The sequence below is a fragment of the Gopherus flavomarginatus genome, chromosome 2 (assembly GCF_025201925.1).
Source record: "Gopherus flavomarginatus isolate rGopFla2 chromosome 2, rGopFla2.mat.asm, whole genome shotgun sequence".
Classification (NCBI taxonomy): domain Eukaryota; kingdom Metazoa; phylum Chordata; order Testudines; family Testudinidae; genus Gopherus; species Gopherus flavomarginatus.
The window spans coordinates 286,813,651-287,390,366 of record NC_066618.1 but is presented as its reverse complement, the minus strand read 5'-3'; the positions used below and the strand labels follow the sequence as shown (position 1 = coordinate 287,390,366).

At 42.9% G+C, this 576,716-nt stretch overlaps 1 protein-coding gene and 1 long non-coding RNA gene across 5 annotated transcripts; one reads left to right on the top strand and one right to left on the bottom strand.

The window, feature by feature from the left end:
* The first annotated feature begins 172,381 nt into the window (after positions 1 to 172,381).
* On the top strand, positions 172,382 to 436,698 carry ZFAT (zinc finger and AT-hook domain containing). 4 transcript variants are annotated; one of them, XM_050940606.1, is made up of 17 exons: positions 172,382 to 172,562; positions 191,088 to 191,272; positions 283,843 to 284,013; positions 299,505 to 299,768; positions 320,569 to 320,742; positions 349,157 to 349,310; positions 350,126 to 351,591; positions 352,887 to 353,119; positions 368,738 to 368,825; positions 372,206 to 372,355; positions 374,246 to 374,419; positions 387,827 to 387,915; positions 400,688 to 400,826; positions 405,479 to 405,597; positions 412,683 to 412,806; positions 415,503 to 415,633; positions 434,432 to 436,698. In XM_050940606.1, exons 3-17 carry the CDS (start codon positions 283,860 to 283,862, stop codon positions 434,669 to 434,671), a joined length of 3,699 nt encoding a protein of 1,232 aa, XP_050796563.1. In that variant the 5' UTR covers positions 172,382 to 172,562; positions 191,088 to 191,272; positions 283,843 to 283,859; the 3' UTR covers positions 434,672 to 436,698. The 4 variants fall into 4 exon arrangements, with proteins under 4 accessions (XP_050796563.1, XP_050796562.1, XP_050796561.1 ...); XM_050940605.1 differs by lacking the exons at positions 172,382 to 172,562; positions 191,088 to 191,272 and adding an exon at positions 261,238 to 261,472; XM_050940604.1 differs by lacking the exons at positions 172,382 to 172,562; positions 191,088 to 191,272 and adding an exon at positions 272,048 to 272,293.
* Positions 255,688 to 261,055, bottom strand: LOC127045421 (uncharacterized). Its single transcript, XR_007772686.1, has 2 exons — positions 260,752 to 261,055; positions 255,688 to 255,819 (listed from the first exon to the last, which is right to left on the bottom strand). It is a non-coding gene; the product is annotated as an uncharacterized LOC127045421 (long non-coding RNA).
* Positions 436,699 to 576,716: the final 140,018 nt, after the last annotated feature.

Sequence of the window (576,716 nt, the reverse complement as noted above, 5' to 3'; positions counted from 1 at the left end):
GTCGTGCCTGTGGAGGGTCCGCTGGTCCGCGGCTCCAGTGGAGCTGCCGCAGTCGTGCCTGCGGACAGTCGGCTGCTCCCGTGGCTCCGGTGGACCTCCCGCAGGCACCACTGTGGCAGCTCCACCAGAGCCGCGGGACCAGGGCTCAGGGTGGCAAAATTGCCCTGTGCCTAGGGCGCTAAAACCCCTAGCGCCGGTCCTGGCCCTGGGGCAGAAAAATTGCTGGGTAGATGTTCGTGCTTGGCCTGGAGCCTGAGCTGTGGGACCCTGTGAGGGAGAGGGTCCAAGACCTCAGGCTCCAGCTTGAGCCCAAATGTTTACACAGCGTTTTTAGCACCTTAGCCAGCCGACTCAGGCCAGCTGTGGCCATGAAGCAAGGCTTTTATCTTTGAGTAGATAGATGTCCTCTCAGATAGTCAATGCTGTGGGTGTTTTACTATTGTGTAGACACACCCATAGCCTCCTCCATCATTGTGTCAATGGCACCATACGTAGACTGAGAAGCAGTAGTCATTAGACTACTCAGAATCTGATTTAATTCTTTTCTACACTCAGACTCTGTGCTTGCGAGTGGGGAAATATTGCCTCTCAGAGGTGCCCAGGGGTGGTGTGTAATTGTCCCAGGTTACTGGATGGGAGCTCAAACTGGTTCTGTGTTGTATTGTTGAAAAGGAACTCCTAGATATTGAAACTGGCCCTTACTGCTGCCGAATCCAACTGGTAGAAGGCTTACAGGGGCATCCATTAGCACACAGAAAGCAAGTGGCCTCTTGGATTCTCCACTTCTGCCAACCTCTCCAGTTCATGTGAGGGCACTGTCTTTCTCCTCTGACATGGGACTGAAAGGGAGAAAACTCTTCCACCAATGCTCTAACCCCATCTCTGACAGCAGGACCAGCTGGGGACAGCATCTTCCCTCTTAAATCCGTAGTAGCTTAAGAACCAGCCTTGTTCTCTTACATAGCATCATCTGTCTCAGGACTCTAATTGCTTCTCAAATATTCATTAAGACTCACAGCACCTTGCACTCTGGAGATGTTTTATTATCTGTATTTTACAGATGGGAAGATTGAGGTATGGAGAGGTTAAATGACTTTCCAAGTTCAGATGGAACAGCTGGTACACCCTAGTTTCTGGCTTCAGTGCCCTGCTCTAACCACTAGGTGACATTTGTTTCTTTGTCCATTGAGCCCTAACTTGTGCAGTGTAAACAGCTGGTATCCACACCCTACACATAACAGAATATGCATGTGCAGTACTGGGCCCAAATTTACTTCCTTATTCCCCTGTTCACTTAAATAATTAACCTCCCACCTCTCTGTCCCTGCCCCTAGTTGCCTGTTCCTCAAAGATCTGCTTCAAGATATCCTGGGCTGGAGCTAATAGGACCCACCTGGAATAGCTGCCATGCCAAGTCAGCAGAATAGCCCTGCATGTTTATGCAGTGTCCTAGAATCTGGCACTCTGTTACATGTAGTCATAAAGGGTACTAGCACAACTGGAACATTTGTCTATTAGTCATAGTCCTTCATTCATAATGTCCATTTTATAAATAACTAGAGTATATGGTCTACAGTTTTATGGAAGGCAGAAGTTCTGTTACAGGAAGGATTTTGAGATTTAAAAATTTGTTTTCATTCCAAATCAGAACAAAAACTGAAAAATTCAAAATTCTCTATGAAGGAAAACTCAAGAAAAGTGAAATTCCAGCAAATTGATCAGATTTCAAGAAGTATTGCAATTTCAATGGAACCACATGTTGTTCTGTCAAAATTCCCCCAGCCAGCTCTAGTCAATTATAAAAGTTTGCACTGTAGCCTGTTTTAAAAAGAAACTCTATGGGGTTTTGTTATAACATCTTCGTGGATTATTTATTTAATGTCAGAACTGGACAAGTACGATCGTCCATTCGTAACACCCTAGCTCCTGTATTGTACTTTTGAATAGTACAAGTGTACAGGGGTTACTTTAGCTGCCCACTCAGAAACACTGTAAAATCAAACTTCGCCTGAAGGAAAAACTCTTTATTCATGTGAAAGGTTAGAACCTTAATATCGCATACAGAGCTCTGGCCACATAACTATCACTGACTCTAAAAGGTGCTTTTGTGAATCACCAAAGCCCCATACAGTGAACTGAGATCATAGTCTCCAAGCTGCATCTTTGAAGTATTGCTTGAGTACAGCAGTCACAGGCCATGAGTGAGTTGACATTTTGTGCAACGTCTGTTTTGCGTATGTGCTCAAAATAACAGCAAAGAAAGACATTTGGCCCTGAGTGATGTTGGATGTAAATAGATATTTTCTAAAACTACAGAGATTTTACTTGCAGACTTTGGCAGTAGGAAAGGAAAGCCAGAAACATTTAATTAAGAAAAGCATAACTGAGTGTATTTGGTTAGCATACTGTTTGCCATCTGAAACATATTATGAGACATCAGTGTCTAGTGGGTTGAGAGTTCTATTCCTGGCTCTACCTATTATGATAATTACTTGCAGTATGTTGTTTAGTCCCTAGATGTCTTTGTGTGCCATACAGAGTTCCAGACAGGATATGGTCCCTGGTAAACATAAAAGACAAAGCTAGAATTCAAGTTGTGTGAAAACCTGTTTGTATGTCTGCAGTAGTTAGCTGTTTTCAATAAGTGCCTCCTATTTAAGAGGGCCTGGGATTCCATATATAATGACACTGCAACTGGTTTGCTGTGTGGTCTTGGCTAAGTTGCTCAGGCTACATTTTTCACAACTGGGTGCCTAAAATAAAGCACCTGAATGAAGTGGCCTGCAGATGCTCAACAACTGTGAAAATCTGATCATTTATTTAGGTACTCATCTTTAGGCACCTGAGTTTGAAAATTTTGACCATAGTAACTTTTGTGTAGGATGATGCAAATAAGATGGTCATACATCACAGGGCTCTGAGAATTAATTAGTTAGTTTTTATAAGTTGATTTGAAATTATAAAGGCTGATGTAAGTGCTAAGCATTATTACACTTGAGAATCCTAAAAAGGTACGTAGCACCAGTTAGAGTTACTCTACTAAACTTTTCACTTAGGTCATAGCTTTTCACAGTGGGGAAGAGGGGATGTCAATCTTGCTTTGCAATGCTTGAATGGATACATCCGTCTATAGGCTAACTTCACTCCCACGTCGGTTTGACATGTCCTTGAACTCAGCCTACATATAGCTCTGTTGACAGATGCAGCATTTGTATGGACACAGTACTTTTTACATATACATTCTGTGAGGAAGGAGTGGGGAAACGTATGTAACCAGCCTATAGCAGATAAGACTAATGAACTGAACCCTTTGTGATCAACTGCTACTTGCCATTAGGCCTGGAGCTGTATGAAATGAGTCTCATCAAAGCTCTCAACTTTGTTTTGAAGTCTTGGAGGAAGTGCTAGGCCTGGTCTACACTATAAATTTATGTTGGTATAACCACGTCACTCAGTGGTTTGAAAAATCCACAACCCTGAGCGCTGCAACTATGCCAACCTAACCCCGGTGTAGACAGTGCTATGTTGACAGAAGGGTTTCTCCTGTCAACATTGCTATCACCTCTGGCAGAGATGGATTAACTATGCCAACTGGAGAAGCTGCCCCGCTGGTGTAGCAGAGTCTTCACTAAAGTGCTAGAGCGGTGCAACTGCAGCTTTTAAGTGTAGACCTGCTCAAATCCTTATGGCACATTTGGGCACCACTGCAGTTTAAATAAGGGATTAAACTGCTAATGTTTCATAGGATTATTCATAGGATTTGTCCATATGGTGGCAGAGAGGGACGAGTGAAACCTCAAAAGGTTCAGGGAACCTATTAGGCTTATCCAAGCTGAACCTCTTCAGGGTTGCCCATAATTGTTATCCCCAATGTCAAGCAATGGTATTAGTAGCTCACAGACTGGCATGTCATAAGCAATCCATTGGCTTTTGTCTCTGGCACTATATTTCCCCAGGTGCCTGATAGCAGGCTCAGTCTATTCCACAGAGGATGTATTCACAGCCTACCCTGCTACATTTAGTATAAACAAAAGCCAAAGAATATTAAACTTTCTAACAGAATGTTACTCTAGCTATTCAGATTAAATGGAGTTGAGTTTTTTTAGACACAGAGCTGCTTTTGTGCAGGAAATCTCATGTATTAAGGAAAGATCAATACCACAGCTAATGGCCTAAGGTATCAAAAAAACCTCACTGGAGGAAATGAGAATGTTGTCTGGAAACCAGATGATGATAATCCTCAGGATAAATGGATTTAGAGATTTCCAAAGCCGTTTTAGTAAACAGAGGGCAGACGTAGGCAGTTATTTCAACAAGTTCCTTTACAAAAGGGAAAGAGATTGCCATTTTCCTGTTTGGTTTTAGTCCTGACATTGATGGCTCTTGGTAAATATTTATTAACTGTTTAGAGGTAGACTGACAGCAGCCACTCAGGCTGTCTCTTCTCCAGAAGAGAGCTGTCATAGGGCTGCCCACTTTGAAGAATTAAAGGAGGATAGTTTAATTAATGCCGATCAACATGGGTTTATGGAAAATAGATTGGGTCAGACTAACTTGATATGTTTTTTTTAAATGAGATTACAAGCTTGGTTGACAAAGGTAACAGTGTTGATGTAATATACTTAGAATTGACTTAGTACTGCACAACATTTTGATTAAAAATCTAGAATGATATAAAATTAACATGGCACACATTAAATGGATTAAAAGCTGGCTAACTAATAGATCTCCAAATGTAATTGTAAATGGGGAAACATCATCAAATGGGTCTGGATCATCAAGTGCAGACCGTAGGGATTGGTTCTCAGCCCTTTGTTATTTAACATTTTTATCAATGACCTTCAAGAAAACATAAAAACATCACTGATATAGTTTGCAGATGACACAAAAATTGAGAGAGTGGCAAATAATGAAGAGGACAGATCACTTATACAGAGCGATCTGGATCGCTTGGTAAGCAGGGCACAAGCATGCAATTGTATACATCTAGGAACAAAGAATGCAGGCCATACTTACATGGTGGGGTCTCTGTCCTGGGAAGCAGTGACTCTGAAAAAAATTTGGAGGTTGTGATGGATAAACAGCTGAATATGACCTCCTATTATGACACTGCGGCCAAAAGAGCTAATCCAGTCCTTGGATGCATAAACAGAGGAAACTCGAGTAGGAGTAGAGAGGTTATTTTACCTCTGTATTTGGCTTTGGTGCAACTGCTGCTGGAATCCTGTGTCCAGTTCTAGTGTCAACGATGCAGGAGGGGTGTTGATAGAAGAAAGAGAAGGTTCAGAGAGGAGCCACAAGAATGATTAAAGGATTAGAAAACTTGCCTTATAGTGACTCAAGGAGCTCAACCTGTTAAGCTTAGCAGAGAGAAGGTTAAGGGGTGACTTGATTACAGTCTATACCTACCTATATAGGGAACAAGTATTTGATAATGGGCTCTCCAAGCTAGCAGAGAAAGGTAGAACACAATGGCTGGAAGTTAAAGCTAAAGAAATTCAGGTTGGAAATAAGGTGGGAATTTTTAACAGGGAGGGTAATTAACCACTGGAACAGTTTATCAAGGATCATGATAGATTCTCCATGACTGGCAATTTTTAAATTGCGATTGGATGTTTTTCTGAAAGACCTGCTTGAGGAATTTTTTCAGGGAAGTTCTATGGGCTGTGTTATATTGAAGGTCAGACTAGATTATTACAATGGTCCCTTCTGGCCCCTCAGAATCTATGAATCTGAGTGTCCTCTTGTGGTAGGCCGTGGCATGACAGGTGTGTTTGCCTCAGTTTCCCTTTTCAGATAAACCAATAATTTCAGTTCAGGCTCTCCTGACACAATAAAACCCTTCTTCAGGCTTGTTTATTACAAAAACCCCATGCAAAATAGTCCTGTCATAACTTAGTCCCAGATTTGGACCTTAGCGTCCAAAATATGGGGGTTAGCATGAAAACCTCCAAGCTTAGTTACCAGCTTGGACGTGGTAATGCTGCCACCACCCAAAAAATTAGAGTGTTTTGGGGCACTCTGGTCCCCCTGAAAAACCTTCCCTGGGGACCCCAAGACCCAAATCCCTTGAGTCTCACAACAAAGGGAAATAAACCTTTTCCCTTCTCCCCCCTCCAGGTGCTCCTGGAGAGATACACAGACACAAGCTCTGTGAATCTAAACAGAGGGAGTCCACCTTCTGTAATTCCAGTCCTGGAAACAAAAGCACTTTCCTCTTCACCCAGAGGGAATGCAAAATCAGGCTAGCAAATCCAACAAACACAGATCTCCCTCTGATTTCTTCCTCCCACCAATTACCTGGTGAGCTGCAGACCCAATTCCCTGGAGTTTCCCCACTAAAGAAAACTCCAACAGGTCTTAAAAAGAAAGCTTTATATAAAAAGAAAGAAAAACACACAAAAATGGTCTCTCTGTATTAAGGTGACAAATACAGGGTCAATTGCTTAAAAGAATATTGAATAAACAGCCTTATTCAAAAAGAATACAAATCAAAGCACTCCAGCCACTATAGACATGTAAATACAAAAACAACAAAACCATGTTTGGTATTCACACTTGGAAACAGAAGATTAGAAAACAGAAATCACTTCTCAAAGCTGAGAGAAAAGCAGGCAGACAGACAGACAAAGACTCAGACACAAACTTCCCTCCACCCAGAGTTGAAAAAATCCGGTTTCCTGATTGGTCCTCTGGTCAGGTGCTTCAGGTTACTTTTTTTTCAGGTGAAAGAGACATTAACCCTTAGTTATCTGTTTATGACATGCCCCCCAAATTGCAGACAGTGGGGAAGCTCATTGGCGGCGATTTCCTTCTAGAACTTTAAAATAAACAGATTTATACAACACATGCACCTTTACATATACCACTAAGTATATAACTAACAGACTTCAACATTTTAAGAACACTTTTTAACTACTGGATTCTGGGAAACTCTCACGGGAGAGTGCATCCGCTACTTTGTTAGAAGCTCCTGTGATGTGCTGAATTTCAAAATCAAAATCTTGGAGTGCTAAACTCCAACGAAGAAGTTTCTTGTTGTTCCCCTTGGCAGTATGGAGCCACTTTAGTGCAGCATGGTCAGTTTGTAGTTGGAACCGCCGTCTCTAAACATATGGGCGTAGCTTTTCCAGGGCGTACACAATGGCATAGCATTCCTTTTCACTGACTGACCAGTGACTTTCCCTCTCAGACAGTTTTTTGCTGAGAAAAACGACAGGATGGAAGTTGTGATCTGTTGCTTCCTGCATGAGCACTGCTCCTATACCACGCTCAGATGCATCCGTGGTTACCAGGAATGGCTTGTCAAAATCCGGGGCCCTGAGCACAGGGTCAGACATGAGCATCGCCTTAAGCTGGGTAAAGGCCTTTTGACACTCATCAGTCCACTTAACTGCATTTGGCTGGGTCTTTTTGGTCAGGTCGGTCAGTGGGGCAGCGATTTGGCTGTAGTGTGGTACAAATCGCCTGTAGTATCCGGCCAAGCCTAAGAAGGATTGGACCTGCTTTTTGGACCGTGGGACAGGCCACTTTTGGATAGCATCCACCTTGGCCTGTAGGGGGTTTATGGTTCCTCGACCCACCTGGTGCCCCAGGTAAGTCACTCTGTTTTGGCCTATTTGACACTTTTTGGCCTTAACAGTTAGTCCGGCCTGCCTGATGCGGTCAAAGACCTTTTCCAGGTGTAGTAGGTGTTCGGGCCAGGAGTCTGAAAAAATGGCCACATCATCGAGGTAGGCAACTGCAAATTCTCCCAGTCCTGCTAGTAGACCATCTACCAGCCTCTGGAAGGTGGCAGGTGCATTTCGAAGGCCGAAAGGAAGGACATTGAATTCATACACCCCCGCATGGCTGACGAATGCTGACCTCTCCTTGGCAGGTTCATCTAGTGGTACTTGCCAGTACCCCTTGGTTAAGTCTATTGTAGAGATGAACTGGGCCCGTCCCAACTTTTCCAATAGCTCATCGGTGCATGGCACTGGATAGTTGTCTGGATGAGTTACCGCATTTAGCTTACGATAGTCCACGCAAAAGCGTATTTCCCCATCTGGTTTGGGTACTAGAACCACTGGAGATGCCCATGCACTGGTAGATGAGCGGATTATACCCATCTGTAGCATGTTCTGGATCTCCTGTTCTATAGCAGCTTGGGCATGAGGAGACACCCGGTAGGGTGGGGTTCTGATTGGGTGAGCATTACCTGTGTCAATGGAGTGGTATGCCCGTTCAGTCCGTCCTGGGGTGGCTGAGAACAATGGGGCGAAGCTAGTGCACAGCTCCTTGATTTGTCGCCGCTGCAGACGTTCCAGGGTGGTTGAGAGGTTCACCTCTTCCACGCCACCGTCTTTTTTCCCATCGTAGTAGACACCGTCAGGCCACTCAGCATCATCTCCCTGGACTGTAAACTGACAAACCTGTAAGTCTCTGGAATAGAAAGGCTTGAGAGAATTAACATTGTAAACTCTAGGTTTTAGTGAGGAATTGGGAAATGCTATGAGGTAGTTCACAGTTCCCAGGCGCTCTTGGATCGTGAATGGCCCTTCCCATGATGCTTCCATCTTATGGGCCTGTTGCGCCTTTAAGACCATAACCTGGTCTCCTACCTTGAAGGAACATTCTCTGGTATGTTTGTCATACCAGGCCTTTTGCTCTTCCTGAGCATCCTTTAGGTTCTCTCTAGCAAGGGCTAAAGAGTGTCGGAGGGTGCTTTGTAGGTTGCTTACAAAGTCCAGAATGTTAGTTCCTGGAGAAGGCATAAACCCCTCCCATTGCTGCTTCACCAACTGTAATGGCCCCTTAACCTCGTGACCATACACAAGTTCAAACGGTGAAAACCCTAAACTGGGATGTGGTACAGCCCTGTAGGCAAACAGCAACTGCTGCAACACTAGGTCCCAATTATTGGAGTATTCGTTGATGAATTTTCGTATCATGGCCCCCAAAGTTCCATTAAACCTTTCCACCAGGCCATTGGTTTGATGGTGGTACGGGGTGGCAACCAAGTGGTTCACCCCATGAGTTTTCCACAGTTCCTTCATGGTCCCTGCCAGGAAATTAGATCCTGAATCAGTAAGGATGTTGGAGGGCCAACCTACCCTGGCAAAGATGTCTGTTAGGGCCAGGCACACAGTGTTAGCCCTGGTGTTGCCTAGAGCTACTGCTTCCGGCCATCGGGTAGCAAAGTCCACGAAAGTCAGTACGTACTGCTTTCCTCTGGGTGTCTTTTTTGGGAAAGGACCCAGAATATCCACAGCTAGTTGCTGAAATGGGACCTCAATTATGAGGAGTGGCTGGAGAGGGGCCTTGACCTGGTCTTGAGGCTTACCCACTCTTTGGCACACCTCACAAGACCGAACATACTTGGCAACGTCCTTGCCCATCCCCTCCCAGTGGAAGGACTTCCCCAAGCGGTCCTTGGTTCTGTTCACCCCAGCATGGCCACTGGGATGATCATGGGCTAAGCTTAAGAGCTTCCCCCGGTACTTAGTTGGAACCACCAACTGTTTTTGCGGCTGCCATTCCTCCCGGTGTCCACCAGAAAGAATTTCCTTGTATAAAAGTCCTTGGTCTATAACAAACCAGGATCGATTAGAAGAGCTGAGAGGCGGTGGGGTGCTCCGTGCCGCCGCCCAAGCTTTTTGAAGGCTGTCATCCGCTTCCTGCTCAGTCTGGAACTGTTCCCTTGAGGCTGGGGTCACCAGTTCTTGCTCAGACTGTGGACTTGAGCTTGGTCCCTCTGGAAGCAATGTAGGTGATGAGGTTGGTTTCGTTGCTGGTGAACCGGTCTCCGCTGTTGCACCTGAGGGTATTTCAGGCTCTGGCTGAGCCTTTTGGGTATGGCTATCTGTTGCTTCTGCCAGTTTTGGCTCGCTGGCGCCCTCTGGCGTTGAGTTTGAAGATGTGGTTGCACTTGCTGGTGCTGGTTGCTGTTCCAGTTCCAGGCCTGGGACTGGAGGTGCTGTGGCGGTTTCAGTGGTTAGCATGGTATCCGGGTCCACTACCTCTGTCTGGGTCTCTGGTAACACAGACGGGGCCCCTGTGGACGGCTCAGGAACAGGAATGGGTCTGGAAGCTTGCCTGGTTTGGCTATGTGTAACCATTCCCACTCTCTTGGCCCGCTTCACTTGGTTGGCCAAGTCTTCCCCCAGTAGCATGGGGATAGGATAATTGTCATAGACTGCAAAAGTCCACATTCCTGACCAGCCTTTGTACTGGACAGGCAGTTGAGCTGTAGGCAAGTCTACAGCTTGTGACATGAAGGGGTAAATTGTAACTTTGGCCTTTGGGTTGATGAATTTGGGGTCAACGAAGGATTGGTGGATAGCTGACACTTGTGCCCCCGTGTCTCTCCAAGCAGTAACCTTCTTTCTGCCCACTCTCAAATTTTCCCTTCGCTCCAAGGGTATTTGAGAGGCATCCGGGCCTGGGGATCTTTGGTGTGATGGTGGTGTAATGAATTGCACTCGCATGGTGTTCTTTGGACAGTTGGCCTTGATATGTCCCAGTTCATTACACTTAAAGCATCTTCCATCTGATGGGTCACTGGGCCGAGGTGAGTTACTGGAGACTGGTGAGGTGGAAGAATAGGGCATCTGTGGCTTTACTTGGGTGGTAGGTGGGGTCTTTGGCTGTCCTCGGTTGTAGGGTTTATGGTCGGTGTGCCCCCTGGGGTATTCGTTCCCCTTGACAGTAGCTTTCTTGCTTTCTGCCACTTCCATCCATCTGGCTCCAATCTCCCCCGCCTCAGCAAGATTTTTGGGTTTTCCCTCTTGTATGTACCGTGTGATGTCTTCAGGAACACCATCCAAGAACTGCTCCATTTGTATGAGGAGGTGCAGTTCTTCCAAGGTTTTAACATTGTGTCCTGATATCCAGGCCTCATAATTTTTCCCAATGTAGTAGGCGTGTTTGGGAAATGACACATCTGGTTTCCACTTTTGGGTTCTGAAACGCCGACGGGCATGATCTGGGGTTATCCCCATTCTGTATCTGGCCTTGGTTTGAAAAAGTTTATAGTCATTCATTTGCTGCTTAGGCATTTCAGCTGCCACCTCTGCTAAAGGTCCACTAAGCTGTGGCCTCAATTCTACCATGTACTGGTCTTCAGGGAAGTTGTACCCAAGACAGGCTCTTTCAAAATTTTCCAAGAAGGCCTCGGTGTCATCACCTGCCTTGTAGGTGGGAAATTTTCTGTGCTGCGGAACAATCATTGGCGCAGGGTTGCTAGGGTTGGCTGTGTTTTACTTAGCCTTTTCTAATTCCATGGCCTGTCGGTGGGTTTCTCTCAGGAGTTCCAACTCTCTCCTGTGGGTAGCCTCTTTTTCTCTTTCCCTCAGCTCCATGTCTTGTAGTCTTTTTTCCTGTTCTCGCCTGTGTTCAGCTTCTTTGATTTGTTCTTCGGCCTCCATTTTTGTCATGGTAGGCATGGTTCCTGTTTTTTTGTGTTGGGGTGCCCTCCGGTGTTTATCTTCTGAACTGCAGGCTCTGTTGCCTCCTGAGGTCTGCCTAGCAACAGTGCCTTTTCCCTTTTTTTCCTTTAGCTAATCTTTTCAATGTTAAGTAAACCAGAAAAACCACTTTATTTGCATGTATATAGTGCTGGTACTTGCCTCCTAATGGGAGGGCTATTGTCTGACAAAAGACCCGAAATAGTCTCTTTAATGGCTGCTTGCTTAATATGCAAGCCACAACTGCCAGAGAGAGCAGAAAAAAAAATTCTCTCTGGTTCCCTTTTAAAACCAAACTGTTTCTCTCTGCTAAAAAGCCCCTAGCAGAGAAAAGAAAAATATAATATTCCTACTGGCTTCTGGATTCTATCTCACCACTGCACACCATGTCATAACTTAGTCCCAGATTTGGACCTTAGCGTCCAAAATATGGGAGTTAGCATGAAAACCTCCAAGCTTAGTTACCAGCTTGGACGTGGTAATGCTGCCACCACCCAAAAAATTAGAGTGTTTTGGGGCACTCTGGTCCCCCTGAAAAACCTTCCCTGGGGACCCCAAGACCCAAATCCCTTGAGTCTCACAACAAAGGGAAATAAACCTTTTCCCTTCTCCCCCCTCCAGGTGCTCCTGGAGAGATACACAGACATAAGCTCTGTGAATCTAAACAGAGGGAGTCCACCTTCTGTAATTCCAGTCCTGGAAACAAAAGCACTTTCCTCTTCACCCAGAGGGAATGCAAAATCAGGCTAGCAAATCCAACACACACAGATCTCCCTCTGATTTCTTCCTCCCACCAATTCCCTGGTGAGCTGCAGACCCAATTCCCTGGAGTTTCCCCACTAAAGAAAACTCCAACAGGTCTTAAAAAGAAAGCTTTATATAAAAAGAAAGAAAAATACACAAAAATGGTCTCTCTGTATTAAGGTGACAAATACAGGGTCAATTGCTTAAAAGAATATTGAATAAACAGCCTTATTCAAAAAGAATACAAATCAAAGCACTCCAGCCACTATAGACATGTAAATACAAAAACAACAAAACCATGTTTGGTACTCACACTTGGAAACAGAAGATTAGAAAACAGAAATCACTTCTCAAAGCTGAGAGAAAAGCAGGCAGACAGACAGACAAAGACTCAGACACAAACTTCCCTCCACCCAGAGTTGAAAAAATCCAGTTTCCTGATTGGTCCTCTGGTCAGGTGCTTCAGGTTACTTTTTTTTCAGGTGAAAGAGACATTAACCCTTAGCTATCTGTTTATGACAAGTCCATAACAGAAGTCCCAAACATATAGTTCATGTCTCACCTCAGTACATAAAAACTCAAGACAACTTGTGCCTCATTGCCCCACATACCACACCCCAGCACCTTTGACCATGCCTGGGCTCCATCAGTCCCCTTCTGTCCTTCTGCCATGACAGCCACACCAGCCCTTCCAACACAAAGTGCAACCCTGATCTTTAGAGTGAGAATCCGTAGAGCCTTTCTCCAGGGAGCATCCCTCATTACCCCTCATAGTTCCTCTGGGTCCAGCTCTCTGGCCCTGGAGATGCCAGTGAGTAAGCTCCTCTGCTGCTCTGGAGATGCCAGTGGGTAAGCCCCTCTGCTGCTCCTCCTACCTTCAGCCTCGGCTTTCTGGCTTGGGGATGCCAGCCAGCTAATATCTCTTGCTGCTCTCCTGCCTTCAGCCTTCTCCCAGGTCCCAAACAAACAATCTAAGGCAGCTCTTATCTTCTGCTGCCTCTGGCTCACTGGGTCTCCTCCTCACTGCTCTGTTTCACAGGGTGTCTCTCAGCAGCTTCCCACAGCCTCCCCTCCAAACTTCCTGCTTCTGGCCTGTCTCCCTATTCCCAGGGAATCAGCAGGGGGACCCTCCCATGTCTGTTCTTTTTTGCTCCCTTCCTGCCTGGCTCTTGGGCCTGATTCACCTGAGCTTCCCCTCATCAGATCACTCCCTGATCTTGTATAGCCCCATGTGCTATCCACTCTCTTAATTAGAGTGAACTGATGAGGCACAGCTGCACTGGCTCTGCTCACTCCTAAAGGGCCAGTGTCACCGTTTGCGGAGAAACCTTCCTCTCCATGCTCTGTATTGCAAATATTTCTCTTTGCATTTGCTGTGGATGACAGTTGGCAGGAAGCCATGGGTTTCTCCACAGGTTGGACATAGAGGCAGGTAGACTTCAAACGATTTCAAGGTACAGTTCAGATAAGTGCTCTCAAGGTGAGGGCACTTGATTCTGCTATAAATCAGATGCAGCCGTGGAGTGTGGAGATGCTTCCATTACTCCAGATGGTCAGTCTGGCACCAGCATTACATGCACTGGAATTTCCTTTCTCAAGGTTTAAAGGGTTGAGGGTTTGTGAAGGGTGGAGGTTGGCTTTTGTCAGGGTTCCCTCCCCATTCTGAACTCTAGGGTACAGATGTGGGGACCTGCATGAAAGACCCCCTAAACTTATCTCTACGAGCTTAGGTTAAAAACTCCCTCAGGGCAGAAATTCTTCCTTGTCCTTGGAATGGTATTGCTGCCACCACCAAGTGAGTTAAACAAAGATTCAAGGAGAACCACTTGGATTTCCGGTTCCCCCAAAATCCCCCAAAGTCCCTTAACCCCCTTTCCTGGAGAGGCTTAAGAATAATATACCAATCAAATAGGTTAACAAAGTGGGCATAGACCAGCCCTTGAGTTTTTAGGACACTAAAAACTAATCAGGTTCTTAAAGGCAGAACTTTATTATAAAGAAAAAGTAAAAGAAGCACCTCTGTAAAATCAGGATTGAAGGTAATTTTACAGGGTAATCAGATTCAAAACAGAGGATTCCCCTCTTGGCAAAAATAAAGTGACAAAAAAAACCCCCAGGAATACCTCCCTCTTAACCTAGGGAAAATTCACAAGATAAAACTAAAGATAATCTAATGCATTTCCTTCCTTTTACTTACAATTAGTAATCTTAGATGCTTAGTTCAAATATGGCTTTAGGAGATGTATTTTCCCTGCCCTAGTTCCTCGCTGATCCGGAGAGAACACAAAGGAACACAAAAACAAAAACCTTCCCCCACAGATTTGAAAGTACCTTCTCCCCTTATTGGTCCTTTTCGTCAGGTGCCAACCATGTTATTTGAGCTTCTTAACCCTTTACAGATAAAGGAGGGATTTTATCCTACCCTTAGCTATACATTTATGATAGCTTTATTATTATTTTATTTGTCTTACTATAGCACCTAGGAGACTCAGTCATGGTCCAGGACCCCATTGTGCTAGGCCCTGTACAAACACAGAACAAAGGCAACCAGAAACAGCTCACAGTGAGTTTAACCCCATATGGCCAGATTCTGACTCACTCTACTCATCTCAGTGAGCACGTACACAAGTAATTCCATTGACGTCGCAATCTCTCTTAGTGTTTACAGAAAACCCCTAACTTTAATTTTGGCACACTTCTTAAGCCAGTAAATACCAAATTGAAAATCATGTGTGACCATCAATGGCCCACATCTGTCACCTGTGGTGTGGTATCTTACCTTGCAAGTTGTCCCACTGAAAGAAATGGGACTATTTGTGGAGTAAGGCACTATTCCATGAGAATCAGCATTGCATAATTGGTTCCTCTAACACCAATCCTGCGGAGACTTCATAAATGTTAAGGCCAGAAGAGTTCACTGTGATTAGAGCTGGGAGGGAGACAGGTTTCTGATCCCACCACAATTTTCAAGATTTTGAAAATTGCTCCCATTCTTCATCGGAACAAAAGTGGGATCTTTCAAAGCTTTTTGCAAAAAGAGAAAGAAACTCCATCCCAAAGTAGCCAACAGCTCAGATGTTAGGGCACTCACTCACCTAGGATGTAGACAACCCAGATTCAAGTCTCTGCTCTGAATGAAGCAGACAGGGGATTCAAACCAGCTCTAACTATGAGCATCTAGTCTGACCTTCTATATAGCACAGACTTTGGAATTGCACCCCATGAATCCTGCATCAAGCCCAGTAACTTGTGGTTGAGCTAGGGTATCTCCCATAGAAAGACACCCAGTCTTGATTTAATGACTCCAAGTGGTCAAGAATCTACCATTTCATAGAAGTCAGTGTGACTGCTCACACTGTACAAAGTTCAGCATGTAGTTCTTTTTAGGATTAAGTCTTAAAATTTCATCAGTCTTTTTACTAATAAAGTTGGGGGGTGGGGAGGAATGTCTATATTTACAAGTAAATAGAGGCATAAGGACAACTTTCTACTTCCCATATCTCTAAGAAATCTCCCATATATATATGTTGAGTATGGTGTTAATAAGGTTGGTTTCCTGAAATATTCTAAAATTCCACTAGGAATTTGTCATCATAGCCAGATGCCTTTCCATTTTATTAAATCTTTCATAGCTCTTGCCACCTTTTCCCAATGAAATTTGCTTTTCTAGCATAACAGAATCCTAATACAAAATTTCCTGGAGCTTTGTATCCCCTTCTAAATATTTATTGCTCAAAACATATGTAATTTTTAAAGGAATGTTCACCAATATTTATTAAATGGCAACTTTAAGGGTGTATATTCTTGAAATTCCCTTCCCTAGTTTATCCTAACAGGTGTTACCCAGGGTTTTCAGAACTCAAAGCAGTGGTAACTTAATTGTTTCACTCCAAACAGTGTCAGGAATAAATCAATGCAGGCACAGCTCCTCCATCTGATAAATTATTGGTACAAACAAGAGTGCTTTTACCTAACGCTACTCATTGATTAGGTCTCAAGCACACACACACACACACACATATATATACTGTTGCAGTAGGTTCAGAGCATCCCAAATATTTATATTCACCCAAAGTCTGAGATGATTACAAGGAATCAGCAACCAGCCTTCCGGTGGCCCTTCTTCTGTCCGGCTACTGGGAATTTAGGTGCCACCTCCTTTCCCAAAGAAAAGAGTCCTCAGACTGCTCCAAAATGTATCCTTTTGTCAGGGGCGAAAGTAACTTAAAGGACTTACCAGTACACCGAAGTCCAGCACTGGGGGCGGAGCCTCAATCGGAAGGGGTATGGCCTCAACCAGAAGAGGCCGGGCTTTAAATCCCCAAGCCCTTTAAATCAAGATTTAAAGGGCTGGGGCTCGAGCTGCAGTAGTGGTGTCTGGGAGCCCCGGGCCCTTTAAATCAGTGCCAGAGCTACCAGCAGCAAAGGCAGCTGGGAGCCCCAGGGCTCAGAGGTGATTTAAAGGGCCACAGGCTCCAGTCGCCACTACCGCAGAAGAGCCCCGGGCCCTTTAAATTGCCACCCATTCCCTGGGGCTCCCAGCCACCTTTGCTCCCCAGGGGCTCTGGCAGCAGTGCTCTGGCGGTAATTTAAAAGGGCACCAGATGCTGCCGGGACCCCCGGCCCTTTAAATCACCAGCCTGGGGAAGCTGGTCCGATACGGCGCGCCGGCTCTGCCAGTGCGCCATACCGAATCGGACCGGCTTACTTTCACCTCTGCCTTTTGCCTAATCTTCTATAGCTAACTTAAACAAAGTACATAACTCATAGTGATGCCTAATGGGTCACCATAGTAACCCCAGTGAGTCATCAATTCTCCTAATTTCAGCAAACTGCTGATTATCTCTTATCATCAAAACATTTCTAGTACTTCTAGTCATAACAACAACAAACTTATATGTCAGGGGCACTAAGCCAAGGTTGACTGTCCAGACATTCCTTCCATTCTCATGGTACATTAACTCTCTGTCCCATCGTCCCATTCTGCTGAGCAGATTTGCAAACAAGAAGCTGTTCGGCCTTGCCTCTCAGAGCATAAGATTATTTCTAGCTATGTGGGATTTGGTTTTCAGCTAGCAGTAGCTAAAAACACAAAATGGCTGACTGCAGTAATATCAAATTCTAGGGTTACACAGTCTGCTTTTTTCCTTATTGGAGTCAGTCACAGTTTTCATGACAGCTAGCTACCAAGTGTCCTAGGGAGTATTCAAATATCTCAAACACTACAAGGGAATAATTATTTGATTGCACCCATACACACACTACATATATCCCTACCCCCATCCAGAAGTCTCATCAGATTTTACAGCCTAAGCAGAGTTAGCACTGGCTGATAGCCTCAAAGGAAAATCTGAGTTACTGAATAAAGTGATGTTGGTGACTCAGTATGCATCACTCCTGAACCACCTTAGTGTCATATTGAAGTGACACCGTGCTAGTGCAGTTGCTAGTTTTTGGATGAGCTGTAAAATTGGGGTCCTGACTACATGTGGTCATTAAAAATCCTTTGATGTGTCTTGTAAGATTATGAATGTTAGCCCCTGTGATGTCCTATCCCTCTAAATGTTTTAACTCCCCAATAGGATTGCCAGCATTGTATTTCAAAAATATGAGATTGTTTTCTTAACACCCTTAGGGAGGAGTACCCTGTACCCACATGGACTGGGGTGTCCAATATCCCAAAGGGTGGGGCGTACTAACCATGTGACAATTGAGGAAACCTCCTCCTTGCAACTGTCAGGCACTCTTGGCTGCTGGGACCCAGCTCCGGAAGTGAACAAGGCAGCACTGAAGGGATAGGGTTGGGAGGGGAGTGGAAAGATGCACCCATGATTACTGGCCTGCTGATGGACTGGGACCCCTGCTGACTCCAGCCCATGTGCTTTCCCTGCACAGGCTCTGTCTGGCAAGGCAAGTGGATGGGACTGTGTGCCCTGAAGGGCCAGGGTCAGGAAGGAGATCTGTCTGGCAAGGGGTCAGTACTCCCAGAATGTTGCCTTCTGTTCCCCACTTGCAGAGTCTCTGCCAATGTCCCCAGCAGAGGGGCATAACTGCTGGTCGGTGGCTGCTGCAGCTTCAGCAGTGGGGGAGTGAGGCAGGCAAGGATCCTGGTCCTGGCACCTGAGACCATCTACACAGAGCCCTATCTGCTTCCCCTGCTGGATAAATCCCACTCCAGCCTGTCAGCATGGCTTTATCAGGTCTTCATGATGATAACCTTATCGTGCTCCCCCAGGAGGCTGCACCCCATACTTTGGGAACCGCTGTGCGAGACATATGTTGGTTCAGTAAATCCTGGGATCAATTCTGCATTACTACATTGTCAAATTTTACAAATTTTATCTCATTGGAAGGTAAGGTAGTAACAAAACTGGCTTTGCATAATGATAATATTTTAATGTTAAAATATAGGATAAAAGGCATCCCACACTGATTTAGTAGGGGACAGGCAATTTTCTATTTAAATAACGGACGTCCCTTGTGATACAGGACTGCTGGTAACCGTACGCTCCAGTGCAAAGCCTCACTTTCCTGTTTGTTTTTTTTTCATTTTGCTGCCTGAACAATAAAGCAAGCGCAGCACACAGCTGCGTTTCTATCAGCTCCCTCTGTGCCTGAGTCTATCTCCTTCTATGCTGTGTCCATATATAACAGCCCCCATTTCCTGGGCTAATTCTTACTTACATAATTCTGCCTACTGTTTCCATTGAATACAATATTTTTCTTTTTTCCTGTTTTAAACTTGTCACTGTGTGCTAGTAAACAGCACCAGAGGTGGCTGCAAATCAGTAGTGGATGTGATGCAAGGTGTGGCACACACAGGTGTGCTGGTGAAACGTTGAAATTTATTTGCAGGCAACAGCCTCTGAAATGAGTCAGAATTACACAGGATAAAGTCCTACTGACCCGTATCTACTGAGTCTGGTGGCTGCTAGTATAGCAGGCAAACTGATTCCAGTATATTTATTGTTATGAAGGTACTTTAGACCTGTTGGCTTCTGATAAAATATCATCAGACTTGTTGGATTAAATGTCATCAAAACATCAGCATTGTACAAAGAAATTTTAATGTGTTCATCTTTTATCTATGTGTCTTCAGTACAGGTTTGCATCAGATGTGTGTGTGCATAGAGTACATACTCCACACAGAGCGAGTGCATGTATAAACTTTCTGCATAATGAATATGACTATATTAGACTAGCAGAAAATGTTGTGCTGGGGAAGGTGATGAGTAATCCCTGAACTAGAGCCTGATTAAGCTGCATGAGGGATTGAGTCGTTCCTGTGTTAGCCTGGTCTGGTGACTCTCAAAGCAGGTATGAGGCTTTGTCTACACTACCAAGTTTTGTCAACAAAAGTCAGGTTTTGTCAACAACATAGTGGAGGTGCACACACAACAATGCTCCTCCTGCTGATTTAACTCCTTTGCTACATTGACATAATAAAATCACCTTGACGGGCAGCATAAAGCTTTTTGTGAAAAAGTTAGAGCGATGCAGCTGTCCGTGCTGGCTTTCTACAGCAAGCGTACTCCTACCTGAAGTGGAAAGGGGTCCAGAAGGGCTGGCTGTATTTTAAAGAAGCCTGTTGAGGGAGCAGGAACAAACCATCCCAATGTGCGGAAAGAATAGCAAACATGGCAGGCGACCAGCTTGACTTAACAGTGAAATCTTTGGTGAGTTTAAACACTAAAAGGAAGCTTACAAGAAGTGGAAACTGGGACAGATGACTAGGGAGGAGTATAAAAATATTGCTCAAGCATGCAGGGGTGTAATGAGGAAGGCCAAAGCACAATTGGACTTGCAACTAGCAAGGGATGTAAAGATGGGGAGGGATAGCTTGGTGGTTTGAGCATTATCCTGCTAAAGCCAGTGTTGTGAGTTCAATCCTTAAGGGGGCCACTTAAGGGTCTGGGGCAAAATCAGTACTGGGTCCTACTAGTGAAGGCAGGGGGCTGGATTCAATGAACTTTCAGGGTCCTTTCCAGTTCTATAAGATAAATATGTCTCTGTATATTTTATTTTAACAAGAAGGGTTTCTATAGGTATGTTAGCAACAAGGTGGTCAGGGAAAGTGTGGGACCCTTACTGAATGGGGGGGGCAACCTAGTGACAGATGATGTGGAAAAAGCAGAAGTACTCAATGCTTTTTTTGGCTCAGTCTTCACAAACAAGGTCAGCTCCCAGATTGCTGCACTGGGCAGCACAGTATGAGGAGGAGGTGAGAAGCCCTCAGTAGTGAAAGAACAGGTTAAGGACTATTTAGAAAAGCTGGCCATGCACAAGTCCAGGGGCCAGATCTAATCCATCCAAGGGTGCTGAGAGAGTTGGCTGATGTGATTGCAGAGCCATTGGCCATTATCTTTGAAAACTTGTGGCTATCAGGGGAGATCCTGGACAATTGGAAAAAGGTAAATATAGTGCCCATCTTTTTAAAAGGGAAGAAGAAGAATCCAGGGAACTACAGACCTGTCAGCCTCACCACACTTTCCAGAAAAATCATGGAGCAGGTCCTCAAAGAATCCATTTTGAAGCACTTGGAGGAGAGGAAGGTGATCAGGAACAGTCAACATGGATTTACCCAGGGCAAGTCATGCCTGATAAACTTGGCTGCCTTCTATGATGAGATGACTGGCTCTGTGGATATGGGCAAAGCGATGGACATGATATACCTTGACTTTAGCAAAGCTTTTGACAGGGTCTCCCACAGTATTCTTGCCAGCAAGTTAAAGTTGTAAGGGTTGGATGAATGGACTATATGGTCGAAAAAAACCTGGTTAGATCGCCAGGCTAAGTGGCTAGTGATCAACGGCTCAATGTCTAGTTAGCAACTGGTATCAAGCAGAGTGACCAAGGGGTCGGTCCTGGGGATGTTTTTCTTCAAAATCATCTTTAATGATCTGGATAATGGGCTGGATTGCACCCTCAGCAAGTTTGCAGATGACACTAAGCAGGGGCGGGGGAGAGGTAGATATGCTGGAGGGTAGGGATAAGGTCCAGAGTGACCTAGACAAGTTGGAGGATTGGGCCAAAAGAAATCTGATGAGGTTCAGTAAGGACAAGTGCAAAGTCCTGCACTTAGGAAGAAAGAATCCCTTGCATTGCTACAGACTGGGGCCCGACTGGCTAAGCAGCAGTTCTGCAGAAAAGTACCAGGGGATTACAGTGTACAAGAAGCTGAATATGAGTCAATAGTGTGCCCTTGTTGCCAAAAAGACTAACAGCATATCGGGCTGCATTAGTAGGAGAATTGCCAGCAGATCGAGGGAAGTGATTATTCCCCTCTATTTGGCACTGGTGAGGCCACATCTGGAGTATTACATCCAGTTTTGGGTCCCCCAATACATAAAAGATGTGGAAAAATTGGAAAGAGTCCAGTGGAGGGCAACACAAATGATTAAGGGGGTGGGGCACATGACTTACGAGGAGAGGCTGAGAGAACTGGGCTTATTTAGTCTGCAGAAGAGAAGAATGAGGGGGGATTTGATAGCTGCTTTCAACTACCTGAAAGGGGGTTCCAAAGAGGATGGATCTAGACTGTTCTCAGTGGTGGCAGATGACAGAACAAGAAGCAATGGTCTCAAGTTGCAGTGTGGGAGGTTTAGGTTGGATATTAGGAAAAACTATTTCACTAGGAAGATGGTGAAGCACTGGAATGGGTTACCTAGGGAGGTGGTGGAATGGCCATCCTTAGAGTTTTTAAGGCCCGGCTAGACAAAGCCCTGGCTGGGATGATTTAGGTGGGGATGTTCCTGCTTTGAGCAGGGGGTTGAACTGGAACTGCCTGAGGTCTCATCTAACCCTAATCTTCTGTGAGTACACTGGAGTTGCTGGATCCATTTGGATCTGTGGAGATAGGAGGCTGTGCAGTCGTAGCTCTGATCCAACCGTAGGAACTTTGACATCCATTGCTCATAGCATGAATGAGAAGGTGCATGAAAGGGACATGCAGCAGTGCTATGCTAAGATCAAGTGGCAGGTGTACCAGAAGGCAAGGGAGGCCAACCATTGCTCTGGTGAGGTGTCAAAAACATACCACTTCTACAAGGAGCTACACATCATCCTCGGCAGTAACTCAACCTCCACCATGAAAAGCCCCATGGATACTTTGAAGGGCCAGGGGGGACTGGAAGTAGCGGCCAGCGGAGTCAACCCTGAAGAAAAAGTAGTGAACAAGGAAGTCAAGTTGGAAGAGGATGTAGGACAGGTAACAGGCTCATCCAGTGGCATGGCTAGCCAGGACTTCTTTTTAACTCCAGAGGGTTCTAGCCAGTCCCAGCAGTCCAGCTCTGGTGCACCTAAAGCAGGAGAGGGGAGCTCCAGAAAGTTTTCATTTTGCTTTGATACTGCATGGTTACATGAGGTAGGGGTGTCCTTTAATTTGTTACACAGTGTATGTGGGAGAAGGGATAGAAACTAACAACACTGTTTGCATGTGTTTTTCATTCCCCTGTGCAGCTATGCAGTGGGGGCCCCGAGGAAAGGTTTTTTAATGCACACTGAGATCTCCTGAGAATCCTCCATAGTGATCGCTAAGAAACTTTCCTGAAGGTACTCAGGGCCGCGGGGGGGTTGGGGGGGGGAGTGTTTCCGTGGGGCCGAGGGATTTTGGCCCTCAGCTGTTTTCTTTGGAGTAATGTGGTCCTCGCCGCTTTACGAGTTGTGCAGGCCTGAGGTAGGGGGCGGCAGGGCCTCGGGGGAGGGTGCAGAATGGAGTGAAAAGAGGCAGCACGAGGGTGGAGCCTCAAGGAAGGGGGCAGAGTGGGCCCCGAATGAGGTGGGGAGGCAGGGCCTTGGGGGATGGAGCAGAGTGGACACAGGGCCTCGGAGAAGAAGAGGGGTGGAGCGCCCCCAAGGAAAACTAAAAGAGTCAGTGCCTATGTCTGCAACCACTGCTCATCATCCTATATTGCTTCACAATGTGATCCCACGGCTCAATGCTTGTTTCCTGAACCCAATAGCGATGGCTCACCATGTGCAGCTGCTACATGAATGCCAAAATCAATCTTAACTTGTTTCTTTCTATGACACACAGCAGGGCAGGCACCACAGATTCCTGGTCAGATTCGCGGCTCATGAAATACTGCAGCGTCAGCCGAATTGTCTTTATAATGCTAATCACAAGACTGGAGAGCAGTGCAGGATCCATGCTTTCAGGCAGAGATGGCAGGCACAAAGTTTACAGGTGCAGTTGAAAAATGGTGCAAAACATAGTTGGAGGCCTTGGAATTATGGGATAGAGAAAACTGCATCTTGGGGCAGTGAGCCTGCCCCCATGACGCGCTGCAATCCTTTCCCAGAACTCCTAGAGGCAGAAAGTGGTGATTTGCACAGTGGGACAGCTCCCCATGGTGCACTGCTCTCCCTGGATGTGCTCCTTTGACACATTGTGTGAACATGCACAAGTGATGTAATTACAGCGGTTTGTGAACATCAATGTAACTTAACTCTGTAGTGTAGACATGGCCCTAGTCTCACAGGTAAACTAGTAGCTCAGTCTGCTGGGTGTTGTTTCATGGCTTGGAATTCTTCTCTTCCTGAAAGTTATGACAGCCTCCACAGGCATCAGCCTGCTCCAGCCCTGCTTTTGTCCCTAGTCCTACTTAGGGTGATCAGATAGCAAGTGTGAAAAATTGGGACACTTTTTTGGGGGGGAGAAAGGGTATAGTTGCCTATATGAGACAAAGATATCAGGACCTCACCCTAATCCTACTCCAGCCCTGCTCTGACTCCAGCCTAGTTCTCAGCCTTACTCTTCCTTGATTCAGCACTACCCCGACTTCTGATTCTGGTGCTGATGCCTGGCTCCAACCACTAGGCCTGACTTCCACTGTCCCACTAGATCTGATTATCTTTGTCTCAGTTTCTGACAAACTGGAGGAAAGTGCAGTGAGTCTGTCCTTGTCCTTACAGCATTACACTTAAGAGTAGACGCCTCCAAAAGAAGAAAAAGGAGGCAGACAGTTAGGACTGGAATTTGGACTTCTTCCAGAAGGCTCGATTGACTTTGTCAGTCATGTCCTATTTTGACCTTTTTATTTTTCGATGATAATTAAACACACTGATGTCTGCTTGGATCTTCATATGACTAGCTATCCACCTTTATTAACAAGTTAAAATCTGTGCTGAAGAGATCCAAACTGGTTGTCCATGTTGACATTATTTTATGAGAACTTCATGACACCAAGCAATTAGCAATAAAAATACCATGTGAGAACAGTGTATGACATTAGGGTTGGAGTAATTTGGTTTCTAACTGAATGATCTGACAGCTACTGCAAGATTCATTAAGTGAATGAAATCTGAATAGATTGTTATAATTATTTTATATAGCACATTTTTGCCCAAATTACTTTCTTTGACATTCTCTTTTTGGAGTTATTGACAAGGAACTGCATGACTTGGGGAATTGGTAACAGGATGTGGAATCTGACGTTGCCCCTTCAGATCAAGCCCCAGTCAATAATGACAGAGTGTTTCCAACTGCTGCTTGCTGAATGACAATTGCGAGATGAATTGGTGATCTCAGTCCAATGTCCAATAGGCAATTACCCGCATCATAAAAAAAATGCACTTATACTATGTTTACTTTCTTGTTGGTAGTTTCAGCGCTGAGGCCAAAGGATAAATGTTGCATCCTTCCACCTCCAGTAGTTGTCTCTTCAGATCAGGATTGAGGCACATTTCTGAGAAAGTTTACACCAGTATTGCCCTGGCTGCATCCAGCCTCTGACTGCCAAATGCTGGGACTGGAGGACAGGAGATGGATCACTTGATGATTGCTCTGTTCTGTTCATTCCAGTTGAAACATCTGACCTTGGTCACTGTTGGAAGGCAGGATGCTGAACTAGATGGACCATTGATCTGAACCAGTAGGGCCATTCTTATGTTCTTAGTATAAACAGAAGGCTTGATTTCTAGGACTAACAATCTGGCATTTTTCATAATTACTGATATTCACACCTTCATATTTACTGGTAAGTCACTGCTATATAAGGTGAGCAAAGACATAGAATTGATATTTGCTGTACTTCTTCATCCCACTCCATTCTAGATTGTTCTTGCTCATGCAAGTACCCTTCATCTCTCAAAGCCAGCTCCTTGCCCATTCTTACGCAGCAGTGAGTGACAGGATATGAGGGAAAACTTTCTAATTAGACAGTAAATCATAGTCTGCCAGGGAAAATGTTGGAAGATCCATCAAATGAAACTTAAAATTAGGGGGGATAAAGCACCGGGGCATGGGGAGAATATATTGTTCAAGACAATCCTGCAGTGACAGAGGAATAGAGTGGTTAACTTAAAATATATTTTCCATCTCTAATTTATAAGGTTCTGTGACAGCTCGTAAATGTGATTGTGTGTCCCCACTACCCATAGCTCTCTCACCTTTTTGTCATACTCACTGACCTAGCTAAATAAGGGTTTTGTGCGTTACTGTATCAAGTGCTTTCCTAAAAACAAGGTAAACACATCGATATCTTTATCTTTTGAGAAAAATAATAAACACCACTTCTCTGTTGGCTCAGTTGATATCAAAATCTTCAAGTCCTAATTCTTATTTCTTGCAACTCTGTCCTAGTCAAACCCTAACTTGCCACACGTTCTCCTATTGTGTCCTTCAACTCTATTATCCACCACATGCCTGGATTACCATTTGCTCCGAAAAATTCATTCCAACGTGACAAGTTAAGCCTGATCAGTCAGCGTTTGTTCTCTCAGAGACCTCCGGCTGTTTTTAAGTAACATCCCTTGTCCTATTCTAGAAAGTCCAACAGACTGAATGAAACAAAACTAACTTTTATCACTACAAAGCCAAATAAAACCTGGTCTAATGCTACTCTAATTGACTTCTGAAACTAAACACAAAACTTGGACTGACCTCTTGTTGAGCAAATACAACAACCGTGACTATTAGGCTACTTGGCTGGGACCCTTAAATCCACCCTGCTTTCCAGCTGCAGATTAAATAACCCTGAGCCTTTTTAAATTCTGGGAGTTAGAACTTTCAATCACTCGCTGCCTCCCCTCATTTTACTGCACCGGAGATTGTCAGGATTGGGCTCTCTGTCGTCCTGCCGATAAACTTGGACAGGTGGAAGGCATGTCCTTTTCTATCCAGGTCCTGTGCCTTTGGAATGCTCTCTCCCTGGATTACTTGCATTAGTGCTGCGCAGCTCTGGCATCATTGGTTGGTGCCTACAGTCTTTTATTTAGATCCCACATTATTTTTTCTCAGTAGCTTTGTTTGCCATTTTAACATTTTCACTCAGGATTTCTTGGTTAGGTATTTGGGAACACAGCAAGCTGTTGATTTTGTGGTTTACATTATTAAAATGGCTACAAGTTGCTGGGCAGTTTGGGGCCCCAGGAAATGTAAAATTAATATTTCAGTGAAGACAGAATTGATGATAGCGGACTCATGCTGCAGTAATAGGTACAACAAGGTATTAATCCTCATGCACACCTTTAGAGAAGATTTGGGAAATAGAAGGGAGTCAAATACTGTAACAATGGGCTCATCTAGCTATTAAACACCATTTGGTATCATTTGAGAATCAAATGTGTTGTTAGCTAACCCCTTACAGGTCCTAGAGAACAACAAATCTGGGGGGACTTGTAGGGCAGAGCTATATGTATGCAACAGGTTCTACTATGTATAATATAGCTGTTTGCTTTTATTGCAGCATAGGAAGAGGCTTCTGAGCTCTCAACACTGTGTTGTGTTCTGTATCTGAGCCCTCCAAATCAGTTTGCTCTAGTATGAAAAATCCTCTTAACAGAAGGTTTATTAGTGGAATGGATTCTCTGGTCTGCTAAGGCCACTTCGCAATTATCCTGCAATGCAGTGTGGCTTTAAACCAGATGTAGATTCCCAGGTGAGAATTACTTCTCTAGGGGGGAAGTGTCTGCTGCTGTACCTTGCCAGCAGCAACTCCCACAGCTGTCATAAAGGGAGAGGGGGTACACCTTGGGGAGCGAGGAAGGAGGCAAGTTGGAGCTGAACTTTGCTTTGTACAATGCTCTGCTGGTGCAAGGGACCCAGTGCCAGCAGCAATTGAGGTCCTTCTCTAGCATGCACTAGGGCTGATTAGGGAGCTGCAATCGGCTCCCTCTGGCCACGGCCCAGCACGGACTAGATGTAGCAAAGAACTGGGGCCAGTAAATTCTCTGTTGCAGAGAATCTACTGCTACTTTATAAAATAAAAATATATTTTATAAATTCCTTTCTTGCTGAAGCAGAAAATTCCCTTGAATTGTCTCTCAGATGCAACGGTGAAGCATAGCTTGGAGTGTGAATAAAGAGGAAATGCATAATAAGGAGGATATACAGCAAGCATGATAAACAAAACCTATCCTATCCTGCCTAACCAGCTCATTCCTCTTTGTGTAATATACTCCTTCTCTGCGTCTGAAGCCAGACCTTGCTGAATGTCCCTTTCTCTCCTGTTTGTAATGCATCCTATTTATGTTGCATCCTTTTGAATTCTTGGGAAAAACTGAGTGAGCAAGTCACCCAGATGCTAAAGAGTTGGAGTAGGGCAGTAGGCAGACGTCCATTGACTTCAGTGAGCTTTGGATTGGCCCAGATCCGGGAGTGGATCTAAGCACTGCACATGCCCAGACTCTTTGGGAACATTCTAATAAGGACTTTGTCTCTATTGACCTCTTGCCAACAGCCTTTTGGTGAACTGCAGAGAAAAGGTCCCCTCAGAAAAAGAGTCCCTTGGGAAGGCCACATTTTAGCGAGCCTTTAGTGACATCTTGCCTTCACGCAGGAACCCACAGGGTTTGGGTTGAACGGCCAGCCTGTGTGAGCCAAGGCACAACGACAACCTTGATTTCGCGAGTTTAATATTCCATTAATTCCTGCAATAAAAAAAGCAAACTTGGCAACACCAGTTTCACTCAAATGCCTCCTCACAAAATAAAGGGTGTGTCAGTTCCACCTACGGTATTACCAAGAGACTATTACTATCATCGTTACAATGTCTCTTATACAGGCACCTCCCACATTGCCATCCATCTAAACAGAGCTAGAGTCTCAAAGAAGAAATGTTCTTGAATCAGGTCTTTAAACGGAAACATTAGCTACAAGCCCCAGAAGACACTGTTGGATTGCTTTGGGCTGCAAGTTAACCTCCTTCTGTTTGGGAAAGCATAAAAATTAAGTATCACAGATAAGCATTTAATTTAGGTGTAATGGAGGCAGGCATCACAGGCTGATGCATTTGCCTATTAAAGAGAAACTTATTGAGATTTGAAATGGGATCACTTCTGCTGTCATATAGTTAATAAAAGTGAATAATTAGACATTTATAAATTAAACATGTAAGACACGGGTAGGCATTTTTGAACTGGCACTTAACAAGCAAACCTGAGGAAAAGTGAGTAGATATTTATTGTTTCAAAGATTTATTGGCCCATGACATTAATAAATATTCTAACTGATATTTACCTGATTTGCTGTGGCTATCTAGTTATATGGAAATGCAAAGCCTTGCTCATTTTATGTAGGTAATGAAAATGAAAATGTAAGAGTAAATTCTGAACTCAGCATCCCAAGTGCTTATTGTGCCATTCCCATTGCCAGCAATGCAAAAACCACAATTTTTTGCAAAAAGCACCTCCATTGACTTGGCAGTAGACAGCATTCAGTGTCTCTTAGGGTGAACCTATTTGCTTAGCTTTACACAGTGATGGCTGTTAGAAATATTTCTTCCATTTTTGAAAGATTCTTCTGGTTTGAGAAAGATTTCCTATATTTCAGTGGGTTATGCCAGCAAAGCTGACATTCTCTCTCCATCCAGTAGAAACTTCAAATGCACCCACTGCATTAAGAAAATAATTCCCGTAACTAGTCATGCTTATCAAATCTAATCATGGCACAACATGAGTAATATCTTGCACAGGGCTCCTCTAATGCTCCTTTAACAATCAAATGGTGTTTGCTTTATTTTAATATTAAATAAGTGAGATTGCTTCCATCTGCTCTTTCGTGACACAAATGAGAGATTTATTTGAGGCATGAATAGCTAGGGTTTGTTTGTGTCACTTACCAGTGGAGACTGTTCAGTAAGTCTGTGCAATCAAGCTGACCATCTTTCAGTCCACAGTTTGTTTTATTGTGTGTTTTGCTTTTGCAAAAGTTTTGCTCAGAGTTTGAATCAGAGATAAAAATGGCGTCCTCTTAAACACTTTGGCCATATTTTAAGAACTGTTCCCAAAGTTTGGGTGTGTTAAGTTGTGGGTGCCCCCCAATATTAGAGGTGTAGGGTCTGATTCCTACAGGGGTCTTTCTGCAATTAGTCCTTATTTTCCTTGCCTCCTGTTACCATAAGGTGGAATTCACCTACTCTGCCCACGGTTGTGCATTCTCAAACAATTGGCAGCTCCATCACACATATTCCCATTTCAAGTCAAATGTCAGAATGATAAAAAGACCAAAACCTTCCCCAACAACCTTTGGGGCTTAGAGTCAGAAGACCTTAGATTCTGGTCTCCTATGGACTGCTGTTACTATTGCTGTGCATCTGTGATCCTTCCTTGGGGTACTTAAGGTTATGAGACACTTGCCGTTAGAATGAGGAAGCCTTGTCTGTGCCTGCCAGGGGTCAGCTCCCCAACTCTACTGGCCACAGGGAACACAAGCTCTCTGCTTTCAGACTATGCAGGCTCTGCTGCCCCTTTGCTGCTCTTGAAGGAACGGTACATACTGGCTTACCAATTACACCTCAGATCACTGCTCCCCTTACCACACAGCACTTAGATATGTTTATAGTGAAAACAAGTAAAAGTTTATTTAGCAAAGTATAGAGATTCTAGAAGTAGCAAATTAAAGTATTGGAAACACATGGCTACAGGTAAAATAAAATCATAACATGCCTTCTAAAGTCTAGACTTAATTAACAAGTTACTGTATAGTCTAATAAAGTTTAGCTCACCCAAAGTCTTTGCAGCATTGTCCAGCCACGTAGGGCTGTGACCCTCCTTTCATAAAACAGGACATGCTGATGATTTGTCTCCTTTGTGAAGGATCCCGGCTGTACTTCAGAACAACTTTCTCTTTATTTATAAACAGGATGCTCCCCCTGCTGGTTTTGTTTTTTTCCCTACAGATCTTTTCTTATGTGAATTCACAATCTCTTAATTAGCATCAGGCTCAGTAATGCAAATAGACATGCATTGCAAGTCACACAATGACCAGCCAGAGAGGTAAGTGTCTACTGCCCCCTGCCTGAACAGAACATATTTATCACCTCCTGGTGACTTGCCTTAACTCATATACTTTAAGCACATATGTATCTATACCGAAAACCATCTCCTTAAATATCCTCTGCACATATATCTTGCAATGATTAGGATGACCAGTGCATTACTGGCTATTGATAAAGACCTCATATGCCACCCTTTTGTGCACTAGTATGTAGACATCAGACCCAAGGGATCCCTGTAAACCCCTATGCAGCCTTTTCCAATTGACACCATGGGATCCCTGGTCATAACATCCCTTATTTTCAACTAAGGCCTCACACTACCAGGCTACAATTATCATTCTCCCATTTTACAAATAAGGTAAAAGATTGCACAAAATCATTCTAGCAGAGCAGAGGAAAAAAATTAGGTCTCTGTTATGACCACCTACATCTGCCTTTCAGAATAATTGTGCTAAATCTGTGGGATTGGCGCTGCTGTCTGTAACTACTGTTCTGATCACTTAATCATATTCTGCTCCCAGCACCAGGAGCAGAATGTGGGATACCCAGAATTCAACAGGTCTCTCACAAACAACTGTGCAAGCCACTGGCAAAATCTTTCACGTCATCATCCTCTAGGTGCTGGACCTCATAGAGAGAATAACTACTTCTACCAGTGACTACATTACTTCAGGTCTGTACTGTGCTCAAGGCCTAAGATCAAGCCATGCTGAGGTCTTGCGTATGTGAGTATGTACAGGATGTGATCATGTAACTAAAGAGTATGTATCATAATGCATAGACACATCAGGTCCAAATTAAAGTCACCCAGATACCTTAATTCTGACATTTCCTAACTTTTAAGTACTTGATTGTATACTGTTAATTTTCTTTAATGCAGTGTTTCTGTGTTTCAGATATTAGTATGCCTCTTACATTAGCTCTTATTGTGGGGCTGTTCAAGGCACTGTTAATAGGAAAAGGCTCTGATGCACCATAGGTCACTGGTTTGAATCCAACCCAACTCAGGAGAAATTAAACGTTGTTCCCCTCTAATGAATGTCTAGTGGTCCCTAGATGAGAAATTAAGAGGGTCTTCCCTTCCAGCTCCCACATTGCAAATTAAGCAGCAAAATCAGGAGGAAGACCAAAAACTGCATGTACCACAGAGAACAAACTTCTCCTATCACTCCTAGAGAAAATCCACTCCATGTTCTCCAAATCAGGGGCAAGGTATTGGGAAAGCAGTGGATGTATTGAAGCTTACTGTGCTGCTGCCCTGACGCTCAACAGAGGATTTTGTTCACCAGGGCTGTCATGCGGAGGCCTTTCACCAGCTCTAAATTGCACCAGTTTTATAAAATTATAGGCAAATATGCAAATTAGGTAATTTTACATACATGTCATGCATAGAACTGTTCAAAACCTGGCAGCTACGAGTCAGCGGGTGCAGAAGGGTATATGTGACTTTATAAGCCTTGTCTTGATCCTCCCCACAGGGTGCTACTCAATGTGAGTAAGGGTGGCAGAGTCCAGCCCTAAGTGTTGAATGGCTTTGCTGACTCTGCCCATAAAAATGAGATGCTATTACGGCCTTAGCAGGCTCACTTTGTGATAGTATAGAAGAGGCTGTCCAAAGCATTGTGCAGTTTAAAGAAATGTTTTCTGTGGGTCATAGTTTCACATACCTTTTATAGCACTTTGTCGAAGAGGAGAAAAGGATGCTGCCATCTGCTGTGGAGAAATATAGCACGAGGGTCTCCTGTTTTTGGCTTATTATTTATTTTCTTTTAGCAACTAGGAACAGCAGCCTGTGCTCAGTTAATCTACTCTTTTGCACTCTACACTTCGATGTAGATAACTGGCAAAAGCCATTTCTAATCCAATGTGTTTCGCCTCCTTACGGAGCTGAGCTTTAAAATGCAGATCAATGAGATTAGAAATACTTGCTCTAATTAGCCCAACTTCTGCAAAGTTGCCGCACTTTCTCCTTTACAGAAATAATGGGGATCAAAAGGAAAGAGACCCATCGTTAAAAGAAGAATGTCTTAGGCCAGCGAAATTTAAAAGCCAGCTGGTCTTCCTCAGAGCTGGAGAGATCCCTCCTGAGTGATGGGTGCCTCATGCTGGCAAATGTTGAAATTCACCCCGTGCAACGAAAGAGTCCTATGAGTCATTTAAGTGATGCCTAGGCCTTGTGCTGTGTCCCAGTGGATGTGTGTGTGTCCAGGTGTGTGCAAGAGAGAAAGAGAATTTAACATTATAAGAAGTGGAATAGATGTCATTAACAACTACGCAGTAAATTTGGAAATAACCACCCTTGGTGTTTTATTAATGACTGCAGGCAGCTTTCCACCACTCAGCGAGGAAAGCCTAGGAAATATGGCAAGCGCAGGTAGCACTATATTAATAATGAAAATTTCTATAGCCTTCCATGCTGAATCATCCGTATGCACTTTACAGGTCTGATTTTGTTCAGGCATGCTATAGGAGAGGCAATGTGGTCTAATGGGTAGGGCACTGAGGTCTGTACCTGGCTCTGTACTGATCGACTGTGTAACCTTGGACACATCACTCAAGCTCTCTGTGCCTGTGTTTCCCCTCCCACATTTTACCTGTCTTCTCTATTTAGAGTAGAAGCTTTTTAGAACAGGGCATGTCTCTTGCTACACAGCGTATGTTCGCTGCTTAGCACAATGGTGGCCTGATCTTGGTTAAAAGTGTTAGGTGCTACTGTGATTTAAATAATACTAAGGGGTGACTCCCTCGCATGTCCTATGCCTGTTTTAAAAGGGGCATTCAAATTTAAAGCTGGCCCTAGCAGTGGAATTTGGACCAGGATATGAACCAAATGTTTAGGGGTGTTCCTGGTCAGAGTCCTGGTTTGACTCATTCTAGAGAGAATCCCAGGCAGGCAGTTTGCACAAGTTCATGTCCAGCTGCAAATTTAAGTCTAAAGTTCATAGATGTCCGGAACTGAAGTTCCAGTTCAGGTCCATCTTTCATTTCAAACTGATCCAGTCCCAGCAAAACGAAGGAACACGTGTCCTCTGTGCAGCCACAGCAGTTGCCCGTGTTCCATTCAGGTAGTTTGTCACATTTATATTTGGCAGTCCTCATTACCCAGTGCTTATGAGCTACTCACTTATCATTCAGGGAACAAACATGGATTTGGATCATCCTCAGGCCACTCCTCCTTTGGATCTGAACACCAGAGGCAGAGCAATTAACTAGCCAGAGTAAACTTATTATAACTACTCTAATCTTAGTTGCATCCCACTCTTCCACATGCAGCGAACAATGACAATGGACAGCAAGGGATACATCTTGGTGAGAGACACTAGCCCCACCTAAAGACAGAACCTGCTAAGATGAGCTAAACTTGTGGGATAGTTCTGATACCCCATTCTGGCCCCTATATGTCACTCTAGTAGACTATAAGGGGCCTAAATGCACCATAACGGGCCCCAGTGCAGGAATAGCATAGTGGTCCCATATACATCCTTATGCTGCCCCTCTTGCAGGCCCCAATGTAGGGGATGTGCAGAAGATAACAGAGAGCAGCCCCATAGTACGTGGTGTTAGGGGTTTCTGGGCTGCAGAGGAACACATTATCAGCCTGGATTGGGCTCAGCTCTGTCTAAATTTAGAAGCTGTTTAAGCTCATGGAGTAGCCCAGAATCCAGGGAGCATGCAAAAGTAGCTTAAAGCCATCTTTGTTCCCCTAATTCATCCCTGCGTTGCACCTTCTATGTTATGTCTCCTGCATCAGAGCCCCTGTGTGGACTGAACTGGCCTGTTCACATTGGCTCAAGACTCGTTCTTTGAGTCATTCTCAGTGGGCTAATCAAAACAATCGTATTGCATTTCCCCTCTTTCATAGTGAATTACATGCCTTTCATTCCACTGTGGTTCTTCACTGTATTTGTTTCTCCAGGTAGCTGGATTTAATATCAGATCTAAGATTCATAATAACAACTACTGTGCTGGATAAGCAGGGAAAAAACAGATTGGTTTCTTCTTTAAAACTGAGATGTATACTTCCCCATCAAAGACTCCTCAGTAGTATCTACACATCTGTAGGTGTTAGCATCTAAAATTTGTTAGCATCTAAAATTTGCATGTCCCTCCATTTAGAGGGTACACAATCCTTCTGTTAATTAGAGCCTGAGCTTAATACAAGTTGTCAAAGTTCACTTAACTTCAATTAATTGTTTCTCGTGAGATTAATCTCTTTAGTTAAGTATTGATTAATCATAGCTTAATTATTCTGTAGTCTCACTGGGTGATATTTCAGTTGCATATTTCAGCAATGCATATCTTTCTAAAAATAATTTTGGAATCATCAGAATCATTATGTATTGCTATTATTAGGTCAACTTTTAATATTTATCACTTAATCTCTTCTGTTCCAAACTGTAGCTTCAAAATGTTTCTGCTGTGTGCAGGTTGCAGTGTTTTACAACCTAATTTTCCATATTAGAGTTGCTTTTCAATCACAGAATTTTGCATTTTGTACTGTTGAGAGAGAACATTTAGAATTTGGCTTCCCATATCGTGGAGGGGAGGGGAAGTGCGGGGTGGGGTGGGGCTATAAAACAACCAGATTAATGATTTTTTACGTTGATGGAATTTTAAAATGTTTCTTTGGTTTACAAGGGAAGAATTAAATCAAAATACTGATGTGGGGGGTTTTTTCATTGTATTTCTGTATAGCATGGAACATCATTAAGAGTGACTATTGTATACACCTCCTGTAAGCTGCATGGCCATCCCTCCCTGTCACTCTCCGAGGGAGGCCAAAAGTGGGGAATTAGCTGCACCTAGTGCTGTTGCTCTCTGGCCGGGTAGAACAGTACAGCAGTCTCTGAGCCCCTGGCTCTTGGTCCGGGTGGGGCAGCAAACAGTTAGTAGGCTCTGACCTGCAATCAAGGCAGAGCAGTTAAGTAGTCTATGAACCTCAAATAAGGCTGAGCACCAGCACAGTATAGAGCAGAGGTGGGCAAACTACGGCCCGCGGGACACATCCAGCCCACAGGACCGTCCTGCCTGGCCCTTGAGCTAGGGGAGGCTAGCCCCCAGCCCCTCCCCTGCTGTTCCCCCCTCCCCCGCAGCCTTAGCTCGCTGTGCCGCGTTCTGGGCGGCAGGGTTGCGAGCTTCTGCTGGGCAGCACAGCGGCATGGCTGGCTCCGTCTGGGCAGCATGACTGCCAGACATGCTGCTCTGAGTGGCATGGTAAGGGGGTGGGGAGCAGGGGGGCTGGATAAGGGGCAGGGAGTCCTGGCAGTCAGGGGACAGGGAGCAGGGGGCAGTTGGATGGGGTGGAAGTTCTGGGGGCTGCGGTAAGGTGATGGGGAACAGATGGGGTTAGATAGGCGTGGGAGTCTGGGGGCGCCTATCAGTGGGCAGGGGTGTGAATAGGGATCGAGGCAGTCAGGGGACAGGAAGAAGAGGGGGATGGATGAGTGGGGAGTTCTGAGGGAGGCAGTCAGGGGGCAGGAAGTGAGAGGGGGCGGATAGGGGACACGGGCCAGGCTTTTTGAGGAGGCACAGCCTTCCATACTCAGCCCTCCCTCAGGCCAAAAGGTTTGCCCACCGCTGGTCTAGAGGTTCAACCAGAGGTGAGCACTCCACAGTCAATAGACTCAGGCAAGGGTGAGCAGGAGGGTACCACAGGCCTCCTGGCCAAAGATGGAGGTGCTGCCTCCCCAAGGGTGGGGTGGCAGGGAGTAGGGGGACACAGGCCCGGCCAACTTCACGTGTCCCATCCCAGAGCTCTGACAGTGGTGGAATGGTCTGCCACTGGGCCAACAGGGATCCGCCTGCAACACACTGACCTAGTGTCAGGCCAACACTCAGCCAGACTGCCATCTAGTTTCCCGGGCTACTTCCTACATCTGCTCACCAGGGAGCTTGTTGTGGTCCTTCCCTGTCACTCTCTGGGGGAGGCAACACCTCCTCACTACACCCCTAAAACATTACCAGACAACATATTGAGCTTCAGACGCAATGGAGGACACCTTTGAGACTGTCACCGGGAGGAAGTAAGACTGACGTTTTGCTCATCCACCATACACCTTGTCACTATTATAAAACGAGGCCAGACTGCAAACCTTTTACATCGGCAAGCAGTTACGTACTGGTTTCAATGAGACTACTCATGTGAGTAAATGGTTACAAATGTAAGGGGTTTACAATTAGCCCATAGTGAGAAAGTAAAGAACAACTGTTAAAAAAAATACTTTTACTGAACTCCATCTGCAATAGATTTTCTTTCAGCTTCATCCATCTTACTATCACAGTTCTGAAAAGCATCTTTACTTAGTCTTCTGTTACCACACATTCCATATGAAGGATCTAGAGGAAGGAATATTGAGGGAGACCTGATAACAGTCGTCATATATGTAAAGGGTTGTTACAAAGAGGATGGTGATCCACTCTTCTCCATTTCCACTGAGGGGAGGACAAGAAGTAATCAGTTTAGTTTGCAGCAGGGGAGATTCAGGTTAGATATTAGGAAAAGCTTTATACCTGTGAAAGCTAGTTAAGTATTGGAACAGTTTACCTAAGGAGTTGTGGAATCTCCACCATTCCAGGTTTTTAAAGAACTGGCTAGACAACCACCTGTCAGGGATGATCTAGATATTCCTAATTCTGCCTCAGCTTGGGGGTAGAGGGAGGGGACATGGATGTGGACTAGACAACCTGTTGGGGGCCCTTCCAGACCTTCATTTTTGTGAGTCTAAGGGCTTGTCTACATAGCAAGTTAGTGCATGGTAATGCAGGATGTGAATCTATAATGTGCCAGCTTGCTGTGTGGACACCGCTATGTTGCAGTTACACTTGGACCAATCAGCAATACACTAAACCAGTGGTTCTCAACCAGGGTACACATACCCCTGGGAATATGCAGAGGTCTTCAAGGGAGGTACATCAATTCTTCTAGATATTTGCCTAGTTTTACAACAGGCTACATAAAACACTAGCAAAATCAGTCCAACCACCACTCTCAGGATGGTTGTGAGACCACGGGGTTCTGTTAGTTTCACCATACAGTCCAAGGAAATGGCCTCCCAGGGCCAAGATGGGGTGTCCAGAGGTTGGAAAAGACCATAGGGATTCTGGTGTGGGATTTTCTTGTGGGCACACACCTGGCCGGAAGCAACAAAAGTCTACTGTGGGACACATATGGGGCAATCAGAAGTACCAGGATTTCAATTGTTGGGTTTTATATTGCCCCAAGTGCCCTGCCAGGGTGCAGTCATGGCATAGTTGAAGAACTGCCATTCTTATAGGTCTGGAGGGAACATAGATGATATCCCTTATGAACATGATCCCTTTCCAAGTGTGATGTGGTTCTTGGTCAGTAATGGCCATTTCATTGAGTGGAATTCCAGAAACAGAGGCAGAAGGGATGAGGACCTAGCAGTGGGTGAGTTTGAGAACATTATGGGACTTGAGAATGTGGGCTGGTTCCGGACTGGGACATTGTGGGTCACAGCCATACCTTGAGGATAAGTTCCACAGGGTAGGTCAAGATAAAGTTGAACCAGGAGATGAATAGAGCCACTGGAGCTGTTGGTGGTTTAGAGGCTTGCCCCAATGCAGGTACACCAAGTTCTTATGATCAGTAAATACTTGGACTGGATGATGGGCCCTGTCCAAGTAGTGTCACCACTGTTCAAAGGAAGTTTTAATTGTCAAGTGGTCTTTGTCCAAGATCTCATAGTTTTGCTCAGCAGGGGTAAGATTCCTTGAGTAGCAGGCAATGGGGTATGGTATTTGCTTGCGTGTGTGCCTCTGGAAAAGAAGTGCCCTGATCACTGTGCTAGAGCTGTTAAATTCCACAATGAAAACTTGTGTCATGTCTGGGTGGGCCAGTACTGGAACAGTGGTGAAGGCAAGCTTTAGCTGTTTGAATGCATGCTGGGCCCCAGTGGACCAGTGACCAGTGGAACTTGGAATTCTTCTGGAGTAGGGCAATGAGGGGCTCGGCTTGTTTTGAAAAATTTGAGATGAACCTCCAGTAAAAGTTTGCGAAGTTTAGAAAACGTTGTAGGTCATGCACATTGCAGGTGACTGTCCAGTTGCAGACATCCTGGACCTTCCAGGGACAGGATGATATCCAGGAACTCGGTTGAGCTCTGATCAATTGCACAGTTTTCAAGTTTAGCATAGAGACTGTGTTGTCTCTCTAGGACTATGAAGACATGAATGGTTTGTTAGTCCAGATTGTCTGAGAAGATCAATGTGTCATCTAAGTATATAACTACAAACTGGTCCGGCAAGTCTCATAGCACATTGTTAATGAAGTGCTGGAATATTTCTGGAGCATTACTCAATCCAATTGGCATGACTACATTTTCAAAATGGCCATACCAGGTCTGAGAGGCAGTCTTCCATTCATCCCCTTCTTGGATACAGACAAAATTTTAGGATCCCTGGAGATCCAGTTTAGTGAATATGCAGGCAGCCCTGTAGACAGTCCAACGAGTCAGGGATTAGGAATAGTGGGTGGGTAATGGTTCCAGAGTATTACCTGATTTAGGGCTCAGTAATCGACACAGAGGCAGAAGCTGCCATCCTTCTTTTTTACAAAAAGGACTGGGACACCTGCTGGTGAGGTTGACCTACAGATGAACCCCCAGGCCAAGTTCTCTTGGATGTATTCTCACGGGGACACCAGTTCAGGCTCTGACATTACATATATCAGTCCAAACGGTATTGTCACTTGTGGGTGGAGTTCTATGGGGCAATCATGCTTCTAATGTGGGGGGACGCTTTCTGCATTCTTCTTTTCAAAGATATCAGCATAGCTGAGGTAATTGGTGGGGGATGGGGGGAGTTCCATACTTCCCTCAGTAGTTGTTTCAATTCAGGTGGCTAAACCAACTTGAACCTCCTTGGGCCTGAGTGCAATACTTACTGGTCTTTGGCCATGCCAGCAGCAGAATTCTGAGGGAAAAGTGACCTTCTGTTTTCACCAGTGAATGAGGGGGATCATGGATGGTTAGCCAGGAGACGCCAAGGATCATGGGAAAATGTAGGGAATGGGTCACACCAAATTGAATTATTTCTTTGGTCCCTGAATAATGGCCTCCAGGGAAACAGTCTCCTCCACAGCTGGACCCAAAGACAGAGGAAAGTCATCAATCGTGTCTGGCATGGCCTTGTGTCACAGAGGAATCTGCAAGACTTGAGCTGTAGCTGCATCCATACAATTATCTGTTGCTCTTGAATCAATGAGGGCCTGTTGGAGGGGGATCTGCTGGGGCTTCCCCGGGATGTGCACTTGGATAGACACCTGTAAATGGGAAGACCCTAGATGGGGCTTGGAGTGTGTCTCAGTGAGGACTTGGATACTTGGAAATTCTCTTATCTCAAGGACCAGACCAGTTCCCCCCACTGTGTCTGAACCAGCTCATTTCCCAGTCTCCTTGGCATACGTAATAGTCAGGCTGAGATAATGTGACCAGGTTCGCCACAGTAGAAGCACAGGTGGCGTTGATGGCACTGTTCTTTTTTCTTCAAGAGTGAACCACTGATAAGACAAATTGACTTGCATGCGTTTGGTGGGCAATACAGAAAGTGAGGTCACTGTATGTTGTAGAGGAACGGCAGGGAATCTCTTCTCTCATCTCTTTGTTCTCACAGTCAGTCAACTATGTGTATGACAAGGTCCACAAGAGTATCTAGGCCCGTAGGCATCTCTCTGCAGGCCAATTAGTCTTTGATTTCTTTCTGCAAGCACCACCAGAACCGGTACCGCTGTGCTGCTTCATTCCACACTGTGAGACAGCAGAACTGTGCAGCATAGGAAGTCACTGTGCCTTGCCTCTGCCGGAGTCTCCTCAGGGCCACCTCGGCTATTCAAACTCAGTGCAGGTAATTGAAAATAGTTGATATTGACTGGAGAAAGGCATCCCAGTTTGACAGAGCCAGGCTATGGCCTTCCAGCAGTGGGGAGGTCCAGTCCAACATGTCTCCCATCAGCAGGCTAATTACCATGGTCACCTTGAACTGATAAGAGGCATAGATTCTGGGCAACAGGAGGAGCAGGCAGCATTGGTTTATGAAGCCCCAGAACCACCAGCGTTTCCCATCGAGCTATTCAGGCATGGATATCACAGGCTCCAGTTTGGGGCAAGGCACTGCAGCTGATGTACACAGTACAGCATTCTCAGTGCTAAGCTGCCTCACTTGCTCCTGCAGTCACTGGTTTTTCCCCATCAGTTGCTCAACTTCGGCCTGCAGTGCTTGGTTATCCGCCTCAAGGCGGAGGGCCCATTTATGTGATTCTGATGCTTCTGGTGGCTATGACAATGGGGCTGGGTCCATCCTTCTTGCACCAGGTCTGGTCCCGTAGGGTTATTGTGGTCCCAACAAGCTGTCATGGCCAGGTCGTGGGCAGTGAGACCTAGTGGTCAGAGACAGCGTCCACAGTCATGAGACACAAGTGTTTGAGATCAGAACCACAAGTTGGTAACTAGAGTCAGGCTCGGTCAGGATACCAGGAGGTCCAAGAGAGGAGACAAACTGGAGATCAGAACCATAAGCCAGATGCTAAGAGTCAAGCTGTGTTGGGATGCCAAGAAGTCAAGCCAGAAGAGCAGGAGCAGGGACAGGGTGGATCCCAGTTCAGACAGCTTCCTGTTCCTGCTGCTGGTTTAAGCAGCAGGCCAAACAGCTACTCTAGGACTGCGCCAATAAGACCTCAAGGGCAGAACCTCAGACTGGGGCTGGGCTTCATGGGTCCTGGACAAGCAGTTGATAGCACGCTGCCAAGTGAAGGGTTGGAGCATGGCTCCTCCTGCGGATCTTGGTTCAAGGCCCATGGGTCATGACACTATTGAGCTGGAGAAGGCGATCCTGGATCAGGTATCAAGAGCTGCCACCTGGTCTCTGACATACCCAAGTGCTGATCAATGTGCGGGCAGAGTACACTGTTCTCCACAACTTTGTCTGGAGTGGCAGGAACATACACCTGTACTGGGAGATTTCACGGAGGCTGGTGGAGGAGGTGACATTCACTGGACTCTGATCCAGTGCCAGGAGCACATGAAGCACCTGAGGCTCCACTACTGGAGGGTGAGGGACCCAAACAAACACTCGTGGCAGGAATCTCTTATATGTCCCGCTGCAATGAACTGGGCAAGGTGCTGTCCAGACCTGCGAGTATGACGCCTGAAGTGACTCATGGTCCCTGCCTCAACCCCACCAGCCTCATCACATCATGGGATGCTGATGTGAGATAGGACAAGAAGCCAGTGTGGACTGGTGAGGAAGACCCAGAGGAAGAGGAGCATGCGCTTCTTCTGCACCTGAACCAGGAAGACCCAGAGTGGCAACCAGAACCTGAGGCTGGCAAGTATTGCAATTCACCCACACGCACACTTCCTGGAAATATCCCCTCTTATTCCAGGGAAGCCAGCCCCCACCCTCACCCCGACATGGTCCCTGAGCAATACCCAGCTGTAAATCAACGATTTCCTTGAAATCCCATGTAAGACTGTAATTCATGCAGCAGAAGCTATAAGAAAGATTATGGAATGGTGTCCCTAGCCTCTGTTTGTCAGAGGGTGGAGATGGATGGCAGGAGAGAGATCACTTGATCATTGCCTGTTAGGTTCACTCCCTCTGGGGCACCTGGCATTGGTCACCGTCGGTAGACAGGATACTGGACTGGATGGACCTTTGGTCTGACCCAGTACGGCTGTTTTTATGTTATGTTATGTACTAACAAGCCATCACTGTGCCTCTGTGTCTGTGCATTTCTCAGCCAGCACTTTGGCAGCAATAGTCCCTGGGGCATGAGGAAAGGTGAGAAATCGGGAGGGGGGGAAGGTTTGGAAAAAGCCCAGGTGGGGAAAGAACGGTTGTATGATATTTAAGGTTGTTCAAAGACCCGAAATCATCCCTCACCCCCCATCCCACCATGCCTCCCAACTTTATTTCCCCTTAGGAACATTAGCTGTTCAGAAGGACTGGGGGTGGTTGCTGGCTTGGGTGCAGGACTGCCTAGATCCAATGAAGGAAAAGGGAACAGTTTGGTTATCCAAGGAATGTCAGAGCCATCCATTCTCCCCATGACCATTTCAGGTGTTTATTACCTTTCCTAGTCCCTGGTGTCTGATCTCTCCATGCATGGATGCAATCAGCAGAAGCAGGAAGAAGCAGGGGAGGGTGAAACACTCACTCGATTGGCTGCACAAACACAGTGTCACGTCCCTTATCAGTGGAGAGGTGACAGGCTTGTAGTGTCAATACAAAAATTCAGGGAAGAAAATACACTTGCTGTCTGTTTCCCTGTCCCTTTCAGTTCTATTCACTGAACACAGAGGCCAGACTTTCTGGTGATGTAGTGATGGTGGATGGACATTCTTTGTGGTTCTCTGTTCTTTTTCTATAGAAACTCCATCTGTTAGCTTAGAATACTTAGTTAGAATACAGACCAACTGAAGTTGATCCAATAAAAAGTATTACCTCACCCACCTGGTCTCTCTAATATCCTGGGACCAACACAGCTACAACACTGCAAACAGCTTAGAACATAGCCCATTTCCTTTCTTATTGCCTCCCAGCCCTGTCAGCATAATTCAACAAAATTTTGGTGTATTGAAGCTGGTTCTTCAGATTTAACGGCCGGGCAAATGTGCTCAGTCCACCTTCATAGCTCACCAAACCCCTCTCACTCAACAATGTGTAGAGGGGTCACCATTAGCAGAAACATGTCTCTGACATAGGTGGCTGGATCTCCTCACAGGACTGGAAAGATACCTCTCTTTTCCATTCCGGTACCTTCAGAACTGTAATGTTCTCCAAACAATGGCCAGCCTTTAAAGAACAAATAAGTAACTGGCAACGCTGCCCCTGAAAGGAAATTGAACTCCATCCTACCCAGCTCCTATATGCAATGTAAATATTACGACATTTTAATAAAGTACTGTAAGTCTCTTACCGCTATTAAACTCAGCTCCTTCCTCGTGGGCTGCAAAAGCTTTCTGAGAAGGACTGGGACTGTAACGGTTGCATTCCTGAGATGCTGAAAAATATCAATATTATGGCCTTCAGCAGTAGAGTTATGTTATGTGACGGGATTTCTTAGGTTCCTTCAAAGGAGAAATGAAATATAATGGTACTCTTGTCTTTGACTTGGCTGGGCATACCAAGGCTGATAGAATCATAGGGTTAGAAGGGATCACAAGGATTACCTAGTTAAGCCGCTGCCAAGATGCAGAATTTGTTGTGCCTAAACTATCCAAAACAGATGGCTATCCAGCCTCCTTTTGAAAACCTCCAGTGAAGGAGGTATCCCTAGGCAGCCTGTTCCATTGTCCAACTTCCAGTTGGGAAGTTTTTCCTGAGATTTAATCTAAATCTACTATGCTGTAGTTTGAACCCAATTGCCTCTTGCAAGAGAAAGAGGGAACTCCTTCAACCAGGAAGACAGGAGCAGCAAAGCAGAGACAAAGGGAGAAGGACTCTGGAGGACCTGCTCTTTGGCACTGATAAAAGGAATTTGTGCATTTCTCAGAGAATTTGACTCTTTCTTTGTTTCCAGTCCCTGTTAAACCATTTTAGTTCTGGGTTCCTCAGTTCTCTTTAAATAAAAATTACTGTTCACTTAAATTGTGTGTGTATCTTGCTTTTTGAGTATGATCAATGGGCTATTGCCCACACAATGGGAATGGGTTGGCAGGATTTACAGCACATGACTGTGATTTCTTTAACTGTTTGTTGCGATAGAAATGCAAAGAATTCTCTGCCCCTCCCACACTCCCATTCCTCCCCTTTCCAGCCATAAATTTTCTAATCTTAAGAAACAAGCCCATAGGGTTCATGATACTGAACTAAGCCATGATATAACTGTTGCTGTCCACAGCACCGGAATGCGGAACAGAAGAGATGTATACATAAACATAGTTATGCCTTCATAAATAATACAAGTGGCAATACAGAGAAAGGAAACCACACTCAAAAATGAACAGTATTATATCTGCCACAGGACTATGTTTTAACGACCCTTCATCCTCCACCCACAACAAGCATCACCACTTGCAACCTGAGTGCACTCATGCAGAGCAGCTGATAAGTGCTGTGCCCACCAGCGGCAGAACAGTTCATGAAGAAAGAATTTGTGAAGCCCCTTATTGAACTGTTTTTTAAGTACTTTAGCAATGATTATGTGCTCCCCATAAAGCACCTTTAAACTGCTGTTAACATAATAAAAACATTGTTCAATGCTGGCATTAAATTGCGTTTACAACTCCACAGCACACAACCACCGTTAAAGGTGTTAGCCTTGTGAAGGGGTCTTCAAACAACTGTTTGCTTTCTGTTGGTACATTAACACTGGCTGCTGGGGATTGAAACCTGCCAAGGTATGTTGCAACACAACTGTGTCACAATGGTTTATTGAGCTTTTCCAGCAGCACCGTAGCATCACATAAATTCCCCTGCCCCTTTTGGATCCCCACTGTTTCTTAATGTCTGAGCAAAGAGTATCACAATATTTCCCTTGTCCACCAGGAACCAAGAGCAGTGTGCACGTGGGTGGGATCCAGCTGCTAGGTTTGCAAATAAAATTTGTCCTATGTCCACTCAAATATTCTCCTTTAGCCTCACATGGGTGGTGCAAGGCACAGCATTACACAATTACGAGAACCACATTGGCCAGATTGGCATCCAGACTGGCCCACGGGCATCTCCAATGAGCTTTCAGCTGCCCAAAGGTGCACTACACCATCATTCTGAAACTGCTCAGTCTGTAGTTGAATTCCTTTTTTCTTGGGTCAGTGATGTCAGGATATGACTTTATGAGCCATGTTAGAAGCAGGTATCCAGGATCCCGCAAAATAACCGTTGGCACAGAAACACTGTACAAAGCCATGTCATTTCTGGGGAATAAAGTCCTTCCTTCCCCCCAAACACAATCCTGATCTCCTGAACATGCTGGTGTGTCTAATGTTGATGTTCACAAACTGACCTCTCTGATCCACTAAGAGTTGGAAAATGAGAGAATTGTAACCTTTTCAGTTCACGTATTCACCAGTACCTTTTGATGCCAAAAGTACTGGGATGTGTGTATTCTGTTGATGGCCCCTGCAGATTTCAGAAACCCCATCCTCTGATATCCAGCTATAATTTCAGGGACTTGCATTATATAGTTTACAGTATTGATAGTATGGCAAACCTGTACAACCACCAGCCCGACAGTTGACTTCCCAGCCCTGATGTGGTTGGCAATTGACCATTAGTTGTCAGGTGTTGCCAACTTCCTAAAGGCAATTGCCACCTGCTTCTGTACTGGTATGCATTTCCTAAAATGAGTCATCTAGGTCTGGTGCTGGAGAGTTGATTCATGTTCCTGACATAATTCATGAAGGTCTGACTCCTCATTTGGAAGTTATGCAGCCACTGGTCATCACCCCAGGTTTCCAGGACACAGTGGTCCCAACACACCATGCCAGTTCTCTGGGACCTGAAGCAGTGAGCCCCTCATAGGTATACCATTGCAATCTTGGCATTCAACATCTATTCCATGAGACCCCAGTGGATTTTCATTCATCCTCTTGGTCAGCTGTTGTCAGTGACTCAGATATTTCTGGACCCAGTGAACAAAGACAAAGTAGCAGTTTCTCAGCATATGTGTGTATATATAATATTTATTTTAAGGTGCATTTCCCTCTAGTAGAAACTCTAATAAAACCTGAATGTCCCCATAGCTCAAAGACTCTTTTGTCCTCTTCCCCCTTATGTTATGAATGGCAGCTAGGAAGTTACTGTAAAAGAATGTTGTGTTGGGGCAGTATCCTCACACTGACCCTGAGAGGGTTGAATTAGACCAGGCAGGCCCAATCAACCATTAGGTGGCAAACAGGGGAGAGATTTAGTCTGGGAGGAGGCCACTAATTGGAAGCAAGATCACCTGTAAGGGAACAGGTGGCACTTACATAAAGCCAAGAGACTGACAACAGAGGGGGGCTGCAGGGTGAAAAGTGGCAGTCACTCTCCCTGAGAGAAGAGAGAGAGAAGGATGGCTAGGAACCCCTGGGACCTAGTAGACCCTATGAGAGAGGGGTCTGACTAGAATGAGTAGAAGCAAGTTAGGAAGTAATCCAAAGGCGAGAGCAATAAGGTTAGAGAAGCTGCAGACCTTGAGTCCTTGGTTAAGGCCCTGGACCGGAACCCAAATTAGAGGGTAAGCCAGGGTTCCCAATGACCACTGCCAAGTGGTCATTTGGGGCAGTGAATTAGAAGACTGCCTAGGTCACTGAAAGAGTGACAGAGTCATGGCAGTGGGTGGGAGCACTACCTGATGTCGCTTGAGCACAAGGACACCCCCTGGGAAGGGGAAACCACTTAGTGACTGGCCAGAGGACCCAGTCACAGAGGAAGCTGCAGCTCCTGGAGTGAGAGAGGGGCTGTAGAGCGAGTAACAGAGAGTGATGGAGAGCAACCAGTGGAAAGGAGTGTTGGTTGGGCAGAGCTAATTCCCAGAACAGCCAGGAGGAGGTGCCATCAAGCAGTCAGAACAGCACCCGTCACGAAAGTTTTTTCTAGCTTTTCAACAAAATAATTGCTTAATGGGAATTTTGGAGATTGTTGATACTCAAATTAGTGATTCTGTCTTAATTTTTTCCCCATTCTGATTCTTTTGCTTTTTCTTTTCCATGGTTTACATTTTATTTTATTTTACTGGAAAAACATTTTCTTGGCAACAGCAGCATCTGTCTGTGGGCAGAAGGGGAGCAATACTTTATGGGCACTTTTGCTCTTAAAACTTTGCTGAGCAGATTAAAACGATGATACATGCAAATATTTTAGAGCCAGATTCTGCCTCCCTTGCTCCCTTGAGTAGCACTTTATTCCTTGAGTAGTCTCGTTGATTTCAATGGGATTGCTTGTGGAAGAAGTAATGATGAAACGTGAGTAAGCATATTGGAATCTGGCTGTAAGTGTTTTTCTTGTCAGAGAAAGAAATACTGCAATAGATAACAAACAGTGCTGAAATGGGAAGCAGAATGTGAAATTTACAGCTGTGAAATAGAGGTGAGCGGCCATTTTCTTTGTTGTGATGGTGCCTTCAGAGTGAACGCACTTAATGAACAATACAAGCTGTGCCTAAATTAACTGAAAAGACCACATTATATGAACTGAGAGCCTTTTAATCCTTGCAGCAGTGCATGTAATTCAAAGAAGAGTCTTGAAGAGCCATGATACATGGCGCAAGAAGATGGATATCTAGATCTTATATTATTTGTGTGCCTCAAAGGATGAACAGCAGGAGGAAAAATGTGGACTATAAAAATAAATTACTTTTCTCAAAGAAGCAGACAATAAAGAAAATTAGTCAGAGCTTGAGGAAAATATGATTTAAAAATTATTTTGCATTATGTTTTTCTTTTAAAGTCTACATTGTCCTAAAGATAATTTTATGGTAGATATTGTGGGCTCCGGATTAACATAAGCGACTGACTGAAAATCTTTGTTAGTTTAAGGACACAGTTCTGAAGTTCAGAAAATGCAAAAATAGCTTCAAAGAAATGGTGTGATGAGAATGGGTGACAAAGAAACAAAAGGATTTTCATCTCAACCTTTTTTTTTTTCTCTAACAGCCAAGAGAGAGGCAAAGGGATGAGGAGGTTTGATCCTGTCATCTGGTTTTAAAAGGATGTAAAACTTTTTGGTTTGGGTTTTTAAAAGATTTGGGGAAAAAATGATAAAAGGATAAAAGGAGTCGTCTGAAAGTAGAGCCAGCGTCCAAATTTATTGCTGGTGTAACTTCATTGACTTACGTGGAGCTACACCAGGGATGATGTTGGTTCCATGGATTTTATAATGCATTTTGGATCCATATCAACGATAGAAAGGGAAAGATCTGAACTAGTGGCTAGAGAGCCTGGTATCATGCAGTCAAGATACCAGAAAAGTTATGAGGAGATGGCTAGGTTTGAAGATAAAGCTACTGTATAGAAAACTGAGCCACAGTAACAGGAAAGGGCCAAACTTGGGGACACTCAAAGCCAGTGACAATACAAGAAATTGGGATGGAAGAACTACATCCCAAACTCTCTCACCTCTAGTCCTGTATGAGCTACTTTAACATAACTTGCCTCCTTTCCTTGGAGTCAAAACTCACAGGCCACAAGCATGTTATGAGGAATCCTCTCCATTATCATTAGTGTGTGTTGCGTGCTGCGTTGGGGCTGGAGGCAATAGAGATATAATCCCTCCAAGAAGGCCAGTAAATGTACGCGGGTGACATTTGTTGAGGTATAGACCACAAACACACACACGTACATGCTGGCGCATAGAACCTGAGCTACAATATACCATGCACTTTAATCCAAATGAAGAGAAATGTAACTCGAACATCCACTCAGCTGCAGCAGTACCTGTAAATCAAGGATACCAACCATCAGGGCTCACTGAGGTGAAAAGTAATCAGATAGTAAAGCCTTGTAGAAGCAGAAGACAAGATGAAAGGACAAACTGAGTTGATTCACAGCTATGTAATAAAATAACTCCAAATATTACTTGAGATGATTCATAGCTACATAACAAAAAATTCCAAAAGTTACTGTTTGTTATATGTTAAGTTTATGGCCATCTTGAAGAGAAAAATGGCAAATGGACAAATGAACACTTTCATTCTGATGAGTTTGCTAAAAAACACATACTAATGCTCCCTTTAGCCCATTGGTAATTTATTTTGAAATGACATGGCTATTGTTTTAGACAGGTTAAGGCATAGGCATTATAGGACTGTGTTAAAGCCCCCACTCCTGGAGTCATGTGATTACATCAGAATCTCTTTTCTTTTAAAGAAAAAGTATTTCTAGTCCTCATGGTTGGTTGAGAAGAAAAGTTTGAAAATGTGATCCAAGTACAGCTGATGCAAGGGTGACTGCCTGAGTCTGCAGCCAACCTGAAACAATAGCTCTGTCACATTCTTCTCAATGGCACGTTAACTCCAAATCCAACTACCCTGAAGTTCACTGCCAATACCACCCTAATAAAGAACTGCGTGTGTAGTAAAATAAGAGTGCACCAACCAACTCAGACACACACATTCTGAGTGCTGGGCTAATACTATGAGGCCCTCTCCTGCTACTCCTGCCTCCCCAAGAGTGAAAGGGCCCTCTACTGCTATTCCTGATGCTCCTGGAAGTAGAAAGGTATCTATGTTGCTGCCTCTACTGCTGGGTAGGCTGCCATCACCTCTCTAATTGGGGAATAGGTCTTTGACTCAGGGAAGAGTGCAGGGTCACAGCCTAAGGTTGGGGCAGAGTCACAGAGGGCTCCATGTTATGATGTTCCCCAGTCCTCTTTCTCCCGCCTTGCTCCCACAGCAAGAAACCCTTTCTGTGCTTGGCTTCTAGGCACCAACTCTGCAAACACTACAGCATGTCCATGACTTTACTCATGAGAATAAAGATACACACATGCTGGAGTATTTTGAGGATTAAGGCCATAGATGTAAATTCCTTCAGGAATGTCCAATCTCCATGTTGTGTTTTATACCAGGCCATTTATTTATGACAGTGAATCACCCCATCAGCCAGGAGACTGATCTAACTTCCCAAGAAATCAGTAGGAATGCTTCGACTGTCTTCACTGGAGCAAGATAAGACCCTGGAAGCAGAATTATTGAAATTCTATTACAAGAGCTGGCCTGGTATTTCTAGTCCAGGGCTAGGCAACCTATGGCACGTGTGCCAAAGGCAGCATGCGATCTGATTTCCAGTGGCACTCACAATGCCTGGGTCCTGGCCACTGGTCCGGGGAGCTCTGCATTTTAATTTAGTTTTAAATGAAGCTTCTTAAACATTTTTAAAACCTTATTTACCTTACATACAACAATAGTTTAGTTATATATTATAGACTTATAGAAAGAGACCTTCCAAAAACATTTAAATGTATTACGGGCACACGAAACTTTAAATTAGAGTGAATAAATGAAGACTCTGCACATCACTTCTGAAAGGTTGCCAACCCCTGTTCAAGTCTATCTAGAAGCAGGAAAGACCAAAACACTTTGGGAGAGAACCTATTCCCATGCCATTTCCAGCCCAGTTTTGTAGACTCAGGAGGATCAGATGGTCCAGATAAGCATCCTGACTTTTGGATATCTGTACCAAGCCAGAACTCTTTGGACCTTTTGGGGGGTTGACTATTCTGTCCTATACAAGTTATAACAACACTTTTAATGATTAATGTTAAAAATCAATCAGATTCCAAGGCCAGAAGGGACCACTGTGATCATCTAATCTGACCTCCTGATTAGACCTCTAATCTAACACAGGCCATAGAACTTCCCCATAATAATCTCTAGAGCAGATCTTTTAAAAAAACATCCCCTCTTGATTTTAAAATGACTGGTGATGGAGAATCTACCATAACTCTTGATAAGTTGTTCCAAAAGTCAGTTACCCTCACTGTTAAAAATATGTGTCTTGTTTCCCATCTGAATTTTTCAAGCTTTCAACTTCCAGCCACTGGATTGCATTATGTTTTTGCTAGATTGAAGAGCCCATTATCAAATATTTGTTCCCCATGTAGATACTTATAAACCATAATCAAGTCATCCCTTAGCCTTCTCTTTGTTAAGCTGCACAAATTGAGCTCCTTAAATCTATCACTATAAGACATAAGGGGATGGTTATTGGTTCCAGGTGGCTATTGGGTTCTGGCAAATAAGACCCAGTTAGTGAGGGCTCTTAATAATCTCTGCATGTGTATCAGAGAGAACCTTTCACACGTTGTATTAAATAATTCAAAACACTGCATACTTTGTATTAAATAATTCAGATACAGGACAGGCTCTGTGATTAATGATCCATATCTGATATTTTTGCAAATACAGCAAGGAGTCAAAGGATGCTCCAGATGCAAGTATAAATAGGCCCTGGGGCACATACTGTTAGCCAAAGGAATAGTGTACCAGAAAATTGGAAAAGCACCTCCCAATCAATGGAAAACTGACTTAGGTTAATGTTAATGTGGCAGCTCTCGTAAGAACTAGTTCTGTACACTGGCCAATACTAATTTAGCTGAGTGCCTGTATTATCTTATGACTCCCACACTTAACCTCTGTGAATAACCCTCTTGCTTGTATAGTGCCTGGTGTGAGAATTAAATAGAGGGCTGAGGATTCGTCCTGGTATTCTACCAGCATTGGAACCAGTGAGCGGAAATGAGCTTCTCTATAGAAAAGTGAGTGAATGAGTTTTGCACGTTAACTTAACCCTAAAGATTTTCTGAGTTTTCTTGACTCATTGCTGTGTCAGAAAACCCAGTCAATGTGTCTTAAAGTCTATTGCTCAAACACTGCCTGTCTAAGGAGTGTGGTAGACTTTTACATCTCCTGGGGTCTCTTCCCTTATCTGCCATTGACACTAAGTGCCTTAGTCTCCTTTTTGGTAAAATAGGGTTAATACCCACATTATGTGGGGGAGGCGAGCCCTATTTAGTGTCTAAAAAACAATCTGAGATTCTCTGATGAATGGCACTTTATAAGCCCAAAATATGTTTTAGTTTTCACAACGGCTGCCTTGAAGTTGGAATAAAATAGGCAAAAAGTGTTAAAAACCAAGTTCTGAAATAAAAGGCACTGGGAAAAGGCTAATGTAGTGCACATCTTTAAAAAAGGGAAGAAGGAGGATCTGGGGAACTACAGAACAGTCAGCATCACCTCAGTCCCTGGAAAAATCATGGAGCAGGTCCTCAATTCTGAAGCATTTGGAAGAGAGGAAAGTGATCAGGAACAGTAAGCATGGATTCACCAAGGGCAAGTCATGCCTGACCAATCTAATTGCCTTCTATGACAAGATAATTGGGTCTGTGTATGAGGGGAAAGTAGTGGATGTGTTATTCCTTGACTTTAGCAAAGCTTTTGACATGGTCTCCTGCAGTATTCTTGCCGGCAAGTTAAAGATGCACGGGCTGGATGAATGGACTATACGGTGGATAGAAAGCTGGCTAGATTGTCAGCCTCAATGGGTAGTGATCAGTGGCTCCATGTCTAGCTGGCAGCCAATTTCAAGCAGAGTGCCCCAAGGGTTGGTCCTGGGGCTGGTTTTGTTTAATATCTTCATTAATGATCTGGAGGATGGCGTAGACTGCCTGATTGGCCAAGGAAGTCAGCAAGCCTGCTCTTAAACCTCACAGCAACAACTAATCTCTGACTGCTCAATGCATGTGCCTGCAGCTGTGATCTCTCCTATGCCTGCCCTGCTCCTGTCTTGTTCCCAGCCTTGCTTCAGTCCGCTCCAGCCCTGCTCTCCTGTTTGGTTCCTGACTTTGGCTCTAACCACTGACACTGTTCCTGGCCGCTGACTCCAGCTCCAACCAGTAGGCCTGACTGTCCATGTCCCAGCTCAAGACAATATCGAGCAGGAAGATTAGTAGTATCACTGCTGATGGAAATGGTCCCTGGTTGCCTTTATATGAGTCTGATATGGTGTTACCACATCTGCAGCCTTGCTGCGCAACCTCTTTGGGTATGTCTTTACTGCAATTAAAAACCCATCGCTGGCCCATGCCAGCTGACTCTGGCTCGCAGGGCTCAGGCTAAGGGGCTGTTTGCAGGGTAGATGTTTGGGCTCTGGCTGGAGCCTGTGTCCTAGGACTCTGCGAGGTGGGAGGGTCCCAAAGCTCAGGCTGCAGCCCAAGTCCGCATGTTTACACCACCGTTAAGCAGCCCCTTAGCATGAGCCCAAGTCAGCTGGCATTGGCCAGCCAGGGGTGTCTAATTGCAGTGTAGGCACACCCTTTGTCAACATCAAAGGGGTCAAGTAACTTGAGTGGGTCCTGGATATTTTCAATGGAAAGACTGTATGGAGAACGTATTCATATATGTCCAGGTGTAATATTTAAACAAATGTATAAGTTCCTAGAGGCAAAAAGGATGCTGGAGAGGCAAATGCATTTAATAATCCCAGACTCATATACAAATGCTATGTATAGCACGGTGCTCCATTTGCAACCTGTGATTCATAGATTCATAGACTCTAGGACAGGAAGGGACCTCGAGAGGTCATCGAGTCCAGTCCCCTGCCCTCATGGCAGCATCAAATACTGTCTAGACCAACTCTGATAGACATTTATCTAACCTACTCTTAAATATCTCCATAGATGGAGATTCCACAACCTCCCTAGGCAATTTATTCCAGTGTTTAACGACCTTGACAGTAAGGAACTTTTTCCTAATGTCCAACCTAAATCTCCCTGTCATAAACAGATAGCTAAGGGTTAATGTCTCTTTCACCTGAAGCACCTGACCAGAGGACCAATCAGGAAACTGGATTTTTTCAACTTTGGGTGGAGGGAATTGAGTGTCTGAGTCTTTTGTCTGCCTGCCTGCTTTCTCTGAGCTTTGGAGAAGCGGTTTCTACTTTCTAGTCTTCTGTTTCTAAGTGTAAGGACAAAGAGATCAGATAGTAAGTTATATGGTTTCTTTTCTTTGGTATTTGCATGAATATAAGTGCTGGAGTGCTTTGATTTGTATTCTTTTTGAATAAGGCTGTTTATTCAATATTCTTTTAAGCAATCGACCCTGTATTATATCATCTTAGTACAGAGAGAACATTTGTATGTATTTTTCTTTCTTTTTATATAAAGCTTTCTTTTAAGACCTGTTGGAGTTTTTCTTTACTTCAGGGAAATTGAGTCTGTACTCACCAGGGAATTGGTGGGAGGAAGAAATTAAGGGGAGATCTGTGTGTTGGATTGCTAGCCTGATTTTGCATTCCCTCTGGGGGAATAGGAAAGTACTTTTTGTTTCCAGGATTGGGAACAGAGAGGGGGAGTCTCTCTGTGTAGTTTCACAGAGCTTGTGTCTGTGTATCTCTCCAGGAGCACCTGGAGGGGGGAAGGGAAAAAGGATTATTTCCCTTTGTTGTGAGACTCAAGGGATTTGGGTCTTGGGGTCCCCAGGGAAGGTTTTTCAGAGGGACCAGAGTGCCCCAAAACACTCTAATTTTTTGGGTGGTGGCAGCAGGTACCAGATCCAAGCTGGTAACTAAGCTTGGAGGTTTTCATGCTAACCCCCATATTTTGGACGCTAAGGTCCAAATCTGGGACTAAGGTTATGATATGGTGTAGCAGCGGGTGGGATATAGACAGAATCCAGAAGCCAGTAGGAATATTATATTTTTCTTTTCTCTGCTAAGGGCTTTTTAGCAGAGAGAAACAGTTTGGTTTTAAAAGGGAACCAAAGAGAATTTTTTTTTTTCTGCTCTCTCTGGCAGTTTGTGGCTTGCATGTTAAGCGAGAAGCCATTACCAGACTGTTAAGGGTCTTTTGTCACACAATAGCACTCCCATTGAGAGTCATTACCAGCACTATATGAATGCAAATAAAGTGGTTTTTCAGGTTTACTTAACATTGAAAATTAGCTAAAGGCACTGTTGCTAGGCAGACTTCAGGAGGCAACAGAGAACCTGCAGTTCAGAAGATAAACACCGGAGGGCACCCCAACCCAAGAAAACAGGAACCATGACTTCTAAGGCAAAAATTGAGGCCGAAGAACAAATCAAAGAAGCTGAACACAGGCGAGAGATGGAGATGAAAGAAAAGGAAGAAAGCATGAAACTGGCAGCCTTCCAAAGAGAACAGGCAGCCCAAGAGGCAGCACACAAAAGAAAACTAGAAGAAGAAGAGGTAGCCTACCGAAGGAAACAAGCAGAAGAAGAGTTGGCCCACAGAAGGAAGCAAGAAGAAGAGCAGGCGGCCCACCACCGAGAAATGGAAAAAACACCAAAAAGAAATGGAAAAAACAACAAAAAGAGAATGAAGAGAAGGAAAAACAGAGAAAACATGAACTGGAGTTGGCAAAAGCTGGGCTGCATGTGCCAGCCAACCCTAACAACCCGGCGCCCATTATTGCTCCACAGCACAGGAAATTTCCCACCTACAAGGCAGGTGATGACACCGAGGCCTTCTTGGAAAATTTTGAAAGAGCCTGTCTTGGGTACAGCATTCCCGAAGACCAGTACATGGTAGAATTGAGGTCACAGCTCAGTGGACCTTTAGCAGAGGTGGCAGCTGAAATGCCTAAGCAGCAAATGAATGACTATAAACTTTTTCAAACCAAGGCCAGATACAGAATGGGGATAACCCCAGATCATGCCCGTCGGCGTTTCAGAACCCAAAAGTGGAAACCAGAGGTGTCATTTCCCAAACACGCCCACTACATTGCAAAAAACTATGAGGCCTGGATAACAGGAAACAACATTCAAACCTTGGAAGAACTGCACCTCCTCATACAAATGGAGCAGTTCTTGGATGGTGTTCCTGAAGACATCACACAGTACATACAAGATGGAAATCCCAAAGATATCGCTGAGGCGGGGGAGATTGGAGCCAAATGGATGGAACTGGCAGAAAGCAAGAAAGCTACTGTCAAGGGGAACGATTACCCCAGGGGGCACACAGACCATAAACCCTACAACCGAGGACAGCCAAAGACCCCACATACCACCCAAGTAAAGCCACAGATACCCTACCCTTCAACCTCACCAGTCTCCAGTAACTCACCTCGGCCCAGTGACCCATCAGATGGAAGATGCTTTAAGTGTAATGAACTGGGACATATCAAGGCCAACTGTCCAAAGAACACCATGCGAGTGCAATTCATTACACCACCATCACACCAAAGATCCCCAGGCCCGGATGCCTCTCAAATACCCTTGGAGCGAAGGGAAAATTTGAGAGTGGGCGGAAAGAAGGTTACTGCGTGGAGAGACACGGGGGCACAAGTATCAGCTATCCACCAATCCTTCGTCGACCCCAAATTCATCAACCCAAAGGCCAAAGTTACAATTTACCCCTTCATGTCACAAGCTGTAGACTTGCCTACAGCTCAACTGCCTGTCCAGTACAAAGGCTGGTCAGGAATGTGGACTTTTGCAGTCTATGACAATTATCCTATCCCCATGCTACTGGGGGAAGACTTGGCCAACCAGGTGAGGCGGGCCAAGAGAGTGGGAATGGTTACACGTAGCCAAACGAGGCAAGCTTCCAGACCCATTCCTGTTCCTGAGCCGTCCACAGAGGCCCCGTCTGTGTTACCAGAGACCCAGACAGAGGTAGTGGACCCGGATTCCATGCCTACCACTGAAACAGCCACAGCATCTCCAGTCCCAGGCCCGGAACTGGAACAGCAACCAGCACCAGCGATTGCAACCCCATCTTCAAACTCACCGCCAGTGGGCGCCAGCGAGCCAGAACTGGCAGAAGCAAAAGACAGCCATACCCAAAAGGCTCAGCCAGAGCCTGAAATACCCTCAAGTGCACCAGCGGAGAGCGGTTCACCAGCAACGGAAACAACCCCCTCACCTACATCGCTTCCAGAGGGACCAAGCCCAAGTCCACAGTCTGAGGAAGAACTGGTGACCCCAGCCTCAAGGGAACAGTTCCAGACTGAGCAGGAAGCGGATGACAGCCTTCAGAAAGCTTGGGCGGCGGCACGGAGCACCCCACCGCCTCTCAGCTCTTCTAATCGATCCCGGTTTGTTATAAACCAAGGACTTTTATACAAGGAAATTCTTTCTGGTGGACACCGGGAAGAATAGCAGCCGCAAAAACAGTTGGTGGTTCCAACTAAGTACCGGGGGAAGCTCTTAAGCTTAGCCCATGATCATCCCAGTGGCCATGCTGGGGTGAACAGAACCAAGGACCGGTTGGGGAAGTCCTTCCACTGGGAGGGGATGGGCAAGGACGTTGCCAAGTATGTCCGGTCTTGTGAGGTATGCCAAAGAGTGGGAAAGCCTCAAGACCAGGTCAAGGCCCCTCTCCAGACACTCCCCATAATTGAGGTCCCATTTCAGCGAGCAGCTGTGGATATTCTGGGCCCTTTCCCAAAAAAGACGCCCAGAGGAAAGCAGTACGTACTGACTTTAGTGGACTTTGCTACCCGATGGCCAGAAGCAGTCGCTCTAGGCAACACCAGGGCTAACACTGTGTGCCTGGCCTTAACAGACATCTTTGCCAGGGTAGGTTGGCCCTGCGACATCCTTACAGATTCAGGGTCTAATTTCCTGGCAGGGACCATGGAAAAACTGTGGGAAACTCATGGGGTGAATCACTTGGTTGCCACCCCGTACCACCATCAAACCAATGGCCTGGTGGAAAGGTTCAATGGAACTTTGGGGGCCATGATACGTAAATTCATCAACGAATTCTCCAATAATTGGGACCTAGTGTTGCAGCAGTTGCTGTTTGCCTACAGGGCTGTACCACATCCCAGTTTAGGGTTTTCACCATTTGAACTTGTGTATGGTCACGAGGTTAAGGGGCCATTACAGTTGGTGAAGCAGCAATGGGAGGGGTTTACGCCTTCTCCAGGAACTAACATTCTGGACTTTGTAAGCAACCTACAAAGCACCCTCCGACACTCTTTAGCCCTTGCTAGAGAGAACCGAAAGGATGCTCAAGAAGAGCAAAAGGCCTGGTATGACAGACATGCCAGAGAACGTTCCTTCAAGGTAGGAGACCAGGTTATGGTCTTGAAGGCGCAACAGGCCCATAAGATGGAGGCATCATGGGAAGGGCCATTCACGGTCCAAGAGCGCCTGGGAGCTGTAAACTACCTCATAGCATTTCCCAATTCCTCACTAAAGCCTAAAGTGTACCATGTTAATTCTCTCAAGCCTTTCTATTCCAGAGACTTACAGGTTTGTCAGTTTACAGTCCAGGGAGATGATGCTGAGTGGCCTGACGGTGTCTACTACGACGGGAAAAAAGACGGTGGCATGGAAGAGGTGAACCTCTCAACCACCCTGGAACGTCTGCAGCGGCAACAAATCAAGGAGCTGTGCACTAGCTTCGCCCCATTGTTCTCAGCCACCCCAGGACTGACTGAACGGGCATACCACTCCATTGATACAGGTATTGCTCACCCAATCAGAACCCCACCCTACCGAGTGTCTCCTCATGCCCAAGCTGCTATAGAACGGGAGATCCAGAACATGCCACAGATGGGTATAATCCGCCCATCTACCAGTGCATGGGCATCTCCAGTGGTTCTGGTACCCAAACCAGATGGGGAAATACGCTTTTGCATGGACTACCGTAAGCTAAATGCTGTAACTCGTCCGGACAACTATCCAATGCCACGCACCGATGAGCTATTGGAGAAGTTGGGACGTGCCCAGTTCATCTCTACAATAGACTTAACCAAGGGGTACTGGCAAGTACCGCTAGATGAACCTGCCAAGGAGAGGTCAGCATTCGTCACCCATGCGGGGGTGTATGAATTCAATGTCCTTCCTTTCGGCCTTCGAAATGCACCCGCCACCTTCCAGAGGCTGGTAGATGGTCTACTAGCTGGACTGGGAGAATTTGCAGTTGCCTACCTCGATGATGTGGCCATTTTTTCAGACTCCTGGCCCGAACACCTACTACACCTGGTAAAGGTCTTTGAGCGCATCAGGCAGGCCGGACTAACTGTTAAGGCCAAAAAGTGTCAAATAGGCCAAAACAGAGTGACTTACCTGGGGCACCAGGTGGGTCGAGGAACCATAAACCCCCTACAGGCCAAGGTAGATGCTATCCAAAAGTGGCCTGTCCCACGGTCCAAGAAGCAGGTCCAATCCTTCTTAGGCTTGGCCGGATACTACAGGCGATTTGTACCACACTACAGCCAAATCGCTGCCCCACTGACCGACCTGACCAAAAAGACCCAGCCAAATGCAGTTAAGTGGACTGATGAGTGTCAAAAGGCCTTTACCCAACTTAAGGCAACGCTCATGTCTGACCCTGTGCTCAGGGCCCCGGATTTTGACAAGCCATTCCTAGTAACCACAGATGCATCTGAGCGTGGTATAGGAGCGGTGCTCATGCAGGAAGCAACAGATCACAACTTCCATCCTGTCGTGTTTCTCAGCAAGAAACTGTCTGAGAGGGAAAGTCACTGGTCAGTCAGTGAAAAGGAATGCTATGCCATTGTGTACGCCCTGGAAAAGCTACGCCCATATGTTTGGGGACGGCGGTTCCAACTACAAACTGACCATGCTGCACTAAAGTGGCTTCATACTGCCAAGGGGAACAACAAGAAACTTCTTCATTGGAGTTTAGCTCTCCAAGATTTTGATTTTGAAATTCAACACATCACAGGAGCTTCTAACAAAGTAGCTGATGCACTCTCCCGTGAGAGTTTCCCAGAATTCAGTAGTTAAAAAGTGTTCTTAAAATGTAGAAGTCTGTTAGTTATATACTTAGGAGTATATGTAAAGGTGTATGTGTTGTATTAATCTGTTTATTTTCAAGTTCTAGAAGGAAATCGCCGCCAGTGAGCTTTCCCACTGTCTGCAATTTGGGGGGCGTGTCATAAACAGATAGCTAAGGGTTAATGTCTCTTTCACCTGAAGCACCTGACCAGAGGACCAATCAGGAAACCGGATTTTTTCAACTTTGGGTGGAGGGAATTGAGTGTCTGAGTCTTTTGTCTGCCTGCCTGCTTTCTCTGAGCTTTGGAGAAGCGGTTTCTACTTTCTAGTCTTCTGTTTCTAAGTGTAAGGACAAAGAGATCAGATAGTAAGTTATATGGTTTCTTTTCTTTGGTATTTGCATGAATATAAGTGCTGGAGTGCTTTGATTTGTATTCTTTTTGAATAAGGCTGTTTATTCAATATTCTTTTAAGCAATCGACCCTGTATTATATCATCTTAATACAGAGAGAACATTTGTATGTATTTTTCTTTCTTTTTATATAAAGCTTTCTTTTAAGACCTGTTGGAGTTTTTCTTTACTTCAGGGAAATTGAGTCTGTACTCACCAGGGAATTGGTGGGAGGAAGAAATCAAGGGGAGATCTGTGTGTTGGATTGCTAGCCTGATTTTGCATTCCCTCTGGGGGAATAGGAAAGTACTTTTTGTTTCCAGGATTGGGAACAGAGAGGGGGAGTCTCTCTGTGTAGTTTCACAGAGCTTGTGTCTGTGTATCTCTCCAGGAGCACCTGGAGGGGGGAAGGGAAAAAGGATTATTTCCCTTTGTTGTGAGACTCAAGGGATTTGGGTCTTGGGGTCCCCAGAGAAGGTTTTTCAGAGGGACCAGAGTGCCCCAAAACACTCTAATTTTTTGGGTGGTGGCAGCAGGTACCAGGTCCAAGCTGGTAACTAAGCTTGGAGGTTTTCATGCTAACCCCCATATTTTGGACGCTAAGGTCCAAATCTGGGACTAAGGTTATGATACTCCCTTGCTGCAGTTTAAGCCCATTGCTTCTTGTTCTATCATTAGAGGCTAAGATGAACAAGTTTTCTCCCTCCTCCTCATGACACCTTTTTAGATACCTGAAAACTGCTATCGTGTCCCCTCTCAGTCTCCTCTTTTCTAAACTAAATAAACCCAATTCTTTCAGCCTTCCTTCACAGGTCATGTTCTCAAGACCTTTAATCATTCTTGTTGCTCTTCTCTGGACCCTCTCCAATTTCTCCACATCTTTCTTGAAATGCAGTGCCCAGAACTGGACACAATACTCCAGCTGAGGCCTAACCAGCGCAGAGTAAAGCGGAAGAATGACTTCTCGTGTCTTGTTTACAACACACCTGTTAATGCATCCCAGAATCACTTTTGCTTTTTTTGCAACAGTATCACACTGTTGACTCATATTTAGCTTGTGGTCCACTATGACTCCTAGATCTCTTTCTGCCATACTCCTTCCTAGACAGTATCTTCCCATTTTGTATGTGTGAAACTGATTGTTCCTTCCTAAGTGGAGCACTTTGCATTTGTCTTTATTGAACTTCATCTGGTTTACCTCAGACCATTTCTCCAATTTGTCCAGATCATTTTGAATTTTGACCCTGTCCTCCAAAGCAGTTGCAATCCCTTCCAGTTTGGTATCGTCTGCAGACTTAATAAGCATACTTTCTATGCCAACATCTAAGTCTTTGATGAAGATATTGAACAGAGCTGGTCCCAAAACAGACCTCTGCGGAACCCCACTTATTATACCTTTCCAGCAGGATTGGGAGCCATTAATAACTACTCTCTGAGTACAGTTATCCAGCCAGTTATGCACCCACCTTATAGTAGCCCCATCTAAATTGTATTTGCCTAGTTTATCGATAAGGATATCATGCGAGACCATATCAAATGCCTTACTAAAGTCTAGGTATACCACATCCACCGCTTCTCCCTTATCCACAAGACTCGTTATCCTATCAAAGAAAGCTATCAGATTGGTTTGACACAATTTGTTCTTTACAAATCCATGTTGGCTATTCCCTATCACCTTACCACCTTCCAAGTGTTTGCAGATGATTTCTTTAATTACTTGCTCCATTATCTTCCCTGGCACAGAAGTTAAACTAACTGGCCTGTAGTTTCCTGGGTTGTTTTTATTTCCCTTTTTATAGATTGGCACTATATTTGCCCTTTCCAGTCTTCTGGAATCTCTCCCGTCTCCCATGACTTTCCAAAGATAATAGCTAGAGGCTCAGATACGTCCTCTATTAACTCCTTGAGTATTCTAGGATGCATTTCATCAGGCCCTGGTGATTTGCAGGCATCTAAGTTTTGTAGAAGTATGAGGCCAGCCTGAAGGAAATACATTTGCGGAGCCATTTTGCTGAATTGGAAATGCTGCTTTGAGCGGCTCAAACATTATATTTTTTAAAAAGGCATGAAGCTCCCGAAAGAGAAATAAGGTATTTAAAGGTAGAGATAAAAGTCCTGGCAGTTCAAATGACTGGTAGCTAGAACAGAGGGCGCTAAATACATTTGCATTTAAATAGTTGCAGCCAGTGCAAATATGTTGCTACAGATCTCATTTTAAAGATGTTTAATGGCTGGCTGCAATAAAACTGTGACTTTTGTTTAGTGTTAGCTGCAAAAATAGCTTACTGGTAGAAAAGCATGGCCCCAAATGTTAACTGGTAGAGAGACATTGGGGATATCCCAGGGAGTGAAGATTCTCCCTGGATTGTAAAAGGGAGATAAGCAGACAGTATTCTGGTAAGCATAGCAACTAAGGAGCAATAATGTTGCTTTCTCTGTCCCACACCCACCTAAGAGCAGTATACCAGTGAGGTGGGAAGGCAACAGAGAGGGGAGGTTGCAAAATTCTACCCTGAACTCCCCATTGCAGTGCAAAGGGGCTTAAAAGGAGCATATAGTAAGCACCCTCTCCACTACCAGTGTTGTGTAAGGGGCCTTAGTATAAGTGAGATTCAGGCCTTCTATCACTACCAGGGACATATTTTCTTGCACCAAATCCTGAATTCCTTGTTCGTTTCCCTAGGCTAGCATGTGAGCAGCCCTGAGGAGAATAGCTGTCCTATAAGGACTCAGCAAACAACGCTGAGTTGTTGTATTTTTAGTTCATATAATACTGACAATATTTCATTGGCTTGATTTACCACTCACTTACACAGATTTAACACCATTGACTTGAATGGAGCTACTCCTGATTTATACTCTGTTATAGAAATAGTAGGCCAGCTGATGTAAATTTGCTAAGTTAGACAAGACAAGCCCTTTAGTCTCCTCTAGCATGGTAGGCTCTCCATGCCACTGATCATCCTAGTAGCCCACCTCTGCATCTGGTCCAGCATGAATTCATCTTTCATAAACACGGGTGACCAGAATTGTGCAGTCAATCAGACACATCATGGTAGAGTAAATACCAGTAGAGGTCCTCTTCCACAGGACTTCAGGACTCCTAAATAACACTTGGTAAAGATATTAACCTCAGACTTACAAAAGCTATTAATTAAAGAAAGTGTGTTGTGTTTGTAACCCAAAGGCTTTGTCAAGGGTACTCAGTGTGTATAAGAAGTAGCATTGTCCAAAAGATGAAGTGGGGGACTTGGACTCGAGAGACATAAGAGTGTTCCCTGGTCTGTCATTAATGTACTCTGCAAATGTTAGCAGGTCATTTCTGTGCCTCTGCCTTCCCATCTGTAAAATCAGGACAATAATACCCACCTTTTGCTAAGCATTTTGACAGTGTTAGATAAAGGGCATTATGTAAAGGCAAAGAACTATCACTAGCACTACTCAGTGAGCCTAGTCCTGTAGCTGTTGCACAGGCAGACCTCTCGCTGAAATTAACTGAGGTTTTGCCCACAGAAGAATCAGAGGGCCAGAGGGAACTGTGTAAAGGTTGAAGGCCATTGATTCTCCAGAATGTCTCTTCTGCTTTCTAAGTGAGGTCTCTTTCACTTTTGCTATTCTACATTCATATTCCCTAACAATATGAAAACTGTTAGAGGTGTCCATGCGTTATATGGGCTCAAACATATATTCTCTCCAATCTCTCTTTTTTATTGTGCAGTTGTTCAAAGTAAAACCATTAAATGGGAAAATCAGAAACAGTAGTTTCAGATTTCAGAGTAGCAGCCATGTTAGTCTGTATCCGCAAAAAGAACAGGAGTACTTGTGGCACCTTAGAGACTAACAAATTTATTTCAGCATAAGCTTTTGTGGGCTACAGCTCACTTCTTCGGATGCATAGAATGGAACACACAGACAGGAGATATTTATACATATAGAGAACATGAAAAGGTGGAAGTAAGCATACCAACTGGAAGAGTCCAATCAACTGAGATGAGCTATAGTAGTTTCAGATTTGCTCATGTGCCTTTTCCAATCAATAAATGCCCAAGGAACTCAGTCATCCAGAACATAAGAACATCCATCCAGACCAATGACCCATCTACCCAGTAGCCTGTCTTCCAACAGTGGTCAATGCCAGATGCTTCAGAGGGAATTAACAGAACAGAACAATTATTGAATGATCCATTGCCTGTCATCCATTCCCAGCTTCTGTTAATCATAGGCATAGGGACACCCAGAGCATGGTGTTGCATCCCTGACTATCTTTCATGAAGGACAGGTTCATCAATGCCTATTAGCCAGGATGGGCAGGGATGCAACCCTTCTTTTTTCCAGAAGCTGGGAATGGGTGACAGAGGATGGACCACTTGATGATTTCCTGTTCTGTTCATTCCCTCTGGGCACCTGGCATTGGCCACTGTTGGAAGACAGAATACTGGCTAGATGGACCTTTGGACTGACCCAGTATGGCTGTTTTATATTTTCTGTCTTATCTATCTCTTTTCCAATGGTTCCAAACATTCTGTTAGATTTTTGACTGTATTACACAATGAGCAGATGTTTTCAGAGAACTGTTAATGGTCATTCCAAGATTGCTTTCTTGAGTAGTAACAGCTAATTTAGACCTCATTGTTTTGTGTGTTTAGTTGGGATTATGTTGTCCAATGTGCAGTCAGTTTTGGATTTGACTATCTTGAGTAATTTTGTATTGTGTCAAAGTTTGAAAACTTGACTGCTTACCCCTCTTTCCAGATTATTTATGAATATGTTGAACAGCATAGGTCCCAGTACAGATCTTTGGGGGAGCCACACTATTTACCACTCTTCACTGTGAAAACTGACCATTTATTCCTACCAATTGTTTCCCTATCTTTTATCTAGTTACTGATCCATGAGAGGATCTTCCCTCTTGCCCCATGACTGCTCATTTTGCTTAAGAGCCTTTGGTGTGGGAACTTGTCCAAGGCTTTCTCAAAATCCTAGTACATAATATCCACTGGATCACTCTTGTCCACATGCCTCAAAGAATTCTAATAGATTGATGAAGCATGATTTTCCTTTACAAAAGCCATGTTGGCTCTTCCCTTTATCTATGGGTCTGACAATTCTGTTCTTTACTATAGTTTCAACCAATTTGCCTGGTAATGAATTTAGGTTTACCAATCTAAAATTACCGGGATCTCCTCTAGAACCTATTTTTAACAACTAACACCCAATCATCTAGTACAGAGGCTGATTTAAGCAATAGGTTATATACCACAGTTAGTAGATCTGCAATGTCATATTTGAGTTCCTTCAGAACCCTTGAGTGAATACCATCTGGTCTGGTGACCTATTATTGCTCAATTTAACCCCAAACCTCCTCAACTGATACCTCAATCTGTGGCAGTTCCTCAGATTTGTCATTTAAAAAGAATGACAAGATGGGTTAGGTAATATTTTTCCTTAGACTAACTTCATGTGGTGAAAGAAACTATCTTTTGAGCTACACAGAGCTCTTCTTCAGGTCTGGGAAAGGTGCCATAGCTAAATACAAGATTGATTAGCATAAGTAGTTAACATATATTTTAAGAGACCATTCAAGATGAATTGGACCATTAACAGCTCTGCAGTCTTAGGACAGAAAAAGGGGGATGGTAGGTTACAGATTGTTGAAATAAACCATAAATCCAGTGTCTTTATTAAGACCATGATTTTAAAGTTATGACATGCAGTTCCCAGGCTCATCTTTTGAAGGTGTTGTGCAGGTTTCCTTTGAGGATGAGGATTGAGAGGACAGAGATGGAGTGAATGTTCTGTGAATAGTGTCCACCCATGGGTGATATGGAGTTTTTGTGTTTTACCACTGGATTTATGGCTTATTACAACAATCTGTAACCTACTAATCCCTTTCCTTTTTGACCTATGGCTGCACACGTGTTATTGGGCCATTTCACCTTGAATGGTCTCAGAATGTGTTAACTACTTATTCAAAACAATCTGTTCCACCTTGTATCTAGTTGCAACACTGAGTAACTTTCCCAGACCAAAGAAGAGCTCTGTGTAGTTTGCATATTTATCTCTTTCATCAACAGAAGTTGGTTCAATAAAAGATATTGCCTCACCCACCTTGTCTCTCTGAGGGCATGTCTACAGATAGATACACTGCAGCATATCTGGTGAAGCCACTCTATACCAACAGGAGAGAGCTCTCCCATCGACATAATAAAACAGCTTCTGCCCTTTGCAGAAGTGATGTCAGTGGTAGAAGCTCTTCCGCTAACACACACTGTGCACATAACACACGCTGTGCACATATAGAACATAAGAATGGCCCTACTGGGTCAGACCAAGGGTCCATCTAGCCCAGTATCCTGTCTTCCGACAGTGCCCCAGAAGGAATTAACAGAGCAAGTAATCAGCAAGTGATCTCCATCTGCTGTGGAGAAATGAAGAAGAGTGTGTGGAATCTGATTTGCAGGTTTACACATAACAGATGTTAGTCATGTCACTTGATGCATGACTGGAAGGTGCTGAGATGCTGTGCTGATGAGGGCACTATACGAACCTACCTATATAGAACACAACCAAAAGGAAAAAGTCCTAATTAGCTGAGATGGAGAATACTTCCCATCCCAGTTAGTATCTGGATAGACCAGTCTGCCTAATCTATTTTGGTGCACCAGTTATCACTGTATCTTGGTGCCAGGTCCCAAGGCTAAGCTCTGCTCGACTTGTCAGCAGTGTGTCATATAGACTGTGGGCCAGCTCCTGATCTGCTGTAAATTGGCTTTGTTCCTTTGACTCCAGTAGAGCTGCACCAATTTATAGTTGAGAAATAGGTCATTAGTATGAAAATCTGGTTGTTTTAAAGCAAAATAATACCACTCGCAAGGATACAGATCATGGACCAGCTCCTCAGATGGGCTGGAGCTCTGCTTAGCCCATCTGATGGGGAAGGGGCATACATGGCCTTCTGGAGACTCTCTGGGGTTGGTTCATTCCCAAGGGCAAGTTAGAACAGGAGCCTCAAGGGCTGTTCTGCCAGCCTAGGATTGTTCCAGCTCAGTGTGCTGAAGTGCCCCCTATGCTGGGATGGCTAGATGTGGGTAGCAAAGAGTTTATTATGCCAGGGATGGAGATGGGGCCAGAATCTACTCCCTTAGATTTATATTGTTTCTATATATTAATCTTTATGATTTTTTTATGTTAAACTCTCATCACTTCTTGGCCAAATATCCCAGAAACTTTTCTGTGTTTGCCAAAATTGCTGGCTAAACTCTAAAGTTAAAGACTGTTTTCTTTTGGACTAATGAATGTCTGTAATCACAGTAAGCCTGTACTATATTATCCATTCTAGTTTTACTGTGAATGTTAGCTGACCCTAGTGTGTTATTTATAAGCTTAATTTTAGCAGGACCATAGTCTGTTATTAAAAAATGGATTGTGTCCTTTTACCCTAACCCCTGATTCTTAGGGAAATGTATCCAAGTAGCCAGAAAGGGACCACATGTAACTGATATGCAGCTTGTGTTTTTTTTCTGAGGTTAATAAAATAATAATCTGTTGAGAGATGCTTTTAGTTTTACCAGAAATTACTCTAACAGATCTCTGTCACCATTACTTGGTTACAGATAACTTGTGTAATTGATAAAATAATGGATGGCTGAACAGGTGTGTCATAATCTAGTCCCAGATTTGGACCTTAGCATCCAAAATATGGAGGTTAGCATGAAAACCTCCAAGCTTAGTTACCAGCTTGGACCTGGTAAAGCTGCCACCACCCAAAAAATTAGAGTGTTTTGGGCACTCTGGTCCCCCCAAAAACCTTCCCTGGGGACCCCAAGACCCAAATCCCTTGAGTCTCACAACAAAGGGAAATAAACCATTTCCCTTCCCCCCTCCAGGTGTTCCTGGACAGATGCACAGAAGCAAGCTCCGTGAATCTAAACAGAGGGATTCCACCCTCTCTATTTCCAGTCCTGGAAACAGAAGTACTTCCCTCTTCACCCAGAGGGTATGCAAAGTCAGGCTGTAAATCTAACACACACAGATTTCCCCCTGACTTCTTCCTCCCATCAATTCCCTGGTGAGCACAGACTCAATTCCCTGGAGTCCCCCACTAAAGAAAAACTCCAACAGGTCTTAAAGAGAAAGCTTTATGTAAAAAGAAAAAAAAACATAAAAATGGTCTCTCTGTATTAAGGTGACAAATACAGGGTCAATTGCTTAAAAGAAATATGAATAAACAGCCTTATTCAAAAAGAATACAATTCAAAGCACTCCAGCAACTACACACATGTAACTACAAAAAAACAAACCTATCTTTTTGTACTTACAACTGGGAAACAGAAGATTAGAAAGCAGGAAATAGAAAAATCCTTCCCATAGCCGAGAGGGACAGATACAAGACAAAGGACTCAGACACAAACTTCCCTCCACCCAGATTTGAAAAAGTCTTGTTTCCTGATTGGTCCTCTGGTCAGGTGTTTCAGGTTACTTCTTTCCAGGTGAAAGAGACATTAACCCTTAGCTATCTGTTTATGACACGCCCCCCAAATTGCAGACAGTGGGGAAGCTCACTGGCGGCGATTTCCTCCTAGAACTTTAAAATAAACAGATTAATACAACACATGCACCTTTACATATACCACTAAGTATATAACTAACAGACTTCTACATTTTAAGAACACTTTTTAACTACTGGATTCTGGGAAACTCTCACGGGAGAGTGCATCAGCTACTTTCTTAGAAGCTCCTGAGATGTGCTGAATTTCAAAATCAAAATCTTGGAGAGCTAAACTCCAACGAAGAAGTTTCTTGTTGTTCCCCTTGGCAGTATGAAGCCACTTTAGTGCAGCATGGTCAGTTTGTAGCTGGAACCGCCGTCCCTAAACATATGGGCGTAGCTTTTCCAGGGCGTACACAATGGCATAGCATTCTTTTTCGCTGACTGACAAGTGACTTTCCCTCTCAGACAGTTTCTTGCTGAGAAACACGACAGGATGGAAGTTGTGATCCGTTCCTTCCTGCATGAGAACTGCTCCTATACCACGCTCAGGTGCATCCGTGGTTACTAGGAATGGCTTGTCAAAGTCCAGGGCATTGAGCACAGGGTCAGACATGAGCGTTGCCTTAAGTTGGGTAAAGGCCTTTTGACACTTATTAGTCCACTTAACTGCATTTGGCTGAGTTTTTTTGGTCAGGTCGGTCAGTGGGGCAGCGATTTGGCTGTAGTGTGGTACAAATCGCCTGTAGTACCCAGCCAAGCCTAAGAACGATTGGACCTGTTTCTTTGACCTTGGGACAGGCCACTTTTGGATAGCATCCACCTTGGCCTGTAGGGGGTTTATGGTTCCTTGACCCACCTGGTGCCCCAGGTAAGTCACTCTGTTTTGGCCTATTTGACACTTTTTGGCCTTAACAGTTAGTCCGGCCTGCCTGATGCGCTTAAAGACCTTTACCAGGTGTAGTAGGTGTTCGGGCCAGGAGTCTGAAAAAATGGCCACATCATCGAGGTAGGCAACTGCATATTCTCCCAGTCCTGCTAGTAGACCATCTACCAGCCTCTGGAAGGTGGCGGGTGCATTTCGAAGCCCGAAAGGAAGGACATTGAATTCATACACCCCCGCATGGGTGACGAATGCTGACCTTTCCTTGGCAGGTTCATCTAGCAGTACTTGCCAGTACCGCTTGGTTAAGTCTATTGTAGAGATGAACTGGGCACGTCCCAACTTCTCCAATATCTCATCGGTGCGTGGCGTTGGATAGTTGTCCGGACCAGTTACAGCATTTAGCTTACGGTAGTCCACACAAAAGCGTATTTCCCCATCTGGTTTGGGTACCAGAACCACTGGAGATGCCCATGCACTGGTAGATGAGCAGATTATACCCATCTGTAGCATGTTCTGGATCTCCCGTTCTATAGCGGCTTGGGCATGAGGAGACACCTGGTAGGGTGGGGTTCTAATGGGGTGAGCATTACCTGTGTCAATGGAGTGGTATGCCCGTTCAGTCTGTCCTGGGGTGGCTGAGAACAATGGGGCAAAGCTAGTGCACAGCTCCTTGATTTGTCGCCGCTGCAGACGTTCCAGGGTGGTTGAGAGGTTCACCTCTTCCACGCCACCATCTTTTTTCCCTTCGTAGTAGACACCGTCAGGCCACTCAGCATCATCTCCCTGGACTGTAAACTGACAAACCTGTAAGTCTCTGGAATAGAAAGGCTTGAGAGAATTAACATGGTACACTCTGGGCTTTAGTGAGGAATTGGGAAATGCTATGAGGTAGTTCACAGTTCCCAGGCGCTCTTGGACCGTGAATGGCTCTTCCCATGATGCTTCCATCTTATGGGCCTGTTGCACCTTCAAGACCATAACCTGGTCTCCTACCTTGAAGGAACGTTCTCTGGCATGTCTGTCATACAAGGCCTTTTGCTCTTTCTGAGCATCCTTTAGGTTCTCTTTAGCAAGGGCTAAGGAGTGTTAGAGGGTGCTTTGTAGGTTGCTTACAAAGTCCAGAATGTTAGTTCCTGGAGAAGGCGTAAACCCCTCCCATTGCTGCTTCACCAACTGTAATGGCCCCTTAACCTCGTGACCATACACAAGTTCAAACGGTGAAAACCCTAAACTGGGATGTGGTACAGCCCTGTAGGCAAACAGCAACTGCTGCAACACTAGGTCCCAATTATTGGAGTGTTTGTTGACAAATTTACGTATCATGTCCCCCAAAGTTCCATTAAACCTTTCCACCAGGCCATTGGTTTGATGGTGGTACGGGGTGGCAACCAAGTGGTTTACCCCATGAGTTTCCCACAGTTTTTGCATGGTCCCTGCCAGGAAATTAGATCCTGAATCTGTAAGGATGTCGGAGGGCCAACCTACCCTGGCAAAAATGTCTGTTAGGGCCAGGCACACAGTGTTAGCCCTGGTGTTGCCTAGAGCTACTGCTTCCGGCCATCGGGTAGCAAAGTCCACGAAAGTTAGTACGTACTGCTTTCCTCTGGGTGTCTTTTTTGGGAAAGGACCCAGAATATCCACAGCTACTCGCTGAAATGAGACCTCAATTATGGGGAGTGGCTGGAGAGGGGCCTTGACCTGGTCTTGGAGCTTTCCCACTCTTTGGCATACCTCACAAGACCGGACATACTTGGCAATGTCCTTGCCCATCCCCTCCCAGTGGAAGGACTTCCCCAACCGGTCCTTGGTTCTGTTCACCCCAGCATGGCCACTGGGATGATCATGGGCTAAGCTTAAGAGCTTCCCTCGGTACTTAGTTGGAATCACCAACTGTTTTTGCGGCTGCCATTCTTCCCGGTGTCCACCAGAAAGAATCTCCTTGTATAAAAGTCCTTGGTCTATAACAAACCGGGATCCATTAGAAGAGCTGAGAGGTGGTGGGGTGCTCCGTGCCGCCGCCCAAGCTTTCTGAAGGCTGTCATCTACTTCCTGTTCAGTCTGGAACTGTTCCCTTGAGACGGGGGTCACCAGTTCTTCCTCAGACTGGGGACTTGGACTTGGTCCCTCTGGAAGCGATGTAGGTGATGGGGTTGTTTCCGTTGCTGGTGAACCGCTCTCCGCTGGTGCACTTGAGGGTATTTCAGGCTCTGGCTGAGCCTTTTGGGTATGGCTGTCTGTTGCTTCTGTCAGTTCTGGCTCACTGGTGCCCTCTGGCATTGAGTTTGAAGATGTGGTTGCAATTGCTGGTGCTGGTTGTTGTTCCAGTTCCGGGCCTGGGACTGGAGGTGCTGTGGCGGTTTCAGTATTGGCATGGTATCCGGGTCCACTACCTCTGTCTGGGTCTCTGGTAACACAGACGGGGCGTCTGTGGACGGCTCAGGAACAGGAATGGGTCTGGAAGCTTGCCTGGTTTGGCTACGTGTAACCATTCCCACTCGCTTGGCCTGCTTCACCTGGTTGGCCAAGACTTCCCCCAGTAGCATGGGGATAGGATAATTGTCATAGACTGCAAAAGTCCACATTCCTGACCAGCCTTTATACTGGACAGGCAGTTCAGCTGTAGGCAAGTCTACAGCTTGTGACATGAAGGGGTAAATTGTCACGTGGGCCTTTGGGTTGATGAATTTGGGGTCTACGAAGGATTGGTGGATAGCTGACACTTGTGCCCCCGTGTCTCTCCACGCAGTAACCTTCTTTCCGCCCACTCTCAAAGTTTCCCTTTGCTTCAAGGGTATTTGAGAGGCATCTGGGCCTGGGGATCTTTGGTGTGATGGTGGTGTAATGAACTGCACTCAGATGGCGTTCTTTGGACAGTTGGCCTTGATATGTCCCAGTTCATTACACTTAAAGCATCTTCCATCTGATGGCTCACTGGGTCGAGGTGAGTTACTGGAGACTGGAGGTGGAAAAATAGTGTGTCTGTGGCTTTACTTGGGTTGTAGATTGGGTTTTTGGCTGCCCTCGGTTGTACAGTTTATGGTCGGTGTGCCCTCTGGGGTATTCGTTCCCCTTGACAGTAGCTTTCTTGCTTTCTGCCACTTCCATCCATCTGGCTCCAATCTCACCCGCCTCGGTGAGATTTTTGGGTTTTCCATCTTGTATGTACCATGTTATGTCCTCAGGAACACCATCCAAGAACTGCTCCATTTGTATGAGGAGGTGCAGTTCTTCCAAGGATTTAACATTGTGTCCTGATATTCAGGCCTCATAATTTTTCCCAACGTAGTAGGCGTGTTTGGGAAATGACACATCTGGTTTCCACTTTTGGGTTCTGAAACGCCGACGGGCATGATTCGGGGTTATCCCCATTCTGTATCTGGCCTGTTTTCTTGTGTTGGGGTGCCCGCCGGTGTTTACTGTCTGAACTGCAGGCTCTGTTGCCTCCTGGGGTCTGCCTAGCAACAGTGCCTTTTTCCCTTTCTTCCTCTAGCTAATCTTTTCAATGTAAAGTAAACCAGAAAAACCACTTTATTTGCTTGTGTATAATGCTGGTATTTGACTCCTAATGGGAGTGCTATTGTGTCACAAAAGACTCTTTTGTCACAGCTTAATGGTTCCTTGCTTAATATGCAAGCCAAAAACTGCCAGAGAGAGCAGAAAAAAAAATTCTCTCTGGTTCCTTTTAAAACCAAACTGTTCCTCTCTGCTTAAAAGCCCCTAGCAGAGAAAAGAAAAATATAATATTCCTACTGGCTTCTGGATTCTATCTTTCCCACAAACACTGCCACCATGTCATAACCTAGTCCCAGATTTGGACCTTAGCGTCCAAAATATGGGGGTTAGCATGAAAACCTCCAAGCTTAGTTACCAGCTTGGACCTGGTAAAGCTGCCACCACCCAAAAAATTAGAGTGCTTTGGGGCACTCTGGTCCCCACAAAAACCTTCCCTGGGGACCCCAAGACCCAAATCCCTTGAGTCTCACAACAAAGGGAAATAAACCATTTCCCTTCCCCTCTCCAGGTGTTCCTGGACAGATACACAGAAGCAAGCTCCGTGAATCTAAACAGAGGGATTCCACCCTCTCTATTTCCAGTCCTGGAAACAGAAGTACTTCCCTCTTCACCCAGAGGGTATGCAAAGTCAGGCTGTAAATCTAACACACACAGATTTCCCCCTGACTTCTTCCTCCCATCAATTCCCTGGTGAGCACAGACTCAATTCCCTGGAGTCCCCCACTAAAGAAAAACTCCAACAGGTCTTAAAGAGAAAGCTTTATGTAAAAAGAAAAAAAAACATAAAAATGGTCTCTCTGTATTAAGGTGACAAATACAGGCTCAATTTCTTAAAAGAAATATGAATAAACAGCCTTATTCAAAAAGAATACAATTCAAAGCACTCCAGCAACTACACACATGTAACTACAAAAAAACAAACCTATCTTTTTGTACTTACAACTGGGAAACAGAAGATTAGAAAGCAGGAAATAGAAAAATCCTTCCCATAGCCGAGAGGGACAGATATAAGACAAAGGACTCAGACACAAACTTCCCTCCACCCAGATTTGAAAAAGTCTTGTTTCCTGATTGGTCCTCTGGTCAGGTGTTTCAGGTTACTTCTTTCCAGGTGAAAGAGACATTAACCCTTAGCTATCTGTTTATGACAAAGTGTCATTAGCTCATCAATTATGTAAATCAGATATGATGAAAATAGGTTCATGGACAATAGGTAATGTTCTTTCTCTCTTTTTGTAAACATGCAAAATAAATAAAGTGATGCTTGTTGTGATGCTACACCCCAAATTCTTCATAGAAAAATTATGTTATAAATATGGCATAACTAAGATAAGTTTTATGTAGGATGGTTCATGTAAGTCGGTGATTTTCAAAATTTGGGTCGCGACCCAACACTGGGTCGTGAAATGCAAGGCACTGGGTCGCCTTGCTCGGCACCCAGGGACCCTGGAGGCCAGCCAGTAAAAACTAGTTGTCCCTATCTGTTCTGACACCGCACTGCATCCCAGAAGCGGCCAGCAGCAGGTCTTGCTAGTAGGCAGGGGGGCCACAGGGCTCTGCACGCTGCCCCTGCCCCGAGCAGCAGCCAATGGTTCCCGACCAATGGTAGCGGGGGAGAGGGGTGTGGTGCCTGCAGGTGAGAGCCACACAGAGCCGCTTGCACGCCTCTGCCTAGGAGCCGGACCAGCTGCTGGTCGCTTCCAGGGTGCAGCACGGTCTGCAGTGCCAGGACAGGCGGGAAGCCTGCCTCTGCACCCTGACTGCACTGCTGACTGAGAGCAGCTGGAGGTAAGCCCGTGCCCCAATCCTTTGCCCTAGACCTGAGCCCTCTCCAAACCTGGACTCCCCTCCTGCACCCCTACCCCCTCATCCCCGGCCCCACCCCACCCCACCAGAGCCTGCACCCCCAACCTCTGCACAAAGGACTAACACATTTTGTTCTAAATGTACACTAAGAATTTACATTAAGTCCATGCACTGATCTCCTCACCCTCACTCCCCCCACTCCCTCCAAGACTCCAGAAGATAATTTCAGCAATGTTCAGTATTAGAGAGAGTTGTTAGGGAAACCATCCCTCTGTATTGTGTATATTGAGCATTCAGGTGTGGCACCTGTGAGGCAATGCAATATACAGACAATAAGCCGATTTCTTGACACTTGAAAATCATTAGTCTAGAAAGTTACTCCATCAGTCTACAAACACAGACCCTGCTGCTATAGAAGGTCAAACAGGCCTTTATTTTCCCACTAGCAATGCAAATTCTGATCATTGTGTAGTATACAAGATAATTCATGTCAAAGGTGAAAAAAGCAGCTTCATTTATTGATCTGTTATTGTTTCGAAGTTCAGACTTTCTGTTCGTTGTCTATTCATGTAGGTAATAGCAAATGATGCCAGCGTCTTGCATACAGTTGCTCATCAGGGAGCTTGTACCCCCTAACTCACAATGGTACAAGTTTGCCATATGGCCAAAAAAGTGTTTCTGTTTTCCCATCAGTAAATTGCAACATTTTATTTAACTGTTTAGTGTATGCAGGGCTTATGAAAGATACCAGGATGGCAGCTGATGGGAGAGAAATATTTTACTTGTCCATACAACAGGTCAGTAGCAATATAAGCTTCCAGCACACACTCAAACCTTTCCCACCTTCTGAGACGGCTATTGTAACAAAGGTGCCAGTGCTTTTCTGATGAGGACCCTATTGTCATAATAATATCTGGCAATGGCCTACACCTAATGCTTCAGAAGAATTCTAATGAAGGTCCTTGATCAATGTTAAGGTGGGGAAAGACCGTTTCTGTGATTCTTTACCCTTGTTGTATGACAGTTTCAAGAAGTGCTGTGCTCAGAAGTGATCAGAATCTCCATTTTACATCTCATCCAAAAGCCAGCATTCTTAACAGCCTGTTGCTACTTAACCCCATGCTAGGGTAGTAGTTCAGCACTGACGAGGAGAAGATGGGTGAGCAGGGGCGGCTCTAGACATTTCGCCTCCCCAAGCACAGCGACATGCCACAGGGGGCGCTCTGCTGCTCGCCGGTCCCGCGGCTCCGATGGACCTCCCGCAGGCGTGTCACCGAAGGCACCCTGCCTGCCGCCCTCTCGGCAACCAGCAGAGCGCCCCCCGTGGCATGCCGCCCCAAGCACGCGCTTGGAGTGCTGGGGCCTGGAGCCGCCACTGCGGGTAAGTGCTACCTCCTGAATCAACAATTACACCTAATGTTCCTCAGCATCCCAGCCCAGGACTGACTCGGCCCAGCACTGTTTAGCTTGTGAAAACTGAGCGGCTCCCAGCATAGGATGATATTAGAACCTGAATCAAATCTCCCATCTTGTCTCAGGGTAAGATGGTCACGGTAATTAAAGGTTGTTTCTGCATTTGACTCGTGTTCTTAACTCTGAGATAAATGCAGAAGGCAAAAGGATTTCTTAGCAGATATCCAGTAAGGTTTCAGTTGCTTACATGCTTGTCCTTACCCTGTCTCTTCCCCCTAGAACAACCTATACCTAGATTCTGAGGATGTTGTACTGTCCTAACATCCGAGGTATCATAGCTCGCTACCCTCACATTTTAGGCTTCAGTAGGCAACAAAGAGATTCTAACTGTACTAACACTAATGCTCAGTGAGCTGTGGGGCAGCTTTAGATGGAATAGGTACCTGCTGTATTTCAGGGGACTGGCAATTTGCTGTTTGCTGTCACCACTGCTTTGTCAGGAACATCAATTTCAGCTCAAAGTGCTCCTGCAAATGAGAGCACTTTTCACCTGCTCTGCCTGTGGAGGTGAAGGGAATCACCTCGGCCAATATTGCTTCACATTTCAAAAAAGAAAATGCCCCAAATGAAAATGTACAGTTGACCAACTCTACTCACAGTCACTCGCAGGCCAGCCCTGGAGTTTACAGTGGGATGGAGTGGTAATATCTCTTGATTATTGCTATCACAATCACAGGCCTCATGCAAAGGTGGAATAGACCTTAAATGGGGAATTGCCAACATGCTTAGATCTTACTCCTTAAAAGCGGAAATGAGCCTGCAGCAAGCTCCCCAGATCTGACCATACCCGAGTTTGCCAGAGTGCCGAGGAAGAGGGGAGGATGAAAATCCAGAGCTAGACTTCTATTCTGCAGCTGATGCCTGTTTATATCATGGGCCAGTCCAAAGCCTCAAGTCAGAACAACCCTGAACTCTGGAGTGTGGGGAATCAGAATCCAAATTTCACAGCTGGTTCTCTCTATTATGGACCAAAGACTCAGATCTGAATCCCCAACCATTGGTGTGTTGGACCTCTGAATCTGAACTTTGTAGCTGGCACCTGTGTAGACTGTTATGGGATGAACCAAATCCTGCATAGGACTTTCCTGAATCTCTGGGATGCTCAAGATCTGGATACATCTCTACTTAAAAGTATGGCCTAGTGGATAGAGCACTGCACAGGGTCTCAGGAAACCTGAGTACTCTTCCCAGCTCAGCTACTGGCTTATTGGGTGACCTTGGGCAGGTCACTTCCCTCTCAGTTCTCAGTTTCCTCATCTGTAAAATAGGGATAACAATGCTGATCTCCCTTATAAAGTGCTTTGATATCTGCTTATGCAAAGTGCTATATGAGAGTAAGGTACAGTAAATAAATCCTCATATAATGTGAATTTATACAGCACATTTTTGACATAATGCGGTTTTCCTTCAGTGACCCATTTTTATATAGCATGCTCCTGGGAGGTAGTTTGGGTGTGGGGGTGGCTCAGGGTAGAGGGTTGGGGGAGGGGGCTCAGAGTGCCAGATCCAGGGGAGGAACTCACCTCAGGCGGCTCCCCGCAAGCGGCAACCCAGGCTGCTGTTCCTGAAGGAGGTGGAGGTGTGGCTAGGCAGCTCTGTATGCTGCCTCTGCCTGCAGGTGCCACTCCTGCAAGTCAACGCTCAGGCAGTGCCTCTGCCAGCAACAGCAAGCACAGGCAGCCACTTTGTGGGAAGCCGCCTGAGGTGAGCAACCACCAGATCTGGCACCCCAAGCCCCCTCCCATGCCCCAGCCCCCTGTCCTGAGCACCCTCCCACACCCAAACTCCTCCCAGAGCTCACATCCTGCACCCCCCCCCATGCCCCCAACATGTCAAACTTTGTCATGTCTGGGAATGCAACCCTATTTTTCCCATTTATTCTTCAGTTTATATAACACATTTTTATATGACATGGTTTTCTAGCAACGTAACTACCAGGTTATATAAGGGTTTACTCTATTATTATTACAGTGATGAGGGCAGTATGGGACCTTATATAAAATAGAATAAAAAGATGCTAAAACTAATATAGTATCCATGGGATATATAAGTGATTTCCCAAAGATGATGCACTCAGGATTTACCTTCAGCTTTAAGAAGAGAATTGTCAGGCCTCAAATAGGCTGTCATTCCCCCTTTATATGAAACATTGTTTCTCTATACATCTATTCTCAGTCTGACACCGGTGAGGTGAGTATGAGAATGCAATATATTAACCTTCTAAATTTTTCAGATAAACAATTCACAAGTCTGTGTGTGCAGCACAGTAAGAACCAATAGTCCGGGGCCAACCATCTCAAATTTTATATTTAGTCTGTCCAGCTCTGCCAACAAGACCCTTCTGAAGAGTGTCCCATCCTGTGCTGCTGTACCCATTTAAAGACTGAAAGTCCTGGAGTGCCACCAGGAGGCACTGCTGTGCTCTTTAAACCCAGATCACGCTGTTCTCATAATTCATATAAAACATTTGATAGTGAAGAAGTTGTATCTAAGGTGCCATGCTGGCAGCCCTCCAGATTGAAGTCCTCACTCCTCCCAATAGGCATGACATATCAGTATAACCTTCCCCCATTGTCCAACCAGTGTGACCTTGAGGGACCATCTTTAGGGCTCTGTCTACACTACTACAGTAAGTCGACCTACACTATGCAACTCCAGTTATGTGAATAATGTAGCTGGAGTTGACGTACCTTAGATTGAGTTACTGGATGGTCTACACCACGGGGGATCGACGGGAGAGTTTCTCCTGTCGACTTACCTTACTCTTCTCGTTGGGGTAGAGTACAGGGGTTGATTGAAGAGCGATCTGCTGTCGCTTTGGCAGGTCTTCAGTAGACATGCTAAATCGACTGCCAGTGGATCAATCTCAGAACGTTGATCCCAGCTGTAGTGTAGACATAGCCTAGGAGTGAGAAGGTAGTTGTTTCCAGGACTATTTTTTAACCCTTGGCCTCTCTCCTGAGATGAGCAAAAGGGGAGTTATGAGCATGGCTTTTTCACATGGACAACCGTTCACTGGAAACAGACCATCAATTTATTTCACATGGTACATTGAGCAGATATTAACAATTCTTAGTTTCTATTATTCTAGGATGGATTTGAACAAGCAACACAGAGATGAAACCTTCAATGCCGCTTAGCCAGTCTCCTGCTACATCCTACCCATCCCATTTGTGTTCCTGTCTGTCTATGCTGCAGACATTGAAGTCATTTTAGTTCTATACTGCGTATAATGGGAAAAGAAAGAAGGGATGTAGTGACTCTTCTTACAGGTACAAATAGTGTAAAGTGGTTATTATACCTAACAAAGACTATTGCTGTTTGTGTAAGGGCATGGAACTGCCGCCCATCCCTTGCCTTCAATAGGAGATCCCCCTGAGGAAGGGCTGCAGGATGTAGCTTGTAGGTTTGGGAATCTGGAGGAATCTCTCACTTTTGCTAAGTAACACATTTAACAGGGTCTCATCTACTGCATGTGCCAGTTATGCAACTGACAAGCCTGCTGGAAGCAGCTTTTATTTGTTGCCACTACACTAACTCTTTCTCAATTTTCCTAGGTTTGTGTAGCTTAAAGTGGAAGGGATGTTTATTGCCACTTTTATGTGTAAGCTGCCCACAGCTCCAAGTTATTCAGGGTTTAAGGCAAGCCAGAAAATGGGCCTTTAAACTAATGGTGTTGCATCCCTGATCATGAATGATGTTGACACCAATTAGCAGAAAGGGAATCTATCAGATAAAGGGAAAGAAAGTTTATCAAGCCCTAAATGCCAGGAGTCAGAATTCAGTGCAAAATTCATTAGTGCTTATGGCAGGAGCTGCTACCAACTATTGCCAAGGGGCTAAAGGAAAATAAAAATTACATAAATAAAGTTTTCAGGCCTCTTAAATTTTGGCTTGCACAAAACCAGAGTTTCAGTAATTGTAATATTCTGTTGTATGTCCTTACACAGAGATTCTGCTGTGTGACACCAATATTAATCAGGAACAACTCAAGTGAAGTCAATGGAGTTTCCCTGGAAGAACTGGGAGTAGAATCCAGCACAAATTTGCTACATGGCATTCCTAGACCACCTGTACTAAATCTAGCACTTACCAGGTAGTTACAGAGTATGAATTGGTGTACCTGTCAGCTTAAGCAAGCTGAAGACTTGGTCAAAAATCTGTAGAAAGAAAGAACCACAATCTCTTGGCTCTAAACAACAGTTCAGAAAAATAAGGGAGCACTGAAAACTGCTTTATGGTGCATTACAGATAAGCTCCAGTTTAACAAAACTCTAGCAGAACATCTGACATCTTTGTATAATTGCAACTTTGTAAAACCAAATGTTGGCTGAATTATGAACTTTGGATACTGGACCAGATACGAGATTTGGATATTGGAGGTTCCAAAAACTGAGACTGACTTTTGTGCAAAAGATATGGCACAGACACCTGTTGATTCTCATTTTACAAACTAAAGAAGACGACAACTCTTGCTGAAGCTTAAGGCCTATGTTGCTTTTAGGAGCTGACATTACTGTATGTTTTTCTACACTTAAGCACAACATTAAAACCTGTATTGCTCTTTAGCTAACATCAGAGAATTAGACTGAATTCACCTGTCCTCTCCAGTGAAGTCTGCTGGTCACCTAATGTTTAGCTTACACTGAAGTATCATCCTTTTTTTCTCTCACATTTGAACTAACCCGCCCAAATACAGCATTCTTAGTAGTTACATTTTGGATCCCTGCTATTCCCTTTCTGATCAGTCAAATAAGATCAAACATACACAAACTATGGGCAACACATCAGGAATCCTGTTTGCGGCTTGTCATTTGCTAGTATCGTATAGATGATTTACTTACCTATTCAAGATATTAGCGCCATGATTCCCATTTTCTTATGTGACGCTCTTTGGCTTTCTAAGGAAATGCAAAGGTCACAAATCCCAACAGTTCCCAAAACCAAACACTTGTCAACTCTGACACACGAAAAAGAGCGATTCTCATTCCTCTCACCGTAGCTGGCGTCTGTTCTGTCAGTTCAAAGAGCAGTATGCTAATTTCTTACAACTCTGTTTATCCAATGATCATTTGAACTCAGCATGTCTTAAAACATGTCCTTCCCTCGACATAGAATTTTGATGGCCATCACTTTCCATCTAGTTGTCAGGAACCCTGACGCAAGTGACTCTGAGCTTACCTTCCAGTCTCATGTACGGCATATAATGTCAGAGTTTCTGACAGTATCACGCTGGGATTACAGCCAAGAATTATTGCCATTTCCTATTTGCTGTGAATGTTAGGTGCTTGTTCTATTATTTTGCTCTCTCTCCTCTTTTAGAACTAAATGCTGCAATTCCTGTTTTACAGATCTGGCTCAGCTATTGCAAATAAAGTTCAGCTCTATGGAAATTTGCCCCAGACTTACTAAAAAAAGAAAAAAAAAATCAAACCAGTATGTCAATTGCAGGGTTGTAGCCTTGTTGGTCCCAGGACATTAGAGAAAGACAAGGTGGGTGAGGTAGTATCTTTTATTGGACAATGTAGAGGGGCTTAGCTGGGCTCGTCCCTCTCTGGGGTGGCAGGGGACCGCACCACCTTGTTATGTCCTCACCGTTGCTGGCGTGGAATCGGTCCGGTCATGGGAGTCTCTCATTGGGGTGACCAGGGAAGTACCACAAAATAGTCATGCCCCATCATGGGCGTTGAGTGCCAATGGGGTGGTGGCTCAGGCCCGCAGGCAGGTCTGAGCAACAATTCTACAATTACCAAGCCCAGGCCCTAGCTCAGGGCGGGCAACAGTGAGGCAAAGGCTCAGGTCCTTAGGCAGGGGCGGAGCAGCAGTTTATACAATTGACAGGCCCGGACCCTGAGTCAGGGCGGGGCGGCAAGGAGTCAGCGGCTCAAGTTTAAATCTTGCTTTCACGGAGGAAGGAATGAGTGATGACATTTACCCAGAATCACCCGCGACATTTTTTTTGCACCTTCATGCACTGGGATCTCAACCCAGAATTCCAATGGGCGGGGGATACTGCGGGAACTATGGGATAGCTACCCACAGTGCAACGCTCCAGAAATCAAAGCTAGCCTCGGTACATGGACGCACACTGCCGAATTATTGTGCTTGGTGTGGCCACGTGCACCCAACTTTATACAATCTGTTTTACAAAACCGGTTTATGTAAAATCGGAATAATCCTGTAGTGTAGACATACCCTTAGGCATAGATTGTGCTAGGCCTTACACATGTACACAGTGGCAGAGAGGGTGCAAACAGTGTCTCCACACTTGCAAAGCCCCCATAAGGGCCAGACACAGTTTCAGCTCCTGCACTCAGGGAAGTTCTAATGATTGCTTCTTGTGGACATGCATCACTACCCCCAAAGGAGGTGGGAGTGGGAAGAATGGGGAAGACAGAGTCCTGGCTTTTTATTTCCCTGTAAAGCAGGTCCCATGAACGAATGGCATTTATGTCCTTTTTTGCTTCTTGATAAGGAAAAGCTTGAAAAAAAGATTATGGGAGGCTTGTTCTGTTATTTTGTCTTCTGGGGGGTTGCTGGAGAACTCCTTCTGGGGCTAGAGTGTGAGATGTTTCTGAGTTGAAAAGGTAAGGCACTGACTCTTTCACACACGAGATTAATTTTTCCCCAAGGTGTTAGCAAAACAAGACAAAGGGTTTAAAGAGTTTGACTAAAAATCCCTTCCCACTTGCTCAGATTTCAGATCTTTGATGTTCTGTGATGTCACTAGTCTCCACTAGTTCTTCTGTCATCCAAAGAGTCCTGAAGCCAAAATAGGGACGCCAAGACCGGACATTTTACATGTAAATGATCTGGACAAAGGGGTAAACAGTGAAGTGGTAAAATTTGCAGACGATACAAAATTAAGGATAGTTAAGTCCAAAGCAAACTGCCAGGAGTTACAAAGGGATCTCACAAACCTGAGTGATAAGGCAACAAAATGGCAGATGAAATTGAATGTTGATAAATGCAAAGTAGTTTATATTAGAAAACAATCTCAACTATACAAATAAAATGATGGGGTCTAAATTAGTTCATTCAATCTCTTCAAGGTTTTCTCTGTCCTTTAAAAAATGTGTTATTTTTATTTATTTTTCAATTTCCCAATCATAAGACTAACATAATTCATTTCAATGCAGCTTCAGTTGGCTGGATAATACAGCAGATATATTTCATATGATGTAGTCATGCTGGATATATTTCAATACTGGAGAGGTACTGCCCAGTATTGTGTATGGTCCATAAACCAGCAGTGGTCCATGAAAACTTTCTGGGTCTCAGCAAGACCATGCAGAGAAAGCCATGGGAAATGTAAGGGAGCTGAGAAAGGCCTGGTCCAGGAAATTAATTCTCTGTTACAAAGTGGGCTGTGGAAAGGCAGTGTGTAAAACACAGATATAATGGCCAGAACACAGCATTGGGAGCCAGGATCTCTTGAATTCCAATCTTCTTTCTGAATTCTCAGTCTTAGGCCCTGAGTACATCACTTCACATCGCTATGCCTTGCTTCTCCTACTTGCAAAATGAAGATAAATTACATTGTATGAGTTGTTGGTGTGAGCATTCATTATTTAATGCCTGAGAAATGCTTTGAAAATTATGAAATTTTAGGGTTCATTGCAGACTAGAAACAAGATTCTTGACCTGTTTGTTTTGATGGGCATGAAAGTTGGGGTTCCTGCATCATGATACTGACAAGGTTAATTGTTTCAAGAAAAAAAAATCTGTGTGTAAAATGAACAGATGAATTCAGTTATTTTTGCACAATGAATTGAAAGGGTGCAAAGTATCTTGTTTAAGTGTAAATTTAATCTGAAAGAAGAAAAATTGACATAAAATGCATCACTTACCATCTGCACAGAGGCTGTTGTATCACATTGCTTTCTAGTGAGATGTAATGCAATATTTTTGTAGACAAACTAGCTGACAATCAGTAACTACCAAGTCTGATTTTTTTGACCACAAGATGTCTGTAGTTTTATCAGGTTTGACAGAAACCAAGTTCCCATAGGAATGAAAATGGGCTAAGATACATTAAAAAGTGTCAGAGAAAAACTTAGTTTTAACTTTTTGGTTGGGTGCAGCAAAGCTAGATGCTGGCACTTCGAGTGCAGAAGGTGGGGGCCCGCAAGGCTAATTAAACAACATGTGCACAAACCTCTTAGGACACAAAATCCAATCCTTTTCTTAAAAAAGGTAAATGTTACTAAATTCTTGAGGTCCAGCTTAAAGGTTACAAACAAAACAAAATCATTTGGTGTTAGCACTGAAGAGCCCACAAGCCATAAAGAAATAAAAAGAGATCAACCTAATCGCGTCTTCTAAGACATTTCCTGACCTACTTACATAGCTAGGATTTTAAATAAGTAGTTTCTAAGTATGATACCAATGACTTTTCATACCTGGCCCCAGGCTTCTTACAGCATAGTTGCTCCCGGTCTGCCTCTCCCTGAGAACAACCAGACAGACAAAGGGGAAGGGTTTTTTCAATTTTAAGAAGTTCTACCCTTCTCATTGGCTCTTTTGGTCAGGTGCCCACTCCCTTCCTTTCACCTATGCAGGAAGACTTTTTAACCCTTTATAGGTAAAGCAAGTAGAGAACAGCTACTAAGAGAGATTTTATAGCAAACTGGCTGACTGGGTGTCCATAAAAGGGAGCTCCCCCCACCCCTTTCATTTATCAAACTCTTAATATAGATTTCATATATACATTACATTAGAATATTGATGATAAGTGTGTTTTTAGTTTTTAAATGATACCTCACAATGCATATTTTGCACAAAAATTACTACAATAGTGTGTAGAGTGTGAATACAAACGTGCTTTTGGTCACAGAGGCTAATACTAGAATATCCAAGATCTTCCTTTTTATGCATGGACAAAAATCAACATTTTTCACTCCAAATTAGATAATTATTAAAGAGACCATATGTCATAAACAGATAGCTAAGGGTTAATGTCTCTTTCACCTGAAAAAAAAAAGTAACCTGAAGCACCTGAGCAGAGGACCAATCAGGAAACAGGATTTTTTCAACTCTGGGTGGAGGGAAGTTTGTGTCTGAGTTCTTTGTCTTCTGTCTGCCTGTATGCTCTCTCAGCTATGAGGGGATTTCTATTTCCTGCTTTCTAATCTTCTGTTTCCCAGTTGTAAGTACCAAAGATCAGATAGGGATTTATATGTTCTTTTGTATTTACATGTCTATAGTTGCTGGAGTGCTTTAAATTGTATTCTTTTTGAATAAGGCTGTTTATTCATATTTCTTTTAAGCAATTGACCCTGTATTTGTCACCTTAATACAGAGAGACCATTTGTATGTATTTTTCTTTCTTTTTTATATAAAGCTTTCTTTTAAGACCTGTTGGAGTTTTTCTTTAGTGAGGAACTCCAGGGAATTGAGTCTGCAGCTCACCAGGGAACTGGTGGGAGGAAGAAGTCAGAGGGAGATCTGTGTGTGTTAGATTTACTAGCCTGACTTTGCATTCCCTCTGGGTGAAGAGGGAAGTGCTTTTGTTTCCAGGACTGGAATTAGAGAGGGTGGACTCCCTCTGCTTAGATTCACGGAGGTTGCTTCTGTGTATCTCTCCAGGAGCACCTGGAGGGGGGAAGGGAAAGGTTTATTTCCCTTTGTTGTGAGACTCAAGGGATTTGGGTCTTGGGGTCCCCAGGGAAGGTTTTTGTGGGGACCAGAGTGCCCCAAAACACTCTAATTTTTTGGGTGGTGGCAGCAGTACCAGGTCCAAGCTGGTAACTAAGCTTGGAGGTTTTCATGCTAACCCCCATATTTTGGACGCTAAGGTCCAAATCTGGGACTAGGTTATTGACACCATATGTCCTAGTTATATCAGGAAAGTTGAAGCGTTTCATATTATGATCTAATGTACTTGGAAATTCTTTCAGAGCACCTGAAATGTCCCATTATTTTTTTCATTTCATCACTCAAAACATTTTTGTCTTCCTATAATACAAAATGTTTGTTCAGGTCATACTGCTGTGCTACACAGAATTTGCTCTGCGTTTACCAAGGATAGGCCAAGAGAAAGAGCCTTCAGTAGGATAAGCTGTGTTTGGAGGTAAGAGAAAAAACAAATGAGTTAGGCGCTAACTAAGCTGTTCCTCCGCTCCTAATGAACGTTAATGCCAATTGTTAACTGTTTTTGATTAACTCAGTCTGAACACTAAGTTACTGGGGGGAAGAAAATCCTCCAGCTCAAAATATGCACATCACTGAGTCAGAAGCTGGTAGCAATGCCACTAGCCCACACTGATAAAAGAAAATGTATTTCAATTTGTGACTCTAAATGTAGAGGAGCGGACTCACCCCTGCAGCGCCTCCTGCTGGTCTGTTCGGGGAATTAACTTATTCCAGCTCTGGAGCGCCCTCTGCAGGCCAGTGATCCACCTGTCCTCTGGCCCCCATGTTCCTCCCAGGACCCAGTGCCCCTTTATCTGGGGTGCTACCCCCCTTGGTATCTCAGGGTCTCCCCTCTCAGGGAACCTCCCATCCACTATCCTCACCTCACCTCAGTATAAGGCTACCACCAGTCATCATCTAGCCCCCACACCCTGGGGCAGACTGCAGTATCAGCCACTCATCACTGGCAAGGTTGGGTTTGGATCTGCTGCCTTTGCATACCCCTGGGCTGGCCTCTGCAACCCCCAGTACCTCTTGGCCTTACGCTAGGCCGCAGGCTGGGGCTTTCCAGGCTGGATCTCCCCAGCCTGTCCCCAGCCCTGCTCTACTCAGGTACCCTGTCTCTAGTTCCCTGAAGCCCTGCCTTCTCCCTCGACAGGCAGAGGAAAACTGTTTGCTCCTGGCTTCCCTGGCCTTCTTATAAGGCCTTGTTGCTCAGTTTGGGGTATGGCCCCAGCTGCAGTCACTTCCCCCAATCAGTCCAGCCTAAAAGCTGCTTTCTCCAGCCACAGCGCACTCCCAGGGCTGTTTTTAACCCTTCAGGGCAGGAGCAGGGGTTCACCCCGCTACACTAAAATATATAATTATAAACTGTCTCAATTTCTAATGTGAAAATGTGGTCACCTAAGTACTCATGTATACAACAACCTGAGTACAGTCTAGTAGTTGCACACCTAACTAACTGGTTACTGTAGAGAAATAAAGATTTTGCACAAGCAAATAAGTAAATATGGAAATTTTGTGCGCACACAAAGACGAGGCTCCTCTAAAACTATGACCTTCATTAGGATTTACGGCAGGGAAACAAACAGAGACTCAGGCTCTGACGCCACCCAACATAGGACTGGTAAATTCAATGGGTCACATCATCAACTAGTGTAATTTGCCGCAGCTCCAATTGATTTGAATGGACCTAAGTCAGTTTACACCAGCTAAGGATCTTGCCCACCGTGTGTGTGAATGTAATGGCATATTCCACATTATGACAGCAAAATGGGTAGGTAGCTCACTATATTATATATATATATATACACACACACACACACACACACAGGCCACAGCTCTTCTGTTAAGGAAAATGTCAAACTAGGCAGTAGACAAGAGGTTTCTAAATATCAAAATATATATACATTTTTATAGCTCTGGGAAAGCTGGATCACCTAAAAAAATTATATCTGTAGAATTTAAGGTCCCACAGTAGGTCAATGGCAAAGTTGGGCACAGAGTCCAGGTCTCTCGACTCCCAGCCTTGTGCTGCCTCAGTTATTCTAATTTATTAAAATGAATCATCATAATATTTAGTCTGCATCATATTATTTTGCACGTCTCTATTCAAAGCTCTTTCCAAAGATCAATTAATGAAGCTTCACAACAACTGTCTGAGGTAAGTAAGGGAGTATTAGCATCTCCATTTCAGAGTGTGGTCAGTCTCACCCCACTGATAACAAGCAAGCAGCAAATTGCCTAGAGTGGCCGTGAATAATTCGTGAAGAGCCTATGTGTTCACATAAAGTGTTAGCTGACCAATTTCAACCAACAACCATCCTTATAAATATCTAAGTCTCTTTATGAATAAGTTGCAAGCAGAAGAAAAGGGAAAACATCAATTGAATAGAGGATGTGCTAGGAATAATTTGCCAGGCAATAGTCTCTTGTAAGAGAAGATTACTATTGAAACAACCAAAGGGTTAGCCTGTTGAGACTGAGGTGCACTGTCAAAGCTGTATGGGAGTGTAGCTCTTGTAGCTGCCTGCCCTCTGCCTCCATCTAGTATAGTTACTATCAAGAGCACTAAAATTCATGCACAAATTTGAGTTAGCAGAAAAGAGAGATTGGATGTAATAGGGGACATCTGATTTACATCTGCAAGTCTTTGAGTAATTTAGTTTTGAAATTTAAGATTTAAACTAATGTATTCCTTGGCTAAAAGTTATTCTAGCTTCTCCAGGCAGTGTAATAGAAAGAAATGTGATCTTTTTGATTAAGCCGGAACATTTACTGCCTCTGAGAAGTACTCACGTATTATGCCATGGGGATATGGTACTTTGTGCAACTTCTGCTACATCGGCAATATTCTAGGGTAAATCTTCAAAAATATAGCACATGGGAAACTGCAAATCATCCTCATTAATTACACTGATACAGCGCAGTGCCTATCTACCAGAGTATCTGAGATGCTTCCAATAAAACAAATTCAGATTAAGGTCAGTTTCTGCTCTCATTTACACCAAGTATTAATGCAAAGGAGTGCCTTGTACATCAGCAGTGTTATTTCAGATTTAGGACCAGTTCAGCAAGTACTTAAATGTGTGTATAATTTAAGTACATGAGTATTTCCATTGATGTGAATGGGACTGCCTTCATATGCTTTCAGTTTCACACGTTCTTAAGTACCTTAAGACAAAATGAAGGACATAATTATGTGCCTGAGATCAAAGTCTGGTCCTGAATGGCTAAAGACATACAAAGTTAGCACAACAATGAAAAATCAGTATAAAACCATGTATGATATGAATGGACTAAAGTGCTCCTGGATAAAAAGGATTTAAAAAATGTTTACAAAATGGCTAAATCCCTAGCTATTCTCTAGGTCAAAAAGCAGAGATGAACTCCTGCTGCAAAACTTGGATCTAGATTTCAAACACCCCCACTGTTTGCTGTGGTACGTTTCAGAGTCCATTATAATAATAATAATAAATGATGCATATATGATTTGTATTGTGATAGTGTTTAGCAGACCCATTCATGGACCAGAACTCCATTATGCTAGGTGCTGTACAAGAACAGAGCACAAAGATTGGAAGCTCTTTATGGCAGAAGCAATCACATGCTACGTCTACACATATGGCATTGGGTAGAGTACAGACACTACACAGGTAGCTACACACAGCACTGAAAGGCCTCAGCAATGGGGAGGTAAAGGGACATTACTCTGCTAAAGATAGCTGCACAGCCATGGGAGGCACTGTTTGTGTGTGTCATAAACAGATAGCTAAGGGTTAATGTCTCTTTCACCTGAAAAAAAAAGTATCCTGAAACACCTGACCAGAGGACCAATCAGGAAACCAGACTTTTTTCAACTCTGGGTGGAGGGAAGTTTGTGTCTGAGTTCTTTGTCTTCTGCCTGAATCTCTCTCAGCTAGAGAAGGATTTTTCTATTTCCTGCTTTCTAATCTTCTGTTTCCAAGTTGTGAGTACAAAGTGGGTTTTTTCTTTTGTATTTACATGTCTATAGTTGCTGGAGTGCTTTGAATTGTATTCTTTTTGAATAAGGCTGTTTATTCATATTTCTTTTAAGCAATTGACCCTGTATTTGTCACCTTAATACAGAGAGACCATTTGTATGTATTTTTCTTTCTTTTTTATATAAAGCTTTCTTTTAAGACCTGTTGAAGTTTTTCTTTAGTGAGGAACTCCAGGGAATTGGGTCTGCAGCTCACCAGGGAATTGGTGGGAGGAAGAAGTCAGGGGAAAACCTGTGTGTGTTAGATGCACTAGCCTGACTTTGCATTCACTCTGGGTGAGGGGGGAAGAGAGATTGACTCTCGGTAATTCTGTTCTCCAGGCTGGGAACGGGGAGGGTGGAATCCCTCTGTTTAGATTCACAGAGGTTGCTTCTGTGTATCTCTCCAGGAACACCTGGAGGGAGGGGAAGGGAAAAGGTTTATTTCCCTTTGTTGTGAGACTCAAGGGATTTGGGTCTTGGGGTCCCCAGGGAAGGTTTTTGGGGGGACCAGAGTGCCCCAAAACACTCTAATTTTTTGGGTGGTGGCAGCAATACCAGGTCCAAGCTGGTAACTAAGCTTGGAGGTTTTCATGCTAACACCCATATTTTGGACGCTAAAGTCCAAATCTGGGACTAAGTTATGACAGTGTGTAGAGAGCTGTATAGGGTATATAGCCTGGGGCAGTGGTCCCCAACCTTTTTCGTCTGGTAGGCGCCAGACGATGAGCCACGGAGGACCGGGGCAGCAGACGAGCTTTTGCCGAAATTCCACAGACAAGCGGCAATCTCAACAGGTGTTGCCGCTGAAATGCAGCCAACAAGTAGCATCATCCAGAGGCATCGCCGCCAAAATACCACCAAAAATTGGCTGCATTTTGGCAGACGCCGCTGAATGACGCAGCTTGTCGGCAGCATTTGGAGGATGCTTGTCTGTTGGCAAGTACGTGGGAGCACTTAGACACTCTGGCAGACGCCATGACGCCCACAGGCACCACATTGGGGACATCTGGCTGGGGGCTCAGGAGTGTAGGACACTATTCAATTGTATAAGCCATGTCTCACTGTCGACACTGCTATTTGGCCCCATGTTTGCTGGGTGTACTGTGTCTATATTCTACTCACCGCCATAAGAGTGAACCTCACCTAAGTAATACTTGGCTCGTATACAGCACTGTTCAGCTGTAGATCTCCAAGCATTCTACAACAGACACGACCATTAGCCACATTTTACAGATTGGGAAATGGAGGCACAGAGTTTTGAAGTGATTTATCAAAGTTCACGTAATGAGTTAACGGCGAAGTCAGGAATAGACCCAGATCTCCTACCTCCAATTTTAATACTCTATCCACTGCACCACATGACTATTAAAACAAAACCATAGAGATAGTTGCAAAATCTGGACAGGAGCTTGTAAATGTAGGGGGGGTTGGAGCCAGGATTTTGGTGTACATTTAAGGCTGAAACGTACAGACATTATGCTTCCTGCACCTGTCAATCTCAAGCTGAAGTCAGATCTTCAGAGCTAGATAAATTAGGGATATTGAAGCTCAGAAAGCTATTGAGGTCCCATTCTGTTAGAGGACTTAAAAGTTAAATCCCAGTCTAATCTTGCCAGCATTCCTGGGCAGGGACCGTACAGTGGTTTTGTGTTTGTTCAGCAACTAGCAAAATGGGGCTGTCATCCATGTCTGGGACTCTTAAGTGTTAGAGTCATATAAATAAAGATCTGTGCCCTCACAAGCAGCTAGTGAGGTGAACATGGCAGCCGGGCTGTAGAATTCCCCACCACATACACACCCCCTCATCCATCCGTGATGGAAGCTGGGTTGCACAAGAACACTAACGCACTCTGGACTAGCGGCTGGCATTGGATCAGCCTTTTCAGCAGCATTGGCATCTGCACTCGGCTTGTTACTGTGAACGGGCTGGCTGTGTACGTTCCCCACACAACACTTTGAAAAATGTACTCTCTCTCCTACTGAATAATTGTTCCACTAATTAAGCTGAAGGCTTAATTCAATCAGCCTGTAAAGGTTGCATTCATTATTCAAATATCTGCTGGTCTGAGAGAACCTAAGTGAAGCTAAAGCAGAGCTCCTGCTAGTACTTAACACCCACACTGCTGGTCTGCATGGAGTGAACTTTAGAGGCAGAGCTGCTGTCCAGTGGGTGATATTTATGTAGAGTGACCAGACAGCAAGTTTGAAAAATCAGGACGGAGGTGGGGGGTAATAGGAGCCTATATAAGGAAAAGACCCAAAAATTGAGACTGTCCCTATAAAATCGGGACATTTGGTCACCCTATATTTATCCCGACATTAACACAGAGGTGGATGAGAAGACATGGCAACAACTTATCTACCCAGTATATGTGAGGCTTTCTTGTAGCTCTGCCAGCCAGAGCCAGCTGGTAGAAGAGCATGAGGAAAAGCCAGGGGTAACGCCGGAGGCAGAGGCAGGCACAGTACTTCCCCGTGCTTAGAACTGACACCCCTTTTCAGAAGTGCAGCCATATGCTGGCCACAGTACCAGCCACCAGCTGTTGTGCAGCCATGTGCCTGTAGCTCTCATGTTTTGTAGTGCAAGCAAAGCATTCTGGCTCCCCCAGCATGTCTGCTCACCTTCTCCCTGCCTTCCTGGGCTGAAAAAACCAAATCCAGGCCTATTTTTTATTTGCAATTGCCCTCAAGACAGGAAAGTTTGAGACTTATAAATCCAGGACACATGATTCAGTGAAACCACCAGTTCCTTTGCTGGGTGACTCAAACACTGAGCTCTGGTTTGGCTGACGTCCGGGATGGGTTTCTGCAGATGGCACCACCTTACACTGTCTGTCACTCCCTCTGCCTACATCAGTTTTGTGAGTAGGCAGGGTGTTGAAACACCAAAATGTCAGTACTCTTCCTGCTCGTGGAAATGGAGCAGAGGAGCAGCATGACACGAGCATACAGTAGACGGAGCCAGAATGATTAGAGATGGAACAGATCTATTAGGTCATCTATGCATATCTTTGCAAGATAGTTCCCTCCAGTATGCTCTCCAATGCTGTGCACAGTTTACAGCAGTTTCAGATGACCCAAACAATGAGGTTTCCATCACTCCCTGCAAAAAATCCATGTACTCTATTCACACTGCAAGAAACCAAGCTTTAATAAACTTATTAAAGTTTATTTTTTCTGTTCAGATTGTTCAAGAATCAACCTCCATTTTCTTTTAGCACCATGAGAACGTGTTGGGGAGCTTTAGACAAATGCTTCTCAGACTTTGGGCTATTTGCAAACTATTCCCATTGGCAATTCCTATAGTGTGGTCACATGGGGTTGTTTCCACTCCGATTGGATGGCTGGAACTTTTTTAAACAGGGGAATAATGACTAGAAAATAACAAAGTCCTGCTACCAATATTCAGACAAGCACATGTGTGCTAAGACCAGTGGAAATGTCAGGATTTGTGAATATTTTCATGAATATCCAGCAACTGTTTGAATATTTGCAAATAATATATTAAGAATCCACTAAGAATAGTGAATAAAACTCAGGTTTCAGATTTTTAAATTCACCAGTTAGGTGAACTACTATGTAACCAGCTGTAATCATCACTCTGGGTTTGCTGCTGACTAGTAGCCCAGCTGAGGAAATGGTGATATTAATAATATGGTCAGACTTACTTGCAGATACATTATTTCTGGTGTCTGCCCATGCAGTATAATCTACACTGGTTTATTTGGTGCCTGTCAGACTTGACATTATCGCTTTAAAGAGTTGGTTTTTTAAACAAAAGTTTGCAATTTAGGGCTTCTTAAGAAAGAATACAAATCTATCAGAAACCCAAGATTCCAAAAGGCCAAGCAATACATCTAGTTTGATACTGCACAATATTATTCTGCAAGCACGTGAGCCAAACAGAAGAACAACATAAATAATGGGAAGATCAGACTATATCAGTGTAAATTTATGTGGAGAGAAATAAAATGACACAAAAGAGGGAACACTGCTCACAGAGTAAAGCAGGGCAATGTACGAGAGAAATATCGGAACTAAGCAATGCATAGCAATGAAAGGAAGATCAGCACGTAATGGAAGGAATCAAAGCTGAACAGAATAGAGGCTGGACTATGAAAAAGGAAATGGGTTAAAGTTTCAAAAGCACCAAACTTCCATTTTCAAAAGTGATTTAGGGCAGGATTTTTAAAGGTATTTAAGTGCCTAAAGATGAAGAGACATGCACTGGGATTTTTAAATGCACCTGAATACATAACTCCCATTGGACTCAGGCACCTGGGCACTTGAGAAAAATCCCATTAAAGGTGCCTAAATATCTTTAAAAATCTGGCTGTTAGGAGTCTATGTCTCACTGAAAGTCACTGGGACTTAAGTGCTTTCGAAAATGTTACCCAGTGTATCAGATTCTGCTACTCATAACGAGTGGTATTTACTCCTGGAAGTAAATCTCATTGAACTCCATGTGCACTACTTGCCTGAGCAGCTACTTCTCAAGGTGAGTGAGGATTGCAGGATCAGGCCAACAATAAGGGCCATATCATGTACTGACTTTACTGGCCATGGTGGGGAGGAGAGGCACAAGAAATATACACACACACACTCACACACACCCCTAGTGCAGCTGCTCGAGAGCAACACACAATAGCTCACTTTTGGTCCCCCTTTCTCACCTTCTCGCTGGGGACTAAGGTAGCCAAGAGGGGATGGGGAATAGCAGAGAGAAGGTAGGTCGATGGCCTTACTCCTCTGCATTGGCTCACAGAGTAGGGTTGACACTTTGGGAGAAGGTATTCTGCTCCTCCTGGGGGGTGGGGTGGCTCCATGCTGCTCCCTTCTTGGGGCTGGATATCATGATCTAGCCCTCTATGTTCATGTCAGATATCTACCTAATGCCATCTCATACAACTCTCAGCTGCGGTCAGCTGTGGTTGGCAAACATGGATCTGTGATGCTATATAGCTACGCTTTATAGTTATGTTCTAATGCGTTTGTTGCTAACATGGGTAATGCAAACTTTCCCTGTCTATCCTGGGAAGACATGCTGAGAATGTGTATGGTAAACAACAGGACTGCTTCTCAATCAAATGTTTCAGAGCTTGCCCTGAGGTACCTACTAATCATTAATAGTGTTCACCCACAACTGGCATTTGGTACCAGTTGGTTTATCCCATGTTTGTAGGTCTTGAAAGTTGTCAGTGAGGTGTAAGCCTTGGCTTGTAAGATTAATAAGTAATTCCTCCTGGTCCTCAAACATTAGAAAAGCTATGCATTTTTGTTTAGCCCAAAATCTGATCCACCTAGGAAATAAAGACAATAAGAAAATAGTTCATGTCATGTGAGACACTTTGTCTAAGGACCCACACATCAGCCAAGGTCTACTCCCTAAGAATAGAAACAAAAAATGAGATAGTTAATTGCCTAGGCAAGAATCTCTCATAATCTGGATATGGATAAAGCCTCTTCCTGCCTTCTAACCAAGCTCAAAAGAACTCCAAACTATTACCACGCAGAGAAAGCAGCGAAGAGTCCTGTGGCACCTTATAGACTAACAGACGTATTGGAGCATGAGCTTTCATGGGTGAATAACCACTTCGTCGGATGCGTCCGACGAAGTGGGTTTTCACCCACGAAAGCTCAGGCTCCAATACATCTGTTGGTCTAAAGGTCTATAAGGTGCCACAGGACTCTTTGCTGCTTTTACAGATCCAGACTAACACAGCTACCCCTCTGATACAAGCAGAGAAACACGTTGCTCTCAGTGGACAAAGTGACCCATTGCACACTGAGTGGATCAAGAGATGGGTGGGGAAACTGTGACTTAAGCAAACTAGAAGTAACTTGCTGTGAGATTGAAGGTCAGATAGGATACACTGCCTGTTACCCCCAAGAAATCCAAACCATATATTTTCACCCCAAAATTATAAACTATACATTTGTTTGCCTTCTAAATCAAATATTCCATGGATAATCTGTTTTGCTCCATCAGTATGTCTTTCACCCCAAATTGGAACTACACATTTGCTTGCCTTGTGTATCAGATCTGTTTCTCCCTTTCTGTAGATAGTGTCTCTTGTTCTGTTGCTGTCTGGAAACAGATCCTACAGCAGAGCCGTCTCCAGGTAACCTAATGAGCACAGCTGGAATGTAGTAAGCTACCTGATTGGCTACACCATCTGATTGATTGGATGTGTCAGCAGACAGGTTCTTAAGCCAAGCAGCAGCACCAGTTTGGTTTGGGATGGAGGATTTTCTGACCTCAAATGAAGTCACTCTGGAAACCCAAAAAGAGTGTATAAGAAAAGGAGAAAGGTTACCAAGGCGAGGAGGCGGGACAAAAATGTAGAAGCGGACTCAGATGAGGATAATATCAGCAAACAAGCAAAGCTGAGGAAGGAAACAAACCAAAGTGTTAAAATTGCAAGATCATTAGCCAAAAAAATAAGATTAGGTGATACTAACTGTGTGAAAGTGGCTGCCTGGCTAAAAAAGGTATAGGCAATATGGTAAAATATAGGAGACTGCTAGATGGTGATCTTTTAGTTGAATGTAAAATTAAGAGCACACCAATAAACTGCCTAAAGTAACAACCCTCCCCCCACCCAACACTCACCATGCTTTGGATGTTCATTGAGATGTGTGCTTGGCAAGGGTCAGTGAGAAAGTGATTGTTATGTTACCAGAGGTGTGTTTCACTGAAATCTTTCAATACTGTGCATGAACTTAACAATCATGCTTCTGTGCATCATTCCTTGTGCTTTGACAGATGTGGCCTTGAGGAACACCCACACACACCGGCCGAGCATCTCCACCAGATAAGAAAGCACCCAAGACAAAGCAAAGAAGCCATGTTCCGGAAGGCACTGCTCTTCTCCAGTGCAGAGAAAAGGGAACACAAGAAGTGCAGGGAAGCCAAAAGGCAGGACAGAAAAGAAAATCAGGAGTTTGTTAAGGACGCTACGGAGTGGAAAATTAAAGTCATAGAGGACCAACGCAGATGTTGAAGTCCTTAATAATGCTGCAGACTGAGCAGATGCATGCCCACCCTCCCCTGCAGCACATTAAGAACTCCTTTCCATGCCCTCCTCCCAGCAAATTCTGCGTGCCCACAGGACTTCTTGGTTTCTCCTTCACTCCACCCCCTCAAACAATTTTAGAATAATAGCTGGACCTACACACAGCTCTAAAAGTCTGCCCTTCCCTAGTACCTCCTATCCCACCAAGCATCTTTGTGTGTGTGTGTGTGTGTGTGTGTGTGTGTGTTGTTTCTTAGAATCATGGAAGATTAGTGTTGCAAGAGACCTCAAGATGTCATCTAGTCCAACCCCCTGCTCAAAACAGGACCAACATCAACCAAATCATCCCAGCCAGGGCTTTGTCAAGCCAGGCCTTAAAAACCTCTAAGGATGTAGATTCCACCACCTAAGTAAACAATTCCAGTGCTTCATCACCCTCCTAGTGAAATAGTTTTTCCTAATATCCAACCTAGACCTCCCCCACTGCAACTTGAGACCATTGCTTCTTGTTCTGTCATCTGCCAGCACTGAGAACAGCCGAGCTCCATCCGCTTTGGAACCCCCCTTCAGGTAGTTGAAGGCTACTATCAAATCCTCCCTCACTCTTCTCTTCTGCTGACTAAATAACCCCAGTTCCCTCAGCCTCTCCTCATAAGTCATGTGCTCAAGCCCTCTAATCATTTTCGTTGCCCTCCATTGGACTCTTTCCAATTTGTCCACATCCATTCTGTAGGGGACGTGGGACCAAAATTGGACACAATACTCCAGGTGTGGCCTCACCAGGGTCGAATAGAGGGGAATAATCACTTCCCTCAATCTGCTGGCAATGCTCCTACTAATACAGCCCAATATGCCGTTGGTCTTCTTGGCAAGAAGGGCACACTGCTGACTCATATCCAGCTTCTCGTCCACTGTAATCCCCAGGTCCTTTTCTGCAGAACTTCCGCTTAGCCAGTCGGTCCCCAGCCTGTAGCAGTGCATGGGATTCTTCCTTCTGAAGTGCAGGACTCTGCACTTGTCCTAGTTGAACCTTACCAGATTTCTTTTGGCCCAATCCTCCAATTTGTTTAGATTACTCTGGACCCTATCCCTACCCTCTAGTAAAAGCAAAGTTTTTGAACAGTAACTCATCTTTATTTGTTTCCTACAAATTGAGATAGCAGGCACTACCAATACATACACAGTCAATGTAATCATTTGCGTACTGGAATGTAAGGACTCAAATTTCACCATTGCATCCTAGGAAAACTACATATAATGTAATATTGTAGCACCAATCACAGAAGTATACGTGACTGGTTCTCATTTTTAAAGTGTTGTCTCAAAGCCTCCCTGATTCGAATTGCCCCCTACCTTAACCCTTTGATAGCCCTGGTATCTGGCTGCTCAAAATCAGCAGTCAAGCGGTCTGCCTCAATACTCCACTGCGAGCAAATCTTTCACCTTTAGCATTACAAGGATTATGCAGCGTACAACATGCAGCTATGACCATGGGATTATTATCCTCATTGAGGTCTAACCTGTCATAAAGGCATCACCAGTGAACCTTTAATCTGCCAAAGGTACATTCTACAGTCATCTGGCACCTACTCAGCCTGTGGTTGAACTGCTCCTCACAACTGTCCAGGTTTCCTGTGTAAGGTTTCATGAGCCAAGGCTGTAAAGGGTATGCTGCAATGGAGATGCATGTATCATGCACCTTCCCAGACCACCCTGCATTGATGTCAGTGAAATGCCCACAGTGATCCACAAACACCTGCAACACATGGAGAAGTACCCCTTCCTATTTATGTACTCTGTCATAAGGTGGTCTGGTGCCAAAATTGGAATATGTGTGCCATCTATCGCCCCTCCATAGTTAGGCAAACCCATTTCTGCAAAGCTGTCCACTTCTTCCCGCATATTTCCCAGAGTCACAGTCCTTCGTAGCAGGATGCAATTAATTGCCCTGCATACTTGCACTAACTCAGCCCCAACAGTCGACTTCCCAACTCCAAATTGATTTATGACTGACTGGTAGCATTCTGTAGTCACCAGCTTCCACGCAGCGATTGCCACATGCTTCTCTACTGATACGGCAGCTCTCATTCTGGTGTCCTTGCACTGTAGTGCTAGGGAGAGCACCACACACAGTTCCAGGAAGGTGGCTTTCCACATGCTAAAGTTTTGTGGCCACTGCTTGTCATCCCAGAACTGCATGACGATATGATCCCACCATTCAGTGCTTGTTTCCCAACCTCAAAAGCAACGGTCCACTGTCTGAGGCTGTTCTGTGAATGCCAAAAGCAATCTAAAGTTGATCCTATCTATATCACACGGCATGTCAGGCAACTGGGAGTCTTCTTCAGTTAGGAACTTCGTGATTAACTGCACTGCCATCCATGATGTCTTCATTACAGTCATCAGAGCATAGGAGAGCAGAGCGTGATCCATCCTTTCTCATAGAGATGCCGTGGTGAAAAGCAAAAACGTTATTCAAAAATGCTGTCATAAACAGATAGCTAAGGGTTAATGTCTTTTTCACCTATAAAGGGTTAACAAACAGTGACCTGCAAACATCTGACCAAAGGACCAATCAGATGACAAGATACTTTGAAATCTCGTGGAGGGAAGCCTTTGTTTGTGGGTTTGGGGTTTGGCTTTGTTCTCTCTGGGTCCTGGACGGGACTAGAGGTGCAACCAGGTTTCTGCCAATCTCCCTGCTACAGTCTCTTATCTATTCAGAATTGTAAGTAAGAAAAGGCGGTCATAGTCTTTTAAGTTGTTTTTTTTTATTTACATATGTGTATTTGCTGAAAGTAACTTAAATTGTGTTTCTGCTGAAGAAAGTTTCTTTCTATTGTTTAATAGTTGAAAGACTCTGTAACTGTTTACCATCTAAAGTGCAGAGATAAACCCTTTACTTTTCCTTTTTTTTTTATTAAAAGCTTTGCTTTAAAACCTGTTTAATTTTCTTTTCCCCTTGTTAAGGCTCAAGGGGATTAAGTCTGTACTTAACAGGGAAGAAAAAAGGGGGAGAAGGGTAAAATCACTTTGTTTAGATTCACGAAGCTTAAATCGCCTCTGGGTGAGGGGGAAGGTAACACTCCTCTCGGTGTGGTGATTCAAAAAGTTGAATCAGGCGATCTCCTAGTGTTCCCAGGGCGAAAAGGAGCTGGGAGGAAAAAGGGAGGGGGAAGGGAATGGTTTATTTCCCTTTGTTGTGAGACTCAAAAAATCTGGGTCTTGGGGTCCCCTGAAAAGGTTTTGGGGGGACCAAAGGATATCAGGCCCTAAAAAAATTCCTGATTGGTGGCAGCGCTACAAAATCTAAGATGGTAATTAAGCTTAGGGAAATTCATACTAGTACCCATATTTTGGACGCTAAGGTCCAAATTTGGGAATTATACTTGACAAATGCCAACAAAGAAAGCCGGAACTTCATGGAATACTGAGACAGAAAACAATGCATCATGGGACATTGATCCTGGTCCCAGGATGCACCGCGATCCGCTCCGCCTTTTCACAAGATCTAGCGACAGAAGGAGTCAAGCTGGACTGTGGGATAGGTACCCATAGTGCATTGCTCACACTGTCAATGATAGTGCCCCCACTATGGACACGTTCTGCCTGCAGAGGGAGCAAGTGTGAACATGCAATACTGATTTTTATTATAGAGCTTTTTGAGTGTCGACATAACTTTTGTTGGCAAAACTCTGTAGTGTAGATAAGGCCTAAAATTCTCCCACACTTTTCCACAGGCTGGGGTCATTGTAGTAGATATCTCACTGTTGAGGATAAGCAAGGAAGTGAGGGTACATCTACTACATGCTTGTGGCTTCTGCCCTGGCCCCTATTCTGTGTGCCACTTTGGTTCCTGCACAAGTGATTGCCGAATGGCATGGGAATGTTTCCTACAATAGGGGAAGAAATAAAGCTGCTCTGCCAAGGAACCTTTGGCAGAGGATTGCTGAGTATCTCCAGAAAACTTTCCTAGAGATCTCTCTGGAGAATTCCCGTGAGATCTTGGCATGCGTCAACACCCTGCTTTGCTGTACTGATTAGCTACACAGGGAAATGTACAAGGCTGGCTGTGTTTCTGTGTGCTGGACATTTCTGTACCCTACATCCACTGCTGAACTACACAATGTACTTACCAGGCATCTCCTCTCTTGCTTTTTGCTCACTGGAGAGCAACTGCTGAGACCGGCTAGACACCTCTGGAGTGGTGAACAGTTCCTGGCTTCCTGCCCTACTGGGTGACCCTGCCAGAGCTCCACACCATTGTCTAACTCCAGCTCTTCACCAATGACTCTGTCCTCCGAATTAGGTCCTCTTTCTGCCGCCTCCAGGCTCACCAAAGTATCCACGGGGCTCTTGGCAGTGGAAGTGGGGTAGCCACTGAGAATAACGTCCAGCTCCCTATAGAAATGGCAGGAGTTAGGTGCAGCACCAGAGTGACACTTTGCCTCCCCCTCCTTATGGTACGCCTGCCTCAGATCCTTTATCTTCATTCTGCACTGCAGCGTGTCCCGATCATAGCCCTGTTCACACAAGCCTCGATAAATCTGCCCGTAGGTATCAAAATTCCTATGGCTCGAGTACAGCTGGGACAGCACAGCCTCCTCTCCCCATATACTGAGCATATCCAGTAACTCCACAGTGGTCCAAGCGGGAGAGCATTTGCTGGGATAAGACATCATGGTCACCTGGGAAGATGCAATGAGACCTCTACACGTCAAGCCAACAGGAAATGGAATTCCAAAAATTCCTGGGGCTTCTGGGGGGAGGGACAGATGGTTGTTTACCTGGATGCAGGGCAGTGAAGTTCAAACTTCTGACCAGAGCGGTCAGGATGGGCATTGTGGGACAGCTTCTGGAGGCCAATTAAAGCAATAAAATCAAGCACAATGTCTACACTGGCACTTTGTCAACAAAAATTTTGTGCAAAAATTATGTCTCTCATTGGGGTGGTTTTATTTTGTCGCCAAAACAGGGCATTTTTGCTGGCAAAAGTCACATTGCAGTGTGTACACATTCACTGTTTTGAAGAGAAAAGCTGCCGTTTGTCGACTAAACTTTGTAATGTAGACAGGGCGTAAGTAAGTGACTCATTAGTCAACAAAGAGGAGAAAGCCACCATCCTGTCAGGCTCCTCTGGCCAGAGCACAACACCTTTCTTCACCGTACTGATCCCAGCCAGGAACTGACCTGCTTGGGCCCTGCAGCTCCTTTTAATTGAGCCTGCTAGGCTCTGATTAGCTGTTTCCATGAGGCACCACTAAGCAGGCCTGGAGGGCCCATTTTTGCTGCTCTTTTCCTGGGGTGAGATGTGGTAGGACAGTAGGGCCTCCATCAGGGGGCCTCAAGGGGCCAGGTACACCCGATCACAAGTAGTAATTCTAGGGTTGCCACTTTTCTAATTGCTGGTAATCAGACCCATAAAGCCCCACCCTTGCTCTGCCTCTTCCCCCTAAGGCCCAACCCCTGGCATTCCCTCCTCTCCCTCTCTCCCCCATTGCTCGCTGGATCATCTCAAGGAGCCTGCCTGCAGGTAGGAGGCACTCCAGCTGAACAGGGGCTGGTGCAGGTTAATGACGCAGCACCTCTCCCTGCCCTGCAGTAACCAAACTTCTGGTTCGGGTACCTGAAAACCGGGCACCTAGCAACCCTGAATGGCACCTGGACACACAAGCCAAAAACTGGACTGTCTGGGTAAAAATCAGACGGGTGGCAACCATAAGTAACTCCAATATGAAAACCAGGCAAACTATCCACAAAAAGTCGATGCCTAGACACCAATTGCCATTATGTCCTGTCTGGGTAACATTATGGAGAGATGGGTGTATGAAAGATTGGTTGCCTATTCGGAAAACAATGGCATTATAGCTAAAGAACAGAGTGGTTTTAGGAGAGAAAGATGCACCACTGATCACACTGTTAAATTAGAAATTGAAATACAAAAACGTAAGGCACAAGGGTTTCACAATAGCTGTCTTTCTAAACACTGAAAAGGCATATGATCCAGTATGGAGGGAAGATTTGTGGAACAAAATAGGTGCACTAGGGATAAAGGGAAGAATGCATGTGTGAATCAGGGAATTTTTGAGTAAAAGGGCCATGCAGGTCAGAGTTGGGAAAGTTATGTCATATAAATATAAAATTCCAAATGGTATACCACAGAGAAGTGTTATCAGCTCAAACTTATTTAATATTATGATAAATTATTTCCCAAAACTAAAAACAAGAGCTGGCGTAGGTGTCACTCTATTCTCAGATGATTGTGCTCTGTGCGCTGGGAGCAGGAATATTGAGGTGGCAGAAAAAAGAATGAACGAAGCGTTAGGAGAGGCCTGACTGGGGATATGCATCGGATTTCAAGTTTTCCATTTCTAAAATGAAAAGATTGATCTTTACACAAAGGAAAGTTACAAAGGAATGTAAACTGTGTCTGTGTGGAGAACAAATAGATATAGTTAAAAGGTTCAAATTCTTAGGAGTAATATTTGATACTAAATTACTTTGGAAAGATCATATGAACTGTGTTTAAAGATAAACATACAGGAAGAATTAACCTGCTTAAAACTCTTGCTGGGACCAGTTGGGGGGCAAATAAAAAAACACTGCTGGTCGTATACATAGCCTTAATTAGACTATTGACTATGGCTGCCAGACTTTTGGGTCAGCATCAAAATCAGAACTTAAAAAATTAGATTTAATACAAGCACAGGCACTATGAATTGTGTGCAGTGCATTTATTACAACATCTATAGGCACACTACCGATACACTACAAATGAAACTATTGGATCTAACTTTCTGGGCCAAAGTTAATGGGAACTGCAATGTTGAAAGTACCAAATAAATATGCCGATTGTTGGTAATTCAATAGGCAAACTATAGCACACTACGTTAGAACTCCACACGTTCAAACTGAAGTGTGGACACAAGAGTTGAAAGATAAGGAAAAGCTAAATGAAGTCAAAACTTTTAGTCATGGGAAAATGAGTTATGGATGGAAAGTTATATGTCCAAACATGGATTTAGATTTATTTTATAAACTGAATGGTAAAAAAGAAAGAGCAGGTGTTAAAAAGGAAGTGTACCAGCGGATAGGTTAAAAGTGGAGTTGGTTTTGTCAAATCTATACAGATGGGTCCACGAAAATAACAGGAAGAGTAGAGATGGCATGTTGTATACCAAAACTGGAGACTAATGCATCTAAAAGACTATCATCTGAATATGTAGCTGCCATAACAGCTGAACTAGTGGGAAGAATGCTAGCATTGAATTGGATTTGGGATGTATGCCCGGCAGCAGCCATCATTTTTTCAGATTCAGTGTCAGGTCTTATGACAATAAAAAGGGTATCTTGGTATGCAAAAGTGATTTAATCAATGAAATTATATTTCTTATAACAGAGTTAGTACAGATGGGGATACATGTAGCATTAGCTTGGATCCCAACACATATAGGGATAACAGGGACTGAAATGGCAGACAAAGCAGCTAAAAATGCTGTAAAACATGGAAGGATTGATATAGAAATATCCTAGGGTAAACCAGAATTCAGAATAGTAACATTTAAGAGGGATGATAAATATTTGGATTTATGAAAAAAGAGGAAGAAGATTTTTGAATTGTGCCCTAGGGCTGAGGATAACATACTTCAGGGCTTGGAGAGGACTAATGAAGTATTTTTGTTTAAAGTGCTACTGACCATTTTGGTTTAAACAAAAATCTTTTTTGAATAGAGAGACACAGAAATGGACTATGTACATTCTATAAGTTCCTATTGGGAACAAGGAAGATTGCTAAAGGACTCTCCCCCCACCCTAAGGGGAGGATCCACAGGGCCTGAAAACCAAATAATTCCGGGGGACAGCTAATGTAAGTTGGAAGAAACAATTGATCACCTTTTATGGGTATGTAAGAGCTCCAATAAAGGGGAAACTTTCTGAGGAATTTGAATGTCTTAAGATAATAAATTACATGGTTATTTAGTAAATCTTTGGGGAAATGGAGAATTATTTTAAAAGGTGCTGTTACATTACCTGAAAGACACAGGGCAAAGTGAGAGGACATAAATCGCTAAATATTGAGGAATTATAGTTGGTGGCATTTACAGATGATTCAGTCGAGTCAGCTTCACAAGAAAAAAGAAAGTTTGATTTGATGGCTGTTCAAAGCAATTGCTCGTGGCTGTGATAGCTCCTGTGCCTCTTTGTTCTCAGCCTTGGCCCAGCCCTGCTTCTGCCTTGATTCACTCCAGGCACAACCCAGTTCTGAACCTTGGCTCCAATTCCTGACTTCAGTTCTGACTTTTGGCTCTCGCACCTGACTCCAGCTTTGATCCTAGGCTCCAATTCCTGACTAAGGACTCCTGCTCTGTTAGGCATGACCACCCACATCCTGGTCACTGACAGTTGCAAACCCTAAATAACATATGGTGCATATGTAGGTCAAAGAATGTATGTGTAAGCAGAGTCAGGATGAGCTCTACCCTGACATCAGGTGGTGAATTATGGCAAGTGTAGAAAAGAATATCAGGGGCTGATCGTGTTTGCATAGGCACACCCACCCCGCCTAGCATAGCCCACGGCAGCCTAAAATGGTTACTTTGACAGCTGTGGGATCCCCAATTTCTTTGTTATTGGGGCAGGAGGAATAAAGTGTTACTCTGATTATGTGAATGAGGAACTATGAAACTGCTTTATGACAGAGAGTCTCACCATCCATTAAGTAGCACTCACTAGACAAGGGACATGGGTGCCAAAACCCAGTGAATTGAGAGAGGTTAGGGACAGGTGTCTGTATCTGGTGGTGTGGGTGCCTTGTGTGAGCCAGAAGCATCAACTGCACCACCACCACCACTGTTGAATATCAGAGCTGATTTTTGATTCCCTTAAGGCTGTAAGTTGCGGGCTGCTGAGCTGAACTCACTTTGGGCTAATGGTGCACCAGCACTGGGGCTCCCCTACTATGAGCTGAAATCACTAAAGAGCTAAAATTACTGAGCTGAGATCACTGAGTGCTGTGCTAACTAGTGGGGGAGCCTGAAGCTATATTGCAGAGCAGTTTGTGGGCCAGTTGGCGTGCCCATGGAGCGAGCCGAGCAGTTTGCGGGGATGGCTGGAGCGGATCACAGGTTGGCTGCAGAGCAGCTGGCAGAGCGGAGCAGTTTGTGGGATGATTGGAGCAGCCCACTGAGCAAGCGGAGCCGAGCAGTTTACGGGGACGGCTGGAGTGGATCATGGGACGGCTGGTGGAGCAGAGCAGCTGGCAGAGTGGAGCTGAGCAGTTCGTGGGAAAGGTGGAAGCAGAATCCCACGGAGAGGCAGGGCAGTCGTTCCTGGACCACGTAAGGTGCTCCTACCCAGGCTGGTGGGGGGGGAACCCCTGCAGATAGACTCTTGAACTCTGGGGCTGCACTGATCCAGGACAGAGCCTTTTGGGTTGCTGGACTCTTGGGACATTTGAGATATTGGACTTTGGAGTCTTGGGATGATTTTGGGGTTGCTGGACTCAAGAGCCCAGAGAAAAGGACATGGCCTAGTTGAGGTGTTTTCCCAATTTAATGCTTGTTGTTTATCTCATGTTATTAAACATTTTCTGCTACACCAAGACTCTGTGCTTGCAAGAGGGGAAATATTGCCTCTTCAAGGTGCCCAGGGATGTGTGCGTAAGATTTTCCCAGGTCACTAGATGGGGGCTCGAGCCGGTTTGCATTACGTTGTAGGGAAGGGACCTCTATGTATTGAACCCGGCCCTTACTGCGATCAATTCGGCCTGGCAGAAGGGTTACATATGAAATATGTCCACCAAATTTGGAAGATTACAAGGAATTTTGTTGGCTCTCTTTGTAAATGTTTGTGGCACTCTTGAAATAATAGGAATTGTATGGCACAGGGAAGAAGGAATATTGGAAGGTATAAACCAGGCTATAACTTTGTATCATTAAAAGAAATTGCTTTAAGAGGGGGAAATTCTAATGAATAATGTGAGCTAGTGTTGAACTAGAATCTTGAAATGAATCAAACATAAAAAGAAAAGGATTGAAGAAGTTTGTTCTGCACCAGCACCACATACTGGATATTGATGGAAGCAGCAGGGAAACAGAGCTGAAACTTGAGCACTCAGTTGGCACGTGTCCAGAAATCAGAAGGTGGCTACCTCCAGTGAGCCAGGAGAGCAGGACATGTATAGCAGTGAGATCACCGTGTGGGGCCCTAGAGTGGACTGAACACAACTACAAGCTGCAGAATCCTAAGTGCAACCCATGCGCAGATCAGCCATGTTGAATGGACTCTTCCCACTCTCCAGGGTTAAGAGAATAAGTAATGGTGAGATTTCATTTCAAAGACTGTATTTCCCTTTCTATTCCTTAACCTAAGTAACTGCAGTCTCTAAGTCTACACTCTCCAGCGAAACTCAAATAACCATATTTTAGATTTTAACTCCTTTATAAGTCCAAGCAAATTGGCCTGAGATTTGAATTGCCAGCAATCACTTTTGATGTTCTAAACTTGTCCCTTTTGATCCAATCCATTCAAATACCAGGGACCGCACTCTCGAAAGTGCCATTAAAAACTGTGGGAGAGAGAGAGAGTGAGCCTGAGACACTAGGCCTGGTATAAAAGGCCTAGTGTAAGGTCTAAGGCCTAAGCAGAGTCAAGACCTGCCAATATAAAGTAGAATTAGCAAGAGTCAGACACTGCTCTGTTACAAAACATGCCTACTTGCAAGTTCACACAACCTGGCAAGAACAGGGCTGGCATTGCAAAAATGCAAATATTCCTAAGAAGTGTTAGACATGGGACACTTGTGTGAACACTTTCCAGAAAGGTGGTACCAAAACACCTCAATACCAAGTATGGTATAAACACACTCCGAGAAGATAACAGGGACACACTGACCCCTCCTAAAGATAAGGTCAGGATGACAGCTTGATGGATAGAGATGTTTTGAGCAAACCAACATGTACAAGGTAAATGGTGGTTACTAAGGAAATGGTGGTTACTAAGCACATGGGAGGGGAAATATGTAACTTGTTTGTATCAGTGTATAAAATAGGGTTCTCGGGAGGGGTATCTTTGCCCAGACGAGAGTTGAACAGAAAGTCCTGCCATTCACTGAGCTGAGTCTGTTGTAATAGACATGCACGTGTTAGTATCCCTGTACAGTCTGCCGGATGCTATTAACGTGCTCCATTGACAATAAACCTGGTCGAGTGCCTTTGCTACTGAATGGAGACTGAGATCTTTGGGCAGTTTGACTGGAGCCTGCTGTACAGGCTATCTGGCCAGTACAGCACACAGAGAGAACACACATACAGCTAACAACTAACAACAAAGACAAGTGCATCCTTCCTCCTTGGATAAATACTGGAAGGGTGCTAAATGTGGTAGGTACTAAAGAACTGATCATTATAAGTAAACATAACAAGAAATCTCAGTGATTTGCATTGTTCCTTGGTATAACTGCTGTTTCTCAACCATAGTAATTGGCAATAGCTTGTAAGACTACATTGGTTTGTTCAGTAAATATCTAGGATATTCGTTGTGTCTACACTTGAGTGGTGTGAGCTGCTGATAATATACTAATTTGGTTCTGAGTGAATAAATACATTGTTTATTCATTAAGAAAAATCAAGTGAATTGATTTGAGAAATACTGTTCAAGTTAATAGTTGACCAGAAAGGAACCCAGTGTTAAAATTAGTAAGCTAACACTTGGTGGACTCAATAATTAGGGGTTATCCTTGTAGTGGGGTGGTTACCCCGCTCCGGTCCTGAAGGGGTTAAAACCAGCCCTGGGAAAGGGCTATTCCGGGGACCCAATACAGTAGGCTGATTGGGGAAGCAGCCACAGCTGGGGCCACGCCCCAATCAGGCCACAGCTGGCCCTATAAAAGGGCTGTGAGGCAGGTGCTGAGGGGGTCTCTTTGTTGCTGGAGAGAGAAGGACTAGGTTGCCTGGGAGCTGAGCAGGGTACCTGGGGCTGAGCAGGGCTGGGGAAGGGCAAAGGAGCTGGGGAGCTCCAGCCTGGCAACTCCCCAGGCTGAAGGCCTTGGTGAAGGCCCAAAGCAGGTACCGGGGTTGCAGAGGTGCAGTCTGGGGTTAGGCAAAGGCAGCAGGCCCAACTCACCCCTTCCCAGTGATAAGTGGTCATGACAGACTGCAGTCTGCCCCAGTGAGTGGAAGGCTAGATGATGACTGGCAGTAGCCACTGAGGCAAGGTGGGGATAGAGGATTGGGGGTTTCCTTGGGAGGGGAGACCCAGAGACTTTGGGGGTAATGCAGAGGGCAGAACCCCAAGGGAAGGGGCACTGGGGTCCAGGAGAGACACGGGGGTCTGAGGCAAGTGGGACATCAGCCAACAGAGGGTGCTCCAGAGCTGAAGAGCTAGTTCCCAGGTCGACCAGCAGGAGGTGCCATGCCAGTGAGTCCTTGCATCGTTACAATCCTATTAGAGTCTGTGCTAATATTGGCTATTACACTGATCCTTTTGACAAATATACCTCAGCAAATTCATAAAAATTGACACCTCATGCTTACAGCAGGAAGAAAACTGAAACCCTTTACTGCTGCAAGTCACTGACTGATGTTGCTTTACAGTAGAGACCAGAATGGCCGAGTGTAGCTTTACCAGGAGCTCAGACCCAACCAGAGTAGTCATGACTTACCCTATTTTACAGATGGAGAAATTGAGGCAGAAAGGTTATAAGTGGCTTGAGCCAAGCTGTCGAGGAAGATGGTTTTATAGCCAGAAATCCACGACTTACCTCTAATAGCTGTTCAGTGTCCTGTGGGAATTGAGTTCGGTGGTTTCCATCATGTTCCCTTAAGGCAGAGGTTTCCAACACACATACCGCCACCACCATTGGCATCATGGTTGGCTGAAGACTGGTGAGATAGTCACAATAAAAAGTTAAATTTGAACATTTTGGTTTCATTATCAATGCAAAAAAGTCCATTTCACTGAAATATTTTATTCAAAAATGGCCCCTTTTCCTGTGAAAGTGAGCCCATTTGCAGGCAAAGATAGTCCCATTCCAAGCAAAAGGAGTCTTGAGAATTCACCTCAAATCTGGCATATTGGATGTTTCCATGTTGCCAGAGGGAAAGCAGGAATTTCATCATATTCTCCAGGAATGAAGGTCAGAAGTGCAAAAAATGCTGTTGAAATTTCAACATACATTTCTTCCCACTGGTTCACACAACTCAGCTTTTGTCAATCACAGCAAGTGAAGTTGAATGGACATGAAGATTAAACTATCCTTTCCCCCCTCACGATGGTCTGCAGGTCCAGGTAAGGAATCTGGCACTACCACTCCTTGTGCTGTCTCTGTAGTGTGGGTAAATGGAGGACTCCTAAGGCTGACAGTCTAGCTCCTTTTGTCAGCAGTATGTTCACTGAACAGTAGGATGGTTGGTCCAGTGGTTAGGATGCTAACCTGGAAGACCCAGCTTCAAATTCTTTGCTCCAGCACGGATGTCTTGTGTGAGCTTAGGCAAGACCTACCACCAATGTGAGCAGAGAAAATTTATGATATATTCTTGGCGTTTAAGGCTATGAGAGACTATTAGATCATCTAGGCTTACCAACTATGTATCGCAGGCCCTTAGATTTCACACAGTTACCCCTGTATTGAGCTCAGTAATAGCCACTGCTACATAATTTAGTGACACACAAATGTTACTCATTTGGCTGACAAAACAAGTTGCCAGGCAATGGAGAATTGGACCAAGATTTCAGTCTGGCAAACTGGTGAACTGTCTGAAAAAGCCAGGCATCACTTGCTGAGTGTGTGCCCTTTACTATTTGTTCCCATGCAGGAAGGAAGGGGAGATTGTTCCTAGGGAGTACAGCATGAACACACATACTCCACAGAACTTTTAAATTAACTGAAAAGATTAAACAGGCTAATTCAGACTCATTCGTGTTGCCCTGACAACATTTTTTAAGCTACGGAGGAAACTGATACAGGCAAACAGCCTGAGAAGATTAAAGGGACACAGTTTAAAATCAGAACATCTAAGAGGAATATGGGTAAAACCAATTCAAACAAGAAGGCAATAGTCATTCGAAAACAATCGACACTGAATCAAATTCAGGTCTGGGTTACAGCCTGTGCAACCCAACTCATGTCAATGTAGTTGTACAGTGAATGTAGAAATCAGTCTTAATCTGACCTATTAAGCAGAATATTCTTCTCTTGCACTTGCATAGAGGATTTGGACCCCAAAATTCAGGTTTTTCTACCTACAAAGCATTTAACTCGTTCATGGAGGGAGAGCAGAGAAAACAATCGTTAACTTCAGAGCTGGCCACTTTGGAGTATAAGCTCTTAAGGGACGGGGACTGGGGGGGGGGGGGGGATTCTCTCCCTAGGTGTTTGTACATTACCTAGCATGAGGCCCTGATCTTGGTTGAGATCCTCTGGTATTACTAAAATACAAATAAATAAATAATAATAAAGGGTGAGTAAGGCTCAGTCTGGCAGTGCTGAACACAAGACTGCAGGATAGGAACTCCTGAGACTTATTACTACTGATAATACTTAGAATAAATGTAGTGGAAAACCCTGAAAAACCTTTAACAAGGTTAATGGCCCTGATGCTGACTCCACTTATTTGCCCCCCTCCCCCATCACCCTAGTATTTGCACCCCACACCATCTTTAGTATATACATCCTCACAATAACCCTGTGACAGAGAGCCGTGCTATTCTCCCCAACTGACAGATGGGGAATGGAGAGACTGTGACCTGCCCAAGGTCACAGAAAAAGGCTGTGGCGGGGCAGAGAACTGAACAGGGTTCTTGTGAGTTCTAGGTTACCTTTCTAACCACTGGACCTTCCATTCTCTGACTCCCTCTGCGTCCAAGGGAATTTGAAGGGTCCAAAGTGCAAAACATGTTGTTGAAATTTCAGTGTACGTTTCTTCCCACTGGTTCACACAGTTCAGTTCTTGTCAATCAAAGCACATGAAGTTGAATGGACATGGAGATTAAACTATCCTCTCACCCCTCAAAATGGTCTGCAGGTCGAGGTGAGGATTAATCCTCTGTATTAATCCTTCTGCCTCAGTTTCCTTATTTCTAAATTGTTTTTAGCAATAGTCCCTGTAAGCACCTACCTCCAAGAAGGTCTTGTTTAGGCTGATTAACACTCTGCAGAGATCTGGGGAAGAGCCACACACTCTGCTGGTGTAATTAATTCCACCTAAATCAGTGGAGTGAAACCAAAGGAGAATTTGGCCCAGAAAGTAGTAGGTATTATTTTCCTAGTAAAAAGAGAATGTATTTTAGTGTAAATGAGTGTTGCTTTCTGAGTAAAACAAGGCAGCATTCAGCCTACTGTGAGCAGCCAGCACAGGAGCCCCTGCACTACTTACCCCCAGCATAGGAAAAAGACAAGCACCCTTTTCCCCGGGCACTAGAAGAGGGCATTGTTGCTAGCCATGCATCGGGCAACATAGAGTGAGGAGCAGGGGTGAGCTGGAGCCTGTTCGCATGAACCAGTTGTTAAATTTAGAAGCGGTTTTAGAAGCGCTTGTTAACTGGCTTCCCAGCAAAAGGGAAGCTTTGATGGGCTCCAGCTGGGAAGCATGTAATTCCTCCTCCCAGCCGCTGGGGGCGCTGCACTGCGGGAGCCATGTGGGCTGCCTCCTGGCCCTGTTGCTGCTGCTGCTCCTGGGACCTCTGGCCCTGGGGCTCCTGCTGCTGTCTGGTGGGTTCCCGGGTGCTCTGCTGTGCTGGGGCTGCGTCCTGCTGCTCGGGCTGCTCCCAGCGGCTCTTCCCAGCCCGTCTGCAGCCAGCCCCTGCCTGCACCCCCTGCCCGCAGCCAGCCCCTGTCTGCAGCCAGCCCGTGTCACACTCCCTGCCTCCATCTAGCCCTGCCCCACACCCCTGTCTGCAGCCAGTCCCATGTCCAATGGTGCCCTGCAGTTCTCAGGGCAGTAACCCTGCACACCTGCTTCAATGAGGGGGGCAGGGAGCAGCTGGCACCCAACACGTGCACACCCTAGGTTGACCAGACAGCAAGTGTGAAAAATCGGGACAGGGGGTGGGGGGTAATAGGAGCCTATATAAGAAAAAGACCCAAAAATCTAGACTGTCCCTATAAAATTGGGACATCTGGTCACCCTATCACACCCCAAGGGAGTGGTGGGGACCCACACCTGTGAAACAGATCTCATTTCTAGTTCAGGCCCATCTTTTTAAAAAAGAACTTTAGGTAGAGTTAACATACATCCGTATTTTCCCAGAGATGTCAGGCTTTTTGGTTCTTAAATCGCTGTCCGGGCAGAATTTTTTAAAATTTAAAAATTCCTCCTGGGAGAATACGGACGTATTGTAACTATTGGTACAAAAAATACATACTGTGGCACATCCCTTAAACCAGAACTTTTTATAGGGAACCGGTTGTTAAGATTTTAGCAGCTCATCACTGGTGAGGAGTGGCCATGAAACCTGTGTTTACACATATCCGATGGCCCTACCACACTGTACAAGCAGTGCCATGAGGTCCCCAGTCTGCAAGCTGGAGAAATGGATTCTGGCAGAGCTGTAGTTCAGCCCCCCTGCCGGCTTTCTTTTGGAAATGGTTCACTTGCCCAAAGCTGGATTGCTTTGATGGGGGGGGGAGTGAATTGCAGCCATAGTGATTTAGGGAAGAATATAAAACCTTGCCTACCCCAGGGCTTTGTCCAGTTACTACTATTGGTGACCAGCCATCATTGTCACCGGACCAGCGCAAACCCTAGTGTAGGCAAAGCCACTATAAACCCTGATTTGCACCAGTTAATTTTAATCCTGTTTCAAGCAGAGGAAACCTGCACCGATGTAAATTGCAGTTATGGCAGCCTGTCCTGTATACGCTAAGGGTTTTTCACTGGTGCAGTAATGCCTATGGCTGAAATCCCCAGGGTAGAAAATGCCTAGGCTAATCAGAGAAAGAAATGGTATCACATACTACCATTCTCTTTAATAACAATTGCATTATTTCATTCCCTTGGTCAAATAGTATTTCCTGTCCACTTTTTGAAAGCATATTTAGTACAAGCCTTAAGTATTACTAAGGACTGCTCTACATTAGAAAAGGTGCACCGGAGTAACTCCATTGATCTATTGACAACAATGCAAAAACAAGCCAAGTTTTTGTTGGTATTATCATGGCTGTCACTGAAGGGCTTTGGGTGACACATTGGTTGAAAGAGGAAACTGAAAGCAATCCATTTCTGGCAATCCAACCTCGACACCAAGCTGCAGCCTTTAACCTGAGAGAAACATGGCCATGACCGTGGTGTTCTCATTCCGTCCTGTCCCAGTGTGTTAGGGCCGCTCACTAACAGCATATTCTCCTCTCTCATTCACATCTCGCACTGCCTGAAGAATGTGGCCAGAGCAGATAACAAGATGATGATTGGAAGAGAGCTTCCATGTCTGGGCCACTCCTCTGATCCCCATAGGGCCCCTTGGTTGGGCCTGGTCTTGTGCTCCAGGCAGAACAGGTAGCTCTGATGAGAACAGAGGTGCATTGATGGCAGAAGGTGGATTTCACAGGCAGTGTTCAGCATTCCCAAATGGCTTGGGAAAGGGGGCATCCAAGGAATGAGAGGTAGGGGACTCTTGTCCACAGGGGTGAGCATGTAGACTGCTGGGTTGGGTGGTGCCCAGAGGTTTCTGCAGGCTCTTTACACTATGGTGAATTTCACCCCTAAATATGCAAAGTACTATTATTTATTATTTTATTTAAGGTGAGGTTTGGGAAAGCACCTAAACTCTATTTTATTATCTTTTAAAATCCATCAATTGACCTTATGTAAAAGTGCTGCAAATTGAAAATGTTATGATGAGAGGTGATGCTAGGAGCTGTTTACTCTCTGGAGCGGATGAATGACTGTGCCTGTACATAGATTAGAGGAAGGAGCTGCTGCGTTAAATAAAAGGGACTGAGGGCTTGGCTACATTCGAAACTCCAAAGCACTGCCACGAGAGCGCTCCCGCGGCATTGCTTTGACGTGTGAGTGTGGTCGCGGCGCCAGCGCTGGGAGAGAGCTCTCCCAGCGCTGCCAGTACTCCACCTCCCCGTGGGGATTAGCTTGCAGCACTGGGGCACTGTTTACACTGGCGCTTTACAGCGCTGTAACTTGCTGTGCTCAGGGGGGTGTTTTTTCACACCCCTGAGCGAGAAAGTTGCAGCGCTGCAAAGCGCCAGTGTTGCCAAGGCCTAAGAGATGTTTCCTGTTCTGCTAACACTCATTTTAGTATTGAATCATACCTCCAATGGGAGTATAAGTGAGAGCATAACTGGTAATTAGCAGAAATGTGTATATTTGGAGGTGATTCTATGCATGGCTGAGTATGAATGGGCTGATTATGAGTGGGTGTAACTCCATGTAAAGGGACTGAATGAGTAAAGCAAAGGCAACAATGATTAGCTGTCACAGAAGAGAAGTTGTCTCCTACTCTGCTAAAGATATACTGTACTTAATAGTTCATTGGCTGAATGCATTCAAAGAGTTGATATTGCAGCTGCCAAAAATATTCATTCACATAATTAGTTTACCTTAGAAGTTCATATAAAATGGAAAAGTTTCCTGTTGGAGTTCTCAGATCTGTTGCTCAACTGGTGTAGATCAGCACAGTGCCTTTAACTTTGCTGAAGCGTCTCTGATTTACATCAGCTGATGATTTGGCCCCTCATTTCCCTGCCACTGGAAGGAGGCTCCAGAATTCTTCCTTCTCCACCAGATAAATTGAATTGGGATCTGTAACAGCAGTCACTGGGGATCAGTGGAGACTGAGCTTTGTCATGTGACAGGGTTATTAACCTTTTATGATCCAGACTCATATCATGCAGCTGGAATCAGGAAATAAAAATCCATCTCTTGCCAAAACTCCTTAATTACAGGGCCGTTTTCAAGAGATCCTTCAGTCACTGGTGTATTATAAATGAGTAGCCACATGTGGCCCTCAGATGCAGGCCTACAGCTTCAGTAGGAGTTGTGCACAAGTGTACCTAGCAAAGTAATCCTCACAGTCTCCATATGAGATAGATAGCTTGTATCACCTCCCCTTTACAGATGGGGTAACTGAGGCAGAGAGGACAAAGCCATCAAGGAAACTTTCTAATTATCAAATCACTAGGCAATCGGTCAGATCTTCAACTTAAATGAAGCAATATTGACTTAAATCAGCTCCAGCTCTGGTTCATGTCTCTCTGTCACTGGTCTTATCTGGCAGGCAATAGCACACATGGTAACCAAATCTGGGTCTAAACTCAGTGTGAAACCATGTGGCTAAGCAGTATGTCTTACTGCACGTTCCTCCTGGGACTCTGGCATGTGAAGGCAGGAAAGGAGACTAGTCCTCCTTTAATTTTATGAAACAAAACAAAGCATTAAACTGAACACATATTATGAAAATTACCAAAATAACACCTACAAAGAGTGAATAGACCAGTGGTTCTCAAACTTTTATGCTGATGACCCCTTTCATGCAGCAAGCCTCTGATTGTGACCCCCCCCCATAAATTAAAAACACTTTTTTATATTTCACACAATTATAAATGATGGCGGTGAAGTGGAGTTTGGGGTGGAGGCTGACAGCTCATGACCCCCCTACGTAATAACCTCACAATCCCCTGTTTGAGAACCCCTGGGAGAGACACTTAACAGAAGCAATACTCTGCTAGTCCCTGATACCACAAGGGTGGCTAGTGAGGTACGAAGCTAGCGAGGCATGAAGTCACTGTGATACCACTGCTTGTACTAGACTCATGACCATGATAACATGCAGGTGGCTGTAGGGGGAGGAGACTCTGATATGAGCGTCTGGCACTAGTCTCATGACTCATGGCCTGCATGTACATGGCAGTGCAGTGACAGTCCATCAGGACTGGCATTGTGGTTCTGCCATGAACATAGACACTTCCATATACTTGTTTCCATCTTATGGTCAGTATATGTATCTGTACTGCTAAGACTGAGTCAGCGATAAAGGGCTGGGCCCTTTAAAGGGCAGTATGGGACCCTATAAAGCACAGCACCCCATTTGTGTGCCCATAAGCCACAAAGATGGGCACTCTAAAAATAGACAGCAGTTGGTAACAGTTAGTTGCTTTTTCCATTAGCACATGAGTCATTCAGGGAAAGGAAGATCAGTTTCCCACCTGTGGATTTAAAAGTCCAAACATGGATTAATTCATTGAGTGACAGGAGCAGCAGCAGCAACATAAGCAGCTACGCAAGTGAAGTGACTTTGAATGGCAATGGCAGCAGCTGCCTGTTTCTGAGGTGATGCCACTTTTCCAGTGCAATGGGGAAACATATTTGTAGAAGATTGTTCTGTACCAAATCCATACAAGGACATGGCCCATGTGTCAATGAAGGAGAAGGGCACCGTCCTGCTGCCCTCAGAATTGTCTATCTACCGCCACTTGGGTTCTGTGATCCAGAAATCAGGTCATTCAGGCATAATGCAGATTTTTCAATTTCCTTTTCACCCCTTTTTTTTCTCATTATAAACTAGATGCTAAATTATTTTATTCAGAAATTTCATTAAGCAAACATGGCCCAAATTCAGCACTCAACTAGAAAGATTTCACTCCCCTGAACTCAAGGGAGCTGTGAGATTAATGCCAGTAATAAATTTGACCAGGGAGGGTTACACACTCTAGTGCTATTTTGTAGTTTTCCTCTGCACTCCATTGCTGGGTAAAAGAGCCAGCCTATTTGACCTTGCGCCTCAGGTGGGGAAAACTGATGGGGCCCCTTACAGAGGCTTTGCCAGGAGACAGCAAAGGTCACCCCTCAAGTCAGAGAAGAGGGACCCAAAAAGGCAATTGGAGTCAAGTGAGGCCAAAAAGATGGGGTCATAATAAGAGTCAAAGGTGCAAAAGGAGAGGGCCAGTGGGGGACACCAAATGAAGAACCCCAGATATAAAGAAGCCAGCCACATATCCCAGAGAGCAACTGCATACAGAGGACAAACAATGAACAAACAGGAATTGGGGGGCAGGTCATAGGGTCAAAATGAGAGAACCAGAAGCGGCTGCTGAGCAGAAAATCTCAGATGGAAAAGAGCCCAAATGACTGTCCTGCAGACTGAAATCCTTATTTTATACCCAGAACATATACAACATGGAAAGCAGCACTGCAAACTTCCTCCCTACTGTCCCACCAAAAAGCCTTGACCTAGATGGGAAAGGGCCACTTCTCTGGGGCAGAGGTTTGTTCTCTAACTTATTAATTATAATTTTGCAGCATTCTAGGCAGCTCACAATACAGATGATTAGCACATGATCCGGTGCCCTGAAGAGCTCACATTCTAGTTTCACGCATGTAACAAAGGAGCAACAATGCAGTGGGTAGGGGTGGAGGAGGAAAGAGTAGTCATGGTAACAAGATTACGTGGTTATTCAGTAGGGCCTGATTCACACTCCCTTGAAGTCATGTGCACAGCAGGGTTGAATCTTTCTTTTTATTATTCCGAATATAGAAGATAGATGTCGAATAAACTTAGATTGTAGTGGCTGACTCACTTCTTGTGGGTGTCATAGTAGATGCTGGCCTTTAGGAGGGAAAAATACTAACTATCTCTCTCATCTTAATTTGATTTTACCTGTTTCCTGAAGATAATTTACAACTGTAGCCACAGGTGCCTGACCAAGACCAACAGCCAGGAGAAATGGACCAGCAGTAGCATAGAAGAACCAGTTTGATAATAAAAAGGGAGCTGACAGAGAGAAATGAGTAGAGATGACTAAACCCTTGACACTTTCCTAATTACTCCGCAGTATCTAATCTAATACAGTCGCTTGTAACCAGAGGTGAAAGTAAGCCGGTCCGGTACAGTGTACCGGCAAGAGCCAGTATGCCGTTCCGGACTAGACCGGCTTCTGCGGCAGTGAGTTAAAGGGCCCATGCCTCCAGTTACTGCGGGGAGCCCCGGGCCCTTTAAAGCTCCGCCAGAGCTCTGGCAGCCAGGCTTGGGCAGGGATTTAAACGGCCTGGTGCTTCTGCCACTGTGGGGAGCCCTGGGCCCTTTAAATCCCTGCCAGAGCTCCAGCAGCTGGGCTTGGGCAGAGATTTAAAGGGCCCGGAGCGCCAGCTGCTGCGGGGAGCCCTGGGCCCTTTAAATCCCCACCAGAGCTCAGGCAGCTGGGCTCCTGTGGTGATTTAAAGGGCCTGGAGCACCGCAGCAGCCAGAGCCCCAGGCCCTCTAATTTGCCCCTGAGCCCAGGGGCTCCCAGCCACCTCTGCAGGTGGTAGCTCCAGGGGTGATTTAAAGGCGCTGGGTCCCCCAGCCACAGCCGGAGCCCCAGGGCCTTTAAATCTTGAAAGGCCCCATGTCTTCCGGTTGAAGCTACACCCCCGCTCAGGACTCCGGCGTACCAGTAAGTCCTTTAAGTTACTTTCACCCCTGCTTGTAAAAGGCGAGGGACTGACACAATTAACTTCCATGTTTCCACAGGACTAGAATCTTGACATCTGGGACACTCATTCATGACAGGGTGCTGAGCACAGGGAGGGGCAGAACTGTCCAGATATGAACTCTGACCCTTTCAACAGTGGTCAACAACATGTCAATGGTCCAAACAATTTACAAATATTGAATTGATTTCTTCCGTGAGGCGGTTATAGGAGCTATGCAGCCTTCAATTTTGAAAAATGAAGATAATCTGAGGTCGCTACTTTTTATTATTTTTCGTAAAGCCAAGAGACATTTTGAAAACATCTCAGGTGCTGACGGTGATTGCCACATTGACCCTTAGGGTAGGCTGCTGTCAGCTAGACATTTACAGAGCTGCCTCTGATCAGAACCAAAAGGTGATGGAATAAAGTGAGAGATTCTGAACTCACACAGCAGATTCTCTACCACTTTTCACCTTGCAAGTCATTTATTGGGCAAAGTGGGTGGAAAATGCTACCACCTGATTTCATAGCATTTTGGTAGGTGTTCAGTGACTATGCAAGATATAAGACCGAAGAATCAGGCCCTCTAGCTGGAGCTAGAAGGCAGGAGACAGAGAGATTGTTCCCATGTGATATCCTGCCCACATTTTCAGATTAAAGATGTTCAGGTAGTTTGAATACACACGTGAATTTCTGGATGCTTATCTGAATCCAACACAAATTCTGAACTTTTTGGATGTTTGATCTCACCCATCACTACTTAACAATTATTCTTTTCACCCATGGATCTGCTTATCTCGCTGTAAAGCTGACATTTAAACATCCTCCACAAACAAAGAAATAGGAGACAAATAAGCACATCTTAGGTTAAGTTAGGCTAATTAGAATGGCAGAAAGTGTTGCAGTTTAAGAAGGAAAAAAGTGAGCAAATAGTAAATAAACCCTTATTGGTGTTTCTTCACTTGATTCCCTTGTAAAAAGTCCCTTGGAAATCTGTTGTCAAAGGGATCTGAATTTTTGGACCCTCATTTAGATCCTTTACTTTGAAATGTGGTTGTCAGAAAGCTGAATTAAAATGGCACCTAGGTGCTGTAAATACCCACTCTCACTGTGCTTCCTGACTCCTATGTGCTGAGTTTAATGACAATTTTTTTTCTCTTTCCTGTAGATGTGCCAGCTGTGTCATACGCTGCTTCATGCATCTTCCACAGTATTGCCAGTTAACTTCTCATTTCACAAGCTTTCCAGTTGGTGATGTTTTAATAAGCAGAAAGAACATAGCTTGATTTTCAAGTAACAAGTTGAGCTTACAGTGCTGGCAGCTAGTAAAAAAAAAAAAAAAAAAACACCCCTGTATTGACTTGAAGATTGAGTGAATTTGGAAGAAAAATTGTGGAGGAGGAATAAATGAGGCCTACCAGGATGTCAGTTTTACACTTTCCTGATAACCGCACTTTAAAATGGAAAATCTCTGATAGCAAAATCCTTGCTTAGCCATCCAGCCTCTACACCCTTTCTCTGTCCTCCCTCAATCACTTGCTGGTGCAGCTCCTTTGACTCCAATGCACTGATACATCTGCCCTTATGGGATTTATTCTGGTTTGTTTTCGTCTTAAAATGATAATTTTATAACTAGGTGCTGAGGTGAAGAGATGAAAAGTTAAGGAGGTTTGTAGTTGATGGACAAAGATGCTGGAGAGAGATTACCAGGACTCAAAGTTGTAAGTTCAGGGGCACATATCTGACTATGCTGTATGATAAAACACTCAGAGACAGTTTTCTTTTCTTTCTCTTCCCTGTAACATCTCCAAGGATACCAGTAAAACACCAGCATCAAAGATGGAGAAATGCTTCACCACCCTCTACTACATTGTTGCCCGGGAATGCTTAATCTTACAAATTTAACATGCCACCTGGAGACTGGCTGTTTGCCTACCTATTAGGGAGGTTGCTGAGAGGCTCCCTACCAGGGTGAACAGGAGGGTTCTGGCTTTGAGAGGCAAGGCCCTATTTGGATTCTAGAATGGCATTTTGCCCAGAATGGCTCGATGCAGTGACAAAGAGAGAGTGGCTGACAGGATGTGAGCAACACCTAATATCATCCTTCAGGAGAGCAGTCATCACATGCAGGGAAGCCAGATGGGTTAAAATCATCTTATTTTGTTCAGGAAAGGGTGAAGAGGAAAAGGCAAGTCTACGTGATTGGAGACTCTCTACTGAGAAGAGTAGACAGGCCTGTAACTAGACCTGATCGGGAGAACAGAAGAGTGTGCTGTCTGCCAGGGGCTAAGATACAGGATGTGGACTTGAGCCTGAATACGATCTTAGAGGGAGCGGGAAAAAATCCATTGATTATCCTTCATGTGGGAACAAACGACACGGCTAGTTACTCACTGGACTGTATCAAGGAGGACTATGTCAGACTGGGGAAGAGGCTTAAAGACATCGAGGCTCAGGTGATCTTCAGTGGGATTCTGCTGGTTCCTAGAGCGGGGCAACGAAGGAGTGACAAGATTATGGCGATCAACAGATGGCTCAGGGAGTGGTGTTATAAGGAGGGCTTTGGGATGTACGGTCACTGGGACGCATTTACGGATAGACGACTGTTTGCTCACGATGGACTTCATCTCAGCAAGGAGGGAAATAGAATTCTAGGATGGAGGCTCGCCGACCTCATCAAGAGGGCTTTAAACTAGAAAGTTGGGGGAGATGGTTGGGAAATGTTCGGGAGATCTCCACGCCAGAACATAACCTGGAGAGGGAAGTAAACAAAGTGAGCGGGGATACCCTTGCGGCCCCAAGATTTGATCCAAGGAGGAATAGTGGAGTAGAAACCAGAGTAACGGGTGATGCTGGTGGTAGAAAGTTTGTGCACGACGGGGGAAAGAATGTCACTGACGCCAAACGCCGAAAATTAAAAGGTTTGTACACTAATGCGAGGAGCCTAGGTAACAAGATGGAGGAACTGGAGTTACTCGTGCAGGAAGTGAAGCCGGATATTATAGGGATTACCGAAACCTGGTGGAATAGTACTCATGACTGGAGCACGGGTATTGAAGGCTATGTGCTGTTCAGAAAAGACAGGAAGAAAGGCAAAGGTGGGGGAGTAGCCTTGTACATCAATGACGAAATTAAATGTAGCGAAATAAGATGCGATGGAATGGATAAGACAGAGTCCGTCTGGGCAAAAATCACGCTGGGTAAAAAAGCAACTAGAGCTTCCCCTGAGATAGTGCTTGGGGTGTGCTACAGACCGCCGGGATCGGATTGGGATATGGATAGAGACCTCTTTAATGTCTTTAATGAAGTAAACACAAAGGGGAAATGTGTGATTATGGGGGACTTCAACTTCCCGGATATAGACTGGAGGACGAGTACTTGCACGAATAATAGGGGTCAGATTTTTCTGGATGTGATAGCGGATGGATTTCTTCATCAAGTAGTTGAAGCACCTACAAGAGGGGATGCCATTTTAGACTTGGTGTTGGTGAGCAGTGAGGACCTCGTAGAAGAAATGGTGGTAGGGGACAACCTTGGTTCGAGTGATCATGAGCTGATTCAGTTCAAACTAGATGGAAGGATAAACAAATGTAGATCTGCGATTAGGGTTTTTGACTTCTCCAGGGCTAATTTTAAGGAAATTAGTTAGGGAAGTGGACTGGATGGAGGAATTAGTGGATTTAAATGTGGAGGAGGCCTGGAACTTCTTTAAGTCACAGCTGTGGAGACTGTCGGAAGCCTGCATCCCGAGAAAGGGGAAAAGAACCATGGGCAGGAGTTGTAGGCCAAACTGGATGAGCAAGCAACTCAGAGAGGGGATTAGACAAAAGCAGAAAGCTTACAGGGAGTGGAAGGAAGGCAGGATCAGTAAAGAAAGCTACCTTGCTGAGGTCAGAACATGTAGGGATAAAGTGAGGAAGGCTAAAAGCCGCATTGAACTGGAACTTGCAAAGGGAATCAAAACCAATAGTAAAAGGTTCTACAGCCACATAAATAAGAAGAAAACAAAGAAAGAAGAAGTGGGGCCGCTATACACTGAGGATGGAATGGAGGTTAAGGATAACCTAGGCATGGCCCAACATCTAAACAAGTACTTTGCCTCGGTTTTTAATAAGACTAGTGAGGAACCTTGCGATGATGGAGGGATGATAAACGGGAATGTGGATATGGAAGTGGATATTACTGCAACTGAGGTAGAGGCCGTACTTGAACAGCTCAATGGGACGAAGTCGGAGGGCCCGGACAATCTCCACCCGAGGATATTAAAGGAACTGGCGTGTGAAATTGCGAGCCCGTTAGCGAGAATTTTTAAGCAATCGATAAACTCGGGGGTTGTGCCGTATGACTGGAGGATTGCTAATGTAGTTCCTATTTTTAAGAAAGGGAATAAGAGTGATCCGGGTAATTATAGGCCTGTTAGCTTGACGTCTGTAGTATGTAAGGTCTTGGAAAAAATTTTAAGGGAGAAAGTAGTTAAGGACATAGAGGTCAATGGGAATTGTGACGAATTGCAACACGGATTTACTAAAGGTAGATCGTGCCAAACCAATCTGATCTCCTTCTTTGAGAAGGTGACGGATTACTTAGATAAAGGAAATGCGGTAGATATAATTTACCTAGATTTCAGTAAGGCGTTCGACACGGTTCCGCACACGGAGCTGTTAGTTAAATTGGAAAAGCTGGGAGTGAATATGAAAGTTGTAAGGTGGATAAGGAACTGGTTAAAGGGGAGACTCCAGAGGGTCGTATTGAAAGGTGAACTGTCGGACTGGAAGGAGGTCACCAGTGGAGTCCCTCAAGGATCGGTTTTGGGACCGATCTTATTTAACCTTTTTATTACTGACCTTGGCACAAAGAGCGGGAATGTGCTAATAAAGTTTGCGGATGACACGAAGCTGGGGGGTATTGCTAACACGGAGAAGGACAGGGATACTATTCAGGAAGATCTGAACCACCTTGTAAACTGGAGTAATAGAAATGGGATGAAATACAATAGTGAAAAGTGCAAGGTCATGCATTTAGGAATTAATAATAAGAATTTTGGATATACGTTGGGGGTGCATCAGTTGGAAGCGACGGAGGAAGAGAAGGACCTTGGGGTACTGGTTGATAGCAGGATGACTATGAGTCGCCAATGTGATACGGCTGTTAAAAAAGCAAATGCGATTTTGGGATGCATCAGGCGGGGTATTTCCTGCAAGGATAAGGATGTGTTAGTACCGTTGTATACGGCGTTGGTGAGACCCCATCTGGAATACTGTGTGCAGTTCTGGTGTCCCATGTTCAAGAAGGATGAATTCAAACTGGAACAGGTTCAGAGATGGGCTACGAGAATGATCCGAGGAATGGAAAAACTGCCTTATGAAAGGAGACTCAAAGAGCTTGGCTTGTTTAGCCTGGCCAAAAGAAGGCTGAGGGGGGATATGCTCGCCCTATATAAATATATCAAGGGGGTTAACGTTAGGGAGGGAGAGGAATTATTTAAGTTTAGTACTAATGTAGCCACGAGGACGAATGGGTATAAACTGGATATTAGGAAGTTTAGACTTGAAATTAGACGAAGGTTTCTGACCATTAGGGGAGTGAAGTTCTGGAATAGCCTTCCGAGGGAAGTAGTAGGGGCAAAAGACTTTCCTGGCTTTAAGACAAAGCTTGATAAGTATATGGAGGGGATGTTATGATAGGATCGTTAATTTGGGCAATTGATCTTGAATTACCACCAGACAGGTCTGCTCAATGGTCTGCGGGGAGATGTTGCATGCGATGGGTACTGAGTTGCTGCGGAGAATTCCTTCTTGGGTGCTAGCTGGTGACTCTTGCCCACATGCTCAGGGTTTAGCTGATCGCCATATTTGGGGTCGGGAAGGAATTTTCCTCCAGGGCGGATTGGCAGGTGCCCTGGAGGTTTTTCGCCTTCCCCTGCAGCGTGGGGCACGGGTCGCTTGCTGGTGGTGTCTCTGCAGCTTGAGGTCTTCAAACCATTTTTGAGGATTTCAATAACTCGGTCCTGGGATAGGGGTTGTTATAAAATTGGATGGGTGGGGTTCTGTGTCCTGCCTTGTGCAGGAGGTCAGACTAGATGATCAGATTGGTCCCTTCTGACCTATGAGTCTATGAGTCTATGAGTCTATGAGTAAGAGGGGACCAGAAGCCAAGAAGGTGACTCCTCTTGCTAGAGGTAAAGTAGAGGGGCTGAGGATCCAAAAACAAGTTGATTTACTACAAGTACCTCCATGCAGAAGTCATCCTCAGTGTTTTAAGACGGTGACCATTTGGAAATCAATATTCTTTGTCAATGCTACAGTCCCTCACCTCTGAATGTCTTGTTATGGATGCTGACTTTGCCAAAGTCCAATACTATTTAACAAAGGACACTAAAGCCTTTTCCAAAGAAAGTTTGAGGGTACCTTACAGCTGGATAGGTCTCCAACTTGAGCTGAACTAGAATCTCCTCTAATCCTACCGAGAACTACAACTTGTATCCTTTACTAGGTCTTCATCCACCTAAAAAGCACAACATGACTGTCAAGGGTCTGCCCCATCAGAGCACCCCCTTTGGCTGTTACTTGGAAAGTGCACTCGCACAAGTCCAGTCCTAGCAGGAGTATTCAATGCCAATCTAGCAGGGGCAGGCTCACAGTCCCTCCTTCCTCCCTCCCATCCAGTCTAGGCCTTCTGGTTATTTCTCCCTTTTTGGAGATTCGGGTGAAACAAACCAACAATCCAAAGTCAGAAAAAAGAAGTTAAACAAAAGGTTAAACAAATACTATAGCCTTGTCCTGGGGTATAAGAGCCAGAAAGTGAAACTAACGATAAATAAAACTCTGGCTAGCGTCTTCATTTTCCAAGTTCAGTGAAAAGCAACAGTGAACAAATATCCTTAATGGCAAAAAGTAAATTAGATTTTTAAGATTGTGTTAATTATCTATGGTGGTGTTATTAATAACACAGTTAGGAAATCTGATTTCTATCTTCACGGTGTCCCTTGAAAAAGGGAAATAATTCCATGTCCCAAGAGAGGAGTAAAAAGCTGAGAACATATATGTATCTCAGCGACCAAATCTAAAAATATCCTACTAAAAACTAATAATCTTTGATATAACAAGCACTGGAAAGTCTCATTGGCTAATTATAGCTCAAGCCGTACATTAAAATTAATGCAATTCAGAAGATTTTAAAGTGGATGTAGTGCTCCTGAAAGGTGACAGATTGATGTTCCTGGAGCCTACAGTAGCTGCATAACCAGTTCAGTGCAGGCAGTGGAAGAACAGTCTTCCTCCATACCGTCTCTTTAATGTTCTCCAATTCTGACCGGGTAGGACCACCTCTAGGGTAATTTATTTTCCATGGGCATGTAATCTTTGACCTCTGCAGAGACTGCCAAACAGTGCCAGTTGCGATGTGAACCTGTCTACGAGGAGCCAAACTGTGACCATCGGCACATTTCATGCAGACCTCCAAAGAGTGTTCAGATGAGGACAGTTTTTGATCACTATTATTCTGAGCCAGAATCTCACTGGTTCCCAATTTAGGAAAGCACTTAAGCATATACTTAAACCTATCTCTATTCTAGACAGCACTCAAGCACCTGTTTAACATGGAACTTTCTGAATTGGGGCCTAGTGGCTGGCATCCTATCACACTGCTAATTACCTAAGTACATTTCTTCAGTTGTAAGCTAGTTGGGGCAAGGACCATCTTTATGTTTTGTGTTTGTATAGCACCTAGTATAGTTTGGTCCTGGTCCATGATTAGGCCTTAGAAGTTCTACCACAATACAAATAATAGCAATAATACCTGAGCCATCATGTCCCTCTAAGTTATATTTTAATCAAATGAGGTCTACTTTCTGCTTTAGTGTAGCCATACAGTGGGCCAGATTCAACAGAGTTACAGCAGTGTCACTGAAAGCAAACTGAGCCAAGATCTCTAAAGGGTGTGTGCTTTATTAGCAAATACATACACCCTTATTGATGCACATCAGTTACCATATTTTCTACTGGAACAAAATGTGTCACATCTAGTGGCTAAAAAGGTCAAAACCCACAGAGCATAGATATGGAATTTTTATAATCTTCTTATATCGCAGTTGGATCCCAAAGAGAAAAAAAATGGCAATATGGAGTGAAACTTTGATCCTCAAAAACCACTAAGCAAGCTGTCTCAAGGGAGTGGGTTAACTCCACGTGCTTGATTTTCTGTATCAAGTATTATTGCTAGTGGAGTACACTGCGCATGCCGCACACTTGTTTGGCATGACACCTTTTAAAAAAACCAAGCCCATGCACTAAAAGGCTAATCACAGATAGTCCTTGATAGTTTTTGATTACAAGGAACAATGCTGTGCAAAAAGTGAACCAAATTGTACTCAGGTTATACAATGCTACAGGATTTATTTTTGTTTAGAAAGTCAGCTTGATTATTATATTTACCTGTACAGACATGAGCATCTGTTTTCAGACAAGCTGGTAGCTGGGCCACAGCAATCATTATAAGTAATCTGAATTAGTGAATGCTGGTGATGAGTCTGTGAATAATTTTGATACAGCAGTAAGTGGTTTACAGTATGCTTCTTTAGGTACATAATAAGAGGGGGAAAGTATCAGAGGGTAGCCGTGTTAGTCTGGATCTGTAAAAGCAGCAAAGAGTCCTGTGGCACCTTATAGACTAACAGACGTTTTGGAGCATGAGCTTTCGTGGGTGAATACCCACTTCCTCAGATGCATGTAATGGAAATATCCAGGGGCAGTTGTATATATGTGTGCTAGCAAGCAAGCTAGAGATAACGAGGTCAGTTCAATCAGGGAGGATGAGGCCCTGTTCTAGCAGTTGAGGTGTGAAAACCAAGAGAGGAGAAACTGGTTCTGTAATTGGCAAGCCATTCACAGTCTTTGTTCAATCCTGAGCTGATGGTGTCAAATTTGCAGATGAACTGAAGCTCAGCAGTTTCTCTTTGAAGTCTGGTCCTGAAGTTTTTTTGCTGCAGGATGGCCACCTTAAGGTCTGCTATAGTGTGGCCAGGGAGGTTGAAGTGCTCTCCTACAGGTTTTTGTATATTGCCATTCCTAATGTCTGATTTGTGTCCATTTATCCTTTTCCGTAGAGACTGTCCAGTTTGGCCGATGTACATAGCAGAGGGGCATTGTTGGCATATGATGGCGTATATTATATTGGTGGATGTGCAGGTGAATGAACCAGTGATGGTGTGGCTGATCTGGTTAGGTCCTGTGATGGTGTCGCTGGTGTAGATATGTGGGCAGAGTTGGCATCGAGGTTTGTTGCATGGATTGGTTCCTGAGCTAGAGTTATTATGGTGTGGTGTGCAGTTACCGGTGAGGGGGAAAGTTGCTGTTGTGACATTAATTATTGACCATATTCTTTTGACATGCTACAATTTAAGTTTGCCACTAGCAACATTCATTCAGCTGAATAATGTATTGGAAGTTGGTATATGAGAAATGAGTGCTCAGAATATAGAGTAACAGCACAGCCCAGTGGCTAATCAAAGAATAAGCTACAGTACCTGCAAAATGTATCACATCTCAGTTCACAGTGGAGACAGTGCTGTATTTTGTTGAAAAGGCTAGAAATAGGAGTGGGGAACTTACTAACGGGTTGGAGAGGATTAAGCAATCAGTAGTCAAATCCTCTCCTTCTCTTCTTCCAAAAACCCTCTGAAAACCTGTTTCCTCAAGTTATTCTAGCTATAAAGACCACATACCACTGCGTGCTGTATTGTATCAGACCTGATTATGCCATTACAGGCTTGAGCCTGCTATTGTTACTCACCTGTGTAATCTGTACTCACATGATTCAAATGAAATCTATGTTTTTACTAAACTGGCAGACACCATGATATCCGACTGCAAAAGGCCCCGGGGATACCCTTTACTCACGGGAATAAAAGTTGCAAGAGAGGGCACGTGAGTGCAGCAGTTCACCTGTGAGTTTAAGATTGCACGTTCTGTGGGAAAGGGATTCTGTCATTTGTTTAGTACAGTTTATCTGTTCTGCAGTGCTTGTACTCTTATAGCACTGCATAGAAAGAGAAGCAAGGTTTGGGTATTACTGCACTGGAATCACAATATAGGATTCATGTCCCACATCTGTCAGGGACTTTGTGTATGCTGTTGAACAAGTCACTTTGCTTTTCAACACCTCACTTCCCTGTAAAATGAGCATAAGAATACTACAGATCTGCCTCACAGAAGGCGGGGTGGTGAGACTAAATTCATTAATGTTTGGTTTAAAAGAAAAATAGTTTTGTGATCCTCGCGTGGAAGGTTCTATAGACGTGCAGTGTACTATTTTCAATAGCAGCAAGAAGAAGAGACTTGAATTCATTGTGTGAGCAGCAAGTATTCACAAATAGGAATGAGAAATATGGAAAACAGAAAACTGGCCTTAGAATAATGTATTTCCATTAGGCCAAATTGTGAGGCCCTTATTCATTTCTGTCTTGAGCCTTATTCAGGCAAAACACCCACAGTGACTTCAATTAGTATATCAAGAGGTAAAAACTAAGGACCTGCTCCTGCCACTCTTATGCTGAGTAGGATCTTACTGTGCAATTGGTCCCACTGTCTTCATTGGGCTTGCCTAGTAAGGTCCCACTCCATGTGAATAGGGGTTGCAGATTCCATCCCTGAGCAAGGTCCTCAGGATCTGACCCAATGGGGACTTGGCCAGCATAAATTATTCCAGGCCTGTATGCAGGTACAGAGGGTCGAGAGGGCACACAAGGAGTCTTCCCTCCCCCACCCCACCTGAATGCCCCATGTAAGTAAGGGCCAGCTAAACTTGCAGTCCCTGAACTAGAGGAGCACAGGGACCTCTCCCTCTCTACTCCCCTGAGGGTGCAAGTGCCCCAGAGGGGATGGGGAAAAGGCAAGCCTGTTTCCACTCCTTCAGGCAGCACAAAGGGGAGAAAGTTGAGCCCTAGGAAGGGGTATAGCAGTGCACTGCTCCATGCACTAGGGTAGTGGTTCACAAACTTTAACAACTCGTGAACCCCTTTCATTAAAATGTCAAGTCTCACGAACCCCTTCCTAGAAATGAATATTTCCAGGGATTTTCTCCTTTACCTGAGTGTAAATTATAAAAGCAGTGATCTTGGAAATATAAAATTTGTTTTTATGACATGCTTGTTACACTCTATTTATTATTAATTATTTATCATTACAGTATTTTTATTACATTATGAAAACAGCAACACTCTTCCAAGATCTCACTTTTGTAGCTTCTATCACTTTGAAAAAGCCTGTTTTAAGACAAGGCTCCTATGTTTCATCAAAGAGTATCAGATGTGAAACAGCATGAAGGTATTTAAGAAGCCAACTCACCGAGTTCCTCCTACATAAGCATTCAGCTCTTGAGCAATCCAGGCAAATAACACACATTACAACAAAGCTTAAACTTGTTCTTCATCATAATTTTAAAAACAATACTAGCTGCCTATTTAATTTTAAAAAGAGCATAAAATATCCAACTCTCTTTCCATTTCTTATAAGGAGTATTGAACTTTAAATCTCCTCAGTGTGATAGATATGCTTGCTTTGATCTGCTTAGCTCATGGAAGTCCAGGGGCCCTGTGCCAGGGTTCCTAGGGACAGCTCTGTCCACCATTAGGGAATTTTTTCCCAAGAACCCCCTGTAACATTTCACAAACCCCTAGGGGTTCAAGAACCCCAGTTTGGGAACCACTGCACTAGGGAGATCCAGGAAATATTCAGCCTTCTAGTGCTACTGCTGGAGTGTTACAGCTCCACCCACCCTGTAGGCTGTGCCTTAAAAGCATCGGCTCAGGGTACAGCTACACTTCTGGTAGCAAGGGTATAAATAGCAGTGTAGATGGAGAAGTATGGCTTAGGCAGGTAGAGCAGAGTGTCCTACACTCCTGAACCCCTTGGGTATTAACCTTACACCAACTACCTGCATCCCCAAGCAGTGCCTCCCATGTCTGCACTGCTGTTTTCACCAGCTTAGTGTTCCACTGCTTGAGCTTTTCCTGCCACAGAGAAAGGCTTTGGTAGGCAGGAGAGGTGCTGGATCTCCTATGGGCCAAGCTTCCTGGCCATACTATGTCTGCCATGAATAGGGACAGTGCGGATGTGCAGGTTCTGAGTAACAAAATAGGGACAGGCAAATGACAGTGCACAGTATTTGTCACCTCTTCTCTTTTACTTCTGCCAGGACAGGCTGCCTATACGTTCTTTATGTAGTGTGTCCAACTCTGACAATTCTATCACGATATTTGATGCTTTCTTAAACACTCATCTGGTAGAATGAACCGTTCACATGGTGTCAAGTATCAGAGGGGTAGCCTTGTTAGTCTGGATCTGTAAAAGCAGCAAAGAGTCCCGTGGCACCTTATAGACTAACATTCACCCACGAAAGCTCATGCTCCAATACGTTTGTTAGTCTATAAGGTGCCACAGGACTCTTTGCGGCATTTGCATGGGAATCTCAGCTTTCCTTGAAAAAGAAATTAAGTTCCTCGTCCTCATGATTGTGGAAAAAAGATTGAAAACACGAACTGGGAACACCCTAAAGACTTAGGAAACCAGAAGGCAAATACCCTAATTTATTTTATTTTTTTAAAAAACTCTGGATTTTTTGGGGCTTAACTCATGATTTTTGAATGCTTGGAGTTGCAATACTGTTTACATTACAAAGAACCTGGCAGCCACTTGACCAAAATCTATTGTTTGTGTCAATCCTCGCTGATCCCTGTCATTCACAATCCAGTATCTTCCATGTGCCTGTCCTGAATCTTTGATTTTTCACTTGCTCTTCAGACTTTAACAATCCACAGGAACTTAAAAGCACATGACAAAGGCCTGAAGGCGTCTGGGTAGACAGCTGTACATTTCCCATTTCACCCTGTTGCTATTTATTCCATTTCAGTGGCAACTGTGCTCATTTTCTATTGCACTGTTACTGTAAAAGTGACCTGGCCCTCTCGGTCCCCAAATACTAGCACATGGGAACAATAGATAAAAGAACATAGTATCAATAAAAAATACACCTTTTTGTGTAGTGAACCTGCTGATTGCCATATTTACTGCTAGAAGAAGACAATAATACATATTGTGTCTAGATTTTAAAAGGGCTGGGTAAATGAATTACTCACTAACATATGTAGGTAAACAAGCTACCGGTCAGCTTTTGGCACCCTTACATTGATTTGAGTGGGTTTACTCATAGAATAATGCACCATTTCATGTGAGCAGGAGTGCCAGAATCTTCGCCTATGGAATTAGGCTTTAGACTGTAAATTGTCCATCTGCAGGGATACTGAAGATGTTTTTCCTCCCGGTGCCTTAGTAAAGCAGAATTGACAAACTCTATCAGACTTTTCACCACACCCTCTGAAACATCAAGTAATAACCACTGCTAAAAGCAGAATATTAGACTAGTTTTCCCAATGTTCTGATCTGGAATGCCATGCCTGGTGTGCTACGGAATTTAGAAATAGGAGTTTTCAACCATTCATGAAACATTTACCCTCAGACATCTACATGCTGTAGAATCCCTCCATGAAACATTAATGGATATATTATATTTTTAAGCAAATTGCTCAAGTTTCTGAATGATATAAGATTTGTCATTTCTTAGCAGGAGGAATAGAAAGATAAAAATAAATACATTTGCTTTCCATTATTTATGTTTTCCGAACACCTTTCACTCAGCATCATCCCATTCAACAACAGCAGACAAAAGCACTTTATGAGAGCAATAATGTATATCAAGGTGAGCTGCCACTACTACTGTGACAGATTTCTAAGCAAACCTGTTAGTATCAGTCAAATGAACCCTTGGTTATACGTGTACTATCGGGCCCTACAGCAAGCAATCCTGCATGCCACAGACCTTTTACAAGACAGATTGAAATAAAGGCTCTTCCATAAACAACAAGCACTAAAACACCCTCCCAACACTGAAAGCATTTTTATGAAAAGAACTGGAATCAGCAAGTTTTACTGTGGCTAATAAAAAAGCAAACAATTTGCTCATGACCATTTGTCAAATGGAGAATAATAGCAAGCCACCCCAGGATAGTTTATCAATTGATAGAACTGTGTCTGTGTGGGACAGAGCCTATAGGCAGCCAGGCAACTGCTCCTGGGCCAGTTATGGGCCATGTAACACAGGTACATCAGGCCCAGAAGCAGTAGAAATGATGCATTGCCACCATGACACTGGCAGGCCAAATGCCAGCTCTTGCCCAGGCTGCAGGAATTAGATAAGAACTGACAACTGGAGACCAGACCAGGTAACCTGCTGGTTTTCTCAAAATAGGTATTAGCCTTATAAGAATGTATTTAGTGTTTAGACTTTATGAAATGCTTGTATGCTGCAGCATGTATTAATCTCACTTATAATCGCTATATCCCATGTTATAAGGTAATATTTGAGTGCTTGCCTGTAACTGTAAACACTCACAGTAAGGAAAGAAACATTACGAAGTGTGAAATACTAAGGATATTTCTAGTCCACTTTATGTATTTAGGTTCTTATACTATGCGCATCATTGGTCTCTCTCATTGCCTGAGCATGCCCACTAGGTCTGTGCACAGCACAAATCCATATGGCCTTTTTCCAGTCTATCAGCTGAACTGCAGGCATTATCTGCTACTTCTGCTGTCTTCCCTGAGTAGTCTCATTGCAGAAATCAACATGTGAAAAGTGTCTTTACACACAGTTCTTCCCATTCATTGGTCTTTATTCTGGCCATTTTCAGTCTTTCTTATTTGCAATATGCCAGCCCAGCATTGCTACTTCACTATCATCACAAGATTCTCTGCATCTTGGTATGATCTATTATTTGTACTTCTTATCGTTTCAGGTGATACTAAGTCTGTGTCTCTGGGTGCTCTCTGTCCACCTTTTAGCTTCTTCCAGGGCCAGTCAGAGGAGGAGGACAGGAGGGCCATTTGGGCTGGGCCTCAAGCTTAAAGGGGGTCTCAAAATTAGACACTTGTTAATTTTTTGGCATTTGATAAGTTTCATAACTTGTTTTTATGTGCATCCCTATTGGACCAAAACGTGACACACTCTCTCAGCTTAGAGCTGCAAATTTAAGCAGATAAGAGATGTGATTTGGTAAAAGACATCATTTTTTTGTTAACTAATATAGATTTTGTCGTATTAAATTGTTTAAAACGTTCATAAATATTAATAAAATATATCGGTTCTGACAGCACAAGATTAGACCGTGAAGAACATGTCCTCTCAGATCAGCTAATTCTATAAACAAACCACTATTAGTGGCTGGTGCTGGATCAAGTGTGTGCTGAAAGTTAGAGAATTGTTACATTTTAGTGTCTTTATAGTTTTACGGCTAGTTGACTAAGGAATTATTTATGTGTGAAAATTCCTCATTATTATCTTCATATGGTAGCTAAAAGAGGTGACTGGGTGGTTAGTTGAGCCCTAGCTTGGTAGCTTGGCCATCATCAAAGGCTTTTGTAGTCTATAGGCCTAGATTCAAGGTGAAAATTTGTGAGGACAATCTTGTACAGGGAGTTTTGTTAGGACACACATTTGAAATTTTTGGACATTATCCCTCTGTCTGTAGTCATGTCTGTGTTTACTATATATATATGTCATCCCTTAGTTTTCAGCTCAGCCTGTTATAGTATACCTTGTGTGCTTGAGTTTTGATTCAGTGATAAGGATAATAACCTGTCTAACTGTTTCATTTTGTGTTCTCAATTAATATTCCTTTGCTTTAAGTCTTTTCAGCATTTGTGTACCATTCAGCATTTGTGTACATGTTTACAGCAGAAGATTTCAAGTGTAGATAAGCTACTTATTTACAGCAGAAGATTTCAAGTGTGGATATGCCACATATTGACCAGAAAGATCACTCTGACGAGGAGATTTGGAAGTGGTGCAAGCAAGAGATGGCAAAAACAACTGAGTGAAGCAGCAGCTAAGAGCTCAAGGCCAATAACTTAATTTCTCAAACTACTGGAAAACACACCCTACCCAACAAACAATGCTACAGATAATGAAAACTCTGCAACTGCAATAGGTGATATTTCAATGCCAATACCTGAACATGAAGGACAGTAGTCAAGAAGGAGATGTGCCAACAGCAGCAGGAAGATATAGATCTTATGCAGCAAGAGCAATTCATGAGTACTATAGGTTTGACTGTGACTGACATTGGAATTATTGACAAGAGCAATGCTGCCCAAATGCAATCTTTTCTTCCAATTAGTTGTTTTGAAATTCCAAGTAACATTCCACGAGATGCTAAAAATCATGCCTTCCCTACTTGTCTGCTGACAAAAACTCTTCCAAATGGTGAGACCTGCACAAGAGACTAGTTATGCTGGAGTATGGAAAAACAGTCTTTGTACTGTGCACCCTGCTTCATTTTGAACAAAAGTGCTGCAAATGCATCAGTTCTCTCTGATCAATCAGGATGGAGCATCAACAGAGGTTGGAGGAAGTTGAAACACCGAATACCATCACATAAGACTTCAACGTTGCACAAAGAAAAAATACGTTGTATAGAAATCAGCCAGTAAGGCAGCATCAGCTGAAAGTTCGGTTGAGAATTTACTCTTGACTGAACTCTCTACAGAAACTAATAACTGGAAAAAACTTCCTGAGCACATCCCGAATGTCATCCTTTTTCTTTCTGAGCAGGGATTGGCTCTCTTTGGTTCCAATCAACGTATCAGTGATTATGCAAATGGAAACTTTCTAGGCATAGTTGAGATCCTCAGCAAATATGACCCATTTTTATCAGAGCATGTTAAACGTGTTCGAGAATTGCAAGAGAGTCAAAAGCACATGCAAGTCCATTATGTCTCCACACGCATACAAAATGAGTTTATTGAGCTATGTGGGTCATTTGTGCAAACAACCATTATTAATGAGATTCAAAACGCCAAGTATTTTTCAATCATTGTTGATGCCTCTCCAGACTGTTCTCACATGGAACAGACTACTATGATTATTCAATATGTTAAGATTGTAGACATCTCAAATTTTTCAATTGAAGAAAGGCTTATTTTGTTTGATAATTTCACAAGAAAAACTGAAAAAGAAATTGCTGCTTGAGTACTAGCAATTCTAGAAGGTTTTAAGTTACATTTTCAAGTCTGCATTGGTCAAGTCAAGTCAATGGATCTAACATGGCTGGAAAGTACAAAGATGTACAAGCAGTTCTGCTTGAGCGTAATTCAAACTGTATTTTCTTCGGCTGTGGAAACCACACACTAAACCTTGTAGGTGTTGACTGTGCTGAATCATGCAAGGAGGCAATTAACTTACTCTGGAACTGTTCAATAAACGTACAATCTCTTCAGTAGCAGTCCACAAAGGTGGGAAATTCTGAAGTAATATCTTCCTGCTTCACTGCATGGGATGTCCAAAACTAGATGGTCTACATGGATTGATGGTGTTCAACCAGTTGTGCAGCATTTGAATTCAGTGAGAAAGGCTTTAAAAGACCTTGAATCTCTCAATCTCACTTCACAGGCTTGAACTGAACTTCAGTCTATTCAGAAGCACATGTGCAAATCTGAATGCATTCTGATGTTATCTTTGTGGATGAAGCTACTTATAATGATCCACCAAACTAATCTGGTATTTGAAGCACGCAATGCTACATTTGATGTTGAGAGGGATTGTCATAAACAGATAGCTAAGGGTTAATGTCTCTTTCACCATAAAAGGGTTAACAAACAGTGACCTGAAACACCTGACCAGAGGACCAATCAGGAGACAAAATACTTTCAAAACTGGGTGGAGGGAAGTTTGGGTGGGTGTTCTTTGTCTTGGTTCGGTGGCCCTCTCGGCTCTGAGAGTGCTCTCTCTATCTCCAGGCTTTCTAATCTTCTGTTTCCAAGTTGTAAGTACAAGGATAGTAAGACAATAGGTTTATATTGTTTTGTTGTATTTACATGTGTGTAGTTGCTGGAATGTTTTAAATTGTATTCTTTTTGGATAAGGCTGTTTATTCATTTTTTTCTTTTAAGCAATTGACCCTGTATATTGTCACCTTGATACAGAGACCATTTTTATGTCTTTTTCTTTCTTTTTATATAAAGCTTTCTTTTTAAGACCTGTTTGAGTTTTTTCACTGGTTAATGCTAAGAAACGAAGGGAGGGGGAAAATCTCTTTATGTTGGATTTACTAAGCCTGACTTTGCATACTCTCTGGGTGAGAGGAGAGAGAGATTTGATCTCTCGGTACTTGTGTTTCAAGGACTTGAAGCAGGGAATATTCTAGAGTACCCAAGGCGGGGAAATCTGGGAGGAGGTAAAGAGGGGGAAGGGAAGTGGGTTACTTCCTTTTGTGGTGAGACTCAGGGCATCTGAGTCTTGGAGTCCCCCAGGGAAGGTTTTGGGGACACCAGAGTGAGCCAGACACTGGAATTTTCTGGCTGGTGGCAGTGATATCAGATCCAAGCTGGTAATTAAGTTTTGCGGTTTCATGCTAGCTTCTCATGTTCTGAACTCTAAGGTTCAGATCTGAGTAGGAAAGTTATGACATGAGTGGCAGCAGTGTGGAAAGATAAGAATCCAGAAGCCAGTAGGAATATTATTTTCTTTTTCTCTGCTAGGGCTTTTAAGCAGAGAGAAAGAGTTTGGGTTTAAAAGGAGCCAGAGAGAATTTTTTTTTCTGTTCTCTCATTGTAGTTTGGCTTGCATATTAAGCAAGGAACTATTAAGGTTGACAAAGGGTCTTTTGTTAAACTATAGCACTCCGATTGAGAGTCAAGTACCCAGCACAACACACATGCAAATAAAGTGGTTTTTCTGGTTTACTTTACATTTAAAAGATTAGCTAGAGGAAGAAAAAAAAGGCACTGTTGCTAGGCAAACCCCAGGAGACAACAGAGAACCAGCAGTTCAAACAATAAACACCAGAGGGCACCCCAACACAAGAAAACAGGAACCAAGCATTCGATGACATTCAACAGATTTGTGAACAATGGGATGCAATCCTTTGTCAAAATTAGTAGCACAGAACATTGGCATTTCATCTGAGTTCTCCACCAATCGCAACTTACCTACTGAATCTGATGCCGAGCAGCATTATAGGGTCGATGTCTTCTTTGTCATCTTTGACGCTATTCAATCAGGTCTTACATGTCGCTTTGAGTCACTGTGACCAATTTGTACCTTTTTGGGGTTTCTTTGGCAGTTCAACAGACTGAGTAACAAAGATCTACTTTCTGCAGCTGACAGCAACAGTACAACAAAGAAATCTCAAAAGATCTCAGTGACGAGGTCATCTTCCTCCAATGAATATATTCCACAAACTTTAAATCGGATTGCAAGCCAAAGGAATTGCTTCGAGAAATACTCAAACTTGGACTCTCTGGGGTATTTCCTAATATCACAATTGCATTGCGTATTTTTGTCAGTTTGCCTGCATCAGTGGCTGCAGGTGAACGTACCTTCAATGTGTTGAAGCAGGTTGTCATAAACAGATGGTTAAGGGTTAATGTCTCTTTTACCTGTAAAGAGTTAAGAAGCTCAGTGAACCTGGCTGACACCTGACCAGAGGACCAATGGGGGGACACGATACTTTCAAATCTTGGTGGAGGGAAGTCTTTGTTTGTGCTGTTTGTTTTGTTCGTTGTTCGCTCTTGGGGCTAAGAGGGACCAGACGTGCAACCCAGGTTTCTCCAATCTTTCTGAAACAGTATCTCACGTTCAAAATAGTAAGTACTAGCTAGAAAATGCGGATTAGTCTCATGTTTGTTTTCTTAACTTGCAAATGTGTATTTTGCTGGAAGGAGTTTTACCTCTGTTTGCTGTAACTTGGAATATCAGGCTATGGGGGAGGAAGTCCCTCTAGGCTATATAAATCTGACTACCCTGTAACATTTTCCATCCTAATTTTACAGAGATAATTTTTACTTTTTTCTTTCTTTAATTAAAAGCTTTCTTTTTTAAGAACCTGACTGATTTTTTTCCCCTTGTTTAAGACCCAAGGGGATTGGGTCTGAACTCACCAGGGATTGGTGGGGAGAAAGAAAGAGGGAGAAGGTTGATTCCTCTCTGTTTTAAGATCCAAGAAGTTTGGATCAGTGGAGCCTCTCAGGGTATCCAGGGAGGGGAAAGTCTGGGAGGGGGAAAGGAAGAGGGATGGTTTATTTCTCCTGGTTTTAAGACCCAAGAGGTTTGGGTCTTGGGTTCCCCAGGGAAGGTTTTGGGGGAACAGAAATTGTGCCAAACACTATATTTTGGCTGGTGGTGGCGCTATCAGATCTAAGCTGGAATTAAGCTTAGAAGTGTCCATGCAGGTCCCCAGTTTTGGACACTAAAGTTCAAACTGGGGGAGAAATACCTTGATACAGGTAAAGAACTATCACTGTTTAACTATGGGACAAGAGCGTTTGAATGGGGTCGCCATTCATAATATCAACTGTGACATTGGACAAAAGCTAGATTTTTCCTCAATAATTAGTGCATTTGCACCGAAAAAGGCTAAAAAAGTATTTGTGAAATAAAAAAATATTCAAATTATGTCTCACTCTTTTTTGGTGTCTTATTTTGTTTTCATGTGTTGCCATTTATTATTTTTATTATGGCTAGGGGGCTCAAACACTGGAATTGGCCTAGGCCTCTCTGGACCTCTTTGCTAAATCCTCTTGAGGTGTGCTATGATATCCTGGCCATCAGCTGTTTCAGAACCTTTCATGTTTTAGGTAGAGAAGGCGCTTACTCCTCACAATGCCATTCAGCCTTTCAGAAATCATCCATCCAACCTTGATTCTTAGCTTCTATCTACATTCCTTGTGCCAAACAGTGGGCATCAGTTAGCACAGGAAGAAACAGTGCTTAATTCCATTTCTCCCCCATCTAATATGAACTTTTCTTTTCCCACAAATACATTAAGTTCAATGTGTGTCTTTTGCATATAGTTCCTGAGTGGATGTACTTCAGAGCTTTTAATGGCTTCAGCAGGGATAAAATATGTCATCAGCAAATAACTTGGACTGGTCTTGATGACCTTTCCTTCCTCACGGAGAAGGTCAAGAATTCCAATAAAATGACATCCTTTTTGTTGAATTTCTTGCTTTAACTTGATCTTTTCACTCTCCTTGAAAGCAAAGTGAGTAAGTACTTGGGAACTATGTAATTCATTTTATAATTGAGACAATAGACCATAAAAGCTCCTGGAGAGCAATTAAATCTATTGAGTCAATGAGGCAGTTGTGCATTTCCACTAAGTCCAAGTAGTAAAATATATTTATGAATTTTTTTTTAATAAAAGTTACTGCGCACGCAGTCTTTAGTGGCAGCAAAATGCATCACCGTAGAGGAGATTTAAGTCTGGATGTATAATTCACTTCCCAGGCAGTGTGCATAGTCCCATATGGAAGAGAGAGTACATCACATTACTCTTTGGGTTCTGGAGGGAGCTGTGTCCTGTCATAGGGTGGGGAAGGCAATGTTAAAAATAAATAGCAAAAGAAAAAACTGCAGGGGAATACAAGAAATCCACCCATCCCAACCAAAGATTCACTACCACTGCAATGGGGAATATCTGCCTTCCCTTCTTTCAAGCTTAGCAGAGGGACCAAGAAATGATTAGGCCTGGAGCCAGATCTACCTTCTCTATCCTAAAGGCAGATCCTTCCAGGTCATGCTGAGAACCATAGGTGCAGTGTCAGGAAAGCTTGGACTGACGATAACTTATCTATACCACTGAGGCTGGTTAAATAAATTTTTCTACCACCGTGTTCATGACAGAGCTGCTGCACTAAGATAGATGTCACGGCCATTTCCCATGATTATTGCAGTGAAATAACTCATAAGCAGACTTACTGGTACCTGTTCAGTGGTTAAATAAAAAGATACATTTTTTGTTGTTTTGTTTTGTGGTTCTGTCATAGTATAATTCCCAAATCTGGACCTTAGCGTCCAGGATATGGGTACTAGCATAAAGTCCTCTAAGCTTAATTACCAGCTTACATTCTGTAGTGCTGTCACCAATCAGGAATTTTTAGGGCCTGATACTCTCTTGTCCACCCAAAACCTTCCCAGGTGACCCAAGACCCAGATTCCTTGAGTCTCACAACAAAGGGAAATAAACCATTCCCTCCCACCTCTTTACCTCCTCCCAGATCTTTCCTGCCTGGGTACACTAGGAGATACCGTGAATCAATTCCTTGAAACATAACACAGAGAGATCAAGTTTCTCTCTCCCCCTCACCCAGAGGCAATACAGATTCAAGCTGCCTGAATCTAACATAAAGAGGAAATTTACCTTTCCCTCCTTGCTTCCCATCAATTCCCTGGTATATACAGACTCAATTTATTTGAGCCTTAATTAGGAGAGAAAATCAACAGGTCTTACAAGCAAAACTTTTAATAAAAAAGAAAGAAAAAAAGTAAAAGGTTTATTTCTGCACTTTAGATGGTAAACAGTTACAGGGTTTTTCAACTTATAAACAATAGAAAGAAACTTTCTCCAGCAGAAACACAATTTAAGCTACTTCCAGCAAGTACACATATGCAAATGGAAAAAAACAAATTAAAAGACTATGACTGCCTTTTCTTACTTACAATTCTGAATAGATAAGAGACTGTAGCAGGGAGATTGGCAGAAACCTGCTTGCACCTCTAGCCCCATCCAGGATCCAGAGAGAACAAAGTCAAACCCAAAACCCACAAACAAAGGCTTCCCTCCACGAGATTTGAAAGTATCTTGTCTCCTGATTGGTGCTCTGGTCAGGTGTTTGCAGGTCACTGTTTGTTAACCCTTTACAGGTGAAAGAGACATTAACCCTTAGCTATCTGTTTATGACACGCCCCCCAAATCGCAGACAGTGGGGAACGTCACTGGCGGTGATTTCTTCCTATAACTTTAGAATAAACAGATTAATACAACACATGTACCTTTACATATACTACTAAGTATGTAAACTACAAGACTTTTTACATTTTAAGGACAAATTTTAACCAGTGGATTCTGGGAAACTTTTATGAGAGAGTGCATCAGCTACTTTGTTAGAAGCTCCTGAAATGTGTTGAATTTCAAAATTAAAATCTTGGAGAGCTAAACTCCATCGAAGCAGTTTTTTGTTGTTTCCCTTGGCAGTATGAAGCCACTTTAGCGCAGCATGGTCAGTTTGTAGCTGGAACCGCCGTCCCCGAACGTATGGGAGCAGCTTTTCCAGGGCGTACACAATGGCGTAGCATTCCTTTTCACTGACTGACCACTGACTTTTCCTCTTAGACAGTTTCTTGCTGAGAAACACGACAGGATGGAAGTTGTGATCCATCCTTCCTGCATGAGAACCGCTCCTATACTACGCTCAGATGCATCTGTGGTAACTAGGAATGGCTTGTCAAAGTCCGGGGCCCTGAGCACAGGGTCAGACATGAGTGTCGCCTTAAGCTGGGTAAAAGCCTTCTGACATTCATTAGTCCACTTGACTGCATTCTGCTGGGTCCTTTTGGTTAGGTCGGTGAGTGGGGCAGCGATTTGGCTGTAGTGTGGTACAAATGGCCTGTAATACCCGGCCAAGCCTAAGAAGGATTGGACCTGTTTCTTGGACTTTGGGACAGGCCACTTTTGGATAGCATCTTCCTTGGCCTGTAGGGGGTTTATGGTTCCTCGACCCACCTGGTGTTCCAGGTAAGTCACTTTGTTTTGGCCTATTTGACACTTTTTGGCCTTAACAGTTAGTCTGGCCTGCCTGATTCGCTCAAAGACCTTTTCCGGTGTTCTAGGTGTTCGGGCCAGGAGTCCGAAAAAATGGCCACATCATTGAGGTAGGCAACTGCATATTCACCCAGTCCTGCTAGTAGACCATCTACCAGCCTCTGGAAGGTGGTGGGTGCAATTCGCAGCCCAAAAGGAAGCACATTAAATTCATACACCCCTGCATGAGTGATGAATGCTGACCTCTCTTTGGCAGGTTCATCTAGCGGTACTTGCCAGTACCCCTTGGTTAAGTCTATTGTAGAGGTGAACTGGGCATGTCTCAACTTTTCCAATAGTTCATCGGTGCGTGGCATTGGATAGTTGTCTGGACGAGTTACCGCATTTAGCTTATGGTAGTCCACGCAAAAGCGTATTTCCCAATCTGGTTTGGGTACCAGAACCACTGGAGATGCCCATGCACTGGTAGATGAGTGGATTATACCCATCTGTAGCATGTTCTGGATCTCCCGTTCTATAGCAGCTTGGGCATGAGGAGACACTCAGTAGGGTGGGGTTCTAATTGGGTGAGCATTACCTGTGTCAATGGAGTGGTATGTCCATTCAGTCCGTCCTGGGGTGGCTGAGAACAATGGTGCGAAGCTAGTGCACAGCTCCTTGATTTGTTGCCGCTGCAGACGTTCCAGGGTGGTTGAGAGTTTCACCTCTTCCACGCCACCGTCTTTTTTCCCTTCGTAGTAGACACCGTCAGGCCACTCAGCGTCATCTCCTCCCTGGACTGTAAACTGACAAACCTATAAGTGTCTGGAATAAAAGGGCTTGAGAGAATTAACATGGTACACTTTGGGCTTTAGGGAGGAATTGGGAAAGGCTATGAGGTAGTTAACAGCTCCCAGGCGCTCTTGGACCGTGAATGGCCCTTCCCACGATGCTTCCATCTTATGGGCCTGTTGCGCCTTTAAGACCATAACCTGGTCTCCTACCTTGAAGGAACGCTCTCTGGTATGTCTGTTATATCAAGCCTTTTGCTCTTCCTGAGCAATCTTTAGGTTTTCTTTAGCAAGGGCTAAAGAATGTCGGAGGGTGTTTTGTAGGTTGCTTACAAAGTCCAGAATGTTAGTCCCTGGAGAAGGCGTAAACCCCTCCCATTGCTGCTTTACCCTCCCATTGCTGCTTTACCTCGTGACCATACACAAGTTCAAACGGTAAAAACCCTAAACTGGGATGTGGTACAGCCCTGTAGGCAAAAAGTAACTGCTGCAACACTAGGTCCCAGTCATTGGAGTGTTCACTGATGAATTTACGTATCATGGCCCCCAAAGTTCCATTAAACCTTTCCACCAGGCCATTGGTTTGATGGTGGTACGGGGTGGCAACGAAGTGGTTCACCCCATGAGTTTTCCACAGTTCCTTCATGGTCCCTGACAGGAAATTAGATCCTGAATCTGTAAGGATGTCGGAGGGCCAACCTACCCTGGCAAAAATGTCTGTTAGGGCCAGGCACACAACTTTAGCTCTGGTGTTGCCTAGAGCTACTGCTTCCGGCCATCGGGTAGCAAAGCCCACGAAAGTCAATACGTACTGCTTTCCTCTGGGTGTTTTTTTTGGGAAAGGACCCAGAATATCCACAGCTACTCGCTGAAATGGGACCTCAATTATGGGGAGTGGCTGGAGAGGAGCCTTGACCTGGTCTTGGAGTTTTCCCACTCTTTGGCACACCTCACAAGACTGAACATACTTGGCAACGTCCTTGCCCATCCCCTCCCAGTGGAAGGACTTCCCCAACCGGTCCTTGGTTCTGTTCACCCCAGCATGGCCACTGGGATGATCATGGGCTAAGCTTAAGAACTTTTCCCTGTACTTAGTTGGAACCACCAACTGTTTTTGCGGATGCGTCTTCCTGGTGTCCACCAGAAAGAGTTTCCTTGTATAAAAGTCTTTGTTCTACAACAAACCGGGATCGATTAGAAGAGCTGAGAGGCGGTGGGGTGCTCCGTGCCGCCGCCCAAGCTTTCTGAAGGCTGTCATCTGCTTCCTGCTCAGTCTGGAACTGTTTCCTTGAAGCTGGAGACACCAGTTCTCCCTTAGACTGTGGACTTGGGCTTGGTCCCTCTGGAAGCAATGTAGGTGATGGGGTTGTTTCCGTTGGTGGTGAACCGCTCTTTGCTGGTGCACGAGGGGGTATTTCAGGCTCTGGCTGAGCCTCTTGGGTGTGGTGGTCCGCTGCTTTTGCTGGTTTAGGCTCGCTGGCGCCCTCTGGTGTTGGGGTTGAAGATGGATTTGCAAGCACTGTCATCAGTGCTGGCACCGGTTCTGGTGCTGGTTGCTTTTCCAGTTCCTGGTCTGGGACTGGAAGCACTGTGGCTGTTTCCATTGTTGGCATGGGATCTGGGTCCACTACCTCTGTCTGGGTCTCTTGTAACACAGACGAGGCCTCTGTGGACGGCTCAGGAACAAGAATGGGTCTGGAAGCTTGCCTGGTTTGGCTACGTGTAACCATTCTCACTCTCTTGGCCCGCTTCACCTGGTTGGCCAAATCTTCCCCCAGTAGCATGGGGATGGAATAATTGTCATAGACTGCAAAAGTCCACATTCCTGACCAGCCTTTGTACTGGACAGGCAGTTCAGCTGTAGGCAAGTCTACAGCTTGTGACATGAAGGGGTAAATTGTCACTTGGGCCTTTGGGTTGATGAATTTGGGGTCGACGAAGGATTGGTGGATAGCTGACACTTGTGCCTCCATGTCTGTCCACGCAGTAACCTTCTTTCTGCCCACTCTCAAAGTTTCCCTTTGCTCCAAGGGTATTTGAGAGGCATCTGGGCCTGGGGATCTTTGGTGTGAGGATGGTGTAATGAACTGCACTCGGTTGGGGTTCTTTGGGCAGTTGGCCTTTATATGTCCCGGTTCATTACATTTAAAGCATCTTCCAGCTGACTGGTCACTGGGTTGAGGTGGGTTACTGGAGACTGGTGAGGTGGAAGAATAGGGCATCTGTGGCTTTTCTTGTGTTGTCAGTGGGGTCTTGTGCTGCCCTCGGTTATAGGATTTATTGTCGGTGTGCCCCCTGGGGTATTCGTTCCCCTTGACAATAGCTTTTTTCTTTTCTGCCACTTCCATCCATTTGGCTCCAATCTCCCCCGCCTCGATTACCGTTTTGGGTTTTCCATCTAGGATGTACCTTTCTATTTCCTCAGGAACACCATCTAAGAACTGCTCCATTTGTATCAGGAGGTGCAGCTCGTCCAGATTGTTAACCTTTGTTCCTGATACCCAGGCTTCATAATTCTTTGCAATGTGGTAGGCGTGTTGGGGGAATGAAACATCTGGTTTCCATTTTAGGGCTCTGAACCGCAGACGGGCATGTTCAGGTGTTATCCCCATTCGGTATCTGACCTTGGTTTGAAAAAGTTTATAATCGTTCATTTTCTCCTTAGGCATTTCAGCCGCCACCTCTGCTAAGGGTCCACTGAGCAGTGGCCTCAATTCTACCATGTACTGGTCTTCAGAGATGCTGTACCCAAGGCAGGCTCTTTCAAAATTTTCTAAGAAGGCCTCAGTGTCATCACCTGCCTTGTAGGTGGGAAATTTCTTGTGCTGCGGAACAATTATTGGTGAAGGGTTGTTAGGATTGGCTGGGTTCTGTTGTTTAGCCTTTTCTAATTCCAGGGCCTGCTGGTAGGTCTCCCTCTGGAGTTCCAGCTGTCTTTGGTGGTCTGCATCTTTGGCTGCTTGCTCTCTTTTGTAGGCTGCCTCTCTGTCTTCCTGTTCTCTTTTGTGGGCCGCCTCTCTTTCTCTTAGCTCCATCTCTTTTTGTTTTATTTCTAGTTCTTGTATTTTTTTTCCATATCTCGCTTGTGCTCTGCACCTTTGATTTGTGCCTCTGCCTCCAGTCTCGCTCGCTCCTGTTTCAGGGCATCCTTGGTAGTCATGGTTCCTGCTTTCTTGGGTTGGGGTGCCCTCTGCTGGTTTACTGTCTGAATTACTGTTCCTAAGCAACAGAGTGTTTCTAACAAGCCTTCCCGAATAAAACTAGAACAAAAGGAAAACCTTCATTTGCATGTGTGTTCTGCTGGTGTAGTTGACTCACAGCTGGAGTTCTATTGTCTAACAAAAGACCCCTGTTAAACTTCATGGCCCTTGCCTGAGGCCATATCTATGCACAGCCAGACCGAAGCAAGGAAAAAAAAATTCTCTGGTTGCAGTTTAAAAAAATAACCCCCTTCCCTCTGCTTATAACCAGCTAGCAGAGAAGCAAATTAATAATCTTACTGGCTTTTGGATTCTTATCTTTCCCACACGCTGCCAGAATGTCATAGTATAATTCCCAAATCTAGACCTTAGCATCCAGGATATGGGTACTAGCATAAAGTCCTCTAAGCTTAATTACCAGCTTACATTCTGTAGCGCTGCCACCAATCAGGAATTTTTTGGGCCTGATACCCTCTTGTCCACCCAAAACCTTCCCAGGGGACCCCAAGACCCAGATTCCTTGAGTTTCACAACAAAGGGAAATAAACCATTCCCTCCCACCTCTTTACCTCCTCCCAGATCTTTCCTGCCTGGGTACACTAGGAGATACCGTGAATCAATTCCTTGAAACATAACACAGAGAGATCAAGTTTCTCTCTCCCTCTCACCCAGAGGCAATACAGATTCAAGCTGCCTGAATCTAACATAAAGAGGAAATTTACCTTTCCCTCCTTGCATCCCACCAATTCCCTGGTATATACAGACTCAATTTATTTGAGCCTTAATTAGGAGAGAAAAATCAACGGGTCTTACAAGCAAAACTTTTAATTAAAAATAAAGAAAAAAGTAAAAGGTTTATTTCTGCACTTTAGATGGTAAACAGTTACAGAGTTTTTCAACTTATAAACCATAGAAAGAAACTTTCTCCAGCAGAAACACAATTTAAGCTACTTCCAGCAAGTACACATATGCAAATGGAAAAAAACAAATTAAAAGACTATGACCGCCTTTTCTTACTTACAATTCTGAATAGATAAGAGACTGCAACAGGGAGACTGGCAGAAACCTGGTTGCACCTCTAGCCCCATCCAGGACCCAGAGAGAACAAAGTCAAACCCAAAACCCACAAACAAAGGGTTCCCTCCATGAGATTTGAAAGTATCTTGTCTCCTGATTGGTCCTCTGGTCAGGTGTTTGCAGGTCACTGTTTGTTAACCCTTTATAGGTGAAAGAGACATTAACCCTTAGCTATCTGTTTATGACAGGTTCAGTCACTGGACTAGGACTCAGGATATTTGGATTCAGTTTCTGGCTTTGTCACAGGCTTCTTGTGGGACCTTGAGCAAGTCATTGAATCTCTCCGTGCATCAGTTCCCCATCTGTAAAACAGAGATAATAATGCTTCTTTTCTCCCTATTTTGTATGTCTTGTTTATTCAGGCTTTAGGGCAGGGACTGTCTCTTACAGGCCCCAATTCAGGAAAGCATCCCTATTCAGGATAGGTACTTACACACGTGCTTTAAGTTAAGCACATGCTTAAGTGCTTTTCTTGAATTATAATTATGTATATGTACAAAATTTAGCACACTAGGGCCCTGTAACAGGGCATCGCTGGGCCCCCCTTGCTTCTGCCCTTGCTGCACCCACAAACCAGCCAGACACCTCTGCATTGTGTAATCATCCATGCTCGCTCGCTCACTCACTCACTCACTCTTTCTTTCTTTCTTTCTTTCTTTCTTCTCTCTCTCTCCCTTCCTGGCTGCCTTCCTGACAGCCTTTATGTAGGCCCTGGCTAACGAGGCTGGCAGCTGTTCCCCATTTGCCACTCAGGCCTGGGCTTACTTAGCCAGCTCCAATTCCCCTTTCTTGATTGGAGGGGGCATGACAGATACCTGGCTCAAAGGTTCTGAGCCAGCACCCTGTCACAGGCCCAAATCCTGAGTGGGCCCAAATGCATATCAAAATACAAGTAAATAATAATCAATTGAATTGCATTTTCCAGAACTCTCAATTTAACATCTTTCACCAGCAATAAATTCAATAAAACAAATTTAAGTACTCCAAACCCCACTTAATGGACCAATAACCTACAAGAAGTTAAGGAAACAAAGATATTTGTTATTTTAACACACATAAAATAATCTATACTTATAATTACATACCTTATAAATACCACCTTTAGATTGTAAGTTTTTTGGTGTAGGGACTATCTTTTTGTTCTTTTTTTGTACAGTGCTTAGCTCAATTAGTGTCCTGGACCATGACTAGAGCTTTTAGGCACTATGGTAATACAAACGATCGTAATGATGACACTGTTAGCTGCTTCTTTCAGTGGTCGTTTAGTCTTTTTAAATTCTTCTAATTGAATAATTGTCAGTCCATTAAAATATCATAGTGGGTTATATCTTCTTGTAACAAGTTTCAAATGGCAGCGAATGTGTACACTCAAGTTATATAAATGGGGTTTATAATAGCAATGTTGATAGACTGTTACCTCTAACAGCACCAGCAGGGCCCCACTGTAACGTAGTGCCCCACAAAAATGACATAGAGAGGGGCACCAAAGATAACATGAAATCTCTCAGCACTTATAATGGTGGTGGTATTTTTTTTTTTTTTTTAGTGCTATCTCAATGACTCAAAAGAGTCCGGTTTTTCTTAGGATTTTTTTTTTTGACCTGAAGTTGTTGGAGTTTTTATCTAACAGATTTTAATTTTTATATTTTCCCATAACTGTCAGAGGGAAACTGCAATTTAAATTCCAGTTTTACAACACCTGTAGCAAAATGAAGAGAGACGATAACTTCCTTTCATGAGGTCAAACTTTCTTTTTTTTAAATAAAATAGAATGTGAGCATTTTACAGCCTTTACAATGTGTTTCTGTCTTTTCATGATATAGGAGCAAATCCTGGAAAGTGCAGAGCACCTGCAACTCCAATTGAAATTAAGAAACAATAGAGGTGCTTAGCATTTTGAAGGATTTTGCCAATATTCAGCAAGTCCTACTAAAGCCTACTTAAGACTGACTAGTAGGATGGGGCTAAACTAATGGATACTCATGAACAAGGTCACCTGTCATCAAGCTTCACAGCTCATCCTAGTTCAGTGGAACATGTGCCAAACAATCAATCTCATCAAGAAATCAGCAAGCCATTACTCATATGAGCAGCCCTTGTGTGCATAATTCTACTAACTTCAGTAGGGTTACTTGTACTGCCTATTCATGTGCGTAAGGACTTGTGGGATCCGGCTCTTAAATGTTGTGCTCTTTTGGATAAGATATAAGGCTACTGCAAGTAAAAAAATAAAATAAAAAATCCCTGGAACTCAAAATGTCCTAGTTCTAGAGAATGCATAATGTTTCCTTATCGATTTCTGAATTATGCAAAGCTGAAGATCTCTCAAGTAGTCTCCGATAAATGAATTAAAGGCATGCAAATAGAACTTCTGCTTCTAAAAAGTGCTTTACATTCATTAATAATAAAATAAACAACCATGTGAAATTGATGAGTAAAACAATTTGCTGCACATATGAGTACAATACAATATCAACATTCTACATCCAAGGTGTTAGTAGGAAAAGAACATGGATGCTCATTCTTATCACAACCTAGTCTAACAAAGAATACATAAAGTCAAAGTATCTTAACTCTCCACAGAACATGTCAATGTTTGTCGTGTAGCCACGACAACTCCTGACTGATGCAACATGACACCCGATTTCAATAGCATCATTACACATAGAGTTACCATAACTCTGTGTGCTGACATAGCAAAGAGGGAAGCATTAAGGTTGGGAGGGGTGATGTGTATGATGTTCAGTGATCACTCATTCTTTAACAAGCTTGCAAGAGTTCTGATTTATCCTGTGTCCTCTTCCAACTGGCTGTGCATAAAAGGAGCTTCATACTGCTCTGCCCAGACTCTCTCTCTCTGTTTAAAGTCTTAAAGACAGTTCCCAATACCACAAAGTGCGCAGGAAGCATTGTTTTCATTGTGCATCTCTAGATCGTCTTAAATTAGTGCTTGGTTTGAACTAATGCTAACATATATGGGGTACTTGTGGATACTTAAATGAGCATTTCCTGTTTTTCCAATGTTTGAGTGTAGGGTTCTGAAATCTCATGATTTGGGGAGTGGTGGATGTGTTAGGGCAGAGACATTGTGCAAGTGTTGGGTGCATCAAGACACAGGTGTTGGTGGAGTTATGAGTGCATCGAGGCAGAGGCATGGGGAATGTGGGTTAATTGGGACAGAGGTACTCTGGAGTGCAGAGTGCATCAGGGAGCAGAGGTGTTATTACTAAACAGTAATAAGTCACCAAGACCAGATGGTATTCACGCAAGAGTTCTGAAAGAACTTGAATGTGAAATTGCAGAACTACTACCTGGTTCGTAACCTATCATTTAGGAGGACAGCTAATGTGATGCCAATTTTTAAAGAAGGCTCCTGGCAACTATAGGCCAGTAAGCCTATAGGCCAGTAAGCCTAACTTCACTACTGGGCAAATTGGTTGAAACTATAGTAAAGAACAGAATTATCAGATACATAGATTAACATGATTGTTGGGGAAGAGTCAACATGTTTTTTGTAAAAGGAATCATGCCCCATCAATCTACTAGAATTCTTTGAGGGGGTCAACAAGCATGTGGACAAGGGATATAGTGTACTTAGACTTTGGAAAGCCTTTGACAAGGTCCCTCATCAAAGGCTCTTAAGCAAAATATGTTGTCATGGAATCTGAGGGAAGGTCCTCCCATGGATCAGTAACTGGTTAAAAGATAGGAAACAAAGGGTAGGAATAAATGGTCAGTTTTCAGAATGGAGAGAGATAAATACTGGTGTCCCCCAAGGGTCTGTTCTGGGACCAATGCCGTTCAACATATTCATAAATTATCTGGAAAGAGGGGTAAACAATGAGGTGGCAAAAATGATGATGATACAAAACTACTCAAGATAGTTAAGTCCCAGGCAGACTGTGAAGAGCTACAAAAGGATCTCTCAAAACTGGGTGACTGGCAATAAAATGGCAGATGAAATTCAGAGGTGATGAATGCAAAGTAGCGCACACTGTTGTATATTCCTCTCCACATTGAGGGAAGGGGCAAATTTCATGAGCTTACTCTATGCGGCGCAAGACGGTATAGATTTGGGTTTACATGCAGATGGGGTGCGTGCCTGAATAGCTGGGAAGTTCCCTAGCTGATCACAGCATCTGCATGCAACTGCAGCTGGGTGTGCCCCTACTTGTATGTGTGCTGGTGAAAGTGCATGCTGGTCACAGCAGTACAATATAAAGGGAGCTCAGGCTGGTGGATCAAGGGGGGCTCAGTGGTACCCCAGTTCCAGGTGGCACCCCCAGGGGAACCTGTCACACAAATATCATTATTGTAATAAGCAAGGACATGCAAAGGAATTGTGACAAAAAAAATTACAGAACTGAAACAAAAAGTAACATTTTGTAAACTCTATAGCAGTGGTCCCCAACCTTTTTGTGGCCAGTAGCACATTCATGTTTTCAGAAGAGTGTGGCAGGTGCCAACAATTTTTCAAGGCTTATTTTGTATTTGTACATTAAATAATAAGAAAAACATCATATTTAATATTACATAATATATGAATCCAGAGAGAAGCCGGAGAGAAGCCGCAAGGACAGAGAACACCGGCGCCCACAGCCCTGGAGTTCTCTGTCCCCAGCAAGCGAGGGGCCCTGGCTTCTCATCCCTGTTGGGCACTAGGTGGGCCCCACGTGTGCCTGGGACCGAGAACCCCGGCGCCCGCAGCCTGCAGCCCCGGAGTTCTCTGTCCCCAGCAGGCGCAGGGCCACGGCTTCTCTACCCTGCTGGGCACTAGGCAGGCTCCCCCGCCTGCTGGGAAGAGAGAACATCACGCCAGCAGCCTGAGTTCTCTGTCCTCGTCAGGCGTGGGGTCATGGCTTCTCTCCCCTGTTGGGCACTAGGTGGGCACACATAAATTCCCCAGCGGGAGCCATGGCACCTGCGGGCACTGCGTTGGGGATCACTGCTGTATAGTGTCTGTCTGTCCCTCTCCCCAGCCTGTCTCTCTGGAAGTCATGTGACTAACTTGGAATATATGGTTCTATTAAACTCACTTGGTTAGCCTGCTAATGTGCTCGATTACTCGGGTTTGGTCTGATTCATTGCTCCTTCCATTAATTGCTATCTCCTAACCATGCTTCTGCTTCACACTCAATGCTGCTCCCCGCTGCATTGTCTCTGTTCCTCCTCCTGTCCTCCTCATCTTCTTTACCTTTTCCTGTGTCCTCCCTTTCAATCCTCCTGCCCACCCAAATCCATATCCCAGCTCCCCTTTCTCCTCTGCCTATTTGCTGAGTTTCCACTTTTACCCAACCCTGCATTTAAGCACACTGGCTGCTACTCTCAGCATTTGGCACCTGATCTGTTGCTTTCACTATTTCTTGACCTGTGTAGCTGATTCTGTATATCAGTCCGTCACATCTGGAAAACTATTGGGATCCTGGTAGATGAAAGACAGTGTGAATGAATTAAATCATCATCACATGGTGGTGTTACTTGTATAAGTGGATGGAGACAGTAGGGAGAGAGAGTGGAAAGATAAATGCCAAAGGAAGATTGTAAGTAAAGGAAGATTGCTTTAAATGAGCTAATGTCTCTGCCTCTGCCCCAATTTCCTTTGTTTCTCTTGCCCTTCTGAGATTCACTGCCTGTCCCTTGAGCATGTTATACCAATTATATTAGACCAGTAAAAACCAGCAGGATCTTATTAAAGGGGACAAGACAAAGATGCTACATTTATTATGATAATTTGATTTATGCTTAATTCTTATACACACACACATTATACCTAATACCTATACACACACACACACACACACACATTCACATTATACCTAATACCTGCACACACACACACACATTCACACACACACATCCACATTCATCAGGTGTTCTGCAGCTGCTGCATAGTTACCAGTCCTGAAGATAGCTTAAGTTCATGGCTTGATTTTGCAGCTTGGGTTCGTAACTTGTGGCAGCTAACTGGGCAGGAAAGCTGGGCACAAGGCTGAGCTGGATCTTTGTTGGGCAGGCACCGATGTTCTTCCATGTTGGCAGCAGAATGTTACCCAGAGTCTCTCATCTCACCCTTCTTTTTTTATAGGCTTTTAGTTTGGATTCAAAGTCTATAGGTCTTGCTGTGTCACGCTGCCTCTGGGTTTAGATTGATCACCCATCAATTGCAGGCGTGACTTTCAGCCTTGGACCTGGCTTTGATCTTCCTTTGGTTGTTCTGTTGTCCTTTTCTTTTTAGGGTGGATGCTTCTTACTTTGTTTAGGGCTGTTGTCTAGGTCTTCAGCCGTTGGTATTTGAACTTTATCTCATCAGGACAGGCTGGGGCTAGAGGTTGATTCCGTCATCCACACATACCTCATTCACACATCTAAACTAAACTAATACGATTACAGCAGGGTTTGCAAAAATGAAGGTTGGAGGAAGCTTTTACAAAACGGAGTGAGTGTTTTAAAATGGGGTTTGAATTACAATATGGAACAGAAGTTACAGTGCAGGCAAGTGTAGTGAATGGTGAACAGAAGTTACATTAATAAAGTGAACAATTAAAAACAATTTCATTTATCAGTTCTACAAGCATCCCTTTCTTCAACTGCAGTGGCTGCTACTGTCAACCAGACTCTATGCCTGGCATAGGATCCCTTTTCCCCCTTTGAGAATTTTACAGGCTGCACTGGCTTGTCTGACATGTCTTCCCAGCACCAAGACAGGTTTCCTCGGGTAGGGTTGAATTTGATGAGGGGTTTAACTTCAGATTTCGTTAGAGAAAAGAGCGATTTTTAAAAAGAAAAGTCAAATTGTGTTTAGTTCCTCTTTTTCCAAACTCTAGTGGAGGAAGGAGTAGGTTTGTGGAATTTAAGGATGGGCAACATGGCCCAAAAATATTGCCTCTATCTCCCCGGACTCCCCCGCCTTGCCCTTCAGCCTGGGACAGCAAGTTTGTATAATTTTTTGTGGTGCCCAGAACAGATCCCAGTCCAGCCCCCGCCCCCACACCTGCCTAAGGCTCTGGGAGGAGGTTGGGGTGCAGGTTGTGGGAGGGAGTTTGGGTGCAGGAGGGGTGAGGGGTTGGATGCAGAGTGCAGTCTCTGGGGTGGGGCAGGGGGTTGGCATGCAGGGGTGTGGTCAGGCACTGGGAGGGAGTTTGGGTGTGAGGTGTAGGCTCTAGGCTGTGGCAGGGCTTTGGGGTGCAGGAGGGGGTGAGGCACTTACCTTGGGTGGCTCCCGAAAGTGACCCGCACACCCCTCTGTCAGCGGTGCCTAGGCAGGGGGGCCAGGGGTCTCTGTGCGCCACTGCCCACAGGAACCGCCCCCGCAGTTCCCATTGGTCACAGTTCCAATGGCAGAGTTGGCGCTGGGGCGGGGGCAGCGTGTGGAGAAAACTCATCCCCTAAGGGGACACAGGGACATGCTGGCCACTTCCAGGAGTGACATGTCATGCAGAGCGAGGGAGGGCAGGAAGACATTTTAGCTGTACTTTGCTGCCGGTGGTGGTAGTGGGGGTCTTCAGGCCCTTTTAAATCACCTGGGGGTGGCAGGCGGGCCTGGGAGATGCTCCAGGGAAGGCACATGGGGGCGGCAAGCAGGGCTGGGAGAGAGACCTGGTCCCAAACATTGGTGGAGCGGGGGCCCTGTTCTCTGAATATTCCTGGAGCATGGACACCACGGGCCCATACAACTTGCCGCCCCTGCCTTCAGCCACCCCAGAATTAAATTCAGACCACATTTCTGTGTGATCCCTTCTGCCCACATGTGCCATACTTTCTTCTATCATCTCCTATACACCACCACTTCTTATTGGTGGGAACTCTTCATCACAATGCTGACTAAGCTTCCTAGTAGCCCTTAGGTGTGATGTTCTGCAACAACTTGATGCCAAACTCTGCCATTCTGGAGCAGTGGGACCCTGTTGTATTAATTTTGATGAAATAAATGGGTCCAAAGAGTCAAAGGATTGAATATGACCCTGTTACTGTACAACATCAACAGTTTTAAACAAGGTTCTGGGTGTACAACATCAACAGTTTTAAACAAGGTTCTGGGTTTTGAGAACAGAGACCATGGCCTGCTTCGACCATGGAAAACATACCATCAACTTTTCATTAAAAATATAGAAAAAGGAAAAACAGTTACAGTATTTGAAGGAAGGAAGGCTTTTATTTTAACAATATTCCTTGGAGAAGGGGGGTTAGCAGTAGAGAGAGATTCAAAGGAACACTCCTATCCCCACTCCCATTTAACAGGTTTTTTAGATTGCAAAGAAGATTGTATTAACTGTTGTTAATGGGAAATGAGTAAAGTTAGTCGAGATGGGCTGGAGCTGTTGTTAAAATCCAATTCCCATTTCCTAAAAGACAAACAAGATAAATGCATTCGAAAGGAGAGAGAGAAAAGAACAGCAGCTTCTGTCTCTGATGTTGACTTTCACTTGCAACCTCACTGCTGGAGAAGCACAGGCATAGCACACAGTCTAACTCAGTGGTGGGCAACCTGCGGCCCATGAGGATAAGCTGCTGGCGGGCCGCCAGTTTGTTTATATTTGCATGGCCACACGCAGCTCCCAGTGGCCACGGTTCACCATTTCCAGCCAATGGAGCTGCGGGAAGCAGGATGGGCTGCAAGGACATGCTGGCCGCCACTTCCCGCAGCTCTCATTGGCCAGGAACGGAGAACCATGGCCACTGGGAAATGCGGGCGGCCGTGCAAATGTAAACAAACTGGTGGCCCACCAGCAGATTACCCTCATAGGCTGCGTGTGGCCCGCGGGCTGCAGGTTGCCCACCACTGCTCTACAATATTTGACATTCAGTCGCACAGACAGTTATTTCTAGTTTGGTTAACTTGCAGCCTCCCCACCCATCTTTTGATCCACTCAGTGTGCAGTGGGCCACTCTGCATAGGAAAGCAAGGTGGGACCCTGCTTGGTAACTTTTTGGAGTTCTTTTTAACTAGGCTGGGAGAGAAAAAGAGGTTTTATCCATATGCAAATTCTGAGAAATTCTTGCCCAGGTGATTAACAATAATTTCATTTAATTTAGCCATTTTTGTTTCTATTCTTGCCAAGTGGAACTTCCAACCTTGGCTGTGGATCCTTAGACAAAGTATCTTTCATGATATGAACCATTTTCTTATTGCCTTTACTTCCTAGGTGGATCCTTTTGGGGGACGAATAGAGGTGAATAGCTTTTCTAATCTATGAGGATCATAAGGAATTATACTTACAATAATTCTCTATGTCCCTTAGAGGGATGATAGAAGGAACCAAAGTCTCACATCCCAGGAGGTGTTTGGGATTTAGCCAAAGCCACTGGAGGTGACAATATCATCTGGGTCTCTCTCTGGGGCCTGGCCTGATCACAATTTATTTTAGAAGGCCCAATGGTGTCACAGTAGATTCCGGGGTCCCAGATAACTGTCTCAGATGAGTGGTGGCCATGATGGTGAAGCTCACTCTTTCTGGACCACCCATCTCCCAGTCAGCAATGGTTGTTTGCTTGCACACAGTTCCCCCCCTCCCCCAGGGTGATGGGCAGGATATCCCAGCCCCTTACTATTCTGTTCATCAGTAAAACCTATTTTCTGACACATCTAATTTCTGTCCTTAGATTTCAAGTTCCACACTTCTTTTGTTTACCATGATTAGGCATGATTTTAACACACTCCTTGAGTTATGTTAGTAGGCTTTTTTGTTTGAATTCCTTTATCTCCCTTTTGCACCATTACCCATTAACATTTATTGTTATTGGTTACTGTGACATTTTATAAACTTTTGCTTACTTTCCACAGTTGAGCTTACAATTAGGGTAAATTTGTAGCCCCAATTAATTCAGCAGCCCACCGCAGCTCTTCCTGGGTTCCTGTGGAAGGCCAGAGGACTCAGGAACAATCCCTTTCAATGATGCAGCAGCGATGCAAAGCAAAGCCAATTAAAAAAAATTAATTATGCTCAAGTGGAAGTGAGCATGGCTATAAACCCGGCCACTCAGGCAAAGGCTGATGCTTTCAAAGCCAAAAAAAAAAAAGTGCCAGCTCAGCAGAACAGGAGTTAGGAAATGCTCAATCAAGGCCCTTCTTGACCTGGCTGAGATACTAACCACCCAAGCAACTGAAACCCTCCTGCTTACCTGGGGCCCAGATGGCTACTGCCTGGAACACTGTGGACTGGGATTCAGCTGCTACCCAGGCTACTGGGCAACTACCACTGTGACTGAGGAGGAAACTTACCACCCAGGACATAAGGGGCAAGAACTCCACTGCCAGCTTGCATATTGTTGGTGAGGATTTATCTGTTGCCAACCAGGTAGGCCCAGAATCCAACACAAATTCCAAATGAGATCCTCCAGGGTGCCACCAGAACTGGATGCATTGACTCCTGAGTTACTAGTGCTGCTGACTCCCCTGTGCTTCAGGTATCTCATTACCAACCAGCAGAGACCTGCCACAGAAGCCTTCCTTTGTCATCTGTTAACTAAAACCATGGCCTACCACTGCCAGCCTCCCTCCCTCTTCCAGTCTGTGCAAAACAATACCTAGATGGCCATGCCCCTACATGATGGCCCCTCCCCTCCAAACACCCCCATCATGCTCAGTCCCACTTTTGCCCCAGAGCTCCCATATACTCACTACACCTAACCAGGTTGCCCTGCCCCTCCACAGTGGCATCACCTCCCAATGCCCCCAGCCTAACAATTCCCGCCATCTCTCCAATACCCACATGCTCCCATATACCCTCCTACCACCCAGCTACCCCAAACCTAACCATGCAGCTACTAAATTTTGGGTACTTAATTTAGTTCTAATTTTGTTTGTATAAAAGAGTTTTTAAAAAATAGATTTGTAAAAATAGCTATGCTCCTTGGTATATTAGTTTGTCTCTCATTGTATTTGTGTATCTTCCTGCAGTGTGGGGAAAATATACTTCTGACATCAGAACCCAGGTATTCGTAAGAGAGTACATGACAAAAAGAAAAATTATTTAAGATGGTGCAATGGAAATAAAGAGTTTGGGGGATATTTAGGTGTGATGCTTTGGGAGTTCAACCAGACCACTAAGGGGTTCTGTCACCACCCTGTAACCCTGGATGCTTCAGTCCTGTGCAGCTCTGGCTTATTGCCCTGAGCAGCAGCTTGTTTACAGCACACAAGTGTGGTTACTCCTTCCAGAGTGACACCAACAACCCTACCAGTTCCAAGTCTTGCCAAAACCATCTCCTCTGCAGTGTCCAGTCCCTCTCACTGTAGCATTCATATTGTCAAGTGTGTTGCTCATGGGTGGCAGGTGAAGCTTCCCTTGGAGAGGCTGTCCTCCTGCCCCATCTCTTCCAGGCAAGACCCTGCCTCTTCCAGCCATGGTGGGAAGGGCTCGCTGCACTCAGCCCGCTTGCTGCTCTCAACACCCCTCTCCCCCCGATGGCACCAGTTAAGCGGGGGCTGAGAGCTCGGTTGGGGCCATTGGGGGTTGGGGGAGGGCTCTCAGCCCTGACCAGAACTCCGAGCCCAGAGTCCCTCCTCCCCACAGCCGAGGGCTGCAGCGGCGGAGCTTCAAGCCTATCTCCCTGTTCCGCCCTCACTCCGCCTAATTCCCCCAAAGCTCCGCCCTTCACTTGCTCCTTTCAGTCCTCCCCCCCTCTCCGTTGTGGCCCTAAGACCAGAGAAGCTCTGTGCCCCTGCTGTAGAATGAGAACTCCCCCAGCCCCAGGGGAAGATTTTTCCAGGGGCCCCAAATTGGCTGGAGCCCATGCAGTAATCTGCCACTGCCTCCCCAGGTGGTGCGAGGTTTGGGGAGGCTTGGCCTCCCCCAGCCTCCATTATGTGCCACTCATATTGCTGCTCCTTTAAAGAGACAGTACACAGCACCAGTCTGTTAGTTTAGCTGAGAATTTTACTCTTCAATTTGAAACATGGCACTGAGATAGTTGTACAAGAAAACAAGATTAAGTTTACTTACAAAGAACAGATATTTAAATGATATCGAGTAGAAGGAATTGAGATAGAAATGGTTACAAACAAACAAAAGTAAAAGTAAAAATACTAAGATTAAAATTCTAAGGTTAAAACCTAACGACAATATCCCCAAAGTTTTATCTTTGTTTTCAAAGTCAGGAAGCCATCCTGGGGACTCAGCTTGCTGTGTCTGTGAGGGAGCTGATGCCATGTTAATTTTTGCAGTCTCCTCTCCGCTGTTGAGACACTTAAGTGGCTATCTCCCCCACTTGCTAGTTTGACAGCTTTGTTTATCTTTTATGTAAATGTACTCTCATTGTGTCTCTTTGCTCAAGTTACATTGGTGACACATCCAAGCTGGCGGGACCACATTCCTCATTCTAGGGTGGAGTGACTTAAGCCCTATCTGGTAAACAAAGTTTAAGAACATATTTCCAGCACATATATCACTCATATATACACCACACAAAATATTAACGTCCAGTGTGTTACTGGTTCACATATGATACCTTACATGATACCTTTTAGATACAGGTTTCAGAATAGCAGCTGTGTTAGTCTGTATCAGCAAAAAGAACAGGAGAAGCAAATACTCACCAGCAAGCACACACCATACAACAAAAACACTAACCCAGGAACCTATCCTTGCAACAAACCCCACTGCCAACTCTGTCCACATATCTATTCAAGTGACACCATCATAGGACCTAATCACATCAGCTATGTCATCAGGGGCTCGTTCACCTGCACATCTACCAATGTGATATATGCCATCATGTGCCAGCAATGTCCCTCTGCAATGTACATTGGCCAATCTGGACAGTATCTACACAAAAGAATAAACGGACACAAACCTGACATCTGGAATCATACATTCAAAAACCAGTAGGAGAACACTTTAACTTCTCTAATTTCTCAGTTACAGATGTTAAGGTGGCAATTTTGCAACAGAAAAGCTTCAAAAACAGACTCCAACAAGGAGCTGCTGAACTTGAATTAATATGCAAACTAGATACCATTAACTTAGGGTTGAACAGAGACTGGGAATGGTTCGGTCATTACAATAATTGAATCTATTTCCCCATGTTAAAGCATCCTCACACCTTCGTGTCAACTGTCCGAAATGGGCCATCTTGATTATCACTTCTAAAGTTTTTCTCCCCTGCTGATAATAGCTTCTCTTAATTAATTAACCTCTTACAGTTGCTATGGGTACTTCCACCTTTTCATATTCTCTGTATTTATAAAGATCTTCTTACTGTATGTTCCATTCTATGGATCCGATGAAGTGGGCTGTAGCCCACGAAAGCTTATGCTCAAATAAATTTGTTAGTCTCTAAGATGCCACTAGTACTCCTGTTCTTTTAGATACAATTTATGACAATGAGCTGGGGTACACAGAATTGGCCAGATCAGCTGTGGCTCACTGTTAGATAATAGGGAGCCCCTGGCTTTCTGGCACCGGGGTGCTCTTAGGGTTGCAATAAGACATACTTCTTCCAGATTTGGGGCCTGTGTAGACTGTTTCCCATCAAATGTGGAGGTGCAATAAGGAAGGAAGGTGGAACAATGCTTTAAACTAAGTCCATAAAAACTCAGACTGCAGCTTTGTCAGTTACACCTACATTATTAATAATTCCAATGATTGCTAACCTAATGCAGAAGGACGTTAAGGGTTGTGAGTGCAGAGAACCTCTCAGAATCAAAAGGGACAATGCCATTTCCTATTGGCCAGGGACCTGAATCTTTACTTTTGCAAGAAAAGCCAGATACTCAGCTAGTGTAGATCAGCATAGGTCTATTGACTTAAACGGTTCTATACACTATTTACACCAGCTGAAGACCTGGCCTTCTCTATGAAATAAAAAGTTTGCATGACTTTTGCATATTAAAATGCAGGAAACTAAGGTACCTCGTTGCAGTAAGTCCTGGAGAATTTTCAAGCAATAAGTATAGATTGCCACTGAATATCTGCTGAGTACAAAGCAAAATGAGATAAAAGAAAACTCCAGTGTTTGCAAGGTAGTATAAAATCCAAAGTTTGGGGAAAAAATGATGAAGACAGATTCAAATTCAGATTAAAAAAGATTCATATCACAGAAAAAGTTTTGCTTGAGACTTTAGTATGTATTGTAAATAAGAAAACAGAGTTAGAAAGAAGCCTTAACGAAAATAGGAACTGCTTTGACCTGAAATAGTTAAATGGCCAAAGGAAGTGATTCCAGGAATTGAAAATGACACTTTATACCATTTGAAAGTGAGGAAGCCCAGTTTCTGAACGGTATGTTATGAGCTGGGTGAAACCTTGTAATGAGTTAAAACCTCACACAAGCTGTATTTACCTCTAACGTTATGTCAAATATTGGCTGTTTAAATGAAACTGCAGTTGGAGTGGTGGTGCTGGGGAAATAAATAGGAGAGTAACTAGATGACATGATATTAAGATTCAGTATTCATGACCTACTGGGAATATAAATCACTGTCAAACAAACACAAATGGGTTCAAAACCAGTATGAACTCTTCTAAGTACTGGTTCTGGGTAAATAATCAGAAGGAAAATATGTTGATCCCCGGGATCTTATGAAGGTCATTTGACGATGCTTAAGATGAAATCTTGCCCCCATTGAAGTAAATGGAAACTTAAGTGCAAAATAAAGTGATCTTTGCCTAAGTATTGTAAAGAATATGCCTTTCTTAAAAAAAGCAACTCTTTCTATAACCAAATATACACAAAAATCAAAGGGCAAAATCTGCTATAAACTCTGCTGCCTCAATCAGGGCATAGAAATCTACCAATATTTTCAATTACGTACATAGAATCAAATCCATCCTTTATTTGTGGTTGAAATCTAGAAAAACAGTGCATTATAGTGCTAGATTGGGACTTGGAAGACTGGAGCACTGTTCCTGGCAATGTTACTAACCTGCTATGGGACCTTGGGACAGACATTTCACCTTTCTGTGCCTGTTTCCTGCCTACCTTTAATTTATTTAGACTGTAAACTTTTCAAGGCAGAGGCAGTCTTGTTACATATTTGTAGGATGTCTCCCACAACAGGGCCTCTAGGTGCTACTGGAATGCAAATAATAGTTGCACAGGTGTGAGAGCAGAATTTGGCTCTTGCCAGTTTCAAGGTCATTACTGGGTGAAAGAACTGCTGCATAAAATATGACTGAGCCAATCAGGCTGTGGCTATCTCGTTGATTATATAACTCTACTATATAAAACACGGTAAAAATATTTGAGGTTTTCCCACCTAGTGTCTCTGAACTTCATCTGTGAACTGGTTGGTCTCACTGGATTGATTGACTATTACCACAGATTCACCTGAACTATTATAGACTTACAATAGTGCTTTTTATCAGCAAATTGCACATTTCCCTATAAAGGTTAATTAAGTTTTGTGACCCCCCCATAATGTAAGTGTAACCCTTCTGCCCATCTGAATTGGCAGCAACAAGGGCCGGATTCAGTATCTAGGGGTTCCGTTTCAATAACACAATGCAAAACCGGCCCGAGCCCCCACCCAGGGCTTGGCTGCACTGGAGGGTTGCAGCGCTGGTGGTGGGTTTACAGCGCTGCTACTTAGTAACCGTCCACACTTGCAAGGCACATCCAGCGCTGCAACTCCCTGGCTGCAGTGCTAGCTGTACACCTGGTCTGCTTGGGGTATAACGATTGCAGCGCTGGTGATGCAGCGCTGCTCGTCAAGTGTGGCCACGAAAAGCGCTGTAATTGGCCTCCAGGGTATTAGGAGGTATCCCAGAATACCTGTTCAGCCACTCTGCTCATCAGTTCACACTCTACTGCCCTGGCCTCAGGTGACCCACCCTTTAAATGCCCTGGGAATTTTAAAAATCCCCTTCCTGTTTGCTCAGCCAGGTGTGGAGTGCAATCAGTGACCATGCCTCCACGCTCCAAACGAGCCCCAGCATGGAGCAATGGCGAGTTGATGGACCTCATCAGTGTTTGGGGGGAGGAAGCTGTGCAGTCACAGCTGCGCTCCAGCCATAGGAATTATGATACCTATGGGCAGATATCAAAGGCCCTGATGGAAAGGGGCCATGACCGGGATGCGGTGCAGTGCAGGGTTAAAGTAAAGGAGCTGCAGAGTGCCTATTGCAAAGCCCGTGAGGGAAACCGCCACTCAGGTGCTGCCGCCACGACCTGCCGTTTTTACAAGGAGCTGGACGCGATACTTGGGGGTGACCCCACTGTCAATCCGAGGACCACAATGGACAGTTCAGAGCAGGGAGAGGAGAGGGAGGTGGAGGGGGGGAGGAAACCAAGAGTGAGGGTACTGGGGGGAGACACCCCGGAGTCCCAGGAGGCATGCAGCCAGGAGCTCTTCTCAAGCCAGGAGGAAGCTAGCCAGTCGCAGCAGCTGGAACTTGCTGGTGAAGAAGAAGCAGAGAAGCGGGTTCCCGGTAAGCAGCTTTTATTTTCAGGATGGAAATGTTTAGGGAGAGAAGGGGGGCGTTATGGCTGCATGCATGCATGCCTAGATGTGGAATAGCCCATTGATGTGGTCTATCACGTGACGGTAATCGGCCTCAGTAATCTCTTCAAAAGTTTCTGCCAGAGCGTGTGCAATGCACTTGCGCAAGTTTATAGGGAGAGCCACTGTGGTCCTTGTCCCAGTCAGGCTAACACGTCCGCGCCACTGTGCCGTGAGGGGTGGGGGGACCATTGCTGCACACAGGCAAGCTGCATAGGGGCCAGGGCGGAATCCGCATTGCTGTAGAAGATCCTCCCTTGCTTCCCAGGTAACCCGCAGCAGTGAGATATCTTCCAGGATTAACTCCTGTGGAAAATGTAGGGATAGTGTTCAGTGCAGGTCCCCCTGCAGCTCTCTGCTTTCCTCAACGCACATAAACCTCAGTGCAGCCCTGAACCAATCAGTTCCACTTCCCAGGTGAGCCGTGGTAGCGAGATGGCTTCCAGGATTAACTCCTGTGGAAAATGTTGGGATAGTGTTCACTGCAGTTCCCCCCGCAGCTCTTTGCTTTCCCCAACGCACATAAACCTCAGTGCAGCCCTGAACCAATCAGTTCCACTTCCCAGGTGAGCCGTGGTAGCGAGATGGCTTCCAGAATTAACTCCTGTGGAAAATGTTGGGATAGTGTTCACTGCAGTTCCCCCCGCAGCTCTTTGCTTTCCCCAACGCACAGAAACCCCAGTGCAGCCCTGAACCAATCAGTTCCCCTTCCCAGGTGAGCCACGGCAGCGAGATGGCTTCCAGGATTAATTAACTCCTGCACTCATTACCCCTTACTCACCATGTCTTCGCTGATGTGGGCTCTATGTGCTGTGTTTGGTATGTGGAAATTATGCTAAAGTGAGACTGTGAACTCCTTCGCTGTGATTATACACAATGCTGCCTTTCTGTTAAATGTTTACATTTTTGTCTTTTTTTCTAATAACAGTGTCCTTGACTACTGCTAGAAATGGACTGGCCTTATCACAGACTGCTGAAAAGCTACAAAACCTGAGGAAAAAGCCACGAAAAAGTAAAGAAGATATGGTGAAAGCAGTTATGAATCAGTCTGCCAGAGAGAGTAAGAAGCTGTAGGACTGGAGAGAGAAAATGCAGCACTGGAGGGAAAGAGAAAGCAGGAAAAAGGAATTGGCTAAGAAGAAAAGCACAAAGCAGCTGAGAAGCCTCCTGGTGCACCAAACGGACTGTATCCAGTCACTCGTAGCCATGTAGGCAGAGCACTACCGTGCTGCCCCTCCGTCACAAAGCTCTCTCCCTTGTGCCCCAGTGTCAGCTCAAAACCCCCGTCTCCAGCATCCAGGTTCTTACCACCACCAGCTGCCCCCAACACCTGTATGTTCACCCACTAGCCCTGAGAACTACGACCATTACCCTCTGCACTGAACCCCCATCACCATGCAGAATTTTCATCCTGAAGTGCAGCAGTCATTGCACAGCACTCCAGGCAGGACATATTCAAACCTCTGACTGTACAGTTCACCACCCTACCCCCCTTCCCTTTTACTTACTTTCTTTTCAATAAATGATTTCTTGGCTTTTAAAACAGTTTTTATCATTGCAGAAAGTGAAAGATACCGTACCCCAAGGAAAAAACAGGCACTGCAAATCATTGTAACCATTGCACTTCACTTCCGTGCAAGGCACCAAACAGTACTGTTGGCTTTCAGCCTCAAATTCCTCCCTCAAGGCATCCCTAATCCTTGTAGCCCTGTGCTGGGCCTCTCTCGTAGCCCTGCTCTCTGGCTGTGCAAATTCAGCCTCCAGGCGTTGAACCTCGGAGGTCCATTCCTGACTGAATGTTTCACCCTTCCCTTCACAAATATTATGGAGGGTATAGCACGTGGATATAACCGCAGGAATGCTGCTTTCCCCCAAGTCTAGCTTCCCATAAAGAGAACGCCAGCGCCCTTTTAAACGGCCAAAAGCACACTCCACAGTCATTCAGCACCTGCTCAGCCTGTAGTTGAACCAGTCCTTGCTCCTGTCAAGCTTCCCTGTATACGGTTTCATGAGCCAAGGCATTAACGGGTAAATGGGGTCTCCAAGGATCACAATGGGCATTTCAACTTCCCCTACTGTGATCTTCCGGTCTGGGAAAAAAGTCCCGGCCTGCAGCTTCCTGAACAGGGCACTGTTCCGAAAGATGCATGCATCATGCACCTTTCCAGGCCAGACTGCGTTAATGTCAATGAAACGCCCATGGTGATCCACAAGCGCCTGGAGAACCATAGAGAAATACCCCTTCCGATTAAGGTACTCGGATGCTAGGTGGGGTGGTGCAAGAATCGGAATATGCGTCCCATCTATTGCCCCTCCACAGTTAGGGAAACCCATTTGTGCAAAGCCATCCACAATGTCCTGCATGTTCCCCAGAGTCATGGTTCTTCTTAGCAAGATGCGATTAATGGCCCTGCAAACTTGCATCAACACGATTCCAACGGTCGACTTTCCCACTCCAAACTGGTTCCCGACCAATCGGTAACTGTCTGGAGTTGCCAGCTTCCAGATTGCAATAGCCACCTGCTTCTCCACTGGCAGGACAGCTCTCAATCTCGTGTCCTTGCTCTGCAGGGTGGGGGCGAGCTCCTCACACAGTCCCATGAAAGTGGCTTTTCTCATCCGAAAGTTCTGCAGGCACTGCTCGTCATCCCAGACTTCCATGACAATGTGATCCCACCACTCAGTGCTTGTTTCCCAAGCCCCAAAATGGCATTCCATGGTGTTGAGCATGTCCGCTACTGCCACAAGAAATTTAGTGTCACACGCGTCAGGCGACTCGATATCATCGTCGGACTCCTCACTGTCACTTTGGAGCTGAAGGAATAGCTCAACTGCCAAACGTGATGTGCTGGCGACACTCATCAGCAAAGGCCTCAGCAGCTCGGGCTCCATTTCCCACAGAAATCGCGCTGCACACAAACCGTTGGGAGACTCAGGATGGCGCCAAATGTGGACGGAAAAACAGTGACTGATGGGATGTGAAGCGTTGCACCACAGGGCATTGGGACAGGAAGTGGAATGACCCGCACCCTTCCGTCCCCTTCCCACAACCCACGGAGCCAAAATGGGATGAGGTGCTCTGTGGGATAGCTGCCCACAATGCACCACTCCCAACAGTGCTGCAAAGGTGGCCACACTGCAGCGCTGTCCCTACACAGCTGTACAAAGACAGCTGTAACTCCCAGCACTGCACAACTCCAAGTGTAGTCAAACCCCCAGTGACCTGGGTCAATTACATACCACCCTCCAGGTACCTCTAAGAGGCAATTCTTCCCCTCTCGCAAGCACAGAGTCTGAGTGTAGCAACATCCTTTTAATAAAGGAGGGAAACAATGCAGTATTACGTTGGGGAAACACCACAAACAGGATTCGTAACACAAACCATGAGCAAAAGATACCCCCCCACACCCAAAGTAAGTTTGGCAGTATCCTTTTCTCCTCAGGGTCTTAAGTCCAGCAACCCAAAAATCACCCAAAAGTCCAACAACCCAAAAGTCTCTGTCCCTGGTCAGTGCAGCCCCAGAGTTCAAAAGTGTATCTGCAGAGTTTTACATCCCAGGGGCAGGGAGAAGGGGCACACGGGGAGTTACGGGGGAACCTTACATAGTCCGAGGCTGACTGTCCCACCTCTCCTTGGGGTTCCGCTACAGACTTCACCATGAGCTACTCCACCAGCTGCTCCGCTCCACCAGCCATCCCATGAGCCCCTCCACCTGTTCCACAAACTGCTCCTCTCCACCAGTTGTCCCACAAACTGCTCTGTTCCACCAGCTGCTCAGCAACATATCTTCAGGCCCCCTCACAGCATTCAGTGATTTCAGCTCTTTAGTGATTTTAGATTGTAGTAGGGGAGCCTCAGTGCTGGTGTACCATTAGCCCAAAGTGAATTTAGCTCAGCAGCCTGTAACTAGACTCCTAATAAAATGAAAGTCAGCTCTGATATTCCACAGTAGACAGAGGAAGAGCAGCAATTGGTAGCTCAAGCCCTCAAAAGGGGCCCATACCATCAGATACAAACACCCATCCTCAATTTCTCTCTCAGTTCACTGGGTTTTGGAACCCATGTCCCTTGTCTAGCGAGTGCTACTTAGTTGATGGCAAGTCCCTCTGTCATAAAACAGTTTCATTGTCCTTGATTTACATAATCAGGGTAACAACACTTATTCTTCCTGCCCCAATAACAGAGAAACTGGAGATCCCACATCAGCCAAAGTGACCACTGGGGCTGCTGTGGGCTCATGCTAGGTGGGGTGAGTGTGCCTATGCAAACAAGATCAGCCCCTGAAGTTCTTTTCCGCAACTCGCCAGAATTCACCACCAGATGTCAGGATAGAGCTCATCCTGACTCTGCTTACATCAGGAAGCATTATCCCCTATTTACTGATGGGGAAATTCAGGCACACAGCCATAAAATGACTTCCCTAAGGTCACAAAGCAAGTTTGTGGCAGAGCCAAGAAGAAAACTCAGAACACCTGACTCCCAGTCTCCTGGCTCTCACCAGACCATGCATTTAAGCCATAGAGCAAAATGTAACCATTTCCACAGCAGAAGCATGTGGGCTCTGAAACACACAGGTAAGAAAGCATCAAATATTCCAGCCCTCTTAATTTGAAAGCTTCCTATAAGTTTGTAGAAACACATAAAGCAGACAGGTCAAATTTATATGGATTGATGGCATTTTGGAATAAAAAGCTTTGATATATTCAATTTATATTTAAAAGTGCCAAAAACATATACACACATTGTTAAAATTTAACATTTAGAGCTTTTTCTTTTACATTTTCTTAAGGGTCAACAAGACACACTTTCATAGAATCATAGCACTGGAAAGGACCTTGAGAGGTCATCTAGTCCAGTCCACTGCACTCGTTGCAGGACTAAGTATTACCTAGGCCAGCTCTGACAGGTGTTTGTCTAAACTGCTTTTAAAAATCTCCAATGATGGAGATTCCACAACCTCCCTAGGCAATTTATCGCAGTGCTTAACCACCCTGACAGTTAGGAAGTTTTTCCTAATGTCCAGCCTAAACTGCTCATGCTGCAATTTAAGCCAATTGTTTTTTGTCTTATCCTCAGAGGTTAAAGAGAACAATGTTTCTCCCTCCTCCTTATAACAACCTTTTATGTACTTGAAACCTGTTATCATGTCCCCTCTCAGTCTTCTCTTCTCCAGACTAAACAATCCAGTTTTTTCAATCTTCTCTCATAGATCATGTTTTCAAGACCTTTAATTATTTTTGTTGCTCTTCTTTTTCTACACAGCCTGCCAGAACATTGGCTTAAATAGCATTTATCTGTATGCAAAAATTATCTGGTACTATGTATCTTTTCATAATATTTGCTTTATTTGCAACAGACTGAGTGAAGTGTCTTATTTTTCAAAGATTAAGCGAGAATGTTTTTTAAATTATTTGTAAGAGCAGCAAAGAATCCTGCGGCACCTTATAGACTAACAGACGTTTTGGAGCATGAGCTTTCGTGGGTGAATACCCACTTCGTCAGATGCATGTAGTGGAAATTTCCAGGGGCAGGTATATATATGCAAGCAAGCTAGAGATAACGAGATTAGTTCAATCAGGGAGGATGAGGCCCTGTTCTAGCAGTTGAGGTGGGAAAACCAAGGGAGGAGAAACTGGTTTTGTAGTTGGCAAGCCATTCACAGTCTTTGTTTAATCCTGAGCTGACGGTGTCAAATTTGCAGATGAACTGAAGCTCAGCAGTTTCTCTTTGAAGTCTGGTCCTGAAGTTTTTTTGCTGCAGGATGGCCACCCTAAGGTCTGCTATAGTGTGGCCAGGGAGGTTGAAGTGTTCTCCTACAGGTTTTTGTATATTGCCATTCCTAATATCTGATTTGTGTCCATTTATCTTTTTCCGTAGAGACTGTCCAGTTTGGCTGATGTACATAGCAGAGGGGCATTGCTGGCATATGATGGCGTACATTACATTGGTGGACGTGCAGGTGAATGAACCGGTGATGGTGTGGTTGATCTGGTTAGGTCCTGTGATGGTGTTACTTCAAAGTCCACTGTCCATTCCTCACAGTCCCATCCATAATATTGACTTAATTACACTTGCTCTCTTTTATAAAACACTATATTACCGTGTGTGTATATACACAATGAACTCTTTTATAGGGCCAAATTCTGCCCAAGAAACAATCAAAGAGCTGAAATCAGTGGGAGTTGTCTGCATGTGTCTGAGGGAAGAATTTGGCCAATAACTAAGGCATTTATAATGAATCCTTCACTGTAATATCGTTACTGCTGGAGTGATTTTCCTTTATACAACAGGTTCATTTTGAGCAGAGATTCACTAAAAGCAGCGTTGAATAAATGCATCAATATTCTTCTAGATTCTCTGCCTACTTCTCTGTGATTGGAGTTTCACTGTGTCTGAACTCATTGTAAGCAGAGATCTACTCTCTGTTTTTCCCCTCTAGACAAAATTGGCTTTCACAGGCCTCTTTGATAGTCCCAACCACTATTGGAAATCACCTTTTATTCCTTCCCTCCCTCCCCATACAATATCTCATTGAGAAGAAAGTTTGCAGAGGGGACACATGTTCAGGACAGCATTTCAAAGCCAGAAATTTCTATTCTTATGGAGATTAGATGCAGGGGTCCACCACAATTTGATGAAGAAGGAAGAACTGCAAGGTTACCCCCGCCATCCCCCAAGATTATATGTGAATTGATAGATTTTGCCTCACTAGTATTTTGCAGTTGCTAGGTCTTTTCTCGATACTGATCTTTTCATACCCTCCTTTACCTGTGGTTTATGTTATGCTGTGTGGTTTATGTTAGACTGCAATGCTTCATTTTATTGTTTATAATTGAATATTATATCACTGTTAAGTGTACACAGTGAAAATGTGCCAAACAAATTAATACTGTTCTCAGAGAGTTTACAAGCTAAGGGCCCTATTCTGAATCACAAAAGTAAATAACAACAAAGAGTAAATAGGAATTTTGCAAGATTGGACCTGTAAGGCATGAATTGGAGTCATACAACAGCAGCAAACACAGAAGGCCAAACTCTGCTGTTTTACTCATGCAAGTAGCACAGTGCAAGTCTTTGGCTTTGGCCCAAAGTATGTTTGTAGTATTCATCCCTTTTGTAACATCACTGACTTCAGTTACTGTGGGAATCTGTGTTAGGAATCTGAAGGGAATGCTAGTGCTGAGGGTGCACAAGCACCCCTGGCTTCAAACGGTTTCCACCCTACACAGCCTTTTCAGTTGTGTTCAATGGCTTTCAGTGCCCCCACTAAAATTTTTCCAATGCCACTAGCTGGAGCCTCAGAAAGCGTGTGTATGGAAGACGACTATTGGACCACTAAGGCACTGGGCCAAGAGCGGTGGCCTGAAGGAAGGAGCAGTGAGGAACCAGGAGACTGGACTCCTCAGAGATTAGGAGAGAGCGCGGGGGACGGAGGACATGCAACTCGGGTGCAGGAATCTCTACTTGCTCCGCTGCCTGTCCTCTGCCCAGGGGCGAAGCGCACCCTACACAGGAGCAGCGCGGGGAAGCGGAGCTGCTCTTCTCCTTCCCAGCTCTTACCGCGGACAGCCCAGAAGCATTTCGCCCTGGCGCCCTACGCTGCCCTGCTCTTCCCTCCGCTGAGCCTGCGCTCACAGCGGTTAGGTAGGCGAGCGGGCCGGTAAAGGGAAGTTCGCTAATGTCCCGCGGCCGGTGCCACACGAACGCGACGCGCACCCAGGGACTGAGGACGGTGCACGGTGCAGGCTACGCGTGCGGACAGGGTGCAGCCGCTGCCCGCTGCCCGCACGCTGGGTTTGGAACGTGCAGGCACAGGTGTAGCGGCGACACAGACCGCTCGCGCCGCCCAGCACCCTCTTTGCGCCCCTCCCACCCGCAGGTCCGGCACGCGCGCCTCCAGGACACGAGGCAGCGGCGCGCGCGCGCCCGAAGGGGGGAAGAGGCGGTGGAATGTGCGCTGATTGGCTGTTCTGTGCTGGGTTCCCCGCCCACCCTGTGTGCGAGCGCGAGAGTTGGAGGGGGCGGGGATTGGTTGCTATGGGACTGACGTCAAAGAGTGTCGGGGACGGGAGCGGAGAGACACGGAAAAGGTCAAACTAAAGGCGAGCAGGAGAGGCGGCCGGAGTGGCGGGGGGCTGGGAGCGGGGCTCCACCCGGCCGCCCCACGGCTCTCAGGGCGGCCCCCGGGCAGACGGGCCGGGCCCGGCGCAGCCCCGCTCGCGGGAGGAGCCGGAGCCCCCATCCCGTCACAGGTAGGGGCAGCTCGAGAGCCCGGCGCCACGGGCCGGCGGCTCGCGGGGGAGGGGGCAAGGGCCTCGCCTTGGGGCACGAGCCGGGGGGGAGCAAGGATCGCTGCCCCCCACCCCCCGTACAGGGCACTGGGGCCAGGCGGGGTGGGCAGGACAGGAGCGCTCCCCCTTCCCTCACGTTGTCCTGGTGCCCCGCACTGTGGGGTTCTCTGCTAGGGGGAGGGGAAAGACCTCCCTTCCCTTCCCCCCAGTTGGTCCTGTGTTGGGGAAGGGGTTGGTGTGGGAAGGATCTTTCTCCCTTCCCCCCCACCCCTTGGCTCTGTATTGGGGAAGGGGATGGAATGGAAGAACCTCTCTTCTCTTCCCTCCCCTCATCGGCCCTTGTCTTGTGGGGGAGGTAGCATGAGAAGAACTGCTTCCCCCCCCCACCAACTGGGTGGCTGGGGGTCAGCAGGGGAAGGACCTCCCTTCCCTTCCTCTCCCCACCTCTTTGCCCTCGCTCTGATGCCCCGATCAAAGTGGGGGTGAACAGAATGAAGAAATGAGGCTACCCACTGACTGCTCCATCCTCCTGAGAACTAGATTCTCAAGCAGGATGGGCTATCCAGTAGCGCTTATCCTATTACCCAAAGAAACTGATGTTGGAAGTGGGAAGCTATGGCCCTGAAGGCCAAGATTGTGGGATGGGGCATAAGCAGCATTCTTCTCTCAAGGTGCCACTCATGGAGTCTTCAGGAAGCAGATGCTAGGGATAAATTGTAGTCTTCCCACAAATGAGGATTCTGGGGTAATGGATCAAAATGCAGGATCTGTGGCAAAAACCATGCACTTCGAAAAAGTGAGTTACCAGGACCATCAGCCAGCAGAGGAAGTAGTTAGTTCACACACACTAACCCAAAGGAGGGTTAAACCTGAAGCAAAACACTAGATTGCATGTGAAATCACAAACTGTAAGTATATAGGCAAACAGATATTGTTTAGAGAGGAGGGATAGGTCCTGTATTTAGGGCACTGTGATATAGGAGTGATATAGCCTGTGATATAGGAGATCAGGGTTCAACTTCCTGCTCTGCCACAGAGTTCCTGTGTGACCTTGTACAAATCTCAGTCTCCTTGTGCCTCTATTCCCCCTCTGTAAATTCAGGATAATATTTCTATAATCTGATGGGTGAATGCGAATAAATATGTTAATGATTGACTTGCTTACCTACTCTGGTAATGGTAGATTACTCATTTGTACTGCAGTCATGCTTCCAGGAAATTTATGCTGAGTAAAAAATTCTCATGTAGAGGATGGATTTGAAAAGAGACAACACTCCTGTTTAGTCCTAATCTGTTCCACTGTACTATTTGCAAGGTGCTATCTTTGAGTATTTAAGGTACCTCAACTTCACGGTGAGAATAACTTCAGTATGGGCTTTTTGCTGTATTTGCGTAGAATAGAGCTAATCTTTGTTTCATGATTAGAAGAGCAGAGTGGACATAATATTTTTTTAAAAGTGCATCTATCTAAATAGGCACATGTCTGAAATGAGTGAGAAATGTCAGCCTTTCTGTTCTGGGAGAGAAGTACCCTGATATACTTGATAATGCTCAAGAATGCATCTTTGCAATCAGTTTGCAACTTATCACAGTACAGTTTTTGTATTTGCCAGAGCATTGACTGAATACCACCTGAGTCTGCCTACCAGTACTTTTGCAGGAAAGTAATAAGGAAGGCTGATGACAGGAAGTTCCCAGACCTGTTAATGAAGTGTAAATAATATTTCAACTTCAAGGAACACTTTCACCTCTAAGCTGACTGATTTATGTAACTGGTGTGATATTGCTTTTAAAAAAAATTATCAAGCTGCTTAAAGTCTCCATAGACACAAACTCAGTAGTTTCCTGGAGTGAATTTGACGACAAGTAATTTTTTTTTTTTAAAGCTTTACTGTAATTCTGGTTTTCAGATTCCATTTGGCAAGCAGTTTTCCTTCTATTTCTGGCTTTTATGGAAAGGTGCAAGCAGGTGTACAGGGCAAAAAAGAGGATTTATTTGACAACATCTAGGTTTTCTCCAGTAATTTGAACTACAGAGCATCACTTTTAAAGTTTTTAATATGTAATTGGCATAGTCCGTTTTAATGTTTAGACGTCCCCTCAGGGAAACTGCTAGATATGTGGAGGGTAAGGGATGGATATGTCCAAAAGGGCACAGTGAAATTACAAAAAGAAAGGAGCTGTTTTCCTTTCTTGTAACAAAACAAGTTACATTTAATTTTAATATTTAACATTCAGGAGCCCTGAAAATACAAATACCCCAGTTTCATAACTACCCTGGGCATCTTTAATTTGTGCAAGCAGCACTTAGTCAGCAGGTCACTCTAAGGTAGGATCTGATGAGAAACAGTCAAATGAAAAAGAGTCCCATTCAATTACATCATGTAATGGCAGACAGCTAAAAAGTGACAATTTTTTTTAAGTGCTTATGTACAAATGCTAGAAGTCTAAATAATAAGATGTGTGAATAAAAGTGCCTTGTGTTAAATGAGGATATTGATATACTAGGTATCACAGAAACTTGGTGGAATGAGGGTAATCAATGGGACACAATAAAACCAGGGTACACAATATATCAGAAGGACAGAACAGGTCATGCTGGGGGTGGAGTGGCACTATATGTGAAAGAAAGCGTAGAATCCAATGAAGTAAAGATCTTTAATTGAACCAAACAGTATCATAGAATCTCTGTGGATAGTAATTCCATGCTTGAATAATAAGAATATAGCAATAGGGATATACTACCGACCATCTGACCAGGATGGTGATAGTGACTGAAATGCTCAGGGAGATTAGAGAGGCTATAAAAATAAAAAAAAAAAACAGTAATAACGGGGGATTTCAACTCTCCCCATGTTGACTGGGTACATATCACTTCAGGAAGGGGATGCTGAGATAAAGTTTCTTGATACCTTAAATGACCACGTCTTGGAGCCCACAAGAGGAGAATCAATTCTTGATTTAGTCCTAAGCGGAGCACAGGATCAGGTCCAAGAGGTGAATATAGCTGGACCACTTGGTAATAGTGACCATAATATAATTAAATTTAACATCCCTGTGGTGAGGAAAACTCCACAGCGGCCCAACACTGTAGCGTTTAATTTCAGAAAGGGAACTACACAAAAATAAGGAGGTTAGTGAAACAGAAGTTAAAAGGTACAGTACCAAAAGTAAAATCCCTGTAAGCGGCATGGAAACTTTGTAAAGACATCATAATAGAGGCTTAACTTAAATGTATATTCCCATTTAAAAAACATAGTAAGAGAACTAAAAAAGTAAGTACATCAGAAGCAGGAAGTCTGCTAAACAGCAGTGGGGCCACTGGATGATCGAGATGCTAAAAGAGCACTCAAGGATGATAAGGCCATTACGGATAAACAAAATGAATTCTTTGCATCGGTCTTCACAGCTGAGGATGTGAGAGAGGTTCCCAAACCTGAGCCATTCTTTTTAGGTGACAAATCTGAGGAACTGTCTCAGACTGAGGTAGCATTAGAGAGGTTTTGGAACAAATTGGTAAACTAAACAGTAATAAGTCACCAGGACCAGATGGTATTCACCCAGGAGTTCTGAAGGAACTCAAATGTGAAATTGCGAAACTACTAACTGTGGTTTGTAACCTGTCATTTAAATCCGCGTCTCTACCAGATGGCTGGAGGATAGCTGATGTGACACCACTTTTTAAAAAGGGCTCCAGAGGTGATCCTGGCAATTACAGGCCTGACTTCAGTACCGGGGAAACTGGTTGAAGCTATAGTAAAGTACAAAATTGTCAGACCCATAGATGAACATAATTTGTTGGGAAAGAGTCAACATGTTTTTTTGGTGAGGCACAAGTTCCCTTTTACAATCCACTAGAATTTTTTGAGCGAGTGAATGAGGATGTGGACAAGGGGGGTCTAGTGGATATAGTGTACTTAGATTTTCAGAAAGTCTTTGACAAGGTCCCTCACCAAAGGCTCTTAAGCAAAGTAAACTGTCATGGGGTAAGAGGAAAGGTCCTCTCATGGATTGGTAATTGGCTAAAAGATAGGAAACAAAGGGTAGGAACAAATGGTCAGTTTTCAGATGGAGAGAGGCAAATATTGTTGTTCCCCAGGGGTCTGTACTGGGGTCAGTGCTGTTCAACATATTCATAAATGATCTGGAAAAAGGTGAACACTGAGTTGGCAAAATTTGCAGATGGTACAAAACTACACAAGATAGCTAAGTCCAAAGCAGAGCGAAGAGATACAAAGGGATCTCACAAAACTGGGTGTCTGGGCAACAAAATGTCAGATGAAATTCAATGTTGATAAATGCAACATTAAAGAATATAATCTGAACTATGCATATAAAATGATGGGGTCTAAATTAGCTGTTACACTCAAGGAAGAGATCGTGGAATCATCGTGGACTCAATGTGCAGCAGCTGTCAAAAAACCGAACAATGTTGGGAATAATTAAGAAAGGAATAGATTATAAAACAGAAAATATCCTATTGCCTCTCCATAATCCATGGTACGCCCACATCTTGAATACTGCATGCAGATGTGGTTGCCCCTTCTCAAGAAGAGATACATTGGGATTGGAAAAGGTTCAGAAAAGGGCAACAAAAATTATTAGGGGTATGGAACAGCATCTGTATGAGGAGAGATTAATAAGACTGGGACTTTTAGCTTGGAAAAGATAGAGGTCTATAAAATCATGACTGGTGTGGAGAAAATAAATAAGGAAGAATCCTAATGAAACAATAAAATAGTGAGGTTTGTTACTCTTCAATCCAATGGTGAACAGTTGTTAGAGAAACTTATATTATTTTTATCTTGGCATATGGAAAGCCAGTGCTGCCAAAACATATATGGGAGTGACATCTGCATTTCCTTGAGTCGTTTGTGTCTAATAGTTCAGGTAATGACTTATGTGCTACTTGAATATTCATGTAAAGTGTGCTTTACATCACATCCCACACACACACCCACACACCCTCTCTTTTAGGCCTTGGAAGTCAGTGGTAATAAGTTATTAGTCCTCTACTATGTCAAATATCTACACACAACTTTGCTACTAATATTCTAAGGGTATGCTCAAACATTACGTGGCTGGTTTAGATAAGTAACTTGGAGTACAACACAGTTAGTTCTCCAGGTACTATCCAATAATGGAAAATGCTCCTACATCACTTTACGTCTGGTGCTGGATGTGGAGATAGATCAGAGGTGGGCAAAATATGGTGGCCTGCTAGACCGGCCTGCTAGACCATCCTGCCCATCCCTTGAACTCCTGGCCGGGGAGGCTAGCCCTGGCCCCTCACCCACTGTCCCCCCCTTCTCCACAGCCATGCTGCCGCGTGGGCAGCGCTGTGGGCGGCATGGCTGCGTGCTCCTGCAGGGCAGCGTGGCAGCGTATCTGGTTCCAGCTGGGCAGCACCCGCGGCCAGACATGCTGCTTTGAGTGGCTTGATAAGGGGGGAGGGAGCAAGTGGGTTGGATTAAGTGGCAGGGGGTCCCAGAAGGAAGTTCTTCACACAGTGCACAGTCAACCCGTGGAACTTCTTGCCTGAGGAGGTTGTGAAGGCTAGGACTATAACAGGGTTTAAAAGAGAACTAGATAAATTCGTGGAGGTTAAGTCCATTAATGGCTGTTAGTCAGGATTGGTAAGGAATGGTGTCCCTAGTCTCTGTTATTCAGAGGGTGGAGATTGATGGTAGGAAAGAGATCACTTGATTGTTACCTGTTAGGTTCACTCTGTCTGGGACACCTGGCATTGGTCACTATCAGCAGACAGGATACTGGGCTGGATGGACCTTTGGTCTGACCCAGTATGGCCATTCTTATGTTCTTACATTCTTGTCTGGGCCCAAAAGGAATTCTGCCATTAAATAAACTGGTGCTGTGACCTTGTTCTGTGGTCAGTGTTCAGTCATGTATAAGGGAGATACAATCTTCTTTTCATAGTTAAGGTTGAAATTAATCTTCCATTATTAAATGCCTTTTTTTAAAAAAAATTCTTCTGCGTTAATACTCACTAAATCTGTTTTCCTGAAACTTTACTGGCAGGAATTTTGTCAGCATGTAATGTTTCTGGATATCTTTAAGTAAATTGGGCATGTTGTTTGGGAGATAAGAGTAAGAAGATGGACTGATGAAGTAACTTTTTTTTGTTTTTGTGTTTTCCAAGCTGTTGTGGAGCTAACAGACACCAAGCTTATCTGTTGATGAGGGCATGTGCCTTTGTTTAGTTCTATGGTGGGATTCGGCAGAATTATCTAATTATTCAAGTGTTTTCTCATATCTGATGAGTCCTGATAGGCATTTTTAAAAAAATCCACAGCTCTAGAAGAGGAATAGCATGTAAGGAACCATATGCAGAGGAGAGGGTATGTTTGGAGGGAGAGTGAGAAAGCGAATGCCATTTTGGGAAATGAATAGTAGTGCTGGTCTGGGAAGAAACAGAGGCCCATTTAGTCTTTAAGGCTATGTCTACACTACAGACCTTACAATGGCACAGCTCTCTCTTGGCAGCATAATTGAACCATCCTCAACAATCGGCATTAGCTATGTCATCAGGAGAGTCTCTCCTGTGGGTATAACACTGTCCATACCAGCACTTCTGCTGGTGAAACTTTTGTCAGTCAGGGATATGTTTTCACATGCCTGACTGACAAAAGTTTCATTGACAAAAGTGGTAATGTAGACAAAAAATAGTTTCAGGTATAAACTCACATTATATACTCCCTTCTTCACATCATATATAGCTTTGTCTCCCTGTGTTCGGTGTGATAAGCAGGTTGGGTATCTGAAGAGGAGCAGGGTCCATCTTTGTGAAGTTCATAATCTAAGCAAGGACTCTTATAACTGAGCAATTCTGACACATTTTTTAAAAAACAGGGAAATGCCCAGGCAAAACACATAAGTTGGGTTTAGGATTTTAAATGTCAACCATGATTAGAGGACTAAAACACTTGAGTTCATTATTGTTTTTTCAAAATCCACAAATGTTTGTGTGGAAATTCAGAATTACTTTTATACTTTTTAAAAAAGAAAGAAAGAAAACATGGAAAATTCACATTGAACGTCACCCAAACCATACAAATATAACAAACTTTGTATCTTCTTTAAGACAATATACAATTACCAAAAAAAGGTGAGTGTTTATATTTAACTGTCCACTTTCAGAACCATTGTTTGGGCCTGTTTCTCCAAATGTACAAGAACTTTCAAATGTGAAAGTGTTGCTGTAGTGTGAGATTTAATAGAGATCCATAGCAACTGTATTTGTTATAAAACTCTCCCAAATACTGAGAGATTTACAGTCTTTGTTCCTGTTTAATCTTTTTGTCTGAGAAGTTTTGTAATTTTTTTGGATGAAAAATACAGTGCATTTAATGTTTATAGAGTTCAAGGCTTGAAGGAACCATCGTGATAATCTATTCAGACCTCCTGTATAACACAAGCCAGAGAATTTACCTCAAAAAATTCATAGAGCAGCATATATTTTTAGAAGAACATCCAATCTTGATTTTAAAATTGTCAGTGATGGAGAATCCACCACAACCCTTCATAAACTCTTCGATGGTTAATTACACTCACTGTTAAAAAATGTACACACATTTTAGCATGGAACTTCCTGTATAAATCAGAAATACCAGATGGAGTTTTAAGTGTCTGTCATGTACAATTTAGGAAATGAACATTTCAGATATTAATAAAAGGACCAGATTGGAAATACATAATGAACCCAAGAGTATCCTTTTCAGCATATGTGATATTTAGCTGTACCATTCTACCCTTGCTGAGAGGTGAGCATTAAAATTCTTGTGCATCAGAGAACTGTTTACCCTCTGCATATAGTTGGGATTTATATGTACTGTTGAAATAGAAAACTTTAAATTTAAAACTATAAGTTCATGTTTTGCCCTAAAGAAGCCTTAATATCAAATCTACTTACTGTCTTAAATATTTATTCTATATTTGTAAAAATTTCTTGTGGCAAATTGTCCTCTCTTGCAAGTAGAGTCAGTGTTGGAAGCAATGACTGGATTGCTCCAGGGATCTGTTTCACAACCAAGTTTGTTCACTGTATGTCTCAGTGACCTGGAAGAAGGCATGTGCAGTAAGGTGATAAAAATTTGCTCAGGAGATGACACAAACTCTGCTTTTGTCTGAGGCAGAAAGGGGGAGGAGTGGGCAGATGGCAGTCAGTACAAAAGAGGTGAGTAATCAAATTCATAACTAGAAGCCTGAGCAAAATGTTTCATGCATTCTGTTTGAGACATTTTAAGTACAAAACATATGAAAATGGAATGCATCTAAATATACATTTTATAAAACAGTCAGGTGGTAGAAACCTTTAGAAGGTATGGAGGCAGAATGGCTGGAGCTGCATGAACTGAAGGGCAGGAGAATCCTAGTTGCCAGCCCCTCTCATCACCCCCAAGGGAGCACCTGTGGAGATAGGAACCTCCCGACCCCTCTGTGAGGCAAGAGCAGATGGAACTATCTGGACTGAAAGGCATTTTTTTTTTTAAATCAAATCTTCAAATTACACAGACACAGTTATGTGTTTGGTGTGGTGCATGTTTTTTTTTAATATCTGTCTCAGTGAGGTGGGTAGGATGGAGTACAGGCCTGTAATCTGGGACATTGATGAGAGAACAGAGTGGCTGGGGCGCCTGAATGATGCAATGGGGGAGAGGGTGGAAGGGCACAGTGTTTGTTTGTTTTTTTAATAAAGTATTAAGACATGCACCTCTGAAACCTTGCTTGTATGTTTGTCTACTTTTCTTTGTCCGTATTGTCTAGTTAGGTTGAAAGCTCTTTGGAGCAGGGCCTGTCTTAACAATATGCACATACAGTGCCTGGCCCAATCTCTCTAGCTCCTGGTCAGTACTGGAATACAAATGCTAAATGCAGAGAAAGTTCTGTGACTGGGCTGGTTGCAAATAACTTAATATTAATTACTAGGGTCCCTAAATAAAGGCATGAAGTATAACAGAAGTTATCCAGATTCTTTTTGGTCTAGAGGTCACACTAAAAAATTGGACATACTACTTTTAATTTAAAAGGATATTGCACTAAGAGCAAGCTGAGTGACCCTTTGATGCCATAGTTAACTTTTTTGAACAGTTATAAATTCTAAGACAGGTCTATATTTCTGTAAAAGTGAGGATTAGAAAGATAATAAAAGAAAACAGAATATTCGCAAGGAGTGTTCTACATGCTATTGCTGCATGTTGAGGGCTCTTCTGAGGCATATTGAATCCTACAGGAAAAAAAAAGCTAAAGTGTACTTACTACAAGCTGTTTGATCTGGAGTCAAACACAAGAACAAGGGGGCATAAATTAAAGCTGAAGAACAACTTGACATTGCAAGAATTCAGACACATAGCCATATGTAAGAATAAGTCAAAGTGCAAAATGGAACAACTAGTGTATAATAAAGAATTAGACACCTATTTAGAGAACAAAAAAAGATAGTGGGTTAACACTCGTATATAATATATTAAAATACTATATGGGCCTTAGTGGACTTTCTTCATCCAGCCACTTCCTTGTTTCTGTTGGCTGATACAGTGCAGTTCAGCCAAGTACAAGGTCTGCAAATGTCACTAAAGAGTTTGTTTCAGAAGATCCAAGGCTTCTGTGCTTATTTTTTCACAATAGTCTAGTTTTCGTAGCAAGTTAAACATAATTTAAATTACATTTGCTACTGTCATGTATTGAGCAATTATTAGGTAGAAGGTTACTGTATCTGCCATAAAACTTAAAAAGGTAACTTTATCTCTCAGTTAGTTCAGCATTGCATTTGTTATTCCAGGGATCGCTGAGCACCATTTTTGTTTCCATTAAATTTGTCTTAGCTGTTGGTGTCAAACATGTTTCAGTCAATTTAATATTAGAGTGGCAAGTGTATACCTTATGCTGACAGGATTTCTTTAGAACTTGCTCTTGAATGGGAAGGTATTTAGGGCATGTCTTGTGCACAAGTATAGTATTGCAACTAACTGCAAGTAGTTGCAACTTGTGGTAATGTATTATACATGTGACCACTGGTGTTCAATGAAATAAATAGATCAGAAGGTTCACCAGTGACTTAGCTGGCAGTTGATATATTTGAACAAATGAGTTATTTTCTTCAAGGTTGCCTCTGCATTTTACAGTTTTCGACACTGTCAGGGTTCCCTCCCCACTCTGGGGTACATATTGGGGGGATCCACATGAAAGACGCCTGAAGCTTATTTTTACCAGCTTAGGTTAAAAACTTCCCCAAGGCACAAATCCTTTCCTTGTCCTTGGATGGTATTGCTGCCACCACCAAGTGATTTAGACAAAAATTCAGGAAAAGGGTCGCTTGGAGTCCCTTGTTCCCCAAAATATTCCCCCCAAATCCCTTCACCGCCTTTCCTGGGGAGGCTAGAGAATAATATACTAACCAATTGGTTACAGTGTGAGCACAGACCAAACCCCTTGGTTTTTAGGACACTGAAAATCAATCAGGTTCTTAAAAGAAGAATTTTATTTAAAGAAAAGGAAAATCATCACACCTGCAAAAATCAGAATGGAAGGTAACTTTTCAGGGTAATAAAAAGATTTAAAACACAGAGAATTCCCCTCTAGGCTCAGCTGCAGAGTTACAAAAACAAGAATAAAACTCCCTCTTAGCATAGGGAAAATTCACAAGCTAAAACAAAAGATAATCTAACGCAATGGTTCCCAAACTTGTTCCGCCACTTGTGCAGGGAAAGCCCCTGGCGGGCCAGGCCGGTTTGTTTACCTGCTGTGTCTGCAGGTTCGGCCGATCGCGGCTCCCACTGACCACGGATCGCTGCTCCAAGCCAATGGGAGCTGCTGGAAGCAGCAGTCAGTATGTCCCTTCTCCCACGCCGCTTCCAGCAGCTCCCATTGGCCTGGAGTAGCCAACTGCAGCCACTGGGAGCTGCGATTGGCCGAACCTGCGGACACGGCAGGTAAACAGACCAGCCCGCCAGGGGCTTTCCCTGCACAAGTGGCGGAACAAGTTTGGGAACCACTGATGTAACGCATTTCCTTGCCCTTTACTTACAGTTTTTGTAATCTTAGATTAATCATTTCAGGTATGGTTTCAGGACATGTTTTACTTGCCTGGTCTCTCTCTCTGCCCAGAGAGGGAACAAACAAAGAGAGCACAAACAAAACCTCCCCCCTCAAGATTTGAAAGTATCTTCTTTCCTTATTGGTCCTTTTGGTCAGGTGCCAACGAAGTTATTTGAGCTTCTTAACCCCCTACAGGTAAGGATTCAGTACAGCTGCTTAGGAGGGATTTTATGCTACCTTTAGCTGTATGTTTGACACCCACTCACCATTGATCTTTGGGAACCTCTAGAAAAGCAAAGCCTATTTTGACTGTAAAGAGTGCACTGCACTGTTTTGCAGCACAAAATCTTCAGAGCAGGTGTTTGAAGAAGCCATGTGGTTCCCAACAGCTTCAGTTCCTTCTTTTCCACAGCTGTCATCCATGTCCAGAGGTGTGGTGCAGCCTCCATGTCCAGTGGTGTTTGTTTTGGTTTTGTTAGGAAATGTTTCCTTTTTTTTTTTATTGGTAATAAATTTTAGTGGAGTTTAGGTAGCTTTAAAGCTTTTACTTAGTTTTGGTGCCATTGCACAGTTACATTCCCATACTGATACCTCTTTGCTTCTGGGATATTGTCTGAGCTGGACCCAAAAGATCCAGAGAAATAGGGCACATTTAAGAGGTATGTATGTGCCTCTCATTCGCCCTGGACTTAAACATACATGCCACCTGCCTGTTTGTGCTGTAATGCAGGCTATTTACTGAACAGAAGTTCAACATATTGAATCTCTCTGTCCTGAGCCCTTAAAGAGAAAGTATATTGTTCCAATCCTTCCTCCTGATGGAAGCTTTGTAAGCCTGACTCTCTGACCTAACCCCAAATGACGTTCATACTTCCTTTAATGCACAGAGTGGGATTTGATTTTCTTCACAATGAGAAGATTGAAGCCTGCAGTACTGGGTCAGGCACCTTCATCTGGCTTTAGATCATTAAAACATTGGGGCTGCAATGATGCTGGCTGAGTTCTAGTCCGCTTCCTCCCTTGCAGCCCACCCTCCACCCCCTTCCAAATCCTACAGAACATTCCAGGGAAGTTTCAGAAGGTGAACATTTCAGAGCTTCATAGGATGTTAGTCCCTTTTCTGCTGGCTTTACGGGGGGAAAGCCATAACCCTCAAATAGTGCTGTCCATGCTCAAAACCTGTATCGGCTATGAAGACATCAGGCTGATCTCTTTACAAAAGTGGCTTATGATATTTTGTTCATTTAAAATATGGGGCTTTCCTTTCCCCTTCTGACTTTCTATTAACCTCTATTAATTGAAAACTGTTTTCAATGTGTCTAATTGTTGTTATTATGGCAACTAGCCACAACAGGGAAATGCTAATATTTTCTGAGGATAGGGGATCTTCAGCCTGGACATGGATATCCCAGCCTGTACTGTTCTTTGACTTCAGAATCACAATTATAACTGGTTTTCATTTTTTGAATGTGGTGACAAATTGAATTGTCTTAACACGCACACCAGGTGGCTAGGGAATTACTAAGCCTATTGCTCGGTTAAAAGGCAGTGTATGCCTAATAATAACTAATAGCAATGAAACCTCAGAAGGAGAAATTTAGCTGCTGGGAATATATGTATGCAGGCATCCCTTAGTTCTCACAGAACCACAACTTTCAATCTGCACTTTTTGCAAAGTCAGAAGTAGTTATAGTTGCTTTCTCTTTTTAGACACTAAGGGATGAATTCCAGCCTGTACTGGCATATCTGATAACATCTGCTCTGGTAATTTTATAGAATCATTGCTTTTTACTACCAGTCTGAATTTGATTATCAGACCTTTATTTATACAACTGGAGTTTTTATTCTGTATCTTACAGTAAAGTTTACTTTACTTTCAAATAATAAAATAAAATCTTGCTTTACCATATAAAACACTGAGGACTCTGTTAATCATTAATTCTTAACAGGATATTAATTTTCAGTGTAAAAGGGAGTGTTTTGAAGTGAGCTGTTTTGTAGGAAAAAATAAACACAATTTTCTCTCATAGTTGGTACCAAAAGCACTAATGTGCTTTGGTAGAAATTTGCTTAATAGATTTAGGCAGCTAGAATATCTTAATTTAGCCCCAACCATAAATAACTCTTTTTTTAATGTTCATCGCTGAATTGTTTAATTTCCTTCTGTGTCTTTGCCTGGCTTGCTTTTCTTCTTTCTCTTGGCCTGTGCATCCTCCTCTGTTAGAAGAGAACACCATAAATACCTTTTTTTGAGAATTTTTTAAGTCTATACTGCCTTACTCTTTGTTTACTTACACCTGTCCAACAGTTACAAAGGGCTATCAAATCATTTTATGCCCACTTTGCAACCTTGTCGGCTACATATGCCTGTGGTAAGCATTGATGACTGAAACTGAACATCCTGTCTAGATTTAAAGATATCAAACAGTATGCAAATACCAAGTATTATTACTAATAACCCGGAATTTTCTCAAAAGATCATTGTTCTAAGTTTTAGAGTACTTCATTTCTCAAACTGCCTCATTTGGGTAGCACACTCAATATTAAACAAATTGAAAGGACTAATACGGGAACGTGCTGCATGAGTCTACCTCTTGGTGGACTTCATTGATTCAGTTTGTCCTCATGCATAGCATTGGTTATATTTTCACATATTTACTGTTAGAGTTTACATTTTGAAAGTACTGGCATGTTGAAGTTTAATTATGAACAAAAACACGCCCAATGAAAATGTATGGAAACTGGTAAATGTTGGTTCTTCCAACTCTTCTCCCAACATGGTGGGTTTTTAGTGTTTTTGTTTTTATTTATTTATTTAAACATTAAGAGCCCAGTTAAACTCTTATTGAAGTCAGTGGAAAGATTCAAATAGACTTGCATAGTAGTTGAATCATGTCCTTATTTGTTTGTATATAAAACAATTGTTAAAAGACCTTTAAGGTTGCAAAGTGCAATTTAAAAGTTAGGAAATGCTAGGATTAAGGTTGCCCATCTAATCTTAATTTAGCCCCCGTGTGCATATGCATCATCATACAGTTTTAATTATGTGGTCACGTGCTTTTTTTTTCCCACAGGACCCTTGCCTCATTCAGTGCACAAGGTGTGGAGGGTGCTGTCTGAATGGTTACGTATTCAGTAACTTCCTTATTTAGCGTGGGAGTGAAGGGGCCCTATGTCTCTTTTACTATATATCATCTAAAGCCTAAAGTGAATATAGATTAATTTCTTTATGGGCTTTTTATGACACTGTGTACTGTAGCATTTGAGTGCTTTGTAAACATAAGTGAGTTTTACATCACAGGGTATTCTGATGTAAAGTGGAATTATTATTCTGTTTTTTGGAGCGGAACTGAAGCATAAAGATTGAGGCCAAAATTGACAGAAATTTCTGTTAATTTTGGATGCCTTATTTGAGACTTTGAGTTATTAGAGAGGATTCTTTCCCAGGTGTCTGGCTGCTGGGTCTTGCCAAAATGCTCAGGATCCAACTGACTGCCAGATTTGGGATTGGGAAGGAATTTTCCCCTGGGTAAGATTGGCAGAGACCCTGTGGTTTTTTGCCTTCCTGAGCAGTATGGGGTATTGAGGTTTAACCTCGTGTAAATGGTGGATTCTCGGTAACTTGAAGTCTTTAAATCCTGATTTGAGGACTTCAGTAGCTCAGCCAGAGGTTGTGGGTCTAGTATGGAAGTGGGTGGGCGAGGTTCTATGGTCTGCAATGTGCAGGAGGTCAGACTAGATCAGGGTTGGGTAAACTACGGCCTGGGGGCCATATCCGGCCCTTCAGACATTTTAATCTGCCCCTCAAGCTCCCTCTGGGGAGCGGGGTCCGGAGCTTACCCTGCTCTGTGCAGCTCCTGGAAGCAGCAACATGTCCCTCCTCTGGCTCCTACACGTAGAGGCAGCTAGGGGGTTCATGGCCAATGGGAGCTGCAGGGGTGGCGCCTGCAGACGGGGCAGCGTGCAAAGCCGCCTGGCTGGCACCTCCACATAGGAGCTCTATGGAGAACATGCTGCTGCTTCTGGGAGCTGCTTGAGGTAAGCAGGGTTTTGGAGCTGTGCTCCGGCTCCGCTCCAGCTCCAGGCAAAAACCTGCAGCTCCACTGCTCCAGAGCTGCTCTGCGCTCCAGCTTCCAGCTCCACTCCAAAGCCCTGGAGGTAAGCATCGCTCAGAGCCTGCACCTCTGACTCCCTCTCGTTTCCCAACCCCCTGCCCCAGGCCTGATATCCCTCCTGCCCTTGAACCCCTCGGTGCCAGCCTAGAGCACTCTCCTGCACCCCCAACCCCTCATCTCCAACCTCTGGAGCCCTCACCCCCTTCCGCACCCCAACCCCCAATTTTGTGAGCATTCATGGCCTGCCATACGGTTTCCATACCCAGATGTGGCCCTTGGGCCAAAAAGTTTGCTCACCCCTGGATTAGATGATCATAATGGTCCCTTCTGGCCTTAAAGTCTATGAAGCTTTCTCTCTTTTCCCCCCCACCCCTCCATTACCCTCCAGAGTCCAGAGCACATGCAAATGACATGGAATTCAATGGAACTTGCAAGTGTCCAGCACTGTTTAGAAAACCAGGCCCTTTACACAGCATTTGAAATTTTCCAAGCTGTTTTCAAAAGCATACATTTGGATCTGCACTAAAAGAGTTATTTCAAATCTAGTGACTCCCTCATCATTGTGTAACAGAGGGAACACCAGGCCTAGCATGGTGGAAAGCTGTTTACTTGAGCACTTTAACATCCTGCTGCACTGCTTAGATTTTTCTCTGTGCAATTGGCAGACATGTTCTCAGAGTATTTTAACCTTCTGTGCAACTGGTGTGGGTGCCCTTTTGAGGACACTCTAGCAACCAAAGATATTTTGGACCGGAGAGGACCTTTCTTTGTGAAAAATCCATATAAACTACATGTGTGGAGTTTAAATCGTAAATAAAATTCTTCCAGCAGCCTAGCACTTCTGAATAAACCCCAGTAACAAACAAACATGTTTGGATGACATAAGAAAATAAGTATTAAACCACATTTTCAGAGCGTCTTTGTAACTCACATTTGTCGTCTTGCTGTGTTACATCACACCTTAACAGTCAAGGTTTTATGCTTGATACTGTGTTTGCTTTAAAAGTTGGGAAATAACGGGGCTTCCCTTTCAAACTAAGCCCTCAAACTGGAAAACATTTAAAGAAAAATGCCATCATTTTTCTAATTTGAGTCCTCTCAACTTGTAGCAAAAATAATGGTATTTCTCCTATAACGTTGTAGTTAACATAATGCTAAAATGTACCCAGCAGCTAGCATTTGACATTTGGTAAGACAGAGTGAAATGGGTTATTTATATTTTGGTAGTAGCTTGGCACTCCAGTCAAGTTGATTCTATGATTCTAAGTCCAGGATCTCCTCATCGTAGTTGCTATACAGACACACACAATCCCTGTCTGAAGAGTTCACAACGTAAGCCTCCAGTCCTCCAAAGCTTCTCAATGTGGGTGGACCTTTGTGCCCCTCCGGACCAGCTTGCAAGATCAGGGCCTAAGGTGACCAATAACCTACAAGAAAGACACACGTACTGGGATTCTAATATTTCATTTTGTTACGATAGCTATATATGGTGGCAATATCTCCATTCTTCCGCTCTTCAGCCATGTAATAAATAGGTCATTTCTTATAGTTGTCATAGCAATTCAGGATTGCGTTTTAGTAGCACCTGCAGCACAAGTGCTGTCCAGGCCCCTTTTCCTAATGGGTTACAATTTCACGGCTATTGCTCCTTCCCCACTGAGGCTCAGAATATATCTTTTGACGCTTGAACTTGAATCCTGCTTACTTCACCCTGGACTCTAGTAAGCATGTCTCCCTCCTGTCAGAAGCCGTCGAATGTTTCTGAAACAGATTGTGTTAACTCCATAATCTGTTCTAGAATACATTTGTCAACATAAAGTAACAGCAGTTCAGAGCAATACATGCATTTTGTAAGTTCTTGCTTATGTAAATGACTAAAACTGTATGGCTGGTTGCTTTACTTGGGTGACTATGGGCTATGTGTGGGGAGGAGGGGGCATGCAGGGCTTTAGCAGACCAAAGGTGAAGTCGCCTGGGGCTCCAATTCAAGTAGTTGGAGAGATTTCCAGCCCAAGTTGAGAGGAGCAGTAGCAGTAGTTACAGAGTAACACCGGATAGCTACAGATCTTGCTGCCTTACATGATAGCAACCAACAAGAGCAACCCATAACAGAAACTTGTACAGGTACAGATTAGGTAATTTGAAATGTATACAGTTTTTGTTTTAAAACAGAGCTTTTTTAAACCAAATCGTTTCTAACATCAGCAAAGCTCTGTAGTCAGGCTATGATAGCAAGTAGCACATGTGTACAGTGAATGGATCTTCTTATCTGTCAGCTCTTCTTTTTAATTTTTTCTACCAGTAGGAGGAATATGGAAATTGAGCTATATTATGAAAAATAAGTATATTTAGGCCTAAAGTCTATAGTCTGTTTTAAACATAGGGCTCTTTTGTATGTTATTCTAGAATCAGGTTGTTCTTTTCCGCTCGCTAGCAACATGCCTTGTATACTGTATATGACATCAGTTTTCATAGTTATGGTTGTTTACATGGCACAGAAACAACATTTTTCTCTATGAATTATTCTGTTTATACACATCCAAGTCTTCTGAAAATACATGTTTCCATAGAAATGCTGGCATAAAATAGCAATAAACAGAAGAGTTGTACGTATGAATATTCCTTTGTGAAAGAGCAGTATGGGTAGTTTATAAGCCAAGTTGCTTGTTTTTAGATTAATTATGGGCACGGGGGAATTCTGCAACTTATCTGAACTCAACAGGCTCAGGCATGTGACTCTTATTTTCTCTTTAGTTTTATTTTTAAGCATAGTTAAAATTTGAACACTCAGAAGGACTGTGTTTTAACAGCTAGTATCAATGAGGAAGCTGTTCCAAAGAGTGTTATTTATTAGGGGAGGGGAAGGACTATGCTACTCAATCACTAAAGGCTTATTTTTTCCAGAGGTGTCTAACTTCTTCAGTATAAAGACACAGGATGACTGTTTAAACAGGACCTTTGTCATCAGTTTCAAAACACTGAAGGGGTTAATGAAATAAAAACTCTACTCTGACTTTATGTAGTTTTGTAAAGCTGTCCTTTTTTTTTTTTTTTTTAATGTCAGGGTTGAAAGGGACCTCAGGAGGTCATCTAGTCCAACCCCTTGCTCAAAGCAGGACTAATCCCCGGACAGATTTTTGCCCCAGGTCCCTAAATGGCTCCTTAAGGACTGAACTCACAACTCCGGGTTTAGCGGGCTAATGCTTAAACCACTGAGCTATGGAGAACTTGTGGGTGAGAATTTTCATTCGTACATTGCTGAGAAATTTAACTATACTGGATTTTTAGTTATTAGAATGTGGTGGTCTCATTTTAGGGCATCCTGTGTGCTGAATCACATTCCTTCCAGCTCCCTCTGGTTGTCAGTGGACAAACCCAGCTTGACATTTTTCCGCATCTTCCATTGACTTCCATCAGCAACACAACAAAGTACTCCTGCTCATACTGTTAGTCTGCTAATGTTAGTGGACCATCCAGATATCTAGAATCATGCAGGAAAAGGTAAGTGTCAGAACCTTGTAGTCCTGACTCTTCCCAGGTTTGTGTGTGGCCTATTCCAGCCTACTTTACTGCACCTGCTGGTGATTCGCTTCACAGTTGTACAGCAAGATGAGCTGGCGACTCATGTCACCATCCAGACAGTGGACAATAAATATGAATGTAATGTGAGAAGTTGGTGATGGAGAAAAGTGTCCCAAATGTGGCCTGGTTCCAAAGCCTCTGCAGCAGGTTCTGTTTGCACCCACTGCCTTTTAAGGTAAGGTAAGTTTCCTGAAGACCGGTGCATTTGCCGACTTCTCCTAGTCTCACTATTCGTGCCTCCTTTAGTGATTCCCTCCATCTTTAGTGCTTATCGAGGGTCACGATCAGTCCTCAAAGATACCTTTAATTTCCTTTTTTTTTTTTTTTTTTTTTTTTTTTTTTTTTAAAGCAGTAGCTGTGGCAGTTGCCCATGTTAAGAGAAGAAGGGGAGAAACCAAAGAGTTCTCAATATAGAGTGGAGATACCTCATTCAGCGGTTGTAATGCCATCATTACCATGGATTGTTATTTGGGATAACCCTTGGTTAAGTCTTTCCAGGGTCCAACCAAATTAGACAATGTGCTTCTTCAGTCCTCCTCTTCTATCAGGAATGAAACATCTCCTTCCTTCTCCCACCCCCATACAGGAACTACAGGTGAATACCCGGAACTTGTGATGCCAGATGTGATGCACAGTCTTTCCATCCCTCGTGTTCCTGTGGAACCATTCTCTCCACCCTTCCACCCACAGTTTGGCAGGATGGAGATCAACAGAGATGCCTACTTAAAATCAAAGGACAGCGGATACTCATTAGCTGGCAAATGTCCAGTATTGAAGCTTGAGGGAGAAATTAAATATTTCTCGTAATGGAAGTATCCACTGGCCATCCCTGTATATTCAACTTTTCATGATAAACCTAAGTAGATATTACACTGTTTAATTCTTATCTTACTTTCTGTAACGTGGTTAATATTTCTACCATGTTTATGTAGTTTCAGCTGTAGGGAAACCCTTTTCTAGGGTCCGAGTACAATGCTTCAGTTTTCCAGCTGGAAGAACCTGAATTTAAAAACAAAATCTAAATATAAACTTATGTGAACTGGGCAGGCCTAAACCAGCACTGATACCCAGATAAATGGATATCTCCACTCAGAGAAACAAAATTACAGATACGGAAACTTAAAAAACCAGACTGTAGCTAAAGCATCACTTTGAATTTTAGGATTTTAAACTGGAGGATGGGAACCTCTGCTTGAGTTGAACTAATTTTTCATAAGTTTGATTCATTATTATACGTTCATTATTATGGTAGATGGATATTTTTTGCACAGCTTTAAAACAGATGACCCTCAATTAACCTTTTCCCCATGTCATGGATGTTTTTTTAGGCTCCGCAGTTCTCTCTTAATTTCAAGTCCACAAATATATTGTATTGATGTTTCTGAGTGAGAATTAGAAGTGATGACATCTTAGGTTAGATTTCACCAACCTCTTTAAGTACCTGTAGATCTTTCCAGTTTACAATTAATAAATGCTGTAGAGAGAGAGACTAACTGTTACTGGCAGATTGGGACTAACCACTATAATTCGTTTCTTTTATTGAGAGAAATTAATTCCAAAACATTTGCAAGTTATCATGCTGTTTACAAAGTTCACCTGTATCAGCATGATTTTTCCTAGTTTCCCTTGTAATAAACTCACTTAATGCCCCAATCCTGCCTTGCTGCAGTTGGATCCATCTGGATGTACCCTGGGCATGCATAGAGCCCTCACTGACTTACTAGAATTAATATCCTGGGACCTCAGAGATAAGGTGGATGGAACAGAAATGCACAAATTGCAAATGAGAAAATCCATCTTTTAAAGTGTATTTCTTAAGGTATATCTCCAGCATTGTAAGGCTTTACTGTTTTTCAGGGGAAGGATAACAGCTGAGCTGGCATGGAAGGGGATTTAATCTGATGTACTAGATTACTTACTCCTTTTGTCCATTCCCCTTCTTCCCCCAAAGCAAGGAGTGAACCAGGGAGGGTAAGACAGCAAGTATTTCTTCTCTGTTCTAGTCTTACTCAGGGCAGACTGTAAACTTATGCCCTTAGCCTACGTAAATGTACAAAGTTGCACAGGCAAAGGGTTGGCTGGGTTGAAGCCCCTTTGAAAATTTGTTCTCTATAAGGTGTCAGAAATCAGGGCCTGCAGCAGAACCTGTCTCAGGGCAACCTAATGAGTGCAGCTGGGCTGCAGTAGGCTGTCTAATTGGCTACACTACCTGACTTGTTGGAAGAGTCAGCAGACCAGCTCTTAAGCCCAGCTGCAGTTCAGTGGCTGCTCGCAGCATTCACCCATGGCTGTGATAGCTTCTGCCTCACCTCACTGCCTCACCTCACTCAGCTTTTACTCTTGACTCTAATTCCTGACTTCGGATTCCAGCTTTGGCCTCTGACTGCTGTTCCTGGCTACTGATTCCTGCTCAACCACTTGGTGTGACTGCCCATGCCCCGGTCTCTGACGTTAGGAACATAGGTTTTCTGTTGGATAACATAATCTTTTTTGTCTTCTATATCTCATCTTTAGTTCTGCTTAGTGTCCATTCTGAAACCTTGTTTTCATTTAACAGCTGTTTCTCTGACAAATTGGTATTTGTGTTGTCTTCTGTCTTCATTTCAGTGATCATATCCTTAACTCCTAACTTCACTGTGTTCATGACTTCCTATTTATTCCTTTCCACTTGTTATTAAAATACCAGACTTTTGTCTCACTCTCATCTTTCCAGAGTAGACAATATTAGGTTCAGTAGATTCTTCTGGGACACTATGCCAGGAATGCAGGAACCTAAATGAATCCTTGACTGTTTACATTCTTATCTCTTCCAAACAGCCTATGACTCCTGGAATCTTTTTCTGATTAACTATTTCAGTAACATTCTTGGAACCTGCTAGTGTCCTCATGCTCAATAATTTGTCTCAAGTTGGAGTTATAACCTTTATTGTTTCCCATACAAAATTTAGTAGTGCATATATGCATTCTGTAGGCAAACTAAGGCCTCAGTCCAGCCAGTGAGCCCTGCTTGTGGTTATTCCTGGTGTGTGTGTGTACGTACATGCACACAGAAAAAAACATTGTAGGATGAGGGGCTAACAGTGATTTAGAAGGGGGAGCTAGGGTGCATGAACAAATTTAAAAAAAAAAATCATGCTGCATTTTGCTGCCTGGTTTTTTTTTTTGTTTGTTTTTGTTTTTTAATAGTACATGGACATACCCTGCTGTATGCACATGTGACAGTAGCATGCATATATCTGGAGCATTATATATTTAAACAACATGATCTAATGGACTATGCACTGCACTAGAAGTCACAGCTCTAGCACTCTTCTCCTGGTTCCGACAAATTATCAGACCTGGAGCAGGTCACTTAATTCCATTTTTGCAGATCTGAGAAACTAAGACAGAAGTTAAGATACTGGTCTCAAAACTGTTTGTGCAATGTTTTGATTCAGTAAGGCACTTGTAAGTATTTATCTGTAAACCACCTTAAGACGTGGGTGATGAATAAGTAATACTTTTTTCTGTCAAAGGCACTTATTCTCTCTGAGGGCTAAGCCTATAACAAGTTCAAGGCTTTAAAAAGAAGCAGCAATCTGTTATCCAAGAACAAATATAGTCTGAAAAATTTTAAGTGACATGAATCACTAATTTTTCATGCTTGGATACTTCAAACAGCCTGATAGATTTTTATCAAACAAGTCATACTTAGGCTGGAAATAGGCACAAGAAACTCAAGCCTAAGGGAATTTTTTTTTCCAAAAGTTGAAGTGCTGGTAAATAAGGGTTTATGATAAAAAGTGCTTTTTCAACCATAACTTGCAGCATCACAGTACAGTAATTGATTCAAGTTTAAGTACTTCAGTCATTTTTGGAAGATAATTGAATATTTGCTTTGTGTTCCATGAAGTAATGGTTAATTATGAGAACATGGAAATTCTTAAAATTGGGAAGAGTCTACTAGTAGAACATAAGATGCTTATGGTTTTATTTACTTCTCTTCTCTACTTTTCATGCTTGCTACCTAGCCCTGCATATTGTTTGCACCCTCTCCTTTCTCTATAAAGTTACCTAGTTCAGGCAGTGCTTTTAACTTTTTTCCTGCTACAGCTCTTGCCATCTCTGAGCATTTGCTTGATCACCATAATTTCCTCTAAATTGTTTCTTATTGTTTTAAGACTTTAACTTCTAATGAGAATTTTTAAATGCTGCTAAAAGAGAGGAAAAAACCTTACTGACGTTATACAAAATTACTTAAGCCTTTGCCTTTTATCAGTTTAATTTACTGCAATGCATTGTTTTCAAGGCAGCTTTGTCCTTTTAAAAATAGGTGGACAGTAACTGTTTACCATATGGTAATATTTCTTTGTTTTTTTGGGTTTTTTTTTGTTAATCTGCTCCTTTTATTTTTAGTCTAATATCTACTTTGCAGATGAACTTCAAGTACAATGTTTCAGAGTTTTTTTGTGCAAAACTCTGAACTTCTCTCCTGATCAGTAAGTTTGAGTCTCATTTTAGTTTTAGTGCACGTTTGTCTTTCTGAGTTTTAGCAACCAGACTTCTCTCAAGTTTTTGTTTGCATAAGGCTTCTGTTGCTCAGCTGTTTGACTCCTTTGAAAGACCTTGGCTGTTACAACAAAGTAATTAATTGACTCCCTTTGCAGTTATATCTGTGTGATAGCAGTTATCTTTCAAATCAGTGGCTGGATATAGTAGTGATCATGCTTAACTCAGGAGTTCTTTTTTCAGTATAGAAAGTGATTTTTTTCAAACATATAGCATATAAATGACAAATTAAGCTCTCCTGCTGCACTAATAGATAGCTGTAATGTTATTGTGTTTACTTCAATCCTGCACAAACACAGTGTTCAATATAACTCTTACTGTGTTTAGGATTGGAATAAATTACAGGTCAGGATTGAGATGCATTGAAAAGAGCTGTATGAAGATGCTTGCACTTTGCTAGATATTACAGATATCTCTTTAAGTTGATGGTGCTGTTTTATCATGAATTAATCCAGAGTATTTAAAGTAGAATAAGACATCATAGGCAGGTGATCCTGTATTGCTCACTTGGCCATGCCAAATGCATGTTTCCTGTCTCATAAGTAAAGTCAGTGCTTCCAAATAAAGACTTCAGTAATTTTCTTTTGTAGTCTAGATAGACTGCAGGGTTTTTTCTTTACGTGGGGGGAAAGTGTCACAATTAAGCAATACTACATTTTTCCCCCTCTTCACTCCTGTCACAATGTTCACAAAACTCAGCGACAAAGACTCAATTTAGCTTTCATGATGGTATTAGAATAGTGTCCATATTTAAAATGTTCTTGATCTTACAGGTCAGCAGTCTCAAAATGGTAGAGCATAGCCGTTGATGAAAGTTAGAACATGCTGCCTACTCATATTAAAAAAATAGAGCTGTTGTGGGGTAAGAAAAAATTAAATGTGTGTTCAGCCTGAATTTTCACAAAGCTTTATATAACACATATCATACTGGTGTGTAACTTTACTCAAAGGCAGACAGTTCAGTTTGTTCCAAACACCATGCCACTGATTTTTTTTAAGTCAAACAGTCACTGACCATTTTTAATATGCTCCATAAATATTTTTAGTTGATGTTGAGTTTGATAAAATTGGATGGTTATGTAATGGGGGGAGACTGTCATGTTCAGGAATGAATGTGTGCTGGCTGTTTGAGATTTATCTTCATGAGCTAAAAGAAAAAAGAGATGGGGGGAGGGGGAGAAATGGCCCTCTTCTGATAGATGACATTGCAATAACCTTCATTTCTTTCTTGAGAAATAAGTGTTATAGTAGAAGGTTGTAATAAATGGTTCACTGCAACTTAATGCTCAGCAGCCTAATTAGTCAAATACCATGTGCTTACCTGTGCATGAAATAGCCCATTTCTTTCCAGTGTAAAACTGGAACTTTCGATTCTGGAGCAACCAAAGGAGCTTTTTGTTGTAAATGACCACTGGCTTTTTAAACTCAAAAACAATGAAGGTCAGCATGGTATCCATAGAGACTACATGTAGTTTCCTCATTAATCCTGGTTTACCCCTGAAACAGCTAGAGTCACGTACTACTAAAATACTAATTCTCAATTTCAGAAGGAGAGCTTTGTATGTAAACTGAATGTGATTGGGTTTCAGTAGCTGAGAGACCTTATATGTATCAGATACAAAGAATCTGAATGTGCAGATAGTGGGTGCTTATGCTTAGAGGCCTGTGTGTTTGCAAATGCAAAATAATATGAAGTAAAACACAAAATGATTAAAATGACACAACAAAAAACTCACCTCACAATGACTGCTCCTGTCCTACGGGTCTGTGCCCAGCTCCCTACTCCAAGCATTTAATCCTGCTCACAGGGTTGCAGCACTGCTTGGGTTTGTCTTGGTTGCTGTACTGTCACGATGGGATGGAGGTAGTGAGTGAATGGTGCTGCAACCCTGTGTGGGACAGGAGTCACTGCTGAGAGATGCGTGTGGGATGGGCTTGCTCTGCCCCCCTTCCCTTCCCTTGTCGCAGCACCTCTTTTCCCCTTGTGGGGCAATGATGAATGGAGAAAACTGAATAAATTATTCCCAAAAAATAAAATGAAAAATTATAAAGAGAGTTTCACTGGGCTCTACTTATGCTCCTTTTTTATTTTATATTTTGCTTGTTGGATTGTAGATCTGTTTAGCTGTGTGACTGTCAAAGCATGAAAGTGTCTTTTTTTTTTTTTTTTTTCCTTTTTTCTTCTCAATACTGCCACAGTTTAAGTTTTCAGTTCTGTCACTTTTTGGGGGGGGGGTGGCGGGGTGGGTACTTAATGTGATTAGGAAAATAGTGCAGGTGTTTAAAGAAAGTTGCATTCTTTGGCGAGCTCTGGGGAATGAAGGCATCATGAAGTGAACACTTCAAAGTACACTTTAAAAATACTTGTGAACTAAAGAATTTTTAAATTGCAGATTTTGCTCCATAACTTAAATTTCAGCTATTTATTTTAGATGACTGTGATCAACAGCTGTGCTTTGCTGAAAGCTCATGTAGGCAGAGAAATGAGGTGAAGTATGATGTTGTAATTGGTGGAGCAATAAATCAGAGTGCTATGCAATGCCATTTTATAAACTATTTTTTTCTTTTGAAGGGGATTCCCATTGTTGTGTACTGTTACGCAGTATAATACCGTATTGTAGTCTGTTGTTGTAAACATCCCCGACTGGAAGCTGTAAGAGAAATTCTAGCTTTCAGTCAGATGTTTGCTGCATCCGGCTATTCATGGACAACATCAGAAGGAAAAGATTAGTTATAAATATATGTAATGTTAAAACTACTTAATATGTGATTGTGACTTTTGTCAGAATACGTGGAAGAAAGAGCATAAATCCTAGGAACAGTCTATAGTTTTAATTTTTTTAAAGTGGGTTTGACTATAAAGAATAAAAGTGACATTTATATTTTTAAAAAATGCAGAAATTTCTCTGTCCCAGAGGCTATTTTAGTAATGTCCCCTACCCACCCCAAATATAAGATAAATGTTGTCTTTGGTAAGTGCAGTGAATGTCTGGGTTGTGTTTTTGTCATTGAGTTCCTGCTTTTTTGACCTTCCATGAAGCCTATTTGCCATCATGTCTGCCAGTTTGCATGAAAAAAATCCTAAAATGTGAAGTCCATGGTTCTTAAAAAAAGTGAAATCTTTACCCCTCTCCAGCACCTTTATGCTGGTTAAAATAGCCAAAGTGGCATAAAGGGGTCCTAAAAGCCCTGATTCTGATGGAGAGAATTCTCTCGGTTCAGGCACTGTACACTTTCTGGAGAATCCAGTTTGAGCTATATATGCAAGCCTTTCCAGGTGGTGTTACTTCTCTGGGGTGTTACAACCTGAGTGAATTTGCCTAATCAGCCCTCAGTGTTTCCAGTTCTGGAGAATCTGTGGTTACCTTACCCTATGGAATTATATACAGTCCCTGGCCTACAATGATACATAAACTTAATACAGTTAAAGATATTGCAGGAAATTACCATATCTATCACAGAGGTTTCATTTTCAAACTTTCTAAAAAAAAAGGAGGGGACCAACTTATTTGTGATAACTGGATAGAGATGACACTCCTATCCATATCTGGAAAAGTGTTTTGCATTATCACTTTGAATACATGAAAACTGCTGTTGACAAAGTAGGGAAGAGCAAGCTGGATTTTGATCTGGTAGTTGGTATTCAGACCATTTTTTCACCTTGAGAAGCTTACGAGCACCAGCAGAAGATGTCTTTTTAACTTTGTTGATTTTATGAAAGTGTTTGATAGTGTCACGTGGAAGCCTTTTGGAAGATCCTGAGACATGGAATTCCAGCAAAGATTTTTAATTTGATAAAAGCTTTGTATGAAGAGTCTACATGCTCGATCGGGAGAGAGTGGAGACACAATGATTTAAGATTGTTACTGGTATAAGACAATGGTGGATGCTATCCCCACTTCTCCATTGTCATAGACTTTGTGATGAGAAGATCAGTGGCTGCTGCCAAGCACTCTGGTATTGTTTGGGCAAGAGATAAGCTGGGAGACTTGGGTGTCTGCAGATGACATAGTCGTACACATACCAACTTAGATGGAATGAGAAGACTGAGCATAAAAGCAGAAGCTGCTGAAGTGGGACTTTGTATCAGTACATGGAAGACCAAGACCATGGAAACAGAAGAGAATGGTGTCAATGCTGGTGAACGTGTGATTGATGGAGAAGAATACAAAGGAGCTGATGACTATTGATCTTGGAAGTACAATATGTGCCAATGGCCAAAGAAGTGAAGGCAAGGATTGGTAAAACCAGTGGAGCGTTTTCCCATTTGTCAAGCGTCTGGAAGAGTAAAAAGCTACATCTGCACACTAAAGATTGTACAGCTGTTGTCCTGCCACTACTTTAACATGCATTGGAGGCATGGAATACAATAAGAAGCTCAATGCATTACACTATCGTTGTTTAAGAACCACCTGGGAATTCATTGGAGTGATCGTGTAAACAACGTAGAAGTGTTGTTCGCATGGGTCAGCAAGCTGCAGACTCAATAATTAGACAGATGGCTATGGTGCTTTGGCCGTGTTATCAGGCTACCAGATGGTAGAAAGGCAAGGGATTCCACCTGGAGGAAAGAGGAGGAGTGAACACAAAAATGACCTATCTTAGAATAAGTGAAAGGATGCTGCTGTCAAGGAGATGGCTTACGATGGAGTCAAGCATCTTGCTCTGTCTGGATAGACAGCAGTAGAGAAAAAATAGGTTGCCTCATATGCCACTGAGCACGGTAGATTCTAAGTAATTCGAGGTGAAAAGTAGAAAGTCTTACATGACGTGTATTTTGATATTAGAGAGACAAGGTGAATGAGGTAAATATTTAAATGTAAAGAACTCTCCTTTTAAGCTTTCCCAAGCTTCTAGGTACTCTAACATATCAGCAAAATTCAGGCATCATTAAAATAACAATTTCAGCACTCTCAACTGGCCATCTATAAAAACTACTTTCCCACCTCTTCCCCTGGCTCTGGGAAGGAGGTAGTATTTTGGGTTCCTTGGTGATTCTCTGCTTTTTCTTCCATTTACTTATGTGGATTCCTGATTTGAAAGGGGTGTGTGGGGGTGGGGGGGTCCTAAGTGTCTGAATCTGTTACCTGATTTTGGTACTTCAGCTTTTGTACTAAACAATTTTTTGGCTAAACTTCTTCTTGAGCTCCCTGTTTTTGTTTGCAAAGGTTTTTAATATTTTTTTATTTTTATTTCCTGACACTTAAGGATAATTCATCCCAGTTTCTCTCACTTTTGATATTATGAGAGCATCACTTCCCCTCCCCTCAGGTTCTTTTGGTGTTTATAATAGATCTCAGACTTGCATAATGTCATTAGACTCTGTCAGTATTACAGAGCTTGTATGACATTTTTTAGTCACTATAATAAAATTCATAATGGTTTATTCATTGGAGCAAGGCCTATTGGGATCTCTTTTAGCAGTGTTGGGAAATCCAGATTGCAGGCATTGGAGAATTAATGATTTGCTAAAATGCACTGAGTGATTAGATGTAGTAGACTGTCACATGGTTTTATTTTATTTGTTAGTTACTCACAGGGCTCTTGTATCTAGCCATTGGCATGAAACATGAACTGTCTAATGAGTATACTAAATTGTTATTGATTAAATAGGCTTATTCATAGTATTTAATGTTTATTCTGAGCTTTACATCTTCAGAGAATTGTGCAAACATAATTAAATCATTACAATGAAGTTCATTATTTAAATGAACAAGATCTGTCCAGCTTGGTAGCTTAAATGGATATATTGAAAAACCTTTTGAAGTAATTCAAGAGTCTCGGTTTAGGAAAAATAAATAAAGGACACAGCGGTAAGGTTGGCAATCGACTACTTAGTTTTTGTCCCTGAGCATTAAGAGTTTCAGAACAGTCCATTACTTAATTTTGCTATAATATTTGGGCTTACTGAGATGAGTTGAAGGCAGGGCCAGCCTTACTCTGAAACTACGCATTTTCTCCTAAGAGCCTTCATCATTTTTTATTTTGCTCTTGAATAAATCTTCTGTGGCCAATGGCATCTTAGTCTTTCCAAATTTGAGGGGTTAATGGTATTTTTGGTAATTTTAGTTGATATGACACTTGTTTAAAGTAACTTTGTGAAATGTTTATGTGCATTAACAAATTTCATTGCAGCAAATACATCATACGAAACACATTGAAAACAAGCAATCAGCTTTAAATACTTTTTAACTATAAAATATGTTTAATATAGTCTATAACAAATCTGGCCTGAAAAATTTCATGTTAAAGATGCACTGTGCCATATAAAGCATCAAAATCTGGTGTTTGGTCTTGGGAAGAACATTTAAAATACAAAATAATTTGTTTCTCCATTTGTTACTATTCTAAGCAGTTGGAAAAATGCGGGTAACTGGAAATACTGACAGGCCTCTCACTAGAGCACTGCTACTATGGATTTGGATAAGGGCAATATTTTTAACAACTGCACTCCGAAACATGTTTCAAGGGAGACTAGAGACCCCCAAACTCTGGCTATGTTGATCTGGGAGGGGGGAGGGGGAGCAAGCACTAGAAAGCTATGGGGCTTGAGAGGATGGAGGACCTTGAACAAGCTGAGGCTCGGGTGAGTGATATGGCTGGCCTGTGGTCCCAGTACGTTTGATTACTTGCTTTGCTGACAGGATCTTGTTAGAATTTTGTGTGTGACGACAGCACATAATGCAAGCAATAATCTGTGACTGCCTAATGTATTGTTTGCACTAAATTCAAGTAAGAGCTTGGGGAAGAGGCAGGTCAATATTAGTACAGCATTCCAGTGCAGAAACAGCTGGACCAACTGTTAATTCTAGACTGTTGCAATGCACTCTCCATGGGGATACATTTTAAAACCATTTGAAGACTTAAGCTGGTGTGGAATGCAGTGGCTTGCTCATTGAGTGGGGCATCTCACTGGAAGCATACAACGTCCAGTGCTCCAGAATCTGTTCTGGTTGCTAGTTGGTCTTCAGGTGGAGTTGAAGTTGTTGGTTATGACCTGTAAAGTTTTACGTGGCCTGGGATCAGCCGATTTAAGGGATTACCACTCTCCCTTTGCTATACTGCCACTGCTGGAGTCAGCAAGAGTGCTTAAACTGGATTCCCCCTTGTTTATAAAATAGAGGGGATGGCTCACAGACTATTCGCTAAGGCTGTGCAGCTTGCACCCCCCTTCTCTCCCTCCTCCTCATCAGAAATAGCCAAACTTTGGTGTCTTGCTGGGCACGCTACAAAAGACAGCTGTTGGAGAGGGGGTTTGGAGAAGTCTGAGGGTATGCTTCATGGATAATGAAAGAAGGAGCTCGCTGGCTGAGTTGCTGCGGAACTGATTGTTTTAATGCTGCTGAGATTTGGTTTTATTGTATATAGTGTATATTTAACTGCTAGGGAACCTAGAACCTTGGATTGGTGTGTCTATTTTCAGTCTAAAATCATGTGCTGAAAGAGTAGTGATGTCAGTGCTCTCAGCTCCCCTCCCCGCATGGACTTCTATCTGTTTCTCATTGCTAGACAGCTGAGTGAGTATATGCAGAGGGAGAAAATTAAGACTATGAAATAGGAAGGAAGAAAACCACAGGGTGTAGAGGGAAGAAAAGGAAGATTTGCATCAAAAAAGGAGATGTAATGAATCTCTGCCACTAATAGCAGAAGGAAATAAATTGGAATGAAGGAACAAGAGACATGAAGAACACAGTATGTTAATTTTTTATTAAATTTGGACACTACAGTGTGACAAATACAAATTGATTCTACAGTGACAGTTACTTTGTGTAGTCCATAAAATTCTTTTAGAATTCCCTTCAGTTTACCAAAACTGCTTGTGTATATGTACCTTGAAAGCTTGTATCATACCAGAAGTTGGTCCAATAAAATGGGATTATCTCACCCATATTGTCTCTCTACTATAATGGGTCTGACATGGCTACCACAACACTGTGTGGTACATACCTGACAGAAACAATTCTGGTAAATTGAGTGAGGTTATGGGAGAACCTTGAGTTGCCCATAAAATGCTACCTAGGCCACTTCAAATTATCAGTTCAGGCCTGAGAGAGAGGGATTGTAACGTGGCAAAGAGGTCAGCCAGTTGGGACCTAGAGTCAACTAGGCAGGTGCAGCTGAGCCAATTGTACCCCTTTTTGAGAGCTTTCATTCACTGTAGGCCGATCATTTTTCTGTATTTCTCACAAACTTGGCATCCCCTTGTTTCAGTTTTTGAAAACTAACTATATCAGAAATAATCATAAAACTGAGATTATAGAAGGCTATTGAGTGTCTGTATGCTGATCAAGCTCAAAGGAACCTTGCTAGGTAAGTGTGGCAAGAGCATTCATCCCCAAGAGTTGAGGATCGCTTCTCCATTTCATGCTTGGACCCCTGTAGTCCAGTGTGTGTGTGTGACTTAACATCCAGATGTCAAACATGTGCATTCTAATTTCTTAGGGAGTCATAACCCTATTGGATGTGTATTCTGCATTCCTCCAAGATGTAGTTTACTTAATGTACTGAAGTATGTGCATCCAGAAGTGTGGTAGTGTAGCTTGACTGCCAATGTACTTTCGTATTGTTACTGATTTTTAGTTCATGTAAACATCCTACACTCAGCTATAAAACATGGAACGGCTGGGAGGTGGATGTTTACTTCAACTGACTTGGAAAGGCAGCCTTCCTGAATAGTCAAGTAACCTATTGGCAAGAAGAGACTATGCAGTGGTTTGATTCGATAATGTTCAAATAAGTTCTTCTAAAGTAATGAAACCTATAAAAGTATTTGTTGTATAAAAGCCTTAGTATTGCAACTCAATGTTATCTGCCTATATGGTTTGGCATATACTAGTCAATTTTTTTGGCAATAATTGCTGTTTTGCTATTTTGTCTTTTTTTTTTTAAAACATGCAAATAAAATTGAAGAAATCTGCCTCTGTTGTGTTTGGAAAATAGTTGTAACTGAATGTAGTTATTGTAAGGTAGATGAATATAGGTTTAAGTAATTTAAAATATTGCCATTGTTGTACATCTGGCCTGTGGGAGTATTCCTGTACTCTGTCTCTAAATTATTTATATACCTAGTGTGGTAGAGTCTAAAGACTACAGCGAGGGCGGGATCTGTTTGCACTGTTAAGAAACAAAAATGATGGTTCCTGTCCCAAGGAGCTTACAGTGTGAGAAAAGATGGCAAGACAAATAAGTGAGCTGGGAGTAGGGGAGACGGGTAACAAGTCTGATAGGGTGTGTGCAGTTTGGGGCCAGTTAGTAGTAATCACAACTTGCCAATTACCCAAACATTGTCAGTTTGAAATATACACACACAATCCGAATAAAAAAAGAAATGATTAGCTTTGTGATGAATTACTCAGATGTAACACATCCTTGTGAGCCTTTCCCTTCCCCACCCCATTCCATAGAAACCTACATTTGATGGCAGTCAGTGAAATGTCTTTGGGTTTGAAAGGAAAGAGCAAGTGACTTCAGTTTCTTAAAATGCAGGTTGTCCTCGGACTAACGACACAATTTATTCCTCAGAATTGCGTTGTAAGTTGAAACTACTTTTCCCATAGGAACCAATGTTATGAAAAGGGGATTGGTTCCTGAATCAAGGCTTGATGCACTGTTTTCACCACAATAATCCAGTTTTTTGTACTAAGTGAATTAGAGATGACTATGGTTACAACATCAATGTATTTACTATACACTGTAGTTTGTAAACAGCATTCAAATACATTTTTAAACTCGCATATGCTGCTCAGAATACAGGCAACACAGGCTCAGAAAGCCAGTGAGAACAGCACACATGCTGAGCCTCAGCCAATCACTGTTCAAGCTTTCTGATTTCTGAGCCCAGGCTCAGCCAATCAAAAGTGGCAACCCTACTCCGCAACACACTACCCTGCTGCCTCAAAGCCAATCAGAAGCGACCCCTTACAGCTTCATACCAGTAAACATAACCAGGAAGTTATTTCAAGCAAACTTTATGCAAATCGAGTGTCATGAGGACGAAACCGGCAGTCAATTTAAAAGCTTTCATAAATGGCATCCAAGGGTAAGTTGGGTGTGTTAATTACAGGGAGTCCTCAGACTTAATACGTGGCATCATGACAAGCCTTTTGGAAACCAGTGACTGTTACTAAAAGCTGATTTGAAATATAGTTTCATAGTTCAGCATTGGGAGAATGAGAACAAGATGTAACAAGTTAAGAAGGAAAAAATAGGTATAAAATATTTTGAAGATGTTCAGACTGAAGGGATGGGGCTGTTGTATAGGTAAGTTTCATTTTTCCTAAAATGACACACATGAAATACTAACATTTTAAAACTTATATGCAACTAATGCAGTGCTAGGATTACTGTTACATCTTTAGAAATCTGTTAGGAGTCACCAACAACTTGTCACCCTGACACACTTTCCACAATTTTATTAACTTGTTTATACATACACAAATCACACAGAGATTGTGTAACATGCCTTTATTGCTGAAGTATACATTATCTCAGGGGACAAAGCATTAATTTAACTTTCATTTTAAAACCTCAGTCTTTTAGGAAAGATCCATGACTAGAGCTCATAGGTGCTACAGTGATACAAATAAATTAGCATGAAAGTTTTATCCATAACACTTTTCTTCCATTAGTATGAACCAGAAATAAGCAGGGTTACACAACAAGAAGAAAGTGTAAAGAGAAGTTTATCTGATTCTTCTTGGAACTGTATACACACTTTGAAGAGTGATAGTAAACCCTGGCATTTGTTTAGATTTTCATAATCTCCAGTTTGCTTCCAAACTAGTTTGTTTAAAAAAAAAATCAGAAAAGTCTTTTTGTACACATTTGCTGAAAACACTTGAATGTATTTTGTGCATGGGTTCACTGTGCACATGCGCGTGTGAAAAAAACTCTATAACAAATACCTTACTTAATATATAAATTCTGGATATTCCGTAGTTTCTATTTCAATTAAGTGTGTGCATTGACCACAGAAAACAAAGCAAACAAGTTTTCTAAATATATGGTAAACTAGTGAAATATCAATAATGCACATTGTGATGGGTTGGATCACAAAAACCCCCTTGGGAGCTGCCACCTGATGTGCCAAGACTACTTCTACCCCTGCCTTCCCGGCTAGCTCGGGGCTCCAGCACCCTGTCTTGCTGAGCCAGACACACTCGTCTGCTCCATCAAAGACCCAGGGTCTGATTTACTTGTCCCAAAGCTGCAGTCTTCACTGAAAACAGCTCACAGAAGTGTTTCTGTCTTTTAAAACCAAGATGTCCAAGTCCCAATGGGGTCTAAACCCAAATAAATCCATTTTACTCTGAATAAAGCTTATACAGGGTAAACTCATAAATTGTTTACCCTCTATAACACTGATAGAGAGAGATGCACAGTTTGCTCCCCAAGGTATTAATACAGACTCTGGGTTAATTAATAAGTAAAAGGTGATTTTATTAAATACAGAAGGTAGGACTGAAATGGTTCCAAGTAGTAACAGACAGAACAAAGTAAGTTACCAAGCAAAATAAAATGTGCAAATCTATGTCTAATCAAACTGAATACAGATAATCTCACCCTCAGAGATGCATCAGTAAGTTTTTTTTGTTTGTTTTGTTTTGTTTTTTCCCCCTCAGACTGGACACCTTCCAGGCCTGGGCACAATTCTTTTCCCTGGTACAGTTCTTGTTCCAGCTCAGGTAATAGCTAGGGGATTCTTCATGATGGCTCCTCTCCTCCCTTTGCTTCGTTCCACCGCTTTAGATATCGTTTTTGCATAAGGTGGGAATCCTTTGTCCCTCTCTGGGTTCCCACCTCTCCTCACTGGAAAAGCACCAGGTTAAAGATGGATTCCAGTTCAGGTGACATGATCACATGTCATTGCAAGACTTCATTGCCCACTTGCCCATGCACAGGTATACAGGAAGACTTACAGGTGTAAACAACCATCTGCAGACAATTGTCCTAGTTAATTGGAGTCATTAAGATTCCAAACCACCATTAATGGCCCACACTGCATAATTGCAATAGGCCTTCAGAGTTATATTTCATATTTCTAGTTTCAGATACAAGAGTGATACATTTATACAAATAGGATGATCACACTGAGTAGATTATAAGCTTTGTAATGATACCTTACAAGAGACCTTTTGCATGAAGCATATTCCAGTTATATTCACTCATTGCAGTCTATATGGTTTTATAAAAATATGCTAATGTCATACATATGAACTTCTTTGTTTGATGTCATGTTTGTTATTTTAGCACATAGGCCCCCCGAGTCATGGACCAGAACCCCATCGTGCTTAGCACACAGAACAAAAAGACAGTCCCTGCCCCCAAAGAGTTTGGTTGTGTTACCAAAAAGTGAACAGTTTTCCTTTGCCTACCTATAGAATCATAAAAATGCAGGTATTCCAGGGACATCAAGAAGTCATCTAGTCCAGACCCCTCCTTCCCCCTACACTGATGTAGGATTAAGTATACCTGGATCTCATATATGTACTACGCATAATACATATATTGTGAACTAGTTTTCTTATGTGCAAGTCATAAAAGCTGTCTTATGCTATTAAGTTAAAAAAGAGACTTTAATTCATTACAAATTTTCCATCCTGAAGCATAACTATGTACTTAGATTAGATGTGTATATCCGGAAATCTATGGAAATAAGTATTGTCAAGCATTGTCATTCTTGAGCAAGCTAGTGTGTCTACAGCTGTTTCTCCCTTTCTGCTACTGTCTGTTTAAAAGAGCTGCCCTTGTGGTAGCTCTCAGTGTCAGAGATGACACCATTTTGCTGAGTTGCTAATGTATCTCTGGCACCCCCAGTTTTTTCCCATGTTAGAAATGTCCTCCAAAGGCTGCAACACTCTGAAAACTCCAGCAAATGGGCTGGGTGATACAGAGGTGACTCAAGAGGTGTTGGGATTGCTTATGCCTATCACATTGTTCCTGTACTGGTTCTACAGAGATGCCTTCTCTTGAAATACCTTGCTATCAAGGCTCGTGCTCTGTTTCTGTTGTATATGAGGGGATGCTATCACTACACACTCAAGGTCCTGGCTGCTTGTTGGCTTTGTTACCCAGCCAAGGAACTGTCATGACTCTTGGTGTGTTTTGATTTTGATGGGATTTTTCAAACTGTCATGAGGGTGTTAAATTGTGTTTTTGCCAGGGTTAACAGAATTCCTGTGTTAGCATTAAATGTGGGGTGGGGGGAGTGACCCTTTTCAGTAAACATTTGGCGATCACATTAATTACACAATATTTGCTTCACAAGTCTTTAATTGTACTTTTCATAGCACGTTCATTGAAACAAATTTCTAATAGCTCTGAAGGGACTTAAACTGCTGCATTTACATGCAGTCCAGGGTCACTAAAAGGTACTTGAGCAGGAGATATGCTTATTCAGAGCAGCATTGTTAAGTCTGTTGTCTAAGGTTCTGATTTAAAAAAAAAAACAACCCTTATTCAGAGCAGCACATAAGTGCCATTGACTTAAGTGGTACTTAAGTACATGTTCAAGTGCTGTCTTGAATAGGGATCATTTTTCTGACTTAGGGTCCTTAGACAATAGGCAGCAATTAACTTGAAAATGTAATTAAAGTGATGCTGTTTTGTCCTCAGGATGCCCCTGTTGGGTTGGCAGTAAGGTATGGGGATGAGCCACTTGATAAATGACCAGAACCAGGTGTCTGAGGCCATGTGACCTTTTTAGTGGCAGGCTCAACATGTTCTCTAATGTGTTGGGGGAGAAGAGGATTTAATGGGGAAATGGGCACTGCCTCTGATGATGATCTCACTTAGCTGTTTTTGCTAGCATTTCCAATCCAAAGGCACTCTGAATTGTAAACCTTGTCGCTGCTCCCTCTGCCAAAACCCCTCTTTTGAGTATAATCTAAGAATACAGTATTCCTTCTCATTCACCCATCCCTCATCCAGAATTTTTTTTTTAAAACCACTTTTCACATTTACTGGCTGATGTTGTTCTACTTGCTTACAATGGCGTACTTAAAACATAAATAATAAAGGATCAAAATCTGGACTTGTGCATGCATTCTCCATTGATATGTGTGTGTTGTACATATTTTGGATCTTTAAAATCTAAAACCACAGATCAGATCGCTTTAGCACACTAGTTATTCAGTATTTTCTTCAGGGTCCACATTGGGCTTTGTTCTTTCCACACAGAAAAGAAGGCACACATAGAGCTCACAAAATAAAGATGGGTAAATAATGGGAAGGGATACAAAAGACATGATTAAGCTTGTTGCTGTCAGTCAATGAGTTTTACATAAGCGTCATGGCATAGGTGGATTTTCGGTCAGATTGGTTTTTAAATTGATCAAGGCTCTTCAGCCAGAATGATCTGCATATTATGAGAAAACAGAGCACAGTGTAAGCTTGTTTTCAAAAGCACAACTTGGAAAAACACACGTTAACCTTTTTCCTACAAAAATACCTGCATCATTGCTTTTTATGCATAATAAACACCCAAGGTCTCTTTAAATAGCAACACTTTTGGCTTTAGTTTGTGGGGTGTTTTTGTTAAACCAAGGGTCTGGCTAACACTACTTTAGAATCACGTAGAAAAGATAAGAGTTTTAAACTTGTTCCACTGTACCAGCAATCTGCATAAATTGTCTTCAGGGCTATACCAGTCCTGGACTTCAACTGTTGTTGAAAAGGCTTTTTAAAAAGCAGTGTAAAGGCACAAAATGTGTTCCCAGTGCTGCTGCTGCTAAAGTTGGTGACTAAATTCTTTCTTGCAGTATCAGATTAAAAATTTATTAGATTTAAAAAAAAAAAAAAAAAGTGAATGGTCTACATACTTCTCAAGCAGTTGAAGATCGTCAGTGGTCAATATTCTGCCTGTACTTCATATTATGGTTTGTATAAGAATATGTATCATAGTCTGGTTCAAAATCTGTAAGGTGTCTGAGGGATGAAATGAGTTTCAGTATAATATTACAGATGTCATTGCTGTTATAATGAATCAGAGTTTGTAAAAACCATTTTTAAAAACTAGCAACTCCTATTTATTAAGAAATGCCCTGACAAATACTATCATTTAACTAATTGACAGAATTTTGCCTTTTTTGTTACACCTTCAAGTAGAAGATCTCAATGCTTGTTTAAAAACAGGCTTCAGTGTCTGAGCTAGGAAATAGTCATAGAGAACATTTTTAACTGTGGTGTTAGCTCACAGCTGGAGTGGGCAGCTCCTTGCTGGATTGAGCCCACAGAACATTATCAAAGGAGAGCCTAACTTTTTTCAAATGTTGCTTTCAGTGATGTGAGCTAAACTGTAAAAAGGCACTTTACTTCTGGAAGAAGTGTGTCCACACCGGCAGTTACACAGATATAGTTATGCTGCTATATTTTCCCATGTAGACAAGCGCTATCTCGTTTAAAATTTTTAACTTATAGTTGCACAGTCACTGTCCAAGCCATGATCAGAAATTCCCTCCCCCCTTTGATTCTAGTTCTCACACCACCTTGCAATTAGAACTTTTACAAGTAATGTATAAAGGTGACCTACAGTGTGCAGAAATGGAGAAAAACAAAATTGCCAATTTAAACATCTTAGAATTAATTCAAAGATCTATAGAAAGGCCCAGATTGACCCTTGTGCAGAGCATGAACAATGTCAGCAGTAAATCTTAAACCTGAGATGCACAACATAATGCACAGGTGATGTTAATTTAGTGGGAAGTAAGGAGGATTGATGCTATGTCATTAACAAAATTCATGGATTCAAATTGCAGCAGTACTTTGTTTCCACAAGTAAGTTTTCTGTGTAAAATTACCTTAATTGTATAGCATTTGAAAATACTGCAAAGACACTTATGGGAGGAGAGCCAATAAAATTGTGATTTGAATCTGAAGTGGAAAAGGCAGCACTAACAATTATAACCTGAGGTGCTTTACTTGACTTCTTACTGATGTACTGTTACTAGCTCCAACACCTCTCTGAACAGAGTAATGAGTGATTAAAGGGCCCTGTCCAGGTACCTTTTCATCACTTTATATTCACTGCTTAGTGCTAGGTATCATGCAGAATTTTTTTTTATAAATTCCAAGATGGATTTTTAACCGCTTAGAGTAATAAAATCATTACTTTCATCCTCCCCACTTGCATAGTGCTTTGATGTAAAATGCTTTTTAAATTTGTTTGTTTAATTGTAGCATTGAAGTATTTTGCTTTAAGGAAAAGAGTCTAGCACAAGAAAAAAGTAGTGCATTAACTTTTCATAGCATCTTTTTATCAGAGAAATAGCTTCCTGTAAGCAATGTTATGTCTTAGAAATTTGACCAGTTTAAGTGTAAAAAAAAAAAAAAAAAAGTATATTTCAATTCTTTAGGAAGATAGGGCTTGTTTAAAACTGCAAAAAAAAAAAAAAAAGTGGGGGAGGTGGGGGACCTGACTCAGTGAAGTGAACTCCGTATCCAGTTAACATTATGGGAAACTAGGAAACCAGGCTAAGAATTTCAAAAATAGATGTGCAATCATTGAGCCCAGTGCATTTTATAAGACCCTAGATCTAGATAATTCTTCACTAAATCTCTCTAATTTCTGAATAAAACACTAGTTGCAGATTTGAGACACTATCTACCCTGCAGTGGAAAAATAACTTTTTGTATCTTGTCTGCTAGGAAATACGCAGCATTTATTACGGTAATTAACTTGTAAAAAGGAAGTGATTCCGGGTTCTTCCATTTGACTTCATTCCAACCTTTAAATAATGGCAGTGGGGCAAGTTACACAGTATTAAGTGAGATTTCCTAAAACAAGATCAGTATGCTACTCTTTCCCTCCCACCTCTGTCATCTCCCCACTCCCTTTTTCAGGGTATAACTCCGAGTTGTTTTTAAGAAACTTCCTTTTGGTGAAAAATGGATTAGATGCTATTGCTGGCTGCTTTGTAAGCAAAACTAATGTCAAGTGACAAAGTGCTGATAGTGTCCTTTTTGCTGTATTAAAAAAAAATGACAGTCCTTATCTTGAAGAGCTTGCAATCTGACAGAGGAGCTGGATTGTAACAGGAGGGTGCATTTAGGGAAAGTTAGATACGTGACTACCTTAATTTTGGTGTAATCTGTTATGCATCAGAGAATTGATGTGTTTTGCCTTCTGTGTGTATTCGTTTCATTTCCTTATTCCCCCTTCATTCCCCCCCCCGGGCACTTACTGTAGCAGATACAATCTTGCAAGCTAACCCATTTCTTCTGTCTTGCGCAATATTTATCACAAGGTTTCTCAGTTCCATTTGTGTTAAGCAGAAAGTTGACTTAATAGAAACAGAAATTAGTCAATTAAAACCTTGAAAAATTAGAAGCATTCTGAGCAAGCCAATTCTGATCAGTGACATTTAGGAAGGGCAGCAGAGCTTCATTCAGCTAAGAAGGTCCTTTTGTTTGAGCTTAAATATGTACTTCACAATTTCCATGGGAAAGTCAAGGAATAACTCTTGGAAGAGCTGCCAATGTTAAGTCTCTCTCCATTTGAAGAGGCGTGCAATGGTATGCTGCTTATGTGATTAAAGATCACAACTTTTCAGCCTTATCAAATAACTTTTTTCCTGTTCCACTGGACTCCCTTTTTCTGCCAAAGCTTCCCTGTGACTAAATGGTTTGTGGTGTGATATACAGCAGCATTCTTACTACAATGTAATCTGTTTCCTGTGAGAGACTGGATGCCATCAGTTGCAAATAAACAGTGATGCCAACCAAATCCAGCTGTAAGAACTGATTGATGGACAGCATAAAAGATTCCTCCTTCCCCTGTACCGTGTCCTGCCAGTGGACAGCAAATCAAGTTCTAATGTTCCCACTCATACTGAACAAATGTTAAAAGTTGGGCAGAAACACAGCTTTACTTTTATCCAGATTCACTGAGAAATACTGGCTCTTGCAAACTCTTCTAAACAGCTGTTACTCGTTAACAGCCATATCATGGATTTGTCAGCTGCCCACAACATCAGCGTGCAGACCTACTCTTAACTGAGTGGCAGCAGCAGATCCCAACATAACAATAACAACATCTGAGAGACAAGATGCAATAAATGTTTCCATAATGAGATGAGACTTGTCAGCTTTCACTATTCAGAATGATCCAAAGTCCTGATGTTCAAAGGTTTTCATGTTTATAGCATTGCCACTTAGTAAAACATTTTGAGTTTGTGAACCCATAAGCTTTCACTCGATGAGTTCAGGGGCATTCATTTGTAAAGATGGATACTTGCTGTCCAGATGACTTGGTACTCTGTCCTCCTAATATACATCCAGAATCCTTTGCCAGCTACTGTGACAGTTCTTTAGAATCACCGCAGAAGCTAACACTCATTCTGGTGCATGCTTTTGTCTGAGACCTTTGAAAGGAAAGGCAAGCTGCAAACAGTGGATCCACAGAAGGGAAAAAATAAGAATGGAAATGGGGTCATGACTGCTCTGCTGCTCATCTCTGTAGATCAGTACAGGGAGCATGCTCTGTACTCCAGTTAGCTTCCTCTTGGCAGCAAAGCTGGAGAGCAAGAAGCAGCTGTAGGCTGATCTGTGGTAGGGAGACAATGTTGGGCTCCTGCCTACAGCAAAACAGCAAAGCCTGTGACAGTGGAAAATGCAAAATTCTTTGAGTTTCTATGTATATAGCTCCCACTCCCAGTACACATGCAACCTCTGCAAAGGAGTCCTGAAAGTTTTCTCTAGCAGCGCAGGGTTGTACATTCACACTTCATGCCCTCATGCTCCTAGAACATAAAGGGTGGTGCAACCCCTCCCACGCCTCCATTCTTTGGTTACCCTTCAGCAGAAATGTAAACGAGTGTCTCACCTGCATATCTAACTTAGGATAGTTTCTGTAAATATTAGTATCATTAGTATTTAATTCTTTCAGTATTTTTGTTTCAACCCATTTGGTGCAACAACAACAACAAAGTTCTTGTATAGACATATTTTATTTACTTGGACTATTCTGTTATGTCACAGCCTTGTTCCTCAGTTTTTAAATCTTGTCTGTCATGTGGGTCTGTGATTCCCTTTGAGGACAGACATGAGAAGTGTGATATTGTTTAGGAGAGAGCCATAGTCCCTCTAAAAGTGATATTTGCAAAACTTACGAGAAATGCACTCAAAAGGAAAGAGTCTAGACTTAAGATTTTCCTTATGGAACAAGCTATGAGATTTGCCTCAGACTCAGAGCTTGAGAGGGCAGGATAGCTCAGCCCCTTTGGAGTCAAACCACAGTGAATGTTCTGGAGACTAGATAAGTCAGCCTGTGATCCAGAAGCTCAGAAAGACGTAAGTCCTTTAAAGACATGGCTCCCCAGCTGAAGATACCATTGGAACACTCAGATACTGTTGCTGTCTGAGGGAGAAAAGAACATTAACCCCCCCTCCCCAGCTTCTTGGCACCAATTGGTGTCCTCGGTGATGCACAGAAAGAACTCTGAGCAACAAACTCTGAAGGACGATAAGGTAGCACTGTACCAGTTGGCACCAAAAGTACAGCACCAAAGTCTCAACCCTCAGCGCTGGCAGCTTCATTGACATTGGTGTATCCTCTGACTCAAGTGGCACCTACAATGCTGCCTGCATCATTGTAGTCTACTCTTCCATTTCCATCTCCTTCCCCCTGCATCCAGATTGCTGGCTCTGAAAGCATCAACCTATTCTCAGTCTACACTGACAAGCATCTTGTTTTCTTCTCTCATGAGATTACTGTAACCCCAGAGCTGGAGTCACCGCTGTTGGATGCATCTCTTCCTTTCTTAATATTTTGTGTTAGAACATGGACCCAGGATTCCAGTGATGAAAATCTCATTTTGCTATTCTGTTAATGATCAGGAAAATCCTGCTATGCTCAAGCAAGTGATTGCCCCTCCTGGGACACTCGCCCCTCTCCCCATTGGAGGAATTTTCATCATCTTCACCTGTCTCAAGCAGGAAACCATCTCCAGCACACACACAACCCTTACCCCCCGCCTTTCCAGGGAGAGTAGCTAGCATAAGCTCTCATCTCAAACCACCTTTAGAGGTCCACCTCAGGATTCCTCTTTTCCTTCTGAGATGCTAGCACTTGGGCCTCAAGGTTTCACCCTTATGGCTACCAAGCCTGGTCATACTGGACATCCTTGGTCTTACCATCCAGGGCATCAGTTTCCTCCTCCATTGAGATCTGGGTGGAGATCCTCTCAGAGATCCTTCAGAGCCTGCCCACACTTCTCTAAAACAGACAAACTCAGAGATTCAGCAACCACTGATGGAAGAGATGGAGAAATTACATCAGTAGGAATTCCCCTCCCCCTCCCCAGCCAACCTATCTCCCAAAAGCTTTTCATTTTTCTCTCCAGAGGAGGCCATGATGTTGTTGGTACCTACAACTATAGATAAGGCTTTTCAAGAGCTTTTAAGGAAGATGGTGGAAACACTAGAAATTCCTCTTGAATAGGCAGGAAAAGTCAAACTGTTTGACATTTTACAACCAGCTACTCAAAACAGAGTGGCTCTAACCATTGATGAATGTATCATTGAACCTGCAAAGGACTTGTAGGCAACATCAGCTTCCATTTAAGCAATCTCCAAACAAGCTGGATCATAAATATTACCTCAAGGATTTTAATTCTTCTGTACTAATCTGTCTCCATCATCTTTGGTCATCACTGCTGTTAATGAGAGATCCAAAGAAGGTCCATACCAAGAAACAAAATCCCCCAACCTGGATCTTTTTGGCAGAAAGATCTATTTCTCTGCTTCCCTGTAGGTCAGGATTTCAAACTATTCTGGCCCAGTGCTAGGCCAAACACAATTATATTCAGTGGGATAGAGGAGTGGACTTCATAGACAAACTTCTGGTTTTAAGAGATAAATTTTAAATCAGTTTATACTGAGGGGCAACTGATTGCAGAATCTAAAGTAACATGCAAAGATGTTTTTGCTGATACAGGAGCAAGAGTGAAGACAAATGGAATTGTCATGAGAGGGGACTCAACTATCTGCATGTGGTCTGCCCAAGGAGGTTCACACAGCAATTCAAAACTTTCCTTTTGATAATCAGGGCTTGTTCATTACTAAAATGGATGACACCTTACATTCATTAAAGGATCCTAGGGCCACATTCAGATTCTTGGGCCTATATACCTCAGAAGAAAACACTACAGGCCTCATGGTCCTACTTGGCAGAGACCTCAACCATCTATCTAGGGCTATTTCTACCATCAAAGGCCTTCTGATCAATTTAGACAAAAATCAGAATTTCATAAGACGTGGCCCTCTGCTTCATTCTCTGGCACCTTGAAGTGAAGCTGTGCTCTAAAAAAGCAGTCTTGATGCCACAGTTGAGGATACTGTTCCAGCTAATGTGCATCTATATCACTCTCTCCGTGCCCCTCTGCCCTTTTGGCTGTCTGTCACCTTTCATTCTTCAAGGCTTGTGCTATAATTACTATGGGCCACTGAGTTCTTTAGTTCATCCAGGATGGTTATACCATTCAATTACAGGATATCCCTCTTCCCACCTCATACCTCTTCAGGATTCTCTCACAAAGTCATCATGTAACATGAGAAACTCTCTGATCTACACTGGGGAACAAAGTTGGTACTTTAAGAATTCACAGGAATAGGATTATATTCCCCCTATTTCCTTATTCCAAAAAAAAAGGTAGGCTCCTCAATGCATATGTTCATTAGATCGAGTTCCACATGGTGACCCTTACCTCTATTATACCCTCCCTGGATCCCATGGACTTGTTCAGTACCCTCAATTTACGGGATACATACTTTCATGTGCTGATTCATGAAGCACACAACAAATTTCTACATTTCATAGCAGCAGGCAGTCATTATCAGTTCAGATATTTCTCTTTTTCTTCTGTATGGCACTTCGAGTTTTTAAAACGTGCCTGTCAGTTCCTACAGCTAATCTTCGCCATTTAGGGATTCATGTATACCCTTACCTAGATGATTGGCTAATTTGAGGGACATCAGCACAGCAGCTAGAACAGTCAGTTCAACTAATCTTGCACCTAATTTCACATTCAGGTCTCATAATCTAAATAAATCATACATAATTCCAATGCAATCAATAGAATTCATTGGAGTGATCTTGGACTCCAGAGTAGTGAGGACCTTTTTCCCCTCAAGAGATTCCAGAACATCTGTCAACTAGTATCACAAATTCAGGCTTGCCCTTAAAACTCAGTAAGGATTTATCTTCAGCTATGAAGACATGTAGCCTTGTGTACTTATGTGATGCCTTTTCCAAGACTCAGCCTAAGATCTCTACAGTCAGATCAAATGAGTACTTTGCCCAGTATTCACAGTTTCTTCAGTGGTAGCTATGGTGGTTGAATTCCAGCAATATGTGTCAGGAAAATACATTTAAAACACCAATCCCTGTTAAGACATTGATCTCTGATGCCTCCAGGAAGGGTTGGGTGGCTTACTTAGATCAGTTTCAAACTCTCTCAGTACTTGGTCAGTAATGGACTTGGTGGACCTCATAAATGTCTTGGAGGTGGGGACTGGCCGTTTAGCCTGCAGCCTCCTTTCTCCAAATTCTAAAGGGTCAGTACAGGTATTAATGGGCAATTCTGCAGGCATGTATTACATGACAGACAAGGGGGAGCAAGATCAGATGTCCTTCATCAAAAAGCCATCCTGCTATGGGAATGCTGCACTTTGCATCAAGTCAATATTGTCACATTACACCTACCAGGAGAAGCCAATGCCCTGGTGGATGAGCTAAGTAGGAAGAATGTATCCTTTCATGGATGGAGATTAGAAGACATGATCCTCCAGCAAGTCTTCCAGAAATGGACATTTCCTCAGGTAGACCTTTTTGCCACTGAAGATGACAAGAAATCTGTAGGATCTACGTGATCTTCCATCCATACATTTCCCAAACATTACTCACTGGTGGCAGCATCAAGGCCCAGGTTGACAAAGCAATTCTCCAGTCCTTATTCAGATCTCCTGGCTCTCACCTCCAGATCAACCAAACTGCTGGCTAATCCCCCATGAGTGGGATCCACATGCACGCAACCTCGCCAAGGATTGGTTACTATAACATAAGTAACCATTCTTTCCATGGCTGCAGAATGTTCAGTCTGCAGGGCCTTTATTTAAATGAATGGGGCAGTTCACATCTCTTAGGACTATTGTTTCAGTCTGTCTGCAGATTCAGGCAGGCATCACAGCATTGGTTTATACTCTGTTCCCATTTTCAGGGTTCTCTCTGCAACAATAAGGGCCTCCTGAAATCTGTACCTGACCCTAGAGGGTGTGACCAACAAGTTGAAAACACTATTATAATGGATTTATTTGCAAAAGTTTAGGATGGCTTCATTTTTAGGAGGTGAGCTATGCAAGTCCTAAACAAAGGTCAATAAAACCTATCTTTTATACTGTATATTTCATGTAAAGAAATTTGTTTTACCTTTTCCATTGGTACAATTTTTCTTTCCTAGAAAGCCAGTTGCATTAGTTATGATGTACATGGCAGTGACAGAAAAAATGACAACTAGTAATTTTTTAAAAACATCTAAATGTTTGTTTTGTGTTTTAAATGAATGAGGTACAATTTTTAAAGGTTAATGCCTGGAGCTGGAAGCAAATGTTTTAGGGAGTCCTGCCTCTCCAGTTTAATATGCAAGGTATTCCTAGCACTGTTGGTTAACAAAATATTGGACCTTAAAGCTATCACTGACCTAGAGCTGACTATTGCCAACACTGAATATTGTTTAATCCAATTCTAAATGCCTGTTTTTACTTGTACCTGATTTAACAGCAACTGAGACACTTTTGTGGAAAATTTCTTTTTGTTTTATTTCAAATGGAAACTATTGCAAGCTGCTCAGTCATTCTGGAGGAGTTGGAGAAGAGCACAGAATGGAGAGGAGAGAGACAAAGGTGGGAAATCAGTGCAGTTTATCACATGGTTGCACAAATGAAGAAACTTACTTCACAGAGATGATATAATTTCCTATCTTTGTAATTCTGTTTCTGTGAGGATAAAGCCATAAACTCTCACATTTGGTCACATGATTCCATCATGAGTCACTCTAGGACGTGCTCTGAGGTCTTAAGATTTTTTTGAACTAGTCAGGAACCTGTAAACTGGCTTTAGTGATCTCCCCTACTTCAGAGGTCCCAGAAACTCCAGCCAATTCCCTTCAAGAAGTGAGAACTCCCTTGGCTTTGAATTGCACATAATATAAACACATTTTTTCCATCACTCTCTCCCCCACATAACAAAGGAGTCCAACATCCCCAAAGAGGTAATGGGTACTTGAGAAGTGAGTGCCCATATGGCAGAAATGGAACCCATTATCTCATGTACATCCCCAAATTGAGGACAGATGGTTGACAGAGAATCCTGCACAAGGAGCAAAGAATCCTGTGGCACTTTATAGACTAACAGACGTTTTGGAGCATGAGCTTTCGTGGGTGAATACCCACTTCCTCAGATGCATGTAGTGGAAATTTCCAGGGGCAGGTATATATATGCTAGCAAGCAAGCTAGAGATAACGAGGTCAGTTCAATCAGGGAGGATGAGGCCCTATTCTAGCAGTTGAAGTGTGAAAACCAAGAGAGGAGAAACTGGTTCTGTAGTTGGCAAGCCATTCACAGTCTTTGTTCAATCCTGAGCTGATGGTGTCAAATTTGCAGATGAACTGAAGCTCAGCAGTTTCTCTTTGAAGTCTGGTCCTGAGATTTTTTTGCTGCAGGATGGCCACCTTAAGGTCTGCTATAGTGTGGCCAGGGAGGTTGAAGTGCTCTCCTACAGATTTTTGTATATTGCCATTCCTAATGTCTGATTTGTGTCCATTTATCCTTTTCCTTAGAGACTGTCCAGTTTGGCCGATGTACATAGCAGAGGGGCATTACTGGCATATGATGGCGTATATTACATTGGTGGATGTGCAGCACTCCCAGCTATCTCCGTGACACCACTGATTTCCTGAGGAAACTACAATGCATTGGTCACCTCCCAGAAAACACCATCCTAGCCACCATGGATGTAGAGGCTCTCTACACAAACATCCCACACACATATGGAATACAAGCTGTCAGGAACACTATCCCTGATGATGCCACAGCACAACTGGCTGCTGAGCTCTGTGCCTTTATACTTACACACAACTATTTCAAATTTGATGACAATATATATCTCCAGATCATTGGCACTGCTATGGGCACCCACATGGCCCCACAATACGCCAATATCTTTATGGCCGACCTGGAACAACGCTTTTTCAGCTCTCGTCCACTCACGCCCCTCCTTTACCTACGCTACATTGATGACATCTTCATCATCTGGACCCATGGGAAGGAGACGCTGGAAAAATTCCACCACGATTTCAACAGCTTCCACCCCATCATCAACCTCAGCCTGGACCAATCTACACGGGAGGTCCACTTTCTTGACACCATGGTGCAAATAAGTGATGGTCATATTAACACCACCCTATATCGAAAACCTACCGACCGCTATGCCTACCTTCATGCCTCCAGCTTCCATCCCGGGCACATCACACGATCCATTGTCTACAGCCAAGCACTGAGGTACAACCGCATCTGCTCTAACCCCTCAGACAGAGACCAACACCTACAAAATCTCCACCAAGCATTCTCAAAACTACAATACCCGCACGAGGAAATAAGGAAACAGATCAACAGAGCCAGACGTGTACCCAGAAGCCTCCTACTGCAAGACAAACCCAAGAAAGAAACCAACAGGACTCCACTGGCCATCACATACAGCCCCCAGCTAAAACCACTCCAACGCATCATCAAGGATCTACAACCCATCCTGGACAATGATCCCACACTTTCACAGGCCTTGGGTGGCAGGCCAGTCCTTGCCCACAGACAACCTGCCAACCTGAAACATATTCTCACCAGTAACTGCACACCGCACCATAATAACTCTAGCTCAGGAACCAATCCATGCAACAAACCTCGATGCCAACTCTGCCCACATATCTACACCAGCGACACCATCACAGGACCTAACCAGATCAGCCACACCATCACTGGTTCATTCACCTGCACATCCACCAATGTAATATACGCCATCATATGCCAGCAATGCCCCTCTACTATGTACATCGGCCAAACTGGACAGTTTCTACGGAAAAGGATAAATGGACACAAATCAGACATTAGGAATGGCAATATACAAAAACCTGTAGGAGAGCACTTCAACCTCCCTGGCCACACTATAGCAGACCTTAAGGTGGCCATCCTGCAGCAAAAAAAATCTCAGGACCAGACTTCAAAGAGAAACTGCTGAGCTTCAGTTCATCTGCAAATTTGACACCATCAGCTCAGGATTGAACAAAGACTGTGAATGGCTTGCCAACTACAGAACCAGTTTCTCCTCTCTTGGTTTTCACACTTCAACTGCTAGAATAGGGCCTCATCCTCCCTGATTGAACTGACCTCGTTATCTCTAGCTTGCTTGCTAGCATATATATACCTGCCCCTGGAAATTTCCACTACATGCATCTGAGGAAGTGGGTATTCACCCACGAAAGCTCATGCTCCAAAACGTCTGTTAGTCTATAAGGTGCCACAGGATTCTTTGCTGCTTTTACAGATCCAGACTAACACGGCTACCCCTCTGATACCTGCACAAGGAGAAAGCAGAGGTACAAAGTAAGTCATTTCTCCTTCTCTGCACTTTCCACAATGCAGGTTTCTCTCTGGTGGAGAATAAGTAGTTGAGAGTAGACCACAAACAGTCTAAGAAACACTGTTACAAGCCACTTCCAAAGCCAAATCCAAAAAGTTTTCAGAGGATCTCTCCCTCTCTTGCTTTTTCTTCCATTTAAAGGGAGCTAAGATACTGTTGCTTGTATGAGGGTTAAATGCAACCAATTTGATGTATCTTTAAAACAAAACTGGAGAAGTCTGGCCTGGCTCTATTAAAACAAAGTAAAGCATATTTCTTCCTAGAGACTAAATCCAAGCAGTAGTACTTTATGAATGAGTGAATGAATGAAGCAAGGACCCTCATGCGTCTTTGCTAGGTGAAGACTTTTGATACAAGAGATACTGGTGAATAGGCATACAGCAGCCTCCCCGGCAGACAGAGTACACGTTCCTCACTAGCATGTCTTTTCTTCAGTCATGAAGATGTCTGCTAAGTGTCAAACAGTTTTAGCAATGATATTTCCACCAGAAGAAATCTGATCCACCCATCCCTCCCTGCCCCAGACACCACTCCTGAAGATCTACCACAGATTAACTCATTCTGTGAACACGTTATCCATCCCTGACATAAGTTGTGATCACAAATGTGTTGTGGGACAGACCCCACTCTCCACCCTTCAAAGCTTCCTGACATGAGGCACAACCCAACGTCTCCATGCTTGGTATAGAATATGGAAACTTCATGGATCATCTGACTTAAGACCTCTTTTTGAGAAACCATGGGTAAGATTTTCAGGCATTGCTACTTGGGAGGCTAAGCCATTGACTTTCAATGAGATGTAGGCTTCTAAGTGGCTATATAAATTATGAAAATAAGATTGATGCTCCTAAATCAGACAAATGCTTTTTTTCTGTATGTCTGTGAAGGCTCTTAATGACTAGATCACCTTTGATATGTCTCCAAAAATTGAGCTGAACAGCGAAGATAACCTCTGGTAGTGTGTGGTCTGCATTTTCTTCATATATTTGAAACAAAACATTAAACAAATCAGTATTCCTAGCTGGTACTGGCACCCATCATCACCTTGGTATCTGGATGCATTAGAAGTGTGCAGTCTGACCTTAAATTACCCCCCATCTGACTGGTGAGCTCTAGAGTTTAGGGAAACTTGCTCTTACTGCTACATCAATGTCATGGTAACACCTGACATTTAAAAATCACTGCAAAATTGTAATGCAAACATTGTGTCACTTAAACTGCCTTCTAGTGGAACTCTAATCCCAAGAAGGTTGATAAATTAGTAAAACAAGTTTACCACCCTTTGTTTAACAATACTTAAGCTATTAGTTTTATACCAAACAGCACATCACTTCACAGTAAACTGGGGCATTAGTTCTCTCTCTTGTTCAAGATATATACAAATGCTATATTTAAATATGTAAAACTCAATCATGAAAGCAAGTGGAATCAAGAATGGAACCTAAATTTTCTATGTGAAATCTAACAAACTAATCTAAAACAAATATATTGGGGGAAAAAGGTGTTCTTTCCAAAGGGCTGTGTACCGTCCTCATTGAGCACATAGGCACATCTGTTTCAATGGGAGTGCTACCTTAGTCCAGAGAAAGTTAAATTAGGTCTTGGTAAATCAGAGATTGTTAAAGTTCACTGTTATCTTTCTTCTGCAGATGAGACAGTTGTAATCCTGTAATGTGCCATTGGATTCAACTGAACAACAAAATACATTTAGCTGATATTTGCAACAATCGCCTTATTATGACACATCTGAGCTGTAGACTCCCTGATTTTCTCTGCAAGAGAGGTAACAGGTGCCATAAACAGATGGTTTGAACCATCCCATTCTAATCTCTATTTTATTTGTATTTCCTTTGCCTATGATAGTTGTGATGTCATTCTGGCTGAGAACAGCGGTTCCCTTAACTCACCCAATATTGTTAACCTATCCAGCTATACTTTTAGGCCGGCTGAAGAGCCTGTCCTATCTTGGGGCCTCTCCTTCTGCCCCACCACTTGCAGCTAGTGTAGACACAGTTTAACACCTTTATAAAAGTATTATCTGGTCATGGTCCATCCTGGGGAGGGTAGCGTTTTCCCCTATGTTAACAGCCTTTACACAGAGTGTACAAGTAAATCGCATGATATCTAATGTGTTGCATGTGTTAGGAATACTTACATAAGTATAAAACGAGAAGAGGTATTTTAGACCAGCCTTTTTGACTCACGGGTATTTGTGTTACCATGACACTTAGAGCCCCAGTCATGAAGAATCCCATTGTGCTAGGTGTTGTATGAACACAGAACAAGACAGTCTCTTCCCCAACGAGCTTACGATCAAAGTAAAGGCAAGGTACAACAGCTGGATACAGATAGATGGAGGAGTAAAAGGAAACGAGACACCATTGGTCAGCATGACAGGCAGTGGTCTCAGCTTACCAGTAGCCTAGCCATTGTCAAGTTTTATGTAGGCGTACAGAAAGGGAGAGTTTTAGAGGATGAGTTAGTTTTGCAGATGCTTACATTGAGTTCCTCCAAACAGCAGCTGTGGTCAAAACAACTGAAAGTAAAAATAGCTCTCCTATTATACATACCTACTGCTTGTTTATATTATCCCATCTGCTGACTTGTACTAGTAAGAAGTTATGGAAATTATAATTTACTAGTTAACACTGCATGGTGAACCAATACAGCTTGGGAGAGTGAATTGGCTTCTTTCTTGGCTCACACAGGAAAAACTTGCCTACACTAGGGTGATGAGTACAAATGAGGCAGAAGTTGGGTTACAGATTCATTGTTGGTGATGTTACGTGATCCACAAAGAACCGAGCTTGACTCTCTTATCCAGGCTGAATTTGCAGAGCCAGCTGTTTTAAAAAGAGCTTTTCAAATATAGACCCTCACCTTTGAGAGTGGAACTGTACTTTCCATTTTATTCTGTTTATATATTTTATTAAAAATACCCCAATACAAAACTACAATCAGCAAATAAACACAAGCAATATTTTTCCCTCACAGCCCCTCCTCCTATATTTTTCAGTTGCCCATTATTCATTTTTCAGTAAGCCTCCTTGCACTGGGACTTTTTGCAGGGGTTGCAGATTTAGCTGTGATGGTTGTATCAGTCAGAATTCTCTTACTGGAGCAAAGTGTCCATCAAAATCACCTCTTTTTTTGGTCATACTCCAGCTGGAGATACTGTGTTATATCAAGACTAAACAATGTTCTGCTTTTGATGCCAAATTTTGCCTTTGGAAGCATAAGTCTAATTCCCGGTGAAGTCAAAGGCATCATTTATGCATCTGAGAACAGAATTTGGTTTCAGCCTATTCAACACCATTAGAAATCTCACCACATAACTGAGGCACTTCTTGTTCCAGCATGTTTATTTTGCTAATAATTTTGAGATAAGGTATATTTAAAAAGGTGTACAACAAAATTGCTAATCGTTACAAATTTTAGACAAGATTCCAAAACTAGGGAAACATACAGATGTTAAAGTTATAATTGATAATGTATTATACTAAAATTGCCTGAAATCATGGAAAACCTGAGCTGCCGACTTCCTGGTTTCTCAGCCAGAATGACATCCCTTCCTATTATGGAAGGGATGGTATGATGGGATAGCTTAATTTTGGCAATTGATCTTTTGATTATCAGCAGGTAAGTATGCCCAGTGGTCTGTGATGGGTGTTAGATTGGATGGGATCTGAGTTACTGCAGAGAATTTTTTCCTGAGTGCTGCCTGGTGAGTCTTGCCCAAATGCTCAGGGTTTAGCTGATCACCATATTTGGGGTCTGGAAGGAATTTTCCTCCGGGGCAGATTGGCAGAGGCCCTGTAGGTTTCTTGCCTTCCTCTGCAGCGTGGGGCTTGGGTCACTTGCTGGTGGATTCTCTGCAGCTTGAGGTCTTCAAACCACAATTTGAAGACTTCAATAACTCAGATATAGGTTAGGGGTTTGTTATAGAAGTGGATGGGTAGGATTCTGTGGCCTGCTTTGTGCAGGAGGTCAGACTAGATGATCATATTGGTCCCTTCTGACCCTAAAGTCTAAAAGTCTATCACAACTACCATAGGCAAAGGAAATACAAATGCATAATTGGTAAGTAATAATGTCAACATTAGGAATTTAGTGGCATGACCAATATAAGAACTGCTGTAAGCAACAGAACCTCAGGAAAACCCTTTGCCCATCTGCAGAAGAGAAAGCTCAACATACTTGGCAGCAATTGAAAAGAGAAATTCTTGTTATTAGAAGGCATGATAATTCTGGAACCACATTCCACAACCCAAAATTACACCATCTTGCACTGCACAGAGAACTATACAGCATAAGCTCACTGAAATCTGCTCTTTCCCTCAATGTGGAGGAAGATATGCACAGCTTCACCTCCCCTCCTCCCCCCCATTATAGATTCCACAAACTGGTTTTAAAGAAAACAAAAACACGTTTATTAGCTACAAAAGATAGGTTTTAAGTAAGTGATTAGAAGGTACAGCAAACAGATCAAAGCAGATTACCTAGCAAATGAAATAAGCATGCAAGCTGAGCTCAATACACTAAAGAAATTGGTCACAAGTAGTAATTTCTCACCCTAAATGTTGTTTTAGGCAGATTGCAGAGGTTCTTGAAGGCCAGCTGCTCTTACTAATAGCTTAAAACTTCAGATATTTCATTCAGGGGCTAGATACCCTTCCAGGCTGGGCTCAGCTCTTCTCCCTGCACCCTCTCAGTCTTTATTTCTTAGATGTTTCCAGCAGTCATCCTGGGCAGGGATTCAGCAAAGAATGACCACTGATTTTGTCACTCCCCTGCCTTAAGTTGATTTTACATGTGGCAGGAATCCTGTGTTTTCTAGTGTGGGTTGTCCCCCGCCCCACCAGTGGAAATATACTGGTATTCTATCATGGCGTTCAGTACCAGATGAGATGATCACATGACCCTGCAGTGTCAAAGCAGCTGTGAGTCAAAAGATTGTTTGTATCATCCCCTGAAAGCTTCTCAGAGAGGTTGGAGATCAGCATCTTCAAAGACCTGTTGTTCTCCCTAATGGTCCATTGACTTGTTCCCAGCTAGCTAGCTAGCCAGCCAGACTGACTGCATTTTGGCTGGTGGGCATTCCCTAGGTGCAAACACTTTTGTAGTACAGATGTGTAGTCAATCTTCCTAACTTTAGATACAAATATGATACTTGCATACAATAGGATAATCATATTCAGCAAATCATAATCTTTCCATATCTCACATAACATACATTATGATTTTGACACAATCATATCATACTACTATGAAAAATATGGGAAGCAGTGTCACATCCAGTTTTGCCAAAAAAGTTGGGACATCTGGGGACAAAACAGGATGTATGGTCACCTAGACCAGAGTTCCCCAAACTTTTTCAATTGCACCCCTCTCTATCCCAGTCTGTGCCCTCCCTGGGAGCCAGGGCCAGGAATGGAGCCGCGGCCAGGAGCAGAGCTACATCTGGGGCTGGGGACAAGGCCAGAGCAGAGCTGGAGGCATGGCAGAGTTGGGTCCCACCACCCCCCTGAATGTTACTCCATTACCGCCTAGGGGGCCATGCCCCACAGTTTGGGGACCACTGCCCTAGGCTGTGATAGCTGCCCAGGGAGCTGTGGGGAGCCCTGGACCCTCCACTTGCCTTGGGCAGGGAGCCAGAGTGCCCAAGAGCAGCCCCCTGCCTGTGTCCCTACCACCCAGGGCAGGTGGAGGAGCCAGAGCTCCCCACAGTGGTCCAGGCTCCTTGGGTAGGGCCTTGGGGGGGAAGGAGATGAGCAGAGGAGGGGACAAAATATTCTCTAGGCCCAGGCCCCAATAAATCTTAATCCATCTCTGACCAGATGCATCAGAGAAAAGTACAACCAAAACCTTACAATAAGCAATTTAGATATACTCTACCTCCAAAGAATTTTTCTCCTGATTTCCAATAGCTAGAGGTTGGTAAATGTCCTGAAGTATTAGGTTTATATCTCTTCCAAAACTCTCTGTTGTTTCTAAAATCATGTATTACTATATGTCTGAATATCTTGAGTATCCATATAAATGTCTAATACCTTTTTGCTTCCTGCTAAACTCTTGTTCTCAATGATAGCATCTGGCTGTGTCTAAAGGTTAACTGCATTGTGTGAAAATGTATTTCCTTTTATCAACTGTTAAATTGTTCCCTTTCCATTTCATTGAAATGTCCCTTTTGTTCTTGTGTTAAGAGACAGAGTGAATAGCAGTGCCTAACAAAACATCATAATGTCCTTTATAAAACACAATAGTGAATGAACCTCAAAGGTTACGTGTGTGATTTTGCATTGGGTGCTATCTAAAGTAGTTGAGCCTCGTAGGTGTACAAAATTGGACTGGATATCTCATAAGAAGAGACTTTCTTTTAGCATTTCCCCATTTAATCCTAGATGGAAATACTATAAGAACAGAACAGTCTTTCTTGCAGGAGTTTTGTACTTCCATGTTTGTTCCAGACAGAAACATGCAGCTTTATTCAAACATTAAAACACACTTTTAAAAAAAAATTGATTCCAGTTCAGTTCTAAAAAAATTATACACATTGATATTAAAGCAGATTGGATCATTTAGTCTGACCTCCCATATATAACATGGGCTAAAGAACCTCAAGCAGTAATTTCTGCATGAAGCCCATAACCTCTGTTTGAGCTAAATAATGTATTTTAGAAAGACATCCATTCTTTACTTAAACACTGCAAGTGACAGAAAATCCACCAAATCCTGAGGTAAATTGTTCCAGTAGCTAATTACTGTCACTATTAAAAATGTGTGTCTTATATTTAGTCTGAATGTGTTTGGCTTCAACGTCCAACCATTGGATCTCATACCAGAAGCTAGGATTGGATGAGAAAAGATAGATCACTCAAATTTGCCCTGATCTGTTCATTCCTTTTGAACCATCTGGCACCGGCTAACGTTAGAGACAGGATACTGGGCTAGATGGTCCATTCATCTTGACCCATGGTCGTTCTTATACTTTTTTTTTTCCCCACCTAGATTGAATAGCTGCTTACTATTAGAATTCTCTTCCCCAGATAGGTACTTGTATATTATGATGAGTTTTCTTCGATAAACTAAATCAGTTTAGTTTTTTTTGTTGCTTAGTATAAAACATTTTTCAGATCTCTATTCCTTCTTTTAGCTCTTTTCTGAAATCTTTCCAATTTAATTAAGTTACTGATTTTAAACAATGAATTCAGGAAATGAAAACTCCACACGACAACTAGAATTGAATGCTTTATTGCATCCATTTAAAAAAATTAATAGCAATGTAATAGTTCTGGAGGACAACTCACGGAAGTCAAGCAACTCATGTGTACATTTTTGCAGGATTAGACCCTTACTCCACACCTTTAGAAGTAAAACCGGACTAGAAGATATACCACCTGTGGAAGAGGGTTGAGAAATGCAAATCTTAACTGTTGCATTTCCTTTTCCTTTTGAGTGTTAAAATGACAATAGAATACAGTTTATATTATTTTAATCTCTTGCCCCAACCCCAAAAGACAGAGGGAGAGAAATCTATCCTGATTAGGCTAGCAGTGTTTACAAGCTATGCTGGCTTTATAGACTGAGGCAGTGATAAGAATGGAGAGACATACAGTGAGTTCTGTAGTGTCTTGTTAAAATTTGATCTCAAAAGCACATTGCCTAATTAATTTAACCTCATGCCTCTTCTTTTAGGTAGGTGATTAACTGTCTCCCTCATTTTACACGTAGGTAAACTAGTATAGAGAGAGGTTAAATAAGGTCACTCTGCAAGTCTGTGGCTTGCTTCCAGTCTCTTGCTCTAAGCAGTGGCCCACATTCCATGATTTAGATGGTTAGCTGCCTTCATGTAAAATACTACTTCATCTTGATTTCATACTGTTTGGTCTGCAATTACTGTGTTTGAGGGGCTGATTCTGATTTCATCAGACTTACACCAGGATAATACCATTGACATCAAAAGAGTTTTTTCTAATTTATATTGACAGAAATGAGATCAGAATCAGACCCTGAGTATTGAGCTATAACAAGGAAGCTAAATATGTACAGAAGCACACATCAGTCTTGCAAAATAGGCAGAGGGAATATGCACAGTAAACAAGTAGGTTTCATTATAAGCACATTTTGTAAAATTAAACACTAAAATATCTTGACAGTAATGATTAATTTATCAGCACTTCCAGCTTCAAAGTACAAATTTGAAAGTTGAACTCATTTATTTTTTACAAAGTCTTTAAGCAATGGTGTCTGTGTTGTTTTTAAAAAAATATGGGCTAATGAAACTAGATTGGTGGTTTTAAAGGACTGTGTTTTGCAAATTGTGTAACCGTTTTTGCTTGATATCTGGTAAAAGTACAGTTCTCTCAGTGAAAGAGAAGTGAGGTGAAAAAAATCTGAAGCTCTGATTCATCTCCAGTAATCATCAAAATAAAACAGAACAAAATATTATGAAGTACATTTCCAAAACAGAGAACTGTGCAGGTAGGTCAGGTATGGAATTTCTGCTTTGCATCATGGTCTTGGAGTGATGACCTCATGGTATCTCAGGGGAAATCAGCATGTAATCTGTGTATTAATAAATTATAATTGTATTCTTGGGCAAACAGTTCCAACCTGGCCAAAGGAAAAAGTCCAGATGGGACTCTCAGCACCTGGGTATTTCAGAATCTTTCAGTGAAACCTCAGTGTGCAAGCTTCACTGAAAGAGCTAGAGCAATGGCTCAAACTGGTTGTGCCAGTTAAGAGTTCTGGAGAGGAGTGAGTCACTCAAAACTTATTTTATGTAAGGATTATAAGAGGTGGGATTACAGATACCACAAAGTCCCCCATTCTCCACTAGCTTCCCCTAGACTACCAGCTCAGTTTCAAGTTCTTGGTCCTTATCTTTAAGGTGCTAAATGGCCTGGACCCAAGGTATCTAAAAGATAGCCTAAAGCTCTAGGAGGACGACTGTGATAGACTCTCTGGAACAATGAAACTTTTTCACAAGTGTAAAGGTCACCTGTGCAGGAGACAGAGCTTTCTCAGATGTTGGGTTCATCATTTTCAGCTTTTATGGGAAGTTGGAATTGGTTTGGAATTTCTACCTGATCTTCCTGGGTCTCCTTTTGCAAGACTTCCAAATCCTTGGATCATTTCCTTCTTTGAGAATTTCTGACTCAGAGTTCAGCCTTGCGACTAGCTATTTGCTTATACTCACTTTCCTGTGTTCAGCACGGATAACATCAGACTGTTTTGCTAACTTACTTTTCCACGGAGGTGCTGATTCTTCACTGCCTTTTACATTGTGTGATTATTTACACCATTGTAAAATGAATGCAAAATACATATAAAACACTACCAGCTCAGAATGGTATTTTATACCCACTTTGCACAGATTCAAATGACTGTACAAGCAAAGCATTGGAGAATGGAGCCCAGAGAGTTTGTCCACAATCCCCTGGGTGAAGAATGGCGGGGATGTGCACTTAAATAATTTTATTTTATGTTTAATTGAGCAATCCTGTCATTTACAATTCAGTGTTATTTCCTACCAATCTGTTTTATATCATAAAGCTAACACAATTATCTCTGTCTTTACTTTGTTTGTAGTAGAAGAGGTAACAATCCTTGCATTTGGTATTAATGTCACTTATTACCATGGCATCCCACTTTGTTCTTCAGTTCTGCTCATTCAAACAAATAGTCAGCTAATAGAATTATATTTTTTCATTGTTTAAGTTGAAAATGTGAGAGTTCTAAGTTTATGGATCTTTAGCACACCCTGCTCACTACTGCTTTGGGCGTTGCTATATCTAGGGTTAGGAAGTCCTCATGCAACTGGGAAGCCACCTTTAACCTTTATGTTTATATATAATGTATTTTATAGTCATAATTTCTATATTGGACAGACAAAATGTCTTGTGCTATTAATCCAATATAAGCAATTGTCATCAACAGCTAACACTAACTTTCAGGTTGATAGGATCTACATCTAAAATCTTCATGTTTTGAGGCTTATTTTCACCCACCATGTCACTTGGACAATGTGGCTGAATTACAGTGCTTGAAAATGGTGTATCTAACTTTGGTCCATTCTGTTAAATATCTGCCGTAGCTACTTGGGGCTAGGCACATGTTTTAATAATGTGTGTGTATAAACGAAAAGATCAGAGAGAATGAAAATCTGTTTTGAAACTTATAGATTGCTGTTATTGTGAATGTTTCAGTTAAAGTGCAAAGTGTATTTATCTGAAGAATGCGTATGCAGCTTGTGAATAATTGTTTTAGAAAAAAAATCAAATCTCTTAAGCTCCATCTTATTTCTACACTTGTCTTACTCCTGTCTGTCATTTAAACAGTATTGTTAAAAAAAAAAGTCAGAAAGCTGTGATGTTATAAGTATAATATAATATCTCATTGAAAGGTGACAGGGCCAGAAAGAGTTAATTAACTCACCTCACCTACTGACCTGACCCATGGGTGAACCTTAAGAACTGGTTAGCAAGATATGTAAATGAATAGAGCTTTGAAATGCAAGTCTGCATTGTTAGAGGTAGAAGGGAAGGCGTTTGCTCAGGTCTTGTGATGTAAGCGAACAAGTCTTGTCTATTGCTATAGTTTTAATTCAAAGATCAAAAAAGGAATATTAGCATTTAAAATGATACTTGAGTGAAATAGTATTATTGTCTATGTGTCTCTTTGAAGGTTGTGGTAACCTGTATCTGAACTGTTTAATGAATAAATTACTCTGTGCTAATTGCCAGGATGTTTAGGAGAAGGAATTAAGCCTATTGTTTTCTCAGGCCAAAAGGCTGCTGGAAATGTGTAAGAAGCCTGGGACACGATCCTTCTTCATCTCAGATCTGCTTTGGGTTTCAAGAGGGGGAAACCTTAAGCCACAAGGATTGAGATCCCCATTCATTGACTGGAGCCACCCTGAATATGGACATTGGATTATAACCTCTGGACTATTTCTAAAAGGACTTTTGGCAACTACAAGCTCACCTCTACTATGTATCTGAACCTCAAGAATTCAAGTCTGTATGTGTATAAATCTTTTAACCAACACTCTCTCTCTTTTCTTTTCTAATAAATTTTAGCTTAGTTAATAACAATTGGCTATAGTGTGTATTGTGGATAAGATCTAAGTTATAATTGGACCTGGGTATGTGGCTGATCCTTTGGGATTGGAAGAACCTTTTCTTTTATATGATGAAGTAAGATTTTCAGGAATCATCATATCTGACAGGTGTGTCTGGACGGAGGCCTGAGGCTGGGCACTTTAAGGGAACTGCATGGTTTGGACTTCTAAGTGACCAGTGAGGTACTATAGAAGCTGTTATGTGCTGGCTTGGTAAATCTAAGTATTGGAATAACCACCAGCGTTTGGGGTTTGTCTGCCCTGTTTTGTTTGCAGTTCACCCTGATTGAGTGACTTCAGCTGGCGCCCACGGGCAGCACCGTCACAAAAGCATCCACTATAAGCGGAGTTTCTGTAATATACATAAAACCTGAAAAATGTGTTTATTGCCCATTTTCATCTTATAACTTTACTTTTATATAAAGTAGAAGCAATTGTTGTATGGGTGGCTGAAGGAAAAGTTTTGCTATAGCTATTGTTTGCAAATTTTGATATGGATTTTTTAATACAGTTCTTTGAACAGGTTATGTGCATTTTATAAATGCAAATAAATTTAGGTGGAAAATTGAGCATGTTTAATAGCTTGCATATATATAGCCCATTTCATCTGAAGAACTAAAGTTCTTTACAAAATGGGTAGTTCTGGTTTCCATGGGGAAGCTGATGTACAGAGCGGTTGTGACTTACCAAAGCCAAGGAAAGTCAGAAGTAGAACTAGTCTCCTGAATGCCAGTCCCCTGCTCTAACCATTATATTATGCTCTTCCCACAATCAAAATCTTTCTGGTAAATCTTTTATAAGCTGTCAAATGTGCATAGCTTTGTATTTTGTGTATATTTTATATTATGGTTGTTAAAATTCTTATTGTATGAGCTTGTAGGCAGTCCAAAAATGGTATGACTGATGCTGCTGTCTCCCCACTCCGTCCCACTCCCTGCCCTGTTAACCTATGAATAAGCTTATTATTCAGTAATAGAATGATGGCAGCCTCCCCAGTGGCAATGTGACATGTTTCCTTCTGCCACACCTGTCTCCATGTTGTCTTCCAGGATCCTTCCTATATACGGTGTGATGATTTGGAGAATGTCTATGTACAATTTATGAATTCTGGTTGATTTTATGAAATTGCTGTATCATTGAATGTCTCAGTGGATATGAAATCTGCCACAGTTGATATCATGTCTATCCCTGACTATGGACAATGGAGAACCATTAACATTCAAATAGGTGTACCTTAGGACAATGGGATGATGGTGGAAGCATGACAGCCACACTTAATGCTAACTAAGAGATATTTGTATTGGTGGAAGAGTGTGAGAGGCAATACTTTGCCAGTTCAAGTCTCCTTGAACAATTACACCTGAGGCTGAGGAGGAAGAGCTGGAACGGACTTTTTTTATTCTCCACCAAGGAGTAGCTACTGCTCTCAAAAACTGCTGGCAATAAGAGAACCCAGGGGTCCCAATGTTGCCACTGCAGGGGAACCTAAGATACTGGAAGAGGCATTCAGTGTTGGGCATAGCAATGAGGAGGACCTTGAGGTTTGTCCATAGGCACGTTCCTCTCAGGGTAGGTGACTAGGAAGATGTCTTCTCCATGACAGATGGGACATCCCTGAAAAGAGAACTGGGAATCAGAGGATTAATCCTCAGCATAGTTCAGTGGTGGGTTAGAGGCAGATAATGAATGTGAATGTAGTTGTCTACCTTGTGCGGCAGATATTGGAGAGGTGGGAGGCACTAGGAAAAGACAAGGTCTCAGTGATCCAGTAGATCTTGGTATCAGCAAGAGTTTGGTACTGATTAGCAATAAGGACCCCAGTTCCTAAGAAACAAAAATATGCCTGTAGCATCTGAATTCTTCAAGTACCAGATATATCTGAGCTGAGGTCAAGTGAAGTCCCATAACAATTGGGGTCAGTATCAGTATTGTTGTTTGATTGCTTCATTTATGTCTATCTTGAAGATGGTGTCAATACAGAGGGCATGGATTGCTTCAGAGGCGCATGTTGCAAGTACTAAAGAGGTGTATTTCTGGTTGTGACAAAATATACCTCAGTATTCACACTGTACACACCATTTTAATAATCTTTGTGCAAAATATGCCTTGTAAGGTGGTATCTGCTGGGAGAGCAATACAGCAGTGCACAGACATTCCAGGAAGTTTTTGGAGAGGGTGGGAACAACTTCCTGGTGGAACCAACTAGGGGCCATGTTCCTCTTGACCTGCTGCTCACAAACAGGGAAGAATTGGTAGAGGAAGTAGAAGTGGGTGGCAACCTGGGCAGCAGTGACCATGAGATGGTTGAGTTTAGGATCCTGACAAAAGGAAGAAAAGAGCAGCAGAATACAGACTCTGCACTTCAGAAAAGCAGACTTTGACTCCCTCAGAGAACTGATGGGCCGGATCCCTTGGGAGGTTAATGAAGGGGAAAGGAGTCCAGGAGAGCTGGCTATATTTTAAAGAAGCCTTATTGAGGGTGCAGGAACAAACCATCCCGCTGTGCAGAAAGAATAGCAAATATGGCAGGTGACCAGCTTGGCTTAACAGATTAATCTTCAGTGAACTTAAACACAAAAAGGAAGCTTACAAGAAGAAGTGGAAACTTGGACAGATGACTAGGGAGGAATATAAAATATTGCTCAACCATGTAGGGGTGTAACAAGGAAGGCCAAGGCACAGTTTGAGCTGCAGCTAGCAAGGGATGTTAAAGGTAACAAGAAGGATTTCTACAGGTATGTTAGCAACAAGGTGGTCAGGGAAAGTGTGGGACCCTTACTGAATGGGGGAGACAACCTAGTGACAGACAATGTGCATAAAGCTGAAGTACTCAATGCTTTTTTTGCCTCTGTCTTCACAGATAAGGTCAGCTCCCAGACTACTGCAGTGGGCAGCACAGTATGGGGAGGACGTGAGCACCTTCAGTGGTAAAAGAATAGGTTAAGGACTATTTAGAAAAGCTGGACATGCACAAGTCCATGGATCCAGATCTAATGCATCTGAGGGTGTGGACGGTGTTGGCTCATGTGATTGCAGAGCCATTGGCCATTATCTTTGAAAACTCGTGGCAATTGGAGGAGATCCTGGATGATTGGAAAAAGGCTAATGTAGTGCACATCTTTTAAAAAGGGAAGAAAGAGAATCTGGGGAACTACAGACTGGTCAGCTTCATCTCAGTCCCCGGAAAAATCATGGAGCAGATCCTCAAGGAATCCATTTTGAAGCACCTGGCGGAGAGGAAGGTGATCGGGAACAGTCAACATGGATTCACCATGGGCAAATCATGCCTGACAAACCTGATTGCCTTCTATGCTGAGATAACTGGCTCTGTGGTTATGGGGAAAGAACATAATATACCTTGACTTTAGCAAAGCTTTTGATATGGTCCCCATAGTATTCTTGCCAGAAAGTTAAAAAAGTATGGATTGGATGAATGGACTATAAGGTGAATAGAAAGCTGGCTAGATCATAGGGCACAATGGATAGTGATCAACGGCTTGATGTCTAGTTGGCAGCCAGTATCAAGCGGAGTGCCCCAAGGGTTGGTCCTGAGGCCGGTTTTGTTCAACATTTTCATTAATGATCTGAATGATGGGATGGATTGTACCCTCAGCAAGTTCATGGATGACACTAAGCTGTGGGGAGAGGTAGATACACTGGAGGGTAGGGAAAGGGTCCAGAGTGACCTAGACAAATTGGAGGATTGGGCCAAAAGAAATCTGATGTTCAACAAGGACAAGTGCAGAGTCCTGCACATAGGACAGAGGAATCCCATGCACTGTTACAGGCTGGGGACTGACTGGCTAAGCAGTAGTTCTTCAGAAAAGGACCTGGGGATTACAGTGGACAAGAAACTGGATATGAGTCAACAGTGTGCCCTTGTTGCCAAGAAGGCTAATGGCATAATGGGCTGCATTAGTAGGAGCATTGCCAGCAGATCGAGGGAAGTGATTATTCCCCTCTATTTGGCACTGGTGAGGCCACATCTGGAGTATTGCATCCAGTTTTGGGCCCCCCACTACAGAAAGGATGTGGACAAGTTGGAGAGAGTCCAGCGGAGGGCAATGAAAATGATTTGGGGGCTGGGGCACATGACTTACGAAGAGAGGTTGAGGGAACTGGGCTTATTTAGTCTGCAGAAGAGAAGAGCGAGGGGGGATTTGATAGTAGCCTTCAACTACCTGAAGTGGGGTTCCAAAGAGAATAGGGCTCGACTGTTCTCAGTGGTGGCAGATGACAGAACAAGGAACAATGGTCTCAAGTTGCAATGCGAGAGGTCTAGGTTGGATATTAGGAAACACTATTTCACTAGGAGGGTGGTGAAGCACTAGAATGGGTTACCTAGGGAGGTGGTGGAATCTCCTTCCTTAGAGATTTTTAAGGCCCAGCTTGACAAAGCCCTGGCTGGGATAATTTAGTTGGGGTTAGTCCTGCTTTGAGCAGGGGGTGGGACTCGATGGCCTCCTGCAGTCTCTTCCAGCCCTAATCTTCTATGATTTGAAAACTCATAAGTTGCTTGTCAAGTATCATCCTGATAAAATATACGTGGCAATGTTGTATGTGAAGTTATAAGATTTCCCTACATGATGTTAACATGTTCCAAACATCACAGCCCTGGGCAAACTGAGATTGGCAAACAGCTCTGTCCTAAACAAAGACGTGTGCTCTGCTTAATTTGCATTTAAGCAGTAAACAGAATAATCAAGCAGGAGGGGAAACAAAGCTCAAATAGGTGAGAAAAAGTCATCAGGGAACATCCTTCCAACTAGACTCTGTCTCCTAGTGCCCAGCTGGAAATTTTTTTTCAAGAGAGGGACTGAAACTATAAAAGGAGGGACAAATAACCTAAGGCACCCCTCTCTCTCCCCCTGCCCATCGCATTCAGTGCACCTGAAGCTACACAGGAAGCAATCCATGGACTCTGGGGGAGGGGTACAGTTTGGTCAGTAAGACTGCTGAAAGCATTCGGTGAGAAACTTTGCTTGAATCTGATATAGTTTAAGTTAGGCAGTAGTAAACATTTTATCTTTGTTTTTCTTGTAACCATTTCTGATTTGTATAGCTCATTACTTATTCTCCCTTAAAGTCTCTTTCTAGTTGTTAAACTCGTTCTACTGTTCTATCTAATCCAGTGTGTTAAAACTGAAATTCCTGAGTAAGTATTTGAGATAATAAACTGGCATATTATTCCCTTTAAGGAACAGCAGACTTAAAATATTTTGTACTGTTCAGGAGAAAGCTGGGCAGTACAGGACATACATTTCTGGGGGAAATTGGGACTGGGGATGTGTTGAGGTCACTGTGACAGGGTCATGACTCACCACCGCTGATGCCCCCTGCTGGTCACTCTGGGAATTAGATCTTGACTGCTCTGGGGCATCCTCACTGCGTGGTAACTTGCCTGTTGTCTCTGTTCTGCTGCCCTGGGACCTGCATTGCTCCCTGCTCGGCGGCGTCCTCTTCAGCACATTGTCCTCTGGCAGTGCCCACTACTGCAGTCTCACCCCCTTCTGGGGTGCGGGGGAGGTTAACAGCAGTCCTTCGGTTTGTGCCTGCCTTGGTGGCCAACCACAACCTCAAAGTCTAGCCCCTCAGTTCAGGAGCAGGTTGCAGTCTGTCTCGGCTCCACTCCTCTGTGGCCAGGTGCAGTGAGGGAGGGAGGAGGGGGGACCCAGGCCCACCCGCTACTCTGGGTCCCAACCCAGGGACCCTCTAGTGGCAGCCTCTCTCTGTCCTCTTTCTCTCCCCTCTCGTTTGCCTAGTTTCCCTGGGTGACTTCCCGTTTGCCCTTAGGCGCCTTCTTGACACCTTCTAGCAAGGGCCGCAGCCTGGCAGGTCTCTGGGCCAGAGCTCCGCTCTGCTCCCCCAAGCCTGCCCTGCACTGCTCTGTCCAAGGTGCTGCTCCTTAGCTCAGGAGCCAGTCCATCTCCCTCACTAGTCAGGGAGTACCTGCTTCTCCTCTGCTAGGCAGCCTTTATATAGGACCTAACCCAGCCCTGATTGGCTGCCTCTTTCCCTGCCTTGATTGGCTCTCCCCAGGCATTGGCTGATTGGTTGCTGATCTGCACAGCCTCTCAGGCCTGGTTCAGCCCTTTTCCTCAGTGGGTGGGGCACTGCCCCACCACAGTTACCCTGCAGTATAATCAAGGCTGGCAAGAGCCGGAGTGTAACCCAAGTGTGGCTGGCAGGCTGCAATTACACACAGACACTCATTGTCTGGCTTGTATGCTAAAAGGCTGTTTGTGAGCAGCCCCACATGGGAGCTACTTCAGCAAGGCATTGCAAAGCACCCAAGGTTACAGGGGAGGGATGACATAGCTGCTCATTAGTCTGGATCGTATCCTGGTATGTCACAGTGGCACACTGGTGTAGAAGACAAGAATACTAATTTAGATACTGAGATCTATGTTATCAGCTTTCTGGAGTCAGAATGCTAGGGCTCTGCAGATGATACAAGCTTCTGAGAAGCATAGCTTTTGGACTCTCTGCTGAGATCACGTTCTGTTGATACAGAGGATAGTTTTGGTTCCAAAGCATGCTTGATACCATGGCTCTTGGAGGAACTTGAAGTCTTTGACAACTTCCTGGTACCTGGACTGCTTGGAGCCTCAAAGGTACCTACTCTGGAACCTAAGGTCTCATGTGGTGACCAAGATTTCTTTGAAGAAGGTTCTCTAGTGGGAGACTCAGAATGTCTCTTCCTTGGAGCCTTGTCATTACTTTTGCTCTTATCCCACGAAGATCTTGATGACTGGTTTACAGAGGTAGATGGGGCACTAAGTGCAATTGAAGGCTGGTGTATGGCGGGGGAGGGGCGCCTTGAGCCCAAGTCTAAAACTGGTCTCAGGTCTTGCTCCATCATGAGGATCTGAAATTTAATGTGTCTGTTCTTTTTGGATCTGCTCTTAAAAGTAGTACAAATCTTAGATTTGGATGGTGTATGAGTGTCCCCTAAACAATGGAGTCACTGAGAATGACAATCGCTTATTGGGATAAGATGCCTAGGAGGAAAGGCACCGCATGAAACTTGAGAAATCTGGCATAACAAGCGACAACTCCTGAAGATGGCTCCCTCAAAAAAGTGCATATTTGAAGGGAGAAAAAAAAGCAGAGATAAGAGGTGTTATCCAGCTAACAATAACAAACTAGCCTAAACTACAGTAAAGGCAAGCTCCAAGGGATAAAAATGGGAGCAAAAAATGCTAAAGGCTCCATCTCAGGCCTTCTGGCAGTTGAGAAGGAACAGTATCTTTGGTGAAAGAGACTGATGAGCCTGCACTAACAATGAGGCTCCCTTGCTAACAGTTGAAATCACTGAAAGCTGTGTTCAGTGGTGGGACCTCAAGACACAGGGGTGGTCTTAGTAGAGAGGGCAATAGTGGAATTAGTGACAGTGGAATAGCTGATGACAAATGAGCAGCGATGGAGCAGCTGATGGTGGAGTGAGTTGTGGCAGAGCAACCGACGGCGGAATGAGCCAAGGTGCCTTCCCCCACCCCAGCTGGGAGGTGAACTCTCATGAACGCACCTATGAACTCTGGGTCTTTGATGACTAGGGACAACAACGGTGAATGTGGTGCAGTGGTTCTCACCTTACCACAAGGTAAGAACCTGAGGCAAAGGATACAGCCCACTGTACTCTGGGGTGGGGGTTTTGCTCATGGTCATACGCTTCTGAATAATGCTTGTGCCATTTTCCCAAATCAATACTGGGTTACTTTCCCCTTTTTATTAAAAGTTTCTTTTCTACACACAGACTCAATTCTTGTGGGAGGGGCAGGGCTAGCTCCAGGCACCAACACAGCAAGCAGGTGCTCAGGGCAGCCAACGGAAAGGGGCGGCAAGTCCCTCAGACCCTCTCGGAGGGAAGGACCGGCCGCCGAATTGCTGCCAAAAGATGAAGCAGCGGCGGTAGAGCTGCCGATCATGGCTTTTTTTTTTTCCCTCTGCTGCTTGGGATGGCAAAAATGCTGGAGCCGGCCCTGGGGAGGGGAAGTAGTCCCTCTTAGATGCACCCAAGGGTGGTCCAATGGAATGGACATGAGCAATCTCTCGAACAAGAACTGTTTGTTTGAAACATTTTCAGTAATGTCTTGACATACATATTTTCTGAAATTATGTATAATATGCTATTAATAATTCTTGCCATTGCCTCATGACTGCAGCAGATGTTTGTTGAATGAAACAATCAATATCACTAGCCTATACAATCCTGAGATGGCATGAAATATCAGGCTTCATATTAAATTCCATACATGCATGGACATATACTATTTGCACCTAAATAGTTGTACTAGCATTTCCATTATAAAGGTGTTTTTGGCAGGAAGAGCGTTAATGTTCTGTTACAAGAAAATAGCAGATAGAAGGATGTAAGTACTGAGGTCAAAAGCTTGCAATAAATATAGCAGATAGAGATAAATGACAGATGCACTGATTCAAAATGGACATCATGAAAAATAATGCATTTAAAATTAAACTCCTTCTCTCATTTCAGTAAGTACAGTATGAGTCATAGGGTTTAAGGCCAGAAGAGATCACAAGCTCATCTAGTCGGACCTCCTACATATCACAAGCCATCAACACATCCCAGGCACATACTACACCCAACTACCAAAATTAGACCAAAGTCTAATAGCCCACAGGAGACTAAACTATTACATTCACAGGCAGAGAACAGGAAGGACCAAGGTACACCAATGCCCAAGACTCCTGCAATAGCAGGGAAATGATTAAGTGAGAGATACCTGGAAAATCCTGGCAAGTGACCCTCACTCGATGCTGCAGAGAAAGGCAAAAAACCTGCCAATCTGACTAGGGTGGGGGTGGAATTTCCTACAGACCCCACATGTGGTGATCAATTAGACCCCAAACAAGAATCAGCCAACTAAGCATGTGAGAGAGAGAATGCTCGGTGCCACCTCAGTGACCCACCCCATCCGGTATCCCATCTCCAGCCATGGCCATCTCTGATGCTTCAGAGGAAGGAGACAAAAAACAAACAAACAAAAAACCAACAAAATGTGTTGGGGAAGGAATCCTATCCTCAGTTTTGTAGAGCTGCTCAGCATTGGCTTGTTGCTTTTCCCATTGAAATGAATGGGAATCCAATAAGGCAGAATTAGTTCAATGCTGAGCATCTTTGAAAATTCCAGCCAACACATTAATGTGAGTTAGACATTTGGATTGTTGAGAGACTAGCTTAACCTCTTAGATGATCAAACTGAGGGAACACAAGTCAGGAACTATAATATTTAATGTGTCTCTAAAGAATCACCTCCTACTTTCTTCTTACCCACTGTCCTTCTTTGTAACTATATTACATAGCCTGTTAACCTCCTGAGTATCTTAAAGGGACATTGACAAGTAACTGTGGCCACAAATTTTAGCTTTTTGTTTGGGGAAAAAAATGGAAGACATATGAAAAACTGAGTTAACAAATGTAATTTAAAAACTGTCTTTTTATTAAAACATTCCCATAGCATTAGAAACCAAAACAGAAAAACCATTGGGTAAATACACAAGAACCAAAAAGAGAAATTGACCAATTAATTTTTGTTGTCCAAGCTGAGTGGAGTGACAAATGGGGAAATGATGTAATAACATAAGGTGCTATTAATAGAAAAAACAAAACAAAACCAAGCAACAATGTTTTTAGTAGATGATTTTTATCTTGGAAGTGTCTTGTTTAGAAGACAAAATGTGCTGAGGGAATGACTAGCATAATACTGTATATAAAAGATGACTATTAAAGTCATATATAGCAGTGGTTTTCAACTGGGTCAGTAGAAAAAATAGTTTTAAGAAAATTGTTGATGCCCATGACCCAACGGAGCTGGGGATAAGGGGTTTGGGAGGAGCTCAGGGCTGGGGCAGAGTCATTGGGTACAAGGGTGAGGGCTGCGGGGTGGGGCCAGGAATGAGGGGTTCTGGGTGTGGGAGGGAGCGCTGGGGTAGGGCGTTGGGGTGTGGGAATGGGTCAGGGCTCTGGGCTGGGGGGTGCAGGCTCTGGGATGGGCCAGGGATGAGAGGTTTGAGGTGCAAGAGGGAGCTCTGGCTTTGGGGGGGCTCAGGGCTGGGGCAGGGGGTTGGGGTGCAGAAGGGGCTCAGGGATCTGGGCTGGGTGTGCTGGCTCTGGGGTGAGGCCAGGGATGAGGGGTTTGGGGTGCAGGAGAGTGCTCCAGGTTTGGGGAAGTGCTCAGGGCTGGGGCAGGGAATTGGGGGCATGGGCTTACCTTGGGCGGCTCCCGGTCAGCAGCAGAATGGGGGTGCTAAGGCAGGCTTCCTGCGTGTCCTGGCACCACGGTCCATGCTGTGCTCTAGAAGCAGCCAGCAGGTCTGACTTCTAGGTGGCTTCGTGTGGCTCTCGCCCACAGGCACTGCCCCCAGCTCCTGTGCTCAGGGCAGAGGCAGTGCATGGAGCCCTGTGGCCGCCCCGCCTAGGAGCCGGACCTGCTACTGGCCACTTCCAGGGTGCAGTGCAGTGTCAGAACAGGTAGGGACTCGCCTGCCTTAGCTGGGCAGCACCGCCGACGGGACTTTTAATGGCCCAGTCGGCGGTGCTGACCAGAGTGGCTGTGGGAAAAAAAAAGGGAAGGAGGAGGATCCGGGGATCTACAGGCCAGTCAGCCTCACTTCAGTCCGTGGAAAAATCATGGAGCAGGTCCTCATGGAATCAATTCTGAAGCACTTAGAGGAGAGGAAAGTGATCAGGAACAGTCAACATGGATTCACCAAAGGCAAGTCATGCCCAACTAACTTAATTGCTCTGTGGGGAGATAACTGGGTCTGTGGATGAGGGGAAAGCAGTGGATGTGTTATTCCTTGACTTTAGCAAAGCTTTTGATATGGTCTCCTACAGTATTCTTGCCGGCAAGTTAAAGAAGTATGGGCTGGATGAATGGACTATAAGGTGGATAGAAAGCTGGCTAGATCATTGGGCTCAATGGGTAGTGATCAACGGTTTCAAGCGGACTGCCCCAAGGGTCGGTCCTGGTGCCGGTTTTGTTCAATATCATTAATGATCTGGAGATTGGTGTGGACTGCACTCTCAGCACGTTTGCAGATGACACTAAACTGGGAGGAGTGGGAGATATTTTGGAGGGTAGAGATAGGATACAGAGGGACCTAGACAAATTAGAAGATTGGGCCAAAAGAAACCTGATGAGGTTCAACAAAGACAAGTGCAGAGTCCTGCACTTAGGAAGGAAGAATCCCATTCACTCTTACAGACTAGGGACCGAATGGCTAGGAAGCAGTTCTGCGGAAAAGGACCTAGGGGTTACAGTGGACGAGAAGCTGGATATGAGTCAACAGTGTGCCCTTGTTGCCAAGAAGGGTAACAGCATTTTGGGCTGTATAAGTAGGGGCATTGCCAGCAGATTGAGGGACGTGATCATTCCCCTTTATTCAACATTGGTGAGGCCTAACTGGAGTACTGTGTCCAGTTTTGGGCCCCACACTACAAGAAGGATGTGGAAAAATTGGAAAGAGTCCAGCGGAGGGCATCAAAAATGATTAGGGGGCTGAAGCACATGACTTATGACGAGAGGCTGAGGGAACTGGGATTGTTTAGTCTGCAGAAGAGAAGAATGAGGGGGGATTTGATAGCTGCTTTCAACTACCTGAAAGGGGGTTCCAAAGAGGATGGATCTAGACTGTTCTCAGTGCACCTGATGTCAGAACAAGGAGTAATGTTCTCAAGTTGCAGTGGGGGAGGTTTAGGTTGGATATTAGGAAAAACTTTTTCACTAGGAGGATGGTGAAGCACTGGAATGGGTTACCTAGGGAGGTGGTGGACTCTCCTTCCTTAGAGGTTTTTAAGGTCAGGCTTGACAAAGCCCTGGCTGGGATGATTTATTTGGGAATTGGTCCTGCTTTGAGCAGGGGGTTGGACTAGATGACCTCCTGAGGTTTCTTCCAGATCTGATATTCTATAATTCTTACACTCTGCAACCCAGTACTGGGTCACAACCCGCAGTTTGAAAACTACTGATCTATAGTATACATATTTCAAACATCAAAGCTTCCGTACAAGCTCAAGATCAAAAAGCATGAAGCTTTGAACATTGACCAAGTATCACCTTACCAGAACAGAGACCTGAATACCTGAGATAATGAAATGGTTCAGCTAATTAAAACTAATTAACACTGCCTAAAATGCAACAGATGTAACACAGATAAAAAGAAATACTGTTTTATGCAATATACACTTAGCCAATAGACTGCACAACCAGGGATATTATTGATGGAAATAGCATAGTAAGTTTTGAAAAAAAGTTTCATTTATGATTAAGAGTTTTAATTACCCCTTCTATAATATTAAAATTCCAATGACTGTCACATCTCATTCTGCAACAACTTACCAGACAAGATAAGGAAGAAAACTCCCTACACATAGTTCAGTATTAGGGGGAGTTGTTTTCTTCTTGCATAGCTTGCAACACTGGTTAGAGACAGGATACCAGATGAGGGGAATACCTCCTGGAAACAGTGGGAGCTGCAGGTGCTCAGTACCTTAGAGGATCAGACCTTAAATTAACTTTACTATACTTTCTCTACGGCCATATTGTGCTATTAAAGAACAGGTGGGGCACGTGTAGATGTGTACAACCCCAGGAGGAACATGGGGAGGGATTGTGCTTCAGGGGGGCCAAAGCTCATAGAGGCAGCAGTATATATAATCTCCTAAATGCAGGGAAAAGTCAATGGGTAAAAATGGTAATTTCTTACACAGCAGATCTGCTCCCCTTCTGTATTTGGAGTCATATCTGCTGAGTGACAAGATTTCACTACTAATTCCTGCAGAACCAGCAAAGCTATGGAAGAGTGAATTGGATTCAGCTCTGGCTCATGTCTCATCTACACAATTGTTAACCAATTACCACATGAAAAACCATCTGTGCTACCCCATTGTCCAAGTTTTGCTCTGAATTACTGCTGCACAACCATCTGAAGGTAATAGGGTTGAGTTGGTGTAACTGAGGGTATATTTATTACTTGTGATATTATAATAAATGAATATAACCTGAGACTTTTATATCCCACACACTGAGTTTTCTGCCCTGGTAATAAGAAAAAAATGTTCTTGTAAACTGAGAAAATTTGATTGGGAAATCACTGAGAAAAATGTGGATGCCCCACAACCACCTAAACAAAGTCGCTTTCCAGAGTAGAACTACTTTTTGGTATACAATTAAGTAAGTGCATCATTACTAATATTTCCATTTTTACAGTATCTATCTTCTGAGGAGCTCACTGCAACTCACAAAAGTAAATATTATCCTGGTTTTATAGATTATGAGAATGAGCAGAAAAGTTTCTTAGATTTTTAAGGTAAGAAGGACCCATTATGATAATCTAGTCCATCTTCTTTTATAACAAAGGCAAATGAAGAGCTGAGTCATATCTTTGAGACAGGAACGAGCTTTACTTTTGTTCTGTATTGATGTTCGACAAAAAATAGTGAAAATAATTCTAATCCTGCAAACCTTCACTTCCTTAGTGGTCCTTATTCAAGTGAATAGTGTAACTGAAGCAGACACAGTCAAAGTCCCCACTGCAGAAATTGTGCTAACATGAGATTGAGATAGATCAAGTGCCTCATTGCTGAAGCAACAGTTCCACCAGCCTGGAGCCAGAGGAAAGTTCCAGTTTTAGGCATAAAAATTCCAATTCCCATCTTTAGAGGGTGTCAAATTGGACAAAACCCTCCTCTGTGTATGAAAGGGAATGGGGTCCTGATGAACCAAGAACTGATGTGAGGGTCAAACTCAAAGAGACATCATCATGAAGAAGACCTAGAACCAAGAGTTCCTACCATAAAGGTCTGGTAAGTTGAACAGTGATCTGAGGAAATGACTTTCCTGTAGAACTCCTGACGGCAGTATATGCACCTAACACCAATAAAACAGAGGATTATGAAATATAGCACTTTCAACCTAGTATTTTCTGAGTTGCAATTGTCTGTAGTGGACATGATGCCCTGAAACAGAGCCAATGAAAACCCAGAAATTGCATGACCTCTTTTAACTTTGGTTCCAAATATTAGGTGCTGTGAGAGGACACTTATGTTGAGTCAACAGGCAATGATTTTCTAGAAGGTTCCTAAAGTTCAGCAGAGCTCTGTGTGTGTGTGTGTGTGTGTGTGCGCGCATCCCAGAAAGAGGAATATGCAAAGACCACTCTGAAGAACTAGCAGTTATGCTGAGTGTTTATGCAACAGCCTCGAAACAACCATGAAAAGAAATCCATCAAGTATTGCTTATGCCTATGTTGTAACTACATGGAAGGGCAAGAACTTTTAATATCAACATTTTAAAGAATATTAAAGAATAACATGACCAAATTATGCCCTTAGCCATTAATCAGACTAATTCATGTGCTTATCTAGCAAAGCAAAAAATAGTTCTGCATAAAAATAGTCCCGTTCATAACATTTCTCTTCTACATTTATCTGATCTGGATCATAGCTGCTTCATGCTTCAATGCCCTTTGTCAAGAAACGGATGGAAAAGTCCTAAAGTCAAAGCAATAAAGCATCCATCTATGTTCAGAAAAGGCACATCTCAGTTCTCAGTAATCTGACCTTCCACCACCCTAACCATCCCCCAAGAATCACAAGGCCTCATTCTGACAGATGAGAGAATTGTGCAATTACACCCAAAGAACTGTGTGTTCACAACTGAGTACAGAACTTGTTTAGTAGAATCGCTTGGGCTGGGAACTGTAGAAGGCCATCATTCATGTGTTTTGTTTTGTTTTTCTTTTCCCTAGACTCTCCAGTAGGCATAGCTCACAAACCGATTTGAAGATTTTCTGGTGATTTTTATTCCACTAATTCTTTTGGAAACTTCTTCCATGTTCTAATTGAACTTTTACTATTAAAATGGTTTTATATTTGGATATTTAAAACTGATTTTCTCTTACTTCAACTAAAATCTTTTATGTCTAGCCTTATCTTTGCTAAGTAGTAAGACCAGTTTCTCCCCTTCTTGGTGGTACCAACATATGTAGTAATATGCCAGAATTACACTTCCTTCCTACCTCAACAGTCGCCAGTTTTCAGGCTATATTTATTTAATTAACTCAGTCTTTCCCCATAAAAAATTCTCTTCAAACTCACTATCTTTGCTGTTTTTCTGGGAACTCTACATAGTATTTCTATAGAAGAGTGGTCAGTACTGAACATACTTTCTAGTGGTGGTCTAACCAGGAGTGTATAAACAGGAATAAAATACATTGTGATATTTCTCTTAATACATCCCAGGGTTTTATTTGTGTTGGTGTTTTTTTTAGCTGCAATATCAAACTGAATATTCTTTACATTTTACTCCTCTTTCGTGCCTAAGGTCTATTTCTGTATTACTACTGTCCAGCCATTTTTTTTGTGTTAATATTTGCATATAATTTACACTTGTTAATTTTAAATCCTCTCTGTATATTTCTCTAATTTGACCAGAAGAGACTGCTGCAGTATCTCCTGAATGAACAGCTATTTCCCCATGTCTTGTATTCTTAGAAAATTTCATAAAAGCACTTTCAACTTCTTCCTCATGACTTCTCATGAAGACTTATCCTTAGTTTAGTGGTACAAAGAACAGTTGCTTCCATTCATAGGGTGGAAAAGGCTTGCTTTTAAAGATAAGTATTCACACTAAATTTGGCTTTGGCTCAAGGACCAAAAAAAAAAAAAAAAAAAAAAAAAAAAAAAAGTCTCTTTCCACTATTGAATATAATCTTTTTAAATTTTTACACACAGCTGCTGAGGCACTGTCTTTGTTCAGATGTTCACATGCATGTGTTTAGAAACTAATCTCTCCTCATTCTAGGTCATCCTTTTGACATAATAAACAACTACAGGATTTTCCAATAGTTCTAACACCAGTATCCTTGAGATCCACATTTTTTTTTAAAGGACTATTATTCCAAACCTATTTGCCTGCAGAAATGCCTGAAAAATATAAACACTGTGGGCCTAGTTACTCACATAACGCTCCTATTAAATCAGCAGAGCACTGGACTGGGACTCAGTTGATCTGGGTTCTATTCCTGGCTTGGCCACTAGTCTGCTGAATGATCTTAGACAAGTCACTTAATCTCCCTATGCCTCAGTTTCCCCATTGGTAAAAATGGGAACAACAATACTTACCTCCTTTGTAAAGTGCTTTGAGATCTACTAATGAAAAGTGCTATGTAGGAGTGGAGTATCGTTATTATTAAAGTGAGCAGAATGTGGCCCAGTTTACTCAGATCTGATTTTTTCTAAGAATTTTACTTAATAAAACTTAATTTGTTTGTTCTTTGGGAAATGTATAATATTTAGATTTTTCACATTCCTGGACATCTTATTACATTAATATTATTATTCAGTCCCCTGTAATATGGTTCATGTTCTATACACTAAAACACTGAAATATTCCTAGAAATGATCAGTGTTTTTTTTTTTTTTTTTTATTTCTTATAATAGTCTGGCCATCCCACAAGTTCTTGTTGATAGAGATTGGTGACTCACCAGCATTCAGTGCCAACATAATTCTGAGGACTAGGAGTTAAAAAGAACTTCAGCATCCCTCTGCTCCAGTAATATCCGGGAAAGGTCCCCTTTTTGTTTCTGACCAGAAATTTAGAACAATCAAAACAGAAACTGTCTGTGATGGGGTGTGTACTCCTTCAAGGCCTTGAAGAGGTTAATATGGGCCTGAAAGACCAATTATGGTACCTGGCTGCACCTGCAGGGAGAGCCAGGCTCAACTGATCATGAAATCCAGTTGGGCAGGAGCAGGCTGGTTAGTATAAAGGCAGGAAGTTGAACACAGACGAGGGCTACAGTCACTCCCTAGAGGGAAAGTGGGTTGGTCAGGGACAAGGAGAAGATCCAGGGGAAGAGTAAGCCTGGGATCCTACTCTGGACTAGGGAGTCCATCAAGAGGTTGAGAAGGGTGAAGTAGCCATAGGGAGCAGAAGAATCTTCGGTGGCAAACCAGAGATAGGCAAAGAAATAGAGAGGGTGAGTAGAAAGGAGCCCAAGGAAATAGCAACAAGGTCTGAGACTGAGCAGACCTGGTTGGTAGTGATACTCCTGGTTCCAGCCCAGATTCCCCTACCAGCCACCGGGAAAGGGGCACAGGACCTGGAGACTTGGAAGGTTGTCTGAGACAATGTCCAGACAGTTTGTCTGGTGGGACTGTTAAGGGGAGGAGTAAATAGTGACCTGGCTGGAAGGCTGAATCACAAAGAGGGAGCACCCCATATCCCAGAGAGAGTAGATACCATAGTGCGAGCACCTGATGGAAAGGGGTACCTGGCTGAATAAGAGCTACTCCCCAGATCCTGCTACGAGGGGTGCCCCAGCAGTAGTCTACTCCATTACGCTGTCCTCAAAGAATCTATGTTTGACAAGAAACTCAGAATGTGGTCACAGCTTCCAAGGGCAGAAGGGATCATTGTGAGCATCGTCTGACCTCCTATATAACACAAGCATACAACTTCCCCCAAAATAATTCCTAGAGCAGATCTTTTATTAAAAAAATCCAGTCTTGATTAAAAATTGCCAGTGATGGAAAAATCCACCATGACCCATGGTAAATTGTTCCAATGTTTAATTACCCTCACTGTTAAAAATATGTACTTTATTTCCAGTCTTAATTTGTGTAGCTTCAATGTTCAGCCATTGGCTCATGTTCTATCTTTCTCTGTTAGATTGAAGAGCCCATTATCAAATATTTGTTCCCCAGGTAGGTACTTATACTATACTCAAGTCACCACTTAAACCTTCTCTGTTAAGTTAAATAGATTGCGCTCTTTGAGTCTATCATTATAAAGCATCTTTAAATAATGTTCATGGCTCTTCTCTGAACTCTGTTCAATTTATTAACATCCATTTTGAAATGCTGACACCAGAACTGGACACATTCCAGCAGTTGTTGCACCAATACCAAATACAAAAGTAAAATGACCTATTTACTCCTACTCAAGATTTCTGTTTATGCATTCAATAATCACATTAGCCCTTTTGGCCAGTGTTGCACTGAGGGTTCACCTTCAGCTGATTATTCATGACCCCCAAATCTTTTCCAGAGTCACTGCTTCCCAGGATAGAATCCCCCACCCTGTACATATGGCCTATGTTCTTTGTTCCTAGCTGATGCATTTTAATACATCCAAATGTAACTGTATATTGTTTGCCTGCATCTAGTTTACCTAGTGATCCAGTTCACTCTGTATCATTGACCTGTCCTCTTCATTATTTATCACTCCCTCTATATTTGGGCCATCTGTAAACTTTATCAGTGATGATTTTGTTTTCATGAGGTCATTGATAAAAGTGTTAAATAATGTGGGGCCAGGAACTGATCCCTGAGGGATCCCACTGGAAACACACCAGCTCAATGACAATGCTGTGTTTGCATTTGAGATTGAAAGTTTTCTAAAATGTGTCTTTTTTAAAAAAATGGAAGTAAACCTCTGAAGTGTGGTTATGGTCAGAAAAGAAACTTTCAAAATACCACTTTCTTACTCAACAGTCTAGATACTTGTGTGAATTCAGCATCACAACTGCTTGCTTTAGTTTTCAGTAATTTAAATTTTGTTAGCACTGCAGGGAGAATACAATTAAGCGGATTCCATTCTGGCCAAAATTGAGTAAATAATTTGTAATGCACAATCTCAGTTGTAAACTTTCTGTGAATGTTGCAATTTTCTTTTTTAGCCACATAATTTCTACAAAGTATTGATCTTCATCTTATTTGAGAGCAATTTGTTGTAAGCATTCAATATGTGAACTAACAGGGAACCAAGGTAACGTTCACCCACCCCCCACCCCCAGAGCTTGGTTTAGTGCAATTCTCAGACTTGCTGCTGCTGCTGCAAATACTTGAAATTATAAACTTGACACTTGCTTTGTAATATTTGCCAAGACTAGCTGTTTTGGCAAATATTCCTGCAACTAAACTCATTTGCTAGAATATCTGCAAAAAGGGAACCCAAAAAGTGTGTGAACAGTCTTCCCCTATGGGTGCTCCACTGCAGGATGTGAGAGCCCATGCACACTTGACGGGAGATTGTTAATAGTAGCGTCCACATCTGCACATAGCAGCACCTCATATTCCCAGGTGAGGGCATACAAGGAGGCACAGAGCAGACCTGCTGCCACTCTAGCTCCTTCACAACCTCTTGCAACTTGAGATGGAGCAATTGCAGCATCTGCTGCTTTCAGCCACTCCCTGCCTTTCTTATTTTCCTTCTTTATTTAAATTTATTTAGCTTTTATTTTAGTTGTAGCGCAACTTGTGCTTGGGGTCTTTCCCCATCCTCCCACCTATCTGAACTAGTTGCCTCACACTTTGTGGTCTATAGCACTGCCTGGGTTATGCCTAAGACCCTGGGGTTCAAGCCCTACCAGATCTGCCACAGGTCTTTTCCCTGTAGCAAAAGCCACTCTAGCCATCTCCCACGTCTCAGAGAAACTCATGCTCCATCCAAACAGTTCCTGCTAGAGCTAAGGAGAGCTCTGTTACGAGGAGTGTCAGCCTTGGCTTTCTATCCCTGCAAGACCTTCCTTTAAACCCTATGCAAACTTTGAGGCCAGTGTACCAGGGGTGCAATGTTTCAGGCCATTCCAGGGACTATGGGAGTTCCAGGGGCAGCTCCAGAGATGAAATTCTCTAAAAAAAGACTCCTATTACGGACTCTAAAAAGAGTGGTAAGTCACCTCACAGGGCTAATTCTCAGGCTCTATGTACCCACAATAAGTACAGCCAAGGCTCCGACAGATGCTGGTACCACCTAAGAAGTTCTGATCAGAGAGGTCTTCCGTTAAGGGCGTTTCAGTGCTGTTTATCTCAGAACCATCTGGCACCGAGATGCATCTAAAATCAGGACTCTAAGACTACCTCTAGGGCTCATCCCCTCAAAGCCATAGAGACCACAAAGACCAACAGAGACTCCCTCTCTGATACTGTCCTCCTTGGGACATCAGCACTCCAAGTACAGAAACATTTTTGTCTGCTCCTCCGATACTGCATGTTGTCAGATGCTACCAGTGTGGTGCTCTGCTCTGTTCAATTTTGATATCAATCGGCTGCGTGCGCATGCTCCCTCTATGTGCTGTCCCAGCTCTGCGCAGATAGCTGACACAACATACCCGAGAGAACCCCCAGTGACCACAGACTCTAGTAAGGTATGAAGGCACGTCGGCCAGGTTTATTGTCAAACGAAGCACAGTAATAGTTCCCTCTAGACTTTACTCTACATGACATACTACGAATATGTGACCCCTGACAATGGACTCAGCTCTGTCAGTGGTGGGACTTTCCACTGCCCCCTAGGCTGGACAAAGACATCCACTCAGAGATGCATTCTTATACAGAGGTACAAACAAGTTACACATCACTCCTGCAACCCCTCTACGTAGTAAGGTGCCACCTCTCACCTTGTACATGTTTGTTCGAACAAAACAACTCTATCCATCATATTACCCTTTTGGCCTTGTCATTGGGATGGGTCAGCTTGTTCCTTGTTATCTGGGTGGAGTGTTCAAGTATGCGAATGTTCTCATATCTGGTGTCCAGTACCTTTTAGGTATGTCTCTTTTTGCAGCATCCTCACTCCTGCATGAATCCCTGTTCCAAGGCTCATTGCCACCTCTGGCTTCTATTGCTCATTAACATGACCCTCTAGATTTCTTTCCTCTAACGGTATGGCTACACTCGAAACTTCAAAGCGCTGCCGCGGGAGCGCTTTGAAGCATGAGTGTAGTCGCAGCTCTCTCACATACTGCACGTACTCCACATCCTCATGGAGTTTAGCCTGCAGCGCTGGGAGCCGCGCTTCCAGCGCTGCGGCACTGTTTACACCGACACTTTACAGCGCTGTATCTTGCAGCGCTCGGGGGGGGGGGGTTTCACACCCTTGAGCAAGAAAGTTGCAGCGCTGTAAAGCACCAGTGCAGCCATGGCCTTAGTATCTTATCTGAGGAACCAGTCTCCTCTCCCCTCACGATACCGTAAGAGTCCATTCACTAATACCACTTTGACAACTGGTGACTGAACCTTTTCCCACCAAAACAGGATCCGATCCATTGCCTCCTGTACCGGCACTGATGCTTGAAGCCCCTCTTATCAACTTGGGGGATGACATCCTCACTCTGAGATTTTTGTACAGGGCTCTGTTTTCAGCACTGTGCTACCACATTCCTCTATGGATGAACCCTGAGGACTTTTCAGAGACCAGCAAACGTTCTAGGTTCCCTGGGCACAAATACCCTCGGGGACTCTTCCCCTATCCACTTGCACAGTGGGCCTACTGGATCCCTGGACACATTACAGCTACCAATTTTATAGGGTATCTGCATGGAAGAAACACCTGTCAGCAGTGCAATGGCTCCTGCCATCCCAAGATTGCTCGCCGGTACCACATGTTCCCTCTGTACCTGAAGAGCCCAGGAGGAGCAAGACCCACTGAACAAAGAATAATCTCCACCTTCAGCCAAGTCCTTCTCTTCCCCAATGAGGCAGTAATTCCACTACTGCCCTCTTATGCACATGACTTTAAGGCCTTCCAGAATTTACTGAGGTATCTAGCCAAATCCCTCCAGAGTCCATTGGAGAAGTCCAGGAGTCTCAACATTCCCTGATGGACATTTTATACATTAACCTTCAGGGTAAGATCTCCCTCCCTATCCATCAATGAGGCACCAGCTCATGCTCTATGACAGATACTTGCCACTATTTCACCCCTTGCAAATGGACAGACAAAAAATATCATATTCCAGCCAAGGGAATGGACGTTGGAAGGGAGAAGCATTACTCCAACTCCCTGAAGTCAACAAAAGAAAACATCAAGCACACTCCAGACTCTCTCTTAAGAAGGAGTCTAAACACCTTGATCTCCTGGGCAAGAAAAGTTACTAATTGGCTATCCTTCAATTTCGAGTTGCAAACTACCAGGCATTAATGACAAAATATGATTTTAACAATGACTCAATGTTCACTCATTTTATTGAGCGTTACAGGCTTCATAGTCCTTAGCCACTGCAGTAGTTATGTGGCTAGCATCTTGGCTCCAATCTTCTAGCACCCAAGAGAGGTGCAAAATACTGCGGAGGACCTTCCCTATGTAGGAAGAACATAGTTTGTTATTCACAGGTCGTTTAAAGAGCTGGCAGTCAGGGAAAACATCCCTTTATTTGTATACTGTGAAAACTGTCCATGAAGGTCATTGAGACCCAAATGCAGAAACACTTTTCAGAGTATAACTTCACTCAAAGTCCCCGATCCTACAAAGGCTTGACTGAAAGGGATTACTTATATGGTTAAAGTTAAGCACATGTGTTGAAGTCTCTCTATGGACCCTTCAGCTGAAGTGGACACCTGTTAACATCATTTTATTGCAATCAGTTGTCAAGACAAGTGACACAAATGATGGTCACTTTAAGGTTAACACTAACGAGTTGACAGTATTGACAAGGAACTGAATGTCTCTTTTTAATGGTATGAACTTTCAATAGTCAGATCTGAAACCAAATTCAAATAGCTCTGAAAAAAAAAGCAATCCTTGGTGTATTATCAATAATATTCACAAAAATCTTATGAATCAACCATTCCATCAACTAATCAATAGTGCTTTCTTTGTTTTTGCAGGAAAAAAACAACAGCAGGAGGAAAAAATTTTTCAGTTCCATTCCCTAGTAGTGACTTTCAGATTCAAATCAAACCAAAACAATATAGTTTTGCTGGAAAATAATCATTGATATATTTCAGGATATTCAATGAAAAGTAATCACATCAATGTTAATAATTTTTTTTTTATTTCTTCTCTTTATGATGAAAGAACCTGACAAGATGATTCTAGTAAAGTAATATGGATTGGTATAGATTCCTAAAAGGTCATAACAAAAGACTGAAATGACAGTAACCTTAAGTGCTTTGCTAAAAAAGAATGGATTTGAGCACATGCTTATGTATTTTGTTGAATTGAAGCCTGAGGCCCAGCTCCTAAGAACATAAGAACGGCCGTACTGGGTCAGACCAAAGGTCCATCTAGCCCAGTATTTTGTCTACCAACAGTGGCCAATGCCTGGTGCCCCAGAGGGAGTAAATCTAACAGGCAATGATCAAGTGATCTCTCACCTGCCATCCATCTCCATCCTCTGACAAATAGAGACTAAGGACACCATTCCTTACTCGTCCTGGCTAATAGCCATTTATGGACTTCACCACCATGAATTTATCCAGTTCTCTTTTAAACGCTGTTATAGTCCTAGCCTTCATAACCCCACCAGGTAAGGAGTTCCATAAGCTGACTGTGCGTTGCGTGAAGAAGAACTTTCTTTTATTTGTTTTAAACCTGCTGCCTATTAATTTCATTTGGTGACCCCTAGTTCTTGTATTATGGGAATAAGTAAATAACTTTTTCTTATCTACTTTCTCCACATCACTCATGATTTTATATACCTCTATCATATCCCCCCTTAGTCTCCTCTTTTCCAAGCTGAGGAGTCCTAGCCTCTTTAATCTTTTCACATATGGGACCCTCTCTAAACCCCTAATGATTTTAGTTGCCCTTTTCTGAACCTTTCCTAGTGACAGTATGTCTTTTTTGAGACGAGGAGACCACATCTGTACGCAGTATTCGAGATGTGGGCATACCATGGATTTATATAAGGGCAATAATATATTCTCAGTCTTATTCTCTATCCCCTTTTTAATGATTCCTAACAGCCTGTTTGCTTTTTTGACTGCCTCTGCACACTGCGTGGACATCTTCAGAGAACTATGCATGATGACTCCAAGATCTTTTTCCTGACTTCTTGTAGCTAAATTAGCCCCCATAGACTCATAGAATCTAGGACTGGAAGGGACCTCGAGAGGTCATCAAGTCCAGTCCCCTGCCCTCACAGCAGGACCAAATACTGTCTAGACCATCCCTAACAGACATTTATCTAACCTACTCTTAAATATCTCCAGAGATGGAGATTCCACAACTTCCCTAGGCAATCTATTCCAGTGTTTAACTACCCTGACAGTTAGGAACTTTTTTCTAACGTCCAACCTAAATCTCCCTTGCTGCAGTTTAAGCCCATTGCTTCTTGTTCTATCATTGGAGGTTAAGGTGAACAAGTTTTCTCCCTCCTCCTGATGACACCCTTTTAGATACCTGAAAACTGCTATCATGTCCCCTCTCAGTCTTCTCTTTTCCAAACTAAACAAACCCAATTCCTTCAGCCTTCCTTCATAGGTCATGTTCTCAAGACCTTTAATCATTCTTGTTGCTCTTCTCTGGACCCTCTCCAATTTCTCCACATCTTTCTTGAAATGCGGTGCCCAGAACTGGACACAATACTCCAGTTGAGGCCTAACCAGTGCAGAGTAAAGCGGAAGAATGACTTCTCGTGTCTTGTTTACAACACACCTGTTAATGCATCCCAGAATCACGTTTGCTTTTTTCGCAACAGTATCACACTGTTGACTCATATTAAGCTTGTGGTCTACTATGATCCCTAGATCTCTTTCTGCCATACTCCTTCCTAGACAGTCTCTTCCCATTCTGTATGTGTGAAACTGATTGTTCCTTCCTAAGTGGAGCACTTTGCATTTATCTTTATTGAACTTCATCCTGTTTACCTCAGATTATTTCTCCAATTTGTCCAGATCATTTTGAATTTTGACCCTGTCCTCCAAAGCAGTTGCAATCCCTCCCAGTTTGGTATCGTCCGCAAACTTAATAAGTGTACTTTCTATGCCAACATCTAAATCGTTGATGAAGATATTGAACAGAACTGGTCCCAAAACAGACCCCTGCGGAACCCCACTTGTTATACCTTTCCAGCAGGATTGGGAGCCATTAATAACTACTCTCTGAGTATGGTTATCCAGCCAGTTATGCACCCACCTTATAGTAGCCCCATCTAAATTGCACTTTCCTAGTTTATCTATAAGAATATCATGCGAGACCGTATCAAATGCCTTACTAAAGTCTAGGTATATCACATCCACCGCTTCTCCCTTATCCACAAGGCTCGTTATCCTATCAAAGAATGCTATCAGATTAGTTTGACACGATTTGTTCTTTACAAATCCATGCTGGCTATTCCCTATCACCTTACCACCTTCCAAGTGTTTGCAGATGATTTCTTTAATTATCTGCTCCATTATCTTCCCTGGCACAGAAGTTAAACTAACTGGTCTGTAGTTTCCTGGGTTGTTTTTATTTCCCTTTTTATAGATGGGCACTATATTTGCCCCCTTCCAGTCTTCTGGAATCTCCCCCATCTCCCATGATTTCCCAAAGATAATAGCTAGAGGCTCAGATATCTCCTCTATTAACTCCTTGAGTATTCTAGGATGCATTTCATCAGGCCCTGGTGACTTGCAGGCATCTAACTTTTCTAAGTGATTTTTTACTTGCTCTTTTTTTATTTTATCTTCTAAACCTACCCTCTTCCCGTAAGCATTCACTATATTAGACATTCCTTCAGACTTCAGTGAAGACCGAAACAAAGAAGTCATTAAGCATCTCTGCCATTTCCAAGTCTCCCGTTACTGTTTCTCCCTCCTCACTGAGCTCATTGTATAATAAGCTCTGTGCAGGTGGATCCCTGTAGCTCACAGAAAGTCCCACTGACGACCCACTGCAGAAATCAGAAGCTGTGTTCATACGTGTTACCTGTCCTTTAGAAAGCACATGCCTTTTCCTGATTTATGGCAACTTATTTGTTCTAAAATGCTGTATTTATGATTTTAACTCAGTGTTATTCCCTTGCAAAAATTAAGAGTTTGGGGGGACAGAGGGATGTGGAGAACAATTAAAGACTCTGCAGCACCGTAACAGAAGCCCACATAAGATCCATTCCCCAGATTCATGCACTGAGGGGAATTTTTACACACAGTCCTCCCTCACAAAACTGGGTCTCAGCTTCCTCCACAGCACTGTCCTCATTGGTAGCACTATATATAGGGCTCCACACAAGTGATCCACAAAGACATAAAAGATAAAGAGACAGTGGATGGAGAGTGGGAAGCCCCACTGGCATTCCCTCCCTCCTCAGCATCATGGAGCCAATCTAGAAAGAGTAATATAATATTTAATATAGTTAGGATTAAATACTTAATATACATACAGTACTTTGAAAATAAAGAGTAAGTACTATAGATGATAAATATTATTAATCTAGTCCTTATAGAGAACATATTACATGTACCTATAACTATTTTGAACATTATCTAAAAAAACCCAACTGCTTAAAAGAAGAGGTTGGATAAGCTTACATCTTACAAGGATATGTGGTGAAGCAGGGAATGAAGCACAGAGAGGCTAAGTGATTTGCCCACGGTCACACAGGAAGTATGTGATGCAGCAGGGAATTGAACCTCTATCTCCTGAGTCATAGCTAATAAATTAACATGAGGATGTTAGCTATGGGTGCTCAGTGCCTCAAACTCAGGGAATTTTAGTTGAGGCAAGAGAACCCACATTTATAACCTAGCTTTACCATTTCTTTATTTGAGTCTACAGAAAAAAAGTTCCTACCTGAGCTCCAAGGTGCCTTAAACATAATTTTAAAAGTACAATGTTTGAGAGCCAGCAGCTTCCTCAAAACTCATGAGCAACTCCAACAATCAAATTCAAGCAATATCTTAGCTTACACAAACACCAGTCCCTTCCCCAGAAGGGGGGCACAGATGAACTTTGTAGTGTGGCCTGAAGGTCATCAGATTCCAGCCCCAGGAGAGAGCTGCATCCTTGCCTAACTCCCAGCCCCCTTCTTTTATTAAAGGAGGCTCCAGCCCTTCCCCAACCTCACCTACTTCAGCATCAGGGAAAGGGAAGCAGCGTCTCAGAGCACGTCTACACTGCACTGGGAGGTGTGACTGCAGCCTGGGAATACCTGTGCTAGCTATAACCTAGCCCGCCCAGCTACCGACAGCAGTAAATACGTAGAGCAGTACAGGCTGTCCCAGCCCCCCCAGGAACCCTTCACCTTCAGTGTGATATTCACCAAGCTAAAGCTAGCACAGGTGTGCGCAGGGGAGCCGCAATCATACCTCCCAATCCCGTGCGAGCATCCTCTGACTGGCACCGCTGCCCAAGTTCTCTCCTGTCGCTACTGCCAGGGAGGGAAACTGAGGCAGGGCTCGCTTCACCCCCGCAGGCCTCTCCACCTCCCCACAGGTACAAGGGGAACGCGCGGCTCCCTCTTCCCCGGGGCTCTCTTCGCTCCAGCAGCCCCGGAGCCTGTGAGAAAGGGCCGGAGAACCCGCCAGTTTATTGCGCAGTCTGGTCGGCTGGACTCCTGACTGACCGCCGCTGGGGCTGCAGCCACCCCACGGGCACAGCTGAACGCCGCTGCGCCGGCCACAACCGCCGCGCGCACAGCCCTGGCGACGTCGCAGCTCCGCATTAGAGAGGAGAAGCGAGCGCTCGCGACTCCGGGCAGGAAAGAGGCGCGCACGCGCCACCCAACAGCTCGCTCGGCGGCGGTTGGACGGCGGGCGCCTCCTCCCAGCCCCTCCCCCTCTGCCCTCGCGCTCTCCGTGCGACGTCGCTGAGCAAGAAGCCGCCGTGTCGGACGCGGCAGATTCGCCATAATCCGCCACCTCGCTTTTCTGACCCCCATTAAAAATAATAATTTCACAAGCAGCGGGGAAGCCAGCGGGGCGCCCAGGTGGCCTAGTCGACTGGGACGAAAGTGCTTTAAAACCCCCACCTTTGCCTTATTTCACTACCACCCCCTCCCGCGACCGACTATGGAGGCTCCGGCTGCAGGTGAGCGGGGCGGCCCTGGTCTAAATGTGAGCAGTGGGGGAGGGGAACGCGCGCGGAGGGATCCTATCCCGGGAGGAGGAGAGGGGCGAGCATAAAAAGTAGACCCGTCCGGTAGCTGTTCATTTGTGATCTATCCGCGTGTGAAGTAGTTCCCGTACGTATTATTCCCACCGCCGGCATGGCCGCTCTTTCCTCAGCCACCGACCTCCCGGGAACTCTTCCAGCCCGCCACGGCCGGCCTCATGGCAGCTGGGGAGGGGAGCCGGAACCCCAGCGCTAATTAACCCGGGGGGGGCTGCTGCTCCCCAGCCCCCGAGCCTGTACCTGCCCCCCCCGATATTCAGCCAACCTGCTCCGAGCCCCCAATCCCTCTGCTAGCCAAGCCAGCCCCTTTCCTCCCCTTCGCGCCAGAGCCTGTGGGGGGACCGGCGGGCCTGCTGGCCACCTTCGTTTCCTTTTGGGGGGGGAGAGAGTCTCCATGTGCCCCCTCCCCGTGCCGCTCTGTGGGGCGGGACCGGCCCCTGCCCTGACACGGCGGGAGTTGCTATTTCTAGGCAGGGGCCTGGGGAAGGTCCGCCCCCAGGAGGGTGGTGCAAGTCCACATAGGGGCAGGGGGAATCCCTTCCACTTGGGGAGGGGAGCCAGCCTGTCCCATCTCTGACTTCCAAGCCTTGGCTTCAGTTCCCCACTCCCCCTCTCTGCCTAGAGGAGCGAGCTGGGCAAGGAAGGGCGGTGAAGTGGGGTCCTGAGTTCCTCCCTGCTGCCTGGAGATGGTGGTGATGAGTCCCTCCACCCCTTCCCACTTCCCTATACTGGATGGACTCAGACTGCCCAGTAGGGTTTTTGGCATGTAATTTACTCTTAAGGAAGAAGTGCTGCTAAATCTCTGTAAGGAAGCTTCAGTGCTGTTAGATGTATCAGAGCATTGCTCTCCTTCAGATTCTTACGGGTATCCTCGTCCACCGAAGCTAGTGGTCTAAAGCAGGGGAGGGAATACTATGGCCTGTGGGACGGATCTGGCGCGTCAGGGCTTTCAATCTGGCCTACAGGATTGCCAGCCCTGTGGTGCAGCGGGGATAAGGCAGGCTCCCTGCCTGCCCTGGCCCTGTTCCACTCCTGGAAGCAGCTGGCACCACATCCCTGCAGCTCCTGGGAGATGGGGGTGGGGGGAAGAGGGCTCTGTGCGCTGCCCTCACCTGCAGGCACCTGCCCCCCACAGCTCCCACTGGCCAGGAACAGGAAACCGTGGCAGCTGGAGCTTTGGAGGTGGTACCTGCAGGTGAGGGCAGCACGTGGTGGAGTCGCCTGCCCCATCCTGCCCCTAGGCGCTGCTGCTGGACATGCTGGCTACTTCTGGGAGTGGTGTGGAGCCAGGGCAGGCAGGGAGCCTGCCTTAGCCCTGCTGTGCGCCGCTGCCACCCTGGAAACACTTGAGGTAAGCACCACTGGGCTGGAGCCTGCACCCTGAACACCTCCTGCACCCCACATCCCAAACTCCTGCCCTGAGCCCTCCAGCCCCCTGCCTTGAGCCCCCTGCTGCATCCCAACCCTGAGCCCTGTCCTGCACTTTGCCTCCTTACCCTGAGCTTCCTGCCACTCCTGCACCCCAACCCCCTGCCCTGAGCCTCCAACCCCCTGCCCTCATCCCCCTCTTGCACTCTGCACCCTCACCCCCTGCCCTGAGCCCCCTGCCGCACCCCTCCTGCATGCCAACCTCCTGCCTGAGTCCTCTCCTCCACTCTGCACCTCCTCCTGTACCCCAACTCCCTGCCCTGAGCCTCCAACCCCCTGCTGCACCCCGCACCTCTCCTGCACCCCCTCCCTCACCTCAACACCCCTCCCCAGCCCTACATTCATGGCCCTGCATACAGTTTCCCCACCCAGATGTAGTCCTTGAGTCAAAAAGTTTGCCTACCCTCGGTCTAAACTATTTGGAAGAGTGCCACAAAAAAAGGAAAAAGTAGTTTCTAATGTTCATGTGTGAAAAAACTTACAAAGGGGAGTAACTATAAAATGCCCTGCTAATGTGCGCTAAACTAGTGTCATTTTTTGTATTTCAAATGTTTATAAAAAAGGACGTTATGACTATCTTGTGCAAATAGCAGAATCAATCTACATAATGTTATGTGAGGACATAGATTAAAATTGGAGACATGCCCTGCATTTTGGCCTCAGTTCAATAATATTTGGGTGCCTTGAACCTGATTTTCGGCCAACTGTTGTGCAGAATGCCTACGGTTCCAGGTGATTTCAAGTAGAATTATGGATACTCTGCACTTCAAAAAGTCAGGTTTGAGGCATCTCAGGTAGGGTACCCAAAAATCAGAGGCCAAAGATGTTGGTTTATTTTCTTACGAGTGTCGTCAGTGACTTTTGCTTCAGGACACAGTACCTTGCAGGATAGGGTCCCTAAAGTGTAGAATGCAGCACCTGTGTTTGGCCACAAGAGGTTGCTACTAGAACATGGAATATAACTTTTGTTGTCTCTGAATGTAAGATAACTATAGCCTTGTAGAACATTTAGTTAGTTGGCACATGTTTTTTAAAATAATTATGTGAGAAAAGGTACATATAGTATAAACCAGATATTTATATCCTAGGATAGATATTTTGTAGGATCTTTTATACAGTTATCGTAATAGGATCTCTGCCAACTTTGTAATCAACTATCTTATATACTAAAAACTTAACTGTTGGTTATGTCCCTTGATAAGTAAACTGATCTCTTTAAACTGCAGCAGTGTGCATACAGACTTAATTTTCTTCTATGACTTTTTTCACTTGTGTCTATTTCAGCCATTTTTAGAAGAAAGTTTGATACATTTGATTCCTACCTAAATTGTTTCATGATCAGATGAAAGCAAATACTAAGCATCAGTTTGCTTTGTCATCCTGACAGGCAGGAGCCTCGCTTTCTGTATGTGATGAATAGGCCACATAAGCTTTTCACTGCTTACATTTCCCATTGACAAGGTATATTGTAATGCTGATTTTGAGATGTGGCATTGGAGTTTTTAGACTTGAGTCATCCTGTCTAGACTAAACAAGTAATTAAATTTTTTTTCATCCAGTTCTGAAGTCTGCATAGTTCTGGAAGAATGTTTTTTAGTTTTTTGATATATAATATATGAGGGAGAGAGACTTGAGAGACTTCGGGCTAGGTCCACAAAGATTCAAGGCATGTCAAGTAAGGCACCCAAAAGATAAGACATCCAAAATCATTGGCTGCTGTAGAAAATTTTGACATTATTGAATTAACCTTAAGGGACAGAATAGACCAATTTTTGTCTAATTTTAAAGACAGCTGTGCCCCATGCACAAAGCTGCCCAAGTTCTGATACCACAGAGCAGCTTTGAGCCTTAGTCACGATGGGATTCACAAACTAAATGTTCTCTCGCTTACCTTGCCATCAGGGCCTGATCCCAGAAATGAGATCAGAGCATACCTGACATGCAAAAAGTATGGTAGTTCCAGTCTCTTATACCTAGTAGCTCAAAAGATGGAATTCTCAAGTGGGATACTCAGGATCAAGTCCCCACTCTGTCTGATTGGGAGTAGGGATTTGAACCCAGCTCTCACATCTCCTTGCTGAATGTCCTCATTATTGGGCTACAAGGTACCTATGGGTTTTTCTGTATCCCTCCTGTTGAAACTGTTCCACTTTGTATAAAGCACTTAAACATTGATTGCATCAGGGATTGGAACCTGGGTTTCCCAGGTGAGCAAGTTAACCACTGGGTTAGAGAGTCATTTTCACTTTCTCTGACCCATACACCCCACCACCTCCTCTCAAGTCTCCCACATTCCAAGGCGGATTAAATCACACTGAGCTAAGGGTATGGCTACTGTCATAAACAGATAGCTAAGGGTTAATGTCTCTTTCACCTGAAGCACCTGACCAGAGGACCAATCAGGAAACCGGATTTTTTCAACTTTGGGTGGAGGGAATTTTGTGTCTGAGTCTTTGTCTGTCTGCCTGCTTTCTCTGAGCTTTGGAGAAGTAGTTCTGCTTTCTAATCTTCTGTTTCTAAGTGTAAGGACAAAGAGATCAGATAGTAAGTTATATGTTTTCTTTTCTTTGGTATTTGCATGAATATAAGTGCTGGAGTGCTTTGATTTGTATTCTTTTTGAATAAGGCTGTTTATTCAATATTCTTTTAAGCAATTGACCCTGTATTTCGTCACCTTAATACAGAGAGACCATTTGTATGTATTTTTCTTTCTTTTTTTTTATATAAAGCTTTCTTTTAAGACCTGTTGGAGTTTTTCCTTACTTCAGGGAAATTGAGTCTATACTCACCAGGGAATTGGTGGGAGGAAGAAATCAGGGGGAGATCTGTGTGTGTTGAATTTGCTAGCCTGATTTTGCATTTCCTCTGGGTGAAGAGGAAAGTGCTTTTTGTTTCCAGGACTGGGAACGGAGAGGGGGAGTCACTCTGTTTGGATTCACAGAGCTTGTGTCTGTGTATCTCTCCAGGAGCACCTGGAGGGGGGAAGGGAAAAAGGATTATTTCCCTTTGTTGTGAGACTCAAGGGATTTGGGTCTTGGGGTCCCCAGGGAAGGCTTTTCAGGGGGACCAGAGTGCCCCAAAACACTCTAATTTTTTGGGTGGTGGCAGCAAGTACCAGGTCCAAGCTGGTAACTAAGCTTGGAGGTTTTCATGCTAACCCCCATATTTTGAACGCTAAGGTCCAAAGCTGGGACTAAGGTTATGATAGCTACACTTGCAGCTATACAGCGCTGCTGCGGGAGCGCTCCCACGGCTGCACTTTGAAGTGCGAGTGTGGTCGCGGCGCCAGCGCTGGGAGAGAGCTCTTCCAGTGCTGCAGGTACTCCACCTCCCCGTGGGGATTAGCTTACAGTGCTGGGAGCCGCACTCCCAGCGCTGGGGCACTGTTTACACTGGCGCTTTGCAGTGCTGTAACTTGCTGTGCTCAGGGGGGAGTTTTTTCACACCCCTGAGCGAGAAAGTTGCAGCGCTGTAAAGCGCCAGTGTAGCTAGGGCCTAAGATCACTTTAAGTGAGAGCATCTACATGAGGATTTAATGCTCTTTAACTTCCTCACATTGACTTTTTGTACCTTTAGTTGATTCGTTATAACTTTCCTGAGAGTCCCTGTGTAGATAAGCCCTAGGACTCCCAGAGTTGCCACTAAATGTAATGTAGACAAGGCTTTTGTAAGAATCAACAGGAAATATGGCACTGTTTAGTGTCCTACAGCATGTGTAGCATTTTTAAACTTCTTGCTGAAGCTTTACTTGTGCAGAGCTTACTGATTAGAAACAATGAAATGATGATTTTCACCACACCAAAGAAAGAGAACTAAAAATAGTTAATGCCAGTATTTTCCCTCAATTTATAACTCTAAAATGTTAATGGGTGGTGGTGGGAAGGAAAGGCCTGAAGATCAAATCTTTGGCTAAGTGTCTGCTCTTGAGGCAAATGTATGGGTAACTGACGATCATACTTGTTCCAAGCTCCTTTTTTGAAGGATGGAAAAATACAATTGGCACAATTAGTTGCATTTCATCAAGATTATGAAATACTGCAGATTGCCTAAAGGTATAAAAATAAATATATTAGCATATTTCACAATATTTTGAAGAAAGTCTGACTTTTCTTTGTGTATCTATTTTAACCTGCTTATTTTCTATGTGGAATACCCTGACTACACAATGACTCAGTTGGAAGCCAGCAAAACCCACAGCTACATAGTAACACATTTGAATACAGATGGCAAATATGCAGAAAATAGTGCTCCTCTCTGACAAGCCGAGCAGGGTTTGATGCCATTTTTTGTTATGTCACTTTTGTTAATGCATTCAGAGTTGGAAGGGAATAGTATAATATGTGATACTGCATATATTATAATTCTGTATATGTGCAGTTCAAAATATAAGTCTATTAACTTAACACATCACAAAGTTATTCAGTTTTTTTTTATGTTCAGCTAAAATTATTGGCCCTGTTACTTGTTACTCTTGTGTTAAATATTAGCATGAAACTTGGATACTTCTTGTTTGAGCTAAAGTAGTTACACCAAGGAAAAAATTGTATATATTCATGTGTGAGTCCCCTCTCCTCCTTTTCTGGAAAACCCTGTAATGCTGCCTGCAGTGACTCAAGACTGTGAGTACTAACCTCAGGGTAGACAGTTAAGAGCAAGACCACAAACCCCAAATTAGTTGTGAGTTCTATACTTAGGCCTTGTCTACATTGCACAGTTTTGTTGTCAAAAGGCAGTTTTTTGCTGACAAAACAGTGGAGGTGTACATGCTACAAAGCTACTATTGGAGGCAAAACTCTGCTGTTTTGATAACAAAATAAAACCACCTTAAGAAGAGGCATAGAGCTTTCTGTGGTAGAGTTAGTGGCAAAGCATCAGCTGCTGTTCGTTAGGTCAACATAACTGGCCTTCCCTAGTATGCCACAAGGCCCACCACTGTGAACGCTATGCTTACTGTTTTGAACTTGGCTGCCCTGCAGGTATGCGCCCCTCACCTGTCAAAGCTCCAGGAAGCTTTGACATTCTTCAATGTGGAGAGCTCTCAGAGCTGCTGAGGAGGCTGTTGGAGAATTCAGAGGGAATCACAGAACCATCAATATGGAATTGGCAGGCAGGCAGAACAGACTGTTGCTGCAGGGATGAGGGTGGGAAGAGACTGCTGTGTAGAGCCAGGGGATGTTGTGGGGGGCATCCCCCTCCCCCAGGATTGGTTACCCAGGCTGCTGTCTAAACTTAAAGAGACAGTGTGCTGACATACTCTCCCCCAGTACACACGCACTTCCCCAGTGCACACTGTCTTTCTCACATATGCACTTCCCCCCCACTACAGTCTCTCACATGTTTCCCCAATACACACTTTGTTTCTCTCTCTCCACCTGCCCCCCCCACACACACTCCTTCCCTCCCTCCACACTTCAGTTGAAAAGCGGCTGGCAATCTAGAAGGATGCCCATGGAAAGATGGGATTGAGAAACCTGCATCATGTGACGCTTTACCTGGCCCATGAGGTATTGCAAACTCTTTCCAACAAACCCTGCAGCCAGTTGCATAGTGGGATAGCTACCCACAGTGCACTGCTCTCTGTGTCGAAGCAAGAGCTGCTAGTGTGGATGTGCTCTGCTTACACAAGGAGCATAGTGTGGACATGCAACAGCGGTTTAATTAAAGCAGCATAACTTTTGTCAACAAAACTCTAGTGTAGACAAGACCTGAGATGTCCCCAACCAGTTATCAAGTGTGAGCTCCTCAGGCACTAAATCTGTCTTAATATGGAGTTACAGACAGTCCCCTTGGGTACTCCAACCACCCATGTGAGCATACCTTTGTGATAGATGGTCTCACACCAAGAATAAGAGCAATATTCAGGTTACTTCCAGTCCCGAAGGACCAGTCATGTACCCCAAGTCAGTTGCACCTGAGATCTTACCCCAAACACAACACTTGTAGCCAATCCTATAATAAACTATAAAGATTTATTAAATAGAAAAAGGAAACCAGAGAATTATTTACAAAATTAAAACCGGTAAACACAGATACACAAATGAGTTGCAGTCTTACATTTAAAAAGGTAATAAAAGCTGCTGTAATCAGATTCTATATGTTGTTTAGGGCTAATTCACGCTAAGCCACTGAGGATCTTTCTTTTATGCTGAGAAACACTTTGCCCCACAGAGTCCAAGCAGCACACAAATATCAACTTCCTTTTCTTTGTAGTTTTATCCCACTCCTGCTGAGATGAGCTGCAAACTCAGCTGATGGCAGGGGTCTACTTGCATCACTTGCTTTCACAGGGAGGAGAGCAGAACAATAGAAGTATTTTGTCCTCTTGTTGATGGTATGTAGGGATAGTCCAATTGCAGTGTGCCACACTAGTTTTTCTGGTATCAATAAACTTTTTGTTTTGGAAAGGGTGTAACACTTTCTATGAAGATCAGCCCTCCTTACTAATTAATATCTCTCTCCTGTATAGTGATTTACCTGGTCACAGAGGCTCACAAAACAGCTGTTCAAATATTACCTGAGGGATACAGATGTTGTGAGATTAATGCATGCAGCAACTCACAGGCGGGAAGCAGCAACAAGCACATCCCTCGGCCCGCGCCGCTTCCCACTAGCTCCCATTGTCCTGGAGTGATGAACCGCTGCCAGTGGGAGCTGCAATTGGCTGAACCTGCGGACATGGCGGGTAAACAAACTGGCCTGACCCACTGGGGCTTACGCTGGTGGGCCACGTGCCGAAGGTTGCCAATCCCCCACTATAGAGTCTAAACACATTCTTATAATTCAAATCCTTTTTTTAACTATCTAACACACAGTTGAGCCAGAGTGTTCTAGCTATGTATTTGTCAGTGTTCAGTTGAGACATGGGGATCTTGGCATGAGCTGGCACTGGTCTGCCAGTGTCACAAACCCACAGATTGTAATACGAGGGGTTTGGAGCTGAAAATCTCCTTTTTGTGTGTAAGTAGTTGTTACTAAAAGCATAATTTTGTAAGGAGAGCTATGCGTCCACCTTTTGGTATAATGAAAAGCATCAGTTTTATTTCACATGAGTTTTGAACATCAATCCTTTTACGTTTATTTGCTCAGTTAGTGATCCTCATGTTAGTGTATTATCATTTTTTCTATTACAATGTAAAACTGCAATATGAATTATAATTCTAGCCTTATTATATTGTGTTCAACCAGCTGCAGATTTTAGATCAGCAGTGGTGTGTATGTGTAGGAATCAATGCCAAAATAGCAAAGTTTTGTGTTTGTGTAGCATATAGCACAAAGTATAGAAAGAAATTGATTACTTAGGGCAGTGGTCCTCAACGCAGGGCCTGCGGGCTCCATGGCACCTGCTGGGGCATCTATGTGCACCCATGTAGTGTCTGGCGGATGAGCATCTGCCAAAATGCCGCCGAGAAGCAGCGTCATCCAGAGGCGCCGCCACCGAAATCCAGCTGATTTTTGACAGCATTTGGGTGGTGACGCCTCTGGATGGCACTGCTTCTCGGTGGCATTTCGGCAGCGACACCTATTGACGTTCTCAGCTGCATTTTGGCAGATGCTCATCCGCTGACCACAGTCCTCGGTGGCTCGGCGCCAGATGAAAAAGGTTGGGGACCACTGACTTAGGGGTATGTCTACACAACAAAGAAAAACCTGTGGCTGACCCGTTCCGTCCAACTTGGGCTGTGGGCTCTTTCATTGCGGTGTAGACTTCTGGGCGTGGCGAGAGCCTGGGCTCTAGGCTACTGACAGGGGAGTCTCAGAGCTCGGTCTCCTGTTTGAGCCTGGAATTATACACAGCAACGAAACAGCCCCACAGCTCGAGCTCCATGAGCCCTAGTTGGCTGGCATGGGCTAGCTGTGGATTTTTCTTTAGACCCACCCTTAGTGTTTTGCATTGGCATGCTCTGCTGGTAGATGAGTTATAACTGGACCATGTTGCACAGGGCAGTATTGGTACAGTATTCATGTACACAGTGAGAACACTGATATAGTGGCAGATGTTAATTTGCAGTAATATATAGGTGTTTGCAGAATATTTAAAATTCCTGCTTAGTTGTCATACAAGTGAGTTCTCTGTGCAGTAGTTAACATGTTAAGCTGTATAGTGGTGAAGCTCTGTGGGATCTGTTCTTCACTCAGTCCACAATCATAGCTGCTTTTACAGGTCTGAGCGCTGAGAGAGATTTGGAGCTGTAGCTCACAATGAGAAACTTAGACCTGTTGGAGGAGGGATAGCAAGAATATTGTTGCCAGAAAAAAATTATTACGTATTTCCAATTATTTTGTGTTTGTGATTAACATTTTATTAAGCTCAGAAGAATCTCTTCTCATTCTTGGCTAATCCCACAATATTTTTAGGCTGTACTCTCTGGATGTGCATGAAGGCAAAATGGAATTTGCATGCAGTGGTTTTAGATTTCCTGTTTGAAAACCCTTAAAAGTGTTTTTATAGGTCTTTTAGCTAAAGATGGAGTTATTGAATGTTATGTTTTATGTCATTTAGTCTGTGCTCAAAACCCCTGGAATAGGGTGAGTAGGGGTGCTGTGTCCACGCTAGGTAGCCCAAGTACTTGCCTGCCTATCTCTGCAGGCTGCTGGGGGAGTGAGGACGCTGGGAGGAGCTGACCTTGGGGAATTAGGGAGGAGTAGAATGATTGAGGAGTGGAGAGCTAGGAGGAGCTGGAAAGGAGCAAAGGGCAGCTAGGAAACAAGGTATGGGGAACTGAACCAGAGTCATGACTTTGGGATTCAGTGGGAAGTTGGGAGATGCTGAAGCTGGAGAGCTGCCTGCTGTGTTGCTGGAGTAGAGGCCTTTGATCTGTGGCTAAGGCCTTGTGTACAGTGTGGCTTTGTTTTCACTGCCAAAAAGGTGTGTGTTTACAGTGACCTAACTGTCTCATTGTGAAATCTTAGTGGAGACAAGGCACTGTAGCTTTTACTGTGATGTAGTTAGGCAAGCTCATGTGTGAGAGGGGCATAGTGTTGACCTCGCCTGCTTAGATCATGGTTAAAAACTACCAAGTTGTGTCTACTAAGATTTTCCAGCAAGATAGCTAATACATGTTAATTATCTCACTGTAAAATACAAACTGAAAAGCCACCTTTTTTGACACTGAAGGCAAAGTCTTAGCTTTTAACTCAACCTGCTAACTTGTACAAAAACTACAAACTGCTTTGTCTTCACTAGGATTTTAACTTGAATAAAGAACACACTTTTTGCACACTACAGCCAAGGCATAAATGGAAGAATGGAGAAGCAGGGTTGTGGGAGGTGCAAGAAAACAAGTACCCTGTGGCAGAGTGGATGTGTAGGTGAGTGAGTATAGAGAAGTGTGCGTGTAATTTAAGAGTATGTGGTCAGGTATAGAGAGGGAAGAGTAAGAGGACTTAATAGAGAGTATAAAAGACATTGGGGAGGGGAAAGAGAGGGGAATATTGAAATGGCACATATATGCTAGGAAGCAAATGAAATAGTGGAAATGAAGAATGGTATAAATTAAGGAAGGCAAGTGTTACTAGACAGAAGAAAAAATTGGACTGAAGGAACTACGATAGAACCTCAAAGATATGAACAACAGAGTTAGAGACTGACCGGTCAACCGGACACCATGTGGAATGGGAAGTAAGCAATCAGGCAGCAGCAGAGACAAACAAACAGTAAATACTATATTGTGGCTGTATTGCATCTTAAAAGTAGGCACATCTGTCCCTGCCCCCTACTCGCCACCTGGAGGGCAGTCACTTACAGGTAGGAGGTGAAGACACTGAATTTCACAGGCACAGATGTGCAGCAGGCAAAGCAGGAGTAGTGCTGGGGACAGGTCTGCAGCTTTCCTGTAAGCCAGGGCACATTCGCCCCCTCAGAAGAAACTTCCCGAGCTCCTGCTGGAACCTGGCCTGGAGTGTTTGCAGCTGGAGCTGGGCCCAAGCTCCTGCCTGCATGCTCAACTCTGGAGGAGCAGCTCAGTTTTGAAGGGCCACAGCCTGCACTGGGTGCCCACTGATACTGTGGTGCCCCAGTGTGCCTCACTCATCACCTTTGCAGCCGGGGGCTAGACCGAGCTGCCTATGCATATCCCCCATTGCCAGGCAGCCACTTACAGGTAAAAAGAACAGGGGTACTTGTGGCACCTTAGAGACTAACAAATTTTTTTCAGCATGAGCTTTCGTGAGCTACAGCTCACTTCTTCGGATGCATAGAATGGCTTCAGACTAACACGGCTGCTACTCTAAAATTTACAGGTAAGAGGTGAAGATGCTGAAGTTCGCAGGCACAGCTGTGAGCCATAAGCGCCGATGCCATAGGTGTTCTGGTGCTAGAGCACCCAGGGGGAAAAATTGGTCTGCACCCACCTGCAGCTGCCCGCCCCAGCTCACCTCCGCTGCGCCGCCTCCTTCTTCCCTGAGTGCACTGCATCCTCACTTGTCCCCCTCGCTCCCAGCGCTTGCCGTGAGGGGGGGAGGGTGGGGAATGCTTGCGCTTGGGGAAGAGGCAAAGGTATAATGTGATCTTGCAAGCACTTGGTCATATGTCTACATTTAAGTATGTGCCTAAGTGCATGCAGGATCAGGGTCTTAATCCTGAGGTTAGCTTTGCATTTAATTATGGAGTTACATTTGCCTTTGACTCCTACAGAACTGCAAGAAGTATTATTAGATATATATGTTTTAAAATATTGGCTCTGCTGATAATTTTAGCTAATTGCTTGGGATACATATCACCATGATTTGTTTGATGTATTGGTATGTGGTATGCCTTATGGAAGATGGCACCTTGGGTGAGGCTGGAGGTGGAGCAGGGTTGGGGGATGGAGCTTGTCTGGGGGCAGAGTGAGGTGGGGAAGTGGGGGCTGGGGCAGAGGGGCAGAGTGGAGGTGCAGGTGGAGTGGGTGATGGGGGTGGACTGGGGCTGGAGTCGGAGCTTGGGGTGAAGCTGAGTGTAGGAGGACGGAGCAGAGATGCAGGCAGCACAGAGGATGGGGGCGGACCAGGGCTGGAGACAGACTGTGTCTGTGAGCTGAACAGACCTGGGGGGCGGAGCCAGACGAGGGCAACAGGGAGCGGGGTTCTTACTGTAACACCCTCTTGACAGCACACACCTCCCATGGTGCCAACGTTTGACTACTCCTAAGGCTAGCCTTGTATGTGTAAATATATATAGAGATAATATGCCTCTTTCTTTCTGCCCAGGAATACCTCTGGAAGAGTTTAATTTCAGTGAGTTTTTTCCTTTATAAAATATGTTAAAACGGTTACAATTTGGTTAAAATATTTCTAGACTGTTCCCATCACACAATCACCATATTTTGTGATCATATCTCAACCATGTTTTTTTTTTTAATTAAGGTTTGTTGTAGCTTTGAAAAGTGTTAAGCTAAGTGTTACCTGTTTGAGTCAATCTTTTTTGTGGTGCTTTAAATCAAAAGGTAGGGATGCTGTCTTGCATTTAGTGGAGGGAGTCAGGAAGCCTGGGTTCTGTGCCAGGGTATGCAACTTGCTGTATAACCTTGGGAAAGTCACTTAATCTCCTTATGCCTTATGCTTGATAAGTAAAATGGAGATATTTTTCAAACATGAACTAATTAAGCATTACCACATCCCTGGGAGTTAGGAAGATGCTTGAGATATTTGGAAGAACAATATGAAGAAAAAGTATAGAAACAGTTTGTTTATAAATTTTATTTGTTACCTGCTTAATGTGAATGTTAACTTAATGTTAATGCTTTATTTGTTAGCTTGTAATGTTGGGGGGTTTGGAAGAGTGTTTTTTTTTTTTGTTTGTTTGTTTTTGTTTTGAATTAATGTTGGCACTTTTTAAATTTAAAATTTATATTTAAAATTTAGGTTTACATCACTTGATGCTTATTGAGTATTCAAATAACATAGCTATCAATTATATTTAGCAAACTGAATATTTCTTAATATTTTTGGCTGATATTCATATTATTTGTTTACGGTATACTTAATTGATTTACAGTTTCTTTGGTTCTCTGCATACTTAATTTCTGTCTAATTAGTTGCTCTGTTGACTTCCCACCTGATTCATTATCCACTGCTTAATCATTGATTCTGTGCATACATAATTGACTTGCTTATTTGATGCTTTACACTTAATTGACTATTTAATTAATCGCCCTGTTGCTTCACCACTTAATTAGCACCTGGTTGATCAACTGTCAGTTGCTTACTCATCACCTAATTGTTTAAGAACTATGATCAGCACATTTATTCTTCTGCTGTCTGGACCCAGCCCTCCTCCTCTGTCCATTCCCCTAACATTCTCCTTGTTTTCACTTCTCTACTCCAGTTCTATTGCCTTATATTTCCCCTGTTAATTCCCCATCCTGCTTCTGCATTCTGCTCTGTAACATTTCCCCGTCACCACAATCCACACTCTTTACTGCCACCCTTACTCTCCTTTGGCTCCATATAGTCCAACTTTGCCTTCACTTTACTGTGTTCGTACCCCTTTTTTAATATGATGTCTGATATTATCTTGTAAGCTCCTTGAGGGAGACCCTGTTTTTTATTATTATTCCCAGACACTTATCTCACTTTTGAGTTCTGTAAAAAATACTATTATTATTTGACTGTTTGTTTATGCACTATAGTCTTCTACTAGTAGCTGGTCACTCCTCCTCTAGGACTCTTGCTGTTCAGAGCGAAAGGGGAAAAAGATGACCCCAAAGACACTTACCAGGAAAATTTAAGAAGGGATGAGGAGGCAGCGGAAAGTGGGTCAATCAGTCAGTTCTTCTCTTCCCCAACGGTTCAGGAAGGGGAGAGCAGACCAAATGGAATCTGGTTATCAACTGGAAAATAATAAGACCCCAGAAAGTGAATGTTACCTGAATATTGGAGCATACATCTCTCTCTAATGGTCACTGCATATTAACATTTTTGTTTAATGTTCATAGGTATTTTTACTCTGCATAGCATGAATCTTAAATACATATTTACATTTAGAAAGAACAGTTTTGACCTGCTGGGTAAATAATATGCTTCATCTTAAAAAAGTGAATACATATTAAGCAAGTAGAGTGGAGTCTTTTCCGTGGAGAATTTCTATCATGTATATAATATGCATTTTAAAAAATTGCCATAATATGTATGTGCCCAAAACTGCAGAATGGCTGGGAAGGAGCCATACTGATCTTTTGAGGACACATTATATGCTTTAAATAACTGCCTACATGCATAAGCTAATGAAACATAATTTTAAGAGTTTTCCTGCAACATAAGGATGTTAAAGGAGTTGTAGATGTATGCTCTGTGCATTAGTTTGAAAATAATGCAACTGTCTCCAAAGATGAGATGAGAGGATGCTCTCATTTAAAAAAAAAAACAGCAAAAAAACAAAAACCCACACACAAAGACAAAACAAATACAGCCGTCGCCCCCACCCCACGTAAGAGTAAAAATAATGCACACAAAAGTCTAGTAGCAGAGGGGAGGCTATCCAGTTTATTGCACTGAATGCAGCATATATGATACTTCCTGGGGGAATTCTGTGCTACTATGCAATGCAGAATTTTGCAGAAATTTCCTTTCCGACATAAATGGGCTGCAGTGCTACTGGCTACCACTAGGGGCACTGGACCTGGGAGAGCTCGCACTTAGAAGACATTGGGGGTGGGTGTGGGCAGGGATGAGAAAAGAGAGTTCCTGGCAGCTGCAGTTACCCACATGCCCTGAGGGAAGGAGATGGTGTCGTGCAGGAAACTCCACACAAGCCTGGGACCCAGCAGCAGGCTGTTTCTCCCTCTGGATCTCTGGGTGATAGGGGGATGTGTATCTGGGATGGGGGGGAATGGAGGGGGGCTGATGTCTGTTCTGGGGGACCATAGCTGAGCTCAGGGAGGGAGAGGGGTGGCTGCCTGGCCTGGGGGGGGGCATGTTTGAGCTCTGGAGAGTAGGGGATGTTTGTCTGGTCTGGGGCGGGGGCACGGCTGGACTCGGGTGGAGGGGTTGTGGGTGTTTGACCCCCTGGCTGGGCTCGTGGGGAGGAGGGCGTGAAACAAGAACTGGGTTGTCATAAGGGTTTCTTTAACTCTCTACTCCTGGGGGAAATTTTATGTTTGTCTGTATTGTTACAGACATACTTGTTGACAGGTATTTTGAAATAAATTACCAAAATAATTGAAACTGACATGATTATGTAATAGTATCAGAGGGTAGCCGTGTTAGTCTGGATCTGTAAAAGCAGCAAAGAATCCTGTGGCACCTTATAGACTAACAGACGTTTTGGAGCACGAGCTTTCGTGGGTGAATACCCACTTCCTCAGATGCATGTAATGGAAATATCCAGGGGCAGGTATATATATATATGTGTGCTAGCAAGCAAGCTAGAGATAACGAGGTCAGTTCAATCAGGGAGGATGAGGCCCTGTTCTAGCAGTTGAGGTGTGAAAACCAAGAGAGGAGAAACTGGTTCTGTAATTGGCAAGCCATTCACAGTCTTTGTTCAATCCTGAGCTGATGGTGTCAAATTTGCAGATGAACTGAAGCTCAGCAGTTTCTCTTTGAAGTCTGGTCCTGAAGTTTTTTTGCTGCAGGATGGCCACCTTAAGGTCTGCTATAGTGTGGCCAGGGAGGTTGAAGTGCTCTCCTACAGGTTTTTGTATATTGCCATTCCTAATGTCTGATCTGTGTCCATTTATCCTTTTCCGTAGAGACTGTCCAGTTTGGCCGATGTACATAGCAGAGGGGCATTGCTGGCATATGATGGCATATATTACATTGGTGGATGTGCAGGTGAATGAACCAGTGATGGTGTGGCTGATCTGGTTAGGTCCTGTGATGGTGTCGCTGGTGTAGATACGTGGGCAGAGTTGGCATCGAGGTTTGTTGCATGGATTGGTTCCTGAGCTAGAGTTATTATGGTGTGGTGTGCAGTTACTGGTGAGAATATGTTTCAGGTTGGCAGGTTGTCTGTGGGCAAGGATTGGCCTGCCACCCAAGGCCTGTGAAAGTGTGGGATCATTGTCCAGGATGGGTTGTAGATCCTTGATGATGCGTTGGAGGGGTTTTAGCTGGGGGCTGTATGTGATGGCCAGTGGAGTCCTGTTGGTTTCTCTCTTGGGTTTGTCTTGCAGTAGGAGGCTTCTGGGTACACGTCTGGCTCTGTTGATCTGTTTCCTTATTTCCTCGTGCGGGTATTGTAGTTTTGAGAATGCTTGGTGGAGATTTTGTAGGTGTTGGTCTCTGTCTGAGGGGTCAGAGCAGATGCGGTTGTACCTCAGTGCTTGGCTGTAGACAATGGATCATGTGATGTGCCCGGGATGGAAGCTGGAGGCATGAAGGTAGGCATAGCGGTCGGTGGGTTTTCGATATAGGGTGGTGTTAATGTGACCATCACTTATTTGCACCGTGGTGTCAAGAAAGTGGACCTCCCGTGTAGATTGGTCCAGGCTGAGGTTGATGGTGGGGTGGAAGCTGTTGAAATCATGGTGGAATTTTTCAAGAGTCTCCTTCCCATGGGTCCAGATGATGAAGATGTCATCAATGTAGCGTAGATAGAGAAGGGGTGTGAGTGGACGAGAGCTGAGGAAGCGTTGTTCCAGGTCGGCCATGAAGATATTGGCATATTGTGGGGCCATGCGGGTGCCCATAGCAGTGCCACTGATCTGGAGATATAGATTGTCATCAAATTTGAAATAGTTGTGTGTAAGTATAAAGGCACAGAGCTCAGCAGCCAGTTGTTCTGTGGCATCATCAGGGATAGTGTTCCTGACAGCTTGTATTCCATCTGTGTGTGGGATGTTAGTGTAGAGAGCCTCTACATCCATGGTGGCTAGGATGGTGTTTTCTGGGAGGTCACCAATGCATTGTAGTTTCCTCAGGAAATCAGTGGTGTCGCGGAGATAGGTGGGAGTGCTGGTGGCATAGGGTCTGAGTAGAGAGTCCATATATCCAGACAGTCCTTCAGTGAGAGTGCCAATGCCCGAGATGATGGGGCGTCCAGGATTTCCGGGTTTGTGGATCTTGGGTAGTAGATAGAATAACGCTGGTCGGGGCTCTAGGGGTATGTTGATTTCTTCTGGTGTTAGTGTAGGGAGTGTCCTGAGTAGATGCTGTAGTTTCTTAGTGTATTCCTCAGTGGGATCTGAGGGAAGTGGCCTGTAGAATTTGGTATTGGAGAGTTGTCTGGCTGCCTCCTTTTGATAGTCAGACCTGTTCATGACGACAGCGGCACCTCCTTTATCAGCCTCTTTGATGATGATGTCAGGGTGGTTTCTGAGGCTGTGGATGGCATTGTGTTCTGCACGACTTAGGTTGTGAGGCAAGCGATGTTGTTGTTCCACGATTTCTGCCTGTGCACTACAATACCCGCACGAGGAAATAAGGAAACAGATCAACAGAGCCAGATGTGTACCCAGAAGCCTCCTACTGCAAGACAAACCCAAGAGAGAAACCAACAGGACTCCACTGGCCATCACATACAGCCCCCAGCTAAAACCCCTCCAACGCATCATCAAGGATCTACAACCCATCCTGGACAATGATCCCACACTTTCACAGGCCTTGGGTGGCAGGCCAATCCTTGCCCACAGACAACCTGCCAACCTGAAACATATTCTCACCAGTAACTGCACACCACACCATAATAACTCTAGCTCAGGAACCAATCCATGCAACAAACCTCGATGCCAACTCTGCCCACGTATCTACACCAGCGACACCATCACAGGACCTAACCAGATCAGCCACACCATCACTGGTTCATTCACCTGCACATCCACCAATGTAATATATGCCAGCAATGCCCCTCTGCTATGTACATCGGCCAAACTGGACAGTCTCTACGGAAAAGGATAAATGGACACAGATCAGACATTAGGAATGGCAATATACAAAAACCTGTAGGAGAGCACTTCAACCTCCCTGGCCACACTATAGCAGACCTTAAGGTGGCCATCCTGCAGCAAAAAAACTTCAGGACCAGACTTCAAAGAGAAACTGCTGAGCTTCAGTTCATCTGCAAATTTGACACCATCAGCTCAGGATTGAACAAAGACTGTGAATGGCTTGCCAATTACAGAACCAGTTTCTCCTCTCTTGGTTTTCACACCTCAACTGCTAGAACAGGGCCTCATCCTCCCTGATTGAACTGACCTCGTTATCTCTAGCTTGCTTGCTAGCACACATATATATACACCTGCCCCTGGATATTTCCATTACATGTATCTGAGGAAGTGGGTATTCACCCACGAAAGCTCGTGCTCCAAAACGTCTGTTAGTCTATAAGGTGCCACAGGGTTCTTTGCTGCTTTTACATGATTATGTAATGTTATTTTGACAAATAAAATTTGCAGAATTTTAAAATACTGGGTGCAGAATTTTTAATGTTTTGACTCAGAATTCCCCCAAGGTGGCATACATGTACATTAGGGCCATGAGCTACTTGCACAAAGAGACTGAGTATGGGCTCTTGAGACCAGAGTGACGGAACTGGAAGAATTAAGGGAGACCGAGAAATACATAGGAGAGACTTTCTGGGACACAGTAGAGCAGTCCCACCCCAATCTGATGTTCTCTGTGCTTTTGAGGAGAATGAAAGACTTTGAGAAAGACAACATCAAGCTAGAGCAGAGATAAATGATCCCATAGTTGGGACCGTCCTTCCAGATGATATTATGGTATTCTCTTGCCCTGAGGATACCTCTCCAGGGGAGGGAACCCCTGTTATTAGGAAAAGCCAGGTAATAGTAATGGGGGATTCAGTTGTTAGAAATATAGATAGTTGGGTTTTTGATGACCAGGAGAACAACATGGTGAATTGCTTGCTGGATGCAAAGGTTGCAGACTCTTGAGATATCTAGACAGGCTTATGTACAGTGCTGGGAAGGAGCTGGAAGTCATGGTACACTTAGGACCAGTGACATAGAGAGGTAGGAGAGTGGTCGTGGAAGCCAATTTTAGGCTGCTAGATAAGAGATTAAAGACCAGGACCTCCATAATAACATTCTCTGAAATGCTTCCATTTCCATGCGCTGGGCCACTTAGACAGGCAGAACTGCAGGTCTCAATGTTTGGATGAGACGATGGTGATCGCAGGAGGGATTTATGTTGATTAGGAAGTGGGGAACCTTTTGGGAAAGAGGAGCCTATACAGGAAGGCTGGGCTCCACCTAAACCTGGGGTTCCCAAACTTGGTTCACTGCTTGTTCAAGGTAAGACCCTGGCAGGCCACAAGACATGTTGTTTACCTGAGTGTTCGCAGGTACGGCCGCTCGCAGCTCCCAGTGGCCGCGGTTCACCATTCCAGGCCAACGGGAGCTGCAGGAAGTGGTAAACAAAGTGACTCACAGCTCACCAGAGGCTTACCCAGAACAAGCCGCGAGCCAAGTCTGGGAACCCCTGACCAAAACCAAAACAGAAGCAGATTGCTGGCATGTAAAGTTTAAAAGGTCATAGATAGGGACCTACCAAATTCATGGTCCATTTTGGTCAATTTCATGGTCATAGGATTTTAAAAATAGTACATTTTATGATTTCAGCTATTTAACTCTGAAATTTCACTGTGTTGTAATTGTACCAGTGCTGACCCAAAAAGGAGTTGTCGCAGGGGTTGACAAGGTTATTGTATGGGGGTTGTGGTACTGCTACCCTTCTTCTATGCTGCTGCTGGCATCAGTGCTGCCTTCAGAGCTGGGCAGCTGGAGAGCAGTGGTTGCTGGCCGGGAGCCCAGCTCTGAAGGCAGCACTGCCGCCGCCAGCAGCAGCACAGAAGTAAGGATGGGATGGTAGGGTATTGCCATCTTTACTTCTGCGCTGCTGCCTGCAGAGCTGGGCCCTCAGTCAGCAGTCGACACTCTCCGGCCGCCCAGCTCTGAAGGCAGCAGCGCAGAAATAAGGGTGGTATGGTATGGCATTGCCACCCTTACTTCTGCACTGCTTCTGACGGGGCACTTTCTTCAGAGCTGGGTGCCTGGCCAGCAGCCGCCACTCTCTGGCCATGCAGCTCTGAAGGCAGTGCAGAAGTAAGGGTGGCAATAACATGATCCCCTCTAAAGTAACCTTGTGATCCCCCGCAACTCCATTTTGGGTCAGGACTCCCAATATGATAAATTCTGATCTCCCCTGTGAAACTGGTATAGTACAGGGTAAGAGCACGCAAAAGACCAGATTTCATGGTGGGGAGACTAGATTTCATGGTCCATGATGCGTTTTTCATGGCCCTGAATTTGGTAGGGCCCTGGTCGTACAGGAGTTTTTAAATTAACAGCTAGGGCAGGGGCGCATTAGGTTTCGTAGATTGTGTGGAGGGCTGGTTAGGGGAGGAGGTCATGGCCTGGCGCCCACCTCCTATCTGCCGCCCCCCGGACTTCTGCCCCATCCAAACTCCCCCCCCCCCGGTTCCCTGATGGCCCCTCTGGGACCCCTGCCCCATCCCCCCTCCACCACCTCCCGCTCCCTGTCCCCTGACTGCCCCTGGATTCCCGCTGCCCCATCCAACCCCTCCTCTAATTTCTGACGGCCCGCCCCGGCACCCATGGCCCATCCAACCACCCCTTCTCTCTGTACCCTGACTGCTTCTCCATCCAACCCTCCTCCTTCCTGACTGCCCCCCCAAACCCTGCCCCCACTCAGCCCCCATTTCTCCCTCGACCATCCCAACCCCTGTTCACACCCCCGCCCCCTGACCACCACTCCAAACTCAACTGCCCTCTATCCAACTCCCCCTGCTCCCTGCCCTCTCACTGCACTGCCTGGAACACCGGTGGCTGGTGGCACTACAGCCCGCTGACCGGCTGGAGCAAGCCACGCTGCCATTGCCGCTGCCACCACCACGCAGCACAGAGCACTGGTTCAGGCCGGGCTCTGCAGCTGCATTGCCCAAGAAGCTCACAGCCCAGCCACCCAGAGCGTTGCGCTGGCAGCGGAGTGAACAAGCTGAGGCTGCGGGCAAAGGGGAACAGTGGGGGAGGGGTCAGGGGCTAGCTTCCCGGGCCAGGAGCTCGGGGACTGGGCAGGACGGTTCTGCAGGCTGGGTGTGGCACGCGGACTGTAGTTTGCCCACCCCTGAGGTAGGGGAAAGCTGACTTGTATGGCGAAGCTCATGTGGTGATCAGTGGGACACAGTAATACCAGGATACAAAATAATAGTAATGACAGAGTAGGTTGCACAGGAGGAGTACAGGGAGTGGCACTGTATGTGAAAGAAAACAGAGTCAAATATAGTAGAAATCTTAAATGAATCACACAATACCATAGAGCTTGAAAAATGTACCAAACACCTACCAATTGGAAGGTTAAAGACCTACTAGTTAGAGGCAGATACAAAGGATAAGCGAGTGGGAAGCATCTAGGGAAGTGAGTGGGAGGTGAGTTCCAGGTGCATAAACCCCATATGACTCTCAGCTTCGCTTGCTATACAGAGCTGTTAGCTGAAGGTAAGATGCTGGGATATTTATTTGGGTATTGTCCCAGAAATCTGTTCAGGACACCATCTTGTATCGTCTTCTGACTAGTAGGTGTCTGATAAACTTGAAGTGGAATCCCTCAGTGATACTGAAAAAGAAAAGGAGCTTTTATTTCTTTTGCCCCTTGGAAAGCCTCCTTGCTGTGTGTGTGCGCGCGTGTCTCTGTCCATCTCTCCATCCATCCATATATCTCTTCTGGCTGTGAGAAGATGCGAGGAAAGTGTTGTCCTTTACTTTGCTCTTGATCTACCTAATATTATTGTTTTTCTATAAAATACTAATTTAAAACTGTAATGCAGTCCTTCTCGCAGTTGGTGATTAGCTGGTTTGGGTAAACAAAATAAAAAAAGTTAATCTGAGTGACTAGTAGGTTTTTAAATACACTGTTGATGCCAGAACTGTTAATGATTCTCTCTTTCTCTCTCTATTTTACAGGAATCAATTCCATCTTCATGTGTAAACTTTGTAACTTATTTTCGCCGAATCAGTCAGAACTGTTGTCTCACGTATCTGAGAAGCATGCAGAAGATGGGATTAATGTGGATGACATTGTTATTCCTCTCAGACCACTTACAGCACCCACAAATGCAAGCAAAAGTGGAGAAGGTACTGGTACAAATTTACAGGGATGCAATTTCCAATTACCAATTTAATTAAAAAAATGTGCTGTGATGACTAAATTGTCTATAGTTACATGATTTGTTTCTGTAGAGATCAGTTTTCATTACTTAAAGCTGAGTTTTGTTCAGTACAAAATAGATAGGAAAAGGGACTTGGAAAAACTTAACATGTGGTATAGGATGATTATATTGGTTTATTGATTTTTAAATGTCAAGTGTTTCTGACCCTCTCTCCTGAAGCTTTAATTTGGACCTTTATGACTAACATTGTCTAGCACCAACAGTGGAAACAGTTAAATTTGCTTAGACAATCAACCAGCACATCAGGAAAAAAAAGAATCTACAGACTTTGCCAAGGTGGCTGATAGAATGTTGCCTCAAGATGTCTGTCTAACTCTGTGTGAGTTCCATTTCAGATATTATCACTCCATGCAAAGATGAAAATAGCGTGATTCATAATTTATAATTGTGCATAGACACTAGTGCTATTAAATTAAGCCAACCAGTAGTCAAAGGTCGAATTAGTTACACAAAATAATTATCATCAGCTACCCATGGTAACAAATGTAATTTCTTCCACTGCTGAGAGTAATTGCAAATTTTTGTGATAATGTGGGGTTTAAAATAATTCAGATTTCATGATAACATGTTCTTTCTTGAGCCCTAGCGGACAACTAGTTTATATTTTTGGTTAATCCTTTATTTTACAAAACCACCAAGATTTTATGAATACCTGGTCATGTGATTGCTAAATTCTGTCCAGAGTATATTAAAAGCATATTTTTAAAAAATACTGAAGCCAGTTTAATACTTTTCATATCTATAGTATATCCATATGGTAGGTCTTCATTTACTAACCAGCAGTCTAGATTGATGACTTTATTATTGGGTTAAATCTACACAGAATGATGATCTCAGACATGCAGAATACATCTTTCTTTGTCATAGTTTTGTACCCAGTAACCCTTCACAAATTGTAGATAGTATCTCTGAACACAGTGAAACTTGTGTTCATTTTTACAATACATATGTATTTTTTAGTACAGTATTTAGTTGTGTGTGGCAGGGACTGTCTGCATTTTGTGTCTTGTAAGGAGCTAAACACGCTCTCAGTGCTTAACAAATAATAAATAAATAAAGAGGTATCAGACTTATGCAGCTTTACTTAAGAAGTGTTGGCATCACTACTTTGCATATCTAATTATGAGGAAAAGTAACAGCTGTGCTATTTTTTAAAGTTGTCTTCTCATAAAGCTGTCTGAATAATTCTTTTCTGTTAGCCTTAATTTATTCTATCTAGACCATATGGCCGCAGCTTTTTCAAATTACATACAACAACTCCTACCACCTATAAGAATATTTGTCTTCTTAAGTGAATTCCCCACAACTTAAAAAGATTTTCAACCCACAAAAGTATTTGCTCCTCTGCTGTAGATAGCACAGGCTTTTTGTTGTTGTTTCCAGTAGTCTGATGGAAAATGTAGGATAGTCATAGTACTCTTCACTGGAGTGATGTAAGGGATTTTGTGGGAAATATTCCTTCATGACATTGTTTTCCTCTCCTGTAGTGAAATCTATAGTGGACAAGGGAATGAACAGAATTTTATAAGAAAAAAGGGCTCAGTAAGCCCTGATGTGCTTCTCTTCTGTGTACTTCAACCCGGTTAATACTATAACAGATGTGACTGGGTATGACTGAGGGCTGGTAATCTAGAAATGATAATCTCTTCAAATGCTTGTTGAGTGGTATACAACAACATTGTACTTTGCTAAACAGCATGGTCTGCATTGTAAGAATAGGAAAAAACCAAAGTTATCACAGGTGCCTGAGCTGGTGAATGTTGAGGTTTTACTGAAGCCCTCTCTGGAGTATGTACCTTTTAGGAGTTCTATCTGAGGAATAATTAATGTTTTTGTAGCATTATGAAATAAAATACTAGGTAAGTGCTTAATATTATTATTGTTGTTACTCCCTATCTCAATTTTACAAGATATACATGGTTTTAGTAGTTAGATCATGCTGCCTTCAACAATTGGTTTATCTTAACTGTTTTTGTTATCTTCAGTAATACTGATTTTACATTTTTATTTCACCTCTCGTTCAAATGAGTCCCAATACACTTTGGCAAATGTTGCTATTGATAATACAGATTACTCATAAATATTACTGTGTCCAACATTGAAGTACAGACATATCTGACATGGAAAATGGCAGCCATTTAAGTAAGCCTGTGTGACAGATTAGGATACACGGCTTCTTTTGAATGCAACACTCTCTCTAAACTTATCTTTAAGGCCACCATCTTCTGCTCTATGGAAGAGGTATCATGTATGTATTTGTATCACACCTGGTGCTTTGAGGCCTCTGTTTTGCAAATATAAATATTAAATTGTAAGAATATTGGATCGGACACAGACTTCTCTTAGGGGAGACTCTGATGATAGAGGATCTCCAGGTTATAGTCAGGAGCAGAAGACGGAAGAGGATAATGTAGGGCCAGATCAGATGATAAACAGTCACATAAAAAAGAATCTGGCAAATCAGAAAAGGGCAGACAAATAAACAGGGACAAGTTTTTAAAGTGCTTGTACATAAATGCTAGAAATCTAAATAATAAGATGGGTGAACTAGAGTGCCTTGTGATAAAGGAGGATATTGATATAATAGGCATCACAGAAACCTGGTGGACTGAGAGCAATCAATGGGACACTATCATTCCTGGGTACAAAATATATCGGAAGGACAGAACAGGTCGTGCAGGGGGAGGAGTGGCACTATACGTGAAAGAAAATGTAGATTCAAATGAAGTAAAAATCCTAAGCGAATCCACATGTTCCATAGAATCTTTATGGATAGAATTGTCATGCTCTAATAAAAATATAACATTAGGGATCTATTATCGACCACCTGACCAGGACAGTAATAGTGATGATGAAATGCTAAGGGAAATTAGAGAGGCTATCAAAATTAAGAACCCAATAATAGTGGGGGATTTCAATTATCCGCATATTGACTGGGAACATTTCACTTCAGGACAAAATGCAGAGATAAAATTTCTCGATACTTTAAATGACTGCTTCATGGAGCAGCTGGTACGGGAACCCCCAAGGGGAGAGGCAACTCTAGATTTAATCTTGAGTGGAGTGCAGGAGCTGGTCCAAGAGGTAACTATAGCAGGACTGCTTGCAAATAGTGACCATAATATAATAACATTTAGCATCCCTGTGGTGGGAAGAACATCTCAACAGCCCAGCACTGTGGCATTTAATTTCAAAAGGGGGAACTATACAAAAATGAGGGCGTTAGTTAAACAAAAATTAAAAGGTACAGTGACTAAAGTGAAATCCCTGCAAGCTGCATGGGCGCTTTTTAAAGACACCATAATAGAGGCCCAACTTCAATGTATACCCCAAATTAAGAAACAAACTAAAAAAGAGCCACCATGGCTTAACAACCATGTAAAAGAAGCAGTGAGAGATAAAAAGACTTCATTTAAAAAGTGGAAGTCAAATCCTAGTGAGGCAAATAGAAAGGAGCATAAACACTGCCATATTAAGTGCAAGAGTGTAATAAGAAAAGCCAAAGAGGAGTTTGAAGAACGGCTAGCCAAAAACTCCAAAGGTGGTGGTAAAATGTTTTTTAAGTACATCAGAAGCAGGAAGCCTGCTAAACAACCAGTGGGGCCCCTTGACGATCGAAATACAAAAGGAGCGCTTAAAGATGATAAAGTCATTGCGGAGAAACTAAATGGATTCTTTGCTTCAGTCTTCACGGCTGAGGATGTTAGGGAGATTCCCAAACCTGAGCTGGAAAGAGTCCTGTGGCACCTTGTAGACTAACAGATGTTTTGGAGCATGAGCTTTCGTGGGTGAATACCCACTTCATCAGATGCATGTAGTGGAAATTTCCACGGGCAGGTATATATATGCAGGCAAGCTAGAGATAATGAGGTAGTTCAATCAGGGAGGATGAGGCCCTGTTCTAGCAGTTGAGGTGTGAAAACCAAGGGAGGAGAAACTGGTTCTGTAATTGGCAAGCCATTCACAGTCTTTGTTTAATCCTGAGCTGATGGTGTCAAATTTGCAGATGAACTGAAGCTCAGCAGTTTCGCTCAGCAGTTTCTCTTTGAAGTCTGGTCCTGACGTTTTTTTGCTGCAGGATGGCCACCTTAAGATCTGCTCAGGATTAAACAAAGACTGTGAATGGCTTGCCAATTACAGAACCAGTTTCTCCTCCCTTGGTTTTCACACCTCAACTGCTAGAACAGGGCCTCATCCTCCCTGATTGAACTACCTCATTATCTCTAGCTTGCCTGCATATATATACCTGCCCGTGGAAATTTCCACTACATGCATCTGACGAAGTGGGTATTCACCCACAAAAGCTCATGTTCCAAAACGTCTGTTAGTCTATAAGGTGCCACAGGACTCTTTGCTGCTTTTACAGATTCAGACTAACACGGCTACCCTTCTGATACTTGAAACCTGAGCTGGCTTTTGTAGGTGACAAATCTGAGGAACTGTCACAGATTGAAGTGTCACTAGAGGAGGTTTTGGAATTAATTGATAAACTCAACATTAACAAGTCACCGGGACCCGATGGCATTCACCCAGGTGTTCTGAAAGAACTCGAATGTGAAGTTGCAGAACTATTAACTAAGGTTTGTAACGTGTCCTTTAAATTGGCTTCGGTACCCAATGACTGGAAGTTAGCAAATGTAACGCCAATATTTAAAAAGGGCTCTAGAGGTGATCCTGGCAGTTACAGACCGGTAAGTCTAACATCGGTACTGGGCAAATTAGTCGAAACAATAGTTAAGTATAAAATTGTCAGACATATAGAAAAACATAAACTGTTGAGCAATAGTCAACATGGTATCTGTAAAGGGACATCGTGTCTTACTAATCTATTAGAGTTCTTTGAAGGGGTCAACAAACATGTGGACAAGGGGGATCCAGTGGACATAGTGTACTTCGATTTCCAGAAAGCCTTTGACAAGGTCCCGCACCAAAGGCTCTTACGTAAATTAAGCTGTCGTGGGATAAAAGGGAAGGTCCTTTCATGGACTGAGAACTGATTAAAAGACAGGGAACAAAGGGTAGGAATTAATGGTAAATTCTCAGAATGGAGAAGGGTAACTAGTGGTGTTCCCCAAGGGTCAGTCCTAGGAGCAATCCTATTCAATTTATTCATAAATGATCTGGAGAAAGGGGTAAACAGTGAGGTGGCAAAGTTTGCAGATGATACTAAACTACTCAAGATAGTTAAGACCAAAGCAGATTGGGAAGAACTTCAAAAAGATCTCACAAAACTAAGTGATTGGGCAACAAAATGGCAAATGAAATTTAATGTGGATAAATGTAAAGTAATGCACATTGGAAAAAATAACCCCAACTATACATACAATATGATGGGGGCTAATTTAGCTACAACGACTCAGGAAAAAGATCTGGAAGTCATCATGGATAATTCTCTGAAGATGTCCACGCAGTGTGCAGAGGCGGTCAAAAAAGCAAACAGGATGTTACGAATCATTAAAAAGGGGATAGAGAATAAGACTGAGAATATATTATTGCCCTTATATAAATCCATGGTACACCCATATCTTGGATACTATGTACAGATGTGGTCTCCTCACCTCAAAAAAGATATTCTAGCACTAGAAAAGGTTCAGAAAAGAGCAACTAAAATAATTAGGGGTTTGGAGAGGGTCCCATATGTGAAAAGATTAAAGAGGCTATTCCTCTTCAGCTTGGGGAAAAAAGGAGACTAAGGGGGGATATGATAGAGGTATATAAAATCATGAGTGATATGGAGAAAGTGGATAAGGAAAAGTTAATTACTTATTCCCATAATACAAGAACTAGGAGTCACCAAATGAAATTAATAGGCAGCAGGTTTAAAACAAATAAAAGGTAGTTCTTCTTCACGCAGCGCACCATCAACTTGTGGAACTCCTTACCTGAGGAGGTTATGAAGGCTAGGACTATAACAGTGATTAAAAGAGAACTGAGTAAATTCATGGTGGTGAAGTCCATAAATGGCTATTAGCCAGGATGGGTAAAGAATGGTGTCCCTAGCCTCTGTTTGTCAGAGGATGGAGATGGATAGCAGGAGAGAGATCACTTGAGCATTGCCTGTTAGGGGCAATTGGCATTGGCCACTGTCGGTAGACAGATACTGGGCTAGATGGACCTTTGGTCTGACCCGGTATGGCCGTTCTTATGTTCTTAAGGTAAGATTTTCCAATTGAAACTCTAGAGGGAATTTAGATGAGGCAGAACACATACTGCCCACATTAGAATTTGGCCAGGATTCTTGAGTTAACACTAATAAACTTTAAAAAAGTGCAGTGCGATCTTCTTCTAGCAAAAGATCAGGGCCTCTTATTTTTTGTCTCATTTGAAAGACACCTTCTGCCCTTCTAACATCATGCTGAGGTGTTTGTTCATACCAAATCAAGAAAGAATGCCATCTGATGAATCACCAGGATCGTTTTTTACACTACATAACCCTGCTTTGGCTGATATCCTTGAGCTGCCATTGTGTCAGCATGGTTGGTGGTATAAGGAGATGCAAGGGCAGATTGTCACTATATAATCTACATGTTACACAGGATTGAAAGAGGGCTGAGAGGTAGAGAGACAGAAGCAATGAAGAATAAACTGATGCACCTAAAATGCACGATCTTTTAATCCATTCATTAAACTGTCCCACGCAGATCCAAAAAACCCACAAAACAAATCAAAAACTTTTCTCCCAAGGCTTCTGCTCTTTGGTGCACAACTGATTTTTGGTTAAACTTTCCTGTTAAGTTGTACGGTACCATGTCATTCTGTGCTAAAATAATACATGTCTCTATACAAATTGCCACATATATGTATAAAGAGGTTGGTAAATCCAAAATATTTCACTGTTAAGTGGGTTGGGGGTAGGGACAGGGCTAGTCTTGGAGATAGACAAGAGGGCATGTTGGTGTCTCTGGATCATTTACTGCAATACAACACAAATACTTCCTGGAATTTTTACAATGTTCTGTATAATTTGAGTCTGTACTAGGGAAACTTCAAGGGAATAATTTAAAAATATTTTTTCTGAACAATAACACAAGGGGCTCATCAATAGAAATCTTAGCACTATACACATATTCTGAATTTTTTCAGGCAATTGATCATTAAATTGACTCATTTTAAGAAGCCTGTGTGAATAATTGCTGGGAATCAGCAGCCTAAAAATAGTTTTATGTGATTTATTCCATTAGTCTCTTTTTAAGTGTCATCTTTCTTTCTTTTCTTTTCTTTTTTTGTCTCTGGGGATTTAATTATATATCATGGAATGTCTTTCCAACATGTTCTCATCTGCATCCAATACTGAGCAGCATGAAGATTGCTCTGGAGAAGCTTGTGGTGTATGGTAGAAATCGTCAGAAATTGCTATGAATTTTTAATGAGATATTATTGGGGGTATTTTAAGGGATGCCATTGTCTTGATTTAAAAAAAAAAACTAATTTTAAAAATGTTCCAAATTCTAATTGAACACCCTTCAAAGAATATGTCCTGATTTTAAATAAATAAAATGTTAAACAATCTCTCTGTTTTCCTGTTGACGTTAAGTATCTTTTACGGCAAAAGTTAAAACTTGACTGACTGTTATGCTATGGTAGAATGCAGCTGACTCTATTTAAAGTGATGTCAAATGCACGAAAGAAAAATAAGATTTTCTATTTTTTTTATTTGTTATAGCAATATTGGTGTAGGTTCAACATTATGAATGGTAAAGAGCCAATGTGGTCAGAGAGGCATTTGGAATTTTTGCCTAAGTGACTGCAGCATTATTCAACATAACACTTAGACAAAGATAACTCATACTGGATAACTTTTTAAAGTATCGCCTTTTTAGGAAATAGTAAAGTGGGAAGGGAGAAGGGGAAAGCTCTTACAGACATCTAATACCTCTCAAAATTTCCAGGTAATGATTAATTCATTTAAACCAAAATCTGTGTGAGCCCTCATGGTAGCAGAATACCCTGGAACAAGAAATTATCAACAGCCCCATAAAAATATTTGGGAATCTCTCTACAAATTGAGCCCCATCTCCCTTGATGGGGAAGGGACATTGAAGCCTCATTTGCAGGGAGAGTGCTTGACCTTATCCACAAATCCCTTGTCTCATGCATCAAATCATTACCTTAAAGGCAGTCCTGCATTCTAGAGGCAGGAGCTACTACCAGTCCTCTAAAGAGTTAGATTACTTAGTATCATTTTTTAAAAGTAAATGTAAATTTAAAGAAAGCAGAGAGAATAAAATACATCTTTTAAAATATTAGTTGTCCAAGAAGAGTTGCCCCTCTTTCACCTACTGCTTGTCTCACTTGATGTCTTTTTGGATAACATGCTTTATAAGGTTTTGTATAATATCCTGAAGGTGGTGACCGTTATGGAAGAATAGTAAAAGCCTTATGGAAAGAGAGAAATGTAGCTTTATTAACATATTAAATCTTTACACTTACTTATTCCATAATAACTTAGGCTTTATCCAAATCTATATTCGCTGTGTTAGGTTTGACACATTAGGCCTATGAAGACCTTTTTATCAATAGATACAAGGAGAAATCTTTTTTTTTTGGTGGCATGTTAACTTATTTAACTCAAAGAGGGCAAATACTGATTGCTAGACTTGTCTCAACTGACATGACCATTAAAGGTTGTGTGTGGAGGTACACAGAAAATTTTGAGAGCCTCCAAACTTCCTGTCTTTTCTTGACTGCTCATTTTTAATTATTGGAAAAGCTGTATTTTCATTTGATTTGAATAACCTAAACCTTCAAAACACTGATGGTCAAGGGCTGTTGAAGGTAATGTGCAAGAGTAATTTTTTGCCCTATTTACAAGGAAGTTTTCTGGGCTGTGCTTTACAGCTGATGCTTAAAGTGCTCAGGTACTCAGTGAGAACTTTACTGCATTCCTTAAACAGTAAAAACTGCAACTAGACACAATGTTTTCCTCTTTCCTTGAAAACAGTAAAATGATTACTGCTATACTGTATTTCCTTCTTGCTCTTTTGGATTTTGAATAAGATGCCTCCTTGTCCTTCGGTATTTTCTTTTGTTCTTTCTTTCCCTCTTCTCTTTCCCCCCCAGTCCCTCCCACTCTCTTTCAATTCATTTATTAATTATTTTTCATATGGCTTAGATTAACCTATTTCATGAGGTTTTTGCTCCATTCATTTGAAAATCATCATGACTGTCCTTTTAGCATCTCCTTTTCATGTCATTTAAGAATTTTACATTTACATGTCAGTCCTAATTTTTCAACAGAGGAAGTGCTATTGGCTTAAACAAATACTTGATAAAGAGCTTTAGACAATCATCTTAGTTATTAATACCATTTTGTGAAAGTTCTTGGAAGGAGAGCAGTGGAAATCAAAATTTTTCTATAATGAGCTCAGTTCAGATTTAACCTTTGGAATGTATTTTAGCTTGAATGATACTCAGAATGTCCTAATTAAAACTATTGGAACTGCAGCAACTCATTTACTACTTTGCACTTCTCCTTCTGCAACCACAAAACTTTTTTATTTTGTGGTTTTTCCCTCTGCTTTGATCATGTATGGCTTCAAAGTAGAGGTGGAAAGAGAAATAGTAGTAGATGTGTAAAATTCCAAGAAGAATAATCTAACAGATTATTCCTTTTTTTTTTTGTTTTTCCCCACAACAGCATGAAGAGAATAGCAAGATTTTGAAATGTATCTAACTTTAGACACTTTGAATTAAGGAACCTCTCCAGTATTGCCTCCATAAATGTATCTAAAATCTTGCATGCATCTTTTTTGTTTGCTTGCTTTCCCTGAACACTTAAAGTAAGATTATTGGCACAATATAAGATTTTTTTGGGGTGCTGGTTCATTGTTCTCTTCTCTGTGATATTTTAAAGATCACTGGCTGTGCTTTTATGCCTCCTTTATTGCATGTCACAAGTGAAAGGTACTGTGTGCTATAATAAAACTCTGAATACTCGTCTAACCCTTCCGTTAATTCCAAAGTGCTGAAGAAGGCTCCACTTGTTGTAATGTTTCTAAATGGCACAAGGTGAACTCTTCCAGACACACTGTCAAGGTTTTTTCCCCACTTTGAACTTTAGGGTTCAAGAAGTGGAGACCTGCATGATCACTTTTAAGCTTAATTACTAGCTTAAATCTGGTATGCTGCCACCAGCTAGAAGTCTGTGTCTGGCACACATTCTGTTCCCCCAAAACCTTCCCTGGAGAACCCAAGACCCAAATCCCTTGGGTCTGAAAACAAGGAGAAATAAACCATCCTCCTCCTTTCCCCCCCAGACTTTCCCCTCCCGGGGTTGCCTTGGGAAGCTTCACACCGATCCAAACTCCTTGGATCTTAAACAAACGAGGAATTAACCATCCCCTCTCCTTTTCCCCCCACCAATCCCTGGTGAGTTTAGACTCAATCCCTTGGATTCTAAAACAAGGAAAAATCAATCAGGTTCTTAAAAAGAAAGCTTTTAATTAAAGAAAGAAAGGGTAAAAATTATCTCTGTAAAATCAGGATGGAAAATACTTTACAGGGTACTCAGATTCATATAGACTAGAGGGACTCCCCCCGCCCCCCCAGCCTGAGATTCCAAGTTACAGCAAACAGAGGTAAAAATCCATCCAGCAAAAAGACACATTTACCAGTTGAGAAAACAAACATAAGACTAATCCGCCTTGCCTGCTATTACTTACTATTTGGAAACATGAAAGACTGATTCAGAAAGATTTGGAGAACCTGGAATGATGTCCCGTCCCCTCTCAGTCCCGAGAGCGAACAACGAACCAAACAAAAAAGCACAAACAAAGACTTCCCTCCACCAAGATTTGAAAGTATCTTGTTCCCCTGTTGGTCCTCTAGTCAGGTGTCAGCCAGGTTCACTGAGCTGCTTAACCCTTTACAGGTAAAGAGACATTAACCCTTAACCATCTGTTTATGACACACACTCTGATTTTTCTCTAACTCCCAAGAACCTTTCTTGTCTGATCCATGAATCCTGCTGAGAAGTACAGTAGATAGAGGATTTTTTGAATCTGATTCTTTTCCAGATGCTCCTGCCCTTATATCCAGAGTCCTCTCAAGATTCAGATGGGATATAACATCCTATCATATGCCCTTCCTCTCTGTTAGCACCACTGTGGGTAATCTCACCTAGTGTCAAGCTAGCTCCACTGTTCTGTGAAAAGAAATCGACAACCTAAAAATATGTGCTGCCATACTGGGTCAGATCATGGTTCATCTTGCCTAGTATTCTGTCTCCAACAGTGGTCTGTACCAGAGCTTCAAGGAGAGTGTACGGAACAGGATAATAAGAGAATGCTTCACCACTGTCTTCCACCCTTCAGGGAGTCAGAGGTTTAGAGAATGGGATTGCTTTGCTGATGATCTTGGCTAATTGACCTGGCCTCCGTGAATTTAGCTATGCTTAGTTTTTTAACCCAGTTATACTTTTGGCCATCACAGTATGCCATGGCAATGAGTTCCACAGGTTAGTTGTGTGTTGTGTAAATAAGTACTTCCTCTTGTTTGTATTAAATTTGCTGCCTGTTAATTTCATTGGGTGACCTCTTGTTTTTGTGTTGTGGAAAAACGGGTAAATAACATTTCTATATTAACTTTTTCCACATCATTCATGATTTTACAGAAGTCTGTCATATCCACCCTTGAGTTTTGACTTCTCTAAGATGAACAGCACTAATCCTTTTAGTATCTCTTTGTACAGAAGCCTTTCCTTACCCTTAGCTCTCTTTGTTGCCCTTCCGTGAACCTTTTCCAGTTATACTATATCCTTTTTGAGATGGGGTGACCAGAACTGGACACAGTATTCAAGGTATGGGCGCACTGTTGATTTATCTAGTGACATTATGATATTTTCTGTTTTCTATCTATTCCTTTCCTAGTAGTTGCTTGCATTCTGTTAGCTTTTTTTAACTGCCGCTTTTTTGACACTGTAGATAGGTATTCTGAGAACTGTCCACAATCACTTAAAGATCTTTCTTGAGTGGCAACAGCTAATTTAGACCCCATTGTTTTGTATGTATAGTTGGGATTATTTTGTCCAACGTGCATTACTTGCACTTATCAACATTGCATTTCATCTGCATTTTGTTGCCCAGTTTTGTTAAATACCTTTTTAACTCTTTTCAGTCAGCTTTGGACTTAAATATATTGAATAATTTTGTACTGCTGCAAGCTTTGCCAACTTACTTTTTACCACCATTTCCAGACCATTAGTGAATATGTTGAAGAGGACTGGTTCCAGTATAGATCCTTGGGCAACCCCACTGTTCACCTCTCTCAATTGTGAAAGCCAATCTTTTATTCCTACCCTTCATTTCCTATCTTTCAACCTTGAGAAGTGCTTCCCTGTTATCCCATGACTGCTTTGTTTGCTTAAGAGTCTTTGGTGAGGGACCTTTTTAAAGACTTTCTGAAAATCCAAGTACACTGTATCGACTGTATGACCCTTATCCACATGCTTGTTGAGACCATAAAAGAATTTTAATAGATCTACGAGGCATAGCTTCCCTTTACAGAGGCCGTGTTGACTCTTCAACAAATCATGTTGATCTATGTGTCTGATAATTCTTTTTATTTACTATAGTTTCAGCTAATTTGCCTGGGACTGAAGTTAAGCTCACCAGCTGTAATCACCAGGATCTCCTCTAGAGACCTTTTAAAAACATCAGTGTTACACTAACTACCTTCCAGTCATCTGGTACAGAGGCTGATTTCAGTGATAGGTCAAATACTACAGCTAGTAGTCCTACAGTTTCATATTTGAGTTCCTTTAGAATTCTTGGGTGAATACCATCTGGTCCTAGTGACTTATTACTGTTCAGTTTATCAATTTGTTCAAAAATGTCTTCTGTTTACAGGTCAATTTGGGACAGTACTTCGGATTTATCGCCCCAAAAGAATAGCTTTGATCTGTGTATCTCCCACACATCCCCTATAGTGAAGACCGATGCAAAGAATTCTTTCAGCTTCTCTGCAGTGGCCTTGTCTTTCTTGAGTGTTCCCTTAACATCTTTGTCATCTAGTCACTACACTGCCTGTTTGGCAGTCGTCCTGCTTGTGATGTACTTACAAAAATTAACAATAAGAATTTTTTTGTCTTCAGCAAGTTGAGTCTCAGATTCTTTTTAGGCCTGCGTTACAATACTTTTACATGTTATTTGCCAGAGTTTGTGCTGCTTTCTATTTTCCTCATTAGGATGTGACTTTTTACCTCTTATGGCTTCTATTACTCTGCTGTTTAGCTATGGTGATGGTCTTTTGGTCTTCCTACTGTCTTTTTTGATTTGGGGTCTACTTTTAATCTGAACCTCTGTTATGGTGTTTTTAAGTAGTCTCCATGCTGCTTGCAGGCATTTTACCCTTGGGACTGACCTTTTTAACTTCCATCTAACTAGCATCTTCTTTCTTGTATAGTTACCCTTTTTAAAGTTAAATGTTACTGTGGTGATCTTTTTTGGTATTATCTCCTCTACAAGGATGCTAAATTTAATTACATTATGGTCACTGTTACTGAGCATTTCAGCTATAGTTACCTCTTGAACGAGATTCTGTGGTTCACTTAGGACCAAATCAAGAATTGCCTTTCTCCCTTGTGGGTTCCAGGCCTAGGTGCTCCAAGAAGCAGTCATTTATGGTGTCTAGACATTTTATCTTTGCATCACATCTTGCAGTGGCATTTACTCGATCAATATGGGGATAGTTGAAATCACCCATTATTATTTTGGTTTCTGGTTATGTAGCCTCTCTAACCTCCCTTAGCATTTCACAATCACTGTCACATCCTGGTCAAGTGGTCTGCAGTATATTCCTGCTGTTATATCTTTTTCTTCAAGCATGGAATTTCTGTTCATAGGGATTCTGTGCTTCAGTTTGATTCATTTAAGATTTTCACCTTGTTTGACTATGCTTTTTTAAACATATAGTGCCACTCCCTCCCCAGCATGATGGACTCTGTCATTCCGATATACTTTGTACCCTGATATTACCATATCCCATTGATTATACTCATTCCATCAAGTTCCTGAGATACCTGTTATAACAATATCCTCCTTATTCTTCCCCAGACGGTACTGTATGTAGAACTGGTAGGGCTAGAAGACCACATCCAGCAGGGGAGACATAGATCCACGTCTTTCATAGTGTGAAAGAGGGGATATGATGTCTGGCTAGCATGAAAGAAATCCCCTTAAAGTAGTACCCGAGTGCCCCCACCACCCAATAGATTACCAGACATTTTTCCTTCACAGTGAAATACCTAGTTTCATTAGGTAAAATTTCCTAATGAGGATATGGGTGCTTCTGGTGTGGTCAGACTATAAGAGGATGGCTCCAAATGTCCTCTTGAGGTAACCAGAGTGGTGAAGAGAGAAATCTAAGCAGTAAATATGATTTCAGTAAGAGGAAGGGTTCCTCTTATTTCTTGCTCTTTTCCAGTGCTACTACTACTCATTCATATATCTAACTTCAAAAATAAAAAGGTACTCAGGAAGCCTAAATTATATACACCTCTATCCCAATATAACGTGACCCAATATAACATGAATTTGGATATAACGTGGTAAAGCAGCGCTCCGGGGGTCGGAGCTGCGCACTCCTGTGGATCAAAGCGAGTTCGATAGAACGTGGTTTCACCTATAATGCAGTAAGATTTTTTTGGCTCCCAAGGGCAGCGTTCTATCGAGGTAGAGGTGTAGTAGTAGTTATTTAGTTTTGTGAAGGGCTTCGATTTTAACATTTTCCAGTGTTTGCTAAGAAGAGAGTATTTAAGTGAGGGAGAGCGGGAAATAAATTTTAATCTCCTTGCCAACAAGATTTATTTTTTTAATTTCTTCCATGCAAGTTTGGTAATAATTATGAATCATGAGAGTAATTAAAGAATAGTTGTGCAATCTATTATAAAGCAATAAGCTTTTGATAAAAAATTGACTTACAGTTAAGCAGTCTTTCTTTTTTCTGAACACTTTTCAAAGAATTACTTAAGAAATTTCTTTGAACATAATATAGATTAAAATGAGATTTAGGCAAGGACTAGAACTTGTGATCTGTGAAGTGCCAGAAAACACAGAGCAGAACATCTTTCTAGAAGGAATGCACACACTGATAAAATAACATGCTGCAGTTTAAAAGAATGCCTACATTTTAATTTTTAAAATGTACAGTAATTTGAATTTGGTATCAGTAATACCAAGTGTTATTGCTCTGCAGCTGGCAGATACACCGTCAAATGTCACCCCTTAAAAAAGAAAAGTCTGAGTGTGAAACTTTAACGATGCTTTCACATTTCAAAGGGAGAAGCTCTTGAACTTTATTTAGCATTTTCCTTTTTCAAGGAGCTGTACAGACATTAATTAATCCTCCCAAGAACCCTTCAAAATTGCATTACAGCTTCTTTTTAATTTTCTTATATAGAGCTTCTTGTAGTGAAGAGAAAAAGGGGCAGGCCAAAAGGGTCAACTAAGAAGTTCTGTGCAGACGAAGAATCAGCAGAAAACAATAACTGCATTCCAAGTGAGGAAACACAACAAGGGCCAGAGGAAGGAACAGAATTGGCTGAAGTTTTACCAGGCAACTTGGAATGCCGGAAATGTAGTCGGAAGTTCTCTAACCCACGTCAGCTAAGAAAACACATCTGCATCATTGTTTCAAATGAAGGAGAGGAAGAAGGAGATCCAGGTAAGCAAATGTCCTACAAAAGGACATGTAACCATGTGGACCAATCTTCTTCCTTTGAATATGATATGGTAGATAAAACTCCTAATACTAGACTGAATTGTTTTTAAATTAGAGTGGAATACTGGGTTTAGATTTTGTTTTCCATTTAGACATATATTTACTTAAAATGACAGCTTGATACTCTCTTCAAGTCATCGTGTGGTGGTCACCAGCTGATGATGACTGAAGCAAAATTTTCTTCTTCAAGTGCTTGCACATGTCCATTCCACCTTAGGTGTATGCTCCAGTGCACTGTAGCTGGAGAAGTATTTCCCATAGTGGTAGCTATCGGAGTGGCACCTGTACCCTCTGCATGCTTGTGCTACTAACTGAGGGCGAAAAGGGGAAGAGCCATCCTGATTCCTGAGCTCCTTCTCATCGCCCATGATTGGTAGTGGGAGTCCATGTGTATGCTTGCTGCACTCTTCTGTCTTTCTTCTTTTAAAGAAAGTTTTTCTACCCCTTATTGTACATAGTTTGTTAGTCAGTGAATTATTGTGATAGCAGTACTCATTTTAGACATTTCTTTCAATTTATATATATATTTCTTCTGGCTTTAAGCTTGGTACCAGGCACGTCTTTGTCCCTGGGATTTAAGTGCTGTTCTGGTGTAACAAATTTATGCCAGTTATGCTAGCTGTTTAAAGGGTTTAGAAGAGGGTCGCATAAAGCATAAGTACCCTTTCTATAGAGGGTTTAAGACCAGGTCTAAGAAGTTGAGTGAAATTCAACTCTGGCATATCCTGATGGAGGCAGCTTTGCATCCCCACTTAGAACCCAGCTGCTCAGTAGCAGGGGTTCAGACTCCATCTCAGAGTGGTGAGTTCCACTCATTAGAGGGAGCCAGAGAGAAGGTGTGATCCTTTTCTTGTTTCATGAAATGTCAGACGTCAGGTATTTCAAGTTCCTCTAGCCAGAAGTCCACTTCTTCTTTGAGAGTAAGGTGCCTAATGGAGACTCAAAGAAAGAAGTCTGGTACTGAGGATAGAGCTAAATTAGACCCAGCTAGCCGCTCCCTGGTACTATATTCATCATCTAGCAATGTAGAGGTGTAGTTTCCGGCACCTCTTTTGGTATAATTGAGACAGACTCAATTGCCAGAACCTTCTACAGCTTCAGCTTAGTCTGCAGTACACTCTATGCTCTCGGTACTCACAACACCTAAGTCTTACATAGTGACCGGGGACCATCTTTGACTCTTGGTTCAGGATTCATTGTTGATGTAAGAGGTCCCTGTCCCTGTTGTACAAGCCCAGTTACTGGGATAATCTTTGGCACCCACACTTTCAGTGCCATGAGGGTCTGGGTGCTTGCTGGATGCTCTGTGGTGCAGCAGGGCAGATGTATGGTATCTACTGGAGGCTTTTCACAGAAGTGTCCACATCTTGTTGGTTGGTTTAACTCCTGGTCCCTTGCCACTCCACCTGGTACCGTACCACCTTGGCCTTTGGACTATGCTTACTCCTCTTCAGAATCAGGTAGGATTTATGCATCAGGAGCCCATTAAAGAAGGTCTACAGCCTCTCCTCTTACCTGTTTATGCAAGTCAAGATCTCAGTACCATCATTCTTATAGGAGCAAGCCCAGGAACAGGATGCGTTGGTGTTGGGACCTGGCACTGTATCAAGTCCAACAGTGACTCTTTTGGACTCCTTGGAGATTTTCTCTGGACTTTAGGGCCTCATTGCATAGACTGCAGACATTTTATAGAACAAAGTATCGAACACGAAGTGCCTCTTGTGATAAATTGTATAGATTTCCAGAAGGCTTTTGACAGTGTACTAGGAGAAAGTCTTGGAAGAATTGTGGCATATTATGGAATACTTGCAAAAATAATTAGCATAATCAAGAATATATGATAATACTGTATGTGCAGTCAGAGATGGTGACAGCACCACCTAATGGTTTGCAGTGACAAGTGGACGAAGGCCAAGGATATATTATGTCCCCAATATTGTTTGAACTGGTCATTGACTATATCATGAGGAAAGTAACTGCAGAAGGCAACCAAGGAATTTTGTGGACAAATGATAAAGCACATTTGGATGACCTGGTTTTTGCTGATGACATTGTCTTGCTTAGTTCAACACATTGCTTAATGGAAGAAAAGACACAGCATATACAACAAATTAAATAGGTTTGTTCATCAACAATGGAAAGACAAAATGTATGGCTATCAATGTCCCAAAAGTAACCATTAGTGTGGCTGAAGAAACACTCGCTGAAGTAAGTAATTTTCTCTATGTAAGGAGTGAGATGTACAATGACAGTGACATCACACTAGAGTCAAGCAATAAACGTCAAAAACAGCAAACAACTTCCATAAACTTGAAGATTTGGAAAAGTAACATGATTGCACTGGCACAAAAATATGTTTTGTTTTGTTTTTTAACACCAGCATCACATTTGCCCTCCTTTATGGAGCAGAGTCAAGAAAATCTGCAAAAGAAATTGGCGAGAAGATCAACTCACTCCAAAGTAAATGCCTGCGGAAGATCTTCAGAGACTATTAGAAAGAGTTTCTTGCAACATCAGAAATTCTGATTTGAGCATACCTATCTAAAGCATCAAATGTGGTAAGAAGATGTCAGAGGGCGTAATTAGGATGCATTTTAAGGGTGCCACCAACACGACTTCCACCATAAGTGATAATATAGACACCACCTGGAAAGAGAAGAGGGTGACCCAGAGAAACATTACACAGAACAATAGAGAAGGAAGCCAGATCCATCAACATGACACTCAGAAGCCTGAACAGACTGGTATAAGATGAAAATAAATGGCAGAAACTGGTGGACACCCCATGCACCTATGGAATGGGAGGGTAAAGAAGAAGGTGCAGCAGTCTTTATTAGCATGCACTAGCTTAGTATGTGTAAGTTCTATGTGCAACTGTCAAGGTTTTTTTTCCCCCACTTTGAACTTTAGTGTCCAAAAAGTGGGGACCTGCATGGACCCTTCTAAGCTTAATTCCTAGCTTAGATCTGATAACGCTGCCACCAGCCAAAATATAGTGTTTGGCACACTTTCTGTTCCCCCAAAACCTTCCCTGGGGAACCCAAGACCCAAACCCCTTGGGTCTTAAAACAAAGAGAAATAAACCATTCCCCCTCCTTTCCCCCTCCCAGACTTTCTCCTTCTTGAGTTACCCTGAGAGGCTACACTGATCCAAACTCCTTGGATCTTAAAACAGAGAGGAATTAACCTCCCCCTCCCCTTTCCCCCCACCAATCCCTGGTGAGTTCAGACCCAATCCCCTGGGTCTTAAAACAAGGGAAAAAAATCAGTCAGGTTCTTTAAAAAGAAAGCTTTTAATTAAAGAAAGAAAAAGTAAAAATTATCTTTGTAAAATCAGGATGGTAAATGCTTACAGGGTATTCAGATTTATGTAGACTAGAGGGACTTCCCCCCAACCCCCAGCCTGAGATTTAAAGTTACAGCCAACAGAGGTAAAAATCCTTCCAGCAAAATACACATTTGCAAGTTAAGAAAACAAACATAAGACTAATCCACCTTTCCTGGCTATACTTACTATTTTGAAACGTGAGAGAATGATTCAGAAAGATTAGAGAAAACCTGGGTATACATCTGGTCCTGCTTAGCCCCAAGAGCGAACAACGAACAACACAACCAGCACAAACAAAGACTTCTCTCCACCAAGATTTGAAAGTATCTTGTCCCCCCATTGGTCCTCTGGTCGGGTGTCAGCCAGGTTCACTGAGCTTCTTAACCCTTTACAGGTAAAAGAGACATTAACCCTTAACTATCTGTTTATGACAGCAACCATTTCAATTTTATATGGCAGTTCAAAACTTCGCAATAAGCCCAAAAACACTAGCTGAGAACTTATGCACACACAAAAGCCAGGAAATTCAGTTATGGTTTCCACAGCAACTGTAACTCTGTCACGTTGTGTCATTTTATTAAGGCTTAAATTAAAAAGTGTATTCAGTAATATTAAAAAACCCTACATATACTGTCCGGTGCCAAATTATGATTGCTGGGCAACCATGTCTTTGAGCTTCCTTACTTCTGTGTATGGAATGGTATAACGCTATTCTACTTTTAGTCGATAATTTCAGCTGTTCTTTCTGTGAAAATGAGCTCATGATTATCAAGTGCACTTACTGGTTAAAAGAGTGGTAACGCAAACATATATCTTTTCATGTGATTCCTGAGTTGAAACTGGGTAATAAAAACACATTCTTCACTAGCTCACTGAGGAAAAATTAGTTTAAGATATGATTAAGGGGGTTATGATAATTTACAAATATTTAAAATGTGTAAATTCAGCTGTGATAGGCATTATTGAAGTAAAAGGGAAAATATCAAGAAACTTCTAGACCATAAGATGCTTTAGGCTGTGGAGCAGTCTCTTGAGTTAGGTGTCTGAAGCCCTATCATATGGGACGTTTAAAAGTAAACTTGACAAAACACTGCTAAATTGTACTGGAGTCAATCCTATGCATTGTTCACAAGGAAGTGAACTGACAGACCTAAGAAGTTTCTCTAATTTCTCAGTTCTATAGTTCTGTGACTCAGATGGACCTCTTAAAAATCTCTTGAATCCCTGCCATTGTTTCACAGCTGATGATCATGTGGTCACCAGAAGCTTTGGTGGTGCAATAACATTGACAACAATGGACATAGACCGAATATCCAGCCAGGCCACCTTAAGGCCTAGCTAGAGATTGATCTGAGTGGTGCTTTATCTGCAAGGAGGCTACATTCCTTTGCATTTGCGATGATGATGATTGTTTCGGATGTGAACAGCCACTCTCCTCTCTTCCCCTAGCAGGAATACAGCTGCAGAAGCAGGGTCCAATTCCATGTGGCCCTGTACATGGCCAGCACCAGCAGCAAAATAGCAGAGAATCCCGCGAGCTCTTAAAGGAGCTGAGTCCCTGCTCCCCCAGCCACTTCTCTCTCCCCTTGGCAGAGACACAGCTCAGCAACAGCAGCTGGGTCCAGCTCCAGCTGGCCCTTCACGCAGCCCACATTTGGGGGAGAGAGAGGAGAACCTTCAGACCTTTCCACCTTCAGCCACTTCCCACTTTTCAGAAAATTTGTGTCAATTCTCAAAAGGTTCAGTGAGGCTGTGATTCCCTTCCCTGTCCCTCCCTCAGCTCAGGAACCACCACTGGGAAGGAGGCTGCCCATGGGCTCTGTTTTTCTACCAGGAAGCAGTCCCAGCCCTGCTCCTCCAGTCTTCACTGCTACCCACTTTTCAGCTCTGGCTCAGACAAGACTAAATGGTAGGTGCTACTTCTCTTCCTCTCTCCTCTCCACCTCCCTCCCAAAGCAGGTAAGAGTAACAGTGGCGTCATGACAACAGAGACAGCTTATTTCAAGGAAGTGGATATGTGAAGCCATTTACACTTCCTCTTGAGGGGGTCAGACCTACCATTTATTACTATTTCTACTGCTGTTCCACCATGCTTCCAGCACACATACCAATACTCCAGGAACACACTGTTCCAGGTCCACCCATTCGCAGGACTCAGCCAGGTTACAGCTCCAAAAGATATCCAACCAGACCTGCCTTTCCCAGGGCATATGGCAAACGAGGTAACTATTCTTCCACTTGGAACATCCAATGGCAACATTACTTCATCTCCTGTCACAATTCAAATTGGGAGGAACTGTCCAAGGAAACAGAAAAAGCAGAAATAAGAAACCAGATTCTGACACGTTGGTTTACTTCCCCAGAACTGAAGAAGATCTTTCTGAGGCTTGAAAACTTGTGCCTTCCACCAGCAGAAGTTGGTCCAATAAAATATATTACTTCACCTTCCTAGTGTATCTCAGACCAGATTCTAGACATCTAACATCTGTACCCACTGCACAGGTCCACTAGGTAGGCACCGGTCAGAAGCAGACAGCGGAAAGTATCGCAAACTAAAGTTGATGCTAATTAATGCAATATCTGCTGCTAAGAAACAAAAACCAACACACATCATCATCAGTTATGAAGTGTCTGATATAGGCTGCATCCCTGAGACCTGGCTAGATGATCCTGCAAACACTAAGCTAGCCCACCTCGTCTCCCCAACAGTACACCACAGACCTAGACAAGCAGGTGGTACTGCATTCATCTCTGCAAACATCAAATGCAAGAGAGATGCCTCAGGTAAGAAGTCATCTTCATTCTACTAACAGTGGAAACCAGAGCCAATGCCAACATAGATTTTTATGATTATTTACAGGCCACTACAGACAAAAGGATACAGAAAAGTGCTCACTGACACTTTGTCAGTAATGGTGGTGAAATACCCCAGACTCATTGTCCTGGGAGATTTCACAATTCAAACTGACTTGGCTAAAGATACAAAAACCCGTCTCTTCACGTTCTTCCCTAGAACTTTTACAGATTATTTCTGGTCCACTCACCACAGCTGGTGATTTCTTGGACCTGATCTTAGGCCGAGATATCAAGATCAAGGACATTACAATCCAGTCACAGTCTTGTCAGACCATCACCTCATTAAGGCAGTGGTCAGAGACCTTCCAGCACTCAGGCAGCAATAAAGACCAATGATCCTGATTTGACCATGAAGACTCATGGACTCCAACAAATTCCAAAGCCTGCTAAAAACACAACAGTCTGAGAATCAGTGAATCATTGTCATTCTACACTGACCTCGGCCATTGGCACACTTGCCCCTAAACAGTCCCTTCCTTCCCATCACCCACATGGAACTTCTTGGTTTTCTGACAGTCCGCACTGGCAGAAGAGAGGGTGTGGAAACTTGAGTGCTGATGCAGAAAACAAAGGCTGATTAAGACAGGATGAAACATAAATTCTTCAGAACCTATGGTCAGGCTGTATTACCAGACAAAAATACCTTTGTATGGGCCTCTACTGGAGCTGCCAAGTCCTGCATCAAGAAGCTATCGAGGGCGGTAAATTGCTTCATCAGTCCCGAGTGCCCACGATCTGCATCAGAGCCAAGAACCACACGGTGTGAAGAACTATCCTAGTTTGCTGAAAGGATCACACACATGGGGAGCCTTCTCAAACAGCATGGATCCACTCCACCTGCAGCCACCAACCCAGAGCTCACCTGCATTTCCCACAGTTCACTTATCAAGAAATTTTGAATACCCTAAAAATGTCCGAATCCAGCTCATTCCCTTCTTGTTTGTGAGAGAGAGTTATGAATACCTGGTGCCACTTCTGACCAAAGTAAGCTACTCTAAAACCAAAATAAGTTTCTATGCAGGAGGCTGTACCAGTTTAAATAAATCAGATTAAAATTCAACTTAAGTTAAACAGGTACAATTTTCTTAGACAAGGAGTAACATTTTCAAAAATTCTAAGTCACTTAGGAGCTTAAATCATTTTTGAAAACTAGTTGCTGTCTTAAGTCACTTAGGTGCTTTTAAAAAGTTTACTCATTACTGTCAATAAGTAATTCTCCCTTCTCACTCAAATGGGTGCAAACGTAATCATGTTGGTGTTTAGAGAGCACAGCTCCTTTAAAACCTCATCCTGAGGCAGAGGAAGTGTTGGTTGTTCCAGCAATAGGAAGTGCTGGTTGTTTTGGGGGGAGGAGAGTTGAAGTAGGAAGAGTAACTGGGGCAGGTGTGTGCCTGTAGCTCCAAACCAGAGGTCTACAGCAAGCAGGCCCTTCTCTAGTGAAGCAGCTGAGCCAGCCCAAAGCCCAGGAAGGACGGAGCAGTTGACCCAGGACTTCCCAGGACAGGAGCCAGGAGGAGCACTACGCTAGGAAGGAATCACCTGAGATGGACAAACTGGAGCCAGACTCAGTATCACAGTTACCCAGAGCTTAATGGGGCTGTGAGTACTGGGTCTTGTGACTGCATCGGGATTAAGGAGAGAGGCTGTAGTTAGGTAAGTGGGGAGATTGTCCCTCTGGGAGGGTTTGCAGATTGTGGCAGAAAAGGGCACCCAAGGGGTTTGCTGTGGAAAGTATCTTGGTGCCAAAGACGACCAGGTGCCGAAGACTCACTTCCAGACTGGAACTCTGCCTAGGATTCCTGAACTCTGAGTCTAGATACACTGCTCGGTGTCTATCTTTTTATCTTGTGCCACTGGGCACATGGGTCTCTATGTTGGATGTAACCTTGTTTTATTGCCCCCTCCGACCGCCCCACCCTCCATCTTCTCTCCCTGTTGTTTTTTCTCCATTCATCCCTCTGGTGCGTGCGTGCGTGCGTGTGTGTGTGTGTGTGTGTGTGAGAGAGAGAGAGTGAGTGAGTTTAGGGGGTTAGAAAAGGTGCCCTTGGGGTGGAAAGGAGTTTACCTGCTGCATTTCAGCACGCGCCTTTTCTTGGCCAGAGCTGTCCTGCAGAGCAGACTTCATTTTGGTCACAAAGACGCTATAGCAGGCATTGCCAAACTGTGGCTCATGAGCCACATGTGGCTCTCTTACAGTTAAAGGGCAGCTCACAGAGCCTCACACGCACCTCACCCCATTCTCCACCTACCAGACTGGGTTGAGGGGGAGCTTGCAGCTTCCGACCTCTGGCAGGGTGGTGGGACTAGAGTCTTCTGCCCTGCGGCAGGGTGGTGGGACTAGGGACTTTAGCCCTACTGGGAGCGTCGGGGCAGAAACCCCATACCCCTGCAGGCACCACCCCGTGGGGCAGGTTGTGCATGTCTTGCAGCTCTGAAGTTCCTGAAGATTATTGTATGCGGCTCAGAGGGTCAGTACGTTTGGCCACTCCTGTGCTATACTTACACAAGTAATTACTGATTTCACATAACATTTTTGCATGGGCAGTTTTGAAAATTTACAAGAGGAATTTTCCCCTCCTCTTGGATCAGTGCAACGCCTGCATCCTGTAGAGGCCTAGTGGAATAAAGAAAAACTTACAACCCTTCAATGAATAGCACTCCAGCGTGCCAATTAGGTACTGGTAGTAGTGCCTTGAGGATGCACCAGGCATGCCTCCAATTAAGGCTGCATGTGGCAGCGCCTCCAATTGGGGACTCTGATCAGAAAATTGGGATCGTTGAACAGATTAGTTTGAAATTACATTGAAAATATTGATACTCCATGGATTTGACGGTAGCCTTCCTCATCATCACCAATGTGAACATTCCTTACATGTAGTATAAAGATCTGGCACTGCATTATACAGTGTTACTTGTACAAGCACAACTGGGATTTAAAATGCGTATCGTTGGATAGGGAAGGTCAGTGTATTAGTCTGTTGAACTGAAGTGCCAGCTGTTCAGCTGAAGTGAGGAACTCCATTTAAATGAAGCTGTTATGAGCAAGCAAATATTTTTGCTTACCATTTGTCAAAACTTTGTTTAGACCTTCTAAGCTGAATGCATTTCATTTTCTCCTAAATCAACTTAAAACCACTCATGAAGCTTCATTTATAATACACTAGGAGTAATATGGAGTGAGGTGTCCTATTTGGAGAAAACAGAAAACACTGATGCCAGAATGCATAAACTACGACAGTGAAGGCAGAGTTGTTTATTCCAATGACAGAGCTAAATTATTGATGAGGTAATCTCATATTAAGGAGAGCCAGTATCCTCTCCCTCATTAACTTTGAGACTGGCTTTCCATTGTAAAGCTGTTTCCCCACACCACTCCAGTATCCACGAAACAGATCACTTCCATTTCAGATTTTGTACCTGTGGCGGGTCTCAGAAAAAATTGGCATTAGTTATGTTTTGAAATTTTTTGTCAGGTCTCAACTCAGAAATAGCATGGCCTTGTAAATTAAAATGAGGTTTAGTCTAAAAATCTTGGCGGGGTCATTCTCCACTCTTTAGTTCCTGACCTTGGGGAGCCTGGAGCAATTGCAACTCCCATTAAAGTCAATGAGACTATGCAAATGAGTGAGGATTGCTTATGTGAGTAAGGGCTGCAGGATGGGACATAAGAGGTTTTGCAGGACTTCGCTGAGACCAAACATTGTCTAGACAGAAGTTTATCATATACACATTGTTTCATCAATGATCACAACATTGATATTCAGCATTGACTATAACTGTAATTTACTGATCCATCAAATTTGACCTCTTACCAATTCTTGACCCCTAATTGGATCTTTTTGGTAACAGCATTTCTATTGCATTTAACGTATTCTAAGCACCTTCGCAAATACCTTGACTAGTTCTGCAAGGTGCTGAGCATCCCCAGCTTCCAATAAATACAATGGGAACTGAGTTGCAAGACCTTGTTTGAGGCACTTGACACATTTCAGGGTTGGGCCCACTATCAAGAGTAAAAGATATTTTTCACTTTATAATTATTTCTTCATGTTTAGGCTTTTAGCAGCCTGCTGCAACTTTTTTACATACTGAATTTAAAATGAGATTTTGATAAGGCACTATTGTTATCCTGAGAAATTCTATAAGATTCTATATCGTGTTAAACAGATCTACTGTATGCTGGTCTAAAGTTAATTCTTTACTTCTGCACACCCATTTTTAAGACTGTCCTAATTTACAGAGGTTCAGAGGTGGACTGTCACCTTGATCACCTTGATTGATCTGTCCTTCAGCCCTTGTATAGATTGCATGGATCACAACACATTTTTCATTCTTCTTGTATCCTGGTTTTCCTTCTCCATGTACAGCCATGTCTTTTAACGGTAAAATCTTCCCATCTCTTTGGAGGTCGGCCGAGTGGTCGTTTCAGTTCCTATGGGTACCACTCAGCGACAGCTGCAGTCCATCGATTGTCAGTCTCGCTGTGTACCCAGCCCATCGCATTTTACTATGCCTGCTCTCACCATGTCCTGCACTCCTCTCCCCTGTCTGGTCACTTCACCGTGGACCCGGTCACAGATTGAAATACCCAGAATTCTTCTTTATGTTGCCCTCTCCATGACAGCCTGTTGCTGCTCCTCTGTCTTTGTCAGCGCCCATGTTTCGCTGCCGTACAACATTTCTGGCAGTACTATTGAGTTGAAAAAGCTGGCGCATGTTGCCTTGCCGATTTTTTTTTTTTCCATGGAGGGCATCCTTGATAGATGCGCACCAACCTGCTTTAATTTGGTTGTAAGAGTTTAGCTTCCTGATCGTGGCGCATGTTAATTTCTTGGTCCAAATAGATGTGTTACTCAGCTTCTTCTATTTGTTCTCCCTTGATTGTTATTTGGACTTCTGGCAAGGTATCAGACCACATAAATGACCGCAGGTGAACTGTATGTAACATAATATATATATTCTCCTTAGATCTTTTCTTGTGTTTGAATTGAAGGAACTGCTGTCTCTTCACACTACAATTATTGTATTTTTCCAATTAAAAACCTCTTTTGACAAGTTCATTGCTTTCTTTTTCAAATAGGGTTTGTTCACCTTCATCACTTCCTATTTATTGTTTGGAGCTTTATTGAATTTTATACTATCTTAGGAATTTAAAATAACTTGCCAACAGATTTCCAGTCACTGACTGAGTGAATCTGTCAGTATTGTCCCATCTGTTAATTAATATTTCTTCCTGTTAGATTAATTTTTTTCACTCTTATGTTAGCCATAGTTCACATTAATGCTTTGAGCTAGCTTCCTCCACCCTTTGCATCTAGCTCTGAATAGGAACCCAGGGAAGGAATTGTGCTTCAGGAAGGGGGCAGCTTCCACCAGCCTTGGCTATTACATGCAGGGTGACTCCAACACTTTCTCAATCCTGAATTTTCCCCCAAAAATGTGTGTTCTGCACTGACCAGCCCTCCCATGGACAGCTTAGATATATTAGGGCTGTTGTCATTCTAAGAGTTTGATGCATAACAGTTTACCACCTTAAATGGGGTGACCCAAACAGGTTAACTCAAGCACACTGGGTTTGATTAAACAATAAAACAAGTTTATTAACAAAAGAAGGAAAGCTTTTAAGTGAGACTAAACATACGCAATACAGTTAGAAATAGAAGAAGGATAAGAAAAATAAAGATAAAATAAAAAAAGAATTAAAAAATTCTTCCTACTACTAAACTGAACAAACTAGAATTGGGTTAAGATGAAGTTCTTACCAAATACCTGCAGCAACCTTACTGACCAACCTGTAGGTCAGGATCCACCCCCCAAAGTCCCATAGCAGTTTCTTTTGTCATTTTAGGTGCGGGGGGGGGTGGTTTCAGTTTTATGGTTCATTTCACTTTTGAAATGCCAGCTCTTCAAAGAAACTTTTAGGAAAAAATTCTTTTGCAGCTGAGAATAAGAGACAAGAAGTCTCCCGGTGAAAAGTCCTATGCTGTTTTTTCCTCTCCCCTTTGCTGAAATGCAGATCTCCTTTGTTCCCTGTCTTCCTCCTTTCCTTGTCTGAAGGCTCAACCAGATTGGTGGCACTAGTGTATAGGCTATATTTTCAGGTGTGCAAAACTTAAAGGGGAATTCCCATGTTTGCTCCATTAAGAAGAAAAGGAACTTGTTTTAAGAAACAATTTAGTTGGCCTGTGATTATCTACATTCCATTTTTTACTATTTCAGATGTGTTTTGAATACACCCTTTGTATCTTCTCCTGCCTGATCTCTTGGCAGAGTCACAGTCCTGTGCAAAATTCAGGCATTATGAACAGCCTGTGGTAGGGGTGGTCTGAAAGTGCAGTGTCTCAGCAGGAGCTCATGGACAAAGGCACAATACCTTCAAGAGGACAGGAGAATGCATTTACTATGTGAGCCTTTAACAGGGTGCAGTCTCTGTTCTCTATGCTCCCCAGCCTTGGGGGATTCTAGTGATAGATATTTGACAGTTGTGCTCAACCCTTCCGTGAACAGATGGATCCTTATGCTCTCCCTTAGGGAGAGAGTTATTTAATTAATTTAGGTCTATAAAATGAGACCCAAGTGGTACCTCACCTGAAAATCAAACCAGACAAATCAAATCCCTAGTGAAAGCCCACCATACGTAGCAGTAATTAATCAGATTTCACAGCAAATGGAAAAGTTTCACCTTTCCTGAAAGTCACCAAATCAAGCAACATTACCTCTGTAAAAGCTCCTCGTAAGATGAAAGTATAGTGACTCTGCATTGAATTGCAGTGTTCCCAAAGATCTGAGGGCAATTTAGCCCTACCCAGGCTTACTCCTATTGTTCTCTGACTCCATGAAGGAATTTAGGAATGAAGGGACCCTCTGCCCCAAACTTATTAACAGCAGTGGCTCTGCAGCTGTGTTAAAGCAAGGGACGGTTTGCTAGTATCTTTGGCCCTATGTACAGGTAAGCTCCTCTCAGAGCAATGTGTGATGTGATATTCTGCTATTGCATGAGACAAAAAGAGTATCTGACTGTAATAATAAAAAAAGAAGAAAGAGAATCCAATGATATCTGCATATATTGAAAAATGGGGGGGGAGGATCACCTATTTCAATTATAATGATCTTAGATATTACTTGTAGGCTGAGTAACCCTGTGAACTTTTGTAATTTTACAGTCACATTTTCACGTTTTTTATTCCCTCCCCCCGCCACTCTCCAATGCTGTGTGAAAAGTGCAGAGGAAAACTGACTATACCAGGCAGAGGCCAGTGAAAATGATTATATACAAAATGGTTTAAAATGCATAAAGTAGGGCTGTCAAGCAATTAAAAAAAATTAATCATGATGTTAAACAATAGAATACCATTTATTTAAATATTTTGGATGTTTTCTACATTTTCAAATATTGATTTAAAATACAACACAATACAAAGTGTACAGTGCTCACTTTATATTTTATTACAAATATTTGCACTGTAAAAACCAAAAGAAATAGTATTTTTCAATTTACCTAATACAAGTACTGTAGTGCTGTCTCTTTATCATGAAAATTGAACTTACAAATGTAGAATTATGTACAGAAAAAACCTGCATTCAAAAATGAAACAATGTAAAACGTTAGAGCCTACAACTCCACTCAGTCCTACTTCAGCCAATTGCTCAGACAAACAATTTTGGTTACAATTTGTAGGAGATAATAATGCCTGCTTCTTGTTTACAGCGTTCCCTGAAAGTGAGAATAGGCATTCGCCAGGCACTGTTGTAGCCAGATGCGCTAAAGATTCATATGTCCCTTCATTCTTCAAGCACCATTCCAGAGGACATGCTTCTATGCTGATGACAGGTTCTGTTCGATAATGATCCAAAACAGAGTGGACTGATGCATGTTCATTTTTATCATCTGAGTCAGATGCCACCAGCAGAAGGTTGATTTTCTTTTTTGGTGGTTCAGGTTCTATAGTTTCCGCATCTGAATGTTGCTCTCTTGAGACTTCTGAAAGCATGTTCTACATAGGGTGAGTGACCAGAGAGCAAGTGTGAAAAATCAGGACGGAGGTAGAGGTTAATAGGTGTTGTGACAAAGTTCCTCCTCTACCTTGGTGGGTCCTGCGCTTATTGGCAGATTTGTTCACCTCAGTGATCTCCCCCACAGTCTGGATCAGCTCCTCCTGTGTCTGATCAGGAGTTGGGAGGTTTGGGGGGAACCCAGGCCCACCCTCTACTCCGGGTTCCAGCCCAGGGCCCTATGGATTTGCACCTGTCTATAGTGCCTCTTGTAACAGCTGTGTGACAGCTACACCTCCCTGAGCTACTTCCCCAAGGCCTCCTCCAAACACCTTCTTTATCCTCACCACAGGACCTTCCTCCTGGTGTCTGATAACGCTTGTAATCCTTAGTCCTCCAGCAGCACACCCTCTCAGTCTCAGCTCCTTGTGTCTCTTGCTCCCAGCTCCTCACACACACTTCCTCTCCTCTGGCTCCTCCCCATCTGACTGGAGAGAGCTCCTTTTAAAACCCAGGTGCCCTGATTAGCCTGCCTTGATTGGCTGCAGGTGTTCTAATCAGCCTGTCTGCCTTAATTGGTTCTAGCAAGTTCCTGATTACTCTAGTGCAGACCCTGCTCTGGTCACTCAGGGAACAGAAGACTACTCACCCAGTGACCAGTATATTTGCCCTCTACCAGACTCCTGCACCCCACTGGCCTGGGTCTGTCACAGTGCCTACATAAGACAAAAGTCCTGAATATTGGGACTGTCCCTATAAAAATTGGGACATCTAGACATCCTAATGCCACACCTTATCCCTCTCAGATTTTGGATGGCACTTCAGATTCTTAAACCTTGGGTTGAGTGCTGTAGCTATTTTTAGAAATCTCACATTGGTACTTTCTTTGCGTTTTGTCAAATATTCTGTGAGAGTGTTCTTAAAACAAACGTGCTGGGTCATCATCCGAGTTTGCTATAACATAAAATATATGGCAGAATGTGGGTAAAACAGAATAGGAGATATACAATTCTCTCACAAGGAGTTCAGTCACAAATTTAATTAACACATTTTTTTTAACAAGCATCATCAACATGGAAGCATCATCATCATGGAAGCATGTCCCATGGAAAGGTGGCCAAAGCGTGAAGGGGCATACGAATGTTTAGCATATTTGGCACATAAATACCTTGCAATGCCAGCTACAAAAGTGCCATGTGAACGCCTGTTCTCGCTTTCAGGTGACATTGAAATAAGAAGCAGGCAGCAGTATCTCCCATAAATGCAAACAAACTTGTTTGTCTTAAGCAATTGGCTGAACAGGAAGTAGGATTTAGTGGACTTGTAGGCTCTCAAGTTTTACATTGTTTTGTTTCTGAGTGCAGTTTTATAACAAAAAAAAAATCTACATTTGTAAGTTACACTTTCACAATAAAGAGATTGCACTATAGTACTTGCAGGAGGTGAATTGAAAAGTACTACTATATATACTTGTTCATTAGCCCGTTCGTTTATAAGCCAACCTCCCAAGATGCTTAGGTAAAAATAGCAAAAACTGAATGACCCTTTCATAAGCCGACCTTATATTTCAGGGGTTGGCAAACTTTGGCTCCTGGCTGTCAGGGCAAACCGCTGGCGCGTCGGGACATTTTGTTTATTTGGAGCATCTGCAGGCATGGAGTCCCTCAGCTACCTGTGGCTGCGGTTCACCGTTCCCAGCCAATGGGAGCTGCGGGAAGTTCCCATTGGCTGGGAACGGTGAACTGTGGCCACAGGGAGCTGAGGGACTCCATGCCTGCAGATGCTCCAAGTAAACAAAAGGACAATGTATTACATATTCAATGATTCCATAGAGTTTAAAATCATCAAATTTTGGTGTAGACCTCTTTATAAACCGACCCCTACTCTTTGATGGGCTACATTTTTACCAAAAATATTCAGCTTATGAATGAGTATATACATTTCTTTTTTTAATCATTTTTACAGTGCAAATATTTGGAATTAAAAATAATGGAAAGTGTGCTTTGTACACTTTGTATTCTGCGTTGTAATAGAAATAAATATATCTGAAAATGTAGAAGGATATCCAAATACATTTAATAAATTTCAATTGGTATTTTATTGTTTAACAGTGTGATTAATTGCGGTTAATTTTTTAAATCCTGATTCATTTTTTTTCAGTTAAACACAGGAGTTAACTGCGATTAATCGACAGTTCTAGCACAAAGTAAATTTTAAAATGATGACTTACCTATTAGATATCATAATCTTGGTTGTTAATTGTTTGTGCTGTGTGTGTGTAGCACCTACCATGATGGGGTCCAGGTCCAGGGCTAGGGCTCCTAAATGCTACTGCAATACAAATAATAATAATAATAATTAATAATAATAAATTCCACACAGAGTCCTGAATTTTAACTTGATGTCCCTTTAAATGTTTACTTTCCTTTCAGTAATAATAATAATCATTTAGGTCTCTTACCTTTTTGTGTGTGGCTGTCCACTTCTTTGAATGCCTTTTGACAGATAAAGCTTTAAGTAAAGTATCCTGAATTGCCAGAGAAGCATGAGTATTCTTTGTGAAAACTGCAACAGAATTCATTAAGCACCTCTCTCATTTCCACATTTTCTTTTATTGTCTTTTCCCCTTCATTGAGTAATGGGCCTACTCTGTCCTTGGTCTTCCTCTTGCTTCTAATGTATTTATAGAATGTTTTCTTGTTACCCCTTATGTTCCTAGCTAGTTTGATCTCGTTTTGTGCCTTAGCCTTTCTAATTTTGTCCCTACATACTTGTGTTATTTGTTTATATTCATCCTATGTAATTTGACCGAGTTTCCACTGTTTGTAGGACTCCTTTTTATTATTATTATTATTTATTATTATTTTTTGAGTTGTACATCATTGAAGATCTCCTAATTAAGCCAGGGTCGTCTCTAGCCATACTTCCCATCTTTCCTACGCAGTGGGATAGTTTGCTCTCTCTTTGAAAATAATCTCTTTGAAAAAGGGCCAATTGGCTTCAACTGGTTTTCCCCTTAAACTTGCTCGCATGGGATTTTACCTACCAACTCCTGAGTTTGCTAAAGTCTGCCTTCTTGAAATCCATTGTCTTTTCTGCGCTGTTCTCCCTCCTACCATTCCTTAGAAACGTGAACTCTTACCATTTCATGATCACTTTCCCCCAAGTTGCCTTCCACTTTCAAATTCTCAATCAGTTCCTCCCTATTTGTCAAATCAAATCTGGAACAGCCTCTCCCCTAGTAGCTTTCTTCACTTTCTGAAATAAAAAATTGTCTCCAATACATTCCAAGAACTTGTTGCATACTCTATGCCCTGCTGTTTTATTTTTCCCAACAGATGTCAGGGTAAATGTCTGAGTAGTTAAAATCCCCCATTGGGTGATTTTGTTAGTTGTTTAACTAACCTCTTCTTCCTGGTTTGGTGGTCTGTAGTAGATCCCCTACCATGACACCACCCTTGTTTTTTACCCATTTTATCCCAACCCAGAGACTTTTTCAAAAAGTCTATTTCAACCTCAGTCCAAGTGTATATATCTTTAATATAAAAGGTAACACCTCCTCCCTTTTTCTCCTGCCTGCCCTTCCTGAGCAAGATGTACCCTTCTGTACAAATATTTCAGTCATGCGTATTATTCCACCAAGTCTCCATGATGCCAATTATGTCATAGTTGTGTTTGTTTACTAGCATTTTAAGTTCTTCCTGCTTATTCTCCATACTTCGCGCATTAGTTTACAGACATCTAAGATACTGATTTGATTCTCTCCCCTCCCCGCCTCCCCAGTTCTGTGTTGTCCTTCCATTATTTCTGCTAAAATAGTCCATGCTCCCCCAGATTCCGACCCTTCTCCTAGGTCTCCATGTTTTTGACTTAGCTGTGGGCTTTGGTCACGTGCCTCTGTCGAACCTAGTGTAAAGCCCTCCTTGTTGGTTAGCCAGTCTGTAGCCAAATATGCTCTTCCCCTTCCTCAATAGGTGGTCTCCATCTCTGTTTAACAGTCCTTCTTCCTGAAACAGCATCCTGTGGTCAAGGAAGCCGAAGCCCTCCTGGCGACGCCATCCTCACAGCCAGGCATTCTCCTCCAGGATGCATCTGTCTCTGCCGAGGCCCCTACCCTTGACTGGAAGAACTGAAGAGAACACCACCTGCACACCCAACTCCCTCACCCTTACTCCCAGAGCCCTGTAGTCACTTCTGATCTGCTGAGGGTCATACCTCGCAGTATCATTAGTGCCTGCATGGATGAGTAGCATGGGATAGTAGTCAGAGGGTTGGATGATCCTCAACAATCCCTCCGTAACGTCTCGGATACGAGTCTCTGGCAGGCAGCATACCTCCTGGGATGCAATATCAGGGTGAGAGATGGGTGCCTCCGTCCCCCTCAGAAGAGAGTCTCCAACCACCACGACCCTGTGTTTCCTCCTGGGAGTGGTGGCTGTGATCCTTCCAGCATTGGGGATACATGGCTTCTCCTCTTCACCTTTGGGAGTGATTCCTCATCACTAGTTGCTGGGGCAGCCTAACGGTTCTCCATCACCATGGTAGGTGGGTTGGGAATAGGGGTGGAACACTGCCTGCTGTCAGAAGTAAACAGCAGCCAGTGTCCTCTCTGTACGAGAGCCATATCCTCCTCTCCCAGTGGCATGAGAGTTGTCTTCTCTACCTTGTTAGTGTCCTCAGCCTTGGAAGTCTTTAGATGAATACTGTCAATGAATTCCTCATGCGCACAGATGCTCCTCAGCCTTGCCACCTCCTCCTGTAGCTCTCCCACCTGCTTCCTGAGAGATTCCACCAGTAGGCACCTCTCACACTGGATGGTCCCCCCAGCCTGGCTTTCTGAGAGTGGAAAATGCAGGCCACAGTCTCTGCAAATCTACACCAGGATCTGCGTAGAGGCATCCATGGTTAGGTTCTCTGTCTGGATGCAGGCGCAGGTGGAGGAGACAGGAGCAGCACTGGCACTGGCCATGCTGCCCTTCCTAACCATAGCAATTCTATTATGTCTCTCTCTCACAAACTCCCTCCCTCAAACTCTTCTATTTACGGTTCCCTGTTCACTGGCTCCTCTTGGTTGCTTAGCCTCTGGCATTTAACAACGAGGAGTACTTGTGGAACCTTAGAAACTAACAAATATATTTGGGCATAAGCTTTTGTGGGCTAAAACCCAGTTCATCAGATGCATGGAGTGGGAAAAAAACAGTAGGCAGGTATATATACACAGTATATGAGAAGATGGGAGTTGCCTTACCAAGTGTGGGGAGGTCAGTGCTAATGAGACAATTCAATTAAAGTGGAAGTGGACTATCCTCAACAGTAGAATACCAAAGGAGGAAAAATCACTGTCGTAGTGATAATAAGGCCAAAGTAAACAGGGTGGCCCATTTCAAACAATTGACTACCAGTCTTTATTCAGGCCTAATTTGATGGTGGCCAGTTTTCAAATTAATTCCAGTTCTGCAGTTTCTCGTTGGAATCTGTTTTTGAAGGTTTTTTTGTTGAATAATTGCCACTTTTAAGTCTGTTGTTGAGTGTTCAGGGAGACTGAAGTGTTCTCCGACTGGTTTTTGAATGTTACAATTCTTGATGTCTGATTTGTGTCCATTTATTCTTTTGCATAGAGACAGGGAGTGGATGGGTCACTACAAAAAACTAATTTCACCCTATTGTTACTCACACCTTCTTGTCAATTGTTTGAAATGGGCCACCCTGTTTACTTTGGCCTCATTACCAATGCAAAAGTGATTTTTCCTCCCTTGGTATTCTATTGCTGAGAATAGCCAACTCCACTTTTTCAATTGTCTCATTAGCATTGACCCTCCACTTAGTAAGGCATCTTTTCATGTACTGTGTGTATATACCTGCCTACTGTTTTTTTCAGCTCCATGCATTTGATGAAGTGAGTTTTAGCCCACGAAAGCTTATGCCCAAGTAAATGTGTTAGTCTCTAAGGTGCCACAAGTGCTCCTCATTGTTTTGCTATTAGAGATTAACACGGCTACCATGCTGAAACCTGTTGCTTTTAAGGCCTTCCCTCCTAGGTCAGCCCTACCCCCTCGTTAATCACACAGGGGGAGGGTGATCACAAGGCTGATTGAGGTTGATCAAGAGAACAAAGGCTCCAACAGTCCTCAAACACACAATCCCAGTTGACCCTGTAACTTAAATAACCTGATAGAAAAAGAAAAACACAAAGAGTCAAACAAAGTCACTCACCCCAAGGTTAGTACTTGCACCTTGTTTGTTCAGCAGGGGGATCTCCTTCACCCTCTCTCAAACGCCCCTGTTTGCGGTCCCCTGTTCGCTAGCTCACAAAGTCATCAAGTTTCACAAACCTTTTGGTGGGATTTTCAAAAGTGCCTGTGTGATTTAAGAATACACATAACTCTAAGAGGGACTTATGCTCCTAAATCACTCATGTGCTTTTGAAAATCCCACCTTTTATTTTTAAATCTACTTTCCTTAATACATATAGTTACATTAAGTATCTCCCAATTCTTTCCAGGGTGTAAATATATAACAACATTTCACTTGTATATAGTTATGTTCTTTTTGATGTTTGCTCTTTAGGTAATGATTCTGACGTTGACCTTGACAGGAAGGAAGATGAGCGAGAAAAAACTCCGAAGAGGCCACGGATTCAGAAAACTGAGAAAACTCTATCCACAAAGGAAGGCGACCAGATTTCAGGAGCTAAAAATCCTATTATAAGTGTGGTTTTGACAGCACATGAAGCTATTCCAGGTAACCATAATTATTCACTATATAATCAGATTGTTCTTAGTTCACGGGTATTACTTAATGCTCACAAAATATAAATAAAGTAATTGGAATAAGATTAATAAATGTTCAGAATATTTGTGATCTGAAAATCAGCAATATTTAGCATCCTTTGGTCATCTCCTTACAAAGGCTCTCTCTTCTTCTGGCAGTTACATAACATTCAAAGCTGTCCTCATCTTTCTTTAAAGGTCTGATGTAAAGGTATGAAAAGGAGTTTGAGGACTTAGGAAAAATAACTGAGTTTATATAGAGTAATAAAAGTATGTAAAGGATATTAAAGAAGGAGCTGAAGATATGAATGATAAATCAATAGAAGAGTAGAAAATCATTCTTTTTTCCTTTAATAACGGCATCATATTTTTAGGACCTGATTTATGTGTACAGCTAGCTACCTTAAATGTGAGTGCAAATCAGGTATTTGCAAGCACAAATGATTAGTTAGGTATCTAATTGGACATTTATGCATACAGATAGTGTACACATGCAGTATATGAGTGTACAAATTAGGAGTGCAAGAACAAGTATGTTTCTGTAAATCAAGTACTTGAATTGATATTTAATTGAGTATTTTATGGCTGTGTGCAAAGTACTTTGCAGTTTTATAGTAATCTTTTCATCACAGGATTTCAGACTTCTTTACAAATGTTAATTATTGACTCCGTACAACCAAGCATAGGCATTTGTTTATTTGTTTGGGCCGTTTTCAGTGGGTTACAAGGCTAGTCTGTAAGGGCAGTGTGATAGCCAACACCTGTCTATCCTCACAGATCTGTGGGGATCAGGTAACATCTTCATGAAATGCCCATCCTCTAGCCATTGCAATGACAGTGGGAATGGACTACTAGTTAGAAATTTGTACAGCTGTGCAAGTGTGGGAATGGATATGAATAGTACCCTACCAAATTTGCAGTCCATTTTGGTCTATTTCACGGTCATAGGATTTTAAAAATCTTAAATTTCATGATTTCAGCTATTTAAATCTGAAATTTCATGGTGTAATTGTAAGGGTCCTGATCCAACAAGGAGTTGCGGGGGGGAATGGTCGTGGTATTGCCACCCTGACTTCTGCATTGCTGCTTGTGACAGTGCTACCTTCAGAGCTGGGCAGCTGGCAGAGCGGTGGCAGCGGCAGACCAGAAGGATGGCACGGTATGATATTGCCACTCTTTCTTTAGTGCTGCTGTGTGCAGAGCTGGGCCATCAATCAGCAGCCACCAAACTCTGGCCACCCAGCTCTGAAGGCAGCAGCACGGAAGTAAGGGTCGCATGGTATGGTATTGGTACCCTTACTTCTGCACTGCTGCTGGTGGCGGTGCTACCTTCAGAGCTGGGCAGCTGGAGAGCTTCTTCTGCACTGCTGCCAACAGAGCTGGACCCTCAGTCAGCAGCCGCCGCTCTCTGGCTGCCCAGCTCTGAAGGCAGTGCAGAAGTAAGGGTGGCAATACTGCAGCCCCCCTAAAATAAACCCCCCTTCAACTCCATTTTTGGATCAGGACCCCCTATTTGAGAAACCCTGGTCTCCCCCATGAAATCTATGTAGTATAGGGTAAAAGCACACAAAAGACCAGATTTTATGGCAAGAGACAAGATTTCACGTTCCGTGAAGCATTTTTCATGGCCGTGAATTTGGTAGGGCCCTAGATATGAATATTAGGATTGTGTGCATATGTGGTACTGTGTACATGCTTCGGGGTGTATGAGAGTATAGGATATATGGGAGAGCGAGAATCTAGGGATAAGGAAGACTAGGAAGGGAAAGTAGTGTTGCTGAATTATGATTTTATTGCAAGTATCAACATATTTGTCATTTTTCTTCATGACCCAGCTTCTATAGTGAAGTGATTGTTTGTGAGAATTTTGGGGGGAGAAGGGCTGGTGGTGGTTTTTTTTGGTTTCTTTTGTTTTTTTTTGTTTTTTAAAGTAATTTTTAGGCTTTGTGTTTGCAGAGAAAACCCTGAAAAGGTGACACAAATATACCCTAAGGGCTCAGAAGCCAGAGGCAAATAAAACAAACCTCATATTTCGTTATTTTTAAGCCAAATTTGTATTTTGAGGTCTGACTACTGATTTTTTAAGGTTTGCAGTTGGCAGTATTTTAAGTATGAAAAAATTAGTAGGAGTGCAGCAGTAAAGAGAAGTGAAAGGAAAAGAAAGTGTACTTAAAAAGATGAAAGCAATGATACTCAATGTAGAAGGAACGGAAAGAGGGACAAAAAAGGGAAGAGGTAAGTAAGAAAAGCAAGAGTGACTGACCGTTTTATTTTTGTTTGATGAACTTTAATGCCAACATTTTACAGTAAATAAAAAGGCAAACATAAATAGTCCTTTGAATGATCCATAAAATTTTAACATAACTTGCTTCAACTTACCCGAGATGTTTGTGTATAATATCCCGTAAGTAGAAAGAGCTCAATAAATTGAAAGGAGTTATGGTAATATATTATTCTTAAGAGAGATTTGAAGGCATCATTTACATGAATGAGAATTAGCATTTAGCATAGAAGTTCCCAGCTATAATATATGTAATAAAAATAGAATCAATGCCATTGGAGGCAATTTTTTATTATTATCCTCGCTCATGATCCGCACTCATTATTATGCCTCACTCGTGATCTCATGATAGAACTCTCAAATGTGTCTCAAACATTTGAGAGTTCTATCCTGAGATCACGAGTGAGGCTTCAACTTAGAAATCGCTGTCAGCACCGGGTTGCGGGGAGGGATAGCTCAGTGGCTTGAGCATTGGGTTGTGAGTTCAGTCTTTGAGGGGGCCATTTAGGGAACTGGGGCAAAAATCTGTCTGGAGATTGGTCCTGCTTTGAGCAGGGGGTTGGACTAAATGACCTCCTGAGGTCCCTTCCAACCCTGATGTTCTATGCTTCTATGACTCTAACTGTCAGCATTTGGGAGTTTTGGCAGATATTAGAAAAGTATTACAGCTGTTACATTCACAGGAATTTTGACTTTATTTTTCTTACAGTGCATTACATTCATAGTCTTTCCTGCTATATTTTACTCCTGAGGGAATTATGTGCCAAAAAAATTATGCGCACAATATTTTAAAATTCTGCAAAATTCTGCAAATGTTATTTGTCAATAAATAAATGTGGCTCCAGCATGGCAGTGGGGAGCAGAGGCCACTAGCTGCACTGAGGTGGGAGATCACCCTGAAGCCCTCACTTTTCCCAGTACAGGGACTCAGCAGTGAGCCTGCACCTGACCCTGACGCAGTACAAGAACTGGGTCTGCCCCAGAAACACCCAGGTGCACCAGGTGTGGGTAGGCAGGCTCAGCCCAGCAGGATCCAAGTGTGGAGGGGCTTAATGTGGCAGGATCCAGATGTGGGGTGATAGGTTTCTCTGTGGGGCAGTCTGGGTGTGAACAGCTCAGTGGGAGATCTGGATGCACGGAGGCTCTTTGGGCGGTTCCGAGTGCAGGGGCAATGGGACTCTGCAGGGGATCCGGATGATGGTGGTTGGGTTCAGCGGGGGATCTGGGTGTAGGGAGACAGGGCTTGGCAGGGGCATCTGGGTGTGGGAGCTTGCGGCGGGTCCGGGTGCTGGGGGTGTGTGGCTTGATGGGGTGGGGGTCCAGGTGCAACTGATTAGGGCTCAGTGGAGTGGGGGTCTGGGTGTGGGGGGGCTTGTCAGATTGGTCCAGGTATAGGGAGGTAGGGTTTGTCAGGGTGAGAGTTCGATGGGCCTGCTTAATGGTGATCCCCAGCTGCTGTTGAGGGGACGCTGCATGCTGAGATCCTGCTTCCCCCCGTGATTCCTCTATCCCCTTTTCTTCGCCACCCTCCTCCCCCCGCTCCCACATTCCCATCCCACTGCCTCTCCCCCCCACCCTCTTCCCTCATTTCCCCCACCCCCCTTACCCAGTCCCACTGCAGGCACTCACTGTTCCACAGAAAATAGGAAAGCTGCCAGAACACAGAAGGGGGAGCACAACTGGCACTACGACCCAACGTTCAGCTGCAGAGTCAGCCCCCTAGCTGGGCAGCTCTGCCTTTGCAGGAGGGAGGGGGCAGTGGCTTGTTAACCCTGTGTGCCCTCCCATGCCTTGCTTCTGCTTGGGGGGCAATCCCCCCTAAGAAACTGCACACATGCCACCCCCGCGCAGCTTCCCTGCTGTTTTCTGCAGGGAAAAGTGGGAAATGTGTATGGTGCAGGGGCATTTTTTGCTGCGGCCATGCAGTCCTGCAGGATCCCCCCAGAAGTAAGTCACTGGCACGCACGTATGCTCAGTCCAGACCCCCATGTCACACAGGCACACATGCCTAGCTACCCTCTCCCATCTCTGAGGCTGCTCTAGGCACGTTGGAACAGATGTGCTGCTGGGGAAGATGCACGTGTCCCCTGACAGGTTTTTGGTATTTTGTTGCGTGGGGGACACATTAAAATGCCGGCCCTATGAATTCTGCGCCCCTGCATCAGAGGAGAATCCCCCCAGGAGTAATATTGGTCATTCATCTACCGTTTTGAGCTATTTTGATGTCTCTGAAAATTCTTAGGTCATTCCTTTTCTCATAAATTCTTTTATGTGTACACTTATCATAAAGATGGCTTTTAACACCTTTCCTTTCATTTCCTGGCGATCTTTCTTTAGTAGAAAGTTAGTTTATTGCTGCAGACTGTTGCTGAAGAATAAAGAAAAATATTTTTTCCCTCTGATTATACTAAATCAGTGGTTCTCAACCTTTCCAGACTACTGTACCCTTTCAGGAGTCAGATTTGTCTTGCGTACCCTAAGTTTCAGCTCACTTAAAAACTGCTTGCTTACTTTGTCTTTTTATGTCTTATTTTGAATCACAGCACACTGTTACTGAAAAGTATCAGAGGGTAGCCATGTTAGTCTGGATCTGTAAAAGCAGCAAAGAATCCTGTGGCACCTTATAGACTAACAGATGTTTTGGAGCATGAGCTTTCGTGGGTGAATACCCACTTCCTCAGATGCATGTAATGGAAATTAGCTGGGGGCTGTATGTGATGGCCAGTGGAGTCCTGTTGGTTTCTCTCTTGGGTTTGTCTTGCAGTAGGAGGCTTCTGGGTATACGTCTGGCTCTGTTGATCTGTTTCCTTATTTCCTCGTGCGGGTATTGTAGTTTTGAGAATGCTTGGTGGAGATTTTGTAGGTGTTGGTCTCTGTCTGAGGGGTTAGAGCAGATGCGGTTGTACCTCAGTGCTTGGCTGTAGACAATGGATCGTGTGATGTGCCCGGGGTGGAAGCTGGAGGCATGAAGGTAGGCATGGCGGTTGGTGGGTTTTCGATATAGGGTGGTGTTAATGTGACCATCACTTATTTGCACCGTGGTGTCAAGAAAGTGGACCTCCCGTGTAGATTGATCCAGGCTGAGGTTGATGGTGGGGTGGAAGCTGTTGAAATCATGGTGGAATTTTTCCAGAGTCTCCTTCCCATGGGTCCAGATGATGAAGATGTCATCAATGTAGCGTAGATAGAGAAGGGGTGTGAGTGGACGAGAGCTGAGGAAGCGTTGTTCCAAGTCGGCCATGAAGATATTGGCATATTGTGGGGCCATGCGGGTGCCCATAGCAGTGCCACTGATCTGGAGATATATATTGTCATCAAATTTGAAATAGTTGTGTGTAAGTATAAAGGCACAGAGCTCAGCAGCCAGTTGTGCTGTGGCATCATCAGGGATAGTGTTCCTGACAGCTTGTATTCCATCTGTGTGTGGGATGTTTGTGTAGAGAGCCTCTACATCCATGGTGGCTAGGATGGTGTTTTCTGGGAGGTCACCAATGCATTGTAGTTTCCTCAGGAAATCAGTGGTGTCGCGGAGATAGCTGGGAGTGCTGGTGGCATAGGGTCTGAGCAGAGAGTCCATATATCCAGATAGTCCTTCAGTGAGAGTGCCAATGCCCGAGATGATGGGGCGTCCAGGATTTCCGGGTTTGTGGATCTTGGGTAGTAGATAGAATAACCCTGGTCGGGGCTCTAGGGGTATGTTGATTTCTTCTGGTGTTAGTGTAGGGAGTGTCCTGAGTAGATGCTGTAGTTTCTTAGTGTATTCCTCAGTGGGATCTGAGGGAAGTGGCCTGTAGAATTTGGTATTGGAGAGTTGTCTGGCTGCCTCCTTTTGATAGTCAGACCTGTTCATGATGACAATGGCACCTCCTTTATCAGCCTCTTTGATGATAATGTCAGGGTGGTTTCTGAGGCTGTGGATGGCATTGCGTTCTGCACGACTTAGGTTGTGAGGCAAGCGATGTTGTTGTTCCACGATTTCTGCCTGTGCACGCCGGCGGAAGCATTCAATGTATAGGTCCAGGCTGTCATTTCGACCCTCAGGAGGAGTCCATGTGGAGTTCTTTTTCTTGTGCTGTTGGTGGGAGGGCACCCGTGTATCAGTGCACTGTTCAGTGTTGTCCTGGAAGTATTCTTTGAGTCGGAGACGGCGAAAGTAGGCTTCCAGATCGCCACAGAACTGTATCATGTTGGTGGGGGTGGCAGGGCAGAAAGAGAGTCCCCGAGATAGGACAGACTTTTCTTCTGGGCTGAGTGTGTAGTTGGATAGATTGACGATATTGCTGGGTGGGTTAGGGGTACCACTGTTGTGGCCCCATGTGGCAGGTAGGAGTTTAGACAGCTTACAGTCCTTTTTCCTTTGAAGAGAGGTGAAGTGAGTAATGTAGATCTCCTGTCTTATTCTAGTGAAGTCCGTTTGTATAGAAGTTTGGTTATTAATGAGAGTCTCCACGTTGGAGAGCTCTTTTTTGATGTTTTCCTGTTTGCTGTATAGGATGCTGATCAGGTGGTTCCTCAGTTTTTTTGATAGAGTATGACATAATCTCTCACTGTGGTCTGTGTAGTATGTAGATAACAGTGGATTTTTTACCTTTAGTCCATTTGGTATGATGTCCATCCGTTTGCATTTGGAAAGGAAGATGATATCTGTCTGTATTTGTGCAAGTTTCTTCATGAGGTTGATGGATTTCCATTCTATACGGCTAAATGCAGTGCCTTGCATGGTGTCAAGTATCAGAGGGTAGCCGTGTTAGTCTGGATCTGTAAAAGCAGCAAAGAATCCTGTGGCACCTTATAGACTAACAGAACTCCACATGGACTCCTCCTGAGGGTCGAAATGACAGCCTGGACCTATACATTGAATGCTTCCGCCGGCGTGCACAGGCAGAAATCGTGGAACAACAACATCGCTTGCCTCACAACCTAAGTCGTGCAGAACGCAATGCCATCCACAGCCTCAGAAACCACCCTGACATTATCATCAAAGAGGCTGATAAAGGAGGTGCCATTGTCATCATGAACAGGTCTGACTATCAAAAGGAGGCAGCCAGACAACTCTCCAATACCAAATTCTACAGGCCACTTCCCTCAGATCCCACTGAGGAATACACTAAGAAACTACAGCATCTACTCAGGACACTCCCTACACTAACACCAGAAGAAATCAACATACCCCTAGAGCCCCGACCAGGGTTATTCTATCTACTACCCAAGATCCACAAACCCGGAAATCCTGGACGCCCCATCATCTCGGGCATTGGCACTCTCACTGAAGGACTATCTGGATATATGGACTCTCTGCTCAGACCCTATGCCACCAGCACTCCCAGCTATCTCCGCGACACCACTGATTTCCTGAGGAAACTACAATGCATTGGTGACCTCCCAGAAAACACCATCCTAGCCACCATGGATGTAGAGGCTCTCTACACAAACATCCCACACACAGATGGAATACAAGCTGTCAGGAACACTATCCCTGATGATGCCACAGCACAACTGGCTGCTGAGCTCTGTGCCTTTATACTTACACACAACTATTTCAAATTTGATGACAATCTATATCTCCAGATCAGTGGCACTGCTATGGGCACCCGCATGGCCCCACAATATGCCAATATCTTCATGGCCGACTTGGAACAACGCTTCCTCAGCTCTCGTCCACTCACACCCCTTCTCTATCTACGCTACATTGATGACATCTTCATCATCTGGACCCATGGGAAGGAGACTCTTGAAAAATTCCACCATGATTTCAACAGCTTCCACCCCACCATCAACCTCAGCCTGGATCAATCTACACGGGAGGTCCACTTTCTTGACACCACGGTGCAAATAAGTGATGGTCACATTAACACCACCCTATATCGAAAACCCACCAACCGCCATGCCTACCTTCATGCCTCCAGCTTCCACCCCGGGCACATCACACGATCCATTGTCTACAGCCAAGCACTGAGGTACAACCGCATCTGCTCTAACCCCTCAGACAGAGACCAACACCTACAAAATCTCCACCAAGCATTCTCAAAACTACAATACCCGCACGAGGAAATAAGGAAACAGATCAACAGAGCCAGACGTATACCCAGAAGCCTCCTACTGCAAGACAAACCCAAGAGAGAAACCAACAGGACTCCACTGGCCATCACATACAGCCCCCAGCTAAAACCCCTCCAACGCATCATCAAGGATCTACAACCCATCCTGGACAATGATCCCACACTTTCACAGGCCTTGGGTGGCAGGCCAATCCTTGCCCACAGACAACCTGCCAACCTGAAACATATTCTCACCAGGAACTGCACACCACACCATAATAACTCTTGCTCAGGAACCAATCCATGCAACAAACCTCGATGCCAACTCTGCCCACATATCTACACCAGCGACACCATCACAGGACCTAACCAGATCAGCCACACCATCACTGGTTCATTCACCTGCACATCCACCAATGTAATATACGCCATCATATGCCAGCAATGCCCCTCTGCTATGTACATCGGCCAAACTGGACAGTCTCTACGGAAAAGGATAAATGGACACAAATCAGACATTAGGAATGGCAATATACAAAAACCTGTAGGAGAGCACTTCAACCTCCCTGGCCACACTATAGCAGACCTTAAGGTGGCCATCCTGCAGCAAAAAAACTTCAGGACCAGACTTCAAAGAGAAACTGCTGAGCTTCAGTTCATCTGCAAATTTGACACCATCAGCTCAGGATTGAACAAAGACTGTGAATGGCTTGCCAATTACAGAACCAGTTTCTCCTCTCTTGGTTTTCACACCTCAACTGCTAGAACAGGGCCCCATCCTCCCTGATTGAACTGACCTCGTTATCTCTAGCTTGCTTGCTAGCACACATATATATACCTGCCCCTGGATATTTCCATTACATGCATCTGAGGAAGTGGGTATTCACCCACGAAAGCTCATGCTCCAAAACATCTGTTAGTCTATAAGGTGCCACAGGATTCTTTGCTGCTGTTACTGAAAAGTTGTTTAATTATTTGGCAAAAATGAGAAAGTAAACAATAAATTGATTGGAATGTAGATATTGTTCTTACATTTCATAATTTGAGCCTATTTTTCACTTGTGAGCCTTGTCGAAAGCCAGAGCCCCAGACAGCGGGGCTGAAGCATGTAACGTAGATTCACTGGGCCCCTATAGCATGGAACCTCAAGCATTTGCCCTACTTGCCATCCTCTAATGCCAGCCCTGCACTTGCCACCCCCCCGCCCCCACACACCTGTCCCATGACCCCACTGGGAGCTGCAACCCCCAGGTTGAGAAACACTGATCTAGATGAGTTTGATGAACCCCCTGGAACACCTCTGAGTGCCCCCAGGTTGAGAAACACTGAACTAGATCATGTCAAGTTCAAGACTGTTTAAATGCTGTCACTGCAGCATTTTCATCAAGCATTAGCACTCTATAGCCACCTGTCATCTAAGCTGAGAACTTTGTATAGATACCCCTTTTTCTTTAATGTGGAGTGTTATAAAATCCTTGTTGAAGATGCCACATAAGCTTTCTATTAATTAGAAAAACGGAAACTCAAGAATTAGTAGGGTTTCACCTATAATTTTGAGAAAGTGATCATACTCAGGGTTTTTCTACACTTGAAACGCTACAGTGGCACAGCTGTAGCTCTGCAGCTGCATCACTGTAATGCCTTACTGTGCATACCACTACAGTAGTGCGGGGGGTTCTCCTGTCAACATATGTAATTGCACCTCCCTGAGAGATGGAAGAATTCTTCCATAGACCTAGCACTGTCTACACTAAGGTTAAGTTGGCTTAATACATTGCTCAGGGATGTGGATTTTTCACACCCCTGAGTGATGTAGCTGGGTCAACCTAACCTTTTAGTGTAGACCAGGCCTCAGACAGCATGTCTCCTTTTTCTTATGCAAGATGCTTTCCAAATGGTTGTACTAGCAGCTGTTCAATAAACTTTTATTGTGCACTACTTAGGTCAGGTTCAGGGACTCTGCTTTATATTGTGTGTACTGTAGATTATAGCTAAACTGATCTTCTAGAAGGATTTTCAAACCAATCAGGGGGATTCTAATTTTCCAACAAGGACAGCTAGACAAGGTTTGATTATTTTTTCTTTCATAGAATGAATTTAAAGCTCAGGAAAGGTAATGGATTGACAGCCTTAGAAACTTGAAAGCTTATATTAACCCGCAGAATAAGTATAGCTTGAGCAGCAGCATTGCAAACACCTCTTCCCATGGCACTGAAGGACCTTATTTGTTAGTTGGAGGGACCCCATACTCCCAGAGGTGAGAGGGAAGGTTAATCAGTCCTTGACCTCTGATTAAACTGACTAGTAGGCATTTGTTGTTATTAACATATCTCCACTAGAAATTGCACTGACCATACACAGTTATGCTTTCAGTTAAAAGCATTTACTCTTAAACGTGACTGACTGGTGTTTTTCTTTGATAGTGTGTACGAATGTGTTAATGGCCACTGCTGGGTAAATACAGGGTCAAATTCTCAGTGTTCTATTTTCTGTTAATTTCATTTTCCCCTCCAGTATGAAGTGGCATTGTAGCGAGTTGGTCACCCGCTCCTGCCTTAAAAGGCATAAAACAGCCCGGGGAGAGGGCTGTGGCAGAGAAGGAAAAGCTAGGTTGATTGAGGGAAGCAGCCACAGCTGGTGCCACGCCCCAATCAGGCCACAGCTGGTCCTATAAGAAGGCTGGGGCCAGAAGCCAGAGAGAGACTCCCTCTAGCTTCTGAGAGGGAGGGACCTGGCTGCAGGGACCTGAGCACAGTACCTGAGTGGAGCAGGACTGGGGAAAGGCAGAGGAGCCAGGGAGGCTCCAGCCTGGAAATCCCAAGACTGCTGCCTAGCACAAGGCCAACGAGTACTGGGGGTTGCAGAGGGCAGCCGTGGGGTAGGCAAAGGCAGCAGGTCCAAACCCAACCTTAGTGGTGACGAGTAAGCTAGGTGATGACTGGCAGTAGCCTTATACTGAGGCAAGGTGGGGATAGTGAGTGGGGGTTCCCTGGGAAGGGGAGACCCTGAGACTGAGGAGTGTATGGCCAGGGGGAAGCACTCTTGATAACGGGGCACCAGGTCTGGGAAGGACATGGGGGCCAAGTGGCAGCAGGACACCAGCCTGCAGAGGGCTCTCCAGAGGCTGGACGAGCTAATTCCTGGAAAAGACCAGCAGGAGGTGCGGCAAGGGTGAGTCCCACATTGCTACAGGCATGTATAGTTCCTCTGGCCACTACTAATGCTGGGCCCTGTAGGCTTAGTGTGTCCATCTTCTATGCCTATGGGTTGGTTTTTTTTATTTTAGTAATCTGGATCTGAAACTGACAACATAGTTTCAGTCTGTTAGGCTGATGGTAGAAAGCACCTTCAGCACAAGGGACTATCTGACTTACAGGTCACAGGAAAGATATCTAAACAGAGAAGGTAACTTTCATGCTTGGCAACTCATTGGATTACCCCACACTGTCTAAAAGTCCCCATCACCATTGAAAACAAGAACTGCTAGCCAAACAAAACGGTAATGTAGTATTCAAGAAATTGGCTACAGTAGATATATCCCGTGTCAGGAATTACAATATTACTAACAGCATATCCCAGCAGTCAAAATCTGTCTAGAACCAAGAATACGATGTCTGACAGGAACTATCTATAAAGTAAAAAGATAACAAATTCATACTCTCTATTCCCTACTTGATCTCTGTTCCAATTGGTTTGAGAAGCCATAAGACAAGAAAATCCCAAATCAGGAAAGGCCACAGCCACTTGTTTAGAGGTTTGCTACATGACCATACAATACCAATCCTTCACACCCACCCAGGCAAAGGAAACCGGGACCAAACTGTCTGTACTGGGCTATCTTGATTATCACTTCAAAAGTTTTTTCTTACTTAATTGGCCTTTCTTAGTTGATAAGACAACTCCCACCTTTTCATGCTCTCTGTATGTGTATATATATCTCCTCAATATATATTCCATTCTGTGTGTCCGAAGAAGTGGGCTGTAGCCCACGAAAGCATATGCTCAAATAAATTTGTTAGTCTCTAAGGTGCCACAAGTACTCCTGTTCTTTTTAGGAGCCAACCTCAATGGTCTGTTTGAAATTACAAAACATGTCAGAGCCGTAGCAGAATCATTTTAGATGAAGGATGCCTGTGGAATTCTCTATCACAGAAGATCAGGATGAACTCAAATCTTGTCTCTGTTAGAAACCAGTCCACACACTTGCTATTTATGTTAGACTTTTCTCAAAAGATCTTGTGACACTGGCTGGCAAGATGGAGAAGGGGTAAATAAAATCTCAGAATCTAAAATCCTTTCTGAGGTTGAAGCAGAGAATATAGCCCTACTAGACTTCCAATGAAGATTAAACTTCCTGTATTTGGAACCAAGATACTATACTGATTAGTGCAGTTAACCAGCATCTGCTCAATAACTGCAAGAAATCAGCGAATATATGATGGTTCAGCTGAGAGACAGGAATGTTGAAATTTTTTATGTAATGCCAATTTTTTTTCTTAAATGGTAAGCATATATAAAATATGTTTGATTGTCTGTCATTCTACTTTCTTCATATGCTGCTTTTATTTGATCGTAAGGTGTTTGGGATTAGGATTGTGGCAAACATGGAGCTGCTATATAATAATCTAAAAGAGTACTGAGATATAATAATTTTTGAACACTTTATATGACCTGGTCAGTGTGGTGAAGTTCTTGTATATCTGGTTATAGACTTTTCTATATGAATTTATTAATCTAGCTCAGGGGTTGGCAACTTTTCAGAAGTTGTCAAGTATAATTCCCAATTCTGGACCTTAGCGTCCAACATATGGGTACTAGCATGAATTCCCCTAAGCTTAATTACCGGCTTAGATCTGATAGGCTGACACCAATCAGGAATTTTTAGGGCCTGATACCCTCTGGTCCCCCCAAAACCTTCCCAGGGGACCCTATCATAAACCTTATCCCAGATTTGGACCTTAGCGTCAAAAATATGGGGGTTAGCATGAAAACCTCCAAGCTTAGTTACCAGCTTGGACCTGGTACTTGCTGCCACCACCCAAAAAATTAGAGTGTTTTGGGGCACTCTGGTCCCCCTGAAAAACCTTCCCTGGGGACCCCAAGACCCAAATCCCTTGAGTCTCACAACAAAGGGAAATAATCCTTTTTCCCTTCCCCCCTCCAGGTGCTCCTGGAGAGTTACACAGACACAAGCTCTGTGAATCCAAACAGAGTGACTCCCCCTCTCCGTTTCCAGTTCTGGAAACAAAAGCACTTTCCTCTTCACCCAGAGGGAATGCCAAATCAGGCTAGCAAATCCAACACACACAGATCTCCCCCTGATTTCTTCCTCCCACCAATTCCCTGGTGAGTGCAGACTCAATTTTCCTGAAGTAAAGAAAAACTCCAACAGGTCTTAAAAGAAAGCTTTATATAAAAAAGAAAGAAAAATACATACAAATGGTCTTTCTGTATTAAGGTGACAAAATACAGGGTTAATTGCTTAAAAGAAATATGAATAAACAGCCTTATTCAAAAAGAATACAAATTAAAGCACTCCAGCACTTATATTCATGCAAATACCAAAGAAAAGAAACCATATAACTTACTATCTGATCTCTTTGTCCTTACACTTAGAAACAGAAGATTAGAAAGTAAAACTACTTCTCCAAAGCTCAGAGACAGCAGGCAGACAGAAAACAAAGACCTCAGACACAAAATTCCCTCCACCCAAAGTTGAAAAAATCCGGTTTTCTGATTGGTTCTCTGGTCAGGTGCTTCAGGTGAAAGAGACATTAACTCTTAGGTATCTGTTTATGACACGCCCCCCAAATTGCAGACAGTGGGGAAGCTCACTGGCGGCGATTTCCTTCTAGAACTTTAAAATAAACAGATTACTACAACACATGCACCTTTACATATACTACTAAGTATATAACTAACAGACTTTTACATTTTAAGAAGACTTTTTAACTACTGAATTTTGGGAAACTTTTACGGGAGAGTGCATCAGCAACTTTGTTAGAAGCTCCTGTGATGTGTTGAATTTCAAAATTAAAATTTTGGAGAGCTAAACTTTAACGAAGAAGTTTCTTGTTGTTCCCCTTGGCAGTATGAAGCCACTTTAGTGCAGCATGGTCAGTTTGTAGTTGGAACCGCCGTCCCCAAACATATGGGCGTAGCTTTTTCAGGGCGTACACAATGGCATAGCATTCCTTTTTACTGACTGACCAGTGACTTTTCCTTTTAGACAGTTTTTTACTGAGAAACACGACAGGATGGAAGTTGTGATCTGTTGCTTCCTGCATGAGCACTGCTCCTATACTACGCTTAGATGCGTCCGTGGTTACTAGGAATGGCTTGTCAAAGTCCGGGGCCCTGAGCACAGGGTCAGACATGAGCATCGCCTTAAGCTGGGTAAAGGCCTTTTGACACTCATCAGTTCACTTAACGGCATTTGGCTGGGTCTTTTTGGTCAGGTCGGTCAATGGGGCAGCGATTTGGCTGTAGTGTGGTACAGATCGCCTGTAGTATCCGGCCAAGCCTAAGAAGGATTGGACCTGTTTCTTTGACCTTGGGACAGGCCACTTTTGGATAGCATTCACCTTGGCCTGCAGGGGGTTTATGGTTCCTCGACCCACCTGGTGCCCCAGGTAAGTCACTCTGTTTTGGCCTATTTGACACTTTTTGGCCTTAACAGTTAGTCCGGCCTGCCTGATGCGCTTAAAGACCTTTTCCAGGTGTAGTAGGTGTTCGGGCCAGGAATCTGAAAAAATGGCCACATCATCGAGGTAGGCAACTGCAAATTCTCCCAGTCCAGCTAGTAGACCATCTACCAGCCTCTGGAAGGTGGCGGGTGCATTTCGAAGGCCGAAAGGAAGGACATTGAATTCATACACCCCCGCATGGGTGACGAATGCTGACCTCTCCTTGGCAGGTTCATCTAGCGGTACTTGCCAGTACCCCTTGGTTAAGTCTATTGTAGAGATGAACTGGGCACGTTCCAACTTCTCCAATAGCTAATCGGTGCGTGGCACTGGATAGTTGTTCGGATGAGTTACCGCATTTAGCTTACGGTAGTTCACGCAAAAGCGTATTTCCCCATCTGGTTTGGGTACCAGAACCACTGGAGATGCCCATGCACTGGTAGATAGGCGGATTATACCCATTTGTAGCATGTTTTGGATCTCCCGTTCTATAGCAGCTTGGGCATGAGGAGACACCCGGTAGGGTGGGGTTCTGATTGGGTGAGCATTACCTGTATCAATGGAGTGGTATGCCCGTTCAGTCCGTCCTGGGGTGGCTGAGAACAATGGGGCGAAGCTAGTGCACAGCTCCTTGATTTGTCGCCACTGCAGACGTTCCAGGGTGGTTGAGAGGTTCACTTCTTCCACGCCACCGTCTTTTTTTCCGTTATAGTAGACACCGTCAGGCCACTCAGCATCATCTCCCTGGACTGTAAACTGACAAACCTGTAAGTCTCTGGAATAGAAAGGCTTGAGAGAATTAACATGGTACACTTTAGGCTTTAGTGAGGAATTGGGAAATGCTATGAGGTAGTTTACAGTTTCCAGGCGCTCTTGGACCATGAATTGCCCTTCCCATGATGCTTCCATCTTATGGGCCTGTTGCGCCTTCAAGACCATAACCTGGTCTCCTACCTTGAAGGAACGTTCTCTGGCATGTCTGTTATACCAGGCCTTTTGCTCTTTTTGAGCATCCTTTAGGTTCTCTCTAGCAAGGGCTAAAGAGTGTCGGAGGGTGCTTTGTAGGTTGCTTACAAAGTCCAGAATGTTAGTTCCTGGAGAAGGCGTAAACCCCTCCCATTGCTGCTTTACCAACTGTAATGGTCCCTTAACCTCGTGACCATACACAAGTTCAAATGGTGAAAACCCTAAACTGGGATGTGGTACAGCCCTGTAGGCAAACAGCAACTGCTGCAACACTAGGTCCCAATTATTGGAGAATCCGTTGATGAATTTTCGTATTATGGCCCCCAAAGTTTCATTGAACCTTTCCACCAGGCCATTGGTTTGATGGTGGTACGGGGTGGCAACCAAGTGATTCACCCCATGAATTTCCCACAGTTTTTCCATGGTCCCTGCCAAGAAATTAGACCCTGAATCTGTAAGGATGTCGGAGGGCCAACCTACCCTGGCAAAGATGTCTGTTAGGGCCAGGCACACAGAGTTAGCCCTGGTGTTGCCTAGAGCTACTGCCTCCGGCCATCGGGTAGCAAAGTCCACTAAAGTCAGTATGTACTGCTTTCCTCTGGGCGTCTTTTTTGGGAAAGGGCCCAGAATGTCCACAGCTACTCGCTGAAATGGGACCTCAATTATGGGGAGTGGCTGGAGAGGGGCCTTGACCTGGTCTTGAGGCTTTCCCACTCTTTGGCATACCTTACAAGACCGGACATACTTGGCAACGTCCTTGCCCATCCCCTCCCAGTGGAAGGACTTCCCCAACCGGTCCTTGGTTCTGTTTACCCCAGCATGGCCACTGGGATGATCATGGGCTAAGCTTAAGAGCTTCCCCCGGTACTTAGTTGGAACCACCAACTGTTTTTGCGGCTGCCATTCTTCCCGGTGTCCACCAGAAAGAATTTCCTTGTATAAAAGTCCTTGGTTTATAACAAACCGGGATTGATTAGAAGAGCTGAGAGGCAGTGGGGTGCTCCGTGCCGCCGCCCAAGCTTTCTGAAGGCTGTCATCTGCTTCCTGCTCAGTCTGGAACTGTTCCCTTGAGGCTGGGGTCACCAGTTCTTTCTCAGACTGTGGACTTGGGCTTGGTCCCTCTGGAAGCAATGTAGGTGATGGGGTTGTTTCTGGTGCTGGTGAACCGCTTTCCGCTGGTGCACCTGAGGTTATTTCAGGCTCTGGCTGAGCCTTTTGGGTATGGCTGTCTGTTGCTTCTGCCAGTTTTGGCTCGCTGGCGCCCTCTGGCTTTGAGTTTGAAGATGTGGTTGCACTTGCTGGTGCTGGTTGCTGTTCCAGTTCTGGGCCGGGGACTGGAGGTGTTGTGGCTGTTTCAGTGGTTGGCATGGAATCCGGGTCCACTACCTCTGTCTGGGTCTCTGGTAACCCAGACGGGGCATCTGTGGACGGTTCAGGAACAGGAATGGGTCTGGAAGCTTGCCTGGTTTGGCTACGTGTAACCATTCCCACTCTCTTGGCCCGCCTCACCTGGTTGGCCAAGTCTTCCCCCAGTAGCATGGGGATAGGATAATTGTCATAGACTGCAAAAGTCCACATTCCTGACCAGCCTTTGTACTGGACAGGCAGTTGAGCTGTAGGCAAGTCTACAGCTTGTGACATGAAGGGGTAAATTGTCACGTGGGCCTTTGGGTTGATGAATTTGGGGTCAACGAAGGATTGGTGGATAGCTGACACTTGTGCCCCCGTGTCTCTCCACGCAGTAACCTTCTTTCTGCCCACTCTCAAATTTTCCCTTCGCTCCAAGGGTATTTGAGAGGCATCTGGGCCTGGGGATCTTTGGGGTGATGGTGGTGTAATGAATTGCACTCGCATGGTGTTGTTTGGACAGTTGGCCTTGATATGTCCCAGTTCATTACACTTAAAGCATCTTCCATCTGATGGGTCACTGGGCCGAGGTGAGTTACTGGAGACTGGTGAGGTGTAAGAGTAGGGTGTCTGTGGCTTTACTTGGGTGGTATGTGGGGTCTTTGGCTGTCCTCGGTTGTAGGGTTTATGGTCGGTGTGCCCCCTGGGGTAATCGTTCCCCTTGACAGTAGCTTTCTTGCTTTCTGCCACTTCCATCCATTTGGCTCCAATCTCCCCCGCCTCAGCGAGATCTTTGGGTTTTCCATCTTGTATGTACCGTGTGATATCTTCAGGAACACCATCTAAGAACTGCTCCATTTGTATGAGGAGGTGCAGTTCTTCCAAGGTTTTAACATTGTGTCCTGATATCCAGGCCTCATAATTTTTTGCAACGTAGTAGGCGTGTTTGGGAAATGACACATCTGGTTTCCACTTTTGGGTTCTGAAGCGCCGACGGGCATGATCTGGGGTTATCCCCATTCTGTATCTGGCCTTGGTTTGAAAAAGTTTATAGTGATTCATTTGCTGCTTAGGCATTTCAGCTGCCACCTCTGCTAAAGGTCCACTGAGCTGTGACCTCAATTCTTCCATGTACTGGTCTTCGGGGATGCTGTACCCAAGACAGGCTCTTTCAAAATTTTCCAAGAAGGCCTTGGTGTCATCACCTGCCTTGTAGGTGGGAAATTTCCTGTGCTGTGGAGCAATAATTGGCGATGGGTTGTTAGGATTGGCTGGAGTCTGTTGCTTAGCCTTTTCTAATTCCATGGCCTGTTGGTGGGCTTCCCTCTGGAGTTCTATCTGTCTTCTGTGGGCTGCCTCTTCTTCTTCTTGTTTCCTTCTGTGGGCCACCTCGTTTGCAGTTGCCTACCTCGATGATGTGGCCATTTTTTCAGACTCCTGGCCCGAACACCTACTACACCTGGAAAAGGTTTTTCAGCGCATCAGGCAGGCCGCACTAACTGTTAAGGCCAAAAAGTGTCAAATAGGCCAAAACAGAGTGACTTACCTGGGGCACCAGGTGGGTCGAGGAACCATAAACCCCCTACAGGCCAAGGTGGATGCTATCCAAAAGTGGCCTGTCCCACGGTCCAAGAAGCAGGTCCAATCCTTCTTAGGCTTGGCCGAATACTACAGGCGATTTGTACCACACTACAGCCAAATCGCTGCCCCACTGACCGACCTGACCAAAAAGACCCAGCCAAATGCAGTTAAGTGGACTAATGAGTGTCAAAAGGCCTTTACCCAGCTTAAGGCAACGCTCATGTCTGACCCTGTACTCAGGGCCCCGGACTTTGACAAGCCATTCCTAGTAACCACGGATGCATCTGAGCGTGGTATAGGAGCAGTGCTCATGCAGGAAGCAACAGATCACTACTTCCATCCTGTCGTGTTTCTCAGCAAGAAACTGTCTGAGAGGGAAAGTCACTGGTCAGTCAGTGAAAAGGAATGCTGTGCCATAGTGTACGCCCTGGAAAAGCTACGCCCATGTGTTTGGGGACGGCGGTTCCAACTACAAACTGACCAAGACCCTTAACAGTCTGGTAATGGCTTCTTGCTTAACATGCAAGCCACAAACTGCCAGAGAGAGCAGAAAAAAAAATTCTCTTTGGTTCCCTTTTAAAACCAACTGTTTCTCTCTGCTTAAAAGCCCTTAGCAGAGAAAAGAAAAATATAATATTCCTACTGGCTTCTGGATTCTGTCTGTCATCCCACCGCTGCTACTCATATCATAAACCTTATCCCAGATTTGGACCTTAGCGTCAAAAATATGGGGGTTAGCATGAAAACCTCCAATGTTAGTTACCAGCTTGGACCTGGTACTTGCTGCCACCACCCAAAAAATTAGAGTGTTTTGGGGCACTCTGGTCCCCCTGAAAAACCTTCCCTGGGGACCCCAAGACCCAAATCCCTTGAGTCTCACAACAAAGGGAAATAATCCTTTTTCCCTTCCCCCCTCCAGGTGCTCCTGGAGAGATACACAGACACAAGCTCTGTGAATCCAAACAGAGTGACTCCCCCTCTCCGTTTCCAGTCCTGGAAACAAAAGCACTTTCCTCTTCACCCAGAGGGAATGCCAAATCAGGCTAGCAAATCCAACACACACAGATCTCCCCCTGATTTCTTCCTCCCACCAATTCCCTGGTGAGTGCAGACTCAATTTTCCTGAAGTAAAAAAAAAACTCCAACAGGTCTTAAAAAAAAAGCTTTATATAAAAAAGAAAGAAAAATACATACAAATGGTCTTTCTGTATTAGGGTGACAAAATACAGGGTTAATTGCTTAAAAGAAATATGAATAAACAGCCTTATTCAAAAAGAATACAAATTAAAGCACTCCAGCACTTATATTCATGCAAATACCAAAGAAAAAAAACCATATAACTTACTATCTGATCTCTTTGTCCTTACACTTAGAAACAAAAGATTAGAAAACAGAAACTACTTCTCCAAATCTCAGAAAAAGCAGGCAGACAGACAAAGACTCAGACACAACTTCCCTCCACCCAGAGTTGAAAAAATCCGGTTTCCTGATTGGTCCTCTGGTCAGGTGCTTCAGGTGAAAGACACATTAACCCTTAGCTATCTGTTTATGACAGACCCCAGGACCCAGATTCCTTGAGTCTCACAACAAAGGGAAATAAGCCATTCCCTTCCCCCTCCCTTCTTCCTCCCAGCTCCTTCCCACCCTGGGAATACTAGGAGATCGCCTGATTGAACTTTTTGAATCACCACACCGAGAGGAGTGTTACCTTCCCCCTCACCCAGAGGCAATACAAGCTGCGTGAATATAACACAAAGAGAAAATGTATCCTTCCCTTCTCCCCACCAGTTTCCTGGTGAGTACAGACACAATTTCCTTGAAGCTTAACTAAGAGAAGAAAAAAAAATCAAACAGGTCTTAAAAAGCAAAACTCTTAATAAAAAAGAAAGAAAAAAGTAAAAGGTTTATCTCTGCACTTTAGATGGTAAACAGTTACAGGGTCTTTCAACTTATAAACAATAGAAAGAAACTTTCTCCAGCAGAAACACCATTTAAGCTACTTCCAGCAAGTACACATATGCAAATGGAAAAAAAAAATTAAAAGACTATGACCGCCTTTTCTCACTTACAATTCTGAATAGATAAGAGACTGTAGCAGGGAGATTGGCAGAAACCTGGTTGCATCTCTAGTCCCGTCCAGGACCCAGAGAGAACAAAGCCAAACCCAAAACCCACAAATAAAGGCTTCCCTCCCATGAGATTTGAAAGTATCTTGTCTTCTGAATGGTCCTGTGGTCAGGTGTTTGGGGTCCCTGTTTTGTTAACCCTTTACAGGTAAGAGAGACATTAACCCTTAACTATCTGTTTATGACAGAAGTGGTGTGCCGAGTCTTCATTTATTCACTCTAATTTAAGGTTTTGCATGCCGGTCATACATTTTAATGTTTTTTAGAAGGTCTCTCTCTACAAGTCTATATATTATATAACTAAACTAGTGTTGTATTGTAAAATAAACAAGGTTTTCAAAATGTTTAAGAAGCTTCATTTAAAATTAAATTAAAATGTTGATCTTACGCCACCGACCCACTCAGCCCGCTGCTGGTCTGGGGTTCTGTTCACCTAGGCCGGGACCCGGGCTGAGTGGGGCCTGCGACCGGGTCCCCAGCTGGGAAGGATCTGGCAGCCAGAACCCCAGACCGGCAGCGGGCAGCGGCTCCGCCCACTGCCGCTCAGGGGTTTCATCCTCCGGCTCCTGCCAGCCGGGATCCCGGCTCCCGGACCCACTCAGCCCAGTGCCGGTCTGGGGTCCCGGCCCTGCCCAGATACAGTGGGTACCTACCTTCTCCCTGGTTCTGGCCCATTCTCTTCCTCTCTCTGCACTGAGCTGAGAGTTGGAGTGGACCGAGCACAGGACTGGGGGTGAAGGGTCTGGCCAGGAGCTAGAATGAAGGAGGGAGCTCAGGAGGTTTGGGTGTGGGGGCACTTACCTGGGCAGCTCCCATGTGGTGTGGGGGTGCAGGGGCTCCCATTTGGTGCTCAGGGTGGGGTTGGGGATGTGCAGGGTGCATGAGATGTGGGGGGGCTGGGGATGTGGGGGGTGCAAGAGTCAGGGCAGAGGGCTGGGGGCATGTGAAGGGGGTGCAGGTGTCAGGGTAGGGGGGCTGGGTATATGTGTGGGGGGGTTGCCAGTCAGGACTCCTTCACCCACCCCCCATGACCCCAGCCAACAGAGGGCTGGGTGGTACAGCGCTCAGGGCAGGGGCCTGGGAGTGTGTGGGGGTGCAGGGCTCAGGGCTGACAGCTGAGTGTGTGTGGGGGGGGGTCAGGGCTCAGGGCAGAGAGGTGGGTGACTGCTCCCCCAGAACCCCCAACCCCCCCCACTCCTTGTCCCGAGTACCCTCTCCTGGGACCCCACCCCTTATCTAAGCCTCCCTGTCCCTTATCCCCTGACTGCCCCCCTAGAACCCTACCCCCTACCTGTCCCCTGACTGCTCCAACCCTTATCCACACCCCTGCCCCCAGACAGAACCCCCTGGACTCCCATGCCTATCTAACTGCTCCCCACCCCCTGACAGGATCCCCAGAACTCTGGACCCATACAACCTCCCTCCCTGCCTGCCCCAACCCCTCTCCACACCCCTACCTCCTGACAGCCCCCTCAGAACTCCCGACTCATCCAGCCCCCGCAGGTCCATGTCTCCTGACCACTCCCTCCAGAGACCCCTCCTCACCCTAACTGCTCCCCCATGACCCTCTTTGCTCCCTGTCCTCTGACTTCCCTGACCCCTATCCACCCCCCAAACAGACCCCGGGACTCCCATGCCCCATCCAACCCACCCTGCTCCCTGACTGCCCCCTCCAGAGACCCCCGCCCCCAACCACTCCCCAATATACCACCCCCCCATCCAACCCACCCTACTACCTGTCCCTTGACTGCCCCCATCCCTTACCCAATCCCCCCCCCCCCCGCCGGCCCCGGACCCCGACCCCTTACCATGAGGCTCCTCGCTCATCTGGAGCCCTGCTGCCGCCGCCACCCCCACACACGCAGCCCTGCTCCACCCGGCCCCTCAGAGCGCTGTGCGCACGGTGGCAGGGCTCCAGATGAGTGGGGAGCATCCTTTCCTCCCCACAGAGCCAAACGCTGCCCCGCGGGAGCGCCTAGCCCCAGCCGCCAGAGTGCTGCATGCGTGGCAGCAGGGCTCTAGTGGAAGGCGGGAGAGGGGGCAGCGGCTTGCTGCACTCAGGCCGGCACTCTGGCCCAGGACCGCGGACCCCGCGGCTTGCCGCGTCGGCAGGATTTTTAATGACACGCGGAGTCCCAGCAGGCAGCCACGTGCCATTAAAAATTGGCACGCGTGCCATAGTTTGCCGACCCCTGATCTAGCTCAATAGAGGGCTGGAAAATACAAGGGGGGGCGGATGAAGGGGGCAGGGGCAGAAAAGCAACACAACAGCTATAAATAAGCAAACCTCCAACAAATGCTGGGGAGAAATAACAGGACAGTGACATACTGCCAGGTTCCAGCATGATGTGGCTGGAGCCTAGAGATCATAAGGACATTAAACTGTTATAAAGAGAGGAAGGGGGGGGGGATCAGTTTTCAGGGGCTCTCCAGGGAGACAAGCTGACAGAGAGAGGCTCTGTCGCGGGAGTCTGGGGAAGATGGGTCTTTCCCAGATCCAGGGAACGGTAATGGTAAGTAGAACTCTGCACAGATACAAAATTTGGATCCGCATCTATCCGCAAATATGGTCCACAGATGTCCTCATCCCTGGATAGAAAGCGTATATCCACAGATTGGCAAGGCTCCAATGGTAAGCCTTGATATCACAGCCCTGGCAAAGCCTAATGGACATTCACCAGGCTTCTGTGTTTAGGTCCTACCTCAATGAGCCCTATGCACGTTGAACTTCCTGAATGGGTAGGCTCCAGCACTGTTTCATTCTAGGCTTGTCTGGCACATTCCCTGGGCACAAGCTCTCTGTCTGTTTCCCCTTGAAGAAAATGGGACCTGGCTATTTTAGGGGGTCCAAGATCCTCCTCCTGCAGCTAATAGTTCTTCTCCGAATCATGGAATGTATGTCTCTTTCTCTCCCGCACCCCCACCCAACCAGGTTCCTTTGACCTTTGCTGGTCCTGCAGTCAGAAATCCCTTCTGCTACAAAAGCATGCCTTTTGTACCTCTCCTTGCCCTAATTTTCCTTTCTCCCGCTTATTGACCCAGTCTCTGTTTTAAGGGGCTCATCGTTTTGTTCCTTCTTTTGGGAAAATTCTACTGCTTCAAACCCCAGCCCTCTACAGAGAAATTGTGGAAAAAACTGGTTCTCCTAGCTTCAACCAACCCATTGTGCTAAGGTGCTACCATTTCAATTGGGCGATCATCAAGATAAAGTAAGAAGAATGAATGGTCTGGGAGATGTGTGGCACAGCTCTGACAGTAGATGGTGGATTCTTCATATACTGAGGCATTCAATCAAGCAGCGATTTAAGAAAATCAACTCAAATTCATAAGTTGGTTGCATATAGATTGATTCCCCAAGTTGTCACAGTTGGGGATAGTAAGATCTGTTTTCTCTTTGGTTCTAAATAAGTAGTATTTTGCTTTAAGAAGGCTATTTAGCCACTGTATTAACCATTGGTCAAAGCAGCAAAGAGTCCTGTGGCACCTTATAGACTAACAGACGTTTTGGAGCATGAGCTTTCGTGGGTGAATACCCACTTCGTCGGATGCAGGTAGTGGAAATTTCCAGGGGCAAAGGGGTGTGTGTGTAAGCAAGAAGCAGTTTTTGTTTAATCCTGAGCTGATGGTGTCAAATTTGCAGATGAACTGGAGTTTAGCAGTTTCTCTTTGAAATCTTTGAACTACAAAAGCAGTTTCTCCTCCCTTGGTTTTCACACTTCAACTGCTAGAAGAGGGCCTCATCCTCCCTGATTGAACTTACTTCGTTATCTCTAGCGTGCTTCTTGCTTGCATATATATACCTGCCCCTGGAAATTTCCACTGCATGCATCCGACAAAAGCTCATGCTCCAATGCGTCTGTTGGTCTATAAGGTGCCACAGGACTCTGCTGCTTTTACAGATCCAGACTAACATGGCTGCCCCTCTGATACTTGAAACCATTGGTCACTGCTTCCCAGGCAACAGAACTGCAGGGTCTGAATCCAAGTCAGACTTGCAGAGATAATCATGGTTTGTATCAGGAGATGTCAGCTCAAACCCAGGTCTGAGAGTGGGAGAATCATATAATTCCTTCAAGGCCTGAGACCTGAGTGGGATGCACTTGAGATCAGGAGGCAGTGCGAGATACAGATAGCCTGCTAACTTGGCCAAGGACTTTGTCTACTGGGAACATACACTACCTGGCACAATGGAGCCCCTATTCTGATCAGGGCTTTTGAGTGCTACTATTCTCTAAATGTGGTAGGCATTGCAGGTATTAGTTGTAGACTTGGTCAGAAAATATTTTTCTTTTCTGTGCTCTGGGCTCCCTGGCTAAACTACTTCTGTCATGGGGCACTACCATCTCACCTCTTCATGAGCAACCTCAGTGCATCATAGGAGTTCCTGCCCACAATACATCATGGAACATGTAGTCCTACTGGGAAACCTGGCCCATAGAAGAGAATATGGGTAAAGCCCTGCAAATCTGTGGATATCTGCTTTATATATGCAGATGTCCGCATCCAAATTTTGTATCCATGCAGAGATCTAAGTATGAGCATAAGGAACCTGAATTCATACTCCTAGGAATTGCTGTGATGGTATGTTGAAATCAATTTTTTTGATTTTTAGAAGTTTGTTTTTTCAGTTAAAAGTCAAAATTTTCCTGTGGAATGCAAACATTGCAAAAAACCCAAAACTAAACAAAAAAACCCTCAAACCCTCCCTCCATTAAAAAACAGTTTTGATGGAAAATTTTTGACCAGTCCATTATTTACGTACCGACTAGCTTTTCTTCACTCATAGACAGGTTTCAGAGTGGCAGCATGTTAGTCTGTATCAGCAAAAAGAATGAGGAGTAGTTGTGGCACCTTAGAGACTAACAAATTTATTTGGGCATAAGCTTTCGTGGGCTAAAACCCAATAGCTTATGCCCAAATAAATTTTAGTCAGTCTCTAAGGTGCCAGGAGTACTCCCTGTTCTTTTTTCTCTTCACTCATAGAGTATCTAAGGTTTAATCTTGGCCTTTTTACAATTTATTTTTCAACTAAGTCCCTTTTTTTAAAAGTATTGCTTATTTTTTGTAAAGGATAATTTCTTAAAAACTATCCGCTTGATGGGTGGGAAGATACTTACCTTAATTTTGTTCCTTTGTGATGAAAGGAATATTTCTTATGCATCATTTTGTTTCTTTTCTTTCTCTCTCTCATAACATAGTGGGAGTCTAGGTTTACAAAAAAATCATTCTTCTTACTTTATCTAAACAGTCCTATGTGACTTTACCTTTTAATTTTGTTCTCTCCGCTTTATTCTATTATTTCCCAAACATCTTCACATTTCATTTCAGCCGTGTTCTTTCTTTTGACACAAAAAGAAACAAGCTACTGTCATCTTTCTCAGTTAGATCTTTCTTAGTTTCTTATGCTGTAAACTGAAATGTGATCAAATGCTGACATAAGCAAACAAAAAATCTTTGAGACTTAATGCAGCCAATTGTGCATGAAGTAACTTATTTCAGCTAAGCTGTTTTAGGTCTAAGATTACACACACACAAAATATGTTAAAAGAATATTAAGTTTGCAAAGTCAAGCACTCAAAAGTTAGGACATATCAGACCTAAGGTTGCATAGGTAACCTTAATATGTCCCTCTTTTGCATATGCATTATGATACAGTCTTTAATTACATAATCATATGCTACTTTTTTCATAGGACCGCTACCTTATTCAGTGCACAGGATGGACAGAACTCACTGAATGAGCAACTATTCAACATTTTCTTTTCTCTTTATTGTACACAGGGCTGGCTCCAGGCACCAGCCCAGCAAGCAGGTACTTGTGGCGGCCATGGGGAAGGACCGGCATGTCCGGCTCTTTGGTGGCAATTCGGCAGCTGGTCCCTCACTCCCTCTTGGAGCAAAGGACTTGCTGCCGAATTGCGGCCGAAGACTGAAGCGGTGGCAGTAGAGCTCCTGCAGATCGTGATCGCGGCTTTTTTTTTTTTGCTGCTTAGGGCAGCAAAAACCCTGGAACCAGCCCTCATTGTACACTGTGTCCCCATGTCTTATTTACTGCCCACTATTCAAACCCGCTAAAGACAGAACTATTAAATTCCTCATGGGCTTTTCTGTGGTGCTCATCACTATTGTATCTGAGTTCTTAACAAACATTTATTTGTCTTCCCAATGCCACTGTGAAGTGAGGAAGTGGTATTGTCCCAATTTACAGATGGGAAGCTGAGGTAAAGAGATTTCTCTTCATGCCAATTCCTTGCCTCCTTCACTGCACAGTTTCCAACTTCCGCAACAACCGAGTTAAGGATCATACAGACAACAGCCTCCTTTACTGTGCAATCCTGATTCATTCACAGAGCAGGTTCATTCTGTGCACTGAATGTGACAGAATGTGATGGTTTCCCTCGCCAGCTTCCAGTCCTGGGTCTCCTTGCACAGCCAGTCCCAGGCTCCACTTTCTATCCTCTCCCTCATTCCTGGTCCAGCTTTTGTCCCCTCTGCATTTTAATTGGACAGCTTCCTCCTCCTTGCTGACTGTTATCCCTCTGCTGGCACCAGAGCACAGGAGAGACAGGCTCCTTGCTCCTAGTTTCAGTGCCCAACCCTACCTTAATTGGGAAGTTGTTACAGGGAAAGTCCAGCTTCGCTTCTGTAGCACTGAGCTGCAGCATTCTCAGCTGCACTGTGAGGGTGGTGCATATGCAGTCTGATCAGCTTTTGGATCTGTAAGAGGCTGGAGCATGCTCAGCAAGGATGGGATATTCAGATGTCTCCGCTGCTAAACTCAGTCTGTACTGAACATGTGCAAAATATGATCTTTTGAAAAGGCTTACAACTTGGCCAAATTTGGGCAGATATTTGCAGGAACAACAAAAGGCACATCCCTGACAAAATGCCCCACTTTCCCCCTTCAGCACCCCATTTCAAGCCTCTGTCTCAAAGCAGGAGGGGTTTAGAGCTGTTTAAAAAAAATGTTGTTTTTAATACTGGTTAAAGTTATTTTTCTCTAGCCTCATTCTTGGAAATGAGTGTATCATTTTGGCTGAAATTCTCCCAAAAACTTCAGCCTAAGGCAGATGCCCTGTCATGTAAAAATCAGTTCAAATGGTTAAAGTCTGGCAAAGATCTAAGCAACTGAAAACAGGATCTTATAATGGAAGTGTCAGGTAACCTTTACTGGCATCACTTTGTCCACCTACAATACAACAAAGATCTGCAGTGCAAGTACTATAGTTTTACTCTGTCTTTCTACTATTACATTCAAATTAGTAGAACAAACCAAAGTAAAATGGCATAATAGTCACAGGACAATTACATTTTAATCTCACTATTTTAATAAGCATTATTATGTTTTATTTTAATTTTAGGAGCTACAAAAATTGTTCCAGTCGAGGCTGCTCCCCCAGAAATTGAATCAGCAACAAATCCTGAGACAGCAGTACCAGACACAGCTCAACGAAGAGGATATCAAGAATATGCCATTCAACAAACACCATATGAGCAGCCAATGAAATCAAGCAGGTAATTTTAAAGTACTTGGGTGTGACATGTTTCCTTATCCAGTGTCATGTAAATGGAAATTCCTCCATTTGTTTACCTTATTTCAGAAGGCAGAAACAGATTATGGACCAGGTGAGTCAGAGTAGCTAGACCGTTAGAATCTGTCAAATATTAAGAGTTAGAACAATATAAGAAGATAAAAATAGGTAAAGAATCATCATAACCTAAAATAGCACCTTTGTCTATTGGAATTTACCCCTTTTTTTTTTTATCTTTAAATGGTTTAATATCTTATTCTTCAGCAACTTTGTGAGGCAGATGTTAGCTTTCTCTCAAGACAACCAATCTTGCCTTTATAAACTGAATAACTATAAGTTCAATGAAGTTAACTATTACTGCTACCAAAACTGAGTCTCACGAATGTTGTATTTCCACAAGTGCTGAAACTAACTTTAACTGAGTTTCTGCAAATATATTTACAGCATTTCCCCCTTAATTTTTCTAATAATAATAATAGTTCAGCACAAGAATGTTGGAAACTTAAACTTTAGAATGGGTTAGTCATGAACTTTTTTTAAAAAAAATAGAAACAGGGTTTAAAATAGATGTGCAATGCACGGCAGTTAGTTGGTGTGAGCTGTGTGTGTAGGGAGAGTGGGTGGGGTGTGAGAGGCATATCTGTTAATTAAAAAGTTAGCATCTCCTCCCATCCATAAAATGAGGATTTTTATATGCCCTTAGTCCATAATATACAGGAAGGCTTCTTTGGCATATTTTGCAACTATATATCAGAATTCTAAAGATAACTATATTCTGGTTATTTGGCTTCTTTCTAGGTTAGGTCCTACTCAGCTAAAAATTTTTACATGTGAATACTGCAACAAGGTGTTCAAATTTAAACACTCTCTTCAGGCTCATTTGAGGATTCACACAAACGAAAAGCCTTACAAATGTTCATACTGCAGCTATGCCAGTGCTATAAAAGCCAACCTTAATGTCCACATGCGGAAACACACAGGAGAGAAGTTTAGTTGTGATTACTGTGCATTCACCTGTCTCAGCAAAGGCCATCTCAAGGTCCATATTGAGAGAGTCCACAAGAAAATTAAGCAACATTGCCGCTTCTGCAAAAAGAAATACTCAGACGTCAAAAATCTAATTAAGCATATCAAGGAAACACATGACTTGCAAGACAAAAAGGTGAAAGATGTATTTGATGAGCTCCGCTTGATGACCCGAGAAGGCAAGAGACAACTGCTCTATGACTGCCATATTTGCGAACGTAAATTCAAAAATGAACTGGATCGAGATCGGCACATGCTAGTCCACGGTGATGAAAGACCCTTTGCTTGTGAGCTATGCGGCCATGGAGCCACAAAGTATCAAGCACTCGAACTTCATGTCCGAAAACATCCATTTGTGTATGTATGTTCTGTGTGTTCGAAGAAATTTGTCAGTTCTGTAAGGCTCCGTGCACATATCAAAGAACTGCATGGAAATTTACAAGAGACGTCTGTTTTTAATAGTTCTATCAATCAAAGTTTCTGCCTTCTGGAACCAGGAGGTGATATTCAACAGGAAGCACTTGGAGAACAGTTTTCACAGGCTGCAGATGAGTTCACTCCCCTAAATGCTAATGCTCTTAGCGTACCAAAGCAATCTACTTGTAAAGATGAATCAAATACCATAGATGGAAGCCATAATGATCAGCCTGATGGTCTTCTGAAAATTGAGACTGCCCCCTCTTTAGAATTTGAAAACTCCCCGGTGAAGAATGTACCAGAATCACCATGTCAACCATCAACAGACCTAGCAGCACCAGACCCTCAATCAGACCTGGCTTCAGATAGTTTCTTACTTAAAAATGCTACCTGTGCTTCCAGTGTGCTAAAGGCTTCTCATGAAAATGTACAGAAAGTCAGTCATGATAGTTCAGTGAATATGCAGGGTGAAGAAATTCAGCTGTTGTCTCTAGGCAAAAACTCTAATATAAGTCAGAAAAATACAGACACTGAGAACCTTTCAGCTTCCAAAGAGAAAGTTCAACCTTTTTGTCTTAATGAATTAGAAACAAGCAAGTCACCAAATCAAAACACAGATGAGTCCACAAACCCTCCTACAGCATTAGATTCCAATACAGCCATCAGTCCACAGCTGGACACTAATAATATGGCTTCTGATAATCGAAGTGGAGCTGTTGCCTTTATGCAGATATTGGACAGTTTACAAAAGAGACAAATGAACACAGACTTATGTGAGAAGATCAGGAAGGTTTATGGAGACTTGGAATGTGAATACTGTGGTAAGGAGCAGTGAAATACTGTGACTTAGTTCAAATAAATCACATAGCAGTACTTTTTCATTGCATTCTGGTTTATAGGTGGTGCATTTGTGTATCTTTTCATTTGTAGCAATAGTAATTTCTGACTTAATTACAAAAGTTCTGGGCTGGGTTCTGATCCACTGAAATTATTTTGTGCTGCACAGGCAGTGAAAAATAAACTTAAATCTGCCAGGGAAACCTTGGAAAAGGAAGAAGGCATGGCAAAGTGAGGTTCTGATATGCCTGATTCTCTGCTGGGGTAACATCCATGTGGGATGGTATGCTTGCAACATAAGTTAAAGCTGCTGTTTTCTCTTCTCCTCCCATGCCCCTTGCTGCTTTAACTTTTGCCAGGGCCAGGCAGAGCAGAACCAAGGAGTTGCAATCAGCTCACCATCAGCCCATGCTCTCCATAGTGCTTAAGCTCTGTGTGGGCCATAGTGGAGAATTCAGCCTTCCATGTTTCTGTAGTATGTAGAGATGTGTATATATACACCAGACATGTCTGATGACATCTTCTGATAGCAAATAATGTACTGTTAAATTACTGATGTGGTTTCCCTTTTTTATAACTTTCTCAAACAAATTCCTCTGAGGTGGAAATTTTCAATACTTAGTCTGAGACCAATTTTGTTGTTTTTGGTGGAAGTTACAAAAGTGAGGAGTAGCATACACTTGTCTCCAGTGTTCTGACTGAAAGTTTTGTGCTTACATAATTAAAAAATGGAGTAAATCAGAAACTCTGAACTTGTCTTGTTACAGTGTTCATCGCTGAGAAGGGAAAGGAATTCATATTTGAAGGCATTCAGTATTTAAATGTAGAGTTAAAGTCAGCATATTTCTACATGCATGTTCAAAGATTAGAATATCTTTTTTTTTTCCTGAAGTCCTTATTTTAGAACAGTTTGGATCAGAGGGGCAAGTGTCAACAAGGCCTCAGGACTTATTTATGATTGGTTCAGCTAAACCATATTTGCTACGAATTCCTGCATTTTCATGTTTTAATTAGGGACACATCTTTAAAAGAGCTTCCTCATTAGGAACACTCATTAAGGAGGTGCCACAATTGTTATTTCTAAATATATTTGCATCGGTGAGATGTCGTAAGATAATTTTAACAGCTAACATTTCATGAACCACAAAAAGAAAGGATTCAGATGTTGTGGCTTGAATTGAAATTGAATATGTATTTAAATTCTTTACAATATCAATTTTAAAAAAATTCTTCAGAAAAAAACTTGTTTTCATGTTTGACTGTTTAATTTTATTTTTAGGCAAGTTGTTTTGGTACCAGGTGCATTATGACATGCATGTTCGTACCCACACTCGAGAGCATTTGTATTACTGTTCCCAATGCAATTACTCTTCCATCACCAAAAACTGCCTTAAGCGTCATGTCATTCAGAAGCACAGTAACATTTTGCTGAAATGTCCCACCGAAGACTGTGACTACTCCACTCCAGATAAATACAAGCTCCAGGCACATCTTAAAGTTCACACAGAGCTGGTAAGTACAAACAAAATAGTATTTTTTTAATCTAAATTCTATGTCATCATCATAATTTTCAAAATCAAGTGACAATATTACATGATGACCTCTGCCTCTGTTTCCAAAACATATCTAATCTGTCTAACCTCTGTTCTTATAAGCCACCCATCATTGATATATAAAGGTGGTCCTTCAAGTGTTGGTCCCTAGGTGTATTCCGCTGTGAGTATGCATGTGCTCTGTATGACCGAGATTGGAAAATTTTTACTAGCAGCATCCATTGGTCCATGCCTGGGCCCTTTTCCTCTTTGTGCTCCAAATCGAAGGTATAAGGATGGATTGGCTGCCTCTCCAGTTCCTTTCTACCATCCTTAGTTTGTGACAGAACTTCTTCAATGACTGCGGTGATATCTAGCTCGGCACGCCTCAGTCAATGTGGTGGATATGGCCTCCTGCTCGATGGTGACAGCTATAGTCATATGGAGGGCTTTGTGGCTACTATCCTCTGGGTTCCCCGGGAAGGTACAAATTACAGTTGAAGATTAATTCTGTGAGGCAGACAACCTGTTCTGTGAAAAGACAGATAACTCATTAGATTCACTGAAAAACACAAGGGCAACCGTTGGTCTACTGGGAGTCTACATTTCAGCACCAAAAAGTAAGTGCCACAGGCCTCAGCCATATAGACACCTCAAACATTTTAACCAAAGGGGCTATGAACCACCAAAAAAACAGCCCACGGCGCAATATAGCAAACATAACATTCCCCCCATTCCTCCTTCCAGCTCCCACCTGCACATAAGAAACTTCTGTCACGACCTTTGAGGACTGCCAGTCACTCCAGCTGAAATCTATCCAGGGTTCCAATACCCAATTTGGTGGTCGCCTAATGTGTTCATCCCAGCCTTGGCATATGATAACAACAGAATGAACATGTACCTGTAGTACAGAGCATATTTCGTCAGTGGTGGTCTCCATCTTGGGACCTGTTTGCATCTCAAGAGAACTGAAAATCTGTGATCAGCTGCTCCAGTGGAGCTCAAGGGTAGGGCTCCAGAGGAGAGAGACTCTTAGTCCCTTGGTTGAGACAGTTGGTGTATACCTTCCTGATGAGCAAGACAGAGCAGTGGTCATCCTGACTGCTCCCAGATGGTCCAGACAGTTCCTCAGCATGCCATACATTCCCAGACCTTTTGACCCAGGCAAGGACAGGCATCCTAATTTGGCTTTCTTCCCCCTGACAGATGGGTATTTTGATGAGCATTGAACCTAGACATGACACATTCAGAAGCTGTTCAGGCTATCCTTAACAATAGTAGGAAGGAATCCACTAGAGAGTAACACACGGCTAAGTGGAAAAGGTTCCATGTTTGGGGTTATCTGGCTATGATGACATTGGATGACTTTTGGCACCCCATCGTATCAGAATATCTTCTTTCCTTAAAGACTTCAGGTCTTTCCCTTCACTCCCTCTGGGTACACTTAATAGCTATTTCCATCTGTCATTTTCCTGTTGACAACCACTCCATCTACATCCATCCTGTGACTTCATGATGTCTGAAATGTCTGGTCTGAACCTTCTTTCCTGTGATAAATCCTGCTCCATCATGGGACCTCAGTCTGGTCATCTCAACATTAAAATGGCTTCTGTTTGAACTCCTCGCCTCATGCTCTTTGACCCACTTATCTGTGAAGCTTGTCTTTCTGGTCTGTATCACCTCAGCTGGATGGGTAAGTGAGCTGGGGGCTCTTATGGCTGATCCACCATACATAAACTTCTATAAAGACAAAGTTTCTCCAGATTTACTCCCAAAGTAATCTCAGCTTTCCATCTGAATCAAACAATTCACTTACCAGTCTTCTTCCCAAAACCTCACATCACCAGTGAGAATAGGAGACTTCATTCTCTCGATGTCTGTCGAGCTTTGGCATTCTCCCTACAAAGAACAAAATCTTTAGGAAATAGCCTAGACTGTTTATATCCTTTGCTGAATGGATGAGAGGGGAAGCAGTCTCTTCCCAAGGCCTTTCAAAGTGGATTCCAAGCTTCATTCTGCTGTGTTATGAGTTAACAGACAACCATCCGCCAAGACCTCTTCGATAGCCTCCCTTCAAGATGTTCTGTTACTGACATCTGTAAAGCAGCAATATGGGGTTCTATCAATACCTTCACATGACATTACACCCGGATGCAAGCTTCTGCAGTTGACACATCTTTCACCACATCAGCCCTGCAGGCATGGATACCATAGAGGCCAGTGCATTCTCCTCTGCAATTAATACTGCTTCTCACCCCTGGTCTACACTGGGGGGAGGGGAGGATCAATCGAAGATACGCAACTTCAGCTACAAGAACAGCATAGCTGAAGTCGATGTAGTTAATTACAGCTACTGTTAAAAATGTTGTGCCTTATTTGTAGTTTTGAATTTGCATAGCTTCAGCTTCCAACCATTGAAATTCAGGCTATGTCAATCCTTGATGACATTCTCTAATGTTCTAAATGAGTGGCAGCAAATTATATCTTTTTGGTCACTAAAGCTTATGCCCAGATAAATTTGTTAGTCTCTAAGGCCTGATCTACACTGAGGGGGATCGATCTAAGTTATGCAACTTCAGCTACGACTTACTTTGCGTCCTTGCTGCGTGGGATCGAAGGCCTCTGCTCCGCCGTCAACTCCGCTTCCACCTCTTGCCCTGGTGGAGTTCCGGAGTTGACGGGAAGCGCATTCGGGGATCAATGTATCGCGTCTAGATGAGACGCGATGCATCAGTCCCCGATAGATCGATCACTACCTGCCGATCCAGTGGGTAGTGTAGACATACCCTCAGCCACCCACAAAGGAATACAATAAGGACCATCACATGAAGAAGAAGTTACTTATCTTGTACAGTAACGTAGTTCTTCGAGATATGTGGTTCCTACCCACCCTCCTGTATTCCATGATCCACTCTCCTTCCCCTCTGCTTCAGAGCCTTACATATGATTCACGATAAAGAAGGAACTGGGGTGGTGGTCGTTGGTCCACACCACCCCTTATATCCTCGGTTCAGAGTGTGAGGAGAGGAAGGAAGGGCTCAGGCACAGACCAACAGACACTGCTAGCAAAAATCTTCTGGTCTCAAGCATGTGGAGTGCATATGCTCCCACAATGGAATACAGATAGAGACCACACATCTTGAAGAACTCTAGTTACTGTACAAAGTAAGCAACTTCTCTTTTTCATTCCTTTGTGGTGGCACCTGCTGCATCTAACCAGACTGCCATTATATACCAGGTAACATCTCAAGGCTTCGAATATAATTTTTTTAACTTGCCTGGTAACTGATTCTTTTGTAGTTCCTGCAGCTAAGGAGAGATCAGAGAGGAAAAGGATGTTGAGATAAGGAGTCTAGAAAGATGACCTGCTTGTTGGTAAAACATGATTTCTTCTCCTGAGGTGGAGGGTTGGTACTAGAAAAATATCTTTCATCAGAGATAAGGCAGCTTCTGTGGCATATGAGAGAGATGTTTCCGTGTATGAGACATACAAGGCTGCTATCTTCAGTTAACTCAGGGTTTCTCAAACAGGGGTCGCCTCTTGTGTAGGGAAAGCGCCTGGCAGGCCGAGCCGGTGTGTTCACTTGCCCCATCTGCAGGTCAGTAAGTCCCTCGGCCTGCTGCTTCCAGCAGCTCCCATTGGCCTGGAGCAGCAATCCGTGGCGAGTGGGGCCATGATCGGCCAGACCTGCGAATGGGACAGGTAAACACACCGGCCTGGCTCGGCCCGCCAGGGTCTTTTCCCTACACAAGCAGCGACCCCTGTTTGAGAAACCCTGAGTTAACTTCACGTATTTGCACTACAATAATGTCTTAATTTGACAGCTTCAGGAGATGCCCACTTCAGAACAGTTGTGCCCTCTTCAGATCCACCTTGTTAGGTGGTGGTTATTGCTAGTAACAAGTGTGAAGGTTTATATTGACAATTCTTGAAAAAAGATAAGAACTTATTTATCTAATAACTCTGGTTCTTCGATTAGACTGTCAATATAGATCTACAATCCCTTCCCTCTCCTCCCATGTTTTCATAATTTGTATAGTTTCTGAGTAAATAGAAGTCACCTCAGGACAACTGAGACAGCAATATCTTTTTTTATTCCTTCTGGTGTGACAGTTTAGCAAACTGAGGGAAAGTATATACAGTTCCAGTAGTATCTGCTTTCTAGAGGATTCAGATTTGACCCCAATGGTGCATATGTACCCAAGTAGTATAGATGTGTACTGGCAATCTTTTTAACTGCCAGAGTTAGCGGAAAGCAAATTTTCTTCGTTCACAAGGTTCATACTTTTATTTGAATTCTTTACTATATACTGAATAATATTTTCTACATAAGGTTGTTCAGATTTATATCCCAAGCATGAGTTTAAAGTGTATTTCAATATCATGAGCTAGGGTTTTAAATTTCATAAGAAATATTTGATGAGCATCTAAGGAATATAGGATTTTTCTTATTGATGAGGTGCAGAATTTGTAATAAGACCATTTCTAACACTCCCATGACATATGCATCTTTATTGATAATTGGTTTAATACAGTATTTTACAAATATCAGTATTTATTTTACAAGGGTAAAAATACCAGTTCTTATTAATTCCTTGAGATGAATATGTTTAGTAAAACTGGTTCTGAATAAAGCACAATTTCTAACTTCATCCAACGTTTGCAAGCATAGCTGCCTAAGGGGAACACTCACTCTTACATACCTTTAAAAACAAATAAATATCCAGCTAATGGATCCTTCCAGAAAGTGAAGGGGACACAATTAGTAGCCAGATGTGAACATTTTGGTTACAGTAACGTGCCCAGCACTACATGGGAAATCTGTGACAAGGCAGGAATAGAACCCAGTTCTCCTGGGTGATATTCAATTGCATTAATCATATGAATATTAATTATTTTCCTGCAGTCTCTTGCATCATTCCAAGCAAAAGGGGCAGCAGCTATTGCCGTCATTTTGTTTGCGTCCGATTCAGAGTAGTTATGTGTGATGAGTTGAGCCAAGATGCTGGAGCAGTATATGTGCAAGGGTAGTAGAATGTTTGCAGCAAGCCAGGAACAAGTTGTGCTAAACAAAACAGACTGGAAAATGACAATGTTCAACAGCTCATACCTTGCTCAAATCTTAACAGATTTTCATGGGGCTAGCAAAAGTCACCTTCCTGACCCGAGCAATATCTGATGGCCAAATTTCAAGTTCTTGCTGCAAACCTTATATGGTTTGCTGCTGCTCCTCCTATTTATGGAAACTGGGACCTTTATGTTTTTAGTCATTGCTGCTATTAGGCTCCTATCTAATTTATCATTTGGGGGTTTTCATAGCTCCCATCACCATAATATGCAAGCACTTTCCATGTAAATTAGTAAATTATCATCAGCGTAAGAATGGTCCTTTTCTGCAGGAATATGTGATGTTGGTTTAATGCAGGCATCTTTATCTTTTACTTCTGAAAATTTTGATTTGGTCACAATGATAATGAGTGAGTTGGGCTGTTCTGGATACTCCTTCGCATCCCAGAAGTTCTGTGCAGGGGCCAGATCCTGCTCCCATTGATGTCAATAACAAAATTTCCATTGAGTTTAATGGAAACAGGATAAGGCTCCAGGATAGTATACTTCTGCAAAATGAGGGCAGGTCTACACTACAGCCTAAGTTGATATAACATACGTCTCTCAGGGATGTGAAAAGCCCCCCCCCCACCCCCCGGAGCAGTGCAAGTTTCGCGCTGTCCACACCGGCACTATGTCGGCAGGAGACGCTTTCCTGCCAACGTAGCTTCCGCTTCTCGCTGTGGAGTATTTATGCTGACGGGAGAACGCTTTCCCTTTGGCATAGGGCATCTTCACCAGACCCACTACAGTGGTGCAGCTGCACCAATGTAGCACTGTAGGGTAGATCTGTCCTGAATAAGTTCTCCTTAAGGAAGACTGAGGGCTGTTACAGAAGAGGTTTGCATGATAGGATGAAATGCATTAGTAGATGCACGTGAGAAGGATTGCACAGCAACATATAGCACTGGCCTTTAGCCAATTAGTCATAATAATCCTCTACTGAGGAGTTAAAGACATTTTTCTTTTTTGTTTTTATTGCTGTAAAATGATACAAAATTTCATGAGTCAAACTGTCAAAATACAAGAGGTTTTTCTTTTTCAAATGGTAAGATGCAAGGATAAAACATTATAAATAGGTTGGGAAGGAAATGAGAGAGGGAAGATGATGTGTGGAGGGAGGAAATAAATAGGGAGACGGTAGAATTTTGATGGAATGTTTGAAGTGCTGTGATATGTTAGCAATACTTTGACTTGGTGATGAGGTGAATGAATCCCATTGTGCCAGAGCAGGAGTTTTGTGACATTGGGCTGTTTCTTGCATTATTCATTTCAAGCGTAAATAGTGCTGTCCGTTTCCTTTTTTGGCTTCTCTCATCTTCATTGTTGGCATTTAGACATATCTTTACATTGTTTATGTAAGCTGCTGCTTGTCTAAAACTATTGAGACTCCTGGCTATGAGTACAAGTTTCTTGTAGGCGTCTATATTAATTTTTTGTTTATTTTATTAGCATGATAAAAAAAATAACTATCTGCAAGAGAAGTAGCAAAAAACATATTGCTCTGTGAGGAGGAAATGGTGCTATGTTGTGCAAAGCTGAAGACTGAGGGCAATATGCACAACGGAGGGAACTATTTTTCCTGAGGGTTATTCTTAACTTGTTGTTGCCTCCTGCCGCAAGCCAGTATCAGTCTATTTTACTGATGTGTTTTTATCTCTTCTTGCCCTCCTAGCCACACTTTCCTTTGTGCCTTACCCATTCTTCTGTTTCCCTAATCACTTGTCTCTTTCCCTAGTTCCTCTTCTTTATGGCCAATTTGTCATCAGGCTCCCTTGCAGAGTACACTGAGCCTTGGTTTCCCAATGGCTATGGAGTTTTAGGAAATGGTGGAGAGCCAAAGGTGTTTCCTAAGCAACTATTGGCCGATTGGGCAGGCAAGCGTGCTTGCAATTTTGGCTTTGAGCACTGAAATGTAATGGTGGCCGGCAGATTTACTATCATTTTCAAGAAATCATGTTGAATGTTGTCATATCCAGCATGACAAGGTGCGTGAAGTATTATCTTTTATTGGATCAACTTCTGTTGGTGAGAGACAAGCTTTTGAGCTTACACAGAGCTTCTCTCTCACCAACAGAGGTTGGTCCAATAAAAGATATTACTTCATCTGCTTTGTCTCTCTAATATCCTGGGACTGATACAGCTGCAAGAGCACTGCATATCCAGCATTGGCAGTTGACCCTGCATGTGAGATTGTTTTTTCTTCTGGGAGGGCAATAGTACAAAACATTTTCTGTCACATAACTGGCACTTACTGTAACTTGTGCAAATTAGGAATGCACCATTTGGTCTTTAAACATTGAGAAAATACTAAAAAATTATTTTCAGCCAATCACATTGTATCTCAGTAGTATGTTCCAAAGATAAATTAGGAATTATCAGTCAATTGCGCTAGAAACCATGAATCACCCTCCACCTGTCTGTAATAATTGCTGTTCTGGTTCCTTAAGGATCATGCTTGAATAGCTATTTTGCATTGTATCCTAAAAGTTGCCAAATTTGGACTTCAGTAGAGTTTCAGAGGAATCAAATTTCAGGGCTGAGGGTTCATTACCAAAAATGTTCTGCTGTCTGTTCTTCCCCAGTCTTGGGCTTTTAAGGCATTAAGAACCACCAGTACCTTGAATTGTACGCAGAAGCACCAGTTGATATTACAACCGGGATGGTTTTTTTTAATGTTTTGCATAGTGGCCAGGGCATTGAATAGACATTCATTCGTATGGATTAGCAGTCTTATCTGTGCAATATAGATCAAATGAGGATAATTTCTCAAAGGTTTGTATAGCCCTTTCAGAGAACCCATTTGTTCTAGGGTGATTAATGGAAGGAATAATAGACACTTGTGTTGAAAATTACTGCAGTCTTAATTATCAGAGGGGTAGCCGTGTTAGTCTGGATCTGTAAAAAGCGACATGGAGTCTTGTGGCACCTTATAGCCTTATAGACTAACAGAAGTATTGGAGCATAAGCATAATATCCGATATTAGGAATGGCAATATACAAAAACCTGTAGGAGAACACTTCAACCTCCCTGGACACACAATAGCAGATTTAAAGGTAGCCATCCTGCAGCAAAAAAAACTTCAGGACCAGACTCCAAAGAGAAACTGCTGAACTTCAGTTCATTTGCAAATTTGATACCATCAGCTCAGGATTAAATAAAGACTGTGAATGGCTAGCCAACTACAAAAGCAGTTTCTCCTCCCTAGGTGTTCACACCTCAACTGCTAGAAGAGGGCCTCATCCACCCTGATTGAACTAACCTTGTTATCTCTAGACTGATTCTTGCCTGCATATTAATACCTGCGTCTGGAAATTTCCACCACATGCATCTGACCAAGTGGGTATTCATCCATGAAAGCTTATGCTCCAATACTTCTGTTAGTCTATAAGGTGCCACAGGACTCCTTGTCACTTTTTGCGATCTTGATGTGTATACTTCTGAGTCACTCAGAATCAAAGTGTAGAGAAAACGATGTCAAATATTCATATCATTTTCATAGTTAATATTTACTTAGTGTATACTTTTCAGGGAGGGAGCCATCAGCCATTTTTTTCTGTGTTTGTATAGTACCATAGTGGGGCCTTAATTCCTAACTGAGTCCTCTAGGTGCTACCTAAATACACGTAATGAATAGTAATATCAGTCTCCGCAGATTTTTCCTCCAAATCAATAAGTATCCCTAGAACAAAAAAGAAATAAAAATTAATTTTTCATTCTGTACCAACTTTGTCTAATTTGGACCTGAATAATTTCTGTGTACTCATGGCCACAAGGAGATTTATGCCAGGTTCACCCTGATGCATTTCTTGAACTGTGTCAGTTATTAGGAAAACTGCTAGCAAAATCGTTCTAGTAATAAAAACAGCAGGCAACATCCGGCCCCATTGAAGTCAAAATGGCAAAATTCCCAAAGACTTCAGTCAGATCAGGATTTCACTCAGTGTATACAAAGGAGAGGTTTGTTACATCACATAGTTGCTTGCCACTTCAAACAGCATCTCCACTGGCATGTGCTATATCCTATCCTACTATTGTTGGTTTCTAGTGTATCCAGGCTAAGATCAGGTTTGGCACTTTTGCTTCATTAAATAAATTTTGCAGTAGTCTGTCCATATTTTAAGTGCTGTGTATCATAAGACTGGGATTTTTTAAATGCTTGTATACTAGTGCACTTACCCATTTAATTAATCTTGAAGCTTGCATGTGCTTCAGGGAAGCAATACTGTTCAATGGACTGTTCTTTGTGTGTAGAATTCGTAATATATCGTTTGTAGCAAGATTTGAATACATTCATATAATGAAAGGCATATGTGTAAATGGCCTTATTTTGTAATGAAGTATAGCATGGTTAAATTAAGAAATTCCACCTGCTTATAATAGACTACTTAATTCGCAAGGTTTGAGAGCATTTATGAATCTGATTCTGTTGTCTTCACAGAGTAAGAAATCGGACTGTTTTTCTTTGTTTAGAAATTATTTTCTTTTTAAGCTTCTTGCATTTTCTCTAAGTTAGTTAATAGAGACATTAAGTAAGGCTCCATCTTCATTTAAACTGCTGCAGCTTTGTCACTGTAGCGCTTCAGTGTAGACACTCACTAAAGCAATGGGAGAGGTTTGCCCATCCCTGTAATTAATTCACCTCCACAAGAGGTGGTAGCTAGGTTGGGAGAAGAATGCTTCTGTCAACCTAGTGCTGTTGACTCTGGGGGTTAGGTCAGTTTAACTATATCGTTTAACTATAACTAAGCAATGTAGCTGGGTCGATCTGTTTTTTTTATTGTAGACCTGGCCTAAGTCTCAGGAACCGGTTGTGATTTTGAAATTGAAGTGGCTGACTGGATTGTGCTGCTAATCTATAACAAGGTAGAGCTATCTCACAGAGCACTTTGCCTCTTTGTGTCCTTCAGAAAATCTTCAAAGGCATTTAAAATGCAGGTGTCCCCATAAGGCATAGGATAAATTATGTTTATTCTTACAAAAGGTGAAAAAAATCAGATGATGTGAATGTGCTGGAGGCATTATTACAGCCTACATCTGAGTCCTTTTAACAGCTTTGTCATCATCCATGACAAGGGCACTCAAAATAGCAAGAGCTGTGATGGGGGCCCTCTTTGAGATTCTGCATTTATGACCTGGGTAAGTTCTGAAATGCTTAATTTGTAACAGAGGAATTCTTAAGGGCTAGCTCTGAGAGTGACAGGGTTACTCTGAAGGACTAGTGCTGTAACAAGCTCTCAGAAGGAGAGTGACAGGAATATTCTTAGACTCAGAACTAGATGACGCAACGCTGTGAAACTCTGTGGCGCTGACTTGGACAAGCAATTCTGAAAGGTTCAGCTTCAGCTGGATGCACTCCATAGGACTATGGAGGTTGACAAGGCGTACTTTGAAGGCACTGTGTGCTAAGAAGTACAATCTCTGTGTGAGACTACAAAGAACACAGTTTTTTGAAGAGCCTATATTATAGAACTTAGTAAAGATGACATTCTAACTGCCCAAGGAAATAGATTTTGACTACAATTTTTTTAAAGGCTTTGATGTTAAAATCAGTCATCCTGGAAAAAAAATATTCTTGGTACTGTAGCTCTACATGTATTTACTGGTAATTTGAAAATAAGATTCTCTGTCAGCTATATAGGTGTGTATTTGTAAATTTGTATAAAGTATATGTGTCTCTATATGTTCTGTACAAACACCTCTCTGTTTACAGGCCCAGAAATATCCATATAAGTCCATATAACTCAACGTAATACAGTATTTACCTACCAAAAACTACATCAGAAGAATGTCCCCTTTGTGACACAAAGCAAAGCAAGAGTGAAATGTACTGTGGTCGCCATTTTCAAACTTGGGGCCTAAATTTAGATATCTAAATTTAATGGGAGCTGCGGGTGCCCAACACCTCTTATAAATCGGAGTACTTATTTAAGTGCCTAATGTTAGGCAACCAGTTTTGATCATTTTGGGTGGATATGTTCCTCAGAGCTAGAAAAATAGATATGAGTACAACCATTTGTGCGCTGATATTAGTGGGTGTGTTTTTCCACTTAATTTTAACATCCTTACTATTTCTTTCTGTCCTGAATATAACATTTCTTTGAAAGTAATTCCTGATGAGTTTTTTCAATTTGTTTAGACTTCTAAAATAAGAGGTGCCTATCTAAATGCTCCAAACACCTCTGAAAATACTTAACAGTACAATGAACTGGAAAAAAAGCTAAACATCTCTATGCTGTTAATAAATATTTTATTTTTTTGTTTAAATTTTATAATAAGATGTGGTGAGATTTCAGGAATAAATTGAGATCCACCAACTCATTTCACATGGGCCACTGTAAACAGCCACTAGATCAGAATAATTTTAGCATTGCATATGTTTTTAAAACTTTAAATACAAACACTGAAAAGCAAGGGTTCTCAAACTTTATTTTCTGGGATCCTCTTTGAAAATATTTCAGGCTCTCAAAATGCCCCTCAAAAAGTGAGACCTCCTGCCTCCTCCCCGCCCATACCATACCATCCTTACTTCTGCATTGCTGCTGGCAGTAGCACTACTTTCAGAGTTGGGCACCCAGCCAGAAGCCAATGCTCTCGTGACCCTCTCCCCCCTTACAATAGACCTCCTTTTAGATTGGGACCCTAAGTTTGAAAAACACTGCTGAAAAGGAATCCAGCATTTGGAAACATACAATTCCACACTAATTAAAAGTTAACATACTAACGTCTATCATTTTAGATAGTGTGAAATCTGGCGCTGCAAAGTCATTTGTGGCAGATTGGGATCTAATGGAGCTATGCCTCTTATTCTCATTTCCACCCCTCAAATTAATAGTTCTTTGAGGTGCCTCTGCATATTCTCCATTTGTGAGATCAAGTCACCTGCACTACAAGCTTCTAGCATCTTCTAGTGAACATTGTCCACTGGGAGCATTCACTCCTCTCTCCTTTTCCCCTTATGGAAGCTTTAGATGATATAAAAGCGTGAGTGTTCCCAGCCGCCTTTAGTTTCTAACTACCAGAGGTACAGCACGCTCAGATTGTATGCAGTATACTTAATGCTTTCTTTTGTCATTTGGGGAATATTTTTGTTTTTCGTTGATTGTCAGTTAATTAGTTTTTCTTAAGTAGAAGAAGAAAGAAGAGGATGCCTGTACAGCATGGGCATTGCCTGAACTCCCAAAGGTAGGAAGGCTGCCTCATGTCCCTATCCCTGGAGAAGGCTTTTCAGGTTCAGTCAGCTAAGTCTGGCATTTAGGACCTTCTAATAGAAAGGAGGAAACCATCCATCAGATTCCTTTCTAGGATGAAATAGGAAAGATTCTCCATCTTGGATACTTAGCAGGCCTGTATCCTTCAGAGGCTGCTATCCACAGTATCCAGGACTAGTTTCTCTATTTGAAGCAAACAGGAAGACTATCTGTTCAATTAAGTGTTGTTCTTTGTGCAATATTGGTATGTTATCTTTCCAGGCTTACACACTATTTTCACTCCCCACAATCAAAGGCCTGATCCATGCGTACCTACCAGTTCAAGAGTCGCCTTCTTCATGACTGGCATCTCTCTTGGAACCCACAAAGGACTGCTCGTTTTTACTATTTTTATTCTCTCTCAAAACTGCTTTCCTGGTGACCATCACCTCAGCAAGAAGGGTTAGCGAGATTCCAGCTGTACTTGCGGATCCACTTTATAGAGTGTTCCATGGGGATAAAGTGCAGCTAAGATCCCTTCCAAAATTCCTCTCCGCCTCACAAATGAAAAATGTTATGCAACTATTGACAAATAAGGGACGTCCAATAATTTGTTTATAATGGTGTATGTTTGTATTAGTGAAGATAGACTCATAATGTAGACTGTCACAGGTCCAAAGATTCCCTCCCTCAGGGGGTCCCGTGGGGAGGAAAATCAGAATTGTATGTTGCTAACGTGTTTGCAAGCATCGCAAGGCATTTCGGGGGAGGCCAAAGGTGTGAATGTGGAATGGAAGATTCCTTGCAGGGTGCGACAGGCCAAGAGGGGAAAAGAAGGAAGAGAGCAGAGAATGGGTTAACTCGGCACTTCAGCTAGCTCCATGTGGCGATAAGATGCTGGCCCTGGCCCAAGGTCATGGGCTAGACGAAAAATCTACAGCTGCCCCACCGTGAGAAAAGAAGAACTAAGTTAAGCCGAGCTGCAAAAATAGCAGCGAAAACAGTGAGAGCGAATGAGATGCAGAGCTGCAGAAATAGCAGTGAAAGCGAATGAGGCAGCGACAGTGAAAGCCAGCAGGAGAGAAAACAAAGTCTCCGGAGCCAGTGTGTTTTGAGCAGCCGAAAAGGCCACAGCGAGCCGAGTGGGACTGGTACAAAGAGCACCATGCACAGAGGTCCTGAATGGCATACCCCCAAAGGAACCTAGAACTTAAAAACCCTCCTGAGAGCCCAAGCAAGGCGGAGATCAACAGCGGACCTCAGATGGCCTGGTCCAGGACAGATCTTCTGTCCACCCTTCCCCCTCTTCTTCTTACGTTACACCCAGACTTAGCCAGCTGTGGGTAGAGCATGTGAGAGTATGAAATTGGGTTGGGGCTTTGGGCACTAACACTCTCTTCCTTCCTCTGAGTGACGTGGGGAGCACCCATCACTCTCTGCTGCTGTTTTATTATTTTATTAATCAAGCTTTAAAATTTAAACCCTTGGTGTGTTTCGTCATCTCCTCCCAAACGGTGGTGTGGCCTCAGCCTGATCACCTGACGCCTCAGGCTGATTGGTAACTAAAATCTGTCACAAGACCCTGATTTATTAAAGCACTTAAGCATTTGTTTATGTCCCCTGGAACTTGGGTAAGAACAGTCTCTTACTGTGTGTTTATGTAATACCTCGCACAAAAGGGTCCCTGTCTTAGTTGGGGTGTCTAGTGCTACAGTAATTAATAATAATTAATAATAATGTTACATATGCAAAAGAAAACAAAGATCTTGCTAACACTCTCCCTAATTCCATTTGATCTGTAGTATCAATAGTGTTTTTATAACACTTATGAAACTCTGACAAATTGTTTTAACTTGAAACAGTTGAATAATAATGTATTTGTATTTAGTGCTGAATATTTATCTGGCATTTATCTTGCAGCTGTACAGCGCTGGGAGTTAAACCTGTCTTCGTACAGCTGTGTAGGGAAAGCACTGCAGTCTGGCCACACTGACAGCTACCAGCGCACTGTCATGGCCACATTTGCAGCATCTGCAGCGGCATTGGGAGCGGTGCATTATGGGCAGCTATCCCAGCGTTCAAGTGGCTGCAACGTGCTTTTCAAAAGAGCGAGGTGGGATGGAGTGTGACAGGGAGCGTGGGGGAGAGAGAGAGTGGACTTTTGGAGCTGACACTGTGTCAGCTCCCTGCCTTGCAAGTTCTGACCCACTCCCCACCCCTGTCTCACTCACTGAAGGCAAACAGCTTTTTTTCCTCACAGACCAGATAAGCAGCTGCTCCGAAACGGACACCCCCCCCCCCCGGCCCGCCTGCCGCGCTGCTTCTCTCTCCAAGCAAACAGTAGCTATGAGCATTCCAAAGGGAGCCTCTGCCTCTACTCATTCACAGCAAACAGTAGCTGTGTTTGTTTTTTTAGATAAGCAGCTTCAGGAGCCCAGAGTTGACAACAAAATAAAGAGAGGCATCACAACAAAACAAAGAGAGTAATCTTTACTTAAAAGGATTATGGGAAGCTTCCAGAGGTCAGTTACAGCGTGCTAAGGTTATTCCCTGTTTACACTGGCACCCCAGCGCTGCAGCAGCAGCGCTATTCTCTTCATTCCTCTCGTGGAGGTGGAGTACAAGCAGCGCTGTAGCCAGGGAGATACAGCGCTGTATGTGCCTTGCCAGTGTGGACAGGGAGTGAGTTACAGTGCTATAAAGCCACCACCAGCGCTGTAACTCTCATATGTAGCCAAGGCCTTAGAAACCATAGACCTTGTTTGGGTTTTTTTGGTTTTTTAATGAAATCACAGTATGTTCTAGCAAAGTCCCATTGAACTGTGGTAGAAAGGTATGTCCTGGCTGAGGCCTGCAGAATTAAGGCCACAGTGGGATCTGTTCCTTTGGCTTTGGAAGGATGAGTTGATCAAATGATGAGAAAATTGAATACTCCTGCTCACATCAAACCCTTCATCTTTTCTTCTGATGTGTGACTTGTACAGTAATATTTTACCTCCCAATTCTGTAAAGTTAGGTAGATCATAATGCTTTAATTTATTTAACATTTTCCCCATGTGCTACAAATCAAAGCACTAAATCATCCCAGGATTAATGATACGGAGTTTTTAGAATAATTTTATGTTGCACCTTCATTGTATTTCATTATAATAATGGCATTAGCTTTTCACAATGCTCAGCGAGATTCACATCTGAGAATTTTGGATGTAACTTTGTTGGGAGCCATATATGATTCAGTGTGTAATGAGTGTAGTAATCAGCCCAGTGAACTCCTAATGTAATCTCTTCCTTTCCTTTAAGGACAAAAAGAGTTATTCCTGTCCTGTGTGTGAGAAGTCATTTTCTGAAGATCGACTTATAAAATCACATATCAAGACAAATCACCCTGGTAAGACAAACCACAATAACATTTGTACATCTAGTGCAACAGAGGAAGACTGTCCTGGAGAAAGCAATATAACATGATTGTTCTGTGTAAAAACTTACATTCTTATTCTAAACTAGTTATATTAGAACTTCAGTAGAGTTTTCAGACCTTTAGAGTTTGGATTGTAAACATACAATACATTAACTTGTAGAGTGGGAACAGAGTAAAAGGGTGTGTTGTGTGATATTTATGGGCTTTACACTGCAACGTGCTGAGCCCTCTGTCCCTTGTTCAGGATAGCACTTAAGCATCTGAATTGTCCCACTGAAGTAAATTAAACTATTTGTGTGCTTAAAAGCTACTGCTGGATTGGGTTACGAGTGCTCACCATCCTCCAGGATCCAGCCCTTCTTGTCTGTTAAATAAAAAGCTAGCTTTTCATGGTGCTACTCTTTGACAATTAATTCTACATGCAGTGTCTATTCCATTTATACATCAAGGGATATTTATTATTCAATAATATCTACTGTTCAAGCCAAAAAGGGCCCTGATAATAAAAAGGGTGAATCACAGTGGCCCTGTTTAAACTTGATAAATAGGTACATTTAAAAAAAAAAATCTTAGCTGACACATTTTAATTTACATATTTTTAAGTGCTGCTTAGCACCTAGCATAGACGTTGTTTAACCCCTTTTAGTAACTTGTTAGCTGGTCATAGCCAAACCTCTAGTGTGTGTGTGTGTGTGTGTGTGTGCAGTGGGAAGGGGGGCATGAACGGAACCAGCTAGTTTAAGCATCACTGGCTGAAATACAGCACACAGGTCAGGCCATAGTCCAGTGTAATCCTACTGATCGTAGTCAGTATGGGATGCTTACTTTCAACAGTGACCACTGCAAAATGTTTTCCTACCTCTGAGTCATATCAGTAACACATGCTCTAAATTACTGTTGTTAATTTGTATTGTGGATAGTGCCCAGAAGCCCCCAATCAGAACTGGGGACCAAATGTGCTATCTGGTGCAAACATGTAGTGCAGTGGTTCCCAAACTTGTTCCACCGCTTGTGCAGAGAGAGCCCCTGGCAGGCCGGGCCGGTTTGTTTACCTGCCGCGTCCGCAGATTCAGCCGATTGCAGCTCCCAGTGGCCGCAGTTCGCTGCGCCAGGCCAATGGGAGCTGCTGATCGGCCAAACCTACGGACGCGGCAGATAAACAAACCGGCCTGGCCCACCAGGGGCTTTCCCTGCATAAGCGGCGGAACAAGTTTGGGAACCATTGATGTAGTAAGACATGGAGTGGATAACATTTTCATAAGCACCCAAGTCCCACTGAATGTCAGTTTGATCCATCGTTCCTACAATGACGAGGTCACAGTGAGAAGAAAAAAGCATGAAGAGTGAGGGAAGTGGGTATATCAAATATATATACATATTATTGTAGACAAATATACATTTGCTTTTTTAAGGGTAGTATACTATATACATTAATTCAAGCCATCCCAATTGCTTGAAAACGTAGTCATTGTTTATTTTCTGAATTGTTTTGCTTGTGTCTGTACTGGAGGGTGAACTGGTTGGGTCAGGAAACATTCTGTAAACTGCTAGCCCAGTGTTGCATACTTAACTAATAAAAATAAGGAAGGTTAAAAATCTGCTCAATATTAGTATTTAAGGCCTATAATTTTTTTCTTTAGATGAAGAGTGGATTCTATCAGAACTTTGCAAAAAGCACAGCATGTTTAATAGAGACAATTCAGTGATATATTAAAGAAATGTTATGCCTGAGATACACAGAACCTTTGCAAGCTAATATACAACAAAAGACTATTTGTAATTAGATTTTAAAAGAAAAATATTTGCATAACACTTTCCCATGTATCCTCTCTTTGTGGTCATCAGAGTTTTTTTTTTTTTTTTTATCGCAAGCATATTTCCATTCAAAACAAAATTGACATTAAGGAGTGTTAAAGGTTCTGATAGCATAAAGTGACAAGTGCTGGAACTGAGTGAATGCAATTGTTTTAAAAAATGAAGAGGCAGGAGAATAAAGATGAAAGGCAAAACAAGATAATATTCAAAGGATTTGAGTTTTAGAAGAACTTATCAAAAATTAATTTAAACCAAAACCATTTTTTATTTATCATAAAGTAATATTTCTGACAGCTTCTCCCTCCCCTCTGACTCTGTCAGCCAACCTGCTCTCAGTCTTTACTGTTTTTCTTGTTCAGCAAGCAGAAAACCTGATATTTTTGCTTCCCCAGCCAGCACTTTTGCTTGTTCCAAGTTTCTGGAAAATAGATGTAAAATCCGGGCCCAATTGACGTCACTGGGGCTAGGATTCCACTTTAGATTATTTAGGATTTCACCTGTTCTCAATGCTTAAAGTTCCTGGTCATAATAAGTCATATACACATAACATTTAACTATTATAATTTAGTACCATGTAGCAGGAAAGAATTGAAAGTCCATTGCTGATAACTGGAACTTTTAAAGAACATTAGGTAATGTCTCTTAGCATGTGTGGTTAGGATTTTTAATTTTTTAAATAATAAAGCCTAACTATTTAAAGTTATTTTGACATCTCTAGAGTATTAGGCTATTCATTTTTCCTCTTAAATGAAAGACCAGATTTTCAGAGGGATTAAATGACCACAACTCAAACCAGGGCCGCCTGGGGGGGCCAGTTTGCCCTGGGCCCCGCAGGGGCCCCCACGAGAGTTTTTTGGGGCCCCTGGAGCAGGGTCATTCACTCGCTCCGGCGGCCCCGGAAAACTCGCGCGGCCAGGGCCCCCGGAGCTTCTTCCACTCCGGGTCTTCGGCGGCGGAAGGACCCCCAGCCGCCAAATTACCGCTGAAGCGGGGGTCCCCTGCCGCCGAAGATCCCAGACCTCCTGAAGACTCTGGGTGGCCCTGACTCAAACTGAAGTGTAGAGAAGCTGCAGGTGCTCAGCACGTTTGGAAATCTCAAGTGAAACCTTTAACAAATGTTGTAAACCTGTTGGAAGACATTGAAAATTATAAATATTTGTGTCTAAATGTTGCCTTATTACCTACTGATGTACTGAGAATATCCATAGCTGGAAAATGACTTCTGACCCAGTAGTGCATGCAGGCACTAATTTGTCCGTGAAGCAGTAAGTCACTGTGTGGGGATACACACTGAATAAGTCAGTGTTTAATGCAGGAAAAATACATAAATTAATAAGGCTGTTTTCTGTGAGCAGGCCTTGTCTGTGTGGAAAGTTTAATACAAAAAATAAAGCTACTTAAATAGCCACAAGTAGGAACAATCTAGATCTGCAATATTTTATTTTATATGTGAAAACATTATCTAAAGCTGTATCTTGGAGCAAATTCTGTGCACACCTGTCTGGAATGCTTTGTTTTCGTGCATATTTTTCCAGAGGTCTCAATGAGCACCATCTCAGAGATTCTCGGCAGGAGGGTTCAGTTGAAAGGATTAATTGGAAAACGAGCTGTGAAATGTCCCTATTGTGATTTCTATTTTATGAAGAATGGATCAGACCTTCAGCGTCATATTTGGGCTCATGAAGGTAATGATGTTCAAGTTTAAACTTTAATCCACATTATTTATTTATTTTATATTCCTTGCTTATGGTCCCTTAATTAATATAGTAAATAATAAATTGAAAGTGAATGACATTTCAGTCCTGTTCACATTTGTTTAGTACTCTGTACACAGGTCAGTGCTGTAGGAGAATTTGAAGTTTCTTGCTGTCTCTTAATAAAGTTTTTTCTATTTGAAATCAAAGTAAAAGTTCAGTAAACCTGTTTGTTGGGTTCCAGTTCCTACCGAAGTACGTGTCTTGTGATTCCCTGTGTCAATAGACAAGTCATAAGTAATGCAGAACTTGTTTCTGATCCCTCTTTGTTTACGAATGAATGAACTGCTGTAAATCCAGAAAGTGTTGCCTGCTCAAATAAATCTAAATAAGGAAAGTTGAACTAAATTCATATTATAGTCAAAATAAAGCCAGTGATTTGCAGTAATTCTTCAAGAATAAATTCACTCCATTCACATATCCAGAAAAACATGAAATGAAATGTATTAATAAAACAATTGAAATCCATTTACATTTTTGAATGTTAATCACGTACATAAGTCAATGAATAAGATGGAGAGTATATTAGATGAGTACAGTGAATATAGAAAACGTTGAAAATGATGAAAAAAAGCTGCTGGTGTGTCCAGGCTTGTGCGGACAACATTTAGCAGTGTAAAAATGTACAAGTTACAGATCTTAGGACTGCGGATGGAGCTGGGTCTGGAGAAAGCTGGCTCATCCTCAGGCTGATAAGCTCATTCACTTAGTGGAGGATGGCAGCCATTCTGTGCTTTTAGTGTCTTCAGCCCATTAATAAATCATGTGCGAGCATCTGATTTGTGACCTAGAAGCGGAGTATTTTTTCCATACTATATTCCTTACTTCCTGTATAAAGGGTATAATGGACTGAATACTGACTTACCAGCTGATATATTGGTACCCAAATACTAGACTCACAACAGTATTTTAGGCATTTATACTAGCACTGTAGGTCCCCATCCCTGCCTTAATGATGAGCTGATATGCCTGGTCCTTGTTAACTACAGTTCCTGCCTCTCATCAGCCTAGTGTGTTTTAACCCAGTGGTTCTCAAAGCCGGTCCACCGCTTGTTCAGGGAAAGCCCCGGGCGGGCTGGGCCGGTTTGTTTACCAGCCGCATCCACAGGTTCAGCCGATTGCCGCTCCCACTGGCCGCGGTTTGCTGCTCCAGGCCAATGGGGGCTGCGGGAAGTGGCGTGGGCCGAGGGATGTGCTGGCAGCCCTTCCCACAGCCCCCATTGGCCTGCAGTGGCGAACCACAGCCAGTGGGAGCTGCGATCAGCCGAACCTGCAGACGTGGCAGGTAAACAAACTGGCCCGACCTGCCAAGGGCTTTCCCTGAACAAGCAGTGGACTGGCTTTGAGAACCACTGCTTTACCCCACAAAGGCTCTTGTCTGCCAAAAGGTTGGGAACCATGTCTGGGAGAAATCTATCTTGAAACAACAAAATGAGCAGGAAATAAGGCTCCAGGCCAAAATGTTCAAACTCTCATGCCTATATTAGGCACCTGAATCCACACATAGACACTTAAATAAGTGGTCTAAATTTCTGAGGTGCCGAGCACCCAGTACTTGCCGTTAAGTCAATAGGTGTTGTATGGACTCAGGATCTCTGAAAATCAGGGCGCTTATCAAGCTTACTGAATCTAAGTATACATTTAGATTCCTAAATGTAGGCATCCAAATTTGAAAATGTTAGCCTTATTACCTAGGTTGTTTATACAGTTGGAACAATTTTTCTTTCTAATAATCATCCACTCCCTTTCCTGCACTAGCTCCAGCCAAAATATGCAGTTCAGAAATTTTATAACATAAGTAATGTATTTTTTTGTTGGTAGGTGTCAAACCATTCAAATGTTCTCTTTGCGAATATGCCACTCGCAGCAAGAGTAATCTGAAAGCTCATATGAATCGCCACAGCACTGAGAAAACGCACCTGTGTGATATGTGTGGAAAAAAGTTCAAATCAAAAGGCACTTTGAAGAGTCATAAACTCCTCCATACTGCTGATGGTGAGTGGATGTTTGACCGATGGAAGCTTATGGATTTGGGTGCTAGGTGTTGTCTAAATTTTAGAACATTAGTGGCAATGCAATTTTCCTGTGATCAGTAAGCCTGCATATACACCTCTACCTCAACATAACACTGTCCTCGGGAGCCGAAAAATCTTACCGTGTTGTATCGAACTTGCTTTGATCCACCGGAGTGTGCAGCCCCTGCCCCCCCTTCCCTGGAGCACTGCTTTATCGCGTTATATCCAAATTCATGTTATATCGGGTCGCGTTATATCGAGGTAGAGGTGTATCAGATTTTCTTTACTAACAAGAAAAAAATTGAGCTATGGAGTGTCACAGTCTAGGGCAACTACACCTGTATTTCACTCTGTAGTCCCTTAAGGACACCCACTTTAGGCTCCCAGGTCCCTCAGCCGTCACCTCTCTTGAGCCCAGACCTGCGTCTCTGTCCTTCCTGACTGGGGCTTTTCCAGGCTGCAGAGTTCCCAGCCTACATGGCAATATTCTCAAGAAGCCAGACTGTCTAACAGGCCAGTGTCTGTGCTTTGCTTTCCCTCCCAAGGCTACGAAAAATGTAATTTCCAGCTGTGTAAGTTACCACACAGCTCTTTCTAAGTTAGTACATATATTCTTAAGGTGAAAAGCATTACAGAGAAAGACATATTAAAAACAATAAAAGAATGTTATAGCTTGCTAAAAATCTTTCCAGAGGTCACCTCACTCTACCCTCAATTACATCGGTCCTTCATAACCACAACTGGGTTTCCCTGTGGTTATAAGTTCATAACTGTCTCAGATTCAGAACCAGACCCACCATGAATAGTTCAGTCTTTCCTTTATACGGCTTGGGTTTTTGATCTTGGCCTCATGTAACAGGTAATGAGACAAAGGCCCACTCCTGAGGGCATAGCTTCAAAAGGCTGTTTTTTTAACCTAACCAGACATGGGGATTTGCATTCACCTCCCCCCTAGATAGTCTCCAGAAAAAACACTTGACACTTTTTGTTCCAAGAGTTCATTCTTCTCTGGCACATTGTTCAAGGTAATCCTCTGAATTCCCAGGTCTCCCATGTGTTGCATCTCCCTCATTGAGTGGTTACGTAAAATCCCAGCCCACATTAATATATAAACCATTAAGTTAATACAATACATCTTAAAGATACTTAAACTTAATTCAATAAGATCTTGCAAGGATATGGCAGGAAATTGCCATATCTGTTGCATGGAGCCATTGAAGATGTATCATGATTAATTTGTATAAATGGACAGGGGTGGCTCTAGGCACCAGCAAAGCAAGCACGTGCTTGGGGCAGCCCATTTGCAGGGGTGGCAGAGATCCAGCCTGGGAGCTGAGAACCAACAGGGCCCTGGGAGCTGTAGTTCCTTGGTTAGGTCCCTGCCTATAGAGCCAGCCTTGGAGTAGGGAAAGAACTACATTTCACAGCATTCCCTTGGCCATTACCAACAGGAAACGGAGGGGGAAGGGGTGAGGTAGCTGAGACCTCATGCTGCAGCCTGCTGTGAATGGAGAGCTGCACTGTGAAGGGTAGGGATACCATATTTCAACATTCAAAAAATAGGACACTCCACGGGGAGGGAGGGTAGTCTCACCCTGCCACCATCCACTCCTTCTGACTGCCCCCCACAGAAACCCCAACCCATCCAACCCTCCTTGTCCCCTGGTCACCCCCTCCTAGGACTCCTGACCCTATCTAAGCGCTGCTGCCCCTTGTCCCCTGTTTGCCCCCTCCCGGGACCCCTGCCTCTTGGGACCTCACCCCCTATCTAAGCCTCTCTTCTCCTTGTCCCTAACTGCCCCCTCCTGAGACCCCCCCAACTTCCCTCCAGGACCCCACCCCCTACCTGTCCCCCAGCAAACCCCTGGGAGTCCCATGCTTATCCAACCGCTGCCTGTCCCCTGATTTCCCCCCTCGAACCCCTGACCTATCTAACCCCCCCTTCACCCTGCCTCTGACTGCCCCTCGAATCTCCGCCCCATCCAACCCCCCCCCGCTCCCTGTCCCTTGACTGCCTCCCAGAACCCCCTATCCCTTCTCCAACCCCCAGCCCCTTTACCGTGCCACTCAGACCAGTGTGTCTGGCTCTGTGCAGTGCCAGACACACGGCTGCATACATGCTACCGTGCTCCCCCGCGGAGCTCACAGCGCCCCCCCCCCCCCGAGAACACTGCCGGCGTGACGCACTGAGGCTGCAGGGGAGGGGCTCTGGCTTATAGAGGCCCCGATGCGAGCGGCTCAATCCGGCCAAGCTGCCCTGTCAGCCATGCCGCGCTCTGCATTGGGAGAGAAATCCTGGACCTTTTGAGAGTTTTACAGATTCCTCCCAGATGGCTATTCAAAACCCCAAAAGCCGGACATGTCCATGAAGAAACAGATATATGATAACCCTAGTAGTATGCCCAAGGAGTAGACTTTGGCCCAGATATCCCCTTCAGAAGACTTCTCCAGACTGGATTAGGGATACTGGTGTGACTTCACCTTGCAGCCCCCAAAGAAGGAATTGAGTGAACTAAATGGACAGTTCACTCTCTATCTGAAGCCTAGCGAAGGAGGTACGTGGATCCCACCAGAAGTTAAAATCATGAGTAAGGGAGGGAATGCTCTACTACAAGACCTGGGCAACTTTAGATACAGTACCAGGTGCATAGGAGGATTTCCTCTTCTGAGCCATGGAAGCAGAAATTGACTTTTCCTTTCCAGATTTAGCTAATATTCAGAAAGGGAATCTAGCACCTGCCTTCCAGATTTGAACACCTCCAAATTCAGGAGTGCTCAAGTTCAGTTTGGGCAGCTGTTACTTCATTTCTCCCAAATCAAATATACTGATCCACTGTAACTTGCTGTAGAAAAAATAGGATAAAATTGAGCAAGAAATGCTTCCCAGTAGTTATTAGGACTGGAATTGCTATTTTCAACAGCCATTGCCTTTTTTTTGTTTGTTTGTTTAAAAGGAAGACAGTGATACTGCATTGGCAAATTCCCCGTAGAAAGAAAGAGAGTGAAACAAAAGAATGATAAAGGCACCTCAACTTTTCCTCATTTACGTAGGACAGTCTTATAATATGCATCCAGATATCCTCTAGTCACACAAGCTGAAAATTGTTCTACTTTACTGCAGTTTGGTAACCATATGGGAACCAATCCTGTCTGTGTTCTGTGCACATCCAAAATTCCTGCTGAATGACCTGCCCTGGGAGCGAGTTACCAGTGACCCAGGGCTGTGGTGGAAGGAGGGTGCGGGTGGGGGTGGGGGAGAGGGGAGAGCCCAAGACTGGAGCGGCAGGAGGTGTATAGGAGGGGCAGTGAGGGGGAAGAGAGAGCCCAGAGCTGGGGCGGCAGGGGGTGTGGGTAAAGTAGGTTTTATTTTGAAAATATAGTAAAATCTTATTTTCTCTTTTGCTCTTATTGCTTATTTTTAAAAAAAAACTACTTTCTGTGTTTTCATTCACAATTTTTCATGTATAGTTATTTTCATGTGCAGATAATAAAATTTGAATATGCAAATGTTATTTGTGTTTGTAAATCAGGCAGTTCAATGTCTGATCTATTTCATGTGCGCAAATAAGTGATTGTTGTGCTACTTTATAGACTGAGTTGACCTTAACTTTACCATAATGAGAATAGGGCTATAGTCACACAGGCTTTGTCTAGACTAGGCTATAAAGCTGTGGTGTTAGGACATGTTAGCTAAGGTGTTTTTACTAACATCTTCCAAAATTCTAGTGTGGACTAGGTGCAGTGTCTTTTAACACACAAGCTGGTTGAGTGTAAGCGTTGGCTACAGGTAGGATTGCCAACCCTCCAGGATTGTCCTGGAGCCTCCAGGAATTAAAGATTGTCATGTGATGAAACCTCTAAGAATATGTCCAACCATCTTTGCAACTCTAGGTACAGGAAAAACAAATATATCCCCAGTAGCCCTTTTTGTCAGGGCTCAGACTGCCATCTACCTCTGGAGTATATGAGATAGTTTTGTTTTTCCAGCTGCTGCTATTTCTCAATGATGTAAATGTGCTGGGTCTCGTCCCTTTCCATTGCCTGCTTTTTCCTCTTTATTTCCTTTCCAAAATTCTATGTGCCAAATCCTGCCCCACTGAAATCAGGTGGGAGTTTTGCCATTGTCTTCATCAGTATCAGGATTCCACCCTCTATATGTCAAACTTCCAGGCATTTTCAGTTATCCCCCTCCTTAATCCCACCCCTTCAAATGCTGCACGTACTTTTAGCACTGGTAGCAAGTGGGATAACATTTCTAGTTGGAGATGTGTTGTATGATTTGTCAAAGGATTTTCAGCCTCTTGAGTGGTGACACCTTCCATTGTTTGGTGCCTCCATCCCTTCAAATATTACTAACACAGTCCAGTGTTGTTCAGTTATTCTACAAATAACATGCATCCGATGAAGTGGGTATTCACCCACGAAAGCTCATGCTCCAAAACGTCTGTCTATAAGATGCCACAGGATTCTTTGATGCTTCTACAAATAAACAGAATGGGTTTGAAAATTGCTTCACTGTTTCTGTCTTGTCTTCCTGGCTTATGAATTCAGGCATTTTTTGTTCAAACTTCAGCCCTGCAGGGTCAGTTTAACCACTGGAAAATAAAGTGGGTGTTTTTTTCTCTACTTTATTCCTCTCAAGAGTGATATGACAGAAAACAATTCAATCATCTAGGCTGATTACAGTTTATGACTAGAAATGAAGCATAGAACCTGACTTTCATTATTTTAATTAGGTAGCAAAAAAAATTGTGTCAAGATTTTTCTTAAGCTGTTTTTATTGGAGCTGTCACTTTCAGTATAAAACATTTGCAACTTTTATTAACAAGATTCTGAAAGTAAAGAAACTGCCCTGTTTCGTGACAAGCTGGAGTGAATCTGCCTTTTCCACTTTTGCCTTGGTTCTTTTAGTTTTTGACAGCTTTTCTAACAAGTTTTTAAAATTGTTTGAACAAATAAGGCTCTGTGGTATGGAAATCCTGGAAGTGGATAGATCTCTCTCTTTATCTTTCTTTCTGCATTTCAATATTTCCCATTCTTGTGGTGTCTAAACTCATAACTAAGAGAGGAAGATGAAGAATGGAGGCCTAGAGAAGAACATGGAGAAGGGAGAAAGAGAATGAGAGGAGAAAAGATTTGCTTTCAGATCAACAGGAAGGAGAGTATATAAAAAAGAGAGAAAACAAACATTTTATTTAAAAAAAAAAGTGAATGGTGGGGAGATAGTCATAGAATGAGTTTGAGAGTTCAAGCATAGCACTTCCTAGCTTTTGCAAAGCCTTAAACAAGAGATCCTCTCCTTGAAATATAAGAGAGATTTCAGTCCCAATAGGTGAATAGGGTCATGAAATACATTGTTTCCACATTTGACTATCTCGATCCCCTTCAGAATGCCCCTACTTCATAGACTCATATAGACATGGAGAGTGTGCTTATAAAATATGTGGATGATGCCAAGATGGGAGGGGTTGCAAGTACTCTGGAGAACAGGATTGAAATTCAAAATGACCATCACGTTCCATCATGTTCCTAAGTAAAAAAATTCCAATACTGTAGTTAATTACAGCTACTGTTAAAAACGAATGTTGTACCTTATTTGTAGTCTGAATTTGCATAGCTTCAGCTTCCAACTGTTGAAATTCAGGCTATGTCAATTCATGACGACGTTCTCCAGTGTTCCAGGTGGGTGAGCAAAATATATCTTCTTGGTCACTAAAGCTTATGCCCACATAAATGTATTAGTCTCTAAGGTGCCACAAGGTCTCCTCGTTGTTTTTGCTGATACAGACTAACATGGCTACTACTCTGAAACCTGTCACCAACTACATGGTAGAGGTCCCCAAGATAACTCAGTTGTCTTCTAGGCATCAACAATAGCTTGAAGTTGCTGTCATTTAAGTGACCAAGTAATACGGTGACCAGATAACACTTTTACACGTCCCTGGTTTCTAGGTAATAGATATTTTTCCAGTCTACCTACAACACACCTAGTCTTTTAGTTATGGGCTCCTTTTGAGCACAGACTAGCAAGGCAAGGTAAAAAAAATCACATTCACTATAGTTTGTTTCCTCAGTCACAGGCCTGGTCTACACTACGCGTTTATACCGAATTTAGCAGTGTTAAACCGATTTAACGCTGCACCCGTCCACACAACGAAGCCCTTTATATCGATTTAAAGGATTCTTAAAACCAATTTCTGTACTCCTCCCCAACGAGGGCAGTAGTGCTGAAATCAGTATTGCCGTGTCAGATTAGGGTTAGTGTGGTGCAATTCAATGGTATTGGCCTCCGGGCGGTATCCCACAGTGCACCATTGTGACCGCTCTGGAAAGCCATCTGAACTCGGATGCACTGGCCAGGTAGACAGGAAAAGCCCTGCAAACTTTGGAGTTCATTTCCTGTTTGCCCAGCATGGAGCGCTGATCAGCACGGACTGTACGGGAGATACTGGATCTGATCACTTTATGGGGAGACAAATCTGTTCTATCAGAGCTCCGTTCCAGAAGACAAAATGCCAAAGCATTTGAAAAAATCTCCAGACAGAGGTGTCATAACTTAGTCCCAGATTTGGACCTTAGCGTCCAAAATATGGGGGTTAGCATGAAAACCTCCAAGCTTAGTTACCAGCTTGGACCTGGTACTGCTGCCACCACCCAAAAAATTAGAGTGTTTTGGGGCACTCTGGTCTCCCCAAAAACCTTCCCTGGGGACCCCAAGACCCAAATCCCTTGAGTCTCACAGCAAAGGGAAATAAACCTTTTTCCTTCCCCCCTCCAGGTGCTCCTGGAGAGATACACAGAAGCAACCTCCGTGAATCTAAACAGAGGGAGTCCACCCTCTCTATTTCCAGTCCTGGAAACAAAAGCACTTCCCTCTTCACCCAGAGGGAATGTAAAGTCAGGCTAGTAAATCTAACCCACCCAGATTTCCCCCCGACTTCTTCCTCCCACCAATTCCTTGGTGAGCTGCAGACTCAATTTCCTGAAGTTCCCCACTAAAGAAAATCTCCAACAGGTCTTAAAAGAAAGCTTTATATAAAAAGAAAAATACATAAAACTGGTCTCTCTGTATTAAGGTGACAAATACAGGGTCAATTGCTTAAAAGAAATATGAATAAACAGCCTTATTCAAAAAGAATACAATCCAAAACACTCCAGCAACTATAGACATGTAAATACAAAAGAAAAAAAACCATATAACTCACTATTTGATCTCTTTGTACTTACAACTGGGAAACAGAAGATTAGAAAAGCAGGAAATAGAAAAATCCTTCTCTAGCTGAGAGAGATTGAGGCAGAAGACAAAGAACTCAGACACAAACTTCCCTCCACCAAGAGTTGAGAAAATCCGGTTTTCTGATTGGTCCTCTGGTCAGGTGCTTCAGGTTACTTTTTTTTTTCAGGAGAAAGAGACATTAACCCTTAGCTATCTGTTTATGACACGCCCCCCAAATTGCAGACAGTGGGGAAGCTCACTGGCGGCGATTTTCTCCTAGAACTTTAAACTAAACAGATTTATACAACACATGCACGGTTACATATACCACTAAGTATATAACTAACAGACTTCTACAATTTAAGAACACTTTTTAACTACTGGATTCTGGGAAACTCTCATGGGAGAGTGCATCAGCTACTTTGTTAGAAGCTCCTGAGATGTGCTGAATTTCAAAATTAAAATCTTGGAGAGCTAAACTCCAACGAAGAAGTTTTTTGTTGTTCCCCTTGGCAGTATGAAGCCACTTTAGTGCAGCATGGTCAGTTTGTAGCTGGAACCGCCGTCCCCAAACATATGGGCGTAGCTTTTACAGGGCGTACACAATGGCGTAGCATTCCTTTTCACTGACTGACCAGTGACTTTCCCTCTCAGACAGTTTCTTGCTGAGAAACACGACAGGATGGAAGTTGTGATCTGTTGCTTCCTGCATGAGAACTGCTCCTATACCACGCTCAGATGCATCCGTGGTTACTAGGAATGGCTTGTCAAAGTCCGGGGCCCTGAGCATAGGGTCAGACATGAGCGTTGCCTTAAGTTGGGTAAAGGCCTTTTGACACTAATCAGTCCACTTAACTGCATTTGGCTGGGTGTTTTTGGTCAGGTCGGTCAGTGGGGCAGCGATTTGGCTGTAGTGTGGTACAAATTGCCTGTAGTACCCGGCCAAGCCTAAGAAGGATTGGACCTGTTTCTTTGACCGTGGGATAGGCCACTTTTGGATAGCATTCAGTTTGGCCTGTAGGGGGTTTATGGTTTCTCGACCCACCTGGTGCCCCAGGTAAGTCACTCTGTTTTGGCCTATTTGACGCTTTTTGGCCTTAACAGTTAGTCCGGCCTGCCTGATGCACTCAAAGCCTTTTCCAGGTGTAGCAGGTGTTCGGGCCAGGAGTCTGAAAAAATGGCGACATTATCGAGGTAGGCAACTGCAAATTCTCCCAGTCCTGCTAGTAGACCATCTACCAGCCTCTGGAAGGTGGCGGGTGCATTTCGAAGGCCGAAAGGAAGGACATTAAATTCATACACCCCCGCATGGGTGACGAATGCTGACCTCTCCTTGGCAGCTTCATCTAGCGGTACTTGCCAGTACCCCTTGGTTAAGTCTATTGTAGAGATGAACTGGGCCCGTCCCAACTTTTCCAATAGCTCATTGGTGCGTGGCATTGGATAGTTGTCCGGACGAGTTACCGCATTTAGCTTATGGTAGTGCACGCAAAAGCGTATTTCCCCATCTGGTTTGGGTACCAGAACCACTGGAGATGCCCATGCACTGGTAGATGAGCGGATTATACCCATCTGTAGCATGTTATGGATCTCCCGTTCTATAGCAGCTTGGGTATGAGGAGACACCCGGTAGGGTGGGGTTCTGATTGGGTGAGCATTACCTGTGTGAATGGAGTGGTATGCCCGTTCAGTCCGTCCTGGGGTGGCTGAGAACAATGGGGCGAAGCTAGTGCACAGCTCCTTGATTTGTCGCCGCTGCAGACGTTCCAGGGTGGTTGAGAGGTTCACCTCTTCCACGCCACCGTCTTTTTTTCCCGTCGTAGTAGACACCGTCAGGCCACTCAGCATCATCTCCCTGGACTGTAAACTGACAAACCTGTAAGTCTCTGGAATAGAAAGGCTTGAGAGAATTGACATGGTACACTCTAGGCTTTAGTGAGGAATTTGGAAATGCTATGAGGTAGTTCACATTTCCCAGGCGCTCTTGGACCGTGAATGGCCCTTCCCATGATGCTTCCATCTTATGGGCCTGTTGCGCCTTCAAGACCATAACCTGGTCTCCTACCTTGAAGGAACATTCTCTAGTATGTTTGTCATACCAGGCCTTTTGCTCTTCCTGAGCATCCTTTAGGTTTTCTCTAGCAAGGGCTAAAGAGTGTCGGAGGGTGCTTTGTAGGTTGCTTACAAAGTCCAGAATGTTAGTTTCTGGAGAAGGCGTAAACCCCTCCCATTGCTGCTTCACCAACTGTAATGGCCCCTTTACCTCGTGACCATACACAAGTTCAAACGGTGAAAACCCTAAACTGGGATGTGGTACAGCCCTGTAGGCAAACAGCAACTGCTGCAACACTAGGTCCCAATTATTGGAGTGTTTGTTGATGAATTTACGTATCATGGCCCCCAAAGTTCCATTAAACCTTTCCACCAGGCCATTGGTTTGATGGTGGTTCGGGGTGGCAACCAAGTGATTCTCCCCATGAGTTTTCCACAGTTTTTCCATGGTCCCTGCCAGGAAATTAGATCCTGAATCTGTAAGGATGTCGGAGGGCCAACCTATCCTGGCAAAGATGTCTGTTAGGGCCAGGCACACAGTGTTAGCCCTGGTGTTGCCTAGAGCTACTGCTTCCGGCCATCGGGTAGCAAAGTCCACTAAAGTCAGTACGTACTGCTTTCCTCTGGGTGTCTTTTTTGGGAAAGGACCCAGAATATCCACAGCTACTTGCTGAAATGGAACCTCAATTATGGGGAGTGGCTGGAGAGGGGCCTTGACCTGGTCTTGGGGTTTTCCCACTCTTTGGCATATCTCACAAGACCGAACATACTTGGCAACGTCCTTGCCCATCCCCTCCCAGTGGAAGGACTTCCCCAACCGGTCCTTGGTTCTGTTCACCCCAGCATGGCTACTGGGATGATCATGGGCTAAGCTTAAGAGCTTCCCCCGGTACTTAGTTGGAACCACCAACTGTTTTTGCGGCTGCCATTCTTCCCGGTGTCCACCAGAAAGAATCTCCTTGTATAAAAGTTCTTGGTCTATAACAAACCGGGATCGATTAGAAGAGCTGAGAGGCGGTGGGGTGCTCCGTGCCGCCGCCCAAGCTTTCTGAAGGCTGTCATCTGCTTCCTGCTCAGTCTGGAACTGTTCCCTTGAGGCTGGGGTCACCAGTTTTTCCTCAGACTGTGGACTTGGGCTTGGTCCCTCTGGAAGCGATGTAGGTGATGGGGTGGTTTCCGTTGCTGGTGAACCGCTCTCCGCTGGTGCACCTGAGGGTATTTCAGGCTCTGGCTGAGCCTTTTGGGTATGGCTGTCTGTTGCTTCTGCCAGTTTTGGCTCGCTGGCGCCCTCTGGCGTTGAGTTTGAAGATGTGGTTGCAATTGCTGGTGCTGGTTGCTGTTCCAGTTCCGGGCCTGGGACTGGAGGTGCTGTGGCTGTTTCAGTGGTTGTCATGGAATCCGGGTCCACTACCTCTGTCTGGGTCTCTGGTAACACAGACGGGGCGTCTGTGGACGGCTCAGGAACAGGAATGGGTCTGGAAGCTTGTCTGGTTTGGCTACGTGTAACCATTCCCACTCGCTTGGCCCGCTTCACCTGGTTGGCCAAGTCTTCCCCCAGTAGCATGGGGATAGGATAATTGTCATAGACTGCAAAAGTCCACATTCCTGACCAGCCTTTGTACTGGACAGGCAGTTCAGCTGTAGGCAAGTCTACAGTTTGTGACATGAAGGGGTAAATTGTCACTTGGGCCTTTGGGTTGATGAATTTGGGGTCTACGAAGGATTGGTGGATAGCTGGGAGATACTGGATCTGATCACTTTATGGGGAGACAAATCTGTTCTATCAGAGCTCCGTTCCAGAAGACAAAATGCCAAAGCATTTGAAAAAATCTCCAGACAGAGGCCACAGCAGGGACTCAACACAGTGCTGCGTGACAAGCGTAACGGAAAGCCAAAGAATCAAATGGACAGTCATGGAGGGAGGGAGGGAGGGGGACTGAGGACTCCAGCTATCCCACAGTCCCCGCAGTCTCCGAAAAGCATTTGCATTCTTGGCTGAGCTCCCAATGCCTGAAGGGTCAAAAACATTGTCCTGGGTGATTCAGGGTATATCTCATCAATTTAACCCTCTCCCCCCCCCATGAAAGAAAAGGGAAAAAAAATCATTTCTCACCTTTTTTCAATGTCACCATATGTCTACTGCATGCTGATGGTAGATGCGGTGCTGTGGCGCTGAACAGCAGCATTCCCTCCCCTTCCTTTCCTGATGGCAGACGGTCCAAAATGGTGGAAAACCGTCCTCATCATCCTGTGAGTGCTCCTGGCTGGCCTTGGTAAGGTCGGCCGGGGTCGCCTGGGCAACAGTGGGAATGACTCCTGGTCATTCCCGGCAGACGGTGCAAAAGGATTGAAAACTGTCCTCCTCCTGGCAACTGGGGGCTGAGCTCCATCAGCGCCCCCCTTTCATGTCTAATGAAGAATCTGTGCTGCCTGGACTATCATAGCAGCGGGAGGCTGCCTCCCCCTCATTTTATCTCACTAAAAAGTCAGTGTTTCTTATTCCTACATTTTTTATTACTTCATCACACAAATGGGGGGACACTGCTACAGTAGCCCAGGAGGGTTGGGGAAGGAGGGAAGCAACGGGTGGAGTTGTTGCAGGGGCACCTCCTAGAATGGCATCATCATTTCTGCGGGATCTCTGGGGCTCTGACCCGGAGCGGCTGTGCTCTTTGGTTCTCTAGTACACTTGCCCCATATTCTAGGCAGGACTGACTCTATTTTTAGACAAAATGTAAAGAAGGGAATGACCTGGGGAGTCATTCCCATTTTTGTCTTTGCGTCCCCGGCCGACCTCAGCGAGGCTAGCCAGGAGCACCCATGACAGAAGCAGACGGTACAAAAGGACTGATAACCGTCATCATCAATTTCCAATTGCAAACAATGCAAAATGACTGATAAATGTCATCACCAGTTTCCAGTTGCAGAAAATGCTATAGCTGGTAACCATCTGTGCTACCTTGCAAAGGCAAATGAATGCTGCTGTGTAGAACTGCACTACCGCGTCTGTCAGCAGCATCCAGTACACATACAGTGACAGTGACAAAACGCTAAATGGTCTGCATGGTTTTCATGCTATGCCGTCTGCCAGGGCAATCCAGGGAAAAAGGGCGCAAAATGATTGTCTGCCGTTGCTGTCACGGAGGAAGGATTGAGTGACGACATTTACCCAGAATCACCCGCGACACTGTTTTTGCATTGGGATCTCAACCCAGAATTCCAGTGGGTGGGGGAGACTGCAGGAACTATGGGATAGCTACCCATAGTGCATGGACGCACACTGCCAAAATATTGTGCTTAGTGTGGCCACGTGCACTCAACTTTATACAATTTGTTTTAAAAAAACGGTTTATGTAAAATCGGAATAATCCTGTAGTGTAGACATACCCACACATTGAACCCAGGCGTACGGAAGTGAAAAGTCTGAGCACAAAGCCTCAGTACCACTTGGCATGCTAACATACTATTTTATATTTATTTTGCTTATTTCTGTGTGGCAGCTTTTGGGGTTTTTTGTCTTTGTTTGCAAGGATCCCTTTCAGGACTGTTTGAGTCATTATTTTAAGATTGTAGTGCAACATGCCAATTAAAAATCATTTCTTGAAGATGAGCTGCAATAATTTATAGTAGTCTAAAAATAAATCCAGTGAGTGTCAAAAATAAAAAAATGTACATGAGTCATAACAGTTGGAAGATTGGGACAGAGATGGAACAAACACCCTGCAACAGGCGTGTCTGAACAGCTATCTTTTAAGAGCTACGTTATTTACAGCCAAATAAATGTGCTTGCAGCTATGTTTTTGCAAAGCAGCAATGATATCCACTGGCCATTTACGCTAAAGAGTGTTCTTTCCCCAGTGGCTATCCCAAGTAATATATTCACTGTTTAACACTTGTAATTAAAAATAGCAGGCAAAGACTCTTTCCGTTCTATACTGTTCAGCCCTATTTGCAAAATGTGGCTCTCTATTGATACTAAATTCTAACAGATAAGTTTACAATATTTGGTTGTCCTTACTCTGTTAAGAATCATCTTTATCATGAAATATCATTGATAGATTGCCTCTTCATATTTAAATACAGAAAGCCATTTGAAAACATTTTCTATTTCTGTTTCAGGAAAGCAGTTTAAATGTACAGTGTGTGACTATACTGCAGCCCAAAAGCCACAGCTCCTACGTCACATGGAACAACATGTCTCTTTCAAGGTAAGAGCGCAAATAAGCCATGATTAATGAATACTCATGTAGCAATAAAGGGGTCTTCAGACTGCACAACAACGTTCAAGAGGGATGTTCTTATTTCTAGTGATATAACATATGACATTTTTATGTTTCTAATGTTAAAAGGGGGATTTTGACTTTGCATTTAAATATTAAGCGACATTACTTGAAGAATACACTCCAAACTGTGCAACAACATGATGGAATCATTTTGTTTATGGAAATTTATATTTAATTTCTTTTTCTAAAAATATATGTATTTTTCACGGCAAAATAAACATGACTATTTAAATCTGTATGTTAACATTTTCTAGTAAAGTAAGAAGTTGTCTTCCTTCCACAGGTTATTGTTCACTGCCCCTTTTAACTTTCTTTGAAAGGTGGCCAACTTATTTACAGTAGAGGAGTTCATTTGTTTTCAAAGGACGTTAGGGACAATGAAATCTAAAACATCTGTCTGTCTAAAGTGTGTCTCAGAAGGAAGCTTGTTAATGTATCTGTGAAGCCCTTAGATTGGAGATCAGTTTATATTAATAAAATGTAGCAATACCTTATTTATTCCTAAATATTACAGTGACTCTCAATGTGGTAGAATATGATGTCATGAATACAGAGGATACTATATTCAGAGAATGAAAAATGGCATTTCCTTTCATTTTCAGCAAAATCCAAAATTTTATCTTTAAAGAAAATGTTCAGTATATTTTAACACTTTTATCCTGACAATGAGTAAATCTCTAAGCCATTCTACAAAGATGTTATGCTTTTTTTTGGAATTCATCAGCTTTCAATACCTAATGACTGATTTTGCTTCTTTAAAATATCATTTATATTTTATCATTTATATCAACATTATGCTTGCTGCCTGTCTAAAGCAGAAATTAAGATAGTCCCTGGCCCAGAATTTAAATTCTGAGAGACAGACATAGAAAGAGAAAATGAACAGAGACATCCAGAGGAAGGCATCATTTTAGATATATAATAATTTCATTCCTTTTGCATTATATTTGTATTTCCAGCATTTTTTATGTAGGATGGGAGTTCAGCACTTTCATTTTCTGATGGATTTAATTTTATGATAGACACTCAACTGTGATGTAACACATCTGAGAAGTTGATTGTTTCTAATAGAATGCAAAACTGCTGCAAGATGCTAAATAAGTCAGTGATGGGTTGGATCACAGAATCCCCTTCGGAACTGCCAACTGATGTGCCAAGACTACTTCTGTCCCTCCTTTTCCTGCCCTCCCAGTTTGGGACTTCAGTGCCCAACCTGGTTTGAGCCAGACCCACTAGCCTGCTGCAGACCCAGACCCAGGTCTGAACCACGTGCCCCAAAACTGCAGGCTTAAACTGAAAGCACCTTAAGAGGTGTTCCTGTCTTTAACACTCAGATTCCCAACTCCCAGTGGGTTCCAAACCCCAAATAAATCTGTTTTACCTTGTATAAAGCTTATACAGGGTAAACTCGTAAACTGTTCGCCCTCTATAACACTGATAGAGAGAGAGATGCACAGCTGTTTCTCCCCTCCCCTGGTATTAATACATACTCTGGGTTAATTAATAAGTAAAAGTGATTTTATTAAATACAGAAAGTAGGATTTAAGTGGTTCCAAGTAGTAACCGGCAGAACAAAGTGAATTACCAAGCAAAATAAAATAGAACACACAAGTCTATGTCTAATACAGCAAGAAAACTGAATAGAGATAAAAACCTCATCCAGTAAGCTTCCTTTTACAGACTAGTGTCCTGCTAGTCTGGATCCAGCAATCACTCACACCCCCTGTAGTTACTGTCCCTTGTTCCAGTTTCTTCAGGTATCCTTGGGTGGAGAGGCTATCTCTTTAGCCAGCTGAAGACAAAATGGAGGAGTCTCCCACAGGCTTAAATAGGCTTCCTCTTGTGTGTGGAGATTCCTTCCTCTCTCCTATGCAACGTCCAGCTCCAAGATGGAGTTTTGGAGTCACATGAGCAAGTCACATGTCCATACATGACTCAGTTTTTACAGGCAGCAGCCATTGCTTACATGCTACCTTGAACTTCCTCAGGTTGACTTCTTATGTGGATTGGAGCCTTACAAGATTCATTGTCCTTTAAGTGTTTCTTGATTGGGCAATTAATTTGCACATTCCTTTCTCAAGAAGCTGACCAAATGCTCTACTAAGGCTACTTAGAAATCAAGCAAGTATACAGCCAATATTCATAACGTCAAGTACAAAAATGATACATGCATACAAATAGGAGGAATGTATTCAGTAGCTCATAACCTTTACAAAGATGTTTCATGGCATATGAAGCATAAAACATATTCCAGTTATATCATATATACATTCATAAGCATATTTCCATAAAGCCTTATGAGGTGCAACGTCACAAGTATGAAAACTTTTGTAACAAGTCCCTTTTTGTTCGTAAATGTTTCTTTGACAAGACTGGTAGGAGATTGAGAGAGATGCTTGAATTCTGATTTCATTGTTTAAAAATAAATATTTTATTTTGGGACAAATATTTAAAATGCAGCACTTGCAATATAGCTTTGTCCCAATAGACCACAAGATAGAATTTAAATTATCATGGCCTGCCACCCTGCTGTCAGCCTGCCTTGCAATTGGAATATTCAATAAATTGTTAAGAGATAAGTTTGTCAGAGATCCTTACAAAATAAAGTGTTAGTGAGTGCACTCCTGCTTGTGGGATCATTGCATGTGCATAAAACTCAAGTGAAAATATACAGTCATGTGGTCTATTTGTTTAATTCTAATCTATTATATTTCTAAATCATAAATCAAAGTGGTATCTAAGCATTTTGAGATGGTAGTTGAGCCAGGAAATGGTGGTGAATGGCAAATGGTTTTTGTAATTTTGACATTAAAGAATTTACAAAAAAAGTGTGCAGGAATCTGGAATGATCAAAGTTTGGTCTCTGTTAGTGACTTAATCCTTGTTATCTTTAGCTTGCTGCCTAATTGACATAACAGAGAGTTCTGCAGCGTATATAGCAGATAGTTCCTGGTTCTGGGCAGTTCCAAGTCAAGCCTACTTGTTACAAGTGGATCTGTTTTGAAAGGAATTCCAGGGTTCCTGCAGCTCAGCCTGGTATGGCGGAAAAAAAAACAGTCTAGTCAGCATGAACTGATCTGTGCTAATATGATATTTCTAATATGTGCCTCACCATATCATCTAGACAATAGTCTTGGACTGTTTTGTTTAGGCTCATTTACTTTTGAACCCCTTTTAAACCAAACTAAAATTTAGAAGTAGTTTTAATTATTTACCACTATCGTGGCCTGCCTTGGGTCACCAGTATAGCTTTTCTAACCTACTAAACTTTTCAGGACACTTGCCTATAAATATCAGGTGAGCTTGGCTGCTTTTTCTGAACTTTATTTATTATTTATTATTAGCTGTCGTCCAGTCATTTGGTACTGAAGCTGATTTAAATAGTAGGTTACGGATGACAGTTAGTAGTCCTGCAATTTCACATTTGAGTACCTTCAGAACTCTTGGTTGAATACCATCGGATCCTGGAGACTTATTACTGTTTAGTTTATCAATTTGTTCCAAAACTTCCCTAATGACACCTCAGTTTGGGACAGTTCCTCAGATCTGTCACCCAAAAAGAATGGCTCAGGTTTGTGAATCTCCTTCACATCCTCAAAAGTAAAGACCGATGCAAAGAATTCATTTAGTTTCTCCGCAATGGCATTAAAGTCTTTGAGTGCTCCTTTAGCATCTCGATCGTCCAGTGGCCCCACTGGTTGTTTAGCAAGCTTTCTGCTTCTGATATATTTTTTTAAAAAATTGCTATTACTTTTGGAGTCTTTGGCTAGCTGTTCTTCAGATTATATTTTGGTCTTTCTAATTATATTTTTACACTTCATTTGCCAGAGTTAATGCCCTTTTCTATTTTCCTCATTAGGATTTATCTTCCACTTTTTAAAGGATGCCTTTTTGCCTCTCTCTGCTTGTTTTACTTTGTTGTTTAACCATGGTGGCTCTTTTCTGGTTCTCTTACTATGTTTTTTTAAATTTGGGTATACATTTAAGTTGAGTCTCTATTATGATGTCTTTACAAAGTTTCCACGCAGCTTGCAGGGATTTTACTTTTGGTACTGTTTCTTTTAATTTCTGTTTCACTAACCTCCTCATTTTTGTGTATTCCCCCTTTCTTAAATTAAATGCTACAGTGATGGGCCAGTGTGGAGTTTTCCTCACCACAGGGATGTTAAATTTAATTATATTTCCACTATTACCAAGCAGTCCAGCTTGGACCTGATCCTGTGCTCTGCTTAGGACTAACTCAAGAATTGACTCTCCTCTTGTGGGCTCCAAGAAGCAGTCATTTAAAGTGTCAATAAACTTATCTCAGCATCCCTTCCTGAGGTGATATGTACCCAGTCAATATGAGGATAATTGAAATCCCTCATTATTATTATGATTGAGTTTTTTATTTTAATAGCCTCTCTAATCTCCCTGAGCATTTCAGAGTCACTAACACCATCCTGGTCAGGTGGTCTGTAATATAGCCCTACTGCTATATTCTTATTTTTCAAGCATAGAATTACTATCCATAGAAATTCTATAGTACAATTTAGTTCATTTAAGATTTTTACTTCATTTGATTCTACACTTTCTTTCACATATAGTGCCACTCCCCCACCAGCACGACCTGTTCTGTCCTTCCGATATATTTCGTACCCTGGTATTACTGTGTCCCATTGATTATCCTCATTCCACCAGGTTTCTGTGATGCCTGTTATATAAATATCCTCATTTAATACTAAGCACTCTGGTTCACACATCTGATTATTTAAACTCCTAGCATTGGTATATAAACACTTGTCATTTTTGGCTGTCCCCTATTGCATGATGTAATTGAATGAGACTTTTTTTCATTTGACTATTTCTCATCAAATCCTCCCTGTATTTTATCATTTTCCATCCTCTCCTCCTTATTAGGACATAGGGAATCTCCATTTATAGGTCCTCCCCTAAGGGATGTCTTGTAGCGTTTCCTTTCTGGGTCCTTCCATCCTTGATCCATAAATCATGTTTTAAGGGGTGGAGGACAGCCCTATAATTCAATCTCAGGTCACAGATCTTCACCCCTGAAAACGTGTAGGCCCATTCTCCTTATCTTCTTCTCCCTTGTCTTGGGTTAAGAACTGTCGTTGTCCCTTGTTCTCCTCCTCTCTAAAGCCTCTGGTTGTCCCAGTCCCACAAACTGACCTCTGGGTTCCAACCCTCCTCACCTTTCCTGCACTCTAGGTTCTTGGAATCATCCCACTCCTGGGACTGAGCTTGGGTTGCTCTTCTCCCTCAAGCCTAATTCTACCTTTTCCCTTTTTCTCCCCATCTTCCCCTGGAGTGGTTCTATTTTTCTCCTGGCTTGTATCATTCCATCTAGGGTGTCTGATTCTATTAACTTAGGCCCTTCTTCCTCATTTGCTCATGTTTTACCCATATAGGGCCCCAGCTGCCTACTTTCTTTCTGTGGGGGAAGGGACTCCACTCTGCACCTACCATGACCGAACAGGGTAGCCTCTCCGTTACTCCCACCTAAACTTCCCCTTTAATTGTAGGGTTACCTCTGCTATTGAGTAGAGACTCTTCTCCCCATGGATGCATTCTAGCTCTGCTTTTTCCTCCAGGAGTCTCCAGTGAGGCTTCACTAAATCCCCTGGATCAATGAATATCCCAAGATAGTATACACAATCCCCCTTAGGCGCCTCCTTCCCACCTTTACAGGGACAGTAGGAGATATCCTTTTTATCTTGCCCCAGAAAGTCCCATCCATTTGCAGAATTCTGCAAACTCGCATTCCATCTTAGGACAATGTTGTTTTATATGACACAGCATTCCACACTAATAGCGTGCTATTCCCTGCAAGAGTTCCTTTCACCACGTCTCTTTTCTTCTTGGGGCTTTTCAGTTCACCACCCCTCCCTGGCTCCACACGCTAGGTGATTGGACTTCTTTTCTCGTAAAATTGGCTTCTTAGGAACTCTTTGGAGAGTTTAATCACAGCCTCCACAGTTGGAGTGGTGCCTCACTCAGTCTCTGTTATTCTCCAGGGGCCTCTGGAGAAATTGTTCCAGTATCACTAGGACCATAATTTCCCCCCACAGTTAGAATATCTGACTTCAGCCAGCAGGTAACCCAGACTATCAGCTTTTGCACATATGCCCTGGGTCGTACCCCTCAAGCCAATCTAGTGGCCCAAAATTTCTGCTGGTATTTCTCAGTAGAGACCTCCCTTCCCCCCAGTCCAAATTGGTTTGCTTCATAACATCATAGTCGTGGGTCTATTTCTCACTGAGGGCCTCTTAACCCATCTGAGCTTCCCTGGTGAGATAGGGTACCACCTGGATAGCCCACGTTTCCTTACCCCATATGCCTCTTGTGGCTGCTCTCTCAGATGTTACCAGGAACACAGCCAAGTCATCAGGTGGGCCCCATCTTGCATAGAATAACTCTCCGTACATGACTCCAGGTCTCTGCACTGGGACTCACCAACTTCTGTACCAACTGTCATTGCAGCTGCTCCCTGATGACTTCCTGCAGGTTGTACTGCTCCGGCTGCCACACCAGAAGGGGTTGTCTTTCAGGTTTGTGTGATTCTGGAAGGTGTGCATCATCTTTTGCTGCTTCTTCTGCCATCAGTGCAGAGTCTGCTCTGTGTCCAGGCACTGAATCTTCATACTGCTCCTTCCCACTCCTCCTCAACAAATTTTCAAGCACCATGTGCATAGGAATCAAGATCCTGGACAAGCCACCACTTGTAGTAGGGCATATGTCTGCCTTGTCCTTGATCACCATAGAAACCACTCAAATTCCTTTCCTTCTTTTAGTGTTCACTTTGTATAATTTATTTCAAGTCCTGTCCACCAACACTGTACAATGCAATACAGCTATTTAATACCTATGACCTTCAGCCCCTGTTCATCAGGGCCCTAGGAGGAAAAGAGACCTTTCTTTCTTCGTATCTTCTTCAGTCAAGGTATGGGTAGCTCCCTGCCCCCAACACTTCCTTCCTGTCTCTTATCAAGATAGTCAGCTTAAGGGGCAGTTGGTTCCATAACTCTCACCCAGCCTTCCCCTCTGAATAGCTAATTCCTTCCTATTTCCTCAATCAGCCGTCGCTGGAGAAACTAATTGAGGCTACTGTGATCAGAGTACTGACCCTGCTGTTAGGCCACAGCACTTTGTCACAACCCTTCTCTAATATTTTTGTAATTTTTTAGAGCCAATTATGATAGGACCAAATCTCTCTTTTGGAAGTAGCAAAATCGTAGTTTATAAATAGGAAAAAAACTATAATTTTGTATGTTTTCAAGAATTTTTAGGGCACATTTACAACATTTCAAAAGAAAAGATATGACATTTACATCAAGTATTCCTTGGCTATTCACTCCTTCCTCCAGTCTCAGGAAATATTGTGTGTGCCAGTAAAATAGCAAGAAAATCTCTGAGTTGAGAATATCCTTTTTGAAGTTTTCATGCCAGATCTTTTAGAACAGATTGATTTACTTCCACGTAGCATGTCTAAGTGCTGGACAGTTTTATGATTGTAGGATACATTCAGGCATTAATAGGCACATAAAAATATATAGGTTCCTGTTGTTTTTCATCATCTGTTCACACAGAACAAAACATACAATTAGATCTTAAAAAAAAAAAATAGTGGATTTTCCCTGTTGGTCACATCAGTGTTTGGTTAGAGCAGCCATTGACATATTTTGAAGGCTACCTGGGATATCTGCACAGGCCAGTATCCAAAATTTGTATTATACTGAATAGTTTCTTTTTTGCAAAATTAAAGACTAAAATTAATGCTAACAGTGTACTTGTCAAGTGGCTCTGTAATCTCTTAATGCTTCTCTTAATTAAAGGAACAGTAATATTAATTATTACTTCCTGCAGGGGTTTTCCCCCAACAAATCTTTATTAAAATGATAGAATAACAGAACATTTTCACTGAAGTCTAGAGGACTATTAGAAAAAATTTCCAAACCTTTTTCACTTAACAGGAGATACTGTGTGCATCCAGTTGCAGAGCCATAGTCAGTTTCTTCTGTTGTTTGTGTGGATTTTTCCCACAGCAACTGGAGAGCAAAAGCAGTAGAAAAATGTGACTGTAAAACTCAAACAATTAGCAAAGGGGCTTGGGTGCAAATGTGCCAGAAACTACTTTTAACTCATATTTGGATATACAACGCTACCTCGATATAATGCCACCCGATATAACACACATTTGGATGTAAAGCAGTGCTCCAGGGGGGCGGGGCTGTGCACTCCGGTGGATCAAAGCAAGTTCAGTATAACACGGTTTCACCTATAACGTGATAAGAATTTTTGGCTCCCAAAGACAGTGTTATATCGAGGTAGAGGTGTATTAGGTTTTATGTTGATGGTGACCCTTTAAGCAGTCAATCGATATGTGTCACCATGATTGTCTCAGACCAGTTCTGTGAACTTATTCAATCTCTTAATAACCTGCAAGTCATATTTACCCAATTGATTAGAATTATTTTGCATAGGTTTACTAATCTGCTGTCATACAGATCTTGTACTCTGGTGAATAGTCAGGCTCTCGGATGCACACACAAAACTGATTCTTAAAGATCAAGATTTCTTGGTCTTTTGTCACAGTCAGCAGAAGTCATCTTATTCCAGCTATACTGCAAGCTTCTGTCTATCTCTGGGCCTTTCTATGGTAAGGAAATAATAAATTTCCCACCATTGCTGCCTGGGGGAGGGCAACTGGGGCAATTTGCCCCGGGCCCCGCAGGGGCCCCCACGAGAGTTTTTTGGGGCCCCTGGAGCGGGGTCCTTCACTCGCTCCGGTGGCCCCGGAAAACTCCCGTGGGGCCCAGGCCCCTCAGAGCTTCTTCCACTCCGAGTCTTTGGCAGCAATTCGGCAGGGGAGGTGGTCCTTCCGCCCTGGGACCAGCCGCCGAAGTGCCGGGTCTTTGGCAGCGTGGGCCCTCCGCCGCGGCTCTTTGGGGCACTTCGGCAGTAGGTCCCAGAGTGGAAGGACCCCCCGCCGCCGAATTACCTCCGAAGTGGGGGCCCTCCGCTGCCAAAGACGCCAGGCCCCCTGAATCCTCTGGGCAGCCCTGTTGCTCACAGCAGCTCAGCCCTAGCACAGCTTGCAGTATTAGAATCCATAGCGTAGTAGGGCTTCTGGTGTTACAACACCTTGCCTAGAGCACATTGATTGACATTCGGTTCATAAACTCCTGTAGCAGCCAGCAGCCCTTCTTTCTATATTTGGGCTCCTAATGTTGCTAACGCTGTTGAAGCTGTGAACAGATATTGACAACGGGAGGAAGTTTTTAGAAAAATTCCCTACTGTAGATAGGGCTTTTCTGTATGTGTCTTTCTTCCTTGCACTCCTACCCCTTCAGAAACCCAGCTTTTCGTATTCCCTACTGAGTTGAATACTGTAATTTATTATAATTAATTATAATAAAGAACAGTACTCCTGTTCTTTTTGCGGATACAGACTAACACGGTTGCTACTCTGAAACATATAATTAATTGCATATCAAGTTTCAGAAGATGACATCACAGTCTGTCCATACTATTGATTACCCTTAGACAAGTGTGGAATAATTGACCCAAATTTAAAGAGGTAGTTGTTTACTCTGAATACTTTTGACAGACTAAGTAGCATAATTAGCACAGCAAATACACAATTGAAATCATTAACTGCAGAGGGCAGACTGTTCAGAGAGCTCTCTTTAATTATATGGAGAAATACAGGTGAAAGCTCTGCTCTGTGTGTGCCACTGTGTTATAGATCAAATAGATTTGATCCACTACTGATTAGTATGTAATGACAAATTAACCTTTTGAAGCTTATATCCTGAGTTAGAGTTGGAGAATGACTTTAATTTGCCTTACTGTCAAAATAACATGAAATATTCAAGGTGGAGCTGGTAATGATGCCCATTAGAAGACCCTCTTGAGCATAAATATATTTCAGTGTTTTAAGTACTATTTAAAATTTTTAAATGTTGACACAAAGTTCAGGCAGTGTGCTAAAGCAGCTGGATTCCCCATATATTTTTTACTCTGCCTCTCCATAGAAAGAGAGGATGCATTTAGAAATTGTTTGCCTTTGTTTAAATATTGTTTTAAACAATGAAGTGTACAGTACAGTTTTAGTATTTCTGTTTGTTTACTTACAAGTTTTACTGACATTTCTCCACCGGTTATGTAAATGCATAAGTATAATAGTAGTTTGTTACTGGCATTCTTCTACCCTTCACATATATTGTCTTTGTGAACATGTCAGGTTAATATTTAATATTAAGCACCATGGTGCGCACATACGAAATAATGGGATTTGGATGCCTAAATAAAAATTTTAACTGCTTAACTTTAGGGTATTATAATTGAAAGTTGGGATAAATAACACTTCTGTAGAGTCTTTCTTTTGTGGCTCTTTAATGGGGTTTACATCTCTATGGCCGGGATAGTGGAAAGACTGGAGCAGTACTGGGCCAGGAAAGCTCCGCTCCATAGTCACTGCTGAGCATACTTCTGGGAAAAGGAGCTGTATAAAGAGAGCTCCAGAAATCCAGGCACTGAGGTGGACAGAAGCCATTTCCTGGAGGACACTGTTCTGCAACAGTAGAAGAAGAAGCTCTTACCAAGAAGGTCCAGCTATGACCTTTCCTCCTATTTTCTGATATCATCCCAGAGGTAGGCAGTACCATGTGCAGGGATACCAGAGAGTCACATGCATCCATTCTGAGACTCTGGGGTTTGAGCAAAGGACTATAACAGAACAGCAGCCATCCTACCAACTGGGTGCCGCAGTGTGGTGCAAGTGTCCCAAGGGAATGTGAGCAGGAGGTGGGTTGAACATAGGCCTTGCCACGCTATCGCACTTTCAAGGCCATGGGCCAAGTCCTGGTGGATAGGGAGAGCCCAAGTCTCCCTATCCACTCAAGATTCCTCTATGCTTATTCCTTGGATGAGCAGAAGTTGGGGGTTACTGACTAGGAGGTTGACCCAACTGAACCCCATTCAGGACACATTGACCTAAAATAGATCTTGGAGCAGGAAGCCCTGCCAGTAAGCCTGCTGACCAAACAGTCCCTGCTACAGGCTCTGAAAACACGTTGCAAGAATTAAGCCTCACATGAAAATTTATCAGCTGATTACTCATTTGAAAAAAGACTGAAAAGATTGGGATTGTTCACCTTAGACAATGAGGCAATATTTTACCTCTGGTGTAGGTAAAAGCACAACAGCTCTGTAGTTAAAGACAGGAAGAGAAAAATACTGCATCCAATTGGAAGTGCAGGGGTACTGCAGGTAGAAAAAACCATTTATCCAGTGAATTTGCTAGAACACTGGGCCTAATGCTCTTTCCCATGCATAAAGCACTGTGGGAATACAATACTTCTATACTCATCTGTCATTAGAGCACTTTGCAAACATTAATTAGTTTAGCCTCACAAAACCACTTTACAGATGGGAAAACAAGGCACGGAGGGCCAGATCCTGAGCCTCACTGAGACATAATGTACATTTAAAAGTGTTGCTAGCATAGTTTATCAGGAAAACCCTCCTAGTACAGATACAGGTCATGCTGGCAAAAAAGCACTTTCTTGGCAGTACTTTTTATGCCTGTAGAGCAAGCAAAATAGTCTGTATTGGCAAAAGAACTTCTGTGCTGATGTAACTGTGTCTACGCTAGGGCTTTTGCCAGTATAGAATTGTTGGAAAGAATTGATCCCCTAATAGCCATTTCTATACTGGCAGAAATTTCATGTAGACCTTGGCATAAGGCTGTTTTGTACCAGGGGTGCTGGAACTGTGGGTGCTGCGGGTGCAGCATTATCCCCTGGCTTGATGTGGTTTCCGTCATATACAAGGCTTACAGTTTTGTTCAATGGCTTTCAGCACCCCAACTATAAAAATTATTCCAGCGCCACTGTTTTGCACTACTGTGGAAGCTCTGAACCTGTCTCATCTGGTTAGTTGAGGATTCAGCTGATCTGCAGGAATCTCCCGGTGAATTAGAACTGCCATAACAGCTCATACATCGCCCACTATCCAGACATGAACAAACATGAGGTGTAAAGCATTACAAGACAGTATACATTAAATTTACACTCAAGAAATATGGCATTAAGTTTTCAGAGCATTCATTTCGCTGCTGTATAGTTTAATAATACTAAAAATGCCTACATTATGACTTTCTTAATGCTTTCACCCTGTTTTACCATGCACTTGTAATTTTATAGACATTACCAGAACAAAACCCGCAAATGTTTATTTACTGACAGGTACTCAGTTACTCCTGTCTTCCCTTCCCCTTTCAAATCAAGATTATATATTGGCTACAGCAGTGAGAGACCCTGATCCTACTCAAGGTGCTAAGCAGTATGTTCGATAGCATGCCTTTGCCTGTTCAGACCCGTAATTATCAATTGTGGAAAATAATTACTTAAAAACACAGTGTAGGTGTTTGCACTTGTGAAACAGTGTTGTGAGGATACATAGTTTATAGTAAGTGATTAAAAAAGCAACACATTTTCTGTAAGAGTTAGCTAAAACTTACTTGTGCGTTGGTTTGAAAGGTCAGCTCCTGGAATAAATGAGACAGATATATGCCCTAACCAATGTGAACCCTCTTCAAGTTTGGGGAAGTCTGAGTCTGACTACTGCAGCTTGGACCCATCTATACAGAAAGCAGACGTGTATGACCAATTGTAACTCTCATTTTTTTTGCTAGCCTTTCCGTTGTGCACACTGCCATTATTCCTGCAATATATCTGGCTCCCTGAAGAGGCATTACAACAGGAAGCATCCTAATGAAGAGTATGTTAATGTTGGTACTGGTGAACTTGCTGCAGAAGCCCTTATCCAACAAGGTAAATTTCCAGTTAAAAGCAGCACATCTGTCTGTTTACTTTCACTGTCAAAGCAAAGTTGATTTGAAGGTGAACATTGAGGAGTGAGTTGCACAGTTAAATTACATGTGTGAAAAAGTGTTTCCTTTTCTAGGTTTTGAAATGGCAACATGATGATTTCATTCACTGTCCCCTTGTCCCTGGGATCAGCAACGTTTGGCTTGCGGCCCGCCAGGGTAAGCCCCCGGGTGGCCTTGGCCAATTTGTTTACCTGCCACGTCCGCAAGTTCAGCCGGTCGCAGCTCCCACTGGCCACCGTTCACTGCTCCAGGCCAATGGGGTCTGAAGGAAGTGGCAGGGGATGAGGGATGTGCTGGCCACGGCTTGCTGCAAGCCAATGGGGGCTGCGGGAAGCCACGGCCCACACATCCCTCATCCCATGCCACTTCCCTCAGCCCCCAGGTTTACCGCTCCAGGCCAATGGGGGCCGAGGGAAGTGGCATGGGATAAGGGGTGTGCTGGCCGTGGCTTCCCGCAGCCCCCATTGGCCTGCAGTAAGCCATGGCCAGCACATCCCTCATCCCGTGCCACTTCCTTCAGCCCCCGTTGGCCTGGAGCAGTAAACCACGGCCAGTGAGAGCTGCGATTGGCCGAACCTGCGGACATGGCAGGTAAATAAATTGGCCCGGCCCTCCAGGGGTCTTACTCTTGCAGTCCGTGTGCCAAATGTTATGAGACAGGGTGAACAGAAGTTCTCAATCTGTCTTCTCTACAGCATTCATTATTTTATATACTTTTATGAGGTCCCCACTTATTCATCTCCTGTCTAAGGTGAACAATCCCAATCTTTTCAGTCTCTTTTCAAATGAGTAATCAGCTGATAAATTTTCATGATAGTTTTGAAAGATTGAGCTAATCATGAGATAAGAACTGAGACTGAATGGCACCAGATTAATCCCCCAATAAACAAGTCAAGTCAAGAAAGGTAAACAAGTGCAGATCTGTTTTAAATGGAAACGGCTTTGGCCTCGCACTTAAGTATAATTATTCAAAGCATTGAATGGGGTTTTTAACCATTCAGCTCCCATTGATTTAAGGGGAGATTTTCAAATACACAAATTGGAGTTAGGTTGCTATGGTCCATTCACTTTCAATCAAAGTTGAGTGCCTCACTGCCCATTATATCTTTGTATATCTTTCCCTTTAATAGCCATGTCATTGCTAAAGCACAGTATGCTGCTTTGAAACTGTTGGGGTTAATTACTTCTCCCTCTTGCCTATGCAGGTGGGGTAAAAATATGCTTGGTTTTCATTTGGAAATGGACTCTGCACTCGTGAACTGAAAGTCTCTTCCACTCTCAGACAACTGCCTTGGTTTCCAGATTGGAAATTAATTATCTTAGTTGGCCTAGATGGCCAACTAATATTAGTGAAAACTGATTACCTTAGCTTCTTGCTTGCAGCTGCAGTTGATTTGCATTATGTAAGCTGCTATGGGATATCAAATAAACTGGAAATTGGAGAATGTAGGAAATGCTTGACATTCAAGACTAACCCTCAGAACCAAAGCAACAATCAAGGGAAGAGAGAAGTTTGTTTATACATATATATTTGTAGCATGAAATAATTCTGTTCATTGCAGATTTTTCTAAATCTAAAAGCTTTCATTCATTCATTTCACTTCTTACATCCTTTTTTAAAACAGTGGACAGCGCTGCTGGTTCCTGTTATCTGATTCTTTACATTTGATAGCCACCACGGTCTTAATTATTTATTTAGAAACCATAATTCTTTCTTTGCCGAGTAGCCCTACTCAGATGCTGCTAAAGCAAATAGGTATAAATCTACTATATCCCAAGAGAGGCTTTGCTATTGTACACTTGGCAGATAGACCAAGCAAACAATCTGATAGCTTGCTGAGCATGAAGTGTATTTAGAGATTCAGGAAGCACAAAGCTTGTACAGTTCTGGTTCCTGGAGGGGAATAAAAGGGAAACTCTATTAAATATTATGTTGCATTGTGTTGAAAGTGCTGAGCTGTTTGGTAGAGTCACATTTCTAATTTTATTTTTGATCATTTCTGAGGTTTTTGTTTTTTCCTATTTTGAATGGAACATACAAAACTTTTTTTTTAAATAAGTGCCTTTTGGAAACTTTAGAATTTCCCTTTTTATTACAGAATAGATACCAGACTAATGCCAAACTGTTAGATAATGAATAAAATATAATTCTCCCAAACATGTCATTATTTCTAAAAAGCATTTCCAAATTATTCTTTTTCCATCAGAAATGCTAAACCACCTTTAAATAACATTGAAATTGTGACACAGGGAAAAACATTCAGAATTAAAAGTTGAGACTCCATCTTTTAACATGTATAAATACCTTAATTGAAAATGTTATTTTCATGTAGACTATTAAATGCTTCCTAAAGCCTTCTGAAAGTGCATATACAGTACAAGAGGTGCGATGCTAATCATCCAAGGAATTACGCAGCCAAGTGACACACAGCAGTATTTTATTTTTAGACTGCTATTAGAAATTCATAGCAGCAGTGAATGGCAGAAAAGCAGATAATTTCATACACCTCAACTTTATAGAATTATATAACTTACAACAAAATTGATTTTTAAAAAATGTTTAACAATGGAAAATTAATATTCCAACAGTATGTCCAGCCGGCATAGGGCGCAAAAATATCTTGTGATACACTCTACACCCTGTTTTTAATGTTTTGGGCTTTTTAATTGCTTTTGGAACCTTGGTCACTTGCCTGGTTAGGTAATCAAAAAGGAAAGCATGATATGGAGATAATCTCCAGATCTTGGGGGTCAGCAGGCATGGATTCTGTCCCCAGTTCTGCCTCAGACTTTCTTTGTGACCCAAGACAAATCACTTATTCTTTCTTTGTCTAAACTACAGATGACCCGCTTCCCCTCTCTTCACCCTGTTTCCCTCATATCTATAGTCTGTCTTGTTCATGTGGCTTACAGACTTTATAGGACAGGGACTTTCTATTTCTGTGTTTGTAGAGCATCTTGCGATCACAGCTGGGGCTTGTTGGTGCTACTGCAATACAGATCAGGCAAGTCTCATCTTACGCAGGGGTTCCGTTCCGCGGTTAGCGCGTAAAGCGAAAACTGCGTATAGTCAAAATTACATTGAGTTGAATGGCGGGCGGAATCGCCCGCACTACAGGTACAGTATTAAAATTATTTTTCTCTTTTTTTGTTTTGTTTTTGCCGACTGCGTAAAACTGAAATCGCGCATGTTAAATGCGCGTAAAATGCGACAGACCGGCAATAAGACCTATCTCATGGGGATGTTGTGTCAGTAAATTGCTTTAAAAGTACATTGAGATCCTGTGATGGAAAGTGCTATGGAAGTATATATATATTACATTACATTATATTATAGACACCAATATTGGTGTCAAAAGTGGATAAGGTATGTCATTCACTGACCTTTTCTATATCTGGCCCAAGTATTTAATGAATTGAGTAAAAATTAATTTTCCTGAGCTTTGATGCCAATTAACTGACGCAGTTGTACATTAGCAGTTTGCGTATTTCCATTTGTTGTTCCTTAATTAGTCACAGTGACAAAAGTTGCAGCTTTAATTAGTGTGGTGTAGTGTTCTAGTAATTTTAATTTAGAAGTAATATAGAAAGGTCTTTCTCCCAAATGATTTTTTTATTAAAGTGTGATGTGGAATGAATATTTGATTTCCCTTTTTTGCAATGGAGAGTATCTTTGTCCTAACCAGAACTAAAGGTTAGGCTTTTGTACTCTGTTGCATATTACGCCCATTAATAGAGAAGCAATTTCACTTCCGTTATAAAGACATAGCAGTGAGCCTCTGCTGTAATAGGGAGGTTTGGTAAAGATTATAATAGCCAGGGAGAGGGAGGGAGTGGCATCCTGAGGATTAATAAGTGTCAGTGAAAGAGCCTGGCAGCGAAACTAAATTTTATTCTGCTTTATCAGAATATAAAGTTTAATTTCATTCCATCTGCAGAATACCATATGCTGGCTTTCCATTGCTGTGCAAATGAATACTCTATCTAATCACTTTATTAATGGAATACTGTGTGCAATGAGAACTTAGCTTGTAATCAGCCTACCAGAGTACACATCAAGCATTTAATTAGATAGCACTATTAGGAGCCATCGTTTGCCAGGGTAATGGATGATGATGTCTAGAGGGCCATCTGGTGGTATAGTACTTAAGAAGGCACAAGTCGCTCCCCTAATATTTATATTTATATTTAATTTAGTGTGGTCTAGTCATCTGATATAACACACTAATAATAATCAATCTATTTGGTTTTGGTTTTGGGGTGGGGAGAAATCCAGTGAAAACAAGCACAAGTTTGCACGACTGCATGCATCTAAGTTCTGATATTTGACCAAATTACTTTCATAAGAAAAAAGGCAAAGAATTGCTGTAATCTGATTATATTTAAAATAATAAGTGTTCAATACACAGAGGAAGCAAAATCTTCTGAGGTATTGCTGCTTAGGTTGACAGAAAAATGTGCAAACTTGAATAATCCCATATGGCTTTCTTGTATCCCAAAAATGTAATTGTAGTAAGAGGGTACTCTGGGATCATTGCAGTGAAGTTAAATTAAAGCAGAAATATCTTCTTGTGTTTTTGTTTTTTTCCCCAGGTGGCATTAAATGCCCAGTTTGCAGTTTTGTATATGGGACAAAATGGGAGTTCAACAGACATCTTAAGAACAAGCATGGCCTGAAATTAGTGGAACATGATGGGGAAGCAAAGTGGGAGGTAAAAACAAAATTGCTACATCTTTGCCTCAAAATTTCCAAAATCTCTGAAATATAGAATGTGTGTGAAAAGTGTATTATGGACTTCCTGACATGGTGGAAAGTTGTCTTCTCTCCGTTATCTCTGGCTTGAATGCATACAGTTAATGCATAGAGTGCAATTCTGCACTAAAAAATTCTGCACATAATAGCTTAAAATTATGCATATTTTATTTGTTAAAATAACACTATATAATCATGCCAGTTTCAATTATTTTGCTAATTTATTTCAAAATACCTGTCAGCAAGTATGTCTGTAACAATACAGACACACACAAAATTTTCCCCAGGAGTAGATAGTTAAAGAAACTCCTACAATAACCCACTTCCTGTTTTTCTGCCCCCTCCCCACCAGAGCCCAGATGCAGGTTGCCCCCTCAGCCCAGACACTCACGCCCCTTCCTGCAGAGCCCAGTTGCAGGTCCCCCCACCTCCCTCACCCAGACACCTGTGCCCCTCCCCCTCAAGAACCCAGCCATGGACCCCTCAGCCCAAACACCTTCACCCCTTCATTCCCTCCCCCTCAAAGCTCAGGACCCAGAAGGAGAAACATCCTGATGCTGGGTCTTGGGCTTATGTGGAGTTTCCTTCATGCCGCCTCCTTCTTTCAGGGCATGTTGAGAACTGCAATTCCCAGGAACCCTCCAGTTCCCTCTCCCTCCCCCAGCAGTGTCGTCTATTTGCAAGCTGGGCTCTGCTGGGTACAGCAGCCCCTAGTGGTGGCCAACAGCTCTGCAGCCCATTTCAGGGTCGGGGGGAGGAAATTCAGCATGCACAACATTAATTTCTGCTCAAATTCTGCATGCACAGCAGTGCAGAAGACCCCCAGGAGTAATAAAGTGCTAAGGTAAACTACTGTAATGTCTAACAGGATTAACAAGATAACAATTGATGGTTCTTCAGATACTGTCCGTGTGGAGGCTCCAGTGCAGGTGCACCTGTGCTCTGCGTCTTTGTTCAGAGATTTCTGGTGCCTATGCCTGTTTGGTCCACACATGCAAGCTCGCACCCTCATGCCCTGTACCAAAGGTCTAAAGGGCCACAGACGAACAGCCCTCAGTCCCTTGTCAATATCCTTTGGCCTGAGATGGAGTCAGGTGTGTGCCTGTTCTCTTTAGTACTGTATTTAGTGGTTAGTTAGTATGTAGTTAGTTCTTTGATAGTGTTTATAGTTGTTGAACAGTTGTTCCCTTTTACCTTTTTCTTATAAAAAATTATTGATAGACATAGATTGATTTAAAATCTTTCCCTATTAAGGGGTCATTTTTGTTGTTTTGCTTGGAGATGCTGGGCTCTTGGGATTTAAAAGGTGTCTCTCCTGCTGCGAGGCTATCCTAATAAGTGATGGGCATTTTCAATGCCTTCACTCTTTGGGAGACATTCATGTTCCCAGTGAGTGTAGGATCTGCACTTCTTTCAAAGGTAGATCCCGAAAAAATGGGGAGATCAAGTTTTAATTCCTGATTATGAAGCAAGCCTTAAGACCTGCATCAGATCCAGGGGCAGAGGACTCTTTTCCACCCCCCACCCCGCCCAATACATAGACCTCCCAGTACGGCTAGTACCCTGTCCACCCCAAGATCTCAGTCTTTGGAGGCCACTTGAGACCTAGGCTGTACTTGTTACGTCTACAGCACTGAAGACTTCAGCAAAGGTAGCATCAACATCTGCCTGTATGCAGAAAGAGGTAAAGACAAAACCTCTGAGAAACTCTGAGTCACCGATGCACAAGAAGGATACGGAGACCTTGGTCCCAAAGGGAATTCTGTGCAGGCTCTGAGTGATTTCTGTACTGCAAGGACAGTGAAGACAGATTCAAGGAGTCAATTGTCAAAGACAGACTTGGTACTGAGCTCAGGTACCCATACCTGCAGAGCCAATTCCAGGAAGATTCTATGCTTGTCCCCAAATAAGAGTCGGTACTGATAACCTGGAAGTCTGTGGTACCAAAGACTGTTCAACTGCCTATGTTACTGATGTAATCGGAGTTGATTCTTTCCAATACCAAACACTGGGTACCTGCTACCAAAGCCATCCTCTATAGGTTCTCGCTCAACCCATTATTTGATGCCATTGTTACCTCAAGAATTTTGATACTTTAAGGACTTTCTTTCAGAGTGGTAGCTGTGTTAGTCTGTATCAGCAAAAACAAGGAGGAGTCTTGTGGCACCTTAGAGACTAACAAATTTATTTGGTCATAAACTTTTGTGGGCTTCATCAGATGCATGGAGTGGAACATACGATAGGGAGGTATAAATACACAGTGTATGAAAAGATGAGAGTTGCCTTACCAAGTGGGGGGCTCAGTGCTAACGAGCCAATTCAATTAAGGTGAAAGTGGGCTATTCTCAACAGTTGACAAGAAGGAGTGGAAACCACTTTTGTAGTGCTGCTGAGGCCAGTGTAAACAAGGAACTTCCTAGTATTTGAGCTGGAGTCTCCTCTGTTAACTGGTACCAGTGGTTTATCCACACCAAGACTTACTCAGTTACCACCCCCCTTACTCACTGTTGTCTACCGTACAAGTTGAACAGTTATTCCCCCCCCTTGGAGTATGTTGAGAAGGACTCCTCAGACTCTCAGATATTGGTACATGGTTTCCCTGTCTACTCTAAAACACATAACTCTGTCTCTTACACTGATCAGTTGGCGGAGAATAGACCTCAAATGACACCCACATGGCAAGAACACAGATGGATGCCTCCACTCATATCCTTGTTGGAACCCTTGGGCTTTCTTTTGTCAGCAATTTGCAACAATTCTTCACACCATCAGAGGGAGCAAAAAAGGGGTTATTCCCCTCAACCACCTCTGACACCATCTATGCTAGAGGAGGAAACCTTGGAGGTGCAAAAATCAAGAGCGGACAAGGAGTTGATGCCCCTTACAAATATTTCCTCCTCATTGCCTGATGAAGCTGCGATGCCTCCACTGCTGTCTATGGCAGATGACTTCAGGCAGTTCTAGGAACTGATTAAGTGAATTGCTGAAATGCTTCAGATTCCTTTAGAAGAGGTTCAAGTATCCCACCATAAATGCCTAAATATTTTACGTAGTTTAGCATCCATGAGGATTGCCATTCTGGTCAGTGAAACTCTTATGGAACCCATGAAGTCTGTTTGGCAGCCCCAGCTAGCACACTACTTACCTTCAAAAGGACAGATAAAAAGTATCCTGTCCGCGCCAGGGAATTGGAGTCTTAATTTTCTCACCTGGATCCAAACTCCTGTAGTGGAGACTGTTAATGAACAAAGCAGACAACATACCTCAAGGTCCACCATGTACAGAAAGGAGCACAGGAAGCGTAATATTTTTGGCTGCAAATCTTACTCTTCAGCCATACTTCACTTTAGAACAGCAAACCATCAGGCGCTCATGGCCAAATATGACTGTTTGAATGGCAACAAATTCTATTTCTTTATTGATCATCTGCCAGAGGAACATCATGACCAATTTCAGGTCATTACTCAAGAGGGTCAGCTCCTGGCAAGATCATGACTCCAGGCCTCCTTGGATGCTGCTGACACTGCAGCATGTTCAATGCAGTGTTCATGAGAAGAGCTCTTAGCTCCAGCTGTTGGGCTTCCCAAGCGAGGATCAGAGCACCACTGAGGACCTTGCCTTTGATAGTCACATGCTCTTTGCAGATTTGACAAGTACATCTCTCCACATTCTAAATACTTGAGCTATGTTAAGATCCTTGGGAATCTATACTGCTGTAAATAAAAGGAGATTTAGCTGGTCTCAGACAGCACAAAGAGCATGCCAAACCCCATATTTAACTTATTGTGGGAACATATGAGCCCCAAGTCAAGAGACCAAAATACTCTAAAAACAAACCTCCCTTAGCTACAGATACCTCTTCTCAGCCATCCACAATCTTCAAGTGACAGTTTTGATGGCTTAGTCAAGAATCTCAACCACTTGATTGACTAGGATTTATAGCTGCAACATCATACCCCCACCTCCTTTCAGGTATCACCTCTCCCATTTTCAAGCTGCATGGGAGAATGTAAAATGGGACAAATGGGGTTTGGAAGCCATAACATTTGCCTGCACCATCCATTTCAGTTCTGTTCTCTCCTACCCATTCTCTCTCTGCTTCCCTGTTCAGGTACTTGTCTCATGATCAATTGCTGACATGAGGTTGCCTCACTTCTGTGTGTAGGGGCAATAGAACCAGTTCTTGTGCAGCACAGGAAAAGGGTACGCTATTCAAAGTACTTCCTGATCCCAAGTGGAATGGAGGTTGGAGGCCAATTTTAGATCTCTGATATCTAAACAGATAGGTGGAACAGCTCAAATTCAGGTTGGTGACCCTTTCAGCAATAATTCCCTTGTTAGATTCAGGAGATTGGTTTGTGATTCTCGACCTGCAAGCTGCACATTTCCATGTGGCTATTCACCCTTCACACAAGAGATTTCTTTTATTTTCTAATCGACAATAATATCTTCCAATACCAGGTGCTTCCTTTCAGCCTATCTTCTGCCCCCCCTCCCCGGGTATTCTCGAATATTCTGGCAGTAGTTGCCATCCACCTACATTGTCTGGATATAAATGTTTTACCCTATCTGGACGATTTGTTGATCGGGGCAGATCTTATCAGGAAGTAGTGGTGGCCACAAACGTGACACATTTTCTCCAGAAGACATCCCTACAAGAAATGACATTGAAAGTCTCAGGAAGAGCACACTTTTTCATCATAACTTTTCCCTATGCAGGGCCCCATGAGGGATGCAGTACAGCAGAAAATATCTCCTCTAGACCAAATTCAGACACAAGGCCTCCCCAAGAACTAAATCTCCACATAAATATTCTAGAGCTAAGAGCCTTTTGCCTAGCATACACGGTGTTTCTGCTCTCACTCTGAGGAGCCACCATCCAAATACTGATGGACATCACTATGTACTACATCAACAGGCATGGAGGGGCTCTATCATTGCCTCTTTGCCAGGAATCAGTCCATCTCTAGGAATGGTGTGTTTATCATCACCTCACTCTAATGGCCCTACGTATTCCAGGTTTTAAAAACACCCAGGTGAACCAGCTTAGCAGACAGTATTCACACACTCATGAATGCTCTGTCAGTGACTCAATTCTGTGAAGTATCGTCTGCAATGTGAAAAGACCTGCTTGCCACGGACTTGAATAATGAATGCTAACTATCTGCTCTGGGAGTGAGTGGGAGAATCAAGCCCAGTCTCCCCGTCAGATGCCTTACTCATCTCCTGAGCACTGGGACTCGTGTATGTTTATCCATCCATTTCACTCATACTTAGGGTACTGATGAAGGTGGGAGGCAGCCCATAATATGCTGCTAGCTCCAGCATGTAACAGTTTTGGTTGCATAGTTTTTGCACACTTGTAGTTGCTAGGTTCCTCAAAGGCCTCATCTATGTCTTTCCTCCAATCATACAGAGCTCCTGGGACCTCAACATTATGTAATAAGGCTGATGGGGCTCCCTTTGAACATTTAGCAACCTGTTCCTTATACCAGCTGTCTATGAATATTGCTTCTTCGTGATAGTAAACTCAGCCCAAAGAGTAGGAGAGATCCAAGCCCTCACAACAAGACCACCGTATATAGTATTCCATAAGGACAAGGTAACATTGAGGCTTCACCTAAAATTCTTTCGCAGAGTTGTTACTTTTTCCTGAATCACGTGATTCACCAGTTTTATTTCCCAAGCCTCATAATAGTCAAAGGGAAGCTTTCACAGCTTAGGTGTAGTCAAGATTGACTGTTCAGGAATTCTCTGATACATTCCTGGCCTTTGTTGACAGGATGAAGAATCAACTAATATAATATATATATGATGTTCCTGATTGTAACCGATTTGAATAGCTCAGTTGGACCCATTTTCATAGATAAGAGCCCATTCTAACACACAGTTTAAGCAGCTTCCCTAATGGGAGTCGGGACCCCTCAGGGGGTCGCGAGATTATTAATGGGTGGTTGTGAGCAGTCAACCTCTACTCCAAACCCCACTTTGCCTTCAGCATTTATAATAGTGTTAAACTAAAAACACTTGTATATTTATAAGGGGGGGGGGGGTCGCACTCAGAGGCTTGCTGTGTGAAAGGGGTCACCAGTACAATAGTTTGAGAACCATTGAGCTACCTGGAGTTCATTTCACACCTTCACTCGACACGACTCCTTGACAGAGGACTCCAGGTCAAATGTCTGATTTGGCTGCGTTGTCCTGCAGTCCTTGTGTCAGCAGATTCTGAAAACCACCTCCATGAAAAGAGATTATTGCTCGCGAGTGAACAGAAATGGGATCTTTGTGGACAGTCACTTGAAGAAGAGTGGTGTCTTAGTCTGCAGTAACTGTGATTCTTCGAGATGTGTTATCCACTTGCATTCTACAACCCACCCTCCTGCTCTGCTACTGCAGAATCCTGTATCACTTGGATTCTGCTTTAGGGAAGAAACTCAAGGGTCATTGTGGCTGACCCAACGGCTGTGTCCTTGGCTATTGGGAGCAAGTGTGGTCCCAACAAACACTGCTCTTCAGAAGAATCTGATCTCATGTGCATGGGGCACGTGCAAACCAGAAGTTGGAATACTTGTGGGCAACTTATCTCTTTTTGCAAGGTAAGTAGCCAGTCTTCTTGACACAAAAGGTCATTTTCTGGCTTCAAAGGAATTTGTCCAAATTCATATTGACAGTATAGCTAAAAGGAGAATTTGGCCCAAAATATCTTCCTTAGAGTCTAATAAGTGTGTGATTATGTTATTAATTATAAATTACATACACAATAAAAAGAAAGTCAAATTAACATGGCATTTTGTAAATGAACTTGATGCAACTATGTGGAAGTCTAATAGAAGTATAAATAAGTTTATGTGGTGAAATCTTGGCTCCCATTGAAATCAATGGCAAAATTTCCATGGACTCCCACAGGGCCAGGATTTCTCATGTTCTTCCATAAAATATGCTGTTATAAATCTGTCATCCAGTTTTTCCCTATTTAAATTTGGGGTACCAAGTGCCCTCTGTAATTCTCAAGAGTTAAAATGAGATAATTGACCTGTTTTTTAGCTAACAACTGAAATGTCTGAGGAATCATCCACTCAGTATCTGCACATCACAGAGGCTGAAGACGTTCAAGGAACTCAGGCTGCTGTAGCTGCATTACAAGACCTAAGATATACCTCTGAGAATGGTAAGGGATATTTTTAGTTTCAAAGGGTAGACTAGATCTTTTTCATCAGAGTTCACAACTCTTGGGAATACAGTGGAAAACTTGAAAAGGAAATATTTATTCTTCTGTATTGATTTTACCAGGGTATTTTCTATATGGTAGTGAGGTACTAATACTATAGTGTGGTAAACATTTATATGTAAGGTCATCCATAATAGTTTTTAAAAGGACAGTGTCAAGTTTTTGGGCCCACAGTGTGGTCTACTACAGGGGTTCTCAAGCTTTTTTCTTTCTGAGCCCCCACACCCTCCCAACATGCTATAAAAACTTCATGGCCCACCGGTGCCACAACAACTGGTTTTCTGCATATAAAAGCCGGGACCTTGCCTTGGGGGACTAGGGGACAGAGCAGTTGCCTGGGGCCACAGGGGCCCCTGTGAAGCTAAGCTGCTCAGGCTTTGGCTTCAACCCCAGGTGGTGGGGCTCAAAACCTCGGGCTTCAGCTTTCTGACCTAGGCCGCAGCAAGTCTAATACTGGCTGTGCTTGGCAGATCCCCAAAACCTGCTTGCAGACCCCCAGGGGGCCCTGGATCCCTGGTTAAGAACCTCTGGTCTGCCATAAAGCAGTTAGAAACTGATTAGGCATGTCGACCAAAATTTTTTTTCTTCATTTTTCATTCATCTTACTGTTGATAAGAAATTATAACTAATTACCACTGCATACCCAAAGAATTAACAATGTGCACACATCTGTATATACAGTGATCATCAATAAATCATCAGCATCTATTACACTACTGTTTTTGACCTTACTATGGTATTAGTGGAATTTTCGGCATGAATTATAGAAAATATCATGGTACAGACAAATAGCATGGCAGAATAAGTGTTGACTGTTTAATTGCAATCCTCTAGATAACATTTTTGCCTTGCTGCAAGAGTCAACCAGCCAGCAAAGGATGTACAGTTGAACAGCTAATCTACCATATTCTCAGTTAATTATGATAGTACACAAACAAGGAAGTAAGACCGCCAGAGCTGTATTGGCTTGTGTTTGACAAGAAACAGGGGAGCACTAATTAATATTTGCTAAATGGAAAATGACAAAATTGGGAGGGAAAGAAGAAATTATTTTCAGGCTTCTCAGAATACTAAAACAACAGAACTGAGTATGTGAGTATGAGTTTGATGAAAAGATATAAACAAGTGTCTCTCTGATGCTGCCTAACAGAGTACTTATCATAGGATCCCATTTTTGCAATGGATCCATTGCTATGACTTAGTATAGTCATTCTTGAACTGTATATTGTTCACCATTGACCCTTGACCTGAACTTGGAGGGATGATAATTTTGGGTAACACATTGGTAGCAGAATGGAATTTTCAAGCATATTAAATGAGGATGTATTACTGATAATTTATATATATTTTATGCATTTTCCCCCAGTGGGAATTCTGAATGAATCGGAGGAATCCTTTGCAATCTTTGCCCAGTCATGCATATGTTTAAATTTAAAATAAGCACAATATGGGTTAAGTTTAAGCATAAAGCTTTCAAAACATATTTTGTTAGTTTAGTGTTTCAAGTTTTGTTCAAAATATTTGTTTGACATATTTCCTTGAAGAGAAGTAACATCTTATCCAGAGGCAGAGTTATACAGTCTCACACTAGAACAAATTAAAACATACATTAAAACAAGCAGAAATAGTTTTCAGTTCCCTAAATAAAATAATGTTGACTCGTACAAATAACAGCATGTCAACTTCTTCATATTTGAAACTAAGTTATATTGGCCATGTTCTCCCCTGGGTGGAGTTTGGGGTTAGGGACTCAGTTATGGCCCCCTTTTTCTATGGGATCATCTGCCCCTGCCCCAGCATCAGTTAAAGCAGCTTAGTGACTGCTCTAACATATGCAGACTGAGTATCAACATAACATAGCTCTGCCAGGTTCTTTCCGTCCAGAGACAGCTAAAACACGGATAGGTGGGCAGCAGGGATAGGAGTTCCTCACCACAAAAGGAATTTTTCACTGACTAGCTATGGCCATGTTTTGTCCCCTTCATGTTGCTATAGGGTCATAATCTCAGTTCCGTATTTTCTGTAAACTGACTATTTGTCCGGCAGAGCCACACACGCTGAAAACATGAAAAAATGTGGCAAAACAGCTATACATATAGAATAGTCAGGCATGATCTTTCTAAAGAGAATTCATTTTCCCCTTCAGCACGTTACTGACAAGGGTGGTGGTTCTGGATTGAGAGGAATTGCAGATTGTCAAACAGATGGTAATGGTAGACAAACAGTATACTAAATAGCTGTCCTGATTATTATAACTTTAGAGTCTAGATTCTGTTAATGCTGAACCCTTAGCAAATACTCATTCGGAGTCATAAAGCTTTGCAGCTTTGTAGTTTACAGTTACTGCTGTAAGCTCTACCTATTGATTGTTTAATCAATACATTCTTTTAGATCACTGTTAGATATGGGTAAAAATGAACTATGCAAATACCCATCCTGTTCCTAAGGACACTTATTTTGTGAATACTTTCTCCCATGGATCCACTGTTAAAATGTCATGTTATTGAGCTGTTGTTATGTATAGCAAGAGTTCTACATGTGGGGGTGGAGGCCAGAGAGAGAAGAACATTTTGATTCATGGAGCTTTAGAGCTGTCTTGGCTATAATTGTCTTGTGCCCATTATCTTTCTGATAAGGTGAAAGACTTGATTCCACTGCTGTAAACATCCTTCAGCAAATCATTGAGTTGGGGTCAGAGACCCATGATGCTGCTGCTGTTGCTTCTGTAGTTACCATGGCACCTGGAACTGTTACAGTGGTAAAGCAGGTAAGAGCACTTCTGTTTCTTAGAAAATATACATTTTATTATTATTTTTTTATAAAATATGTATTTATTTCACAAAGGAACTTCTGTCTCTCTAAATGAAAGTACAGTGAAGGCCAACTTTCAAATAAGAATTAAAGGATTGACTCATTCAGTAGAATTCCGCATTCTGTCGTAGGCAGGTGGAATTTTTTACTTGTGTGCATAAAGGTTGGATATTTGTGCATAATAGTTGTTTGATTACTTTCTCTATGTGTGAGCGTCCAGCTTTTTTTCAACATAAGATGTCAAAAAAATTAATTTCAGGCTTTTTAGAACAGTAGTTTGTTAGTAAATTTATTCATCGTGTTTTTATTTTGCATTAAGCTAAGATAGCATTAGCTCTTAAACAGCTATTTTTTCCTGGAAAATGGCTGTAAAAGGAGCATATTTTGTATTCCCCCATGTAATCAGCTCTACTGATATTTGTGATAAAAATAAGGTTTTGTTTTTTATTTGATTGATTGATTGATAGATTGACTACTTTTCAGATTCTTAATGCTACAGAACCAACACCACTCAGGGTTTGTCTTCACTGAACAGTTAACTCTAGTTGTAGCTCAGGCATTACCCCTAACTCGAGTCCTGTCCACACACAAAACCGCTTAACTTGAATGTGGTGGTAGCTCAAGATGACTGGCCCCTCAGGGCCCTCACCAGCTGTTAACACAATCACTGTGCAGTAATCCAATCATTCTTTTTATCTGGAGAATTATTTCACAGTGTGGCTGCTTTCTGCTGAGCTGAGCTGAGCTAACTCAACAAAAGTTAACTTGAGTATAGATAATTCGAATTTACACTGTATTAAAGATATAGTCACAGAGAAATGAGCTGGATTCTGATCTTCTGTGTGTATCATTAACATAATTTTTTACCAAGTTCCAATCAGATATAACTGTGCAATCCCCTGAACAAAACAGGGTTGCATAGGTGTCACTAAGGGCATATTTGGCCTAAAAAAATTGGTGGTTGGTGATAAATGGGAGGAAAAGAAACCAAGCATGACTTTCAGAGCCCATGTGGAATTAGCAAGGTAACTATGGTCAGTTTCCTTTTTTCATATGTTTTGTCTGGTGGTGTGGAAGTCTGGAATTCTGGAATTCAGGTGCATGTAATGTGCTGCTACAGCTTCTTTATATGTATAACAGGGCACTAAAAATGTAATATACTTTACATTGCTGTCCACTTGTGCTTTTTCGAAATGGCTTCTTGATGTAGTTTCATTAACCACATTCCACTTCTTTTTCTTTCCATTAGAGGCATGGCAGCCCTCAGATGAGGACTAAACTTAATTTGGACTCAGCTCTGCTTGCCGCAAGCTCTTAATGACTGATACTGTTGTTGAAGTCAAACTCTAGTTGATTAGGTGACAGCAGAATTCCCTTTCTGGACTAATACACTGTGCAGGGTTGTCATTAGTTTGAGAGGTAACAGCAGAAGCAAGGAGACAAAAACTAATTACCAGCCAGGTTTAGAATGCGGCTTGGTGTTTTGAAGAGCTTAATTTTTTATTTTTTTTTATGGGTAGATGTAATCAAATCCACACTCTGCCAACATGCATTCGTTACTTGTTCTCAGCAACTGCACATAAGTCCTTACTGTTAAAGTCTTTAATGATGTACAACTACGATATTTGAGGGGCTTTCTGTTGCCCTACTTCTCATTTCAAAGATTTCAAATTAAAATTGGGATTCTTGAAGAAGAGTTTATTAGCTGGCCAAAAAGCCATGATTCTGCATTCAAGAAAGAGGACAACTTGGGCTAAAAACCTGCCCTGGTTTAATGGAGAAGTGAAGGCAAGAATTAGAAATAAACAAATTATTTATAACAAATAGAAGAAGTGAGAAAATAGATAGTAATTGCCATAAATTAGTCAGAAGTTACGAAGAATAGAAAATTGATAAAGTAATTTAAGACAAGGAAAATCTATAACTGACAGGGATAAGGACAACGCGGAGTTTTTTACAGTATATTAGAAACAAAAGAAATCCTAGCAATAGCATAGGCCTGGTACTAGAGGAAGATGGTAAAATTATTAATGATGCAAAAAAGACATTAGTGTTCTATAAATATTTCTGTTCTGTACTTGGGGAAAAGCTGAATGGTGTGTTCGAATCACTTAAGGATAATAGACTACTTACCAGTCCATTAGTAACTAAGGAGGATGTTAAACAAAATCTACTAGTGATGGTGATATATATTTTTAAAGCAGAAGGTCCAGATAACTTGCACCCAACAGTCCTGAAAGAGTTGGTCCTAAAAGAAATCTCTGACCTGATTATATTAATTTTTAATAAATCTTGGAATATTGAGAAAATTCCAGAACACTAGAAGATTGATAATGTTGTGCCAGTGATCAGATTGGCAAATGGGATGACTTGGGTAATTACAGGAAAGAGGCTGACACAGGATCTTGGTGGCTGCTATCTTGGTCTGTTCCGTGGAGTGGTCCTTGAGGAGCCAGACATCCAAATATGAAAAGAGACCATGATGTCCCACTGACATAGGTGGGCTGCTGCTGCTGAGTGTACCTTCCTTAAGACCCTCAGGGCCATGGAGAGCCCAAAGGGAAGGACACATTATTGGTAATGATCCGAGTCTATGAAAAAATGCAGAATGCATTTGTGGGAGGGATAAATAGGCACATGAAAGTAGGTGTCTTGAAGGTCAAATGCGATGAACCAGTCCCATGGATCCTGGGATAGGATTATGGTAGCTAGTGTCACCATCCTGAAGTGCTACGATAGGATGTAGGTGTTCAAGTTCCTGAAGTCTAACGTCAGCTTTCAGCCACCACCTGTTTCGGGAATCAGGGAATATAAATAAGGCGGGAAGTAGCTGGAAACAATAGACACCCACAGTTGCTGCATCTCAAGCCCACAGGTGGGTGAGAAGGAACTAGAGCAGTGGTGGGTCTGCATCACTTTGTATGCCTCACTTGGGATCATGAAACTGTGCTTTGTGCAGGTGCAGACCCTGCTATTTATAATCTCCGATCAAGGGTGCGTGGGTGCACACACACCCTGTGGTGGAGCACCCATAGGGACATATATTCAAAGGAGGAGGAGAAGTTGTTTACCTGTACAGTAATTTGTGTTCTTTGAGATGTTTTGTCTCCATGGGTGCTCCACCTCCCATTGTCCTTCCCCTCTGCTGTGGAATCTTCTGTGTTTCATGGCCAAAAAAGTACTGGAGCTGTGGCGGGTCTGCAACTCCTTATCGATGCACTGCTATGTACAGGCACAAACCCACAAACATTGCTGTTTACAATCTTCGGTCGAGAGTGTACTGACACTCAGTTAAGCACCCATAGGGACAAAACATCTTGAAGAACTCAAGTTATTGCACAGTTCAGCAATGTCTCCTAGCTAATCTAGTAATCTTAACTCAGTTTGGCATAGGAGCACTAAACTCCTCCTCACAGGTGCCACTCCACTCCCAGCACACTGACCTCAAATCTTGGTTCCCCATAGTCCCCCACATCCCTATTCACCTTCTCCTGTTTCCCCAAAGACCTATGCAATCACTCATGCCTTCCAGGGTTAGTCTACACAGCAATGTAAGACTAAGGTTAGTGGAACTTGAGTCAGCTGACCTCTGTCAGGGAACCCTGGGCTTGAGAGTCTACCTTGCATTTTAACCCTTGGTTAAGGATTTTCTGATCCATGCTCGAATTTAGTGCTCTGGCAGTGCACAGACATGAGTCACAGTAACCCTATCCTGGAGTGCCTAGCTTGCCACTCTCCTCCCCCAAAAAAGTGTTGACTCTCTAGCCCTAAGAATGTGTTGCATTGTGGGAAAACTCTACTGCCCACTCTGTTTCCTAACTCTGAGAGTGTTATTGATGGGACTCAGGTGCCCATAAGGAGCTCATGATTACATACACCACATAATTAGCTCCTCTGGTGGCTGGCTCAGTAGAATAACTGCAATTTGAGAAGGCTTTATACTGAACTACCACCTAATCTGAGAATTGGGCTGTCCCTCTCTAAACTGTATCACATTGGCAGGAAAATGCCCATGTGCTTCTGTCCTGAGGATAATTAGGACATCAATCCCCAGGGCTGTCAAACTATTAAAATGAAATTTTGCAATTCTTAATTTTTAAAATGGGACATTCAATGAAGCTGTTTTTGTTTGGTTGGCTTTTTATTTATTTTTGTCTGTTTGTTTTGAAGTTTGACATAAAATGTAGGTTTCAGAGAAAAACACACACATACACTTAAATGGCTGCTGCTGGGTGCAGTGCATCCCCAGGCCTTGGGGAGCAGTGTGCTCCAGCCTCCCCTGGGGAGCTCTTATCCCTGACCCTGCTGCACCCCAGGAGGCAGAGGTATGGGAACCTCAGGAGGCTGTGGGGAAATTTGAGGGCTGGCTACTACTCACTGCCCTCACAATACACGCTGCTCAGGCACCCCTGTACATGAGCTACAGGGAGGGCAGGGGAGGCCCAGGAGTAAGGGGACCAAGCAGCTGCCCTGCAAGGATGGGGAGCGGCAGGGCTCCTGGCTCAGCATGGCTGAGGGAGGGATGACCCCCAACATCCTGGCAGCTGGGAGCTGCCTCCCGCCTGTCAGCTTTGCTCCCTGCTCCATGCAAGCTCTGCAGAGCAGCAAGGAGAAGCAGGAGCTGCTTCTGCCATGAGAGGAGCAGGAAGACGGAGCGTGCTCTGCCAGGCAGTAACGACGCTTTGGGCCGCTGCGCTGGATCCCTGCAGCACTGCTCCTCTGCCACTGGGAACGGCAAGATACATCCGGAGGACTTTTGGGACCCGAGTCAAGCTGAGGCCATGTGCACACAGGAAAGAAATCGGGCTTGGACCCTAGGTCCCTGATTAACACAGCCCTCCAGTCGTGCAGGGTCCTAGTACCCTAGGACCAACCCTAGGTGAGCACAATTGGTGCGTTGACACAAGGGGAGGTAGGATTGAGCCAGGCCTCACAGTGCTCTGTAAACATAGCACACTCATTCTGCCTCCTGCTCCTCTACATACCAGCTCATCTCTCCTTCCCCATTCTTCCTAGCTTGGCTCCTTAAAGCACAGCTGATGACTCAGGATGGCAGCCTGAGGAGATAGAAGTAGCTGTAGGATCTAAGAAGTTCCTTTGGCTAATCTTGCTCAAACTCAGTTATTTATCTTGAATACAAGCACTGATTCTTAATGTTTAATTTTTATGTTTTCAAATTATCCAAGATGTCATCAGCGTGAGTATGTGTGTGTGAAGTTCAGCGTTTATGGGGAATGTGATTGTTTAGCCAGGGGAACCCAAAGAAGTGCAATGGAAATGGCAACATTTCAAAAAGAACACAAGAATGGCCACACTGGGTGAGACCAAAGGTCCATCTAGCCCAGTATCCTGTCTTCTGACAGTGGCCAATGCCAGGTGCCCCAGAGGAAACGAACAGAACAGGTAAATACCAAGTGATACATCCCCTGTTATCCATTCCCAGCTTCTGGGAAAGAGACTAGGGACACCATCCGTGTCCATCCTGGCCAATAACCATTGATGGACCTATCCTCCATGAACTTATCTAGTTCTTCTTTGAACCCTGTCATAGTCTTGGCCTTCACAACATCCTCTGGCTCATTTTAAAAGGATCACTTCAAAAATGTTTCCTTTGCACAAGTTAGTAAATATTTTACTAAAAAATTAGGTAGAAATTTATTTGGCTCATGAAGAGTTACTCTGCCAAATTTGGAGACTACATTCAATCTTTAAAGTGAAAAACAGGGATTTCAGTCCTGCTTCAAGTGCAAATTACAAAACAACTATAACAATGGAGTCACTGCCAACATCCCCATAATCTATACCTATATATATAAAATAGGAATGAAGTGGCTAAGAATTACCCGTAACTGGGTCTCCATACTTTATATCCAGGTCATGGAGTGCTGTCTAAAAAGGAGGGGTTGCCCCCATATGGCGTCACAACATCACATCTTCTTGCAGTTTCAGGCCTCATGGCAAAGAGTCCTTGACGTTGTCCTTGCTGGCCAGTCCTAACTTGGCTACAGTATCTCAGGGGGAGGGGGGAGGGGCAAAAAAAACAGATCCCCTGTGGTAACACCTAGTGGCAAGCGTGGGGTAAGGATAGAGAAACCCCGGCCCACCCTACTCCACTGGGTTCCGACCCAGGGCCCTGGGAAACCGGTAACCTCCTTATTCAGGATTCAAGTGTTGGTTCCCAGTGCATTCCCTGGGTCACTTCCTACCCTTGAGCCCACTTTGGAGCTGTCCTCCATAGGCAGCAGCTTGGCGTCTCTGTCTGGTGGACTTTCCATAGCATAGCTTGGCGTCAGTAGCTGGTGGACTTTCCATAGCATAGTCCGGGATACCCCCCTTGGCAGTCTGGAGAGCTGACAGTTCTTCAGCAGGAGTCTGTGGCACACATCCATCCTCTTCCTCAGCCAGCCACAACTGAGCTGATGAGTTTCCTTTTATCTGGTCCCTCCACAGGGAACATGGGCAGCAGGGACAAGGGGGCAGGTCCTCTTGGGCCCAAAGTGATTGGTTTACCCTCACTTGACCAGTGCAGGGTTGAGAGGCCCCATCACAAACAATATTAATTAAAATTATTTTGTTTTAAGTAATGGGACCTTTTTTTCAGTAAAAGAGTGAGAGAGAGAATTAACATTTTCCTGAAATGCTGCCAGTAAGAAACTGCAACTATAAACCACAAAACTTTAAAATAAATTATTATTTCAATTACTCTTTCTCCCTCCAAATCAATTTTTTTCTCATCATCTTAACACAAACATCTTGTGCCTTGGATACTCCTACTTTCTTGCTATCTTAGTAGAGAAAGGCAGTTTGTATTAGAAAGGAATTCACTCCTTCACTTTTCAACCTACAGCCCCTTGCCACTGAGTTTACAATCTTAAACAGCTTGACGTAAATCAGTTCTTTTCCCTTCCCTTTTACACTTCAGTGTGATCTCTCGTTCTTCTTTTCTGCTAGCCCTGATGCCAAATTAGTATAAGTGCTGATCTTGTATCAAATCCTAGAAACCTTTTGCTTCTCCTTTCCTGCATCTTTCTCAATATTTCCATTGTCCAACAAACATAAAAAACCAATTGTGTCCTGAATTGAGGTCGTATAGAGGCAGAATTGGCCCAGGAAGAAAAATGGACCTGAAACTGAGTCACGGTAAATTGCCTCATTCTATCCTTGGAAAGTACAAATACCAGTTTTTAAAGCAGCATTTCTGTGCATTCTTCTGTAACAGGTTTATTCATTCTGATGTAATTTGTGTTGTAGATTCACAATCTTTTCCTAGACCTACTGTGAAACCTACTTTTTTTTGTCTACCAGTTCAACTACCTGCTTGTCCACAAGCATATTCTTTATTCCCTGTATTCATGCTGATAATCTTTTACCAAATTCTGTATATTCAGTGTAGTCATATTATCTGGCCTCTTGTTTGTCTTCCTTCCTGCCAGAGGATTGCTTTTAAGATTATAATCCAGTCCATTTTTCTTGATCTTTTAAAAACTTTAAACAGCATTAACATGACTCTGCTAAGTCATCTGCTACTTGTCTTACCATGGAAAACAGAAAAGCCTTGGACAGCAATTTTTTTTATAGCTGGCTTGAGCCTGATGCTTTGTCAACTTTTAATTACTCTGAATTCCTAACTCTTCTCCCTTTTGTGATTTTAAGACATGGTCATATTTCACTTTCCCACTGAAAATTTTATTTCATGTTCTATCCTATGACCTTGAGTTTCTCATGTGGATTGTTGGACAAAAAAATCATTCAGGGTATCAGCAGTATATCAGCATCATCTGTCACTAAGTTCCCACCTTGGTCCTTTAATGGCCTGACTGAGTCCTTGCTTAAAAGTTTTGTTCTTCTTTTTCTAAAACAACATTTATTTCAGATACTCCTATTTCCTGTATTATTTTTATGTAATTTTTTCCTTAGAAACCCACTTTTCTTTTTCATGCACGCTGAAAGTGTGCTGTCAGCCTTTTCCCTGAATATTTGTTAGTCCTTCAAAGCTGTTCTCATATTTCTATATTTGCATTATGAACTTTCTTCTAAGCCTTAAGTGCTTAGAACACATGGAGCTTTTAAAAATAACAAACTCTTGCTGCAATTTTCCCCACACCTTGTTACATAATAGAATAATCTTTTTCCACTGTCCTCCCTGAGTCTTCTTCTCCCAGTACATTGTTCCTTCCAACTTTTATCCAGGAACTAACTCAGTCTTTCATACTTGACCCCTGAACATTTTTTGCCCTTGTCCCTCGAACCATGATTTAATTTCAATCCTAATGATTCAGTGTTCAGTACTTGCAAAATCCTACATTATGAGCTCAATCAGATGCCTACTCCTCTTGAAGGGAATGGGATGTTTGCCATTGACTTAAGTAGGAGCAGTCTTATCTTAGCGTTTTGAGTCCTGACAATACTAGGTACAGTACTAGATATCAAATCTAATCATCCTTTTTTGATTGTGTAGTCATTTCTTAATTCTGGTGAGGTGGAAAAGAACATACCGTTTTACGCTGCCCTGTTTCCATGAAGCTGTGATGTGTAGTCTGATAGGATGTATTTTACATGGTGGAGGTATATTATGACATAGCCAAAAGCAGGACCAGATTAAGGGGTCAGGTTTCAGAATGGAGACAGAGGTGCCCCTCAGGCATCTATACTGGGACCAATGCTATTCATAAATGTTTTTGAAAAAGAGGTAAACAGCGTGCTGGCAAAATTTGCCAAGATAATTAAGTCCAAAGCTGACAGCGAAGAGTTGCAAAGGGATCTCACAAAACTGAGTGACTTGGCAACAAAATGTCAGATGAAATCCAATGTTGATAAATGCAAAGTAATGCATATTGGAAAACGTAATCCAAACTTTATATACAAAATGATGGGGTCTAAATTAGCTATTACCATTCAAGAAAGAGATCTTGGAGTCAGTGTGGATAGTTCTCTGAAAACAGCCACTCGATGTGCATCATCATTATCATCATCATGTTCCCATTATGTCTCTGGCATTTAGGGCAGCAATGAAGCTCCTCCACTCCTGTCTGTTTCTGGCAAGTCTTTCAATGGTCCCCAGCTGTGTCCCAGGTTTTTCAGTTCGGCTTCCACAGCTCTTCACCATGTTGTTTTCAGGCGGCCTCATTTTCGCTTGAAAACAACATGCAGCAGCAGTAAAAAAGCCAACAGTCTGTTAGGATCCATTAGGAAAGGGAAAGGTGGTAAGACCAAAAATATCATAATGCCACTATAAAATCCATGGTACGCCAACACCTTGAATACTACGTGGAGTTTTAGTTACCCTATCTCAAAAAAGAGATGTTAGAACTGGAAAAGGTACAGAGAAGGGCAATAAAATTTATTAAGAGTCTGGAACAGCTTCCGTATTAGTAGAGATTAAAAAGACTGGAACTTGACAGCTTGGAAAAGAGAGGACTAAGAGAGGATACAATAGAGGTCTATAAAATTGTGACTGGTATGGAGAATGTGAATAAAGAAGTGTTATTTATCCCTTCACATGCAATCGCATGATGTGCGTGTCCCTAGCCTCTGGTTGCCAGATGCTGGGAGTGGATGACAGGAAGGGTCACTCGATTTCCTGTTCTGTTCATTCCCTCAGAAGCACCTGAAGTCTGCAGGTCCAGCTCCCTTTGATGAGGCAGGACCAAGTAAACCTAAACCATCCCTGAGAAGTGTTTGTCCAAGCTTTTCTTAAAAGAGCTCTGGTCATGGGCATTTTACAACCTCCCTTGGAAGCCTATTTCGTAGCTTAACTACCATTATAGTAAGAAAGCTTTTCCTAATCTCTTAGATAAATCTCCCTTGCTGCAGATTAAACCCATTACTTCTTGTCCTACCTTCAGCTGACATGGAAAACAATTGATCGCCATTATCTTTATAACAGCTGATAACGTATTCGAAGAATGTTATCAGTCTTTTCTCCAAACTGAACATCTTCATTTTTTAACCTGTTCTAATAGGACACATTTTTTTAAACATTTTATCATTTGTGTTGCTGTCCTTGGGATTCTCTCCAGTTTGTCCACATCTTTCTTTAAAAATGGCACACAGACCTGGACTCGGTACTCCAGCTGAGGCTCACCGGTGCTGAGTGCAGCAGGACAGTTACCTCCTCTATCTTACCTGTAGCACTCCTTTTAATGCACCCAGAATTATATTAGTCATGGGATCCAGAATTCGCCCCTAGTCCCTTTCGCCAGTACTACCGTATAGCCAGCTATTCCCCATTTTGTAGTTGTGCGTTTGATTTTTATTTCACAAGTGAAGTACTCTGCACTTGTCTTTATTGAAATCCATCTTGTTGATTTCAGACCAGTTCTCTAATTTGTCAAGGTAATTTTCAATTTTAATTGTGTCCTTCAAAGTGCTTGCAACCTGTCCCAGCTTGATGTCATCTACAAATTTTATAAGCATACTCCCCACTCCATTATCCAAGTCATTAATGAAAATTCATCAGCTTTTCCCTATATGATCATAGATATATTTACATATAGTCTGTTTTAGCTCCTTTCATAAGTTCTGATGTCCCCAAAAACTCTAGGTTTCCACATACTATAGAGAGATTTACAAAGCATCCATCTTAAAAGTCCAGGCACTTCTATACCATGCATTGTAGGGTCACTGTTAGTGCCTTGGCTAACAAAGCTTTCAAATGAAGTGTTCTAGGGCATAAATTCAGTAATCTTGTGGGGTGATTGGTTGGTTTTGTTTTTTAAAGGGAAAAAGGGTCAAGTAGTATGTATTCTTTTTTCAAGACGTTTCCCTATGAGCACTCCAAATCAGGATATGCACACCCCTGTGCAATCTTAATTGGTGTCAGAAGACCAGATCGTAGGCGGTCTGCCTGGTGGTCAGAGTCCAAATGCCAGAGCCAAAGGTCAAGACAGAATTAGACACATTCATGGAAGGTAGATACTTCGAAGGTAGATCCATCAATGGTTATTAGCTGAGATGGTCAGGGACACAACCCCTATCCTCCAGTTGTCCCATAATCTCCAAATTCCAGAGGCAGGGATTGGACAACAAAGGATGGATCACTCGAAATTGCCCCAGCCTGCTCATTCCCTCTGAAACAAATGGCACTGGCCACTGTCAGAAGACAACATACTGAGCTAGATGGACCATTGATCTGACCCAGTATGGCCATTCTTATTTTCAGATGCAGATTTTCTTATCTGTACAGATTTGTGTATAAAAAGTCTCAACACAACTTCCAGCTAGTGTGCAAATTCAAATAATTCTCTCCATCAGTTTTTTAACCAGCAGCCTATTCAGACTCCCATCCCTATGTCAAGTTTCACCTCAGGATATTTTAGTATTTTAGTATTCACATAATACAGATGGATTCTCTTGTTCAGCTTTTCAATTTACTTTTATTGAAATACTGATTCATTCCTGGGTCTGAAATATGGTAAACATATTGTAATGTCCCAGGAACAGTTGCCCTACTGGCCTCATTTATGCTCTTCTTTTCTACATGATTTTTATTTATTTATGATTATTCACACCCCCACCCACGCACACACACACATACACAGAGTTTCATCAGTTCCAGTGCTAATCAGGACATTGACTCTGCCTCCATTCAAAGTTTGATATTAACTGTCCTATATGTGAAAGTTGTTTGTAGTGTTACTGTAGCCACATTGGTCCCATCGCATCAGGGAATGGGCCACCCAAATACCCTGAGAAAATCTGCTTTAGTACAGTACACCCCTAGTTGTCACCTACCACCCCACACTGGAACCCATATGGATTATAAACAGTTACAACCCATACCTGATGGGAACCACATCCTGAAAGAAATCTTTCCCAAACTTCCTCTTTAGTCCTTCAAACAACCACCCAACCTCACAAAGATCATCATCAAAAGCAAGCTCCCCACAGACTAGGACCCACCAAATCACAGGGGCACCAGACCCTGCCATGACAACAAATGCAAAACCTGCAGACATATCTCTCCTGCTACAATGATCAACCCCCTCCCCCTGCCCACAACACACCTTTCAATATCCATGGGTCCTACATACACCTCTTGCAACATTCTTTGGGGGACTCACAGGGCTCTGCGTTTGGTCCCCCTCTTCTCACTTTACACCTTATCTCTGGTACCCTCAACTGCAAACACAAATTCACAAAGACCATCTCTGTGGTAACAACTCATAGGTCTACCTCTGTACTCCAGACCTGCCTCCTTGTGTCCAGGCTAACTCATTATTTTTCTTTAAATTTGTCCTTAAAACTCTACTTTCCTTTGATGCCTACAAAAATGTTGACAGTGGTTTAGGCTGCTGGTATGCTGATATCACTGTCTGTCATCCTGACCAGTATTGTCTTGTTTCCTCATACTTCCTCCCTCAGTCTGTCTGCATCCATCTGTAGGCTCTTGTCTTATACTTGTAAGCTCTCTGGCGCAGATACTGTCGTTTTCTTCTCTATTTGTGCAGCACAGAGCACAACAGGGTCCTGGTGTCTAACTGGGGTTCCTTGATACTGTGGTAATACAAATAATAAATAATAACAACAGGAGAAAGTTGCTCCATTGTCTATGCTCTTCTTCCTCCCACCCCAAACCCACTTGCTAGATTAATCTCCCTACTATCTCTGAACTTTAGAGTGGAACTAAATCTAAATTGGACAAAATGCTTAGCTGTTTTGTAACTTAGCATGGCAAACACTTGATTTTTAGTGTAAATGTATCCCCTTACCGTATCATTAGCTAAGCACTATACATGCTACAGTATTTCCATAGGGTTGGCTTGTCCTACAAATTGGATTTTTTAACAAGCATAAGAAAATATTGGCTTTTCAATCATTTCCCCTTTTATTTTGTTTCCCTCCATCCTTTCATTTCCTAGCCACTTCAGGCTCCAGGAAAGTCCTGCTGGGGCAACAGCAGCCTGTTTCTAAGTTCCAGAAGTACTAATGCAAAGCAAAGATTATGCGTCAGTTTGAAGAAAACCACAGCATAGAATTTTATACTGTAACTTGTCTTCAAAAATAGGCACTTGATGGTATTAGTATGGCCATCATGTTTAAAACTACTGCACATTAAGGGTCTATGCTTCAAAGAATTACCTGCAGCACGGAGGTTCAAAGCCCTGGTCAGTCGACTTGGGTTCATGGGGCTCAGGCAGCAAGGTTAAAAATAGTAGCATAGACGTTCCCACTCAGGCTGGAACCAGGGCTGTGAAACATGGCGAGGGTTGAGGGTCTCAGAGCCCAGGGTCCAGCCTGAGCAGGAATGTCTACACTGGTGTTTTTAGCAGTCAGTTGGCTTGGGCTCTGGGACTTGGTGCCATGGGTTTTTCTTTGTAGTGTAGACATACCTTTAATCTCATCTACACACTTCGGGCTTAATTCAACCCTAGCACCAGCATAAGTGAGAGTGCATTATTCCCAATGGGGGAAAGCTCACCAAGAGAGGAGTTGTAGGAAACCTCTGCTCTGAGGCATGGAGCAGGCAGGCAGTCCCTCATAAGTGGGCAGAGCTAGCTGTGGAGGGATTTTGGCCAGGACTTGTACATTCCCCAAGTATCCTCTGCCAGCAAGGTTCTTGTGGAGCCACATATATCAAGACTGGTCTTACCTGGTGCAATCCCTAGGGAAGATGGCAATGCAAACAGCACCTGACCTTCTCAGAAGGAAGTCTACCTTTGGATGCAGCAGTCCCTGCTGGCACACAAGGTGTGTAAGCTGCATTCTCTCTGCACCATGAGGGATTAATCCAAGCACCTAATTTCTAAGGAAACTTCTTTTTACATGTCCATGGTATTTAAATGTGAAGCTGGCTCTTCCCCTCCTCCCATCATTGTCGGGGTTCTAGGGGATTCTCCCTTCCGCTTTAAAATCACAAAATTCAAAAAGTAAATGTTGCACCTCTGTTTTTCTTAAAAGATTAGATTGTGTGTCAATTATGCCTTACTTATTATTATTTTATTTTATTAATCAGGTTCACGTGATCAAACCCTAGAGTTGGTTTTATTCATCTTTTTCAGTGTGTATTCTGTTTAAGATTTTGTTTTTAATTCAAATTATTTTACTTGACCCATTTGAAAAGTGCATGGAACAAAACAAGGAAATTGTATGCCAGGAAGCAACCACAGACTGGCCACTCTTATTATTCTGGTGCCATTTGCTGTTCAAGGATGGATATATATTCTTTTCTTTTACTTGTTTGTAGTTTCTTGTTTTTGTGTTTATTGTGGTGTCTTAAGATTTATTTAACTGACTATGTGCATAATATTTTGTCTATTTCACCCAGTGTTAGGTCTGGAATTTATTAGTTCAGTCTGCTTAAACGTGCTTCTCTCCCTTAAATTGAGGGGTTCTGATCGAAAGCCCCACGAAATCAATAGAAAGACTGTCATTGACCACTGTAGGCTTTGGATCAGGTCTTTAGATATTGAGCAAGTCCTGCTGACTTCAGTGGAAGCTTTTGGATGTTCATTACTTCTTCAGGTCAGGCCCTCTCATCAGAAGGAGACAATGTTACTGTTTGGTTGTTAACATTTTCTTTCCACCTTCTTTAGTGGTGGGATTTTCATGTCTATTATTAAATAGCTTTTTTACTCAAATTAAAGCAAAAATAGACTTTCTTGCTATATGATTGCCTAGTGTTAGAGGCTGTTATTTCTTTAATCAACAGCTATCTATACTTGTATGTTATTTATAGGTACATACAAACAGTTTTTCAGATATTTGCACTTAGAGTTAAATCCTGGTCCTGTTGAAGCCATTGAGAGTTTTGCCTTTGAGATTGGAACTTAGTCCAGAAAACATATCTGTGCAAGTAAGGATAGCTCAGTGGTTTGAGCATTAGCCTGCTAAATCCAGGGTTATGTGTTCAATCCTTTAGAGAGCCACTTAGGGATTTGGGGCAAAATCAGTACTTGGTCCTGCTAGTGAAGGCAGGGGGCTGGACTCTGACCTTTCAAGTCCCTTCCAGCTCTATGAGATGGGTATACCTCCATTAATTTATTTTATTTATTTACTGAATTGATTTAATATGCCAGCAGAGCATATCGTCAAATTCCTGTTGCCATTCTTTAAGGAATGATAAAGGACCAGATGCCTTTCAGCTGCCTCTCAAACAGAAAAGAGGTCATGGTTGGTAGCCTTGGAAAAAATGGAGATGCCAATAAAAAGAATTGAAGGTTGCATCTCCATTCATTTTGATGACAGCAGACCCAATGTCTCTCCCATTTGAGGGATGTAAATTTACAATATTATACCCTGTGGAACAATCTAATAGGGACCAAGTAGAATGCCTGTAAACACTGAGTTGATTTGAAATGTAAATACCCCAAGTAACACAGCAATTTGTCAAACTAAAAGGATTACCGATAGCTGTCCCAAAGAGATACCAAAAGCGAGAAACACAAGAATAAGAGCATTAAGTCATCTTTACTCTGTATGCCCAGGGTTATAAAAACACACAAACAAAGGCAGGTGGGATGGTTAATTTAACATTCTTTATGCGCCATTTTTGTTTCCAAATAATGTAATTGAATAAGTATTAGATTGCTGCCATTGAATTGAATGAGATTCTGTGTTCTTTTCATTTTATTTTCAAGTCAACTGTGCTTTAATTTTGTACACACACAAGACTTTGTTAAAAATTATGTATGGGTTTTGATTTAGTATAACTAAAACAAGGCGATCTAAACTTCCATTCAGATTGTATTATGCTTGCTTGCAGCTGGCATTACATTCATTGACATTCTCCTGGGCTGAGCCCCATTGTTAGAAGATTGTGTGTGCTGCAGTAACAAAGCACAAGTTAGAGTGAACTAGAGTCCTTTTCGAAATATAACTTGTGTCAAGCATTGCTGTTTGTGTGCAGGTTTCACAGCCAGATGTGGGATTTTAATTGCCCTGCAAATTCAGCTCCCTGTCTGAATCCTCTAGTGATTAGAGGTTTGTCTGGCCTTTATATTTTTGAATAGTGCATTTTGTGTGGAGCCCTTCCTTTCACACTGGATCAGCTACTGGAGCAATTAGTCTCATGAGAGGAGGTGATGATCATGTGAATGGAGATTTCTCTCTGGATTCACTTCTCTCTTCAAAATTTAAGCGTTCATCTTTTTTTTTTTTTAAAAAGTCAACCCTTTCTCTTTGTGTGGATATCCTTCCAAACATAAACCAAAGTGGGTGCAGGAGGTAAATGAACAATAATAAATAACTGGAGATATACCTATCTCCTAGAACTGGAAGGGACCTTGAAAGGTCATGGAATCCAGCCCTCTGCCTCCACTAGCAGGACCAAGCACTGATTTTTGCCCCCGATCCCTATGTGGTCCCCTCAAGGGCTGAACTCATAACCCTGGGTTTAGCAGGCCACTGCTCAAACCACTGAGCTATCCCTCCCCTCCAATAGTGTGCATATTTTTGCAAGTGGACTTGGTCTTTTACCTTTCAAAAATTTAGGCCAAGATTTTCAATAGTGACTAGTGCCTCTGTCATGAGACACCTTAAATAGGCCTGATTTTCAGACAGTAGGTGCAGAGCCTTTAAACATGTTCAAACGAGGCATCCAAAATCACTTCCCAAACTTTAAAATTTTGGCCTTAGCTCTCAGTTTCAACTGTTTTAGAGCTGATTGTTTTAGCAGTAACACTCAGCTACTCTGGAAATGTGAGCAGAACCTGGGTACAGTAGAAGCACTTCTCTGCATCCCCAACTCTGCAGTCTAACCCAATTTGTTGTCCTTCCTCAGGCAAAACTTCATCTGAACTCGTAGAACCAAATTCTGCTGTGTTACCTTATGCTATTCCATTAAGGTAAATGACAATAGCAAGAATTTTCAGGAGTTAAATCCTTTACCAGATGGAGCCCCAGTGTATTCCCACCAGTATATCGCAGACATACAGACAGTGGTCCCCCTCCAGATAATTTAACACCTGAACTTCCTTGTTATTGTTTGACCAAGGGCTTTGTGTAGCCTGCTTAATTGAGTGCAAGTTTAAAGGGGTGTGAGTTCAAGTCCTAAGGGATTGTGGGTCTCTATAAATTGTCTGACCAAAAGGATTTAATATGGAATAAAAAGTTAAAAGAAAAGTCAGTGTATAAAGACAAGGATGAATAGTTAGAAAAACCATCAAATTAGAAAAGATTGTCAAGAAAACATGGTGAATGTAGAGCTTCTTCTATCCTTGCCATCCTCTGCCCCCCAGGACTCAAACACATGCTTCAAATCTTCATTGTAGAGTTTTTTCCCCCAACTAGTGAGGATAAGAGTATTGACCATCAAGTGTTTCCTTGAACTTGATTGTTTCGTTTTTATTACGCTGTTATAGAAGTGTTATATATTAGAGTTGGAAAAAATGAATTAGGTCACCACTTCTCTGCTAATTTAAATAACAAACCCTTTTTCTAATCTGCTTAATTTTGTAGAAGACATGCTTTATACCTGGCTGACCTCTTTTCTTCCTCTAAGTTGCCGTTATTTTGTATATGTTCAATGTTAACATCAGATACGGGGCCAGACTCTATCCTCAGAGAAAGAAGAATCTCCTGACTTTGTGCTATAGTACACAATGGGATACAAGAAAATGATAACGTATCAATCATTTGTTATCTCCTCTTTTATTATGCTTTGTGTATTTGCCTGAAATGCTGTGGACTTTTGCTCTCTATCCTGGGATCTAGCTGAGCTAGCATTATTCCCATTTTTCCATGTTCTTGTTATAAGTAGGTGATTTATTGATATAGTTGGAGATATGAGACTAGCATTCATTGTAGAGTGAATATCACTTTGTATAAATTCTGTCAGTTATATTTTTCCAGTGTGAAATAAATCATTATTTATCTCAAGGAGGGAGGGGCGAATCATTTTACAAAACATTTGTCCAGGTTAAATGAAACAAACAATCTTTTTAATAAAAACTGTCATTTTTTTTAAAAAAGGAGACAATCTAAATTAATTACATGGAGCAGCAGACTTGTCACTTATGATCCTGCTTACAAATGAAACTGTCCTCTTTATTGAGCACAGCAGTATTATCTAGAGAATGTTTTTTAAAAAACTGCACTTTTCTTTTATACAGAAAAATGACAGTTCCATCCTCTTGCTCCCTCCGTGCTTGGTTTGTTTGTTTTTTTAATTATTACTTTTTGAGAGATTATGCTTGTTGTAAATGACTGAAGCATCATTCACCTGTGGACAGGAGCACTGTGTTCAGAACTGCAGATGAGCTCTGCATGTTGTATGGATCTGGTGGTGAATGAAGATCTGTTCTTTAAATTGATGTGCAGTGTTATTGATGTGATTTTGTGACTGACTCCCAAACAGAACTGGTTGAAATACTCTGAAGTTTTATTTGTCAATTAATTTTTTGTCAAAACTTTGACAAAAAAAAGTGAGCTTTTGCAAAAATGTTAAAGTTTGAACATTTCTAGTCCTGAGCATTTTGTGTAAAATATTGTACAGGCTATTCTGATACATGGCATAGATAGAGCATTCTGGGACAGATCCTTATTTAAATTATGCCACTTGAAATCATGAATAATTCCAATGACTTCAATGGAATTATTCCAGATTTACATGTAAATGGATAACGTAAAGAATTGTAATAAATTCATGTAGTCAAAGGTACTTACTATAAATTTACAGTATACATCTGACAGATGCTTTCAAGCAATACCTGTTTGGTTTCTAGCATGTTCACCTAATACATGGGCTTTGATCACCACATAACCATTTCATTTATTTAAAAGCTGGAGCCTGTATAAACTCTTTATTTCTTTTTAGGTGAAAGAAGAGGAGCAATCAGCCAATCATACTGTAATGATTCAAGAAACTTTGCAGCAGGCATCAGTGGAGCTGGCTGAACAGCATCACCTGGTAGTCTCATCAGATGAAGTGGAAGGAATTGAGACAGTGACAGTATACACGCAGGGTGGAGAGGCCTCTGAGTTTATAGTTTATGTGCAGGAAGCTATGCAGCCCGTAGAAGAACAGACAGTGGAACAATCTGTTCAGGAAATCTAGAAAAAATATTTGTAGGCAATGGCTGCACAATACTGCTGAAGCCAAACTCTGAATTTTCAATGACGACTTAAGGAAGGATACAAGCTAGGTGCTAGCAAAACTTTCAACTGCTCCCTAGTCCTCTGGTTAGTGATCAGGCTGCCGGCATTTTACCAATAAGTAACACATTCTGTACATTGAGCCTTATATAGGCTGCTGAAAAATGCTCATGTTTTTATACTTTCAAGAGGAAATATTCTGACACTTCTAAAAATGTATCTAAATTATATCCTGCAAATCCTCAGAAATATAGTTGGTGAGTTCAAAGCCATTTACCCTCAGGGTAACAAAACAATATCTATGTCATCCTGCTACAAAACATAAGCCAGAATGCATAAGAAAAGTGGGCTGATGGAGACTTTGGATAGCTTCCTAGGAAAACTTCCAGGTTTTGATTTTTTTATTTGATACCCGCCTTTAGTTTCATATGCACTTCAAGAAGATTGTACATCTAAACTCAACCACATGGATTTAGAAGTTGTTCAACCCTTTCACTGGGATTTTTTCAGCACCTTTTATCGTTCAAGGGCGTTCTTTTCCCCACTCATGTTTACTCAGCTATGAATTGTCAAAGAAAAAAGTACATTACGTGTATAGTAATGTTCCTATTCTAGATCCTAGATGTGAAATTACAACATACAAGCCTGTGAACCTGCAAACATTTCCACGTGTTTAACTTTATTCAGGTGAGTAGTCCCCTTCAAGTCAATGGGACTACTCACATGCATAAACCTAACCATCTGCTTGCAGAATCAGGGCCTAAATAGCCTTAAAAAACACAGTACACACATGAAAAGCAGTTGTCTGAATTGTTGTCTCTGCTGAATTAGTGCAGATTTGGCATAATGATTTATTTTCAGCCACAAATTGGGATTTTTCTTTTCCTCCTTGAGCCTGATGCATTGTTTCAAGGAATGAAAATTGTACTCTCTTTCAAAGCAACAGTAATCAAATGAGAAATACAAAAACGGTTTGCATGGTTTGGATTCTGTAACATTCTAGATGACTTTAATCCCCCTGCTGTGCTGTGCCTTCCCTTAGGTACGAGGGGTAAGGGGGGACACAGCAATGAGGTAGAGCTGTGGCACCTGTAATAATTCTGCGCCATATTGTCCTCCCTTTGCTCACATTGAGTAGTGCCTTACTTCTTGAGTAATCCCATTTATTTCACTGGAAACTAAGCCTGAGTGAGGGTGGCTGAATATTGGCCTTGGTAACAATAAAGAGCTCATGTCTGATGACAGGATACAGCGTAATTATGGAACTGTATAAAAAGGCATTAAAGGGGCATAATAAATTCAGAAATGTTGTTTAAATGGGAAAATAAACCACTCCCACCGTCCAGATATGCTAGAAATAAAACTGCTAACAAAATTAGACTCCAATCTTATAAATATGTAGGCGCATGCTTCACTTCCATCTGAATACTCTCACTGAAGTAAATGGGACCACTCATATGTAATGCATGTGCTTACGTGTTTGTAGGATTGTGGCCCTGGCAATCAAATTGAAAGCCGTGAGCTGTAATCAGAAGGATGTCACAGACTGACACTGGTATATGCATGTGAGATGATGCTTTGGTACTGTGAGGTACTGCCAGCAATATACATTAATTCTGGATGGCAGTGAACTGGTTATGATTTAAATACTTGGAGAATAAGAACTATCATCATCTCCTTGAATCATGACTGTAAAGTACCATGCAGTGAAACCAAACCCCTGTGTCAACGCAATGAAACATTGTTTTAAATGTATATACCATAAAAGATTTTTGTTAATATGTATTAAAATAGACATGTTTGTAAATATACTGCTATGATGGTGTAAAAGAACTTGTACAAAAAATATGAAATGTATGTATACTGGAAGAGTTTAAAGATTCTTAGTTACTGCCTGTACATAGCTTCAGATTTTCAGCTTGGGCCTTGCAGTTATTTCTGATCAAATGTTTTTGTATCTAAGCTATAAAAACTATTAATAATGCAGAATTGTCATGTTCCATTTGTCACTGTGCCTCAGTGGGTCACAGCTGAGAATGCCAGATTCAGGACAAACTGCTGACAAACAGGGCAGACTCACCTCAAACTGGGGGTTATTCTGTCATGAGTTACATCAAGCCAGTAACAAAAGTGAACTTCTGTCACCACACTGGTTAACAAGAAGTCAAAAATGCAATCTCCTTAGGCATTCTGGCCCCCGTTTCACCACCCAGACACTAGACTTTATGATGAGTAGTTACTGAAAACCAATTTCATCAGAGGGTTCTCCTGATCTCAAGAAATCAGCCACATTCCAGCAGCTAAAAATCTAAAGGTTTAATCATAAAAGAAACAGGAGACTTAAAATGGTTAATAGATCATATACATACATTAATGGCAATGCTCTTATAGCAGGCTTGTGGCAGTGATGGTATAGACTGCTGGTTTGTAAAGTCTCTGCTAACTCCCAGAAGATTGGAAGGCCCTCAGTCAATAGTCCAGTGTGCTCCTTTTAGTTGTAAGTCCAAAGATTCAGAGCAGCAAAGAGGCAAAATTGAGTTATTTCAGGGATCTTTTATACCCTTTGCCATGTACCTGGAAATTTACTGGTTCAAAACACAGCTCAAAGCCTTTGTTTGTGGAAGGTTACTGGCACAAGATGGAGTCCAGGTCACATGAGCATATCACATGTCCTTACAGGGCTTGCTGACTCACAGGGGTAACCACTGGCCCCTTGGAGGCTAATGCATCAGCAAGAAGAGATAGCTGGGCTATGGCCCATTGTGAGAGTGAAGTGTCTTTGATGGATCCTCAAGCTTGAACAGTCCATTCACATTGGCTGGCTAGATTGGATATAAACTGCCTTGTGGGCGTTACTCCAGGAGCAAACACATTTGAGATACAGGTATATAGCCAATATTCATAACTTCAGCTACAGTGGTGATACATGGATTTAAACGGGATAATCTTCTTTAGCAAATCATAACTTTTCCATTGACATGACATACTTTGTACAAGATTTGTTGCAATTGTCTTAACAGTGGCAATATCAATGTTATACATGGTCATATTTCAATCATATAGCATCACACCCTTCTTTGCTTTAAATGCGGCTAATTTCTATATGTATCTTACAAGAAATACTTCCTTTTGCAGCGAGCTAGAGGATGCTACTTCATGCCAATGGAGTAAAAAGTGTCTGCTCCTGCAAACACTTTTTATTCCAGCAAGTAATCCTTATTCAAGGAAGTAGCCACTGAAGTCAGTGTGACCGCTCACTTGAGTTAGAGCCAGGGTTCTCAAACTGGGGGTCAGGACCCCTCAGGGATTCACAAGGCTATTACATGGGGGGTCGCGAGCTGATTGCCTCCACTCCAAACCCCACTTTGCCTCCAGCATTTATAATGGTGTTAAATATATAAAAAGTGTTTTTAATTTATAAGGGAGGGGTCACACTTAGAGACTTGCTACGTGAAAGAGGTCACCAGTAAAAAAAATTTTTGAGAGCCATTGAGTTAGCGGTATTCCCAACCTTTCTGGTTTGAAAGCAGCACTTGAATATGATTGAGTAAGAGAGACAGATGACGCACTGAGTTAGCGCCTGCACTTTGCTACTACTGTCCTCTTGTCATTTGCCCTAAATTATATTAAATTGCAAATGTTCAATGACTGCTTCTCCCTGGGAGTCAAACCCTGACCTTGCCACTGAGGGATGCTCCTTACGAGCCGCATTGCATTTGTTGGAATTTAAAGCTAGATGCTTTCCTTGTGTATTTACAGTAGCTTCTTCATTTCAAGTGGAATAAAAACCCTGCATCTTGGAGCTAGCTATAGTAGATGTGGCCCCAATCTTGCAAACACTTACACACGTTCTTCCCTTCAAGGAGACAAGTAGTTCCATTGACTTCATGTTTACAGGACTGGGGTCTGTCTGGTGGACAGTGTAACTGTACCAGCTACGTGTGATGCTTGGTTAAACTAAACCTGATCAGAAATGATGTGGTTTTTTCCTTAAGAAACATCTACCTGACTTTAAATGGAAGTAGCCATGAATTGCTTGGTAGCCATTTAACATAATATAAAAGCAACTGATGCATTTAGTATATGAACTGAGGTAATCTATCAAATTAACTTGTATTGTGCTTTACAATTAAAATGCATTGTTAATTTGCAGAGATGACTCTTGCCATTACATGAAGGGCAGGAAACGCAGTTGCAAAAATATTTTTCTTTTTGAAATTTTTCAACTAGTAACTTCATGGCCCATTTGCCATTAAGACCGCATGTGGAGGAGCATCAACATCTTAAATGGTAACAGATTCACACTATTACCAGGAACCCTTTCTGAATTAATTAAGCCATTGCTTGCAGTAATATCTGGCTGTGGGAAGAAATGGAAAAACTAATTTGCCATGCATCACTTACAAATTCTCAAGTAAATTATTTTCAAATAGATTTTGCACATCTGCTGTCCATGACAGATTTTTTTTTTTTAATTCTAATATATCACTGTCAGGCAAACCTACAGCAATGTAAGGCTTGAATTGCTTTGTATTAGATAACAGTATTTGTACTTCCTGCAGCTTGGGGAAGGAAATTACTGTTTATCTTACTAAATATGATGAATTCTACAACAGAAAAATAAATGGATAATTATATGTAAAGGTTACATCATAACCTGAATGCAGCTTGACTAGTGTTTATTGATTTCTCTTCTCTTGTTTTAAAAACATTGTGTCCAAGTGTTTTCTTTACCTAGAATTCCAGTGTTCCTTATAGATAATTGGGCCCTGAACTGAAGTTGTTGGAGTTGCATGGGATTTAAGATCAGGAAAGAATTGGACCTATTCTAGGTATTACGCACTGATTTGAACCACATTCTTCCCTCCATAAATTACTGTACATTCTTATTTCTAGAATGTGCAGCGTTATCATGGTGCACTCATGATGTAAGTGCTTTTTTTAATGTAAACCATTGTACATGAAGTGAATGTCCCAAGATTTTTATTATAGAAACATGTTATAAAAAGGAAAGCAATTGGACAGAATTTCATATACACAAGGCACCAACTCTGAAAGACCTCAGCTGGGGATCAAACCCTGCACCTCAGAAAGGTAAGACTCCACTCCTTTCCCTAGCCAGTTCTTCCTCTGGGATGTCCTAATCATCACTAAACTTTTCAATGTGGGTTCAGCCCCTTTTATCCCATTATACTTTTCTAATTTGGAAGAAACAGGCAGCTGTAGCTCTAAAAATGGCCATATAGCGCCTGATTTCTGGAGATTGTGCTTTCCTCCCTACCAGATCGTAACTTTTCTTAACTCCTATTGTAGTACGCTGTTCCCAGGTTTTGTCTTTTCTCTTATATCTGAGAAGATGATGCATCCTTACAGGGCACCATTAAATTCTCAGCATTTACCAACAGTTACCATATACTGTATTGGTATCTGAAATTATAATAGCTATGGTTTTTCCCTAGATTAAGGAGGTATCTGTGCTGTGTGGAAATAGTTAGCAAAAGTTGACCCTTTAGGGCTTCTGCTGTATGCATGAATTGTGTAACTGACCTGCCAAGCTGAAAAACACAGCTAGGGGTTCTTATAACTTTGATAAGCACAAGGGTGAAAAATGAGTGGTGAGTAATGTCCTGAGAACCCCAGAAGTATTTTAGGAATGACTGAAAAAAAGCTGCATTGGTAAATGCATGTGACCTGGGTGTGACCCCCTTACTTTGACAGTGCTGAAGATCCCCCCCACACACACACACCATCCTGGCAGGGACACAGGGTTTGCCTCTTCCCAGTGGAAGAGGGAATTGGGCCTGCCCTCAAACCTGGTGCATTCTAGGGATCCATGAGAAACCACCAAGCCCATCTATTCTGTGTCCTGCACCAACCCTGGGGCCCCTAATCTTGGCCCCTGCTGAGCTGCACTACTGGGGGCTCCCTTTTGGCCACAGTGGTTTCTGGACTTGTATTACCTTTCCTGGGAAAGGTGGGGGGGGAGGGCAGGAAAGACTCCTCCCCCCATGTGACTCGTGGCCTGTATGAGGAAGGTGTTAGGGACTACAGATCCATGGGGTTCTTGGGAGCTAGAAAATGCCAGCCTGCCACCCAGACTAGTTAAGTTGCCAGAACTACAAGCTCAGCACTGACAGAGGACTCTAGTCCTGGGATGTGATAGGTGGAGGAGCCCTGGGGATCCTAATTAGTTTCTATTTAAACCAAGCAGAGAAACAGGAACGAAGTTGTTGGTGCCTCTGGGTTTCTCCTGCTTAGGACAGCCTCCCTACTCCTGGTGCCTGAGGATGACCTCCTGGTAACCTCATCCTACCTGCTTCCTGACTCCTGCCTTTCCCTCTGGCCTATCTCAGACTCTGATCTACTGATAACCTGAGCCTGCCAGTCTCCTGATACCTGACTCATGCTTTGACCACTACATCAGACTGGCCCCATCCCAGTGGTGACTGAGGGCCCCTCCAGGTCACAGAAGGGGAAGGGGAAGGAGATGACTCATGGGTGGCATGATCTGACCTATCATTCTTAATCAAATACAATTGTGTTCTTAGGATATAGGCGCTTAAAGAGACACTTTTAAAACCTCGGTTTAATTAAAACGACAGAAGTCACAGACTTACTGTTCTGCAAATTTCTTATAGGGAGCTAGTTTTTAAAAAAAAAAATATGACAGGAAGTTTAACATCTCTCTCAAGTCCTTCATTTCCTAAATCATTCTTAAACATTAGGAACAGCTGAAAATCCACAAGTCGTATTTTACTCGTGCTAAATAAAATAGGGGCCTGAGCCTTAAGTTCTTACTGCAACAAAATAACAACACTTCACTCTCCTATGAATTCTCCCATCTGACTCTTGTAGGGAGAATGAAGAACCAGGAAGATTGTATCCATATTTTCAGACAGATTCTAAAGTCATAACCTTGCAAAGATTTAAGCATGTGAGAAGACCTATTTAAATTATGTTTAAACTGTTTGCAGAATCAAGACCAGCCACACTCAGAAAGTATTTGAAGGATTTAAACACAGGAGAAATGGGAAATGTTTGTGTAGGTCAAGAAGCTGTCAGTTGGAATGAAGGGGTGCAACTGAGCAATAGAAATATGCTGAATATCATGTTGGGAAGATCTATTGTATCATGGGATAGTCACCCAAATCAAATAAGAGAAGCTCCTCTGCTTGCATCATTTTACTACTGGCCTGGACAAAGTACAGGAGGACACATGGACCAGCACAGCACAGTCTTGCACCAGCACAGAGATGGCTAGAGAACCTCTCAGGTCGGTCTTCCATCTCTAATTTACGTGAGTTTAGTAATAAGAAAAAGGTAGGGGAAGCAAAATGATAGGACAGCTGATCTATAGTCAGAAATGTGCCTACAGAAGATGCTTTTCAAAGTTTGTTCCCTGACGTATTGATAGGATTGTAAATGAGGGTAAGATTGCCACTTACTTTTTTGTTTTTCCTTTTCTAAAATTAATGCAGAACTTGAAGTGAACAAATCCTGCCATTAATTTAAGAGCACAGGAAAATAAACAGGTCAGACAATGTTGTAAATGGCCATTTTACTTTCTCTAATAGTTACTATTTTTGATCTTATTTGCAATGGCAAATATGGACCGAGAAGGAAATTGCTTTCTAAGCACTGCACCAACGGCTGATTTACTTTAAGCCATGCTGTAATTCTTCTTTAATTCTGGAAATAGCTTTATGAATCTAGGTAAATTCACGGGGACCAAAGGGCCTTTGGTGTTTTGGGAGGAAACCAACCTCCTTCAGTGAATTTATAGAAGAACTATTTTTTTCTTCAGTTCAAAGAATAATCTCCTCCTGAAAATAATGGTTCTTTTGGGGTCCAAACCCAGGTGAAGGATGGTATAACTGACACTTGAAGTTTATTTTGAAGCCACGGGCAAGATATATAATAATCTCCTGGAAAGCTGGCAGCAGAAACGTTCCTATCTATAATGCCACCTCTAGATTTGCAGCACAAGACAGGGGACTATTTATTACAATGGCTCATACAGCAGCTGAAATTTTTCAAAATCTTCCACGAACATGTTCCCTTTATTTTGATCAGTCCGCACAGCCTTCAAAATGTCATATCAAAGTCCAGCCCAGAACTAGTGTGACAGGTATGGCAAATTTCATGCAATAGCCAGAAAAAATCATATTGAATTAAGTGTAAGTATTTTAGGAGTTCATTGCCTTAAAAATGCAAATGTTTATCTATTATTGTGGGATTGTGTGGAATGTCTCTAGGGGGAGGAATAACTAATGTAAAGCCTGGTAAGTGCTATGAGCTTCAAAGGACTAATTGAAACAATGCAGTGTAGTTGTAGCCTGGTTGGTCCCAGGATGTTAGAGATGTTTACTGGACCAACTTGTCTCTCTCAGCAGAAGTTGATCCAATAAAAGATATTACCTCATCCACCTTGTCTCTCTAGCTGAAACCATGTGACCTTTTTAAAGGCAGGTGGGAGATGTAGCCAACTGTAAACTCTCTGGTTATGCAAGAAGTCAGTCTCTTGAAGCTTGCCAGGAGGTGGGACCCCTTGTTTGCTGATCATCTGGTACATAAGGGCAGATCAAAAATTCAAAGGGTTTAAAAAAGTGACTCACAGATTCATGGCTGTGCTTGTTCGGAGCCCAGGTGGTTATGACGTATGTAACCACAGAAGAAAACCCTTGGTGGGGTTTGAAGGACTGCTCACCTGCCAGAGCCCTGGCTGGAGATGGGGTGATCTCTGGTAAGCTTATCAGCTTGTGTTTAGGTTCTTTTATTGTTTATTTTAACCTTAAGAATAAATGCGCTTGGTAGAAGGGAGCTGCGTGGTCACTTAATTGTGGGCAATTACAGTGTATGGCCTCTGAGGAAGGACGGCAAAGAAGGCCTGCTGAGGCAGTCTGACTTGCTGGGAAATTCACAATGTAGGCAGGGAACTGTGCAGCCTGGAAATACCTCTGGCACAAGAGAAAGAGATGCAGGTCTCCGCCCAAGAGAAATGTTGGCTGGGGAGCTGGAAACCGAAATGTGAGTGTCCTGTGGATCACAAAAGGGAGAATACAGGTGCAGTTGCCCTCAATGGTGACAGCTAGCTTGTAATTTAACTGCTATTCCCTGACTAAGCCAAGATCCAGCTGAACTGCACATTCTACTGATTTATAGGTACGAGAGAATGTGCTTGGCTCTATCTCAATGCTTTCAGATCTCTTAAACACATTCTGTGCAGTGGCCACTTAGCTTCTAGGCTGCTCCTTTTCTAAATCACATTTCATCGATAATTCACTTTTCCCAGAAAAAAAATAGCCATTAGATTAAAAGATGGAGGATAACTGAAGGATTTTTGTCCTGTCTCTAAGTCAGTAGATCCTGCCTTGTAAAACAAAAGGATCTAAGATTGGGGGATTGTCATGAGTAAGGCTAAGATTTTGTCACAAATCTTTTTAGTAAAAATCACAGACAAGTCACAGGCAATAAAGAAATATGCATGGAAGCCCATGACCTATCCATGATTTTTACTAAAAATATTCATGACAAAATGGGGAGCTGTGGGGTCCCCACACCACTCCTGGGGGCCTGGCTGGGAGCTGCAGGTCATCCCTGCCGCCTGTGGCTCCCACCTGTGGGACACTCCCATTGTCCCTCTGAGGTACCCGCCCGCCCGCAGCAGCTCCAAGCTCCCGGGACTCCCTAGCCACTCGTGGTTCCGTAGTTCCCAGCCATCACAGGCAATGGGGAAACCCTGCAGCTCCCAGCGCTGCGGGCTCCAGTCATGGAGATCTCTGGAAGTCACAGAATCCATGACCTCTGTGACAAAATCATAGTCCTAGTCATGAGTACCAGACCTACAAACTAACACTGTCTTGTCCCAGCTAATGCACAAGGGTAGATAGAATTATGTCTTAGTTCATATTAAAGCACTCTCCTGGTAATTTAAGGAAGAAAAGCACTTTTTAAAATAAAAATATGTCAGCTGTAGAAACGAATCACTGAGCCTGTGCAAGATGGCAGTTATACATGCAGTAATTGCCATGTGCTAGCAGTATGTAACATTAAAGATGAGAACTAAAGGGATTATGTTACTTCTCAGGAGATTTTTCAGGTTTAGTAGAGAATCAGCTCATTTGGTTAAAAGCAACACGTGTGGCTGGAGTTAGTAAAGCAACTGCATATATACAAAAGAACTAATGCTGCAGGGTGCTGAGCAACAGTAATGATCTTGAGCTGAGGGTGCTCAGCACCTGAGTGGATGGAGTCGTGAGCCTGGTGATCAACACCAGACATCACAGTGACTGCTAGAGGACTGTCATTGGGTCAGGGAGGCAAGATAAAGCCTCTCTAAAGATGTTGAGCAAGTGGAGTAGGATGCTCAGAATTTGTCCAACAGAGCTGCCCTGGCGACTTCTCAGGTATTACCTTATTTGCATAAAACTGGAACATTGTCACTGCCTTTGTAATGTGATTCAGAAAGGCTACAGATACCAGCATGGAGTACTGCTTTTGAGCTAACTGGCCATGTGTGAACTGACTGCCCTTGTAATGTTTTTCTTTTGTGTTGTGGTTGTAGGCAGCAACTCAGCACCTAAGAAATCACTCTAGTCCGAGATCGAGGAAATGACACACTTCTACTAGTGAAATGCACACGTTCTAAAAAGAACTGCACCACAAATATCCATTCAGCATTTCTCCCATGGTCTAACTGCCTGTACAGTCTATGAAACAGAACTTCTAAGGCTGTCTCAGGAGTGCCATCTGCTGACTTTCAGTAACACTGCAACCTTAATGGGTTGCTCTTGCTATTAGCCTTTTCCTTTATTTGGACCTATTGGGTTTCTGGGAACTGGGTGGGCGGAAGCCCGCCCAATACTAAAGGATACCCCCCCGCAGCCTAAGGGGAGGATCTATAGGACCTCAGAACCCAACTGATTTCGGGGGACAATTAATAAAAGAACAGGGACAGGAGTGCGATCAGAGGGTCATAAGAAGGAAGCCTGACGGGGACACCGAGCGGAGAACCTCGGACAGCGCCCACAGCTCCTCGAAGGCTTCAAGGGAGCCAGTGTATGCCGCCCAGAGGAACTCCGCCCAGATACGTGAATGGACAGAGGATCGGAAACAAGCCCCTCAGTCACAGGAGTCTCCATTGGCCAACCTCCTCTCCCTGGTTGCGTAGATGGCCATTTTAGCCAGGGCAAGGAGGAAGTTGACCAGGAGGTCCCGCGACTTTGTGGGGCCACGCATAGGGAGTTGGAGGATGGGAGACTATATAATTTAACAGAGGTGGAACCAATATGGTTCTAGTATTGGCCAGCAAGTAGATGCACCACAGTTAAGGTTGCAAAATGATTTCTGTTTACAACTGAATTTTCAGTCTTTCTGACAAGGAAATGGAAAGGGCTTTGGTCTTGAAAACTGTCCACTAATATTAGACGCCTAGCTTGAGATTCCTAGGGGTTGATTTTTAGTGGTGGTACCTAGAACTCTCATTGAATTCTCTGCAAATCAAACTGTAAGTGACACAAAATGGGCGCACACAAATTAAGGAATTCAAAATCAGTGGACTCGTCAAAATGTTGTCTTGCAACCTCTTTGTGCCTCCATTCATAAAATGGGGATAATACTTGTTTACATTTGTAAAAGGCACTGAGCTCTATGGGTGGAAAGTGTGATATTATAACTTGTTATCAAGTGACCAATTTCTCAAAAGTCCAGTATATTTATTTAGCTGTTTAGAACATGGACTGTCATGTGTTTTGTGTTTGCACAGGGCCTAGCACAATGGGGGTATGGTCCATGACTGGGCTCCTAGGTGCTACTACTACTAATAAAAATAATTAGCGTTAGCAGTTTAGCATATCTAGTGCTCCGGCTGGCTTCCATCATTTAAAACCACAAACATAAACCAAATCATTTGTATACAACACTACATTTCTTCATCTCTAGTATTAAGTCATTTGAACAATCAAGTTATCACTAATTCCTTTTAAACTTGTTATGCAAAACTGGAACTTTAATTTCTGAACCCACACTAAACTCTTTGGAAATTAAAAAGAATGCCTAACAAATAATCAGTTTCCTAATGCTTAAGTATATTAAGGAAAAGATAACCCGATCTATAATTATTTGTAGGTGGGGACTAAGACTTGAAATGTCACTGACATTTTGAAAGGAAATACTTGCCTTAATGCAAAATCTCCTACTCTATTTTTTTCTAATCTGCATATTAATTTCTATCAAACAACTGATACAGTGTGTTCAAGCTAAAGTCATCTTAATTAAGTCAGTTTAATCCTCTGCAAGCTTGCAAAAGTAATTATGCTGCAACTCCATCTAACCCGGTCTAATCAAGATTTCATTTTGTTCATCTGCCGCTCCTGAGCTGGGTGACCTTTCTTCTTGCATAATGGCCACAGTGAGCACAAGGAGTTTCTTTGTTAGCCAGAAGGAACCTTTACCACTTTGATCAGCTTTTCATGACAGACTGTGAACTCTTATCACCTGGATTAGCCCAGTTAAAATAAATTAATAAAACCCAACAGCATTGACTGCGCTGTGAATTTGATAGCAGAGTTTTACTGAATTGGAAACAGTGAAGGTGCAGGCCATATTTATATGTATTTATGGATATATTTCTTAGCTTTTGCTTATATGGACTCACAAAGGCAGAAATGTCTTTGCGCACTGTACTAAGAATCTTGTACACTCCATGATGCTTAGTCCCATCCTGTATTGTATCTGAACAGATCTATCTGCCTGATCCATTCAATCTAATCTAATTTTATTTGAGCTATGTAATCCAGGTAGCATGGTCTAGTAGTGGATAGGGGACTGGAATGGGAGTCAGCCAAATTTAGTATAAATCAAGTGGCAGAAACCTCTGCTTTAGAGTAAAAGGTTTGAGTTCCATTCCACTTACGATAATTACACCAAATCACTCCCTCCTTGAATCTCTGTCTCCATTTGTTCCAAGTCTTTCTTGCAAAATCCTTTGCCAAGACTAACATCCATTCCATCCTCAGCCTTTCTGCTGTAGCTGCCATTGCAGGTGGCTAGTCTCCTGTCTGAGGTTTAATATCTTACTTGCTTATGGGAATGTGGGAGCCAGGAAAGCAAAGCTGTGGGATGATGTCATATATTTGCATGGCATCCTTGTGACCCTGGGAGAAACTGACCCATGGCATTGCTGTTAGTAGGTCGCCCAGCAGAGAAGTTGGGATTGTAATATTCTGGTAGCCCTCCTCCTGGAGAACAGATAACGTTGACTTGTTTTTCTAAGCAACGAAGATGGATGTATGATTAGAAAATATGTAACTTCTTAAAGGAGGGCAAATTATGAATCTTTTGACCTTGACAGAGTGACCTTTGAGATGGTTTACTGTAGGTTTTGTCTTAATAATAATACTGTGGCCCATAAAACTCGCTTTAGTATTGTTTTTATTTAGCAGTAACACAAGGAACCTACAGGTCTGTCTCCTGTCAGACTTTGGCTTTAGCAGTCAGCATAAGGCTTGAGGCCTATTAATTTTGGCACAGATCAATGGCCCAGCAGTCACCCCTAAGTTTTGGGGAACTGGAATAGTGTGTGGAAGGAGGAAGTTTATTAATAATGACACCAGCCAAACACAGGAACTTGAGGTAACACCAGCTTTTGGATATTGTAGGATGGAACATCTGAGGATGTCTGACCACAAGTGTGCCATGGCAACAATTTGACATATATGATAATAAGTTGAGATCATTAATATACTAACCTATAGGAGAACAGCACCCCAACACTAGTAGAGTGATGAAATACAAATAAGGAAGAGGGGGAAAACCCCTACTGAATATGTATTAGACATAGTGGTGTCAGCGTAACATATTATAAAAATTATATCTCACCCTGTGTGCGGGAGGAAAGAGAGATGAGGAAGATGATGGTTAACATTTCAGGTTGTTCTGCAAGGGATGATGTGTGTGTATATGGATGTTCAGATGTGCATTCTGTAGTATCTCTATCTACCTTGCTGGGTTAGAGTGTTTATAACTTTGCTAAATGTATAATAAACTATTGTAAATACAGAAGGGTTCCTAACGTGTGAGTGATGCAACTCTGCACTTAGGGGTTCCCAAATGAACAGCAATTTTAATAATATTGGAACTGATCTTGGGACAAGAACATGTCAAAGCTCAGAGTGATTACTGGGAATTCTTAAATTGTCAATATAATTAATACATAATCTATGTATCAGGCTACAATATTTTCTTCTATTTCTCTTTTCTTTGAATATTTAATTTCTTCCTTTGTATAAACCTGGATCTTTGAAAACCTTTTGTAACCCAGATAAAACAACCTATCTGCACTGACACAGAAATGATTGTTTTTGAAAAGGGCCACCTTCTATTTACTTCCTGGCTCTCTTCGTAATCTGATAATAGATGGCATAGGGATTGCATTGTTCCTACCCTAAGGAAAGATTAAATTTTAATTGACTTAATGTGAAGCACATGTATTAATGAAATACTGCAATGCTTTATGTAACCTGTTCTATCCAAAGAGCACAAATCACTTTTAAAATATTAATGACATCACCTCAGTGAGCTGGTAGGTGTGGCTGTTCAAAGAAGGCTAAACAAAGGCATGGAGAGATGAAGCCCCTCAAAAGTGATGTCTAATGTTGGTTGCCCAAGTTTAAAGCATCAAACTATGATTTACACAGATGCTGAGCACCCACAATGGGAACTGCAAGTGCTCAGTACTAAGGCCATTTGTATTGAGGTGCCTAATTCAGAGATCTACATTTGAAAATGTTGGATGTAGTCCCTTTGTCCTTAAGTGAAGTTCATACAAACAAGGCTCCCATGGTGACCAAGCACTTAGACATGTGCTCCCCTTAAAGAATGTGAGTAGTCCCAGTGAAGTCATTGAAGCCAATGGAACTACTTATGTGCTTAACATTGAGCACACACCTAAGTACTTTGTTGGGCCTGATTCTCAGTGATCCTTGGGCAACAGTGAAGGGAAGAGGGTATAAAGAACCTCTGCCCTATTCTTCTATGCTCTGCCAGTGCGGGGACAGTGCTCTCTACAACCTGGTGATGGGAAAAGAGAGAAAATACTTGGCTGAACCATGGTAAACTGAGCTGATTGGCAGGTGATCCTTGACAACATCAAGAATAATCATAGAAATGTAGAACTAGAAGGGACCGTGAGAGGTTATCTAGTCCAATTCCCTGCACTCCAGGCAGGACTAAATAATATCTAGACCATTCCTGACAGGTGCTTGTCTAACCTATTCTGAAAAATCTCCAATGTTGGAGATTCCACAACCTCCCTAGGCAATTTATTCCAGTAATCTACTTTTTCTGAGATACAATAAATGATCCAAAATCAAAGGAATTAAGTATTAAGCACAAGTCTTCCTTGCAGTCTTTGAATCCTGATTTGAGGACTTCAGTAACTCAGCCAGAGGTTATGGGTCTATTTACAGGAGTGGGTGGGTGAGCTTCTGTGGCCTGCAATGTGCTCAGACTAGATGATCGTGATGGTCCCTTTTGGTCCTAAAGTCTCTGAGTCTGAATTTGAGTTTCTCCATGTAGCCACATGCATATCTTGGATGATTAATCAACAAAAATAATGCTCCTGCCTCACTTCTTTGGGGCATTGTAGGAGGAATGATCAACACACATTTATTTAATGTTTGTACATTACAGCTGTTTGTACATTTATTTAATGTTTGTACAGCTGCCCAAACTCAGACTGAGGTCCTTTGTTGTAGCTGTTTTATAGACATACAGGAAACCATAGTCCCTGTCTTAAAAAGCTTCCTATCTAAGAGTTAGAATCCAATATACTCACTCCCATTGAAAAATCCCAAGGTTATATTCCCACTGAAGTCACTGGGACCATTTTTATAGTAAGGTGCTACCCAATATGACTAAGGGTATCAGAATATGGCCCTAAATAGACAACACAGAAAATATCGATAGACACCGGATTTTTCAGAAGCTCAGAGTGTTGGTCTAATTTGGTTGTTTTACCAACAACTTCAGTGGGAGCAGAGTTAGACCAACTCTGAACTCTTTTAAAAATTGCAGCTTAAATCCATAGCACTGTAAGACAGAGCAATGCAGAAATGCTAACTGGAGTGTGTTACATAAATTCACAAGTTGTGAGCACATCAACAACGGGTTTCACTGAACACTCTGTGTAAAAAAGAAATCCATTTGGCATACGAGGCTGACTCACAATATCAAAGATTACTTGTTAATTGACTCTTTTGCTTGGAGATTGCTTATTACCTTTCAGCATGGTCCTCCTGTGAGACTTTGGGAGCTTAGAGAAGTCCATGGAACAGCCGTTTGGGAATTCTAATGGAAAAAAATCATTCTTTGCAAAGCACATGAAAGATTCACTCCCGTTTGCTGTTTTACCTTATTCCAGTCCCTTTAAATTTCCAAAAGCTCCAGGCCTGACATGCAGCCATTTAATTTACAAATTTAATTTTGTAAACTGACTTGGCTGAGAGGGACCCAAGCCAACAGGGCATGTCCAAACTCTGTCTCTGGAAGCAGGGCTGGGAGATAAGGCTTTCTAGTCACCAACATAAGACAACTGACAAAGAAGGGGAGAAGGAGGAGAAAAGACTTCTGAAAAACCTTAGGGCCTCTTGGGACCTGACCTGACACCCACTGAGATCAAGGAGATTCTTTCCATTGACCTCAATGGGCTTTGGATCAGACAGTTTTCGCTAATAAGTTTCTATGCAATATAATACAGCTGTCTCAGGATATTAGAGAGACAAAATGGGTGAGGTAATATCTTTTAAGGAGACAAGCTTTTAAGCCACACAGAGCTCTTCTTTGGGTCAGGACCTGTGTGGCTCAAAAGCTTGACTCTCTCACCAACAGAAGTCAGTCCAATAAAATATATTACTGCACACACATGGTCTCGCTAATTAGCTTCGGCAATTCCCCTCTAGTTATTGTAACTGGTAACGACACTGCTATGGGTAGGGATAAAGGGAACAGCATTGTATGGGGCCACGGGAAAGAGAAGGCCCAGTAAGAAGTTATTTGGTTAAACCTTTGTAACATCTTCACTCCCATAGGTTCATCATGCAAATATCTATCACGTGCCATTTCAGATGAGTACGAGGTGTGCCCCCTGCAAGGGTACCATGACCTGCGCTTGTGGTAGGATGGATTCAGTAATCTGGTAGGGCTTTTCCAACTCTAACATGGTGTGATACTGTTTTGCACCTACAGGGAGCATTTCAGTTGAGATCAAAGTACTGAACAACCATTAACACTCACGATAACGCTGGGAGCCAGCTAGGTGAATGAGTGCTTCGATACCATTATGATGGGCAATGCATGATAAGAGGACAGATTAACTATGTCCAGGAGACTGACTCTATAAGATATGGACTCCCATTTTGCTGACAGACGCAGACAGAGAGTTGAATTACTAGCAAATCAGTGTCAGAGCCAGGGAGAGAACTCAGGAATCTCCAGTGCTACCCCCACTTTCGAAGAGTTTATTTTTTACAAACCCAAGCAGAAACCTTTTTGGCAGTTCACAGTACATGAGTGTAGAGGGCCTGACCTTACAAGGTTGCATCCTGCACAGATGCCTGAATGTCCTCAGCATCTGTGTGAAGTGAGGGTGCACAGCACCTTCCAGGATTAGGACCAGAGTCAGATGCAATGGTGGAAACAATTACAATGGTTTTTGTCTGTATCCTTCCATCATAATTCCTTGTTCCAACATTCTGAATCCAGTTCTATTTCTTTGGCTAAAAGAGTAACCTAGAGCTCCTGAAGGAGACCATTATCACACAGGTTTTAGCTCGATCTTGCTTCCCAAAGCAGCCATTAAAGGCTGCTGATTTTCAAAGCATGTTTGCTGCAGATAAGTAGCCATGGGGAAAAATGTCCAATAGAAAACACACTGTACATCACGGAGAAGCATTAAGATTCAGCCTCGCCTTTGGGAGACAGGAGTGCAGCACTCAGATTGAAATGTGGCAGGTTTCTGTCATCCACAAAAAAAATGGCAAAAGAATGTCAGTGTTTGTCACAGCTATGTCAGGGGCTGTGTTTCGTGCTTTAAAGTGAATCAGAGATTTGTAATCTATTATTTCATACCATTGCCACTTCAAAGCCTAGGCCGGCGAATAATTTCTTTTGGAACTGATGATGCACTCTGCTTTTGCTAACCTTTACTTTTTCACAGTTGCTTCTGGGTCTGATTTTTTTTCACAGAAATCAAACCATCAAACCATACTTGGGTTAAAAGTAGGGTGACCAGATGTCCCGATTTTATAGGGACAGTCCCAATATTTGGGGCTTTTTCTTATATAGGCTCCTATTCCCCCCCACCCCCCGATTTTTCACACTTGCTGTCTGGTCACCCTAGTTAAAACTAGTCCCATTTCTCCCTTCTTTATGTAAGCAGAGTCTGAATGAGCTCTCTCCTGACATCTAGTGGTGCACTGGAGGAACAGACTTCAGGAACAGACTGTGTTTGCATAGACACGCCTACTCTGCCTAGGTGTGCAGCATGACTGAGCAGTTTTACCAATATGATCAGTTTTAGCTGGTGTTAGGTTACAGATCATTCTAGTATTTGTGTGCAAGGGTAATGAAATGTTGTTATCCTTATTGTATGAGGAAAAGGCTGCAGAACTGGGCCTAGCATGCCCTGATTGACGGGGTTGCCCTAAACCAGGGGTCCCCAACTAAATGCGCCTGCATCCTGGCCGGCGGTGGAGCAGCCGCCGAAATGCTGCCTAATTTCTGCGGTGTTTCGGCGGCAACGCCTCTCGATGACATCACTTAACGTCCACCAGACGAAAAGGTTGGGGACCACTGCCCTAAACTGAGCCTCGCTTGCTAAGCAGTGGGTAGGGATGCCAAATCCCAGTGCTGATGAGAGAGTGTGAGGACAGGTGTTTCTACCTGGTGGTGTGAACTCTTCCTAAATAGTCTAATTTCTTTTGTACCGGGAGGAACACTGCACAGTTAGACCTGAAATACTAGTGTGAATCAAAACCAATATTTTTTTTCATACAGAAGTGTAGCACCTCTGAGACTCTGGACACCTAGAGGGGCATAAAAATGAAAGCTTATTTGAGGGCAAGGGGAAGATGAATCTAATTGAATACTTAGCATCTTCATAGTTCTGGAAATGGTCATAGGTTCAAGGGGTGTGTGAGGGTTGTGCTTATTTTTTCCAGGCCTGGTTCGCTTGTCCTATCTAGAATAGCTAATCTATCAACCTCTGATCACAGTGCAGCTGGAAGGGGATCCCAGTCCACGATACTTATGTCTATGGGCTATGTCTAACTAAACTTCATGATAAGTAAATAAGTAAAAGTCATGCTCCGTAGGAGAGATGAGGAATTGATTCATCTTCAGTGTTTTATTCTTCCAAAAATAGTTTCCTTACCACCGAACCTTGCAGGAAACCTGCCAGTGGAGTCTTGAATCTCTCCAGCTCTGCCATCAATAATTCCTAAAGAGGAAAAGCAAACTCACCTGCACTGTATTTGTGATATCTCTACCCTGCAAGGGCACACATCTGCAAACAGCACAGCTGTGCCTTTGTAATTCAACAGTATGCTTCCCTGTACCACCTAGATATGAGGTGGTGTGTGTTAATGATCCAGTAACACAAGCCTTGGGTGTCTGGGGCACACTGCTGAGATGTATTAATGAACCAGTCAAACACACTATGGAGACTGGAATCTTAACAGTATGTTGGTTCCGTATCTGTTATGGCAATTACATTTGTGTGTGGCAGGTGGAGGGAGCATAGCTGAGCAGCAAGAGGTACATAGTGGGAGTGTCTATCAATTCAAAATCATGGGCTGTATACACTGGCACATGTGTACGTCCACAGCAGGGAAAGGGAGATTCAGCCCTGTCCAGATCCAGGCCTGCTGTATATACCAGCTTTTCTCTGCTGCCTATATAGAAGCCGAATTAACCTGAGCAGGCAGGAACTTTTTAATCTCTTCTGAAATTGTGGTATGCAGGGAACACTGCTTCTCGATCCTGAAGAATGGAACCTTCTCACCCATCCCAGACCAAATCTTGTGACATTCCTGTGCTGCTCAGTTCTGCCTCTGAGCTTAATTATACAAACCAGCAAGAAAATTAGTTGCAACAATGTATCTTTTTGTTAGTTCTCAGTTACTTCAAGCCAGTAGATAAATGGCAGGCACATAGGGAATGTCTACACTGGAGCTGGAATTGTAATTTCCAGCTTTGGCAGACATACTTGTGCTAGCTCTGATGGAGCTAATGTGCTAAAAACCAAAGAGTAGCTGTGGTGGTTGTAGCCACACATGTATATACCTACGGTTTCAGATGGGATTGTATTCGGGCAGCTAGCCCGTCCCTCCCACCATAGCTACACTTTTATTTTTAATATGCTAACATGATCAAAGTTAGCACACGTATGTCTACCTGAGCTAGAGTTTAAATCTTCTGCTCCAGAGCAGACATACCCAACGGATTCCAGGGGTATGGGCACCTGGAGGGGTAACTGACGCCTTAGTTAACACTAACCAGGTGAAGCAAGTTTATAATATTTAAACATAAGAACGGCCATACTGGGTCAGACCAAAGGTCCATCTACCCCAGTATCCTGTCTGCCGACAGTGGCCAATGCCAGGTGCCCCAGAGGGAATGAACAGAACAGGTAATCATCAGGTGATCCACCCCCTGTCGGCCATTCCCAGCTTCTGGCAAACAGAGGCTAAGGACACCATCCCTGCCCATCCTGGCTAATAGCCATTGATTTTTAGGTTTTATAAGATTTTATGTGAAAAGATTTTTTTTTCAGGAGGCAGATCTCCCTCCTCCCTTATATTTTGTTTGAATTGAAACATCCTATAGCAGTATTGGAAACCCAGACAGAATTGTGTTGTATGTATGGACTCACAGACCTCGACAAGGGGCATTCATACTAAGACTAAACTAAAAAAGGCTCTGAACCATAGAGGAGCAAACAGATTTCTGCACAGATTGAATTCCAGTTTTGTTTCTGAGCTTTATTTGAGATAACATCTTGTCTGGAGCTCTAATACAGAATACAGAGACTGTATTTAGGAGCTGAATAGTATACTGCAAACATCATCGCAATCATTGACAATCCCTCGATTCGAGGATGATCTCTGCCACAGATTTATATATGGGTCCTGAGATGACTCAGGAGTCTGATCCTAGAACCACAGATCCACTCACAGTAGGTGCCGACATTTCCTGGCATTAATTAAATTCAAGGCATTGTGCTAATACAGAAGAGCCTGTTAAGTCTAGCTTCACTGCTGAAAGGGAACGAAATGCAAAAAAAAAAAAGGGAAAAAAAAAAGGGTGGGTGGGGGAAAGTATAAATGGTAAATTTAGATTTGAAAAGAAATTACTTGTTTTATTAATCTACGGAATTACTTTCTTCAAAGTCAAGAGCTAAGTAGTTGAGAACCACTATATAAACTCATTTGTAATATTTTGGATACATCCCTGTTCCTTAAATATGTGAATCCGAAACACACAAACACAATGTTAGTGGAGCTCCCTTGTCAAAGTACTTTCCCCCTGATCTCAGAGCTCTCTGGGGGTACAATATATGTGATAAATCAAACTATATCCTTTATGCTTGAGACAACATCATTTAGAATTACAACAGTACTGATCTGAAGAGAGGAACTTGATTTCCATTATATAAGTCTGGCTGCTGCTGTTTGAAATGAACGAGAAATTTTTTCGCTTCTGTTTCTTGTAAGCTGCAGTACCTTCCCCCTGCTGGGCTCAGTGTAGCAAATAGTTGATTTATCAAGTAGTCTGGAGAAACTTTGACAGGAAGCTTTTAAAGAGAATGGTTAAGGGGCTGTCTATCCATAACATGTGGAGTTGAGAGACTAAAGTGGCACTGGAGTTTTGAATAGTTGTCTACTTTTCAGCCCTATTCCTGAAGTGATTTATTTTTAGAGGGGGGAATGGAGCCTCCAACTCATGCTTAGTAAGGTGACTATAACATTCAAGCTTGTTACTTTTATGTGTGATGGTGAGGACTAATGGCTTTCAGACGGCAGGTGCTCAGTGCTGTCTGAAAAACAGGCCCTTTCAAGGCTTCCGAAATTGAAGCACCCCAAATCACTAGTTCCTGTTTTAAAACATAGGCCGACATAACTCTGTAAGGGGCCTAGCAATACTCAGATGGGCCCCCAAGTACACATTCAAAGTGGGTGCCCCATCCCCTGAATGCTGAATTGGTCCCTGTCAATGACTGACCTCTTAGGCATAAAAATATTCAGTACCTGTAATGTGGCTGGGTTAATGCTACTCTTACAATATTTCCTGAGAGAATATGTGCCCCCCAGAGAGCCATGTGACTTTTGGGCTGTAAAATAACCTCCCCCACTCGCCCAAATCTAATTCCTTGAACCCAAATAATCTTATACACATTAATACAGGACCAAATTCACCATTCATATTGATTTCCCTGGAGTCCCACCAGCTTATGCCACCAGTGAATTTGACCTACTGCCTCTAATTAAAAATAAAGGTATTTTGTTTACAGAAACATTTATCTAATAGGCACCTCTAGAAAATAAATGTCTAATTTACAAGTGACTTGACTCCCTCCAGCTGTAAGAATCAATCAAGTAAATAGAAATGTGGTCTGTACATCAGCTTAAATCAATAGGAAATTAAATCTCTAGCTTACTGCTGGGCAAAAAAATGTCCTTACTCATGTTATTAACAACATCTTAGATTACTAGAAGTGTACAGATGATTTAAAAATATAATTTACTTTTCATCCTTTATGTTGCTTGTTTATTATTTTCATTCCACTCAGCTTGGACAATGAATAAAGAGGCGAAACGTTCACTTTTTAGTTGCTGCTAGGCTTTTTCTAGTTAGGCTCACTTTCTGGTTCTCATGCAGAACCATTGAGGATAGGTTTACACTTGAGCTGGTGTGTAAAGTACAGACACTGCATGCCCAGCTATCCTGAGTAAAGGGCAAGGCATGCCAGAACCCTAGGGTATATAGCCTACATGGCTCTCAATATGCCCAAGTAGTGCCTTCCATGTCCACGCTGCTATTTGTAGCAGTGTAGTGTCCCACTGCTGCTGTGCTGTTGGAGCCTTTCCAAGCCTTAGGCCTGGTCTACAATGGGGGGTGGGAAGGTTGATGTAAGATACGCAACTTCAGCTACGGGAATACCGTAGCTGAAGTCGACTTACTTACCTCCCGTCCTCACGGCGCAGGATCGATGGCTGTGGCTTCCCTGTCAACTCTGCTATCACCACTCGCTCCGGTGGAGTTCCTGAGTCGACAAGGAGCACGTTCAGGGATTGATATATTGTGTCTCGTCAAGACACGATATATCGATCCCTGATAAATCAATCGCTACCTGCTGATATGGCGTGTAGTCTGGACATACCCTTAGTGAAACACTCCGGCCGTGGGGAAAGGCTCCGGCAGCTCTCTGCTGCCTTGCAGCTGCCAGAGCCTTTCACTGCAGCATGTAGCTACACACTGCAGCGTGGACACAGCCTGCCTTCCACGGCGGCACATAGCTACATGTTCTCTACGCCCAGCCACAAGTGTAGACAAGATCAATGTGTTGAGTCTGTTTTTACCAAGCTGCAGAAGAAAATAAAAATGGAATTAACTTTTCACTGGAAAATTAAAAATGTGTTTTTTAAGCAGAGGCAGGATGGTGTTATGGTTAAGGCATTGGATGGGAATCTGTGAGATCGGGGTTCAGTTCTGTCCTCTGCCACAGCTTGTGTGGCTTTAGGCAAATTGCTTAATCTCTGTGCCTTGGTTCCTCAGCTGTATCATAGAGATAATAATCCTTTCCTTGTCCATGTTGTCTATTTTAAAGACTGTAAACTTTTCAAGAGAGGACATTTTAAAACAAATTGATTAAGTGATTGATAATCACCAGGACCAGAGGTATTCACTCAAGAGTTCTGAAGGAATTCAAATATCAAATTGCAGAGCAACTAATTGTGGCATGTAACCTATCGCTTAAATCAGCTTCTGTACCAGATAACTGGCAGATAGCTAATGTCATGACAATTTTTTAAAATGATGCAGAGGTGATCCTGGCAATCACAGGCCAATAAGCCGAACTTCAGTACCAGACAAATTGGTTGAAACTATAGTGAAGAACAGAATTAGCAGACAAATATATAAACAAGATATCTTGGGGAAGAGTCAACATGGCTTTTATAAAGGGAAATCATACCCTACCAATCTATTAGAATTCTTTGAGGGAGACAACAAACATGTGGACAAAGGTAATCTAATTGATATGGGTTACTTGAACTTTCAGAAAGCCTTTGACAAGGCTCTCAAGCAAAGCAAGCAGTAATTGGAAAAGGAGGAAGGTCCTGTCATGGTCAGTAATCTAGTAAAAGATAGGAAACAAAGGGTAGGAATAAATTATCAGTTTTCCCAATGGAAAGAATTAAATAATGGGGACCCCGAAGGATCTGTGCCAGGACCTGTGCTGTTCAACATACTCACAAATGCTCTGGAAAAGGGAGTGAACAGTGAGGTGGCAAAATTTGCAAACAATACAAAATTACTATCATTAAGTCCAAGCTGACTGAAAAGAGTTACCATGGGATCTCCCTAAACAGGGTAACAAAATGGCTGATGATGGTTAGGAATGCCATCCCATGCTCCGGGTGTCTTTAAACCTCCAAGTGCCAGAAACATCTACCACTGTCCAGTGTTAGAGACGGTATACTGGGCTAGATAGACTATTGGTCTGACATGGCTGTTCTTAAGTCAGTGGAAAGATTCCCATTGTCTTCAATAGGTTTTGGACCAGGCCCATGGTCCTCCCTACTTAAAATGGTGAAGGTTTTCTCATCTTAGGCTATCAACATAATCATACTAGACATACTACTAAATATATATATGTTTAGTAACACACCTAATCTCTACAGCCCTTTCCTTCCTCTCCAGAATTCAAAGCCTGAAGTTCAGGTTTGTCAAGGTACGATTCCCCACTCTGAACCTTAGCTTCCAAAAAATGGGGTACCTGCATGAACCCCTCTAAGCTTAATTACTAGCTTAGAAATGATAGAGCTGCCACCACCCAAAAATATAGTGTTTTGAGACACTTTCTGGCCCCCAAAACCTTCCCTGGGGACCCCAAGACCCAAAACCCCTTGGGTCTCACAACAAAGGGAAATAAACCATTCCCCCCTCCTTTCTTCCTCCCAGATTCTCCCCTCCCTGGGTAACACTGGGAGATCCCTGTGATTCAACTCCTTGAATCTTAAAACAGAGAGGAAATTCACCTTCCTTCCCTTCTCTCCCCCTCCCAGACTCTCCCTGAGAGAGAGACAGTAATCCTAACACAGAGAGAAATCAAGCTTTTCCTCCCCCCTTTTCTCCTTTCCCCCACCAATTCCCTGGTGAGTGCAGACCCCCTCCCCTTGGGTCTTACACCAGAATAAAAAAAATCAATCAGTATCTTAATAAGAAAAGCTTTTAATAAAAGAAAGAAAAAAAGTAAAAATTGTCTCTGTAAAATCAAGATGGAAAATGTTACAGGGTCTTTCAGCTTATAGACACTAGAGAGAATCCTCCCCCCAGCACAAATACAAGTTGCAGCAAGCAGAGACACAATTCTTCCAGCAAAATACACATTTGCAAATAAAGAAACAATCAAAAGACTAAACCGCCTTTCTAACTGGTACTTACTAAATTGAACAGAAGAGGCTGTTTCAGAAAATTGGAGAGTCTATATACATATCTGGTCCCTCTCAGAACCCAGAGAAAACAAAGAAAAAACCTGAAAAGCACAGACAAAGGCTTCCCTCCACCGAGATTTGAAAGTATCTTATCTCCTGATTGGTCCTCTGGTCAGGTGTTCCAGGTTTACTGAGCTAGTTAACCCTTTACAGGTAAAAGAGACATTAACCCTTAACCATCTGTTTAGGACAAGGTTTGATCACATCTTCGAAGTTCATGTATCTGTTTCCAGCAAGAGAGAGATAGGTTTAGTATCTAAAAAGAGCTGATATTTTTCAAGTCTGCTCAAAGATTTTATTTTATTAATATTACTGCTCCTACCCTTATATCTGTGACATTCTTTGAGGTTGCTCTTGAGATCTTTCTGCTTCTAAGGTCCAAGCTGAAAGAAAAGTGGGATTCTCTAGTCCTTAGAAGTGGAAAATGCTCTGAAAAAAGGCCTATTTTTGGTAGGGATTAGAATCTGCTGCCCTAGCATTTAATACATCTTCCTACATGCCATTTTAATCCTAGACAAAAAGCCATAGTTGTCTCAATATATTCTGAGTTGAACCGCAGCAATTTCCCTATAATTTTGTTCTTTCATATTTAGCTAGAGGAGCTTAAACAATAAATTCCACTGGAAATGGAACTGATGGAATGTATTACCCCACATCAAACATTATTTCCCTATCAGTGTGCTTTTGAGCTAATAAATCCATCACAGCTGTTACCAAGTTTTAAAATGATATCTCCTCTACCCGAGATGGTTGGCATTGATTTTAAAAAGCACTTGATGTGCCTGAAATATGGCTTTGTATATTACAAGGTTTAAACTTTAGAGACTCCTGCTTTAATTTACTAGACTTCTGAAATGCTTTTGGCAAAGGAAGCAATCTGCCATATGAATAGTTTAGCATCTGAAGCCAAACGTAATTAGAAATGTGTCCCCATTAGGATTTGATCGTGGCTCTTTTACTTACTTTTTTCCTACAGTAGTGGTGCTTTTCTTTGTTTCACCATTTTTCTGTGAAATAATATTTAAATTAATTGGCTTGCTCTTGATTTCTTGGCCTTCCCTAAACTACCACGAATGGGAGTCTCATGCCGTTCAGTGGGAGCTGATGACTATGAAGACAAAATGTTCCAAATGATGCTGATTAACTTAATTACCTATATATATGAATATTTTGGTTCTGCAATAGAAATACTTGATTAACTCACTGTGGTGTGGCATGCTAACTGAGCAGTAAATGCAATATTATCATAAGAACGTTAGGAGCAGAGAAAGGCAAAATAGACCTGAATGTCTGCTAACACAGCTGTAAATCTAAAGTAACTCCCATACACGTTAAGGTTGAAGGTCTCAAAATTTGAAGATTATATGCAAATTATATGTCTTTTTGCATATTTGATTAATATTCATTTTTCTTATTTACATAAATGACACAAATATGCATATATGCAACACAAAAGCGACCTTATCCCCATCAGTTGGATCAATAACACCCACCCCCCTCAGACCTGCCTCATTTTGAGGAGCCATTTTACCCCACAGGCCTTTCCCACATATAAAATTCAGATGAGGAAGTGGGGTACAATGAACTTTGCATGAGGTTCAGGCTGGAAGTTAGGATGTTTAGTAGGGAGAAGAGAGCTAGAATGGATGGGTAAAGTGGGGGCATGTGGCTTGAGGGCTGGGATGGGGTAGGATTACGGTGTGGGGAGAACAGAAGGGCTGGATGGGGTAAGGCCTGGCATGTGAGACCGAGGGCATTGGAATGGGGCTGAGAGGCATTGGATGGGGTGGGTTAGGCTGGAAGGCTTGGGAAAACAATTGTCGTGCATCTGGAAGGGATTAGGCCTGGGGTGTTGTGAAGGGGAAGTGGGGATACAGCACTGGACTGAAGCGCCTTCTCAGCCTCCTGAGCTATCCTTCCCTCAAGAGAGCTGAAACTTATTGTGGATATGATGTGGGAAACTCAAAGGTGGGACCCGAAAACACTGGGGTTGGCAGTTCTCCCTCACAGAACTAATGGCAGCTGTGAGCAACTGCCTGAATCTATCAGATCACAGAGGGATGCCCAGTGACTACAGAACTGAGCGATGTACCCATCTGTCTAGAGTACTGCTGTTTACATGGGAAATACCATTAGGGTGACCATTCTAGGGAACTGGTTCTCTCTTGACTGAGCAATGACACTCTAGGCAGCTTACTGAATCTCTGTGGTCCCTGCAGTACTTTGGTTTCTGCTGTGGGTGGGAGATTCAAGCAGCCACATGGAAGTCTCCCAGGGCAAAACAGGAGGCTACACCACAGAGCAAGTCAAACGTAATAAATGAACGGTGTGGGTCAAGATCTTTTTTCTTCCTGCCACAACCAATATAGCTCTGATATCAGAACCTGTATTTCTCCCATTTAACCTTTGACAGCCAGTGTCTCCACAGCATCAGTGGAAATTATTGGTCAACCATTTGAAAGTAAACCATTTGAAAATGAAGCATCAAAGATTATTGGCGCACAGCTGTTCAGATGCTATTGAATGTACTTGGTTACTAGAGAATATCTGAGCATATCCAATATTTAAACCTAACTTATGTTCCCAGCTCTCACCTGTTAACTATTGTGAAACATAAACTGAGTTTCATCTTATTTCCAAGATGCAGAACTACAGGTATTTATAAAATATTCATTGCTTTAACTTGACTGCACTTGCCTATAAGAAATAACTACAATAACTATAGCGATGCGGCCATGCAAAACAGCATGAGACTGAACATCTTTAATTCTTTCAAGACATTCTTTTGATCTTGAAGTTAATAACTCTATAGACTAACTGTACAGTTCATGTTTTAAAAAAGGAAAGAATCAGCTTGGTTGGTGAACTGAGTGAAATCAGAATGCTTTCTCTCTTTCATTTGTTGTCGTTTTGGCACATCCCATACACAGGGAATAAGGCATTTTACAAAGAGCTGTAGTTTTTTATGTATTCCATACCTGTTAGCAAACCGTGGCCAGTAGCATGGGCCAAACCTCTGCTAAACAGCCAGGGTGAGCAGCTCATCAGCCCTGCAGAAGACTTTAAATGACATTTAATCCCATGGAAGTTCAATCGATTTGTAGGTTGTTTCGGTATATTATTCCCCCCACCCAGATATTTTGAAGGGTCCTCGTTAGGTGGGGTAGCTGATGTAGCTCTTTATCACTCTGGTACTATATTCCACCCAATACTGAGCCTATCAAAGGGCCAGATCTTGCTCATCTTATTCACTGCATATTCAAAACTGAAGACATGGGGACAGCATAAAGTAAATAGTATCTAAGATCAAAATAAGTAACGCAGGGCCTATTGTCCTTTTTATTTTGTTCTGTTTCATATTTAATTAACTAAAACCCTGCTTTTTGACAATTTACATGAAGCTGCCGCATAACTTCTAGTCTGAATAATACAACCTGTTCTACAGCCTCGTTACTTTTTTGGATCTTAAAATCAATTTATTTTATGCTGTTCCCATATTTTTAGCCTTAGAATGATAGAATCACAGAAGATTAGGGCTGGACGAAATCTCCAGAGGTCATCTAATCCACTGTCCTGTTCAAAGCAGGACCAACCACAACTAACTCATCCCAGCCACGGCTTTGTCAAACTGGGCCTTAAAAACCAATAAGGATAGAGATTCTACCACCTCCCTAGATAACCCATTCCAGTGCTTCACCACCCTCCTAGTGAAATAATTTTTTCTAATATCTAAGCTAGACCCTCCCGCACTGCAACTTGAAACCATTACTTCTTGTTCTGTCATCTGCCACCACTGAGAACAGCCTAGCTCCATCTTCTTTGGAACCCCCCTTCAGGTAGTTGAAGGCTACTGTCAAATTCCCCCTCACTCTTTTCAGCAGATTAAACAAGCCCAATTCCCTCAGCCTCTCCTCATAAGTCATGTGCCCCAGTCCCTTAATCATTTTTGCTACCCTCCACTGGACTCTCTCTAATTTGTCCACATCTTTCTGTAGTGGGAATCCCAAAACTGGATGCAATACTCCAGGTGTGGCCTCACCAGTACCAAATAGAGGGGAATAATCACTTCCCTCAATCTGCTGGCAATGCTCCTACTAATGCAGCCCAATATACCGTTGGCCTTGGCAACAAGGGCACTCTGTTGACTCATATCCAGCTTCTCGTCCACTGTAATCCCCAGGTCCTTTTCTGCAGAACTGCTGCTTAGTCAGTCGGTCCCAGACTGTGGCAGTGCATGGGGTTCTGCCACCCTAAGTGCAGGACTCTACACTTGTCCTTGTTGAACCTCATCCGATTTCTTTTGACTCAATCCTCCAATTTGTCTCAGTCACTCTGTATCCTATCCCTACCCTCCAGCATATCTACCTCTCCCCTCAGTTTAGTGTCATCCGTGAACTTGCTGAGGGTGCAATCCATCCCTTAGTGGAAATGTTGAACAAAACCGGTTCTGGTTGGCAGCTAGTAGCAAGCAGAGTGCCCCAGGAGTTGGTCCTGGGGCACTCTGCTTGCTACTAGCTGCCAACCAGAAATCGATCCATTAATCACTACCCACTGAGCCCTATGATCTAGCCAGCTTTCTATCCACCTTATAGTCCATTCATCCAGTCCATGCATCCTTAACTTGCTGGCAAAAATACTGTGGGAGACCATATCAAAAGCTTTGCTAAAGTCAAAGTATATTATGTCTACCACTTTCCCCATATCCACAGAGCCAGTTATCTCATCATAAAAGGCAATCAGGTTGGTCAGGCATGATTTGCCCTTGGTAAATCCATGCTGACTGTTCCTTATCACGTGTTCCTGATCACCATTCAATATGTCAAAGATTTTTGTATAAACAACACAATGCTGCATTGTAAAAGTTATTTTTTGTTAATTAAGTAGATTATCCTAAAATCTGCCTCTGTCACCACTAAGGCTCCAGTTCAGGACAGCACGTAAGCATATGCATATATTGAGCACCTGCTTAAGTGCAGTACTGAAGAAAGGATGCTTTCCTAAATTGTGGCCTAAGTACTATACTTGGTACCTCCAAGGATCGTGCCCCAACTGTTTTACCAAGCCTTGGTTACCATGCTCAGCAAATTATTCCAGTGTCTAATTGCCCTTATTGTTAAATTCCACTGATTCCCTCCCAAGTAGAGCTGGGCAAATAACTGATGTTTTGGTTCGTTGGCAGTTCTGAAGTAAACAAAAAAGAGGTTGAGGTTGAACCAAATCTAAAATGTTTTGGAAGTTTAAATGAATCAAAAAAATCTGCTTTGGTTCTGTTCCAGAACAGGTGTTTGAACCTGGGTCTCCCATATCCCAGCTGAGTGCCCGTACCCTGGCACTAAAAGTGGGCAGAGGAAGGTGGTAGTAGCACTACTGTAACTTTCATCTCCTCTTCTACACATTTTGTGAAAGGACAAAACTATTCACATCAAATTTGCAAATAGTTTTGGGTTGACCGAAACTGCATGTTTTGTCCAATAAACCATTTTTCTGAAAAGTTTTGTCCAGCTCTACTTCCAATATTTCACTTACTATATCCTTTCTTAATATCATTATTTTATCGTGGCCTCCCCTTAACTGCTGTATGCTGCCACATACTCTGTTGTCTTTTTTCTAGACTGTGCATGTTAAACTCCCTTAATAATTTTTCATGTTTTCCTTGCTAATCCTCTCAGATTTGTGACCCTTCTTTGGATTCCTTCCAGTTTCATTCGCTCTCATTTTACGGTGAGAAGCCTGGCTGTGTGTTTTATGGAGTCTGTGAGAGTCAACCATTGCACTGTGCAGTATCCTACACTATGCTCCATGTTTGCCCCAATCAAGGCTGCATAAGAAGGCTGAGTTTTGGAGGGTCATGTCATTTTAGGTAAGTACCTAGCAGTTCAAATATTTCACTTAACTTTATTTGAACTCTTGGGCCAATTTGTGGAAGCAAGAAAACTAAACTGAAGGCTGCCAAAGCTATCTCATCTTTTCAATAGGGGGCCTTTCCCCCACAATGGACTGTGTTAAACTGGTGCCTTTTAGGAACCCCAAATTCCACTTCAAAAAATACTTTGATGCTTCCTGGGGGTGGCAGTGTTGTGAGGCAGCTTGATATTGCCTGCCCATAATGACAGGAAGCCTTGTCTGCCTGATGGAGGTCAGCTCCCCAACTCTGCTGGCCACAGGCAACACAAGCTCTCCTCCCTAGGCTTCAGAGGCGCTGGTCTCGCTCTACAGGTTGACGAATGGCCCACTCCAACCCTTAAGCTCTCTGAGCAACTTCCTGCAGTATCCAGTCCCTGGTCCGCTGGAAACTTGCAGTATTCACAGGTTCTCTGCTTCCAAAGAATCTCTACCCCCAGCTTACCCGTTCTACCTCAGATCACCACTCCCCTGAACATATAGCACTGAGATATGTTTATAGTGAAATCAAGTCTAAGTTTATTTAACAAAGCATAAAGATTCAAGTGGTAGCAAGAAGAAGTGTTGGAAACAAATTGTTATATATAAAATACAATCATAACATGCATTCTAGAGCTTAGACTTAATTAACAAAAAACAAGTAAAATAGATGTCTAGTAGAGTATTACTCACCCCAAATCCTTGCAGCCCTTTATAGCCAGGTTGGCTTTGACCCTCTTTTCATGACACAAGCCCACTGTCAGTTTGCCTCCTAGGTGAAGGACCCAGTGTGTTTCTTTGCACACCAAGATATACAAGAATGATCCTTTCTCTTTATTTATAAACAGGACACTCCCTGGGGGTGGGGGGTGGGCAGTGTCTGTTACCTTCTACCTGAAAGGAACATCTCAGAGATATGTCACCTCCTGATGACCTGTCTTAACTCCAAGACCTCAAGAATATAATTTTAAGTACAGATACATAACTCCTTAGTTATTATCTGTACATACATTTTGCAATGATTATGATGACCCGTGGGCTACAGGCTCCCAGTAGAGACTTCACATGCCACCCTTCAGTGAACTATTATACATACAGCCGACCCAAGGGATCCTTGCTCAGACTTATGCACTCCTGTGCCCTCTGCCAATTAGCACCCAGGGATCCCTCGGTCAAATATACATCTATGAAAAACCTCACCAAATGAAAGAAGCCCCCAAGATACACTAAGCACCAATTTCTTAAGGCTCATAAAATAATTTTGTAGTGGTAGAAAATAGGATGAAGATATTCCCTTCTTTGTGAAATATTGTGCTCATTCCAATCACTTATCCTTTTGCAGAAGTGATCCCATAAGAGGATAATTATCACATCTGGAATTGCATCAGCAAAACTAATCTATTTTAATTGTTTCTGTATCAGTGAACTGCAGCACAAAATTTTTTTTTACTAGCCACAAAACAAATTTAATCAACTGCCAAGTAATCTGTCACCTGAAAAATGAAATTGTTTATTTGTATTGTCAGTGGGAAAGAAGATTTACCATATGTCTGCATGTAGAAGTCTATAAAATACACCTTTAACTCAGTCAAGGGAAAATAGATTTTTAAAAAATTCACATTTACTTATGAAATCCACTTGTTCTGGGGACTCACTCATTTCAGAAACTGCCTGTATGATTGTTCCTGAAAGTCATGTATGCTTTTGCCACTTGGCCTTCTCAGGAGAAATAGATGTTATTTGGATCAAACTCCTGCAAATTTGAGGAGCTTTATATTTATGAAACTCACCTCTGTGCTGAGGGTGCCAAGAAAGACCTAAGCCATCTTTCGGTCTCTTCATTGGCTTCCACTCACCTCCACACCAAATACAAACATCTTATTTTTATTTTAAGGCTCTTAATAACTGAGCCCCACTGTACCTAGGTGGTCTGGTAACCTATTGTGATGCGAACTCTCACCTTTGCTCTGTTAGCTTTTACTAACCACCTCTCTCCTTTAAACATCTCTGTGCTTTCTGCTGTGCTGCCCCTTACAAGAACATAAGAACAGCCATACTGGGTTAGACTAAAGGTCTACCTAGCTCAGTAGCCTGTCTTCTGACAGTGGCCAATGTCAGATGCCCCAGAGGGAATGAACAGAACAGGTAATCATCAAGAGATCCATTCCCTGTTGCCCATTCCCAGCTTCTGGCAAACAGAGGCTAGGGACACAATCCCATCCCATCCTGGCTAATAGCCATAGATGGACCTATCCTCCATGAACTTATCTAGTTCTTTTTTTAACCCCGTTATAGTCTTGGCTTTCAGAACATCCGCTGGCAAACAGTTCCACAGGTTGACTGTGTTGTGTGGAAAAAATACTCTCTTTTGTTTGTTTTAAACCGGCTGCCTATTCATTTCATTTGGTGACCCCTAGTTCTTGTGTTACGAGAAGGAGTAAATAACACTTCTTTACTTACTTTCTCCACAGTAGTCATAATTTTATAGACCTCTATCATATCCCCCCATTAGTTGTCTCTTTTCCAAGCTGAAAAGTCCCAGTCTTATTAATCTCGCCTCATATGGCAGCCTGGGGAAAACTCCTCAGTGAAATCTGAAACACCACTTCCTTACCCTCTTTCAAATCCCGCTGTAAAGTCTCACCTCTGCCTTGATGTCTACAAAACCCAGCCTTCTGCTCATGGCTATATGAACAGGAGAATACTGGGTAGGAGTAGGGAGGTTATTTTACCTCCATATTTGTCCTGTTGCGACTGCTTCTGAAACATTGTATCCAGTTCTGGTGTCCACAGTTCAAAAAAGATGTTGATAAATTGGAGAGGGTTCAGAGAAGAGCCATGAAAATGATTAAAGGATTAGAAAACCTGCCTTATAGTGAAAAACTTCGAGAGTCAATCTCTTTATTTTATGAAAGAGAAGATTAAGGGGTGATTTAATCAGAGTCTATAAATACCTACAAAAGAACAGAAATATGGTAACTGAGGGCTTTTCAGTCTAGTCAACACAAGTTGAAGCCAGACAAATTGAGTCTATAGATAAGGCAAAATTATCCTTTGGAACAACATACCAAGGGTTGTGGGGGATTCTGCATCATTAGACATTTTAAAATCAAGATTAGAGGTTTTCCTAGAAGATCTGCTCTCGTTCAAAGAGAAATTAATTCAGGAAAGTTCTCTGGCTGATGTTATACAGGTCAGACTAGCTGATCACAATGGTCCCTCCTGCTTTATAATCTTTGAATCATGGTTAGAAAAGTGACAAGCTGTGACTCCTCCTCCCATTTCCTTTCCCTTTTCCCTTCCTCTCCCCTCTCCAACAGTAATAAAAACAAACAAACACAACACCCTACAATGCAGGTATCTAACAAAGTTGTGCCAGTTCTTCATCAGGTTCATTCATTTGCATATTGTATCCTCATCCCCTACTCTTGTATGTTTGTATCGGACTAGGTGCTACTGTCACTGCTTCCAGGACAAGATGTAGCTTTGGAAGGAGATTTTTATTTATTCTGGGAATCCAAAACCATTTTTGGAAGCTTCTTACAGATTGAGACCTTCCTAGCTCCCAGCTGCAAGCCAACCTCCTTGCACAGCAGCACACACATGCTGGGCCGTACAAGAGCAGCCTCCAAGTGCCCCACTCTATCTTAAAGGGACATCCCTCTTTTCTCTGATTATAAAATTTATTTAGCTATTCACAAAAATAGCAAATACATATAATACAAATACAATGATAAATATTCAAAATTGTTACTGCTGTAAACAGCAATAACCAATTTCTAAAGGCTCTGTCTTTCGAGGACCTTCTACTACCAAAATAAAATTGAAGAATAATAATACAAATTAATAATAAATAATATAATATAATAATAAAAGTGACAGGACAGCTGGACTAGCAGTGAAATCTGCCTAACATGTTTAGAATCATCTGACTGTAAAATCACCTCCTCCTCATTTATTCTTTCAACTCATGGTCACAGGACTGGAGTGTGGGGTTTGGGGCTGGAAAGCATAACTCTGGATGCTGCTTGTAGCCTGGTAATTTGGCTGCTAGTAGACTTCATCCATTTTCTTTCTGTCCAGTCACTGTAGTAAGTTGGAGCTGCCTATGTAGAGACATCATTGCATCTTGCAGCAAGGAGTTGGAAAAGCTTGTCTCCATACAACTCTGGTGAGACCCCCCCTCCACAACCTTGAATTCTGTGTCATGGTCTGATAACCTCAGTAGCATAAATTTTAAGAGATGGAGGAAGTAAAGATGGGAGTAAGTTCTCAGAAACACAGAACAACTATTATGAAGCTGGTAGTGTCAAATTATGAAGAAAATTAAGGACTCAAACTTGTCCACGGTGCCCAAAAATGGTAAATAAATAGAGCTTGGTCAATGATGACTAAGAGCTAGATTCTGCTTTTTGTACATTGAATAGTAGCTTACTCTGTGAGGTAATCCCACTGAAACTAAGGGGATTACTTGTGGAGTAAGGTAATATTCAGTGTGAGCAAGTGTGTCAGAATCTGCCTCTAAATGGGGAGATAACAGTCAACACATTTTCAGGGTGAAACCAAAGAGGAGGTATTTTTGTAGCATAACAACAGAGTGTGTCTATGTAACTGCTGTAGGAGTAAAGGGATGAAATTAAGAACAGAGAAATTTAGGAGGGCTATTGAAAAAAGAGAAATTTAGGCGTAAAGCTTGTGTTAGCCTGTGAAATAATTTCTCAAGGGTAATATGGGAAACCATATCAAACGGGCTACTTATGGGCTACATATGGGCTACTTAAAAGAAGACCGAATAAAGCACTAACCAATATATTGTCGAGAATTCTACTGCATTGGGAAATGAGCCTGAGGATGTAATAGGTCTCTTCTACCGCTCCTCTTCAGTTCACTGAGCCACATTACCACGTGGCTATACCTAACCAGAACCTTTTTAAAACCTCTCATAGGGCCCCATGGACCTCAGTGGAGTTTTGCGGACTTAACACTAGCTGAAGATCTGGCCTAGAACGTTTGTGGAAAGCAGGAAACAGAGCCCTCTCCCCCAACCATTCAAGCGTTTTTCCAATGTGCATCTGATTGTTGATGACCATTCTGTGCCTGAGCAGGGGCTGAGGGGCAGGGCCGGTGCAACCATTTAGGCGACCTAGGCGGTCACCTAAGGTGCTGGGATTTGGGGGGGCGGCATTTTCTTCAGCAGCAACCGTGGCGGCCGGATCTTGGGCCACCCTGGTCGCCACCGGTATTTAGACAAAGGGACCTGGGGCAGGGGAGCGCGGGAAGGGCCGCCTGCAGCAAGTAAGGGTGCGAGGCGGCACGCAGGGGAACTCCCCGCCCCAGCTCACCCCTGCCCCGCCTCCTCCCCGAGCACGCCGTGGCTGCTTCACTTCTCCCCCCTCCCAGGCTTGCGGTGCCTAAGCTGATTGGCACCACAAGCCTGGGAGGCGGGAGAAGTGAAACAGCGACGGCGTGCTCGGGGTGCTCGTGCATGGAGCAAGGGTGAGCTGGGGTCGCAGGTGGGGATGCCTCAGGGTGGAGGTTGGGCACCTTAGGGCGGCGCAAGGTGGAAGTTTCACCTAGGGCACGAAACATCCTTGCACCGGCCCTGCTGAGGGAAATCTGGCAGTTAAGATGCTGGCATATTGTGGCTGTGCCTTGGTTGAGATTCAAACTGTTATTCGTCACGTATGGCAAGCTGCTGTCAGCGTGTGCTGATTGAGGATGAAGCCGGTGTCTGGATCTTTCAATAAAGAGGCCTCTGAGGCAGCAGTTGGTCTGTGCGAGTCATTTTGAGCTGGTGCACAGTGGTGAATAACTGGAAATGGAGAAAATTTATCTTGTGCCAATGCAGAATTATTCCTTGTAGTGCGGCAGGATTCACCACTGTGATACCCTAGTTTTATGACAGAATAGCTCCATTCTTTTTCAGTTGCGTAACCAGTGTAATACTGGAATGACAAAGTGGTATATCATGCCCTGTAATTAGCCTCGTAGAATGGGCTTCTACGACTTCCTTTCCGAGAAACAGTCCCACATTTTAGCAGACTTCATTGTTTGAAATTCTTCTTAACAGTCAGTCTACAAATTCCTTGGCACAATTGCATTCTGTTAATCTCTTGGACTACCCTAAACAATTCCTCCCCCTCTTTGGTGCTTGTAGTCACTTGCAGATTCTCAGGGTCACCTTTTGAATGGCGAGAAGCCCATTTGTGTGCTCAGAAATACAAGTGCAATTGTGCAGTTACCACAAAAGCCTGGGGAAATGGATATTCAGAAACCTAAACAGCCATACACAGGCTGAGTCATAGAAAGCTACACAGAGAGTATATTGCAATGTATATTTTATACATGCAAGTGGGCCTCTGGTCATTAAAACTTGGCGTTCTGTTCTGTTCTGCATTAGTTGCCACATAGACAAGTTTTATATTATTAGGGTTTTTTTATTATTACTAATAAATAAGTTCCTCCAGCTTCTTACACATTTTTATTGGGTCTCTCTAAATTCCTTCTAATTTGTGAATCTTTTTCTGGCTCAGAAAGAATAAGCAAGTAGATTCTACAGAAATGTAGGTCATGGTTAGAACTGGTCAGTTTGTCTTTTAGATAAATGCTGTCATTTCAACATTAAACAGTATTTCCATATTGTTCACACACTGCCTTATGGGATTTGTAATTCTGGTCTCCATTCTCCCTTTGGGCCAGGATCCTTGGAGGATACATCTCCCAGATGCAACATGGGGACCAAGCTGTGTGGTGCATCACTGAAGTCATGTGACTGTGATGCGTTATGAGAAGCGTCGACCAACCAGGAAGCCTGACCCATAGGGAGAGTGGGCACTGGAACTACAGTTCCCATAAGACACTGTGTGCATGGTAGGAATATGAAGTGTTTCAGGTCATTTCAACAAATGAAAACAAAACATTTCAATGTTAGTAAAGTTCAGCTGTTTCATTTCACTCAAAACAAAACATTATGACATTTGCAAAATTTTGAAGTTTGTACTTTTTTGGCCCAAGTTGGAATGAAAACATATTTTGAAATGTCAGAATTTCCTAGGGGACAGAAATTCTGTTTTCCGACCAGCTCTAATCATTACCAAAATTATGTTTACCTGCTTTTAACATGCAGCCTGTTCTTCAAGCATTAGCCCAGCGAACAAGATGAGTGTGGTGTCTGTATGTGGATTCAGCCACTAATCTTTACAGCAGGGGTCAGCAACCTTTCAGAAGTGGTGTGCCGAGTCTTAATTTATTCACTCTAATTTAAGGTTTCACGTGCCAGTAATACATTTTAATGTTTTTAGAAGGTCTCTTTCTATAAGGCTATAAAATATAACTAAATTATTGTGGTTTGTAAAGTAAATAAGGTTTTTAAACTGTTTAAGAAGCTTAATTTAAAATTAAATTAAAATGCAGAGCCCCCTGGACCGGTGGCCAGGACCCAGGCAGTGTGAGTGCCACTGAAAATCAGCTCTTGTACCGCCTTCGGCACCTGTGCCATAGGTTGCCTACCTCTGCTTTACAGTATCTGCACATTTCTCTCTCTCTACTCTTTCCAGTTTGCTGCCCAACCAATACAGGATTTGCTGATTATAGCAGGAGGAATGGCAGCCAGGACTCTTGGCTTCCAAGTCTTGGTTTTGCTACAGAATTTTTAGTCACTTTCGTCTAAAATTTTGTTTATGTCGCCCCATCAGGTCTGCCAACCTAGGCAGCACATGCTATGCTTGTACTGCAGGGCCTATTCTGACAATTTGTCAGCTCCAGGGTCTTCGGTCAGTTTCCACTGGTTCACTTATCCTCCATTCATTTTCCATTATGGTCTTCCCCTTGTTCCTGAGATACTTGCCTATTTGTACTGAGGAGGCTACACCTTGGGTCATACTTCAAGTGATCAGATCCTCCTGGGTTATGACTAGCATATCCTTTCCCTGATCTGACTGATCCTATCCCAGTCATCCTGGGTATGGAGCCCTTCCTTGCCTAGCTATTGCAAGGGAGGACCTTACATTATGGAATACTTTGTTAAGTAAAAATACTGAAACAAGATCACCTATGGTCTCAAGGAGACACACGTTGTTAATCCTGGTTCAGGTCATGAGGTGTGGGAGTACATAGACAAACAGATGGGGAAGAGCAGTCAGGGCAGTCAGACGTACAAAGTGGCCTTTCTTGTCACCAAAGGTTTCTTCCATTGTACAGGCTCATTTAAAAACAACTCTCTCCTTCAGTGCGTTCATTAAGTTTTCTCTCTGGGAAAAAAAAATCATTTGACTTGTGCACATATTGTATTCAGTGGCTTCCTCATTGTTTGTAATGATTTCCTGGCAGAAGGCTCACACACTCTTGAATCGATGGCATTCCCTTTGCTAGTTATGATGTGCCAGAAGCCCACCTATGGATTGCTGAAGTTAGAACAGTTGGTTTGCTATAGAATTTCAAAGGTGATACAAATAGACGTGTAGCCACTGTGCGGACGGCAGCATGGGCTAGCTGCCCAAGGAACTGTCCCAGGCAAGGTTGCACTCACTGAGACTAGCCTATTCTGCCACCCACGCTGCTGCGGTTGCACCTAAAGTACTAGATCGATCAAAGCTAGTGCACGTTCATCTAAGCAAGCTGGAAATTACACCTCCAGCTCGAGTGTAGACATCCCCTGAGAAACAACCGTTCCTGTCCAAACACACAAACTCTTATCCAGGCTCTCATCATCTCATCTCAATTACTGAAACATCCCTTTCTCTGTCCTACCTAATGCAGCCTTGTCTCACTCAGTCCTTCCGAGCGCTGCTACAAAGAGTAGTCCCCTCTCCTGTCATTTTCACCATGTCTCCTGTAGCGGGGTGGTCACCCACTCTGGCCTTAAAGGGCTTAAAACAGCCCAGGAAAGGGCTGTGGCTGGGAGCAAGCAGTTCCCAGGCTGTTAGGAGAAGCAGGCTCAGATGCGGCCATGCTGCAATCAGGGCTCAGCTGGCCCTTATAAGAAGGCAGTGGGCCAGGAGCAGAGTCAGTCCCTCTCTGTCTCTAGAGGGAGAAGGGCCTGGCTGCTGGGAAGCTGACCAGAGTACCAGAGGGGAGCAGGGCTGGGGAATAGGGCAAGGGACCTGGGGAGCTCCTGCCTGGAAAAGCCCCAGGCTGTGGCCTTGTCAAAGGCCAGAAAGGTACTAGGGTGCAAGGGTGGAGCCCAGGGTAGGAAGAGACAGCTAGTCCAAACCCCTCTTGCTATGATGAGTGGCTTTTACACTGCAGCCTGTCCCAGTGAGCGAGGGCTAGATGGTGACTGTCAGTAGCCCAAGACTGAGGTGAGGTGGGGATAGTGGGTGGGGGTTCGCCTGGGTGAGGAGACCCTGAGAGCAGGTGTACTGCCAGGGGGCAGTGCCTGAGGACAAGGGGCACTGGGTCCAGGAGGGACACAGGGGCCAGCGGCAAGCGGGACAGCAGCCTGCAAAGGGTGCTCTGGGTCAAAAGAGCTAATTCCCAGGACGACCGACAGGAGGCACTGCAGGGGTGAGTCTCGCCCTGCTACATCCCCCCCTCTCTTTGATCCGTACAGTGACTCTCCCTCCTCTGTTGCGTGAAATATGAGCTGCTTGTCTTCACTTTCAAGGTCCTTCACAGCCTCACCCCACCCCTATCTATCCTCTCTTTCATTCAGCATTGAGATGTCAACTCCATCTCTGATTGACCCTGGTTCCAGGCTCCATTGCCTGCTTATTTCATTTTCAAACAGGCGCTTTGGGGCTTTCTGCCAGGCTGCCCTTGTTGTTTGGAAGGAGGCCCCTGGAAACATCGATAAAATGAAAGCTTTATCTTCAGCACCCTTCTTTGCGGTGAGACCTACAAAAAACTTGACAAGAGTTAGGCGGCTGGCCGGGAGTGGTGTGAAACCCCTCTGCTGATCACACTGACCAATATCATTTCCTTGTGCTTCCCCATCGGTCTGTGTCCACCTCTTGTCTCCTTGTCCTACATAGATCAGCTCTTTGTAAACTCTTTGGGGTAGGGACTGTTGTTTTGTTCTGTGTTTGTACCGCATCTAGTGCAATGGAGCCTTGGGCCATCACTGGGATTCCCAAGTGCTACAATAATAGAAATAAATTAAATAAATACCGTCTGATGTGCAACCATTTTGATTTGTAAATAATGTCAGCGTTGCTGCTTCCCTTTTTTTCTTCTTCCTACCAGTTTGAGCCTTCTGCTGTGAAGTCCACGTGCAGGTTGCCCTCCCCCCAGTCCCATTGTGGCAGGTTCCCCTCCCCATTTCACTCTCCCCTAGACTCACTTCTTTCATGAGCTCTTGTTTGCCTTCTAGATTGAAGCTCTCCAGGCAGGGACTGTCTAGAAGGAATCACTATGTTTATACAGTCTTACTCCTGCATAACACAGACCAGTAGGACACCACTTGCAATGGAGAGAGGTATTATTCCTCTCAAAATGAAAGATGTCAGGCTCAATAATTTGTGGTTGAACTAGAGCAGTGGTTCCCAAACTTTAACAACCCACGAACCCCTTTCACTAAAATGTCAAGTCTTGCGAAGCTCCTCCTAAAAGTGAATATTTCCAGGGATTTTCTCCCTTACCTGAGCATAAATTATAAAAGCAGTGGTTTTGGAAATATAAATGTGTTTTTATGACATGCTTATTAAACACTATTTATTGTTAATTATTATATATCATTACAGTAATTTGATGAGATTATGAAAATGGCAATAATCTTCCAAGATCTCACTTTCGTCGCTTGTATCACTTTAAATAAGCCTGTTATAAGACAAGGCTCCTATGTTTCATCAAGGAGTATGAGATGTGAAACAGCATGAAGTTATTTAAGAAGCCAACTGACAGAGTTCCTCCTACACAAGCATTCAGGTCTTGAGCAGTCCGGGCAAACAATGCATATTGCAACAAAGCTTAAACTTCTTCTTCATCATAATTTTACAAACAATACTAGCTGCCTATTTAATTTTAAAAACAACAAAAATATCCACCTCTCTTTCCATTTCTTATAAGGAGTCTTGATAGATATGCTTGCTTTGATCTGCTTAGCTCTTGGAAGTCCCCAGGGCTCCGGGCTGCTAGCCCTGTGCTGCCCAGAGTCCCAGGGACAGTTCTGTCCGCCATTAGGGAATTTTTGCCTGAGAACCCCCTGTAATATTTCACGAACTCCCAGGAGTTCAGTAACACCAGTTTGGGAACCACTGAACTACAGCATATCATTTAGGAAGACATCCAGTCTGGATTTAAAGAATCCAGATGGTGATGAATCAACCAATTCTCTTGGCAAGATGTTCCAATGGTTAATTGCTCCCACTGTTAAAAAGTTGCATCATATTTCTGATCTGGATTTTTCAAGCTTCAGCCATCTGATTTTACTATGACTTTGTCTGCTAGACTAAAGAGCCCCCTGAAGTCAGATATGTGCTCCAACTGCAACCAGGTCACTTCTCAGCTACGCCTTGTACACTTAAGCACCTAATAAATATCATAACGATAATAATTAGGGCTGGTGATTAATTGCAGTTAACTTATGTGATTAACTCAAAACAATCACAATTAAAAAAATTAATTGTGATTAATCACAGTTTTAACTACACTGTTAAACAATAGAATGCCAATTGAAATTTATTAAATATTTTGGATGTTTTTCTACATTTTTATATATATAGTATTCTGTGTTGTAATTTAAATCAGAGTATATAATTTTTATTACAAATATTTATACTGTAAAATGATAAACAAAAGAAATAGTATTTTTCAGTTCACTTCATACAAGTAGTAGTGCAATCTCTATCATGAAAGTGCAACTTACAAATGTAGTTTTCTTGTTACATAACTGTACTAAAAACCAAAACAAAGTAAAACTTCAGAGCCTACAAGTCCACTCAGTCCTACTTCTTGTTCAACCAATCGCTAAGAGAAACAAGTTTGTTTACATTTACAGGAGATAACGCTGCCCTCTTCTTACTTATAATGTCACCAGAAAGTGAGAACAGGTATATGCATGACGCTTTTTGTAGCTGGCATTGCAAGGTATTTATGTGCCAGATATGTTAAACATTTGTATGCCCCTTCATGTTTCAGCCTCCATTTCAGGGGACATGCTTCCACGCTGATGACACTAGTTAAAAAAATAATGCGTTAGTTAAATTTGTGACTGAACTCCTTGGGAGAGAATTATATGTCCCCTTCTCTATTTTACCCGCATTCTGCCATATATTTCATGTTATAGTAGTCTCAGATGATGACACAGCACATGTTGTTCATTTTAAGAACACTTTCGCTGCAGATTTTACAAAACACAAAGAAGGTAACGAAGTGATTTCTAAAGATAACTACAGCACTTGACTCAAGGTTTAAGAATCTGAAGTGCCTTCCAAAATCTGAGAGGGGCGAGGTATGGAGCATGCTTTCAGAAGTCTTAAAAGAGCAACACTCCGATGCAGAAACTACAGAATCCGAACCACCAAAAAGAAAATCAACCTTCTGCTGGTAGCATCTGCCTCAGATAATGAAAATGAACATGTGTCAGGCCTCACTGCTTTGGATTGTTATCAGGCAGAACCTGTGATCAGCATGGACACATGTCCCCTGGAATGGTGGTTGAAGTATCCAGGGACATATGAATCTTCAGCGCATCTGGCATGTAAATATCTTGCAACACCTGCCACAACAGTGCCAAGAGAACACCTGTTCTCTTTTTCAGGTGACATTGTAAACAAGAAGTGGGCAGCCTTATCTACTGCAAATATAAACAAACTTGTTTGTCTGAGCAATTAGCTGAGCAGGGAGTAGGACTGAGCGGACTTGCAGGCGCTGAAATTTTACATTGTTTTATTTTTGAATGCAGTTGTTTTAGTACATAATTATACATTTGTAAGTTCATCTTTCATGATAAAGAGACTGCACTACAGTACTTGTATTAGGGGAATTGAAAAATACTGTTTCTTTTTTTTCCAGTGCAAATACTTGGTAATCAAAAATAAAGTGAGCACTGTACACTTTGTATTTTGGATTGTAATTGAAATCAATCTATTTTAAAATGTAGAAAACATCCACAAAGATTTAAATAAATGATATTCTATTATTGTTTAACAGTGCAATTAATCGTGATTAATTTTTGTAATTGTGCGATTAATTGCGATTACTTTTTTTAATAGATTGACAGCCCTAATAACAATAAGTAATAATGCCAGTGGGATTCATTATTCATGGATGAGACAATGCACAGTAGATGCAAACTGTATAGAATTGAAAGTGAAGGTTTGAGCACAGCCCGAGTCACATCATAAGCTAGGACGTAATTGCTCTTAATGTCCCTTATCAGTACTTTTTTAATCCTGAAGAGGCCAGATGATGAAGTGCCAAATGATTTATCATGGTCCTTTTGTGTTTGGATTCTCCACAACACACACACACACTTTGGATTGGTATCAGAGGGGTAGCCGTGTTAATCTGGATCTGTAAAAGCAGCAAAGAGTCCTGTGGCACCTTATAGACTAACAGACGTTTTGGAGCATGAGCTTTCGTGGGTGAATACCCACTTCGTCAGATGCATGTAGTCTGACTTTGGATTGTTTCTCTATTTTAATATTTGCAAGTCTACACACTTTTAAATAGCGAAGCAGTCAAACCATGGGAAGCACAGGTCCCTACACTCTGCTGTTGTCTGGACTAATTATTAGTATTAGTTATATTATAGTAACACCTGGAGCGCCCAATGGTGTTAGGTGCTGTACAAATTCATAGTTTCTGCCCTGAGCAGCTTACACTGAATAGCTGTGACAGACAAATGGTGGGAAAGAAAACAGAAGTGGTGACCTGCCCAAGGCCATACAGGAAACATGGGAGAGAGCTGGGAATAAAACACTGTCTCCTCAGGTGCCTTTCCTCTGCTCACATTCTTTCTTTAAGACCCTGAATATGAAAGTTGAAAATTAGGAGGTCCCTAACCTGCCTGTGCCCAATCACATTGTGTTATGTCACATCACGTTGGCAATCAACATGACATGTTTGTGTTGGCACAACATGGAGGTCTATATCCCTTACGTGTATTAGAGTAATGGTCCAAGTCACTACAGTTTAGTATTACTGCAATGTGTTGTGCCATCACTGTCAAACACTGTAGTATTTTAAATAAGGGATGATACAACCCTTTGCAATGTATCCTGTCTGCGTTTGGAAAAAAAAAAAAAAAGGGAACTCACTGTTATTCAATTGCATTCACCCTGTGGGACAGGAACAATTGTAAAGGTCTAGAACTGTGTGTCATGAAATGAAAGACATATGATACAGCGGCCGAACAGCTATTTGCTACAAGGGCATATTTTGATTAATGATTCCTATTAACTTTTAGTCCTTTCTGTCATATTCCATATCTATCATGGCGTGCTGAAAACCTAGAGAAAACAGCTTTCTTGTCTTCTCTTCAGAGCTATCAATTGCTTTACAAGGCTGAGGATATGCTAGAGTTCTAATTAAAACAGAACAAATGTATTTTGCATTTCTCATCCAAGAGGATATTTCAGATCACAATCAACAGAATGCATTCAGCATGTGTCTCCAACTGAATTCCTAGACACTAATCAAAAGGCATAATCCAAACAAAGCCAAACTATTTGTTCAAATGAAGAGTTAATACTGACCTTACTAGAACAGATATAAAAATATATGTCCTTAGAACAAAACCTCCTAGTCTTGATTTTGCTGCTCCGTTCCCCAGAATAAACCTGTGGACCCATCAAGCATATATAGATCTGATTATAGTATTTGTAAAATCTAAAAGCTGAATAGTCTGCTTTATAACAATACTAACTCAGGGAACTTTTGGTATGATTATGGATCTATATAATCACATCAGAATTGGGCTAACATGTTACCTTGTTTGGTTATTTTGGGGGATGCTATACTATTCATTTTCCTTCATTATTTCTCCAGCAGAAAATTCTCAGTGGGCATTGGAATAACCCAATCTTCTAGTCAAGAAAAGCTGGCTCAGTTCACACCAACATTTACTGAAATACAAATAATGACGATAATGCCCAGAGGCCACCATCAGATTGGGCACTTACACATAACCAGTAAGAGACGGTCCCTGCTCTGGAAAGTTTACATGCTAAGACGGGAGGCAGCCAGTGGGTATAGCAAACAAGCAGAGGGAGTGGAGGAGGAAAGACAAAAGTAATGGAGACAGGAATTCATAGTTATACAGGCTAGCTATTGATAAGTTTGCATGTTGCTTTGGGTTTTCTTTTAAAGATGCAAATAAACAATAGATATTCTTCCACGACTGACCATAGGATGTGAACGTTGATCCTAAGCACCTCTCAGTGCTATCCTGTGTCATTATGTTATTAACACATGAGCTTGGTAACTGTTGGGCTGAGCATTTAGACATGCTGGCATCATACTCAAAAACAGGAACTTTAAATTGCACATAAGAAAAAGGTATCAGAGGAGGAGCCCTGTTAGTCTGGATCTGTAAAAGCAGCAAAGAGTCCTGTGGCACCTTATAGACTGACAGACGTTTTGGAGCATGAGCTTTCGTGGGTGAATACCCACTTTGTCGGATGCATGTGATAAGAATCAGGTTTGTTACACTGTGTGTGTCTGTATAAATATGACATTTTTAAAAACTCATTCCTCTAGGAGCTTTATCGAAAAACGCTGCGTAGTAGACCATCCTGGGAAGACTTTTCTTAGAGGATTAGTGCAGGGGAGTGACCATCACAGACCAGTACCTGGAATGCTAGTATCTAAAGCAAAGCTAAGGAAAGGAACAAAACAACAAGCTAAGGAAATGGGATTAAATGATGAGTTGGATTTTAGTGACATGCAAAGAGTTTTCTAACTTGTAAAACCATTCTATAAATACTCCTACCTGAAATGGGTAAGTTTGGGAGCACACCATCTATGCAAGGTAAATGTAACAATGCTGCACGAGATGGCTTCCTGGAAACTAGTATCAAACAGAACCTTTTTCCTGTATTATACTATTATTGGTTTCTGGGATGCATTAACAAGTGTGTTGTGAGCAAGACACAAGAAGTCATTCTTCCGTTCTACTCTGCGCTGGTTAGGCCTCAACTGGAGTATTGTGTCCAGTTCTGGGCACCGCATTTCAAGAAAGATGTGAAGAAACTGGAGAGGGTCCAGAGAAGAGCAACAAGAATGATTAAAGGTCTTGAGAACATGACCTATGAAGGAAGGCTGAAGGAATTGGGTTTGTTTAGTTTGGAAAAGAGAAGACTGAGAGGGGACATGATAGCAGTTTTCAGGTATTTAAAAGGGTGTCATCAGGAGGAGAGAGAAAACTTGTTCATCTTAGCCTCTAATGATAGAACAAGAAGCAATGGGCTTAAACTGCAGCAAGGGAGGTTTAGGTTGGACATTAGGAAAAAGTTCCTAACTGTCAGGGTGGTTAAACACTGGAATAAATTGCCTAGGGAGGTTGTGGATTCTCCATCTCTGGAGATATTTAAGAGTAGGTTAGATAAATGTCTATCAGGGATGGTCTAGACAGTATTTGGTCCTGCCATGAGGGCAGGGGACTGGACTCAATGACCTCTCGAAGTCCCTTCCAGTCCTAGAATCTATGAATCTATGGTTTATAGCAATAATTCAGACTGATATTGGTTATTTGGTCTCTTGGATTTAATTTATAATGAACCAAAGCATGATTGAGCAATGGACTATACAATTTATTGACGGAGGTGAACAGAAACATGTTTCTGAAACTCCTTTGTGTGTAATTTTTCACTGTGGTTACCTAATGGCCCTGGTTTCCATGTCTTAAGCTTGTGTACTTCAAAAGCATGATTGGAAGGACATTTCCTACTTGATATTACTAAGATAAAAATTGTATGCAGTGTTGTTGAAGCCATGTTGGTCCCAGGATATGTGAGAGACAAGGTGCTTGCAGTAATAGCTTGTATTGTACCAACTTCAGCTGGTGGAAGGTATCAGCTTCTGACCTATGCAGAACTCTTCTTCAGGTGTGAGGAAGGAAGCAGAATGTCTGCAGACACTGTAAGATAAAAATAACTTACTTCATGCCAGCTACCTCATGTCTAGGTTGTTGTAGCTGATTAACAAGAACATCCCAACATCAGATGTCTTTTCAGCAGTAAAGGATAAGCTTTGTCATTTTTTTTTAAATTTAGCTAAAATTAAACTGTCTTGATCTGTAGGAATTCAGCTTTATTCTGCTTACCAGCTTGCTGTGAAATGAAAACTGGCTGCACCGAGTTTATTCCTCGTCCACAAACACCAGGCATATCATTTATACAAGGAGTGCAACATCTGGCATGATCATTGCTGTTGAGAATAGCGGAAACGGCGAATGCCGTCAAAGCTTCTGTTCAAACTAGAGCTTTCCCCATTTACCCTATCAGCCTAACTTTGCTAAGCTCATTTTAATGAAGCATGGAAAGACGTCCGCTTATTTTGCCCCTCCTTCTGTGAGTATATTGTAATCAGCTGCCAGAACAGCTGTATGGTACTGTGAGATGGCATTAAGTGATGTGACTTTGTTGATATTACTCATATTAAAATGATTTTCTAGACTGGAAAGTAAGATCTGTTTGCCTTTTATGGCAATGTCTAAAGCATAAAGGAGATCTGACACATGAAGGGAAAAACCTTTGGAAGCTTGACATCAGCAATCTGTGAAGCACATCTGGAAACTTGATAGCTATAACCTAACCTTTAAAGTTATTTCTGTCCCACCAGTTATTCTCACATTTTTTGGTCTTCAAATATTGTTTAATCTTCATTCTGAATGTTGATATCAACTCCAAAGGAGGGAAAATGCCAACACACAGCATCAGTTGATATCATTATTGCAAGAAATGGAAATGCACAAATGAACACCAATAGTTTATGGCTAATGTGAAAAAACGCAGACTAAGACTAATATAATGTTTTATTAAGACTCAGCTAATGAAACTAATCTTGCAGGCAACTAAAATGTCTAAAAGCAACAGTGAGAACATATTAGTAACACAGCACCTTCAAATATGAACTTCTATGTAAGGCCTTTAAGTATAATCATTTGTCTGGATCATTGACTTTGCTCAGAATCTTTTGGAATTATGTATATTGAGAATAGGAGCCCCATCTTTGGTGTCTAAAAGTTGATTTCTTAGCCTGAGAGTTAAAAAAATTGGTATCTAAAGTAGGCTACTAAATCCACCTATAGGCAGATAAATAAGTGTATTCAGAAGTGCTGAATACACAGCAGATCTTATTGAAGGTAGCATGTGGTGGTCCTGTTTGGAAAAATGGCTGCTTATTTAGGCACCCAAATATGAAATTATGGCCAGGATTTCAGAAGTCAGTAGTGATTTTGAGTGCCTTAAAGGAGCCTGATTTGCTGAACGCTTTTTGAAAAGTGTTTAGCCACAATTGGTGAGGGAGTTATGCAAATGGACCACCTTTCTCCAGCTTTTCAGTAAGGAGAGATGTGCGAGACAAAAGGTGCAATATATACTGCTACCTAATCACTTTCAGTATCCAGCCCCAGCACAGAAACCCACTAGGTCGCTGTTATAGGGCCAAAGTATTTGGCTTATTTGGCTACACATTTTGGCATATGGGTCACTAGTACTAACAAGTACAGTTAACAAAGAGATATGAATGGAGGAGGAGAGGGGAAGTACTTGGCCTGCTTCCCATGTATATGTCAAGGCCTGCCAAGGTGGCCAAGCTGAGTAGCCTAGAGAGAAAGGGTTCTGAAAACTCAAGCCCAAGTTGAGTGGGGTTGTCTCTGTGCTCCATCCTGACAGCTGAGCTCAGTAGAGAGGTATAAATTAATAATCCTCTCACTTATAAAATCTGGAGTAAGGGAAATTCTTGGTGCAAGTTCCAGAGCTGAGGACTTTTCTTATGCACAGGCCTAACAGAGCTTGAGTTTGTAGGCCTTTGTGATCAATGTTAGGATATAGATATTCTGGCTTGTCTGCAAAGGCCTATACTTTAAGAATTTAGGTATATTCTTATCACTTAGCTTGTTATAGAGATATAAAAGAAAGAATCAAAATCATCATCTGTCATTGTAAAGGCCTTCTCTTACTGTGACAGTCTGAGGCCTGGTTCTTAGGCTGAGGCCTTCGCCTAAGCAGCAGAAGCCAGCCATAACCTGGGAAGTGTATGGTCACATCCTCACATCCCAAACTAATCACCTTGAAATAAGGTGCTATTGGGCTGTTAGGAATATAATCCTGTCCTGATATTCCTATCACCTCCAGAGAAAGGGAAGAGCCTAGAAGATGTAAAAGGAAACTTAGTTTGATAGCATCCTGTCTGGCAATAACTCACTTATCAATAGCTGGGATGTGAAATCCTCATTTCTGTATTGTTCTAGCACTGTAGTCTTTACTTTCCTATTGTCTATCTGTATAATTTCTGTCTGGTTCTGTGATTGTTTCTGTTTGCTGTATAATTAATTTTGTTGGGTGTAAACTAATTAAGGTGGTGGGATATAATTGGTTAAATAATCATGTTACAATATGTTAGGATTGGTTAGTTAAATTTCAGTAAAATGATTGGTTAAGGTATAGCTAAGCAGAACTCAAGTTTTACTATATAGTCTGCAGTCAATCAAGAAGTAAAGGGGTGAATGGGAACAGGGACTGGGGGAGGGGGAATTGGAATCATGTTTCACTAAGGGAGGGGAATGGGAACAGGGAATGGGAACAGGGACACAGGCAAGGTTATGTGGTGTCAGAGCTGGAAAGAGGGATACTGAGGAAGGAAACTGGAATCATGCTTGCTGGAAGTTCACCCCAATAAACATCAAATTGTTTGCACCTTTGGACTTTGGGTATTGCTCTCTGTTCATGTGCGAAGGACCAGAGAAGTGAGAGGGTGAAGGAATAACCCCCCTAACAATCAATACAAGGAGGGAGGCAATTTCTGAGATTGACTTCCATAGAGCTATGCCAGTCTATACCAGCTTTGGATCTAGTTCATTGGATTTCATAGATCAATACTCTGCATTGCACCCAAAAACTTCACATAAGTCCAGGCAAGGGACTGATGACAGGAGTAATCACAGATGAGTAAGTGGGCATCTTCCCTGTCCTCAACATGAAGTTTCTGAGTGGGTTCAGATGTTGGCTCATGGTTGCAGTTATCAAATCTGGAGGGATAATGGCATGGATAACTGTGGCAAAGCCCATACGCAAAGAGAAACGTCAGCCTCTTGGATATTGCTAGTATCTCATCATCCAAAAATCACATGAGGACCCAGGTTCAAATGGTGCGGGAATGCTCAGGAACACTTTTTTGGGGTGGGAGCTGTAATGGCATCCTGGTACCTCTGGTACTATCACTTAATGGAAGTGCATTCCAGCACTTCTTCTTTTAGGACTGGAATACTGATGAGGACCCATTTGTCTCCTAGGTTACAAATCTTAATAACTAAAGTTATATGCAACACAACTCCCACTGATTCCATTGGCAATTTCATGACTGTAATCTGAAGTCAGAAATGGCCTTTCAGTATCTATTCAGCTGTTAGCTACAGTTTGTTGAAAATAAGTGGCACAAGTCCATTACTTTTAAACAGACATGGGGGAAATAAATGTTCCCATTTTTTTCTTGTTAGCAAGAATTGTATTTGAAAGAGAAGTGAATGAAACAGTCATTGAGAAAAGTAAGACATAAATGTACATGCTGTCCATCAAAGATATATATGTTATTTATGCCATTCCAGTAAAAAGCAAGGGATTCTCATTTGTAAAGAAATGCTTTTGTTGCTCTATAGGGGAGGTATGTGTATGGGTGTAATGTCAGTTCATTAGGTTTTGTTCTAGTCACAATTTCTGGAAATGGTTAGCATTCATTCTGTTTTGCACGCTGGTGGAGAGGAAATAGTCCTGTTTGAAAGCAAGTGTATCATTAAAGAGTGTTCCTTGTGTAGGAGTTGCTTAGATTTGTTGAACACTGTAGCAGACTATCTAACTAAATTTGACTAAAACAATGAAATATATGGCAGGTACACATTCCATTTCACTGAAAATAGAATCAGACACACATATGTCCTATACGCAGTAAATATACTATAAAGAGAATATTTTTCGCGTTTATTCAAAATGGTTCATTGTCTCATTTGTTCCAAGTCCCTTACCTGATCTCCAAAATATTAAAACCAAAAAAACTACTGAAGCATTCCAGCTCATACGTTCACAGCACACTCTGGGTCAAATACTGCCTTCATTTAAAACAAAGGAAGCTCCCACTGATATCAGTTATGATTGTGCATTTAATTCAGTGGCGTATTACCTGTGATCAGACCATGTGATTGGCCCATGCTAAGGATAAGAGTCAGCTGCTAATGCAGAGCAAAGAGAGTTACTGCTTTAGCTCAGCTGGCAGGGGCTTACGCTTTCAACAATAAAGAGCCCAAGGTTGAATCTCCCTGACGTAATCGAGTTTGTTATATTCTGATGAGTGTAACACAGGTCAAAATGTGGCATTCTGTAATACAAAGTATTTACTATTACAGTTTAGACTTGGGACAGGGACCCATTATTAGGTTGGCCAGGCATTACATAAATAATAACGTTAAAATTTTGGAAAGCAACTCTACATATATAACAATACTTCATGTTTCCATGGCGCCTTCTGTTGAAAGATCTCAAAGAACTTTAAATCTTCAATATGAGTTAAACTTATTCTCTCCCACTTTATAGCTGGGAAAACTGAGGCCAAATTTTCACTAATTTTAGGTATCCAATTTTGGGGAGCCCAATTGGAGCTTGCTACAACCTGGTTTTCAGCGACACCAAGCCCCACAACTCCAACTGTTGACCATGGCAGCTTCAGGAGCGCAGCACCTCTGAAAATCAGGCCCGTACCTGCCCGATGGTAGGCATAGAAAATGTGGGCCTAAGTCACAGAGGAGAGCTATGGCTGTCAGGTATAGATGAGATTTCCTGATCCACAGACTTGTGCTTTAGTCATAGGACCATGCTTTCTCCCTAATATTATCATTGCTAAGATATTTGAATAGATTCATAGATTTTAAGGCAGAAGGGACTATTAGATCATCTAGTCTGACCTCCTATATATCACAAGCCATAGCATTTCATCCATTTACACCTATACTGAGATCAGTAACCTGTCTTTACTGTGGTTCTAAAAATCCAAAGCTCTTGGTAACTATTACTCTTGGCAAAACGGTGGCAGGAAATAAATCAGTGGAGACATGGCCATCCGATGGACAGATGGCTAGTACAAACAGTACGCTGCAAGAATAATAGTTACCAAGAGTTTGGGGGTTTTAGAACTATGGTAACAGAATTGGAGGCCCCAGAGAGGATCTGGTGGAGAGGAAGGGGATGTTTGGCACAGACAGTTGGTCTATTCAAATAAGAGGTAAAAGATGGTGGGGTGGGGTAGCTCCCTACAAGTGCCATTGTCCCAGTTCATGAGTCAATTTCTGGATAAATTCCATTCCTGGGACTTAGAACTCAGGCTGATAGCCTGCTCGAGTGAGGAATTATGTCCAAAGGATAGGAAGCACTTGGAAATGGAGAACAATTTGAAAATTATGTTGGGAAACAGCTTGACTGATTTTGTACAGGAAGCTGTGGGTAAAGGACCCTTCATTAGCCCTGGAGCTTTCCTGCAACTCCATAAGCAATGGGAAGTCTGGGTTAGTGCAGGGAAATGCGGAGGCTAAAAAGTTAGGGCAAAGAAGGGGGCGGCCTTGCAGGGATTGTGGATGGTAGCGGCAGCACTGAATCGGGATAAATCAGTTGAAAAAGCGATACAGGAATTAGAAAGAATTATAACTGAAAAGGAGAGAGGGAATTAATTAATCTGCAGATGGAATCAGAGTTTCTCAGAACTGCTTCCCTGACACAAGCAGTGGTGAGTGTATGAATGCAGAAACAAGTATGTGACAGCAAAAGGGTCAGCGGTAGGTCGCAGAAGAAAGTGTCTGAGTTAAGCCAGCAGACAACAGAGAGCAAAGCAGCTGTGAGAGCCCTTTTGAAAGATTCCCAAAGCAACACCCAGGCAGACCACAGGGATTGCTGGAAACATATTTGTGTCCTTAAGGCTCATTTGGGAGACCAAAGGGGGATCGTGGCAATGATCAGAGGGAATCGTAGCTGGGAGGAAGATGTAGAGTAGGAAAAGGACCCCGATCTGCACCCCTGCTTGCTGCAATTATGAGAGAAAGGGCCCTGGTGAATTCCCCTTGGATTCTATTGGGCAGTCTCCATATAGTACCCTGTGGAGATCTCTGGAAGAGCAGCATAGACCCCCTCAGTAGCCCCCATCATCAACATCACAGTCATGAAGAGGGGTCCTCAGAGAAGTCAGGGAGGAATGAAGGCGCGGTGGAGACTAGACCCTTCTCTCCTGACAAGGTTATGGCAGTAGGGAAATCAGATGGGCCTGTTGCATAGGAATACAGCTTTGGGGTGGATGGTCAGAGTATTTGGCATGGCTGGATTTACTCCAGCTGATGTGGCAGGTATGCGCAGGGAGTGTATTTCCCCCCCCAAGGATTTTGCAGAGCTCCAGTATGATATTAAATTTGGAGCTCCTCTTGGAGTTGAAGATGCAGAAAAACACAAACACGTGCAGAAGGAAGTAATACAAACCCTTTTCCCAGGAGAGAGCCCCACAGTCATATTTCACCAAGAGAAGCAGCAAGCAGGGGAGAGAGCAGAAAGTCATATAGCCAGGAAACAGTTGGCATGGAGGCACTCTGGGCTGACACATGTCATTAACCCAGATTTTTCAGCCCTTCCCTTTAGACATAGCTTGATCAAAGGATTCCTCCCCATGATTCATATGCCCCTAGTGGGTACGGACCTGGTAGTGACTCAAACAAGAGATATTGAGGATAGGGAGAAAAAGGCCTATGAGGTCCAAAAAGATATTCCCCCACCTAAGAGGAAACCTGTCAAGATGGCCAATCTGGGGATTGGCCCTGCTTTGGGCAGGGGGTTGGACTAGATGACCTCTTGAGGTCCCTTCCAACTCTGATATTCTATGATTCTACAATTCTATGACCATAGCCCCTGCAAGTAACACTCCTGGGGAAGGCCACAGAGGAAGAGAGAGGGGAGATGGACTCTGTAAGGGTTGGGGCAGGCCTCCTGACCCATTGTGTGGGGAAATTTGGAAATGGCTCTTAAAATATGAGCCAAAGGAAAAGATACACTGGCTGTCCAGCCCCAAACTCCTAGTGAAGCTGGCAGAACATGAACTGGTCAAGCATAAAAGGAAAAAGCCCTAGTGCACCAGTGATTGTCACCCTATCTGGGGTACGGGAACAGGGAGGATCAGTGGGCCATGGCCCCATCACTTTTTTCTGGACATAAGGGTGAGTGACATGGAGGAGGGAGCGGAGAGGAGTGAACAGGGGATGGGGTTTGGGGGGGAAGAGGCGGTGTGGGAGCAGGGCTTTGGGGCGAAGAAGTGGCATAAAGGTGGGGCCTCGGGGAAAGTGCTGGTGGGAGGGTGGCAGTTCAGGGGGAATGGATGGTGTGGGGGCAGGAACTTGGGGGAAGGAGTGGCATGGGGGTGGGGCCACAGTTCGGGCGCTGGTGGACCCCCACTTTTAGGGAACTTCTGCAGCACCTGCACCCTATATGGAGGCCAGACATCCCGAGTCCCCCACCTCCCACTTGTGGCATGATTATACACTGATGGGTTGGAGAGGTTTATAGTTTATATGTAGTTTGCAAAAGGAATCCTAGGAAAAGATGCTTTGCAGAAATTGACAGTAAACTGCCTGGACCACTGCCGCTAGTTGGAATATCGATTATCATGTTTATTGCCAAAAACAGGCGAGTCAGTAGGCCAGGGGTTGGCAACGTACGGCACCTGTGCCAAAGGTGGCACATGAGTTGATTTTTGATGGCATGCGGGGCGGGCTGAGCTGCTCAGCCCACCGCCGCTCTGGGGTTCCCACTGCTGGTCCCTTACCAGCCGGGGTCGCGCCCGGTGCTACTTAGCACCCACTGCCAGCCTGGGGGAAGGAACCCCAGGCTGGCAGCGGGCTGAGACCCTAGCCGGTGGTGGAAATCCCAGAGAGGTGGCGGTCAGCCCCCTGATGCTCTGGGGTTCTGGCTGCTGGCCTCTTGCCAGCTGGGGTCCCCTCAGCCCCACTCACCTTGCTTCCAGTTGGAGTTCCAGGGCAGGCCCCCTGCCAGACAGGATCCAGGCTTCCAGCCCTGCACAGCCCTACCAGTCGCCAGCTCCACTCACCTCAGCTGCCAATCTGGGGTTCCAGCTGTTGACCTCCTGCCAGCCGGTTATCAACTTATAACGCAGAAGCCTGTGTGCAGCTTAAAGTAGCTAAATAGATGCCACCAGACATTGGAAAACTCAGCAAGGAAAAGCAAGGGCAAGGATCACACTAAACTAATAAGATCTGCATTTTAATTTAATTTTAAATAAAGCTTCTGAAACATTTTGAAAACCTTGTTTACTTTATATATAACAGTAGTTTGGTTATATATTATAGACTTATAGAGACACCTTCTAAAAAACATTCAAATGTATTACCAGCACACGAAGCCTTAAATTAGAGTGTATACATGAAGACTCAGCACACCATTGCTGAAAGGTTGCCGACCCCTGCAGTAGGCTTTAGTGGGCCTGTGTAGCAGCCTTAGCATAAGACAGTCAGGAGGGAAGGAGGGTTTGAGTGACCACAAGAAGGGAGCTTTTCCCTGCATCCTTCATGATAAGATCTCTGTTGAAATGGCTGAGGAATGTGTTTTTACAAAACAGGAAACTTATCTCTATTTGCTCTCTGAGATGTGTTTGTCAGGACCCTCAAGCACATGGACTTTGCAAAACCACATCTGTCTAATTTAGCATCTGAGGAGACCTCTTGCTTAACCTTTGAAATTGTTTGCTTAACAAGTCTTTTTGCATGATATGTTATTGTTGTACTACCACAATAAATAAGGGGGGAGCAGTTTGGGCTAGTTGGATCACTCTGTGGACATATCTTGGGGTTCCCACTGGCAGACAGAAGGCTGGCCATTGGAAGGTTGCTGCTGTCCCACTCGAGAGCCACCCCAGACTTTGATAATTACTGAGGATTGGGGGTGTTTTAGCAACTTGTTGTGGACATGTGTAAGTGCTTGAGACTAAATAGAGTGTAGCTTTAAGGTTAAGGCACTCTTGCATTGTACTGCCTGTATCAATCGTCTGTCAGTCGGACAGCCATGTCTCCACTGATTTATTTCCTGCCATTGCCATGCCAAGAGTAAAAGTTACCAAGAGCTTTGAGGTCAGAAAACCCCAGGTAACCATGTATCTGACTAAAACACATCCTCCAGAAGCATCAAGTCTTTATTTAAAGACTTCAAGAGATGGCGATTCTACCAGTGTCCTTGGTAGTTTGCTCCAATGGTTATCACTCTGATTGTTAAAAAAAATCTGCCTTATTTTTAATTTGAATTTGTCTGACTTTAATCTATCATAGAAAGGCATACCAAGAACCAGTGGCTGAAAGTTAACAAGCTCTTTTGTGCCTGGTTTTATGTCCCTGTGAAGGTACTTATACACCATAATCTAGTCATTTTGTTCAAGATCTTTTTGTTAAGATAAGCAGAGTGATCTTTAGTCTTTCATTGTAATGCATATTTTCCAGAGCTTTTTATGAACCTTTTCTTCCTCCTCTCCAATTTTTCAACTTCCTTTTTAAAATATGGATGGTAGAACTGATCTTCCAATATTGGTATCTCCAGTGCCATGTACAATAGTCAAGCCACCACCCTACTCCTACTCACTACTTGCCTGTTTGTACTAGGATTGAATTAGTCCTTTTGTCACGGCATTGAAGTGGGAGCTCAGATTGAATTGCTTGTCCACACCGACCCCTAAAACCTTTCCAGAACTGCTGCTTTGCAGGATACACTCCCCAGTTCCTAAAGCCTGGCCTGGTAGTCTTTGTTTCTAGATATTTCACCTCGCGTTTGGCTTTATTAAAATGTGTTTTGTTTGAATGGCCCCAGTTTACCAAGCAATCCAGATTGCTCTGTGTAACTACCCAGTCTTCCTCATATTTACCATTGAAACGATCTTTGTGTTAGCCTCAATTTTTATTAGAAATGATTACTTCCAGATCATTGATGATAATATTGAATAGCATGTAGCCTGGGTCTGATTCTTGTGGAATGCCACCAGAAACACCCCTATTTGATGAAGATTCCCCTTGACTTATTAAGATCTGTCAGTTAGCCAGTTCTTAATCCTTTTCACGTGGTCCTTTTCTGACTGAATAGTGCTAATTCTTTGGTCAGAATATCGTGCAATATTAAGTCAACCACATTACAGAATGTGAGTATATTACATCTACAGGTTATCAGGGCCTGCTGGCTGAAAAATGTTTATCCCTAGTAGATGCTGCTGCTAAACACCCTCCTTAGTTAGTAATGTACTGGGGATATTAGCTCTTTTCCCCATTATTCTGCCTGCCATGGAAGATGTTAGTCGTTACAACATCTCTCACAAGGATAAGAAAACCTGCCTGTGTTCAGAATATCAGCATCAGTCAGTGCTTTTCAACATGATTTTACTGTCTTCTTTTTAACATTTGATGGTTGTATAATCAGACATGATAAGTAGTAAATGTGCTATCAAAAGACGTGTGGTACAGAGAACATTAGCAGCCTCGCTGCTCCTAGTTTAAAAAACACCCCCTCAGACGTTTAGAGCTGTTTTCTTAAGTAATTAAACCAACCAGCTCATTAGCATTAGCCATATTATGCATTCTAATGGCACAATTTATTTCAAACTACAAATCTGTGCAGATCTAAGCCAGACAAGGCCATGATATGATAATTCTAAAATAACTTCCAATTTATACTAGCCTTCTAGGCACTAGCTGTCATATCAGATCACGTGCTATTACAAATAGATTTAGTCAGCAGACTGAACCAGTCAAAATGTGTGGAATTCAGAGTGACAGAGAGAATTTGAAAGCATTTGTTTCCATAACAGTTCTTTATGGACATTCACTAGAATTTCTTTTCATTTAAATACAGCTAAGGAACAGACAGTAAAACTGTTATAGAAAATGAACTTTTTGCTTTATGCTGCAGCTTCTCTCTCTTTCCCAGAGGCAGTGGCTGGCAGATGGCACAACACGGCCAGCTGGAGTACAACTCCTTTTATTTAATAGTCAAATTCTAATTACAAAGGTAAAGTTTATTGGCTGATTTTTTTTTCTTTTTGACACAGCATTTCAATAGCAAAAAATAGCCAGCCTGTTTGAATATGCTACAGAACAGGAGATGGGGAATCCTAGATGAGTTCCTATGATTTACATATCTTGTGTTGCAGAAGGTTGCTATAAGCTTATACTCTAGCGGCCAGCCCAGGGGAGTGGATTCCAAAGATGGAGTCCCTCACTTGAAAGAGCCTGGCTGTCAGACAAGTTGTGCTTAGACATCTCTTCACTATGGGCACTAAAGCAGCGCAGCTCCAGCGCTGCAGTTACACCTCTGTAGCGTTGTGGTGTAGATTGTTCCTGCATCAACAGGTAGGAGTATTATATGTCAATGTAGTTAAACCACCTCCCCAAGGGGAGGTAGCTAAGTCAATAGAGGAAGTCTTCTGTCAGCCTAGCCACAGCTACACTATGGATTAAGTTGGCTTAACTAAGGTGCTCAGGGGTGTGAGAAATTAGCAACAGATCTTGGCTGAGAAGAATTTTAAGTGTAGACCATACCTTAGTATCTGTTGCATCTCTTTGACCCAGGTGGCTAGTCAAAGTCATTGCCCTGGGGTGAGAGGTATAAATGGATGGAGTCTGGTATTTTCTTTGATGAAATTTTGTTTATTTACAAAGTAGGTACAAAGTCTAGTGTCTCTGTACACACAAGGAATCAAATATAAAAAGAGCAGCTTCTTAGCTTACAGTCCCCAACCTCTTTAACCAGCATCAGACCTAAAAGCTGCGTACCAGCTGTTGCTTGGATTTCTTGCTTTTTGCCTCAGCCTCTCTCTCTGTTTTTGTCTATTCTCTAACTCCTCTGCCTATTCAGTCCAGATTCCTGGGTTGGTTCACAACCCCTTTTGTCTTAGGTAGGGGGGCTTCTGATTAACTCATCCTGACAGTTATGTTATTTGAAGGGCGCGTTCACATCCAATCTATAAGAGGTTGGTGATTTAAGTGGTCTCAGTATAACATGTGCAATAACAAGAGCTTTCCAATTGGTTGGCAGGCATCCTAGATCCTAGAAAGATCATTCCAGGCATTAAACACCATCACCAGTAAAGCCTTGGAACACAACCCAAACCTGAGGGGACCTAACTACAAGTGTTGTCGGATAGGAAAACAACCAGCCCCTCCTAGGCTTGGGTTGGGTTGGATCTCCTCCTCCAGTCTGTGGGGTTGGCAGTGACAGCATACCCTCCTCTTGCTGGCTGGTACCACTTTGCTGTGTGCTGTGGGGTGAATGTGCTGAGGATGGAACTATATCCCCATATTCACTGCTTTTTCAAGACTATGATACATTTTGTATAAGTTATGCCTTGTAAGGTATCATCTCAAAACTCATGATTTACTGAGCTTTATTGTCCTGGTAAAATATATGTGGCAACCTTGTATATAAAGTTATAAGCTTCCACTGTATGAGGTTATTAAGACATATTCCAAGTCTAGGGAAGCACCCACAGACTAATTCCTCAGATACAAAAGGCTAATCAATGCCTTGGCCAGGTGTCAACAAAATCAAATGAACTATCACCTAAGTGGCCATTCCTTGGCAGGAAAAAGGGTGTGAGTGAGAAAGTTACATCTTGGCAATGAAACAACTGGAGATTGCCGTTCCCCACTGACTTTCTGTCACCTGAACCCAAGCTGGAGATGATGCTGAGAGAAGAGGAAAAGGAATAAGAATGGGGAACAGACTCCCAAAGTTATCTCTCCCTTCATCTCTACTCATGGCATCATCAACACTCAAAAGACAAAGGAAGCATCATTGGACTGGGGAAAGATTCTGGAAGAAAGAAATCCAGCCACTAAGACTGCTAGAACATGTGCTGAGAGACGCCTTTGCTTTGAATTCACTGTAAGTTGCTGTTACATATTAGTTGCCTTTTAATTTTTATTTACTTGTAACCAGTTGTGATTTTTATGCCTCAATCACTTCAGATCTCTTTTTCTGAAGTTAATAAACTTGTTTTATTGTTTATCTAAACCAGTGTGTTTGGATTGAAGTGTTTCAGAAACTCCATTTGACATAACAGGATCTGTGCATATACTTTTCTATTAATAAATGATGGATTTTATACGAGCTTGTGTTGTCTAGGAAAGGGCTGAGGAGTACAAGATGTACATTTCTGGGGGAAAGGCTGGGACTGGGAATTTGCTGATGTTGCTCTGCAGTATAATTCAAGGATGGCTGGTCCTAGCACTCATACAGTATAGCTGGGAGTAATTTACGTGCTGCAGGCTCTGTGTGAGCAGACCAGGGGTGGTTGCTCTCACAACAAAGCAGTGTAAAAGGCACTCCAGGTTGTAGAAATAAGAGGATATAGCTGTTCAGCAGTCCAGATTGTACTGTGAGTAATGTCACACTGGGGCACCGGGAAGTTCTTTCACCTTCCATGAAAGTTATCGCCTTCTCTGATCCCTTGGTCTGCTCCATCTATCAGTTCAGGGGCCGCTCTAGGCACCAGCAAAGCAAGTAGGTGCTTGGGGCATCCTATTTGCAGGGATGGCAGCCCACAGGGATCCAGCCTGGGAGCTGAGAACCAACAGGGGGCCCTGGGAGCTGTAGTTCCTTGGTTAGCTACCTGCCTATTGAGCCAGCCCTGGAGTAGGGAAAAAACTACATCTCCCAGCATTCCCTTGGCTGCTATCAACTGGAAAGGGAGAGGGGAGAGTATGGTAGCTGAAACTTCATATTGCAGATTGCTGTGAATGGAGAGCTCACTGCTAGAGCGGGGTGGCACTATGAATGGGGAACAAGCATGCCCTAGGAGTAGAAGGCTTTGGCCCAGATATCCCCTTCAGAAGACATCCCCAGACTGGATTGGGGATACTGGTGTGACCTCACCTTGCAGCCCCCAAAGAAGGAATTGGGTGGACTAAATGGACAGTGCCCCTCTCTATCTGAAGCCTAGCGAGGGAGGTAGGTGGATCCCACTAGAATTTGAAATGAAAAGTAAGGGAGGGGAGGCTCTGCTAGGGGACTTTGGCAACTTTAGATACAGTACCAGGCACATAGGAGGATTTCCACTTCTGAGCCATGGAATCAGAAATTGACTTTTCCTTTCCAGATTTAGCTAATTTTCAGAAAGGGAATCTAGCACCAGCCTTCCAGATTTGAACACCTCCAAATTCAGGCGTGCTCAAGCTCAGTTTGGGCAGCTGTTACTTCATTTCTCCCAAATCAAATATACTGATCCACTGTAACTTGCTGTAGAAAAAATAGGATAAAATTAAGCAAGAAATGCTGCCCAGTGGTTATTAGGACTGGAATTGCTATTTTCAACAGCCATTGCCTTTTTTTTGTTTGTTTAGTTTTATTTGTTTAAAAGGAAGACAGTGATATTGCATTGGAAATTCCCCATAGAAAGAAAGAGTGGAACAAAAGAATAATAAAGGCACCTCAACTTTTTCTCATTTATGGAGAACAGTCTTATAATATGCATCCACATATCCTCCAATCACACAAGCTGAAAATTGTTCCACTTTACTCCAGTTCTGTAACCATATAGAAATCAATCCTGTGTGTTCTGTGCACATCCAAAATTCCTGCTGAATGACTTGCCCTGGGAGCAAGTTACCAGTGACCCAGGGCTGTGGCGGAAGGAGGGTGCAGGTGGGGGGGGGAACCCCAGGTCTGGGGCAGCAGGGGGTGTGTGGGTGGTGGGGCACCGGTGAGGGGGAAGGGGGAGCCCAGAGCTTGGGCAACACGGTGTGTGTGTGGGGGAGAGCCCAGGGCTGGGACGGCAGGGGGCTGCGGGTTGCGGGGGAGAGCCCAGGGCTGGGGCGGCAGGGGGTGTGTGGTCAGGGGGGAGGCCCAGAGCTGGGGTGGTAGGGGGGTTCAGGGGGGAGCAAAAATGTTTTTTGCTTGGGGCAGCAAAAAACCTAGAGCCAGCCCTGTGTCAGTTCTTCAGTTTCTGGGCTACTGTTTCTCCAGTTTTAGCCTATGTTCACTTAGGGCTTTTATACATTTCTACATTACAGATTAATTCATTTTTATCTAATTGGCTTTTAGCACACCAACCCTTTGGATTTTAGGTAACCTGTACATATGCATGTGCAAGCTTCAATTATTTAACTTCTGTATTTTTCCTGCTGGGTTTGCAGTTTCCAGGTCATGTTGTTTTTGTGTCACCCTGCCTTAGGTCTTCCTAGAAAAGTGGGTTTTAACTTAGCAAATTTGTGATCTTTTACTTACATCTTACAACACGTTACCTTTGTTCTATCAGCAATATCATTTCAAGAAGATTAACAATTCCATGTAAAAGAAGAATTGGCAAAACCACACTTAGGCCTGCAAGGATTTGGCCTGTTACCTTATCTGTACTCGTTCATTATACATAGTTACAAATCGTTAAATTAAAATAGCAAGCTTTAATTTTACCTTTTAACAATCCTTCATTTTTATATTTCAATGTTATATGTCAGTATATGTTATTCTGTGCTACCCTTAATCTATCAGAAAGGGGAGGAAGATTTATGGAATATATGATGATTCTTTAATGTTCAACATTTCTTAATCTTCTTTAAACATGGGTTTTTCTTTCAAAGTCCAGTTTTTTTTTGTGAATCATTACAAGGAAACAGCATTAGAAATTTTATTGTGAATGCATTTTGAGGGGGTATCTCAATTTTAGGGTCTTGGTATTTAGCTGCTTTTAATGGTACTCCAGCAGGGTTGTACTGCTTTAGAGATACTAATAATCTTTCTAGTGTAGACAAGCCCTTAATTACACACAAACTTGCACCTAAATTACTTTTAATTAACATCTTTTCTCATTTCAGTGCAACTCTCTGTGTGGACACTTTTATTTAAAAAAAAGTGTCCTACTTCAATTTTGCTTAGTCGCCAGCTTGTGCATTGCGGCCTCACTGCCTACTATGACACAATGTCTCACGCCACAAGGTGCCTTGTACATTTGTCAAGTGTCTTCTCCTGGCACTATTAAGAGGGGATTCTGAATTAAACTCTGTCAAGTCAAATACAAAGGGAAGGTCAATTTGCCATGCTCATGGCAAGCAGTTGCCTTTCAGAAGAGTAGAATTGAAATGAAAAAATAAGCTTCTCATTAGAGAAGACTATAGCTCAATATGTTAAAACTCTACACCCAGGTATTGGGTCTAGAAACACTTGATAGACAGAGTAATTTAAATGTTTACTGTATCTAATCACTCATTAAGTGCATTTGGGTGTTTCATAAGCTAATTTACCTTTAGGTATGGGAAGATCAAGCAGGAAAGATGCAAACCATGTAAAATATTATGAGCAAAAGCATCAGATCATGACATTAATCTCCTTTCTAATTTTCTACGCTCCCATTTTTGTCATACAAGATGACATCCCTCATAGCAACGAGATGATTTATACCATGGAGGGTAATTCTTAACTATCTTTAATATCATTGCAGTAGCTTATCAACTGAAAGGCAAGAGATATAGATAAGATAATTTATTCAGGCATTGAATCATTAAAAAGAAGGTTCATTCATGCATGAATCTAGTCAATCTGTATTTGTTGCCCTGGTCTCAAGCAAATATTGTTTGTGCAGTATGGAAGGGAGCACACCTGTATGCTAAAATCCTATGGGGAAACACTACTCAGAACAAAATAAGGGAATAAAACTCAAAGGAAATAGCTTTCCATTTTCTGCAGAAATAATACATTCTTCAACTTGTAAATGTTACCATGACACCATGGAGGGGAAAAAAGATGAATACATCGACTCTCTTTAAAATTTGTAGTGATGCTGTAACTGTGTTGGTCCCAGGATATTAGAGAGACAAGGTGGATGAAGTAATATCTTTTATTAGACCAACTTTTGTTGGTGAAAGTGGCAAGTTTTAGCTTGACAGTGGACAGTACCTCAGCCACCTTGTCTCTCTTTCTCTGTCTTTAAAAATCAATGTAATCTAATCTGGGACCACAGATTTTTTACGTGTATAAATCCTAATTGCCTGGACACTGCATGGCAACCCTAAAGGGCAGAGTTAAGGTTGTTTGTGCATATCAATTCCTTAACAAGTTTGGACTACTTTAAAATGTAACCTTAACTCTGAATTTCCTGGGTAATATTTATTTTTTAGGGGGAGAAAATTACAACATTCCTGTAATGTTTTGATGAATCTCCTGTGCAGTTGTTGGTTAGGTTCCATGCAGCAAGTCAAGGTATTTTAAACTAAAAAAAGGGAAGTTTCTGATTGAAGGGAACTTATTTGTTCTAAATGGGATTTGTGAAGACGGAAGGTGTTGACCAAAGGTGTATGTGTGTGTCTGGGGGGTGGGAGAGAGGGAATTTCTTCTCTTAGGGACTGATCCAAAGTCCACTGATATCAATGGAAAACATTCTGGTTGCCCTCAATGGCCTTTAGGTCAATTTCTCAGAGAGAGGTCTGAGCAAGTGACTTTTCCTAAGTCAAACAGAAGTGACTGAGCTTTTAGCTGTACTTAAACTGAGCAAACCTAGACAGGAGAAGGAGTCAAATCCCTGTAAAACTGTGTGGTAATGGAATCCAACCATGAGTTACATCTGGGACAGAAGGGAAGGGGTTTCTTAAGTGTTTTGTGTTAAAATCTTGATGCATATCTGAGTCTGCAAATACTAATCAAAGGGAAATTTTCCCTCCTTGGTGTCTGATAAACCTCATATCTTGGGGGTGTATGTATGCCCCAAAATAGGACAAGGACTATGGTACCTATTAATTCTTCACCTCGTTTAGACAAATGTGCTTTTTTTGGAACCAGACAGTCTGTGGCCAAGTGAAATAGGATTATTCCCATTTTTAGAGATGGGGAAACGGACACAGATGAAATGACTTTCCCAGTTTACTAAGTGAGTCAGTGGCAGAAGTGGTAGTAGAACTCAGGAGTCCTGTCTCCCAGGCTTCTCTTTGGAAAGTTACACCACATATCTTGTAAAATACTGCTTGTGAAATGGGTAAGATGGCAGGAACAAAGTAAGGGGCCGCGGGAGCCCAGCATGTTCCAGGAGACCCAGCTATCTTCTGCTTCTAGGAGTGGTGATTACCCATGAAGTTGTAGGAAATCATGATTTCAGAGGGACATAGCCTTTGTCTCCCCACTAAACACAGGGTGGTAAATGTGACAGGAGCAGATTGAAATTCTTCCTCCAGAGCAGCAAAGAGGCAGCATGGGCAAGGGCAGAACTGATAAGGGAGTCATGTCCAACTGATCCTGAGATCCCTGGATGGATCTTTCCTTCCAGCGTTAAGATGCAAAGGTAGGAGAAGGCAGATGTGAGGATTCTGTTGAATAAGGCAGCAGTTGGCTGGTAAATTTCCAGATGGGATTTTGTGCATTACTCTTGCTGTGTACCCAGAGCCTGATTATTTAACTATCGCACACTGAACAACAGGACCACTGGGCACGGCACAGAGAAGCCAGCATGCAGCTCAAATCCTCTTACTCCAGAGCCACAGCAATTGGCCATTGGAGCTAAACAGGAGGGTAGACAACTTTCTGGTTTGGGTGAAGGGCTAGAGTTAAAAAAACAATGCAATAGCTCTTGAATATCACTTCAATGAGTCATTTTGTACCATAACTACATCTTCCCACTTTTAATAAAGTGAGATATGAGTGTCTGTTCCAAACTCAGTGATTCCTTTCTTTATAATGCAATTTTTAACACCCCGCCAAAGCCCTTTCTTGTCTACACCCATGCTACCACAGAATCTACAGGGCCTCAGACCAGCCAATGATCAGTTTGATTTCATCCAGGAGAGGGCAGTAGTTCACATAAACACCTGCTTATCTAGCACCTTTCAGCCAAGGCCCTTAGAGCATTTTATGAGCATTAATTTATTCTCCCAACATCCTTGTGAGCTGTATGGATATTAAATATTATCATTCCCATTTTAAAGATGGGAGACAGAGGTTAAGTAACCTTGGGCAAGTTACAGGTGAAACAGTAATAGAGCAGGGTCCTACTCCTGTCTCTTTCTGTGATTTCCCACTCCCAAACTCTCCCCTAAGAGAACATCAGCTCAGGGTGAACATGCAGAAAAGGCCATTTGCCAAGAAATACACAGGGAACAGTGATAGACTATCAGGGACCTCAGGAGGTCATCTAGTCCAATCCCCTGCTCAAAGCAGGATCACTCACCGGACAGATTTTTGCCCCATATGCCTAAATGGCTCCCTCAAGGATTGAGCTCACAACTCTGAGTTTAGCAGGCCAGTGCTCAAACCACTCAGCTATCCCTCCTCCTACAAGATAATGAGCATTAATTCACCATCTGATTTAGAATTTTGATATGCTCCTTACTCATGTCTGTTCCATTGCACTTCCATAGTACTCTGTCACAAAGCATAATACAGCAACAAGGTGGGTTGAAGTCATACCTTTTATTGGACCATCTGTTGGTGAGAGAGACACGCTTTTGCGCTTACACAGAGCTCTTCTGCAGATCTACATAAGTTCAAAAGCTTGTCTCTCTCACCAGCAGAAGTTGATCCAGTAAAAGATATTGCCTCCTCCACCTCATCTTGCTAATATCCTGGGACAGACACGGCTACAACAACACAGCCTACATGTCATAATAGTATTTTATAGCACCTTTTCTGTAGCCTACGGAAGTCGACAGACAGACTTCCATTGATTTCAGTGGTCTTTGGAGTAAATCTCATGACTTCAGAACATAAACGAGCACAGACATTCAGTTCTGGGTCCTCTCACTGTTAGTTTCCTGGTTGGAAAATAGGGCCAGTTAAAAATGTTGAAAATGTTTAACAGAAAATGGAGTTTTTGATTAAATGTGCACAATGGTTGATTTCCATGGAAAATTGTTACTTTTTTGTTGAAAAACAGAATGCCCAAACCCCAAAATATTTCTGCAAATAACCTGAAATATTTCAGTTTGGAAATTCTACCCTGAGACCTATTGTATTGATACAAATCTCAAAGGCCTAAGAATCCAAGGTGTTTATAAACTCTTTCACTGTACAACATTAAATAGTGATAGAGAGATTCAGGGGTTGTTGTTTTTCCCCCTGCAAAAACCTCAGGTTACTTGGCAAACACTCAAAAGCATTCATTCGAAAATTTCTTGATCAAACACAATTAAAACAAACATTTATGCTGAAACTGAAATTGAGGGATTATGCAAACCAATCAAAACCTTTGTCCTTTCGGAGGCAAAATATTAGAGTCTCTTATTTTCAGAACAACTTTCTTTGATGATTAATTAATGGTTAATTTTACTTTCAGTTCTGTAAAGGACAATCACTTCTCATTTCTAGCAAACAGAAGGACACGAGGTGAAGGAGAGAGAGGATACGAAAGCTGGGGGGAAATACAACATTTGTTGATGTCTTTGGAACACTGGATTGCTGGTCAGTCATAAATGGGTGCATTGGTTGGCAGGTCAACCATGGCACCTGTTGCTTGGTCCCTGGTTCACATTCCAGTCAGGGACATCATCTGGTTGGGTCTTCTCCCCTTACACAGGGCAGGATTGTGGTAATCTCATCTTGTTGTGCTGATGCAATGCAGTTGATTTCAGGATTTGACATAAAGCCAAGAGAGAGAGGAGCAAAGAAATAGCAGGGCAGAAAGTAACACAACAGGGAAGGGAGGCAAAACAGCATCTTACATGTCTCTGACATGCTGGCAATTAGGTATTTCCACTGATGGCCTGAGGGCTAGAAGTCATGATGGAGGTTTTCAGCACTCACAGGTTAAAAACAAGTTCCTTAAACTTAAAAGCTGGTCTGCCTCTTGAAATGAAGTCTTCCGGTATAGTTTGTGCCTTCAGTCTTGGGGTCAGGGAAGATAAGATGAGCTGAGATAGCTGGGATGCAAGGTGACATGGGAGATGAACTGGGAGAAGCTGATTCTTCCCCCCCAAAACCCAACATCTCTTTTTAAGCCCCCACAAAAGGAGTAAAGGTTCTCATTATTTAGTCCACCAATTCAAGCCATAAGATAACTTGGCATAGGTAACTTTGTTCCCACATTTTGTTGTTTATAAAGTATGAGCTCACATAGTTCTGAAATTATATCAGTTGGCCCTGGTTACTTGGACTAATATAGTTTCTTTGTCTGGTTTTCTTGTGCCTATTATAACATTCATCTTCATAAATAATGGACTTATTTTTTCATGGTTATTGTAACATCTTATGAACTTTCACATACTTTTTACAACCGAGTTTGGGTAACTTTTTGGTCCAATAACCACAACAGACCTCATGGGAGTTGTAGTTCTTCTGCCTCATATCCCTATGCTCCTCTGTGGACTGAGAGCCCCAGCCAGACTACGTCTCCTATGATGCATCATAGGCAGGCATTTCCATAATGTGCCCATCACCTCCTGTCTGCAAGAGGGAAAATTGTGGTGCATCATGGGAGAGGTGTCTGAGCAGGGAGCACAGAAGAGGAGGTTTAGGCACTCAAACTACAACTCCCCTGAGGCACGCAGCAGTGTTTCCAAATTGAAATACTTTGGTTTGCGAATGAAATATTTCAGTTTTTAAATATCTGTCCAAACATTGAAATTTTCCTTGGGAAAAACTGCACCCTTTTCCCAACCAGCAGTGGCGTGAAATCTGGTTACTTTGCGCTGAAGTCTGAGACGAGAGAGATATTGCACACCAGAACTAGCCCTATGCATTCAGGGATCCCATGCAACTCTTAGGCCTGATTCAAAATCCATTGAAGTCAATGGAAAGACCTCAGTTGGCTTTGAATCACCCTTTAGTGAGAGAGGCCACTATCAGTCACAACTGTGAGAAACACTGATAAAACAGTGGCATAGTTTGAAAAATGATACTGAAAATTCTCATCTAGGATTTACTAAGGTGTCAACGGTGCTAGTCACTGCAGTTTTCCTTTGATGGGAATCTCAAGGGTAACTTTTTGCTTTGAAAAGTTGGGGGCTAATGTTTTGTGACACCTTTTATCTTTCTTTTACAGGAATTGCAAAGCACATAAATATGCATGTTTGAAGAAATAAAATCAATCAAGACATAATGACTAATTCAATAGCATAGACTGGGACTTCTGGTGGAAAGAGGGCAAAGCACCAAAGAATAATCAGAGATGTACTGGACCTGATTCTTCCTGAACTGTGTAGCTGCTGCTTCCATTGGTGTAACTGAAGGAAGAATTGGGTCCATTGGCTCTATGATCTTAGGCAGAAAACATGCACCTGATTCTCCTCCCATACTAATTTTACACGAGTGTAATCACATAGCTTTTAAAGAAATCACTCCTGATATACATTCTGCGAGTGAAAGAAGAATCAGATCTATAAACAAAAGCTGCTTTTTCAATGGAAAAAATAATTATGTATAAATGGAATACAAACAATTTTTGCAAGCATGAGGCTTTTATTTTAGGAAAGCTTCTCTATGGTACCATAAAGACCTATAATGGTTGTTGGGTAAGGTCACATTACTTGTGATATCCATTTGCTATGATAGCAACAAAATACCAGACTAGGGTGGGCAAAAGCAAATAATAAACATTGATTATAACATGGATGTCAAGTAAGTTAAATTTTTTTCTTAATAGCAAGCAATTTTGGTGGTTTTCCTCTTGACTACTCTACATTATTTTCTGTATCTAATCTTCACTTAATCTGCATTCAAAGAGTTTTTCACTGACAAAGTTTCTCTTTCATCCCCTCTCACCTTGTGAAATTTGCATAAATTACAAAATGCAAATTAAGTCAGGTCAAAACAATATTAACAGACCAGTGCTACTTTCATAATTAAATCTCAGCAGATGCAATGGGATGATGGCTATACTGGTTGTAAATATATTGAGTGGTTCTGATGACACTAATGCACTTTATTAGGGATAGGTATCATTATTTCTACAATCTAATCCACATTTACCCTTTTCCTGCCCTTCAATTACCAGGCAGGACATATGGTAAATTAGATTTCTGCATGTTAATGTTTTTTTCTTAATTAACAGCCATTAAGATTATATGTTGCATTATTTAGTGGATGATTCTATGCCTGTGCTAACTAAACTTAGTTTGAGAGAATCACTTTTTTTTCATACAGAGGTATTTGTAAACCACACTCGGCTCTCCCCACTTAGTGTTACAGTCCCTTCCTCTTTGGTATTATGGTTCAGAGGAGGTGGGGTTGTCCGCCTACTCTATGGAGGGAAAAGTTACGAACAGTAACAAATGAATTTACACTAATAAAAAATAGGGAGGCTATGCAATCGGTTGGCCAAGCTGTAACTTACAATGCAACCTTAATTACATACATATATATAAGCACAATCACACAAAATTCAACCCAGTCTGTAAGGTTCTTTGCTTGTTTACATTATACTCACTTTTTGGGAAAAGATCTATGTAAGCAAAAAATCGAGGCTCACTTCCACAGGTTGGAGCAAACAAACAAACAAACAAACAAACAAACAAACAAAAAACCCAATTTCCTTCCATTTCCAGTGGAAAATGAGGGGGACACATTGGGAGTCTCCCTTTGATCCCTGTATGTATTGCCAGTTACTGATAATGGTATTACTTGTGCCATTCCCAGATGACACTTTATAATGACTCCTTTATTCTCAAGCATGTACTAAATAGTGGCTTGGGGTCTGGGCAGATGCTGATGTTTCTGTCCCCAAGAGGCTACTCTGAGAAAGAATGGGGATAACATTAATGTGGACTAACAGTGGCTGGCTTAAGGGCATCCAACAATGCTCTGAAATGTTTTCTGGGCATAAAACTACAAAGTGGTAGTTAATGAGATAAGAAAACCTCTTCATTCAATTCACTCTTCATGCAGGGCTAGTATAAAGTTCACTGTTGATGCAAGGCTCATATAAAGATAATATAAACCTTAATGATTCATATCAGCAAAGTCATCATGCAGACAAGTTGCAAGATGGGGATTCAATGGGAATAAACCAAATAATATGTAGCAGATCTCACATATCGGTATTTGAATACCCCTCCTTTCTTCATCAGTCTCCCTCTGTTACACTACTACAATATACTGCCCAGTGTATGTAAACCTGCACCACTGCCCTCTGTTGGATGGAGCCAGAAATACATAGACCTAGTACTAATGGTAACTGTTTCCCTAGAGCTGAAGTAATCAGTACCTGGGCCCAGATCCTCAAAGATAATAGGTGTCTAACTCCAACTGAAATATCTAAATACCTTTGAGGAGCTTAGCCCTGTTCTTTAGGAGCAGAGGTGTCTCCCTGCTTCTGACATGAAGTTTTGAATGGGCTTTGGGCACAGAATAGAGACATCTGTGAGGTCTTAGATAGCTGTGGGGGGTCTTTTACAAAATTGTAAATAGATTAACCTTTTCCCCCTCGAACAGTAACTTTTGTTGGCATGAAGGGGCATTAATTTTAACTAGAGGAAGAAAAGGGAGTTCCTCACATCAGGTTAAAAGTGAACCAAAAAGGTTGTTTTTAAAATTACAAATGAAGTCTGAACTCTTCTATCTGTGACAAACTCTAAGAACTGCTTGATTTTAAAATCATGGGCAGCGGGTATAATAGGCCAGAGGAGGCTAAACCTCTTCCCTCTCTCCCAAGCCAGTGGGAGCTCAGCTCCCATTGGAGGCCAACAGGCGACTGGGGATGGCACTGGGCGTGGCCGGCAGCCCAGTGCTGGGGCCGATGCTGAGGCCAGTGGGTGGCCTAGCACTGGGGCTGATGCTGGGGCCGGTGGGTGTCCTGGTGCTGGGGCTGATGCTGGGGCCGGGTAGCACCAGTGCTGGGCCACTGGTTGGCCTAGTTCCATCCTTGCAAGACAACCTCCCACCAAAAGCAGTTCCTCCTCCCTCTCTTGTTTGGCGCCCACTTTCCTGTGAAGAGGAGGCTCAGGGGGTCCCAGTGGCCTACTCTGCTTCAGAGACTCCAGTTGGGGCTGGGGTGGAAGTGCACTCATCCTGAAGGTCCAGAAGAGGCTTAGCCACTTCCCTCCAAAATATCTGGAGGTGCTGTAGGCTAATAGCTCATTGGCAGCCTCCTGAAGATAGCCCCAGGCAAGGCGGGAAACAAACAAGGACACCCCCAGAAATGTTTGAGCTGGTATACGATGTCAATCCCCATGGAGCCATCCTGCTGCAGCTCCTGGCCAGCACCTTGCCCACCAGCTCGGCACTACATTGAGCCCTTGCCTTCCAGCCTGGTCCGCTCAGGTGTAGTGTCACTCTCCATCCCTGAGAGGAGACATGGAGTGCTGGAAGTGGGGGCGAGGACTTGCAGACCCCTGAAAGGGAGCCCTCGTGCAGGAGCTGGCCCCATGCCAGTGGCGTAGAGGACCAGCACTGGCTGCCCCACTGTGACATCATGACAGTGGGGGCCATGGAGCCAAAATTACATGGGTGGCATTGTGACCTGTGCACGATCTGGAGGAGCAAGGATTTTAACGCAGCATTCCCCCCTCCCTATAAGTGTTCTGTCGATCGGGCTATGAGATACACTAGGGTGACTCTTTTCCTCGCTCCTAGTGAAGCTATTTCACTGTCTATAACAGGGGTAGGCAACATATGGCACACGTGCCGAAGGCGGCACGTGAGCTAATTTTCAGTGGCACTCACACTGCCTGGGCCTGGCCACCGGTCCAGGGGGCTCTGCATTTTAATTTAATTTTAAATAAAGTTTCTTAAACAATTTGAAAACCTTATTTACTTTACATACAACAATAGTTTAGTTATATATTATAGACTTCTAGAAAGAGACCTTCTAAAAATGTTAAAATGTATTACTGGCACACAAAACCTTAAATTAGAGTGACTAAATGAAGACTCAACACACCACTTCTGAAAGGTTGCCGACCCCTGGTCTATAACATACTTAGCTATTCATTAGAGCAGGCACTTCAGCCTGGTTCCCTCATTCCACAAGGAAGCTCTGCAGGGCTGATAGATGCTCAAAGCAGTTAGCACTAGATACTGTACAATAGCAAGTAGCTCTTCTTTTTAAAATAATCCAGGAGGGTGAGTTGTTTTTCTGCCTACTAGGACGGATCAAACAATTGCAGTGTGTGGCTCCAATCCTATTTATTATCAGCCAAAGATTTCAATGGCAAATAAGTATGTCGTTCTGTGGGGGTCGATGCCAGCAGGATGGGAAACAAACTAACCAACTTTTGGAAATGCTTCATTTTGGTTTACCACCTCCTTTTGTTTTATGAACACAACCTCCATAATCCTTTTGTTTTTGAGTTTGGGGATTCACATTAAAACAGTGCCTGCTGCTGCTGCTAGCAGTGCCATTTCCATCGCAAAAGCCAGGAGACTCTGCCTAGTCTACAGTTTGACCTAGCCAAGTCACTCAGAGGTGTGGAACATTCACATTCTTGAAAGATGTAGTTAAGCCCACCTAAGACCTGGTATATAGGCATTGTTAGGTGGATGGAAGAATTCTTCCATCCACCTAGCTACCACCTCTCAAAGGGGTGGGTTTAGTCCTGTGATGGGAAAAAACCCCTTCTGTCAATGCAGGCAAGGTCTACACTATAGAGCTTCAGTGGTGGATCTCCAATACTTATAGTGTGGACACAGTAGTTCTTGGTGATGTTTACAAAACTCAAATATGCATTTGAAACTACGTATTCTGGAAACATAATGACTTGCTCCTAGCTGTATTGCAGAAGACTGTAATCATAATGAAAGTGGATAAAGCCTTACTTTTAGCATTCTCGGTTTTTATTTGTTAGCCTGCTCTGGCTGTAACTGGCCAGCTGAGAATTCCCTCAGCAGAGAGGAGTTTTCAGCTGGGAAAAAGACAGATGAGCTGGGCTTGTGCCAACTGGATCCCCACCACTGTAAGGGGGAATGTCAGAGAAAGGCTAGGCATGGGGTAAGCTTCATTCTGCCAATCCTCAGCTAGCTGATGGTCCCCCCATGTCTGCTCTAACTCAGGACAGGACAGAGCCATTGCAGGCTGGCCCACAACATCAAGGAGCTGTAACTGTCTCCCTGAAGAGAATAAGCCCAGTGGGAATCAAACCCACTTTGTGGAGAAGGCCAAATTACAATTTTAATTATGGCCCATGGACCAAAGTTATGAAGTTGTGGCCACATACTACCCTCAACCCACAGCTGATTTGCCTCCACTAACTCTAGGCCACTTGCACATGCAATTATGGTACCCACATTGAGCATCCATTGCAGTGACTGCATCTACAAATTGGGTGAGCAAATGCCTTTTGAAAATCTAGTCCTTATACCACCAACATCACACATAAGAGTTAACAGGCCACTGAACTGAATGGGTCTGTTCACATCTATCTGTTGCTTCAGGCTGTCTGTGGCTTTGCTCTATCTGTTCACATTTAGGGCATGGCTACACTTGCAGATGTAGAGCGCTTTGAGTTAAACCAGCCTTCGTAGAACGCAGTAGGGAAAGCGCTGTCGTCTGTCCACACAGACAGCTGCCAGCGCATTGGCATGGCCACATTAGCAACTCTTGCAATGGCCACAGAGAGCAGTGCATTGTGGTAGCTATCCCAGCATGCAAGTGGCTGCAACATTCTTTTCAAATGGGGGGGTGAGAGGTGGAGTGTGACAGGGAGTGTGTTGTGGAGGGGAGAGAGAGTGGGTTTTGGGGGGACTGAGATGACAGCATGCTGTCTTGTAAGTTCAGACGGCAGCAGACCTCATCCTGCCCCCCTCCCCCCGCCTCTCTCTCTCTCACATACAGCATTCCACAGTAATAGTTGCTTTGTCTCGGAGCAGATAAGCAGCTGGCTGTCAGAAATGGAGCTTTCAAAGGGCATAGCCAAAACAATGGTAAGAGTGGCCACTTGACTTAAGGGGATTATGGGACATTTCCAGAAACTGATCAGAGCGCAGTAATGCAACACCTGGTTCACACTGATGCTGGGGTGCTCCAGTGGGGGCACATCAAATGTTATTCTACTTTCTGAGATGGAGTACCAGGAACGCTCTAGTTGTGGCGTCAGAGCGCTCTGTGTGCCTTGCCAGTGTGGACGGGTAGCGAGCTAGTGTGCCTGGGGCTCCTTTAATGCACTGTAATTCGCAAGTGTAGCCAAGCCTCAGAAAGCTACCTTTCCAAGCATAAGGGCTAAGGATATAGGGCCTGGCTCACCATGGCTTTGCCCCTTGTGTGGTCATTTACACCCGACTAAAGAGAGAGCAAAGTGGGTATAAAATGATAGTGCAGAATGGGAGAATTTACAGCCCCTTTGCATCGGTGTAAGTGACTGCAAAAGAGGCGGTGGAGAGTAAAACCCTTTCTAAGATCAAAGTTGTGAATCTGTGAAGGGGGGCTGGATAAACGCATTTAGCAGGCCAGGAATACAATCCCCCTCCACCCTGACATAGTGTCTTGTATTGCTAAAGATCCAAACGTTCTTTACAAAGTACTTTCAATACACATGAAACACATCCATCTCTGGGGTGGAACCCAGCAGGCATGGAACAGGTCTCAGGGATGCTACACATAATTCCAGAATAGGAAGAGAGAACTGCCACATCCAAATTAAGGGATTTTAGGCATTTAAAATGTAATTCCATGAATGGCTTGCGGACATTACATGGGACATACACCGCCACTACTCTTGCAGAACGTGGTAGGAGAGTTTTAATGCCCGGATATAGTCAGGAGGTCTGTCTCATCTGAAATTGTTCGGCAGCTCCCAGAAAGGTATCATATCAATTTTAGTTCTTTTTCTTCAGTCTTAGAAATTGCCCTGCCCTAAACTTCCTGTTCATTTCCCTCTTTCAAAGCATTGGGTAGCACACTGCCACTATGTTTATGGCTATGTCAGAATCTAATAACGAGCATTTGTTCTCCCCTAATCATGATCCTAGACCTCTTTTCTCCATTCCCTCCACCCCCATATTATTATAACCACTGATTATCTTTCAGAGGAGACAGAGTTCCTGGCTGTATCTGGACATTAAAACTCTCCCTGGAAGGTAAACTAACGAATCAGATTGATAGTGAAACTGTGCTGAAGTCAAAGTTGACAAGTGGTAGATGGAATATTAAGAAACAGGGTAAAAGTCTCTTAGGTGAGTTTATAATGGACTCTGTGCAGAACTGATGGGATTCTGTAAACTTGAACACAACGTTCTGGCAACTCTACAAAGGATGACAGGAAGAAAACTCAACAACTTTCTAGCAGTCCTCAGTAGGAAAGGGTCTAGGGAGTAAACAAATGCAGTGTTTCTGGTCCAGCTGCAGGCAGCAGTAGGAATTTGCATCTCATCCATTTACACTGGTACAGTCGCAGCATCGGCATTGCAGATCAGCATTAAGAACAGTCAAGAAGCTATTATTATTATTACTAATATAAAGCTGCTCCTAACCAGCGCAAGAAAGCTGCTAAATGAGCTTCCCCAGTGGTATAAACACTGAACAAAAGGTGTACAATGAAAACAGAGAGCGTGGTCAACCCACAAGCCACTCTGGAGAATTTGCTTTGGGACTAGAAAGGCTTTGAATTTGATTTCCTTTCCAAGTCAAGAGGTCACCAAAACTCAAACAAACCTGTGGCTGTCTTGTTTGCCCTCTTGTAGCCCCTCAGGCTATTCCCAACCCCACAATGGTGTTTACTTTTCAAAAACTACTGCAGCACCAGAACACAAAGAAAATACAGACAAAACGCAACAACAAGGAGTGTGATCCCACTATCCTCAGTTTCAGTGAGAGCTTTGCCATAGATTTCAATCTGGCCCTTGGTGCCTTTCTAAACCTCAGGATTCCTAGTTTTTAATAGTTTTTAATTGTTGCTATGGCATTCTACAGTCAGATTCTGAAGGCAGCAAGGGGACTACTTAACAGAGGCCGATTCTCCGTTATACTAAGACCCATTTACACTGCTCTGTGGATATAAATTACATTTACACCCACTTCAAAGTCCTTTTATGCTGCAGAGTGGTATAAAGGGGTCCTTAATGTCACTGACCATTCAGGCCAGACTGTCCACATATCATAGTTGTTCAAACAGAGCTGTAAAAGCATAATATTAAAAAAATAGTCAAATAAGCAATCTATTTCATGTCAATCAAATTTCTGTCTCCAGGACATTAACTAAAAGCTGCTAAAATGCCAGGGGTATTCAGTTTCTCTAATGGTAAAAAGGAGACCAACCTCTTTAGGAATTTATAATCGACAGAAGATGATTAAATAGCAAATGGAACCAAGTCTAATAGAGACAGGAAGAGCCCTAGATGTTAAATACATAAAGCCAGTTTGCTTTATTGTAAGTAAATGAAATCAATGCTCTACATCGTTATTTAAACACTGTAATTAAACGTGGAATTCGGGTGCTTAAACTGCATGCTGGTCCACAGCCAGAAAGATTTCGGGCAAGGGAGAGAAGCCAGAGCCAGAAACTCAATTCGACTCTAGGGCATTGAAGAGCAGAAACAAGTTCATCCCTGGGGTAACACCAAGGAAATCAATGGAGTCAGAGCAGGGACCAATCTGTCTGCATGAATTGAGAGCATCCTGTCCTCATTTTGTGCTAGATTAGAGAAATGTTTTCTGGCCTCTTCTGCTTCTGTCCTGTGGGTCATTTTTAAGATAAGATGCCTGGTTACAAATTAAAATAGAATTTTAAAATAATCATATTCTGCAGCCCTTCTATAATAATATATTTGTATTGCCCTAGTGCTTAGGAACCCTTGTCATGGGTTAGGGCCCCCTTTTGCTAGGTACAGGGAGTTGGCCACTGTAATTCCTAACTGTGTCATTGACTGGCTAGAGGACCCTGAGGACCTTAGCCCAAAATTGGACTACTTGCAGAATTAGGTACCACTCAGCATGCGTAAGGGTGGCAAAATGTGACCCCAAATTCAAAATGGTGAAGTGGGGAAAAATTATAGAAAGGATCCTGGAAAGGGCAATTTACATATTTTTTCCCTCAGTTCTGGAAGAAGTTTCCCAGTGTGTCAGTGATTTAACTCTTCAAGAGAAGAGAGTAAAGTCTTCCAAACTGTGATTGCCTAGGCCACTGAAATCGCCTACCACGATTAACATGGATCTTGCTCTAATTTGGCCAGATGAGACCCTTACTCAAGTGGGATAGGACCTCACTCTATATCTTGTCTCATTGGTTTCAGTGGACCTACTTGTGGAGTCAGGTACTTGTCAATGTACATTGAAGGTGTCAGATTCGAGCTATAGGTAATTCTGATCATTTCACTTAGTACCTAGCTGAATCTTAGGCACCTAAATACCTTTACAAATATGGCCATAAGTGCCTAATCACTTTTGAAAACAGGACTTAGGCTTTTAGGTCACTTAGATACTTTTGAAAATGTTACCCCCAGGCACCGAACTAAGCATTTAGGAGCCTAAGTTCAGGCAGCCATTAAAAAGAAGATAGTGGCAAAGGAAAGTTAAGGGTAAGTGATGCTTTCATTTTTCTTTAAACATTTCATATGTAGAACAAGCTGTTCCCTTCCTCTAACTCATGTGGCGTCACACGGCTTGAGCTTAGGCAGGGATAAGGTGCACCCCATGAAGAGGTATAATAGTATGTGGCCAGGAGAATCCATGGCAAAGTGCAACTCTACCTAATCCCCAACTCAGGGCTATGTGTACATGACACGGTCAAACCCACAGATATTAACAGGGATCTCCTTATTCTAACTTGGCTCACTATTATATCTGTTGAGTACTGAGAATGCTAAGTGTTCAGTGGCTTTAAATTCAAGTATTAATGAAGGCTGTTATTTTGGAGGATGGTAGACAGTAATTATTGCTGTGATAAGAAAGGCAAGAGACTTACTGCGTGTCTCCTATTAAAGAGAGGAGAAAGACAAATATATCCAAGTGCAGTGGTGCAATGAGATTTCCATGGCCATTAATTTGGGATAAAGGAAAGGATGTAGGGAAGCTTTTAGACTTTAAACTTAGCATAATTGCTACAAGATTTTTAAGAAGCCGAGTGTGGGGCACCTGAACAGTCAATGATCCAGTCATGTGTATCCTTCCTTTGGTGAAGATGCCACCACTTATTACTCAACAAGAAATATTGTGGGACATGATTTGTTAGAGAGTTTTTCATTTTCAGTGACAGTTTTTAAGGTCAAGCTCAATAGCTTGTAATTGACAGGCTCTTTAGTTGCTTTGAAGAACTGAGAACACGGAGCAATCAGCAATTTTCAATTTGTCGTCACATCACCGATACATTTAAAGAGAGACGTATCCTCATTCTGATGGCTTTTTTTGTGCATATTTTAAAAAGGGAAACCTGTTTTGAGCAATCCATCCAAGGACGAGGAAAATACAGATAAAAGAAAACTGCATAGGGATACTTCAAAGTTGTTGCTAAAGAAGAGATTGCCTTTTGGAGGTGATCTTTAATACAAATTTCATTATACATATAAACCTTATTGCTAAGAGAATATTTCCCTGTCTCGTTCATATCTTCACTTACCAAATAATAGGGCTAGATTTTGCCACACTTACACTAAGTAGTACCTTAGTCTACAAGTACCACCACTGAAAACAGTAGAACTACTTGTGACCGACAAGGGTGGCAAAAACTGGATCATAACAGGTACTTTATACAATCAGAGGGCTTCAATCCTGCAAGATGCTGAGCAGCTACTGTAATGTACTGAGATCCTTCAGTTCCCATGGAATTCAACTGGAACTGAGGGCATTTAGCACCTTGCAGGATCAGGTTTATAATTACTGGGCTTTGATTAGAGTTACTCCCTGAGCCTAACTTCTCGATTGTGACTTTTCCTCTATTGCGGAATCCTTCTATCTTTCTTTTCCTTATTCTGGCTTGTGCAAATAGTCACCAAATAACCCTTACGTGTTATCTGGCAGGTAGAGGTACAAGTACTTTTCTGTTTATTGTAGGGGGTACTTAGTGACTTCTGCAATACTAATTAATCCCAGTGAATGACACCCTCCTCACCCAGCCAAAGAATAAAAATGGTTTTCAGATATACATTCCCACAATCTACTTTGTAATATGGTAATTCTTATGTTAATGTGCTTTGTCTAGGCTGTTTCTCTCTCTCTCTCTCTCTCTCACACACACACAGAGTATATATATATATACATACAGTGTGTGTGTGTGTGGGTGTACATACTGTATCATATGTTAGCCCCTGCCCAAATAGTCTATAATCTATCTTTGTGTTGTGTGTATAACATAGCATTGTAATAACATCGTAGATGCCTAGAACAGTGGGGTCGCTCATTGGAGCCTCTAGGTGCTACTGCACTACAAATAATGAGGATATTTCAAGGTAAGTCATAAAATGACAGAAAACATTGTCGGGACAGTCTGTCCTGAAGGGATGCAAAACACTAACTTAAAAAATTAAGGCCCCATCCTGTTAGATACCGAGTGCCCTCAATTCCCACCGAAGTCAATGGGAGTTGAAGATGTACCTCCTCATAAAATGTACTCAACACTTCAAAGGATCAGCCCATTAGAAAGTAATGTTGCAGGGGAATTAGATGTCTCAGGGAATTGTTAATAGGACAAACTGTTTTACTTTTCTATGAATCCAAATCGAGGATATTAGTGCACAAATCTGTTACCGCAGCAGCTGTGGATGGTCTATGTAAAAGGACAGGTAGCTTCAGTTTCAGTCCTACTGGAAGGGGTGTCTATGTCAAGCAAATAATAAATCCAGTTGTCATTGTTTCTGTCAGTCTCAGAGAGATCAAGAACTGAGGTGGAAAAGGACTGGACTGCATTTGTTCAGTGAGTACACAGAGGACTTCCATCAATGAAGTTTTAGGTCTGGTACTTTTTATAATCATAGAGAGAAAAGAATTAGAAGATGCATTTTCTAGACAGCTGTCTAAGTGGGCACTGAGTGTTAGTCTTCTGTTGGAAGAATGCCATTGGGAGACTAATGATAAAAAAGGATCATCTGGATCCATTTATCCCCAAACCTTTTCTTTCAGTTACCTTAATTTCCCAAACCTTTAACAAGTATGGACTGTTGGATGTTTCGCATTACAACCCCCCTTTGCTTTGTTCTCTGTTTCCGTATCTGTTTTGATTCATGCATAACATAGGTTTTAGTTCCAGCCGTTCACTTAATTTGCTTTCTATGCATAATTAACAATGTGAAAATGGGTTATAGATTGGTTATAGCCATTTTAAAGAATTCTGTGTTGTGACTTGTTTGATGGATTACATGTATTTGTATAACGTGGTACAGTGTGTGCATTGTTACAGGCCATGCTTAATAGAATAGAAGTAGAAAGTTTATAATCTCATTGTGAGCATAACCAGCCACTTTGTTTGCAGAGTAGCAATAAAGAAGGTCAAATAAAGCAAAACATACACTGTAAAATACAAGTTTGGTAGAGAGAAAGAGCAAGAACAGTTGTGTTGCAGTGAGGTAGTATGTACGTATTGTATCATAGACTTTACTGTGGAGGAAGGAAGTGGGCTGAAAACTCTTTTTTTCCCTCCAGACTAAATTAACTTTCCATACAGTTTCATTCCACTCTCTCACTCAGTGAGTCTCAATCAGCCCTTTTCCTACTCTGTGACGTCTCTCTCTTCCCTGACCACTTCAGAAAAGATCATGTCCACCCTAGCTGGATAGTGGCAAACACAATCTCGGGTTACCTGATGAATTCATTTTACTTGAGTTTGCAATATTCGGGTTCATTTTTGTTAGCATTTGCATTACGCATACTGTGCTGATACACAATTGTTTCAACATTAGGGTGTGAGATCCCTACAACATTCTCATTAATAACATCGCTAGATGCCTCCCAATATAGAATACAAACCCCTTACTCCAAAGAGCTTCAGTATCACACATGATATGATAGAAGTAATGTGACAAGGTTGGGTACAGGATAAAGGATAGGGTCTATATCAAGAAAGTCATGTGGTTACTCAGAGATGAGTAGTGTACACATAAGAGAGCCTCATTTGATGTAATGGCATTTTCGGAGAGTTCCTAATCAATCTTGTGATGACTGAATTCACTGTCACCACTGTGGGTAATTTACTCCATTTGATGAAAATGAAATGTTTGTGGATATATTTAAACCTATATGATATTAAAAGTGTTTCATCATTAAGTTTGTGTAATGTGCAGTGGATACTTCAGCTCCATGATTGCTCTCAGACGTATTTGAATGGCTGACCTTGAACTCAATTTGCCTTCAGTGGTTTACTACCAGACAAATGTAGATCAGTTAAAATTTTCAAAAGCATCTAATTAACTGAGGAGCCCTAAGCCCCACTGAAATTCAATGGGATTTAGGTTCCCATGTGACTTAAATGTTTCAGAAAATTTTACTCATCTCCTCAAACTTTCAGAATAGGCCAAATCCAAGCAACACTTTCATTGACTTTATTTAGCTGATCCAAATTGCTTCAAGGGAACATGAACTACAGCCCTAATCCAAATAAGATAACCAGACAGCAAGTGTGAAAAATCGGATGGGGGTGGGGGGTAATAGAAGCCTATATAAGAAAAAGACCCAAAAATCGGGACTGTCCCTATAAAATCGAGACCTCTGGTCACCCTAAATCCAAAGCCCAGGAAGTCAGGAATTTGGACTGGATCCTAGGTAAGGTCTGCAATATTTGAGGTCTATCGATATAAAGGTAGAATATTGACAGCCCTGGAAATTGAAGTCTATCGATAGCACTAGCTGCTACAATGCAGGGTCTTCCCCTTTGCATTCTCTCATTTTGGCCCTACCTTGACCTGCAAGGCTACCTCTGTGGCTGATTCAAGCCTTTTGCCTCTGCTGAGGCTGCCAACAATGCTGCCAATTGCAAGGACAGTTGCTAATGAGGATTAGTATTTCCAATTTTATGATGCAAACTGCTTGTCCACTAAAAACTAAACACAGATGTGCATTGTGAAATTTAATGTTATGTTCTAACAGCCCTAACTCTGGGTCACTTTTGACATGAGCTGGATCTGAACCAGTACCTAGAGACTGCAGTGTTAACCTCATTAGGAATGCTCAAAGACTGAGATAGATACAACTTAGAAATGAAGGACTGTATGTATTGACCAAGGCCCTATTAGTCCATTCTTTACAGAATATTTATTAATAAATGTGTTGGTTATATTATAACTCACCAGGAGTTTCAAGGCTTACTGTAAAGCATACAGTGTTTTTTGACTCAGTTATGCAATTATATGCCTAATAAATAGAGGTACAAACTATACACAGTAACAAGAAACTTGCTTTATTAAGTACCTGATATTTTAACTATTGAAAAATACTGGATTTAGCAAAATCTATAGCCAGTGATGTTTTCTTGAAAGAAAGTATTACTATTTTTGGATCACTTTACCATGGTCCCATAATTCAAAGACACTTGAGGGAAAGGATTTTGCCTTGTGCAGTGGTGCTTATCCTTTCAGCAATAACTGTCCTTTCATTTTGTATTATGCATCTAGAGCCATTGCCTTTTATTAATCCCGTGATGAGGTCTGGCATAGGTCTGTTCAGCATCTTTATTCATCTGACAAAAGCATCTGATACGGTCAGTAGAGAAGGATTATGGATGATCTTCAGCAAACTTGGTTGCCCACCAAAACTGGTAAGGATCATTTGTTTATTCCATGAGGGGATGCCAGGTCAGGTACTTTTTAACAGAGATCTCACTGACTCCTTTCCCATTTCAAATGGAATCAAACAAGGCTGTGTCCTTGCCCCTGTACTGTTCAACCTCTTCTTCATCCAAGTTCTCAACCATGCTACAAACGAGCTCAACAGAGGCATATATATCAGATATAGACATGATCGCTCAGTCTTCAATCTTATAAGGCTTAAAGCAAAAATAAGAGCAACAGAACTACTAATAAGAGAAGCACTTTTTGTGGATGAGAGTGACCTCCTAGCACAGAGGGAGATCTCCAGTACATCTAGATTACTTTGCTGAAGCATCAAAATTGTTTGGTCTCACAATCAGCCTGGAGAAACTTGCATCAGTCATATTAATCACTCCATGCCACATTCCCTAGTATACCCATCAGTGGAATCCAACTAAAGCAAGTTGGTAATTTTACCTATCTCAGCAGCAATATCTCCAATGATGGATCTCTTGACAAAGAGATCACAAACAGGATACAGAAAGCTTCTCAGTCACTAGGAACGAAGTCCTGAAATCCCACAATATAACCCTCTCAGCAAAAATAAAACTTTACAATGCATTTGTGCTCACATCTCTCTTCTATGGCTCTGAGACCTGGACACCATATAAATGACATATCAAACAGCTAGAGGCCTTCCATAGGTGCTCTCTGCGCACCATTATGGGGATCTGCTGGCAAGACAAAATTACCAGCCTGGAGGTTCTCCAAAAGTTAAATGCCATAAGCATCGAGGCCATGCTGATAAAAGCCCAACTACACTGGGTTGGACACGTCATTAGGATGCCTGAACATTGACTCCCCCGAAAAATTTTCTATGGAGAATTGGCACAAAGACACTGGAATCAAGACAGCCCCAGAAAGTGCTACAAGCAGGACTGGCTTCAGGCACCAGCGTAGCAAGCAGGTGCTTGGGGCGGCCAATTCAAAGGGGCGGCACTCCATCCGGTATCGAGGTGGCAAGTCTGGGTCTTTGGCGGAAATTCGGCGGCAGGTCCCTCATTCCCTCTTTTCCTCTCTGAGCTGCCACTGAAGTGCCGCAGAAGAAGCGGTGCAGTTGAGCTGCCGCCGAAGTGCCGCCGCTTGTCTTTTTTTTTTTTTGCTGCTTGGGGTGGCAGAAAAGCTGGAGCCGGCCCAAGCTACAAGGACAGCATCAGCATCAAGAACAGCATTCACTTTGGTGCAATAAAACCAGATGACCTCGAGAAGGCTACATCAAATAGATCAGCATGGCAACACACAGCACTGATCTTTCCAAGCCTTTGTAGAGGACAGAAATAATCGATTGTTAGCTGCAAGGGAAAAGCGTCATAACACTCCTATAGCTACCAAGATGCTCACCGATGATTTTGTCTGCCCGAACTGCTCATGGGCATGCACGTCATGCTTTAGACTTCAGAATCACTGCAGAATCCACAAAAAGAGATAACATTAAAACATCGACAAATGAGTCTATAGCCCACACTGGTACTAAAAGGGTCAACTGGAGCTCTAGAGCCAATTATGGCATCTGGTTGAACCTGGAGGGTGGACCAGGCCCAAATGAAGATGAAGCCCAGCTGTGGGAGGAGGTGGGTGGTGAACGAAAGGGGAGGAAGCCCAGTTAAGAAGACGTTGGACGAGGATATCAATCCTCTGACAGCATATCTACACTGCAACTAAGCACCCAAAGCTGGCCTGTGCCAGCTGATTTGGTTTCCAGGAGCTTGGGCTAATGGGCTGTTTATTTGCAGTAGAGACATTTGGGCTCAGGCTGGAACCAGGCTCTGGGATGCTGCAAGGTGGGAGGGTCTCAAAGCTTGGGCTGCTGCCCGAGTCCTAATGTCTACACTGCAGTTAAACAGCCCCTAAACCTGAGCCCAAGTCAGCTGGCACCAGCTTGCTGTGGGTATCTAATTGCAGTCTAGACATACCTTGAGCGTTGCAGGCTGGGTCTCAGAAAGTGCAGGAGTTTCTTAGCTCTTACTATAGCTATCTGGTGGAGACTTGGCTAGTGGAATGTAGAAACAAAGAATATGCAGGGAAGCTCCTTAAGACAAAGCGGTTAGGTAAAATAAAAATAAGCTGTCAGCTCCCCAAATTCCTCACAGAAAAAAGATGAGTAGAATACGTCAGTAGAAAAAATAAAGCAAGGAATAGGTGAAGATAAGGGGGTAACTGCTAAGAGTCTAATCAGCAGAAGAGAAGGTGATTGCAAGCCCTTGACAGGCGTGCTGGTCACATTTAAAGAAAGGATGCTACCAGAATGAATAATTTTAGGATATCAGATATTCTGGACTCAACCCTATATTCCTTCTCCTGTGAGATGCTATAGGTGGCAAAGATTTGGTCACATAGCAAATAATTACAAAGGGAAAAATAGAGTGCAGTTAAGTGTTGAGGTGAATACTCATATGATAATTGTGAGGAAAGAACAGAGCAAAAATCTTGCTGCTTTGGTGGAAAACATAGCTCAACAGATGGAGGCTGTATTGAGGCAAAGTGAGCAAAAGAAATTCAAAAAACCCAAAACATCTAACAACTTCTCATACTAATAACATCTCATATGCAGAAGCTGCTAGCAGAGATCTAAAAGGAAAAAAAAATAAAGAGGAAAAAAGGAAACCTGATATATGGAAAGGGAATAGCCAGCAACAAATTAATGGGAAGGAAGTAATGAGTGACATTGGGGTAAAATTAGATGACATACTACTTATAGAAACAGAGAGACTGATTGCATTTATGATTGAAGTAATAAATTGTACGTTGTAAACAGGAAAGAAAACAGAAAATGAGAATTGTAATTAAAGCTGCTGAAAAATACTTATGGGTTATCAACTTATCAGTTGAGCAACTTCATGCTTTCCTAAGTGAAGGAAATATTGAAGGTTAATGCTGACTATTTTCATCTGGAATAGGTCAACAGCCTAATAGTGCATAGGCAGTATTTAAAGAAAAATATTATTGATCTGACAACAAAGTCTGATATAATATGCACACAGGAGACTTGGCTAATCAACTATAAAATCCCAGGATATGGGATATATATAGACATGATAGAGAAATAGGAAAGGGTAGGGGTATCTGAACCTTCATTAAGGAGAACCTGAACTACCTTGAAGTACAGGTTAAAAAGCTAAATATTGAATATAGTGCTGTTGAGATACCGATACAAAGCAAGTCTAGGTCTTTACATAGCCTCTAGTTTTCAAGGCAAAGGACCTGAAAAAATTAACTGCATATGTCACTTGCCAGTTCATTATCTGTGATGATCTGAATAGTCACAACTGATTGTGGGAATGTCAGAAAAATGATAAAAATGGAAACTGTTTAGAGCAATTCTTTGAAGAGGATAATTTAGTAATATTAAATGATGGAGCACCTGCCAGGTTCAATACAGTTAATGGAAGCTTCTCATGCCTGGATCTGGGAATTGCTTCTAGCACCATAGCAAGTAATTGCAGCTGGGAAATTTACAGAGAAGAGAGAATGGATAGTGACTGCTTCCCTGACATTAATGACATTTCACGGAAAAGGAAATACTGAAGATGAGAATAATAGCCCTACTTGGAATCTAAAAAAAGCAAATTGGAAACTCTTTAGAAAGAAAAGTGAGTCATGTGACTGAACAATGTACAAATGAAGATACTGAGGAACACTGTAGCAATGTTACTAAGGAAACCATTAAGACAGCCAGCCTAGCTACTCCTGTCCTTAAAGATAGGAAAAGTCTTCCTTGATGGAACAAGTACCATAAAATGATAATTAGGGAAAGGAATAAGGCATAGAAGGCAGCAAAAAATTCCTTAAATAGTGAGGACTTTGAAATACTGCACAAAGAGCTATAAAAAGGGCAAAAAGAGAAAGTTGGAGAACATTGAGGGAAAGTACACAAAGAGAGCAAAACAGCAGAGGTATATAAAAAAAGTAGGAAAATGAATGGACTAAAAAGTAAGAACCACATGCTACCAAGCCTTATTGTTGCAGGGCATGAAGTAATAAGCTGTAACAAAGAAAAAGTGGAAATTCTGGCCACCATGTTCTGTCAGAGGACAGAAATTAGTTAGAAGAAAAAACATCTGTTAGAGATAATTATAAGATGATGAAGGGGTAGGAGGAGGACGTGGATATTATTTTAAATGAAAACTTTAGTATCAGAGAACTCCAAAAAGTGATAAGGAGCAAAACCACTGCACCAAGCAAGGACAAAATGAGCTTGAAATTCTTAAACACCTACATGAAGGAAGTTTGAGGGTTGTACTGAAATGATATAATAACATAAGCTGAAAAGGTGAAACACTTAAGGACTGGAAACATGTGATTACTATCCCAGTGAGGAAGCCAGATAAGTTGTGCTTAAGACCTGAGGCATACAGACTAATTGCCCTCCCACCATGTCAAAGTAAAACCATGGAAAGAATGGCAACAGAGATAAGTAGCATGCCTAGAAAAAAATAGGTTCATAGATGGAACACAAAGTAGGTTCAGAAGAGGTAGAAGTACTATTGACCACATTGTAAGGGTAGAAAAAGAAACACAACAAAGCACAAGAACCAAAGAATTCAGGATAACAACATTCCTGGACATAGACAAAGCTTATGATATGTTATGGAGAGAGGGACTACTTCATAAAGTGGACTCCATGGGTGTTATAGGAAAATGTGCAGATGGATAAGGGACTTCTTAAGCAACCCTCCTCCCCTAAAGCTATACAAGTCCAAATAGGGAAAGCTTTTTCCAATGTACATTCAGTTGCAAATGGAACTCCATAGGGGAGTGTAATCAGTCTAATCCTCATGATAAATGACCTCTGTAAGGAGATGAGTACAGGAATTGGGATCGTATTATTTGCTGATAACTGTGCCATATGGACCAAAAGCAGAAACCTTGAAAATGCCACCAAAAGAAGCAATGATTCACTTAAGAAAAGTGCAGAAATGGGAAACATGTGGGCTTCAAACTCTCCATAAACACAACTAAGGAAATTATCTTCACAACAAGGAAAATCCCAAAAGATGTAAAGTGACATCTATATGACCAACACATTAATATAGTGAAAAATTATAAATTCTTAGGTGTGATATTTGATAACAACCTCTCACTTGGAGAGACCATATTGAAAATATTGAAGATAAGTGCAAAGGTAGAATTCATTTCCTTAAAAGTATTTCTGCAAAATCCTGGGGAATGGATAAGAAAACAGTGGTAATTCTATACAGAATGCTAATTAAACCACTTACTGGATCAGCAGTGAATACAAATCTGAGAAAACTAGACTAAGAACATAACATAAGAACGGCCGTATTGGGTCAGACCAAAGATCCATCTAGTCCAATATCCTGTTTACCGACAGTGGCCAATGCCAGGTGCCCCAGAGGGAGTGAAGCTAACAGGCAACGATCAAGTGATCTCCCTCCTGCCATCCATCTCCATCCTCTGATGAACAGAGGCTAGGGACACCATTCTTTACCCTTCCTGGCTAATAGCCATTTATGGACTTAGCCACCATGAATTTATCCAGTTCCCTTTTAAACATTGTTATAGTCCCAGCCTTCACAATCTCCTCAGGTAAGGAGTTCCACAAGTCGACTGTGCGCTGTGTGAAGAAGAACTTCCTTTTATTTGTTTTAAACCTGCTACCTATTAATTTCATTTGGTGACCACTAGTTCTTGTATTATGGGAATAAGTAAATAACTTTTCCTTATCCACTTTCTCCACATCACTCATGATTTTATATACCTCTGTCATATCCCCCCTTAGTCTCCTTTTTTCCAAGCTGAAGAGGCCTAGCCTCTTTAATCTTTCCTCATATGGGACCCTCTCCAAACCACTAATCATTTTAATTGCCTTTTCCTGAAACTTTTCTAGTGCTAGAATATCTTTTTTGAGGTGAGGAGACCACATCTGTACACAGTATTCGAGATGTGGGCGTACCATGGATTTATATGAGGGCAATAATATATTCTCAGTCTTATTGTCTATCCCCTTTTTAATGATTCCTAACATCCTGTTTGCTTTTTTTGATCGCCTCTGCACACTGGACACCTTCAGAGAACTATCCACGATGACCCCAAGATCTTTTTCCTGACTCGTTGTAGCTAAATTAGCCCCCATCATATTGTATGTATAGTTGGGGTTATTTTTTCCAATGTGCATTACTTTACATTTATCCACATTAAATTTCATTTGCCATTTTGTTGCCCAATCACTTAGTTTTGTGAGATCTTTTTGAAGTTCTTCACAATCTGCTTTGGTCTTAACTATCTTGAGTAGCTTAGTATCATCTGCAAATTTTGCCACCTCACTGTTTACACCTTTCTCCAGATCATTTATAAATAAATTGAATAGGATTGGTCCTAGGACTGACCCTTGGGGAACACCACTAGTTACCCCTCTCCATTCTAAGAATTTACCATTAATTCCTACCCTTTGTTCCCTGTCTTTTAACCAGTTCTCAGTCCATGAAAGGACCTTCCCTTTTATCCCATGACAGCTTAATTTAAGCAAGAGCCTTTGGTGAGGGACCTTGTCAAAGGCTTTCTGAAAATCTAAATACACTATGTCCACTGGATCCCCCTTGTCCACATGTTTGTTGACCCCTTCAAAGAATTCTAATAGATTAGTAAGACACAATTTCCCTTTACAGAAACCATGTTGACTATTGCTCAACAGTTTATGTTTTTTTATGTGTCTGACAATTTTACTGTTAACTATTGTTTCGACTAATTTGCCCGGTACCGACGTTAGACTTACCGGTCTGTAATTGCTGGGATCACCTCTAGAGCCCTTTTTAAATATTGGCGTTACATTAGCTAACTTCCAATAGTTGGGTAATGAAGCCGATTTAAAGGACAGGTTACAAATCTTAGTTAATAGTTCCGCAACTTCACATTTGAGTTCTTTCAGAACTCTTGGGTGAATGCCATCGGGTCCCAGTGACTTGTTAATGTTGAGTTTATCAATTAATTCCAAAACCTCCTCTAGTGACACTTCAATCTGTGACAGTTCTTCAGATTTGTCACCTACAAAAGCCAGCTCAGGTTTGGGAATCTCCCTAACATCCTCAGCTGTGAAAACTGAAGCAAAGAATCCATTTAGTTTCTCCGCAATGACTTTATTGTCTTTAAACGCTCCTTTTGTATTTTGATCGTCAAGGGGCCCCACTGGTTGTTTAGCAGGCTTTCTGCTATATCCAAGCACAGGCATTACGTATTGGATGTGGTTTCTTCATTAATATGCCCCTGTGTGCATTACAGATAGCAGCCAGTGAAATGCCTGTCACTCTTAGAATGAAGCTCCAAGACTTATCCTTGTGGGACAAGGTACTACATAATAATGACGACGCCAACATGAAGCTAGTATATAACAATTGCCAGGAATTAAGTGGAGGGTGGGTAGGACAAAAAAAAATCAAAATTTCCCCATTTCTTAGGGTATAGAAGCAGATAAAAGATCTTAATGAAAAGAAAGGATTGAAAGAGACCAAAATCTATAATTATGGGGAAATACTCAATCACTAGGAGAGCCATCTCCCCGACATAGACAAGGAATTATATAAATACAATAAATAAAAGGAGACTGATAGATATACAAGATAAAGTAAATCAAAATATTTGTGATAAGTGGGACACTGTTGACAAATATATACAGATGGCTCCAAAGAGGAAGAAACAGAAGGAGTGGGAACAGCTTTCGGCATGCCCTCCCTCAAGAAACTCGTGAGGCTAACTAAGTTTGTAGGTGTCTTTATAGCTGAGCTAACAGGGATTATTGCTAGCACTAAATTAGGCTTTAGATTTGCAGCCAGCTGCTGTGGCCATCCTGTCTGACTCCTTATCAGGGCAGCAGGCAGTTTACAGGGGTAAGGCTGACAGCAGAAATGACATTCTTAATGAAATATTACTGCTAACAACTGAACTGGTGCAATTGGATATAACCATAGTAATAAGCATGGACCGTGGTGCATATAGGGACAGCAGGCAACGAACTGGCAAAAAGTGCTATTAATCATGAACAAGCTGACGTAGGAACTCCCTTAAGCAAATTGGAATTTGAATACCTAATAAAATATGAGCCAAGGAAAGAATGGCAAGAACTGTGAGGAAATGAAACAAAGGGGGGGGGGGGAAATCAGAGACATATGCCCTACAGTTGACAATGCTGACATAATCCAAGGCCCTGAGAAGAAGAGTGAAGTGGCTCTATTTAGAATTCTAACAAGGCACTGTGGATTAAATAGTAATTTATTTCTAATTAACGTGTACAAAGATGGATTATATGTAATATATAAGGTCCACGAAACAATAGACCATGTCCTTTGGTATTGCACTGTCTGTGCCAATGAAGGGAGGTGTTTATATAGAAAATTCAGAAACCTTAAAGTAACAAAGTTTTCCTTGCAACATCTACCAAAATATATGGAAAATGGGGCCCAATAAAAAAAAAGCTCTTCTGCAATTCTTTAAGAAGGCTAGCAAAGGTGCGACTATCTAAGTTGTGAAAAAGATACTAGGTACAGTGCCCAGTGATCATAGACTCAGGGAGCAAGTCTGCCACACCACAAAACTGAAGGAGGAGACTGCAGGGAGAAAGGGGAAGAAATCTGTAGTTCCTTTCTTGTTCAAGAATGGAGAAAAGGCCTAGAAAAAGGCAGATATACAGTGAGGCCAGGGAGGAGCTGTGGGAAAGGAAGGGCAAGGTAGAAAGAAAACCCAGGAGACAGCAAGGAATTTGAGGGAGCGGACCTTAGCTGCTTGCCACAGGGTCACTGAACTGGAACCAAGAGGAGAGGGAAGGCCTGGGTTCTGTTTCCTGTCCACTGGAAAAGGTGGCATGGAAGACCCTGACACAAGAAGGAGATGCATAGACCATGACGCTGGGCAGCCAGGCCAAACCTAAGTGGTGCTGCAACTGCGTGCCAGGTCACCACACCGTTAACTCAAATTGGGCAGGGGTGGATGTAAGCACTTTTGGGCCAGGAGGATCAGGCTGATGGTGGCTGGGGGTGTGCCTAAGAGGGTCAGGTGTGGGGGAAATCTATGTTTCCCCCAACTTTAAATGGTGCTCTGCAGACCATGGGAAGGACTATTGAATTTGGGACCAGGCCTCCAGGAAGAAAGTCCTGGGAGGTGCCACTCCATACAAGAGCAGGAGGACAACCTTGCAGAGCACAGGAAAGGGCAAAGAGTCTGTAGAAATGTGAACCTGAGTAGGGGTGAAGAGTTATATTTATTTGGTTTTAGTTTAGAGACTTTACTTTGATCTGGCCAGAGAGCTGAGTCATGAGAACAGGCACACCCCCATGGGACCGGAGTTGCTATCCCAAGAACAGACTCAGGGGATCCCAGAGTAGCCCTCCTATTGCTTATTTCCAGGATCCTCAAATACTGCAAGGTGAGAGGAGGGGGCTCGCCCTAGCGAAATTGCCAGGGTTTACCCAGGATTTCCCAAACCCTTCAGGAAATGCCCCCAGAAGAGACTAGATCTGTTCACCCCTGGGAGGACATGGATACAGCCCTCTGCTCAAAAGGCTGACACCCAGGCAGTATTTTTCCATAACAAAGTGTTTTCTTTATTTAGCATAATCAACCTTTCCTGATACAATTAATCTAAACCTAAATTAAAACAAACATAAATCCCTTAGCACAGGTATACACGTTAAAGTACCAAAGACCATAATGTCATGCAGTTGGAAAGGTGTAAGTGATTATATTCTGCATATGGTGATCAGTCATACGCAGGACACTGACAGGAATCTTAATAAACCCTAAACTTTATACATATTAACATAAATATACACAACACAGATAATCATTTTTATTAGCCCAAGCACACATACTTATGAACTCTATTTCTATTCTATATCCTATGCTATGGCTGGCATGCTTACTCTCTGTAGGCTTCTGTTCTGCCAGGGTCCTTTTGCTCTGTCCTAGCAACATCATTGCTTACTATCATCCTGCAGTTGTTTCTGATTCCTTTGTTCTTTTAGGTTTCTTCTGATCTTTTGCTCGTTCTTCTTCTCCTACTCCTAACTTGACTAACTTTTGCCTGACTCCTCTCTGCCTTATATACTGTTTTTGGACTTATCTGATTGGCTTATTTTTCAATCCTAGCATTAGCATACCTATCCTCCAATCACTTTCAGACCCTCTCCGCTTGGTTCATACTTATTGGACAATGATAACGGCTAAATCTGTCAATCAAAGCTGTTACACAACAAGCCTTAATATTATGGGAAGTTGACTATTATGGGATGGTGACCCTACCTAGTTTTCGACTGAGCATGCCTGACTGACCTCTTCCCACAGTTTTGGAGTGACCTTTACCTGACCTCAGTCCACATCCTGCCCAGCAACACACCAAACATTGGCTAACCTGCTTAAACTGCCAATTCACCCTCCTTGGCTATGTGCCAACATTGTATGCGCACTCAAAATTACAAGAATTACATTTAATTAAAATTAAATTAATTAAATTTAGATGTAATTTAACTAAAATTACTAAATTTACCATCACCTTATTTTTTAATATGTAATTAATTGCTAAGTTATGCATCTTAATGTTAAGGTCTAGTGTCGCCACCCCATTTCTTACCAGTTTAATTAATTTTATTTTGGTTTTCCCTCTTTTTTCAGTTAATGGTGGCAGAATAATGCTTTCCAGTGGTATGCTTAAGAAAGAAAATAGAGCAGTGCAAAATCCTTCACATCCGAGTGCCTATTGACAGGCGGCGCTAGGGAAGGAAAGAGGAATTATGCCACCCCCAGCCATGAGGGAAATACCATCCATGAGTCAACTCTTCTACAAACAACCCTGTTATTTTCCAAACCAATTTTTAATAAGCCTCTCTGACTTTTTCAGGTCAGCCTTCCATGCACCAGCTTTTTCTTCTCTTTAATGTACGGCTCTTAAAAGTGGAAAGCCAATTTCTCCCCTTCATCATTCCCCATTCTGGCTCATTAATAACAGAACATTAAGATTCAATCCCACAATGGATTTGCAAAACACAGTAGTAATATCATTACCTTCCATGAACATAACTCAGTGTAGGCCTAGGTAATTAAAACTCTCATTATTACCTTACTAATTATGTGCCTTTTTCATTTGGGAAATTATTTCCCAATCCCATTACCCTGCACAAGTGATCTATAGCATAATAAAATCAGTTTAATCCCTGAGACATCTCCAACCTCATATCACTACAATCCCCACCATTCCCAGTTTTCTCTCTCAGAACCCCACTATTGGAGTTCTCAAATCCTCACTAGTAAATTATCTTTAAAAAATGTGCCCTCTAAAACTTTAAGTAACAATTCTCTCAGTATCATGATTCCCAATCCAAATTTGGGTTACGTAAATTGTTTTAACACTTGAATTCTATGGAAAAAATAGAATACTTTCCTTTGTTTTGCCTTTTTTTGTTTTTGTTTTACAGAGGTTCCATAAAGCCTCTGCATATAAAGCAAGTCTTCCAATTTATTGCCAGTACATCTTCTATTTCATCTAATAGAGTCCTGTTCAATAGAAATGCACATTTACTTTTCATCCATCTATACATTTTTCTACTAGACCTTTGAACATTTCTCTTTCAAGATCATCCAACTCTCATCTTTGTAACTGGCCTTTAGTGCTCCTAGAATACTGAAAAATCCTGTTGTGCTATTCTCTAGTTGTTACCAACAACACTGGTTTCCCATTAGTCCAAACTGGGCTTGATCCAGAACCAAATGAAGTCAATAGAAAGATGCCTGTTGTCTTCAATAGATTTTGGTTCAAGCCTGCTCAGTCTAACTCAGATGTATACTATTACTATACTATCCCCCGTGCTTATAAAAATGAAGACCTTCTCACTTTTTCAGCACAAAGGGTGTTACAGTATATAAATACAACCTCTCAAGCCCTTTCTTCAGGCATATAGTCTATGTTTAACAGCAGTTTCATTCCCAGCTCTCTCATTTTATAAATGGAATCACTAAGGACGTGTTGGGCATCTGAAGTTTTCTACTTAGCATCATACTCTGGAATTAAGTATAGAATGTGATTTTCATAAGAGAACCTCTTGTTTCTTTACAGATTAGTGCCAAATTGAGGATGAAATCTTGGGATGCATTGAGTCCTATTCACAACTCCTGCTGACCTTAGTGGATGCCAGGTATATTCAGCAACACTTCTTAAGATCCAGCCCAATATTAAAACTTCATTTTTTTTAAACTTAAAAGTTCAGCAACATTCATTCTTCTTAACTCAGGCCAAGGATTTCAGAACTGGGTGCCTGAATTCTTACTATTCTGGTGTCAAATACATGGCCTGATTTTTCTAAGTGCTGAACAGCCATCATTACAACCGAGTCCCATAAGAAATACTGAAGTTGACCTTCCATTGTTGTACATCTGAAGATCTGGTCATTTATTTAGGTGTCTGAATAAGAATTCAGGAGTTCAACTTTAGGCATCTGGGGCTAGATTCATAAAGAAATTTAGGCAAGGTGATGCTCAGCTCCCTCAGTTTCTCCTGTTGAAGATGCTCCACTGTGGATAAAGAATTAAAAATGTCATTGGAGCAGTAGGGACTGGATCCTGAATCTACTACATGAGTGCTCTAACCAACAGACTGCACAGTCATTTGTGTTCGCTTGTTTTCTCTGGCCCAGTGTTGAAGCTGTTGCACTGTGGATAAATAATGAAAGACTCATTAGGCCAGAGAAAGCAGCATGAATCAACTCTGTATGCTGGTGGTTAAAGCACTCACACTGGAGACCCAGAATCTAATCCTCCTGTTTCAGTTTTGTGACACAGGGATCTCTTGATGCCAGCTGACAATGGCATAAGTGTTACAGAAATCCTCTGCACCTTGTATTTACTTTCATCAACAAATGTCACGTAAGGTCTCTAATGAAAGGCTGTGTTATACTTGTCCTCAATCATTGTAAGATGTACGTACAGGTGATATTTAAGGAGTCGTGTATATACTAAAAATTATGTTCTGTAGGCCTGAGAGTTAAAGACAGATATCCTGTCTTCCAACAGTGGCCAATGCCAGTGCCCCAGAGGGAATGAACAGAACCAGTAATCATCAAGTGATCCATCCCCTGTTACCCATTCCCAGCTTCTGGCATATAGAGGCTAAGGACACCATCCCTGCCCATCCTGGCTAACAAGATAATTAACAAGACAGTCCCCTAAATTTAATCTCTAGAAATTGTGTTATGTTTTTGTTTTATTTGTAACCATTTGTTTCCATCTCACATCGATTTTTGTTTTGAATCTTTATTCTTTCTTAAATAAATGTCCTTTGGCTTTATAACTGAACTCAAGTGCTGTGTGTAGTACAGGAGTGGTGGGCTAAGGTAAAACTGGTAAACAGTGGTACACAATCCGTTTGGAATGGAGGATATGAAGTTTGTTGGCACCCAGTGATTGGGGACTTGATACCACAGGGGGACACTTCAAAGGGACTTGGGGGCTGGGGTGTATCTGTTGTCAACCTGCTAGGCAAAGAGAGGACTGATTTAGCCCAGAGCAAAGTGCTTGAGTGGCTGATAGGCTGATGTGGTAGGGAGCTAACATCCAGATAGTACAGGCAAGACTCCCTCAGGCCACAGGCAGGTGATAACAAAAATACTATCTGCCCTGCATGTGCCAAGAAGCATTACAAGTGCCTTTTAAAAATTATTTATCCACAGTGAAACAGCTTCAACAGGGAGAGACTGAGGGAGCCCCACATCAGTCCAGTGATTAGAGTACTCACCTGCGAGGTTGCAGATCCTTGTGCAAACCCCTTCTTCCCCTCAGGTGGTGGGGAGAGTTGAACTGGGGGTCTCCCACAACTTAGGTGAGCACCGTAGGCACTGGTTTAAAAGTTTAAGGAGCTCTTCCTTCCCCACCACTGTTTTGTGGAAGCTTGTCTATAGGGGCCCCACTCTGGTAGGCAAGGTATGAACACTTAGTGGATTGGGCCCTACAGAAGAGTTAGGTGGAGGAACTTCTATCTTTTCTTGGTTTGTGAAGTGATCTGGTGCTTAGGCATCAGGATGCCTAGTGTGGGGCAGCAGTGCACATGCCCAGAGACAGAAACAGGCACCTAGTCAGGGCTGGTGCAAGGATAAGTTTGCACCCTAGGCGAAACTTCCACCTTGTGCCCTCTCACCCCTGCCCCTCCTCCTGGAGCATCGCTTATTATAAACTATCAAAAACGAATACTGCATAATATGGCATTGTTCATCAGAATTAATACATGTTATTGGACCCCATATCTACTCTGGCGACACCATTAGAGGACCCAACCACATCAGCCACACCATCAAGGACTCATTCACCTGCTCATCTACTAATGTTATATATGCCATCATGTGCCAGCAAAGCCCCTCTGCCATGTACATTGGCCAGTCTCTACGTAAAAGAATAAATGGACGCAAATCAGACATCAGGAATGGTAACATACAAAAGCCAGTAAAGTGAACACTTCAATCTCCCTGGACATTCTATAACAGATTTAAAAGTCACTATTCTTGAACAAAGAAACTTCAGAAACAGACTTCAAAGAGAAACTGCAGAACTAAAATTCATTTGCAAATTTAACACCATTCATTTGGGCTTGAATAGGTACTGGGAGTGGCTGGCTCATTACAAAAGCAGCGTTGCCTCTCCTGGAATTGACACCTCCTTATCTACTATTGGGAGTTGACCACATCCACCCTGATCGAATTGGCCCTGTCAACACTGGTTCTCCACTTGTGAGGTAGCTCCCTTCTATTCATTATATAATGCCTGCATCTGTAATTTTCACTCCATGCATCTGAAGAAGTGGGTTTTTTACCCACAAAAGCTTATGTCTAAATAGATCTGTTAGTCTTTAAGGTGCTACTAGACTCTGTTTTGTTTTTATAAAATTAGAATGGCGGATACTCCGTCATACTCGGGGATCGGGTTTGGTGGGGAAGGGAAGCAGACTGGGTCCGGTCCGTGACGATTCGAGTTTGGCCGGGAGGAGAAGGAAGCAGACTGGGTTTGGGTCAGTGGGGGATTGGGTTTGGCTGGGAGGGGAAGGAGAGCAGACCAGGTTCAGTCAGTGGGGTATTGGGTTAGGTGGGGAAGGGAAGCAGACTGGATTCGGTCATTGTGGGTTCAGGTTTGACTGGGAGGGGAAGGGGAGCAGACCAGGTTTAGGTGTGGAGTAGGGAGAGGGTGCAATCTGGGTTTGGCCAGGAGGCGGCTGGCAGAGTAGGATTCAAAGAGCCGCAAGGTGAAATGGGCATTCCCCTCTCCAGTCCCTGGCATGCAGCAGTGGGCCAAGTGCAATTGCAACAGGGCAATGGGAGCATGTTGCCTGCTTTGCCTTCACAAGTCCGTCCGGCTCCCAGGCTGGGGAGTTGAATGCTGGGTTCTTGCTCCAGTAGCGGGGGCATGGGGCAGGCAGGACTGTGAGGCAGAGAGTGTGCAGCCCTCATGCCAAAGCAGGGTCGGGAGGGTAGAAAGCTGGGACGCAGGGAGGTGGGTTAAAGTGGCTTAGCTGCCCCTCCACGCGAGAGAGCCCGCAGAGCTGCCTGAGGCGTCCCTCCCTTCTCTCCCCAGGGAGCAGAGCCTCTGCCTGGAAATCCTGCAGCCCACTCTCTGAGCATGCCATGTGCAAGCTGACCCCGGCCTGCACTGCACTGACAGCACAACTCAGTCCCAGCAAGCTGCTCCATTCTCCTTCTGGCTGCTATGCTATTACTGTAATGTACCTACCAACACAGCAATATCTGTACAGTTATCCATTCACAGTCAAAGAACGTCGCTGGCTTTCTAAATGGCAGGAGAGCAATTCATTGGGAGCATGGTTCTTATCATATAACGTCCTCCCTACAGTCTGCAGATCTGCAGCCAGCGTCTTGATTGGCGGCGGTGCCCCCTGATCTCGGCACCCTAGGTGGCCGCCTAGTTTGCCTAGTGGTTGCACCAGCCCTGTGCCTAGGGAACTTTTACTGCAAAAATATAGGCCCCAAATGATTTTAGGCATCTAGAAGGTTGTGGGGGATGCTAGAGTGGGGGTTTTGCGAATCCCAGTGGGGCTTAGTTCTGGAATGTATGTGTTTAAGGGGCAGTTAGCTGCCAAAGTCCTTTGTAAAAGGAGCGAAGAATCTTGTGGCACCTTATAGACTAACAGACGTTTCGAAGCATGAGCTTTTGTGGGTGAATGCCCACTTCGTCGGATGCATGCACCCACAAAAGCTCATGCTCCAAAACGTCTGTTAGTCTATAAGGTGCCACAGGACTCTTTGCTGCTTTTACAGATCCAGACCAACACGGCTACCCCTCTGATACCTAAGTCCTTTGGTGAAACCAGTGCCTAGTTTTAAAAGCATTGGCTTCAAACTTGTGCTGCTCCAAGGCTTCCATTTCAATGATTTAATAAAATCCCTGCCACATTGTTTAGAACAAAATCGTTCCTAACATTGATATATCACGCAGTAAAAACCAGTGCAAGGCTCTGTGATGTTTATATGCATGTTTGTTTGAAATAGACAGGTATATAAATTCCCTTATGAGTCCAGGGTGTGTGTTCGTACCAAAGGCAGTTCCTTTCATATTTCATGTTCCAGTCTCCTTTGCACTCCATCTATTTAATTCATTATGCGCTTGATCTACTGCATTCAATATGTAGCTAGCATTTTAGTATTGCTGTTGGTATTTCAAATAGTGATGGGCAAACCTCAAATGAATCATGGGCATCTACCATAATTCACTACTAGGTAATTTTTCCTGCTATTTAGAAATTGCACAGCACCTAGCACAGTGGATTCCTGATCTATGACTAGGGCTCCTAAATGCTACAGTAATACAGATAAACAGCTAAGTGAGCAGTGCCATAACCATGTAAATTCCTTACAGTTAACACAAAGACAGCACAATGCTACAGCCTTTCCAGTGGGTGACTCATTTAAATCTCAACCCCACTATTTAGGTAGTTTCACCAACGCATAGATGGGGAGCTCTAACTAATAAACCAATTAAAAGCCTGATTAAACTAAAATGCTTTGCATCATGCCCTGAAGATCACGAACTTTATTCACCAGTAATTGCTTTTTAAATGAGTGTCTGCATTTTAATATTCATACGATTTGTTGATTAAACTATTTACACCCTTTCTGTGTTCTGCACATTAAGTAATATAGCCCCTTCTGTGACTTTTCTTTTGGTCATTATTTTAACAGCCTGTCACAAGGCAGAGTTATCTCAGCCTGGATTCTTCACTGCAGACAGTCCTCACACACTCCCAGGGCAAGTTCAACACCATTTACAGGGTGCTATAAAGGTGCTTGTTTCCCACAGTGTTAAACATCAGGTAAGAGTTGGGAGAGATCTCAACTTCCTGAGGGCAGGTCTACACTACCGCTGCCGGTCAATCTAAGGTACGCAATTTGAGTTACGCTAGCAGTGTTAATCAAGTCTACATGCCTTAGATCTACTTATTGTGGGGTCAACACTATGCTATGTCTTCCATGCTCTTCTGACAACATTGCTTCCTCCTCTCATTGAAGTGGAGTACAGAAATCGATGGGAGAGCGCTCTTCACTAGCCCCCTAAATTGATGCTGCTGCATCAATTGCCACAGTGCTGATTTAGCTCTGTAGTAAAGACAAGCCCTGAGATCCTGGGCTTCTCTGGCCTGTCCTTCCAGCCTTCCCCACTTCTTTCTGTCTTTTAACTGTTCTCAGCAGGGGTGGCTCCAGGCATTTTGCAGCTCCAAGCATGGTAGGCAGGCTGCCTTCGGCGGCTTGCCTGTGGAGGGTCCACTAGTCTCGCGGCTTCGGGGGACCTCCCGCAGGCGTGCCTGTGGGAGGTCCACCAAAGCCGTGGGACCAGCAGACCCTCCACAGGCATGCCTGTGGGAGGTCCACCAAAGCCGCGGGACCAGCTAACCCTCTGCAGGCAAGCCGCTGAAGGCAGCCTGCCTGCCACCCTTGAGGCAACCGGCAGAGCGCCCCCTGCGGCTTGCTGAACCAAGCACGCGCTTGGCATGCTGGGGCCTGGAGCTGCCCTTGGTTCTCAGCTAGCAAGCTGAATCACCTTGTTAACAGATTAAGCACCAGCTGATTAATCAATTATTTTACGAAACGTTGTTGTAGCCCTGTTGGTCCCAGGATATTATAGAGACAAGGTGGGTGAGGTAATACTATTGGACCAACTTCTGCTGGTGAGAAGGACAAGCTTTGAAGCTGGAGCTCTTCTTCCAGTCTGGGAAAAGTACTTAGAGTGACACAGCTAAATACAAGGTGGAACCAGTTGCTGAGCATAAGTCTTTAATACATATTTCAAGGAACCATTCAAGGTGAAGTGGCCAGTTAATACATTTCGAGTCACACAGAGGAAAGGGGGTGGGATAGCTGCATGGGGAGGGATTAAGTGGGTTACAGATTGTAGTGCATTGAGGTATCTCAGGTAGATCATTGGTTTCATGGTGCATTTGTCCAGAAATTCTTCAAGGAGGCCCACGAAGAGGTTGGCATATATGGGAGCCACCTTAGTACCCACAAAGTGTTTCTTGTTACATGTAAAATTGTTATGGGTGAGAATGAAGTGAATGAGTTTGGTGAGGTGTTTGGAGTGGATATCTTAGGGTTGTCCATTATCTTGTAAATATTTGAAACAGGCAGCTATGCTGTCATTGTGAGGGATGTTGGTATATAGGAAGGTGACATCCATGCTGGCAAGAATGATGTTCTGAGGGAGATTGTTAATGTTGCAGAGTTTCTGGAGGAAGTTGTTTGTGTCCCGAAGGAATCTGACCCTTTGTGTAGTGAGTGATTTGAGGATGGTTTCTATGAGTTCTCATAAGAGTAAAGCATTTGTGTGATCAGCACAAAACTAATGCTCAGGACCTCTTTTCTCCCTAAACGTGCCATCAGTCCAGGTACGAACTGCACATGCCTGGCCTAGTTGATGGTCAGAGATTGCCATATGCCCATATCCAATGGTTTCTGGTTCCTTTTAAAGGCATATTTCAAAAACAGATTTATAAAAATGCCATATATCTATTCCTTAAGCCTTTGGGCACATCATTAAAAACATAATTATTCAAAATGTAAAAGCCTCAGTTTAAAATTTAATTAACAGCTTTATTAGCCAGAATAATAGTCTCCTAGGAGAATTTGTGAAAGCCCATTGTTTGGCACATTTAAAACTGGACTGTATGAACCACTAACAAACGTGCAATAATGGGGAATAATCCTGCACTGGCAATGAGAAGGAACATTTGACCAAAAAGGACTTCTCCATCTCTATCTTCTGTGACTCGACAGCAGCATCCTGCCAATAGTTGGCAACATCAAAAAAACAATCCCCAAATTTCTAAGTGTCACTGAACCACTATAAAAGCACTGAGTTACAGGTAAAATGGTAGGTTATTAAAGACAACTCCCTAAAGACAAAGCTAATGGTGTCTGAATCTTTAAGAAGGGTAAATGGGATAACCCGGTTAATTATAGGCCTGTCAGTCTTACATAGATTCCAGGCAAGATAATGGAGCAACTGATATGGAACTCAATTAATAAAGAATTAAAGGAAGGTAATGCAATTAATGAAAAGCAACATGAGCTTATGGAAAATAGAGGCTGTCAAACTCACTTTCTCTCTTTTTTTATGAGACCATAAGTAAGGTTAAGATTGTATCATGGACGGGTCACAGGCAATAAACAAAAATTCACGGACGCCGTGACCTGTCTGTGACTTTTGCTGCTGCGGCTCCATGGTTTTCCCCATGATCATGGTGGCTCAGAGCTGTGGGGTTCTCCCTCCGCCCGCAGCGGCTGGGAGCTGCTGGGGGGCTCCCCTCCGCCCATGGCAGCTGGGAGTTACTTCCCAAAGAGAAAATGGGACACCCCCAGCCACTTGCCCGAGGCCTCCCTTGCCCCCACATGAGGCTGTTGCCCATCACCGGAACCCTGAGGAGGGTCCCCATAGGAGTCTGTCACCTGCCACTAGAACCTTGCTGGGAGCTTCCTGTTGCTGCTGTCACCTGTCACTGGAGCCCTGCCAAGGCCCCACTGGCTGTCAGCTCCAGGGTCCTGCAGCCCCAGGGGCTGAAGCAGCGAATGTCATGGAGGTCTCTGGAAATCACAGATTCCAACTTCCATGACCTCTGTGACATAAACATAGCCTTAATCATAAGTTTGATAAAGATAATAGTGTTGACATAATATACTTTGACTTAGTATTGTGAGACATTTTGATTAAGAAACTAAAGAAATATAAAATCAAAGCACACATTAAATGGATTTAAAACTGGTAAGTGATAGGGTTCAACATTAAATTGTAAACGGGGACTCATCATCAAGCAGTTATGTTTCCAATGGGGTCCATCAGGGATCGATCTTGGCCCTACATCATTTAACATTTTTATCAATGACCTGGAAGAAAACCTAGATCATCAGTGCTAAGGTTTGCAAATGACACAAAAACTGAGGAAATGATAAAGAATGATTCACTGATTCGGTGCAATCTGGATCACTTAAACAAGGCTCAAGCAAATGGTATGTATTTTAATATGTCTAAGTGTAAATATATACATTTAGGAACAAAGAATGTGGGCCATACTTACAGGATTGGGGACTCTATCCTGGGAAACAGTGACTTTGAAAAAGATTTGGAGGTGGTGGTGGATACTCAGCTGAACATGACCTTCCAGTGTGATGTTGTGGCCAAAAATTGCTTCAGTGATCCTGGGATGCATAAACAGGGGAATCTTGAGTAGGAGCAGAAAGGTACTCTCCAAATACCTTTGTATTTGCCACTGGTGAGCCCACTTCTGGGATACGATGTCCAGTTCTGATGCCTGCAGTTTAAGAAGGATGTTGATAAATTGGAGATGGTTCAGAGAAGAGCCGTGAGACTGTTTAAAGGTTTAGAAAACATTCCTTCCAGTGAGAGACTCAAAGAGCTCAATCTTTTTAGCTTAACAAAGAGAAAGTCAAAGGGATGACTTGGTTACAGAATATAAATACCTACATGGGGAACAGATATTTAACAATGGGCTCTTCAATCTGGCAGAGAAAGGTGTAACTTGGCTGGAAGCTGAAGTTAGACAAACTCATACTAGAAATAAGGCATAAGTTTTTGACAATGAGTTCTTGGAACAATTTACTAAGGGTCGTGGTGGATTCTCTAGCACTGACAATCTTTAAATCACGGTCAGATGTTTTTCTAAAATATATGTTCTAGAAATTATTTTGGGGGAAGTTCTGTGGTCTGTGTTATACAGAGAGGTCAGACTAAATGATCAAAATGGTCCGTTATGGCATTGGACTCTATGACTCTTCATGCACAAGCTTAATTCTGTCATCTTCCAACTATTGAGTGCTTGACTTTGCAATCTAACCATTCATTTAATGTAGATTTTTTTTACTGTAATTTCCTATTTATTTTTAAACTATCTGAAAAATCCTCAACAGAATTTCAGTCACTGTGGAATCATATTGATTCCAAACTTGAGTTATCAGCAGGGTTCAGACCTTTAGATGGGCAGCTCAGGACATTACCACTTGAGCTACTAGTGGCAATATAGGCTGCTATCCTCTACATAGGCCAATCCACTGGATCGGGGGAATGAGTCACACACCTTGCTAGTGGGTTTCACAGCTATTTGCTGGCAGCACACAAATGTACGGAGTTGGAACTTCTGGGTTCAATTCCAGGCTCTGAAGGGGAGTGTTCTCTAGTGTTTATAAATCCTTCTGCTCCATGCCCCCAGCCTGTTTCTGCCCCCCTGCCCCATCTAACCTCCCCCAGGTTCCTGCCTCCCTCCTCCTGCACTTCTATCAAATTTCCCACATGGGGAGAACCAATACAAATAGATAGAATAGAAATTACAGACTAGATTGGGACTTGGACTACACACTCACACAGTGGAGCAAGGAGTACTAGGCAGCAGGTTTAAAATAAATAAAAGGAAGTTCAGCGCACAGTCAACTGGTGGAACTCCTTGCCTGAGGTTTTGAAGGCTAGGACTATAACAGCGTTTAAAAGAGAACTGGATAAATTCATGGAGGTTAAGTCCATTGATGGCTATTAGCCAGGATGGGTAAGGAATGGTGTCCCTAGCCTCTGTTTGTCAGAGGGTGGAGATGGATGGCAGGAGAGTGACCACTTGATCATTACCTGTTAAGTTCACTCCCCTGGGGCATCTGGCATTGGCCACTGTTGGTAGACAGGATACTGGACTAGCTGGACCTTGGTCTGACCCAGTATGGCCGTTCTTATGTTCTTATGAGAAATCAGAACCCATTTTACATTCCTGTGTGGGCTAGCTGGCTCTTGAGTCTGGGCACATCAGAATAAGTGTGGCTACACTCCTCTGACCCATTTCCTGAAGCAGGTGGACAGGGAGTGAGCAGAGAGGGACGAGGAATAGATGAATACTTGGCTCTGTCCTGCAGAGGAGGTAATAATTTATTGTTGAAATAGGCCAGCAGGAGATTGTTTCTCTCCTGGAGCCAGGGGGAAATTAGGGAAGGAGTTATGACTCACAAAACCTGCTGAGCTAGGTGCAAATTCCATCCCACCCCTTATTCACAGCTGCGCTGGAAGTCACTAGCTAGGCCTACATATACAAATGAAATGCCCTTCACTGAGCAACCCAGGGACTTTGCACTCAAAAAGAAAATAAAGCATTTACCATGTCATAAACAGATGGTTAAGGGTTAATGCCTCTTTTACCTGTAAAGGGTTAAGAAGTTCACCTAGCCTACCTGATACCTGACCAGAGGAACCAATGCGGGGACAGGATGTTTCAAAAGGAAGGAAGGAAGTTTTCCTTTGTTTAGTCAGTTTCAGTTTCAGCCGGAGTGAAAAAGATCAAGGAACCAGCCTCTTATCAGAGTAGTAAGTTTTAGAAAGGGATAATAGGTTTATGTTTGTTTTCTTTGTAACTTGTCTTGGTACCATTAAGGGAATTATCAAATTTGGGTATTCTTGTGTGTATTAAAGTTTTTGCCCAGGGGAACATCCTCTGTTTTGAATCTGTTGTCTGTGAGAGTAGCTGGTATGCTAATCTCTCCCAGAGGGTTTTCTTTTACCTTTCTTTTCTTCAATTAAAAGCCTTTTTTCTTAATATCTAATTAATTTTTCCTTGTTTTTTAGATCCAAGGGGTTTGGATCTGTGTTCACCAGGGAATTGGGGAAGTTTCTCAAGGCTACCCAAGGAAGGGAGTGCTTGTGAATGGTGGCAGCAATACCAAATCTAAGCTGGTAGTTAAGCTTAGAAGTGTCCATGCAGGTCCTCACATCTGTATGCTAAAGTTCAGAGTTGGGAAGAAACATTGACATACTAAATATAGGACTCTGAAAAACAAGTACTGTAGCAAACAATTACTGCTGGATGTGAATGGTCCAAGGTGAATTAAAGGTCTGTCAGAATAGGGTGATTTTTCCCAGTGCACTAAATCTGTGCTAACTCTTCACCTATGTGATCTCCACTGAGAATAGATCAATCCTAGAAACCAACAGCAAGGACATACCAGCAGATCACTGTCATGGTGACAGGACATAAGGGGAATGGTGATCCTTCAAATAATTGTGCCCCAGGCCATTAACAACTTTACACCTGCACCCTGGAGCAGATAGATATCTAGTGCTGTGCACAGGATGCTGGTGTTCCATACCAAGAGAAGCTCACCCTACTCAAGAGGCAAACTGCTGGATTCTGCTAGCTCGGTATTTCTCAAACTGGGGTCACCGCTTGTGCAGGGAAAGCCCCTGGTGGGCCAGGCTGGTGTGTTTACCTGTCCTGTCCACAGGTCTAGCCAATCGCAGCTCCCACTGGATGCTGTTCGCTGCTCCAGGCCAATAGGAGCTGCTTGAAGAGGCGTGGGCTGAGGGACTTACTGGCCCGCTGCTTCCAGCAGCCCTCATTCGCCTGCAGAGGCGAACCGTGGCCACTGGGAGCAGCTATCGGCCGGACCTGTGGACACAGCAGGTAAACAAACTGGCCCGGCACGCCCGGGGCTTTCCTTACACAAGCAGCGACCCCAGTTTGAGAAACACTGAACTAGCTCTTCTCAGGAGGAACCCTGTGTACCATTTAGCAATCGTCTAGCCCTGCGGTTACAAAAGCTGGGATTACTGTAGCAAAGAATGTCCAATATGCAAAGGGCACTTCTGTCACCTGAGTGTAAGAAAGCAGCAACAGTTGCAGTATATGCAAACTGTAAGCCATATGGCAATTGTGTCTCACACACATGCCCAAGGCAAAGAGCAGTTGTGTTCCAGGATCGATCCTCGAGATGCTTCCTTGTATCATTTTGATCTTACCCAGACTGAATTTGAATCACATCAACATCATTTTTCTAAGAGTAGAAAATCACAGTGACCCATTAGTGCATGGTACTTTTGGAATACTTTAAAGGGAATTCTCTCTCACCAGATGTTTATATTTTGGAAACATTTTTATGTTTCCTTTCACCTGTCCTAAATGTGCTTCCTGCCCAGTACTTTCCTTCATTGAATTAAAGAGCAGGATTGAATCTCTGGAACAGTTAAATTCAGTTGGAAATACTCAAAAGCACAGATGGCACAATTAAAATGCAAAGGATTTGTTGACAGACTGAGAAATGGAGACAAGCTTAGCTAATTTTTACTCCCCAGAGAGGCTTGTGAAAGTGTCTTTGAAAGAACTTCTGGGGAGTTTTTTTTTTTAATAATCTCAGCATAAACATTTCTTCTTTATAATGTTCAGTTTGAAAAACAGCAGTGCTATTGCAGAGATGTGTTTGTAGAGATTATAATTTAGAGATGCTCCCTCATAAAGGATGTTATTATGAACATAGGAACTGGAGCTGTGTCCTGAAGGGGAAGCACAGGGGGGCTTGGGAACACCACATGGCTATGTGCAGCAGTTCACCAGAGAGGCTCTCTAGAGTTTGTTTTATTAAAGTTTTATTTCTTTCTCATTCACTGATTTGTTATTTCATGAACCCCAAGATTGTTACATAGTGTCAGAAGTGCTGAATGAGAAGGAAACCTTCCTCATTTTGAAACTAAATCCTGGCTTTGCAGCTGAAAGCAGAGACAAGGGGAGGCTCCAGAGAAGCATGTGGAGCACCAGGCACCAAGGCTTTTGCATGCATTTGGTGAGAACAGTATAGCTTGCCTAGGTTAAGAAGAGAAAAAAAGCCAAACATGGATGTGTTGCAACATCCATCCAGTCTGCAATTGTCAGACGATGTTGCAGAGAACTGGAAAAAATTCAGAGATTTGAATTGTATTGAGCAGTCATAGGGGCAGAGGAGAAAAATGATACAGTGAAATCCTCTATATTTTTGCATGTTGTTGGGGAGGAAGCATTGGATATTTATAACAACTTTAAGTTAGAAGAAGGTGAAAACATGAAGTTAAGTAAAATACTGACCGAGTCTTATGGTCACTTATTGGTTAGTGTGGATGCTAGTAATGCATACTTATTCTTTGATAACTGTAAGATTCTATATCTTGGGGGAGTGTACTGTAACCCCCATATTCCTCATTTTCATATAATCATGATCTCACATATAACCCATGCCTTGTTAGGTATCAGGAGAAAGGTTATGATCTGCTGAAAGTCATTTCTCTATCCATATGTGTATCATTGATGTATATGAAGTTATGAGAATTGTGTTGTATGGTGGTCACTAAGCAATGGTGGTCACTCTTGTAAAGGAACAAGAGAACAACTCAGACTCTAATGAAAGGCTGATACTGATACTGAGAAGATCAGAGCAGGAGATTAAACATCCTGAAAGACTCACAGATTTGGTAACCTGCCTGGAGAAGGGGCATTTGAAGAAAGTGAGCAGTAAAGACTCACTGGAGAGTAATGTGCTGGTAACCGCTCCTCCCTAGGTACTTGACACATGGTTTATGGAAATGTACTACATGGATTGTGAATTTAATGCATGTGGTTTTAGATAGTTGTTAGCTGTTTTATGATATGTTTGTAGAAGATTATAATTTGGAGACATTCCCTCATAAGGGACATTATGATCATAGGAATTTGGAGATGTGCCCCGGAGGTGGGAGTTAGGAACACCCCATGGCAATTTGCAGCAGTTCACCAGAGATTCTCTCCAGAATTTGTTTTATTCCCTTCTCATTCACTGGTTTGTTATTTAATAAACCCAAAGACTGTTACAGTTATATTAACAAAAGGCTAGCAAGCTTAAGGGCCCATTGAGTTTGGCCATTGACTTCTATCAGAGCAAGATTGAGCTCTTCAGTTCTAATCAAATAGCTGGGAGAAAACGACTTATCAGAATTGTCTTGATTTCTACAGCCTTTTCAGTGATTCTAGCTTTGACCTTAAAGTGCAGTTCCATTCCGACAAATGCCTATGTAACACTAGCATCTTCTTACTCAGCAGGTCTGCTCCATGTGCGTTTGCAGGGTCACAGCTGCTTGCTTTAATATCAAAAATAAATTTTTACATCTGTCCATCCTGCAGAGCTAACACAACTGTGGGAGAAGGAGTTGGATTCTGGGCTGACTTGTGCATCATCAACAGGAGATTACCCGGATGTAGCTTCTGAATTACAGGTCACTTTTGCCATAACACCAGCACACTGCCTGAGTAAAAGGTTTCTGAACTGAGAAAGGGTGTGGAAATCAGTAGGGTGGAAAGAGTCCCCCCAAGGCCATAGGGTGGGTGTAGAACTTCTCCACGGCTGCCTCTTCAGCTTCAGGTGCAAAAGACACTCATGCTCCCTATGTGGGGCGTCCATGTAGTAGGTCAGTCAACCCTGCCTCCTGTCCTACTCCTCTTCCATCCTGCCCACAATACCTACTACATGCTCACCTGCAAGGAGCCGTCAAAGAACTGTCCTGTATGGGTGTGCAGGAAGTGAATTGCTTCTTGAGATCAAAGGCACTGCTCAGTGGGCTAGATCTTTAGCTTGTATAAATTCAGTGTAGCTCCATTGACTTCAGTGGACCCAGACCAGTTTCCACCAACTGAGGATCTGGACCAGTTTCAATAAGGGTTGCAGAATCAGACCCTAAGCAACTGAGAAAACAAAAAGAAGAAATAAATCAGACAGACAGACAGACAGACAGACAATCTAAAACTCTAAGAAAAGTTCCAGAAAATTTTCCCCTGAAATTAAATGTTTTTCCTCTGTGCAAATATCCACCGTCGACTGCAAGATTTTAACTGCAGGATGCTGTCCAAAAATATATCCTTGAAATATAATTGTGATGGTGGAAATATTACAGCTTGATGCTTTAAAAATAGCATCTCTTTCATTCAGTTATTCTTGGGCACCTGAATGGAAGTAGGGAAAACAGATTTTTCTGAAGTACAAACAATATAGCTGGAGAGGAAATTTTAAGGGGAAGTTCTGACTTTTCAGCTGATAGCTCCAAAAGCATAGTTAGGCAAGGATTAAAAAACTCAAAGTAGTTGTCCATCAACCAGATTAATATTTTTAACACAGTCCACATTTTCACAGCAACAGGTGATCAAAAGCAAGATTATTGTGGACAGCAGCTGCCTATAGAGTTAGCATGGGTTGGGGAGGGGATGCTGGGTGTTTTCCTACCCTCAAACTCTCTAGTACTCCAGGAGTAATTTTGAATGCATCTGCTTTGCACAGGCAAATGACCTCAGGGTATTACTACTTGAGTGATACATCTCTGCTCCCTCTCCACACCCTAGATGCTTGGCTGTAAGGGAATGTAGTCCCAAGTATGTACATTCACGGTGTGATAATGTGCAGGATGACAGTGTTTTGTCTGAGGTTCTGGTTTCATTGCAAAGTGGCTTATGTGAAACTCCAGCTATTGCTATTTCAGTTTTGTGACCAGAAAATAACATGAAAGTCAAATGGTGTAAAGAAGCAGCACAATGAATCACAGCCAGTGAATGAATTCAGCTTGGAAAAGAAACCTCCAGCTGTGATCCACCTGAGAAATGCTGCAGGACAAAAACTCAAAACAAAAAGGAGAGAAGGAAAAGCAATAATAGCACTGGAAGATTAGGATGATACTGAATTGTTTTTCAGATCAATGTTTTCTCTGGCCTCAGTTTCATGTTTCAGCATATCAAATATCAATAACATACAAGTGAGATGGGGGGGATGGGGTAGACGTGAGTCTGAAATGAGGGACAGCCAGGAGAGCTGAAAAAAATGGTAGTGTCATTCCAGATCCTAGCAGACAATTCATCAGTTTTCCAACCCATTGTGTAATCGGGCACAGTAAAATGTGACTGACAGTTTCCAGTCCATCAGTCTCCAAGGCAAGGACTGGAATAGCAGGAGCATTGCAAATGAGCATTTACGTGGATTGGCAGAGATGTGTGGGGGAAGCTCATCCAACACTATGAATGGCTTTAACTGATCCTGTGTCAGTCCCTTATGCTTGTGATCTAGATAACAAAGTCATGAGCAATAGGACAAAATAATTCATGAAGAATGAACCTTGCCAGACAAAGCTTATTGGTTTTTTTTCTTTTAAATCAAAAACAGAATTACAAAATGAGCAGACAAAGGAAAACTGGACTTAGTTCCAAATTAGTTTGGCTATGAACTCAGGTGATTAGATTCACTAAGAATTATAAACAAAGTGAATTGATAAAAAGCAACACAGGGTGTGTCTATACTGCAATTAAACACTAGCAGCTGGCCCGTGTCAGCTGACTTGGGCACCCAGGGCTTGGGTTGCGGGGCTTGAAAATTGCTGTGTAGACATTTGGTCTTGGGCTGAAGCCTGCACTCTGGTGTTACATGGGTTTTTCAGAACCCCCAGCAGAGGCAACTTAACTACTTCCCTCTAGGCAATGTCAGCAATAAGTCAATAGGAACACAGCAATGTTGTCTGATCAAGGATTAAATGCAAGTGAGCGTGCTTTTGTCTAACACTGCAGTTTATTAGATTTAAGCACACACAGGCACAAGCAATAGGTTTAGAACATCCCAGATATTTACCTATATTCTGAGATGGTAATGAGTAATCAATGACGGGTCAGCGCTCGCCAAATGCCTCTCTGCTGGGGAGTAAAGAGATCAGGAAAAAACCTCTCCCAAAGAAATCCAGAGGACTGCTCCCAAGTACTCTCTTGTATCTAAACTTTTTATAACTAACTTCTACAAAACACATAGTCATAATGACCCTTACTGGGTCATCACTTTTCCTAACTTGCAATAAACGTTTAGAGGGGCAGCCATGTTAGTCTAGATCTGTAAAAAGTGACAAAGAGTCCTGTGGCACCTTATGGACTAACAGATGTATTGGAGCATGAGCTTTTGTGGGTGAATACCCACTTCGTCAGACGTCTGATGAAGTGGGTGCTCACCCACAAAAGCTTATGCTCCAGTACGTCTGTTAGTCCATAAGGTGCCACAGGACTCTTTGTCACTTTTTTCAATAAACTTTGAATACACTGGTCTACAATTTTTGAGAAGTCGTCTCTTTCAGAGATAAAATGTGATATTTATTATGTATTTTGATGTGCTGAATTCAAATATGACAATTAACACAACTGATTGGCTACTGTTTCTAAGATATTTAAGTTTTTACATTTTATGTCTATGTATATTGTGTAGATAGAGTTTTAATCATAAATTGTAAACCTAGGTCTTTTCATGTGTTTATGGTTGCTTTACATGATAATAGTTCACTTGTCCTGTTTATGTAACACTTTAAAAATCAGCAAAAGGGTTATATAAATAAAATTTATTATGAAACAAAAGGCAAAAAACTATTATGTACATAGTTTAGTCCTATTCAGTGTCTACTCAGCGCTTCTTGGCTTGTCTCTTGTATTCATTAAATGGAGCATCTCTTGTCACTGTCCAGCAATAGTCTGCAAGCATTGATGGGCTCCATTTGCCCTGATAGCTTGCCAGGAGATTCCACTGCTGTAGTCTGGAACCCAACAGCTCTGCCTTACTCTTGGGTAGTTCCAAATCCCTGACAAGGTCATTCAGTTCACCTTGTGTTATGAGGTGTGGTTCAGAGGAGGAGGATGGGAGAAAATGTGGGTCCTGTGACATTGATGGTTCAGGACCAGAAGTTTCATCCTCTTCCTCATCTGACTCAAGTGAGAATGATTCTGGTGCATCAGGAACTGGCAGTCCTTCTCCGTGGGGTATTGGGCGTATAGCTGATGGAATGGTTGGATAATGCACAGTCCACTTTTTCTTCTTTGACACATCTTTCCCAACTGGAGGCACCATGCAGAAGTAACAATTGCTGGTATGATCTGTTGGCTTTCTCCAAATCATTTGCACTGCAAAAGGCATAGATTTCTTTTTCCTGTTCAACCACTGGCAAAGATTTGTTGCACAAGTGTTGCAGCATATGTGTGGGGCCCACCTCTTGTCCTGATCTCCAATTTTGCAGCCAAAATAAAGGTGATAGGCTTTCTTAACCATAGTGGTTATACTGTGCTTTCGTGATGCAAAAATCACTTCACCACAAACATAGCAGAAGTTATCTGCACTGTTCACACAAGTACGAGGCATCTCTGCTCACTTTGGATAAATAGAAATGTGTCCCTTTGCAAAATCAAACACTGACAAAGAAGAGAGCATGACACTGTATGATTTCTAGAGCTGATCTAGGGCAATTTGTTCAGCAGAGTGATGTAAGCTTCGTTATGATTGCATCATCCATGACTTCTAGGAATAACATGATGCAATTCATATCATGTATGATGCAATACCAGCTTCAGATTGCATCATTCATTGTTTTTCCTAAAAAGCAAGTACTGTCCAAACCCAGTCATAGATTTATTCATAGATCCAGTCAAAGATGTATTTTAGTCATTTCTGGTTTAAATTGAGATCCCTTCCCTTTATAACTCACTTATCCTCCGCCATTCCCAAGTCAAGGGTGGTATATACTGACCCAATAGCATATCTTGAAAACTAGAGCCAACTAACAATTTTAAGCATCATTTTCATTCTCAGTGACCCAGAATTAGTAAAGTTGGACTAAATTTATTTCAGAAGCATTTTGGCTGTAGAGCAGTGATATCAGAGGCATCTAGACTCAAGTCTGTCCATCCTCATATCTTACTTCATTCTCAGTTATTTACTTTTCTTCTCTTCTCAGTCTGATTAGCAAAACTGCCAGTAGTTTTAACCTTGCTTCTGAACGCCTGTCTCCAGTTTAACCCTTAACTATGTGGTGTGCTATTTTATTAATTCATAGTGGCTAAGTGCACATAATATGGTTGCAATTAGCTTGATCACATTCCGGGGTATACACACTCCTCAAATCCAGTGCAATACTGGAACTCCATATAAGGGAGGGTCTCAGAGCTCGGTCTCCAGCCTGAGCCTGAATGTCTACACTGCAGTTTTACAGCTCCATAACCTGAGTCTGTCAGCTGACACAGGCCAGCCATGGGGTTTATTGCAGTGTAGACATACCCTCAGTGGCTTAGGGAGAGGTGAACGAGTGGGATACAGCAGCAGCTGTTGATCTCTCCAAGTTTACTCCTTAGAAATTGAACTGATTTCTAATGTGCACTGTTACTGTGTGCGCACACACTTTGAAAAACTGCCTTTTAACTCCTGAGCTTTCAGAACAAAGACAGAAAAGGACAAACGGTGAGAAACTGCCAGAAAACTGACAAGCTACAAAATACCATTTTATTCAGCTCTTCCACAATAGCCTGTTTGTGGTTCCATGATACACTATTTCATATGATATTTGTGCTGATGGAACATGATAAAGATTAACAAGCCGCTCTGATAAGGACCAAATCCACATTAAAATCCCAAAGCGAAGCCATTGGATGACAGTGATGTTTAGACCAGTGGGGCCTAAGAAACTTCAGAGTGTCTGCCAGTTATGACTAGAAGAGGAAGGAGAGTCTTTGGCAGCAGTTGTACAGTTTGCTTAGAATAAATTTATTCACGTGCCAGGGTACTTAGTCCAAGGCAAGAGATGGAGAGGTTTTAAGCTCGCTCTCAGCACCTAACTGCTATGGTGAAGTGTAGGTAAATTATACAGAGAGAGATGGCACTCTTCTCTCTTTCCTGTATTCCTGCCTGTTGGGGCATTGCTGATTGGAACTGCTATGTTAGCAGAGAATCCTGATTCAGTCTGTGTAGGGGACCCCTCCAGGAGTGTTGTTACATGGAGTGCCCCTAGAAGTGGGGAGAGAGAAATAGAAATATTTGGCTAGAGCTGGACTTGTGGGCTGATTGAATCTTTTACTGAGTTTTCAGAAAGAAAGCATCTCTGGCTACTTGATGTGATGCTAGGTCTATGCACCCCTCCTTTTCTCTGAAAGCTTTTGTGCTCAAGCTCTACACAGAGACACAACCCCTCCACCCCACTTCTTCCACCTTCTGTCCGGCCAGCTGCCCGTCCTCCCACACCACAGCACAGGGTCTTGGCAGGCTCATGCCCTTAATTTGGAGGTTCACCCATAGAAAAATAGAGGGGAGGGTGGTGTCTTCCAATAGAAAGGAAAAGATGTAGGAGTAGCAAAATGAATATTCAATCCCACAGTAGCCTCGGGTGAATTTTAAAGGGACATGCAGAAAAAAATTTAAAACAAAAAACAAAAACAGGAGCACATTCAAAATAAACTCTGCAGCCTTTCAAAATTCAGTAGATGTGTGTGCACCCTGCTGCCTGTGTTTACCGATGGCCACTCCAGGATGGTAGAATAAAAATCAGTGTTGTTTTTGGATCTTAACTCATCTGGGGTCTTACAGTTCACACCTCAACCCCAGTTTACTGCTGCATTCTTAAGATCTTTAATGGCATCCAAACTCCGAAAATGGAGGTAGGGACCACCCTCAACTCTCTTGGGCTTTACAGGAACAGGCCCTAAAATTGCTGAGCTAAGCACTCCTGATTCCTGCTGTTCAGATTTTTATATTGCAGTCACATTTAGAACTAACTCCAATAATTTCATTGTTAATAATACAGGTAACGCAAGAGTTTGGTCTATCATACTTATAGTCTGCAATTTTACAATCGTAATTTGCATGTATGTAACATTTTCCATATCTCACACTTCAAAAGCAAGTAGCCATTATTACTTTTAAGGTGGGTGAGTATTAGCCCCATTTTCAGAGAGGGGAATTGCAAAGATAAGCAGCTTGCCAACATCACAGAGAGAGTCAGTGGCACAGTTTCAAATTGTACTCTGTGCTCCCGAGTCACAGCACTGGCCAGAAATTGTCCCCCCCTACACCCATCCATGGAAAATTTCAGTGGAAAAAAAATTTAAAAAAAACAACAAACTATTTCCCTTGAAGGAAAATATTTTTTCTATTTGTCAAAAACGAACCCTCCCCCTCAAAAAGTTGGAGTTTTCCATGGAAAGCAAACACTTTAGGACGGATTCACCAGTGGGACTTAAGATGAGTGTTACCAGCAAGTGAGAAACTGTCTATAGCCTAGTGATTTGGGTACTCATGGTAGAGGTAGAAGATCTGAGTTCAGGTCGTTGCTCCACAGCAGGCAGGGGGCGGGATTTGAACCTGAGTCCCACACAAGAGGGGTGTATGCTAGAAAGGCAGGATTGGCATAACAACCACCATGTCCTTTGTTTTGTGTGGGATCCAATATAATAGACATGCTCAGAGCTACCACATTGGGCCCTGCAGGTGAGATACGTGGGAAAATGAATCCTGTTGAGGCTTAGGCATGAATTAGATGCTGAGCTGTTTGGTGTCAGGACTGAGGCAGCTGTGAGCATGCCCACAGGCAAAAATGTAGATATTAGGGAACTTTACCGGGGAAATTATGGCACCTAGGGAGTTTAGGTTTCAGAGTGGCAGCTGTGTTAGTCTGTATCAGCAGAAACAATAAGGAGTCCTTGTGGCACCTTAGAGACTAACAAATTTATTTAGTTTAGTTTACGTGGTTATAGGATTAGGCGGTAGCTGAGCAGGGCTTTCAGGATCTAAGTTTCGGACTAAGTCCCTCCAGGGAGCCCCATCCTTTTGCTGAAAACCCAATTTGCTGTCAAAAAAAACAAATTTAAAGGGAAAAATTGTGACCAGTCCTATTCTTAGCGGCTTGCTGTAGCTGGTAGAACACAAAACCCTCAAATTGCGACATTGATGTCCCTCCAACTTATTATGTTAATAACCCACCAACACTAGACAGCAACTGACCAATTTTCTCAGGAGCTTTAATCAATAAATGCCAAGTGCTAGGATTTATTAACCACCCATGTATGAAAACATGCCATTCTGGAGTAGGCTTGAAAGCTTTGCTTGGAATAGGAGATGACATGGCACCTGGATAAGTTCCAGAATCTAAGTACTCAGTGTTAAATCATTTTTTTCAGAACTTCTCAGAAGCCTGGAGTGCACCATCGCTCCCCTGATGACATGACTTATGTTGGACTCAAACAATGACAGTGCAGAACCAGGGCCGGCTCTAGCCATTTTGCCGCCCCAAGCATGGTGGCACGCCGCAGGGAGTGCTCTGCCACTCGCCGGTCCCACAGCTCCGGTGGATCTCCCGCAGACGTGGCTGCTGAGGGTCCGCTGGTCCCATGGCTCCGGTGGACCTCCCGCAGGCTTGCCTGCGGATGCTCTGCCGGAGCCGCGGGACCAGTGGACCCTCCAGAGCTGCCTGTCACCCTCCCAGCAACCAGCAGAGTGCCCCCCGCAGCATGCCGTCCCAAGCACACGCTTGGCGTGTTGGGGCCTGGAGCCGGCCCTGTGCAGAACCCCATAGTAACATCTACAACACAGAAGAAAATACTTTAATCAACAGGAAACTTATGTCCTTGCTAATGGAATAAAAGGCTGAGTTAAGATAAATACTTGGACATAGTGTGTAGGAGCTAGCTAAGTCCTATTAGACTTCAGTACAAACAGTGACTGATAGGAACAAACATTTATCAACTTTTGCCAAAGTTCACTAAACACGGTTCCCAGACTTTGATGTTCTCTTTGGGATGGAATGGAGCACTAGTCTCTGAGTTCTAATTAGCCAGTAACAATCAAGGATGGGAGACGTCACTAAGCATTTGTCTCAGGCCAATAACCCCAACCAGATAATTAACTCTCCAAGATGTGCACTGGACACAACCTTATTATGAATAGTAACCCATTTGTCTTTTATTAAGCAAAATTAAAATTGCTTAAATTTTTCCTTCTCTTCATGTGACAATGTTGTATAGCTTTGGAGAACTGGGGGACAATGCTAGCACCGCTGTAATGGGGAGATCAAGAAAATTCAAATCCAGCAGGGAAGCCAATTAAAGTTTTGCTTCCTGTCTCAATTGCTTCTATGAGAGTTATAAATATTAGCTATAGCCCATTCTGTGAATAATAAAGAAATGCCATGTTATAAAAGGCAAACAATTGTAACCTAATATTCCCTTGTTTTGGGATAACAAACCAAAAAACTCCTCTTCAGCTTTTCCCAAAGGAGAAGGATGGCTACCTTTCTTTTATGCATATGGATTTACAATGCTGTCTGCCAAGGGAATTGGCTTAGTTGTCTAAACCTCTGGTAGGATTGTTGCAGCCTATCTAAACATTGAGGAAGCACTGTCTAATGCAGGAGTAATCAATTATTTTTTGTCAAGGTTCACATTTCTTGGTCCAGGTATAGTCACGGTTGAGACTCCAGAGAAAATAATACAATAGTAGTAGTAGTAATAAATAAAATAAATAAAAAGATGTCACAGTACAGTAGAACCTCAGAGATACAAACACCAGCATTATGGACTGACCAGTCAACTGGACACCATGTGGAAGATTTGTACAGTGCTCAGATACTATGGCAATGGGAGCCACATAGGTACTTAAGATGGACAGGTACTACAAGTTTGAAATCAGCAAGAAGTACTTTGGAAATCTGAAGAATATATTATATAGGAAACTGAATATCAATCACTTCAGTGTGTTTGGGTTTGTAAGATTAGTCCTTAAAACAAGGTCCTGTCCCAGTCTGCACTGAAGGCCTGACTGCACTCATGGACATATCACTTACCAAGATTAAGTCTTTGGTCCAGGGTCTTTGGCTAAGATTTCTTTTCCTCCCATCACTACTGTACAATATGCTGTGATACAGGTATTTGCTGCCATCCATCCCAGAGGATGCTGCAATTCATAGATTTTAAGCCCCAAAGGGACCATTATGATCATCTAGTCTGACCTTCTGCATAGCATAGGCCAAAACCCCTCACCCTATGATATCTGCACCAAACCCATAGCATTCAGAAGTTCTGCATGTAAACAGTGAAGTGTTTTTTGATACAGATGCTGTAGGACTATCAAATGTTACACAGTGCCTCATGCTTTAAGGGATAAGGACCTTTTTCACCCAGTTTGCTCCATAGTACAACAGATGAGGAATCTCTACTTGCTAGTTCTTGGAATGATCACATTTGGACTTCAGAGCAGCTGTTAAACTACTTAAGTTTAATAATAATGGGCCAGCTAATCCACAAAGATCAGGAACATCTGGATGATGTGTGAGAAAGAAGTCCCTCTTCTATGGCATTAATCCCAGTCCCACTTTTTCCAGTCCTACTGAAGCCTTCATCTAGAGATTTGTTGCTTACGGGAAGGGCAATAGATATCTGCTGAGGAGGCCACGCTCATTGTAAACTACTGCCCTTTTGAGTGGCTCACATTACGGAGCTTACAGGTACCCTCATCCATGAAACTTCTGGGAAACGGCACAGGCGCAAATGAAACCACTATGCTTTATAACTCTTCCACATACAGTAAACTAACATTGACCAAAAACCCCCAAAACAAACATCATTTCCCTCCCCCAGCACATGAAAAATTACTTTGGAAAAACATTCATTTTGCTTGACATTTTCCTTTGATATTGTTTCAACCCCCCTGCACCCACCCACTGCCAGTGTTTACTGAGATTCTTTGGTTTCCAGAAACTGACAAAATGTTTTTCATTAAAAAAGACAAACAAAAACCAGAAAAAAATCTGCAAATAATTAAAAAAAGCAACCACATGGTTTTGTTTCTTCTGAAATTTTGCACAACCCCCCCAAAACAAAAAGCAAAACCTCAACCTTTTCCCCCACAAAACACTTACCCATTTTCTAACCAGCTTTACTGTAAACAGTCACATAGAATTTGTTGTGCTAGCAAGGGATGAGCACCTGAAGGAAAAACAGCTGACTCAAGCTTAACCTAGGAAATGTGGAGAAAGAGACCACTAGTGAGCGTTAAGAATTAGTTCTCCAATTGCCAAGTTAACGTATCACAAAGGGGTATGTGACAGGGTGTGCATATCCCACACTGGAGAAGAAATGGTTAACCTCACACTATGGGCAGCGAAAGTCCTGCCCCTTAGGCCATGCTCCAACTGCTGCCTCTGTATAAAAGGGAGCAGCCCAGCACATTCTGGGCTGACTGCTGGAGGGGAGGGACCCTCAGCCGAAGTGCTACCACAGCCCTTGTCTGCAAGAGCTAGAGACCCTGCCAGCCAGATCGGAGGCCAGGAGCCCTGGAGGACCATCTGCATTGAGGAGCTCGAAGACCCCAATGCTCCATGGACAGCAGCTTCTGGAACTACAGTAGGAAGTGATCTAGGGAGGGTGAGCTAGTGGTACCTCCCATCCAAGTGAGGTCAGCGTGTTTCGGTGGGATTCCCTGCTGACCCAGTGATGGACTGCTCTGTCACTGTTAGGGCCCTAGGTTGGGACCTGGTGGAGTTGGGGCAGGCCCAGTGGAGTTTGGTGGGCCTGGGCCCCTCTACCCAGGCTGTCACCACCACCACCCGGTGGCGGCCCCCACCTTTCCCCTCTGTATTGACTCTAGCCATTAGGCTGTGCTGCCTTGTGTCTGAGGGCTGCCATGGCTAGAGTCAATATTAGGTTATAACTCCAGCATCTGGGCCATACCACGGCTGCCCCAAGGGCTGCCAGGGAGACTAACTGCGGTGATATTTCACCACCCTGTCCTGCCCAAGGGGGGATGGGGTGTGCATACACTGTGACAGGGTACTATGACATTAATAATTGCTATTGAGAGATACAGGTAGCAAAATGTGTCTACCACATCTGACTTGCCAGACAATTGCATCCAAAGACATCAACCTAGCTACCATTATCACACATTCATCACCTCAGAACTGGACTATTTTAACCCTTTATCTAGATGGACTACTCTGAAATTCTGGATCCAGTGAGAAGCTACTATTGCATTTGTGCTCTTCATTGGCCACCAGTAGACTTCCTGATCCAGTCTAAGGTGCTGGTCATGATCTTTAAAGTGTTCCATGGACTGGAATGAGCTTCTTTGCAAAAGCTTCTTCTTCATGACCCATAGACACAGATGTTCTTGTCAAGGAAGATGAAGTTACTGAGGTCTAGAGAGAAACTTTTGGGACACAGAGAAAAGATATTTATGGCCCTCCCTACCAGATGCAGTCTGAAAACAACTTCTGATCCTCTTGCAAACCTCACATTTTCTGGCAAGTCTTTCCATAGTAACTGAAGATAAAGAACTATAAAAAGGAGATAGAAGATAATAATAAAAGCAAAATCTAAAACCAAAGCTAAGAGGCTAAACTCAGGTGTGCAAGAGCAATTTCCACATTCATCCAATTTTAGGTTAATTGGTATTTATTTCTGTATCTTGACACCTAGATATTGAGGTGATATATATCCCATAAATAAATATGAGTTCAGATCCCATGAGTAACTTTGCATTCTGAGTTAATTATCTTGCTGAGTGATTTTTCTCCTAGTTTGATGTTTCCAAACAGTAAATCATTCCAATGGTTTCTATTTTCTCAGAGATTTTTTGCTGCTTGACTGCAATTATCCATTCTTACCTCTTCCACAGTAAAGATTGTTTCCCCCTCATTTTAAATATAGATTTGTTACACAAGTATAAAAAAAGGGCCTTCACAAGTTGTTCAAAATTAATCAGGTGAGAAAGGAAGCACCTACTGGAGGCTTGTGTTCAGGGCTATTATTTATATATATATATATATAAATATAAATATAAATATAAATGATTACATTTGACCCCTTAAATAGCTTCAGTTTTTTTTTTAAAAAGCCCAGCTGTACCTATTTTCTGCATGTAAAGAAGTGTCCCATGAGCGAAGATGTAAAAAAAAAACCCAAAACATTCAAACTGGGTTCACTCTTCCAGGAAACTTATGTGAATATGGTTCCTCCAGAACTGACATTGCTCATGAGCTTTTTGAACTTTCCTGGAAGCTCCATTCCTTGGCAACTCTGAATTTTTCCAGTGCCTACTGGATGATCTTGAAAGAGGCGGCTGCCATGGAAAAATGAGACAATGATTGTAATGAAAGGGCTCAATTCTCGGTATAAATCAGCATAGCTCCATTCAAGTCACTATGAGCTATAAGGTGGGTGAGGTAATATTTTTATTGAACCAACTTCTGTTAGTGAGAGAGACAACTTTCCAGCACACACAGAGCTCCCCTTCAGGTCTGGCAAGGTACTGAGAGTGACAGTTAACCAACAGAAGTTGGCCCAATAAAAGATATTACTTCAGCCACCTTATCTCTCTAATATACTGGGACAGACACAGCTACGAGAACACTGTATACAACGTGAGGTTTAACAGTTTAAATGAACTGAGGCTCTGACCCAGAGAGTTCATTCTGTCTTAAAAGGAGCTACTTGTCTGAGCAGTGTTCCCTGCAGTTAAAAGGGGACCTATCACTAGAACCAATACTACCAACAAATGCATTGTTTAAATCTGACCACCATATAGAATCATAGAAGATTAGGGTTGGAAAAGACCTCAGGAGGTCATCTAGTCCAACCCCCTGTTCAAAGCAGGACCAAACACCAACTAAATCATCCCAGCCAAGGCTTTGTCAAGCCAGGTCTTAAAAACCTCTAAGGATGGAGATTCCATCACCAGAGGTGGCTCTAGCTTTTTTGCTGCCCCAAGCATGGCAGTCAGGCAGTTTTCGGTGGCTTGCCTGTGGGAGGTCCCCAGTCCCGCGGATTCAGTGGCTTGCCTGCGGGAGGTCTGTCAGTCCTGCGCCTTTGGCATACCCTCCGCCAAATTGCTGCCAAATCCGCGGGACCGGCGGACCTCCTGCAGGCAAACCGCTGAAGGCCGCCTGACTGCCGCCCTCACAGGGCGCTTGGAGCGCTGGTGCCTGGAGCCGCCGCTGTCCATCACTTCCCTTGGCAACTCACTCCAGGACTTCATCAACCTCCTAGTGGGAAACTTTTTCCTAATATCCAACCTAGACCTCCCCCACTGCAACTTGAGACCATTACTCCTTGTTCTATCATCTGCCACCAATGAGAACAGCAGAACTACATCCTCATTGGTATCCGCCTTCAAGTAATTGAAGGCTGTTATTAAATTCCCCCTTACTCTTCTTTTCTGCAGACCAAATAACCCCAGTTCTCATAGCCTCTCCTCATAAGTCATGTGCCCCAGGCCCCTAATAATTTTCATTGCCCTCCACTGGACTCTCTCCAATTTGTCCACACATACTATAGTTTCCATTAAAGAGTCAACATCTGCAACGCTGTGGTATCTGAGAGATTGATTAGTTTCCTGTACTTAAAACAGTAAATAACAGCTTTTTAGATTGTGTCCATAATCCCTACATGACAGTGGCAATTGCTGCATCCCTGCTCAAGTCAGTTTCCATCTGTTCTTCAGAACTTTAATATAATCATGTCACAATGTCTAAACGTCTGTATCTCTAACTTCCGTTTACGCCCACCTATGGAAGGAAGATGTTGGAGGCTCAGCAGCATGACCAGTGTATCAGAGGTTTTCCTAGATGTGAGCTTGCTTTTTCAGGCATTCCTCCACAAGATTTACCCGCTGTGTGCATATAAATCAATTTGGAGAGTGAGACATCAATAACTCTAACCGTATGATAGTGCCAATTCGCTTCTACAGCCAAGTACACATGTTCTTCCTATTCCTAGCACAGGGTGGATATTAACAAGTTAAAAAAAAACAACAAAAAAAAAAAAGGATCCTTTCCCGCATACAACCCTCATTACCATAGTATCTGATCACCTCACATAAGTGTCTTACTCTTTAACATATTTATCTTCACCACAAACCTGTGAGGTAGGGAAGAGACGTTATCCCTATTTTACAGATGAGGAACAGAAACTGCAGGTCACAAAGGTTATTGAGCACTTAACTCCTATTGAAATCCATGGGAATTGGAGACCTGGGTTCAATCTCTGCTCTGCCACAGACTTCCTGTGCAACCTTGGACAAGTTGTTTGCAGTAGGAGTTGCAGAAGTGGCAGCAGAGCTCTATGCAAGTCAATGTGAGCTATGCCAATCTACAGTCATGGTAGAGCACAGATTGAACCTGGATCTCCCAAGTACCAGGCTTGTACCATGGCCACAGGACCATCATTCCCCCCCATGAAGACATGCTCATCCCAAAAGCTAACAGACCCTGATCCTATATACAGGAAGCTCAGCAGTGGATAGAGGTTGCTTCTGCTAGCTGTTTTTAAAAATCCATCCTGTTCAGTAAAGTTCCACAAGTTTAACCCAAACAGCAACTCTAAAAAACTAACATGAGCACAAAATCACCATCAGTTTTCTGCAATGACCATTCTTGCTAACAAAATTCACGGGAATGACTTGAATATTGGACTATGGCTATTTAACACGCTAAGAAGGAATCTTTGTTTGTGGGAGCCTTCTAAGAGAAGCCAGTCCGCACTTAATTTTTCTAAACTCCTTGCTATGGGATCTGAGATACCAAGGTGTACCAGGCTTCCTTTTAGTGTAAATTCACAAAGGTTTCCAAAATAACATTGGAGACATTTAGCCAACAATTCATTTGAGCTAAGTAAATTTATTCTATGAATGTTGTGAAAGTGCCTGATCAGCAGATTAGCAAGGCATTCATTAGCAATGCTTTATATAATCAGATTACAGAAGAGCCAAGACTAATTCAAAGTGCTGTTTCTAAAATAGCAACATAACTGTTTTCGCACCCACTAAATACAGCTGCACAGAGATTTAATGTGAGGCAGCCGTAGCAATGGGCATTGCACCTGTTTCAGCCAGGGCTGAAGCTGGTACAGCAAATATTTACTTTGATATTACTGTGTGTTAATTTTCTATTAAGCAGGCAGTGTGAAAGCATGCACAGTTTGTCTGAATCTTGAGGCCTCTAGATGCTGATATTGGGACAATTAGGGGGCTCCAACCCAAAAGCCTCTCCCCCACCTATGCTGCTTGTTCGGCCTGGTTGAAGTTCCAGGAGGTGGGGGTGGGAGTGTCAAGGCAACTGGAACTAGTAAACCAGGCTAAAATTCTTTCTATACCAGGCAGAAGCAAAGTGTAGGTCAGAAGCTCAGGGCTGGTCTACACTAAAGCTGTAAGTTAACTGAAGTTGATGTAACTTAGGTCAACTCACAGCAGTGTCTACACCATGTTGTGTCGATGGGAAACACTCTCTTGTGGACTTACTTTACACATCTTGGGAGCTGGAGCACAGACATTGACGGGAGAGTGCTCTCCCTTTGACTTAGCAAGTCTTCACCAGACATGCGAAATCAACACCATTGCATAGATTGCAGCAGTACCAATTTAGTCAAGTGCAGACAAGCCCTCAGAGAGGAAGCAGCAAAGAGCCCTGTGGCACCTTATAGACTAACAGACATATTGCAGCATGAGCTTTTGTGGGTGAATACCCATGATGAAGTGGGTATTCACCCACAAAAGCTCATGTCCCAAAACGTCTGTTAGTCTATAAGGTGCCACAGGGCTCTTTGCTGCTTTTAGAGATCCGGACTAACATGGCTACCCCTCTCATACTATCAAAGAGGAAGGTCTCTCTTTATTTGGGACACAATGTTTGTAACCCAGAAGGACATAACTTCATTTTGAGACTGTGTTCCCCAGAGGAGAGATTGCAGGGAGGGGAGGTTCAGTGTGTGTGTGCCTGGAAGATCCAACCCTCTACATTTAAAGCACCATTTTAAACTATAACAGCTTGAGATTACTAAAGATACCAGTGGCTGGTAAGGCCTATTTCTATAGCTAAGTACTCCTGAGGGTCAAGGATCCGTACTATGGCCTCACTGATTCCAAAGGAAACTTGTGCTGTTTGTTATTTGGGTTTCAGTACTACTGAGAGCCCCAGCTGAGATCAATGCTGAACTCCATGGGAGTTGGTGACTAAATACACCTCTACCCCAATATAACGTGGTCCTCGGAAGCCAAAAATCCCTACTGCGTTATAGGTGAAACACCATTATATTGAGGTAGTGGCGGCAAGGGTCCAGCAGTGATTTAAAGAGCCCATGGTTCTGGCCGCCCGGGCCCTTTAACTCACCACCTGAGCTGATGCTGGAGCCTCGGGATAGTAGCGGCAGGGCTCCAACAGTGATTTAAAGGGCCCAGGAATCCCCACAGCGGCCAGAGCTCCAAGCCCTTTAAAGCGCCACTGGAACCCCGCTGCAGGAGCCTTGGGGTAGCAGAGGCAGGGCCCTTTAAATCATTGTCAGAGCCCAAGGCTCCTCACAGCGGCCAGAGCTCTGAGCCCTTTAAAGCGCTGCCACAGCCCCGGGGTAGCGGTAGGGGCAGGGCTTCAGCGGTGATTTAAGGGGCCAGGGCTCTGGTCCCTGTAGGGAGTCTGGGCCCTTTAAACATCAATCTCTGTATGATTGACCATGGCTCAATGCTGCTGGGAGAGATGGTGTTACTGTGTCACCGTAATGGGGCATTTACATCAGTGGGAGATAAATTTAAGTGTAGACTCGTGTACAACGAAGTCAATGCAAGGTGGCTTATGACCTAACTTTGCCATGTAGACCAGGCCTCAGTTTGGCATCAGTGAGAATCCATGTAGGTTCCACTAGGTTACAACCCACAGGACCTGAGCTTTATAATTCTTGACGTCTGATTTGTCACCATTTATTCTTTTGCGTAGAGACTGTCAACAAAAAACACTAACCCAGGAACCTATCCTTGCAACAAAGCCCGTTGCCAACTGTCCACATATCTATTCAGGGGACACCATCATAGGACCTAATCACATCAACCACACCATCAGAGGCTCATTCACCTACCACTGTGATATATGCCATCATGTGCCAGCAATGCCCCTCTGTCATTTACATTGGCCAAACCTGACAGTCTCTACACAAAAGAATAAATGGACACAAATCAGATGTCAACAATTATAACAATCAAAAACCAGCCAGAGAACACTTCAACCTCCCTGGTCACTTGATTACAGACCTCAAAGTCACAATACACCACTAACAACAACAAAAAAAAAAAAAAAAAAAAAAAAAAAAAAAAAAAAAATCAAAAACAGACTCCAACGAGAAACTGCAGAATTGGAATTAATTTGCAAACTGGACACCATTAAATTAGGCTTGAATAAAGACTGGGAGTGGATGGGTTATTACACAAAGTAAAACCTATTTCCCCATGCTAATTTCCCCCCCCCATTACTATTACTCACACCTTCTTGTCAACTGTTGGAAATGGGTCATCCTGATTATCACTACAAAAGTTTTTTTTCTCCTGCTAATAGCCCACCTTAACTGATTACTCTTGTTATAGTTAGTATGGCAACACCCATTTTTCATATCCTCTGTGTATATCTTCCTACCGTATTTTCCACTGCATGCATCTGATGAAGTGGGTTTTAGCCCATGAAAGTTTATGCTCAAATAAATTTGTTAGTATCTAAGGTGCCACAAGTACTCCTCGTTCTTTTTTCCAATGAGAAGGAGATGTTTGAATCTCACCTAAGACTTCCTTAATGCTAAAGAAAGTCAGCAACTTACTAGAGTACAAAAGGATTATTTGCCTATATCACTACTAAATACTATGCCGTAGTCATTGTATTAAGGCTGGATAAAAATAGCTGCAGCTTCATAGTCTGGTTTAATGAGAAGAAGAAAATCAATGAAAAACAAGGCCTTTATTAAAATTTAATATGGAGCGTCTGCAATGCACTTGCTGCCTCTATGTCAATGGCTAGAGAGAAGACATTTAACAGGTTGGAATGGTAATATCTGTCTTGTATATTAAAGCCTTCTTTAAAACAAAAAGCAATTAAGAGGATAAGACTGCTATATTCAAAGACAACTACATAACTTGTCTGTAATTGAGTAATACTGTAATCCTTCAGGTATAGAAGACGTACCAGACAGACTGTCAGTTATCACAAATATTGATTTTTAAACAAGACATTTACAATTTTCTGATTTGATGATGAGGGGGAACAGGGCATGAAGCATTCTTCTATATTGGTGGAATCATCCAGAGAAATCCATACTTCATTGGCTGATAATTATGAATTTTCAAAGTTGTCTGGGTATAGATTAAATCTGAAAAAAAGTGAAGTTTCTCTACTGTTCCAGTTCTCCCCCACTTCATTTCTGATGGCAGCCAAAAATATTTGGCCATTTTGTTAAACAGAGATTAGAAAATATGTTCAGAAAGAATATTAACCCAATAAACTATTTCACTAATTGAAGCAGTTTAGTGCTCTCATTATGAGATGGAACTCAGACTAACAGCAAGCCAACTACTACATTGTTTATCTAGTATATACCATTAAAAATCCCACATAGTTTACTATGAAGAGAATTAAGCCTCTAATTAAAAGTATTTTTATTGGTATGAAAAGTCTAAGAGTTAAACTAGGAAGAATAGAAGCTGAAACTGAAAGTTGGGTTACGGTCTCCAAATATGGAACTACATTGTACTGCAAATGGTCTTTTTCAACTGACTCTTTTATGGAAACAGAACTTCTCTTCCTACTTGGTGCACTTACATGTTGCACCTCTTCAAGAAAGTAGGAGCGGAAGCTGTCAGGACACAGCAGGTGTGGATTCTAGGTGGCCAATCAAGCTGCTTTTGTGGCTACTTTGCATCACCAGAATGGTACAAAGGAGACAAAACATACCAGTGAATGTCTTCTCTCTCTCAAGCCCCAGTTGTATAGTGAGCTCCACATATAAAAGTCCATTGATGGCCCTGCTCCTGCAATGAGCTCTTGCAGCGGTAAACAGTCTCACAGTGCTGGAGAGTAGTATCTCTATGAAAGTGGAAGTAAAATACATAAAATAAATGCTTATTACTAACCTAAAGCAAAATGAATATGAGTTACATGCATCCAATTATATTGATGCTCTGACAGCAGCTAGTAGTATAGCCATATGTAAATCAGCAAAGTCTTTAAGTAGCCTTACTCAGCCCAGGTCTGGCTAGTGGAAGCCAATTACTAGGAAGAAACCAATTGATTCAGTATCTCTCAGAATTTTACTTTGAACTCTTAGCAAGAGATAAGTGTTTTTTCAAATGGCCCTGAAATACTATATCTGCAGGAATTTTAAAAAAAGTGACATTTCCTAAAAGAAATAAAAATGAAACACAGTTTCCACTCAGGTAAATTTGGGAAAATTTGCTATTTTGACCATTTGTCAATATTTACAATGAGCTAAAACCACAATGGGGATTTAAACTCTGTATTGCAAGGTCTAACACGGGGCATCCAGCTATCTAGCAGAATCCTCAGCAGAGCACCTAGGCTCCTGGTTCGATTCATGAGGAGAGTTAGGTCCCTAAGAATGGGTTTCACAAAAGCCAGTGTGCTGAGCCGTCTAAGCTATAGGACAGTCAGTCATTCTCAAATAAGGAGGGATACTCAGTGGTTTGAGCATTGGCCTGCTAAACCCAGGGTTGTGAGGTCAGTCCTTGAGGGGGCTACTTAGGGATCTGGGGCAAAATCAGTGCTTGGTCCTGCTGGTGAAGGGAGGGGGCTGGACTGAATGACCTTTCAGGCTCCCTTCCAGTTCTATGAGATAGGTATCTCTCAAATTATATATAACTAAGGGTATGCAGAAGTTTTCCAAAGGGTACATCAACTCCTCTAGGTATTTGACTAGTTTTACAACAGACTACATAAAAAGCATGAGTGAAATCAGTACAAACTAAAATTTCATACAGACAATGACTTGTTTGTACTGCTCTATATATGAGACACTGAAATGTAAGTACAATATTTATATTCCAGTTGATTTATGTTATATGGTAAAATGAGACATTAAGCAATTTCAGTAATAGTGTGCAAAGTGACATTTTTGTACTTTTGTCTGATTTCATAAGCAAGTCATTTTTAAGTGAGGTGAAACTTGGGGGTACACTAGACAAATCAGACTCCTGAAAGGGGTACAGTCATCTGGAAAGGCTGAGAGCCGCTGCTATAGGAAATGCTAAATCTCACCCTCCTTAGGGGATGCCTCCCTCCACTCAGGACTCATTGCTGCAAACCCACACCTGGTGTTAGGGGCTGACCTGGCTTAAGCACCACTCAAACAGAGGTTGTATGAAATACTGAGGTCTCCAGTGGCCCAGAGAGATAATGTGACTCTGTATCCCAATGGTTAGGTCACTGACATGAAAGACTCAGGTTCTAGCTCTACTTCAATGAATTTGTACAGAGTGGAACAGCTTCAACAGGAATCCTTGAGACCCACCCCAGAATATCCAATAGCCTGATTCAGGCAGAGTGGGGATCTGAACCTGGAACTGTGTCCTGTGATAAGGTCCTAATTCTCTGGGCTACTGAGTATAAAAAGCAATAGCAGAACGACAACCACCTTCTATGTGGGGCCAATCCCCTAGATCAACTCTTAGGAAGCCTCTGAGAAGGCCTAATAGATTGGGTGTAGTAGGTGACACAAATGGGGAACATCTAGTTTTAGGATCCTACTGGGACTTATGTGGCTGTGGCCATGCTCAGCAACAGATATCTAGGTGCCTATGGGGCTTTACTGATGTAAACTTGGGCACCTAGGATCTTTAGGCACCTCCAGGATAAGGCAGTTGGGGTTTGAGGATCTAAATTTTAGACATAGGTTCCTAATGTGGTAGTTATGCACCTAAATTCTCTTTTGAATCTAGCTCATTAGGACCATTTTCATCACACCTACAAGCCAAATCTGTGTGGATTGGGAGCAGATGGTGAAATTTTCCTGAGAGTCAACTTAAATACAAAAACAAAGTTTTTTTGCATCACACATAGTGAAGTTACTATGACGATGAGGCCATATATGTGCTTAGATTACTCTATTAATGAAAAGTGTTGGGTTTTTGGGGGGAAGGGGTGAGCCATGGGGGAAATAAAGTCAAGAAGTTGAACCATCAACTCTTGACTAGTTTGCCTGCATGAGCACATGGTGCGTCTACCCTCACTGGTGGTCTTCTCCTGACCTGATTTGTTCCTTCCACTCTGATTGCTGCAGATATTTCACCAGTCCTACGAGCTCTGAGTCTATTGAATGCACTGGTGTACAATCCATCACAGCCAAATTTGGAAGAGAACTGAAATCTGTTTAAGTCCTTTGTCTGTTGCAATTTGTTTCAAAGAAGTTTGAGAAGGTCACTTATTACAGCTTTAGTGATAATGAAACTCTTCGTCCCCCAACCCGACCAAGAAAGAAGTGAGAACTAAACAAATGTCTCAGTAAGGGTTACCTTCAATTGCATTCTGTCCCTTCTTGCTTTGTCTAGTTCACCTTAGTGGGAGATTTTAAGCTGGATTCTCCATTGATGTAAGTTGGTATAGCTCCATTAGGGCCAATTAACATCAGCTAAGGATGTGACCTTTTGGCTTCTATCCAGTGTCTGTCTTCTGCCTCTATGAGTAGATCACATAGCAAAGAGCCACTCAATCCCAGAAACATAGGAGATATTTTTCACTGACTTGCACTTGTTGCAGTCATTTATATCCATGCAGACTATCAGCTTTGAATTCTTCATTCATTTAGACCCATTTTGCACAGGTTTAAAGGACCACTCAAGGTGCAAGGAGTTAAATTAACTGGTCAGAAACTGAAATACTTTAGAAGTCCCCTAATGTCTCCATTCAAACACTAGGGATTACATCAAAGCAGATTCCACCATGTCCCTGCCCACCTTCTATAATAATGCATCCTGTCTTGCATTTTGGAGATGATTATGAAAAGCTGCAAAATGGCTTGCTTGTTTTTATAACAGTCATTTCTGTAATGCACTTGTAAATCCAAGGTTTTTTCTGTACAAATGGATGTTAATTGCATCCATTCCTAGGAAATGCCAATGTGGCTAAATTGTAACTGCAGAATGATTACAGGAGCTGAAATAACAGCTAGCTCTGCTGCTAAAGTGCTTTTTCCAGTCATTTCACTGTTAGAGCTGCAAATCATTCTTTAAAGAGCACTGGAAAGTTAAAGGCAGAGTATATTAGGAGGTGCCCTGTGTAATGCTAGCAGGTTTCCACTGGGTTAGTATAATTTAGTAATAATGTTCATTTTACCCACCATGAAAGATGCTTCTGTGATTATGCTTATATGCCATTTTAGTAGAAATGGATATTATTGCAAAACGGCTCATCTCCAAGAAACACGGTCCTTGCTCCCTGGGGATTTATTTTGAGTTGCATCTTTTGAGTGAAGAGAAATGGTATATGGGTAATGGTCAGAGATACATCTTTCTATTCACAGAATAGTTTCAATAAACACATTTCTCCAGGACCAGAGAAAATGTTCCTCTTAAAGATGTGCATATGCTACATACTGCCCCATTCCAGCACATCTTATGCTCCATCATTAAGAAGTTTCACAAGGGGAAAAAAAAAATCAACCATAATTTTTCAGAGATGAGCTAAGTTGTAGGATATTTGGCCCTGGTAGTTATAATACACCAGATAGTGATTTCACACTGAGGGTCACCAGATGAGCTGTTAAATACATAATGAACTTCCTCTTAATGAATGTTGACCTGGGCAATTAAACATTGGATTTTTCAGTGGAAAAACTGAACACATTATCCCAGGCATGATGCCATGTAGTACAGCAACAGGTCAGCAGCAGCAGAGGCTGTTTTCTGCTTAGGCAAAACTCATACATAAAGGTGTCCTAACAGCCTCTTTACAGCAGTGACTAAAGGTCATGCTGCAAGACTCAAATGAGGATAAACAAGTTGATCCTGTCTGCCCTGCACAGCATCCACTGACAAGCTACCTTTGTGAAGTGAGGGGCAGTCCTAAAAATCCTATAGGCCAGCATAGCTGTAGTCCACGAGGTCTGAGTTTAGATTAGGCACACAAGACAACCAAGGTACCTAGGGAAGTCAGAACACTTTTGCTCAGAGGAACACAATCCAAACCAGACCTCCTTAGCCTTCCTTACCTATTCTTTCTGAAGGAATATACAGGACCTTATGTGAAACCTGCCATTTTGGCAGACACCAGGGGCTGAACCAGGGACCTCCAGAGCTAAAAGTATGTGTATTTTTCTAGTGTGCCTGTCACCATAGTATCTAGATGCCTTCTGGCTCCCTCCCACCACATGCCCCAATTATTGAGGGTCTCCCATCTTTGATCACACAGGATAGCATCTCCTGTTGAACATAAGGGTTCAGAATACTCAAGGATGGAGCAAAGCAGCACCTAGTCTGACTTGTTATTGGGAAATTGGTCTTCCACCACTACCAAGGCCTGATCCTGCAGAGTGATGAGAACCTCATGTGAGGTGCCAAACTTCCTCCACTCTGCTGAAGTCCCTTGCATTGAGGGGGCTCAGAACCTTGCAGGGGAGAGCCCAAAGTTCATTGGGATTTAATTACATTTAAGAAAACTTTCTGCAAGGTGCGCCTGAGGCTGCACCCATTGACATCAAAGGGTGCAGGACTGGGTGCCACCACCACCCCCAATGTCATTCTAACAGATTTTCAAGGAGACAGGTAAAGGACAAGAGACAGTCTTATTTGCTTCTGCAGAACAGAGAGGCCTCAAGCACAGGAAGTACAAGAAAGAGGATTTAAATTAAAAACCTCAAAGAAATAATGAGAAGGCATCATATCTGTGACCTGTATGCAGAGAAGAACATTTCTTATTGCATTAACTAGCACAGGTGAGCTGATCCCATAGCTCATCAGGCAGGCTTAGTGTTGACTCTGGAAAGCTCTTTATATATGCCATTTAATGTAATATTGATTTTTCCTGCAGGAGTTTAATTATTTGTGAAGCATTAACACTGGAGTGTTCTCTTAGCACCACTACAGGATGGTGGAGCACAAGGCATACCCTGGGAACCACCCATGGCAAACTACTAATGAATAAGAGGGCTCTCTCAACACTATACATCCGCATAGCATTGCACAAACATTGACTAATCCCCCCACCAATACCCCTGTGAAGCAGGTAAGTCCTATCCCAATTTTACAGATGAGGAAACTGAGGCAGAGAAGTGAAGTACCACATCCAAAGCTACACAGTAAATCAGAGCAGAGCTAGGTTTAAACAAAACTAGAGGACTTCCTGACTGCTAGCTCTTGTGCTCAGTTCTCCATATTGAGCTACTTCACTGGGAATGTGTAGTGATGTGGAAAGAGGCCACAAAGTCATAGTAAAACAAAACAAAACCCACAAACATCAGGTGGCTTTAAAGATTGATCTTGCCAAACTCTCATCAGCTTCATTGGGAGGGAGCCGAGACTGAGTAGAAAATGAGTAAGGACTCAATATTCCATCTATTGTGCATCAACAAACCAGATTATATATTGCAAAGTAGCTTGGCCTGTAGATACTATTATTAATTATTTGTATTATTGTAGTGCCTGGGAGCCCCAGTCATGGACCAGAACCCCTATTGTGCTAGATACTGTATTAAGAACAGAGAACAAAAAGACAGCCCTTGCCCCAAAGAGCTGACAATATAAGCACTGTATTATCTTCTGGAAACAGAGGGCTTTGCCCAGGGAATTCACTGGGCACAAACATTGAGCTATAATGAAATTTGTTTTAGATTACAATCAATCACTTAGTAAACAAGCCAAGAATAAGAATGTAATAGCAAACTCTCTCAGAAGTTCTAGGAGCCATCTTACTGTGTTACAGAGCTAATGAGAGACATTTTTCCTCATATTCAGGCTAAATTTTCCCCCTCTTAATTTCATGAAAATACTCCTGGCTATAAACCATTGTAACATGCTAAACAAGTCTGACTCTTCATTGACGTTTACATCCTTCCAATAAATCGTGGACAGTTAGTTTTCATTCCTCCTGCCTTTCAGTGGCGAGCCAAAGGCTGGATGGGGGGGAAGGGGAGTCACTGACAGAAATTCTAGAAGGCAGATTTCTGCACAAAAGAGATTTATTTTATAGAAGCAGATTTTCAAACAATTTTCAGAGTATGAAGCAGATATTCTCATTTTACAATGCTTCAGTCTTAGGAAAAATTAGATTTCTAGCTAAAATAAAAATAGAGTTCTTGTTATCGGTCCCTAAATTCGTGTTCATTAAAACTGACTTGGAGATAATAAAATATTGGGGAAGAAAAAGACTTTTAGCTGCAATACTGGAGTCAAGTGATCAAGACGTCAGATGATAATTAATGCCTCAGGTCCTGCAAAAATTTCTTTCAGTTTTATGCATGTGAGCAGTCCCCTGGACTTCGGTGGTGCTGCTCAGGTATGTAAGTTGGGGAACAGGTTTTTAGAAATGTTGTTAGTGCTGTATCTGGATGCAAGCGGTGAATCTGGGTGCTTAGAGAAGTCTCTATATTCTCTGAGAGTTTCAATAAAAGAATTATCTGGGCCAGAAGCTTTTCAGTGAGTTAGTTTCCTGTATTATTTCTTTGTCTGAAATCAGTTAACCACTTTCTTTGGGGTGAGGGCAGGGAACAGCAATAAAAAACTCAAGAGGGTTTATAGGGGCATATGAGAGTAGCTTTTCCTGTTGAGTAATGACAGAGGCTACACTATTATTTTTCAGTGAGGAAGTGAATTGACTGGAAATTGAAGAGCTTACACTTTGTTTTTCATTACTTCCTTTAGCGTTTGGCTAATTCATTGGAAGGTGGCCAGCTTTGCTGGATTTTAAATATTTGAGATTATAGCATAAGAGAGAATCCCAGTTCTTTGTGAAACAATCAGATTATCCCAAGTGATTTAGGACTATTTGGCAGGAATAGTTACATAAACATAGTATGTTTATTTTAAGGCTCTTGTTTATTAACCACAAAGCCCTGAGTCAATATCAGATCCCCATTGCCCAGGTAATGAACAAAGAGAGACTCCTCTCAAGAGCTCCCTATCTAAATAGACAAGACCAAGGGGAACTGACTTGTCTAAGGTCACACAGCAGGTCAGAGGCAGAGTTGTGAATACAGCCCAGGTCTCCTGTACTCTTAGGCCACCTCCCTATTGGCTTGGGACACTCTGGCCCTTGTAGGTGTGTGCAACAGGAAAGAAGGTACAAAAACGAAGGCAAAAAATCACAGGCCCTATGCCCAGCAGAGGATAGGGATTGCAGCCTTGGTGCACCTGTCAGGGATGGTCTATACTTAGTCCTGCAACGAGTGCAGGGGACTGGACTAGATGACCTCTTGAGGTCCCTTCCAGTCCTATGATTCTTAGTTCATAGATTCTAAGGCCAGAAGGGACCCTCATGATCATCCAATCTGACTTCCTGTATAACAGCCATAGAGCTTCCCCAAAACAGTTCCTAAAGCATGTCTTTCAGAAAAGAACATCCAGGCTTGATTTAAAGATTGCCAGTGATGGAGAATCACCACGACCTTTGATAAGTTGTTGCAATGGTAGCTATCTTCACTGTCAATTTCACACCTAATCTCTGGTCCGAATTTGTCTAATTTCAACTTTCAGCTATTGGATCGTGTTGCATCTTGCTCTGCTAGTGTGAGTTTGTTAGGTCTGAGATGAGAGTTGTTTGCATGGAACAGGCGACCCTTTGCCAAGGGATCTCAGGGTCACAGCCTCTAACCTAAGGACTTGTGAACCCCCATCAAAATAAAAATATTATTTGTTCAGCTACAACGGGAGAGAGAGGGACCTGCTGCCAGAGGGTTTCAAGGTTCCGTACAAGCTGTTCAAACTCATCTACTGTCAATTTGGTTCCAGTCCAGCAGTAGTCTAGATCTTTGGCTTGTGAGATGACATTTTGTTATAATTAGATATAAGGAGAAAAGAATGGTCACCCTGTCCTTTTCTCCCAGCCACCAACTTTTTTGAAAGAGTCACTAAGAACCATCAGCCTATTCCTGAGAAGTGAGTTTTTCACCCCATTGTGTGTAGCTTTGGAAATAATCTCCATCTACAGGCGCTTGCACACTTCTTGCAGATGCCGGGACCCAGCGTGGTGGTGGTGCCACTATCACGGGGGAGGGAAGAAAGAGCTGAAAGTTAGTAGGCCAACTCACTAGCCAGTACATCACATAAATCTCCCCCAGAGGCAGAATCTCAGTCCCACTCTTCATTTAACAAACCACTTCATACTCCACACAAATCTGACTCTGGTTCCTTCCTGAGCCCATGACCTGCTGTCTGGCCTTTCCTATAACTTTTCCCTATTACCACTTACCTGCAGGAGTGTAGCTCTCTTACCACTCTCCCATATGGTTGGTACAAAGAGCTCCTCTTGGATCCTCCCTCTGACCCTGCATCTTTCTTTATGACTTAGCTTGGAGACAGTACTTCCTAAGGGCATGTCTACAATTACCTCTGGAGTGATCGATCTAGACTGCTGAGTGCTCTCCTGTCGACTCCAGTACTCCATTGGAGCGAGAAGCTTAGGCAGAGTTGATGGGGGAGCAGCAGCAGTCAATCTACTGCAGTGAAGACTCCAAGGTAAGTAGCTCTAAGTACATCGACTTCAGCTATGCTATTTTCATAGCTGAAGTTGTGTAAGTAAGACTGATTTAGCTCGTCCCCTACCCCTGCCCCAGTGTAGACCAGGCCTTAAAGAGGCCTGCTATCACATGATCTTTGGTCACCTGATGCAGACACTCAAGAGCCTTGATACTTGGCACTGGGCCATATGCATGCAGTGCCCTGTTACATAAGCCCTTACAAGCAACCAGAAATGAAGGAAATACTTGAGGCTGCTTCACTTGTACCCAGCTTTTCTCATCTGATGGGTTTGGAAGTTACAGTTCAGCCGTCCATTGATAACCCCTCTCCATTGTAAATCCAAATGAAACACTGTCAGCAAACCTTTCGGTTTAAATGCACCATGATAACACTTTGGGATGAACTCAAATCTCCATTTTATAGATGGGAAAAGTGAACAAGTCTCATAATCCCTCCGTGGGTATGTGTACACTGCAATTGACACCCACAGCTGGCCTGTACCAGCTGATTCATGTTCATGGGGCTTGAGCTACAGGGCTGTTTAATAGCTGTGTAGATGTTTGGGCTGGAGCCTAAGCTCTAGGAACCTCCCACCTTGGAGGATCCTAGAACCCAGGCTCCAGCCTGAGCCTGAATATCTACAGTTAAAAAACCCCTTAATCCAAGCCTGGGTCAGCTGACATGGACCAGCCATGGGTTTTTAATTGCAGTGGACATACGATCCTGGAATCACAGAGTAACAGGAAACCTGTAGCAGAGCTAGAGGTAGATTCCAGATCTCCAGCTCCACACCTGGCCCAAACCCTATTGAAGCCAATGAAATGGCAGGCCCTAACTGAAGACGTCCAGCTAGTCTCTCGGCCTACAGAATTAATGTAATTTGTATTCACAGTTGTAATGGTATGACCGGTAGTTATTTGCAGCAGAAACTGACAAAGGGATTGTCAGCACAGTGGGGTATTGCACTCAACAGGGCTGTGATTTCTGAAGTGCACCAACGTGTTGAGCATTAATTGGTCCATGCAGACCCTGAAGGTGACCAGTAAAGCATTCTCAAAACTACAATACCCACACGAGGAAATAAAGAAACAGATCAACAGAGCCAGACGTGTACCCAGAAGCCTCCTACTGCAAGACAAACCCAAGAAAGAAACCAACAGGACTCCACTGGCCATCACATACAGCCCCCAGCTAAAACCCCTCCAACGCATCATCAAGGATCTACAACCCATCCTGGACAATGATCCCACACTTTCACAGGCCTTGGGTGGCAGGCCAGTCCTTGTCCACAGACAACCTGCCAACCTGAAACATATTCTCACCAGTAACTGCACACCGCACCATAATAACTCTAGCTCAGGAACCAATCCATGCAACAAACCTCGATGCCAACTCTGCCCACATATCTACACCAGCGACACCATCACAGGACCTAACCAGATCAGCCATCACTGGTTCATTCACCTGCACATCCACCAATGTAATATACGCCATCATATGCCAGCAATGCCCCTCTGCTATGTACATCGGCCAAACTGGACAGTCTCTACGGAAAAGGATAAATGGACACAAATCAGACATTAGGAATGGCAATATACAAAAACCTGTAGGAGAGCACTTCAACCTCCCTGGCCACACTATAGCTGACCTTAAGGTGGCCATCCTGCAGCAAAAAATCTTCAGGACCAGACTTCAAAGAGAAACTGCTGAGCTTCAGTTCATCTGCAAATTTGACACCATCAGCTCAGGATTGAACAAAGACTGTGAATGGCTTGCCAACTACAGAACCAGTTTCTCCTCTCTTGGTTTTCACACCTCAACTGCTAGAACAGGGCCTCATCCTCCCTGATTGAGCTGACCTCGTTATCTCTAGCTTGCTTGATAGCATATATATACCTGCCTCTGGAAATTTCCACTACATGCATCTGAGGAAGTGGGTATTCACCCACGAAAGCTCATGCTCCAAAACGTCTGTTAGTCTATAAGGTGCCACAGGATTCTTTGCTGCTTTTACAGATCTAGACTAACACAGCTACCCCTCTGATACAGTAAAGGTTTGTTAGTACTGTTTC

What these genes read in the sequence shown, in the direction of transcription:
- ZFAT (XM_050940604.1), top strand. Translation starts at nt 272,230, where the DNA reads ATGGAGAAGCAGGGTTGTGGGAGGTGCAAGAAAACAAGTACCCTGTGG. An exon ending in AGAGGAAGAAGGAGATCCAG is followed by an intron (nt 299,769 to 320,568) that starts GTAAGCAAATGT and finishes TTTGCTCTTTAG; the next exon opens with GTAATGATTCTGACGTTGAC. An exon ending in ATGGGGAAGCAAAGTGGGAG is followed by an intron (nt 405,598 to 412,682) that starts GTAAAAACAAAA and finishes CCTGTTTTTTAG; the next exon opens with CTAACAACTGAAATGTCTGA.